Below are 518,026 nucleotides of genomic sequence, written 5' to 3'. Positions count from 1 at the left end.
AATGTAAACCCTAATGTAAACCCTAATGTAAACCCTAATGTAAACCCTAATGTAAACCCTAATGTAAACCCTAATGTAAACCCTAATGTAAACCCTAATGTAAACCCTAATGTAAACCCTAAAGCCGGATATTTATTAAATAAAATTATTAAATAATTAGATTTAGAAAACTGTAAAAAAATATTTTAAATAAAAGTTTAATTTATAAAATCTACCGAATAGCAGTAGTCAGTTTCTATATAAAATTATAAAATTATTTTATAATAAATTTAATATACTTAGACAGCAGCTAGTCGTCTCCGATTTAAATAATATAATTTAATTAAATATTATTAAAGCTAATCTTTATATTATAAATATACTAATTTTATAAGATTTTTATTAAAGTATAGTAGCCGCGGACTATAAACTGTCGGATTATTTAATTAATCTAATTTTAAAAAAAACTTACAGGCCGGTCGGCTGAGGTCTATTTACAGTTAGAAACTATTATAAAAAATTAAAAAAATAAAAGAAGAAAAACAAAGTTCTAAAAAAAAAAAAATTAACATTATTAATATAAATATTTTTATTGAAATTATTTAAATTAATAATACTATTAAAAAACTAATTAGCGCAACTTTCTTCTTACTACTATATAGTAATAATCCGGCGGGCAGATGGATTAAACTACAGTATCTTTTAAATAATTAAAAAGCAACTAATTTTAATTATTTAAAAAAAGAATTAGAAAATAATTTTTTTATACTATATTACTCAGATTCAGCCCGGCCAAGCACAGTTATAGTACAGATAAAACTATTCTTATACTTATATACCTAATATTTTTAATTAAGAAGTTTAATATAAAACTTTAAATAAATCTGTTTAAACAGATTTATAATCTATTTACTAAAAGAATTATTATAAGCTGGATTAAAGATTATAATAGTAGAATTAATAATATATATACTGATAAACTGCTACAGCTGCTGCTATTTTTTTCTACTATTAGAAGATAAAACTATATTTAAAATTATATTAAATATATAATATTTATATACAGCTAATAAAAGTAAAAATCTATTATTAAAATTATATATACTAATTAATATTCTTTCAGTCTATATATAATTAAAATAAACAGTAAGAAGTTTAATCTACTTTAGACTGTACTGCTTTAATATAAATAATTTAATTATAATATTAAATAATATACTAATTTTTTTAAATAAGTCTTTTTATAATATATTCAAGACAGAAAATTATTTATTTAATTATACTATTAGACTCAGACTGAGGAGTGGTAACCGACTCAGTTAAATATTTATATAAAATTTTCTTTAAATAAACTATCTATTTAATTATATATAATTAAAAGTTAGTATTTTAAATTTTATTTATTTAAATAGTTTAATTCTTCTACTGGTTTTAAGCTTACTTCTATATATAGAATACAGTATCTATTATATAGTTAGTTTTTTCAGTAGAATTAAATAAAAAATTAATCGGCTTTTTAAATATAAATATAATAAAATTTAAACTGTAATAGAAATAACTGTTAGCAGCTGATAATTTTATCTAACCGCCGCAGTTTAGTTTTATTAATTATATATTTTTATAAATTGATTCGACTACAGCAGAAGTTCTAAATCTATTTATAAATAATTTTCTAATAATTATATATACTATTTAATATACAGATAATATAATTATATTATTTATAATTCCGAAAACAGCAAAATCTATCTAAATAAAAAAAATATTAAAAATTAATTAATTTAACTGATAGAGAAACTTAATATAATTAGTATTAGAAGTAAAACAATTCTATTAAATTATCTGATTCTAAATTTCTATAGTTTACTTATATAGAATCCGATAAATAGATTATTTAAAATATCAGATAATCTTTTTAGATTAAATATTATATTGGCATTACTTACAAATAATAATTAAAAAGAATTTAATTTTTTTAAAAAATTAGTTTTTTATTATAAATTATAGATTAGTATTAGATAAAACAGATCTAAGATTAAGAATTCTTCTAAATTTTTTTTAAAGATTTAGTAGGAGAGATTTAAGAATTAATTACGGCTGAGATATATTTTATTAAAAAAACTTACTAAACTTAAATTATAATAAAAATTTTAGAACTTTGTAAATTATATTAAGATTTAGACTATAGATAATTAAATATATTTTATATAAACAGTAAAATTCTTAGTATTTAATCTTTTTTTATTTAATACTACTTTATATATAAAATCAATAATATTAAACCCCCCTCTGCTGTCCTTTCAGTTAATTAAATTATAATAAAAAGCCCTACTCTAATTATATTCAATCTTTAATAAAATAATTCTTTTTAATTAGGCGTAAACTGAAAGTAAAAAAAAGTAAAAAATAAACTGAAATATTTAATATTTAAAATTTAAGAATTTCTTACCGCTGAGAGCCACTATTAAAAAAACTTACTATATTTAAATTATAATAAAAACTTTAGAACTTCCTATATTATATTCAAATTTATACTATATATAATTAAGTATATTTTAAATAAACAGTTAAATTTTTATTATCTAATTTCTTTTCTGTTTAATACTACTATATTTATAAAATTAATAATATTAAACCCCCTTCACCTATCCAGCCAGCTAATTAAATTGCAGTGGGAAGCCCTACTCTAATCATATTTAATCTTTAATGGGATAACCCCTTTTGATTAGAGTAAGTCTCTATTCATCGTCACGCCTCTTCTATGAGAGGGAGATGAAGGCCCCCTCCCCTCAAGTGAGACCTCACTTCTTACCTGTAAAGCTCAGTGTACACCTCCATCCTCTAGCCTTAAAATCTCGCTTTACCAACTTCACTAGCCACTTTACTATCTTCAATCGTTACACCACACCCGACATTGATATGGCTGCAATGTAGAATATGATGTCCACGCGGCCACACCCTTCTGGTGATCAGCTATTTGTCACCAACATCCTTCGTTTAGGTTTGCCCTGGACAATTTCGCGGGCGGGCCAGCTATTTGGGGCTCTTGGCTCCTCGCTACCCTCACCGAAAGCGATAACCCGAACCCTACCATCAATCAGCTCTACAGACAACGTAGTTCTTGGCCGTCTCACGCACCCCAACACACATAGTGATCTGATATCTTGATTCCACTATTAATTCAACCACAAGATATGATCTTGCGTTTCTTTTGGAAGTATAAGTTTTGTATGCCCAAGGAGTGATATTCAGAGCTCAACTTATTTTATTCCTACTTCTTTTTAGATTACCCTAAAATACGATGTGCTCTCGATAGCCATGATTCACCTACATATCGATTGATACATGAATTAGTGTGACCATAATATACTACTGAGCTAATAACCTTTATCTAGATAAAGATACTTAATATATCATCCTAATTATATCTAAGCGCTGAAATATAACGCTATATATTTCGCAATCAGTATGGCTTATATGGTGCGCGGGATAGTCAGGAATTATGTTATCGCGAAAAGGCTCTCACCCGAGCTTGAAGCCAGTGGAAGCAAAGAAAAAAAAAGAAAGAAACCCCACCATACCTAATGCGGGCAACCGAAGCGACCATGTCATTGGTTCATGCACAATATCGAATCAGAGAACCGAAATATGGACTTGCGTCTTCATTCTGCTCGATTGAGGCACTCTTAAGTCGCGCGTATTTACCAGCAAATCGCGGCACTAGCGTTCGGTAACATTGTTAAAGTCGAAATATCGTAGGTAAATATCGTAGGTTATGTTCTGTTTCCGGGTCAGTCATCATCTAGGCCTAAGCGCTCGGGACAAAAAATTTTGTGGTGGGTTAAAAGGCTTTTAGGTTATGTGGACAACAGTAAGTCCTCACGAAAACTTAACGTGATCCCCGCGTTTTAATTTGTGTCGGGAATATGAACTGTTGTTGTAACACACCACGGATGCGGTATTTAGTGGATCACTTGCAGTGGATTATTTGCAGTGGGAGGGTAGGAGGCATTCGGAGAATTGCCCTTTTGAGACAACTTATATGGCTGACGACTTACATGAGGGTACCTGGGGATATCACAAGAGATGCCGTTTGCTAAGAATTCTTTATTGGAGGCTTAAGTCATATGATTCCAGCTAACAACCCAGCAGAGGTCTTCGAGCTGGTTGAGCGCTGGGTGGGTAGTCAGTGCTAGAATATCTTACTGTCCCTTTATCTAGGATAGAATTATCACTCACATGTAATTATTTTTCACTGCAAACATAGATGTCGTGACCTCAAGGTTGTTGGCCCTTCTTTGGGACAGTGCCTAGTAAATATGATTGTCTCTTCGACTCTGTCCATGCTCTCTCAATTTTCAGAGTCAATTGAAGATGCTGAATCGTAGTGCCTTGGTTGATGCTTTCCCTATATCTCCTGCCTTCAATTCTGAAGATGCACATTTTTGCTTCTGCTTGGAACTTGATTGCCCCTCTGTCGGAGTAGACAAAAAGCTCTCAAAGCGTTTAATAAGTTTGGATACCTCCCACTTCGACGAACGTCACTCAAAATACCTTCTTGATTGGGGGAGCCGGAGAAGTAGTAATAGATATGGGACAATGGGAATAGCAGTTTTTGAAAATGATAAATTACTCAACTCTACGTATAACCCAGATCTGCGAGCTCAAGGAACCTAAACTGAAGATTCGGAGCCTGCAATCCATCGCCCAAAAAGCGAAGCTACTGCTCCCCGCTGGTCCCCAGGAGCCATATGTCCTGCGTCATGGACAGTGGCGACCACCAGCTTACCTTTTCCTCCAGCGTCTGCGCCCTTCCATAGTCCACCATCTTGAACTTTACCATCAATGTCGGTCCAATACCATAGATCCAGATGCCGCTTCGCACGGAATGCCGCCTGACCGTGCCATAGTAGATGATCGTAGGTCAGAAGTGTTCCGGGTGTATTGCTAGATAGCCAGAAAAAGAGTCAGCTAGGAAAACATCATGACGAGAAGATCAACTATAATCATGGGTGAGTCTTGCCAGCTGACATCATATTCACCGTTGATAACGAGGACGGGAACAGAAGCGGCAACAGCCGTTTCACTATCTTCCTCTCTCATGTTATCAAAGCCGAATACATGTGGCTTGTCGCCACCATCAAGTAGAGAAGTCAGGTATTTCGTAGATGGAAGAAAGATTGCGGGATCGGATGCCCATAGAGTGTTAAGATCAAAGTTAATTGGCGTGAAGTTGGTTAGAGGGACGAACCCAAGACGGGCTTGGACATCGGGACGATTCAGGAAATCGGTTGTTGAGCCCATGCCGTTGTCGCCAACTCCACAAAGGGGTGGTACGGGACAGTTGCGTCTCACTAGTTACAATATATGGAGACAGTTAATCCACGGGAAGTCGGTGTGAGGGATAATAGTGAAACAAAGAGAGATGCTTACAGTCGTATGGACTCCGTCGGTGCGCGTCAATTTCAGCCTGAAAGTAATTTTGCAAGTTTTCCATGCAAAACTCACTTGCTGTCTGACAGACAAAGGGATCGTATGATGTTCTGCACATTGTACCAAGCCTTTCGCATTCATTCGCCGCCGCTGCCATCGCAGTACTGACCGTCTCGTTGAAGCGTAGAAGGTTAAGCCCGTTATCTGTGCAGAATAGCTCATAGTGACCAACTGACAGCCAGGAATTGTCCACAAGTGCGTTGACCAGTATTATACCAGCTAAAGGTGTCCTCAGGAGACCATGAGGAGAATCATCCTTTTGGTGTTTGATAAACTCCGCAGCGAAATAAGGCACATATCGACCACCGAACGACTCGCCCGAAATATAGAGCGGATTTGATGCATATTGGGGTAATATCGTCTCTAGGAATACTTTGAGCGTGGCTATAAAGTCGGCAGATGCTTCTTGTAGCCCGGCTGGGGGAGGTTCGCTCCCAATAATGGTAGACAGACCGACTCCTGCGGGTTGACTGGGTAAATTCAGAATTGTCAGCGCGAGCCGAAATCTCGAGGGGGAGACATCTTATGACCTACTCAATAATCAAGAGGTTGGAATGATTAGTCCAACTGTATTCTGAGATGATGGTGCTGTCACTCTCGTTGTTGATAGTACAGGGTCCAACTTCGCCGTACATTCCGGAAATCGAGCTTGCACCAGGTCCACTATACCGCAATTGCAATAAGGATTAAAGGCAATCTAAAAAAGTCAAGGGCTGAAGGAAATCTTACCCATTCAACCATATAGTTATTGGGCGCTCATTGGGACTCTCGCGGCTCTCGAAAAGCCCTACAAATCTTCGATAAGAAAGAGCAATTTCTAGGCAGAGAGGTCTGCATTGATCAAGCACGATACTCACAGAAAAACATAGATCTTGTATCCGAGACATTGACGCGACCCGCGAAATGTCGAGCGCCCGCATCACAAACATGCTCATCTTGCTCACGTACTATCCAGCCCGATCCCGACGCCGATGCCAGTGGTTTGTATCCGGATGGTTCGATCCCGATGGGCACCTGAAGTCCAGTGCGGCTGGGTAACAACATAGGCACGGAGATTGGAACATGGCCAAGAAGAAGCACGACCTTCGCAATGAAGGACAACATGATGTACAGCTGATATGGCAAGGATTGGTTTCCACAGAGAAGGTAGATAGCTTGAGCAGCTCCTATATTATGTATGAGCGATGGCAATACAGAGATTGTAACGGTTTTGGGTAGCGTGGGGAGGCGCTCCCGTTGCCCTCATCAGGATTAGCGCAAAGATAACAACCACCAACTCACAGCCTTCACCTGTTGACACATAAATCGACCTACTATTCTATGGCCCATTACAAAGCTCTGAACAACCCTATAATCAGCAGTGAAGTGCTTCAGTTTGATCAGATCTATCACATTCGAATCCTACTCATATTATTTTGAGCCCAATGTCTCCTCCCGCACTGCAGTACACCGTTACCCCAGTCTACGATAAGAATGAAGCTATAGCATCCCTGAAGGCCAAAATAACCATCTCAGGTCTTGTCAATGCAGCAGAGAAGACTATGTTAACACACCCTATACAAATTGCAGGAGTCGACGTTGGGCTGCTTGTAAACGGCACGATCATGGCTTCCGATGCTGCTGGACCCCTGGACCTATCCCGCGAAGTCGAAAAGCCAGGACCCCCAATCGTCCTGCAAAAATGGAAAGCGAGCCCACCGCAGTAGGTCCTGTGCACGTGCATTATGAGGCATGCCTCGTCAAATCACTTCCACGACCAGAAACGCTCCATTATTCGACTTTCGTCTGATTTTTAGCGGCGCCATCAGTTCCGGCTATGGGTTTCTCGCTTGTCCGCCCTCACAGAGTCCCGATCAAGAGGTTGAGGTGCAGGTAGAGTGGGACCTTACGCACGCTCCGCCCATGACCAGGGCCATCTGGATCTTTGGCGAGGGTCCCAATCCTGTTTGTCGAACTATGACATATGCCGAGATTCAAGCGACGTATTTCATGGTCGGTCGGGTCTCCTCACACGGGGACGAGCGCTTTGGCATGTACTGGATGGGAGATCCAACCTTCGATGCACACCGTCTGTCGAATAGTCTAAGAAGAATTTTCCAGTTATGGCGGAATTTTTCAATGATCAGGAGGATCCCTACCGCATCTTCATTCGGTACAACCCGTATTAAGGGTCCGGAGCGGGGACCGTACTCGTCCGTTCGTTTGCCTTCAGCTATGACGACAGCGAATATAAATATTTACCTCCGGCGGAGGACAAGCTCCTTTTCCTCTGCCATGAGATGACGCACAACTGGGTTGTGTTCCGCAATGATATTTTCAACAACTGGTATGCAGAAGGTATAGCCGAGTACTTCTCTCTGCTCTTTCCACTGTAGATGAAGATGCTGTCGCCGGAACGATTCAGAATCGCTCTCAACGAGCGCCTTTTCTCATACTATACCAACCCACTCGTGCACGAGTCCAACTAGGAGATAGCAAAGCTGACCTGGAAGCAATCCGATACTCAACGGATCTCTTATGGCCGAGGCTTGGTATTCGCGCACACAATCAACACGCTGATCCGGGATACCACAGAGGGCGCGAAAGACATTAGCAATCTCGTCCAAACACTTCTGAAAAGAGAACGTACTAGTGATCAAGTTGGCCCGGAAGAGTATGTTGAAGAACTCGGCATTTTACTGGAAGGTGAAACTTCGTCTCATCCCAGTGCTCGCGAACTGGTGGAATATATGTGTGCAGGAAAGTTCATGATACCGCCAGAGAACGGACTTTCGGATCTCGGACTAAAGACTAAGCATCGTGACGCACCAGTTTGGGAGCTGGGGTTTGATGAGTCTGCCGCAATTCAAGGCTATCACATCATAGAAAATCTGAACCCCAAGAGTCAAGCTGCTCGCGCTGGTGTACAGGAAGGAGATCATGTTCTGAAACTCACACCGTGGGATAAGCTGAGAGGAAAGGAGGCGGGAATTGTAAGACTTGTGCTCCGGAGGCCGTCAGGTGAGGTAGTCAATGTGTCGTTCTCCCCCCGGGGCTCACGCATGATGGAAGTGTGGCAATATGTCAGACTTAGCAGCTGAAAGAAATTTGATATAAGAAAGCCATATACACTGGAAATTACCCTTTGTGCAATTTTGTCCTTGCGGTATTTTGCTCCCATTTTGTTCCTGCATCAATAAAGTCCAGTGGACCGCTTGTTATATATACCTTTCACATTTATTGACGGGAACTCTTTTCACATAAGCTGTGATTTGGTGCGACAATCATCGCTAGCCTGTCTTTCGTAATCTGGAGTAGTCATGCGAACTGTATCGGCGTCCGGACCGTCTTCCTCTGGATTTTGCTGCAGCTTTGCCATACTCACCGACGATAATGGCACTTAGTCTAAACATAGTCCAGCCATGTAAGGGGGGGTACAGCTGGCTGGGTCAACTTTGCTCCCGTTCTAAGCTCTTAGAAAGCGGATCGGCTTGAAATATCTATATAATCTAGTGTTTTTCAAACTGATGCCTTCCTAGCTACGTTTAGTAGCTTAACTTGCTGACTTTCCTTATCGTATATCTCTGAGCCTGCTCGGGGCCTCTACTTTTATTTCTGCGGAGGTTTCTTAGGGTTTACATTGGCGGTTTACAAATCTATTTCAAAATTACAGCAATCTAAATATATATAAAGATTAGTATTCTATGTCTACTCTTTACAACACTTTTTAGTTGCTGTCAGGGCGCCCAGACTATTGGGTAGCAGCTTGCGCCCACAGGGGTTAAGACCACTCTATGTAGGGTGTTCCAGGGCCTGTGGGATAGAAGACCATAAATACGGGGTTCAATTCCAGATATGGATTTTTCTAGGTCAGACAGAAATTTCAAAGTCTTTTAAGGTCATGTTGTTTGTCAAATCTATACTTTTACACACTGACTCCATTCCTACACATACCCCTGCCTTGTGACGATATTGTAACCAGGATCCTCAATCTGAATATTGGTGTTGATCAAAAACTCCAACGGCATCTCCACCAGAGTTCCTCGTATCTTCGATAACTCCTCCTTGACTGCTCTGGCTCCTTCCTCGCCACTGGCAAAGTTAGTCTTCTGAACATGGCCCCATTTTGCCATGTGTAATCCATCCGGACCCAGGTAGCGTTTCCAGAAGAGATTTTGATATTGAAACCAGGTCTTGGCCGTATCATCCGGCATTGGCGCGAAAACCTTTCGAAACGCTAGGGTGTTTGTGCTTGCAACGCTGTTCCACAGCTCCCAAAACTCGTCCCCCAGGGGGTCTGCAACAAGCTGATCTTCAGCCGAGCCGTAGTCGTAATCGTTGGGTACCGGGGCTGGCAGGAAGTGGCTATCAGGCTTGCGCATGTCCTGCGGCAGTAGGAGGCCGAGATGTTTGCGGAAAAGGTATCGTCTTAGAGTGGCAGCGAACCTGCTAGCCTGAAACGGCTGACTGTTCATTGTTGTGTTTAAGGTCGCCTGATCCTCAACGACGAGCGCGATCTCCGAGTCCCGACTTCCCTTAAGCGAGCGGTCGTTCAGGTTGGCCGAGCCGCAGACGACCACTCGATCATCGGCTATGAGAACCTTGGAGTGTACGTAGAGTTCCTCACTGACGAAAGCATCAATTTGATGGACAGAACCCCCAGCGGTCCAAGGAACGTTCCGAATGTCCTCACCATCGAGCATGTAGCAGGAGCTCACGGTATCCCAGTCGCTGCTGCGGCCGGTGGATGCCTTCTGGTAAGCACGGTACGCTTTATGGTCGGCTGTTATCTCAGTGGGCTCAAATTCACCGATCTCATTCTGTGCGCGAAGGCCGAATGGATCGACCATATCATCGTGCTCCTGGCTGGCAGCGTTGTAGTCCACATGGCTTGCCTCGGTGGCTTGCTGCAACACTCCGCTCTCATTGATCCGGTCGTAGGTCCTCAGATTGTAGAAGCGGATGTACTCGTCGGGATTGACCCCGGCTCTCTTGATCTTGTCTATGATACTGAAGCCTCCCCGGTTGATGGACTTGTATTGGAGTTTCATGATCGCGCGAGGCGGGTGTCCCGAGATCAGGCTCTGCAAGTCGCCCGGGAACGCAGGGACTGCTGGCATCACGACTAACACTTTGTACCGTTTCCCTTCACGAGCAGCGCGCAAGATTCGTGCCACCAGAGCCTCTCCCACACGGTTCCATACGGTACCGAGCCACGTTCCAGTGGAGGTGATGAAGAATTGTTGTTCCAGATAGACAAAATGCTCGCTTTTCTCAATAACGTCGATATACGCGTTGTAGATGCTATTTTCGGTCGATATCCCGTTGCTCCACCGACCAACACTCCTGACTAGCTGGCAGAAAACTGATCCTATGGGCAATTCAGGCGTAGTGGGTGGAGGCTTGGCCGGTGGCAGGGCCTCGTAAGCCCGAAACCCAGGCAGACGAGCGTTGTATTTCAGGTTGTGGATAAAGTTCCAGCGCTCGACAAAATGGCGACTCAGCTCAGCGACGGCAGGACCCATCAAACTGACCGAGACATCTTGCCAGCCCATACGGGAGGTAGTCAAGCGACTGAGTCTGTTGTGCTCCCATCGATCTAAGTTTTTGAAATCCATGACCCGAGCATTATTGTAGTCCTGACCGGGGAAAACAATGTCATCAAGGTTCCCAGGGTGAGCATCTGCAATGGGGTGTTGAATAGTGTCCCATCGCCCGTACGACAAGTCAATACCACCTAAAAAGGCAACTCTCTGATCGCAGATGACGAGTTTTTCATGGTGAGCCCAGAGCAGTGTCGGTCCGCCTGCAATGCCAAACATAGTCTGGAGCGTCTCATCTGAGATTTTCCCGAGGCCTGATATTCCGGCCGCAGTAATACTCTGTAGCAGCCCTTTGGTGGAAGACATGATTCCCTGTGCTCCCTGGATGAGGTCGGGGTATCGAAAAACTGAGATGTTCGGGTGCAAAGCCTCCAGAGCACGCTTGGTGTGTTTGGAAGAGACTAAATCGCCGTCAGTATACTCACCTCTCAAGTAGCCAGCTTGGAGACAAGGAAACACTTACGGTACATGACCTGAGGGACCTCCTTGAAGACCACCACATTCACTTTGACGCCACGCTCCGCTGCAGCCAGCAGCATGCGGTCCAGCCGATACTGTTCATTTTCCGACGGAGGGCGTCTCAGATAAACCTCGGGCGACACCCACCCTGCCACGATATTAAGCTCGCTGATACAGCTGCAAATTGCCGATACGAGAAGGAACGCAGTTCTTACATCCAAGAATCCACACAGACTCTTTCACTGTCAAAAGGGCCTCCGAGACAGCCCAGAAATAGGCGCACCCGTTGACGTGGAATTTGACATTATTGCCCCCGGAGACAGGCGAGGAGCTTGCATAACGAGGTGGATTTTCCTGCTCTTCTGTTTCTCTCCACGCCGAAATCGTTTCCGAAATATTAGATATTCCGAGCTTTTGAGTCACCTTATCCAGAGAGACGGGGCTCTGGATCGGAGCAGTAGACAGACTCTTGGCGGCGGCCGTTGCCCTATTGAGAAATGACGGCATCGTTCACACGACGTGCTATTTCATACCCTGAAGTAAAAGGATGCGCAACGAAATTGAGAACAAAGAGATATTGGGTAAAGGGGCACAAAAACAAAACTCCGGTCAGGAAAATCGCGGGACTACACCAGCAAGAAGATATACTACTTGGTCTGTGGCATTTTGAGCCGATAGTCAGTCAGCCACAGTCGCGACGGAAAAACATGTTGTGCGGCTGGCTGGAGCTGCAGTGCTGCTACGATGAAGTTTGGCAGGTGGCTTGTCTAATTACAGCTAGTGGGTTGGCACGTTCTAACTCCAGGCCCCGCACTTCGCCCACACCGGAATGGCTCGGAGCTCGCCAGCTGAAGCGAACGCTGGGGCGTATCGTGGAAACGAATAGGGGGTCGCGATTCTCCCCCACATGATGCCCAAAAGCAGATCTGAGCGGGTGGGGCTCGAGGTTCTGGACCTTGGGGGGCCTTTGGGGGATCAAGTGGACGTACCACACACAAGAAAAGACGATAACGAGGAAATGGAGGTGCTCGTCTTGTCGGCATCACCGCCGTCCAGGGCAAGATTTGCCGACACCGAAAATTGCGTGCCACACCGGCCACCCTTGCAGCTCAGTTATTGGTTTAGATGCCATTCGAGGACATCAGCTAGACTTTGCTCCCGGTCCTAGCAACATGATGTGCTGCCCGATATCCCGTTTATCTATAGCTAACAGTTCATAAAGCAGATGTACTGTACGTACTGCTTCAGCTGCGCCATCCCGCAACCCCACATCGTGCCTCAGCTGAAGGACCACAACAACAAAGAAAAAAAAAAAGAAGAGAGATATAAGTCATGGGCGACAAGGGTTTCACCCCCATTCCTTTCTTTGACATATAGTGCAAGGTTCTGTTCTGTGAGGGTCCAGTCACTCCTGGCGCGAACGCAGCACCGATCTCTCGAACAGAATGCTGGGACTGGGGGGACCCAACATCAACTCATTCGGAAATAAGCATCCGGACCTCGAAGTGAGGATTTATCCCCGCACTTCGGAGCAGGATGCGCCCTACTCCGTGCCGGAAGAATCGCTCCGATCCGCGATTTATATCCCCAGCGCCTTCCAATATGGCCGTGACGGTAAGACCTCTGTTATTCTCGTCCCCGGCACAGGTACCTACGGCGGGGAAGCCTATGCCCCGAACTTCGCCAAGCTGTTGCGTGAAAGCGCTTTTGCTGACCCGGTCTGGCTGAATGTTCCCGGCCGGATGTGCGACGAATCGGCCCGCAACGCTGAGTATGTTGCGTATGCAATTCGTTATATCTACACACGATGTCAGGGCAGGTCTGTGGCTGTTGTAGGCTGGTCGCAGGGGTGCTTGTCAATTCAGTGGACGCTCAAGTATTGGCCCAGCACCCGCGAGCTCGTGAGCAATTTTATTGCAATCTCGGCCGATTTTGCAGGCACGGTTGGTGCGTGGGCTCTCTGTCCTTTCAAGGGTGCACAACCCGGCACGCCGGCAGTCTGGCATCAAACGCGAAATTCGAACTTCATCTCCACCCTGCGCTCCCACGGCGGTGACTCAGCCTATGTTCCTACTACATCCATCTACTCCGCGACGGATGAGGTGGTGCAGCCGCAGTCGGGAACAGGGGCGTCCGCGTATATGAAGGATGAGCGAGGGGTTGGAGTAACGAATTGTGAGGTACAGGTGCAGGCGCGTCTCAGGCCGGCAGGTTTGATCTATTCTCACGAGGCAGTGCTGTACAACCCGCTGGCATGGGCGCTAGCAGCGGATGCGATCCAGCATGGGGGACCAGGGAGCTTGGAGCGGATAGATATGGCGACAGTCTGTATGCGCAGCAAGGCAGAGGGGCTCAGTCTGATTGACGCGACCAGGACGCAGGCTTTGGCTGCGTGGGCGCTGAAAAATATCCTGCTCTTCACGCCGAAGCCCTGGCGGGAGCCGGAGCTGCCTGCTTATACTGCTCCGGAGGAAAAGACAGACGTGCCGGCGGAGCTAGTTGGCGATGCACTCAAGGTTCCAGCCGTGGTTGTGGCCGAGCTCCCGGATACGCTCCCTATCTAGACGCTTGTTAGGCGGTTTGTGGTTTTCAGGCTTGAGCACCATGTGTGATAGCATCTTTTGGACAGATGGAAATGAAAACTCGTGGTTCTCGTGAGCATAGAATGGAGGAAACGGAAAAACGAAGGTTTTTCTTATATACTTTTAAAAAAATGGAGCTCAACTCAAATTCAAGCGTACGCTTGGCTCTTACCGTTCATGTTTTACATCCAAGGCGTCTGACCCTACAATTGTGTCATCAGCCTTACTTTCATCACCTCGAGAAGACCAAGAAACTTAATGCATGTATGCATGTTAGTTGGTCCTACGCGGCTAGATGATGCGGGGCCGGGACCCGATTTCACAACGAGGGGTAGTTGAAGGGTTGGTTGATTTGTCAGCGGCTATGCGGTTATCTAACTATCTTATCGCGTACAAGCCCCTCATCTCTCGAGCCCACACAGCATTGTGATCACAAAAGAGTGAGTGACCGATGGTCGAAAACGCCATGATGGGTGATCTGGATTCTCGAGGGGGGAAACCGGTACCTGCATGCGAAAAATGCCGCATCCTCAAGGTGAAATGTGTTCGATCCGGAGAGGGACAGCCTTGTACTAAGTGAGCGTTGTCTATTCTCTGGCTGTGTCTTTCATCCCCGGCTAATTTCAGTAGATGTGCCCGATCAAACTCGCAGTGTGTTTTTCCAGTGCCGAGACAGCGAGCTCGGGTTGCACAACGAGCGAGACCGTAAGTCTGCCCAGAGAACACTCCAGCCAACAGGCCAGTTAGGTTAATAGGGTGTGGATGGAGGCGACTGGTCGATCTTGAGACCAAACTCTCCAACATCATCGGTCTTCTTTCGCGCTCGAGTGGTCCCCTTACTGAGGTCCTAACCCCGCCTGGTTACAATTCTCAACCGCCTGCAGTCCCCGATTATCCCGGTGACAGGCCCCATCGAATAGTCGAGTCGATAAGCGAAGATGTCCTTCCTAATTCTGCAATAGCCCAAGGCCCGGAGTCAGGTGACAACCAGAATACCTTAGAGGCTCCGTGGGACTCATCTACTGCTATAGATGCCGCGTGGGTTACCAACTTAGGACTCAGTCCTGTCGCCCTCGAGCATCTCCTCGAAAGATTTCGCGGCATGGCATCCTACTTTCCATTTGTGCGACTCCCAGGCGCCTCGACTGCTGCCTCGATGACTGAAAGTCGCCCTTTCCTATTGCTTGCAGCTGTGGGGGTTGCTTCATCGAATTACTGTCATCTACAAGACGCTCTGACCAGAGAATTTCGAAACACCCTCAGCGAGCGGGCTGTGACAGCTGGGGAGAAGAACCTAGACCTGCTCCAGGGATTACTTGTTCACCTTGCCTGGTAAGTCTCCGTTCCCGGGGTGCCGTCTTTTGCTTCCTCTTTGTCATCCGTTGAGGGCATCAGCAGACTGACTTTTGTCAGGTTCCATTTCGCCTTTGTCCCAGGGAATCAGCAAGCGTACCAGTACCTACACATTGCGATCAGCATGGTCATTGATCTGCGACTCGACCAACAGAGTGTCGACCTGGTTGAGCAACAAAATGAACCGACCGATGTCTATGCTCGGGATGCATGCCGTGCTTATTTGGGCTGCTATTACATGTCTAGCATGTAAGATGCCATGCTCCACCGCGAACAGCCTTAACGGGCTTAGGCTTACTCTCTAATAGCATAGCAATGTCTTCGGGAAAGCCCAACAACCTCCGATTCCACAAGGACATGCTTCGATGCGCAACAATGCTGCAACTGGAACCGGAGTTTGAGACTGACCTCTTGATATATCCGATAACACAGGTACTGCAGTTTAATGAGGACGTGTGCGAGACTTATCGGTCAGAAGGAATATATAGCCCTCGCCTGTACATTCACGCTGCACGATTCGCAATGTGGTTAGAAGAATGGTGGTCATCTCTAGGAACAGATCTTCGCAACAACGGTGGGAAGTCCGTAAGGTCTTGTGACTGCCAAGTTTGCTGACTTGGAATCTGCAGTGCTGCTGATTGACCGCTATCATGCCGTCAAAATTCGCATCCAAGAATTGGGCTTGGTGTATTGCTATGGGCAGAGAAGACCTTCATGTCAAATGGCACGGGGAGAGTCTACCATCTTGTCGACACATCCCAATGTCATCAACAACTTGACCAAATGCGTCAGTTCTGCGAAAGGCTACCTCCAGATCTTTTGTGCCCTTCCCGCTGCGGAACAAAGTTTCTTGCCATTTTCTACCTGGTATCAGGTTATTCTTGCGGTCTTTGTGCTGTACAGGCTGTCCGTGGGACTGCCCGAGGTACCGCAGTGGAGCGTTGACATTGCCCGGCAAACCGTGGATCTACAAGAATGCATCGATCAACTGCGGTCTCATTTGCAGGGGATCAAGCCTTTGTCAGACCGGCAGATACCCAGCAAGAGCCTCTTCTCGAGACTGCCCGAGATCCTGGAAAGTGTAGGAACTTCCTATACCTTGGCCAAGGAGAATGCTGCACAGGTTTGTGATAGCCGCCGTGCGCATCACGAGCTGAAGGCTTCCGATAGCACGGCCTCTCCTACTCAAGGACTGCATCGCTGCCCTGCCGTGCGGTATTCCCGCCGTTACGTTGCCCAGATCCATGAACCATCTACGCTACAGGGCGCGATTGCTACGGAAGTACGGAGTATCGAAGATGAGACGCTATGGGGCGATTTGTTTCTACTCGACACACTCTCTAGCATGACAGGTCCTTCCCCTCCAGGTCCTTGACAAGTGATCTGCGCAACTCCAGTTTCAACTTCACATTCCCTCAGACCTCATCGGGAAAGACGTGGGTGGAGATCTTGTTTCCAGCCGAATCGTAACGTTGCGGGAGCACGTTGAAGGTCCCGTCCGCATCGCGTGGTTCAAAATCCAGCGACAATGTCGCCTGGATCAGCAGGTCCAGCCCATAAGTCTCCCTGATCCAGTGGGCGACCATGTCCATTCCCGCCACTGCTCCGCTCCCTGTCCAAATGTTGCCGTCCACAATCCACTTCTTCTCCTTTGTCCACTTGACTCTCGGGTATTGCTTCTTAATCCAGTTGTATTCGAGGTTGTTGACGGTGGCCCTTCGGCCGTCTAAAGCGCCGGTGGCGGCGACCACCGCCGCTCCGGTGCAGGTCGTGAACAGTAACTTTCCCGAGGCCGCATGGCGGCGAATGAGGTCCTGTAGTTTTGGAGGAAGCTGGGATTTGGCGGGGATATCCCCCCCGACGATGAGAATATCCAATTCGGGGACCTCGTCCACCGTCACCGTAGGCATGACGGTTATGGCGCTGGTAAGCAGGTGCACCGGCTCCATGGTCGCGCCGATATGGTGGAAGACAAACTCGGGCGCCTTGACCAGAAGGCTTGGATCGACCGCTGCGTAGTGATTGATACCGTCCAGAAGCATCTTACTCGCTGAATTGAGCAGATCGCATGGGCCGATGACGTCGATTGTCTGGTAATCGAAGAGTGGGCAGCCGACGTGGATGGGGGCCATTATGGTAGGAATCCTGTTGATCGTAGGCTTGAAGAATGTGTAGCAAATGAGTATTGAAGGAAGCTTTTACCCTAAAGATACTGTGGGCCATGATTACCCGTGCTGCTTAAATACTGCTCAAACACTGCCAGTTTCCGATGCCGGCATCGCGGAGCGGGCGGTTTCAACCGTTCCGTCCGCCGCGGTTGGCCTTCTTGGCACGGGCAACGGGGGAACTTGATCAACCGTGCCCGCGAATTGACTGCTTTCTTTCTCCATGTGCCAGATGTGCTGATCGAAGAGCCCTACTTCAGCAGCGCGTGGGAATACCGCTTTCCGGGGCAGATTGCCAAGCCGTTCAGTTTGGCAGAAGCCCTTCCCGAAGAGTCCGGCCAGCAATGTCCTGGGACCCAAGGGAGTCGAGTCAAGTGGAAATATAACATCTACAGACACCCCGCCGATAGTTGGAGGTTAAACGGCATGGTTCCGCCAGTCCAGCAGAGGACGCTCTGGCAAGAGTGGATGGATCAGAATCAGGCGGTGAAATATGGTTAATACCTGGCGAATGGAGGAGGGAAACGTGATGTAGTTGGGCCACGCACTCCTTTCGGTTCATTGCAGTCCCGGTATGTGAGGCATCTCGACCAAAGTTCAATCCCAGGAGGAAGACATCGCTCTACAGTTTGTACCGAGATTTGTGCTGCAGGTGTTGGCCATGACCGCCTGCGACTTAAAGTATGTCTACTCCATTCCAGATGAGAAAAAAGCAGATCAAAGTCTGAGGTGAAGAATAAATGCTATAACAAATAATGTATTACTGATAAAAATAGCCATCTTTGCAGAAATGGGAACCCTGCTATGAGGGTGTGGGCTGGTGCAGTCTAGCTCACTGGTGTATCGAGGGGCCTCAATCCTGCCTGCCCTAGATCCGCAGCAACTGCTACTTTCAGCAAGAGCTCCAACTGCACCAATTTGGTCTCGGTGTTGAGATATTCCTCCAGGATGGCTTGCAAGTCCATCCGTTCGTCAGTGCCCCCGATCACCGGCCGCGGGTGCTTGCTGCCAGCCCGAAAGTCGTGGTCCCAGTTGGGAATCTCGCGGTCTACTCCCCAATGCCACCAGGCCACGTGGCAAGTGGCGTTAAAGTCACTTTCATCAACAAACGTATCCATCCCCTCGTACGTAAAGAGGTCGAGCTTGACCCTCCTCATCTCGGGTAGGCTTCAGCTGCCGATACAGCTGGACTTGTTTGGTGTCAGGCCCAAGGATGTATCCGTACAGCTCGTTCAAGTCAGGGCGCTATCTCCGGAGGGTGGTAAAGGCACGTACAAGGGCGCGCTGACACTCGGCCTTCCAGTGATCTTCGGTCACCGAGCGTGGCTCGTCGGGGGTGGTCCGCCATTTCACTTCAGTCATGAATCCCCCCCGGTTCAGCTCGCTCACCAGGGTATAACAGTGTGCCTTCCAGGCATCCCCATCGTCCGACCCCTTTGTTGTCTCGAGGGGCTCGACGCCACCCTCAGTGGTATCGACAGTGATGGGAAGAAGTCTGAATCTACCCATGATGTTGGTCGAATAACTGTAGGACGTGTAAGTAATGTTGCTGGGTTTGTTTCTGGGACGTATTGTCGGGGGCGTGGTTCTTTGGATGGTGTTATTTGCTCCAGGTGGAGAACGGTATACATATTTATAGGCCAGCAGTCGCGAGGAGTTTGGTCCAACTACTCTGGAACTAGTTAATGCGTTCATTATAGCCTACAGCAACCATTGTTCTGGCGAAGAGCAAGAACTGGAGATTTTACTTACGTTGTGTTGTCATACCCTTGTCATCCGTCGCCGAGGGAGGTTGTTGAAAGAGAATGTTTATCAAATCTCCTCGTGAGGCTATGCTGGTACATTGTGAACAAAGATCCAAACAAGGACTTTGGGTTTGTTATCTCTGCCATGACCTGTTGCCCATTGCGATCAACTATACATATACCCCTGTTTGTAGCTGGTGAAAGCCAGGAGTAGCATCTCAACATATTGTTCCAAACCCAGCAACTACACGAAAGATGGCAAAGATTACAATTACTCAGGAGAGCGCTGTTCATCTCCTGCCAGAGCAATCTGCGCCAAATGCCCTGCCTGGTAGCTATCGTGTGGATCATGATGGCTGGTGTACGATTATGAGCAATGCGGAAGGTAACAAGGCAGGGTTTGGTTTTGATTATCGTGTTGATGGCGATAACGCAAGGTGCATGATGGCAGTCGATGACGGACCATGTGGCCGGACGTTCTCCTCTCTGGGTGATCTGAATATTCACCAACACGGACATCTGACTGCAATATTAGGCAACCCGAAAGCGGAAGGTAAACAGACAAGACCCCATGGGCTTCCTCTGAGCTATTGTGTGGATGATCATGGTTGGAGGTGCATGATCGAGGTCCATGACGGACCATGTGGCCGAGTATATACAGCCCTGAAGCATTTGGAACGGCACCATCGCCGACAACATGAATATGAGTGTTACTTCTGCCCCAACTGCCACAAAATGCTCTCTAGGCGGGACGCCGTTACGCGGCATCTGAAAGATGTCTGCCGCTCGACACCGCGTGACTTGATGAATGTCCAGATGCAAATAGACACGTAAAGCATGAGATTAGAGGAAATTGAGTTTATGGATATGGTATCATCTTTGCCGAGAGAGCTAACTACACGGCCAAGGCCCTCAAGCCGTCGAAAAGTGCTCCCTCAACGCGCTGAGCGAAGGAGTAAAGAAATACTCACCACCCCTTTGGTCCACCCAGGGGCTAATGCCCAGATTCAATTTCACCGTCTTGTCGGGGTTTTCTCCATCATACAGACTGATGTGGCCCTCGGGATGATCCTTGCGAAGCCTCTGGTTGACAAAGGGGTCCATGCCCGGCCCATCGGGGAAGGTCTTGGTCTTGTACTCGGGGAAGGAGGCGTTACTCGCCCAGCCTGGCTCGTGTCAGCATTGCGTAGTTCTTCTATCTTAGCCCTAATATCAACCAACGTACGAGTCATAAGGAAATTGAATCCATCCCGGATCAGGCTCTGATAGCAGGTAAAGTAAATGCCCCGGTGCTCGATGGTCTTCCGCAGCCGCTTCTCCTCTTCAGTCAGTTCCGGACCAAATGTAATGCCTCGTCGAAGAATGACGCTGGCATCCTCTTCTTGTCCCTCGGCCTCTTCTTCATCGCTGTCGGGCTCGGGCAGTGCGGTCTCGTCCCCGTCTTCTTCGGTCCCCACGTCGCGTTTCTTATCGGATCGAGGGCGCATCTTGCGGATGTGCGCTGCGAATGGACAGCTCTTGATGCTCTTCTTGGGTCGGAAGTCGAACGTGTTGTTGAAGGCCAACTCGGGCTTATCCTCGTCGTAAGCGTGCGCCACGGGAGCGCCTATGCTTGATCAGTCTGCGTTTGTAAAGAGAGAAGAAATCGAGATTCGCCGGATTCGTACCACTCTTCCAGCGACCCATCAAGTGAGCTCCCAGCTTGGCCGGACCATTGGGCCCCGCATAGTTGGTGCCCGGGATCTGAGAAGCCTTCTCCTCAAGGAACTTCTCAAACTCGGGGACCTTCTGGTCCAACTGCCGGAAAACCAGAAAACTGCCCTCCTTGGCCCAGGCCGGGCCTCGCTTCTTGTTGGGATCCCCCTCAAACCCAAGGAAGATGTACCCCGGAGGACAGGCATGAGGCTCGCCCGGGGCAGGGGCCGGATCCAGCCCTCGGATCTTGGGCTGCGAGATGTGGTCTTCGTAGCCAAAGCTGCAACGAGGAGGTACGTTAGTCTATGATGGTCATGTAATTGAGGTTTCCCTAGAACACACGTACTGTTCCTTGCCCCGGTTTGCCCCCGGTCGGGTTTGACCATCGCGTCGAAAGGCGATCTTCATACTGTTCTCGTTTGCATCGCCCACGTAGAAGGCATCCTCGACGTCCACGATCTTCCGGCGGAGAGCCTTGGCACTGTGCGCCGCCACGATGAAGACACCATCGACACGCCAGTCCCACCGTTGCAGAGGGTCTTCCTTGGCCAGATTAGCCTCCGGGGCCCGAAAGTCCGGATGCAGCGCAGGGGGGCTATCGGCGCCCTCGTAGACCAAATCATCGAACATGCCCTTTTCGAAAAGACCCTCATTTATTCGGTCCCGGCAATACTCGTCGGGGTCTTCCTGTTGGACTTTGGCAAACTCGACCTCCACCTCGGGCCTTTCGACCTACAACACGTAAAGCCGGGCGTTAGAGTCCGGAAGGAAAGAACAGAGAGCAAAGGGGGGGTTCGAGGCCATTACCAACCTTCAGCAGACCCAGATGGGTGAAGGCCACATTCACCGCGGTGAAGGGCACCCGATAGGGCTCGGGGACATCACGTCGGGCTTGCGCGGAAGCCTCTTCGAACTCTCCCACTCCACGGAGGTGATCCGCGCATTGCGTGCCGGTGGTGATTTCATTGTTGTCCAGCAGGGTCCGCAGGTGTTTGCGGAACTTGCCCTTGTCGGTGATTTTGAAAAACAAGTAGGATTCAAAGTGCTTGGGCAGCCGGGGCCAGATGCTCCCCTGAATGTTGTCAGTGTTGACCTTCTCTGGGGCACGCATCTTGATGATGGTTTGTCTCTGAGTAGTTGGGAAGAGGAGCAGACCCGCCCAGAAGAACCTTTTTATGTCTGCCGCTCTAGCTGGCAAGAGACCACAGCTCTTGACTCTTGGTTACGTCGATCGCAGCTGAGCTGATTGTGCACATCCGGTGGCTCTGATGGTGACCTCTCACGACCCCTCCATTGGCAATGCAGTCATCGTCATACCCCTCAGCTGAAAAAAAAGATGCGCCATGATCAAGTGAACGGTGATTTGTGGATGACGGGGTGGTCTGCAGAGTCAGGACCCCCACGGACGAAACTGATCTATCGAAGTGGTGGATGTCGATCCCTCCACTTTGCTGTGGTGACGAACTGTCGATCGCGTCGCTTGGATGCCGACTGCGTCATTCGTTGAGAGGAGCTGAACTGTGGGGCGGGGTTGAGGGTGAGATCGTCTGCTGCTGCATGCGATGATGCTGGTTGGGAACTGTGTCAGCTCTATGGATGGTTCTTGCCTTGCCTACTACCCCCAATTCACTGCCAACCAGGTACTACAACATACTACATACCAATACTACTAGCTACTTACTGTACGTACATGTATACATCCATATAGTACATCCTCAACCATGGGCCAGCCAGATGGACCGATCCGCCCGCTCGGGCAGGCTTGGCAAGACCCACTTCCTCAGCCAAGGCAGATCCAGGCAAGTTTGCCGAATGCCTGCAACTACACCTTCCGGGGCATTTCTCAGCACAGCTGGACACCATCTCGATCCGGCTATCGACTTGGCGCTCACGACTGGAAATCTCATCTCCAACCAGCGTCACATCACAGTCGATCTCTGCCTCGACTGCCTCGACTGCCTCGAAATGGTCTCGGTGGCGAGCTGAATCCCCACTGGCACCACTGGAGCCACTGACAAGAACAGCCACTGACCGCATTCCCGCCATTCTGGATGAACCTAGAAGTGGTTATCGGCCAAGTATATATTTATAACATGGTCTTCTCCTCTGCGGCATCTTCCTGTCCACCACATCATTCATTCCATCTTTTTGAGTCACCATGAAGTTCCGGTTGGCGGCGGGCCTCCTGCTGGGGGCAGTCGCAGTCGATGCCTTCATGCCCCCTGAGTATGCCTATGAGTCCTCCGAGGCGGACGAGATTGAAATTGCCAAGCAGTCCACGGGAATCGTCAAGTATCAATCGCCGCCGGCGGACTCATACCTCATCCCCAAGTCCAATTCCGATGATGCCTCCCAGAACTGGGAGGTGAAGTGTTCCAGCCAGAACAAGGCCCACAATTGCGAGTATGCCATCGACGACCGCACGGACCGCTATTGGAGCAGCAGTCCTGACGAGCAAGAGCCCTCCTGGATCCGCATTGACCTGCGGAAGGAGCATTATGTCTCGGGCGTGACCATGCTGCCTCGCCTGGAAGCCGAAGAGGGCCAGATTGGCGAACACCGCATCCTGCTGTCGCCCGATGGAAACAACTGGACCGAGGTCGCCTACGGCACCTGGGGGTCTAACAAAAGCCCCAAGATGTCCGCCTTTATCCCGACCCCCGCTCGCTTTGTCAAACTGGTGGCAGAGACCGAGTCCCACCCCCGCAGTCAGACGAGAAACGGACAGGTCTCCATCTCCAACATGGCCGTCTACGCCTATGTCGAGGGCACTTTCCCCGAGGCCGACCCCAGCACGGGTGGTGTCTGGGGCCCCACGCTGGATCTTCCCATCGTCCCCGTCTCGTCCGCCGTCGAGCAGCATGGGAATATCATCATGTGGTCTGCCTGGGCCGACGATCAGTTCTTCGCCTCCCCCGGGGGCAAGACGCTGACCACCACCATGAACCGCAGCGGCATCATCACGCAGAGTGAAGTCTTCGAGACCAAGCACGATATGTTCTGCCCCGGCACCTCCATGGACCTCGATGGCAACATCGTGGTCAGCGGAGGCGCCGACTCGGGTCGCACCAGCGTGTACAATGGCACCGCCTGGAACAAGGGCCCCGCCATGCAGACCCCCCGTGGCTACCAGTCGTCCACCACCCTGTCCGACGGTCGCATCTTCGTCATCGGAGGATCCTGGAGTGGCGGTGACAAGGTCGAGAAGAACGGCGAGGTCTACTACCCCGGACCCAACGCGCACTGGGAGACGCGCAGCAACGCCAAGGTCGAGCCCATGATGACCGATGATCGTCTGGGAGCCTGGCGTGCCGACAACCACGGCTGGCTGTTTGGCTGGAAGAAGGCCAGCGTTTTCCAAGCGGGGCCCAGCAAGATGATGCACTGGTACAACGTGGACGACACGGATCGCAAGGGCCGCGTCCGGGGCTCGTGGGAAGAGGCCGGTGAGCGTGGCCAGGACCACGACTCCATGTCGGGCAGCGCCGTCATGTACGATGCGACGCGAGGAAAGATCCTGACCTTCGGCGGTCAACGTCACTATGACGGCTCCAACGGCTCCAAGAACGCCCACCTCATCACCCTGGGCGATGCCTACGAGGACCCGGAGGTGGTGGTCGCGGGCAAGGGTCCCAAGGGAGACGGCGAAGGGGGAATGCACTACAAGCGTGTCTTCCACACCTCGGTGGTCTTGCCCGATGGCACTGTCTTTATTGCCGGAGGGCAGAGCTGGGGCAAGCCCTTCCACGAGGGCGACATCAACTTCACCCCGGAGCTCTACGACCCTGCCACCGACACCTTCCACGAGCTCACTCGCAACAACATCAAGCGCGTCTATCACAGTATCTCCATGCTGCTGCCCGACGCGACGGTTCTGAACGGCGGCGGTGGGCTGTGTGGTAACTGCACGGCCAACCACTACGACGCCGAGATCTACTCGCCTCCCTATCTGTTCGACGAGAACGGCAACCCAGCTCGTCGGCCTCAGATCACCAGCATCTCCGACGGACACCGCGTCACCGTCGGCGAACAGATCCGATTCAAGACCGACGACTTTATCGAGACGGCCTCCTTGGTTCGTGTCGGAACCACCACCCACACGGTCAACACCGACCAGCGTCGCGTTCCTCTCGACACCCTAAAGCGCGTGGGTCATCTGCAATACAGCGCTCGTCTTCCCGAGGATCCTGGTGTTGTCCTGCCGGGATGGTACATGCTGTTCGCCATGGATGCCAAGGGCACTCCCAGCGTGGCCAAGATGGTCAAGGTTGAGCTGCCCTCGCCTCCCGAGTACGTGTCCAACTTGGAGGATTCGGAGGCGGAGGAAACGCACGTCAGCCACAGTCATGTGGGAGTAACAGCGGACTGCGACGAGGATGACGAGGTGATGGGCGTCATCGCCATCATGTTTGCTTCGGCTAGCAAGTTCTGGAAGAACTGGAGGGGTGCGCTCGTCTCGCAGGCTTAGCTAGCAAATTTTCATGGTTTCTTCAGTTAGTAAGGTTGTGTTGTGCAATGAATGCTTCATATCGTTCTATCTTAGCATTTGATGTAAATTCTTATGCGGGCGTTTCTAACGGGCCACCGTGGGAAGGACGGAAATGAGGGTCATCTGGACGCCATATACGGAGGCATCAGTGATAGACTCGCAATAGCGACATATGCTCCAGCCGATGGTGCATTCGGAGAGTGTGCTCACTGAAGAACCGCCGCCTACAAATGACTCCACCAGTTTCAAACATGCAAATCCACACTCCAGTAGTCTCCTGATGATAGCAATAGTCGTGACAATGCGCCAGACCGTGGTGGGCGGCTTCGAGGGGATCACTGGGATGACTGCCGATTTTCCACCCCGAGCCACAAGCCGGACATCCGAAGGCGAGGTCCTGCTCTGCCATCAACCGACCAATGCAGTGAGTGTGCCAGGTGCGTTGACAGCTCCGTCGCCAGCACTGCCAGAATCGCACCCGCGGATTGGGGTGGTGGTGAGCCCGACATAGTCCGCAGGTGACCAAGGGGTAGGCTTCATCCTCCAGCGACACCATCACAACCGGCTTCTCCCGCTCTCTGCGTTGTTCAGGAGAAAGAGAAGTCAGATGACGAAGCCTAGGATGAACAGTGAAAGACATCTTTGTGGAAGTGAGGGAGATGGGACAACAATGCCTTTTTTTGTCTTGGAACAAAGCAGTGAATTTATATCTTTCACGCGGCCAGAGATTTGCGGGCTACAAACAAAGAGGGAGGCCATTGTTCGACCACCCCGCGTCTGGCAGAGCCCTGGCATAGACTGGAGGACTCCCCTTGTCTTTCTGTCAGGAAAGCAGGTTGTGTGGCGGGTGAATCCATCGATTGGCGGACGATTCTTAGTCTATCCTGGTTCTTTGACGGCTCTTTCAGGACGTTTCTTTCAGACCCTGTTTGTAAAAGCTTTCAACGGATCAAACACAAGGCAATACTAAGAGCTTTGTATAGTCAATGACAGAGGTCCCAGAGGTTCCATAGATGGGTATATAATCCTGTCGAAAACCCCGTCTGAATCAACTGTCTTCACACTTTAAGCTCCCAACTCATCCACACAACAGCGCCCTCAACCAGAGAACCAACGCCTTCCATGACACCACCACCACCACCATGTCCTCCCATCCTAGCTTTAATATCCACTGGTCTCGTCACTCCGGGGGGCCGGGACCTAATCTCGATCACACCGAGTGGGGCGTGGCTGATTACGCTGGAATCAGGGGAGGAAAATCGCGAATCGTTTGGGTCTTTCTCAACCATCGGGCAGTTGGCAACAACTGGATGCGCATCGGCAGGAAGCTTGCTAGCGATGCGATGAAGATGAAGCGGGAGAAAGCAATTCCCCGCCGGTATTACGCTGGTACCTATGGGGCGATCGTCGAGTGTAAAGGCCGGGAGACTCAATTCTACATCGACACCCCGGCTGAGTCCGAGGCAGACGATAAGTCTAAGTCTACTTTGACCCACTGGATCCGTGAGTTTGACGATTATCCTCAACACGACGGCCCGGAGAAAGCGTATCAGGACACCTTCATTCGCAAGATGTACTCGGATAAGCCCGACAATCTTTCGGAGTCCGAGTGGCTGGAAAAAGAGTTGGAACACAAACTCTGGGTGAGAGCCATCGAGCTCTGGGACAAGCCCTTTCCCCCTGACCTGTTCATGGTAATGTACAAGGAGAAGTGTGGGATTGCCAGCCTTACTTGAAGGTCTGGTACTGTACATCTTAGTTACAATATCACTACCCCACCACCCTTATCTCAATAAAAATTTACCTCTCATCTATGATCTGATCCTTGTAAACAGCGTTGTAAATTTCCAGCTTAATTTGTCCATCTCATACCTTTCAGCACTGGTGAGACTTAGTATAGCCTGTGATTTGCTAGTTTGGGCGTACAACCCTATCTGAGGATAAGCCATACGGGGTGCGCAATTTCGATCCAACGCAATGCGGGGTGGTCGAATACACCCTGGGCCGGATTCAGCGTCCGCTTAAACTCACAGGCGTGTGGGCAATACTGGGAGATGATCGGCCAGAAGATCACCTCTGCTGCTTGGCAAAAGAAGCGCGAACGAGCCACCATCAACGCAAATCGGACTGACCGGCCGAGGTCATCGGTGGAGGCTACTTATCTGGGGCCTTACGGAGCGATGGTCCGGTGTGATAACCAGGTCGGCTTCTATTTCGAGGCCCCGGGCGACTTGGCCCTAACTCCTTTCCCTTTGCAAGGCACTGATGGCTCGGTCTTTCACGGGTATCCCGGTTGTGGCCCTTACGAGCATAAAACGGCCTTTCTCCGGAAGATGTATGCCCCCGATGCCACCGATAATTGTGCGCGTTGTGCGGCCGTGTCGGACTTGGACCTTGAATCACGGTTCATGATACAACTCGTCGCATTTGATGACCTGGTAAGGTGCAAGCCCTTTGATAGTAACTGGGTGGTGGCATACAAGGACCAGGATGGAACAATCCGCCTGAACTCAAAACACCATCCCTGAAAACCTAGTAGCCTTGACTTGCGGTTGATTAGTCCTTTGATCTAATAGCATTCAAATTTCTGATCTTTGTTCTACGCCGTCATCCTCCTACGATGACTGTAGCCGTTCTTCCTCTTTCTGGTGTTTCCCTTCTAATATATTGTTCTATTCGGGTATTTTCAATTCGTCCCTATGGAGAACGAGGACGCGCTCCAAAATTCCATCCTCCTCTAATAAGACGTAAAACAATTCTTTCACTTGCCTCCTGAGCTGACCCATAACAAAGAATGAAAGCTTCAAGGTCTCTTATCTCTCTGATCCGAAGTGGTGCACCCTGGCGCTTGGCTATAAATACTACTCCCATCCCTGGGTTAGGCCATCATCTGCTTCAGAGGAACAAGTCCTTCCCTTCATGAAACTTCGAGAGCTAGACTTTGATCTCAGATCCACAGAAAAAGATTCGACACTTCCAGACATTCGTAGAGATGCCTCAAGTAAGTGATACACAACTTGGAGTAGCCAGCGTAGGGCTGGAGACGGATCGGATGGTACTCATATTTCTCAAACCTGAGACCTGTGGCGAGGACTGGGAGGCAGTCGCCCAGGAGCTGACCCGTGCAGCGTGGAAAAAGAAGCGTGAGAAGCCATTGGCGCCCCCTGAGCCGTACGGTGCGAAGGTATTCTGGGGAAATCATAAAGTCGGGTTCTACTACGAAACCCCGTTGGATGATCATTCCGAAGAAGATGTCCCTGGCGGCTCAGGCGCTTTTACCCTAACTCCCTTCGTCCTTCCCAATAGCCACGTCTACTATGACCCGAGCGACCCTGATGACTTGTTTCATGAGAAACTGTTTCTCGGCATATTGATGGCGGACCAGGCTGACGATCAAATTGTGGATGATGCGCAGGAGAGCTTGTGGTCCCAATTGCTGATGCTCGAGGAGTGGCTCCAAGAGGACTGCGAGAGCTCTCCCAACTCTGTCCTGGTGTTCGAGGCCTAGCTAGACTCAGGGCATACTTGGGCCGTCTCAGCACTCAATATAGAGATTTTTTAAACAATTCACTTATCTATCTAATTGTCGATCCGAACTCAGACATTCCAATTTCCCTTGTATTCTTTTTTCTTAGCGACATACTCCAGATCTCTTCCGCCTTCAGGACGGAGCTCCTCCCCAATTCTGTCCCGATTGCTCCGTCGCTCTTCCGCCTCTTTTTTTTTACCTATGCTGTCCCTCATATCTTTGGTGGCGGATAAGACTGTCCCCTGGACACCCTGCCTCCCAGAGACTCGCCGAAGAACCCTGTCAGTCTTTATTCCAATTTCCTTCAAACAATCCAAGCTGTTGCTCTAGAGCATCCAACAGTCGGATTCTGAAGTCTCGGTCACTGAAAACTCGGAGAGCCTCTCTCAAGTCTGCACTTGCACTCCAGGTGCCCAGCTCTCACGCTGCCTGACGAAATAGAAGCCCAACCGACGGACTATCCATGGAGAGATTACACGATGCAAGCTCACGGACTTTATTGTACCATTTCACACGCTCGCATGCCCAGAGACAACCCAAGGCAACAAATTCATGCAGGCTTAGGGCGCTGTGACATATCTGTTGGTCGGCCAAGAGCTTGTTCTCGGAGTGATTGGACGGTTTCAATGCATATTGAAGATTGCAATAGACATCTTCCCTCAAGCGCAAAGTGCATAGACGCTTCACAGCAGACGCCTCTGTTTGGCCGGTGATTCAGATACCCGAAGTTTTGTCTAACAGCTTGAACCGAAGCGCGTTTGGAAGTGCTACTTTATCGAAGCTCACAGGGAAGCTTTTCCCGTTGTAGTGGGTGCGTAGGATTGACTTTCCAGTAAAGCCCATAATCAGGCGTTAACCTGAGTCTGTGATAAAGGGTTGTGTTTGGCTGTATCGGAGAATATCTTCCTCCACAGCTACCCCTGTTTCAACCCGGATCTACCAAGGTCTTGTGTCATTTTCCACGTTATGTCACGCCATGCGCTGAACCAACGAGGGCAGTCTATCTCGAAGACCACAGTTTTGACAGGTGTTTCATTCTCGGGGAGCAGCCATTCATGGATGTTGATAGTCATACCAGCGGCTTGCTTTTCCAGTGATCATCTCTTACATCTGTTACTGTGTCTTCAATAACCATCGTAGGTCCAATAAGAATCACACCCGAGTCTCCCCGCTTCTTTAAGCAGATTGCTGTGTTTCGCCGACTTTTTCGACCATTCGTGCTTTTTTTTTTTCGACCTGACGTCGAGCATGCTCTTCAATCCCTGGCCGCAGCTGCTGGTGCTTTTGAGAAGCATCATAGTAGCGCGCCCCAAAGCATTGAGGCGACAGATCCGCGATACCTCAGGCATTGAAGATGACTTTGTTCTGCGTTCGATCATGGAATCCTATCCAGCCGCAATTTTGAGTGCGAATAGAGAGAGCAACGGCGCCTAGTTCTCACATTAGCCAACCTCCTGCGAGCCATATTTTGTCTCGGGTTCTGAACCCTCTTGGATCCAAATGACTACCCAACTAGGGGTGCGGAAGAGGGCTCCGCCTCCGTAGGGTGTCAGAACAGATGCCAATCAAGATGATATCTTGACGGAACGAAGTATACGTGATGAGGAATGACTGGTTCGGTGGGAAATCGAAACATGACTCCAAAGTGGCTATTCCAGGCTGATGCAATATCGGGGAAGTGAATGAATACTGCCGCCCGTCCCCGCTTCCGGCTCCAGCCCGTGGCGGCCTCAGGTTTCCGTCTATTCTCGCCTTAGGCTTCACTTCTTGGGCTGCCTGAGGTGTCACTTCTTTCCCCTACCCTCGAAAACCACACCAAATCCTCCATCTCTTCTTCCAGCCCCAACCCAAGCTTGATAGCTTTACCGTTTTCCAAAACGAATTCAGCAGGAATCAAAATCTCATATCCATCGAGATAGTCTTCTAGACGCGCGATGTACTTCGACTGCTCCCCGACATGATCGAAGGTCAGTACAAACCCAAAGGAACGATCGGTCGCATCGACAAACAGCTGATCATTCTTAGCCTCCACCGTCAATTCATGATACCCCAAATTCTTATATCGGCCTACGTAGGCGCTCACAGGTAAATGCTGAGGCTGAGGCTCGCGCACATCCGGGCACAGCTTGTGGCACAGCTCCGTCTCGCTCGGGTTATCATCTTTTTCCCAGCTGGTCCACTCGATGCTATTCCAATTAGGGCGCTCTGCATGGGGCACGTGGAGAACCTGGTCAATCATCTCTCTCGCTATAATGGCGACCACCGGGATTGCCGTGTCTGAGTTTCCCAAGATTACGGCTCCGAATTGATACTCAGGCAGGAAAAAGTGAGTACTGCCAAAGCCGGCGACTGCCCCGTCGTGACAGACCACCGCGTGTCCCCGGTAATGGTAGATCTCCCACCCCGCCGCGTAGAGAGTGAAGGACGTTTGTGGCGCGAGCTCCTCCTCGCCTGGGTTCTGAATTGAGCGTGGTTTGAGAAGTCCCTTGTAGAGGCTCTCCGTCACCGGGCCTTCGCGATGCATCATGGCTTTAACCCAGCGGATATAGTCGTTCACGCTGGTAATGATGGAGCCTGCTCCTTGAGCTTCGGGGCAATCTGGCGTCTGAAACCCACGGTAAGCACGCTGCTCTTCCTTCCAGCTATAGCCCGTGGCGATACGGTCGCCCAGTCCTCGATCGCGCGCTCGTTGCGGCTGGAGATTGGTGGAAGTCATGCCCAGCGGTCGGAAGAAGCGGTCCTCCAGGAAATCGGCGAAGGATACTCCGGTCCTCTCTTCGACCAAATGCGTCGCCACGGTATACATCATGTTGCAATACATGTACTTGGATCGGATGGGGACAGTGAGAGGCAGATGTCGTAAATTTCGGGTCACGGATCGCGCCGTATCTGGGGCACTCGCCCGCGGACTCAGGTAGGAGAAATCGTGCCTACGAGTGTCAGTCCACTATAGGGCCTGCGCGTCAGTATTGAGTCGATTATGCTCACGAAGCCATGCCTGTCCGATGACTCAAGATATCATCTACAGTTACCGCTGCGGTGTATTCTGGAACCTCTAGGACAAAATCGTCGGGCAACAAAGCCGACATGGGAGCGTCGTATTGCACCTCCGGGTATCGCTCATCATCCTCGACCAACACGGCCACGGAGGCCGCGGTCAGCGATTTGGAAGCAGAGGCAATATCGAACAAGGTGTCTGGTGTGCACGGCTGTGGGGGGTGGAAGGAGGCACTCCCGTATCCTGCTGAAGCGGTGCGGCCGTGGTGAACAATAGCCAGGGCAAGGCCTGGCACATGACGTTCGTCCAGGAGTCTCTTCACACGGTCGCTGAACTCGTTGGACTGAAAATGATCAATGATCTCCATCGAAACAGTCTTGACAGTTGCTCTGGCAATGCCTAAGCACTCGACTTGGATTTATACTGCCAAATACAATGGGTGGTGTGGTAGTATACGAAGGTTGCTTTGGAAAAGAGGGGTAAACTGCCGGCCTTGCAGGTGCTTGTGCCACCCTGCAGCAGCCACAGAAAGCCTCGATTTTACCCAAGCGCCTCCTGATGCTTTGTCACTGCACTTTCTAACTATTACTCATGCTCGGGAACTAGCCGTGCGTTGGAAAACAACTGAGAGCTTCAATACGTGGCAAAAGCTTTATGTTTGTAGATGGGTGGGGAGTACTGTCCGCCCCTGAGGCTGTGTCTCCAGCCTCGCTGATCATTGGCTGCTCCGTCTATTCCTGTTTGGGCCCGTGCGGCTGCGTGCCTGAAGACCCCTCAGGACCCTTCTCCCGGAGAATCAGGATCAGGATCAGCCCTGTAGGCTTACATTGTACTGTGTGAAATGTCACTTATAATTGGAGTCTCTTTGTTCTAGCTAGACAATGCATTCTATATTCACAAACAACTTCTGTTTTGCAGTGCCTGATGGCTGTAAGCGGTGTGGCAGCCCAGGTGCAGACCGTGTATCAACAGGCCGGGGTATATATCAGAATCATGCTCTTCCGCATCAAACACTACTGACAGTCCACTAAAAAGTATTTTGATCTTGGCCTTTGTCTACTCCAAACACTTAATCTCATCCATCTAGAATAGTACTTGGTTCAAAAAATGGTTCTTCATAAACATCATTGACTGTCTAACCAACTGCCCGAGCATCTCCGCGCTCGCATAATGTGCGTCGTTGAGCACTCACTCCACCCCCGGACATGCCAAACACCTCTTGCTAGTTCCACCTTACCATTGGCCGCTGCCACCAGAGTAAAAGCCCCCTCGAGACTTGTTACAGCAATCGAAAATAGCTAAGATGCATCTCTGGCGTATCGAGACAAAGAGCTAGTGGTCTGGTCTGCAGCCAAGCAATGTACCGGAACACTCTAGGAAAAGGTACCCCTGCAATCCCTGGGCATGACAAACAAGACGAGACACCATTGGGTGTGAAGCTTCGAACTGCTGGGCGCATCTCTCGTATCTAGCCTACTTCCTCTTGTTCATGCGCCCTGGCCGCAGGGACAACATTCCTCAGCTCCACGCTCGAATTCCTGTCACGGGCAACCACATACCGGATGGCTCTAGCTGTGGAGATCCTCCTGACAGACCCCGGTCTTCAACCATCTGCAGACCTCTATAAAGGTATCAATGTGTTCGCCTGCTCGTTTCTCTTCCACCGTTAGTCAGACCCGCTTGGCCGCTCCCCTACCCTCGTCAGCCCTAGTGAAGCCACCCGGCAGAACACCAGAGAATGGCATCCAAGCCCACCAACCTTCCCCAGCTTCTCTGCTTAGCACTGCCTCTATTCGGCCTGCTCACCCAGGCAGCCCCTAATAAACTGGCCTCTTCTCCCAACATCCAGCTGGAACCCCGCGGGGGCTCGCCCGACAAAGACGGGATTCAAAACTACCCGCCCAGCTGCCAAAATCCCTGCGACGGGGTGACCCCCAACGCGTCGGACCCCGTCTCTGGAACCTACTACTGCTCGTACTGCATCTGCAACAACCGCTTGTTGGGTCCCGCCAACTTCGAGCCCGCCAGCAACTTCACCGATTTCTTCATCGACTGGAAACCCCTGGACAGCCAATGCCCGCGGGACTGGCTCTGCACCTGGTCCAACTTCACCGCGGGGCCGTACCTCAACACGCAGTACTACTACCCCCAGAACGACGGGTTCAAAGGGTGCCCCGAGAACGTGACGCTGGAGGTGGGCACGCGAGTCGATCGTTTCGGGTCCCCACGCGGCGGGTACCTGGCTACACCCGAGACCTCCTTCGCGCAACGATCGATCCCGCCCAGCAATTTGAACATTTTCAACGATAGTACGCTGTACAACTACTGGCAGTATGAGGTGCGACGACCCTTCTGGGCCTTTTATGGCGAGGTGCTGCCGTGGTTTGGTCAGCCCGGTGGTGGGGAGCAGTGGTATGTTCCCGCGGGACTAGGACCGCTGATCGACAATGGAACCCTGGTACTGGTGGCGGCCAAGACTTATAAGGACGATGGGTCAGATGAGGAGTACAGGGCTGCCGCATGGATGCAGGCTGAAGGCGCGGTTAGGATGAGCGAGAACGAGATGTACCATTAGACTGAGGTGATTGGGCGCTTCGTCTAGGAGACTGAATGTGACTGAGTGGGATTCGCGGGGACTGGCCTTCGAAGGGGATGTTTGGACAATCATCATATTGGATGTCATTATGAGGTCTAGCAGGCTAGCGAAAGCGCAAGGAGTATTTGGGAAACTCTACCCTTACCATTCTAAATCCAATTGCCGTCCACACGGACCACAGACGCCCGGATGCTGACGGACGGCTGCTGCGAGGCATTCGTAGGCCGCCGAGCTCGTACCTTCGTGACTGAGAAACTCCTCCCTAGCCCAGGGAGGTTCTTCGTCTCTTCTGAGGGCATGCTAGTTGTCTCCTCCAGACGAAGCACCACCTCCACCGCCTTGTCATCCTCGATCACCTTGGGATGACGATTGGCGAAGTAGCGGGCGTACTTGAACAGCGACCAGTAGCAACTGGCCACATTGATCAGAAACAAGACAATCTTGTAGGGCATGTAGTAGACAAGTAAGCAAGTCCAGCTCACAGACTCCTTCTTCTTGCGCAGGTGAATGAGGTTGAAGAGGACAACATTGAGGAAGTATAAGCCGTTGGTGGCTCCCAGCATAATCCCGCAGAAGGCCGGCCGCACCGCGAAGGAGATGGGCAACATAAAGGGCGCCACAAGATAGAGGAGCGTTTCGTACACCTTTTTGATTATCCATTAGCTGACAGTCTTGCGTGGCTCGGGCAAGGCACAATCGCTGCTTACCTCCTGAAAGACGAACAATTTGGCCCCCAGCTCCCACCAGCCTAGGTTCCAATTACACAGAATATACTTCATGTTGAAGTACATCCCGTTGACGAAGAAGAAGTTCCAACGCATGAAGCGTTGTTTGAAGATGGTCATCTCGCCAAACCCTCCGCGAGAGCCACCACTGCTGAAGAACACCGCCGATGGAGTTTCGGTTTCGACAAACACCGCCGAGCACATGGTGATGCGCCCGCCCAGCCGACGGCAGCTATCCCCAAAGAACCAGTCCTCCGACACTGAGAAGCCGGGATGATCATGGAACGTCTGTTTGAGGAAGTCCGTGCGCCACAAGGAGATGGCGCCGTGTGGGAAAGTAGCACTGCCCAGAACACCCGCGAAGGCGCGCTGCAGACCCGAGATCTTGTACTCCAAGTCCTGTGCCTGCTGGCAAAAGGTCCCTCGCGATGATCCAGGCCCGACACTCTTGATAGTATACCCGATACACTGTACCCGTCCCTTCAACTGGTCACTTACTACTGGGAAATTGGCCGGCAGAGCGCAATCGTCGTCGATCAGCAACACGTTGGGAAAGTGCTTGGCCGCATAGCAGCCCACAAACTGGGCGATAATCTTGCTTCCGACCGGACACCACAGATGATTCACTCCGTACGGACGACAAACCTCCTCAGTGTTGTCCAGTGGCTCCGGAGCGTTTCCGTTGGCAATCACGAAAATGTTCTGGGGTGGAAAGATGCGCAGGGCTGCTTCCAATGTAGGTCCAATGATGTTTGCCGACTTGTAACAGGGAATAAGTAGGGCTGTGTCCTGGGCTGTCTTCGGGTTGTGTTCTAGATCGGCTCCTTCCAGCTTCTCTGGTGCTGCAGGAGGATCATTTTCGAAAGAAACGAGCAAGGGTCCGAAGGCATAGCTGGCCAGACAGAGAGAGCGTTAGTGTTTTGCCACAAATCCACCACTGACTCAACCAGAATACGTACAAGAACGCAACCCCTATCGTAATCGCCCAACCGCCCTGAATCACAAATTCGAAGCGCACCACATAATAAAGCCACCAGACCGCACCCTTCCAGAGTGGAATGCCAATGAGGACAAAGTAGATGAATGCTATCAGGACTAGGTAGACAGCATATTCGAACAACACCTGAGCCCAGTATTTCCGTTGCAATGCGACCCGCCGCTCTTTGGCTTTCTGGTAGATATCATAGATGCTATGTCGCGCTGCCTGTCGGGTTGTATGGGGTCGGCTCCCAGCTTCGATGCGAGAGATCCGGTAGCTCTGTGGACGCGGTGGAAGAGGCCATGCGCCATCTCGGGTTCCGGGGACCGAATTGTAAGATCCCAAACCTTCCCTTGGTTGAATATCATGTGAGAATTGAACACGTTCATCGGCAATCTGCCCATCGACCTGAACTGGATGTGCTGGTGAACGTGCCCACTCAGCACGAGCATCGAAATCCAGACGCGGGGAGAAGCATGGTGATTGAACTTCAGTAATGCTGCTCAGCTCGGAACCACTCAGCGGCTCGCTCAGACGCCGAACGTTGGCGATTGTTCTGGTTTTTGAGGGTTGGTGTCCGCTGACAGTCGCTGAGCGGCGCAGACGTCCAAATTCTCTCTCCAATGCGGCTGTCTGAATTGCCTGCTGAACAGGGCCCTGCTCTGGTAGATCGCAGTGCGAGCTGTTCCACAGATGATTCGATGGCGTTGTTATAGCCAGTAAATGGGCAGGAATAACCACGTCCTCAACCACAGACATGCGACTACTTGAAGGAGGCATTGGTCCAACGTTTCTGAATGACAACTGCCTTTCTCGAGCCGGGGGAGAGGGCTCGCCAGGCTGTATAAATTGCACACATCATGAAAACGCGTGCCTCGCTTTCTGCGGCACAATCCAGACCGTGGACAATCAGGGCCCGGTTCCTGAACAAGGCGTCATCATTCTGGGCCTCAAGCCTGCTCGTCGGTTCTGATAAAGTATTTAGCTCAGCTGATTCGGCATTTTCTCAGGCGCAAAAGTGGACGGGGCGCGCAATTCCTGTAGGGCCGGACAGCAGTCGTCATCTCACAACTACAAGATCTGGTAGCGTAGATGAAGAGTGGGAACCAATACAGAAATGGAACTAGTCTAATCTCAGCTGTAAAGCTAGCATGCGAACATGATTGCCTGGGCCTGACTCGCTTGCTATACTTTGTACATGTGGGGTATTGGTGTGAGTACCATCCATCTCGGCTTTCCGGGGGTCGGGTGCTTCAGATTTGGTATCATTGGCATGAACCGGGTGATGAACCACTTTCGTCCTCGTGGTCTCACCACCGCAGCCAACGAAGACGGGCTGCGTTCTGTCGCGTATGTGCCAGGTCGGAACAGAGTGAAGCGTAAGTCGAGGTAGGAAGTATAAGGGGAGAAGATGAAGGATGGCCCAAAGCGGAAAGAAGAAAATAAGCGGGAACCACGGATGGCATTACGTAACCCACGGCTATTTTCAGGAACCTTTTGAGGCCTCGTCATCATGGATCAACTTTCCATAACTGCTAGGCTCCTATCGGATTGCTCCATCCCAGGCTGGCTTCCTGGTTGGAATGTCATTTCCAATCAGTGGGTTTGGTGGATTTGAGGAAGAGTCAAGGCGTTGGAACAGTGACGGGTGGCTGTTACAGCTGCCTGTCAAAATCCAGGAACCTTCCATCCACAACATTCATATGCTTTTTACACTCCAGCGTGCCATTCGTTCTCAACTGCTCATTCCCGGTTGCAAATGAGTTCTGAAAGTATATGATTCTTCCAAAGCATGACATCGTGCCCTCAAAAAATAACATATGCAGACTGTGGTGCTATTTGCAGTCCACCAAATCGGGCTTGTAGGGCAAGGGTTCGTCACCCGCGTATCCACAGTGGATACACGTACTTACGAAGCGTTCCCAGGAAGCAAATTTGGTATGGAAAATCCGCTTCTTGTCGCTTCGAGCAGTGGTTCTCATCGCATACGTACATAAACTCATGGGAATTGTGATAAAACACCATTTGCCCTCCCGTTCCTGGTTCATCCCAGTCTGCCTCGCCCTTCCGAACGCCCCGTTGTTTGTCCACCGGTCCTTACGTATAGGTAACTCCATAACGATCGTGCAAGTGATATTCATTGAGGGGGTATATCTAAATGCCCATCTTCCTTGATGTCCTCGGATGAAAGCAATCCGCCTGTGCATCCGGTGGCGTTGCCAAGACTGCAAACGTTTACTCTTTCGGGTAATGTTAGGAGACAGGGCTGTCCAACAGATGTCTAATCTCCCAGTTTTACCCTTGATCTACACGGTTCGTTTTGTATCGTGTCTCCTTTATGCTAAATCCGCCCATTGGTATTTAAGACGTTTGTCATTGATCATCGCATATTGATGTCTGCAGAATGCCATAATGGTTGCTAGGTAGCACCGACTCTGAAGATACAGAAACTGTGATTTTGAACATGCACTGTTCACTGAAACTTAAGCAAATTGGTCGTTAAGAATGCTTCATTTCTCTTCCGCAATACACATCACTACCTCCTCGGATCTGCCCTCCATGTTGGGTGGTGGCACTGACATTGGCCTCGTGTGAGTGACAGATTCTGCCTAGAATTCCCGCCTGTCCAAGCGTCATCATACTACTCAGATATATAGCCTGCCTCGAGATTGGGGTTGAGCTACTGAGGTCGGATCAGAGCAGCTCAAATTGTCTCTGGATCAGAGACCACTTTAACAATCCCTCCATCCCTCATCGAACTCATATATCTCCTGCCCGTCAATCGTCGCAATGTTAGACAAATATACCTTGCGTGCTCGAGCAAACCAGTCCGTGACGATGATGCAACCGATGACGGCATATATCACGCAGATGTAATTCATATCTGCTTAGAGTCAGCCATCCTGTCGTCAACAAACAGATACAGCAGTCGCACTTACTTCCAGTTGTAGCAGGCATTTGCGCAGGAAATGAGTAGAAGACCCAGGTAAAGAGAATCCATCCCAGACAAACCCAGTTGGCTAAGAGGCCCAGCCTCCCAAGCCAGAACGGGCCATGCGGAATGTTGTTACGGCCACGAAGCAGAAGCCCGATAACCGGCAACACATAGGACAGGTACGGGAGGACGATGCATCCCGTCACCATTGAGTTGAAAGCCGTCTGCGAGGCGAGGTAGATGCAACCGATGGCACCCACAATGATCGTGTTGAGGGTGTGCGCTGCCAAAGGAGTCTCGACGCGGGAAGCAATCTGGGACCACACTCGTGAAAACGGGACGCCGTGGTCGCGGGAAAAGGACCAGCAGAGCCGTGCAGCCCAGGTATGGCAGGATATCATGTTACCCATACCGGTGGCAATAGTCAATGCTTCCAGAACGATGGCACCGACGTCGTTGCGCAGGGCTTGCTGAAAGAGCTCCAGGCTGGGGAAAGAGGCTGCCAGGAACGCGGCGAGGTCCTGGACGCTAAACATCATCGCGAGAACGAAGGCGAAGGAGGTCACCTGTCCAGGATTAGCGAGTGGTACCAGTGGTAGCGAGCGAGTGAACAATGAGACAGACAAATCCGATGGCAATTACTCCCATGATTGCAATAGGCACCATCTTCTTCGGCCGCTGAATCTCCTCCGCCAGGTGGACAGCTGCATCGAGGCCGCTGAAACCCCAGTTTGCATTGATCAACCCCACGATAAAAGCAATGCCGTCATTTTTCCAGCCGGTCGCATTGGAGAAAGAAGCGAAGACAAAGCTTGGGGAGGTATGAGTTGCAGCACGTGCGGGAACCGCAATGAGAATGACGACGAAGGCACCGAGGCTGGTCCAAAGACACGCATTGCCGACGAAGGACAGGGTCCGTCCGTAGATATTACAGAAGAAACAGAAGAGGTTGACGACCTGGTATGCTACCAGCGTGTGCCAAGGTTTTATCTCCCTACGTGTGTCAGACACTTTGTCCAGGCTTTTGTAGGAGAAAGGAAATACAGTGCTGGATGGGAGAGGGCGTAAGACCCTACACAGGCCGATGCAACACCCGATGCAACACTGGCAGAACTGGTGTAATACAGGCTGCTAGTCAGTATATTGTTCAAGCACAGAGGGTAGATCATAAACCCAGAGCACAACTAACGCGAAGATTGACCCCGACCAGGCCAGCCAGCCGGTGATGTAGGAGGCAAGTCGAGCGTATTTGCGAGGAATCAGCTCTCTGGCCCAGAACGACTGCCCAGCAGCGTTTGGCATGGCACTGACCAGTTCCGAAAGAGTTGCCGCCACGGCAGTGGAGACCAGGGCCAGCAGAATGCTCCCATAGACGAGTAAGGCTGACCCTCCGGAGTTGATGCCAGTCACCAGAGAGGCAGACACCCCCCACCACGAATTCGTTAGAGAATATGCTACGCCCAGCACAGACAGCACCGAGTATTTCCGCTCCATCGGCTGTGAGTATCCCATCTCCTCAAGGCGCTGCGTGTCTGCATCCCTCACCGGCTTTCCCTCTCCCACTCGTGGCTTGGGGGCATGGGGATCACTTGGGGCTACATCGCCCGGTTTCTTGACCTGAACCATTTGGAGTGAGGAGAGATCTGGCAGATATGATGCTCCTGCGTTTGGAGAAGAGCAGAAGGGGAAGTTGGGGGCTATGTCGCTCCAAGATATAGCGTCCACCGGCCAGCTGCCCGCCTACCCGGGCCATTCTGCGCGTGACCCTATTGAAGACAGCCCTTTGAGGCTAATAGAATGAGCAGCTCCAATCCGGCCAGTCCATTGCACTAATGTCGATCGACATTGGGTATGGTCACAGCCAAAGATATACAATCATTTCCTACTGCCATTCCCTTCCCCGCTCTTCCCCGCATTCTCCGCATTTCGGTGCAGCTCAATGGAGACATTGAGGTCTCCACAATTGCTTTGTTTGGTGAGCGATGAAGCTTCGGCGTAATTGACAAATGACAGGTTTCTCTGGCTTGCATCGGGGGTTTGCCAGCTATCAAACATAAACGCTTCGGCACTCTTCTGCCATAACAGCACCACTCAACCCACCAACGATCTTCCACCATCCTCACCGTCACTTCAACGCAACAGTCATTCCCCCTTCCCATTTCCTCCATGACATCTCAATGACACCACCCTGTCAAGAGAAGAGAAAGAAGATTGCTGGGACTCGGGATTGACTCGAGACCTACTGATGCACTGACAATCTGTTGCCTGCCGCTACTGTCCCAAGAGCATTGATGCTGCCAGGCAGTGCTTTTCCGCGTGTTACTCCCCGTTCAATGTCTCAATCATAAATTCTGTAGTGTTCGAGGAGGTGAAGGTGAAGGCGCGGTGACGGTCACGTGGCAGCTCCGGACAAGTGCGAATGAGCAAGGATAGATCCTGTGACTCGCAGAGACAGACAGTCGTTTTAGGCATGTCTTCTCCTATGCTTATAGCTATGGCTATTCCCACTGACTCTATTTAAGGGTATAAAGTAGTATTCCCAGGGTGTTCAGGTCTTTTGGCTCTCCTTTTACACCGGGCGGTGAAGGGCGGCAAGTGTGAGTCATTTCTGCTTCTTTTCATGGATATTTCAATCACTTCATCATCACCAGAAAGTCACCAAACAGTCATCATGCTAACTCTCACCCTGGTCACCGGAAATAGACACAAGATCTCTGAGCTCAATGCAATCTTAGGCAGCTCAGTCATCTTAAATGCAACCGACCTCGATCTGCCCGAGATTCAGGGCACCGTGGAAGAGATCACCCGGGAAAAATGCCGTGTGGCCGCCGAGAAGGTACCGCGAAGCGCTCGAACTTTGACTGGCGCAAACTGAACCCATTCAATAGATCGCTGGTCCGGTCCTAGTCGAGGACTCTGCGCTGGAAATGCATGCTCTGAACCGTCTGCCGGGGCCTTATGTGTTTGTCCGCCCTGTATTTCTGTTGTGCTTGAGTTTGAAAGGCTGACTGATTGGTTTGTTGCGACTAATATAGCAAAGCTTTCGTAGAGAGCGTCGGCAACGAGGGTCTCTACAAGATGCTTGCTGCTTTTGAGGATAAGACGGCAGAGGCCGTTTGTACCATAGGCTATTCTCCAGGACCAGAGGCCGAGCCGATCCTCTTCCAGGGGAGGCTAGTGGTGAGTACTACAGTACTACCCTGGAATCAAATCGCTTGGCAATTCACTAATCTCGACCAGGGCAAAATAGTTCCCGCGAGGGGTGCCTCCTCATTTGGTAGGCTTTGTCTTCAATCGGCATGTCCGGTCACTGACAGCGATCTAGGGTGGGAACCCATCTTCGAGCATGGCGGGGAGACATTGGCCGAGATGGATGTGAACAAGAAGGTAAGAGCAACTCGCATGTCGCATGATGGCACCGTCTTGCTCACACAATACATAGAATGGACTGTCTCATCGTTTCAACGCTGCGCAGAAGTTGAGCGAGTGGTTGAAACAGAATGAAGGGACGGTATAGTGTAAGCGACCCAGCTTTGCCTTTGTCTTCGCAAATCGTGATTCATTCTGAAAGAACCTATTGCTGATGTTCATGCACCAGCCATATATAACTTACAAACAAGCAACCAGTTTTCTATCGATGAAATAGAATCTCCATGTTCCAATTCGGTCAAGTGTCAAACGTACCAAGCTTTCTTTCATCGATCAGAAGTAAAATGAAGAAACCAGGCCGGTTCCACGTTATTGCTACACCATATGGGCTTCCAAGGCAAACTCCTCCCGCAATACATCTGACAAAAGCTTGACACCTTCACTCAAATCCTTCGCCAGCGCAGCCGCAGACGTCAACCGGATGTAGAGCATACCCTGGCGCTTCGGGCTAGGCGAGAATAATGACCCTTTCGTGACCTGGACTCCATGCTTGACACGATCCGAGTTTCCATCTCTGCCAGAAAAGCCTCCACACTGAAGTCGGTTGTCGTCTGGTGGCGAAGCAGGGGATGCTGGCGATAATCGAGCTGCAGCCAGAGAAACATCCCATACTGGGGACAATTCCAAGACACAAGTCCGCGAGGGAGATACTTTTCACAAGCCCGCAACAGAATATCACGACGTAACTGGTACTGCCGTGAGAGATTCGACAGCCACAACAAAAAGCCTTCGTGACCCCACGTCTCATCGAGCAACTTCCAAAGCATGAGCTGGGTCGGCCCATTGATTCCCAGCGTCGAGACCTCCTGGTAGGCCACGAATTTGCGGATGACCTGCGATGAGGCAGTCACCCATTCAGCACGAAGACCAGGTGCCAGGATCTTGGATGTTGAATCTAAGCGGACGACGCGACCAGATCGATCGATCGAGAGATAGGATGGGACTGCCTGTGCCTGAAACCTGTTGATGGCGGTGAGCACGCTATCGCCTCCATGACCCTGCCTATTGAGCTCGTCGTCAAACTGCATGCCCAGACGCAGATAGTAATATGGGTCATCTTCGATGATAATTAGGTCGTGCGTTTCCGCAATCTGATAGATCTGTTCGCGTCTAGCCAGACCCTGAGTAACCCCGGTCGGGTTTTGCCCGGTAGGGATCATGTACAAGACACGGGGTTTGGAAGAAGCCGAGGTGTCCCAATTTCGTAATATCTCGTCCAAGACATCCGGGCGCAGTCCTTCTGCATCCATGGCCACTCCCTGCACTCGGATGCCCTGCAGGCCTGCTCCTTCCACGGCGCCAGGGTAGGTATAGCACTCAGTGAGAATAGTATCTCCTCGGTTACAGAAGATCCGGTAAGCAATGTCCAGAGCAGACGTCGAGCCGCACGAAGGACATACGGCCCAGTCGGAGTACCGCAGTTGATGCATCATTTCCACGTGTTCTGTAAGGAATCGGAGTAGATGAGGGAAGCCAGCCCCACTGCTGTAGTTGAGCCCATTGGCTAGATTGAATGTGTCCGTGTATTTGTCTATCGTCGTCTGATGGCTGGAAGACTCGCCGGCTAGTGTGGCTGGCATCGACTCGATTGTCACAGAGTCCCATGGATAGTAGTCTGCTCTGGGCCGTCCGGTGCCCAGGGAGATGACCTTGCGGTCACTGGGCTGGTTCGCGGACTTTTTCAATGCTGAACCTTCAAAGCCTCGACTTTCAATACTCCAATGGCCATCCCATCGCTTTGCGAGGGGAAGACTGCGTGTGTGGGTGGATTTGAAGGCATTCGAGGAATTGGCGGGGGCAATGGCGAACGGCAAGGGCTCTGCCTGCGCCCGGAGAGCCGTGATGGAGGCGGGCTGTAGAGGCGGGCTGTAGAAGCGGCATTTCAATTATGGTTTGGAATTTGTAGCAGGTACTGTAGCAGGTACTGAAAAGCAAGAATAGTCGGAAGCATGCACCTCCTGTAGACGTCTTGTAGGGGTCGATAAATAGAAATAGATCAAGGTGCTTTGCGTGATAAGGCACACGCCGAACACGCCGATACTTCTCCGGCCCGCGGCTTGCCCCGTCTTCGATTCCTACCCTATCCCGAAGATAAGTCGGAGTGATCGAACACGCCGAGACAACCAAATCTCGAGCGAATGGCGCCATTCTTTTCTCAGTGGTTCATGCACTATAAAGTCTAATGTAAACCCTCGGAAGTCGGGAGCTCGCATTCAGATTCTTGTCATTTCTTACCCTAAGACCAGCCACTCTCACTACCATGTCCTCAGTTACTTTGGTTGAGTATCTTTTCACACGCCTTCGGCAATTGGGGGTTCGCTCTCTTCATGGCGTACCAGGTGATTTCAACCTCCGCCTGCTGGATTACGTGGAGCCGACGGGACTAAGATGGGTGGGCAATGCCAACGAACTCAACGCTGGCTATGCCGCCGATGGATATGCTCGTATCAAAGGAGTTGGTGCCCTGATCACCACCTTTGGTGTCGGAGAGCTGTCAGCTATCAATGCCGTCGCAGGCGCCTTCGCTGAACGTGCTGCGGTGGTGCACATCGTCGGAACCCCATCTCGAGAGACGCAAGACCAGCGTCAGTTAGTCCATCATACTTTCAACGACGGCGAGTACCGCCGGTTTGCACAAATGGCGTCTCATGTCACGGTCGCTCAGACGCGGCTGTGGGATCCGCAAACCAGCCCGGCCCAGATAGACGAGGTTTTGCAGCAATGTTTGCGGCATAGCCGTCCGGTGTATATCGAAATCCCTGTGGACATGGTTGATCAACCTGTGCTGGTTGAGCGACTGGGTCGTCCTCTCAGGTTATCGCAGCTTCCACCAGTCTCCTGTTCCAACGTCGTGTTGGCGCGTATCTTCAAGAGGATGTATTCTGCCAAACGACCAGTCATTGTGGTTGACGGAGAAAGCCGACCGATGGGAATTCTTGAACAGCTGCAACGTTTCATCACCACCACCCAATGGCCATTCTGGACCACGGCGTACGGGAAAGGCCTGCTGGACGAGACCACGTCAAACTGCCACGGGGTTTATCGGGGTAGATTCGATAGTCCCGAGGTGCAAGCATACGTGAACGGGGCCGACTTGGTTCTTTATTTTGGTCCCCATTTGAGCTCGAGCAACACCATTTCATGTTCTGCCATCCCGAAGGACGAGGTAGCCATCTACATCTCGGACACGGAGGTTCGATTCGGTCAAGAGGTCTTTCGCGATGTCCCCGCTCAACATCTGCTATCACATATTCTGGAAGGACTGGATGTTCAAAAAGTCGGGTCTGACAATGCTCACCAACGCCTTCCCCGCCTCTCGTCGTTAACGTTGTCTGACGTTGCTGGTCCGAGCCCCATTACCCAGGACCGTTTGTGGCGGCTTCTCGCGGGATATCTTCGACCCGGGGACATTGTTCTGGGAGAGACGGGAACTGCCGGGTATGGAGTGCGAGAGATGGCTCTGCCTTGTCATAGTCGCGTTTTCACTCCAGTCACGTGGCTTTCGATTGGGTATATGCTTCCTGCGTCTCAGGGAGCTGCCCTTGCTCAGCGAGAATTGATGATGGCGGACGAGTACCAGGGCATCCGCGATGCACGCACGATCCTTTTCATCGGGGATGGTAGTTTCCAGATGACGGCGCAAGAGCTGGGGACCATCATCCGATTGGGGTTAAATGTGGTGGTATTTGTCATCAACAACGACGGATACACCATCGAACGTTGCATCCACGGGCGTCAACAGGCGTACAACGACATCACTTCATGGCGGTACTTGCAGGCTCCTCAATTCTTAGGTGGGGGGGATGAGGTCTACACAGCCTCTGCCCGCGATTGGGATGAGCTGGGAGGGATTCTCACCACGGATCAGCTGTGGAATGGATGCGGATTGCGCATGGTGGAGATTGTCTGTGATCGGGAAGATGCCCCGAGTGGTCCGTTGGTAGAGTATTTGCAGAGACAGAACAGTGTTTAGTTGTGTAGTTGTGTAGTTGTCAAACGAACCGAAGAAATGAAATGCATCGTGGGTAAATGCCTGAAGAACCAAGCGGCAATTGAAGCCTCACCGCCCTTTCAACCCACCGAAATGTCTCCGCTCCGCTCCGATGGACTCTCCGACCCGAGCATCAGCTTTCAATTCTTCTCCGTATCCATCCCGTTGGTCTCGCGTCAGTCAACATTCCCACCGCCTTGAATGATATCCAGGCAGCCTGCCTGCGAGCCATGCCGCAAGTCCAAGCTCGCCTGCGATCATACCCACCCTGTGTGTACGCGTTGCCGTACCAGCAACCGAGCCGGACTGTGTCTCTATCGCTCCACCCCCTTCAAGAGGAAGCGGCCTCTGACATCAAACAAAAGCCCTGAAGAGCCGCGCTCGTCTCCGAGGTAGAGCAATCTCTCATTCTCTGTATTCCCGACTGTGGCTCTAGTTGCTGATTTATTCTCATGCCAGTCGCGACCCTTTGTTAACGCCCTCCGCCCGGTCCTCTCGTCGTCAGCGGTATCCCAACCCCGGATACATCGGCTCCTCCAGTCATGTGGCGATCTTTAGTCATATACCCCCGACTGCATCGGATCAGACTGTGGCACCGCAGCTGGCTGAGCCTACGGCCCCTACAACAACGGTGGACATGAACGATGACGATGTACTGCTTCAGCGCGCGGCGGACGCAACCCGGCTGCTGTTGGCTCATGCACCTCTGCAATCCATGAAAGACCTGGTCAACTTGTGGCTGTCGAGTGGTGCTAACTTAGCACTGGGTGGTGCCTTGCTTGAAAATACCATCGACAGTATTGACCTTGCATTGACCTCCATGTCTACCAATGCGAATTGGCATCGACATTATGCTGAATTTCTGCTGCGTAATTCGGCGCAGGCCTTGCATAGCAATTCGTCTTTAACCTTGGCAGAATTCTGCGCTCAGTTCACCGAACATAATATTAGGTGGGAGACCTTGGGCCTCTTTGTTCTGGCGGTGATTCGTGCCTCGTATGATGTGCCATATTTCGCACCGTTGTACTCAAAGGACCATGGCATATATGATCTTCGAAAGCGATGCTTCCGTGTCGCAAACTGTGCTCTCGAGATAGCCTTGTCGTTGGACCAGCTCAATGACCTGCAGCTAGTACTTCAGTACGAGAACCTTATCGTTCATTCGTACATAGCAGGCGATCAGAGTCAGTGCAGCTCCCCATCCGGGCAATACCTGTTCCTGTGCACTGACGAGACCCAGGCTATCAGTATTGGAGACGACTTGGGGATGGTATTGCGTCAATCTTTGCTCTTGGTTATCATCAGACCAACGGTCTGGAGCGGAATGCCCCTGTTTTTCTCCAAGAGCTGCGTCGAACTGCATTCGCGCGAATCTTCTCCGCCGATAAGAATATGGCAATTTTCCTCGGTCGGCCTCCGCGGATGCCACGCCATTTCTGCGACTTTCAGATCCCTTCGGCTCCTGCGGGTACCAGCCACTGGGATCTGTCTTCAGACCCAAGTGAAATCACTCCCGATTGGAGCCCAGCAGCTGTCCCCTCTTATGTGGCTGAGTCACGGTGGTCTGCGTTGTGTGCAAGCCTCAAGGAAGATATCTTATACCTGCAACGCGACAAGAAGAGCGACCAGTTCCAGCAGCAAGTCCGGTATTTCCATTGATCGGCATGAACCGTAAAAGAGCTTTACTGATCTTGCTAGTATTATACAAGCACAAGCTGAGAGATTGTGGGATGAGCTCCCGCGACAGTTCCGGTTGGAGGGAAGCCTGAAGGAGACCACAAAGGACGGGTTTGAGAGGGACTCTCTCGCCAGCTTCCAGCTCAATCACTTGCATGTCCTGTTTCTTCTTCGTCTTGTGGTCCTACCCTCTCCTGCCACCCCCAGTCAGGAGCTTGTAACCCTCGCCGAGCAAATTTTGGCCACTGTTGTCGCATTAATAATGCTGCGCGACCAGCTCACAAATTCGGGCACAAGTCTGATGTGGAAGGTATGAGGCGGATCGATGAGCAGCGTCTAGTAGAACATCAACTGATTCAAGTCTGTCAGATCGTGCATTATGGCCTTCCTGCCGCGGGCATCATTCTCTTAGCCGTGTTGAACCAACGTTGTTCGTCCGCTCCGGTCCCGGCCCCTCATCCACGGGCGATCCAGAATCTGACTGTTTTGGCTGCGGAGCTGTCAGGTGGATCAGTGGTGCAACTGCAAGATCCTAATTACGATCTGATTTCCAGGGCATTGTCCACGATCCACAACATGCTGGATTCAATTACAGCGGATGCATTGCGGGGACCGGGAGCGCCGTCTCCCCGTACCACGACCCTCGCCGACTGGGAAGAATTCCAAAGCCAGCTCTCGTGGGACCTGGACCTTGGGTTCTGGCAGAATCTGGCCGATACCCCATTTCTGGGAGACTAAACGAGCACTTCAGCCTGTTTCATGGAATGGGCAAGGAGATACGTAGGCGAGACACTAACCGGAAAGAGAAATGATGTTGCCTGCCGTGAATGGGCACCAATGGCGACATCATAGTGATGTATTTTCAAAAATCCCCTCCCCGTAGGGCTGAACAAAGTCCTTCTTGGCCTTAAAGCTTGGCTGCGATCGCCATTGCTTTTAACTGCCTATCGGTTGCGTCCCTGGATAACTGTCTTCATCACCCATGGCTTCCTCCCGGTTGGTGCCTGTCCCTGGTCACCTCCCTGAGCATCTCCGTCCTGGCGCGTGTTACTGATGAACAACTCACAGAGTTCGACACGATCCCAGCTGGTCCGTCCGCCAGGGCCTGGCTGGCTCATTCTTGAAACTTTTCCTTCGGACCTACACGGCCTGTCACTTCAAATGGCCCATTTCACTGAAGCCACACCATGAGGGGGAACGATTTGTGGTGATCGAACCTGCCAACACGCACTATTACACAGGCGTTGCAGTGGATCAAGAAATCAAGCCTGAGGCCGTCGGGGCCACGTGGTTTCCCGAACCTTGCATTGGCGCCACCTCCATTCCTGATGGACAATACGTCGTGTTACATCTCCACGGTGGCTCGTACGTGCTGGGAGATGGACGCACCTCCTCCTGCAACTTCCTCGCGAAGACACTTCTCACCCACACAGCGGCCAGTCACATCTTGTGCTTACAATACCGACTCGCCTGCCACCCGAACGGCCGATTTCCGGCCCAGCTACAGGATACCCTCGCTGCGTATGTCTACCTCATTCACACCCTACAGATCCCTCCATCTCGCATCGTGCTATCCGGCGATAGCTCAGGGGGACATCTTGCGCTGGCCCTGCTGCGCTACATAGTCGAGTACGACGACCCGTCCCGACTCCCGCCTCCACAGTGCAGCTGGCTCTGGTCGCCATGGTGCGATGTCCCCGCCGCAGTGGACCCGGACAGTTGGACCCTGAGCGAAAACTACGGTACCGAGTACATCCCAGGCTCGTTTCCCACCTGGGGCGCACGGCAGTTCCTGCGCGACCTGGCCATCACAGAGACGGTGGAGCGGTACGTGGCACCCATCCTCCATCCGTTCATACTCCCCTCGCCCGTGTTGATCATCACGGGAGGTCGTGAGGTTCTGTTCCCTGATCACCAGGAGCTGGTCCGACGGTTCCAGGAATTAGCCGGCAATGAATCACAGATTGCGCTGGTGGTGGAGGAGAAGGTGCCTCACGACGTCCTCATGATTGGCTGGATTATGAGGTTCCATCAGGAAGCGGAGGCTTGTGCTCGACAAGCGGGGGATTTTGTGCGGCGCGTGGGGGCCGCAGAGAGGTCTGGGGTGACAGAGCAGCCATGATGATGACTGCAATGATCAGAATTGAGCGTTGAATGTATTATCATGTAGCTTGAAGAATTTACATCAGCAATCGAGTACCCAGCGCAACGAGAAGTAAACCCCGGGGCATGGTCGGCCAGAACCGGACTATTCTCCGTGACGCGTTAGTCCTGTTTAGCGCCACCGAACCCCGCTTCCCAGCCTTCTTGTCGCCGTTGTGCTGCAGGGGGAGCACCGAGTGTAATTTCACTGCACAGTGCACGGCGGAGAAAGCCCATAAGCCACCACCGTAAATGTCCGAATGGCATATAATATCTCTCACATCCTTCGGAGCATGACAACCGTCAGCTCGGGCCCTCGCATCGTGGTCCTTGAGCTCAGCCTGAAGGTGTGGGAGCGCCGGAGTCCGGAGTTTTTCAAGTGCGCCCCACCGTTCGCTCCTGCAGAATTCTGCTGATGCTTATGGGTTCCGCGGGACGGGGAGCTGACGCGGTCTGTAGGATGAAGTTTGTACCTATACCTATTCACTTTCAGGGCCGCTGAATGAGGTTGCACCGCTGAGGTGTAAAAGAAGCTCATTCTGACGTCAATATAAGCAGCTGTTTCTCCTCCTGACAAGCTCAAAACTTATTCTTCATGGCACAAGGTAACCAATTCAGGCCTTCAATATGACGCAGTTCTATCGGTGTTTGCTCATCCTGCTGCTCCTGCTCCGGCCGCGTCGTCCTCAAATGCACCCTGTTGTGCGGGCTGAGATAAGCACTAATTGGACTCTAATCTATTTCTTGACCAAATTCCGGAGCGACGCCCGTTTCGAGCCATCTCAAGTCCTGCAGGATCGTCGGACCTTCGAGAGAGGGATTTGTAGTTCCTGACCAAAATCAGATCCCAGTCAATAATGCGCGCAGACCATGTCGATACCTACAGTATCAGCCTCATGTTGCTGTATATAAAGATGGTTCAACGCAATAGATGAGCAGTCGACAAGTCGCTGGAGCATTCCTCGCTGTTCAAGATGCAACTCACCCCCGCCATTCTCCTGATTGCTGGCTTGTGCACCGCGGTGCATAGCCAGGGCTTTGCGGACGATTGCACCGATATCTATCTCAAGGAAAATTGGCTGGTGGGCACTTGTCCGACCAGCGACGGGAGTGGAACTATCACCAGTAGTGTCTACCTCCCCAACAAGATCACTAACAGCGAAGCCACGCTAGCGGTATGTTTCTCCTCTTTCCTCTTCTTGTGGTAATTCTGGTCGTCAAGGCTTGTGCTGACCTACTGCTATTAGTGGAAAACCGAGTAAGTTCCTCGTCCTGCCCCATGCGTCGACGTCGAGTGTTGAGTCCCGTAGCGGTGCGTATTCGCAGTCCTGCAGCGACTGCATCTTGCTCGATGAGGGAGCGACTCTGCAATGCTACTGTGAGGCCACCTACGCCACGAACGACAAGAACACGACCTTGAACCTGGGTAAGAGTTCTTCCCCAGCCGAAGATTGCTCCGTGCTGATAGTGCCGCAGAGGAGCACATCGCCAACTACGATGGACATCTGCTCTCCAACCTGACCGGCAGCGTCACCTCCATTCCGGCCGACTCATCCTGGCCCATCCCCTCCGACTTTGAGGTGCAGCTGCAGGTCTCCAGCCTGAACAACAACTGCTCGACGATCGGGGGTTACCTGACTCTCAACGATCCGCAGGACTGCTACTATCTCAATCTGGGGGTGGAGTACTACTGGTACGCGGCGACGACGGTCAACAACCTGGGGTGGAAGATTGTGGCGTACCACGATAGCACGTGCAGCGGGGAGGCAGTGGGCACATTCACTCCGGAGAATGTAGACACTTGCCTTACCTTTGAGGATGGAGTCTCCGGCTTTGCCGTCATTCCGCTGTGGAATGCCGACTGATTCACTGTTTGGTGTGTTTGGTGGAATTACCGTGTTTGCTGTGTTTGCTGGCCGGTCGGGTCGAAGCGGATCGGAGAAAGTCCGAATCCGAGTCAGGCTGAGCAAACGTTGCAAACGTGACAACATGGATCTGTTGTGGAATCTGAACAACCTCAGCTGCATTGTGTAACTATCACAATAATCTCTCTATGAACGATGGGTCGCTTATCGAGATAGCCCTTTCATCCCTGTCGTGATTTGCAGTAAAATCATCCCTCTGTATGCTCCATACACCTGGACCTCGTCATGACTGCAGCCCACACTGTCGGTGGGGCAAGGGGTCTGGACGTGGTGGGCCTGTGCACTGCTCAAATCCATGGCTGCAATTTTGCAGGCTCTAATTAAAGCAGTTTTGGTGCCTGCTTGCCTAAATTTCCAGCCACTGACGGCTCTCTCATTCGAAGACTAGTGCACTCCAGGGTCCCTCGTGTCCATAATTGGTGAGGCTGACTCCATTTTCAGGGTCTTGCCGAGCCTCAATACGAGATGGTGCTTGCTTTTGAACCCCCATTAAAAAGGGGCTCAGCCGCTGAAGATTCATCCATGCCTCTGCGACATTGTGACAATTCCGTCGGTTGACCATGTCCGGCTCGAATTTTGCCTGCATAGAATGACTGCCCATGACCGCATCCAGTGGCTGGATGGCCTTCGCGGCATCGCAGCGGCGATTGTGGCCTTTGACCACTACTTTATGAGCGATGTCTGGCACCCTTTCGTCTCCTTCTGGGCTGATCCCCCCGAGGCCAATCGGCACTTGGTGCAGCTTCCGCCCATCCGCATTCTTTTCTCCGCCCATTCGATGGTGACCCTGTTTATGGTGATCTCCGGCTTTGCCATCTCCGTCAGTCTACTCAAAGCCCGCCACAGCCCGCAGTTTCTGCCGCGAGTGACCTCCGCCATCGTGCGGCGCCTCTTTCGCATCTATCTGCCAGTGTTTGTCCTGGCCACTCTGAGCCAGGTCTTGTTTTACTTCGATCTGTACCACTGGACTTTCGACGAGGGGTTTCTTGATGGACTTCAACCCTGGACCCACCCGTGGGCCCATGTTAAGTGGTTGTGTGGCTACATGGCCGATAGCATCAATGTCATCGCCTTTGAATATCGCGGCGGTCTGAACGGCCAACTCTGGACTATGCCTCTAGAATTCCGCGGATCCAACGTGGTGTATCTACTGACTGTCGGATTGTCGGCATGGCGTCCCAAGCTCCGACTCTGGGCTCTGCCACTCCTGGCTGGGTTCTTCCTATGGGCTGGCAATTGGGACATTTTCGGATTTATCTGGGGCCTGTGGCTGGCGGAGCGGGCAACCAACACTACCACTGTGGCGAGCGCGATGGCAGATGACGACCTCGACGACGAGGAGAAACTGTCTCGGTCGTCCTGTCCCACCACGCAATGCAGGATCCGGTCCTCGCTACGAAAGCTCTTCACTCTCTCCCGGACGATCACCATCCTCACCTTCGTGGTCGGATACTATCTCCTCTGCCTCGGCAGCGACGGCCAGCTGCCCCCGGGCTACCGGTTCCTCGCTACCCTCCAGCCTGCCAAGTGGAAGGACCGGTGGGAGATCTACCAGTGGTGCTGGAAGTCCGTGGGCGCCGCGTGTTTGGTCTATGCGATTGCCCAGTCCCCGTGGCTGCAACGGCCCCTCAACACCCGGCCCGTGCAGTATCTGGGCAGAATCTCGTTCTCGCTGTATCTGCTCCACGAGACCATTTACCAGCTGTGGCGCAATCCCCTGCGGGATTTTGTGTATCTGATGGCGAGCGGGAACCCGTACCTGACTAGCGCGGAGGCCCTGCGAGATGATCCGTTCGCATTCCATGTGGCCTGGTGGGTGTCTGGATTTATTTTGGGCACGGTGGTGGTTCTCGCGTCGCATTACTACACTATCTATGTGGATAATAAGTGTGTGGCGCTGGCGAAGAGGTTGGAACGATTGTTTACTTCATGATGTTGGGCCTGAAAATGTTTCCGAGATTGGAGATCAATAGCAATGATCACTCCCTCTGGCTGTGGTGTGTATCCCCTTCATGATAACGCAATGGATTGAGAAAGAATGCGCCTGTTCTGTCTATGGTGGCCTGTAGAACTGTGGCGTCTTTGGATCGCATGAGACTGGCCGTAATATGGTATGTATATGAAACTCAGTACCTAGGCCAGAACTGAGCCCGGAAGTCATGATTCAATCAAACAAATCGCCCATGGTGCTAGCCCGAAGCACTTGAACGACCCAGCCGCCATCATTTCTAATTGTCCACTCCGTAATCAGCACTGTGATCCCAAGCCTATTGTTTTCTTTCCTCTTTCTGCTCGTTTCTCTGCTACTTGGGTGCGTGGTTTGGTGACAGCTTGAATAGAGGATGATAAATAGACATTTCGACCTGTTCACCACCCATACTATGCTGCTATAATGCACTACCGACCTTACTAGGAGAAGGCTCTCGAATAATGAGTGTCAGCCCCGAATCTGATCCCTTTTCGCCGATACTTGGCTCTTACTGAAAAGTGTCCTTAGTATTCTTAGTCCAGGAGCTATGTCTCTTTACCACTACTTCAGATTAAATAACTATCACTTCAGTACACGGTGGTTAAACATGTCACGGTTCTCAATTGCAGGGTTTGAAGCCCGCGTCTGGTTTGCCAACATTCTTTGTCCCCGCAGAGTGGAGGCAATCTGAGACAAGGTCTATACGCGGATCCACCGCTGTTAAGACATCAATTTACCCACGAGGACACTGTGGCACAGTGATAGGAATTCGGCTCATCCTCCGAAGTTCAATACCCCTTCTTCTTCTTCTTCTTCTTCTTCTTCTTCGTCTTGTTGTTGTTGTTGTTGTTGTAGGCCCATGCTCCTGGGCGGCAGTGCTTGTATAAGTGTGATTGTCTTTCGCCTACTAGCTGGAAACATGTAGATAATAACGGGTATCAAACAAGAAGCCTTTGGGCTACGAGACAGATAAGACGTGGAAGTATTTACTATGAAGGTCTTGTAACAAATCATGAGAGGGTGCATCATTAATGTGGGGTCACCTTCCTTGTACAAGCATAACCTCCGAGTATGTGAACATTTATAGATTTATTCACTAAGAGGCAGACAACATCCATACAACTAATGTTGGGTCAACCGGAGCTTTCCCTGAATTGGGAAACAACCTCCGTATCAAAGGCTTACATTGGATTTCCAGTGGCCCTGATATAGTGATTACTGGCTCAGAGACTCTGCACATCAAATGATTCGACCCCAAGGTTCTCGGATACCCTCCACTGCTACCAGGTGTAACGTTGTATTTCCCAAGTATGCTATCAAGAGCGACTTGGGAAAGCCGAGAAGGTACTCACTTTGGCGCCTATGGGAAAGGTATAAAGAGATGCTTGTAGCACCTTCAATCCTACTTCTTCATCAGCAACTGCATCGTCTGAATCCCAAAGTCTTCAAAGCCTGACAGAACCCTTTCTCTCAACTCTCAAAATGAAGTTCACTACCGTTACCGCTACCGCCATTCTTGGCTACTCCGCTGCCTTCGCTGCTCCCTCCTACGGGGACGACACCGACGCCACTACTGGTACCTTGACTGTCACCGACGCCAAGATTGACATCAGCGCCGCGAACAAGGTGACCGATGTCTCCTTTAAGCTGGCCGATGGCGACAAGCATGTGAGCTGCACGGCTCAGAACCCCAAGCTCACCTACCTGTCCACTGCAGCCACTGCTTGCAGTGACAGCAAGTACCTGTTCAACCTCATCGATTCCGGTCTTTCGAGCTTCGAAGTTGCTATCATGTACTCGTATGACATCCAGTAAGTATCTAGCCTTGAGCCCGCCGTCCTGATAAGTCATACACAAACAAAATGAGGCCAGAATGTCACCGACTAATGATTGCGATAGGGGTTCTGGCGACTACTCGCCTGGTCAATGGGGCGTCGGTAACCTCTTCCTCGACTGCAAGAGCAGCGGCAGCGGCCGCGTCTGCACCTCTTCTGCCCCTAGCACTGTGTTCATTTCTGAACAGTAAGCGATTTTGTCTCTTTCACCGAGCCCGGCAATATCACCGGCTGCTATCCGATGAAGTCCGACGGACTGGGGCTTGTTCTGGAAATCGGTGTGGGGAGTCGCTGTTGTCTCCTTTCACATCTACAATAGTCTACGTCTGTCCAGTTGTGACTTATTCCTGTCATTCGTTTCTCCTCTTCGGAATTAGTATATGAGCCTGATACTCTGTCTCAATTGATGCAGTTGTGCTAAAATAGAATCCTGTTTAATCCAGTCTTGCAGGGCAAGTGTCATGTATCTGGTGCACTCTGCACGGCAAATCACACATTAAATTGAACCTGCCACGTCTACTGACCAGGAACGATCTCGCAGCGAATAACATGATTTAAAACATTCACGATTGACCGGCTTACTTTAGATTCTGAAACCCATCATCTACTTTCTACCTCTCATCATTCCATGTTTGTTGTCGTGGTTTGCTTCTACACCTTGTGGTTTACTAGAGAGTGCCGCGAGAGACGATGAGGTACAGCTTGCTGGGCGGCACTCAGCAAACGTCTACAATGGTCCCGCAAGTGCATGCTTCTTCAACAGCTTGAACAATTATTGTTCACCAGAATGAGTCAAGTACATCCAAAGTCAGCGATCTCAAACAATGATCGGATTTCCCCAGAGCAGCCCACCCCCTGGACCCCGACCCCGGCAGCACGATAGCAGGGCTCCCTAAACCGCCTCCTCTTGACGGCGTCATTCCCTACTGCGCCGTCCCCACGATGTTGTTGAAGGTAGCATAGTTGACCGTCGAATCCGGCAAACTCTCCTTCTTCTCGGCACAAGTGACGGAGATATCCAGCGGGCCCTTGCTCCACTTCCCCAGCAGACTCTTGCTGCCCGACAGCTTGGGCGGCACGACGAGCTGGTAGGTGTGGTCGTCGCCGTCGATCTTGGAGACGCGAACGGTCTCGGCGGGGGTCCAGGTGCTCTTCTCCGCCTTGATGTAGGCGTCAATCTTGTCCTTCTTGTACCAGATCTCGCCGTCAGTGCCGTATGTCTCGGGGATCCACGCTTTGGTGGCCGCGGCGAACTTGGTCTTGTCGGCGTAAATGACACAGTACCTTTCCTCTATCAGTGCTGGCAGCACGAAGGGCAAGAGGGAGAGATTGCTTACCAGTCGGTGGCGGAACCAGCCCATCCTCCGCGGTTTGCGGTCAGATAGGTGCCCTCACCCAGCTGGATGTTGGCGCGGTTGCCCTCGTAGGTGAGGGTGCCGGCTTTGTTGTACTTGGCGGCTTGGTCCTAGGGAGTTGTTAGAATAGGTCGTGGCAACTGGAATGTGGATAGGTTCTGAAGCGGCGTACCTTGCTCACGGTGCGGTAGCCGATGATGATGTTCGACGCACGCTCCTGCAGAGCTCGCTCCTCCACTGCTGTCGGGGCAGCAGTCACGGAGCTGGCCACGGTCAGGGCGACGGCGAGAATGCTTCTGATGGAGAGCTTCATGTTGGAGTTGGATAAAGTATAGAAAAGATAGTTGAAAGAGTGGAATGAAAGAGTGACGGTGACCCACGCAGTGGAGCTGTAAAAGAGCGACAGTGAAGCTGGGAGCTGGTAGATGAGGTGAATGGGTGATGAATTCAACCTCAACCGCGACGCATCTTGCAGTCTTTATACCTCTGTTGCACAAGGCGAGACAGTGTCTGCAATTGGAGCTTGGTCGAGGTTGTATCCGGTGCAGCAGAATGTCTCTCAAACGGCCCCGAGGATTGGGGGCCAACGTCTCCCTTCGGCCCCCGACAGCTGCATCGGCGCGTCTCCAGGGCAGATTCCGACTGCGCAATCCCTCTTCCGCGCTGACAGGGTCCAGCATCTTATGCAAGGGGCCACCCTTGCCCTGCGTGGAATCTCAGCCCTGCCCGGCTTATGCTCTTGTTGGATGGTGTCTCGGGATGCAGCTGCTCGGCAGGAATATTGATCGAGTTATATCGTGCTTTCTAGGAGCCGAAATAAGATCTCTGGCTCAGTTCATAGCTTCAAGTGGCCTTCTATTGAGCTCAAGGCTTTGTTAGATATGTTGACATTCTGGCGATGTACGCAGGCTGTAGAGTGGTGAGGTCAATAGCTTGGGGCTAGTTCCCAAGACCCTTGGCGGATGGCGATCTTGGTTCAAGCCAAGCCGTCACGGTCTTTCGAGCTCGTATTCAGACTAATCCGTAAAAGTCTGTATAGACCTATTCACGCCTGAGATGAAAGTGGCATGAGGATCTTTAGGCACCTGTAAACATGCTCGTCCACATCGGGCTAGCCTGTCAGCCTTGCTGCTTCAGCCTCAGGCTTCCACGTGGTGGTGCTCGCCGCTCAATATTACTGGACAAAAATTTCAGGTTCCTCTTCTGGGATAGCTGTACTAGTAATTGAGAGAGCTGCTCAGAGATATTCATGTCGCTGGGGCTTGCCAATAGTCGAATGTTGAATAAAATTGCTGCCTCAGCGTCCACCAGTCCTACCCACGTACGGAGTACCTGGCGAGGATATATGTTTCCCTCCTTCGTTAATCATTTGCTGGTTGACATCAGACCAAACTATCTAGTACTCATCTCTTTGTGCTGGGGGGGTACTCACTGGCTGTCCCTCATACTTTCAATACTTTGATACTTCATTTACACAATTCGAATGCTTCAGATAGCATGCCCATGTGGTGAATGAGGTGGAAAGAGGAACCTGAGCACGTGATCCAGACTTACTACACCCGATGCCGTAAATCCGATCCGGGGCCGAGTCTCTTCAATCTGACTAAACCGTCGCAGCAACACCAACAATCTTCCACAACCTTCCACAATCCTCATCTTGTTGTCTAGACCAGCTCCTTCACATACATGGACTCTCCTTCATCTCAGTCCCTACGGCGGAACGGTCGAAGACAAGCCTGCGAGCCATGTCGCAAACTGAAGACACGATGCGACCACGTGTGGCCCAAATGCGGCCGATGCAGCGCCAAGAACCTTGCCTGTGTGTATCTGGTCGCCCCAATGACCAAAACATTTCGCCCCTTTCACCGTGGTTCCGATCCCCTCCAAGCGAGGTCGCGGAACTCTGCCTCCGTGCCACTGCGAGTAGTGACTTTTGTCCTTTCCTCTGATAGCTGAAGCTAAATGTCCAACCACAGAGCCACTGCGAACTCGTCGCCTGAGGCCACCAGTCGTGATGCCTTGCCCGCCCAGCCAGTAGTCGTCAACACCCCCTCGATGGAGAGTACCGGCTTTCTGGGTCCCACCAGCTACCGATACCTCCTGAGGGAGAGTCAAGGCACCTCCGATTCGCCTTCGGAGTTGGGCAAATACACCATTGAACCGAGACAGCTTGAGCTGGGGTTGCGGATCCTGGACTTCTTCGGTCGAGAGTCCCGCCTCCTCCAGTGTCTGACTGAGCACATCTATGGACTGAGTCGTATGCCCATCATCCCGCGGACAGTTATGCTGCCGGCGCTGAGCCACCTCTGGGATATCTGTGATCAGAACTCCATGGGCGAGGATGCCGCCCGTCTGCGCATGGTGGTTCGGATCTTCGAGAACACCTATAAACCTCTCACCACCTCCCATAAGATGAGAGCGGCGGATCTGTGCCAGGCTATAACTGGAGTCAATCTTCGGTGGGAGCTGATAGGCGCTGTCATCACGCTCGCGAGTCTGGCGTTGATCCATATTCCTGAGCACACTGTGACACTGATCGACGCACAGCAGCGCGGGAAGAGTGAGATTCTGCCTCAGGTCCTAGAGATCACCGAACATCTGTCGCTTCTGACTGACGCCCTGCCGCTCGTCAACGAATTACTCGTATCTCTAAAATACTACCAGATGCTTCTTGCTGTCAGCCGGTTTGGCGATTCCAGTCAGTTCACAGACTCGGCATGACACCGACAAATGCGGCTAATACGGACATAGGTCGCAGGTTGTATTCGTCGCTGGGAGAGTTATGCTCCTGTATATATGCGACCGGCATGCATCGAAACGACGTCCCGCGAGAGCAAGCGCCAGTATTTGTCCATCAGTGGCGTAGGGCATGTCTCGCAGTGGTGTACACCATGGACAAAACCATCGCGACGGCTCTCGGTCGCCCGCCACTGATGAATCGACACTATTGCATATTAGAACCTCCGTTGGATCTTGATGAGGACCCTGACCCCGACGAACACGAGTCAAGCCTTCGATCGATCGACGAGCACGGGTGGAATGTAGATAGAAAGCATCGACCCGCCACAACCATACGGTTACGTCTTCTCCTTGCCAAGATCCGCGAGGAAGTGTTGGAGCTGCATCTGGGGGTGACCGGCGCCAATCTGGTCAGACAAGCTGAGTATGTCCGATGAGGCGCTTAAGGTTTAGACAGACGACTGATTATTCTTTAGAGATGTGCTCCAGAGGCTAGCGGTCATGTGGGATACCTGTCCAAGCCATATGAAGTACTCGGTCGACATGTGGCATTCCCCAACTTCGATGCACAGCCATCAACTTCTGGTTCTCCTTACGCTCAATCTAGATTATCTGCATTCGATCTTCTTGTTACATCGACTCATCTCAGGCGACCGGTCCACGAATGTTTTCATCGTGGCCAAAGACATTCTAAGCACCATTCTCGTGATCAACGACGAACGCGAGCGACTCCGAGAGATTCGGAACGACTTCACCCATCTTGTATGATTCTACTGATCCAGCACGATGCAACTGAACACTAACCAGAGGAACAGTTCCTTCAATACGGCCTTCCGAGTGTCCAGCTTCTCTGCACTGAAATGCTGCACCGCTCGTCGACCTCCCCACTGACGGCTGTTCCGGGCTTCTCGCGGGCAGAGCTGATTCGGGAATTGACGGTGTATGTCTCGTGTCTCAGTTGGGTCGCCCGACCGGGGAGTGGGAACTTCGAGTTCTGCAAGCAAGTCAAGGCCAAGTTCACCCGAATTCTGGACGAGATTATCGATCCTAGCTGTGGTACATCGAGGGAGTTAGTTGCGCCGAGCGAGACGGCGAATGCACCTGCGGGCGCCAGCGGCGTGCAAGACTTGCTCGATGCGGTCCACAATTTCAATACCTTGCTGGACTGGGATATTGATAGTTTCTGGGATCCGCGACTGGACATTTTCTGCGGGTCTGTTTTCTAGTCGGAATCTGCGCATCCTGCATCGCTCCTCGTACTTCAAGCCGAGGTAAGCCATTCTCCGACTCTCCGACTCTCCGATCATCCCCCGCTCCCGCCACGTGACCTCTCGGTTTCCCCTCACTCTCCGCAGCCGATCTTTATGAACCGTCATAAAGAACCATCGTATGCCACCCTCACCATGGCAAAGACTCGCGTACTCCTCCTGGGAAGTGGAGGCATTGGCACCCTTGCTGCCCTCAATCTGGAATGCGGTGGTCAAGCCGAAGTCACCGCCGTTCTTCGGTCCAATTTCCAGACCGTCACCGATCGGGGATTTGAGATCCTTTCCTGTGATCATGGCCACATCCGCAACTGGCATCCAACCTCCGGTATATAGAGTCACCAACTTGTGTCTTTCGATGGCGATACAATACTGAACCTATACTTAGTTGTCAATGCGGTGCCCGTGATCGGTGCCGGCGACGTGGCGCCCTATGACTACATCGTCTGCACCACCAAGAACATCCCCGATATCGGCCCTTCCATCTGCGACATCATCGCTCCTGCAGTGACTCCCGCGCAGACCGTCATCGTCCTTATTCAGAACGGGCTGAACATTGAAAAGCCGTTCGCTAAACGCTTTCCGGCGAACATCATCCTCTCAGGAATCAGCCGCAACGATGCGCACGAGATCGGCCCGGGCCTGATCGAACAGATCGACCATGACAACCTGCAAATCGGTGCCTTCTGTGGTCCGTCCGACCGGATCGATGCCCAAACAAATGCGGCGATTCACTTCGTGGAAATCTACAGCGCTGGGGGAAAGACTAACTGCTACCACGAACCGAACGTGCAGCGAGAGCGGTGGCGCAAGCTGGTCTACAACGCAGCCTTCAATCCCATCTCTGCGCTGACGGGGCTAAGCACCGGTGATCTCCAGACTGCCGGCAACGCACTGGACACTTTGCTCATTCCTGCCATGACCGAGGTTCTCACGGTCGCACACGCAGCCGGCATTGACCTCCCTCAAGAAACCATCGCGACAACACTCGCGAAGAATCCCCCGGAGAGGAAGATCTACCCCAGCATGCAGAAGGATATGGCAAAGGTGAGTTATCAAGCCTGCAAGTGAAGTAGACATCGGCTCATTGATTGCTAGGGCAACTTCCTGGAGCACGAAGTGATCATGGGCGAGGTAATTCGCGAGGCACAGAGGAGGGGTGTCGCCACACCCATCTTGTCCACCCTCTACCAGTTGTGTGCCTGTGTGCAGTGGAGACTACAAGGTACCAAGCCAGCGACTAGGCAGAACTAGGAATGTGGGCGTCGAAGGATTCTCATGGATGATCGAAATAAACCTACTTCCCGGTCGCAACGGGCGCGTCCGAAGCTCCGTACTAGCCAAGACAGCTCATTTTCCATTTACGGACATCACACAACAAGTTTATTTATGGATCACGTTCCCATGGCGGATTAAGCCATATAATTTGTACAGTATTTCCAGTATTTAGTGCCCCCGAATCAGGTCGGCCGCGCGTTCAGCCACCGCATAAACGGTGGCCTGGATATTTCCAGCCGGCTCTAATGGGAAGATACTGGCATCAACCACGCGCAGGTTTCGCGTGCCGTGAATCTTGAGCTGCGAGTCGACCACACCTCCCAGTTCCGCCGGCATCATGGCGCAGGTGCCCGCCGGATGGAAGCAGGTGTACAGGCGCTCTTTGACCACCTCTTTGGTCTTGTCGAGGTTGCTATAATCGACGACCCCCTGGGGAATCCGAGACTGGGGCTTCAGCATGCTCGCAAGCGGCTCCGTCGCGACTATTTGATCCAGGAACTGGACGTGTCGCGCCAGGATTTCGAGATCCAGCGGGTGAGAGAGGTAGTTCGGATCAAAGACGGGCTTGTCCTCCACGTTCCTTGAGCGGATGTGCACCGAGCCGCGCGAAAAGGGATGGTTGTGCAGAACCATCACAGTGAGATAGTTGCCCGGCAGCGACTTGGCCAGGACGTCAGCAAGCGTCGTAACGCCGGGGAGCATATGCGTCTGGATTGGCATGAGCATGTACTGCGAGGAGGCATTGTGGCCCGCCTGAAGCAGCTCCCGCTGCAGCGCAAATTGCTTCTGCTGCGCAGGCGGAAGATCTGCCGCCTCCTGATCAAGGTGCTGATCGAGCAACTCGTGGACTTTCTCGCGGGAGAGCTGGCCGTCGTGGTCGACCAGAGGCAGATACGCCATACTGATGGGCATGCCGGACAAGGGGCCTCCGCGCGTTTGCTCGTAGAGCTGAATCAATGACTGCACTACGTTCGGGTCTCGCATGATATCGCCGGACACTTGGTCGTCTGCTACTTCAAAGTTGATACTTGCCAAACAGTGATCCTGCAGATTCTCTCCCACGCCGGGGCGGTCGAGAATGACTGGAATGTCGTGCTTCTCCAGCAACTCGCGCTGGCCGATGCCGGACAACTCCAGCAGTTGGGGGGTATTCAAGCTTCCCGCACAAAGAATGACTTCTCGTGCAGCAGGAATCTCCTGACGCTCACCGTCCTTGGCTCTAACTTGCACACCGGTCGCGACTACTTCCCCATCCACCTCAGTTAGCAACACCCTTTCCACCATCGTCTCAGTCAACAAGTCCAAATTCGGCCGCTGCGCTACCTCTGGCGAGTAGTACGCTGCCGCATATCCGCGCTGACCAGTCTTCCCATCAACCGTCAACGGTGCGGTGAAAGCGCCAATCTTGCGACCGGCGATGGGATCCGCATCTGTGCGCCAGCCCAGCCGGGCAAAGGCCTCGTCCCAGGCCTGGTTGAACGGCCCATAGACATCCGGTAGGGTGATGGGAACCGGTCCGCTGGTACCCTGGTTCTCCGGGCTCATGTAGCGCTCCAGCGACAGCAAGGTCGACGTCGCCTCTGACGGAGGCGTGTAGGTGTGGAATTTGCGGAGGTAGGGCGCCATATCCTCGGGACCCCAGCCCTCGTTGCCCAGCGACTTCCAGGCCGCGAAATTGCTTTCTGAGGGGTACATCACCACCGAAAAGTTCATGGCCGACGTGCCCCCCACTACGCGACCGCGCGGCTGGGCGATCTGCCGGTTATTCACATGGATCTACCTACATAGTCAGTATGGTCACAAACAGAAAGGCAACGGAGACAATATACTGCTACACACCTGCGGCTCACTCATGTAATCCCAATCGAAGTCGGGGTTCCCATACAACGTGCTCAAAAAGCCAGGGGTTTCGATGCGCGGATCGCCCATGCGGTTGGCCCCGGCCTCAATCAGGAGCACGTTGACGCCGGCATCCTCAGTGAGTCGGGAGGCGAGGACCAGCCCGCTGGTTCCCGCTCCGACAACCACGTAGTCATAGGATTTAGCGGCAGTCATTATTGTCGACAAATCAGCTTGCGGTTTATCTGGAAAGAACGCCCGAGGGAAAGGAACCACTGCAGGGGGGGGCGGCATGAAATAACTGCTAAGTCGCCGAGACTAAGGGGTGAACAAAGCCCGAGCAGGCAAGTGCAAGCAAGCGCAGGATCAAGAAAAATGGGGCGCTGTCACGGCCTGCAGAGAGAATTAGGATTGAGATTGACATGGCGTGGTGGAGCTGGGCAACGCTGGGCAACGCCTTTGGTGACTTTGAGGCGGTTATTAGGGTTGGGATTGGCTGCGGAACAAGCGCGCGATCCACATGGTTGACAGCGCCGGTGGTTTTGGCTCTGCCCCTTTGACATGTCTAGCCATGCCTAGCCATGTTTAGCCACGCCAATCTCTGCCAAAAACCGTTGTGCCATGCGACAATCCGCCAGTGCCGGGCTCCACTTGGCTGACTCGCAGGACCGAACCGTCCTCGGTGGATGTCCGTGGCTTTCGCTTGTCCTGACAAAAAACGATACAAAACGCAATGATCATCGGTGTCTGGCCCCCCCCATTGTTGGGTTATCGTTGCACGTGCGTTTCGCGGATTCTCTTCAAGTACCGAATTGCCGCACGACTCCTGGTCGCGATGGGGTTGAATTTCTTTCTGTCTTGCAAGTCACCCATCATGCATGGCACCCAGGTGTTCGCATGGCCATGCAGTTCTACAATGTCTTCGAATATGCCATAGTGCGCGACCAGCTCATCGCCAACACGGTGCTGGTGGCCGTGAGCACGCTGGCGATTGTGTTGCGCTTCATCTCGCGGCGAATCCGACGCAGCAAGATCTGGTGGGACGATGTTTGTATCGTCGGGTCGATGGTACGAGGGCCTCGAGGAATCTCTGATGGACATGCGAACTGACAGCTGGGTTCCTGATTAGCTCAACACTTATGGCATGCTAGCGATGCACTACCACTATGCACGCGTGGGAATGCGCCACCACATCACCGCCATTCCCGCCGAGAACGCCATTCTCATTTTCAAAGTGGGTTCTACATCCAGTTCCGAGCAATGGCAACGGTCACTGACGAGCACAGATGCTTATCGTCTACCAAATCGTCTACTACAACTGCATGGTCCTCGCCAAATTCTCCTATCTCTTCTTCTACCTTCGCATCTTCGTCACGCGCGGGTTCCGCATCGCCGCGCGGGTGTGCATGGGCTGTGCAGCGGCCTACTGGGTGGGCAGCATGCTCCAGATCTTCCTGATCTGTCAGCCCTTTGAGAAGAACTGGAATTCGACGCTCCCCGGTCACTGCGCGAGCATGAACGTGGCATTCTCGACGATTGGCGCTTTCAATCTCGTCACCGATCTGGTCATCATGGCCCTGCCCGTGCATCACATCTGGAAGCTGCAGACCTCGACGGCCACAAAGCTGGCATTGTATGGTATATTCGGTATGGGCTTGTTGTGAGTCGCCCGCCACCTTCTTGCATTTCAACTCGAAGAACAGACCGAAAACTGACAGAAAGGAAGCATTTCCGCCATCACCATCATCCGCATCCGCGTTCTCACGACTGTCGACTTTGCCGACCTTTCGTATAGCATGATCTGGGCGGCCTTCTGGAGTGTCGCTGAGCCTGCGCTCGCCATCCTCAACGCCTGCGTCCCCATGATGCGCCCGGTATTCAAGGCCGCCTTCCCCGGTGTCTTCTCGTCGGCCAAGGCGGCGTACTCGTCCCAGACTGGGGCGCAGTCCGGGCCATCGGCGCGGGCGTTTCAGCGCATGCGCGACACCGAGAGCGAACTGCCGTTGACGCAGCTGGAGCCCTCGTCGAAAAGTGGCAGCCGGGGACAAGATTACGAGGTCTCATTGAATGGGGACCAGCGGTCGCATGAGGAGTAGAGTCTGAGGGGGTTGTCATTTGTATCACATGACTCACTATAGGTTATAGGTTGTGGGGGTGACTGATACACGCTTTTCTTGATGCATTGTTCATTGTTCTATCTTTTTTCCTCCCACTTAAAGAACCTAGTATTGAACATTGCTAGAAAAGAGGTCAGCTGATCCCACGGACTTCTCTTCCGTGTGGTCTATATCCTCCCCCTTCTCTCACCCTCTCACCCCCTCCTCATCACCACCGTAACTCCCTCTCTCTTGGTTCGCAACTTGCCTTCTGTCACCCTCCTCTCGTTTCTGTTTGAGTCTTACATATCTGCTTGTGTCTTACCGGTGGTACACACTACCTCGAATTACCCGACGTGTTTGCCATCCCCACTCCACAGATCACTGCTGCTACTTCGCTGTCACGATGACGCAGCCAGTCTACTTTGCTAATGCTGAATACGGAGCGGGAGCACGACTCTGCTTAAACATTGCTGAGTGGACTATCGTATCTCAAATTAACGAGCACATCGCCCCTGGGGAACCCGAGGACGCAGCAAATTTTGATGCTCGTCCATATGCTTGCGCTCGCTTCCTTGTACAAAGGCATCACCGTGGCGCTATTCAGCAGGCTTTTATGCGGGTCTATAAACAAATTCCCATTGTGGGAACAGAGTCGGAGGGCGCCTGGGAACGTGCTCGGCAGGCCAGGCAGCATATCACCCTAGAAGTCACTGCCTTCCAGCAGTTTTCGAGACAAAACGTTACTTGCACTCCAAGCCTGTTTGATAGTAAGCAGGAACAACAAAGAGTTACGGACCGTGTTCCGGGTGGCTTTCTGCACACCATTGTCTGGAACATTGTTCCAGGAATCCGCCTTGGAGACGCCTGCGGTGAACAAGTATTCTGGAGCCTAGCCCGTGAAGAGCGAGACCTCATTTGCGATGCATTCGAGCGTACCCTCCCGTAAGTTTTGCTGTGGCTTCATTACTCCTGCCGTCTGCATTACTTTTGATGCTCTAGCCCTGTTTCCTAACTACGTCAGGGCTCTTCGTTCTACTGCGTATGAACTCGCGGCAGGGACGGCTCATACCCTTGTTTGGGATGCATCTACACGCAAACTGTTTGTGAACACCATATCCCTCGCCTTCTGATTTGATCGAGGTTATTGATTCTAACTAGTTACTTTATTGGTTGGTTCAACTGCATCCGATTGACATCCGATAAACACAGCAAGCCTAGGAGCCCAATCCTCTGGGCAGGCTGGGGCCTTGCTCGGGCACCCCATATGCCCTTCGCGGGCCCATCATGGCAAGGCCACACTCATGAATGGACATTCTAGATATGCTCAGTCAGAATAAGATTGTGCGGTGGCACACGACGGTCGAAAGGCTGAGTGGCGGTCAAATGGGCCTTATTATCAAAGGAAAAGCCCAGTGCAGTAAATACCACTATGGTCGGGACCACTGCTTGTGAAGTTCGATAGTGATTATTCGACGACAGGCTGCTAGTCGGCTCCCTTCTTTCAGCTCTCATCACACCATTGTGGAATCGATGCCGATCCAGACTATGACTACTAGAACGTATGAGGTATAAGCTCTGAAGACGACCTCGGCTGCATCTCTTTTCGGCCTTTACGTCATCCTCCGTAGCAGAGAATTCACGAATGTGAGTGAACGCAATTTTGACTTATTCAGCCTAAGCAAGTGTGTTAATCAAGGAGCTTGGAGAAATAAATTAGCGATCAGGCCAGACCCATCTCTTTCCCTCCGCCCAGCAAGCTCGATCCGATGATATAATTAGGAAGCAAGTTGGCTATATAAATGAGTTGGCTACACCTCATGATTCAGCTATTCTTACTGTGATGGGACCGAGGCCCCAGTATACTATATCTATTGTCAAGACCTTGGTATAGGACTCTTAAGGGTTAGTTTTGTAATATATCAGCAGATTGCTTTTACCTTACCTAACCTCTATATCCACTGCACCATTGTGAAGCAATCGAAAAGTGACTCGATCCACGGATCTTCCTTCCGTGTGGCCTGTATCTTCCCCCGCCCCCCTCTCTCTCCATCGTCACTGCAGCCTCGGATCCTTGTGCCCTACGCTCCTGGATCACATCCTGTCGTCTGTTGGCAAGTATAACCTCTTTCGGTACGGCGGAACACAGAATGGGCACACACATTCACTTGGACCGGTCCAGGTGGAGGATTGTGTCCAAGGTCAACGAACACGTCTTCCCATTCGACCGCGAGGATGCAGAGACCTTCGACATTCGCCCGTACGTCTGTGCCAGGTTCCGTGTGCGGAAGGTCCAACAGGGCCCTCGAGAAGAGGCCTTATGCGCGTGTACAAGCAGATTCCTATCCTAGGATCGGAGTTCAACCCCGCGGAGGAAATCGCCCGGCAGGCCAACCAGCAGGTGCCCACCGAGGTGAAGGCCTTTCAGCGGTTTTCGTCCCTGCACCTACGCCCAGGTTGCACTCCAACCCTCCTCGACAGTAGGACAGAGCAACAAGGGGACGGGGACCGGGTTCCGGGGGGGTTCATATACACCATCGTCTGGAGCATTGTGCCAGGAATCCGCCTGGGCGATGACTTCGGTTCGCGGACCTTTTGGAACTTGCCTCGTGAAAAGCGAGATCTGATCCGAGCTGAATTCAGAGACAAGCTTCCGTATGAGCAAGCTTCTCAACTTGTCGTCTCCGTACTTTGAGTGCTGATATCGTTGCAGGGCTCTCTATTCGTGCGGGTATATACCCTATATAGGAGCGACCCAGAACCTTGTTTGGGACGAAGCTAGCCTGAGACTGTGGGTGACCTTCCTTTTCTCGATCGCTTGATTCAGATACTGATTTCATCTCCAGTTACTTCGTCGGTTGGCGCAACTGCCTTCCCCTGAGACCAAACGATATCGAGCTGCCTTTCAGTCCCATGCGTTGGGCGAGCTGGGGGCTAGCCGTAGCGCCCAGAATTCCTTTCCCCAGCCCTACGTGGCAAGGACCCATCGATAGTTGGGAACTCTAGGTGCTCGTTAGGACAATACTGCGTGGTGGAACATGATGGTCAGAGGGTTGACCGGTGCTCAGACGAGCCGTTTTCTCGAGCCTCACTGCCGGGCATGATGGTGTTCCTCTTTAGTACTTCTTGAGTGATTCTCCAATGATTCTATTCTGTCTCCTTGGTGGCATTTGACAATACCCTTTCCCTTTCTTTCCATTTCCTCTACGTTGACAGGGTACGTACCACGGGAATATTTCATATAGTGGGTCACGAGGCTCCGAATAAATTGTAAGGTGTTTTCGGTGCACTTCAAATAAATAGGGGGTGGTTTTGTGGGGCTGATTTGTGGGCTCTAATACCACCAAACAAAAAACTGACTAACTATCTTAGTTGACGGTCTTATGATTGTGACTGTCCGTTCCTGGTTAGGAATGTTGTAGAGCATCATGGATATTTGGCTCGTCTATTCTATTGGTATCATTGTATCCAAGTTCTCCAACTCTCCGAGTCAGTTGATCCTATGCAGGGAGGACCGATATTCGGCCCGGGGCGGGTGGATCGTCCATCCATTTGGTTGGACGGCCATTTCCGACAGGCTAGGCTCCTTTAAGCTAGGTCAGTTACAACTAGCATCATGTGACTTTGAGTCACATGATGCTGGTTTATATTTATCTCTATCAATAAAAAGAAAAAATAAAAATAAAAAAAACTCAATTAATTAGCTATTGGAAGGGGACAGCGAAATACGCATGTTTTGGCTGATGACTGATCACAAATGAGCTTGTCGGCCTGAATGCTGTCCCAGCACAGGTCGAGGTTACCTTACGGAACAAGGTAATATAGAACTTTTTACATTTGTTTTATTTATCGACCCGCAAGTAGCTGCCTCTCTCTTGCGGGTCTGGACGTATCCTGAAGAGTCGCTCTTGCTCCACAAATCATTACAGAGAGCAAGCTGTCGACGCTCAGATGTTGCAAAGATACGTGACTAAACCGTGCTCATCACCATCCACAAGCAGCCCTATATCCGTGACCATCATTTCCGTTCCATCCCTACACGAAACATTAGCCTTAGCCCAAAAGGTTTTGACTTGGCCACGGAAGAAAACTCACCTGCAAGCGATTGGCGATATCACTGACGTACGACCCGGTGGCATCCTGGGGATCATCCAGATCGTTGAAGTTGATGCTGCCCGAGTTGTAGCCCCGTAGCACATTATACGGGTTGCCGCCCGTGTTGGCACCGACATTGTCGTCGTTAAACCACTGCACGAGACCTCCGCCGGCGGCGGTGCCCTGTGTGCCGTCGACGATCATCTGGGTGATGCTGCCCTGCGGGTCGCTGGCGTCGAAGGAGGTGGAGCCGGCGTAGGCCTGCATCAGGCCGCAGTTTTCGACCCCGTTGTTGGTGCAGCCGACGTAGACGTTGCCGCTGGACTAATCGTGAGAAAACTCGGTTAGTAATCACGCTATCATGGGAAGCCCTGGAAGACAACATACCTCCTGCATCACCACAGCCAGAATCAATCTCGGATCGACCTTGGCATCGGCGGAGACCTCCACGATCGCGTTCCAGATATCGCCCTGGATCGGGCCATCCTCGACCAAGGCCATCGAGGTCTGCTGGTTCAGGTCGAACATCTCGGTGAAACCCATCCAGTTCGCGAAGGGGGGGAAGTTGGCCGCGGCTCCGCCAAAGCAGTAGTAGTACTCGGGGTCCTCGTAGGCTGTGGCACCGTCGGTCAACGACGAACTATACCAGTTGAGCCCATTGCCGGTCACCGCAGGTCCATTGCTGCTGCTGCTGCTGCTGCCGCTACTACCACTGCTGCTGCTACCACCCGAGGAGGTCGTTCCATCCGCACTGTGAAGATAGGCCGCCACGACACCACCCCAACCACCCTTGTTGTCACTCTCCAACGCTGCATCGACTTTGTTCTCCTTCACGATATTGGTGATGGCCTTGACGTTCGTGCCGTACAGATAGACACTGCCCTCGCTGGACAGAATGCGGATCGCATTCGCCTGGCAATCGCCCGTGCAGCTGCCGCCGTGGTTGAAGAACACCCAGACCCCGCCGCCGTACAGGAACAGATTGCTCGACCCGCGAATACGCTCGAAGAAGGCCATGCGGCAGCCGGCGTCATCGGCGTCGCATTCGCTGAAGGTGGGGTCGCTGGCGATGAGGTTGTCGGTCCAGGGGGCGGGGGCGATGCCGGAGCTCGGGGCGCCCCAGCCCTGCCAGTAGGGGGTCTCGCTCTGCTGGAAGCTGCTGAGGACGTTGGAGGCGTACTCGAAGTTGTACTGGTACAGGGTATTGTGCTCCATGGCGGTACCGACGAGCCAGGTGCCCTTGGTGGCCTCGACGAGCATACCGCGGCCGGTCGAGACGGTGGTCGATTCCAAGTTGCCATCCAGGTTGTGGTCGGCCGTCCAGCCCCACATGTTCTCGATGTAGGCCGAGGAGGTCGCCGTTAAATGGATCAGGCCCCATGCGGCCTTGCAGATGTCCGGGTTGCCGTAGCAGTTGGTCTGGACCTTGCTGCCGGCGGCGCCACCGATACGGAAGTGCGAGTTCCACAGTCCCACGGCTCCCGGCGTCGACCCCGCGATGTTGACCTCGACCAGCTTGCAGCCCTGCAGCACGTCCGCGACGGTGAAGAGCATGTCCGAAATCTGGGCGGTGCCCACGTCGCCGGAGTTACCGACTTGCACCATGGTCGTGGGGGCATCGGGGTTGTAGAAGTTGCCGCCGGTGGCGCTGATGGCGGAGGCGTAGGCGTCGCCGATGATGATGGAGCCCGAGGGGATCAGGATGGTGTCGGTGACAATGTAGGTACCGGCGGGGAAGTAGATGATCTTGCAGCCGGCGTACTGGGCCAGGATGGCGTTGATGTTGGCGGTGTCGTCCGTGGCGCCGTCGCCATACACGGGGAGTCCGGAGACGCTCTTGATGTTGATGAACTGGCTGGCTGAGTACTGGGAGTAGGTGGGCGGGGCCATGGTGAAGTATTTGCCGTTGGAGTCGAGGAGGACGTCGGCGCGCGCGGTGGTCACGCTCAGCCCCTGCTCGTAGGCCGGGGTGGTTGCACCACCGGAGTACAGGTTGCCGTGGACCCAGGTGTTGGTGACGGAGCCGGTCAGCACGGCGTTGCCGTTGAGCGAGACGGTGCTGCCGCTGTTAGTGCAGGCGACGTTGTCGAGGATGATGGAGTTCTGGGCGCTGCCGCCGGCGTTGGAGGAGATGATCATGTTGCCCAGATAGTTGGCCGTGGAGTCAATCACCGTCAGGGAGCCGGAGATGCTGCTGGCGTCGATACCGGTGGCGCCGTTCTGGAGCGTGCAGTCCTGGCAGACGAGCTCGAAAGCACCGGCCTTGATACCGACGTTGGCGCCGTTGATGTTGATTCCCTTGAGGATCCACTGCTGGCCGCTGAGCTCCATGCCGATGGCACCGCCGTAGAAGGTCAGGTCATTCTGCACAGGAGATGGTCAGCTTTGCGGTATGAGGGTTAGATCAGTGGTGGGACGCACCAGAATGATGTTACTGTTCGAATCATACTGACTCGTCACACCGACGTGATTCGAGTTGTCGGGCATGTTGAAGACTACGTTGGTCAGCTGGGTCGCCTGCGAGACGGTCCAATCCAGCAAAGTGATGGCAGTCGAGGTGGAAACGCTGGTCGAGTCAATAATCACGTTCTTAAACGCAATGTAGAAGTTGATGGTTCCGCCCAGGTTGGGGTCCTTGGCGTAGACAATGTGGTCGGTGGGAAAGCCGGCGCTGGCCTTGAGAGTGGGCGGATTCAGAGCATCTCCCACAAAGACGGTGCCAACGTAGAGCTGGAGGGGGTTGTCGAGTCGGTACGTGCCGGCGGGCAGGTATACCACCGCGGGCTGGCCGGTGGTGCCCATGGAGCCACTGCTACGATCAGGGCCGTTGGAGGCTCCGGCTTTCTTCAAATCAGTACATTGCATAAGTCGTTGCATGACAGGAAACGTACCTTTAATGGCATTCTGGATGGCGGTAGAAGCATCGGTGGCACCGGTGTTGTCAGCGCCATAGTCGGTGACGACGTTGCGGAAGACCTTGTAGTTGGCCTTGTAGGAGGAGTCGAGGAAGGAGGATTCGCCGTTATGAGTGATGCTCTCATACCAGAACGTGCTGGGGCTGTCCGGGGTGGGACCGCCGCAGCTGGCTCGCTTCTGGTGGGGATAAGTGAGGTTGCCCCCGTGCGAGTGAGGGGAGACTGGGTTCCAGGGCTGCGCGGTCTTATTCTGAATCAGAAAAGGAACGCCTGCCTTGACTGGAACATAGTCCGCTGAAGGGATCCACTGGTCAACATCGAAAGAACTGTAGTTAGTAGGAGAGATAAAAGATTGAGATTGCGATTTCAAAAGAGAGCCAGCAGGAAGTGCTGTGGAAAGACAGGCAAAAGAAAGACTAGAGGTCAGAAGCCAGCTGAGCTTGGCCATGATGAACGAAGGACTGGGGGTAAAAGAATGATAGTGAATGACCCTGACTCCCATCTGAACTCATGGGGTTGAGGATGCAGATTATATACTCGCAGCCCTACCGGTACTGTTCGTGGAGGGCTCGTGGAGGGTCCATCTAGGGTCCATCTAGGGTCCATCCAGGGTCCATCTCAGCTGAAGGACGATACGACCAGTTTCCCTTTGCAGGCAAGCTGAAGTTCTCATGGAACGCAGAATCTCCATGGTGGTCAGCTCATCTAACCCAGAGATTGGAGCAATGCGACATTGCAATCTCGGCTAAAGACTGTGAGGGTTCTTCAGATGGTGTCTTCTTCATTAGCCCTGAGATCGCGTGCGGACTAGCGTGGAGCAGTGCGGAGTGGACTGGAAGAGCACCAATCAATGTTGATAAGACAGTTCGAGGCTGAACCGGGCTTTAGTCTTAATTTGTGCCTAGTCAAAAAGTCCTGTCTGGTTCTAGTAAGGTACGATCATGATTAGTATGCCTGCCCCACTGCGTTGACCCCTTCAGCTCCCCCGTTGGATTGTTCTGAAATTTGTGCATAGTTAGCTTGAGGAGTTTAGTCACTTTAGTGCCTGGTACCTGACATTCATAATTCGTGATTAGTCTGCTGGCCCCACTTGGTTCAGGCCTCCTGCTCCCCCGTTGGGCTGCAGTGAGACACACACAATCTAAGACTTCGTGTTGAAATTACCACCCGCCTGTCAATTATCCTCGAGATGAAGCCCCTTGAACGCCAAGTGGCTCATGGCCGCACCGGATGATACCCTGCCCGGAGCTTGAATCTGCGCAGCCATTGCGAGTTGTAGTTAGTTACAAGATGGTCTGCTGACTAATCGGTGCAGGGACTCAGATATTTGTCTGGCCCGTGCATACGAGCCTCGCCCCACTGCATCCCCTGGGTCAGTCACTAGACAAGCATTGATCAAGATGAGTGGACTGGCGCTGAGGAAGTCGTATCCGCGTTGTGCCGGAAAGGAGAAAGGAGGTGCCCTGCAGAAGATGCCAGGGGTCCTCCTGCCCGATCTTGTATAATTAGTCCCCACTAGTATATAAATGGGCTCAACAGGTTGAAGAATCACGTAAACTGGCATTTGTTCCGGAGGCAGGTTCTTTCTAGGCGCTGTCTCTTTGCCAATGTCACCGGATCTGGGAGAACCCTACATCAGACGACGCTTACGGTGCTCTTTTCAAGAGATAATAGCTGCAATGATTGAGGATACAATCTCTGCCGGTTTCGTAATATTTTTTCTAAAAGTGAAGAACATCAACCGCCCAACTGACAGTCTGCACCACCGAGGCTGACAAGCACTGCAACCTGCCCCACGCAGTACCTGGCACATGGCACGCCACACAGGGTTCCGATTTCGGCACGAGCGCCCGTTGCAGAACTCCCGACTTGGCATCACAGGCCAGGGATTATCCCACCGAGTCACTGTGTCCAAGCCTGGCGGGAAAAGGGTGGAAGTGATGCGTCAGACATGCTTGTCTTTTCACCGGCGACAGGATCAAATATGATTGCCATCGGGTAGCCCGCCTAGCACAGTAGCAAAGAGATTGCAGACATTGGCAATACGAGAAGATAATTAGTGTGCATAGCCTTCACGAATTCCCAGGTCGGTAATCAAGTTGACTTTTAGATGATTGGTTGCTGTATTACGCAGCTCCAGAAAGCGCTGGAGGCTCATTTTGATCGGTCCAAGTAATAAGTATATAGTAGGACGGCCTAGTGGACCAAACTTTCGACTGATTCACGCATTCTTCTAGGAAAGATAAAGATTTTATAGTTCACTTTTGTACAGATTTGTAATTCACGGTGCTACCTCATGTGTGACATCATTATTTCATGCTAGTTATTCTCATTTCATCGAAACATACATCTCAATTCATCCAGTCATGTCCGCCGCTACTCTCCCAGAGGGTAGCAATGCAGAACTTGTCCCGCTGCAATGACATTAGCAACTGCCCCGAATTTCGTAGAACAAGGAAACAAAGTCACTTACAATAGAAAGACGCATCCTTGCTAGCCAAGAATACAAAGCTCGTCGCCACCTCGGAAGGCTGTCCCGGACGGCCTAGCGGCTTACCGGACGCCCAACCCTCCATGGACTCGGCATCTCTTGTGTCAACCTGAATAGGTGTGTATACGGAACCGGGTCTGTCGCCACTATTAGTCAGAGGACGGATAGTGTCTGTGAAATAGTAGGGGCAAAACATACGCGACCGCGTTGACCCGAATGCCCTTGGGCATGAGTTGCAAGGCCAGCGACCGGGTAAAGCCCACGATCGCTCCCTTGGTTGATGCGTAATCGACCATCGTGCCGGAGCCGCGGAAGGTGGTGACGGATGTGTTGTTGATAATCCTGTGGAGGATGGATTAGCCTGCTAGAATTGTGCAGCTGCAATGGGAAACTAACGAATCTCCCTTGGACATGTGCGGGAGTGCATATTTGGTGATGGCAATCATCTGCAAGATATTGGTGCGGAAGGTGTCCTCAACTTTGTCGAGATCAATCTCAGCCAGGTCCTTGCACATGTACTGCTTCGATGCGTTGTTCACGAGAACGTTGATGTGCTTGAACCTATAGGAGCAAGACAGCCGCGTTAGTCCCGTAGCCTGAGAAGACAGACTGAAGCCAGCATACTTGTTCACATGTTCCTCCACGGCCTTCTTGCAGGTTTCGTTCTTCCGCAAATCGCCCGGGACCAGGAGACAACTGCGCCCTTCCTTCTCGACCAGTTTCTTCGTGTGTTCTGCATCTTCCTGTTCCTCGGGCAGGTATACGATGGTGATGTCGGCCCCTTCGCGGGCCATCAACGCAGCAACCGACCGGCCAATTCCGGAGCTGGATCAGATGGTCAGTATGGCACAATTACACCAGTGGGAAGACTCACTCTCCGCCCGTGATCAGGACCTTCTTGTCCTTGAGCTTGTTGGAGCCGGTGTATTCGACGAAGCCCTCGCTGCCTTCCAGTTTGGTGGACTCGCTGGAGGGCGCCATCTCCTTCTCCAGACTATTCGATGTGTTAGCCCCTGCTGTGCTCCAATGCTTGCGGGGGTGGAAACGTACCCCGGCTTGCTCTGAGCCTGCTTTGCCTGCGGGGGCTGGAAGGTGCCATCTTTGCCCATTTGCGACGACATGATTTCGATTTTTCAGGGTATGTGCTTGAGAGATATACCGAGGGAAGTGGTTTGACAATTTCGCTGGGAAATGTTGAGGCCCGAGACCAGGTTTTATATGGCCGGCCCAGACTACCACATCATTTAGTCATTCATGCGTCATACTGCCTGGGCTGTCTGGCCAGGTGCGCGGGGCAGAGTACGTCTGGTGCGATAAGCGCCATGTTTTGTGGTCGCTCTTGCGTCTGGCCCGAGCTGTGTGATATGAGTCCTGAGCATGCAGCTTTTCATGCGCCTGAGCAGTGTTGTTGAGATGGTATGGGGTGAATGACGTTGCTGCCCTGTGAATGGCGGACATGAAGAGATTATACTGCAGATCAAGAGTCACTGACTAAACTATGCACAGATGCACAAATAGTCACGTGGTGCTGCTCGGTCATCGTGGTCAAAAGCTCTCACCGCTCTTGGCTGCCGGGGCAAAATCCCCGCTTACGCCAAGTTCTTCTCGGCCTCGACCCGGTCTGCCCCGTCGCAGCCTGGATCCTGCCTCAGGCTGGCATTGACCCGGATCTGGATCGGCTTGTTGGACGTCTGGATATTAAATGTAAGCGAGTGTCTAGGTACATCGATTGTTTATTGGGCTTTAACCCGTTATGTCCTTAAATATCTTCCAATATTCTTAGATCTAATCTCACCGTTACGCTGGATAGCTCAGTAGATTTGTCTATCAATTTAAGAGCGATATGGAGAAATGTTAAAAGCCCCGTACGTAGTACTCTGTTCTATATGGAAGCTAGGTCTTCAGCCTAAGTCGATAAGTCCGGTATCCTTCAAGCAAACCGTAAACCAATTGGATATCTTGCCATTTCTTTCATTCGAGCGGCGAAATCCTGTCAAAATGCGTACTGAGATTGAGAAACATTTATTTGTATCCAGTCTTCTACATCGGCTTCATCACTCCAAGTAAGTGAGTTATGTCAACATAGGTCCCGAGGACAACAGGCAAACTAGACCCTCTAATTAAGTTTGAACTGGGCCTGGTCCTTGTCGATCGCACTCAGCTCCTTGTTACTCTCCAGCTCCTGCAGTCTGCCTTGCAGCTTAGCCGTGATGAGCATGATGGCCGTCCCGCTCAGCGGCAACCACAGCGGCACCTTCTCCCCGCGGGCCGCCACCTGATACAGCGCCTGCGCCACCTGCTCCGGCTGCACCCCGACGCCTGCCTCGAGCCCCTTCTTCACAAACACCTCGAGCTGTCTGGCCGGCAGATCGGGAGCGGCGTAGGCCTCGTGCGGCTTGATGTGCTTCTTGCTGGTCGTCTCGAAGTTGGTCTTGACAGCGCCGGGCTCGACGATGCAGAAGTTGACTTGCTGCTGTCAGCACACCCACTGTCCCTTATCATTCCAGATACCCGGGTAAGAGAAACATACTGTTCCAATCAGGGTGCACCTCCCGTGCCACCGACTCGGTCCATCCCTCGACTGCGAACTTGCTGGCGTGGTAGAAGGCATGGCCCGGGAAGGCGCACACGCCCGCCACGGAGGAGACGTTGAAGATGAGCCCACCCCGGCGCGTCGGCGACTGCCGCATCACCGCGACGGCCTTCAGGGCGACGCGCACCGTCCCGAAAAAGTTGGTCTCGAACTCGTCGTGCATCTCCGCCTCGGTCACGGCCTCGCTGTCTCCGGACAGCGGGTAACCTGCGTTGTTGACCAGCACGTCGATGTAGTAGCTGTCCCCGAAGTGGGCTGCCGCGGCCTCGAAGGCGGCGTCCACCGCCTTGGGGGAGGTCACGTCCAGAGCGAGCTTGAGGATGGAAGGGTTATCATCGGGCAGGTAGGAGAGGCTGGAGGGGTTGCGAGCGGTCGCGATGAGGCGGTGGCCGGGTTGAGCGGCAACGTGCGTGGCCAGCGCACGTCCGATGCCGCTGGAGCAGCCGGTTACTATGTCGTGTCAGTGGGCTTTGTTGGAACGGGGAGAGGGGAGGCATACTGAACCAGGTTGCGTCAGCCGGGAGCTGGTAGGGCTTGGTGTTGACGGGGTTCATCTTGTTGAGTGGACGAAGGAGCAATGCAATGGGAGGTCAATGGGGAAGTGCTGGTGATGAGAATGAGAGTGATAGTGCTTCATGCGGGACGATCCCAGGCTTTATACCTGGCCATCTGAAGTTTGCTTGCGGAGTTCGTCTTCAGGTTTGCTCCGCCGCGCGCCCGAGCTGTGATGTAATTCCCAAGCCAAGCTGCAAGCTGCATTAATGGGCGCTAATCAGTGATTAGTGAGGGGAAAGTTAATTGCAATGCTAGGAAATTGCGGATGAGGGCTGGTGTTTTCGGGCTTAGCGGTCGGAGTTACCCCGCCCGTCGGTCAGATGGTTTGCGGACCTTCAGACATTCGGCCTTTTCAACAGTCACTCGGATGGTTTTGGCTGCTGTACTCTGGAGAGCTGTCAGGATTTGCTGCAGATTCACTATCAAGTAGATTATTAAGCCTGTAGGTGTAGCATTGGGTGGGAAGCTAAGTCAGCATGTAGCCCTAACATCACACGTGGTCCGTAGGGATAGATTCATTCAAGAGGGGTATTGTATCTTTGTCGATTCATTGTCTTCATCTTTCTGAAGTCAACCGATAGGTTCATGGTTGCCTAGTAGCTACCCCGCTATTTGCTGAGGGTACGCATGCTCTTGGAGCAGTTGTATGAGAGGCAGCTGAAGACGATACACCTTTCTGCCTCTGCAGTGCATGGGTCAGGGTTCGAGATCTAAGCTAGGAGGCACTGACACCGAACCTATCTCCAGCTCGATCTTGCAGTCAGTAACCACGGTCAACCTGCGATAGAACAGCCTTGTCGACAGGATCCACGGCAATGCGGCCCGCGGTGGGCGACCGGCAGCGTAGCCCACCCCAACATGGTTTCAACGCCCAACAAAGCCATTAACTCGCCGATCCAGCATGCCTACCACCCAACCCGTAGGAGACTAGTAGAGTTAAGCAGGGCCCAACTATCTTGGTGGCTTGCACAGACACGAGCGTGGAAGCCCTAAGTTGGCTGACTGACGAACTCCCCCGCCGAATAGCACGGGAAAGGACTTCTTAGGACAGCCTGGACAGCTTTAGCCCCGCAGTTATTAGCGCGCTGCAGAGTCAATGCAGAATACAGGATACTCAGAGAGTTCCACCAAGTGATGTGAAGAGTCAAAACCACCAATCAATGGGAGTAAGCTTAAGACGGCCCATTGATCGCCATGAGGCCATGCAGTCTTCCCTCTAGTCGTCGATCACCACTTCCGCTTTCTTCTGGTCCTCAACGAGAAATCCTTCAAAAATTGGGAATTGCATAAGAGGGCACTATTGTGTTGTCATCCTCTCCGCACGATTCCTGACATCTCAGTTGCTTGGAACAGTTCCAGAGTTCTAATTTATCACGAGAATTGTATCTTGCATAGTACAAGGCAAATAGTCCCTCAATCACCCAAGAGGGAGCCAGCCGATCGACGCCGAGGCGGGAGCTAATTTTAATCGCCGGGTCGCCTGAACCGCCCCTATTCTCGGGCGGGCTCTGGACCCTGTGCGGATCCCCGGCCTGTTTACCCCTATCGCTGCCGATTCCGGAGTAGTAATGGGCCCGGTGTATGAGGAATCCCCTAATTGAGTTAGCAATGATCCAATTTCTCTGCACGGAGGGTAGACTATCACATCATCAGAATTTGGAGCGGGAGCGACCGTGCGGCCGGCTGATCCGCACGGCCTCACCACTGCGGAGGCACTAGATTCGAATGATCGCCTTCTTCAGACGATAGTAACTCTAGCCAACGCCCCGTGCAGTGAAATGGCGGAAAAAAAAAGGCCCACTGCAATCCATGAACGTGTTCAAAGAGGGTCATCAGAGGACCTCCAGACGCCTTGTATGCATTGTCCTCCATTCTGGGGCTAGATCATGCGTCTAGTCCCAAGCCACTAGAGCCAAAGGTTCGTCTGCCCCCTCTGCAACATCGATTTCAGCCTGGTGGCTTGATCCCCCGCTTTAGTGCTGACTCGGGGAAGTATTCCCTTTCGTCATGCATCCTTATGCTGCTCCAGGGTCGGAGACACAGTGGCAAAGACATGAGCACCGTGAAGGTAGGGTTTCCTCTGCTCGCGGGCTGGCCGGGATGCTTGCCTGTTTGCTGGTATGCTCACGTACTTTGGTTGTAAATGGGCTCACGTACTGCCAATGAACCCTTCGGGGGGATAACAACAACCGCGATAAGAGTTCAATTCTGTCTTATCTCGGCTCGATTACCCCATCGGAGTATTGAGAGACCTCAAGTGGGTGGTTATCAATCTCGTCGCCTGCAGAGGGCTGCGTCGATCAGAACTCCGCATGGAATGTGGTGCCGTAGGAAGGAAAAGCAAAATCAGAACACATTGCCCATAGCCTGAACCTCTAGGACTGCTGGTATTGTAGTCGAAGTATAAGAATCAGCAGCGATGGTACATTGAACATCGACGATAGACCTTGATACTGCACTTGACGTTACTTGATCGATACTGCATGCACCCTCCATAATGTCAAACTCCAACAACCCCCCCAAACGAGCCGCCTGTGATCGCTGCAGGACGCAGAAGCTGCGTTGCGTTCGTGCCCCCGGCCACCCCGCCGACTCGTGCATTCGATGCATTCGATCTCAGATGGAATGTGTAACCAGTTCATCCAAGCGGCCGGGTCGACCCAGGAACTCGACCACGGCTTCGCGACAGACCACCGGCTCGACTCGAACAAGATCCAACAATGATGATACACACAGCCCTCGCAATCCGAGTCCATCTCTTCCCACGGTGGATCTCCACGCTCTGACCAGCGTGGACGACTGGTTCAACCTCGAACTGCTGGACGCCGACTACGAGATGAGCCATGCTCCGTGGAACTCCATCGATGTCGGGTTCCCAATTGATGGCAGTGCGACCATCCAGACCATGTCCTCTCCATCAACACCGCCGGATGAACCCTCACCAGCAGCCTTACTCAATGACCCGATGATGGACACCAGCCCGACCGAGCATCTCCCGCTCCTGCAGCTCGAGCCCATCGACCCGGGCTTGCTGCCGCTCTTTGGCGACCACTTACCCCCTCCGACATTCGACCACGGCCTGCACCTCTCCGTGCTCCAGCGAGAACTCTCCAAACAACTCTTTACTCTCCGGTCGATGCCATGGGACATGACCAAAGCCATGTGGCTGACCTGCCTCCACGAAGCCGGCGGCTGCGACTCCTCCACTCAGCCGAGCCCACCGGATCTCCAAATCACCACCACCAACCCACTCGCCAAAATCGCACGCACAGCTGCGGACTTTGCTCAATTTCTCAGGTCAATCCAAGCCTCTCCCTCCTCAGAAATCACGAACAGCCACCACCTAGCTACCAAGGCTCCTGCCAGCAGCAACACCGCCACCGCCCTAGCATTCACCCACCCGCGCCTCAGCATCACCGACCTCCTCACCATCCTCAGCTGCCACCTGCTCACGATCTCCATCTACGACACCATCTTCGGCCACTTCATCGAGCAGGCCCGGCTGAACCCCACAGCCCTCAACCTGGCGACGCAAGCCGCCCCCAAGCTGTTCCTCGGTGGCATCGCCGTCCCCCCCGGCTTGGGCATGCTGAGTCACCTACTGTACTGTCTGACAGGGAGTCAGCTGCGGCCAATCGAGATGCTGCTCGGCCTGCCGGAGGAGTTCTGTCTTTCGTCGCCGCGGACGGGGCTGGACGACACGCAACAAAAGCCGGAGGGGCTGTTCAGTGGGTCCAGTGGGCATTTGCTGTTCTCGACATTGATGCAGGTGGAGTTGGATGCCGGGAATGCCGGGGGCGGGCGGGAGAGAGGCGGGCTGGGGGTGATAGAGGCGTTGAGGGGGAAGATGAGGCGGGTAAGGTGTTTGGATTGACTCGGCATATAGAGCCCGGTTGTTGTGACATCTAGTGTTCGGGTTATAAAGGAGCTATAGGATTTTTTGTTAGAGGTTCAAGGAGCGAGGTTGTATATAGCATTACTTTAAGATAGGTTTGTCTGAAATATTAGTGGTAGGAATGTGCCTTCCCGAGTTGACTGCAGGTCTACAGTACACGACCCTGGAGAAGCGGATATCTACATGGGAATTTCATTATAGTCCATATACCTCTGTTTATGCATACAGTAAGATTTGGGGCATCATTGAGTCCATTGGAGCAGGGCCTCTGAGTCGATCGCAGGATAATTCTTGGCTACCAGCACAGATTACATGTTGTATACCAAGCATCCAGTACTGCCGAACCAAAAGTCCTGTCGAGGGAGTGACCCGGCGGGTACATGTCACTGGGACTCTTTTCCGACGCGAGTCACTTTTATTTTGATCAAGTCACTCTTGTTGCTTTCACTAATCAATTATTAGATTTCGCCTGGTTATGCTCGAGTCAGGGTCTACTCCGGGCGATCGGGTTCGACCATCTGCTCTAGACCGTGGTAATCTTCATCACCCCTGGCAACTGGCCACCGTAGGGAATCGATTCGGTGAGTTCGCCCATTCGTCGGGACCCCACTCATCAGCTGCCATGCTTGCTTATTCTAAGAATTCCCCTTTTGAGTAAATGTGACGCGCATCGCGAAAGGCTCAATGGAGTCCATCGCGTGTGCAGTAGTGCGCAGTAGCGCGCAGTAGTCGACAAGAATCCACAGGTGTCTGCAGCAAAATACATGCACATCCTTATCACCGCACCAAAAAAAGATAAAGCGTGCAGCAATCCCGTGGCTGCAGTCTCAATCGATAGTGTGGATTAGGGCTGTATGACCCCGGACTTAGCGGCGGAGGTATTGGCGGGACTGTCGATCTTCGGCAATTTCCACCGCGCGCCGGGGCCGCAGGCCACCAAAAAGCCTTCTGGGAGGTGGCTACTGCCCATCGAGCTGATTGAGGGGTCAAACAAGTTCAGGGTCTACTGTGAATTCTGAAATGCTTGTTAGGGGCTAGGGGTTTCTGCCCAATGCTTTTCTGCGTCTCTATCCCTTGGACCCTGATTGCAGTTCTCCTTTATATTATACCCCCTTCTTCATACTATACCCTACATTCACTCGCATTCGCGTATCTCAACTCACTACCTGATAGCTCTAACCAGAACGTGCGAAATGGACAACGTTGAACCCTCGCCACGGACCAGCCCAGCTCCCACGAAGTCGGAGTCAGAGCTGCATCACCCGCTGCCGGACGAGAAAGAAGATGGTATGGTCCCCGCCGGCGAGAGTCACAGGGAGCTGGGCAGCGCAACGACGGCCGATGAGAGCCACGAGTACATCACAGGCCTCAGGCTCTTTGCCGTCCTGGCCAGTGTCACTCTCGCGGCGTTTCTAATGCTGCTTGATGGGTCGATTATCGGTGTGGTAGGTTGCCGTCGCCAGATAGAATCTACTCCTTAGAATACACTACTGATCGTTGCACATCGACACACTCCTCCAGGCCCTCCCCAACATCACGAGTCAGTTTCACTCGCTGGACGATGTGGGCTGGTACACAGCGGCCTACCAGTTGGCGAGTGCCGCGTTGCAGCCGCTGTCGGGCAAGGTGTACACCTTCTATAACACCAAGGTCGGGAAATCGTCAAGAGGAGTTGCGAAGTAAAGACTGATAATTGTGCAGTGGTCGTATTTGTTCTTCTTCGGGGTGTTCGAGCTGGGCTCCCTCATCTGCGGACTGGCCAACTCCTCGTCCATGCTGATCGGAGGGCGAGCGATCGCTGGCATGGGGAGTTCGGGGCTGTTGAACGGGGGAATGACCATCATTGCTGGCTCGGTGCCGCTGGAAAAACGGCCAAGTGAGTTAGTCGGCATATGGAGTGAGGATCATCGCTAACAATACCTCAGTCTACACCGGAATCTACCTTGGCAGTCAGTCACCTGTCTTTTGATCTGGCAGAGGACAATCGGCTGAACAATTCCAGTTTCACAGGTCGGCATCATCTGCGGCCCCTTGATCGGCGGAGCGCTCACCCAGTACACAACCTGGCGATGGTGTATGTACCCTTCGACATCCCCCGGTGCAACCGTTCTGACCATGACCAGGCTTCTACATCAACCTCCCTGTTGGCGCCGTGACTGCCGTCCTCCTCCTCTTCATGCACGTCCCCGACCTCACCACCAAAGCCCCCTTCTCGCTGGCCCTGGTCCGCCGCACCCTCCCGGATCTCGACCTCCTCGGGTTCGCCCTCTTCGCCCCGGCCGCCATCATGGTCCTGCTGGCCCTCCAGTACGGCGGAAATGACTACAGCTGGGACAGCTCGGTGGTGATCGGACTGTTCTGCGGTGCCGGGGCGACAGCCATCGTGTTCGCGCTGTGGGAGAAGCGCATGGGCGAGCGGGCGATGATCCCGACCTCCATGGTCAGCGCTCGCATCGTTTACTCCAGCGCGATCAACGGAGGGATGCTGGTGGCGTCCATTCTGGTGGCGGCGCAGTACCTGCCCATCTACTTCCAGGGAGTGCGTGGGTACGGGCCCGCTATGAGCGGGGTGAACACCCTGCCGGGTATCTTGAGTCAGTTGCTCATGGTCATTCTTTCTGGGGCTTTCGGTACGTCTATAACCTACTTCAAATCTGTAGCTGGGTAGGTGGAAAAGTGTCTAACGGCATACAGTGCAAAAGCTGGGGTACTACCTTCCCTTCGCTGCGGCCGGCAGCGCCATCAGCGCTGTCGGCAACGGTCTTGTCACAATGTTTGCCCCTTCGACCCCAACAGGCAAGTGGATTGGGTATCAGATCGTGCTCGGCAGTGGGCGCGGGATTGGGATGCAGATGGTAAGCCACCTGATACCCTGCTGCAGCATAAAATAGCAACAAGACATTCTCCCACTCCATCTCCGACCCGTAGCTAACAAAGTGCAGGGCATCATCGCCATCCAAAACCACCTCCCCGTCCACCTGATCCCCATCGGCATCGCCTTCATGATCTTCTGCCAGAACTTCGCCGGCGCGGTGTTCGTTGTCGTGGCGGAGGTAATCTTCCGGCAGCAACTCGTCAAGGAGATCCGGCTACATGCGCCCCAGGTCTCAGTAGACGCGGCCCTGGCCGCTGGGGCGAGCGCGAGGTCCGTCCGCGCGTTGGTGCCGGAGGGTAGTGGCAGCAGCGCGGAGCTGGCGGGGGTGTTGTTGGCGTTCGCGGATAGTCTGGATAAGGTGTTTTATCTGCTGATGGCGTGCTGTTTGACGGGGTTTGTGGCGGCGTTTGGGATGGGGTGGGTTGATGTGAGGAAGAAGAGGACGTTTGCGGAGGGGGAGGATGAGGAGAAGTAGGGTTAGCTTATATGATGGCTGTGGACAGCCGGTGCAGGGGTCGTTGTTTTGTCAAATCCCTCTGGTTTGACAAAAGTTTTCTCTCACTTTTGAAAGAATATTTCTTTTCATTTCCCTTCGGTTCTCGTCTATTACATATTATACTATCTTAATGGCATCCGAACAGAGACAAGCGTACTTATCAAGCAAAATAAAGAGGGCACACTTTCATTCTGGATATCATTCACCATGCTTTTTGTTCGCCCGTGCAGATTGCAATTGGTTCTCTGCCTCTCCACTCTGAAAGAGTGTCAATTCATCGAGAACGACCTCCGACTCGACAAACGAAGCCTAGAAATGCACCCCGTGCACCTGCTGCTTCATCTTCTTGACATCGATGTTCTTCCAGAAGAAACATGACGACCAGGTGATCAGATACAGACACGTCGCAGTGATCAGCATCAGCCGCTGGGTCTCGCCATAGGCAGAGTCGATGGCATCGCGGGTGGCGGTGCCTCTAGCGTAAGACTGCTGCACGTCCAGCGAGCCGTAGATCGTCGCCCAGTCGGCCTGCGCGGACGCAGGCAGCAGCGACCGCAGCTTCACGGGGAAAATGCCCGTCCACATGGCGACAGCCACCGTCCCGCCCAGGGCGCTACCAATGCTGGCGACGACGCCCTCGATGGCCAGGATAGCCGGGATGTTGCGCTGCGCCGACACGGCCATGACCGTCATCTGCTCGCAGATGACCAGGGTGCCACCCCCAAAAGCCACAAAAATCTGGCACATCACGATGTACCCAATGTTCACGTCGGGCTGGCGGAACTTGATCATCAGGCCCACGCCCAAAATGGTCAGGGGCACGCCGAAGCAGATGGCCCAGTACTTCAGGCGGCCCTGGTAGCGCAGGATGGCGCCAAAGACCAGGCACCAGAAGCACGATCCGATCGTGTAGATGTTCGAGATATAGGTGGCCTGGGTGACGGTCTGGTTGAAGACGACCTGCAGCAGGCTGTAGAAGTAGCTGTCCCAGATGTACCAGGCCAGGTAGAGGGAAACGACCATGGAGAAGGTGAAGACGACGGTGCGGTCCTGGATCAGCGCCCAGGGCATGAACTGCACGGGGGCCCAGAAGCGCTCCCACGCCACAAAGGCCAGGATTAGCAGGGCGCCGATGATGATGAAGCAGATTATCAGCGGCGAGCGCCACTCGTTGGCCTGATACGAGTACAGGTTGAAGGCCAGCAGGAAGAGGGAGAAGCCCGTCGCGATAATGAGCAGCCCCACCACGTCAAACTCGATGGCGTAGTGGACGATCGACTGCGCCAGCGTGCGCCCGCTGCGCTCGCGTTTCTCCGTCAGGCCCATCCGCTCGGCCTTCTTCTGGATGTAGTACCACAGTCCCCACAGTGGGGCGCAGACGATGGGCATGATGATGGCGAACACCCCGAAGCCCCAGCGGTAGCCGATGCCCCCGGGGGCGACGATCCTGTCGGCCGCGTACCCGTAGATCCAGGGAGTGATCAGGTACGGCGACGAGGCGTAGGCGATCCAGAACGCCCGGTTCTTCAGGGCGGTCGTGTCGGCGATGAAGATCGTCATCGAGAAGTCGATGCAGCTGAACCCAATCTGGTAGAAGACCTGCGCAGCGCAGTAGGTCTGCACGTTCTTGCAGGCTGCCATCATCACCAGCCCTAACGTCAGCGAGCCCACGGCGACGGCGAAGGCCTGCGGTCGGCCCCAGATGTCCATGAGCTTTGCGTAAGGAAACTTGACCATCGCGGAGATCAACGAGGCAATGACCGAGGTCAGACCTGTCAGGGAGTGCAGGGCGAAGCCGCTGTAAATGTAGGGGGACAGAGAGCCGAGGAGGCCGGAGCTGAAGTATTCGAGGAAGTTGACGATCCAAGCCCTAAGAGGGGGTTTAGGTTAGTGGGGGATGTTCCAGAGCGAGTGGTCGGAGACTTACAGGATGTAGGCTGCAATCAGGGTGTTCCTCGTCCAGGCTTGGGTGCTGGCCTGCGCCTTCTGGGTACCCGACTGCGCTTTGTCGTCGATGATTGTATCATCCTGCGAGGAGCGATCGGTCTCCTGTGCTTGGTCAATGGGGTGCTTCAACTCTGCAGTTGTCTCGACATCAAGGGCACCAGTCTCGGACTGTGCCTCGACAGCGCCCTTGGCCGCGAAGGGGTTGATGAAGCGGTTCCGGAGAGCCATGGTGGTGGTTGTCAGGAACAAATATCACGAACCGGAATGCAGGCTGGGATGGGCCTCAACCTCTACTTATACTTCACTTGCCATATGGTCCCGGACAGGTGGTCCGAGAACCGGAAAACTAATTTCCCTAAAGTATTGCTAAGCTGAATCAATCTGACTTGGTAGCATGACTCGAGGCATGGACTAAGGAAGGAATGGTGCAACAGAGAACCGGATAACCCGACTGCAGCAGCGACAGCAGTCATCCTGACCACGCTGGCTTGGCAATTATTGAAGGATTCATTCAACCAGTCAACAGTGGCTCTACTGGCCCCAAAAGGGCCCAAACCAAGGAGGGAGGGAATTGCCAAGAGGGTTCAAGCAAGGGAAAGAGGGGGCGCGGAGCCTTATCAGATTATCTGATTGATTGACTAGATTGATTAGATTGATCTTTGGCTCGTGTCGAGTTCCCCTTTGGGCCTTAGCGCCTTCATTCCTTCCGGTCAATTTTCCCCCTCCGGGTTTTCTCCGAGTCATGAATGGCCGCGTTGGATTGCGCCCACGAGCCTCATGACCGGTTGACTTTGCTGAGACTTTCCGCTACTAACACACTTGACTCGGTGAAGTTTAGCCTGGTGGCGTGAGGAAAATTCTACCGTTACGTGAGAAGGCTTGTCCTGGTGAATTGCCTGCAACAGCTAGGTCAGAGCATTGACGGGGTGAGTCTGTCAATAGATGTGCTGATGCAGGCTGCTCAAGACGTCCTGAGAGTATAGAGCATTCGATGGGGAGTAATGTGAGTGTTATTCCAATTGAAAGGGTGCAGCTCTCCAAGATACCCAAGATGGTGAACCCTAGAAAACCCTGACGGATCAGATGATTTCAAATTCACCTAAGCTTATCAGCACGCCCCACCCTGTGCATTCCAGACTAACATTCCCGGGGTGGAGATTGTGCGTGAGAGACCTGTCTCGCCCTTCCTAGCTTCGGTTGAATTATCCTTGAGTGAATAAAAGCCTGTTGGGAGAGATGGTTCGACCAGACTTCATCATGGAGTGCCCTATATGTAGTAAGTCGGCGACTGATGGAACAAACTTGCATTTCTACTAGCCATACATCTCATATTGACTTTCTAAGCTATAGACTACATGTATCATTGGGGACAGAATTACACCGTTTTAACACCCCATCATATACACTCTTCCCTCATCGTCCGCCTCGATATCCTCCGTTCGGGTCTTCAGAACGAACCGCTGATTCTCAGAGACTGAGGATCAATCTCTCGTTCCACCGTGAGCTTGATTAGCTGCTCGAGGAATCGCTCCATCTTCAATTCTTCTTTGGAACAAGAGGCCAGTCCGAGGTTCTGTAGCCATGTGATCCGCGAGAGAAGGTAATAAACGGTGCTCAGTCTTACGCCATAAAATTATTCTGGTTGATTATCGCTCACCGCGGCAGCCGCCCCCTTCGCGTGCACAAGCCATACTGACCCCCAGTATAGCATTGGCGCCGAGATTGGCTTTGTTCTTGGTACCGTCCAAGGCGATGAGCAGCTCCTCGATCTTTCTCTGGTCCTTCTCAACCCCAAGTCCGCTCTCGATCAGCACGGGGCCAATGACGCTCTCGAAGTTGTGGATAGCTTTGTGCACACTCTTGTCACCATAGTTGGATGGGTCGCCATCTCGGAGCTCGACGGCCTCGCTGGCTCCGGTCGAGGCTACGGAGGGGACAATAGCACGGAAGACGCCTGATTCTCATCTCCTTACTTCTTTACTTGTATTGTATGTGAAAATGTTTCGGTGGATGGCGCTCACCATGTTCAGTAGTCAGGTCGACTTGGACCGTCGGGTTGCCCGTGGAGTCCAAGCCTTGCGCTGCCTTGATTGCTTTGATCATTGGGATTGGATGAGAGAAAGGATTTCTGGAGCAGCCAACTTCAACAATAAGACATTGGAACTGCCTTAAATGAGATTCTCGCGACCTCCCCAGGTTATTGTTCGTCAAACATGGCGTCACGGTCTCGGTGACTCCAGTCTTTGCCGGTCTCGCCGATCTGGAGACCTCAACCCTCTCCTCTTTGCAATCGCCATCATCCATCAGTTTTCATTCTGTCATGTATTCTAGTCATGCGTTCTTTTTCGTGGTTGCGTCTGTTATGGTCTTCTGATATCGCAATTGACGACCCTTCGGTCGCGGACTTCCGTCCGGCGTGTCTGCATTTTTAGTGCAATGGCCAGCGGATCTTGATCTCGCCGTTGCATGACCTTTTCGTTGCGGGCGGATCGGGAGGAGGAGATATGAATACGGTCGTGGAGATTCCGCGGGCGACGAATGCAAAGATGGAGGTGTGCGTTTACACTGTTTTATTTCTCGGACACTAAATCTCCCGCTAATCCCCGCAATGGAACAGATCGCGAAGGAAGTCTCCTTAAATCCAATCAAGCAGGGTATCAGAGATGGGAAACTTAAGGAAATCGCCAATGTCCTGCCGTTTCAGGGCTATCCGTGCAACTACGGTGCTATTTCACAGGTGAACCCCTCATTAATTTCCTCTCATTTTGAACGACATCTCCGTACCCACATCAATGACGGCTGACTGATACCCCACAACCAGACATGGGAAGATCCCACGACATGACACAGGTGTGTAGGAGACGACGACCCCCTGGATGTCTGTGAGATCGAACCTGGGTGACTCGATGCGGTGATATCAAGAAGGTGAAGCCGCTCAGGGCATTTGCCGTGCTAGATGAAGGCAGCACGGATTGGAAAATTGTTGCTGTTGACATCACTGACGCGCGCGCGGAGAGTCTCACAGATTTACAGGATGTGGAAGCGCAGTTTCCTGGAGTCTTGGAATCGTTGAGAACCTGGTATTGCGTCTATAAAGTGCCTGACGGACGCAGTCCCAATCGGCTGGCGATGGACGGCAAGCGGATGGATCGGCAGTATGATTGTTGTTCGCTTGGTTGGGGAATTCGCTGACGCGCTTGTTCAGATTTGCATTGCGGCTTATAGACCATTGCCATGAAGCGTGGAGACCGAGGAGGGGATTTCCCCATAGCAATTGAAAGACCGAGGCTTTAAATTCCCAACGCGTTTGCCTCGATAAAGGCCGGGTGAAGGTAAGCATCCCAGTTAGACTATTATGATTCAAAAAGGATATATATTCCCACAGAACTTAGTGTTCTATCTTGCTGGTCAGGTGGATAACAAACGACCAGCTCATTGTTAATGATGGATTGTTACTGTCCTGTACTCGCACTGAAGCAAATCGGAGTCTCCAGCCCGCGAGTCCACTTCAAGCTTCCAATCTCCACCACCAACAAGCAAAAGGCCACCACCACACTCATGATTCCATACACATAAGCGTGCCGGGGACGCAAGTCGATCAACTCCAATGCCCACGTACTGACTGTCGTCAAACAGCCGCAGAACCCGTCCATAATCCCTTGCAGCACCTGACAGCCCACGACGCTTCCCCCACCCAGACTTGCGGCACTGATTGAGCTGTGCTGCAAACAGTACGCCATGCCTAGCACCGCGGTTCCTGATATATTCGCCGCAAAGGTACCCAGCGGGAACGCGGCTACACGGCCGTTGAGCTTGAGCGATAAAAAGAACCGTGCGAGACAGCCGACCGGGGAGAACACCAGCGCAAACAGCACGGGACCACGCCATATCTCTGCACTCCATAGAGTCGGGTCCGAAGCGTGGCGCGGCAGCAGTGCGACGAGGCAGATGAGCGCGATCCAGGACAGAGTGGCCAACGGGATCATGCACGGGTTGACGATCCGTTCCAGCCACCATTGCGGCAAACGGGGGGTCCAAGGGGAGAGAAACACCGCCGTATGGGCTCCGAGCTTGATGCTGAACGTGGATAGCCCGACTTCGAGGAGGAGCGCTGCGATGATCGCCATAAAGCTGAAACCACCGTTGGGAGCCTTGGGGACATCTTGCGCGGCAGCGAACAAGGACACGTCTGAATAGGGGCCCATAGGAACGGACAGACCATTGGACAGGGCGAGGAAGAGGTCACGGATGAAGGTAGAAAAAGAGGTCAAACTTCCGCAGAAGCCGGTGGTCAGTCCAATGTAGAGTGGGATGGTCTTCTTGTGTGCGGTCAGACGCGCCCTGCGCTGGCCGTCATCCTCGTGTTCGACTTGAACATCCACTTCTTTGAACCGGAACAGTCCTTGATCTTCACTGAGGAATCCCATGATAAAACAGCCCCCGACATTGGCCCAGAGCACACTGGTGTTGACGGGCGCGCCTGGGTAGAAGGTCAAGCTCTCGATGACCATTCTCAGTAGAGTGCCCAGGAACGAGGAGAAGATCAAATAGGCGATGACATAGGGCATGCGCATGGAAGTTGACCGAAGACCCCTTCCCTGCTGCTTCTCATCTTCTTCCGTTCCCACCGTCGTCGCATACCCATTTTGATCCTGTTGCGACTCCTGTTCGATGACTTCTTCTTCTTCTTCTCTCCCTGCCTGGTGGGATAATTGGTTCTCGAGGTGATCCTCATCGGGACGATCATATACCGGTGGCGGGGCGGCGACCTCATCAAGATTGATTTCGGACTCAGAATCGGAGTCAGTCATTAGTCTCTCTCTCGGGGACGAGATAGAGGGTCGTTCCTGTTTATCGTATTTCGCCTGAGCATTGTACTGTGACTGCATCTTCTAGGACAGCAGCAAGCACGATTGTGGTGGGAAGAAAATTCCAACCGGTTTCTCCCTACCTTGAATCGTTGACTTGCGAGCAACGGCGGCAGTCCCGGCTATCGCGGTAATCACGGCCCGGGCGGCCCCTCGTTATTGTCGGATCAACTGATGCAGAATTCCAACTTGAACCTTTGACCGACTATCCCATGCTGGAGCCTGCATCCATCCGAGTGAGAAGATTAGTCTCTCATTGCCTATCTATCTTGTACACTTGCCTTCGATTACTTTGACTGTGGTGGGAGATATGCTTGCAAATCGTGGTGTTATCACGTGATCTGGATAGCGTTAACTATGGTGGCGTGCTGACATAAGCACAGCCCCTTCCTTCTCATTCATTCATTCTCTCTGGCTTCTGCATTTACAGCATTGCTTTTCGACATCACTAACTTCTGAATCATCATCCTATCGACATGCATCATGAAGCGTCAGAGGGCACCGATTGCTTGTGAGAAATGCCGGCTGCTCAAGGCCAAGTGTGATGGGCGACAGCCAATTTGTACTCGGTGCGAAGGCTACGGCTTCAAGTGCTCATGGTCATCACGTAAACGAAAGGTTCCATTGCCGGAAGTGGAGACTACGAGAGATATGTCCCCTAAAGAGCCAGAGCACCGGGATTTGTCAGACGAATCAAGGCATGATGAGTTGGCGAGCTATCAAAGCGCTGTGCGGCAATACGAATCTCTGATGCAGGAGCTACTATCAAACCTCGATCAGAACCAGAAAGGAGCCCTGAATGCTAGTCTACACACAATCCGCCGCCAGCTGCCTGTCAATGCCACGGATTCAAGTTTGGAGCAACCTGCCTCGACCCGAGAACCGAGCACTGTTTCTAGCGAGGCGGGCGTGGATTCACCCGCCACCTACGTGGGCAAGGCGAGCGATATCCATTTCATACACCGCATTCGCCAGTGCTATCAGACTGGGGCCTGGACTGCAAGAGAATCCTCGCCAGCCGATAACTATAGTCAGACTCATATCACCAAGAGCCTGGCCGGGTTGACCCAGCCTCTCATCGTTCCGACTCCTACCGAAGCGCAAGGCTTCATAGATGTTTATTTGTCCACCATCCATGTCGCTTACCCGTTTCTTTGCAGAGAGATTCTCCTGGAGCAGTTTCAGGTCTTTCAGGCCGGTGATTACGCGTACCAGGAATTTGAGCCGTGGCTTGCATTGTTCAGTAAGACAATCTGTTTTATGCGTCTGCATATATCATGTCATCACTACTTCTAACAGCGAGATAGACTTTATCTTCGCTATCGGCTCCTACTACACCTCTTTTCCACATCGATCTGGGACAGCTTCTTCCGATCATCTGCGATACTTTGAGCAAGGCCTATACTTCTCTCGGGAACTAGGCGCAACATGCTCTTTGCTGAGTGTGTGGGCCTTGATAGTGCAATGCTTCTTCCTACTGGCGATTTGCCACACAGATAGGTAAGTCTTATTATAGCCAATATCTGAGATTGACAACTCACCGTCACGGCAAGGTGCTGGAACACACTAGGCTTTGCCATCCGCATGGGGCAGAGCATCGGCCTTCATGTGGAATCGTCCCCCATGCATACCCGGACATCATGGATGGCCGACCGGGTGCACTGGCGGCGAACATGGTACTCGATGTATGTTCTCGATCGGCTGCTTGCGCTTCAGCTCGGCCGTCCTATGGCCATTCACGAAAGCGACTTTCAAGTGGAGATGCCCTCTTCCTCTGACCCCTTCCCATTCGGTCATAATCCAACTATATCCGCGAAATCTAGTACGGCAAGCAGAGATACACCGACCTGCTCCCTTATGGACTACTTCCTTGCCGTGATCCGTTTCTCTTACTTGGTGGGTGCAGTCATTCGGGAGTTGTACCGGCCCTCGCAGATCGACGTGGCCCCGGACATGATGCTCAACACCTCGTCGGCTCTGGATCAACGGCTCAGCGAATGGAAGAAGGGACTGCCACGGCATCTGCGGTTTGACCTGGGTCATACTTTTGAGAGTTCGGTTACCTTCAAGCGACAGGTATGTAGTAGTCCTCCAGGTCTGCTGTGTGACTTATGTGACTTATGTGACTCAGCGTAATATGCTGGCCGTGAAGTATCATCATCTGCGCGCTTTGATCCACAGACCCTTTCTATGCCTTCCTCTCCTGCAGGTCAATAACCATCCGTTCATGGAACTGATGCGTCGAGACAAACGCAGAATCGCTCAGGCCGAGTCCACATGCGTCCAGGAAGCACGGCAGACAGCGCAGCTACTCCACAATCTGGTCGACGAACGCAGTCTAGTACACGACTTCCCCTGGTGGCAGATGATCTCATGCTTGATCTGCGCCAGCTCAATCCTCTTTGTGGCCGAAGCTTTCTGCCCGAACCAAGACTCGTTTCATAGCACCTCGTCTGCGCAGGATCTGCGAGAAGATGCCGAGACCTGCTTGAAGGTCTTCGAGGCGCTGAGTGCTAACTCGGCTGCCGCTCGAAAAGCGGCCGACATGTTGAAAGCACTTTCTAGCCTACATCATTCCATTCATAGAGGTGTGTCCAGATTCTCCCTGTTTTGGTGGGTATTTCTTCTCATCTTGGATAGCTACAGCGCCGCCGGCAGTCGTAGAGTCTACCTCACTGCCGTTATCGCTCTTACCACAACCCCTCAGCAACACCGAACCTGCTCTAAATCTCGATACTGCGCCATTCACGTCGTCACACATCATGCCAGACGATCTCCAGTTTCCTGGGGAATGGCCTAGTGAGATTTCCAGTGCGATGGCGTGGTCGGTGCAGTTTTTCGACCACCCTTCGGCTCGGGCTGCAGACTTCCCCTCTGGAACAGAAGAGCATTCCTTTGGATGAAATGCATGAAGTGCATGAAAAGTAACTGTTGCGTCGGTTAACTAGCTTTCATGAGCATAGCGCAGCGGGTGCAGGTCCGGTGATTCCGTTTACTGCCTTAGGCACCCATTCTGCGCCACCCATCGCCTAACTCGATTGTAGAATTCACCTCCACATCCAATTTCCAGCCACAGAGACTCGATAGCTTCGCATGATCTGACCATCCTTAGGTCTGGTTTGTATCCAGGCCTGGACAGATCAGGTGGGATTGGACGAGTTACGGCGTACTCCGTGGATAGTGGCTTGTCACCCCCTTAACTAGCCCTAATGCGGTAGGTTCCTCGCTAGAATCTTCCCCGACTTGCTTTCAGCTCCAAGGCTTGAGAAGACTTTGTCTCCACCCCGATTCTCGGTCAACTTATCGATAGGTTCTGATTGATCTGAATCCGCCAGAAGAGCCGTCCCACAATGCTGGGATCGCGACCATCTGACGCCACCCAAATCCCAGCTGCCTTTAAATAACCACCCATGATGCTTTCTCTTTCGTGCTCCTTTTTGCTGGCATTCATTGTCTGTCTTTTTTGCCCATGCCATTGTGATAGTCGACCCAAGGCTCTGACTGAGCCCTTGTCATTCTTTGAACCTCAACACCAACATCAATTTCATACCTAAAAACCAATCGCTACCGTCCTCATCATGAAGGACTTTTCCATAAGCAGTGGGCTGCTTCTCCTCTCAGCCCTGGCCCCCGCTAGTCTGGCAGCGACTATTGCTCTTCCGGCTGCCGGTGCTCCCAGTGTTTCGATCGCCACCGTGACTTCGACCTATTCCACCACTGTCACCAATGTTGTCACCACCTCTTCGGCAGTGGTCACCACCAGTGTTGTCTGTGCCACTGGTACGGCCTCTCTAGGATCCGGCTCTTCATGCACCAATTATGCTTGGTCCTCTGCCGGTACTTACTATCGTGAGATGTGTGACGGCTCCTCCATCAGTGGAGCAGTCACCCGAGCCGTGATGAACGTTTACAGTCGCCAGGCAAATATCAACGGCTGTGAACTGTATTGTCGTATCTTTAATGGCATGTGTAATGCCGTCAATTACTACCCAGCGTCGAGCAGTTGTCAGTATTTGTGGGCCACGGGCGATGCAGTGGTCTCTGCCTCGGGCTATCAGGCGCTCAGTACTTACTCCACCAACCCATGCACAGAGACGGTCACGGCCATGGAGACCGACTATTTGACCGAGTATGTGACCAGCCAGGCCACTACCGTCTATACGGTGACGGTGACGGTCCCGACCAGTTCGGCTACATCGACCGTCATTTCGTCCACTCCTTCTCCGGTGTCCTCGACTGTCACTCCAACGGCTGTGGTGCCATCGAGTGTAGCGTCGGCCTCATCCGTGGTTCCTTCATCGATTGTCATCCCTTCGTCCGTTTCTACGACGCCTTCAGCTTCTTCCGCTCCTTCTTCAGTTCCTTCTTCCGCTCCTTCTTCCGCTCCTTCTTCAGCTCCTTCTTCCGCTCCTTCTTCCGCTCCTTCTTCCGCTCCTTCTTCAGCTCCTTCTTCCGCTGCTTCTTCCGCTCCTTCTTCCGCTCCTTCTTCCGCTCCTTCTTCAGTTCCTTCTTCCGCTCCTTCTTCAATCCCCTCATCGATCCGACCATCGTTTCCCTCATCTATTGCCTCCTCCATCCCAGCTGCCGCTCCTTCACTCTCCCGCTCCACGCCCGTCGTGGCTCCCAGCCCTAGTGCTGGCTCCTCTTCCCTCCCCTCTCAGCAACTCAGCTCGCCGTCACCCCTGACCCAGTCGTCCTCCGCCCTTACCCCGCAGCAGTCATTGTCCGCTCCCTCGCAGCCCGCGCGGGTCTCTTCTTCTGCAGTGATCCCGGCCCCTGTCCAGTCCTCTAGCAGCGCTCCCTTCTCCACTCCATCCGCAAGCCCCACTCAACCCTCACTGATCCCGTCGGCCGCGTCGAGCTCCTCCGCCGCTGTGGTCTCTCCCCACACCACCGAGCCCCCGACTGCTTCCGGGGAGGGCGACGAGGACGTGGTGACATCGACTGTCTTGGCTACAGTTACGGTCACGGTCTTGTCTGACTGTGATCAGGAAAGGGTTTATTGATGAGCTGGATTTACCTCTTCGAATCTTAGTGGTTGCAATGACTTATGGGATGCTATGACCTCCTGGTAGAATAAGACTAATAATATATGATTATATTAATTATGACATTTGCAGTTGACAAGGTCTGCGTAGTTCCTACCACCGTACTACGAGACGGACTCGTTCCCAATAGGAGGTGTCGCCCGTTGAACGCGACCATGGAGATACATACAGGTTAATAAACATGATGAAGGACCCTATTGTAGAACCGTGATGTGACAGGATCTTCAGCATTCAGAGACAGGAAGACCTCACCGGCGTAGAAGAAAGAGAGGAACAAAGTACGCTTCCATGACCCCTTATTAGGGTGGTTCGAAATGGTCCAACAAGAGAATAGTCAACACAGGGTGCCAGCGGGTGCATAGAAATAGAAGTTCAGCCAGCACAGGTTCTAGCGTGCAGCAGTAATAATGAACGACACGGGTAGAGAATACGCTAGTCTCGTTTTGCTACTGTATTCAAGAGATTGTGCAAGGAACCAACAAAAAGATATGACAAGAGTGGGATTCGAACCCACGCCACTTGCGTGACTGCAATGCTCTTCAGATGTGATCTGGAGAAGGAATAGTCCTTGAGTGCAGCGCCTTAGACCGCTCGGCCATCTTGCCTTGTTGTATATTAGCCTTCATAAAGTGCTATATGTACAGCACAAAATGAACGAGCACCGCAGCCCATATCGTGCTCATCATCATAGATAACCACAATTGGGCTTCTTAGAATGTACCTATGCACAGGGAAAGCACTTCTATATCTCAGCTACTCTACAACTGAGAAGATTTACTTCGAAATCTGACATATATCCAAACCCAGCCCCCCTACCACAGCCGCTTCCACCTCACCTTCATATCCCGATCCGGCGGAATCCCCACGGCCCCAATGAGCGACTGATCGTTCTGCGCCGGTCGATTCGACTTGATTCCATCCGGATGAATCCAGTCGATCAATTCGATCTCAAAACGAGTTACGAGAGCCGCGATTGTCATCAGAATCTCCTGCTTGGCGAATACCCGACCGGGACAGATAGACGGTCCGCCGCCTATATATATATACATCAGCATAAGCCCTGTGAAAATCTTATCAGCTGCTGTGGGACATACCAAACGGAAAGAACGAGCTCGTCTTGCCCGTCATCGTGAACTCCGGCTTCTCACTCTCACGCTTGAGGTTGCGATAGCCCCAGAACTCCGAGGCCGGATGGCCCGGCGCACTCCACACCCCCTCATTGTACTGGCCGATCTGACTCGGGGCCTGGATCAACGACCCCGGCGTTAAGAGGAACCCGTCCAGAGTGATGGGCTGGGTGACCTCGCGAGTGACATTGATCGAAACATGCAGCCGTAAAGTCTCGATGTACACAGACTGCAGCAGGGGCATACCGAACAGCTTTTGGGGGTCGAAGCCCCGCCGGCCGGTGACGGTGTCGGTCGTGCTGGCGGCCAGACACTCGTCGCGCACCGCGCGGTACAGAGCAGGGTCGGCGACCAGATGCATCAGGGCCCAGGTGGACATGGGGACGGAGTTGGCGTTGGTCCCGAAGATGAAGGTGGCCACCATGCCCGCCGTCGTCTCCGGCGACAGATTCTCCGTCGCCCACTTGACCAGCTCGCGTGCCATCCGCGACCCATACTGCGGCTCCCACTCCGCGTCTGCCTCGGGGCCCGTCGGGTCGAACGCTTTGGCTGCAGCATCGATGTACCGGCGACACATCGCCTGGAACTCCGCCTGCGTCTTCCACGGGCCCGGGTTCATCCACCGCGGCAGCCCCCACATCAGCTGCGGCGCGATGCGCGCAAACTCCCACATCATCGGCCAGAAGCCCGGGTTGAGCTCGACGAGGCGTGGGCCCATCAGTGCCTCCAGGGCGGCCTCGGCCATCTCGCTCTCGAAGAACTCGCACAGCCGGACCTCGCGCCACTCGTTCAGGGGCTGCTGGACGAGTCTGTCAGAGAACAGGTCAAAGTACTTGGTGGTTAGGAAGTTGGCCCGGTCGGTGCGCTGCAGGAACTCCGAGTAGATGTGGTGCTGGCCGTGCCAGAGCCGCGGCTCCCCGGGAGGGAGCTCGTGGCCGGGGATGGGGTTCTTGCGGCGGCCGGACTTGTCCTGGCGGAATTTCACCAGCTCGGTGGGTTTGGCGCCCCAGACGTTGGCCATCACGTCGAGGAAGAAGACCTCCGGGCTGATGCTGTGCGAGGGGGTGTTGATGGCATGGATGTTCTTCTCGCCCGAGACCATGTAGATCTTCTTGGGGCCGAGGCGGAATTTGACGATGTTGCTGCGGCGCTGGGCGGATCTGGAGGGGAGTCAGTGGGTGGACGCTGTGATAGAAACTGATGGCGGGACTGACGCCACTCGCTGGAGGAAGCCATGCATGTCGGTCATGTATTGGTAGGTGTTGGTGATCATCCACCCGGACAGGGAGGGGGGTTCCTTGCCTCCATGTGGTTTGAACTGCTTGAAGATGACGGCCAGCACGAGGCCTAGGGCAATTCCGGAGTAGAGAAACATCGCGTCGATGATGCGGTACCCAGCAGGGGGGATGTGGTACGAAGAGAACGAGACTCGTTGTGGGGTGGCCTCCCTTTATGTGGGAACTCAGCAGGACGTGCATGATCGACGCGCCACAGCCTCGTTTTGTGAGTCCAATTCAGCTCCGGAAGATAATCCGGCCTTCGGCCATAAAAAGTACGAAGGAAAAGCCGATGATTCGGAGATGCTATGCTACAAAACCTCCGAGTGGGTGACGACCCTCGGGATTAGCCCTAACTCTTCACCTCATCTCCTACATAGTACCTTTAATACCTCACCTCAAACACAGACACAATTACCCAGCACCCAGCCACCTCTCACCACCACAGCCCCTGCTCTCCAAGATGACACACCTCACGCAAACCGCCATCGTCCAAACCTCCAAGGACAGCGACAACCCAACACACCTCCCCCTCGCCGTCTCCCCGACCGCCCCAGTCCCCTCCCCGCAATCGCCGCACCATGTCCTCGTCCGCATCCTGGCCGTCGCCCTGAACCCCAACGACCACAAGATGGTCACCTACTTCAACAAACCCAGCAGCATAGCCGGCTGCGACCTCAGCGGCGTGATCCAAACCCCCCACCCAGACCACCCAGACCTGCCCGTCGGCACGCGCGTGTGCGGGGCCTTGTTCCCCTACAACCCCACCGACAAGGGCGACAACGGCTCCTTCGCGCAGTACTGCACCGTCGACGCGCGACTGCTGGTGAAGGTGCCTCCGCACTGGAGCGACACCGAAGCAGCAGCGCTGGGCGTTGCGTGGTCGACGATCTCGCTGGCGCTCAGCGATCCGCACGCGCTGGGGCTGGAGGGGTTGCCCTCGCGGCCGGCGCATCAGGCCGGCGAGCCGGTCGTGGTGTATGGCGGTGCGACTGCGTCGGGCACGTTCGCGTGTCAGATGCTTAACCTGTACTCCCCCTCCCATTCTCTTCCTGGTTGCATTGACAATACAAGATAGATAGAGCGCAAGCTAACGCAGGATAAAGAATGGGCTACACACCCCTAGCAATAACCTCCCCCCAATCCGCCCCGCTGGCCCTGTCCTACGGTGCCAAGGGCACAGCGTCCTACACGGCCAAGGACTGCGTGGCGACTATCCAAGCCCTTGCCGGAAAGCCCATCCGGTATGTACTCGACTGTATCACTGACGCCGACTCCACGGCGCTGTGTTACAGCCTGCTGGCCCGCACAGGCGGTGTGTATGCTTGTCTCGAGGAGTGTCCCGCCGCGTGGCGGACTCGCCGCGCCGTCCGCGTCAAAGAGGTGATGGGGTTCCAGGTGCTGGGCACGGATCTCAACCTCGGGGAGTCGGCGTACACCCGTCCAGGGGATTCGGCGCTGCTGGCGATCGGGGTGCAGTGGGCGAAGGAGGTGGAGGGGTTGATGGCGCGGCGGGAGATCAAACCGCATCCGTTGCGGGAGTTGAGCGGCGGGTGGAAAAGCATTATTGAAGGATTGGAGATGTTGAAGAAGGGAGAGGTGAGGGGGGAGAAGCTTGTGGTGCGGATCCCGCAGTGAATAACATCGCATTCGGCTATGGACAATGTTAGATGGCCTCGCGTTGATAAGGATGGGATTTTGTCGAATGTAAGCTCAACAGTGCAGTCTACTCTAGTCTATAAAAGCAGGCCGTCAAGGCAGATCAATCGCATCAAACTGCACCCAGAAATCCTTCTTCCACCCATTGACCAACTTCGTGACCGTCGGATTCCCAAAGGGCGCCTGCTGCGTGGCAAAGAACCCGGCCACCCCTTGCTCACGATTCGCCCACCAGACAACATTGGACGCCCCTCCCCAGGCCAGCATGCCCCCCGGCTGCCCGATCTCCGGCACCGGACCCACGCACAGCAACCCCCCAAGCCCGTGGTTGACCGCATCCTCCGCAACCGGGCCCGCCACAGTATCCCACGCCGGCCGCAAGCCCAGCAGCATCTGCACGCCATCCGACCCTTTTTCCATCTGCGGAACGAACATCTCCGCGACCGTCGCCCGACTCAACAGCTTAGGCGAGTCAGACACGAGGTCCGCGAGCACGGCCAGGAAATCCCCCGTCGTGGCCGCCAGCCCGCTCCCGCCCTCCTGGTCCTCAGGGTTATCGAACGCCCAGCGCTCCAGCGGCGCCAGCTTCCCGTCCTGTGTCCGCACCGCCCCCTGCAGGATCTGTGCATGATACTCGGGATGCAGCATGATATTGAACCGGGGGAACGGGGCCACCCGCCCCAGAGGCTTGAAGATATGCTCCACGAAGTAATCCCCAAGGGATATTCCCCCGTGCAGCCGACTGACCACTACCCCGGCCCAGTCCAGACTACATCCGTACAGCCAGCCGGTCCCCGGCTCGAACACCAGGGGCATTTTATACCGTTCCGTGATTTTTAGGGAGGGAGGCTCGGTGCGCGCCTCCGCCCGCAGCCGGAGCAGGCGGTGGGTGAATCTGTACCCCAGCCCCGAGGTATGCGTGAGGAGGTGGCGGGCGGTGATCGGGACGGTGCTGGGCGCGAGGGTGAGCTGGCCGTTGACGACGTCCGTCAGGATTTCGATGTCCGCGAGCTCCGGGAGGATGGTGGTGAGGGGCTGGTCCAGGCCGATGAGGTTTTGGTCGATGCATTGGAGGAGAGCGATGCTTGTGATCAGCTTGGTGGCGCTGCCGAGTTTGAGGACTGCGTTCTCGTCGACGGGTGGGCTGTCGGGGGCGAGGGAGGTGTAGCCTGCTACTTTGCTGTAGATCTCGGTTCCTTGGAGTTGGGTTAGTGAGTTAGGATGCAGAAAAAGCAATGAGGCGCGGGGAGGTTCAACATGTGAGGGAAAGAAGCAACGAAGCTGTAGTGGGAGCTGGTACCGGTTCGATCGACGCATTTGCAGATGACGCCGTGGACCTGGGGGTTCGCTTTGGCGGTGTATTCGGCCAAGAGGGCGTCGAAGTCGGTCATTATGGTGTTTCGTCTGGTAGCTCGGGAATTAATGTTGAGAATGTATCATAGCAAAGGGGATAGGTAGTGGTAGAACGGAAAAACCCGATATGGTGGAAGATGGTGGGTTGTTGTGAGAAAAAAGGTGGTGAGGGGCAGAGAAGGAGCGAAAGTCCGTCCAAGTGAGAAAGTGAGGCGGGGAACAGCGAAGATCCCTGCTTAGTTCTGCATTAGCGAGATTCAAAGAACAAAGACTGACTAGATTGGTGACAGTCATGACGGTCATGACGCTGATGATACATCCTATATGAATTCCCGAACTCTGCCCAATTCACACAACTCTGCCTCTTTGCTCGCACCCTCTCAATTCGGAGGTTTCATCGTTCATGTCGGGAATTACTCGGGAATTGTGTCGTCTGTCTCCGAGACGCAACTGTAACCCTAACCACCCCAGAGAGACAGACTACTTCGTCCCCCACCCACCATGAATCCACAAAGCAATACCCCAGGACTTCCATCTCGACCCAACTCAGCCCAACCTCACTTCACATTTTTTACCCTCAGCACAAAATGACACTCAATCGCTACGCCCCCCTTCATACCCACCCCCAGGGCCTCAGCGACGCCCGCCCCACCGCCACCCAGATCCTCGCCGACCAAAACCTCCTCGACACGGACGCCTGGAATGACAAAACCATCCTCATCACCGGCGGGACCGCAGGGCTCGGCGCCGAATCCGCGCGCGTGCTGCACCGCACGGGGGCCAAGATCTTCATCACGGGGCGGGACGTGGCGAAGGGCGAGCGGCTCGCGCGGGAGATCTCCGCTGCAAACCCTGAGTCCTCAGCCCCAGCCATCGAAGTCATCCACATGGACTACTACAGCCTGCAGAGCGTGCGCAATGGGGCGGACGAGTTCCTCCGCCGCAGCGGGGGGAAGCTGCATGTCCTGCTGGCGAACGCGGGGGTGGTGGCGTCGCCGCGGCGCACCACGGATGACGGGTTCGAGGGGGTGTTTGGCGTGAACTATCTCGCGGGATTCCTGCTGGTACACCTGCTGGCTCCGGCGCTGGTGGCGTCAGCTACATCGGATTTCTGCTCCCGACTCGTGGTGGTGTCAAGTGCGGGCCATCGAGCCAAGAATGTCGATCCGGATGATTACAACGGACTGGTCGGCGAGTACAATGCCTCCAAGGCGTATGCGCAGAGCAAGACGGCGACGATCCTCATGGCCAATGAGTTCGAGCGCCAGTATGCGGAGCGTGGCGTACATGCGCTGAGTTTGAATCCGGGGATTATTATGGATACCGAGATCTCGCGTGGCTTGCCGGGGTCGTCGTCTGGAAGGCGGGAGCAGTACTACAAGATGGAGCCATTGTTGGCGAAGATGGAGAAGAGCGTCGAGCAAGGGGCGGCGACGCAGGTCTGGGCGGCGGTGGCCAGCGAGTTGGAGGGGAAGGGGGGGTTGTATCTGGATGATGTGCAGGTTGCGGACGAGGCGGATGAGGCGTCGCGCGGGCAGTTTGCATTGCCCGGGTGGGCGAGTTGGATTTGGGATGAGGCGATGGCAGCGAGGTTGTGGGAGGATAGTTTGAAAATGGTGGGGTTGGGGGAGCAAGTGGATGTGTCTTAGGGCTGCGATGCTATGCCGGAAGGTTGTAAGTATTTATCGTGGTGTTCCATCTTTGTTAACGTTATGAAGAATGCTTGTCAGGACTAAGATGTTTAGAGTGCAATTGATTATTGCTACGGATCAATATGGCAGTCTGAATAGATTTAGTGATTCTCAAATTGCTATCTAAGCAATCGACAAATGATCATATTTAGCTAACAGATGGACATACAAGAGCCAGACACAACGAAGCACGCAGGTACTGCTTGTTGTAAGAAGGGCCATTCCCTCAACTGTCACTCAAATGAGGGCTAGCTATCAACTCTCGTCCCAGTCGCCCTACACGGCCGGTCGAGCCAGCATATTGGCATTGTAGTAGAATGGAGGCTCACTGTCCAAGCCAACAGCATGCAATCCCTCAAAGCCCGCCAGTTGCAGTCGTTGATCCCATTCCTCCGGAGGCACACAGGGGCCATCCGCACGCCCATCCGCCTCACCCAGCCACCAGCCGGGCAAAAGTCCCTGCCTGCGTCAGTATTCACCACTAAGCCAACTAGAGGGCTACTCACCACCATGTAATCCACATATTTCCCTGCTATTGGCATCATCAGTACCTCCTCCAGTCAACAAGAACAGACAAGACTCACGCGGCGACAGCTCCTGAAGAAAGAGCACCCCCTTCGGCTGGAGCAACAAGCGACAATGCTTCAGTGTTTCCACCAAACATGGCGTCGCATGCAGAACCTATAATAGTCAACCTCACGGACAACGTATAGATTAAAAGGTATACTCGCATTCGACGCAACAACAACATCAAACCCACCGACCTCGAATCCCTGCTCCGCGGGATCCTTCGTAATATCCAACGCATGATACTCCACCCCCTCATACCCATGGAACCTCTCCCGGGCTTTCTCAAAGAACAGCGTCGAGATATCGGTAAACACATACTTCCCAAACCCGGGTCCCTCAGTCCCACCCGCAAGACCTTCCAGAGCCCTAGCAGTGGTACCCCCCGTCCCCGCCCCGATCTCCAACACCCGCAGCCCAGGGCGCGACCGCCCCAACAACCGAAACAAAGGCCTGACCTCGGACAGCCCATTCGCCCAGTCATAAAACCTCTCCAGCAGCCCGTCTTTCAGCAGAACCTTAACGAGCTTGATCCTGCCCTCGACAATATCCACCACATTCTCATACACCCGCCACGGGCCCTCGATGACGGGCCACAGCTCCGAGTCCCGTGTCTGCTCGCGCAGGGCGGTCATGAGACTGTAGCGTTCCGCGCTGGATAACTCGGCCAGCGCGCGCGAGTCCGGGACCTGCGGGTAGTTGGGGTGGTGGAAGCGCTCGAACTCGGCGGCGATGAAGGCGCGATAGCGGGCGAAGTGCGGGCGGGTCAGGTTGGCGGCGGGGATGGCTTGGAGCTTAGGGTGCATCTCAATGGCGCAGAGGACCCACATCCGGGCGATGAGATTCTGCTCGGTCGTGGACGGCCGGGTTGGGTGCAGGAGGGTGGTGACCGGGTGGGCGGGCATGGTGGGGTGCCATTGCAGGTCGACGGTTTGCCAGGCGGGGTTGGAGGTGGTCATTCTGTTGACATGTGAGAGAAGAAGAATAGGATGCTGGATGGTTGATAATGGTGGCATAGACCGAGGTAGCTTTAGTATGTTCAGGCATCGGGGGGACTACTCCGTAGAGAGTGGGTGGGTAATTGCCGATATTCATGTAGAACTTCCGGTTCGGGAGTTTCTTGATAGAGTAAAATTTACCGAGCTGGTTCTCTCAAGTGGAGTGTCCGACAGGGTCTGCATGTGCGTGGTTGGTGAGATGCAGCTGTTTTGTGCTGTAGGTTTTTAGGGCTATCTCAGAGTATCTAGAGTATTGTACATGCCTTCGTCTGAGGAGTGCAAAAACACGCAGCATCATTCGCATGAATACATTGAATATGACACTCACATAATACTCAATAATTGCTTAATATCCAAGACATTATCAACGCAATCAATATTCCACATCGGCAGTAGCACTCGTAACTAATCGAAAACATCCACCATCCACCGTACATTCTTCAACCCGTCGAACCACCCCCTCACCTCCTCCCTCGTAGCCCCATCCCCACCTTCACCAGTCTTCTGCGCCTCCCAAAACACATCCACCAACAACTCCTTAACAGCCTCCCCAACAGCCCGACTCCCACAGACATACACTCTAGCCCCATCCTCCCAGAGCTCCCGCACCCTCTCCCTGTCCGCCCACACTTTCTCCTGCACATAGCGACATCCCTCGCTCTCCCCACTCCTTCGACTATACGCTCGCCTTACACTCACCACACCCTGCCTCTCCCACGCATCCAACTCCCTTCGATACAAATCATCGTGCATCGGATCCCTGCACCCGAAGTACAGCACCGCCGGCGCCAGCACCTGTCCCGCCGCTTGCCGCGCCGCGCGCTCCTCAATGAACCCGCGGAATGGGGCGATGCCTGTCCCCGCCGCTACCATAATAACTGGCGTTTTGGTGAGATCAGCAGGGAGATGAAAGGCAGCGTGGGACGGTCGGACGGCGACATGGACTTTATCGCCCGCGCAGAGGTGTGAGAGGTAGCTTGTTGCTACGCCCCGGTCGCCCTTCTCTCCATGGAGGGAATACGTGAGGACTACGCGTTTCGGATTGGCCAGCGGGGAGGAGCCGATGCTGTACTGTCGCAAGCGCATCGGGGGTAGCATGCGCAGGAAGGATGCAATGGGAAGGGTGATGTTCGGTGTGGATTCGAGCACATGCAGAACGGAGAGGCGCTTCGCTGCGATTTCGGTGCTGTACCGGTGGTTGTCGTTGGCGAGGGCTTCCAGCCGGGTCTTCGTGTCTGGGTCGTCTGCTGCGTTGGCTAGAGACAGGAGATCGCGTTTGGTGGCGGGCTGGGCGAGTTCGACGTAGCTTCCGAAGATTTGGGTAGCGGGGAGGGAGACGTCGTGGGGCAGGGGAGTGCGCCCTTTGGTGGAGATGGTCAGGTGGGCGTCCCAGGGGAGGTGGAAGTGGCGCAGGACACGGTGGACGGACTCGCGCGGGTTGACGGGCAGGATGGCGAGGTAGTCGCCTGTTGTGTAGGACATGTGGGCCGGCAGGTCGAGGATGAGTTGGTGCTTTGCGACGCGAGCGTCGGGGCTGGTCAGTGTGCTGGCGGCGATAACGCCGGCCTCGTGCAGGTCGTAGTGGAGGGTGGTCTTGCGCGGGCTGGTGACTTGCACGCTCAGCACGGGGCCTTCGGGAACAGCAGCTCTGTAACGCTTGGTCAGGGCGGGCCAGAGCACCTCGTCTTCCCAGGCCTCGAAGTCCGTCATCTCATTGCCGGCCGCCACGTCAGTGAGGCCCAGCGCGGCGAGGCGCTCCCCTCCGTGGCGGGTTAGGGCTGCGTCCACAAGGCGCGGAATACGGTGGAAGGTCGCCGCCCAGTCGTGGTGACCACATCCAAAGACAGCGTATGAGATGCCCCGCAGTGTGGCTTTCTCTTCTTTCAGCTCTTCGAGCCAGTGGACAAAGCGAGCCGCATTGTCGGGCGGCTGGCCCTCATACGAGGCAGTGATGAAGACTACCGGCTCGTCGGCCGGCAGTCCGTCGACAGCATTGTCGAGACAATCCACGACACGCGCGCGGAACCCATGCGAAAAGGCGTCTGCAGCCAGCCGCTCCGCCATGGACTGACAGGTTCCACTATTCGATCCGTAAAAGATGCTCATGGGCTGTCCTTCGGTGCTGGTCGGAACCACGCCATTCAACGCACCCACTGCGTCCGATTTCGGCGGAGAGGTTGTGCCCGCCAATCGATGCTCCAACGTCGTCGCGGTCAGTCCGTCACGAAGAGTCGCACGGACCTGAAAATTGGCCGGCTTGACGGTGAGGGTCTGTTTGAGCGCGAGAGTATAGTCCGGGTCGTCGAATTTAAAGTCGAAGTTCTGCAGCAGCATGGCCAGCACCAGCAGGGCCTCCTGCCAGGCAAACGGGCGGCCGATGCAGCCCCGCGTGCCGTTGCCAAAGGGCTTCCAAGCATTAGGGAACTCTTTGTTGAGACGGTCGAAATTCTCATCGAGCATGCGCTCGGGCTTGAACTCGTGTACGTCAGCGCCGAAGACCTTGGGGTCGAGCTGGGAGCGTCCCACGAGAACGATGATCAACTCCCCGGCGTGAACAGGATACTTGCCGCCCACGATCTCGTCCTCTTTGGCTGCCACGTTGAAGACCGGAAGGGGTGGCGTGAGACGAAGAGTCTCTCGGAGGACCTGCAAGTGTCAGTCTTGGTGAGTCCCAGAGCAGACGAGGCAACCCACAGCAGAGATATAAGAAAGCTTGGACAAATGTTCAGACCGGATCGGCGTCTTCCCGCAAATTTCGTCGACCTCCTTCTGCGCCCTGCGATACATCTCCGGATGCTTCAGGAGGTGATACATGGCAAACGATAGCATACCAGAGGTCGTCTCATGCCCCGCAATGAGGAATGTGATCAGGTTATCCAGGATACTTTCCTCGGTCATCTTCTGCCCAGTCATTGGATCCACCCCGTTCAGCATGGCCGACAGCAGATCCTTGCGCGAATCCAAGTTCTTCTCCCGCTTCCGCTCCTGCAGGATCTCATCCGCCGTTGTACGCATTACCTCGATATCTCGAAAGAACTTCTTGTCTTTGCCCCGGTAGAAGAAGGCGGGGATGGGCAGCCGTCGCGCGCGGTCGCCGCTCTCGGTCAGGAAGTCGCTCATGGCGCCGACAAACGGGTGCGTCCCCTCCTTGTAGTAACTGTTGAAACGGAAGTCCATCGAGCAGAGAGCGATCGTGTCGAGAGTGAGCCGCGTGAAGTCATCGGTCACCGTGATGGGGTTGTCCGCGCTGTGGCGCGCCCACTTCATCGCGAGCTGGCTGGCGATGTCGTACATCCCGTCCAGCATGTTGCGCAGCGACGAGGGGCCAAAGGCGGGCACGAGGATTCGGTGGGCGATGCCCCACTTGGGCTCGACTTGTCCGTCGATGGCCTGGAATCTTAGTTCTCGACCGGTTGTTTGGTGGGTGGTGAGGAGTTACCGTGAAGAGGCCGTCGTGCATGGCGTGTCGCATTTCCTGGGGGTATATTAATAGATGGCATGATGAGACGCATAGAGTGACTTACTCTCAGAGCTGAAATGGTCTTTGGGAAGCGTCTCTCATCACAGAGCTCATTCACCATCGCATAGCTGTTGGCGATGATGAAGGTATGGCCTCCTGGGAAGCGCATTCGATAGATCTCGCCTAGCTCGGTCAGCCCTAACCATAGTTCCTGAAGGTGACAGTCCTACCATGTTTGTCCGCCAGGTCGTACAAAGAGTGAAGGGGGAGTTCCATATCAATATCCAGCAAATTGCCCAGAATAGGCCAGCCCGGAGGCTCAGGGATGGCGTTTGGCTTCCCCATTGTGAAGTTTACACTGTGTTTTGTGGATGGGACGTATTCGAAGACGAACGTTGAGGGGCGGGCTTTGATCCAGCCCTCTCAAATGATAAACCAAGTTTCTGCAAGAGCAACGAGACCGGTATCGGCAGTTCCTTACAATTTCCCGAGGTCGGCAGTTAGGCAGAAGAGGAATCAGGGCTCACTTCCGGGAGCATCCATGACGCCGCGTCACAATTCCCGAGAGCCACTCGGGAATTTCTGGGCTGCCCGCAACCCTAACCCGAATTACGGCGATGGACCTCATCAACTGATGCAATTCTGTTCTTCTACTCGACAACATGGAGATTGGCGTTTCCCAGATCTATGCAGATTTCAAGAACCAGGATAATCACAATTGTGCATCATGCAACCCATACTGTGGACTGTGTTACTCGGTTTGGCTGCTGGGCGCAGTGTAACCCTCCCTGGTTCTGCTTCCAATGCCTCCTGCCGCGCCATTCCTGGGGATCCTTCTTGGCCCTCGCTCGAAAAATGGCACGCCCTCAATAAGACGGTTCACGGCCGATTGATTGCCACGATCCCCCTGCCCAGCGTCTGCCACAGCGAGCCGTTCGGTAACTACAATGCGGATGCCTGCAGTGCCCTCAAAACCACATGGCTGGACGATACAACCTTGTCGGTACTCCAGTCTGCATGTATACCATGTTGCAACTAACCTATGCCTAGTCTGAACCATCCAGCAGAGGTCATGAATCCCTACGTACAGAACTATACCTGTGTCCCCTTCACTCCAGCGTCACAACCATGCATTCTAGGCAATTATGCCAGCTATTCCATTAATGTCACCGGCGCCGACGATGTGATTGCTGGTGCTGCCTTCGCACGAGATAATGACATCCGGCTGGTGATCAAGAATACCGGTCATGAGTACGGCCCCAATTTCCATGTTCGTGAAGACTGTATCTGACCCAACCAGTTTCATGGGCAAATCCAGTGGAACAGGCGCCCTCTCCCTGTGGACGCACAACCTCAATACGACAGACATCCTCTCCTCATACTCGAGTGCCGACTATACCGGGCCAGCCGCTCGACTGGGCGCCGGGGTGATCAGCGGGCAAGTCTACTCCATCCTAGGGGCAGCGGGCTACCGCATCCTGGGTGGGACATGCCCCACCGTCGGCCTGGCTGGGGGCTACACCTCAGGGGGAGGACACTCGCTGCTTAACGGCGCCTACGGGATGGGCGCCGACGCGGTGCTGGAATGGGAGGTCATCACCGCGCAGGGGGAGCACCTCGTCGCAACGCCGTACAACAACACCGACCTATACTGGGCGCTCAGCGGTGGGGGACCGGGGACCTTCGCTGTGGTGCTCAGCATGACGACCAAGATATTCATCGATGGACCCATAGGCAGCGGTCTGCTGTTCTTCAACATCTCTGCCACTAACCCAGAGCCCTACTGGTCCGCCATCTCCGATCTGTGGCAGTTCCTGCCCCAATTCGTCGACGTTGGCCCCAACACGTGGGACTTCGCACTGACGGCCACCGGGTTCGAAGCCTACGCCATCACCGTGCCAGACAAAAACGGCACACAAGTGCAGGATTTGCTAAAGCCGTTTCTCACCCGCCTCACCCAGCGGGACATCCCCTACTCCTTCACGCCCACCACCTCCCCGAACTACCACGACTACTTCGCCAGCCGCTTTGGCCCGGGCATCGCCGGCGCCGGCCCCGCCACGGTGCAGTTGACATCGCGCCTCATTCCCCGCGCCGGGGTGCAGAACATCACGCAGAACCAAGCCATCGTCGCCGCCTTGCGCGCCGTCGTCGAGACCGACCCAGACCTCTCGCTGGGATGCCACGCCCTCAACGTGAAGGACATCCCGCACCCAGACAACGCCGTCCTCCCCGCCTGGCGCGACGCCATTGCTACGTGCAACATCGTCAGCTACTGGGATTGGAATTTATCCCCAATACAAATGCAGGCCCGGAAGGCGCAGCTGGTCGACACGCTGATCCCGGGGCTGGAGCGGGCGACGCCCGGTGCGGGGACGTATCTGAATGAGATCGATGCGCAGTGGAAGGGAAATTGGGAGGTGGAGCTGTATGGGAGGAATTATCCACGGTTGCTTGAGGTCAAGGAGAAGTATGATCCAGCGCATGTGTTTTATGCGAAGACGGCGGTGGGGAGTGCAGCGTGGGAGGTCGATTCCAGAGGGAGGTTGTGTAGAGTTTAGATCCAGAGCTAGATTGAGCGAGGGTCCCGTTCATAGGAGCTTTAGTTAGGGATATCATGTTACTATCTTGGTCTAGAGTAAGTGGTCTTTTCCTAGAGTGGTTATCTCGGCTACGTGATCATCCTCTGACGCCATTTATGCCCTGTATAGATTAAGTTGTATGTCCCACGCTTCAAACTCGCCAAGACCTGGGCTACTACTGAGCAGTTCTGACTTCTCACAGTAATGAAACTCTTATGGCGGTCTTGGGAGCGAAGAATGCGCATGGCCGCGTTTCATGGTTGATGCCTCGGGCAGGAATCACTTGTACCACGTGATCACCACCATCCATTCCTTTCTTCTTTGCTTCCCATCTCACCTTCTCTCTCTTGTCACAAAGCTTCATTGTTCCTCGCCACGAGACCTGCAAGATCGAGTCGTTGGACCGAACTTGCTGAGAAGAAAGCTCGCCGCCGGGTGCTCAACGCGATTAATGGGCCGCTCGGCGCAATGGATCATCGGTTGTTGCCCGCTCATCTCGAGCAGGTCAAGATCACCCATACAGAAATGTCCCTGGAAGGTGACGCCGACCATGCTTCCTATTACTCCTCCTACTATCCGTATCCCATCGAGGAACCTGAATATAAGTGTCCCGAAGATGCCGAGCATTAGCCGCAAGTCGACCGGGGCTTATACAAAACTGCTCAAAATTTCATCTCATACCACACTTCTCTCAACTATTCTGTGCGCTAAGACGACATATGGTGGTGAAGCCGAGCAGGCATTTCAGCTCAGTCAGCAGTTGCAGGAAGCTTCGATGTGCTGATCTACGATTCAAGCTTGAAGGGGGCTTAGAGGACAAGGAAGTCTACGTACATCGTGTAGTCATGCTCTGATAAATCACAATGTAACCTTCAGGTTCGTGCTGTTCCGGGTCATGTGTTTAGGTCGATATTAAGTACCGATCAGTTGGCCAAGTCAAAGTACTGACAGGATAGCTTCTTCTCAATTTTTATTCAATGGTTAAGTAGCCTCTCCCCCTTCTCGTCATTCTAGATGTCTTGCTAAGGCCATCCCTCACACATCTCAACAGAATACGTCATAACAACTCAATGCAATGCAACTCCTGAAATAAGTATTGCTACCATATCGCTTACCACAGACATGACATCAAATCACTCCCCCTGAACCCCCACAGCAATCAAGAATCTAAACCTCAACTTTTTCCTTCCTCCTCCTGACCAAGACCCTAACCCCTGGGTCTGAATCCAAGAAGATCCCATTCTCGATGATCCTCGGCTCCACCTCCCCAGCAACCTTCCACTCAAACTTCATCAACAGATGACACAGCGCAATCTTGATCTCATTCGCTGCCAGGAACCGCCCCGGACACGCGTGCAGCCCATGCCCGAAGGCAATATGCTCCGACCGGAGGGTGGTCAACTGCCACCGGTTCTCGTTGCCGGGCTGCTCGCGCAGCCGCACGAACCGGAAGGCGTCGAATTTGTCGGGCTCGGGGAAGACGGCCGAGTCCCACGCGCCGTGGTGCGAGACACCCAGCATAGTGCCCTTGGGGATGCGGAAACCGTCAGGGAGGGTGATGTTTGCGGTCGCTTTGCGGACCATATTGACTACCGATTGAATTTGGGTCAGGGGTGTGCTTGTTGTGTGAATGGGAAAACAACTGCTGGGAGATATAGGCAGGGACTTACTTGATAAAGCAGGCTTGATTCGCTGCGCCTCTTTGATCACACTGTCCATGAGCTTGAGGCTATACAGCGCCGAGTGCTTGATTCCTCCACTCCCCATGACGGAAACCACCTCCTCCCGCAGATGTTGAATCACCTCCGGGCACCGCAGAAGCTCGTACATGGTCGTCGTGATTAGGTCGGTGGTAGTGTGGATGGCCGACAGCGCGAGCGTCAGCTGCATTGCTACGGGGGCGTACGGGATCTTGCGGTCTTGTGAAGTCTGCTCCAGCCACTCGATCGAATCGTACCGCTCTGGCAGCTTGATGCTCGGATCGGCCAGCGCGGCGGCCTTCTCAGCGCGTCGTCGCTTGATGAGCGGGCGGATGATCGCCTCCGCCTGGTGGAGCTGGTCGCGGACCTTGCGCGCCTGCGGGAAGAGCATGGCTAGGATGGGCCAGAGGAATTGCGGGTACGTACGCAGTTGATGCGCGGCGAGAAACGAGTCCACTGTGTATTCCTTGGTGAGGCGAAGCCAGGTCTTGTCGTGGCGGACCTCCTCGTCGCCCAGGAAGATGGTGGACGACATCCGGGCGATGATCTCAAGAAGAATGTCTTTGAGGATTACTTCGTGCCAGTCTTTGTCCTTGTTAGGGTAGTACGTTGACAAGTCTGATAGAGAGGAGGAGTAAGTGAGCTCACCGTCGTCATCAGGGAAGAGATCTTTGCACGCTTGGGTCGCTGTCTCGTTGACAGGGTCCGTCAGCTGTTCTAGCTCAGGGTTAGTATTGACATCAGATTCGACACATCGGAGACGGGAACTTACTCAGCGAGCCCATCAACTTCGTCTTGGTCATATCAGCCAGCAAACTGTGACCAGTGGATTCAAAAAACGGTTCGAATCCATGGACTTCCGCGCATGTGGACTGGACCCTCCAGTCAGTCGGACAGCGTCTTGCTACCGGGAAAGCAGGATGGCAAACCTCCTTCATGAACTCCCCATGACTGAGCGCATCGATGTTCCGCACTTGATCCGCCATCGACGGCGGCAGCACCAGCATCTCTCCGAGGTCGGAGATGACCCTGAACGGCTTCGTGTTGCCAACCTAGCCACTCATCAGCCACCATCTTACCCCAGTTCCAGTATAGGCATTGTACCTGCTGAAACCCCTTGGCAACAATCTTTCGCGCATTGGCCGCGAAGCTCTCCTTAGCTTTTTTATGGCCGATGTCCCAGAACGAGGACTTCCCGGTGGACACGAGGGGCACATGAGCCAGGGGACTCTCCAGTCGTCCATACCACAGTAACGAGATGGCAATGAAGATGGGAATCCATAGAGCGGTTAGAGTTACGGTGTAGGACCGCGAGTCTGCGATGGGCAGGATGCCCGGTGCAGGGGCGGACAGATTCCGACCGAGGTCGAACTCCATACTGACACAAGCTTCTGTATCTGTATCCAGGTTGGTAGGACGACGAGCGTGGGGATCAGATCAGATCGCTACCGCGACTGAGTGTTCTTCTATTTGTCTCTGCTGCCAAGGTGCTGCTTTCATAGTCGTCAATGCTACATTATCGAACTATCACTTGGCCATCGGTATTTTGTTGGTGCGATATGGCCGATCAGTTTCGCCACAAAGCCCTAAGGCCCACGGCAAAGATGTAATCAAGATTTGTCGATTAGAACCTCCGGGCTGGAAATGGTCTGTCTTGCGAGGAAGTCAACGGAGGTTGAGTTAGGGTTACGCGGGGACTCCAACGCTGGATATTCCCGATCATCCGCCAAATTCCCGACCAACAAATCGGAGACACAGACAGCGCCCAGTGTCTCCACTGCTTATCATTGCTGACAAGATGACAATATTATGGTCACAGCCGTAAATCACCGAAAGCGCCAAGGAAGTCGAAAGACACGACATGACCACCACACCCTGCGCACTCCTACCTGTCCTGCGAGCTTTCCACAACCCTGCTTCAACCGCACACCCAGCATCATGTTCAAACTATTCAGCGGCAGCGAACCAGCCCAACCTGCTCGCGTCCCCACGGACACGGTCATCCCGCTGAATGCCGCGGACGACACGGAAGTGCTACGCAGTGTGTGCGTGGTGCTGTCCTACCGGTTCGACGACGTGCTGGACCCGGAGAAGCTTCGGTCGTCTTTCGAGAGACTGCTCGACCGACCTGGATGGCGCAAGATCGGAGCACGGCTGCGCTTGAATGTACGTTCACTACATTCACAAGCTTAGATGGGGACCGTAGCTGAAATTCCGCAGAAAATCGGGCGCCTCGAATACCACATCCCGGAGTACTACGACGCCAAACGCCCCATCGTGAACTACTCGCACGACTCCTACGAAACCTCCATCCTCGAGCACCCCTTGGCCTCACGCCTCCCCCGACCGACCGCTAAGCCCGCCGTCGTGGCCGATCCCACCGAATTCGACTCCTTAACCACCAGCGCGGACGCCCCCAAGACCCTGCACGACTACCTGACGCGCGACGTGCCGCAGCTGAGCCTGCACATTGCCTCGTTCAGGGATTCCACCCTCATCTCCATCTCGCTGCCGCACACCCTCACCGATGGCACCGGCGGGGCGCAGATCTACCGCTCGTGGGCGCTCGTCCTGCAGGGCCGCGAGGAAGAGGTCCCCGCATTCCACGGCTACGCCCACGACCCGCTGGCGAGCTTCGGCACCGACCCGCAGTCCGCAACCAGATACATGTACGCGGAAAAGCAGCTCACGGGGTGGCGCAAGTACCTCTTCATCGCGCACCAGCTGTACGACGGCTGGCGGTACCGCACGGGGTCGCGCATCGTCTGCATCCCCGGCGCGTACCTGGCCAACCTGCGTCAGCGCGCCATCACCGAGATCCGGGCCTCGACCGGAGACGACACGGCTTTCGTGAGCGACAACGACGTTCTCACCGCATGGTTCACGCGCCTGACGCTGACAGCCCTCTACCCGCGCACCTCCACGCGCACCATGCGCATCATGAACGCCTTCACCCTCTCCACCGTGCTGGGCGACTCCCACCTCCCCGCCTCGAAGGCCTTCATCTCCAACGCAGCCACAGAGATCTACACGTTTCTACAAGTCAAAGACTTCTTCACCCGGCCCCTCAGCTACGCCGCGCACGCCATCCGCCGGTCCATGGCCACCGGCGGCACGCGGGAACAAGTCGAAGCCCTACAGTGCATCAAGCGGCAGACCTTCGCCACCGAAGGCCACAGCTGGCCGATCTTCGGGGACGCGTCCATGGAGATGATGAGCTACTCCAACTGGACCAAGGGCAAATACTTCGAGACGGATTTCTCGGCGGCGATCGTGCGCGAGGGTCTGCCGGCGGCGCAGCGCGCGGAGAGGCCCGGGTTCGCCTCGATGGTGCAGTTCAACGCGTGGTCGACCAAGTTCGATCTCCGGAACCTCATGCCCATCATGGGGAAGGATGCCGCCGGGAATTATTGGTTGCAGGGGCCGTTGCGTGAGGTGGTGTGGCGGGGGATCGAGCGGGAGTTGGCGGAGATGTGTTGACTCAAACGGGATCGTCTTGACCATTCTGTTGATAGTGCTGTAGTGGGTCAATTTGAAAAGATAAAGGTGAGATGATGCGAGACTAAACCCCTTCAGAACATGCATCCAGAGTCATTTTTGAATATTTCATCACATTTTGTCCTAAATACCTAAGATATCCAAGTATCCCACAACTTCAAAAGGCTTCATTCGCCCGCTGTTCGGAGCCGTAAATAGTCTCTCCTCCTACACGCTGTAGCTCCATTGCTTTCAGCATGACGCCAAGCCCTCTCCTTATATTGCTAAGACTACAATCCACCCTAACTACCAAGACACGTTTTCTCCCTTGGTATTTACAAACATGCCAGATGTGGTCGACTTTGTGGCTGTATCTATCTGTAAGAAGGTCAGCCGTGCTGAATTGGCAACAGTCGTGAGGTTTTCTCTGTCGTTACCTGTGTCATTATTCCGCGAACACTGTCCTCCAGCGTCACTGGAGCCTCGTCCAACCCATAATACTGGGCCGCGCGATTGCCCAAGTTTGTTTGTACAAGGCTTACCTCCCCCGCCTGGTCAGCAGCTTGCAGTGGAAACAGAAGGTCCAGACCTACCCAGGATCGATAGACAAGGTGACCAGATGCTCATTCTCCGCGTGAGCCTTCCTGACGAAGTAGTTTCCGGCCGCCTTGGACATTCCATACGGGCCCGTGAGGGTATACATCTGGCCAATCCCACCAATGCTGGCAAGTAGCGTAGAGATATAGATAAATTTCGGTGCACTCGCGTTTTTTAGCAAGGGTGCCATGGCTTGAAAGAGACGAAGAGGTCCTAGGGTGTTGACTTCCAAGTGCGACCTCACCTCCTCCTCGGCGGCTTCCAAGACTGGGCCCCAGTGATCGCATATCCCCGCATTGGCGATGACGATGTCAATATGATCCAGGCCATTCTGCTTCTAAGTCTCAGAGGCTGCCTCTCTCGCGCCATGGGCATCATCTGCTGCGAGTCGAACGACTATGAGGCGGGATCCATCCTTGCTCTTAGGCAGAGTCTCCAGCTGCTCTGCGCTCGCGGATTTCGGGTCCCGTACGGTTGCGATCACGGTCGTGTCTGGGCGGGCAAGATACTGCGCCACCAGTCGTTTCCCAATGCCTGCACCCTGGTTAGCCGGACTTTGCTGTTTCTTGAGAAATCAGGTGAAGGATGTCTTACCTCGACTAGCACCGGTAATGAGTACAACCTTGGTCATGTTGGATTATGCCCGGATGAAAGTTTCCGATGCCAAAACTTGGAGTTTGACGCACAGGGCTGTGCTCACTTCAACTGCCCAGTTCCCGACGGGGGATTATTTATTTGTCGCTAGGTGGAGTACCTCACTTTTGGTTCGGGCCGTGGTATGAATTGCTACAGTACTTTTCTCCATCGCCTCCGATTACTAAGCGGCGATCCTTGTGGATTGGCGGTGCTCAGTTGCCCCAGTGCTCGATCACGAACCCAGGGCTAACTGCTCCTGAGCTGAGGCAATAGGGGAAGTTAGACACAAGAGCATGGGAGGTTAGTGCTTCGGCATCTGGACCATGCAATGGCCCACGCCAGACTTGACCAGTAGTGTGCTGTACTGAAGATGCAAGCACACAATCGGCGGTGGGTGAGAGCGTTGGATGTTTGCTCTATACCATTGTAGAAGACTTTCTTATACCTGAAATCTACCATTTTCTGAGTGACTGCGGTCATTTACGCATGCGCGCCCAGCTTAAAGACTAGGCGGCTGGCCATGGACACGGAGACCGCCGCACTTTGTAAGTCACCCAGGAAGTAATGGTGCTGCGTCTGATGGTAGCCTTTAGTCGAGTTCTCTCAGTCCCAGTCGGAATCAACTTACAAGCATGACCAGCGCCTGAAGACCATCCATGGTCATTTCATTGATGATCGGGACTGTGAAGCTCTGGGACGCTACGCATACGCCTCGCAGTCCAGTGCATCGCCCAGGTCATTCTCCAGGCCAAAGATCGCCACCACCGACAATAAGGCATAGATGCACGACTTGGCACTGTCGGAACCATAACGGTGTGGTCCGTACGCGAGGTCCAGGGTCTTGGCGAACAGTGACTTACTGATGACCGGAAACACGAGGCTCTGATATGATGAACAGTAGGAAGCAACACTTCGCTCCACCATGGGGCGAGCGGGGAGCTTAGGTACTGCGGAAGAATCCCGGACAGGACCGACTCTGGCCCACGGAAGCTCCGGTGTGCTCAATTTATCCATGTTCACGATCTCCCCGGTGCGAGATTCCACTCATGCCCGGCCCTGATCGGCGCTATCTCGCTTCCCGTTGAGATACATCAACCCCAGATTGACCATTGAAACCTCTGGCAGTGGGATTTTAGACGGTTACCGAATAGAGCGCAGAAAAGAAAAGTCTCATACATACTCGTAGAGGAGGAATGCGGCCGCATGGCAAGCGGCTCATCCCAAGAGCCCCTGGCGGGATTTTGGTCCGGGTCTTGGGCCGTTCTGTACAGTACATCGACCATAGATCAGACTTGAGTTTCTGTGCAGCGGCGGCGGCTGTTCGATTCATACCTTTTATTCGAGCCCCGGGCCAGTCTGCTATACGTACAGGCAATATTACGGTGCAAACAATAGTTACATTGGTGGTTGTCAGCCTCGCACTTGATCTTGGGTCGCCATCAGTCGTCAGTATACGAGCGCAAGGCCGGAGGGGGAAAAGGGCGTCACCTTTTTTTTTGTAGCACGAGTCGCAGGCAACGACCCGATCTGCCGCATTAGATGAAGATAAAATTTTATTGGATCTCGAAGCGGCAAGAGAAGAGTGTTCAACCATAGCACTCGAGCAAAGCAGTCCCTGAGTTACGATAGCAGGACACGGCAAGGTTACAGAGAGATTACTTTCTGCTGTTCGGGGAATAACTAGTCAGCGTCAGTCTTACACAAGGCATGAAATCATTCTCTTTATGTTGATTATATAATTAGCTAAAACGATATATTCACAAGCGAGCGTTAGTGGTGTAGCGGTTAGCATTGTTGCCTTCCAAGCAATAGATCGGGGTTCGACTCCCCGCTGACGCATTTTTCTTTTGATTTTTCTTTTTGTTTTTGTTCTTCCGGCTGGTGGGCATTGTTCGGGCGGATAAGCGGATAAATCAACCTTGGCAACTGGCGAGACATTTCCCCCACGTAAACAAACTCTATGCTTTTCAATCTACACATGGGAAAAGAGCATCGAAGTTTCACTTCACTATCCATCGACCACAACATAACTGAAAAAGCAACCGAAAAAATCGCATGAAGGTCGCTGTACTGCTCCGCATGACACCACAGAACATGATCAATTGGGACCCCTGTAAGTGATACCCCGTCGAGTGCATCCGGTGCCACCGGTGCCTCAGGTGCCTCATTTACTCTCTGGGTATGCCTCCGGGTAAGCAACCTCCGCCTCGACAGAGACGGAGCGGGCCTGTGGTCTTTCCGCACGCTTTTCATTGTAGGCCTCCGGGTACGCAATGTTCTCTTCGATGGAGTGGGTGACTTCCAGAGCATAGTTGATGTTAGTACCGAAAGTTTCCCAACTGAACGAGCGGGTAGGATGTTCTTTACCTTCGCTATGGGATGTGGGAAGTGCGAGGACCAGGAAGCTCCCAGCCCCCAGGAGGATCATCGCGGACAACAGCTTCATCTTGAGACAGGTGGTTTGACAAAGAAGGGGTTATAAGATCTTAGTATGCTGGTTTTGCTGCTGAGACCGGCGCTCTGGGCTTCTCAGATGAAAGAAGATGATATGTACGGGGATCAGGTTGGAAATGGACGCAGATTTCCTCTTTCCTTCTCTCTCTCTGTTTGCCCCGGGCACTGTGGGGTAGAGACTCCGATTTATCAACATCGATACTGCGCCCAGCAACCGGCACCCAGACAGCAGGCCCTGGGACACAAAGGGAAAGAAAGGGAAAACTCGCCTGCTGTAAGCCCACTGATTCCTCGCATGCTATGTGCGTGATGTGTTACGTGTAGCATTAGCGGCATGCAAGTGATGAGGATGCACTCGGCTGCACACATGATCTATACTGAGAACGGATTGATTTACCGGGCAAACATACTCTTGTCCTTCCCAACCCCAAGCAAAGAAAAGCTCATTTGAAGACAACGGACTGCTACTACGGGCGAGATCACCGCCAGATTGAATTCTCCTCACTTAATCAAAAACAACATGGAGACAGAGTCACGGCCCTTTCTGATACCCACCGCGACAGATGGTGAGCAGCAGCAGCAACAAGGCTGGTGGCCTCAGGTTCAGCATACGTGCAAATCCAGCTTCTCTAAGCGGGTTGTCCCTTGGATTGGAGTTCCCGTGCTCATAAATGCAGTCGTCTTGATTTATCTTGCTTTCTGGGTCGCGCCCCGTTCGAGACCCGCATGTTCAATGACCCGGGGAGAAGGCAAGCTTGATGGTGGCTGTTTCTGGCATTGAGACTAATTCAAACTGACCAACATATAGAGCTGCGCGGCCTCCAACGCCACTTTGTTCCCACAAAATTCACTGACTACTCCCAAACGGCCTATTTTCAGGATCCCGGCTCATCGACCGATGCAGCTTGGGAGGATCTACTTGGGGATATGTTCATCCGAGTTTCAACCGAGGAACTGGACCTGGCAAACCAGACCTCAATCTCGCTACCCCGAGACGACAAGCACCTTGCCTGGCTTGGAGTCCACCACGACCTGCATTGCATTGTACAGCCTCCTTTCCTCCTCCTCTACCCAATCGGAAACCCCTATGATGAGCTCAATTGGTAATCATGTACTTACTTTGGGCTCAAGAACACCGTCCGCCAATGGATTCACCGGGACTATTACCATCCCGATTTAACAGCCGCAGAGCAGAACAAACTCGAATCCCACGTTAGTAGGTTCCCATTCGCATCCTGAACCCAACCAACCCCCCCCCCCCCCTCCTCGGCGAAAATGCGCATGCTGACACTACTGCCCTTTCTGAATAGGCCATTGCCTGGACATGCTGCGCCAGAGTGTCCAGTGCCACGCCGATGCATATCTGATGACCTTCCGGTGGACAGAGACCCGGCGGAAACCCGAGTTCAACCCCGCAATGCCTGTGCGAACATGTGTCGATTTCAATCTTTTGCGACGGTCACTGCAGCCTCGGTCGGTGGAATTGGAAGAGATCCAGGGGTTGGAGAACCCACTAATGGGGAAAGAGATGTGATTCTCTGCTCAGGTCTACCTAAACGTTCGCCTTGTGGACGGAACTCACTAGTTGGAGTACACAGCCGCACTTGTTTCCGGTTGCCAAAGATATTCGCCTACTATCTAGCCGCTAAGTCATAGTCCAAAGGACTCCCACTGAGCCATCCATTGAGACAGATCCGCCCAGCTTTTGCACTGGTGCTCGGACCCAAATCCCGTCACTCCACCCAGGGTTTCGTTCTTGAGCTCCACAGTCAGGTCGGGCTGGCACATTAACGCCAACCGGAGTAGTTCGAGGCAATGACGGATGTGGTGCGGTGAGAGCATGTGGGGAAGATCATCATCGTCACTGCTGAGCTTTTTCTGGCCCCTGGCTGCTGCCATGTCGTACAAGCCCCAGTAGCCCTGTCGGATGCTGTTCTGTCGCGTTCCATTTTCGTTAGCTAAACTCGTTGCTTCTTGATTTGAGTGGGATGTGGGGAGTCCGACGAACTCCGTACCAGGCAGTGTAGCTGGTGATACACAGCAAACGCCGATCGGTGATCAGCAATGGTCGGGTGCTGAAAGAAGCCCTTGCGTTTGGGGAAGAGTCCCTCCCACAGTTCGTTGGTCAGGGGAGATCTTTCGTCCTGGAATGAACTGTTGTATTCAAATACGGAGGGCTTGGTTGCCACTAATGCGGGGGAAGACGTGGCAGTATATCAGCTGTCTCTTCTTCTTTCACTCAAAGAAGGAATAGCAGTGAAAACTCACAGGGAACTACGGGAGGGGCCTGGTATCTCCCCGCAGCAAAGGCCACCAACAACAGGAGTGCAGCTAGCAGGGAGTACCATAAAAATCGAAGCGTGTTTGCTCTCAATCTTGCGATGGCCTCACCAAACTCATGATCGCCGATCAGTCTGTATTTAGGAACTTGCGCCACGGTCATGGAGTCAGGAGCTTTGGGAACGGGGGGGGGGGGGCGGGTTGGAATTGTAGAGAGTGACCCCGATGATTGACTGAAAGGACTCCACCTTTATACGCACTGGCATGGGAAACAAGCAATGAAAACAAGCTCCTCGGTTGAATCTTGCCTTATCGATCCTTCTTTTGCCGACTGATTCAAATGCTTAGGCCCACACACTCTTCGACTCCAATGGCAAGCCTTACTTCCAAAGGGATATTCGTGCAGCTACCTAGCTGTCTGCACCCTTCCCTCTTACCCATTATACTCAATGAATCTTGACTCCAGCGAGGGCTATATCTAGAGAGGTGAGAAAATTCTGACCACCATTAACGACAACAATTCCAAACCCTCCTGTGTGTGAATTTGTGTCTCTCGCCCCGTGAAAACCCGACCGCGCAGCAATGAGCGCCACCGGGCGGACAGGAGTTGATCTTTCAGCGGATCAACGGCCAAAGATTGTAGCTGTGCTAGTTACGACTTGGATCCTGGCCTTTCTGACGGTCTCGCTACGATTCACCGCTCGAACTTTGGTTGAAGCTGGACTGTGGTGGGATGATTGGGTGGTTCTATCATCGCTGGTCTCTCCCCCCCCCCCCCCTTTGTCGCGGCTGACTGTTTTGAGAGCGATATGCTAACCACCGAGTCCAGATTTTCGGGGCCATTGTGTCCCTGCTGCCGGTTGCCTGGAGTTAGTTCCCACCCATTCTGCTTGCTTCGAGAGTTCAGCGGTTAATCTATGTACAAACATGCAGACGTTCGACATGGGTTAGGGCTGCATGTCTGGGCTGCGCCTCCCGGCTCGGTCTCAGCCTTCCTCAAATCCTTGGTCATTGCAGAGCTCTTCTATGTGGCCGCCACCGTTGCCATCAAGCTTTCCATTCTGCTCTCCTACCGACGAATTTTCCGGGTTCCTCATGTGCAGAAGGCGACCACATTCGTGGCCTGGATCGTGTTTGCCTGGGCTCTAGCTTGTGTAAGGATAGGAAAGAGACCGCCCCACAAACAACAAACTGTTTCCGCTCTTTTGTTTGCCTTGCTGATCCATAAGCAAACCCCGAAATAGATCCTCATTGTTTGCTTCCAATGCATCCCCTTGCAGGGATATTGGGACAAGAGCATCCCGGCCAAATGTGGAGTCAACAATCGCGATTACTTTCTGGGAAAGTCCATCCCGGACACGGTCACCGACATTGGGATTCTGATGATCCCAATGCGAGCCATCTGGGAGCTGCACACCACGCGAACGCAGAAGACAATTCTCACCCTTACTTTCTTGATGGGGGGCCTGTGAGTATAACCCACACTAACTTGATACTATTGTTTACCCGCGGTTGCCGGCACTAAATGCTGACTGCATGTATTCCTGTAACTAACTCACTATCTAGTGTGATTGTCATCTCCATCATCCGACTCGTCTGCCTCATGAGTGTCAATCTTAGCTCCGAAGACATTACGTGGAACTTCGTCCCGTACCTGATCTGGACCTGCGTAGAGCTAAACATCGGCACCGTTGCCGGTAAGTTTCCCCACCCACTGCCCGCAATCATCATACAGACTGACTTTTGAGGGTCACAAAGCTTGTTTGCCTTGCCTGCGGCCCATTTACACCCATTTCAGGGAGAGGATAGGGCTATCTGGTAGTCGTCCCAGCGCGGGGTCCTTCCCGAACTTCCCAGGCAAGATTTGTTCTGGCCGCACTCGGTGGCGGCTATTTTCAGATGATGACGAGTACCGGTATGGAGATCAGGTTCCTATGCAGGCTGGCGGGGGCATCACGGTCCACCATGGCTACTTGGTGCAGACAGAAAGCGCTTCACGCAGTGGCGGTGATGTGTCATCCCATTAAGCAATGTGTATGTGCTATAGGTACTGGGCACTATACCGAGCTGCAACTGCTGCACTGAACAAACCCACTAGGAGTAGCAAACCACTGGTAGTTACAATCCAGCGGTGAGAACAGAGCCTGAGCATTAGCACATCCACGGATAGTGCAGACTCATTGCCTTAGACGCTGTCAATCATCATGCAGGTCCTCATACATAGACTAGTTTGTGTTTGTGACGGACTTGTGCATCACCTCTAGTGTTTTTCCCCTCTTGGGGTCTATCTCTCCTTGGAGATTCCGGTCCTCAAATAGAGCATACAGCAGAGCTTCACCACCCTCATCAATCTCTCAAGCAAAGGTAATTCTGACATCAAACCCCAAATCCCCAGTCATGGCCTCCTCGACTCCCACCACCTATTTGCTCCCACGCGATCGCTTCGAAGCCACCAGGTATGCGCATCACACACCCGAGAGTTTCCTCGCCATAATAACCCCCAACCCTACTTCTCAGGCTCTCCTCCCAGCATCTGCTCTGGCAACTCCACGCCGGCTATCTGCTTCACCCCGATATTCCCCTAAAGGAGGGTATGGCCATCGCGGACATTGGGACCGGAACTGGGTTAGGATCCCCCTTCCCTCCCTCCCTCCCTCCCTCCCTCCCTCTCTCCTCCACCTCTTCCTGCCCCTTGCTCTGAAGCTCATACATACAATCTGAGATCTCCAGCATCTGGGCCATTGAACTCTCCCCTCACCTGCCCCCCAACGCCCAAGTCGTCGGCTACGACATCGCAAGCACCCACTTGCCCACCCCGGAATACTGGCCCGCGAACGTACGCTTCGGCCACCTAGACCCGCTCAGCGAGACGATCCCCGAAGAGCTAATCGGGCACTTCGACGTGGTGCACCTGCGCATGTGGGCGTTTGTCATCCGGGACAACGACCCCAGCGCGCTCATCCGGCATGCGGAAAGATTGTTGAGTGAGAATTTGCCTTGGCCCAAGCCCCCAAGCCCACAAACTCCCTTGAGGATTCTTCGGCATTCCCTTCCACCGGTTTACTGACATAATCAAACCCCCGACGCAAAGAGCCAGGGGGCTACCTCCAGTGGGAAGATGCCCGGTTCGGGAATATCGTCACGCGCGAGGGCGACGAGACCGCGCCGCGGTTCCGGGAGCTGATGCGCCGGAAGTGGACGGTCACCAAGCATAATTTCCAGTATGTTCTGCACCCCCGCGGTGGGAGCCTACAACAAACGAGGTACAGTAGCACCTAAGCCTAACATCTATGAAACCAGATGGCTCGACGAGCTCGATCAACACGTCAACCGCCGCGCCGAGCTGGAGGTAGTGCATTGTCAGTACAAGCCGTGGGCCCCCAGCCTTATCCCTCTTGTGACGAATACCTTCATGCTTGCGCTGGAGAGTAGCAGTGCGCTGTTGGGAAATCTGAAGCAGGCGGCGCCTTCGGTACCGAGCCGGGAGGAATGGTTGGATGCGTTGGCGGCGTTGTATGAGGAGATCCAGAAGCCGGGTGGGGCGCAATTCCACTGGCTACCGGTTAGTGTTTTGGCGAGGAAGAGTGGTTGAGTCTATGTATATATAGAGTAGTTTTGGATAGCAGGTATTACTCGGACATATGAAGACCAGACTGGTTGGTTGAGTAGTGGCGGGCCCTACAAAAATAGGACAAAAGTGTATGTGGACTGCTTCGCCAGAATGGCTAGGCCGAATTTCATTTTGTGCGAGCTAGATCTCGTTCAAGGGCTGCAAAAAAGCCATATTGCATTACACTACCTATAAATGAGCATACAAGACGAGAATAACAGTTATGCAGTCTACTCCCCCCTTAGCATCCGAGGATAGTGGGGCTGACCCGGGTCATCCATCGAGTCGATCAACGCCGCCACTCCCCGGTTCAATCCCACAGCCACCGCTCGAGCACTCCACTCCTCCAGCGGAAGCACATCGACATGAGCAGCACCCGTCTCCTTGATCACAATCTCCTTGAGATTGTCCAACGGAATCACAACATCGCCAACCTCGTGAGTGTAAAAGACACCCGCAGAGGAAACCTTGGGCTTGCTCTCAAACACGGCAGTTAGAATACTATTCGTCGCGTTGTGCACCGAGACAAAGTCGAGAGCACCTCGCAGGTTCTTCAGCGTGGGCACAGCGCGGGTCTTGCGCATGTACGCAGCCAGGGCGTTCATCCAGTCGGTTTGCGCTGCGGCGCTTTCGGCATCAGCGCCCTCGCGGATGATGGTTGAAGGGCGGTGGATCCACACATTCACCCCGTGCTGCTTGTTGTACTCCTCCAGCAAACGCTCACTGGCCCATTTGGCGGCTACGTAGCCGTGCGAGCCGTCAACCGGGGGCGGGTGCGCCGCAACCGAGACCTCCGGGAAGGAGCTGTAGTTGCCGAAGAGGGCCACACCCACGGTGGAGACATAATGGATGGGCACTTTGCGAGCCGTGCAGAGGCGGATCAGCTCCTTGGTCGAGCCCATGTTCGCGGCCTTGATCTCGGGGTAGAACTTGAGGTGAGAGGTGTCGGCGCCGTTGTGGATCACGGCATCCGCGCGGCTGAAGATCTGAGCCGCTTGCTGTTCAGAGAGACCGAGACGGGGGTCTTCAAGGTCACCTGGGAAGTACTGAATTCGGTTGTCTTCAACCAGCTCCTTTGACTGGAGGCGCTCGTCAAGACGGCGGGTGGCGAGGCAGATGATTTCCTTGACGGATGTGTCTTGTAGCAAGCGCAGGAGCAGGTGTCGGCCCAGCAGTCCACTGACACCCGTGAGCACGATTGTGCGAGGACGGGCGGCAGGAGCCACACTGGTGTCAATATTCGCTGCCTTAGGCAATGTGATCTCGGCCTTCCAGTCAATACGAATAGGTCCCCTCGATAGGGGTACTGTGGTGGCTTCCAAGCTGGCAGGGCTGCTAGTTCCAGTGTAGCCACTGCTGGATTCAGTAGACGTGGCATCCTGGTTGGAGTCTGCCGAGGAGCTGGTCTCATCATTAGGTGCAGCAGCCGGAGCAGGTTGGGAAGCATTGTTCATGGCAGGTGGCTGATCAGATGGAGACTCTTCGCCTCCAAGTCCAGGAAGCAGCGAGGCTGGGACTTGCGCGGCCACAAGGTCGGCCAGCTCGGCCATGGTATCATTGCCCATAATCTTCAACACCGGAACGCTGACTTCGAAGTTCTTCAGGAACCACGAACGGATATCGACCGAAATCAAGGAGTCGAGGCCAATGTCACGGCTCCTCATTGCCATCAAGTCCTCGTCGGCAGTGTTCATCTGCAACACATTGCGAAGTTGCATGGCGAATCTCCCTGCTTTAGTTAGTATGGAATGTATGGAATTGCGATACGCGGAAACTTACCCCTGACGACAGCAAGCACATCGCTGATTGACTTGCAGGCAGCAAGATGATCCTGGACCGAGGTAACAACCTCATTTCCTGTGTCAGTCCCGTTCTTCTCGACTCTGTGAACGACAAAGTCGAAGAATGCAGGGTTGGAGTGCCACTTGGGCGCATTCTCCGTGTCGGCAGCAGGGATATCCAAAAGACCGGTGGTGAGCTCGGCCTCGTCGCCAGAATCCGGACGACCGGCATCGATACCCTCCGCAAAAAGCTGGTGATAATCTTGCTCCGACAGGTGCATCAGCGCCATCTTGGACACAGTCAAGTCAAGAGCCTTGCTGGACTCGCGCTCCATGTAACCTGCACCGATAATAGCACCCACATTCAAAGCAGTAGCTGCCAGGCCGCGCTTGCGACGTTGAGCAGCCAGACTGCACATGAAAGTATTCGCCGCCGCATAGTTCGCTTGACCCAGGTTACCAATGACACAGTTGATAGACGAGAATAAAATGAAGAAGTCCAGATTGGCGTTTTTGAAGATGCGGTCCAGGTGAATGCTTCCGTATACCTTTGGGCGGAACACTTCGCTCATCAGTTCAAATGACATGTTGCGGATCGAGACATCTCTCAGCACCATGGCTCCGTTCAGAACACCGATGATCTGCGGCATAGTCTCGCAGATAGACTGATGAGCAGCACGCAGGGCAGGCTCGTTTGTCACATCGCAGCGTACAATAGATACAATGACACCATTTCGCTTATGAGCCTTGATCCAGTTGGGGGAGATATTGGGGTTACGGCTGGTCAAGACAAGGTATCTCGCGCCTCGCTCGATCATCCAGTCGGCCAGAGAGACACCAAGAGCGCCCGACAAACCACACAGCCAGTAGGTCTTGTCGCCCTTGAAGAACGAAACCGAGTCCAACCGGCTGACGTGGACAGGATAGGTCCTGGACAGAGTCCAGTCGATGACTGTGGTCGGCGCTTCAGGGCTTGGCTCGTTCAGAAGATCATCAATACCAACAGTCCGAGATACCGCTTGTGAAATCTTTCCAGCCTCGGTCTGCACACTGACCAGAGCACGCTGTAGGAATTGGCCCAGGAATGGTGCAGACGAAGGATTGCTCTCCCAGCCAACCGACGAATACAAGGTCGCCCTGGACTCCTTCCTGCAGTGTGAAGGAAGGCTAGACATGATGTTTGACTCGATCTCGGAGTGCTCGCTAGATAAGCCGACAAAGCTAGCCGTGTCTAGAGGTAGGACATCAGACACCTCCGACTGGGTCAGATAAGGCTCAAGCTTGGTCCAAAAGACAGGAACATTTTCCTGCGTCGAGTCCGCTACGAAGAAGGCGCGGACATTCTTGCTTGCCGCTTGACTAGCAATGGTACGTGCCAGCAGCTCAGTGGAGTTGTGCACAACAACCGTATCCCCATCAATGAGAGGGTCGACCACAGCCATGGCGACGAGACGAGCAGCTAGTACAGTCAGAAGGTCGGCGTCGGCTAGCTTCGAAACGGGCAGCGGAACTGCCGAAGCCTTAGGCACATGAATGACCGACAAGAGAGATGGCACAAGAGCCAGGAATCGTGCCTGACTCTCGGGCTCGGTTCCTAGAACAAGGAACTGATGACCATGCGGCGTGCGAAGGGCCGACAACACAGCATAGCTGATCTCAAGGCTGATTTGAGACTTGGTATCAGGAGGGCTAGCCCAACGTGACAGCTCTGTCAACTTCCATCCCTCGGCCTCCTTGTGCAGGGTTGCAGGGGCTTTGTAGATGTCAGCCTCCCTGGTAATCGGGCGGCGAGCTGAATTGTAGCGGTCATTGCGGGCCTTGATGTGTCGGAGACGGGGCACGAGCTCATCACCCTCAGCATTGACAACGATTTCCGGTTCCAATGGCCACGGCAGGTGTTTTCCCGACGAGGCAGAGGCATCGAAGCGTAGAATCTTCTCGACCAGGCTCTCGGGCTGGAACGAGCTCAAATCTGCGATATCAATGTTCTGGAATTGCAGAGCAGGGGCTTCGAACACTGCAGTACGAGCAAAACCGACTGTCATGTTAGACCATGGGTCCTCGTTAAGCCGACCACTGGTAACCCAGAGGAGCTTGATGGGAGCTGAGAAGAGCGTTTTGAAAGCGAGCCATTCATCGGGTGTCATATCTTCGAAGACAGGCTTGTCTAGCTCCGACAAGCTGACGACTGTGGTATCAGCATCGATCAAATCGAAGTCTACATCCGTCAATTTGTTAAAGAAGTGGAGCTCGAGGGAAGTATCTCTGAGAATACTCTGGACAGGCCGGATCAGAGATTGGGTCTTTGGTGTGCTTCCCCCAATGACGACGAGCTTCTTGATAGGGTACTCAACTGCAGCGGAACCTTGCAGAACTTCAGGACTGACAGGCTTGCGCAGGAAGCTAACCTGGTCATCCACGGCTTGAGCGGCAAACACTGTCATACCAAGAATATCCTGAAATGACTGGGGTGCTGTTGCATCGATACCAGAGAAGCCACTACTCTGAAGGAGTCTCTCCCACTCGGAGTAAGAGACGAATGGCGACAGAGGGCGGCCGGTGTCAGCACCAAGCCACCAGCCCGGCAGGGATCCAAAGATAAATCCGGCATTACCGTACGGTTGGCCATTGTTGGTACCTTCTCCGACGATCAGAAAACCGCCCGGCTTGAGCAGCTTACGGATGTTGCGCATGGTGAGCTCCAGATCAGGCGTGGCGTGGATGACGAGGAAAGCGACAACCACGTCACAGGTTCCCTCAGCGTAGCCCTGAGCAACGGGATCCTGACCACAATCAAAGGTCTTGAAGACCATACGGTCCTTGTGAGCAGAGAATGTCTCCGCAGCACCCTCGAAGAAACCACTGGACACGTCTGTGAAAGTATAGGACAAAAATCTGGAGTCAAGGTTCTGGAGGATTCTTGTCGTAGCACCTCCGGTACCAGCACCAACTTCCAGGATGTTGAGATGAGGATAGCGCTCTGCTAGTTGGGCGATGATCTTGCCAATCCAGAAGCCAGCCTCCCGCGAGCCGAAAGCACCCTGATAGTAGTTGTCGAGGATGTTGCTGACGCGCATCTCTTCCAGCATATTGGTTTCACCTCGGAAGACACGCGGCATCTGTTGCCCAACCAGGTGCATCATGCTGTAATCGATGAGGTCCGAAAATTGTTCTGTGGCCGCACGGAGGTCTTCCAAGGAGTCTTTCAGCCATTCCTTCCTGGCCACCTTGTGCTCTCCATTCCGGATCAGGCTGACAATGTGGCGAGCATATTGAAGATAATGGCTGTGAGGACTATCCTTACTCCTCAGCGGAGAGTCGGCGGGCACCTCTGCATCTAGTTTCTTGAGGTAGTAGGTCGAGATACGCTCCAATCCCTCCAAGATCTCCGAATGATGTTTTGTCACAGTGGTATCCGACGCAGCCAGCTCGCCATCAAGGCTGTTTTTGACCCACTGGTATTTGGAGAAGACCTTGCGATCGTCTTTAGCGGTCAAAGCACCCAAGGGCACCAATTCAACGCGCTGCATCTGGATTGCTGCACAACTGGAGTCATTGGTGTAGATACTGACATCACCCGAAAATCCAGCGGACTTTGTGGAGCCCAGAGTCGAGTCAACAGTGATGTCAGTCATGGACTTGCACAGAGCGGGATTGACACGGATGCTGCTCATGCTGGTAGGTAGGTGCATGTTCAGAAGCTGGTCATCGTCGGGGTAGCTATACGCAAGAATGAGAGACTGGATGCCACCATCCAATTCAGCAGGATGCACCAGCAAAGGCGGTCCGAAAGTATCGCGCGATACTGATTTCACAGCACACACACTCGTTCCCAGCTTCCGCCTAAGTGTGTGCAGAGACTTGAAAGGTCCTTCGAATCCGTAGCCCAGCGTAGCCAAGAGGTTGTAGAAACGCTCATTGTCCACTGTGATCATGTGAGCTGGCTTGGTAGCTCGACGGGGAAGAGTGGTCTCCATGGACTTCCCGAAGATGATATGGAGATCCGCTTCAGCCACCAGAGCGAGATCCTCCTCTCCGAGGCTTGCGGAGTAGGTGAATTTGGCTTGGACGTGGTTATTGCTTAAGTGGCGAACGTCAGACAGTGAGGTCTGCACCTCGATACCAGCGTCGTCTTGGCTGAAGGTCAAGGCCTGGTGGATGACAAAATTCTTCAACTCGAAGATACGAACATCGCGCTCTCCAGCAAGAACCCGAGCACCCTCGAACGCCGTACAGATGTATCCTGCCGCAGGAAAGACTGTCTGGTTTTGAACCTGGTGACCTGAAACCCAGTCGATCTCACTGGCACGCAGCAGGTGTCCCCAGCTCAAATGGTGAGCTGCGCTCTCCGGCTTCATGGTCCCCAACAACTGGTTGAATTGCTGGATTTGAGAACGGTGCTTCTTTGATGCTCGCGACTCATGACGGTAAGAGGCATCATGGTTCCATTTATAACTTGGAAGGCCCTTGACCACGCGGAGGGTGGACTTGTCGTCATTCACCGCAAGATCAAATCCAGTCAAGTCGAGGTTCTGCCCCCCGAGATGGCACCACAGAGATCCGAGACTCGAAGCCAGGCTGACCGCAGCATCCGATCCCCGGTTGAGCACACCATAGTATGGAATGCTTTTACCTAAGACTTCCTGGATGGTTTGCAATGCGGGTCCCTTCAAAGCCGGATGAGGGCCGACTTCGATTGCAGCCTGGTATTCGCCTCCTTCAAGAGCAAGCTTGAGAGCTTGATAGAACTGCACAGACCGAGCGACACTTGCGCCCCAGTATTCATCACTGAGGTTCATGTCTGCTATAACCTCGCGGCCATACACACTCGAGATCCAGAGACAGTTGTTCGATGTTGGCTTGATGACGCGGACACCTGCCGACTTGACCAAGGCGACATAATCGGCAAGACGTCGCGATACGTGGTTGGAGTGGTAGGCTCGGTCGACACGAAGCTTGCGGTTGAACTTGTTCTCATCGTCTAGAATCGTTTTGATCTCATCAACGGCGTCCTCGTCACCCGAGATGGTCACACTAGAGGATGAGTTGACAGCGGCAACACAGAGGCGATCGGCGAAGAGCTCGTCGTCTACCAGAGCCTGCGCATCTTCTGGAGACAGACCAGCCGCGATCATAGCTCCTTTAATGTGAGGTCCGTTGGGACTTTCCATCTTCGAAGCAAATCGACCACGGAAGTACGCCACACACATTGCGTCTCGCGCGCTCAAGTGACCGGCCGCGTATGCTGCAGCCATTTCACCCGAGGAGTGAGCGACGATGGCATCAAAATGGACCCCTGCAAGCTTCAAGAGATCCACCAACACAATCTGAACAACGGTGGAGAGGAATGAGAAAGCACCCGTCAAGACCCGCGAGGAATTAGCGGCCGCGCGAAGCTCCTGCTCGAGTGAGAAGTCAGGGCGAATCTCCTCGGGAAGTTGCTCAATGTGAGCTTGCAGGTCCTGGACAATCTTCCGAGCTGTGGCGGACTTCTCAATCAGCTCAGCGCCCATGCGAGCGTACTGCGCTCCTTGGCCGGTGAAAATGCCGAGAACCTTCGGCTTCTTTCCTCCCGAGGGAGGTGGCAGTCTCACGCCCAAATCTTCAGCCTTGGTTGCTTCCAATTCACCCCGGATCTTTGCCACCAAGTCATCGGCCGATGCAGCAGCAAAGGAAATGCGGTAAGGGAACTCAGACCGACGTTGCTGCAGGGTGTATGCCAGGTCGCGCAGATTGAGGGATGGGTTTTCTTGGATGTAATCAGCGTACGCGGAAAGGCTTTCACGCAGCGATTGACGGGTGAGGGCGGAGAACACAAAGGGGGTAAACTGATGCTGGATCCCATCCTCAATCAGCCGAGGGCGCTCGTAGCTCTCCAGAATAGCATGGGCATTGGCACCGCCGAAGCCGAAACTGTTCACACTGGCTCGTCGTGGCTGGCCAGGGACGACTTGAGGCCATTGCTTGGCCGTGGAGGGTATTTCCAGGTTTGCAGTGAAAGGAGCCACCCGGTCGCTTAGGTTGTTCAAGAGCATATTAGGTGGTACAGTCGAATGCTGAAGAGCTAGCGACGCCTTGAGTAAAGCAGCCAAACCTGCTGTACCTTCGGTATGTCCGAGGATGGTCTTGATCGAGCCCACATAGAGACGGTCATCCGTGATTTTGGTGCCGAAGTTCTTACCATAAAAGGCCCTCGCGATGGCTTCGGCCTCGATCGGATCTCCTGCAGGCGTACCTGTCCCATGCGCTTCGAAGAATTGAGGCCGGTCGGACGCCTTCTCCAAATCCAGGCCCGCTTTGGCATAGGTCGCACGGATCAAGGCCTGCTGGGCAGCAGCGCTGGGCATAGTGATACCGGTGGTGGCTCCGTCCTGATTAAAACCAGTCTCGCGAATGATGCACTCGATGTCATCTCCATCCTCAATCGCGGCACTAAGAGTCTTCAAAACGCACGCAGCAACACCATCTCCACGGGCGTAGCCGTTGGCATCCTTGTCCCACATCTTACTGCGGCCTGTCATTTAGGTCAGCCCATCCGTTCTGGAAGTTAAAGTTCTTAGTACTAACCGTCGGGAGACAGCATCTTCAGCTTGCTTTCCATAATGTAATTCTCTGGACCCAGCAGTAGATTAGATCCACAAGCCAGAGCGATCCGTGACTCCCCAGCTCGGAGCGACTGCACGGCCAGGTGGACAGCCACCAGACTGGAGGAACAGGCGGTATCCAAGGTCATCGATGGCCCGTGCCAGTCAAAAAAGTACGAGACACGGTTCGACAGAATGCTCCGTCCAATTCCGGTAGCAGCGTAGACTGGAGCAGTTTTTGCTATTACAGGCCTCCTGTGTCAGTTGACTCATATGCCGGAGGAAACCAGGAGGATGGCAAGTGCACTTACGATCACGTAGCAAGCTGGCCTCGTAGTCACCACACATGAGTCCAACATAGACACCGGTGTCACTACCCCTGAGAGCATCTATTGTCAGGCCAGCCGACTCGAGACCTTCGTAGACAGTTTCCATCAAAAGACGTTGTTGAGGGTCGATGGCCTTCGCCTCTACCGGCTTGATCCCGAAGAATTCGGTGTCGAAAGCGGTGACATCCTCGTCCAGCACATAGGAATGCCGGATATTGCTGTGGCCATGGTACGCTGGATCAGGATGATAGTAGTTGTCCGCATTGAAGCGACTGTTGGGGATCACGCTGCGAATATCGCGAGGGTTGCGAAGGAGACTCCACAGCTTCGAGGGCGACGATGCTCCGCCCGAGAAACGACAGGCACTGCCCACAATGGCAATGGGCTCGTTCTGGTGAGTGGTTATAGCCATGGTGAATAGCGAGAGGCGCAGGTGTGACAGCGGCTGATCTCTTCAGTGAATTGAGGCGTGTTGTGGGTGTTGAACAGACACTTGGTTTATTCTCTTCAACCCAAATCGAGCGGCTTCTGGCAGCCTTTTAAAACTATACCAACTATCCCTTTCCTTACAGTGTCATTTGCATCAACTGAATATTCCTCCCCATAAATCCTGCCGAAGAGTATTGATCGGTGAGCTTGGAGCGTGGAGCACCTGGGATCGACGTGCATTTCCGCAGGCAAGAAGCATCCGAGGCTTATTACTCCGAAGATGTAAGGAGTCCCTGCAGATCCCCACACAAAGTGAAGGCCGATTGGCAGTCATAGCCAAGCAATTTCTACTGTACGTCGGTAATTTTGCTGGGGCCGCTTCATCTTATCCGGCATTTAAGAATTTATGAGTGTCAAAATAGCGGAGGTAGCCCCTCTGGGGCTGGTCCATACGGAGTTACTCTGCGGCTTCGTCAGTCGGTGATCGACACTTGAAGCAGTGGGAGAATTGCCCCGATCACTTGCCACACCTGGTATGGTTTCATCGGGAATAAGCTATGAAGAAAGATGATCGGCCAGTAGTTCCTGCACGTATCTCCAGTCTCTTGAGTCTATTGATGTGGCTCGTGTCCTTTCCTTGGGCCTGGTATTATGCCCGGCCTCCCACTGCGCGCGGAGCATACCTACGACCGCAGTGATTGCCGCCCATATCTAAGTGCCGTAAGCCACATTAGAGCATCTAGATCTGGGGAGGACTGGTCGAATGGTGAGGCATAAGTAGCGAAACATAGTTCGAATCCTCGAGGTTTCCACCTCGGTCGCACAGGTGGTGAACGATCCCTTAGTAACTATATCGGAACTGAGGATCTTGGATATCGGTGACATCTTCACCAGTGTGGTAGGTGAACCCGGGTGAAGGAATCTGGGTTTGATCTCGTTGACGATTTTCCGACCGGCAGATGTGCCAGTACAGACTCAGTGCCCCGATGAGCAGGCCCCAGGTGACAATTCCCGTCACCACACCCTCAAAGAACCTCGGTGCGGCTTTGGGTTTCCAAAGCTGAGGAGCTGCGATGCTTCCGATCGAGGATCCTATGAAAAATAAGGCATTGACCATGGAACGCTTGGTGTTCCCTTTGACGTTTGAGGCGCTGAGGCTCAGCACCACAGCTATGATATTAGGCTGACATGAAGCCTGTAGTGCGTCAGTCCTAGCATCCGTACGGTTCTTGCAAAAGATGTCTTACCAACCAGGATGCGACAATTAAGGCCCATCCAGCAGTGAGTGGCAATTTGAGGAGGAGAATGTTTCCGACCAGGGGAGGGATGGTCATCACCATCACCACCAAGCATCGGTTATTGGGAAGTAGGTAGCATCCCGCGAGACTGGCCCAAATCGCCAGGATCTGCACCGCTCCCGAGGGTGCTGTGTACAACATAGTCTGGAGACTAGTGTAGTTCAGATTCTTGATGATAAGGGAGGCGAACTGGGCTTACTGTCAGTCATGGCGGGACGACACTACCACTAAAACAGAGACCTGACTTACTGTGAGCACTGGGGATTGCATAGTCACCAACACCCCGAAGATGAACATAGACCACGCTCGGATATCTCTCAGCGTCTCCTTAACTTGTGCGCCCGAAAACTGAGTGAGATCGCCAGCGTCCCGATCCAGGGCCATCCTTGCTTCGAGAACCTCCACTTCGCGCGGAGAGAGAAACCATGCTTTCTCTGGCGAAACAGGAACGACGAAGATGAAGATTACCCCAAAGCCGCATGTCAAGGCTCCGCAGATGAGGAACAGAGTCCTCCAGGGCGCGAGGCTTCCGGGCGTTGATGATCGTCCGATTCCGTACATAAGTAGACAGCCAAGCACCTGAGCCAGTCCACCCATCGTAACCCAAACTCTGGATTTTAGGAGATTAGCACTCTTCTAGCAGGATCGCTTGTGTCGCCTCACCCAACGCGCAGAGCATGTTCTTTCTTTCGGTACCAGACACTGGTCAAAGTCACGAAAGCTGGACCGACGGCTCCTTCACTCAAGCCGAGGAGAAACCGCAGAGCGGCAAAGCCAGCAAAATCCTGGGTGGCGGCCAGGCACATCGACACTGCTCCCCAGAGAATACTGGATCAGGAGAAAGAGGTTAGAATAGAACCCTATAGTGATTGAGGCTCTGAGACTCAACCGACATGGTGACGCCAACCACTCGTGTCAAGGGCAAGCGACTCATCAGGTAAATTAACGGATACTCCGACACCAGCTGTCCTGGAAGGCTGTCAACTTTGCATCGCCTGTCGAATTGAAGTCATACCAAGGAATAGAATAGAGGAGCACCAGGAGTATTCGGAGCCCTGCAAAGAGAGATCGTCGATGAGGCCAAACACCGAGACATAATTCAAGCCATGCTTGTCTAGATCTGGTGGGATGGGGGTGAGTCAGAAAGAAGAAGGTGAAGGTGAAGGTGAAATGAGGAAGGGAGGGTGACTAACATTGGAAGAAGAAAACCGAACACAAGATCGGCAAAATGAACCGGTCGATTTTCCTCACCACCTGCTCCTCCTCCTCTTCCGAATATCCTGATCGATGGCAGCCATCATTGCTGGCCTGTTTCTTTTGAGGTATTTCTTCCATCTTCTTTCATAAGTACACTAAGTACCATATCAAGGTACTGCTTCAGAATGGCTTCTGCTGATATACTTCTTACTATCGGTTTCCAGTCCAGGGTGACGAGATGACGATGAAGAGCGCGACGTGAAGTCCTCTGGTCCTCTAGTCCTCCAGTCCTCCCATCCTCCTCCTCACGCCACCATATAAGAGTGACCCTCATCAGGCCCAGGCTAGCTGTCGACGACACACCGTATCACTCTGTCCAAGATAACCACTGCGCAATGCAAGGGGTGGAACGCCCGCCAAGAACCCCATGTTTGCTCGGATCAGCGCGCTGAACACGTCTCGCTTCATACCGTTGGCTGTCCTGCGCGTACTTGGCCAATTGAAAGAGCGGTGGCACATGCATGGAACAAAAGAAAGAGCTTATATACCTATCATCGATCGAATATGTACAGTTGGTGGCAGTCTAGCAGTCTATTGCTGCGTATGCACCACCACCTCGGTCGTCTTCAAGATGCCAATCTCTGAGCGATGCAAGCGCTGTTCATCCTCCTCGCGGTTGCCACTGTGCGCGCTATTCGAGTCTCCATCGGAACTTCCCTCCACCGTGATATTGTACATCGAATGGGGCGCTCGTGGCGCCATCGACTTGAGCGTGACGTCGGCGCTGCGTTGGCCATAATATTCAGGGTAGTAATTGCCATATGCGTTGCGTCGCCCGCTGGTCAGATTACGCGTGCTATCCAGCAGCGATTTCACCAAGGTTTTGAGACTCGGTAAGCATGCGGCGATGATCGCAACGTTCAATTCCACGCTAATCCCTGTTGTCAGTCTTGAGTCTCGAGCAGATCACAGGATGGCTACCACATACCAGTTCCACACCATGAACGTGTCATTTCTGCAGATTGCGTGAGCAAAGGGGCATCTCAACACCAGCCCTAGACCGTTACTTACCGGTACACATCTGTCTCCTTGAGCACTTTGATCTGAGCGACAATTTTAATGACCCCAGCGACACACGCTCTAGATTCGGCCCAGATCAGTTCAGTCCCCGTGTATCAAGAGCATTTTCACGTACAAGTATCCCAAGCTCAGCACCCCAATCAGCGACGCCTTGGTCCGTCGGTTGACCTGAATCTTGATGAACATCGGCACTGGTAATGTCGCAAAGATAACATCCGTCACGAGGTTGGTAACTAGAATGCGATCGATGTGAGCCTCTGCAAATAGAAAAACGGGTGACATGGCGCGGGGAGGAAACGCACTACTGTTCCACAACCCGATAGCCGTGAAAGTGTTGGAATCAAAGCAGCGAGCATTGGCCCTGAGGCTGTAATCCCATGCCGCAGCCACCGGGATACACTCAAGAATCAAAGTCAATGCACAAGCAACAGTGAAGGCGATTAAGAAGACTATGAGGATGAGCAGCAGGATCAAGACCCAGGCGTGAGAAGCCGACAAACCAATCGAGCCAACCAAGGCTTTTCGCAGCCAACTCTGCGCGAATCGTCGCAAGAAGATTGCCAGGGAGATCTTGACCAAGCTAAGGCCAACCATGACAATGATGGAATGGAAATAAACCACTTTGGCCAGGTACCCAAGATCCTCATCGGAGATATCTTTGTTGTAACGACCGACGCCATGCTGGGTTTCAACCACGAAGCAAACGAGTACTCCCACAGCGCAAAGCTTGCGTGAGGGTATACTGATTAGAACATGTCGATCTTCTCCATCACGAACCATGCAGATCAAACCAGAGTCCACTTACCCACGCCCCAAGTATATTGTACTCCTCCGCATTGAACTTCCGCAGAACCAGTCCGCGCACATAGCACCGTAGCAGCACGATCAGCGTGGACAGGCCCGACAACGTCCCAACCACTGCCAAGATGGTCGGGGCGTGGGAGGAGCTGGCCCCAGTTCGCGGCCAGAGGGGAACCGCCGTCATTTCGGCGAAGAGAGAGTCACTAAACACAGTGACAGCAAGCCATGAACAGCGATGAAGAGTTGATACATGGAGAGAGGAATGCTAGGACGAGTAGTCCTTTTTTGCTTCCTGCCTGTGCAGTCTTCCACAGGAATCACAAGGGACGGTCGACCGTGTACGAGGCGCAGCCAAGAACGACTTCTGCACGATCCGGGCCTGAATTTCCGATCCTTCTCCGATCCCTCATTCCGTGCACAGTAGAATGTTACGTCTTCGGAAGTTCCATCCACTTGGGGAACCAGGCCGGGAGGTCTGGAGCAGGATAGAAGGTGGGCGGCACTCGAGGACTAAGCGAATCATTTAGCCTCGGCTGTCCGGCCGATGGGCTCGAAAGGTCTGAAGACCCTCCTCAAATCTCCTCTTTGGCCAGGCTAGCAGGGATAATGAAGACTCTAGTGTCACTTTCTCATCTATTTTGCTCACGCCAGGCTCCAGAAGCCCCCGAGGCCGGTAATTATTGCTTCGCGTGGCGCTGCAGGGGCAACGTGGCAGGCATCCTTCATGCACCCTCTAGTGTTCAGCAATCCCACAACGGCGTGGTCGACCAGAGCCATCATCTAGATAGACTCTGGACCCCATGCAAGACATACACTTGGTGTTTGGGGTGGACAACGAGACGATCCGGACGATCACGGGAGGGTTCGACCGTGGGAGGGAGGGAAGATCGAACTCACAGGCCAGCAATCGCACATTTCCCTGAATCTCGCACTCCACCGGACTCCATTTCGGACTCCATTTCGTGTTCCTCTTTTCCTCCGGCCGGAGTCAGGTTGTCAAATCGGGGAAGACGGATGACAGCGGCTAAGAGCGTAGTGCGGCCGACGAAGTGGTGCTAACGGACCCACTAATAAGCACTAACATAGATTAAAATATATTAATTATCAATTCTCGGCCACCGGCGCCATCGCTTTCCCGCGCTCAAGGAACAATTGAGTGCTCATCCAGTCAGGGGTGTCCCTGGCTCCCAACCGGGGTGGGAGGCAATTTGTCGACTCAAAGCGCGGGCGGCGCAGGGACCCCTGTCCACGCTTGGCCACGTTCAGCCCGTCCTCGAGATAATTGATTTGCCACCACTATGACAGGTCAATCGTTGAATCCGGGGAGTAGATGATTGCACGATCTCTCTTCAGTCGATAACATCTTGAACAAACAGACGAAGTCTCGAGTTGTAGAGACAAGCAGACGGAAACCGTCACCGAGGATACCGGCTGCTTTCGGAAACGAAAAGACCCTTAGCGAACAAAGCAAGCCCCCCACTATCGGTTCGAATTCCGGCTAGAACTGTCTAAAATTGCATTGTATGGCAGGAACCATGCGTATGCTTCGCACTTTAGTTGCCGACGGTGCAGCGACTAAGACGTTGTCGTCCCAACTGGTGCCATTTGGGGAGTTTCTCTTAGGGCTATTCGCCCGGTTCCGACCTCCAGACGACCACATGGGCTGATTAGCTTCTTTTTCCCACGAGGCAGCCGCCTTTCCTTGGTATTCTTGTCTTATCAGGGGCAAAGAAGAAGGTCCCAGGGACGGGACTATATAGAGGTAGTTGGCGACCAGCTTTTCTGTACCTCTGTCAGCCCGCTCAGTTCATTCCCGTCCGGTGACTGCTGCTATCATGAAGTTCTCCCTCCTGTCCACTGCGGCTGTGGCTGCTTTGGCTGCTTCGCCAGCCGCTGCCATCCTCGGCACTCCCGATGCCGTGGATAAGCTCTCCAGCAAAGCTTTGGCCACTAAGTTGGCCTATGAGGCCGCTCATGGCTCCAATTCGACCTGCAACATCAAGAATGCGGCAGTTCGTCGCGAGTGGTATGTTTTGCCTTCCCACGCTAAGCTTAGGAGAGTTCGCCAACTCATTCACATGAAACACCAGGTCCTCTTTGGCACCCGCAGATCGGAAGAAGTATACCGATGCGGTGCTGTGCTTGATGAGCAAGCCCCCCAAGTCCGATCCCAGCTTCGCTCCTGGTGCCCGGAACCGTTTCGATGATTTCGTCGCGGTGCACATCAACCAGACCTTGTGGATTCATGGCACTGTAAGACGTCTTGCTTCCTTCAGATTAATTCTCTCCCAGCTGATCGGATGCAGGGTAACTTCCTCACCTGGCACCGGCTGTTCACCTGGGCCTACGAGACCGCTCTGCGCGACGAGTGTGGCTACGATGGTTACCAGCCCTACTGGGCCTGGAACAAATACGTGAACAACCCGATCAACTCGCCTCTCTTCGATGGCACCGAGTACAGTATGTCCGGTAACGGCGACTATGTTGCTCACAACGGCACCCCGGCCACTGCCTACACCACTCTTCCCCCGGGTGTGGGCGGCGGCTGTGTCACCAACGGTCCTTTCGCCAAGTAAGCCTTACCCTGACCTTCCCTAGCTCTCCCACCCCCCCCAGTTCGTCCAGGTCTAACGTACCACACTCTAGCATGACCGTCAACCTGGGTCCCGTCGACCCCACCCTGCAGATCCCCGGCCTGGTGGCCCAGAACGGCACCGGCCTGGACTACAACCCGCGCTGTCTGCGCCGCGATATCTCGCCGGTCGCCGCGCAGGGCTGGACCAAGACCAGCGACGTGATGGACCTGATCCAGAACTGCGACGATATCTCGTGCTTCGAGTGGACCATGCAAGGGTTCTTCGAGGAAGGGTTCTTGGGCGTGCACACGGCCGGCCACTTCACCATCGGCGGTGACCCTGGTGGTGTATGTACCGTTCGCCAGTTCTCTTCCATTTATCAATCCTCACTAACAACCTGAACCAACAGGACCTCTACGCCTCCCCCGGTGACCCGGCCTTCTACGTCCACCACGGCATGATCGACCGCGTCTTCTGGATCTGGCAGAACCTGAACCCAGCCAACCGCACCTACGTGGTCAAGGGCCCCGACTTCATCGATGGGCTCATCCCCGGCCCCAACACCACCATCCACGACACCCTCTGGATGGGCAACCTCACCGCCTCCCGCGAGATTTATGATATCTTGGACACGACGGCGGGAACTCCCTTGTGTTATATTTATTTGTAAAATTAGATTTGTGTTGTGCTGCTCGTGTCTCTGTCATGGGCAGCGGCATGATAGAAATTCATAGATAGACTATTTTGTTTCAAGTTTACTATGCTTCTATGACTGTGAGCAGATGGCTTTTGCGGGTCCAGCCACAGGTTAAGCCACCGCAGCCACGGAGGACGTTGCGAGGCGAAAGCGGTAGATCGTGGCAGAGTGGGTATTTGTCGAGGTCATTTTACCTGCCTGCCGGAGGAGCAATCAAGACACAGAAGGTCCGCGAAGGGATGCAACAGAAGATGTGGGCATTCAGGTTCAATGCTCTGTGAGCTTCAGTTCTACAAATGCACCTTGGCCTGGAGCTCACCACAGCCACGCAGTAACACTCTTTCGTCCTCTCATTTATGGTCAGACTATCGGCCCCTATGCAATGTGGATCGCAATGGTTAGTTTACTGTAAGTCAATGGACGAACCCCACTATATGAACAAGGAAATCTATTTTCATGCTAATGACATCAATCCGTGGTATATATGTACAGCCCTCAACCGTACAGCTTCTTGATCTCGGCCACCACCGCGTTGGTGACCTCCTTGGTGTTGGCCTTGCCGCCCAGATCGGCGGTCAGGACGCCGGCCTCGCACACGTTCTCGACAGCGGTGAGCAGCTTCTTGGAGGCGTCCGCCTCACCGAGCCACTCGAGCATCTCGGCAGCGGTCCAGAAGGTGGCGACGGGGTTGGCGATACCCTTGCCGGTGATGTCGAAGGCCGAGCCGTGGATGGGCTCAAACATGGAGGGGTTCTGACGGGTGGGGTCGAGGTTGGAGGTGGGGGCGATGCCGATGGAGCCCGCCAGCGCGGCGGCCAGGTCGGAGAGGATATCGGCGTGCTGTTTGGGCCGTTAGTTTAGTTTGGTCTTGTTGTAAGGCAGGGGGAGAAAGGCTCAACTCACCAGGTTGGTGGCGACAATGGTGTCAATGGTCTCGGGCTTGAGGACCATACGGGTGGTCATGGCGTCGACCAGCATCTTGTCGACGGTAACATCGGGGAAGTCCTTGGCGACGGCCTTGGCGACCTCATCCCAGAGGACCATGCCGTTGCGCTGGGCGTTGCTCTTGGTGACCACGGTCAGGAGCTTGCGGGGGCGCTTCTGGGCGACCTCAAAGGCGAAGCGCATGATGCGCTCGACACCGACGCGGGAGAAGATGGCCGTCTCCGTGGCGACCTCCCAGGGCTTGCCCGTGTGGGAGCGACCGCCCTGGCCGGCGTACTCGCCCTCGCTGTTCTCGCGAATAATAACCCAGTCGAGGTCGCCGGTCTTGCAGTTGCGGAGCGGGGACTGGGTACCGCGAAAGACCTTGGTGGGGCGGACGTTGGCGTATTGCTGAAAGGGCTGGCAGATGGCCAGGCGGAGACCCCAGAGGGAAATGTGGTCGGGGACGTCTGTTTAGTAGTAGAAGATTTAGCTAACTTTCCATATGCGGGGAAGTAGGGAAAGTCAACATACCAGGAGCGCCGACGGCACCGAAAAGAATGGCGTCGTGCTGCTTGAGGGAGTCGAGACCGCCATCGGGGATGTACTTTCCGGTCTTCTTATAGGTCTCGGAGCTCCAGTCGTAGTTGGTGAACTCAAGCTTGAAGGTCTTGAGGGTATCGGCCAAGGCGTTCAGCGCAGTGATACCGGCCTCGACGACCTCGGGGCCAATGCCATCGGCGGGGATGGAGGCGATGCTGTAAGACTTGGAAGACATGGTGACTGTGTGCGGGGTGTGTGTATGAGAGTGATGAGAGGAGAGAAGAAGTCGGTATCAGCGCGTCGATCGAGGTTTATATCGTATCTCCAGCCCCAGCGTGTCGCCCCTCATAAAGGTTTCCCCTCCTTGATCTCAGATGGGGGGAAGCCGGACATGCACACCTCCGCATATCGGAGCAAGACATCTCCGGTTCCACACGGATGGTCGGGACGGGTTTGCATCTGGACAATGATGACGATCGATGCAGCCCTGTGGGGTAATTGAATAGTGCGGTGGATAACGTGCGAGAGTTTAGTCCGGAGTAGAGGCAGGTTTGTGTGGACGCGATTGACGGATTGATTGTTTGTTGCGAAGGGGAGCAGATTGACCCCGAAGACGAAGACTACGAGGATTGCAAAAGATGCAAACATCCCCGCTGACTTGAGTTTGTCCGGGTGATTTTTTCTAAGGTTCGTAGTAGGTAGATGACCATGCAGTATCGGCATTATGTGCGAATCGGGTGAAGTTATAGTTCAATCCGTCAGAGGCAACAGGAACAGAGCGAAGAAGGGCTGTACTGAGTAGGATAGAGTTGGTTGCGAGCCCAACTCAGAGCCTACTTACTATGCCAAAAAGTAGTAGGTGGGCCGGTGGGCGCAAAAAGGCAATCCCCCGAACCAGAATCGAACTGGTGACTTTTCGGTTACAATTTCCATTACAGCCGAACGCCATGAACCAACTAGACCATCGGGGGTTGTTGCTGCAGTAGGATCTGCAAGCATAAAACATATAGATCCTAGCACTAATCAAAAGTACAACGAAGGATATCGCCGCGCCACTTCCCCTGCCCGATCCGCCCTCCGCCGCTCTGGCGATACTGACTCCGCGACCGATACTGACTCCGCCGGCCCTACACTGCCCCTGCTGGGAAGACTGGCGGCGGAGATTCCCCGCGGCATCTCATACACGTTCGACGGCGGCACTTCTACCCCCGGTGGCGACTTGACCACGGTTCGTTCACACTGGTAGTGATCTTGTTTCGCTTCTCGCCATCGTTCGCGCTCCGCCCACCCGCTCAATGGCAACTGGGACCACTCCTGCATGCGCGCATTCTTGGGGCGCATATCAGCGGCCTTGCGGGTGGTCTGCACCACCATGCCTCCGTGCGAAGCATTGAGCTCGCGGATAGTGGTGAGGGCCTCAAATAACGCTTGCTCGGTGTCGGCAAGCCGCTGTTCGATCAGATTAAGATATCCAAGGGGAAGCCCTCTGACTCAGGTCAGCACCCCAGCACAAATACTGCGACACGATCTTCCTTACCGTTTACCGCTTTCTGGGTAGACACACTTGGATGGATCGGGGGAGCATTGTGTGCAGACTGGACTGGAGGCCGGTTAGTTGGGCTTAGATCGAGCATGTCCGGTAGAATCTATAGAGCGGAGTCACATACAGCGTGCGGTCGCACTGGCACACGTTGGAGTTAGAAGGGTGTTCCCACGGTCTACTCTCTGAGTCTCGTTCTTCCTGTTCGACTGACCTTGCATTTCTTTTGCCTGCATGGCTCGCAGGCAATGGGGCTGAGCGCTTGTTCGGTATCTGATTCCCTGAGCGTCATTCTACCAATAGCGGGGAAATATATTTCTGGTCCACTGACCTGACGGCATTCCGATCCTAATCAGACTTGATGAGGGTGATGGTAGAGAAATAGACAGCTATTAGATTCACACCATTACCCCCGTCTGCATCATTCAGACCGCAAATATCACCTGCTCTACTATCATTCAAGTCCTTGCCACAATCGACTCTTTACCAAGGCACCTCATCCTCAGGTATGGGGTTGCAACTCGGCCCGGGGAAAGAAACCTCCGGCGGGGTTTTCGTTCCCGGGCTGCGGCAGTCCAGAGGAACCCGCTGCGTGGATTCTGCCTGGTAGCTTTTGCGGCTGCCTGACCATCAGGTCATGTGATATAGCTAGTGATATCACGGGATGGCATAAAACAACTCAGACCACGTAAGCCACTTATGCGCACTGTGTTTATTCATGGGTGCAGTGAATATCAAAGAGTACTCCATTTCTCTTGAGACTCCAGAGTCCGGATCCTTCTTCTCCTACATCCAACCTCTTCTCATAGCTATATCAAGAATCGCCTTCCTTTCATCACCAGAGAACTAGATACTTTTCTAGAACACAAGCTCGCAGAGCAACTTTCCGAGATGGCGAACTATAAACCATATCGACCATTCTGCATGCACCGCGGCTACATCAGGACGGGGATCTAAGTCCTTGAGAGAGATCCAATTGTACTTTCACTTTCCCCTAGCCCCTGGTACCTTTTTCCCCTTCCAAGACACCTTCGGTGATGTATGAACACGTTCCTCTGAGAGGGGCTAGAACACAAAATGCTTATTGTTAGCAGAATATTCTGCTAGTCAGCATTCGTCGCCCTTAGAGCTGAGCCTCTCGTAAGGTTGCGAAGCACTACAGTACTGTACTTGGATCGAGAACAGGCTCAAACACACCTCGCGAGCTGGAGTAGATTAGTAACGCATACTAGGAGCTTGTGACCAGACACCGCCTGATGACAGCCCGTGTCCATGGCATGTGGAGCGTTTATCAGTTCTTGTTATGATCTATATCAGTTACAATAAGCTGGGGACTTCTTCGGCTGTGAGACCGTAAGAACTGCGCTGGTCGCGTATGCGGTCGCGCCAGCCGTAAGGTAGGCGAGATGGTGGACTAGACCAGCAGCATACCGGCCGTACTCCATAGTCACATTATTTTCCTTTCTTTATTCTTTTCCTTCTCTTCGTTTCTCCTTTTTTTCCTTTTTTAATTTTGCTCTTCTTTTTGGGAAAAGGTTTAGGAGTATCTTTGGTAAGTGTAAGAGTTTGCGGGCTGGCATCCGCGGTTGGCCTTAATTCCCTCCCCCTCCACAACTGCTTTGTCTAGAATAAATCGACGCCTTGATTTAGCCGACCGGAAAAAAAGCCCAGTTGATTAGACTAAAGGCAAAAACATACAACAGAAGGGATTCGCTGGTGGTCACCCACCCAACTACTAACCTCCCGGCGTGTGGCTTAAGTACGGCTGAGCGGACGGGAAGCCCTGTTTTCCACACCCTGTGGTCGTATGTATTTACTCCTGAATGTACCTGTACTATATCGTGCACGCATTAAAGAAGTTCGATTTGAATCATACAACATTATAGAGAAAGTACAGCATGTTTTTAGCGTAGAGCTTGCTGGCTATATGCTGTGGTCTGTATGTATGAGTGTAAAATTGCCCCCGTGGATGAAAGGCTAATTATCGTAAGCAAATGTGATTCCGTGGGCTCATGCTGGATCTGGGAATATATATCCCGGGAAACGAACAAGCACACCGTCAGAGGGTACAAGTGAATGATATAATATAAGGTATCTACATTGCGCCGATCCGGAAAAAAAAAAAAAAAAAAGAATTCTTCCCCAGCCAGGAAGATATCACGTCATTTCAAGCCTGCACGCGATCGGTGAAAAGTACGGAGCTGCAGAAACAGTATACCGCGACTTAGAAACTTACCTACACTTAGATTGACCCGTTACTACAGCACCAGCTTTCATAACCTACTGTGTACGTACAGTCCATACTGCTTGCCTGTCCCCACTGAGATCCGTTCAACCTCCCAAGTGTTCCCGTACATTAGTTGTTCACCTTAAACCGAAGCTAGATGAGCTGGAGTCGATGAAAGTGCAGGAGGGTGAGGTGCATGACAGTTACTACCTATGACATTGAGTGAGAGGGCTGGATGAGCCCCTGAATAGAGTCACTAAGATTCATTATGTTTGTAGCTGATGTGGCTTTGTGGTTCTCGTTTAGCCCCTGCCATAGGAAGGTAGGAAGGATTCTCTCGTCTTGGCTAATGTTTTTTATGCCAATTCCGATCGAGCAAAACGGCTATGAGTATGCAAGTAGCTTACGTAGGGTAGACTCAAGGTTATGCAGCAAGGAGAAATAGATGGACTCAAGACCCCTCCAACAGAGGTATAACTAGGGTTGCAAAGAGGGGCACCCTGAGGCATGAAGAGCTGTCTCTAGTGACATGCACCGGGCATCTGCCGAAGTCAACCCTACACACGTTATCCTTAGTGAACTTGAAGCTTTCATACTAATAATAGCCATCCTCTACGTTCGGGCAACACTGAATGATTCATAGTCCCATACTATAGTACGGTGCGACCTAGTCGTACCAGTTTTCCCGGTTGTACCGTGCAAGCTCCCGCCGCAATCTTATGACCCCCTCAGGTCTTTCGTCGTATGTGCATAACTACCCATGCTAATAAGCCCTGCTCCTCGGTCTAGAGCATGCGGACAATGCGATCAGAGGCCAGGAATCATTGACAATTCAAGAGTCCCTCTGCGACCATGAGTTAACAACACTTTTAGTTGCCGACATGGAAGTGGTGCTGAAATCCATCTCTCGTCATCAGCCAGTTCGACCGAAGGCCTAGCCCATCGTCATATGCTTTGCAAAAAATATGGAAGTAGAATTGAATCTGCTTGCCGGATGTGTTGAGTACAAGCAAGGCCTCGGTCTTCGTTTTTGCAATACGAGGACCTTGAGACACAGAATGAATGCACAATTCAATCATACAGTCACGGAGAATCACCTTTCATCCGAGCCTATTCGTTCGGCAAGCCCCAAGGCGCTGCTGAACATCCCGTTTTCGAGAGATTGAGATCCTCGAATACCACTCCACGCTCCTCGGATCCACAGATCCACCACAGGAGCTTGTGAGAAGAGTATCTGGCCCCTCTCGTGACGAGTTGTGCGTTCAAGCGGGAAACAACCCCCGAGGGTATACCCTAGACTACGTAGTATGGTCTGCTAGCAAGAATCATTGAGGACAGGGGAGACCCCGAGGCCGATGATGATTGTCGCATGTTTTTCAACATCAAGCCCCCATCTAGTACATTCATTTGCGGCGCCCAGGGCTCCGGAAAGAGCCACACCCTGTCCTGTATCTTGGAGAACTGCCTCATCACGTCCAAGGCTGGGAACTTGTCCAGTCCCTTGACAGGTCTGGTGTTCCATTATGATGCATTCATCAGCGATAGGGCTGGCTCACCATGCGAGGCGGCCTTCCTCTCCTCGCACGACGACGTCGAGATGCGCGTACTGTGTTCCCCGACAAATTTGCACACAATCAAGATATTCAATGTCTGTCTGACCTTTTTCCTCGAGCAAGCCCCGGAAACGGCGCGGGTGGTTGGGTTAGATGAGGCCCATAAGGTCACTCGCCTCCCCTCAGTTGTTGTTCTCTTCGTCATTTCCCTTTATCTACTTCTCTGCAATTCGAACCAATCAATGACTGATTGACCGTAGTATATGAACGCCTCAATCGAAGCCCGCAAATTCACCGACACCCTTCTGTCAGCTGTTCGGCTGCAGCGCCACCTCGGGATCCGCATGATCATCTCCACTCAGGAGCCCACAATCTCAGCGACCCTTCTCAGTCTGTGCTTCACGACGATCTTCCACCGGTTCATGTCCCCGGACTGGCTGAAGGTCTTGCACAGACACCTTGCCGGCGCCGCCGAGGAGCCTCACCGGAGCGATCCCGACGACCCCAGCGTCCAAGCCCATGTCTCCCTGCTCAATCAGATTCTGGACCTTCAAGTCGGCGAGGCGCTCCTTTTCTCGCCCAGTGCCATCATAAAGGCGAGCGCCTCCGAGGATGGCGACCTGAAGTTCCACCGATTAGGTGCGGAACCCCTGCGGATTAGGGTTCGGCACCGCATCACCTCCGATGGGGGACAGACTGTGCTTTCACTGTGATGCATTCTGTTCACTGACTGGGACTCAGCCATGAGGCTGTGTCAGCCTCGATGAATATATCTACTATACTCCAATCATTTCCAAGGAACCGAAGAGTGCAAAATCAGATGGAGATGTCTGTAGTGGAAGTCAGAGGTACTGTACTGTACCTAATTGACTGTGTAGATATCATTGCAACATTAGTGACAGTAGTGAAAAACAAGTCTGAAATGAAGCAACCTTTCCGCGGTGAGCAGATCCCTCGGGGACAGGGTTGTTGTTAATGACCTTCAATACTTGTCCCAAGCCATAGCTCAGATCCCCAAATGACACATCCACGTCTCCGACAAGAGCCTCAGTGACAGGCTACTGCATGCTATATGGCCTGGAGGAACTGAGTTAAATTTGAAAAGAGCCGCCGGACTAGTCGATATGCTTTCCCTTTGAAAAAGAGGCACTTGGGCCTGCGGTAATGGTACTTGACGGTCTACCATGTCAATTCTCAATACCCAGCATCTAAGCAACTTGCTACGAAAGGATTTCAGTAATTTAACCGGATGAAACACCGATTTGAACTTTTGCTGCGATTTACCAACCACTACTCCTTCCTAGTTGTGATTGAGAAAGTAGTAGGAACAGTCGTCCCGACGCATCAGGCAGTGGTAGCGCCAGTCTTGGGACACGACACGCATAGGGGAAGGCAGGGCCCTAATATTGACGAGCAGCAGTGAAGTGATTCGTGCAATGCATCGCCCAGAGTAATCATTCTTCTGTCACGGAGTGCTCGCCGGTCGCGCGAAGAAGCTCTGCAAATATGGACGGCTGCGCCGCCAAAGTGGCTGGGTGTCCACATTCCACAACGCAACCCTGGTCCAACACGATGACCTGATCGTAATCCAGGATCGTGTTCAGTCGGTGCGCGATGCACACCACGGTATGGTCGCGGAATCGCTCACGAAGCACATCGAGGATGAGGGCCTCCGTCTCCTGGTCGACACTATGCATGAACACGAGAAATATTAACTTGAGAAGGCGAAAAAACGAGAGAAAAAAAAATAGACAACAAGCAAAGTCCAGCAGAGAGGTCCGGCCTTACCTGCTTGTCGCCTCATCCAGAATCAGGATTTTTGACGTCCGCAGCGATGCCCGGACAACGCACAAAAGCTGCCTCTGGCCGTGCGAGAGCATGTCCTCGCTCATCGAAACGTCCAAGCCACCTTTCCGGACGATGAGCTCCTGCAGTCCGAGCCGGGACAGGATCTCATACAAGTCCTCGTCCGTGTGTTGGCCCTGAACGTCGAGGTTCTCCCGGATCGTGCCGTGATAGAAGAACGGCTCCTGGGGCAGGGTGATCAGCCTCGACCGAACGTCCTGTCGGGCGAGAGTGGAGATGTCCACGCCGTCGATTTCGATCGTGCCGCTGCGCAGGTCCAGAAGTCGCAACAGAGATCCCACGAGGGAGCTCTTACCACTGATGGTCGTGGTCAGTGAAGGCGTTCATAGTCACGGCGCGGATAGTGTAAGTGCTCAGCACAAGTATGCCTACCTGCCAGTTCGGCCGCAAATCGCGAGTTTCTGTCCTGGCTGGACTTCCAAAGAGACATTCTTCAGCACGGGTGGGGACTCAGAGCTGTCAAGACAGAGTCAGCCTTTAGCTCCAGAAGCTCAAGTGACGACTCACTTGTACGCTGCTGAGACGTCATGGAACCGGACGAGGCCTTGCTGCGGCCAATCCGGGGGCGGAGGCGCCTTTGAACACGGTTGTTCTTCAGACGGGGTGTTGGAGGTGAAATCTCTGATGCGGGCAATGGCCCCCATGGCGATCTCCAAGGCGGTCCAGTTGTACACGAGGCCCTTCAGGTTGGCGCCGAACGCCACCACATTGACCAGCGCCAGACCAATGGATGCACCCGTCGACGTCCGGGTCGTGACCGCAATGCTGACCAGGATGACAGCCAAGACCGCGACAATCATATCCAAAACGAGCGTGAGCCACAGCTGAGCACAGTAGAGCAGATATAACGACTGCTGGGCGGTCCCGAGCAGCCGATCATTCTGCGCGGTATAGGACCGCGTCCAACCAAATGCACGGATACTGCTCAGTCCTTGCAGGGTTTCCATGAAATGAGACAGCAGAGGCGCCCGGGCTTCAATCTCGAGGATCCGCAGTTGTCGCGAGGTCTTGAGATAGAAGGTCTGCACCAGGTACAACAGCCCGATCAGGAAGGGCACCGTGGCGGCGACGTAGTGGGAGCTATACACGACTACCACCAATTCGCCGATGCATAGAACAAGCGCCATCATCGTGCCGATGAGTGATCGCGGGAGCTCCAGGTCCACCAGTTCGAGATCTTGGCTGAATCGGTTGGTGATCTCTCCACTGTCGGTGACGGAGAAAAATCCCAATGGGGCCCTGGAGGGACACATCAGCCACCTTGCTCTCCTTTGAAGCTGACTGAAGAAGTCAAACTCAACCTTAGCACTGTTTTGAGAAGACGGTCGTGGAATCCTTTGGCGGTTTTCGGAACCATGACGAGCATAAGTTGGCTGCGGTTCGATTGGTATCAATCTTTGTCTAAGTCTCTATGGAATTCGAGGCCTTGCCGATGCGAAGAACTTACAAACATGCACCCAGGAAGAGTAAGATGGCCAAGACTGACCACAGTGCGTATAATCCAAGATAATACCCTAGTCGATCATTGGCCTTCCTAGCATTGGCCTCGACCCAGAACTTGATCCAGACTTCTGCAGGCATTTGTCTCGCGGTGAGTATGAGTACAGGCAAGGAAAGGAGAAAGAGGTTATACGACCACTTACGGGAGAACAGCAAGCCAACTACGAAGCCAGAGCACAGGACAAAGAAAACACAGAATGAAACGCGCCCCGTCTGGTCCACGTAGAACTTGTAAATGGCCAGGTCACTGGCGGGCAGGTTGTCAGCATTCAAGTTCGCATTGCGGAGAGCCGTGTCAGTGAGTGCAGGATGATGATAGTCACGCTGGCGATGAACTTGTTCATTGCGTCCCACTTTCGGATTCAGGCTCGCCAAATATCCTCCTGAGTGAACCAGCTCCGAATAGACGCCTTGCTCGACGACTGTGCCGCCCGGCCCTAACACAAGGATATAGTCGGAGAGGGAGATGTAGCGAACTAGCAGAAAACTGTCAGCCGGTAGGAACCTTATGGGTCCTATTCGCACCGCTACCTACTGGAGTTCGTGGCCAGGACCGTCGTCGTTCCCTCCTGTCGCAACAGACCTTCGCGCCCAAAGAGCGCCGCAAAGACATGTTGCTCGGTTTTGGCGTCCAAGCCGGCAAACACGTCGTCCAGAATGACCAGCGGTTTTCTCGCATAAAGTGCTCGTGCCAATGCCTGCCACGAGATCAGAACCGAGTATCTAATGAAACTCCGGGTGGATGTACCAGACGGCCTTTCTGACCGCCACTCAACATGATTCCTTTGCTGCCAATCGTTGCGTTGTCCCCCCCGGGGAGTTGCGTGAAGTCCCGATCTAACATGCAAGCCCCGACGACGGTGTCGTACCACCGGTGGTCGAGCGGAGTCTGCCCGAGAATATTGTTCTGGATGGTCGTGTTCACCAACCACGGGGTCTGGCCGCAGAACGCCACTTCCACGTCCTGGACGACGACCGTGCCCATTCTATGGGGGATTTCGCCGAGAATCGTGTGCAGCAGGCTCGACTTGCCCGATGCGATTGGCCCGATCACCATCGCAAACGAACCCCGTGGGATGGTGGCATCCACAATTTGCATCACCGGCTTGGAGAATCGCTCCCAGCTCGCCGAACAGTTGCGTAACTGAATCATCGCATCCGGGTCAATCTTCCCCGATACGGTGTCTCTCACCATGACCTTCTCGTTGTCACTCTCCGACGAGCGCGTGGATTCCGCGGGCGACGGTTCACTAATATGTAAATCGGTCGTGCTGCAGCTGTCGTCGGGCAGCGGAATGCCGGCCTCCAACGCCAGATACGCCCGGATCCGTTCCAGACTGGTCAATGCCTGGACCAGTCCCATCAGAGCGTCGATGCAGCTGGCCACGGCCTGGCACAGAAGAGAAAGAAGGGTCAGGGAGGTGTATGCGGTGGCAGCGGTCAGTGGGGTGGTAATTCGCAACATGGCGAGAATGCTGTAGGTACCAAAAGAAAACGGTGGTGCCATGGTAGTCGCCAGATACGCTATAGGAAGCAAAGCTTAGAAGCAGACCTCGAGATGGTGGAGGGAGGTCGAGAGGGTTCTAGCACCTACATAACGTCACCAGCATGACCAGCACTTCTCGAAATTTGATGGAGCTTTTGATTTCTAACGTCCGCAGTTGGATGATCACGGACCGCAGGATATCGGTTGCACCGGTTGCTTTGATTCCTTTGATGGAGTTGATCGCTGCCACGGTCGTGGTGATCCGGGTTTGCATCGCCTCAAGCCATAGCTTCTGGCGCCCACCCATATATCCGCTGACTTTGCCGCTGATGAGGAGGCACGCTGCGCAGTAAGTCACCATGGTTAGCCGTTCTTCTGTCCCGAATCGCTTCAGAGAAAATGGACAGAGAAAGTAGGAATGGAGAAGACATCAAACGCAGATGCTATATACCTAGGACTACCGCGGCGGCAGCCACGGTTGAAACGCCAATCTGGATATCCAGTAACCACAAAGACAGACCGATCTCGAGCAAGCTTGCCCACGTTTCATGAAAGCTCCGAAGCCCCGCCCCAATGCGCTCAATGTCAGCATTAATCAAAGTCAACGAATCACCTTTGGAAGGAGCCGAGATATTCAAGCTCAGGGTATGATCATAGATCAAAAGGATCAAGCCGCCGCGCACCATCACGACCGTGCGATAGGATCGATGATGAAACATCGCCGTCATGACCTGGAGAGCGAATGCTTCATGAGCAAAGTAAGCAAGCAACAGAACAAGATGGCTTGCCAACCCACTTACTGCGATACCGACGTAGACAATTCCGTAGGCCGCGATCAAGCCGTACCCGGCCTCCTTACTCGTAGAAGTTGTGGACTGTCCTAGAAAGCTCGTCACCCGACTGACGAGGAAGGGCTGAGCATAGTTGACGCCTGTCAGACACAGCCGCGGCAGGAGATTGGCGAGAAGTGGCCGCTTGTACACGGCCAGGAGCACTCTGAGAAGGCTTCGGGGTTGCTCTTTCGCTGCTACACAAGAGGGTTAGATGGGGTCAGTCTGGGTGCGATTGGCGCGACACTGAAAGTGCGAGGAAGGGCTTCATTACCATGCTTCCACTTCTGACGGATCTCCGCCTTCGACCGTTCCAAACTGATATCCTCGTCGACCGCCAACAGATCCCCGGGTGTCAACAATCGCTTGTAGCCCGCCAACAGAAGGGGATTGAACCACCAGAAGGCACTCCGGTCGAAGATACCGGCAGTCTGCTCCGGCGGCAACGATCGCGCCAGGAGACTTCTCTTCCCGGTAGCTTCCAGTACCAGCAGCACGAATTTGCAGACCACGAGCGCGATGAAGATGCTCGCAATGACTGCATTCCCCGGCATATGGGACAGCGTGCGCGCTCGCGCCGCGTCCAGGGGAATGGTTCCCAGCAGGTACACATTCAGGACCGTGGACGGGCGCAGCGAGCGGGTATGCTCCCGGTGCGAGACGAGGGCGAAGATGGGCGATACGACGAAGCCGATTGCGATAGCTGCATTGGACAACCGGGTGGTAGACGTCTTGAGCACCAACGAGAGCACTAGATGTGTTAATCCAAGCAAGGTACAGGCGAGCCAACCGAGCTATAAGACGAGGATCATTTAGCTAGACTGTCTCTCGAGGGATAAAGGGGAAAGCCCTGACAGAGCACTCACCTGCTTGAAATACCACTGCGCTCCTCGAACTCTGAGCGCGTTGGGTGCGGATCGAAGCTCCCAGAGTCGCCAGCAGCCGCAGATGGTTGCGACCAGCAGGGCAGGTATATAGAGCACACTTTCTTCGAACAGCAGGGTGAAGTCAAAATCGTTGTAGCACCCGGACACTTGAGGTCCAAACACGTCCTCCACTTGAATTCGACATTGTTCCATGGCGTGACCGTCTCCCTAATTTATCGGCCCTGGTGCGCCAACTCGTGCTTGATTTGGGGGTTGGCAAAAGGGAGAGGTAGCAGGCGAGGGGGGGAGGGAAGGGAAACTGGAAGACAGTTACATGAAGCGGATGGAAAGGGCGGTGTGTAAGACCAGGTCAATCAGCCTGGCGCTTCTAGCTTTCTGATTATGCCGAGCTTCAAAAGATTCTGACAGGTATGATGATATCGGAAGAATCTTACCCGTCGGGCAAGTGGTAAGATGATTGTGAGGTGATGTCGGGGTTGCGATGAGGGGCCGATCCTTTTAGGGCTTTTCGCTCTTCCTGACACCGCGGCGGCGTTGCTTGCCCTGACGATCTATAAATTCTGGAAATTCCACCCATGAACCACCGATAATCACCCCTCACTGGCCTCATCTACTTTCCATCTCCTCTGTCCCCCTCCGCAATGGCGATTCCAACCCTTGACTTCGCCAAGTTCCACAGCGGCTCGGACGCCGAGCGTCGCGAATTCGCCTCTGCTCTTACGAAGGGATTCAAGCGCTTCGGATTTATCAAGCTCATCAATCACGGCTTTTCCCGGGAGGAAACTTCGCATTTGTTCCAATTGGTATACTGCTCTGCCTCTGATTCTGGTGGCTTTTATTGAACCTCGCGTTGACTTTGGAATTCTCCTTCAGAACAAGGATTTCTTTGAATTGCCTGATTCATACAAAGACCCCATCCAGAACAAAGAAGGTCCCAAACCGCAACGAGGATGGAGTCGCGTTGGAGCCGAAAAGACCGGCCTCCTGAATCCCGGCGGGAAGACCAATCTCTCGAAGAAGGACCAGCACGACCTGCAAGATGCCAAGGTGAGACAAAGGTCTACCCTGTCTACCCTCAGTCAGAGCTAGAGATCCACCCGAGTGATGCTGAATCTGTATCCTGTGCATAGGAACACTTTGACACCGGCCCAGCCGAGGACCAGGAATACCCGAACCAGTGGCCGGATGACGAGCGGCTTCCCGGGTTTCGACCGTGGCTGGAGTCGTACTTTGACCGCAGCCAGGCGATCACGTTGGAGCTGATGGAGGCGTTGGAGCTGGGGCTGGGGATCCGACGGGGCGCGTTTGTGGAGCGATGTCAGGGCCACGCAAGCGAGCTGCGCCTGAACCACTATCCGGCCATCGCGCGGCGCACGCTCGAGGCAGGCAAGACAAGCCGCATCTGGCCGCACACGGACTTCGGAATCATCACACTGCTGGCCCAGGACGATCGCGGCGGCCTCGAGGTCCAGAGCGAGGCGAACCCGGTCGAGTTTGTGCCGGTGCCGCGCGAGGATCCCACCGAGTTCGTCGTCAACATCGGCGACACCCTCGAGCGCTGGACCAACGGCGTCCTCCATGCCGGCTTGCACCAGGTCACTGCGCCGCGCGGCGAGGAGGCCTCCACCGGCAGCGACGAGACTATTTTGCCCGCGCGAAGATCCATCGCCTTCTTCCTCAAAGCCCGCCGCGATATGTCCGTTGGTCCGTTGTTGCCCTTCGTCACCCCGGACCGACCCTCCCAGTATCAGGACATGACGGCTCTGGCATATCAACAGCTGCGGACAGGAATTGTGTATTAGATTGGGACTGAGCTCTATGTGATGGTAATAGAATCGCTCTTTATGCTGAATAATGCTACATATGATGGAGATAAAATACCTCTGCTATATTGTGCGACTCGTAAGAAGACCAGATGTCTTGCTTGCTGTTTGTATATAATACCATAATAGTAAAAGAAAAGATTGAGTCCGTCTGCTTGCTGAATGGTTCCACTTTCTACTTGCTAGATTATTCTATTGTTGAAAGAAATAGGATGTCTCGTTCGTGGTTTTGTTTAGCTCATAGTTACAAGATGAGGTAGAGATTTGTGCACCGCATCGTCTGAAATGTACAATGAGTAAAAGATGCACTCTTCAAGCGTCGTGTACGTCAGGGTCTGTTCATCACAAGTAAAGAAAAGAGAGAGAGAAAGATAAGTGACCCTCGCATTGACCAAACGGAAAGGAGTCAAAAAGGGGGAGGGGGGGGGGGGGGGAGCGTATTGGGAATGAACTCGTATCGTAGAACATAGACATAGACAATAATCATAGTGTATGTGATTACAACACCAGGCAGAATGGCGTACGGGCCTCCACACGAGGCAGTACCCACAAGCCGGTGGCATGCAATGCCCTTGATTAGGAATACAAGTTGTTGGTAGTGGGTTACACCGCTGGCCTACACAGTTGCAACAGGTCCTCAGTGTCATATAAGTAGTCCCCGAGGCCGCCTTCGTCGACCGTCTCAAACGCAAAGGTTTGCGACAGGTCGGCGCCCTCCAGCACGTCGAACACCTCTTTGGACAGCGCCTGGCTCAGGTTTCGCAGGTACGTCCCGCGATGTTCTTGCAGGTAGGCCAAGAAGATCCGCATGGTATCGCTGGGCAGCTTTTCCACTCTGTGGTTGCGCGAAAATCTCCAAGTCAGTTTCCTGTCATTTGACCTGGAGGTTCCTCCCTCGATCTCGTGGATGGGACTTACTGGTCAATACTGATGGAGTACCGCCCGGCGCAAGGGATCAGGGCCAGAATCCCTCCCGGGAAGGTGTGCTCGAAGGGATACCAGTTGCGTGCGCACGAGAGGCGGTTGCGCAGCCGGGTTAATTTTCGCGTGTACACGCAGTCATTGGTCGAGCGGTTACTTGATACAGCTGATACAGCTGGGATAGGCGTCAGGCCCGGGTACAGCATTTGCATCAGATCGGTCAGAGCCTGCGTCTTGGACCGATGCTTAGGGCGTGGTTTGCTTGTGGGCCCTCGACCCCCGGCGGTCGATGTTGCGCGGACTGCATCGCCATCGCCCCCGTCGCGGATCAGTTGTAAGCGAGCGCAGTCGTACTTTAGCATGCGCTTAGATCCTCGACAGGCAAGTTTGGCGGCGATATGATCCTGCTCCAATCGGGTACGGTGGGTAAGGAGACGAACCAGGTAATAGCGCCGGAGGATATGGGACAGGGTGGTGATGGAGTCGAGTTGGTCGAGGGCTTGTACGGTCGTGGCCAGGTCATTCCGAGGGCCGCCAGCCGTGGTCACTGGGAGGACAGAGGACTTGCGCGCCAGATGAAGGGCATGGCGTAACTGATTTAGCGCATCGGGACTTCCAATGGCGTAGAACAGGCGGGTAAAGAGCTCAGCCACCTGCCGCTTGCTGTTGGGGAGTTGTTGGCTGAACACGGCGTAGACCTGGTCCGCCGACGGCAGATGATCCGGCACGCAATATACTCCCGTCAGCGATGGTAGCGCTGCGGCGTAGTCAATCTCCATAGGCTGGCCCCCTGCTTCCTCAGGCTCACTGCAGGGTTGCACCGCCACCAGAGCATCCCCTCCCCCCTTCTTGGCCACGTTCCTGGGCTGTGGAGGGGGGGACGACGCCGGGAGCGCTGAGGAGATGGCACGACTGCGCCCGCTCTCGCAGGCAGGAGAACCCTGAGCGTGCGCTGCGGGGGTGACCGGCTGTGGCGATGGTCTTGTTATTGCTGGCGAGGGTGATGGTGAGGGGGTCCCCTGTTGTTGTTGTTGTTGCGGAAGCGAGCTGTGTCTGACACCTCTATCGGGTGCTGGTGAACGGGAGATGGCTGGGGTGATAGGGGGATCCTCTCGCACCGTGCCTGGCTGGGCATCATAGCTGCCTACTAACGTCGCTGACGTCGGCCGCGCTGCACTCTCCTTCGAATTTGCGGCCTGTCTAAGCGCATGACCACCGTGAGTTAGGGCAAACATCTCGCCCTGTTCAACCAGTAGATCCAAGTCCACAAAGTCTAAACCGACCGGGGCCAGCTCCTCATTGGGGTCTTGACCCTGTACCCCTGGCCAGAGAGGCACACTAGTCGGTGTCTTGGGACTCAGTCGAGCGGGCGTATCATTGAGACCCCCATGCGAAGACCACCACTGCATCTCATCGCTCCCTCCAGACCCCATCCCTGTGCATGGATCCAGGTCCCCGCTCTGCCGCAGCATCTCCAAATCCTCCGGGAGAAGAACACCGGGGGACAGAGCCGGCCAGTCCTCCGTCGCACCCGACGGGGTAGATGTTGTGGAAAGCGCCAGGTCCAGCGACCCGGCATTGATATCGTGGAACTGTTGAAAGAAATCGGCCGGTGATGATGCTCCATGAACCCCGATCCCGACCTCCAGATCCCCCACAGGTGTATTAAACGGGAGATGATCCTCCGGACTGGTTCGCTTGGGGGTCAGCGCATCTCCTACTTTTTCTGCGGCGACAAGCTTTTGCTTCGCTTTATCCGAGGCCGATAGGGAGCCGATGCAGTGTAGAATGTCGAGTAGCTTTTCCTTGGCGATATTCCTCGCCTCAACAAAGGTACTGGAGCAGGAGGAGGTGGCCAGCGCATCTAGGAGTTTCTCGCGGAAGTCTACGCAGAGCCGGTCCATCAACACGAGATCATGGCAGTCCTGCTGGGGCGTGGTTGGCGTCGCACGCGAGCCCTCCACGAGATGCATTATTGTCTCGTTGCCCCTACAGTATGGGAAAAGATAAGAAAGAGAAAAGATGCGATGCGTGATACGTCTCGCGGAACACTGCAGAACCACACAAACCCTAATCAGAGAACGCAGAGTTAAAATTCAGATCAATGCTCACAGCTGGCTCGACTTGCTCGAGCCTGGACTAAATAAAAACACCATGTCTGGGATCTGGGGATTTTTATTATTCCTGCCTCTGGAATTCAATCCTTGATGACTAGGTAGCTATGTGATCGAGACATTGAAGCACCATTATTGGCCTCTTTTCATGTCCGACGGTTAGTACACCAAGCCATGCTAGACCACACCAGGAATGCGCACTTCTGCTGCTGACGCGGACATATCCGGAGGCTCAGCACTTGTGCGAAACGTCTCTGCAGGAAACTGAGCCTCATACGCCTCAGGAATCACCAGGCAGTATGCAGCTTATTCTTATCCTTCTTCTTCGTCTTCTCTTCTTCTTCCAGGCGCACGGACCCATGGATCTGTTCCGTCCCCCTGCATCTGCAGATACTAAGCCGAACAAGGCTGGCTTCGTTCGTCTTCATTCGGTCTGATTCCCCTTGTCAGCATCATATTTACCATTTGTTAGTATTAGTAATCCGGTGGCCGTGAGCGGAAGGAAAGAGGGAGCGAGGACGAAGGAGGGGAAAAGAGGGGAAAGGAGGGGAAGGAGGGGAAGGATGCCACAAGAGGGAATCCTCCGTGAAGGATTCTGCATTAGATAGAAATAAGGCCCTCGTGTTGATGGTATATGTCCTGCTACTATGGCAAACATCATGAAGTCCGGAGCCATTTGGAACTTGGATGCCACGCGGGAGGGGTTTCCACAGTGGCCTGAGTTCTCCGCAATTATAGTAAAGGACATATATATGAAGTACCCGCAGGAGCCAGTGCTTGGCAGCGCGCCACGTTGCTGCTGATTCAGCGGCGCAGTTATCGCGATAGCCTACAACGTGGTGAGCACAGTTCACATAAGCTCTTTTGACAGCTCTTGCAGAATGTTAGATGTTCACGAGAATGTGACTGTGATAGCCTCACGTGTTCCCAATTTTGCAGGGCAAGAGGGATAGGGAGACTCACCCTTTTTCCTTTCCTTCTTCTGCTTCGGTCCCAAATGTCCACTGTTCCGTTCTGTGTGCGGGTAGGAGCAAGACGAGGTGTTGTGAGTATTTCTTCTCCATTGCTGCTGCTGCTGCTGCTATCACTGCTGCCATCTCGTTGGCATAAAACATCTCCCCCTGTCTTTTCTGTCCCTTCCTACTTTGCAAGGCTGTACGAGAGAACAGCACAAACGGAACCGGAAAACCACCCCACGATTTGGGAGAGGGTTGGGGATGAAATCGCTTCAATGCACTGCAAATGGCCTAGATCGACCACGGGTCAGTGAAGCCGCGGTGTTAAGAGCCTAACTCACCTTATGTCGCGTCCGGCTTACGGTGGCGAAGTTGGGATTAAATCAATTCGTTCACTCGTATCTGGCTGTCAGCACTAGTATTCCTGCTGGCATTTGGTTAGCGCGCGATCCCCAACCGGCTTTTATCCTCTTCACTTGGCGTTCGTTGAGCCCCCACTCTTTCTGGCCCCCCATCATACTGAACTCAAAAAAGCTGAAAATAAGAAAGAAACACAAAAAGGGTCGACGTGCAAGACCCACGAAGGTGGGACGCCTGTCAAAGTGTCCTGATGTCCTTTCGAGACATCATCCCCTAGTGTCCGACTGAGATGACAGCTGTCGCAAATGTGCGATGTGCCGTCGTCAGCAGAGGAACAATATATACCGGCCAGATAGGGTTGTGGCGTGTTGTTGCGATGGAATTCTCTCCATCGTGTGTAAATCCATAGAGCGGAGGTTAGGGCTACGTTTTCTGGATTGTATATCGTGCCCTAACGGGCTAGACCACACCGTAAGACTGTCCAAGTTGCAACGTGAACTTCCGACTGTGCATCAAACCTGTACATAAGAAAGGTAGATCTTGTGTATGAGGGGTAAGCCATAGACACGGTTCAGAGTCAATGGTTGAGGTTGAGGACTTAAGAGCTCCCTGTAATTTACATAGAAAGAAACACGTGTATAAGTACATAGAGTCATTCCCTTTCAGCTTGCTTGACTCGACCCTCCCCGACTGTTCTCGATCGAAAGTCGGTCAGTCTTCTGCCTCTAAACTGCACCAATCTCCCTCTTCTACCCTCAAGGTTCAAACTCACAAGATGGTCTTCACCTCTGCGCCGTGGTGCCGTGACCTGGCCGTACCCTTCCCCGAGACCCAGCTGGTCGGCGACTTCGTCCTGGAAGGAGTCAGCGATGGCCTCGAGGAGAAGCCGCTGCTGGTGTGTGCCGAGACCGGCCAGTCGTACCGTGTGCAGGATCTCGACTATCGCGTCACGATGCTGGCGCGAAGCCTCGCCCAGAGACTGGGATGGCAGGCGACAGAGGGGCCGCCTGAAAGGAAAGTCGTGGGCATCTTGGCCCTCAACGCGGTAGGCCAGACATGACTTGGCTCTCCTGTCCTGTTCGGCACTGTAGCTAACGGAGAGGCGGTCGCTTCAGATGGATATCGTGCCTCTGTCCTGGGCGATTCACCGCATCGGCGGCACATGTCTCCTGATGCACCCGACCTCGTCGGCCAGCGAGATCCAGACCCTGATGCGCAAAGCTAACTGCCACACCCTGTTCACCTGCCGCCTCTTGCAACCGCTCTGCGAGGCCGTGTTTGCCGCGTTGCACGAAGATCCTGCCCGGTTGTTTCTGCTCGAATTGCCCGACGACGATGCGAGCACGCCGGCGACCCGGGCCACCGTCTCCCAGTTGATCGCCGAGGGAGAGCATCTGCCCGCCGTGGCGAGCATCGTTCTCCAGCCAGGGGAGTCCCGCGACCGGGTCGCATATCTCTGCCCGACCAGCGGCACTTCCGGGTACCAGGTAAGAGAGCCGATCCCCTGCACGAGCCTCCAGTGAGAAATCGAAGACCCTGAGTGACATCGTGCGCAGAAACTGGCGCAAATCACCCACGCCAACGTCATCGTCAATGCCCTCCAGGCGGTTACTTTGGACTCGTATGCGACCGGACCCAAGAGCCAGACCACTCTGGGCATCCTCCCGTTGAGTCACGCCTATGGCTTGATCGTACTGCAAACGTCGATGTGTCGGCGGGATACGACGATCCTGCACGCCCGCTTCGACATGCCAGCGGCGCTACGGTCGATTCAGCAGTACCGCATTGAGCGGTTGTATTTGGTTAGATTCTCCTCCGGCGATAATGTGCATATGCGTGTGCATACTGACGAGGGCTCTTCTGCTAGGTTCCCGCGATTGTGGCGGCGTTGGTGAATAATCCTATCTTATTCAAGCTGGCTGATCTGTCGTCCGTGCAGACGGTGGTCTGTGGATCTGCGCCCTTGAGTGCTGACATGATGGGCGCCATGAAACGGGTGCGTCACGACTGGGATCTCCTCCCTGGCTATGGTAGGTCAAACGCAATCGATTGAACTTTTGTGACAAACATCTGACAAGGCGTGATACGACGATAGGCTTGACCGAAGCGGCGGTGATTGTCTCATACACTAGCCAACATAGCATATATCCCGGCTCGGTGGGCAACCTGTTGCCCCAGGTGGAGGTGCGACTGCTCGATGCGAACGGGGTGGAGATTCACGACTACGACGTCGCCGGCGACCTCTACGTGCGATCGCCCAGCGTCATGAAGGGCTACCTTGGGGAGAACGAGGGGGATTCCTATGCCTTCGACCAGGACGGCTGGCTGGTCACGGGCGATGTGGCGTGCATGCGGCGCGGCGCAGACGGCGAAGAGCATTTGTTCATCGTAGATCGCAAAAAGGATATCATGAAGGTCAAGGTTCGTGTCGTTTGTTTTTCCTTGCCGTCACATGCAGCGCCGCTAACGTAGGCACGCATCATAGGGTATCCAAGTGGCGCCGGTCGAGATTGAAGCGCAGCTCTTGAACCACCCAGCTGTGGACGAGACCGCGGTGATTGGAGTCCAGGATGACGCGACGGGCGAGCGTCCATTTGCCTTTGTGGTGCGCTCGCGCCAGGTCGACGCCCAGATGGACGAAGCGACCCTCCGCCAGGCTCTGGCCGCGTACATCCAGAATACTCTGAGTGAGCCGTTCTGGCTCCGCGAGAACATTCGGTTCTTGGAGGCGATCCCGAAAAGCCACAGCGGGAAGGCGCTGAAGTTCAAGCTGAAGGATTTGGTGTGAGGTATGGACGGAGTCCAAGCTTATCAGCCACCTTTTGATTAGATACCCACCAGGAAATGAGAATCCGTTCAAACGCATTTGTACTCTGCGGTATTAGGAGACTAAGCAATACAACCAGACACCAGGTTCGGTGATGCTGAGCAGGGAGAAAGTTCATTGACAACCATGTATAATGGTATAATGAACGAACGACCTGTGATCCAGCGGGTAGATGCGAGTATAATCTCAGACTCGAAGCTGACCGCGCCAATCATTGTTGTCTAAATACCGACGTGACCGGAATGCAACCGTCTCATCATCCTAACCATTGTTACATATTACTGTATGTGTGAACTACTTCCAGACGTTGGGACGCAGAATGGATCATTTGCCCATTTGCCTAGTCCACGGTGCGCCCGCATGCAAACAGCCACCTTAATTTCTTACCCAGCCACCGCGGATGACGGGGTATTATTGCTGTCTGTAACTGTGGATAGCTCTCCTAAAGCAAAGGCTAAATTGGACACAAGAATCAGATCATAATGCGAACGAAGGCACCGAAAAAGGTGGATAAATACATGAATATCTCTCCCCAACGGGTCCCGTGACCCATGTAGCCCTACAGCGAGAAAGGAAATGGTAAGTCCCACCCCAAGTGAACCAGTGAGCTAGGCTGTCTGAAACCCCATTAAACATCAACTCCGTCTATAATCATGCCGTGTTCGTCTCCTCCTTAGTCCGCCGACGAACCATCAACTGCTCCTGCGGCCCTCGTAGCGTCAACTCGGTGAACAAACCCGCCGTGGTAGGCGGGGGCGGGATGACCTTGATCTCATACTTGGTGAAGATATGAGCAAACAGCAGCTTCAGCTCATCGGTGACGAAGAAGCGGCCAGGGCATGCGCGCTTTCCCATGCCGAAGGAGAGAAAGCGCTCTGAGGCACGGGACATGGGTACGCGCGGCGCCGCGGCGTGCTCGACCGCGTAACGAGACGGATTGTAGGTGGTAGCCTCGGGCCACAGGTTGTCGTCGCGGTGAATGGCGTAGGCCGCGACGCTGATGCGCGCCCCGTGCGGCAGACGCAGGCCCCCGGCTTCCTTGTCGGCGGCCAGCGTCGCCCCCGTGGGGCTGGTGACCTGGCGGATGAGCCCCGGAAAGACGACTGCCAGCCGCAGGCTCTCCTTGAGCGCGTTCTCGATGCACCCCAGCTTGTCGATGTCCTTCTTCTCCGGCCGCTGCTGGCACTCGCGCAGCACCGTCCGCGCCTCCGCCGTCACCAGTGCTCGGTATCCCTGCGCCTCGCCTAGTGTCGTCAGGTCCGCCAGGCACTTGCTCATCGTGTTGGTCGTCGTCTCGATCGACGCTAGGTTCGCCATGCCCACGCGCGCGATCGTCCGCTGCTCCAATCCGGCCATGGGCTCGCCGCGTCGGACGGCGCGCTGCACAATCCACGTCAGGAACTCGTTTGGGAGCTCGTCCGCTGCAGATGCGTGCTCGGGCTGCTCTTCTATGCGCTGGACATCGCGAATCCGCTGTCGCACCACGGACTGCAGGTGGCGGTTGAAGCCGGCCATGTAAAAACGGTTAATCCACTTGACCATCGAGGAGACAGGGCCCTTCAGCGGCCGAGGCAGCAGATCCTGGAACACGGTCTCAGGCATGACCGCCAGCCCTAACCCGACGGCGTCACGGATGTACTGCTCGTTGCGACCTGCGCGCCTCCCCATCTTCCCCGTTAGTGCACGACTAGTACTTACCATTGTGGCATAAATGGAAGGGGTTCGTACAAAGTTCCTTCCCGACGAACAGCCTATTGGTAATCCGCGCAATGATGGTGCGCGTACTGTCCTTGAGAGGGATCGTGCGCCACTCGGGCGAATCCCCCCACACGGCATGTAGCGCGTCCACGATCTCGTCGTTGATGTCGGCCGTCAGCCGCCCCAGGTTGTGCGTTAATTCCTTGCGCAGCACCTCCTGCACCGAGTGGTCGCCGACCAGTCCGTCCTGCACGAAGGCATGGAACTCGTCGTGGATCGGATCCATGCTTAGCACGGATTCAGGCTGGTCGATGATCCACCGGATGTATTTGGGTGGGAGGATAATCTGGGGTCGACCGAAGGCGATGGCGAGGGCGGCAGCGCGGCCTTTTTTGTTGCACTGGCGAGGAAAGGGGATCAATCACTTGCCGCTTATGCGTGTATGCAGGGTAGAGGGGGCCTGAGGAGGAAACTCACCTCCAGATAGGCCTGCATGATGTTCTGCTTCATCAGAAAAAAGGATCGTGCCTTTGCACGCAGGTAGCCAAAGCTCTCTGGGGGTCGGTCGATCCATTGCACCTCCTTGGGAACGATGTACTCCCACGTAGTCAGCCTGTTGGCAAGGACAAGGAGTAGCAGGATGACAATGACCGCCAGACTGCATTGTAAAAGGAGTGGGAGGTTCAAGAGAACTTTAATCATGACGAGAGGCCGAGGAATAAACCTCCAGAAAAGATGTTCGGAGGTAGAAAAGGGGGGATTCGAGGCAAAGAAAGGCTGCTTATGGATGCTGGCCTTTATATATATCAGCTGCCAGAGCCGCAACGCTTAAGGCCATCGGGCCAGTAGAGACCCCCCGCTACTGTCGGGGTCAGCCCACTCGCCGAGAGATTATTAAAAAGCAGGCCATCCTGTTGTCAGCCTGGCCGGAGACGAGCTCACAGCAGCAGGTCAGACGAGTGGGTTCAAGGCGGTCTTGAGATTAGTGTCTGAGTGTATGAGGTGCCCGTCATGCAGCGGATAAGCGGATTCATGCTAATATAACGTTCTACACTTCCCAGGTAGCTGTGATCAACAGATAAATGCAATAATCATGATCAGTCCGAAGATCTGGATCCCCCATGGAGCAAATATACTATGCGAATACAAAAATTACAAAACTATCATGCACACTCCAGCCAACCTAGGATATCAAACCACTGGACCCAACTACGTCTTCCTCACGCCGCGGCCACCGGAGCCTCGCGCTGCGGCGCCTGGCGAATAGAGATCATGTCGTGCTCGCCCTCAGGCCGGACATGGCTGAGCGGGCGCGCAAAGGCATCGAACTTGCGACAATGATAGTTCTCGTAGCGCCAGACAGTCCCGTCGTCGGTGGTGATCTGGGCCTGCTCGTTTGGACGCACAAAGTACGCCAGGGTGTATTTGGTCGCCTGGGCGTCGGTGTCGCTGGGCACGACGCGGTGCAGGGAGGGGATGATGCGCCCCCGCGAAAGGAACTTCAGGCAGTCGCCGAACTGGACGAAGAGCTGCGCCGGATTCGGCTCCACAAACTCCCAGTCCTGCCGCGCGATGTCGATGACCTGCAGCCCCCGCGCGGTGGCCGACAGTAGCGTCAGGCTGCCCACGTCCGTGTGCGCGATGTGTCCAAAGTTGCGCGACCCGGGCGGCTGCGGCGGATACTTCAGGAAGCCCAGATTCGTGACCGAGGGCTCCGAGGGCTGATGGGCCGCCAGAAGGGCGTCGCCAAGGTCCAGCACTTCGCTGACGCGCCGCAGGATGAGCTGCGCTGCTTGCTCGTAGTGCTCCATGCAGCGCGTGAGAGCCTCTCGGTGGGCAAAAACCAGTTCGGGGGACTGGAGTGCGGAACGAAAACTAGGCAGGAGAAACTCATTCTGGGGTAACTGAGATATAGAGAATAGGTTAGCCTCGTCTAAGGTAGAAAGAGAAAGGAGTAGGGTAGGGCAGGGAAAGGCAGGACACAGCGGCCAGGCAGAATACCATAAACATCTCGAATCCGTCGGGCTCTCCGGCCTTCGCGCCTTCTTCAATGCCCAAGGGCTTATATCTGTAGGGCCACACGAACTGCTGGTCAGTGGACCGCCATCCAAGTCGGGTTGCGCTGGAGAGTCCAGGGATGGGGGTATTGTTTTACTTACCCCGTGGTTCTAAACCGTCCCAGTGTCTTAAAATCAAAGCGCTCCTTGACGGGAGTGGGGATGTCGAAGACATTCTCAGAGAATGTCTCAAGAAAGCGAATTTCCTCACGAAGCCTCACGCCCTCTGGGCAGTCGAGATCCAGACTGAAGAAGCCATCCACGAGAGCTGCTTGTGTGAGCGACTGGAGGTCTTGCTCGGCACCCGTGATCAGTCCGTGGTAGGAGATTCGAGGCATGATGAAGCTTCACAGATATGACAGGGATTCAATGGAGAGTGGAGGAAAGGTGTTAGGCGGACGTATTCTATGGCAGGGCGCCGGCGGTGCAGAGGGTCAGCGGCCTCCTTTTATGCTTTCCCTTCGTGTTCAGCCGACAGTCAGAGCAGGCTAGGTGGCCTGATCCACTGACGTCTGAGCCGAGAGTCGACGCATGATGTGATTTATACAATGCAGAGCGTGTGAGGGCTACAGAGCCAGTACGTGGGAATCAAGTATAAAGTTAGGGCAAAGGAGAACGGACACTGAGAACTCAACTCATTGCAGCGAAGAAATTACATACATGTAACTAACGAAGAGTACCATATATACGCAGAAGCTAGCAACATAAGACATCAACCAACATAGATATTAAACAGCCAGTGAGGTCTGGCTTCTTTGCCACGAACCCGCCGTGAACCATCGAGCATAGCTCTTGCGGGCACTTGTCCACATCGTTCTGAGAGACAGCCGCTTTGCTTTCGCTGACGGCAGGGCTTCCTCGAGACGCGCTTCGTCCTCACGCCGTGATCCTACTAAGATTGCCTGGGCGGAGTCGAACTGGTCGCCTGGACCCAGAAGAGAGGCTAAGTAGACCGCGTCCAAGAGATCGCCGCCCCTCTGTGCAAAGGAGGCTGCCGGCCTGGTCTTTCCCGTGGCGATCCCCCGACGACGCTGCAGAACTACTTCCCACTCCGGCCGCTGTTTGATCTGCAAATACGACGCCATGACTAGGGGATCCTCGCCCGAGATCCGCTCCGTGATCTGCACCACCGGCGCCGATGACTTCTTCCCCTTCCCCCCGGACCGGGCCGCAGGGCCCGATAACATCTCCTTGACAGTGCGAGATGGCTCGTCCACAAGAATCGTGAGCGTCTCGGCGAGCATGCGCACATACTCCGATGCCGACTCAGGCGTGATGCTGTCGGGCCGGTAAGCCATACGTAGGTCCAGCGCGCCGTCCTCCCGGCTGACGGCCGTGACTCCCACGTCGACTGTCCATGTCGCGTCCGGCGCATCGAAGCTGGAAATGGCGTACTCCTGCCCGCTCATGGCAACGGTCCCGTTCGTCTGCTCGGTGATGTGGTTCAGTGCGGATGTAAACCTTGTCGAGGTCGCCCAGTCGGTGCAGTCATGGAGGATGTCTCGGAAGCCGAGGTGTCCGTGCTCGAAGCTCTGAATCTGCTGCTCCCGCACAGCTTGCAGTAGCTCGCGCGCTGTGAGGGCAGAAGAGGACAGCTGCACGCGGACGGGGAGCAGCGTGACGCAGCATCCCGTTGCATTCATCTGGGTGGCGTCGACGGTGCCCCGTGTGGAGACGGTGTCGGCGAATACCACGTCCTGGCTCTGGGCTGCACGGGCCAAAGTGATCGCCCATGCTGCCTTCACCAGGACCGCGCTGGTGACGCCAGCAGACAGCGAGCTCGCGAGGGGCACCGTCCTTGGGGCGAGGTGGGCCACGGTAGACGGATACTGTCCGATGGCGGAGATAGGGCGGCCCAGTTGGGGCATGGATGAGCCCGCCAACAGGTCGGTCCAGTAGTCGTACGTTTGTGCGGTGATGCGTTGCTGCTGGTGGTAGTAGAAGCTCGCGAAGGATGGGAATCGAGGCGGGATTGTGCCCTCGAACAGGGAGCGCAGGGTCTCCCAGATCACATTGATGGACACAGCATCGTACTCAGCGTGCGTCACGCGCAGGAGAAGTCGGTGTCGCGTGCTTTGCGCCTCCTCGATAATGGCCATCTGCGTGAAGGGTTCGCCCAAGCAGGGGGCTGGCAGTAGCTGGTGGTTGATAATCTCGGCCGTCTTCGTTTCGAGCGTACGCTCCGTGTGGAATATGGGGATGTCCGGCTCATAGGCACTCTTGACCACCTGCAGCAGGCGGCTTTGATCGAAGATGTAGGCCGTGCGGAGGATAGGCAGGGCGCGGATGAGGTCTAAGCAGCTCTTGCGCAGCCGCTCCACGTCACAGGGGCCCTGGCCGTCGAGCAGGAAATGCGCACAGTTGGCCGCGGCGGGGGTCGTGAGCACGCCTGCCACCGTGAGGGCTTGGAAGTCGGTGGTGGGAAGGATATCAACAACCTCGTCCGCACATCCGATGTTGCAAACGGGGGAGACCACTTCGTGGATAAATGCTTCGGGGTTATCGGTGTCGATTGAAGAAAATGGGACCACGCCTTCCTCTTCCTCCTCTTCCTCCTCCTCTTTCATTCCATCTTCTTTCTTCTCTGCTTCCAAACGTGCCTCTACACGCGCGCTCATGACCTCAGCCAGCTCAGACAGACAAGGGTGTTTGAAGATGTCCGCCACGCTCAGCTTGAACGGGCGAGAGCGCGATGCGGCCACCATGCGCATGGCGGCCAGGGAGTCTCCGCCAAGGTGGAAGAAGTTGTCATGGGCCCCGATTTCGTCCACCGGGAGATGGAGCCCATCAGCCCACAGGGCCTGTAGTTGGCGCTCCATCTCGGTGGAGGGGGCAACCTTGGGTCCGTCGCCTACGCGATACTGCCGGAGATTGTCGTTGGCGTTGTCGTCGTTATCTTGCAAACGTGCCAGCGTCGTGCGGAGAAGCTTGCGGTCCAGTTTGCCGGAGAGGTTGCGACTCATCTCCGCAATGGGCACGAACACGGCCGGAACCATGTACACAGGGAGTGTCTGTGATAGAATGCCGTAGAGCTTGCTGAAGGCCATTCTTAGGGCTGGGGATGGGGCCAGGAGTCCCGCCGGGGTGACTGCGCCACGGCGATATTCACTGTCTAGAGCAAACTCCATTGCGGCCACCAGGAAGGTCCGTTGGGTGTCCTCGTCGGTGAGCGGCTCTACGGCCACGGTACTCGCCATGGGCAGATGGTGCAGGATCTGATGTTCAATCTCACCGAGCTCGACACGCTGACCCCGGATTTTGATCTGAGAGTCTATTCGCCCGAGGTGGATCAAAGTTCCATCCTCGTTTTGTTGCACAAGATCTCCCGTACGGTAGAGCCGGCGTCCGTGGAGGCCCAGACGCCGTGTGAACTCGGGATCGACGATAAACGAGGCCTGAGTGCGGACGGGGTCACCGAGGTATCCCCGTGCCAAGAAGGGCCCTTCAATCCAGAGCTCGCCGGGTGCGCCGAGAGGACTCAGCAGATGAGTTTGCGTGGGCTGCGTGACCCATAACCGGGTGGCCAAGGGGAAGCCGATGTTGCTGACCTCGTGGGCATTGGTGTAGGGCCGAGTACAGGTACTCATAGATCCTTCGGTGGGCCCATAAGCGTTGTAGATATCGGCGTGATCCAGCCAGATGCTGACGACGTCGGCCCGAACAGGCTCGCCTGTCAGAATCAGGGTCTTCAGGGCTGGCACGCGACTGGGCACCACTTGCCGTGCCACAGTGGAGGTCAGCATTGCTGTGTTGACTTTCATGTCGGCCATCACCTCGATGAGCTGGTTCATACGGGCCTCCTCGGAGGGGATGCAGACGACGCCCCCAAAGGCCGTCGTAGCGAAGGTGTCGGTGATGACATTATCGAAGGTGTAAGATGCAAATTGTAGGAACCGCGTCGTGGGCGTGAGGTCCAGCCAGCGTCCCTGTTCGTCCAGACTCGTCGCCATGGTTCCGTGCTCGATGACCACGCCCTTGGGCACGCCTGTGCTGCCCGAGGTGAAGATGGCCCACGAGGCGTTGGATGGCGTTACTCCCGTCTCCGGCGCTTGTTGGCACCGTGGCCAAGTATCGAAATGATCCCGGTCGAGGATGACGAGCTGGATGTTAGCGAGGTTGGTCAGCCCCTGCAGTCGCTCGGCCTGTGCAGAGCTGACGATGATGAGGCGTGCCCGCGAGGCGTCGAGGATAGTGTCAATGCGGGCCAAGGGGTGTGATATGCCCAAGGGCACGATAGCCCCCCCAGCTTGCATGATCCCCAGCATCGCCACGGCGCCCCATTTCGATTTCTCCATACAAACTCCCACAATGCTTTCTGGCCCGACCCCGAAGGAGACGAGCTGGTGGGCCACGCGCGCACCCGCCTCGTAGAATTCCCGGTAGGTCATATCTCCATCCCAGGCGTGAATGGCGATGGCTGTGGGTGACCGTTCCACCTGTTCGCGTACCATCTCGTGGATGCATTTTTCCAGCCGGGCGGGAACGTCCGTGTTCCAGTGCAGGATCTGCTGCTGATCCGCGTCATTGATGGCCAGGATCTCTGCTAGCGACTGTGATTGCGTGCTCGGATCGCATAGTCGGCGGAACAGGCAGGCGAAGTAGTCTATCACTCGTTTGACCTGGGTCGAGGCGATGATCTGCTTATCGTAGTGCACATCTACGGTGAGCCCCTGTGCCCCAAGCTGGCACTCGAGGGTCAACGCATGTGCATTGAAGGGCTCGATCGGCAGGGGGATGGTCTCCAGGCCGGGGAAGTCTAGATGCCCTTGCGAATCCTTCTCTTCAGCCAGCTGGATGACCAGCAAGCTGCCCGTGTCCAGCGTGCTAGCCAATGTGGGCACCAATGCCTTGATCCCCTGTAGACCGGTATGCTCGTGGTCAATCATGCGTGTTGCTTGCCGCTGCATCGCATCCAGAAAATCGGCCACAGTCCTTGTGTGGTCGACTCGCGTACGAATCGGCACGGTCGTGATGGTTGGGCCCGCGATATCTGATATGCCTCGAACCGGGGCATTGCGGCCGGAAACCGTGGCTGCGAAGGCGATGTCCTCATGCCCCGAATACTGGGCGACGACCAGCGCCCATGCGGCGCGGAGGACGGTCGAGATGGTCACCTGGCCATGTCTCTGCGTCGGCGGAAGTGGGATCGTTGCATGAAAGTCGTCCTGTGGAAGGGGTTGCTTGTCTGAGACTCGTCGCGGCCAGCTGGCCATCACGTCGCCCTGCAGCTGCTCGCGCCAGTAGTGTGTGCTCGCCACGGTGTCGGGGCGACCGTGTTGAAGATACCGGATGAATTGCGTGTAGGGCACCGAGGAGGCAGACCGGCCCTGGCGGTAGATGTCCAGGAGGCGTTTGCTGAGTGCACCGACGGTCCAACCATCATACAAGGCATGATGCGCGGTCCAGATGAAGTAGCATGCCCCCGTAGGCTCCTCGACAAAGCCATAGCGGACCAGCGGCTGGCCGAGAGACATGCCCAGGGCGCGATCAGCCTGCAGATACTGCATGAGGTCCGTGCCTGATTGCCAGCGGATGTCGTCACGAACCACCACCTGCAGGGCAGGGGATTCACCTTCCACCAGGATTCGCGTGCGCAGAATGCTGACTTCCGCGGACAGGGTCTCCCACGCCGCCTGGAACTGGTTGCGATCTACGGCGCTACCCATCGCATACACCTGTTGACTTACATAGGCTGCCGGCTGACGCGCTGTGACGGCCATCAAACCTTCCTGCAGTGGTGTGCAGGGATAAACGTCCTCAGTCTGATCCAGGCTCACCCCAACCCTCGTCGCGATGCGGTGTAAGCGCTGTTCCCGCTCCTCCGGGGACCCAGAAACGTGGAGCTCGTCCCATAGCTCGAAAGGTGCGGGATCTTCGATGTCCTGCGCCTGTATATGTTCCAATGGCCGAGCAGCGAGCGTGGCAGCCAAGTCGCCCAACCGCGGCGACTTGAAGATATTTTCCACGCTCAGCTGCAGCCCATGGGATGCGGCGGCGACGACCATCCGCATCGCTGTCACCGAGTCTCCACCCAGGTGGAAGAAATTGTCGTTCATGGACACGCTGACCCCGGCGGGGAGATCAAACACCTCGAGCCAGAGCGCATGAACCTTCTTCTCCAGTGCAGTCACAGGCAAGGCCTGCATTTCAGCCTTGTCGTCGTGGATGTACTGTTGCAGGGTGGCCACCGAGTGCTGCGCCAACAGGGCCCGGATGGCCCGCCGGTCAAGCTTGTTGTTGGCATTCGAGGGCATCTGATCCATAGGGAGGTATGCAGCGGGGACCATGTAGACCGGCAGAATGCGGAGGAGCGTCTGACGAAGCTCATCGAATCTGGCGCGAAGGCGATCAGAAGGGGGAAGGGGCTGCAGCGCATCAGTGGTGGTGGCACCAGTAGCAGCGTCGTTGTCGTCGTTGCGAGTCTCGTCGACAAAGTCCATCACTGCTACAAGGCTGATCTGCTCGCCATCTCCCCCGTGCTGAACGCGCTCTACCGCGACGGTGCGCGCCCCGGCGAGATGTCGCTGAATTTGGTATTCTATCTCGCCCACCTCGATGCGCTGTCCGCGGATCTTGACCTGAAGATCCCGGCGGCCGAGATGGATCAGCGATCCGTCAGGGTTCTGCTTGACCAGATCACCGGTCCGGTACAGGCGTCGACCTGCGAGGCCTAGTCGAGGAATGAAGTCGGGGTCCCGGACGAAGGCCGCATGTGTCTTCTCCTCGTCATTGAGATAGCCCCGGGCTTGGTTCGGGCCCTCAATCAGGAGCTCGCCAGGGGCGCCAATCGGGCACAGCGTGTGGTGATTGTCGGCATCCACAACCCACCATGTGCAGGCAAGAGGAAAGCCAATGTTGGACGCGAGGGAGGCGTCATGTATTGGACGACTGCAGGAGGAGTGGATCGAGCACTCAGAGGGGCCGTAGGCATTCAGCACAGTGGCATACGGCGACCATAGGGCTACGGCTGCCGCGGTAACCGGTTCACCTACTAGGATCATCGTCCTCATTGAGGGGATTCTCTTAGGGAACAGCATCGACGCCACCGTCGAGGTCAAGGTTGCGCAATTGACCTGCATGGCACTCATGACCTCCGTGAGCCGATTGACGCGGTCGTGCTCCGAGGGAATGCAGACACAACCCCCGGCCCAGAGGGTGGTGATAATATCCTGAATCGTGGCATCGAATGTATGGGCTGCGAATTGCAGAGTACGGGTGGTCTCATCCATGCTGAAGGCGGCGCCATGTGCCTCGATACTGGTGCTGAGCGCCTGGTGCTCGAGAATTACCCCCTTCGGGGTGCCTGTACTACCAGAGGTGTAGATGATCCACGCCATATTGTGCGGCTTCACCGTGCTTGCCTGCAGCAGTACGCTCGTTTGTGCGAGGCCCAGTGGTGGACGGCGAGCGAGGAAATCTTCGTCCACGGTCAATAGTCGAAGGCTCAGTGACGCCAGCCGTTGCTGCTGTTCACGATCCACGAGTACGGTCTCCACAGCTGCATCCTGTGCGATGGCCTGCACACGAGGCAGAGGATGAGCCGCCCCGAGGGGAACGACGACCCCTCCGGCGTACAGAACCGCGAGTATGGCGACGGCAGCCCACTTGCTCTTATTCATACAGACTCCCACCGTGCGCTCCGGCTTCACGCCCAGGTCGTGCTGGAGATGGGCAGCCAGGCTCGCGGCCTGTCCTGAAAGCTCCTCGTAGGTCAATTCGCCGTCCCAGGCGCTGATTGCGCATGCAGTGGGCTGGCGGACCACGCGGTTGTACACAAGGACATGGATACATTGCTCAACGCAGGTGGGGACAACCTGGTTCCAGTCCAGAATCTGCTCCTCGTCTTGGGGACTGATATGCAAACTGTGCAGCGGCTGCTGGAACCGGTCGGGGTTGGCGAGCTCCTTTACAAGATGCACGAAGTGGTCGACCACCCTCTGAATATAGGCTGTAGCGACGACCTCCTCGTCATACTGAACGTCCACATCAATCTGCTGCCGTCCTAGCATGCACTCGATCTGCAGACCGAAGCTGCCAAAGTCCTCAAAGGGTGCAGGGAGAGCCTCCAGGCCCGGAAGGGCGATAGGGCTGTGGTCGCTCTCGGCCGCAGGCTGGATGACCAGGAGGTTGCGGAGGGCCAGAGCCGTGCGACCAGTGCTGTCCGGCAGCAGCTTCTTGATCTTTTGCAATCCAGTCTGCTCATGGGGAATCATCTCAGTGGCTTGTTGCTGAATGGCCTGCAGGAGCCTGGCCACCGTCATACTTTTGTCGACTGATACGCGGACCGGCACTGTGGTTAGGGTTGGACCGGCGATGTCCTGGATTTGCTGCACAGGGGCATTGCGCCCCGACACGCTGGCGGCGAACACAATGTCGTTGTGCCCACTATACTGGGCCATCACGATCGCCCACGCAGCGCGCAGGATGGTGGAGATCAGAATGCCGCCGCTCAAGGGCGCTGGACTCGCCACAGCTGTCTGGATGCGCGATTGTGGTCTGGGGTGGTAGTCGTGCTGAGGCAGTGCAGGCCAGTCAGCCACCACCTCACCCTCGAACTGGCTCCGCCAGTATTGAGCTGTCTCAACGGGATCCCGTGTGGTCAGGTACCGGATGAAACGGGAATATGGAATGCTTGACGGGATCGAGGCCGCATGTTCCAATCCATTGTAGATCTGTGCGAAGCGCTGCGCGATCTCACGCATCGTCCAGCCATCGTATATACTGTGATGTGCGGTCCATACGAAATATGATTTCTCACTCGACTCCATCACCAAGCCGTATCGCACGAGGGGTTGGTCCAATTTCATCACTGCCTCGCGGTCCTCAGCAATGTAAGTCGCGAGATCGGTGCCGACTTGCCAGACAATCGGAGCTTGTACCACCACTTGTAGGGCTTGCTGATTGGGACCCATCATGAGACGCGTGCGCAGGATGGGCGTGGTCTGGGTCAATGTCTCCCAGGCTGCCTGGAACCGGTGCAGGTTGATGACAGCGGTCGAGAGAGAGTAGACCTGTCGACTGATGTAGGCCGCGGATTGACGCCCCGTAATCGCCATGAAACCTTCCTGCAGTGGTGTGCAGGGATATATATCTTCGATCTGATCCACATCCACCTGGCAACGAGCTGCGATCTCGCTCACGGCTTCGGGCGAGGCATTAGCCCACAAGCCCAAGGGCTCGGGATCTTGTTTCTCTTCCTGATCTGCAGTAGTAACTAAGCTGAGCTCCGTCAGCCTCTGCGCCAGATCACCGAGACGTGGGTTGCGGAAGACGTCAGCGACGGTCAGGTGTAGTTTGATGCGTTGCCAGGTTAGGGCTGCCAGGTGCATCGCAGCCACCGAGTCGCCTCCCAACTGAAAGAAATTGTCCTGCAGGCCCACGCTCTCTGCCCTCTCAATCCCCAGGGCCTCCAACCAGAGACTCTGTAATGTACGCTCCATGTCGGTGGAAGGGGCGACTTTCTCACGCCCCTCGAGATACTGCTGCATGGACTCGGCGGACATGGCGGCCAGCTGCTCCCGCAAAGCTCGTCGATCCAGCTTGCCGGAGAGATTGCGCGGCATGTGGGCGACGGGGACGTATGCGCTTGGGACCATGTGTGTAGGGAGCACCTGGAACAGGGCGCTATGGAGATCCTGGAACGCCGCCTGCATCGCTTCTGTGGGTGGCACAACATTTTCCGTGGCCCTCAACCGGTGTTTCTGCACATCTTCCTCCCCTTCATCCTCCTCCTCCTTCTCTATGCTGAGATATCTGCTCCCCGGCATAAACTCGATAGCAGCCACTAACACCGGCGAGCCCTGGGCTCCGCGCTGAAGCAGCACCGCCGCCACGACGCGGGTCTCAGCCAGAGACCGGACGATCTGCTGTTCAATCTCGCCGATCTCGACTCTCTGACCGCGGATCTTGACTTGCGTGTCACGGCGCGCCACATACACGAATGACCCGTCATCCTTCTGACGGACGATATCCCCACTACGGTAGACACGTCGCCCTGGGGTTAAGCCGAATCGCGCCATAAAGTGTGGATCAAGAAGGAACTGGGACTGCGTTTTGTCAGCATTGTTGAGGTATCCGCGCGCCAACTGCGGCCCCTCGATCAGCAGTTCGCCCGGCGCGCCTATGGGACACAGTCGGTCGTGGTTTTGGGGATCAGCCACCCACAGGCGAGTGCCGATGGGCGTGCCGATGTTATGGATCTCGTCGATGTTCTGGACCGGACCGGCTGCCGAGGAGAAGATGGAGCACTCCGAGGGACCGTAGCAGTTGAAGAGGTCGACCTTGGTCCGCCAGCGATCGGTCACCTCGATGGTTGCTGGCTCGCCGCCCAGAACGAGCGTGCGGAGACTGGGAACCTCCTCGGGTGTGAAGAGTCCGGCCACGGTGTAGGTGGTAGCCAGCGCGTTGACATGGGTCTGGCGCATGAACGCCGTCAGCTGGCGCATTTCCAGCCGGTCCTCTTCCGACGGCACACAGCTCAGCCCGCCCCAGGCCCAGGTGGTGAAGTAGTCCTCGATCGTGCCGTCGAAAGTATGCGCCGCGTACTGCAGCTTGCGCGTATGGGGCCCAAACCCATACCGCGTGCCGTGGGCCCGGATGCTCGTACACAGGGTCCCATGCTCGAGCACGGCGCCTTTAGGGGTTCCCGTTGTCCCGGATGTGTAGATGACCCAGGCAGCATGGTTAGGGGTGACGCTAACAGCAGGGATGGGGGGCACGAATGTAACCTCCTTGTTGGGAGTGACAGTGGTAGACAGACTCTCGAAAAGCTGCGAATCGACCACAAGGAGGGAACAATCGACTTGGCCGTTTAAGCGGTCGTGTTCCAGGCCGTCCACCAAGGTCACGCGGACTGCAGCGTCGTGGAGAATCGTCTCGATTCGCTGGATGGGATGGCTGACGCTCAAGGGCACCACGACTCCCCCAGCCTGGAGGGTGGCTAATAGCGCAACCGCCGCCCATTTGGACTTGGCCATCGAAACACCCACCATCCGCTCTGGTCCCACCCCGAGTACAACGAGGCGGTGGGCTAAGAGACTAGCGAGATGTGTCAGTTCACGGTAGCTGAGCTGTCCGTCCCAAGCCCAAACCGCTAGCGCTGTAGGGCGGGCTTGTGCTTGCTCTTCCACCAGCTCGTGGATACATTTCTCGACGCGCTCCGGGACGGTGGCATTCCAGACCGCAATCTGTGCGTGATCGGCACGGCTGAGTAGATCCAGCTCCTGCAGGGACGAGCGTTGGAGACTCGGATCACACAACACCGCCACGATGTGTGCGAACTGGTCCAGCACACGGGTCATATATGCCGGTGGAACAACCTTGTCGTCGAACCGCGCCTGCACCCCAATCGTTGTCCCCAGCGTGCACTCGACATTCAACCCATAACTATCAAAATCCTCTACGGCGAGGGGCAGGGCCTCAATACCAGGGAAGTCGAGCGTCGTGTCGCTCTCAGCGGCAGGTTGAATGACAAGCAGATTGCGCAGCCGCAAAGCCGGATGGCTGCGAATGCCCTGGAGTCCGGTGTGCTCGTACGCTATCATCTGAATTGCTTGCTCCTGCACCACTTGCAGGAAGTCTGCCACCGTCTGGGTCTTATCAACGCCAATCTGGATACGCAAGGGCACGGTGGTGATCGTCGGCGCAATGATCTCGCTCACACCGGGCACCGGGGCGTTGCGGCCGGAGACGTTCGCAGCGAATACTACGTCTGGCTGGCCGGAGAACTGGGCCATGACTAGACCCCACGCGGCGCGCAGCACGTTCGCCATGGCGATACTGCCTGGTCCAGCATCGAGGCCCATTGTGACCTCCTTGCGGATTGAAGTCCGGGCTCGGGGCTCGTAGCCCGCATGCGGCAAAGGCGGCCAGTCAGCCACCACCTCCTCCCCGGCAAGCTGCTCGTTCCAATACTGCTGGTTCTCGGCAGCATTTATCTGCGTGAGATAGCGAAGAAAGCGCGTGAGGGGAACGGGGCGCGGGATGTAGTCCTCGGCGTTGTAAATGTGAATGAGCTCCTGGCACAGGAGACGCACGGTAAAGCCATCGTAAATACTGTGATGGGCCGTCCAGACAAACACTGGGTCACCGGACGATGGACGAACTAGCCCAAATCGCGCCAGAGGCGCTCCGAGCTGGATGCCGGCTGCCTCATCCTGCTGGAGATACTCGTCCAGGCTGGAGTGCTTGTGCCAGACAATCGTATCCCGCACCACCACCTGCCAGGCGCCCTCGCTGTCAATAATTGCGCGGGTTCGCAGGATAGGGGTATGCGCAGCCAGGGTCTGCCAGGCTGCTTGGAAGCGAGGAAGATCAATCTCGGCAGACAGCGCGTACATCTGCCGGCTGACATACGCCGACGTCTGGCGGGCAGTGCTGGCCAGAAGACCTTCTTGCAAGGCTGTACATGGATAGACGTCTTCGACCTGGTCCACAGCCACGCCACATTGCTCGGCAATGAGAGCAAGGCGCGCTGCTCGCTTTTCCGAACTGGTATTGACGGCCTGCTCCCAGAGGGCGAATGGCGCGGGATCTTGCATCTCTACTGTATCACTTGTCTCTTCTTTCTCACTGAGATGCTCCTCAATGACACGCGCAAGGTCCGACAGCCGCGGATGCTGGAAGATATCCGCCACGACCAACCTCCACTCCTTGTGCATCCGGGTGGCCGCGGCTACCATGCGCATGGCCGTGACCGAATCACCTCCCAGCTGGAAGAAGTTATCGTGGGCACCGACCTCGGCAATGGACATCCGGAGCGCCTGCGCCCATAGTTGCTGCACCGCAGTCTCCATGGGGGTTGAGGGTGCTACCTTACGCAGCTCCCTCTCCTCCCCGTCCTCTTCCTCCTCCGTCGTATACCGCCCCAGACTGGTCGACCATATCCCATTGAGGAAGACCTGTACAGCCCGACGATCCAGCTTTCCCGAAAGATTAAGCGGGATCGCCGTGACCGGCACATACATCGCAGGCACCATATATGTCGGGAGGACATCTAGCAGCCCTTGGCGCAGGGCCTTGAAGGCGGAGCGCAGGGTCGGCGTGGGGGGCAGGGTCGCCAGGACTGCATTATCAGTCTGCTCGCCTTCTTTGCGGAACTCGATGGCGGCCACCAGGGTCATCTTAGCGTCGTGCTCGAGCAGATGCACCACGGCGGTCTGCGCGTCGGGCAATTGCTGCATGACCTGGTGTTCGATCTCGCCGATTTCCACGCGTTGGCCCCGGACCTTGACCTGCGTGTCCCGTCGTCCGAGATAGGTGAAGGATCCATCCGCCTGCTGGCAGACGAGATCCCCGGTGCGATAAATGCGACAGCCCGAAGGCGAGGACAGGAACGCGGGCGGGGCCACAAAGGCTGCAGCTGTCTTCTCGGGGTTGTTCAGATACTCCCGGGCCATCAGCGGGCCCTCGATCAGCAATTCCCCCGGCGCACCGATGGGACACAGTTTGTCATGACTGTGCGGATGGACCACCCAGTGGCGCGTGGCCATGGGGGTGCCGATCGTGAGCGCCTCCTCGGGGCGTAACAGCGGTCCATTCGCGGTGCAGACTGATCCCTCGGACGGGCCGTAGGTATTGTAGATGGCGACACCGGGCTGACTCCAGAGGGCGATAACTTCCGGTGTTAGGGCTTCTCCGGTCAAGGCCAGCGTCCGAAGCGAGGGAGCGTCGGCGGGAGACAGCAATCGGGCCACTGTAGGCGTCAGACTGGCAAAGTTGACCTGCATACTGCCAATTGTGGCGGCGAGGGCATTGACCCGGTCACTCTCGGACGGGATACACACGCAGCCTCCGTAGATGAGGGTGGCCGAGACATCAGAGATACTGACGTCGAAGGTGAAAGGGGAGAACTGCAGCGCGCGGGTCTCGCTGGTGATCTTCATCTTCCGGGCCTGTGTCTGCATGCTCGTACACAGGCCTCCGTGCTCCAGGACCACGCCTTTCGGCGTTCCTGTGCTACCTGAGGTGTAGATGATCCAGGCGGCGTTATCAGGCGACACGCTGGTGGTGGAAGCGCTGGTCTGCGCTGGCAGGGTCGTGCGAAGGCCGCCGTCGACGACGACCAGGCGAACAGGGAGGATCAGGGGGCTGAGTCGCGCATGCTGCTCAGCGTCCACAAGAACCACGTCGGCCGCAGTATCGTGGACGATCACCTGAATTCGCGAGAGAGGATGCGTCACGCCGAGAGGCACAATCACGCCCCCCGCAAACAATGTGCCAAACATCGCCACGATTGCCCATTTCGACTTATTCATGCACAGACCGACCTTCGTCTCAGGGCCGATGCCAACGCCAACCAGGAAGTGCGCCAGGTGGACCGCCTCGTTGAACAATTCTTGATACGTCAGGTCCCCATCCCAGGCACAGACGGCTGGGGCGTCAGGGTGTGCGAGCACCTGCTTGCGGACCAGCTCGTTTATGGTCTCGTCGACACGCGAGATGTCGACTTGTGCATTGTGCTCGAAGATCAGCTCCTGATCCCCGGGACTGATCAGATCTAGATCGCCCAGACGACGAGACTGGACGCACGTGGGATTGTATAACTGCTGGACGAGGTGGATAAGATGCGCGAGGATGCGTTCCACCTGGTGAGTGGGCACAATGTGTTCATCGTAGCGGATGGCAACGCGTAGGTCGGTGGGACTCAACGTGCAGTCCACAGTTAGGGCATGGCTGTCGAACTCGGTGCCTGCTCCGCTGGTCGTCAGCGGCCGAACGCCGGGGAATTGGTGTAGGGCATCAGCCTCGTCGGCAGTCTGCACCACCAGCACATTTCGCAGGTCCAATGCCGGGGTGGACTCCGGTGGAATGAGGGCCTTGATCGTCTGGAGTCCCGTATGTTCGTAGTCGATCATTTGTGCGGCCTGCTGTTGCACTGCGTCCAGAAACGAGGTCAAGTCTTGCGTCCAGTCAACGTGCACGCGCACGGGGACGGTGGTAATCGTGGGCGCCACAATGCTCTCAATGCCCTGCACCGGTGCGTTCCGACCTGATACTGTGGCGGCGAAGACGACATCGTCGTGGCCCGAGTACTGGGCCATCAGCAGCGCCCAGGCAGCCCGCAGCACGTTGGATGCAGTCACCGTGTCGCCGCCGGACCCGTGTGTAGGAAGCGAGACCTGGCGTGTCCGCTCCAACCCTGGACGGGGTCGATAGTCGACATGAGGGAGAGGAGGCCAATTGCTCATCACGTCCCCTTGGAGCTGATCCATCCAGTACGCGGCCCGGTCCTTTGCCCTACTAACATCATCAATCTCTTCCTCCTGATCGCGCAGAAACCGGAGAAACCGAGTGAACGGCACCGAGGAGGGCACTTCGCCCGACTCGAATATAGTTGTAAGATGACGATACAGCAGAAGGGTGCTCCACCCATCATACAAGCTGTGGTGGGCTGTCCACACAAAGAACCGCTGGCCAGACCCCTGGTCCTGAACCAACCCGTATCGCGCCAGCGGTGTTCCCAGTCCCATTTCCTGCTGCTGATCGACGCGCAGATACTCCTCCAGATCGCCACCGTGGTGCCAGACTATCTCGTCATCAAGGACGACCTGGTGCAGGGCCGTGGCAGAATCGCTGCCAACGACAATGCGCGTGCGGAGGATGGGCGTCACAGCCACCAGGGTCCGCCAGGCGTCCTGGAAGCGATCGAGATTCAGGCTCGGGTCCAGCGTGAAGGTCTGGCGGTTGACATAGGCCGAGGACTGTCGACCCGTAATAGCCATAAGGCCTTGTTGCAAGGGCGTGCACGGATAGACGTCCTGGATCTTCGCCACGGCCGTCCCACATTGCTTCGCGATCTCCTGCAGCTGATCTTGCACCTGCGCCTCATCGGGCCTGTTATCACCCAACCACAAAGAAAATGGCTCAGGATCCGCATCTCCTCGCGTCTCTGGCCTCCGAATCTGCACTCGGCTGCTCAAGCGTTCTGCCAGATCCACCAGTCGAGGCATCTGGAAGAGATCCGCCACGGTGACTTGGAGTTCGCGGCCCGCTGCGCTCGCCACCATGCGCATCGCGACCACCGAGTCGCCGCCAATCTGGAAGAAATTGTCGTGGATATTAATTTGAGAGACAGATACGCGCAAGGTACTGGCCCAGAGCTCCTGCAACTGGCGTTGAAGCGGCGTGATAGGCTCGTCACCAACTTCCTTGCTCGTCGACAGATAGGGCTGGCGGTCCGGCGGGGAGATGGCTGTCACTAGATCTCTGATGGCGCGGCGGTCCAACTTCCCCGAGGCGTTCAACGGCATCTCGAGAATGGGGAGGATCGCCGCCGGCACCATGTAGGTAGGCAGCAGCTGGAACAGCGTGCCGCGCAGCTGTCGGAGGGCCGTGTTGAGGGCCGGCGTGGGCTGCAGTAACCCATGCGCCAGGACGGTATCCTCACGATAGGCCACACCTTCTTGGAAATCCACTACCGCAGTCAGACTGACTTGTTCAGCGCCTGGGTCCTGCACCAGCTCTACCGCTACGGATCGTGCACCCGCCAGCTGCTGGGTGATCTGATACTCGATTTCGCCCACCTCGACCCGCTGGCCGCGGATCTTGATCTGCGTGTCGCGCCGGCCGAGATGGGTGATTGACCCATCCTCGTTCTGACGCACTAGATCCCCCGTCCGATACATACGTTGTCGTCGGTGTGATGGGTGCGCCACTGGGTCATCGTCGAGCCCAAGCTGGTGGAGAAAGGCCGGATCGACGACAAACACCGCTCGTGTCTTAGCCTCATCGTTCAGGTACTCACGTGCCAGCAACGGCCCTTCAATTAGGAGCTCGCCGGGCGCCCCAATAGGGCACAGTTGGTGATAGTCGGCGACGTCGACAACCCACAGCCGCGTGCCCATGCCGGTGCCGATGATGGCGGCCTGCCCGGGATCGGTCAAGGGTGCACTGCACGTCGAGTGGATCGAGCATTCAGACGGTCCGTACGCGTTGAGAACGGTGACATAGGGCAGCCACTGTGCAACCACTTCTGCCTTGACCGGTTCGCCAACCAGGGCCAGTTGCTGCATTGATGGTACATCCGGGGGATGAATCAAGCGGGCCACCGTCGAGGTCAGGGTTGCGAACGTCACCCCCATCGTTTTTATCGCCTGCGTCAGATTGCTCATGCGATCTGTCTCACTGGGCACACAGACCACGCCGCCCCAGGCGAGGGTGGTGAAGTAATCTTGGATACAGGCATCGAAGGTATGGGCGGCGAACTGGAGCATTCGCGTGTGCGACCCCATACCAAACCGTGACCCGTGGGCCTGGATGCTGCTGCAAAGAGCGCGATGTTGCAAGACCACTCCCTTGGGCTTCCCTGTACTGCCTGAGGTATAGATGACCGAGGCCGCGTTCCCCGGATTGACCGTCGCATGGATGTCCTCCCGTACTGGCAGGGTGCGTAGCAGAGTAGCATCAACCACCACGAGCTGTACATTCTCGGAGAGATCAGAACTAGCGAGTCGATCTCGTTGCTCCGCATCGACTAGGACGATCTGCGCCTTTGTGTCCTCCAGGATACCAGCCAAACGAGCCGGGGGATGGGCCACACCCAGCGGCACAACAACTCCACCAGCTTGAAGCACCGCGAGCATGGCTACGCCGGCCCATCTAGACTTATCCATGCACAGCCCGACCATGGTTTCTGCGCCAACTTGCAAAGTCTGGAGATACCAGGCCAACTGGTTCGCTTGGGTCGCCAGTTCCTGGTAAGTTAGATTGCCGTCCCAGGCACAGATGGCGGTGGCATCGGGGTGTTGGGCGACTTTCTCTGCCACGAGGTGATGGATGCACCGCTCAATGCGCGGAGGTGCGGTACGATTCCACTTCAGGATGGCAGCCCTATCCTCGGGGCTAACGAGAGAGATATCGCCGAGTCGCTCGCGGCCGGAGCGGGTGCTGTAGAGCTGCTGCACCACATGTTCCAAGCCGCGCACGAGTCGCTGGACGTGAGGACCTGGAATAACATTCTCATCGTAGCGTGTTTCCACGGTGATGGCGTCGTCCCCAACCGAGCACTGCACAGTCAAGCCGTAGATATCGAACCCCTGTAAATTGACAGGCAGCGCCTCCAGACCGGGCAAGTTGGTTCCCTCGTCGCCCCAGTCTGCCTGGATGGCCAGCAAATTACGCACCTCGAGCACGGGGCGGAGCTCGGGCACCAGCTTCCCAATCCCGTGCAAGCCGGCGTGCTCGAACTCGATCATTTCCGTCGCCTGCTGTTGCACCGTGCGCAGGAAGTCGCGCACTGACTGGTCCGGGTCGACATCGACACGCACCGGCACGGTGGTGATTGTCGGCGCTGCCAGTTCGGCCACCTGCCACACTGGAAGATTGCGGCCGGCGAGCGTCATCCCGAAGACCACGCGGTGGCCTTGGCCCGCCTGTCTGGCCATAAGCATCGCCCATGCAGCCCGGATAATGGTGGGCAGTAGCGAGGCGGGGTGATGGTGGACCGCCGAGCGCGGCAGGCGCATCGTGTAGACGTCGCGATGCATGGGCCGGGGCTGATAGTCTGCCCGAGGCAAGGGGGGCCAATTGACAACCAGGTCCCCCTGGAGCTTCGTCGACCAGTATTGGGCGTCGGAGGCAGAATCTCGGCGCAGCAGATGCCGGATGAACCGGCTGTAGGGAACCGTGGGAGGGATGCGGTCATGAAGGTAAATATCGGCCAGGTGTCGGTACAGCAGAGCGGCGCTCCACCCGTCGTAGACGCTGTGATGCGCCGTCCAGACCAGGAGGCGCTCGGTGGGATGCTGAACCAGCGCAAAGCGCACCAGGGGCTGACCGAGTTGGATGCCCTGCGTCTCATCTGCAGCCACGTACTGATCGAGATCGGTGCTATGGTGCCAGACCAGTGGACTTCGGACCACCACTTGCAACGATCCGCCCTGACTGCCCTCCTCCAGGTCCACCACGATACGCGTGCGCAGGATGGGGGTTACGGCGGCCAACGTGTGCCAGGCTGCCTGGAAGCGATCCACGTCGATCGAGTTGCCTAGTCGGTACACCTGTCGACTCACGTAGGCCGTGGGCTGGTGGGCAGTGACTGCGATAAGACCCTCCTGGATCGAGGTACAGGGGTAGATGTCCTCAATATCCTCCACCGCGACACCACATTGTTGAGCAATGCGTGCGAGCCGTTGTTGAAGAGTGCTGCTTGGGGATTGCGCGTCTCCAGACACTTGCCACAGAGCAAAGGGTTCCGGATCGGCCTCTTCGGTCTGCTTCTCCCTGTTCACCATGGCCCGTCCTTCCAGAGTGCGAGCGAGATCTGACAGAATGGGATGTTGGAAAATCTCCGCGACAGTCAGGTGGAGTTCACGCGCGTCGGGGATTGCCACCACGCGCATCGCCGCGACAGAATCACCGCCAATCTGGAAGAAGTCATCCTCGCGGCCGATGGTGCCTGGTGCGATGGCCAGCGTCTTGACCCACCAGTCACGCAACCGTTGCTCCATCTCCGTCGAGGGCACCGCTTTGGGTCCTGCATTTGGCATGTATTGTTGCAGGTCCGATGTTGACAGGCTGTTCAGGTATGTGCGTAGAGCCTGCCGGTCGAGCTTCCCCGACGCATTGATGGGCATCGCTTCCACCGGGATGTACAATGTGGGCACCATGTACGCTGGGAGAGACTGTAAAAGCTTCTTCCGTAGGTCTCCTGTAAGGGAACGCAGCATGTCATTCCCGTATGAGGTGTTCCCAACGAATTCCATTGCGGCCACCAAGTACATCTGAGCGCCGCGCTCCACCAGCTCCACCGCGACGGTGCCCAACCCCTGAAGATGCTGCGCAATGTTGTACTCGATATCGCCCACATCCACACGTTGACCGCGGATCTTGACCTGCTGACTATTGCAGCGGCCGAGATAGAGCAGAGATCCATCCGGATTTTGACTGACCAGATCACCGGTCCGGTACATACGACGTCCGGTTTTCGGGAGACCCAGCTGTGTTATAAACTGCGGGTCGACGACGAAGCTGGCCGTGGTCTTCGCCTCGTCGTGGAGATAGCCACGGGCCAGTAGGGGCCCTTCGATCAGCAGCTCGCCCGGGGCGCCGATGGGACACAGAGTCTGGTAGTCGGTCGCCTGCACCACCCAAAAGTTGGACGCCATGGGCCGGCCAATGTTACGAGCCTGGTCAATGTGGAACAAGCGTTGGCTGTTCGAGACCACAATGGAGCATTCCGAGGGGCCGTAGGAGTTGAACACGCTCGCTCGTCGGGCCCAGGTCGACAGGATCGCAGGCTTTAACGGCTCTCCACTTAGGGCTAACGTGGTCAGTGAGGGCACCATCGCCGGGGAGAGGGTGGCGGCCACCGTGGATGTCAGTTCCACGTAGGTGACCTCCATACGCGCAGCTGTCGCGGCCAATGCGTTCATGCGCTCCTCCTCGGACGGCACGCAAACACATCCCCCGGCCTGCAGGGTGGTGAAGATATCGCACAAGCTGACGTCAAAGGTGTAGGCCGCGAATTGCAGTGTCCGTGTATATTGATCAATCCCCACAGCAGCTGCATGTGCTATGAGGCTGGTACACAGCGATCGGTGCTCCAGTACCACACCCTTTGGGGTACCTGTACTTCCTGACGTATATACCACCCATGCTGCGTTCTGTGGCGTGACGCCGGTGTGCGGCGGTTCTGTATTGGGGCTCAGGCTCGCTATCAGAGTGGCATCAACAACCAGCGTGTTCAAGCCGTCATTATCCACCCGGTCTTGCTGGCTCTGGTCGACGAGAATCACGCGCGGGCCAGCGTCCTGCACAATACTTCGCAAGCGAGCCAGTGGGCTACGGACCGATAAGGGCAGGACTGCAGCGCCCGCCTGGAGAATGGCCAACATGGCCACCACCGCCCACTTGGACTTGTTCATACACAGTCCCACTGTCTGCTCAGGGCCAACACCCAGGCCGACCAGGTAATGGGCTAGGGCGATACTCTGGCTTGCTAAATCGGCGTACTGCCACTGGCCATCCCATGCGTCGACGGCAAGGGCCGTCGGCCGCAACCGCACCTGTTCCGCGATCAGATCGTGAATACACCGGTCCACCGATGCGGGCACGGTAGTGTTCCATTCTAGGAGCTGCTGCTGGTCGGAGGGAGAGATTCTCACGGCCTCCTGCAAAAGCCGATCTCGAGCCGACGGACGGCTGAGCTCCTGCACCAAGAAGGAGAAATGGTCCATGACTTTGGTCAGGTCCGCGGGGGCGATCACCTCGTCATCGTACATGACCTCTACAGCCACGGCGTGGCGCCCCAAAGTACACTCCACGTTGACGGCGTAGCTGTCGAAATCATCCAGGGGCAGCGGCACCGGGCTGAGTCCCGGAAAGGCCTGGTAGACGTCGCGTTCGGAGGCGGGCTGAATGATCAGCAAGTTCTGGAGGTCCAAGGCCCCGCTCAATTCTGGTAACATGGTCTTTATCGTCTGCAGCCCGGTATGCTCATACTCAATCATATCCGTCGCGTGGCGCTGCACGGCCTGCAAGAATCCGCCTACGGTCTGCGTGCGATCAATGCAGATTCGCACAGGGACAGTGGTGATCAGGGGGGCGGCGATCTCTGCGACCTGCGAGACAGGGGCATTTCGGCCCGACAAGGTGGCCGCGAAGATGATATCGTCCTGGCCGGTGTACTGAGCCAGGACGAGCGCCCAGGCGGCGCGCAGAATATGCGACATCATGACCACTCCCTGCTCGACGCCGTCGAGCATCAAGATCTCGCCTTTGAACTGGGTCCGGGGACTGGGCTGATAGTTCGGCCTGGGTAGCGCCGGCCAGTGCGCCATCGGATTCTCCCCCCGCAGTTGGCCGTGCCAATAGTTGGCGGCGAGGACCGGATCTTTACCTTCCACGTAGCGCACGAAGCGCGTGTAAGGAATTGAGAGGGGCAGCTGGTTGTGGAAGTAGATGGCGGCGAGGCGGCGATAGAGCAGGGTTGCACTCCATCCATCGTAGACACTGTGGTGCGCGGTCCAGACAAAGATCGCCCCCCCGCCGTTCGTGTCGTCCGATCTGGGGATGAGACCCCACCGGGCCAAGGGCTGCCCGAGCCGCATTCCTTCTTTGCGATCCTCCGCCAGATAGCTTTTCAGGGTGGTGCCATGTCGCCAGGGGATGTGTTTGCGGCTCACCACCTGCAACGCCCGGCCGCGCGGGCCCATACAGATGCGGGTGCGCAGAATGGCGGTTCTCGCGATCAAGGTCTCCCAGGCCGCTTGGAACCGCTCGAGGTCGATGGTGGGTGCCAGGGTAAATGCGCGGCGGTCGACGTAGGCCGCAGCTTTACGGGCCGTGATGGCCACCAGACCTTCCTGCAACGGGGTGCAGGCGTACACATCTTCGATCATATCAACTTCGATCCCACATTGCGTCGCCACCCGCTCCAGAAGTAGAGGTTGTTCTTCGGGACTTGCCTGGCTGTAGTCCTGCCACAGGCTGAAGGGTTCGGATTCGGCTTCCTCGAGTGGAGAGGCCCTCGTGGGCATCGGAGTCGTGGGTTGTGCATTTTCTCGCGAGGGCCGTACTTTGACGGTCGAGAAGAGCTCGGTAATGCTGGTGGCATTGATTATTGCGCCCGTCTGAACCTCCATTCCTCGCTCCTCGCAGCGCGCAATCAGGTTGATCGCGGCTATGGAGTCCCCGCCCAGTCCGATGAACGATTGCGACGCATCTAGCTTGTCGACGTCGATGCTGAGTACCTCGGCGCAGATGCTTTGGAACTCTTCTTCGTGGGTTGTTGCTCTTGGGACGTCGACAAGGACCGTTGTCTCCGTCTCATTCTCCGGGGATTGGAGTGCACTGTTTTCTGGGGTCATGGTGTTTGTGGGTGAGTTAGGTTATTACTTACTATTACTTACTGGATGTCGAAGAATGGCTTGAGGTTCGAGGAGAGGAAGAAGCACACGAAAAGACCCCTCTGATGCTGATGCTGATGACTCGTGCGCTCGATTTGTCAGATGTGCTGCCCGTGAGAAGACGGAGTCGACGAGACAAGGGAGGTGAACTTTCCGCGACCGAACGTGGAAAGATTGTTGGATCAATCATCCATGAGCAGGGCATTGATCTACCTATATTACCCGGTGTGTACCATAGCTCAGAGAATCTATCCTTGCTGCGAAACAGCCTTATGGTGGACCTGGACCCGAACGCTTGAAGCCTCGACTTAGGGCCCATTCTGGTCACGCTGCCACATGGTGGAGGGGGGGCAGATGGGGCCGCGGGCAACATGGTTCCCCACCTCTCATGTCTTCTTTTCTGTTTGGCTGCTTCTTTGCTTTTCGTCCGACCCCTCTGCATTCACAGCCTAATTCAGCCTCACTATTTGGTTCTTTTAACCTGGCTGTGGCTGGAATCAGGGTGGATGGTTGCCTTAGTCAGCGACGGCTCTCGGATGTAGCCTGCGTTGCTCGTCGAGGGCTGAGTCATGCACCCTGCTGGACGTGTTTAGGTCGTAATAAGAGGCGTAAAGGAAATCAGAGCAGTGACGAATGCTGTCCTTCTAGGCTTCGGCTTTTTTCATTCTTCGTTTCTTATTTTTCGTCTCTCATCTTTTATTTTTTCCTGGCTCCCTTGCCCATGAGTCGCTCGGAAAGGCCTTTGGCGGGCGCGATGACTACCACCCGCCACTACAAGCCTCGTAGAACCACACCAAATAAGTACCTAGTAAATACTTGTCAGTAATGAATTGGGTATATACCATCGTGATAGTTTCTGTGTCGTAGAAGACAGACTCCTTGTTTTGTTTCGGATGGTTTACATAAACCCAGAGCCGTAGCCAAGTTCAGAATATATATCCAAATCGCAGCATGGATTCAGCATTGTCTGCGCAAAGGAGATGGTGTAATAGACCACCAGTGGCTTATTTATTTCATGCCTAGAACTCCTCGTGCAATAGAATTGCAAAGGACAAGGCCGGTGGTCGAGCCATCAATTACTCTGGCAAGAACGACCCTGATGTCGCCAGCCCTTTTATCGCCCTGCTGGCAATGCTCTGCATGGGACCTCTTCCCCCCACCCTCTCTCGAACCCTTAAAATGTTCGTCGCAGAGACGACTGACAAGACATATTGCATTCTCGCAACAATCAATTGACACAGGCGTCGTGTGCATGCTCCTACAGTATGCTGCCTGAACTAATCCTGGCGGGAGAACCGAGACTGCTGCTGCAGGCAGCCATCGGCATCATCATCGTCCTCCTTTTTCACCAACTGGTGCTGGCGGACTCACACCAGCATCATCAGTTCTGGAAGAAGCAGCCATGGGTGGGCGTTCGCGTCGAGTGGTTTTCCAGATTCCGGGCCTCGCTGCGCACCATCCGCGACATCCGGCAGATGCTGGAGGAGGGCTATGAGAAGGTTGGTCGGTTTCCCCTCGCTCGCCCTCTCTCTCACACCTTCCGTCCCATCTCGCTGACGTGCACAGTACTCCAAACAAGGCCGGGCGTTCGTGCTGCCCACCATCGCGGAAGCACCCTGGGTCGTCCTGCCACCGAGCAGCATGCGCGAGCTGCTGGCCAAATCGGACCGAGAGCTGGACCATGAGATCATCCATGCCGATCAATTACAGCACTACTACACCCAGGGCCCGCTGGGATGGCACTCGGTGCAGGTGCCCCTTCAGTTCGATCTGGTGCGCCGGCAGCTGACGCGCCAGCTGCCGCTGGTGCTGCCCATCTTGGCGGATGAGGTCGACCGCAGCTTCCGGCAGTACTGGGGCACGCGGCACACGGCATCGACGGAGGTCAAGGTGAAGGTATTCGAGACGTGCACGCAGATCGTCACCCGCGTTGCCAACCGCGTCTTCGCCGGCCCGGATATCTGCCGCAATGAGGCCTTCCTGCATCACTCGCGCCAGTATTCTGAAGGCGTTGGGCGCGCAGGCATCATCATCCGCCTGGTGCCGCGGTGGCTGCGTCCGCTCCTCGCGCCGCTAATCACATATCCCAATCGCAAGAATCTCCAGATCTGCGTGAACATATGTATGCCGGTAGTGCAGGATCGGCTGCAGAAGACCCTCGCGCAGGATCCCGCCTGGAAGGCACCGGTTCGTGGACATTCTCCTCCAATGCCTCCTCACTCTCAAGGAGTCTCTATCCCCCTCAAACATAGAGTCCCTATAAATTGACCGGTTCGGCAGGTTGACGGACTCCAATGGCTCCTTGCGGAGTGCGTGAAACGCGACGACCCGCGCGAGATCGACCCGCGGCTGATCACGCAGCGCCTGCTGATGCTGAATTTCGTGGCCATCGAAACCATGGCCATGTCCATCACCCACACGGTGATTGACCTGTACTCTGCCCCGGATTGCGCGACCTTCGTGGCGCAGCTCCGCGAGGAATGCGAGCGCGTCTGGCGCGAGGAGAACGAATCGCCACAGCCACAGCCTCAGCAACACCCCCAGCCAGACCAATGGACCAAAGCCGGCCTGGACCGACTGGTGCGAGTGGACTCGACGATCCGGGAATCGATGCGCGTCTCAGATCTCTCGTACATCGCGGTGCCGCGCATGGTGGCGCCCGCCATGGGACTGGACTTCGACCAGGGGCTGCTGCATCTCCCGCGGGGCGTGCGCGTGTGTGTGCCGGCGCATGCCATCCACCGCGACCCGCTCAACTACGCCGATCCATTGACCTTCGATCCCTTTCGATTTAGTGATTCGGAGCAGAACCGGGAGAAAGCGGTGTCAATCGCGACGACGACCGATGCCTTCTTGGTGTTCGGTCACGGGCGACATGCCTGCCCCGGGCGGTTCTTCGCGGCCCAGACGATGAAGCTCATGCTGGCGTATCTGGTGCGGCATTATGAGGTGGAGCCGATTGACCACGGGCCGGAGAAGGAGGTGCAGGTTGGCACGGCGAGGCCAAGTGCCCAGCTTTGTCTGCGTGTGCGTTGGCGGGACTGATGACTGATGGCTCATGAACGGAGTGGAGGGTTCGTGGGAGGTCTTGAGAGGGAGAGGGGGGTTACGGTGGAGAAGTTGGAGTTATATAGGCGGTAGTTTCTCCAGACATTACCATTTATTTATTCTTATACCTTTCTGGCATCATGACAAGAGAAGCTAAATTATACAGCCGAGCGCTGAATCATCTCTATCTGACTGGAGCGACTCTCAACCCGATTCAACTTCAGCTGCTGCTGAGCGGAGGCATTCCAGCGCTCACGCGAAAAAACCAGTCCTGGATGAAACGCCGTCATGGCGCCGCAGGCCAGGATCATCATCACACCCTCGAGGATTATGAAAGCTACCTGGTCGTTTGCGAGGGCGCTCCCAAATCCCCCCTTCAGTTCGGCGACGCGGAAACACGAGCGGATGAAGATGGTTGTGGTTGCGACGATCAGACCTGGGCGAAGATTAATGAAATGCTGAGATGGATGAGAAAGGAGCAAGGCAAGCAAACGAACCGATCAGAAACCCCCTCCATTTCCAACCAGCGTGCCAGTCCACGGGCAGCAGCGAGGTCGACCCCTGGGCCTGGTGCCGGTGCAGTTGGAGAGCGAAGTCGCCCGCCAACGCCATGAAGGCTACCAACGAGACGACCTGGCACGCCAACCCGGCGATCATGATGTCGATGCCGAGGTCCCTGAGGCTGGTGTTGTCCGTGCCGGCGGTGGAGGTGATGGCGCCACCGGCAGACTGCAGGATCAGACACACGAGATCGCAGGCGATGAAGACCTTCGAGTACGTGGCGGGCGCGAGGCGCGAGCACCGAGCGTCGTACTCGATCACGACGCGTCCGAAGCACAGGTAAATTGCGGCGCAGATGAAGGCGGGCGCTAGAGTGAGGCAGATCAGGTACTGCAGGAAGGCGTTGAAGGAAAAGGGGTCGTCGTGCAGGCTGATGCGCCCCGCATAGCCAATGATCTCCAGTAGCAGCCCCCCCATCACCGCCACCAGGTAGCTGGTGGTGCGGTGCCACACCCCGAGAAACAGATGAAGCACTGCTGCCACGCAGAAGAGCGCCAGGAAGAGCGCGTTCCCGGCCAGCGAGGGGATATAGTGGATCATGGCATAGTCGAGACTGCACGTCTGGAGGGTGCACACAAAGGTGCTGGTGTCAGTGGTGGTGCTGTTGGTCGACATGGTGTTTACTGTGGAATGTAGAACGAGCGTGGTTTAGGGCAAAGCGAGTGGCGTGAAAAGGAGAGAGGGTAAAACGAGTGAATGACGCTGTAGCGTACAGTACAATGAAAGTGCTTGTTTGGGAGAAGAGAGAGAATGGCCGAATGGCTGAAGGAAAGTGAATGAGTAGGAAGAGAGCAGAAAACAATTCTCACAAACAGAAGACCGAAAAACAAGAGAAGATGGTTGTAGGTCGATCTGATGGAGAGGAGAGAGGCCCGCTAGGTTCATCAGGGGCACCCCATGTGCAATCGTGCCCTAACTTCAACCCACCAACCCACCCACTGGCTGGATCGCCAGCCCACTTACGCCCGTCGTGGCATTCACTCAACGACGAATCATGATGAAATAGATAGCTGCCATGTAGATAGAGATTGGACTGTGCCTCTGCCGTTGGAAACTCAGGACCGGATTTAAAACAGTGCCGAGGAGAGTGTGGAGGAGTGAGCGTCGGAGCGGCAGCGCGTGGCGCGCGTTACGGGAGTCAGAGCGTGGCACTAATTGACAGCCCAACCTAAAATCCTCGCCTCACTACTCCGGACCTAGTCTAGGCTCGTCGCGTCGTCCGGTCTAGAAGATTGAGTAATTTGAACCTGTCAGCCTTGTCCTGGGCTTGGTGGATGAGACCACCGCACCCACCTCTTCTTCTCCTGCCCCCACCCCTACCCCCCTCTTCCGCTTCTCCACCTGTCTAGATGTTCCCTGTCACTGTGAATTACTCCCAATTTATCGTAGATAGAGTGTCTTGATGCTTGAGATAACCGGCCCACTTCGCTATGCACGTGCTCATAAAATCCTCTCATTGCAAAGACAAGCGAAGCGGCTCTACTGCGTTCAGGACGTATACGAACAAAAGCGAGGAGACGATCCCTGTCAAGACCAGCCAATGTTTCATGACTCGACGCACCCGGCTGCGAGCAAGATGAGGAAGAGACCGGCCGGATGTAGGGCCTATGAATAGCACTTACCTGCCACTAGGTAAACAATGCCGAGAAACGAGCCAGGGGTATTTGCAAGATATGATTGGCCGGTTCGCTAATGACGTCACAGTTTCTGCTCAGGAGAAAATCTTACCAATCACTGCCCCGCACGCAGCAAAACCAAGCCCTGACATGCATATCGCCGCGGGAGTCGTATATGCATCAGCAGGTTTGCAAGTTTGCAGACCCGATGACAGCCAATGGGGAAAGGACTTTGCTTGCGATGAAAATAGATCTTTACATGGGAATCATAGTCATGGGAATGGAAATATATCATATCAAAGGGGCATGTGCCCGGCTAACACCCGCCACATCCGTTCGGCAGGTCCAAAGCTCTCTCTCACTCAGTACCACACTCGCAGAGTGTCGCAGAAATCCAGAATGGGGTGGAATCCGTCACACGAGCTGATTGTGTTTCTCGTCATCTGCGGATGTGTGGTGTTTGTCTTCATAGGATACGCCTTGGCTCGACTGTACGGAGGCGACACCTTCGACGGGCCTGGGTTGCCGGGGATGACGCCGGAGCAGGCCTCATACATGCGAGATGTCCGACTGCGAAACCGGGAGGACATGTTCCATGCTCTGCAGGGCATGGAGAAGGGACATCGGGGGATGGGGGTAAGGGACGTCTAGAGCTCTTCAAGGTATCAAGCCCCGCGGTCTCATTGTGCGACACCCACCGAGGAGATCTCGCTGATGAATGCCTACCGATAGATAGGACGAGACAAGGTCTCGTCGCACCGAACACGATATCGCCGGACGATTACGAACATTACGAGCACGAACTATACCGAGGTCCTCTATTTGCTTCATATGAGACGCAACGATCACTTGAGTTACGATGACGGATTGGAATTGAAGGCGTGGAGACAGAGTCGGTTCACAACGCACATTCTCGCTGGGTCAGGTTTTTATTGGCGTCTATAGATATGTACGGAACAAAGTTGCATTGAGTGAACGTTGCACGCAGCCAGGGATTGGTTTTGGCTTCAGATACCTCAAATCTACGCGGATGGTTCCTCGCTCACAGATTCCATTGTTGTCGACATGGCGAATAATAAATTGAGAGACCGAGCTATGGACCAGAATTAGGAGAGATCGACTTCACCATGCCAGCACCTCCTGCTTTCCTCTGTTTTCAGCCTGACAGCGTCCAAGATGCATCTCGGCCAGCGCAGAGGCTGGCACTGTCCCCGACCCAGGGTCGTTGCAGAGCGACTGGAAAACAGACTTGCCAAACATCTTGTACGCCGCCGCCAGCCCTTGTCGCTGGATCAAGGCCAACTCCATCTCGTCCAACACAAACGGGTACGATCGGTCACTCACAGTGACCTGTCGACGAGGCAGGTCAATCTCAATCGCCACCCCAGTCTGAGCCGCCGCGTAGAAGTCGTCGTCGGTAATGGTGAGGCCGAGGAGGCCGATGGTTGGCTGGTTGCGTCCATAGATGAAGGAGAACGATCGTGCAATCACACATTTCACCCCGAGACCTGCAACATCACATCCGTTAGAGCCAATGCCTTCTGTTTCCCTCTACCCCATCCATCTCGCAAGACGTACCTTTTAACGCTCGTGGCGCCTCCTCTCGCGACGAACCACAGCCAAACGCTTTCCCGGCGACGACGACATCCAGACCAGCGCGAACCTGATCGCGAAACTCGGGGTGAGTCAGCTCCAAGCAATGACTCCCGAGCAGGACGTCGGTTGGACTCTCCAGAATGAATGCTGCAGGGATGATCTGGTCCACGCTCCGTTAGCCATAGCCTTTTCGTCCACTCGCGCAAACGCGAACCTACCGCGTCAGTATCTACGAAATCCCCCAACCTCGAGACCCGGCTGCGTATAGTTCCTGCTGGTGCGCTGCTGGATTGCTCTTGTTTCAGCTCTGAGCTGGGTGTCTTTTTCGATGGGGTAGTAGCAGTGTGGCGAATAGACAAGTAGGGCTCGACCACAGGGGGCATAGAGGGTGAGACGACTGGGCTTGTGCTGGCCTCGAGCCGCTCTCGAATTTTGCCACGCGGCTCAGCCTTCATGCGTCGACAGCTGGCGAGTAAGGTCTGATACCTCTCGACCGACACCTGACGAAGGAGAGGACGAGGGTCTGTCAACTGCATGCTGAAAGACGAGGCAGCGACGACGGCAGCAGAGCAGATATGGCCGGTGGAACCTGAAAAGTAAGGTCAGGTCAGACTATATCAGCTTATTCCCTTGTTCTGGTCCCGGAAAACGAAGACGCACCTGGACCCATTCGGTTCTTGAAATTGCGATTCTGCGACGACAGCCAATTTTCGCCCGACCCCGCGCGGTCCGCCCCCATCCCCAGACACAGACTGCAGCTCACGGCGGGCAGTGTAAACCCAGCCTGGGCGTAGATGTCCAACAGCCCCAAAGCGCGCAGGTTGCTCACGATCGGTAGACTGCCGGGGACCACCATCCGTTTGCCGCGAGCCAGCGGCAGCCCCTTTTGCAGGCCGGCTTCGAGGACCAAGGCGCCCAGGATCAGGTCTTCCTCGGTGGTGGTGCAGGCGCCGATGAAACAGCCCTCGAACCGCATGTCGAGCCTCTCAGTCACGGGCACGACGTTGTCCGGGGACGGGTGGAGGGCAATAAAGGATTCGACCTCCTCCAGATTGATCCGGAAAGTTGCAGCATAAGAAGCATCAGCGTCCGGTTGGAAGTATAGCGATTGCGTCCTGTAGCGCGCTTGGGGCCGATCCGAGATGAATTGGCTGGTGACCTCGTCCGGGACGAAAAGGCCCGTGATGGCACCGAGTTCCTATGATTCCCCTCTCGTTGCGTTAGCCACCGTATCCGAACGCAGAGCTAGATTCCCAGGAAGACCTTACGGTGCACATGTTACAGATGGCGAACCGAGCGTCGCAGGACAGATGACGCGCCCCGGGCCCCCCGAACTCCACAATCCGATCCGCGGCATGGGTGTTGCGCTTGAGGGTTTTCAGAACGTAGAGGATCACGTCTTTGCCGCGGATATACCACGCCGGTGCGCCCACGAACTCCACGCGGATCGACTCCGGGGCCTTGAACCACGTCTCCCCAGTGGCCAGCGCCGCCATCACATCGGCTGCGCCGAGTCCGATAGCGAGGGAACTGACGGCGCCTGCAGAACAGGTGTGCGAGTCCGAGCCGAGGACGAGCATCCCTGGCTCAGCTCGTTCCCGCACAAATTCCGTATGGAGGATTGTAAACTGGACACATGAAGGTCTGTCAGCTAGCAGGAAAGAAGGACAGGGACAATCTGTTGCCGGAAGCTGACATTCGAGCCTTGGTTCTCCGTCATCTTGAACTTTGTTTTCGCATCGTGCATGCCATCAATCAACTCCCGGACTCGCGGTTGGTGATACGTCCGGGGATCCACCGTGTGATCGCCCGCCAGCCAGAACCGGTCATTTCGCCAAACCGTCGGCTCTTCCCCGATGCTGGTCATACTGTGTTTCATGCCCTAGAGAATCGTGGAATCGGGCCGGATCAGTTTCTCTGCGACGCGTCCATCTTCACAGAGGAGAAGGAGGACAGAGAAGAACCTACCACCCAGGATAGCTCACTGGCAATGATCCAGTCGACCGTGACACGGATAAAGTCACCCCCTTTCAAGCCCTCCGCGGATGGAAGCGAAAAGGCGTGGTGCGCCAGGATCTTTTCCGCCAGCGTCATGGGTCGCGTGGCGGACGCCCTGACGGACAGGGGAGAGGACAGACCTCGGGTCCTTTCGGCGGAGTTCAGCGATTCCAGCCAGGCCTCGAGGAGGCCCTGCAGCCCCTGTCGCTGTGTCTGATTGAGCAACCAGTCGACAACTGGGGTCTCAGGGAATCCCAACCCGCCGCGCTCGGTCTCCGTGTGGCACAAGTCGAGGACATATCGTAGGGTCGATGCGTCTGCGGAACGGCCGCGGGCGTCGAGCTCGGCGGCGAGTTGGGTGAGAAAGTTATCGGGACTAGAGATAATCAAGATATCGGAGTCAAGAGAAATAATCGGGGGTTCGCAGGTCAGGTACCAGATGGTTGATCCGGGCTGTCGTTCTTGAATGCTGCATTCCTCTAGTTGAATCCCACGAGTGTCGGCCAGAAGCTTCACCACCGCGCGCACGAAGGCCCGCCCGTCTTCGGGGAGACTTTGGTCTTCTAAGCTCAAGCTAAGTCCTGGAGTAGACATTGTGCGATTGTGCGAGAATCGATAGGAATTCAGTCGCTTTGCGGGGCGGGGCTTGGGCTTTTCATATGCGCGGTGGAGGAGGGGCTGGCGTCGAGGAATCACCCACTTTGCTTACGATTACAACGTATTTGTGGAACGAATTGTACTTGGTTAATTCTGTTCAAGCCTTCTAACAGGTCGTGGAAGCTTAGATGATTAGAAATGTGATTGTTTCACCCAACGCTATTTTGGAGGGGCTGCGGGCAGGCAGGCAACGATTATTCTTGCTTCTTGCCCTAAACAAGCGGGATACATTCCATTCTGTGATGGATATATAGATAACTCTACCGCAGGTACAGATATCAGACATGTCACAATTGACTCCTCGCCTCACGCATGATCCTTCAAATACGCAACGACTGCGTCGCCGAACTCCGTCGTGGAAGCCGTACCACCGACATCTCTTGTCCGGCAACCTCGTTCAATGACCTCCTTGACAGCTGTTTCCACAGCCTCAGCTGCGTCCGGCATCTCAAGGGAGTAGCGAAGCATCATGGCGACCGACAGGATCATACCCGTCGGGTTAATGATACCTTTACCCGCAATGTCGGGGGCGGATCCTGAGCCGCATAACTGACATCAGCGGAACAGAGCCTGTCGCATACAAGAGGAGGACACTTACCGTGAACAGGCTCGTAGATGCCGCGCACTCCATCGCCACCATCGGGGTCAGGAATCGCACAGAGACTCGCACTAGGAAGCAGCCCCAAACTGCCGGGGATGGCGCTGGCTTCGTCGCTCACAATGTCGCCAAACATGTTACTTGTCAAGACGATGCCATTCAACGTCGTTGGCCGGCACGCCAGGGTCATGGCCGCCGTATCGATGAGCATATGCCGCAGAGTCAGGTCAGGGAACTCGGTGCGGATGGTCTGCTCCACGACGCCGCGCCAGAGTCGACCACAGGCAGCCAGCAGATTGGCCTTGTCCAGGCTCGTGATGGGCAAGGGGGGATCTGTCGCGCGGGCCAGTCGCGCAGCCAGCCGTGTGACCCGCTCGATGGCGTGCCGGTCATAGTGGTCGAGGTCTGAGGCTGCGTTGAAGGTCCCATCATGTTCCTGACGATCCCCGTAGTAGATGCCGCCGCTGAGCTCGCGAACGATGAGGAGATCCGCGCCCCGGCACACGCGCTCCTTTAGACTGGACGACTCGATCAAGGCGGGAGCGATGAAGTTGATCGGTCGCAGGTTGCCAAACGCGTCCATGGCTTTGCGTAGTCTCCCTAGTCCGGACTCGACAGGAATCGGACTCCCTTGCCATGCCTGTGGAAAGGGTCCTATCGCGTCAGTGTCAGGCGTCTTTCCCATGGATTTCTTTCGCGACGATGATGGGACTCTTCTCACATACCGGACCACCCACGGCGCCTAGAAGGACCGCTGATGCGTTCTGCGCATGTTGGAGAGCCTCCTCAGTTACAGGGGTGCCATACGCATCAAAGGCTGCCTATCCCATCCTCCGCAACGTGAACAATTAGCGGTGATATTCTTCACCCATAAATTTGCCCGTTGGGGTGGATTAGGAAGCAAACATACTCCGCCGAGAAGATGATGTTTGAGGTTCAGTGTGACCCTCGTTTGGTATTGCCTCTGGATCTCTCCTAGAACCTGAGGTAGTTCACTATCAGTCCTGTCGCCTTGCGGACACCCAACTGGATCCGGGGGCACAGTACCTTCAGGCCTTCTGCCATCACCTCGGGACCCCCGTAGTCGCCTGAGAACACGACGATATCATGCGTCTTGACCATTGTCACCGGAGAAATTGTAGCTATTGGTGAGATGTAAGAACAATTCTGCGCTGCCGCTGAAGACAAAGAAGCAGTACAAAGCGATGTTTATCAAGTAGACGTGTGACGGGGGAGAATGCTCTTTAGGGCTTCTGAGACATTGTCTACGCTGGTCGACGATCGCGAATGAACCCAGTCGCGATCGTCTGGTCACAGTTTTGCAAAAAGATAAATACTTTTCCGGTCATCAAGCATTAAGTAGTAGTATGATGGGACAGTGACTGTCAGTCCAATATACATAACTGGCTTGGATGTGCTTACCGATGAGTCAAGGAGAATGGCTGGTGGTGTAGCCTACAGCGGGAAATGCAGCCCTGACTAAGCAAGATGTCTTCAAATGAAGCACTCAACCCGACACAGAAAGAGCTAGAAAAGGGGTGAGATGAGATGATTATTACCGTTCATATGGCACCTCGTCTACTCGGGACCTCTTCGAATCTTTTATCACACGTGGTGGGGGAAGACAGCCACAATGACTGGCGCTTGGTAAGCCCTAACCCGGTCCTGCAGTGCCTGGCTCCCAGGCCATGTGCAAAGAAAAGAACCGCGATCCCCACCCATAGAACAATAGAATGAAAGCAGTTTGGCAGAGACCCAGATATCCAGTCGGTCAAGGCTAAGACCAACGCAGCCCACGCAGAACACCCAAATGTCGACAACTTGTGCGGGCGGCCAAAGCCTACAGAGCAAGTATGGCGGCCGGGCTCCTCCCCACGTCCACCTCCCTGACCGACAATGGCCATCAAAGAAGTTGACCAAGTCCCCCATTTGGCTGTCCACGGATCTTAGGGATGGCAATCAAGCTCTTCCCAACCCCATGGTGCGCACGAACCCAAGGTTCCTCGTCTAAGGAAGAGGTTTCAGGAACCGGACGAAAGCTAATCCGCCATGCCATGGCCATGCATGTAGACAGTCCAGCAGAAATGGCAGATGTTCCGCCTGCTGGTAGCCATTGGGTTCAAGGAGATTGAGGTTTCTTTTCCTTGTGCCTCGGACACCGAGTTCAATTTCACGCGGGAGCTCGTGGAGACCCCCGGGGCGGTGCCGCCAGATGTCAGTCTGGAAGTGATGACTCCCTGTCGGAAGGACACGCTCAAACGCGCGGTCGAGAGCCTCAAGGGAGCCAAAAAGGCTATTCTCTTCACCTACCTCGCGACCAGCGACAACTACTGCGAGACTATCCTGCAGCAGCCGGCGGAGACGGAGTGGTTGGCGCGGGTGACGGAGTGCATCGAGTACGCGCGATCGATCACGAAAGACGACCCGGAGGCGCAGGACACGCAGTGGACGCTGGGGTTCGGCTTCGAGGACTTCGCGAATGCGCGCCCCGAGGCGGCCCTCCGTCTGGCGGCGACGATCCAGGCCGCGTGGAAACCCACCCACGAGCAGCCCGTCATCTTAGGGCTCGCCTCCAGCGTCGAGGCCACCACCGTCAACGTCTTCGCCGATCAGGTCGAGTATTTCGCACGCCACCTCCGGAACCGCGACACGGTCTGCATCTCGATCCACACGCACAATGACCGCGGGGGCGCCGTCGCCGCCGCCGAGCTCGCGTGTCTGGCGGGCGGGGATCGCGTCGAAGGGTGTCTGTTTGGCAACGGCGAGCGCGCCGGCAACCTCGATCTCGTTACGGCGGCCATGAACTACTTTACGCAGGGCATCGAAATGGGCTTGGATCTCTCGGACCTGCCGGCCATCCGGCGCGTGTACGAGGAGGTCACGCAGCTGCCCGTCCACCCGCGCACCCCGTACTCCGGCGACTACTACTTCCGAGCCTTCTCCGGGGCCCATCAGGATGCCATCCGCAAGGGATTGAACAGGCGCGCCGCCAGCTCGTCGCGGAGTGCGTGGCGGGTGCCGTACTTGCCTCTCGACCCGGCCGATCTGGGCATCTCCTTCGACAGCGTGATCGGCGTGAACAGCCAGAGCGGCAAAGGGGGCGTGGCCTGGCTCATCCAGCAGGGACTCGGCCTGAGCCTGCCCGGCGAGTTGGCAGCCCATTTCAGTCGTATCGTCAAGACACAATCCATCGCATGGGAACGAGGTCTGGCTGCCGAGGAGGTCTGCGCGCTGTTTCTGGATTCCTACGACCACGACGCCTCCTACCGAGCACGCATCCTCGGACAACAGCAACAGGGTTTCGGCGTGCTGTTCCAGCAGCCCGCCTGCCCGCACGAGCTAGAGGATGCCACGGAAGAGGCGAGTCGGATTGCAACCCTCATGTCTCAGGCACTGCAGCTGCCCTTCCGGTGCCAGATGGCCGCCTTCCACCCCCTACCCGCGGAGCGGCAGCAGGGCTTGGTGGTCACATTCGCATATTGCGTGATTGGAGATGGTTCCGAGAAGTCTTGGGGCATTGGAGTGGGTGTCGGTAAAGATGAGGCCATTTATGCGACACTCCTGTCCATCATTCAGGTTAGAAACTCCCGCCTGACATAGTATTACTTCCGTGGGTCCGATTATACTAATGCTCCGATTACACAGAAACGATCTGTGCGCGTTATCGATCAGCCTTGGGCAAGCCTGGACGTGAAGAGCACAATGGAACGCAATGAAATAATCTCTAATAATGACCTTGGTCACAGTCGGTTCCAAGAAATCATCATTGGTTGAGGAGAGCTGGGGTGAAGGGGGCTCTATTTTGATGGCAAACCATATTTTTTTAGTATTCATGTTGCAAATTGCACTCGCACAGTATTCTTGAAATCTATATGACCCCATCTCATGTGCTAGAAGCCCCTGCAGTCGAGCCACAGCCGACATGACAGTTTAGAGCCCTATGTACGACCTGGAATGGACAGTAAAGATATGCGATGGTATTACAAAACACAAAGTAGAATAATTCACTATCACACCACTACACTTGCGCTGTACCCATACTTAGCTACTATGCTCCAGGGTTCCGACAAGACATCAGCCATAAGTGCGGACCAACTTCTGCTGCATATATTCCAACGCAGTCAAATGATCATCGTACTCCGACTTGATGCCAGGCCGCACGAACGCCGGCAGCGAGTCGACCAGCACCTCACGATCCGGTTTCCCAAAGTAAGCCACCGAGTACCGAGGGGCCAGCATCGCGGTGGAGTGCACATCCGTCCCCTGCGGCAGACAGACGCGATGATTCGCCGAGCGCAGCTGCTTGTTGGTCCAGCGCTGCAGACAGTCGCCGACATTGATGATCACCTCGTACACGTCCTCCGACTCGACGGGGATGAAGCTACCCAACTGGCGCTGGTCCTCGACTTGCAGCCCGCCCACCGAGTCCTGCAGGAGCAGGGTCAACGTCCCGAAGTCGGAGTGCTCGCCGATGCGCTTGCCAGACCCCATGGACCGCGCCGGGATGGACGGGTAGTGCAGCAGGCGCAGCTCGCTAGTGTTGCTCTGGTGTTTGGCGATGAGATGGTCGGCGGGTAGCCGGAGGCCGGCGGTGATGGCGCGCACGAGGTGGCCGTGCAGCTCGTGGAAGTCGTCGTAGATCCCCTCCATGAAGGTGCGGAAGCCGGGGAGGTCGGTCTCGTCGACCCAGCGGTTGGGGAAGAGCTCGTCGGTGGCAGCGCCTTGGTCGAAGGATTCCTGGAATAGCGGGCTGTTAGCGATCTGCCTTGACACCGGAGGTGGTCCTTGCAGTGGCTGGCTAATGGCCCATACATACACGATATTCCTGGTAACTATCCGTCTGCTGCTCCCCTTGCTCGAACTTGGAGATCTGCCACACGCTCTCTTGGCCAATGGCACTCCAGCCTCGATGGGGGTTCGGCGCGGCCGGGTGCGCTGCCTTCACTTTGATGTCGTCTGGGAGATCGAAGAATCGCTTGTTCTGTGTGTCGTTATTACAATTAGCCCGCACATCTCGCATAGGTTAGCTTCGACGCCATATCACATAACTCACAAATTCGAACAGCTGGTCAATCTTCTCTTTTGGAAGTGACGAGTGGCGAATCTTAGCAAATCCATAGACACAGAGCGTTTCACAGAGTTCATCGCAGAATTGTTGTCGCTCTTGCGCATCGTCGCTGCGATAGCGGCGGAAGTCTAATGATTTGATAACCATGGCTGTTAAAGGCGATTTGATGGGACAGAGCTTAGGGGGTCTTCACCCAATGTGATTGACACAAGTGACTGTGATTGCTGTATAGATCTACGCACCCCGTAGCGGATGAATCGCGGATCACTATATATGCTTCTGTGGGGTCCCCAGCCCTCCGTCGCCCACTGGCTTCGTCTGATGGAGGTCAGACATGAAACCTGGGTCCAGTGGGCGCATCCCGGAAGTGGCTGTACCGTAGCATCCCCAGACAGCCACGGCACGGTTCATGAAGCCGGCAAGGCTGAGTGCATGCTCTGCATTTCCCACGTTGCCGCCCCCACACAGGATCCTGAAGGGATTGCACTCCGATGCCGGCGCAGCTACTAGCGCCGTTCTCAATATTCGCAGAGTCTTAGGGATAATCCAAGTTGCAACCAAGAGTCTTTTTCTTCTTCAGACCTGGTTACCGTGTGTAGAGGCCCAGAATGCGGCACCCAAATGTCACGTACAGACATACCGGATAGGCGAGGTTTTTGGATCTTAACATGAAGATTTATACAAGCACAGCCAATGCCACTTCCGCAGCATACCCCGTCAGTATCCATGTACTCAGGGTTGTGAACAAATCCCCTCCTCTCGTGCATTGACAAATTGAGATCACATTCTTTGTCCTACCCCGATATGGAGCCTGTCGTCCTGACTTTAAAAGGACTAGTCCTACTATCAGGAGGCGATGACCCACCACACAATCAAGCCCATCAGCGCGTGAGGATACTGCAGGCATAATAAATGGTGTGATAAACCTCCTCACAACATTATCCGAGGAGGAAAATCTGTTGCGGATATTGCTTATAGGGCTATGGCCCCATTTGATATGTTTTGGAACCACGGAAAGCCAGAGTCGCTCACGCAACATATCAAATGCCGACACCGCAGTCATCTCTTGCAAAGGTCTCGAGCGCGCGCCAAGGAGAAGGCGAATCTTTCTCAACATTCTATCCCCGCTTTGAGGAACGAACAAGGATCGCAAAGACAAGCAGTGCCCCTGATTATGGAAGTTACTACGTATAACGGCTCCAGATCACGCGGATCTAGTCGACCTGAGCAAGGTCGATTGCCAACAGACGGCATCCCTCATTTGATCAAGATCGCGAACTGATTGTGAACAGATATCACGGATTCTCGTCATGGTCATCAAAAGGAAAATGGTGAACAACCGCTGTTTTCTCCATCTCGGTGCTTGAATGTTCCATCAAAACATTCTTGATGCTCTGAATGACCGCCTTGGACCGTGCAAACTCATCCTCATCTGGAACCCAGCCCAGGGCATCGGTCCCGATAAGGTCCCTTATCTCGCCCAGCTCCCGTAGTAACTCCTGTTCCTGGCGGTGGTCCTCCGCGAATTTCTGTATCTCTTCCTCCGAAAACTGAACCGGACACTCCACAGAACCAGTAGGTGTTCCGTCATCCAGTGACATCGGCCAATTCCTGAGTGCCTGCATCATTGCATACTTCAACGAGACCGAGTCTCCTTCCCAGGGAGCCTGTGCATGATGAAAATTCTTCGCGCGGAGCATGCAGTTTTCAGTTCGGATAGCGTCAAAATGATCCGGCAGGGAGTTCATGGTCAATGCTACATAGTAAAAGTGCACGATCCGTCTCCGCATTATCTCCCGAACCGCCGCCTGTTCTTCATGGTTGAGTTGGTCAAAATAATCCGGCAGTTTGACCTCGGGCTTCGATAACGTCTCCGACACGGGATCGCCCCAATTCTGAAAATGGTCGGGGATGCCAGCGCACAGGCAGAGGGGCAGAATGACTGCATGCTGCCAGTCGATGATCCCGACCACCTCGTTGGACGTATTCACCAGGATATTGTTGGGCGAAAAGTCCGGATGCCGAAGGGTCGGGCGAGACATGCGGTGGTCGGATGGAACGTCGAGACCAGGCGCTAGCTTCAAGTAATCGGCAAGGAGATGCTGGTACGGAATGGGTGAGAGGGGTTGGTACTGGTGTAGTTCTCGCAGGTATCTTTCAACGTGTAGTCGTGGTTTGCCAAACTTTTCACAAAACTCCATCTCGCGCTTAGCAGGTGCTTCAAAGCTTGAAGAGAATGTAGTCCCTGACTCAGAGTCAGTGTTTTCCGAAACCAAGAACGATAGGGCTACCCGAACGGAGACTGACACGGACCGCGGTCAATGTCCAGAGACGCCCGTTCCCGATACCACCATGTTGTGCGGTTGGACCCACGACAATGTCGTCCGAGACCGGGATCACGCGTTGTGAGCTTCCAAGATCACAGCGGTGGTAGAGACTCCCGCTTGCTGGGAAGCGGATGCTCATGAAACGTCTCTCCACATCCACAATTTGTCGCATGAGTTTGACACGAGTTTTGGTGTCCATGGAGTACCACTGGGCGCTCAAGGGTATTCCTTCAAGTCTTTCCAAAAGAATGTACTCGGCACCAACGGCGTTTGTCTGATCTGGGGAGTAGGCAAGGACTTTGGGGACGGGGACCTCATGAGCACGCAGATTGGTGAGTGTGGCCGCTTGACTGGCCACTGCATGATGTTTGGGAACGGTCGTCTTATACGGCAATCTTACCAGGACTGCATATCCACCATCGAAGGTGATTTGTAAGACGCGGTTGAAGCCCCCCTCGGCGAGCTTCGTGATCGCAGCCACGTCATTAAGACGGCGACCGACGGAATGGCAGGCAGCCCTAGCAAGGGCATCCACGTCGAACTGAACACGGCGTTTGGCGCGGCGGATCTCTTCATTGAATCTGGTCAACCGCGAGCACGTCAGTGTATTGTGACTATTGTGACTGGGCGCGTCCAGCAGGTAACCAGCCACAACTCACAAAAAGCGCCCAGAAGTGTACTCAAAGATATCAGAGTCGCCTCTCGAAGAAGAGGACATCCTCCTGGGTGACGCCTTGAAGCATTGACTGAAATATTTGGGAAAGTGTCGCATATTCGACCAGATGGCTGTCAGCCTAAGCTGCTCTTATTGATGGGCGGCATGATACAGAACCAACAGCAGAAGGAACAGGAATAGGAAGAAACAGAGAGAAAATGAGCGAGACTGATGTGCAGCAGCACTGTACACTTTTCCTACTAGCGCCGACGGTACCTTAGGCAAGGCAGTTCCTGAAAAATATGCAGATAATATCAATCTCCTCGTTGTCTATCAGGAAGACCATATCGGCCTCGCTATTGCAGGTATTCCGCAAGACGTACTTCTGTCTGTGGGTGAAGCTGCGCGGATTTGTTGAAGTTCTGCGTCCAACACTACAGCGTCGTCTCCAAGGAGTCAAATCTATTGGTGATAGTTGCATAAAGAGACCTAAATTGACTCATCTGAACAAAAAAGTGTTAGAGAGTCGGACTTCATCTCTCTTGCCAAGCGTGGGCTGTATTCCGCCGTCGTATGGTTGGTCCATCCTGCTTCAAAAGCGTAACTTCAATCCCCAGCCATGCATAGGCGATAGACAGATATGATACTTGTTCAACCGCCGGGAAGCCTCAACAAGTCCATTCCTTCTTCGAGATGTTCGCTCTGAACGTGCGAGACATAAAGACCCCAAGCTCCTGGGAGAGTGGAGTGGTCTAAAGTTACCCGTCAAGCCGGAATAGAGTATTCTAAATGACCATATCTGCAATTTGGAACCAAACAGGCTTCGCCATAGGATGAGTAGCTACAGCGCGTGCCATTTGCTCCAAATATGTTGGTAAACTGTTCCATCTACAGCCTGGAAATCACAAGTGGATAACTTCAATCGAGTGCATCAACGCCGTGGGCGGGGCGCTGCCACTGTACTTGATCTTCGAAGCTAAGGTTCATAGCGAGGCATTAAGCTGTTGTTCCAAACAATCAAATAATGGATTTTGTCTTCCAATAGCTGGACTATTCATGGGATTAGCTTATATCGGCTTTGTGAATACTGGATTCCTGCCACCAAGAGCCGGTGGGCCGGGCGATATAGCCTCGTAATTCTTGACGATCATTACTCCTGGTTGACGCCTGAATGCGATTATCACTGTAGCTAGGATGGAGTTATGCCTAGCTGTATACCTCCACACTAATCACATTTTTGTCAGCCTCTTGATGTCGCTTGCTTCTCGCCATTAAAACGAGCCTACAGCGACTTGGTGGACGGTTACTGTGCACGCAATCACTTATGCGATGATTCATCCTCAGATCAAGATAGTCGGCAAACCGAAGTGTTGACCACAACAACAATCAAACACAAGACGAGTATTTCATTATTACTGAATCAATACAATTATCAATATGATAAACAAACCATCCAACAGAGCAAATCTACAACTGCTTTTCTTCCTACAACCGACTAGGAACCAAGTACGGAACCCCTTTCGCCTCGTAGAGATCACGATGGTCGGCCTTGATGAGATCGGCGCCCTGCAAGCACATCGAGCATTAGTATCTGATTTCACCACATGGAGGGGCCTGCTCACCTTCTCGCCGATCATGTACACCGAGTTCTGAATGCGACAGTCCGGAATCACGGGGATGACGGACGCATCCGCGACGCGCAGGTTGCGGATCCCGTGGACCCGGAGTCTAGAGTCCACCACGCCCTGGTGGATGCTCTTGGACAGGCGGGCGGTGCCGCAGGGATCTGTCCCATGATGAACCGGTTAGTGACATCATGCTCTATCCATACGCGGAAAAGATGAGGTGCACAAGCAAGAAGGTGGGGATAGCAACTTACGGAATCCAGTCTGACTCCTCTCCAAGACAGCCTTGTTCATCGCCTCATCCGAATGCAACGGCATCTCCCAGGGGTACTCACCCACCACGAGATCCTTGAGCCCCTCCCCCTGGGTCAGAACATCGTACGTCCAGCGCACACCCTCCCGCATCGCGAGAACATCCAGATCGTCGGCGAAGAAGTTGAGGTTGATGTGGGGCTGCACCAGGGGGTCCGCGGAATTGAGCGTGACCTCACCCCCCTCGGACACGGGCCGCAGCAGATCCACGATGACGGTCATGTAGCTGCCCTCCTTGGGGACGGGGTAGTGCCACTGGAAGGCGGAGCTGAACATCCCCACGAAGTCGAGCTCGAAGTGGGGCTGCCCCGCTGGACCGAAGGGGTCGTGGCCGCCATTGGCAGCCTTCGCGGCACGGTAGGCGGGGTACTGGTCCAGCCGGGCGTCGATGCGCGGGAAGCCGACCATCTCCAGCAGACCAGAGCTGACGGGCCCGGTGCGGTCGCGGCGGTAGGCCGACACGGCGGCGTCGTGGGCGGGGCCGGGCCGGAGCAGGTGGTCGTCCAGCGTGAGGCCATCCTTCAGCTTGAGGACGAAGGGGACGATCGGGTGGTCCAGCAGGTGTTGGCCGACGTGTGGGGAGTCCAGGATCACATCGATGTTGTGTTTGGCGAGTTCCGACTGCGGGCCGACACCGCTGAGCATGAGCAGTTTCGGGGTTTCGAACACCCCCTGCGACAGGATAACCTCGCGGGTGGCGTGGAGGCGGAGGGTGGTGTTGGTCGAGGGGAGGACGACCTCGACGCCGGAGCAGACGCGGGTGGACGGGTCGATGAGCAACCGCTTGGAGTGCGCGCCGGACAAGATCGTCACGTTGGGCCGGTTGAGCAGATACACAAAGCTGCCCTGGCGCTGACCCTTGTAGATCGAGTCGACGCAGTGGGTGAGCCCGTGCATCTCGCCGGAGTAGATGTCCTCGGTCAGTGGTTCGCCCTTGGACACCCAGGCCTGGCTGAGGGCGTCGCGGAAGGGCTGCAGCTCGGGCACCAATTCGGCGTGGGAGATCTGCAGGGGCCCACCGGAACCGATCTGGTGCAGCTCAGCCGGGTACAGCTTCTCGTCATCGTGGTAGGTGGCGCATTTACGCAGGTACTCAACGCAGTTCGCCCAGGTCCAATCCCGGCCGCCGAAGGGCTCCCAGTCGTCGAAGGTGGCCGCCGACCCGGGGATCCAGGTGAAGTAGTTGGCACACGAGCTGCCGCCCAGCGCCTTGCCGCGCGTGTTGGGCTTCTCCACGCGCTCGTAGTCCTCACGCTTGATCATGGTGGTTTTGTACGCCCAATCGTACTGGCTGCCCCGCAGCCCGAAGGCTTTGGACGGCGTCGTGATGTCTTCGATCTCGTGCGAGTTGGCGACACCCGCCTCGACCACGAGGACCTTGACGTCGGGGTTCTCGGCCAGCCGGCCCGCAATGCAGTTTCCTGCCGTACCACCACCCACGACGATAAAGTCGAACTGGGAGTTGTTGGCAACTGACATGATTATGGATTAGGGAGATATGGAAGAAACAAGGGTGATTCACTGAGACTGAAAATTGAGAGATGATTGTGATCTTGCTGCTGCTATCGCTGCTGCTGCTGCTGAAGATGCTGATGCTGATGATGATGATGATGATGATGATGATGATGCGACTCGAGCGGTGCCATCACTGCCTTATATCCTGTTTGCTTCGTGGAGGACACGATGGGCCGGCTACCTTGGACAAAGAATATCTCGTATAGACCTGCAGTGAGGCCCGAGTTTGGCCCGTTGATTCTGCCGACATATCCGCGATCATCCGGGTTGAAGCAAGACAGACGGGAGATTGACGTATGAGGGGTAAGCGAGGGATTTATGAGGCATTTGAGTATGCGGGTACAGGGGTTGGAGACAGCAAAGCATGGTGTTGATTATCTTGTTCTGCTCGTGTCCGGAACAATACACCCGAGCTCGGCGAAACCGGCCAGAGATCGGAGTCTGTCGGCAGACGGTCATGTGATCTCACGTGTCCCTGACGATGCTCCGAACTTTGACCGATCAACCAATCAAAGGGCGCTGATTGTGCTGACGGGGCGCCCCCTCATGAGGGGCAGGCACGGTGAGGGGAAAAGCCGTAGAGCGAGATGATGTTACTAAATGTTACTAACTCAATGCCCATTTCCCCTCACAGACCCTCTAGATTCCCTGGCCAAACGTCAACATCCCCATCCACTTTTGGCACTAGGTGAAACCGTGCCTCCGAGAAAATTTCTATCCCGAGATAAAGGCTTCACCGCTGTTGATGCGCCACGTTTGCAATCGCTTGCAATCGCTTGCAATCCCTATCTTGCCCGTTAGTCCAGAGATAAGCCTACCTGGCCGTAGCCGTATATAACTCCCACATCTCGCGATCGCCCCCCGCGATCCATAATTTCTCCCCTCTCCCCCCCCTTTCTCCCCTTTTCTCAAACTCAATCCTCACCCACACATACTCCACGCCATGTCCAAGCCTACTTTCACCCTCGCTGAGGGTATGTCTAGACCCTTTCCGATGGCCCTTGCTGATCACTTCGCTGACCCATCCATCCAGGCCAACCTGTCACTGACCCTGCGGTCAGCACCACCCTGCCTACCTTCGGTGGCGGTGGCCTCACTACCCTGGGAGACACTCTGCTGATCGAGACCCTGACACATTTCAACCGGGAGAGAATTCCGGAGCGGTACGGATCCTTACCCCTGCACTGCCGATCCCCGATCTGCATGCAGCTCGTGTGCATGGGACGCGAACTAATCGCCTGGCAGAGTCGTCCACGCCAAGGGCTCCGGCGCCTGGGGTGAATTCCGCGTCACCAAGGACATCTCCCACCTCACCAAGGCCAAATTCTTGACGGGCGTGGGCAAGAAGACCAAGGTGCTGTTCCGCCACAGCACCACGGGTGGTGGTCTCGGCAGTGCCGACACCGCGCTCGACATCCACGGCTTCGCCGTCAAGTTCTTCACCGAGGAGGGTAACCATGACATTGTTGGCAACCACGCCGTAAGCCCTTCTGCGCCTGCATCGCACCGAATTCCGCTAAGCTGACACAACCACCAACAGCCCGTCTTCTGGGTGCGTGATCCCATCCGCTTCCCCGCGGTGAACCGCAGTCACAAGAAGCACCCCGCCACGAACCGCGGCGACCCCAACATGGTAAGCAGCCAGTACATCCGAGACAACATGTCGCTCAAGCAGCGCACTGACCCACGCCATCACTCTAGTTCTGGGACTTCCACGTCAACCAGCCCGAGAGTGTGCACGCCTTGATGCACCTGTTCGGCTCGCGCGGCCACCCGGAGTCGGCGCGCAAGATGACCGGGTTCGGCATCCACACTTTCAAGCTGGTGTCCGAGGACGGCAGCTTCCGCTACTGCAAGTTCCACTTCAAGCCCGTGCAGGGCATCAGCAACATCAGCTCCGACATGGCCACGCGGTTGGCGGGCACCAACCCGGACTCGTACAACCAGGATCTGTGGGAGGCGATCGCGCGCGGCGACCACCCAGTGTGGAAGCTGTACGTGCAGGTGATGGAACCCGAGCGCGCCGAGACGTTCGGTCGGGCGTTGTTCGACATCACCAAGGTGTGGCCGCACAAGGACTTCCCCTTGATCGAGGTTGGCGAGATGACTCTCAACCGGAATGTGCGTTGCCCCTTTTGCCTGGTGCATAATTTTCCGAGAAATAGCTGACCATTCGTGCACAGCCCGAGAACTTCTTCGCCGAGATCGAACAGGCAGCTTTCTCTCCCTCCAACCTGGTCCCCGGTGTGGCTGCCACTCCTGACCCGAGTATGTCCCTCCCCCAGTCCTCGAGAAACGTCAACACATCTCCTAACACAGTGTCTGTGTAGTGCTCCAAGCCCGCATGTTCGCCTACCCCGACGCCCAGCGCTACCGCCTGGGTGTCAACTACCCGCAGCTCCCGCCCAACAAGCCCGTGTGCCCCGTGTACGCCCCCTACCTGCGCGACGGCGCCCACACCACCACGCACAACTACGGCGGCGACCCCAACTACGTGCGCAGCACGCTCACTCCTGGTGTCAGCAGCCCGTCGGCGCAGGAGGTGCGCCACCACGAGTTCCTGCGGATGGGCGGGGTGCTGGGACTGAACGAGATCCCCGTGGACGATGAGGACTTCGTGCAGCCGCGCGCGCTGTGGCACAACGTGTTCGACGAGCAGGAGCGCCGGCTGTTCGTGACGAACCTCTGCAACTCGCTGGAGGGGGTGGTGCCGGAGCTGCAGCAGGCGACGGTGGCCATGTTCAGCCGGGTGGATCCCCGGATCGGACAGATGATGGAGGCGAATCTCAAGGGGGGTGCGCGGTTGTAGGTCGCCGACGGGACCGACGGGGCCGACCGGGGTAGAGAGGGGAGTTTGTTTTCAAGCGATGCATCCTTGCCTGTGGATTTTTGTCCAAAGTTAGACGTGTCTTAGATTTAGACTAGACATAGACGGTCATAGACAATCATAGACAAGTACAGTCATAAGTGTACAGGATATCCTTGATGAGTGTGGAGTGTGTCAGTTGTGACTCGGTGAGAGTAGAGAGAGAGAAAGTCGCGTCGAGGGGAACTGATAAGCCCACCGCGACGTTATCGGATGCATCACGTGATTAATGCCTTAGGCACCAGGATGCAGTCGGCAGCCTCAGGCAGCAGCGCAGTGTCGATCACCCAATCCCACCACTAAATCGATACATGACCACAAGACTCACACGCACGCATACAGCATTGAATTGGAGAGACATTTGGACTGTTGTGATACCTGCCATTCGCAATCATAGTATCTCCATTGACTTGGAATAGTATCCTCGACCCATCCACTCCTAACACTATGAGATCATCCCGTGACGTCATCTTGACTCCGCCCGTGTCATCGCATCCCATGGCATCGCAAGACCTCGCAGACACGCACCCCATAAAATCCACCCACCGACCTGCATCTCTCACCCTGACCCTCCAAAACACCCAATCGCATATTTACTACCCAAACCAACAACAAAATGCGCGACTCCATCCCCCTCACCCGCAGCCGCCGCAGTGACGAACTGACCCGGCTCGCGGACCAGCACCTGCAACACGACCTGTCAGCCTCCGACCGCGACGCCCTGCAATCCGCCGCCCGCACTGTCTCCCTCTGGACGACTGTCGGCTCCGCTGTGGGCATGGGGCTGGGACTGTACACGGCGTTCCGGCTGCGGAGCTCGCGCCGCGCCTTCTTCGAGGCCTTCCGCGCGCAGCAGAAGCCGACGAAGGTGGTGTTTGCGGATGGGCGGACTGGTATGCGCCCCCTGTCCATTGCTACAACATGAAAGCTGAGCTAACACGAGGGTGACCGACGCTAGAATCCATCCCCGATATCACACCGCTGCTGAAACCCACCACGATCGGCGACTTTGCGACGTATTTCTTCGCCTCGGCGGGCGGGTTGTTTCTGGGCGGGGAGTTGGGTATGTTTCCTCTGCTTGTCACAAAGTAAGTGAGAAAAGTATTGACGCAGTGATAGGTCTCTTGGGTGGTGCCGCCGTAGGCAGCCGGGGAATCACCAACGAGCCCGAGCGACGGAAGCGCATCGAGAATGCCTTCCGGCGGTTCCGGGCGGATGTGCTGAGGCGCGAGGCGGATGCCTTGGACGGCGATCGGAATATCATTGAGAAGATGTTTTAATTGTTGGGAGTATTGAAAGGGGTGTTGTTTTTGTTTCTGGCCATTCGAAGGAGGTGTTGTTTTCTCTTTCTGAGAATTGAATGGGGACATGATTGTATGTGTGCGCATGCACCTCGATGCCCGCTGTGTATTTTAGCGAATATCATTGAATAATTTGAGATAAGTGTATCTGGTGCAGTGTAACTGTAGCCCAGATGTTACATACCGCAGACTGATGAAGGTATCGTGCATCCCAGACGTGAATATGTACACGGCCCATCAGCCCATCAACATAACAATACTGCACCCCCAATAAATATATACAAACACACCCCCAAACGCCAACAACCCAAACGCCCCCCCCAATCACCCAGATAAGAAAAGTTAACACCTCCCAAGCCACCGCCACACAGCCCGACACTCGGTCTTCCACGTCCCCGAGAAATAATGCTTGACCAGCACCTCCGCCGAGCGATGGTCCTCGCCCTGCGTGATCGCGAACCCGCGCTTGGGCAACACCACCACATCCTTGATGCGCACCGTCTCCTGCAAATCTCTCAGAGTGTTCAACAGCCCCTCATCGGCCCCGAGATACTCGAGCACCGCATCCGTCCAGACGCTCGGGCCCGTCCACTCCATCACATCCGGCGGTTCCGCCCCCGCGCTATCCCCTTGCCCTAAATGCTGGAGATACTCCTCCGTCCGGTCGACGATCTTCCCCAAGACAGCCCCGAAGATCGGATGGCCCGGCGCCGCGACCATCGTCCACTGCACGAACTGCGGCGACCGCGGCAGACCCCGAGTGGCGGCGTCGCCTTCTAACCCGACGATGGCGGCGGGGGGGCCATCCCCTTTCCCCGATTCATCTCCGAACATCGCCCCCCACGGCAACGGCTGCATCAGCCGCACGTCCAGATCATTGTACACGCCGCCCCGCGCATACAGGATCAGATAGCGACAGAAGTCCGATTTGAGCACGGCGGAGGGGAAGGCGGCCAGCGCTGCGGCGTAGCGGCCGGACGACGGGTCGGTGGCACGCGCGAGTTCGGCGCATGCCGCCTCGGTCCAGTACTCGATCTTCCAGCCGGATTGCTGCCAGGAGATGGTGTGCTGGGAGGGACGGAAGGCGGAGACGGGGTGGTTGGGCATGGAGAAGAGGAGGTGGTGGATTGTTTGGGGGATGAGGAGGTCGGTTGCTGCTGCTGCGGTGGAGGGGATGGGCTGGTTTGTGTTTGAATCGAGGTGTGGCTGTGGGTTTGGGTGTGGGTGTTGACGGGGTGTGTTTGGCGGCGGTGTTGATGGTTGTGGTGGTGTTGTATACCGAACCAGTGAGAGGATGAGACACAGCGCCACGATGGCCTGGACCAGCTGCAGTGGTCGGAGAGGCATGGTCATCGATTTCGTCGCCCTCTATTCCAATCAGGTATTGTTGGTGCTCAATTGCAGTCACCTTTCCCTTATTGATGGCCGACATTAACAATTGTCCATCCCGCGCTGTCGGTGTCGGTTTCGGTTTCCACCCAGCAACGTTGACCTTAAACCCTGCACACACAGCACAACACAGCACAACACAACACACGCACGCACGTACCTTCCCAGGTACGTCCAACAGCGCAACATCCCACTTAAGTACCCCGTACTCCCGAAGAAACAGGACTGGTTCATTTTTTAGCTGCCAAGTGCCAACATCCCCCGCCCCACTCCCAAAAAGACTAAGGGCTAGGCAATGACGCCGATAGGGCTGGGCAGCTGGGCGCTGTTTCTTGGAGAGCTCTCGGCATTCCCTGTCCTCGATCGATCATCTGTCCTAAGACAGGGGGTCGAGAGGGGGGCAAGTTACATCGTGTGCTTACTCCCCTGTTTTCCCTGAAACTAAATACAGTAAGTAGTTCTTAGACGAGAACCAAGAGCACGGCGCTAGAACTCTCCCCTCCCACAAAGAATCAACCCGGGGATCGGGAAGAGGCGTTCGTCAATCACCTCGAAAACCAACCAGGCTAAGCCACACTTGTACCTAGTGGATTGAGGAGAAAAGCCTGCAAGAACTCCGACTGGTACCTGGGAGCCCGCTTGGCATTGGCGATGCAGCCGATGACTCGTTGGCAGTCCTCAAAGTGGGTCGGTGGTGATCAGGCAGAAGAATTTGGGAGGAATTTGCCCTAGAGAGATTAAGGTACCCGAGTCCGGGAGGGGCCGTGCGTTAGGTCGTGATCCACGTGTGTGTCAGGGACTGGACTGGACGGTTGGTAGGAGGGTTGGAGGAAAGGGGGGAGGGTGTTATTGTAGTCGTAGATTGACGAGCCAATCCAGGGGGAACGATAGCTGAAGATTATGCAGTGTGGTTCCATCTTACTCGATTGAATCTGATGCGGTAGACAGCCACTGCTTGAATTCGAAAAATAGTCGCGTGATCATCTGAAGCATGGATGTAGACTCAATCAATATCGTGGTGGGACCTGCGCAGCAGCATAAGGGTCTAGAATATCGATTTGAATATCGTAGTACCCCGAAGGTACAATCAGTTCAATTCTCCGACAACAATAGCACATGCACAGCGTTCGTGAAGTGAAGGTCAAGATAAGCTATCTGCTCCTAGCCCGATCTGGTCACACAACAGATTAAGGTCCCCTCACAAGAACCACTTCTCAAAGTTAATGTTAGTGTTGGTTCTTAGTGTGCTGCTGTACTATTCCTCATCGATCCCTAACCTCGACCGCCCACTGCCTCCGCAGTCCACTCGACTATTCCATCCCTGGCATCAACCCTATCTACACTACACAACCTGCTCCAGACAAACCTACCCCGAAGACTACCAAACAAAGTCTACGCTACTCCAGAAAATTACCGACTGACTCATGTACAGAACCCCTGCATAAACTATAAACTATATATCACAAAAATGCCTGCTAGAAACAAGTCGTAGAACCAACCCCAACACCGCAATAAAACCCCAGACAGCCCAGCTAAATCCGGGACCAGCTATGTATGTATATGTATAAGGATGCAATGCACGTATGTATAGATGAAAGGAAAGCTCGGTCGCTGCCGGCGGGTGCGTCCACTCGCTAGCCACGTCTTGGTAATTGAAGTGGTTACGACTGAGCGTTGTTGGCACAAGTCCAGCTGGCCGAGGCGGTGCTGTCGTGGATGGATTTGCCGGAGACGTAGAGTCCGAGACCGCACTGCGATAGTATTAGTGAAATGCTCCCAAACAAATCTTTAAAAGACAGGCAACCTACAATCGCGCACGCAATACCGAGGATGACTAGGTTGACGATAGTCAGGAAGATCTTCGAGGGGGTCGCGGTGTATTGGCCCTTGTTCATGATCATCCACATGAGAGCGGGGATACCATCTGAAGAATTATTAGCATCGCATAGAGAGATGTAAGTCAGTGCGAGACACTTACAACTGAACCAACTGCCGAAGAGAGAGCACTAAATAATCGACGTAATTAGTAAGCGAAGCGGGCACAAGGGAAGCTACTGCACGTACAATCAAACTCAACAGGTCGTTGAAGACGGGGATGGACTCGGCAATCACCCAGGCGATCACCCACACAGCCAAAGCGATACCGATCCATGATCCGACCACAACAGGGCTGTTCGTGTGCATCTGGGGAGATCCACGCCACACACGAACGAAGATGTACTTGCAGGCGACGTGGCCGAAAATGACACCGGCAATGATGACCTAACAATGAAATCAGTCCGCAGAATCGTGACAACCACACCCATAACCTGGACATACCGTAGGGATGGCAAGACCGTAGGCGACCTTGCTCATGAGCGGGCCGGCGGAAGACAAAGCCGGAGACTTGACGTCCGGTCCGGCGTAGCGGTAGATGACCATCGCGGTGATGATGTACATGGTCGTGTCGAGCACCTGCAGCATGGCCAGGGACTTGGGGAAGTCCCGGACATCCTCCATCTCGGACATGATACCGAAGAAAGCCACGTGGGCAACTATGAAGTGGTCAGTACCAATCCCCACCGGAATTCCACAGAACCCGGGACGAAGCTTACTGAAAGCGAAGATGATGTTGGTGACGGCCAAGAAAGCATTGACGAAGCTCGGGTGGGTTGTCACGTCGTTCTGGACGTGAGCCGGGGCTTCAACTCCAAGCGCAATCATCGTGACGACGGTGGCGACGATGATACTCAGGCAGGCTATCGTAACCGATCAATAACATGGACCTGCGGAACTGACATGCGGGGACGCCTTACAAACGATGGACATGTAGTACACCTTGCCCATGGTGCGAGGCAGGGCGAAGATACAACTGACGACGAGACCAACCACTCCGAAGACGATGGTGCAGGTGCCGTGGCCGGTGATGGTGTTGAACAGCACCGTGAAGGTGAGCACGTGACTGGACATCAGGAAGATGCAGAACAGCAGCTGGCCGACGAACATGATCTCGCGTCCGATGCGACCCATAAGCAGCTCTCCGGCGTCACCCATGCTGTGGACCTGGGGATAGCGCAGCTTGAACTGGCCCATGACATAACCAGTGTACCAGGAGATACCCGACATTCCCAGGATGATTAGAATGGAGCTGACCAGGAGGTTAGTCTGACGGTACTGCCAAACATGTCTCTGTTGAATTAGGGTTAGACACTTACGGGACGATACCCAAGGTGGCGACCGCAGAGGGTAGCGACAAAATACCCAGCGAGATGTTTTCGGCGATCATGACTAAGGAAGGGCTTTGTTTAGATGGTGGATGCTGGCGGACGGGCACTGTGCCCTAAGAGACAATAGACTCACGCATGCCGCAGTTCCACCATTTCATCGTGCGGAACTTGACTTCAGCCATCTCTTCGTTGCCGAACGGGTCATCGGCCGGGGGAGACTCATTGGGGGCGACCTTCTCGATCTTTTCGTCTTCGTCGTGGTACTGCTGGTGGGCATCGAAGGCCTCAACATCTCTACCGTGGCTGGCCATAGTGACGGGAAGAGTAGGGGAAAAAAGTGCAAGAGTGGCGATGGGGAGGAGAGAAGGGCGTCGTGAGTTGAGTCGTAAAGCGTAGGCAGTCAGTAACACAGCAGCAAGAAGAATGATAGGGCGCAGCAACAACCAAGTCAACGGGCCAACTTTCAAGAAGAAGAGGAGAGAAAAGAAAGAGAAGGGGACTCCAAAGGTGGAGGGAGGATATAAAGAAAAAGAGCCCGGGCTGGCCGCAGTCGCTTCGTTGCATCCACGGCGGATCGGCAGATTTAGGCTTTTTCACACTTGGGGGAATCTGTGTGGGGGGTCCAACACTCTACCACCCAAACCGGTAACAATCATCACTGTTACAGGTGGAGTCGTCCGGCCGAACCCAGAATTCCGTCCGCTGATAATGTCTGCTCGACAAGTCAATGTGTACGCAGTATCGTTTGCTTTACGTTTTATCAATGGTTTCAGGCGACTAACCCCCGGCCCCAGTGGTCCGGTACCTGATCTTGAATCCTGGCTGACAGCTCCTGCTCTCACCAGCTGGATCCATGACCTCAACCTGCATTGATCACCCTGATCAGCTGGGAGTCTGGGATGGAGAAGAGATATGCATGGGGCTAAGTAATTCTCCCGAAGTTGCTCCCCAGCAACAGTTACTGTGCAGTGCGCACACCGTATACATTAATCAATGGCAGCTGCTGCCACAGCCCTAGATGGCCCAAGCGTGGCTACCTCGCTTAGTGAGGTTTGCTCACATTTGCCCATGGCTACATCCATTCCTCCGAAAACATACAAGCCTTATAGAAATTTCCATGGGAGGACGGGGCTGACCCTCGGTGTTATCACGAGGGGATGGGATAATGGTGTTGGGTAATGAAAATGGGGGAGAGACTACAACTGAGTCAGGGCCAGGTAGGGACGTGCATCCGAGTCAAGACGGGAAGAATAATGCAGCAGGAATAATATGGGGATAGTTACAGAGATTCATCTTATCAAGCATGTACTCGTGTACGTAGTAGGTAGCATGCAATGAGCGGCAAAAAAAAGAACCTTCATCCTTCACTATCAAGGATCAAGGGCAAAATCTGCGCCTCCCGGCGGGACTAGTCCTGATCCGGACCCTCACTAAACCTGAAACCGTAAGGCCCAGCTGGTTCTAGTTTCTAGTCCGCATGCGGCAATGGATTTCCACGGCGCAGGTGCTGACTCAGCCATCCATCTGAACGAGTTTTATGCCTGCATGTCGCCTGCCTTTCCTATTCCAGACGAACGCTTGGGAAATGTATCTGTGTTACACCTGCACACAGAAGATGCGGAGAAAGTTTGCCCCGGGCGAAGCGAAGAAGAATCGATTGCTCATGGAAATTGCCATGTCGGGCCAGTGGAATGGCTGAGCCAGAGCCCAACACGTCTCCACGTGCAGAGACAACCTAGCCAAGCCAAGGGCATTATTAGGGTTAGGTCATGGAGCTCATGGATCTGGGGAAAAGAGGAAACCCAGCCAACGGCAACAAATTGCACCCAATAATCCAATAGCACTGGCGAGCTCACCGGTGGCCGGACCTGTTCAATGCCCGGTGAACGCCGCCTCAACGCCGCCACTCCATTCTAGAAGGCGACTAGTCTGGTGAATCAACCGCTTGGCTAGCTAAAAACCACCTATTTACCTTTTTTTTTTTTTCTTTTTGTTTTCTTTGGCCTCGAATCGGCCCGCCGACTAGTCTAGTCACTTCCCTTCTTAAGTGGTGATATCATGGGTAAATAATCCGTAAAAACCCCCCAGATCGAGAAAACCACACAAAATCAAGAAACCATGCGTCCTTGTCCCCCGGAAACCCGCTCGACCCCAAATTGAGGGGAAGACAACAGTTCAATCTGGGGAATCAGAGGGCTTCTCGTGGTGTTGCCCCGGAGGATACCTAGGATAGTTCAGAATCTCAGACAGCTAAAGCCAACCGGGTCGGTGATTGCCTCCCCAAAGGGGCAGTGTGGACAGGCGATGAAGTAACAGCAATCCCATCCATTCGTTCTGCTGTTCTGCTGTTCTGCTGTTCTGCTTCATACCGGCTCCCGGCCCGGCTCCGGTCGACCATTTCCGCCCTTCACCGCCCGGTGCCTCGGGCCCCGATCTGCCGCCTAACCACTATACTAGGTCAGTATATACTACCTAAACACACTGTATACAGTGAATACCGGAGATAACCAGGGCTGATCACAGCAGAAATTCTCATCCATCCTGTCTTCATCATGGTACAACTTCGAACTGCCGATACCCGGACGTACCACTTTCCCTCGCTACCGAGATACGAACCTTGCAGCCTGGGGTACCTGCAATACAGCATGTTATCCTCTTTCTCGCCGAGCATCCGGAGTAAACACATAGGAACTTCCGTACCAGGTCTCAAACCCTCCCACGTCGCGTGTTTCTGTTGCAGCGGGGAGAAACCCACACACTGCTGCCTCTTCTTACTCGTCAGACCCGACGAGGAGAAATCTCGTATCTCTGCCCTTTTCGCCTCCCCTTCTCCACGACCCAGGGGATCCACCACTACTTTGCTGACGGCGGCAGCGTTGGCCGCTGATAGCGCTGGAACCGACGAGCCATAGTCAATCGTCGGTTTCATTTGGAAATGCCATTATAAATCCGATCGCGGATTCGAGCCCACTCTCGCGTAAGCGTTGCCTGGGGGGAGGGTGAGTCTGTAAAGGTGCCGTGGCGTTCCGGGAGTGGACTGGCTCAGTAGCATCTGCGTCTTCTGGAGAATGTACCCCAGTCTACGGCATCAGCTTGGCGTCATTGTCTATGGGGTGGCGGGGGCTAGTCGGAGGCGAATCCCCTTATGATCAACATGACTGAGGGCAGGTAGAGAGTAGACTAGACGACGCATAATCAATAGAGTCTCCAATATCAGCGTCAGCAGGTCGCGGAGTAAGTGGGTGGGCGATGGTGGGTTCACGAAGGATCTCGTGGTGTCCATTCGTGGTTCTTGATAAGATGGCATTGGAAGAAGATACAGGATGCTGACGAATTCCCTTTTACTTGCGTACTGATCTGTTGCTGACCGTTCTTCGTGATCCCAGAAGAAGATTCTGGAGCGTCTGGCGGTTTCAGTTCGGTAGTCAACGGGCATGTGACTACGTTGCCCGCGCAGCAGCAGCTGTGGGATTGTATGAGACTACCCGGCTGCCGTCTACCTGAATGCTGCCTGGAAGCACGAGTACATTCTGCTGATCATGTTGACCTTTTCCACGTAGTGCTGGGTATGCACAGGACATCACCTGTGGAGATCTGCACAGATGCGTACAGCCACTGAGCAAAGCTTCAACGATCTGCATAACAAAGCAGATTACAATCGCCTTTATCAGCTCTTACACATACTCATAGTAACCTTCGCCATCTAGAAGTTGTGGCAAAAGCATTTAAGGCACAAGACCCCAAGCCAATCAGCAGCGCACTGATAATCGAATTATACGGCAGGGGTCCCTGCTATAGCAGATCACCGGTTATCCCTACCCGGCGGCGAAGATATGTGAGTCAACCTGGGTAAAGCTGTTTGTAAACACTGTGATAAAGGGTCTGCAGCAGATACCTTGGTATCTAGCTCTGCTATACTTCTGAGTTGTTCTGCGATTGTGGACTGGCAGGACCTTCCAGACGTAATGCTCAAGGTGCAAACTTGGGCTGCGACACGTATTCAGGGCTTGGTCAAAGTCCCTCTGCTCCAAGTGCATGCTGTATATACGTAGAAGCTTTGTATTGCATCCTATGATGAGGTCCCTACTCGAGGTACTTCACTAATTGACACGCGGGTTGGTAATACCCTTCGGGCAGCACAGGAGGAATATCATATCGTCACGCCAGAATGAAACTCCTGCACAACCTCTAGAGTTAGGCATAAATCCAAACCGCTACAGTGCATGGGACTCCCATGAGATAGTATTGCTTTGAGCTGTGAAAGGATAAAACATGCTGCGTACGATCTGGCGCAATCCACATGTACAGTAGAGCATTTGAAACGAGAAATTGCACGCAGCGGGTTGCATTGCCCATGCAACTTCGGGCATTCTCGAGGTGGAAGGTTCGCAGACCGAAATTCGTCTAGCCAGCGGAGTGGTCGCGAGACTGGAGCAGAATTAGAGAGCAACCCGTGTCGTCAAGCAAGCTAGACCAGGAAGTAAGGGCAATCTGGAGGAACTGGGCGTATCTAAGTTAAGATGTTACATAGATTGTGTCAAAGTGTAAACAAGCACATACGACCATAGGGTGTGGAAAACAGGGCTTCCCGTCCGCTCAGCCGTACTTAAGCCACACGCCGGGAGGTTAGTAGTTGGGTGGGTGACCACCAGCGAATCCCTTCTGTTGTATGTTTTTTTGCCCTCGTCCTTCTCTCTATCCCCATGGGTCTATGGTCTTTTTGCCTACTTCTTCTTCTTCTTTCTATCTTTTGTTTTTTTGGTAGACACATCAATGAGTCTAGGTATTGTTTGTTGCAGCGGCTGTGGAGAGAAATGGTGATAGGGCGGTACTACCCATGAAGCATATATATCTTAAGTCTAGTCCAGTACCAACCCTGTTATTGGCCTGGTGGCGCGACCTTCTCAGGTATCGCTCCATCAACAAGTTGTGTTATCGGACAAATTCCAAAAGGGAAGATATGTAATCTTTTCCAGGGGCAAATCTGCTCATACTGCTAACAATATGTATACGGTGGATCGTCGGATTGTTCGAGCTAAGCTGATAACAATCCCAGGTGTTCAAGAACAAGCCGAATATAACAGCTCCAATACATCCAATCCGACTCAATCTCTGATTGCGGACCCACAAAGCAGCTAAAACCCATATTTGTCGACCGCCATCATCCTGGTGGGGATCAAAAAGCGAAGCATTCCGTCGCAAAGATCGGGACCGTCACCGTATACAGGGTCGCCGTGTAAAGGCTGGTCACGAACGCGTCCACATCGAAAAGAAAGTCACTCGTGAACCAGTAGCCATTGCTGCAAGCACCCGCTCCAGTCACAGCCGTCACACCCGTGGTCGAGCTGACATCCGCGGCGCCCGCCACCGAGAAGGTGTTCACGACCTCAGCCTTGGCCTCGACCCCGGCAGAGACCTCGAGCAGACCGTCGAGGACATTCACCCCCACCGCGAGTTCCACATCCGCAAAGGGATTCAGCTGCGCATCGACCTCGCCAGACAGGGTCGCCGATGCAGTCTGTGTGGGAGTCCAGCCCGACGACGTGGAGGCGCCGCTCTGCAGCAGGTCGAGGTAGATGGTACCGCTGGTGATCTGCGTCGATAGGTCCACGGTGACGTTGGCTTCGCCAGTGACTCCGAATTCGACGCCGACGGCCAAGGTCAGGGAGGGACCGACACTGAGGATTCCGGTAATCTCGAATGCGGAGACCGACAAGGCGTCGTAGGTGTAGGTCCAGACATCCGTGGAATAGGCGGCGGTCGCCTGCGCAGACACGTTCAGTTCAGCCAAGAGGGCGAGGTCCAGCTCCAGGTAGAGGCTCGTCGCCGTCGAATTGGTCACATCGAGCTCCACCCCGCCGCTCAGGTCCAGGGTGGTGCTCAGGCTGACATCCTGCACGTCGATGGCGAGATCCTTGGTATTGATCAGCTCGCCCGACCACTCGTCCGAGACGGAGATGGTCCAGTCGCGCTTGCGGGATGCCACCGCGCTCGCATTGAAGAGCACCGAGATCGACTGCGCCTGGTCCCGGAACGAGCTGCGAGTGGTCTGGGCCGTGATGGTGTTGTTGGCGCTGCCCACGGTGCTTGAGTCCACCAGGTAGACGCCGCGTTCGTTCTCCGCGTCGCAGTTGCCCAGGTGGTTAGTGAGCAGGATGAAGCTGGACGAGGGCCATGCGGAGACGCTGCGCTGATAGTCGGTCGTGCTGGCAAAGACGATTTCCACTGCTTCGGCCGAGCAGCTGACACTGGAAATGGTGGTAATATCTTCGAGTACCACCGTCGGGAGATTCATTTGAGCATCCACCGTGGCGGCTGTCAAGGGCTGACTCGCGGCCTGGTAGTACAGCGTGATGTCTTTCTCGGGTGCAATGCCGGTCTGGCTCACGTCTGCGGCGCGTTTGATAGGAAGAAGGTGTTCAGTGGCCAGGGCACGAACGGCCATTAGACAGAGAACGGCGAACAGGGACATCATGGCTTGGGAAGTGGAGACTAGTGTGGGATTCTGTAGTAAGATCAGACGCTTGTAGCGAGGATGCGACCAAGAAAAAAGGTTGAGGGAATAACCTACTACTGGGAATTATAAGGATGTTCTCGGGGCCAATATCCTGCCTACTTAACCCCTCTTTCAATGCATGGGTGGTGCTGATGGATTGTTTTCACGCACTACGAATACTTCCTCCAATAGCCAAGCGAGTCCCAATGCCTCTCCTACTATGGAGGAGGTGGACTTTTGTTTAACCAGACCATTAGGCACAGTACTTAGGTACTCAAAGGCTACCTAACCTAAACTACCACCCAGTGGTAAGATGAACCGCCGAGCATGCCGGGAGGAAAATTGATTCGATTGGTGGCGAACATCACTGTCCCTCGGCAGGGTTAATTGATTAATCTATATTAATGATATTGTGAAATCACGCACGTGCATCTGCTTCCCGTGAAGATTCGGTCACATATTTCACAGACTCATTGCTCACGCCGTCATCAAACCACGACCTCCACCACTCCTCCGAGCCCACCAGTTGCAGGAGCCGATCCTCCGCCACCGGTAAATGAGAGACAGCATTTCCGGGCCGTCCCAATGGACCGCGATCGTTATAGAGGTGGACCTCGCGCAGCGTCTCCGACAATTCCACGACAGTTTCCCCGCGAACCGAGATCGATCGCGGATTCCGTGGCGTCCCTGAAGGAGGCCACTTTCAAAACAGTACTTTACCCTGTACAGTACAGTTCACACTATACTGATCCGCATTAATCCGGTTCCAGCACATAGCTTTATCTTCATACAACCCTAGGACAGAACGTTGAACTGAATACGCGCAAATTGAGCTAACACCCACTAAGTATACTGGTAACACTGATAACACCGATCCACCAGCGATCTTCCCAACAGCAGCCATCATGAAGATGGCCGTAGACTCCAAAGCAAGTCACCAAAAGGGTTGGCTAAGATTGACACTCGAGCACACAAGCCTTATAAGTCATGATACCATCGCTTGCACACTGTCTGTTTGCCGCCTCCTCCGTCACCCCGTTACACTTCTCGCCATTCAAACAGAGATTGAAGAAGCATGGTGCCAGGCACGCACCGTACACGTTCAGGTACCGGTCAAACTTCCCGCATCCGATGGCAGACTCGAATGGAATATCAGTAGGTGGTGGTGGTGGTGGTGGTGTGGCGGCAGGGGTGAGTGCCTTGTCTCTGCAGCCCTTCTCGCAAGATTGCCAGTTCTCCTGGTTTGCGGAAAGGCAGTCGTCGCGGGGCGCGGTCCCATGGAAGCATCGGTCTACGCCGGCGAGCGCTGCCTGCAAGCAGTTGCTGTTGCAGGCCTCGAGAGACCATTCGACCCGGCGCGGGCAGGCGGCGTCGCAGCCCTTGATGCAGCCCTTGATCTCCTGGTCGCATCCGAGGAATTACCGCTGCCAGAACAGCAGTATAGGGTTCTGAGGAAGTCCGAAGAAACTCCTTATTCTCCTTGGAAAGCAGCAGTCAGAAACGCGTGCATCTCGAACCAGGCCTCTGTAACCGAAATACCAGCAGCTGGAGTCGCAAAGAATAGAGTAGCGCTCAGTGGCGCATCCAAACACTACACCAAATACAATGCGCCAAGAGAAATCAAATCCTGAGAGGCAGTAAACCCGAGGAATGATCGGTGGATCGTGATGAAGTTGCGTCTTGAACCATGGTGGCTCAACGGGTGGCTGAACCCAAACCCCAAATGGCGGAAAACACCATATCGAACGAGGGTGAACCAAATTGCAATGTGATGTTCCGCAATTCGTCATTGGCAACCTTGAACCTTATTTCTTCCTCGAAGCCTGGACTGCGAAGCCCAAAGATTTGAATACGGAGGAGAAATGGGCGTTGCCTGTGTCCAAGACAATACGACGGGTATGTGGTGGCCGGGCATGAAGAGGCCATAGAAGCAGGAATGAATCTCCTCTTGAGCTTGATTTAAAGGAATGGCTTTGGTAGTTCGTCAAGAAAACCGACCCAAAGATTGGGAGCGCGATCCAACTAGATGTTTGAGATAATCAAACCGGGCTCTCGTCGGCACAATTAGCCAAGCCCACCTATCTCAAACCTCCCAAAGTGCTGCCTGGAATCAGTTTTCGTTAAAGTTAGGGCTATGTGAAGCCTAATCTGATTCAGCCAGTCAGATAAGCACCGCGCCTACGGCTGATTAAAAGTGGGATGGCGGAGACATACGTGAGCTAACATTGCCCTCAATCCATGTGGAGCTGTCAAAAGCTGTCTACAATCAAAGGCCCAGTCCTTGGCCCAAGGAAATCACCTTGATTTTACTCCGGCACATGTTGAAACAAGAATCGTTCAACAAAAGAGATTAAAGGGGAAAGAGGCGCAACAAGAAATAAAGAAATAACAACCCTCTCGTGTTCGCGCTTGTTCCAGGAAGAATGGAGGGTATTTTTGGGTTTCTTGCCCCGAACACTGGAAATGTAAGACAGAAGGTTATACGAGCGCTGAGACTTGTTGTTACTACAAAACATAAAGGAGCCTAAATGCCTGTGAGTCAGACTTTCATGGCATTGGATGAATCGGAAGAGCTGGACAGTAATCTCTTACTGATATATGCATCACGAAATGTGTTAGAGCATTTTTCTTTTTCTACATGAAGAACCATCAACCGATGCTATATTGTAATAACAGTCGTCTCCACAGACGTACCTTCCTACACAGAAGCGACCTGTAGCTCTTTCAACCCCAGCGTCTCCTTTTCCGCCTTTTTCAGATACCCATCGCCCAGAAACCGTTTCAGGAACGGGGTATAATCAAACACCAGATCGCGGACGTACGCCAGCGGACGCGGGAGCCCGTGGAACATCCTCCCCAGGAACCGCGCGAACTCCATATTATGATTCACATAGTCCACGCGTTCGGCCTCGTATATCTCAAACGCGGCGGTGCATGCGCGCACATCCCGCAAGTCCACGCCGTCCAGCGCGCGAGCCAGGAAATACCCGTCCTCGATGGCCATGCCCATGCCGTAGGCGGCGTAGGGCGAGACGGGGTGGACAGCGTCACCCAGGCAGACCACCCGTCCTTGCGACCACTTCTTCATCGAGGGCCGGTTGTAGATCTCCCAGCGGTAGACCTGGGTGTCGAAGTCAGTGGCCTCCAGGAAGCGGGGCATGGGCTGGGCCCAGTCCTTCAGGATGGCAGTCAGGTGCTCCTTGGGGTTGGCGGGAACGGGCTTGCCCTCGTACGAGTGCTCGACGACCCACCACTCAAAGCCCGGTTTGCCGTCGTGCACCATGGGGAAGAAGCTGGCCTGGTGCTGCCAGTCGTGCGAGACGTAACCGTAGTGGGGCGGGATGTCCGGGATGAAGTCGCACCAGGCCAACCACAGCCGGATGCCCGTGTGGAAGAGCCCTGGGTCCCCGAAGGTCTGCCGCGAGACTCGGGAGCGGATGCCGTCCGCGCCCACCAGGATGTCGGCCGTCACGCGCTGCCCGTTGGTGAAGTGTAACTCGATCTCCTCGGCCGTCTCCGTGTACGCGGTAAACTCGTGGTCCGCGTGGATCACCCCCGCCGGCACCAGCTCGAGCATCCGCTGGAAGATCGACGACCGCAGCACTCCGTAGTGCCACCCCTTGATCCCCATGCGCTGTTCGACTGTCGGGTTGAACGGGAGCTTGACGCGCTCGCCCCCGGCTTTGTTCTTAAAGTAGGTCACCGTGTGGCCGCCAAAATGCTCTAGACTCAGACCGTATGCCCGCAGGATCGATATAACCGGGGTGGACAACAAGACCGCGCCCCCGATTGCCTTGCATTCCGGCTGGCGCTCGTAGATGCGCACATCGAAGCCGCGGGCGAGGAAGGCGAGGCCCGCGGAGATCGACCCAGGGCCTCCGCCCACGATCGCGACTCGCCTCCCCGGACGCCATTGCAGGGAAGCCATTTTGAGTTGGGTGTGCGGATGGGAGGGAGTGGGGGGGGGGTGAAGCCTGTAATGCAAGTAGCCTTGCAGGGGGGAGTTGGGTCGGTTTTGCCGAGAGACAACGTGGAGAACGAAATCGGGTGATACGTGATACGTAGGTTGGAGGTTTGAAGGAAACCCGGGGACTTACTTATATCTTTATCTCAATCAAGAGATGAAATGCTGGAACAATGCACGTCCATGGCATACAAGGTCCGGAAGTCCACATCCCGACGTTGGAACTTAACAAGGTTAGCAGCAGCAGTTGCTCCATCAAGAATACTTAATTAGGGCAATGATGGCCCGGGGAAATCCGCTGACAAAGCGACAAAGTCCTGTGCACGGGCCACATTCGCCCCCTCGAGATTTTCCACGAAATACCCCGGGGTCCCCACCCCAAACCACCTTGGAAGTCTACTTATTATAGGTACCTAACCTACCTTACTATCCTTGCTGACCGTGGTAAGTTATCTGCTTCTGCCCAGAACATTTTTGATCTACAGGTAAAGGGGTTCTCGCGAAGCCTAAGATGCCGATGTGTTTGTTGCCTTGTGTTCTTGCTCGGCTGCCTAATTCACGAGGCAGCCGCCGCAGTGCCTTCAGTGCCTTAGGCCGGCTACATAGTGTTCATGCGCGACGATTCGCAAAGGTTGGAAGGGCTGGGTAGGGACCTTACAGTTAGGAACTACTCGTGTGTTCTTAGTTGCTGCTAAGACCCAGAGTCCCTCCCATCGTCCAACTTGCGTGATCGATAGTCTTTAGCCTCGCCTGGATTGACACACCAAGGATGCAAGGTATGCTACTAACACACCACTCGAGAAAGACACTCAAGTGGAATCCGTGATCCAAACCCTCCCGCAGAATGCAGACTACATCTACCCCTTGTTGTAGATGAAAGAACTTTCACATTCTGCGCATATATTCTTCGCCTACACAACAGATCCCAAAGGTTGCCCGCTTCGCCCAACCGTCTTCAGCCGGAGGTGCTGCTGCCAGGAGGAATAAGGTTGACGCAGGGTCGGGGCCGTGACCCGAGCCTGCGGCCAGGCCATGCTCTCCTCCGGGATCTCCGCGGTGACGCGCACCAGGCGCCCGACCGCAGCCCAGGTAAAGCGTTGGTTCTCGGAGCTGGGAAGTAGACTTGTACGTATATTTGTACATGGTTCAAAGGGGGAAAGCCTCGGTTGGTGAAAGGAACGGTGTATTCGCTGTCGCGGTTGAGCCGAGTGAAGGCGGAAGCCATCCTGGCGTATGCATCGCCGTGCAGACGAGGGACATGGCCATAGTCTTCTGCCATCCATGACTCGGGATCTGAATATTGCTCGCTGATGGGTGGTGTCGGAGCCTCCTGGCTTCCAGATTGAAGCATTGGGAGTTCGACTTGTCTAGGTAAAGCTGTGGGCGGGAGCTTCCAACTGTAGTACCTGGACTGCCGGTTCGTTCCATGAGGGCGAAGGGAGATTCACAGCCACTGATGGGTTGTTGGTGTTACATAGTCTAGCAGAGGCATCGACAAGTATATTGGAGCTGTTTATGCTGACTAGAGTAAGAAAATAAGAACTCAAGGCGGTTTAATTGCGGAAGCATATACTGTAGTCTCGGTCCCCGAATGGGCTGATCCGCACAATAAATACGCGATCACACTGAACCATTGGCGAAAACCATAGCATCAGCCCTCACCAAGTTTGCCATACAGCACAAAACCACTTAATAGGTTGGCTAAGATTGACACGCGATTATACATGACTCATAAGCCTTGATGCCATCGCTGGTGCACTGTCTGTTCGCTGCGTCGTCTGACACTCCGCTGCACTTCTCGCTATTCAGACAGAGATTGAAAAAGCATGGTGCCGTGCAGACATCGTGTACCTCTAGGTATCGGTCGATAGTGCCACATCCAACTCTAAAGTCATCTTCTGCATCAGTAGGTGGGGGTGTTGGATTTGCCGTAGCTGCAGGAGCCGTAGTGGCAGTTGCAGGTGCCTGCGTTGATGGCTCGGTGGGGTACAGTTTCCTGCAACTCTCGTCGCAGATTCTCAGATTCTCATTGTTGGCGGGAAGGCAGAAGTCGACAGCCCCGGTCCGCTCAAAGCATCGGTCCACGCCTGCCAGTGCATTCTGCACGCAGTCACTACTGCAGCTTTCATAAGTCCCTTCAACCTTGGGCGGGCATTGGGAGCCGCAATCCTTGAAGAAGCAATTCCCGATCTCCGTGTTACATCTTCCTTGGCAACGCCGCAGGAAAGCCCCTGCCTTCCGGCGATTTCGTATGCGCGATGCATCCTGCCTACAGAGGGCGGTGCATGCATTGCTTTCCTCCACACAAGTCTGATAGCATCTTTGCGCGGAACATTGAGTGTCCTGCGCTTCAATAGCAAGCAGGACAATCGCCCAGACCACTAGTAGAATCCGCAGAATGTCAACGTACATATTGGGTTTGTCGAGTCGCTGATCCGTCCGAGATAGTGCGTGCTTGACTTTAATTTGCGGTGGTGTCTGTGATGGTGCCCCTGACGGTGTTATTGGGAGTGTTTTTCGGTCTTGAAATGTTTGGCCGCTCAGGACGAACGGTTCGGGAGTGCATAGATATTTCGAAGGATTCAGGCAATCTGCTTGTTTCTGAAATAAGAAGCGTCGCAGCATTTATATACCCGAGGGGCCACGGATTACAAGGGTCCAGGCAGCTACTCATAGCTGCTATAGCTTGGGGCTAGGCCTGTTAGACAAAGACGACGAGATAGTCGTTAGGTCATGCCAAGGAAACCAGCTGAACAGCATAGGGGCCGAGGAAGTCACCAGCCTCTCCTTGCTTTTTTGGAACGCACTGATCCGAAGCGCGTGACGTGTCGCTCGTACCAGCTACAATCTACAGTTCAACAGCAAGAGCAGTGGAAACTCCAGTAACATTTACGTGACAGATTTAAGCCCTCCGCCAAGTACGATGCGCCTAGAGAATCGTAATCTTAAATGGCAGTCGACCAGAGGAGCGATCCAGTCGAGTTCGATAAGCTCGCATCTCCAACCGTGGTGGCTAGACCGGTGGGTGGCCGAACCCTAAATGGTGGAATACCCACGGGAGAACACCACTGTTAAACAAGGTTCAACAGGAATATGAGGTTCGACAAGCTGTCTTTGGTAACTTTTAAACGTTATTTAGTAGCCGTCAAAGCCTTGACCGTGAAACCCCCGGATCGTTACGGACGCGAAGTAGATTGTGCTGGTGTTGCATGTGTTCAAGGCAATACGACGGTTATTATGTGATTGTTTAACGCCGAATACAGTCTTCTCTGCGAGGCTCTTTCCGGGTGAACACGACGGTTACAGCTTACCTATTTCGAATTTCTCCAAGGTCTGCCTGGGATGGGCTCCTACTAGGACCTTTTGACAACCAATCTCGCTCAGATAACTCGATGCACACCGTGCCTGTGACTTGTCAGTTGAAATGGCTTTAACATGGTCATGTGGCCCAGTTCTGGACAGATCTGAGCTGTATAGAGAGAGCTCTCTCCAATTCAATGCCAAGTCCTCTACCAGGGAAACCACGTCAATCTTACTCCGGCTCATGTTGGAAAAACAACGAATTTAATAAATGAAGGAGAAAGGAGGCGCAATAAAGCCCCTCGTGTTCGCATTCGTTCCAGGTGGCAGGGAGGTTGTTTTTAGGTTTCCTGCCCGAACGCCGGAAATGGAAGACAGAACGTTAATCCGTGATAAGTTATACGAGCGCCCAGCCCCATTGTTACCACCAAACTTGTATAAGCCTGATTTTCTTTTCATCAGTCCCTCATATCTTAAAAAGTCTCATAGAAAAGCGCGCATGATACCTCTTACTAAGTAGAAGTATTTACGGAATATTAAAACAAGGAGAGCAACAAATCGAAGCCACGCCGTGTTTACAATTAGTTCTCTCTTGCTGCACGCCCTTCAATTAATCAAGTCCCTACTTCCGACAATACCCCTTCGCTCGAGGTGTGACTCCCTTCGGCTGTCCTGCAAAGCCGATAGCGAATATCATTGCCACATTCTTGTGATGCGTACACAAAATAATAGTAGATTCTCGTGCTTAGATTCACGTACGAAGTCGCTGGCGGCGGGGGGCCTCTGCCCACGACTACAACTCATTTCCCTGGGCGCCATTGACACCCATTCTGTGTCGGTGTGGGTAATGGAGAGAATGGGTGGAGTTCAGACTGTAAAGCAAGCAGCCCTGCTGGGGGGAGATGTGTTGGTTTGCAGGGAGCGATAAGGTGGAGCACGTAATGGTTGCTCCAGAAGTAGGAGCCGGGAGTAGAGTCACTCTCACCTATTTATCTCAATCTGAAATACATGTAGATTCCTGGTCAAGAGATGTCCCGTGACAGAGCAGAGCAGTTAGGGCTATGTGTGGCCCGGGGGCGGGAAACCTGCCGACGAAGCTCGAAGCCACGGACCGAGTGCTGCCCCCGTCTGGATTTCTACGAAACACCCCGGGGTCCCCCACCAAAAGCTGTAACCTCCACCATATGATGAATGAGTTGAGATGGCTGCTAAAGGTAATCGAATTTCCTTTTTACTAGTATGTCTAGGGTTAGGCTACGTCCCTTGAATTTCTTTTGATCATCGATCCCTCGAATGTCAAGTTCGAATCTATCCTCCGAAGGAACAGTAGAAGGTCATTAGAAGTTGGTCAAATGATTCGAGAGTCAGCGTTATACAATATGGCGAAATGCATGTTTTACAACTATCAAACGAGAGGGACTTGGGATATTCTCACAGAGAAAGGGTTGGGGGAGGGGGGTATCGGGTAGTAAGAAAGACGGATAAGAACATCTTCCGGAAACTAGGTTTCTAAAATGTATGCTCAGTTATGCTAAGTTAGGGGAAACCTCGGCCGCTAGAGTCCAGGGGAACCTAGGTTTGTTTGTCTACAGACCAAGTGGATTCTAGTCGACCTAAGGGGGAACCAAAAGCACATCCCCTACCCGGAATGCGTCTGGGCATAGGAGACCAACGGCCGGATCGACAGCATCTCCGTCTCGACATGCGCCGCCAGATGCCACTTGATGGCCTCCTCCGGGCCGTCGCCCGAAAACGGTTCCTTGCAGAGGGGACACTCGGTGAACTCCAGTCGGGCCGCCGGGACCTTGGTGAGTGCGGTGGCTGGCAGCTTATCCCAGCCATGGACCAACTGCGCATGCCTATGGACTTTGTCGCTCTCGTGTGGTCCGAAGGAGACTGTGTCCTGCTCACACCCTGGCGCGCTGCATTCCCAGTGCCCGCCGTGCCCCCGCATATGGTTGACCCAGTCGTCCAGGCGGGCGAACGTGGCATTCCCCCAACACTCCTTCGCCAGGCAGATGTATGGCGAATAGTCGTAAAGCACGTGGTGCTGCCACATGGCTGGGGTCTGGTACACCGAGACGGGCAGCACGTCACTACAGTAGGGGCATATGTGCTCTGTCGCATCAGCAGGGGGCTGTGGCGGAGGAGGCAAGAGAAGCTGCTGCCGCTGCTGCTGCTGCTGGGGCCCAAGAATGGCAGGATTCACCGTGTGACACCCTAGCCGATTATCTTGCAAGCGGAAGCTAAGGAGCTTCCAGCAGGCGCTCATTCGGTGCGCGATCCGTTCGCAGAGATCCAGATCAGCCCTGGGATACCTGGCCTGGAGTCCCCGCAGTGCGTCCGCGCGGAATTGCTCACCGCGCTCGTTGCGGCTTAGCAGCCAAAAGTCTTCCCATATGCTGTCCCCGCGCTGATCGGCCTCCGACTTCTTCACCATTCTTGAATTCACCTCCTCTTCGAGGTCCTTCAGGCGAGAGTGCACCTCCTTGCCGACTTTCTGGAGGGGCTCGATCCCCCGGAAGAGCAGGCCCAGGTTGCGGATTACGCCTTCTGTCTCGAGTCGCATGCGCGCGTCGCAGTTCTTCTTGAGGGCCCGCAGGGCATCCTCGAGGAAGACCAACTTCAGGCAGATCGACTGTTGGGCCATGGGGAAGATGCGTAGCTTACTGATCTCCGTCAAAGTGTAGCCGTCACCAGCGCCGACGACAGTGAGGCCCAGTCTCTCTAAGCGATCGGCGACATGCTCGAAGCCATAGAGGCCAATGAAATGCTCTGCGTCAGTGTCATCAAGGTGATTTGGCAGGTTGTTCAGGATCTCGGCCTCCAGCGCCGTGCACCGACGCGCCCGCTCCATCAGATCCACATTGTTAGGGTATCCCGCGTGCGGTAGGTTACAGCACGCCACCAGTTCCTCCATTAAACCCATTTTCGAGGTGTTGGGTGTTGTATAGAGCTGCGTGGGAAGGTTGATATATCCAGGCGGGCTTCGGGTCTGAGATCGTTTCTCTCGAGAACTGCTTCGGACGTTCTGGATGCTTGTTGATGGAGGAACACAACAAGAAGAGACATCGAGAGGCTTATATACCTGCCGCATCAGTCATGGACCGTCCCATGTGCTGTCCTGAGCAACGGACAACCTCCAAGATGCGACCCCCCGAGTACCGGGATCCACCGGATTAGCTGATATGGCCCTTGTGAGCATCGTAGAGACCCATGGTACCGTGAATCCTAGGATCAATCTTGGACGACACACATACAATGAACAAGATGAGCTTTTCTGGCTCCATTCAGCATGAAGTCGTGAGGAAACACGATTTCAAAGCGTGGGCGTACAATTCAACAAAGAGGACAAGCACGATACGAGTATGGATAGAGACATGAAGACAAAGCACATACATTTGAGCCGTGACCTGTAAGGATCTTGAGAAAGAAAGAAATGGAGAGAAACAGAGGAAATCTACCGAGAGATGGGGACAAGCGGCAGGAGGAGGCTGAAACTGAGAAGACGGTCAAAACCAGAGTGAGGAGAGAAGGAAGAGGGTGGGGAGAAAACATGAGGGGAAATCAGAGAAGAAGAGGAATGGATGTTGATGCTTCAGCCCCGGTCCTAAGATGTAGAATCAAGGGCGTCTGCTTTATCCAAAATTCCGCATTTCGAACCCGCCGTCCAAGCCCGGGGTACTTTCACTACTGTCCCCTATAGAAGGCGACGTTGCGCCTTGTGAATCTGTCGGTGGTGGTGTCGGCTTCTTTTCCCATACCTGCTCAATCCCTTTTGCCTTTTCACTCAGGTCCTTATTACGCTCGTTGATGAGCATAAGTAATTCGGAGATTCCATCCTTCGCAAAGCAGAACCATAGGCGAGTCCAAAACGTTGACGATAAGGGCTTAACATTGGTGTTAGACGTCAAAGATTCGAGGTCTCCGTGCGCAGCAGTCCCGCCATCTGGGGACTGTTGCCACCTCACCCCAGAATAAAGCTCTTCGGAGGCTAGCTTTGGATGAACCTGTGGTCTTGAAATAAGCTTTGTGTTGCCTGCACCTGGAATGCAATATGAGATTGTAGACCTACAAGGTACTCCTCAGGCAGCTGAAGCTGCTTGAACTGGAGAATATACTGGAAACTTTTGAGTAGATCCTGGAGCAGCAAAACTTTGACCTTGAGCGATTTTGACCCCATCGACTCAAGTGTGTCAATCAGCTTCTTCAGCTTCTTCAAGGTTTCTTGGTCAAGACCATTACGTCGCAGCGGGCGGGAATTCTCGCCGTGGAGCCCTTCTAGCGTGTTGATCGATTCGTGATACATGGCGAACTCCTGACAAGCAGTCGTGCGCATACTGCCACTCTGCAGATCGATATCCGCTGCATTGAAAATGCATATCATACAATGCTTGATGAAGAACGGTAGATGTAGAATGTTGGCGAAAGTAAGTGTGGGGTTGACGATCTGGAAAAAGTTGAGCCACGCGGCCATGTTGAGTTGCGGTCCCTTGGGAGATTGTACAATGTAAAGTGGAGAGGCAGGAGAAGCAAAGTAGACAGGTTGCTCGGATTAAAAAAATTAGTGGAAGACTGAGAGAACCGGCCTTTCAAGCAACCCCTGGTCGCAATGGCTGGTTGCCCAAGGGTTTGAAATGAATGACGGTTGATTGAAGGCTGTAGCTAATGTGCGGACATTGGTGTAGCTTGTGAAGGGGATGGTTCAGTAATGTTAGCGATCAGGAGGTTACACCTATTCCCTCTTGCCAGGTCTGCACAGGTCTCTCATGCAGAGAAAGCACTGGCCTGGAGATGTAGGTCATTGCCATACCCCCGGCCCAGCAAGCCCATTGTGCTTCATACAGGTTGCTGCATAGTTGGTCTTTATCTGTATGATCACGCAGCAGATGTATGGTCACTGCCATTGTTCTCGTTGAGTGCACCCTTGCCAAGAGAATCAACGCTTGAAAGAGGTTGATAAAGGGATCTGATGGCAAACGGGGCTTGCGTGAATAATAACAGGAACCTTCACTTCGGCCAACAAAGACAGGTGTAACCCATCACAGTCAACATCTACTACCACGGCAAAGAAACGGGATTCTATTGACTGTGCAGTTGACTTTCTTCGCTCAAGGGTCCCTGAGATTCCTATTGTCCTGCATCTTTGCACTGGCTTTCCTAATATCCGGCCTACAAGTTGCCAGACGACTAGGGACACCTGCGATAACCTGTCAAACAGATATGCTATGTTGATACCGACGACAAATGCATGCCCAGACTGACAGATGATCGTTCATAATGCTAACAGATATCAGGAACTCTGCAGGTAGAAATAATTCTTACTTTGATCAACCAGCGGACGCACCAACAATCTGCGCAGGTGTGAATCTTGGGCTTGACAATTCAGGGGAAAAGCAAAGAAACATGAAGATGTGGATATGTTAATAGGTCCAATCCCCCAACTTCAGACCGGGTCCTCGACATCCGCTCCCTTTTGGTCATTTGACGGGGTCTGTTTTGATGACCGATCATCCCCCTCTAGTCCGTATACCCTTGAGGTAACCCCTGTCCTATCAAGCCATCGGCTACCATCTTGCTTTGCCTTCTCCTCATTCTGCTTCTCAGACCCGCCAGAAAGCTGGGTCATGGTGATGAACTGCGCCACCAGTGCAGAGGCTGTGAACCGCCCCACCACGCCGAGCGCGTCCAAGGTGCCGATGAACTGCACGGAGGAGAGCACGATCGTTCCATACACCACATGCACCAGCCCGCAGATGTTCGCCAACCCATTGTAAAACCCTTTGCCGAGATCCACGCTCCCATCATGATCATTCGTGGGAGTCCCTGCTGCCGTGTCTGAATGCTCCCTTGAAAGAAACCTGCCCAGGCAGTCCACCAGCACCGCGAGACACGAGTTTGTCAGCGCCACGAGGGGTGGCAGAACCAGCATCACGAGAGATGGCACCGGGGCGAGGAGCACCCACGCCAGCTCCAGAAGACTCACATTGCATTTCCAGCTGATGATCGTCTGGCTGCCGAGCCGAATGGCGTTTTCCAGCACGTTAGCCGCGGCCAGCGCCACCGTGAGATATTGCACCACACTCCGGTACACATTGGGATTTCTGCCTGCAGTATACTCGCGCAGCCACGTGGTCTGTTTGTCGCCCGGACGGTCTGGCTTGACCCAGGGCCTTGCGAACGTCAGCGACGGGGCGGCCAGGATGCTCAGAAACCCTAGGATGGGCCGCTCGCGGAGCAGCTGCAGGCGCTCCTCGATCGTCGGCGCCACCGTCCCCAGAATCGACGGGGTGAGGCCCAGGAGCACCGTCGCCGAGGCCCAATCCCCTTTGTTCACCTCCCCGGCGCCTTCGAGCAGGCACTCGGCCATGTGCTTGCAGGTGTTGGGATCGGAGGTGTTGTGGGCGGCGAGGGAGGCATTGTAGTACGCGTGGCAGTCGGGTCGCTCGGTGGTTAAGGTGGTCCGGTAGAAGGGGTAGAAATTTTGGAACTGAGTTGCGCGGCTAGTATCGAAGAGCAGGGCTGCACTGTAGATGAGGGCTAAAGATGGTATCAATCAGTGTTTCAACTGATAAGATCCGCCTGGTTAGATGTCTAGGGGAGGGGTTATTCACCGAGAGTGAGTTTCATCGTGGTAGAGTATCTCCATCATCCCAAAATGCGAAGACTTTTCAGATTTACACAAGGGCAGGTAGTGCATATATCAAGGGGCCGGAAGAGAGACAGAAAAGGAACCGAGACGTGGAAACCGAACTCCAAAAATAACTCATGTATTGTCAGTGTTAACGCGGGGCTGAGCGGCGGCGGTTAAGGTCAGCACTCAGCACCTATCATCGATCGTCAATCATCGCTCATCAATTCCCTTGATGAAAAGCAGATGCAGCTGACGGGAACTCAACAGTGCACGCTAACCTTTGAAGGAAACCGTATGGGTAATGTCCAGTGGTTCGAGGTTGGAGGGTTGGCTGTGTGCCTGGCGCGTATTTCCTGCACATGCTGTGGGTATACAATGGGGTAGTCTTCTGCAGGTAGACTCCTTTTCTTGGTATTTTTGAGGTACTTCGAGACGGAGGTCTGTCTACTCAGCAATCATGCTGTGTCACTAACTTGGTGCTTTGAGATCTCATCTATGCTAGGCAATGGAAAGACGTGATGTCAAGGTAAGGAGAGAAGTACGGAGCTGTTGATTCTTGTAACGTGAAACGCAAAGGTCGCCATGTACTGTAGACCATGTACGGCAGATTGTACAGACTACTAACGCAGTACCCCCGCCGAAATGGCGACACAAGCTCTCATCTGTGAGAAACAGTATTCTTCATGGAACTTGAACGCTTGCGTAATTTCTCAGAAGCACCAAAATCAATTAATTCTAACCCTCATCCAAGGGTAGAGGTACGCAGCCCCAGCTTCCCGTCGTCGCAAAGTCCCGTCGTCGCAAAGGGACCAACCAGTTTTCCACCCGACAGAGTAAAACTAGCCCACCATGCAAGGAGTGACAAAGTGGCTGGAAGAGCGAAGTCAGCTGGTCTCCATGACACACCAAAGCACCACTAACTTAGAGCTGATGATGATCACCGGGAGAGACACGGAAAGACCAAAGACACCCTGCCAGCCAACCCGCGCAGCACAGACCCCTACCCCGGCACCACGACCCCCCTCACCCGCAGACCAACAGCCCCTTCTTCCCGCGGCTCCCTGCGGAAGTCCGCCTGCAGATCTACGGCTGGCTTCTCGGCCACCGCTCGCTGCACTACTTCAACTGGTGGGACGAATCCGCGCAGCGATGGCGGACCTTCCAGCACGGCTGCACCTGCTTCCTGAATACGATTCTCGACGGCTCGTGCATGTATCGCCGCAACCCCGCGGACCTTGAGACCTGGCACGCCTCGGTGGAAGCCTTCGACGCCTGGATGGATCTCGCGCTGATGCGCACGTGCCGGCAGGCCTTCACCGAGGCCCTGCCGGTCCTCTACGCGAGCAACGAATTCCGCCTCCACTCGCCACTGACGTTGGGGCATGCGTTCGCGCGGCAGACCCCGTGCGGGGCCCCCGCCCTCATCCGCCGGCTCACCTTCCGCTGGGAGCTGTACAGCAATCGCTTGCTCGCGCCGATTACACGCGCGTCTGGCGGGCGCTGGCGGCCACGTTCCCGCACCTACGGGAGCTGCGGATCGGCATCTACCCGCGCTTCGGGGAGGATGAGGGCTTTGACGAGGCGGGGAGGAGATTGCCGTCTGCGCGGATTCATCGGAAGCAGCAGCTGCGGCGGCGACAACAGACCCGGTCGGATAGTCGGCAGTTCGTCGACGACGAAGACCTCCCCGAGTTTCAAGACGCGTGGCTGGAAGGCATGGAGTGGGCAGTCGATCGTCTATCTGACTTGATGGTCTTCCAGATCGCGCTGCACATGGACATCTATCACCATCTGCGGGCGCGGGTGAAGCTCTTCCTGGCCGCCCGGCAACGACAGCGCCAGCAGCAGCAGCAGCATGGGGGGTCATCCCCGATTCAGTACAGAATGTGGAAGGCTCCGGATGACCGAATTCTCTCTACCAGAGGCGATACGCGACCGTTGTCGGCGGGTAGCTCCGTGCAAGGCCTTGACCTCCGGCCTAACTTTTGGGTGGGAGGCAAGGGGAAGTGGATGAGGCAGGTTGGTGGCAAGATGACATTCCCTCCGGACCGGAGCGAACCTACTGTGTCTGAAAGCTTGATTGTTGAACGCTCTGTGGAGTGGGTGGAAAGGTTTGTTCATTAGTCCTTTGATTCTGCCTCGCAGTATAGAGCAAAATCGGCCATACCGCCCGGTTGTCAGCACACGGTAATAGATACCTACGAGTCCTACAATATTATGTACTGTACATAGATTATCGAAAAAAGTTCCAATCGCCAATTTGGACTTGTTAGCGTTGTCCTACTAACAACAACAAAGCACAGTCGGGATCCAGTGGGCCACCGTCAGACGGCAGCAGCAGCATTGGATGAATGAAGTCTGCGGGACGGCCTTTGTCTGCTCTTCGTCCTCTCACTACTCATTCCTCCGCAGATATGAAGCACTAAGGAAACCAGGCTTGAGCTGGATGTGTAGTCTTGCACTTGCGCCGTCCGGCCACGCTCGGTAAATCAGAAACCAGTTGGGAATTGTTCTCACGGAGCGTGGTAAGTCTCAAGAGCTGTCAGTGGTAGTGCTCGCTCAGCTTGAGGCTTCTCTGGATGCGCAGCGAGGCAGCATCACATGATGTGAGTAGCCCTGGGAGGGAGCTGATAATCTCCACTTTTGGAGTTCCTTCGTGCGTAAGCATGTCGTATATACACTCGCAGAGTTTCTAAGTAAAAAGTCGACAATTACGTCTACTCTCGAGTAAAGTGAAAGTTGATATTACGGATATGGTAGCCGAGTCACGATCACGGTTCGGATGAACTCAGCTGAACGCTCAATCATGTGTGATGTGTCATAATTCTTATGATTGTCATTGTTCAATTATTCTTTTCTTCTTTATATCTTTCTTCTTGCGAAGTAAGAGAAGATAATCGCTTCCACTGCCGAGTATAAGAAAGAAGCTACAAATAGCTAGCCACAATGCAGCCAGGGCTACTGTAACCCGTCCGCCAGCGTGATTCCCACCTCATGATGGAATAGGGAATCCTTCAGGATTGCCATCACGTCAAGGTGTGGTGGTCATCGCCCCCGAGCGATTCTTGAAGAGCAGATCCACCATGAAATCCAGGGTAACCTGCAGAAACGCGACATCCGTCGGCGAGGAAGCCGCCGGGAACTCTGTCCAACCATGCTTCCCGGTCCAGAGCACAGGCGGGTCCTGAGAGTCTGGAGACGCTTCGTGGAAGAACCGCGCCTGTTGCAGCGGGTCGAACGTCGCCACGCCCGCGAGGATAATGTCCGTCGGGTACGAGTGGTTCTGCCGCTGGCTGCGCCACTCGTGCTGGAGGAAGCGCGCCGCGAAGCCCCATGGATCGTCGTCGGCCAGATCGGCGGGAACGTTGAAGCTGAGAATTGGGGGCAGCTTGTGTCGGATTCCCGCGGCGGCCTGGCGGGTCTGGAGACTTCGGGCGGCCGTCAGAGTGTCCTTGCTCGTGTGGATGGTGATTGTGTGGCCTTCAAATTCCGTCTGCCACGTCGAAATTTCGATGCCGGCGGCGAGTGCTGCTAGATCCATGTTGTGTGTGTGTGGGTGTGGGTCGGTTAAAGCTTTTGGCTTGTGTTTTCCGGGTGAGGCTGGATGCTTGGAATTGCAGTACGAAGGATGACCTCAAAGAATACTTTATGCAGAAGGGGAGGAAAACGATGTATTTATAAGCCAGCAGAAGCCAACCTCTTCGCCAGCTTAGGGGGGGGTAGATTTTCGAGTGGATAAAGAACTGACTTCATTGAGGGCATACAGACAAGGGATGATAGCGGGAAGATCTCATGATAAGGTGATAGAAACAAAGACTGTCAAAGATGTAAAGACTTCAGTATACCGGACCACAAAACACTCTAACTAAGTGCTACTGTCAAGTATTTGGATCAGAGTACTGGGTATTGACGATACCTGCTTGATGTATATTATGAGGAGCTAGTCCAATCCTGGGTATTATCACAACTGCCCTACTTATACCTGCGGAGTTGTGGACCTTATTTTACTTTCTGTAAAGATAACTACATTCTTGCCCTCTACCTCTCCCAAAAGCATAGAAGCCGTTATATAGAGAGAAGGATACTGTATGTCAGATGTAAGATCACTTTTAGAACTTGATGTTATCAGTGATCCTGTTTTTAGAATGCGGAAAGAAGAAGGAAAGATTATTTAATATCGTAGAATTCTGTATTGGTCGATTTCGAATTGACTTGTTGACTGGTTGAAGATAGCTTCTTACACCAACAAGAGTAGAAAAAGGAGAACGAGCACAACTAGCTAAGCCAGCTACACTGCAGCCGCGACGACGGAGACCACTCCCTGCCAACCCAACCGGCATGTCAACCCAGAAACCGATCTGCCAGCCTCTCCACTAGGTCGAAGAGGTCTTGACCGACACCGTCGTCCCACCTGGCCGCCACATCCGCCCCCAGCCCCCTCTGCTTGGAGAGGAGATCTATCCTAAACGCAAAGGTGTCCCGCACGAAGGTGAACCGATCCGCCGCCGAAGGGGCCGGGAACTCGGTCTGGCCGTTTCGAGACGTCCAGAGCAGCGGGGGCCCGTGGTGGGCCGGCGAGGCCTCGTAGAAGAAGCGCGCGCGTTGGTGCTGGTGGCACGTCGCGATGCCCGCGAAGAGCATCTCCGGCGGGTAGGTGTGGGGGTGGTTCTGCCGCTGCGTGCGCCACTCGTGCTGCAGGAAGCGCGCCGCGAGCCCCCGCCGGTCGGTGAAATTGGAAGGCAGGTCGAAGCAAAGGACCTTGGGGCCTTGGATTACGTTTCCGTTCCCGTTCCCGTTCCCGTTTGTGCTCACGTTCACGTTTACGTTCCCGGTGACGTGAATCGTCGGGTTGCCGTTCCCATTGCTGTGGTCGTCCGTGAGGACGGTGTTCGTGTGCACGGTGATCGGGTGGCCCTGAACCTCGGTCTGCCAGGTTTCCGCTCCGGTTCCGGCTGTGGCTGTGGTGTGTACTTGACCCATTGTGATAATAGTTAACAGGTGTTTGCTGTGTTTCTCTTGTGAGAGATGGGGTGATCTGGGTCTACCCAGTGAAGGATGATCTAGCAAACTCACGATAGTGAATAGGAGTAGCACAGGGGCTGTTTATTAACTAGCCGGGTTTGGGGTTGAAGCTTTCAGTTTGCAGGTTTTGACGCGTTGAGCCTTGAACTCTTTATTTTTGATAGAGAACTTACAGTGTTGCAGGATTGCAGGCAGATAATCAAATCTGGAAAGTCTCTTCAGGCAACAACACGCTTTGTCTTTCTGCTACTATGAAGTGTTTGTATCAAATGAGTGTGAAATTCTCATCCCCGCTCCACGTCTTGTACAATAAAGAGAGCTTATGACAATCAACCCATTCCTGCATCTGTCCCCCGATAAAGAACCCAGCCTGGCGGTCCTGACTCAGTTCAGCCAGCTCTCAGTTGTTATCACAACTACCCCACTTCATCGCCTGCGGAGTCGTCAAAGTCTCCTCATCCTCGGCAAAGATCACCACATCCTCGCCCTCCACCCCCACAAAGGTGCAGAAGCCGCCGCCCGGCGAGGAGATGCTGTACACGATCATGGGATTATCTGCACGTGTCACATAGTATCAGTGATCTTATTTACATAAGAAAATGAGGAGAGAGAAAGGCACTTCGAGGTAAAAAGAGAAAGGAAAAACGGAGAATAGACAGGTTTCCGAAAGGAAAAGGTGGAGCAACGTACCAATCTGCACGGCGGTGGTGTCTGTGGGAAAGAGGAGGGAGTAAGACTCGTCCTCGGTTGCGCCGTGGAAGGTGACGGAGACATTGAAGGCTGCGGCGCTGAGGGTGAGGAGGGAGAGGGTGGAGAGCCAAGCGGTTCTCATTTTGGTGGTTGAGGATGGACTCTGTAAGAAAGGTTTCGAGGGTGCGCGTAGAGTGAGATGTCTTATGGCTTCTGTTGCGGATTTACTGAGTTGTTGGGTTTGAAGAAGGGGTATGACCCGAGCAGGATCATGTTTATATAGCATCTTCTCGACCATCACTGAAGTCCTCTACCATAAATAGTGAAAAGGTCTCAGATGTAGACGCTATATTTAGTTCCTCTTAAGAATTAGGAACTGGCCGTCGTACAATAATAAGCAATCTCACGACGAATGGTGACAGTCCTGGTGTTGAGTTCAAGACCTGCATGGCATAGTCCCAAAAATAGCACGGATCGTATATGCCGATGCAGTCGACCTAACCAGCTGGTTGGATCAACCCTAGAAGTTCGGGCATTTAGGCGGGCTAAGGCGCCCAGTGGCAGGCGGATGATCCGACTCGATCTGCGGGTGTGGCTTGGGGCTTGGAACTGCGGAGGGGTGCAGTTTCAAAGCTTATTCGTCACGAGATGTGGTCATTCCCAGAGATATTCGGTCTCGACATTTGTAATTATTTCAAGCAACTGTAGGACGTGCTTCTTGAGAAGTTTTCAAAGTTGTGACTGGCGGGTTAGTCCTTTCCTTCAGTACTGAACTTGCAGAAACTTCGCCGTATCTGTAGTCCTGGTGTGCTCTCTTATGTTCTCAAGACCACTCCAAGGTCAAAATGCTATAGATCATTTATGTAGATCCTACTGACGAGAGGTATCCTGTTCGTTCACGAAACTAATCTTGGATAAAACCATTTAACTTGGTGGCGCAGTCTTCACTGGCACAACTATAGGGCCGGGCCACCCGAGTCTTCTGCCCCAATATCTTGCTCACCATGCTGACGCCTAGGTTTGCGCTATGCATACTGATACACCAGTTGGACTGCTTGCTTCCCGGGCATGGAGGGGGCCTGTCTTTCTTTCCTTATGTTGTCTCTCAAGTTCTGGCTCATTAGATAATTAACATTAGCATACAATCTTGATCATTGAACTCCATCGGGCCACGGGGTCAGATCAAGTCAAACTCAGCATATACAGACATACTAGTAGGGTTGTTCTCCCGCCGCGCCGCCTTCGCTCGCTTGGTATATATAGCTCCCTTCTTTACTCTTGCGTCACTTTCTTCAACCCGTGTAGTCGTAACTTTTCAATACAAATACTCTACTTCAATGAATAGTCGATTTCCACATGACAGTTGCAGAATATGTCGAGATTGATTCAAGTACGGCTTTGTCAAGACCTCCCAATTGGGCAGAATCCACAACAGTAAACTAAGTGATCATGTCGGCGGTAACAGTGTACAATGGCTGCTACGGGGTCGGCAACTTAGGACTTTCCCCATTCCCACCGCCGCTGTGTGGAAGTGCAAGATCTCTGCTTGCGCTCGTAGAAGCCTCAGCAGCAGGAGCACCCATTGGGCGGCGATACGAGGGTGGCAAACCATGAGTTAAGTAATTAGCCTTTCTGTTTATAAGGAAAAAAGAAACGTCCAGGAAATCCAGCAATATCAATTAGGCTAGACATATAACGCCGCAGTCCAAACAGGAATCATCCAAAACGACTGAGATCTCAGTTCTCAAACTCCAAGCCACCCTCCTGTCTGACGGCGCCATAGATTCCCGCCAAGTCGCCCTTCTCCCCCTGCTTCTCCTGCACCTTCTCCATGTACTTATCGGCCAACTCGACGCCCCGCATCGTGGCGCCCGCAGTACGGGCCATATCCAAAGCGTGTCTGGCGTCCTTGCGGACCAAATCGATGCCGAACAGCGGCTCCTCGCGCTTGTAGTAGTCGCCCGTGCGCATGCGGTTGGCGTACGCGACGTAGGGGCCGGGGAACACATTCTCGAAGAACTGCATCAGCGCGTCGGTGCCCAGGCCGGTCTTCTCAGCGACAACCAACCCCTCGGCGATCGACTTGACCATGCCGATGACGAAGGTGTTGCCCAGCACCTTCAGCTGCGAGGCCTTGGCGGGCGCGCTGCCCGAGAAGTCCAGGAACGACTTGGCGATCACCCCCGTCGTGTAGGGCTTGACGGCCTCCACGTCCGCGGGCGCACCGGCCAGCACGCAGATGACCTGGCCGGCGGCGGCCATGGCGGGCGCGCCGAAGACGGGGCTCGCGACGAAGCGCGCGCCCGCGGCGGTGAGCTGCTGGTGCACGGTGGTGGTCGTGTCCGGGTGCACGGTAGAGCAGTCGACGAAGAGCTTGTTCTTGACGTCGGTGGCCAGGGCGGAGGTGACCAGGGAGGTGATGGCGGCATCGTCGCTGACACAGGTGAAGATGATGTCTGCCTCGGTGACGGTGTCGGCGAGGGAGGCGGAGACGGTGGTGTTGGGGGTTGCCTTGACAAAGGCTTCGGCCCGCGCGGCGGTGCGGTTGTAGATGATCAGGGGGGTGGTTTGGGGGCCCTTAGCGGCGAGGTTGGAGGCCATTCCCTGCATTGTGTTAGTTTGACTGAGGCTATATGGGTTTACATTAGGAGTGACGTACTCGACCCATGTTGCCGAGGCCGATCCATGCTAGACGAGGAGACATTGTGGAGGTTGATATGTTGATATGTGAAGATCGGTTGGGAAGGAGGTGAAAGAGGTGAAAGATCAAGGCAGTTGTGGTGATTGAAACTGTCGATGATGATTGTGCTGATGATGGTGATGATGATGGGAATATGCTTGGATTCTTCCGGTGTTCTTATAGCTTTTCGAGGCAATTGAGGCGACAGCAGGATTAGAAATCAGCCCTCGCTTACCAGGGAGGTTGAGTTATGCCGCAAAGTATTTCTACCATTGGAATATACGGATAAGGTACTGAACAGCACTCGGGAAGACTGAACTACTACCACCAACTGGGCGGACCCTGCCAAGCAAGAACAAACTGCGGGAACCTAACCGCTTTGGGACTAGATTCCGCTGCAGAATCTGTGGCATGGTGGAAACTAATCCGTTTTAGGATGATCCGATTTTCCAGGGCTGCCTCAAACAGGCTCTCAAACTCTCCTGCCGACATCGCTAGAATCTTCCAACTTGCTAGTTCAGATGGGTCTGATGAGTTGATGAGTTGGGTCATGATGTAGGTTGCGGAACGGATTTCTAAGCAGCCCTGTCAATGGTGTCGTATAAGACACAGTTTCGTCTCTCTTAGTCGGTTGTCGAGTAAAGTTTGCTTCGTGAAGGGACATTTAGAACATTAGACAACATGCAGATCTCTCACATTGTTCTGCTTCAATTCAAGCCCGATGTCGGTTCGGACATTAAAGAGAACGTGCGTTGTTGGAGCTAGCGGCAAAGCGGGAATGCCGGCTGACAATACCTTCCAGGTCGCTAGTCGGATCAAGGGTCTTAAAGACTCCTGCATTCATCCCGAGACCGGCAAGCCGTACATCGTCAGCATGAAGGGCGGTGTGGATGCCTCCATTGAAGGGCTGCAGGTAAGTTGATGTCTTTGCCGGTGTGGTGAGTGATAGGAAGTTGACCTTTTGCTGGCAGGATGGCATCAGCCATGCGTTCGTCTCCGTGTTTGAGCACGCCAGCGATCGCGATTACTTCGCCAAGATGGACCCGGTGCACATTGCCCTGGTCAAGGATGTCTTGCAGTATCTGGAGAGGGTGCAGGTGGTGGACTTTGTTGACGGGCAGCTGATTTGACGTGCTGATATCATGGTACACGGTGCTATGCGGCTGGGATGGGCAATGCGCTGGCTGCGTTAACACCATCTCAGGCCTCGGTACTCAAAGACGGGCTAGTCCGGTCTGAACTCAACATGAATATAGAGCGATGTCACTTTTTTCTAAACTGGTGTAGGCTGCCTCTGCTCTCAGGAATGAAACTTGTGACCTGGGTCTGACCCGGTACTCCAAGGTTATTTGTCCATGCTGGGGATCTCGAAGAACCGTACCAGGAGTTGAAACATTGTTGGCCCATCTGCCACGTGGAAGTTGCAACGACCCTGGATTCTATTGGTTTTGCCCGAGTGGGTTCCATGTAGAAGGGTTTCCACTTGACATGCATGGGCTATCCAGTATGCATGAGTAGAATCTTAGTACCGATGTTGTACAGTAGCTGACAGATCCAGCCCAGGAACGAATCCCTGAATGTATTGATCCGACCCGGAGTCGAATTGGAGCTGTCTTGAAACGGCTGTCAGCCCTATGTCCTAGCTCTATATACATGCTTATAGTTATATGATGGAACTTGGTGGGGGGTTGCTTGAGCGTTCCCCTTTTTTATCCATCGATAAAATAAACAACACCACCATCTATATGACTAGGTAGACTTTTTGTTACTATTCTGTTTATAGCTAACTTGCCCATACCTGTTAGTGGTGACATGTGTTTTCCAAGCATGTGAATGGCTCCAGATTCAGACACATAGTGGTAAGTATCCTCATTCCTCCTAGGGAGACTATCTTTCTAATTCAAATCATCAGTCTACTCGTTTGTGACTCACCCTACTCACCGCAAGAATTGCATCGTTGATTTAGAAGTCTGCTTGCCCCGCAGAATCCTGCAGGGAAGGCGTGATTGATCTTGTGAAAGCTACAAGGATGCTGGACTTCTCACACCATCCTCGCTAATACTATGGAGCCTCAATACGGTTCGCTGAACTGGATGGATCATAATATTCCATGAATCAGAGACAGGAAAATAGATGAATCTCGGCGAGACACCGATGAACTATTATCTGAGCTTGTGTGGTGTTGTCTGGCTAACGTTCTTCGAATGGAGGCTGAAGACGATAACACAATCCGGCAGCAAATGGTGCAAGCCAACCCTGACATGACAACATCCCGCACTCCTCTTCCTCTTGCTCCTGCTCCCCCTCCCCTGCCATCCATCCAGCTAACTTTTCCATTTATCACTTTGGTCATCTAGCCTGTCATCCGAGCGGCTTCTGATTTCTTGTTAGCGGGTTGGCGTTGTCCTCTTCGCCTTAGCGATCTGGGCAAGCCATGGCGTGGCCCAAGCACAGTTCCGAGGTGAACAGCCGTGAGCTTGACCTCCGAATATTAATCGAGTCGCGGTTAATTATCACAGGAGATGATTGGCTTGCTAGATTGCTATCATATCTAACAGATTAGACGGTCCTACAATTCGCCATCCACTTCAATGCCACTAGTGTGGACTTGTACAAGATCTGGACACCACATTCTTGCACCATCGCTTCCTTGAAGCACGCATGCATATGCTCGTTTGCACCTTCAGTGCGCATACTGCCACCCATGCACATGCTAAAGTGCAGTATATGAAGCGCACCGTCGCCACGATAAGTCGAAGTTCAGGTGCGTCTCCTTGGTTTAGAGAGCTAGCTGGGCATCACAGCATCGCTAAGCAAGAATGTCGATCTCCCATCAGACATCGGCACTCGATGGCAAACATCCTTTAGAGGATGTCCAGGCCACCAGCATCGACAGTCCGGCCGGAGACACCAAGGACAAGTCGTCATCGCTGGCCGAACCCGACGATGAGCCTCAATCCCGGTCGCTCTTCGCCTTCTTCTCGGCCCGCAGCAAGAAGACGATCGATCTGGATGCCGTCGCGACCACGCGGAGCGTCTTCGACGACCCGAACCTGGCCCGTTTCTACCAGCCCCATGCGGACTACGAGAACTTGCATCGATTCGACCCGTCGGAGCGATGGACCTATCGCGAGGAGCGAGCCGTCCGGCGCAAGACCGACCTCACGATCCTCCTTTGGATCTTCGTCATGTTCTTCGGACTGAACTTGGATCGCGGGAACCTGAGCAATGCCTCGGCGGACAACCTCCTCCCCGACCTCGGCATCAACACCAACGACTATAACAACGCCCAGAACATGTATCGTATCGGCTTCCTGATCGCGGAGATTCCGTCCCAGATGATCGGCAAGCGACTGGGCCCCGACCGCTGGATCCCCGTGCAGATCATCCTCTGGAGTTTGGCCTCGGGCGGACAGTTCTTCATGCACAACCGGGCGGGCTTCTTCGCCTGCCGCTTCTTCATCGGCCTGTTCATGGGCGGATTCATCCCGGACGCCATCCTTTACCTGTCGTACTTCTACACGAAGCGGGAGATGCCCATCCGCCTGGCTTTCTTCTGGTTCGTCGACTCCATCTCCGGCGTGATCGCCTCGTTCATCGCCTACGGCGTCCTGCACATGCGCGGTGTCGACGGCCGCGAGGGCTGGCGGTGGCTGTTCCTGATCGAGGCCCTCATCAGTATCGTGATCGGCTTCCTCAGCTTTCTCTTCCTCGTCCCAGGCCCCACGCAGACCAAAACCTGGTGGAACCCGCGCGGGTACTTCACGGAGCGCGAGGAGAAGATCATCGTGAACCGGGTGCTGCGCGACGACCCGTCCAAGGGGGACATGCACAACCGCGAGGCCCTGACGCTGGGGATGCTGTGGAAGAGTCTGAAGGACTACGACCTGTGGCCGATCTACGTGATCGGGATCCTGTTCGAGATCCCGACCTCGCCGCCCAAGTCCTACCTCAGTCTGTCCCTCAAGGCGATCGGCTTCTCGACCTTCCACACCACGCTGCTCGGCATCCCGGTCACCGTCTTCTCGGCGATCAATCTCTTGCTGGTGACGGAGCTCTCCGAGCGCTGGCGCCAGATCTGCTACGTGGGCATCCTGACCCAGCTCTGGTCGCTGCCGCTGCTCATCGTGCTGTACCGCAGCGCCAGCGTGCTGTCCCACTGGGGCCTCTACGCCGTCACCTTCGTGCTGCTGGGCTGGCCCTCGCCCCACGCGGCGCATGTTGGCTGGTGCTCGCGGCTCAGCAACGCCGTGCGCACCCGCGCCGTCAGCGCCGCCCTGTACAACATCACCATCCAGCTGTCCGGGATCGCCTCGTCGAACATCTATCGCGACGACGATAAGCCGTACTATCACCGGGGTGACGGCCAGCTCATCGCCATCAACGTCGCGACGATTGTCGTGTATGTGTTGGCGAAGGTGTACTACGCCAAGCGCAACCAGTGGAAGCAGGACAAGTGGGCGGCGATGACGGACGAGCAGAAGGCGGATTACCTGGAGAATACGAAGGACGAGGGGAACAAGCGATTGGACTTTTTCTTCGATAGCTAGGGGAAGAGTGTGGGACTTGGATGGGGTGGAAGGTTGTTTGGGTGGTGTGGTGTGGTGTGCGTAATGGCTTTTTTCAGTGGTGGAAGGAGGGTTGGATTAGTGTAAGAAATATACAGAGCTGAGGCTCAATGGCTCCCTGCCATTGCTTGCAATATGTTCTAGCCAACTTGGACTCAGTTTTACCGCCGCGAGGTTATTCTTAATGTTTACAATCCAGTGAAGGGTCAATGATTGGGCCTCCTATTTTCATCCTCCATCATATCTTCATCTCCAATATCCCGATCAAAGTCACACCAGGTGACTTCTACCCTCCCTAGGATATAGATTGTAAAGGGGACTTTTCGTTGCATCACGGTGATAGTCTACTCATCTTTGAAACAGGCAAAGTAGTAACCACCTCCCACCCCTTCCGCATCAGTGTGTTATAAGGGGCTCTGTCTGCACTTGCTATCCTCGGTCACGCTTTGGTTTGCTTTATGATATCCGGGCCGTGCCAAGTCGAGTGTAAGCCGAAGGGCAACGGTGATATACTGCCTTGTTATCAGCTAGTAGGTACAGTATCAGTAGATTGCAAGTATAGCCTCACACCGAGGCCGAATGACGTGACGGAGATAAGTCCACCAACAGGACCCCATTTCCTGGACCCCTGCTTCGCATCTCTCGGCTATTACTGAGAATTGCCTGACCCAGTCGACAAGCACTATAGTGTACTTTAGATTAACTGCACGATGCCGAACCCCGGGAAGATGACCACCGACTGCCCCTCGATCACGTCTTTTCCCACCTATAAAGCCCTAAGTGATGCCGTCAGCAACAAACAGCCCGGCCGTAGCTATCTGACATTTTCCTTTTTGCTTGCACTTGGCAATCTACCCCTCCATTTTCTTCCCAAGCTCTCGAAAAACACCGACCACAATGGGCTCCATCCAACCCTCCGAGCAAAAGGACCTGGTCCTGCCTCCACGACCCCCCAACCTGCCGCACCCGGAATACCGCACTCCGCGCGGCGTCTCCCCGCTGGACTCGGTGCGCGCCGCCGGCCTGCAATACCCTAACTACACCCCCTTCAAGCTTCCCAATCTGACCATCCAACCCTTCACCGACCGCGGCCTCTCCTCCTCCCCAAACAAGCAGGACCTCCTCTCCGCCGCGACCGAAATCATCCACCTCACCCCCGAAATCGGGACGGAACTCACCGGCCTGCAGCTCACCCAGCTGACGGATGTGCAGAAGAACGACCTCGCGCGGCTGGTCGCTGAGCGCGGGGTCGTCTTCTTCCGGGATCAAAACATGGACGTGCACGAGCAGATCGCCTTCGGGGCGTACTTTGGGGACCTGCATATCCACCAGATGGCCGGCATCATCCCGGACCTGCCGTGGGTGCACCCCATCCACAAGGACGAGACGGCGGTCAACGGCCGGAGTCATCAGATCTGGCATTCCGATGTCAGTTACGAGTTGCAGCCGCCCGGATTGACGATGTTGAAGATGGATACGCTGCCTAAAGCGGGACCGGGCGGGGAGGAGACTGGTGGTGATACGATCTGGGCGAGTGGGTATGCTTTGTATGAATGTGAGTTTTCCTCCATCTTGATATGGTGTGGAGAGTGAGTGAGGGGTTGAGTGGCAAGGGGATTGGGGAGATGCTAACTGGCGAGCATGACAGCTCTATCGCCCAAACTGCGCGCCTTCCTGGAGACGCTCGAGGCCAAGCATAGCGGGCTGGAGCAGGCGGAGAAAGCCCTGCGGACGAGTGGATGTCTCCGGAGGGATCCTATCGAGACTAATGTGAGTGTTCAAGCCTCCGGAACTCTAGGTAACAAAAGTACTGTCCAATGGCTAATTCGTGGGTCAATGCCAGCACCCCGTAGTCCGCACGCATCCAGTGACCGGCTGGAAGACGCTGTACGTCAACGAGAACTTCACCAAGGAGATTGTCGGCCTCGAGAAGCGCATCGGCGATGGCATTCTGGATAACCTCTATCGCACCGTGGCGGAGGGGTACGAGTTCCAGGTGCGCTGGAAGTGGTCCAAGAACGCGGTGGCCATCTGGGATAATCGCGCCACTTTTCATACGGGGATTTTCGATTACTGTGAGTCATTCTGCTGTCGCTGCTATCGCGTGGTGAATCTGTTAGATGGAGGAGTGGACGAGAGTGCTAATGTTCTGCAACTGATAGTTCCCCATCTTCGGCATGGGCTGCGGGTTGCGCCGCAGGCTGAGACGCCGTATTTCGATCCCAAGTCCAAGACCAGGAAGGAGGCGCTTGCGGAGGAGAAGGGCAAGAAGGCGTGATTGGAGAGGACACTGAGAGTATACGTGGGCTGTGCAAACAGGATTTAGTCCGTGGTGTGGTCGGTAGAATACAAAAATACAATTGCTTTTCTTTCATTGACATCAGATCACGTACTGCAATATCCAACGAGAAATGTCTTTATCAAGTTAGTCCATGTGAAGCTCATTCGCCTAAACCTGCAGACCACCCCAGCTGCAGGCACCACTTCCCCTAGTCCAACCATTCCACCGTAGGTAATATAGCTGCAGGATTGTTTAAATTAAACCATGATCACGTCAATCTTCTGCAGTCCCTCGCCATGCTCCTCTGCCCCTGGTCCTGAAGACACGCTTCAGGTATAAAAGGGCATCCATAACCCCTAAAGTCCTACCTCCAGACAAGCACCAGCATCATCACAATGCTTCTTCTCTCCTCCCTAGTCCTCGCTGGCCTAGCAGCCGGCCAGCTGATCGGCCCCGTGGGTCCCACCACCGACCTCTCCCTCAAGACCCACGAGTGCAGCATCCTCGACTACGGCGCCGTCGCCGACAACAGCACCGACATCGCCACCGCGCTCGAGACCACCTTCACCGAGTGCGTGCTCCCCAACCCGGGCAGTCGACTGATCGTCCCCGAGGGGAACTATCTGATCGAGCGCGGGGTGGTGCTCAGCAACGCGACCAACTGGGCGTTCCAGCTGGATGGGCTAATCACCGCCGCCTACGGGGGCAACTGGACCATTGAACGTGCGTTGATCCTCCAGGGCTATGCCGGCGTGGACGTGCTCAATTCCACCATCAACGGTGAGGGTGACCAGAAGTTCTTGCTAGATGTGCTTGTTATTGTGAATGGTATGTCTTTTCCTTTCCCCCCTCTCGGTTGCTTTTTTCGGGTTTTTTTTGTTATGTGCTGATGAATGAGGCAGCTGTCGATTTCGAGTTCTACTCGTCCAACGGACTGGGAGCAATCCAGGGCCAGGGATACATCTATCGGAATCTCAACAAGTAAGTTTACTGTTGCAGTCATTCGTGCAGATCCGGGTGCTAATGAACAACTGCAGCACCGATCGCCCCCGGCTCGTGCGAGTCGTTTCGGCCATCAATGCCACCGTCCACGACTTGATCCTGGTCGACAGCCCTAAGTTCCACTTTGTGCTGGACTTTGGCGTGAACGTCGAGGTCTACCACTTGACGATCCGCGGGGCGAACCTGGGCAGTTACGACGGCATCGATGCTATCGGTACTAACTACTGGATCCATGACAATGAGGTTTGTTTTCTTGTTCAGCCCGTTCCCCTGCTTGCCTTGCTGATGATGTTCATGATGGGTAGGTCACCAACCGCGACGAATGCGTCTCCGTCAAGAGTCCCTCCCACCACGCCCTGGTCGAGAACCTGGTTTGCAACCAGGCCGGCTCGGGAATTTCCATTGGCAGCTTGAACGTCTCTGCCGAGATCTCCAATATCGTCAGTTCCCGCCCCATCCTTACTTGTTAGTAGGTCTCAGTATGAGCTTCCGCTGACCGAAGTGAAGGTCGCCAAAAACATCAGCATCATCCAAGGCAACAACATCGCCTTCATCAAGACTTACCCCGGCGGCTCCGGCTACGTCACCAACGTCACCTTCGAGAACTTCCGGTCCAAGGCCAGTCTGTACGGATTAAGCGTCAACCAGTACTGGCAGAATACCTTCGAGCCGGACACGGGAGCGGTGGCGTTGAGCAACCTGGTGTTCAAGAACTTTTCAGGTCCGTCGCTACCTCCCACTGCACAACTTTCCACAATTGTAGCCACCTATACCGGATACTAACGGCAAACGTAGGCTCCGTCGCCCAAGGCACCGTCCGCCCGCCCCTCTACCTCATCGCCAACGACCTCACGTACGCCACGAACGTCACGATCGAGGATTTCACCGTCTGGACCGAGACCGGCACCACCGTGCTGAACAAGATCAACAACGTCTTTGGTACGGGGGATGATTCCTACGGCGCAAACGACGGGATCAAGTCCCTCGCGCCCGGGGCAACCCCCACCACGTACACAAGCACGTACACCATCACGGCGTCGCCGACGGGGTGGACGGCCCCCGCGTCGCCGACCTGGGCGGTGCCGAGTACGGGCTATGGAAGTAAGTCTTCCCTCTTCTTCCAGTTCATTTAAGGCCTTTCCCCCCCCTTTGTGGGCTGGAGCAATGCGTAGTAAAGTTGGACGATAATGGCTAATCTGACGCCCCTGGACAGCTGCGTCGCCGATTCCGGTGTACACTCCCAAGCCGTTGTGGAGGCCTGGCGGTGTGGATTATGATCTGCACTACTGGGGGAGCTTTTAGAGGGATGAGACATGACTTCGGGAGTGTTCGAATTCCGGAGCATAGATCAATATAGAGAGAATCCACCCCGCGATTCGGTTGACGATACTCGGGGATGATTTCACTCTAGAATCACTAGAACTGATCGCTTTCTCTTGGAAATCTTCCGACTTGAACCGGCCCCTGCCGCGCTGCGTCGGCTCTCAGGTAGTGCCTCAGATAGCCTCACGTAAATAAACCGAATGCACCATTTATCCACGTTTTCCATCACCGTCCTTCCATTGGAACCGCAGTACATAGGGTATCCATGTTCTCTCACCAACACCATTGAGCTTGCTCCTATGCAGTCGCTGGTCGTCGATGCGCCGCTGGCCATCGGTGGACGAAGGCGGGGTAAATGGCCAAGCTCAGGTGACACCATAGAAGGTGTTTCACGTCCGGCTCGACGCCCTGGGAGATTGCATAGAGCCAGCAGAGGGAGGAGATCAAGATTCCGGTGACCGCGAGGCGGGCGACGAGGGGGCTGGAATTCATAGTTTCAGGAAATTATGATGCGATGGTGGGGGTGGAAAGATTGACTGGAAGTCTATAGACTGAAATGCAAAAGGGAGGAACGATTTTTGGGTCGTAGAAAACTTTGCTTAACAGACGTGTCCAGCTCGGGCTGCCGAACGTGGAGAGGAGACTCGCCGCCTAGATATTCGTCGGATATCGTGGGATGTTGTTATGTCTCACTATAGTTCTCTAGCTTCAAGTAGCCTCTCATTTAGCTTCTCGCAGTATCCTCGGCTTGCTGTCAACCCATACATGGACCCACTTTTTCCGAGCGATTTTCTAGCCCTTCAGAACGCCGTGTGAATCAGTAGAAGCACAGGATGAGCTGAGCTCTCGCTTTTCCAATCAACGACAGTCGAGTACCACTGGTCTAAAGGGTTTAGAGTCTTAATCCAAGGGCAAGTGTACAGTGCCTGGGTATATCGTTGAGGGTGTAATACGTGATGTTGTTTGTTAAGAAAGCACCAAAGGTTCACCTACAAGCACAAGCTTTCGTTGTTTTGATTTTGTTCACCTGGACTCAAGGAAGAGGACCCGCCCGATCTCAGCCCAGAGTTAGGGCTTGCGCCAACTCCGAGGTCCCTTTATCATCTTGCCCATTGCTCCTCGGCTCCGAATCCACCAAATCTTCCGCGTACATATAAAACAACTGGGATCCTCAATCTTGTCAACACCTAAGAGAACATCATTCGAGCGATTCTATAAAGATGGCTTCAACAAGTCAACTTCTTTGGTCAGGTCAACCCTTGACTATTCCAGTAAACTCATGGTTCATAGGTACTTCAGTCCCAGAGGGGCCCGGAACCTCACCGAACTCCGCCGAGTTTCGACGCTCCAATCCCTGCTGCCCCCACCGGCCACCGATTGACTGGTGACCATCGACCCTGAAAGAAGGCCAAGATGGCGCTTACTTAGGTGCTTACATGCGAGTTGTTCAAATGAACTCACCCTACAGGTTCAATGCCATCACCCTACAGGCGCAATGCCAAGCTGACTTCGCACGCCGCCAACCTATGCATTTTCCTGTTCGGGCTTGGAGTTTTCCCTCGACTATCATCTGACCCTTTAGCCCCTGCAAAGACTTTCTTTGTATGACTTGGGCAAGTAGATCAATCTATCACGGATGCGTGTTCTATCTCGACGCGCGATTGGCTCATGGAGGATGTAGGGGTTTGGGGTCTGGCAGTGGACCTAGAGGAGGGTCAATCCTTGCCATGCGTTGAGGTAATGGAACAACCATATGGACAGAACTGCCCTAGGTGAGAGCATGGCAGCAGCCCCATCGAATCAACCGTTAAGTGTTTGTTGAAATACAAAGCAGAGTCGTCGCGTGTTGAGAACAGGCCACAGGCTGAAACACCCTCAACTCGAGAGCAGACGGGAATCTCAATTCCTCTTGAATATAAACCGAAAATATCTAGAAATCACAGCCAAGAATACATTGCTTTCTCGCATTCATCTGTACAACCAACCCAACCCAAACCATCCCCACTACCACTTACTCCACCGTCAACCCCTCCACCCCCACCAACTCCGCCTCGCGATTCAACGCCTCGATCTCCGCCTTCGCAAACGGAATCCCCTCCTGCAGCCTCCTCTCGCGCATCTCCAACTCAATCTCACCGGGATAATAGATCCTGTCCACGCCCTGCATCTTCTGCCCCCCCACGACCCGCTGATACAGATAATCCATGCGCGCCTTAAACTCCTCCAACCCCATAAACAAATCCGGCTTGACGGCCACGATGAAATGCCCCACGTCCGCTTCACGGGAGGGATCATACGGGCCCGTCACATCCCCGGCGAACGCACTCCCCGAGAACACCCCGGAGAAGACATCCATCATGATGGCGAGCGCGGACCCCTTGGGCCCGCCCATGGGCAGCATCACCCCCTCCAACGCCTTGGCCGGATCCGTCGTGCGGTTCCCCTCGGCATCCAGCGCCCAGTCCTCGGGGATCGACTCCCCGCGGCGGAGCGCCTTGTAGATCTTGCCGCGCGCCGCCACGCTGGGGGCCATATCGAGGATGAAGGGCGGAGCGGTGCCGGCCGGCGCGCCGCACGCGATCGGGGACACGCCGAGGAGCTTCTCGCGACTGCCCCAGGCGGGTAGGGCGGGCGAGGAGTTGGTGAAGACCAGACTCATGAGGCCGGCGTCGACGGCCTGCTGCACCAGCCACGCGGACATGCCGAAGTGGTTGCTGTGTTTCACGGAGACGAGGCCGATCCCGAACTCCTGGGCCATGGCGATGGCCCGCGTCATGGCCAGGTGGGCGGCCACGAACCCGAAGGCGTTGTGGCCGTCGACCTGCGCCGCGACGGGCGTAGTCTGCGTCAGGGTGGGCACGGCGCGAGGGTCGAGCACCCCCTGGCGGATCCGCGCCATGTAGCTGGGGATCCGATTGCTGCCGTGCGTGTCGACCCCGCGCAGATCGGCGGCGATCAGGCAGTCGGCGATGGTGGTGGCGTCGGCGGCGGAGACGCCGTTGGCTGTGAGGATGCGGTGCACGCAGGCGGAGAGGGTGGTGTGGGGAATTTTGTGGAGGTCTGTCATTTTGGGCGGTTGTGTTTACGCGTGGTATGGTTTGTGGTTGACGGTCGGTTGAGGAGAGTAGGTGTATGTGTTCAACTGTGGTTAAGTACAGTACTTGGATGGATACTTATTTCAATGCTGCGAGTGAAATGGTCGGATCGTCCCCGCGCGGGCGGATGCCGTCCGAGCTCGGATGGCTTCCGCTGGGCTATGCGGCTTCTGATTGGCTACGGGGTACGGTATCGGCATTGCCTTCTGGTATACTACTCCCTAATAAGTACCTCTATTCCAGCCCTGCACTTTGGACAGTCATTATAAATCTATCCATGTCTAAATTTCACGCTCTCACGATCCCAATGTTATCTACAGCACAGCTCTGACCCTCTCCCCTCCCATCTCCTGCATCATCGACACAATCCTCTCCAGCTCCGGCGCCGACCTCGGCACATCATGTCCAGAGGAATGTACCAGCGACCTCGTCACCCCACTCTCACACAACTGAAACGCCCAACTTGACGCATCCCGCAGCCCCTTCGGCTCATTCCGTCCCCAGACATGCAACGTCGGGATCTGGACCCTCGCCGCCACGACGGGAGGATACAACAGCAGCGGCGTCTCCTCCACGGGCTTATCCAGGAAGAAGCCGCGCGGCTCGCGGGTGATCGGATGCACGCAGTCCAGCAAGCGACTGACGGCCGTCGTCACCGTGCGCAGCCGATCCGGCAACGTGTCCAGCTGCGCGTAGTCGCACGACCGGACCTTGCTCCACTCCTCCGGCCGCAGCCCGGGGTACAATTCCTCGGCAAAGGTGCGGTCGGCCGAGCAGGCGAAAATGCACGAGAAGAAGACGGCGAAGCGGAAGGGGTACTCCGCGGGCGCGGCGCCGACCGCCGCGAAGCCCTCCAGCAGATACGACAGGGCCACGGCGGCCCCGTGGCTGAAGCCCAGGACCCCGTCGAAGGGGCCCTGCGTGCGGATCGTGTGGTCGAGCAGCGTGTACGTGTCCCGGGTCTGGTCCGGGGACATGCTCCGGGCGTAGCAGTTGAACGGGCCGGGGAACTTCTTGGCCAGGCCTGTATTCGCGGTTAGTCTGGAGAATCAACATGGTAGATGGGGTGACTTGCCCACGGCGGGATGACACTCGGTCGGACCGCGCAGGAAGACGAACTTCCAGTCCGGGGGCGCGTGTTGGCGCAACCCCGCCAGTTGCTGGTTCATGCTGGCCGGGTTGGTGCCGTATCCGTGCAGGCAGAGGATCCTCATCGTGGCGGTGGTTTTCGGGGTCAAACAATCTCCCTGCGGTCACCTTGGGCGTCCTGGAGAGAAAAGCCTCGCAACCTTTATAAGTGCTGCGTGGCGAGACTTCAGCCCGGGTCGGCATGAGTTGCCATTTCAGCCTCTCCTGCAGCATCGGCTAAATTGGCCACCCAACTGTAGGCAAAAGAAGCGATACGAACGAGCTCAGCTGAGATCGACCTCATGCTTCTTCAGGTATACTCCATGGACTTTGGGAGTATCGATTCGTCGGCTTGCTGGTCAGATTGCCATCGACTCGTGTGCGACCGGTTTTTCTGCAGGCGATAAGCTCGTCCGCGTCAGCATCGTGTCAGACTATTGTTTGCCCAATGCTGTGGATTCCAAAGCATGACAAAAGCAGGCCAAAGGAAAAGAGAGCTGATGCGGTTTGATAAGAGTCGCATATGTTGATCGGGGTTGTCAGGCTGGTTGTTGTGTTGTGGGGGGATCAGCCGCACGGGGCCCAGTTGGCGGATCAAGTCTCCTCCCACTAAGCTTTCCGACCCAGACAGCGACCTGGTGGGGGATCCCGCTGGGTATGAGGGGTGTCCCGCCCGGGCAACTGGCAAATGAATTCATTGAACTTGTTGATATAGTAAGATAAAGGGGGCAAATCTAGCTTCTAGATGAAGAATACTCTTACGCCTGATATATGAAGCATTCAGATTGCATGCAAAATACTCTCCCAGACCAGCTAGATTATCTCTCAGCGACAGAATCCAAACAAACACCTCTGTTCACTGTTTTGGAGATCCACCTACGCATATCAACACCCGTTTATGCTTAATCGTGGTCAACCAGACCGTAAACCCTACATCCAATCCTCCAAATACTCAACAGAGGTTTGTCAGATCATCATAATAAGCGGCCAAAGAAAGAGTGTCCCCTCCCTCCTCTTCCCGTTACACTCCGACAAGCAGAAAAGATACAATACGCCCCCCAACCCCATCGAAGCCCGATCATAAATCCACATCTACTACAGAAGAGATCATCCAACAACCCCAGCCCACCCAGCCCAAACAACCACTGCACCTACCCAAATTCAACCTCAATCATACCCCAATCATACCCCAAAACCAACTCTAGAGCACTCACCCCCCCCCCCCCCCCCACGCGCCCAGATAAATACCCCGTAACCGAGCCTAGGGCACCCAGCCCATTCATCGCAACCCAATCCTCAATCCCTCATCATTAATTACCCCAATCCTAACCAAACCTCCCTCACCGCTGGGATCCGTATACTCTCCACATCCCGTCCACAAACTCAAGACGACCCCGCACGGCTGCTACTGCCCACAAAATGGTGTATGGTGTACTTACCTAGGGCTGAGATGCTTATCGACTACAGTTCTTTCCTGTTCTACACAACGGTGCTATTGCACCAGGAAGATCGCCACGACAGTACCAAGCACACTACTCCGTAGATCCGGACGACACAGATAAGATATCCCCTTGTCGGACCATAGTTGCATCTATACTGCTTATTTCCATTGGACCGCTACGATGGATGCAGTGGTAAGCGCGGACCCGGTATCTTATACCATACAGGGTGGTTAGCGGATGGGAGGTGGATGGTACCTATAGTGGTGATCTCTGTCGGAACGGGTGGGGAGGAGGGTTTGATGGGATGATGGGGATGGTGTTATGCATGACTTGTGCATAGTATTATGTCATTGTGCATGTGGGGAAGGTGGAAGGATTATGTGGAAGGATGTGGGGAGGAGAGGGAGGTGGATGTGGAGGGATGAGGCGAGGGATCTTGTGTTGGGTCTTGGTGTTTGCGCTTGAGGGTGAGTTGGTGAGGCGAGTATAGTGTTGTTACGGTTAGTTCATGAGGGTTCAATGGTTGCATTACAAAAGTGTTCATGGAGACGGGTATATTTTCTTGTATTCATAAATGTCAATAGTGCTCTGGACACGTAGACTGAAGCTGCTGAGAGGTATGAACTAGGCATTTTATTACAATTGAGGTGAAAGAAGAAGCACTTGTCTTGCGATAGAGCTTCATATGACTAGATCTTATCGCATTGATGTCCCAAATTGAAGTCTACGCTCAACCGTCGCCCTATCTTGCAACTTTCGCCTCACACGAGCGATTCCCGAGTCTAGATGGAAGACACGCAATCCGCCGCTAATTATAGTTCTCTAGGAGTTTGCCCCCGTGGTGCGAATAACTAAATGCTGACAGCCATGCTCAAAGACCCTCCAAAGCTAATCACGGCCAGTCAGCCTTACTGCGAGCATAGTGGGTCTTACAACTACGTACAATCCTATCGTCGCTGGCCCAGAATATACGTATACATCTACGGTGGTGATCCATTACCGGTCCCATTTCGCCCAACCTACACACACATCTGATAATGTAAATGCAATCAATTCTAGGTATCAATCAAACTCTATGAAAAATGCAATGCCCCGCTAAGATAGCCCATCACACCAAGCTGCTGCGCTGCCCATTTATTTGCCAAAGACCTTGAAGCGGTTCTCCAGCGGCGAGAAAGCCTTCTCGCCGGCCGGGGCGGTCGGGGTACCGAAGACCAGCTGGGCGTCGAGCTTCCAGGAGGCGGGGAGGTTCCACTGCTTGGCGACCTGCTCGTCGATCAGGGGGCTGTAGTGCTGGAGGTTGGCGCCGAAGCCCTCGGACTCGAGCGCGGTCCAGACTGGATGGAGGTTAGCGAGGCCCTTCAGGGAAGAATACAGGGTAACCTACTCAGGTACTGGGCCATGGCGTTGGACTCGAGCGCCCAGGGGTTGAAGTTGTCGGCGTAGATGGCGAACTTCTCCTTGATGGGGGCCAGGGACTCGTAGTCGACGAAGAAGAGGACCTGACGGTGTTAGTATGCGTCAAGTCGGCGAGCGACAGGTGGGCAACATACAGTGCCGTAGCCGTTGCGGAAGGCGTTCAGCTTGGGCTTGGTCTGGGTCTCAAAGGTCTCCTTGGGGACGTGGCCGGCGGCGACCAGGCCCTCGAGGGCGCTGATGGCGATGTCCCACAGCTTCTGGTGCTCCTCCTTCAGCAGGAGCACAATACGGCCAGTCTGGGTGTTGAAGGAGCTGGGGGTGTGGAGGACGGCGTGCTGGACGAGCTGCTCGATGGCCTCGTCGGCGATGGGGCTCTCGGCCTTGAGGGTGTAGATGGAGCGGCGGGCCTTGGCCGCCTCCAGGATGGCGGTGGTGGCGGGGTTCTTGAACTCAGCGGCGGTCATTGTGACGGTTGGTCGGGTGAGAAAAACAATTGAAAGGGTATCAAAAGTGCTGTGAGTGATCAATGATTGTGTTGAAAGGAAAATGAAGGGGAGCAGCGACGACGACACCACAACTATATAGGCGATCAAACCGGGCGACCGCCACCACATCTTGTTTTCTGCCGTAATTCCAGCCGAGAATTGTGTGCCTGTCCGGAATGCCGCCCCTCCCCTCCACCTCCCCCCCTGATCCCACGGATTATGCACCAGTTTTTCATCCCCCGGCCCCACCTTATTCAATGCTTATCAAATCGCGGAATCATCCCATGCTGGAACTATCGGAGTAGGTTTTTCCTTGGTCATCGCTGACTGACAACCCCTCCACAATCAGGCAGGATCCCGCAGGTGGAACCTTCCAGACACCCGATCTCCCCACATGGAAGTGCAGACAGAATCGAAGGGAGGTGAATTGGCGCATAGGAATCGATAGATGGTGCATACTCATACATTAGTTGTAGATTATCCAATGGTGGCCAGCCTACCAGGCTTGGTTAGACTTAGGCTGAGGGAAAAGTCCGTCCGATGGCTGCTGCCTGAGGCAGAGATGAATGTCCGTGGCAGTCCCGATGGAGACCTCGGACTCAGGAAACAGCCGCGTCCGTCGCACTAACTACTGATTCCGCCATCTCCTACCATCAATGTCCGGGTCGACCCTTCGATAATTTGTCAGCTTCACCGGAATTTCACATAATCAACATAATCATTGAGGATCTGATAAATAAATCCCTCAGGGGAGGCGCAGATGCATTCACCTCATTGGACCCGAGAGCCGACGGGGTCGGGTTTCTATGGTGCCGGACAAAACGATTATAGCAACAATGGTCAAAGTGCTGCGAAGGGTATAGAACCAGGGCGTACTCGAATCACGAGATGGTCAAGAGACACGGTCCACGAGACCCAAGAAGAAAAAAAGAGCCCAAAACCGATTACCTATATAGAGCACTAAGAAACACCACCAGCAACCACGCTCAGCGGGTACTCGATCCATCCCTGCAACTCCACCGGCAACAACGCCCTCACCCCCGCGACGACATGCTCATCCCACCCTCTCATCAGCCAACACGACTGCATGTACCGGAGTATAATACTCCAATGCGCATACACCACCAGCGCATACGGATCTCTCGCCTCTAACAACGCGATCATCTCCTCTCGCGCCCGATAGATCCACCCCATAGCCAGATGCATTAGATGGATTCCATCCTTGCCTGCGCTGCGGATCGCGTATGCTTCTTTGAGAATGGACCTCAAATCCTCGATCGAGGCTGCATAGACCTCGCAGACGGCGGCATCACTGACCTGCAGCGTGATCCAGGACCGCAGGGCCTGGATCTGCGACAGATGCCGGTCCAGTTCCGTCTGCAGTGCCGGACTGACCTCCTTGATACTGTCGTCGGGGACCGGGGTCAGCACCCCCGTGAAGATGCGTTCATGGTTGGTGGTCAGAATGGACCGCACCCCGCGGAGCAACACCAGCCACTCGGACTGACCACTCTGGCTAAACACAAGGTATTCGCCGATGCGTGGTCCCCGGCCAAAGTAGGCGAGGCAGATCAACGCCGCCGACATGTAGATCAGCTGGCAATTCTCCGAGTTCAGCAACGCCAGCACCGCGGTGACCGACCGCACCCCGAAGGTGAAGTGGTCGTCCGCCTGGGCGAGATACTCAGCCCGTGAGTCGGGGTTCTCAGCCGCCAGATGAAGCGCCGACAGCGAAAGGATGAGATGCAGGATGGAGGGAAAGGAGATCCCCCAGCGTGGCACGTGGTTGGACCAGACACCATGCGTGTCCCCTTTCTCGTCCGCCAGCGTCTTGTAAGTAGTGGTCATGTAGTGGTGATACAGCTTGAGATCCGCGAACGAGATCCCGCCGGGCGGCTGGCTGGCGGCGAGGTCACATTGGGTTCCGGTCGACACCGGCCCCGACCCTCGAGCCTCCGAGCCGGATCTGGATGCTGTAGATGATTCTGTCGGGGTCTCATGTTGGTACCTCGATCGCCGAAAGCGATACTGCCGCGTTGTGGTGCTTGAGGCGGACGGAGCGGCAGCCGGGAGGATGAAGTCGCAGTCGATGGAATGGCGCACACAGGGACCGCACGCGGGCTTTTTCTCATCACACTGTGAGTACTTAGCCCTTGAACGCACCAGCAGCCTTTCGGGGATGAAGCAAGTGAACAAGCGGATCGCAGAAAAGCCCATCTTGTAGTAGACCGATTCTCGTGGACACAGCAGGAGGCAACAACGTAGAGCAGGAGAGACAACGCACCTTCACTCGTCTTCGCTTGCAGTTCTGACATCCCAAGCGAGATTTATTGTGCGATCGCCGAGAGCGTACTCGTGTTGAACCTGACTCGTCCATGACGAGGCATGCATGCAGTGGCGGGAGGAGTATTGTACGTGAATCGTATTCGTTTCCTTTTCACCGAGTTGGGGGAAGAAGGGTCTGACTTGTCGCCTCAGGCACCAAGGTGTAATTCATCACGTGTGTGCATCACTTGGGCCGGCTAAATTTAGCTTTGCAGACTCCTGGTGGAACACATGGTTGCCTAACCCGTGGTTTCACATTGATGACCATGCATGCAAGCATGAGGTGAAACAGGAGGGCCATCGCTGTTGGCGTCTCACCCTGAGCATCCCCTGCACTTACTGCAAAGCACCAGTGCAAGTCTCACAGAACTCTTATCTTATCGAGTTCCGGGATCCGATCCGATTACGGCGCCATGCTCGACTAATCCAACCAATGACATTACTGCCCGCAGGGATATCATCACGACATGGAAAGCACCATTGCAGTAATCGAGGGGTCGAATGCGATATATTAATGCATTGCCTTCTCCATTGCGGCACCACGTCCTCTCCTCGAAGTTTCCAGACTCAGAGTCATCGTCTCGGCTGCAACCATGGGCAACAACATCTCCTACACCACGAGCGAGACCCATCTCCCCATCCCGAACACCGAGCTGACAATTAAGGGCCTGCAAAATGGCACGCAGTCTCGACGATTTACCGGTATCCCCTACGCCCAACCACCAGTGGGACCTCTGCGCTGGCGCAAACCCCAGCCCTTGTCCCTGTCGCAATTAGCCCAAGAATCATCGACCTTCGACGCCACGACCTTCGGCCCCGTCTGTCCACAAGCCAACTACTCCAAGTCTGTCAGCGAACACGTTCCAGTGCACACCTACAGCGAAGATTGCCTTCGCCTGAACATCTGGACGCCCGTGCCCGACCCCGCAACCCCGAACAAGAAGTACCCGGTCATGATCTGGTTCCACGGCGGGTGGTTCCAGGTCGGGGACCCCAGCCAGGAATTCGGCATGGATCCGACCGAGCTCATCTCCACAGGCGGTCTGAACTGCGTCTTCGTCGCGGTGGGGTACCGGCTCAACATCTTCGGCTTCCTGGCCGGGGACGCCCTGCGCCAGGAATCTGGCGGTCGGGAGGTCGGGAATTACGGTCTCTGGGACCAACGGCTGGCGATCGAGTGGGTGCATGAGAACATCGAACACTTCGGGGGCGATCCCGAGAACCTCATCCTGTCCGGGCGGAGCGCGGGGGCGTACGCGGTGCAAGCGCAGGTGTTGTTTGACTTCCGCGGCGGGCCGGACGTGATCGACGCCCGGTCGCGGGATTGCTTTCGGCGGCTGGTTATGTACTCCAACGCCATCCCGACCCAGCCCAAGACCCCCGAGGACTGCCAGGCGCAGTTCGATGAAGTGTGCACGTACTTCGGAATCGGGACGGAGGTCTCCGGCGAGCAGAAGCTGGCGCGCCTGCGCGGGATCGAGGCCAAGGTGCTGTGCGACGCCATCATGAAGCTTGAGCACCACACCTTTCGAGCGGTCACGGATGGCGTCTTCATCCAACCGGGGATCTTCGAGTACTTCCGGGACGGCTCGTTCGCGGCCGAGTTCAAGAGACGGAGTCTGCGCTTGTTCATCGGCGAGGTGCGCGACGAGAACACCCTCTACGCGGTGACGAACAGCCCGGACCCCAATCGGGAGTCGTTCCGGCTGCAGGTGGAGAATTATTATTCGCCGGCCACGACGGAGAGGTTGCTGCGGCAATATGAGCTGCCTCCGACGGATAAGAAGGAAGAGTGGCAGGCGGTATTTGGGAACCTCATCGCCGATGGCCAGGTGCGGGCGCCGTCACGGTTTCTGGTAAAGAATTTGCTGGACCATGGCGTGGGTATCGACAACGTCTGGCGCTATCTGATTGCCTACCGGCTATCGTTCATCACGGAAAAGGTCGCCCCGGCGTCGTTCGGAGTCAGCCATGCGATGGACAGGCCGATCTGGAAGTAAGTCTTTCCCGCACTCATGTAGTCACGTCTTATTGACCGAGTTAGCTACTCGATAATGCACGGCCCGACCCCGGAGGAGAAAGTGTTGCTGGATACTTGGATCCGGGACCTGGCTGCTTTCGTGAACAACGAGGAGGGTTACTCCTATGGCACACACGTCGCGGATGAGTACAAGGTAATGACTGCCGAGGGCAAGATTGAGATTCAAAAAGATGCCAGGTGGGAGCCTTTGCTCAGACTGATGGATGTTTTCTCTGGGTTGGAGGGGGCTGCCTAGTTTGCCGGTGGGTGGTGGCTTCAGTCTCATCTCCCAAGGGAAATGGCAGCTGACCGCCCGGAGCTCTAGGCAATCAGCCACCGCCCAGCATCAGCAAAATGCTCGCTTTGAGAGCATAATCAGTGCCAGGATCTCAATGAGCTGCGGTTCTGGTCAAGTCAGATAGTCAGCAAGGAAGTGTTCCTATTGTAATTTATCGTAGCCTTGCTAGTCGTCCGCACGGCGGAAGTGCAATCCAGAAATGGAATCAACTACAATAGACTGAGAATAGTTGTAGCAAGCCACTCGAGGCTAGAGTGGAGTATGAGTTCTAAATTCGGCAAATGTTCCCAGATGCCATTCTATAGTCTATCAGTCTAGCTATATACAGATGTATATCTAGGAGAATCATGACGCGCGATGAGGATTTAGGCGCATCCTCGAACAGACAGATCCGACTCTGAACTATTTTTTCTCGTTGGCGAGGACAAAGTGGAAGACACCCGGCGCCTCGCTCTTGCCACTTCCTTTGTCGGACACATAGATGCACTTTCTGAAAGTCGTCATGAGAGAGTACAAGAAGCTCTCCTGCTTCTCCTCGTGGTAGTTGGCGCCGAGCATGGGCTGGATGGCCTTGGTAGCCCTCTCCGCGTGGTAGAAGGGAATGCGGCTGAACAGGTGGTGGACAACGTGATAATCAATGATCTCGTGGAAGAAGTGACGGCCGATAAAGCCAATGCTGCGGTCGATGGTGGCCAGAGCGCCCTTGGTGTAGGTCCAGGTCTCGGCGCTGTAGTGAGGGACGGCAGGGTGGGTGTGCTGGAGGTACGTGATGGCAACTAGTACTGTCAGTTTGCTGGATTGATCAGACACATCATAAGGTGTACTCACTCAGCCAGTGGTGAACCCAGAGGTAGGGGATCACGTATAGGAGAACAACGTTCCAGCCTCCGATCTGGGTAGAGGCATAGTACAGAACAGATCCCATGATGAGCAGACCCAGGTCAGACAGCGCGATGCTGACCCACTGAGCGCGAGTGAAGATAGGGCCGAAGGGGTTGAAGTGGCTGGAGATACCCTTCAGAGGACGGTTCTCGGGCAAACTCTTCGGGCCAGCGGTGACGTTGAGGAAGAGGTACAGCTGCCAGCCCATGAGCTGGTGACCGATGAGCTGGATGAAAGAGACAATCGGGGTCTCCTCAGTCAAGTGCTTCAACTGCTCGATGCGCACGTTCTTCTTCTTGGCCAACTGCGAGTCGGTCCAGGGCACGAAGACGGTATCCTTCTCCATGTGACCGGTGTAGCGGTGATGGCGAGCGTGGGTGATCTTCCAGGAGAAGTAAGGCACCATCAAGAAAGAGTGAAGGGCCCATCCAACGAAGTCATTCAGCTTCTGGTGGCGGGAGAAAGCGCCATGACCGCACTCATGGGCCAAAATCCACAGTCCCGTGCCAACACAGCCCTGGAAGAAGCCATAGACAGCCCAGGCAATGATTCGCAGCTCCAATGTAGGGAGGAGATAGATGTGGAAGGCAGCGTAGGTCAGGATAGCGCAGTAGAGGATGTCACGGGCAACGTAGAGGAGGGAGGTGACGGCCGAGGAGTCGAAGCATTCCTTGGGAATAGCATCTTTGAGGTCTTTCAGGTTGGGGACGGTGTCATCTTCGACTTCCTGTGAAAAGTGTCAATGGTTTTTGTTTTTTCTTTTTGGAAAGCCTACACTTTGGTCAAACATACCACCACCGTCACAATAGGCTCCTTCTTGCGCAATTCGGTCAAAGTCATCTTTGCAGACTATGAATCCCACCAATTTTCAAACACAGAGGGAATTGAATTGTGCGAAAGAAAAGCCGTGTGTAGCTTTCCAAATTTTTGTAGGAAAGCCATAATGAATAGGGTCTGTGATCAGCGGCCACTGAGGAGACCCAATTAGGCGCGTCGTGTTCCTGACTTCTTCTGGAAGGCCTCTCGCCACACGTATGAGAAAGCTCCGGTGGAACCACGGAACGGTGTCAGATTCTGTATCCACGCTAACTGTCAATATCTGGGCGCCCCCTGAGTGGCTGCATGCCTTTCTGGGACTAAGAAATCGCAGAAACGGCCTGTCGTGGTTTGCTCCGCCGGTCTAATTCGAGGCCCTCCCACGGATTTTGCCCGTGCACTGTGGAGGTCGGATTCCCAACAGTTTCAAAGGGGAATCGGATCTGGAGAAAACTTAGATTCTTGAACGACTCTGCGAGAAAACAAGGATACTTTCCTTGTTCGAGCCGGGGGTTATCGATAAGCCGTGGAAAATTCAATGCAAAAGGGGAAATCAATTGGCCCTTCTAGGCTGTCCCCTGAAAATGTGATAGATTTGCGGCTATAGATAGACCAGGAGTAAGGGATGATGATCGGCTGCAAGCCTGCAATGGAAGGCCATCCTCTTCCACCGCCCTCGCATGCCCCCAATCCCTTTTGAGTTTAGCCTCATGTTTTCTGCCTTAAGGTTTTTTTTGGTAGTCTTTAGTTTCAACGTTTTTTCTTTCTCAACAATTTTTTAGCGAGTCGTCAATTTTCGACTCGTATCTTTCTTATTTTTTCTTCTCGGCCGTCTGCATGCCGTCTGCATCTCATTTTAGGGCTTGTCGAGACACGGGACAATTCGATCCTCGCCTATTGGCCAGCACTGTTGTATTGGTCTTGCCCTTGCGGCATAAATTCGGGATTTGCATGACTTCCTACGAAGTACGGTGTACACCGCCGGAAGAGCTTTCAGTAGATACTCCGAGCATCTCCATTGAATCTTGGCCATATAGTCCCACTTGCATGACCTTCTTATGCTGTCAAATCCAAAAACCTCGACAGCAATTGAAGCTCCCCTTCGTAGTTGAGCTCCTTAAGATCTTTGCCGCTAAGAACGGCGCCCAGCTGCTGCTTTGTGACAAACATTGTGAAACCGGCAGTCTCTGATTTCGCTTGTTCGGTAGTGACCCGGCTGGTCAACACGCCATTGCTCACAATCAACCTCCACCAGCTCCCTATGTCTTTCACGTGAAAATCCATGACCAAGGACTCCGATGCAGCCCGAGGCCCATGGAGTCGGACGGAGAGTAGACTCAGCCACTGCTCCACCGACTGATGGGGGTTTAGCTCCCGAGCCGCCAGCCCCGGACTGTGGCGCTGGGAATCGCCTCCTCCCTGGCGGAGGTCCAGCGCCCCGGTGAGGTAGAAATTCCTCCACGTCGAGTTCTCCGCCCCGTAACCGAGGCGCTTGAACACGGAAGCCAAAGCCAATCGGGCCAGTTCATGTGTCGGATCCAGCGCGACCGCATGTCCCAAGAGCGTAGCGGCGAAACGAAGATCTCCCTCCCGCGCGTACGTCTCAGCTTTCTGAACCACCGCCTCGATTCCGCCCATGCAGTCGACATAACGTCTTGCATTTTCCACGGGCGGATGCTCCCAGAGATGGGCCGGGTTGCCGTCGAACCACCCCATGTAACGCTGATAGATACCTTTGACATTGTGGCTGACGGACCCGTAAAACCCTTGTGCATGCCAGGCTCGCTGCAGCGCGGGCGGGAGAGCCAGGGTCTCGGCGATCTCGATCCCCGTCAGACCTGTGTTCATCATCCGGACGGTCTGATCATGAAGATATCCATACAAATCTCGTTGCTCCGTGATCAGTTGCTGGATCTCCCTCCGACCCCAGGTCGGCCAGTTATGGCCCGCGCACAACACGTCGGATTGCTCCCCGAACAAGACAAGCGACTCGTCCAGATACCGCGCCCATGCCTTCGCATCCCGGACGAGCGCCCCCCTCAGGGTGATGATGTTATGCAAAGAATGTGTGGCGCACTCCGCGATGTACAGCGCCCGATGATCCGGGAAGAAGAAGTTCATCTCCGACGGCGCCTCCGTCTCCGGGACGAGCTGGAAGCGGATGCGCACCCCATCGACGACCCTCTCCTCCCCGGTTGCGGTGATGTGCTGGTTCGGCGGGATCAGCGAGGGCGTTCCCGTCGAAACCGCCATCCCAATGCCGCAGCCAATCTGTCCCTCGGGACTCTTGGGCAGCCGCGTCCCGTACATGAAGGCCGCCCGCCGACGCATCGCCGCTCCCACATAGATGTTCTCACTCGTCGCTTCCTCCATGAACCCCTCAGGCGCGAGGATAGGCAACGTCCTCGCCTCATCTGGCGACGTGATGACCCCGCGAGCGCCGCCGAAATGGTCAATGTGCGAGTGTGAGTAGATCACTCCGGTCACCGGTCGGTCCCCGCGGTGGCTCCGATATAAAGTCAACGCGGCGTGGGCGCATTCCACCGAGGTCAGAGGATCGATGACGATCACGCCCTTGTGGCCCTCGACAATGGTCATATTCGCCAAATCGAACCCGCGAACTTGGTAGATCCCTGGCGTCACTTCGAAGAGTCCCTGCACGGAGGCCAGTTGACCCTGGCGCCAGAGCTTCGGATTGGCCGTCTCCGGGCATTCGGAGTTGCGTAGGAAGGCGTACGCCTCATTGTTGTAGACAATCCGCCCGTCCGAGCTGCGGATGATGCATGGCTCGATCCCGGCAACGAAGCCTCGGGTGGCATTCTCGAAGTCGGTTCGATCGGCGAAGTCGGGCTGGATTGGTGGTGGAGAGGACATGGTGTTCACGTTTGGTCGTCACAAGACTCAGTAGTGCGTCGGAGATTTATAGAAAACCGCAACATTGCTGCGAAGGTTCCTTTGGTTGTGCGCAACCGCGGCAGTAATTGACGGTTGGTCGCGATGGCGATGTGGTGATCCGGGAGGGGAGCTGCGGTCCTATCCCGACTATACACACGCTGTGGAGCGCCCGGCATGTTGCGGCCGAACCCCGATCGGGAATCGGCGTTAAGTTGCCCAGTGCTAGCCACCTGACCGCGGACAGATAGTATTTCCGGTTATGATTGAAGTAGTACTAACTTAGTACTTGATATGAGCGAGCTACGCACATATCAGCCCCCCATAATGTAATCAACAACTACCGAAAACTGCTATCACTTAACAACCGGCAAATCCATGCCTTCAAATCATTCTTCACTTACATCTTAGTCTTACTAACATAAACAACCGTCTGCAAGGACAACCGCTGAACAAAGCACCATCCCCCACAACAGCCCCTGACAACCCTCACAGAACAACAGCAGCCGCAAGCGCCACAGCCGCAACGCCCGCCACCACCATCGCCTCCCCAGTAACCAAGGGCCCGGTACCCTGGCTCTTCGACGAGGTCACCGCGTTCGTCGACGTGGCGTGCCCCGTCCCGTTCGCCGAGCCAGTAACCGTACCACCAGCATTCCCAGTAGTCATCCCACTCCCCGAAGTATGATTCTTGGCACTCGAGCCCGAAGGACCCACCACATGGGGAACCGTCACGGTGGCCGTGGGGACCGACGAGCTTAACAGCGTGAAGACCTCGTCGGTGGTCGCCGTAGCCGTCGAAGTCACGGCGCCAGCGCCAGCGGTGATGGTCACCGGGAAGCGCGTGAGGTTCTGAGTGACGAGGGCGTAGCCGGCGGCTTGGTCGATCGCACTCCACGTTTCGTGGTAGGCGTGCATCGGGGACCCCTGCATGTGGGTGGTTTGGGTGCAGGTGACCAGGGGCGAGTTGTCGAAGGCGCAGATGATGGATTCGTAGCCGATGCTTTTGGTCGGTGGGTTAGACAGAGTCTGTGAAGATAGGTAGCCAGGCAGGCTAGGCTCACAAGTCGTCCCTCGTGACGGTGCTGAAGACTTGGGTCGTGGATGGCTTGGCTATGACGGTCACGTCTGCGGCCAGACTGCATCCTGATGTCACCGGGGTCGTTTGCTGGGGGGTCACGCAGGTAACGAGGTAGGTGGTTTCGTCCGCGTTCTGGGATACGGAGCGTCAGCAGATGGTGTCAGGTGGGCACGGGAAACAAAGGGACTCACTTCGCCCATGACGGACGCAATGAGGCCTTCGGTTTGCGGTTCCATGATCCCAATGAACATCTCGGTCACGGTCGCCTGGGCGGCAATGAGCCCAGCCAGGAGCAGGACGAGAAGGGTCTTGAGGATCATGATTGCGTTGTGACGAGGTCAGTTGGACTATGTGGAAGATGCGAATAACGACGAGGGTTGAATTGGTCAGATGGGGTGTGCGAGAAGGATAGATATGAGCAGAGGATGGTGACGAGAGGAGGTTTGGACAGGAGAGGGAGGGAGGCTGGAGGAGAGGATGTGTCACTCAGACCGGCAGTGTCATACCTAGTACCTGCTTGACTTAGCAGGGGAGCAAATATTACCAACCACAAGTGGAGCATGCTGAATATTGCTCAACATACTGGATGCAACAAATGATCCAGAACAGTCTGAGCGTCTACCCTTACGACTACTAGCTAGAATTAGTAAACACGTATAACTCCTTCTAAGTAGTCCCTTCTTTGGCTAAGGTCTTCAAAATGGGCAGTCTTGTTAGCCGGGGCACCCGTGTACAGCTGCTGTCCGTTCTTCTTGAAGCCAGCAATAACAGCCGGTCCTTCACTGCTTCTAGCCCACTGGGCAAACCTGCCTGCCATCTTGGCGTTTGCGGCCCCTTGCCAACGAGGATGTGGGCAGGGTCGAGCAAAGGGTCACGCGAACTGTCGGTCCCCGCCTTGCAGATGGCCGTCTGGCTCTGCAGATCCTCTGAGATTGCGAGATAGGTTCCGCGATCTGTAACGGTGTGCTACTCCAGAAGGATGGCGGCGGACAGCGTCTGAACGGGATAGGCGATGTTGTGATGGTACCACGTGGAGTATGCCGTCGCCCATGGAACCTAGTAGCCGGGAGATGAGCATCGGTGCGACCACGGCGGGACTGGAGCAATGTACCTGTCCAATGCCAATCCAAAGGTCGGACTCCTTGATGTTTGTGGCGGACTTGTCATACCGTGAGAGGGACCTGGAACGGGACAGGGGCGCCGCCGTTCTCGGCCGCGGTGTAGAGGCTGGAGAACATGGTCAAGATGTCGTCGGTCTTGTTTAGTTTGAGCTGGGTTGGAGTGAGGGCCAACCAGTAGAAGGTGGTCGCGCCAGGCGTACCAGGCAGGCCCTTGGCTACGCCCTGTCGGATGGCAAGCGACTCTGCGGCAGGATTGTGGGTAATTCCCATGTCCAGTGTCGTCCTTCAGGTAATGGATGGACTCGGTTGTGCCACTCTTGTACCAGGCGACCTTGAATGGTGCGGAACCGTGTTCCACGCTCATCTTGATGAGACCATCTGCCAGGGCTGTGACAAGACGTTGGGTCAGTCAATGAGGATTTACAATGAGCAACTCTGTAGCAGATACTGACCCTCGATGAGTCCGCTCTACCCAGCACCGCCATTCCCAATGCGAAGCTTCACATCGATAGCAGAATTGTAGCCTCCGTTGTACAATGCAGTCGGCTCGATGGCGACTGTCAAAGTATCTAGTGCTCCGAGTAGCGTACTATGGTAGATCATTCTGAGAATCTGGATGCAGAAAAGTAAGTATAATGGCGGGATTCAAACCTGAAGGTCACTGGAGCAGCACCACGGAGAAGCGAATCGGAAAAGTAATCGTAGACAAGCTGAAGATAATTGAAAGATCGAATGGCAGTGAGTTCAGAAGTGCATGCGAACGAACTGCTGATCAAGAGAGAAGGATGAGATCCGGGTGCACGCTAGGTCCTTTTCAAGTCCTCCTTCTCCTGCCAGCCTCAATCTTCAGGCAAGTCATTACCTGAATGTCATTACAGCTCGAAGGTATCCTTTCTCTGCTTTAATATTGCAATCAACTTGGCCACTAAACCCACAATCTATTTTGCCACTCTATCTCTCGTCATTAAGCATTACTCTATCAGTCATCTCGCGATCTAAGCTTCATAACATCATAACATCATGTCCCTCCATCTTCTAAACCACCTCCACAGGAGTAGCAGGCCTAGTCGCCATCATCTCTTCCTTCCGCCTCCTCTCGTCCTCCATCAACCGCTGACAGAACGGGCTCTTCCTCCGAATCCACTCCCCCTTGTAGATGAACATGACCGGAATGGGAATACACGCCAGACTCGCGAATCCCAGGATCGACGTCGCCCACCCCACACTCAATGCAGAGTACATGGGGTCGGCCGCCAGCGGGAACACTGCACCGAGGATACTTCTGGTGATGAGCGAGGCAGACAGCGCGCTCGCGGAGTAGATCTTGTACGCGTCGGTGACATACGTTAGGAGCGAGATGAAGAGGACCTGATAGCCGACGCCGAAGAACAACCCGGAAAGCACTGGGACCAGCCAGTAGACGTGGCGGTCGGCCGTCCAAGCAAGCCAGAACAGACTGATGGTGAGACAGGGGCCACCAATCAGGCAAATCGGCAGGCGCTGGTACTCCGGGATCGTGGTCCACTTCTTGCCCTGGGCTTTGGCTTTTTCGTAATAGATGTCGTAGTAAAGAGAGATGAGGCCGGATGAGGCCGCGCCAATGCCAACTGTATTTTTTTATTAGCACCGTAAGCATAGGTGGGGACTTGCGAGTCATACTGGGCAGAAAGCAGAGCGAAGTCTGCTGCACATTGAAACCATAGGTTCCTGTATCGCCTCCGTCATTATGCCATTCATCAAGAAAGATAAGATACTTCGGAGTGCTTTACCTTCAAAAATGATGGGATATGCGGCAAAGCAAAAGAAAATGAGAGCATAGGCAAATGAAATATAAAGAGCACTGAACAGGATAATAGGCTCGAAGATGACCATAGTAATAGGTCTGGTGAAGATTTCAAGAAGGCTGGAATTCACTTCCACCTTTTTCAATTCCAGCTGGGAGATGTAGTTGTCTGTCTTGAAGGTGCTGTTCAGCTCCTTCACTTTCTTTTGGAGAATGACGCGCGCAAAAGTCTCTGCTCGGCAGCCCGTCAGTATGCACGAAGTCCGTCACGCGGCATATCACTGGAAACGTACCCGGAAGAAATAGCGCCCCAATCCAGCAGCTTCCAGCCAGTATCAGGTCGATGCGAAAGGTCCAGCGCCAACCATATTGTGCGCTGCACCCCGACATGATTGGTCCCACAATTGGCCCGAAGCTTGCAGCCTGTTTCTCTCGGTTACTTTGTGTCCAATTAGATCCAGCAAGGGGTGCTCGATCAACATACAGACATATAAAAGGTCATCACACGGCCACGGTTCCGAGGGTTCGAGAACATGTCCGCATAAACACCACCAACAACGGTCTGCGGTGCAGCACCCATCGCACCACATATGAACCGGAAGATCAATAGTGATGGCCAATTCGGAGCGAAAGCACAGGCAAGTGTCGCTAGAACAAAGACTGTAAAGCTTCCAAGTAGGACAGACTTTCGTCCAATGGTTTCACTTAGCGGACTGAATCCCAAAGGACCGACGACATATCCGATGAGAAAAACTCCCGTTGGCAGCACCTTTTGCGAGCCTCCATCGACGCCGAAATCCTCCATGATGTACGGGACCACGTTGCTAGGCAAGGAAGACGATATCCCTGAGTTCAGAACCAAGAACAATGAAGCGAGGACTGTATATAGTTTTTTGGCCTGTTGGTTTGTAGCAATTGGTCAGCTTATGGAACATGACACTGCCGGCACCGCACCCAGGACGCATACATGGCTCCAGTTGGTAGGATGTGCTATCGAGTCGTGATCGAAATCTACCACAATTTGGTCGTCCATCAATCGGGTCAACTGATATCCCTCTGTAATCTTTGCACTCGGAGCTTCTGAAAAGCCGGATAGAATTCGACCGTTGTGGCTAATATGCTTTTCATCTGGTATGTCGCATGAGAAGTGAACTCTGCAAGGGTGCGCTTCGAGCTCCTACCTGCAGCAACAAGTCTGGGTTTAGAACCCTCAACTACGGAATCTGAAGCCATGGTCTCTCGTGATAACAAAAGCAGTCGACCTCAAAAAACAAACGATGCAAGTGAATCTGAACTTTTATTTGTGTATACCGTCATTCTTCGCCATTGCGGACAACGAACGTTATATAAGTTTGTCACCTGTGGGACCCTACAGAGGTGAGGTATCAGTGAGTCACGATAACAACGTAACTCTGCAAGCCATGAGGCATTTGATGGAGCTCTTGGCTTGGAGTATGTCTTGAATGCCCAATGGGAGACCTTGTTTACTCGGATCTTGTCAATCGCCAGACCGGGCCCGGTCCGGCCCCGGCGCAGCGGGATGCCCACACAACGGCCCCGACCTGGAGCCGGTTCACAGGTTTGATGTTGGCAACAGTCTAGAACATCGTGAGTCCACAATTTTCAAGAGCCCGTCATGCAGCACGCTAATGGCCCACTTCAAGGGACGATCACTGGACACCAGGGCACTTATGCAGAGAGTCCCAAGCCCGTTCTACAGCATTGGCTGGGACATGACCCATGTCCGGTTGGCGAGCCCACCGCAACTTTGTCGCAGAATTATCTTGTCACTCGCATACCATTCTTGACTTTCTGTCGACATACAGACTATCGCATGTGAATCTCGACTGCGTGACAAGCGTGGCTTCCACAGACGTGTCAGGAATTACCTGTCTTCGTGCGGGCCACACATTTTATCGCCCATACATCACCATCACCTGGCCCCACATCAAGAATGTGCTGCTAGCCGTAGTACGCTGTCTCATATTGTCGGTTACTGCGGCATAGAAGGCATCGCAGGGAGAAAGTCGAATATGTCATTCTGTTCTTCCTCGAACAAACCGAACGAATCGGCAATCGGGTGACATAAATTCCAGTTGGGAGCTTCCATTGGTCCTGGTGGCCGGGGTGGAAACTGCCTGGGAGGGGCAGATCTGTCAGTATTGGGTATCGAAAGCAGGTCAGTGTCTTTGACCCCTTGGTGAATCGTCTCCGTGGCTCCATAGCTGGGCTGCTCTGACGGTGCCAATGCAGACGACATGGGTACTTTATTGCCGTCTAGATCCTTGTTCAAAACCAGCTGCTCATTCACACGCCTACTATCCTCATGGGCATGGAAGCAATCGTCGCCCTGTCCGCGCTGGCTCGCGACAAGCGCGCGACCATAGTTGACAAAGATCGACACGGTCCGGTGGATATCCGGGTAGGGGGGTTGCTTCAGAAGGTCACATATGAGTTGGGCCCGTTCAAGGAGCAGGTCTTGATCAATCAAGTCTGGCCTCCATCTTGCGATTCGTAAGGCGAATGTTGCTGTATGGGGTCAGATGTTAGGTGTCACCATGCACACCAGGGATTATGGTTGTTGGGACCACTCACTGACAAATGCGATTGTCAAAGCTGGATACGTAGGAGTCCATGTCAATTGACATCGGTAGGATGTTTCTGATATGATCAAACCCAGTTGGTCCATGGTTGCTGAGGCAAGCGAGCGCCATAAGTGGGAAACATCCGGATCATCTGTTTCTGAGTCCGATTCGGTGCTGCCACACTGTAGCTTTTGGATCCGCGCCAACGATGCGCAAAATGCAAATATCCGAGCATAGTTATGCATCAACTTGAGACTGCAGCGTTGAAATGCGCCCGCATGAAAGCCATTATCTTTAAGACACCTTCAGTCAGCCTCTCCAAGCATGTTTGCGCGGAAATGGAGCCTTACTATTATGAATCTCATCCCAGGTATTCCACCATGTCTGTAATCTTGCCATGACAGCCGGTAATTCGACGCCAACAATTTCGTGAATGGTCTTCGAGTTTTCGACAATCATCCGGAATTGGCCTAACAAGTTCAGAGAAAGGACTAAGAGGTAAAGTCAAGCGTCCACTTACTCCGAAGCTGGTGAATCTCAATGATACATATTGTGCGCATATCGCAAGGCAATGAGAGCGGGTAATCCAGGAACTTGCGTAGTTTCGTAGTATCAACAGCGTCAATTCTCGATTTCCGACCTGTGCCGGACGCGACATCCAGTTCGAGTGTGAAACTGATGAGCCAAGTCCTAGTCTGCCACACCAGCTTCCGCTCTTCCAAAGTGGCGGAGAGCGCGCTCCGAGGTACATTTTGCTGTGAGAGCAGGGTGTCTAGCGACTTTTCGAGCCCCGAGTCAAGGGCAGTGCGTAGGATCAGCGCTGTGGAGAACCAGGTTTTCTCCGAGTAGGCCGCGAGCAGAACCATCCCCTGGACAGTTTCGACTTTGGTCGGTCGCTCGAAGAAACTGTCCTCAGCCAGTCTCTGTGCTTCATCCTGTAGTACCCGCTGCAGGTGGGTGTTGCTGCGGAGGTCGAGCACCGCCCGGCTGGCTATGTAGATCATGACCGAGAAGCAGAAGAGCGAGCGCGATCGGATCGAATCGAAGGTGTCCCGAATCGGATCGAACAAGGCAAGGAAGTTCTTACTGCCGTTGAAGAACCTGGAATCGAGGGTCAACGTTGTCCTTGCTCGAGAGTGCTTGAGTGAATGCTATTCGACCTACCGTTCATACATCGACCGTGCCTGCTCCTCGCTGATGATGCCTCGAGCGATAATATCACTTCTCAGGTCGGCCTTGTTTGAAGTATCCATGAAGATCTGCTGACGCGTTTAGCGACATGTGCTCGGTACTATGAGCGCGACTTACACTGCTGGACCCGAGCAGATTCACCGACATGGAGTGTACGACCGAGACGGGGGCAATCATATCGTTGGGACTCAACTGCTGGCTGCTGTCTTGACCGTGTTTCTCGGAGGCGCCTGGTGAGCGGAGGTCCCCAGAGTCAGGCAGGGAATCGAGCGCGCTGTCCAGCGGATTCTCCTGTACGACCGGGCCAGGCGAATATTCTGGCTCGCGGGTCGAGGGGGTGGTGAACCCGGTCGGTTCATTCCACGGGGATCTTGCTATCTGTCGTCTACACATGGGGTCAGCCCAGTATAGTGCATCGGATAAATATCCGATTCCACCTACCGAGGAGGTCGGGGAGACTCGTGGCGCTGACTGCGCCGCCTCCCATCCACGATGGGATCGAGAACACAGTCGCGACCCGCGCTGCGACAGCGCGCACAGGGAACCTGACTGCGGGCGTCGCAACGCATTTTCTGTTTCCTGCACCAGCGACATGCTTTGAAGAAGCGCGGAGGGGCATTCCCCGACCGGAAGCGTAATTCCGAGATCCTCTCACTCATGATTGTGAATGCCAGCCAGCCAGCCTGAAGATGTTGGGATTTCTCCGGCTCGGAATGATTTGCGGGGAAGGTTGGAACGTGGAGAACAAATGACGGAGGCGGCTTCTCGGTGGGATTGGGCCGAGTTGCGCCCATGCTAAGTTCTTCCTTGGAGCCGAGTGGGGAACCAACAGACTGCCACTATTCAAGCTGCTTACTGCAATTGTTCTCGACATCTGTGGTTGACTCACTGGTATCCCACAGCTTCAGTTGCCTTTCGGACATTATTGCATAGGAGGATTCATAATTACAACAGCCGGGAGTACAGTACAATAACTTATTCCCGCACGGCTATTACACTTATGCCCATGATATACCTCCCATCTTCCGAACTTTCGTTGCAATCGTGGTCAAGAGAAAGATCTCTATCCGTAAGAAACGTTCATCGCTAGATTGCTTATGATAGTACCTATCGATGCCTAGAACTCAATTCCCGGCTCTCCAAGACGTGGAGATGATATGCACTTGTGATGTCATTCGAGCCCCTTGCTTGCACACACGTGCTGCACAAGTTAAACTGGATTCTAGAGTAATCTCAGATGGTCGGAGATCCATTGTGACAGTTGGGCTGTTTCACCACCATTCTATATAAGATTAGGTATGCAGAGTCGAGCCTAGAATTGCGATGATAGTTGCCTGATAGTGGTTCTTTGTATGTTGCACGCAAAAGAAGCCTGGTGTAGCTTCGTTTGCCTCCAAGGCGCTGCACATCCTCGCCATCGTTACAGCTTGCTTGAGCTCGATCATTTTGGGTCGTCTGACCGTATAGACAATGGCTTGCCCATACCGAGTCAAGCATTCCTCTGATTCCATTCCCGGTCAAACACATTCAGCGACCGTTGGGCTAGGAAACAGAATGTCAGTGCACCCGTAGACCACCAGAATTTTCCCACATCCACTCACCAGACGGAACAATATCCAGCGCCTTAACCGACGCATTCACCGGCTGCTGCAACATAAACACGGCTGCGCGTGCGATATCCTCCGACACCAAAGGCCTGCAATCCCCAAATCAGCGCAACCGCTCCTACCCAAGCTTCTCCCTACACCAACCCGTCAAGGGGACAACATACTGATACCCCTCGAAAAACTGATCGTACATCTCCTTATCATGCCCCACGCGCAGCGAGTGGAAATTCGTGGCCACACACCCCGGCCGCAGCGCCAGCACTCGGATGTTCGTGCCACTCAGTTCATTGCGGAGCGCGTTCGTGAACCCCTCCTGCGCGGCCTTGTTAGTGTGGTAGACGCACTCCCCGGAGAAGGGAGGGACCTCCAGCCCCGTGACGGAGGTGATGTTGAGGATCGTGCCGGCTTTGCGGGGGATCATGGAGGCGTTCAGCACGGCGTGGGTGACGAACATCCAGCCGTCGATGTTGGTGCGGTTCATGGTCAGGATTTCGGCGATCTTGAGCTCGTGGAAGGGGGCGGGGGCGCCGAGAGCGAGGCCGGCCTATTTTGGTTTTGGGGTCAGTCATGTTTGCTGTGTGGTAGCATGCATGGAAGAGGGCTTGAGGACATTGTTGATGAGAATGTCGATCGGATTGAGCTCCTGGGTGCTGGATTCCACCGCGGACTCGACTGCTTCGTAAGATTGGATGTCGACTGCTTTGCTGATGATTTTGGCACCTGGGTGTTGTTCCTGGATCCTGCTCGCGAGGACTTGGAGTTTGTCCTACTTATGTTTTAGTATGGTGTGTATTTCTTGTCGTGGTAAGATTCCCCGAACTTTCTTACTTCCGACCGTGCGAACAGAATCAAATTGGCGCCCTGTTCTGCTACTGAATTGGCAATCGCCTCGCCAATGCCCATCGAGGCTCCAGTCTGCAGCTATATTAGCTTGGACCACATTCAGGACTAGGAGATTGTCACGCACAATGAGCACATTAAGTCCTTGCAGCGACATACTGAGAGTTGGCTTCTTCTTGTCATCCAAAAGTAATAATTGTGAGTCGTGACTGCGTTGTTGAGGGTTCAAATGGGGTATTATGAAGATATCCACATGAAGAGTGGGACGTCATAGTGGGTACATTTTCAGGGTCTCGATTTCTAATCTATCAAAGCTTCAGCGTCGTCTATTGGCTAAACTTTGAGCCGTGGACTGTCGGGCTCTAAATCAAGTATAGTTGTAGGAAGTTTTCCATAGTAATGGCAGTTATTCATCTTGTGGAAGATGATAAGGGTTTTTGGCTCTGATCTGTTTAGTTCGTCCATTCCAATCAATCCGTTCACATCATACATCATGTACCTTTCTTAGGTGGTGCGTGAAGCCATTATTAAATAAGTCTTTCAGAGACAACCCGAGTAGGCAGAGACTGTTCATTAAAAGGTGATAGTCCATGTCCTCTGTTGATTTTGTAGTGGACGGGCCTCCCAGGACCCATCAAATCGTGAATAAGGCATCACACGAAACGACCATGGAAAGTCTCCACTCAGTGGGGAGGATCAAGCGAGAATAGCACTATAACATGATTTTGCCCGAGGTTCCTCACATATCCCTAGGGGCCTCAGAGGTACAAAACGAAATCAGAGTGCGCATGGTCCCTCGGGTTCGGCTCCTGGGCCCCTGAAATCGGCACTCGAAGCAGTAAAAGCCTCAAAATGGCGAGCTTCGGATAACGCGAGCAGCAGAAGTATTCAGCTCGAGATAAGTAGATGCAGAATGCTAGGAATACAATAAGAACTAAAAGTCTTCTCGAGTCCAGGCGATCGAGACCTCGACCCCCTAGCATATATCCGTCGACATCGTTCAAGCCGTGGTCAGCTCCGAATTCTCATATGCGCTGCTACTTGCTGCAATGCAACCTGATCTACTAACATAGTAGCCGACTGATCTGGGATTGTTGAAAATGTCGAAACTGGCTGGGCCATCCTGCAAATCATCGATTCCTGGCAGATGCAGCAATATCGACAGGTATGCGCGAGCCTTTGCTCATGCTCAGGAGGAATGTTGGCATAATGCGTTCGAGGACGGATGCTTCGAGAAAGCCGTATCATTCGCTTTGAAGCTACCTGCCGGCTGATAGGACTTTTCTGCGAAGAAAACTGGTCACAGTTGTACGTGAGGGACGACTCCTTGCCTCGGACGCATGAGATGCAGTCATGAGATATTTTCGTCGCGCTACATTCGTGCGCCATTTATGCCAAGGATACTTACACCCTGTTGTGCCCTTGGAAAGGATAGGATTGTATATATTGTGCGTGGAGGGACCGCGGTGAAAGTGAGTGAGTATTGAAGGGCAACCATGGGGCTCAGTACAGAAATAGGCCAGCCTCCAAAGGAGCCTCCAAAGTGGTCTCTCAACTCTTATCTGTTGATGAATGCAATCATTTTTGCATTGGCAGGGATATGTAAGGGTTTTGATGAAGGTGAGAGGCAAAGCTCCACCGTCCAAACCGTCAGACATCTAATCCAGCAGCGAACATCGCATGTCTTGTCGTGCAGTCCCAGTTCCGCGTCGCGTTTGGGATCGATAGACAGTCACCAGACGAATATGCCAACACGAAAGGCTGGATTGTGTCGATTTTCACAGCTGGGTCAATCTTTGGCTGTCTGGCTGTAAGCCGAATCCCAAAATCTAATGAGTACCTGACTTGCTAACGAAGTCCCAAAAGTGCTTACCAGTCAATGACCGCTTGGGACGAAAATGGAGCTTACGTCTGTCAACGTTGATCTATGCAGCAGGAGTCGCCGGACAGGCGCTCAGCAAAGGCAACCTGTCAGCCTTTTACGCATCCAGGTTCATCGCTGGCTTGGGTGGAGGTGGAATCACTGTCGTTCCTTCGATGTATATTTCGGAGGTAACACATCTTCATCAACATGGAGAGTGGGAGTGTCAGCTTATCAGGCGTCTAGATTGCACCGAAAAGAATTCGCGGACTTCTTGCTATTCAGTACTCGACTTGCCAACAGCTGGGTTCTGTTTTCGGCTTCTTCATCAACTATGGCATCACCAAAACGTATGACGGGAAAGACCTGCAATGGATGGTTCCTACATTCCTCCAGCTGGTACCGGCGGTAATCTGGGGGCTTGGGACATTTCTGTGTGTGGAATCTCCTCGGTGGTTACTATACGTCGGCCGGCGCGAACAAGCCATTGCCACGGTATCCCGACTCCGCGGCTTGCCCAATGGTCATGCCGAAGTGATTTCCGACATCCAGATCATGGAATCGCAGATCTTGTACGAGCGGGAGGCTGTTGTGGGAGCGACGCAGTGGGACCTGGTGAAAGAAGTGTTACTTCCAGTCGAAAATCGACGCCGCTTCCTGCTTGTCTTCATGGCGCACCTATTCTCGCAATGGTCGGGCGCCAGTGCGATCACTCAATATCTCCCCACGATCTTCGGTTACTTGAGTATGCCGAGTGAGACCGCCTCGCTAGCGACCGGATTCTACGCTGTGGTCAAGTTTGTCAGCTGCCTGATCTTCTCGTTGCTGGTGATTGATTTCATCGGACGTCGGAGGTCTCTCATGACGGGAATCACGCTTCAGACGACCACCTTGGTCTACCTGGCGTGCTATCTTGGCATAGCTCGCACGATGACCGCGGCTCACATTGCCAATACCCCGAGCGTATCTCGAGCCTCGACGGGAGCTGTGGCAGCTATCTTTATCCATGGGGTGGGGTGGAACATCGGGTGGCATGGCATGCCGTATCTTATCGGGGCAGAAGTGTACCCAATCCGTATCCGATCGCTGGCTGTTTCGATGGGCATGGCCTTTCACTGGGTGTTCTTCTTCGGATGTTCTCGGGCGACTCCTGATATGCTGGAAGTGATGCAAGAATGGGGCGCATTCGCCTTTTTCGCCTGCATCTGTTTTGTTTCTCTGATTTATGTGTTCTTTGCGATGCCGGTAAGTGTCCCCCTAGTGAGGTGGTCTCGAGGATTCCACGTGGACGGAGTCACTAAGTTTGTTCAGGATACCACCGGACGGTCTTTGGAGTCACTGGATAGTTTGTTCCAGCGGCCCTGGTACAAGGTTTACCGGGTGGCCTATGCAAAGAATGACAATGTGGGAGGTGTGGTGTAAAAAAGGCTGAAGTGGAAGGGCGAGATGGGCTGGTCTAGTTCTATTCCCGTGTATCTCCAGTCTGTAAGCAGTAAGTGAAGAAAATGACACGAGACCACAGGCACTTGATATGGTATCGGATGCTCCTCTTCACATTTAACCATAGTCTGTCGAAAGTCGAAAGGGAAGACGTGAGCATGACACGGCAAGTGGTCAATTTAGCCGATCAACGTGGCACAGTGCGACGCTGAAGTGCAACCACCTGGTTCGGTGTATTCGGAAGAGGGGAGAATAATCGATTGGAGGAGGAAAGTTGATCAAGGCTGGGCAGGGTCCGAGGGCTCAGCTGTGGCGGCCATGTGCAAGACTGCCGCTGCTTTCGGCAAACTCACTGGCTGTTCACTGAACACGCACCGAATCCCTTGGTTTGCTCCCCAGACTGGTTAGTACTGTAGCTTCGGTACCACCAGCCAGAATCCCTATACTTCTTACAAACCTTGTAATGTATAGACCAAAGCATGGATTCTGAACTGTTCATCTATTTCCACGACCAAGAAGTGACATTTTCTGCAACCTTGGCACCACAATCCCACATACGACAACACATATGAGCAATACCAGAGGCTTCACTATATCATAATGGGTCTCCAGATTGCCCAATTCCAACATTGACCATTTGGGGAAAAGCTGACGTGCATACTTGATGGTGAGAATGGTACAGACATCAGACAAAAACACCGCATCCATCTTATCTGATTGACCAATTTCAGGTTCCATTTCCGTAGAAGAGGAGGAAGCTCCATCGAACCGTCGGTGATCCCAGGTCAATCATCCACACGAGGGGATACATAAATCGGGGCATATGGACTCTATTCTCTTGAGTTCTGGTCAGACAAAAGCCAGAAACATGCTGGACACGGCACGAAGAAACAACCAGTGAGAAGTAGTCTCGTTCAAAAGAAGCGTTATGTATCGGAAGCAAGCATAAACCTAAATATTTGATGTGTTGTAGCAAGGATAACTACCCCGACGCAGATAAAAGCATAGCTTTCCTGTTTTCGAATAGCACAATCATGGTACAACGACCAGCACGAGGCAAAACACCTTCTCTCGGGCTCCGGTTCCGAGAAACCTCTCCCTCCTGTTCCTACCCCAATCTGGTAGCGGTCTGGTTAATGCATAAGTCTACCGTAGAGCACAGAGGTTGGTTGCAAGCACGTTTGGGCTTCAACATGACGACACAGTCGATCATAAGTCTAGCTTAACTCAAGGATAGAGTCGATTAGCAGGCTAGAGAATGTGCAAGAACAACAAGAAGGAACGCTCCACCTCCTTTAGCTGCGGCGTGGTCGTATGTGGTGATCATCTTCTACCACTCGCAATATCACGCTCCCAGCTACCACGTGAAGTTCTCCAAGTATAAATCGGTCTCTCCCTTCACATCGGCACAGGGCTCTCTGAGGTCTTCGAGTACCGCCTCCGACGCGTCCAGCTAGGCCATGATAGGATCCTTCCCAGCTCAATGGACGTGGTTTCCTGTCTAGCCTGGTCAGCCACCAGTCTTCAGCTGGTCAAGACACTCCGGCGCGGCGATCCCCAGACTACGCGGCTCCTCTACCAAGCAGGAGCTATCCTGCGCCCCGTCGTTTGTGTGCTCGCCTACTTGCTCCAGAACCCTAACCTCCATCGTCTCTCGGTTTATGCGCTGGACAGCTTCGTCTATGCACGCGTCTTCATCTTCTTCTTCCAGTATACCCCATATCTGCGGAATACACCTGGCAACACCATATACGCGCTAGCCATCCCCTTGGCGGCTGCATTCAGCATTCATGAGAGCCGCGTGCCCGGGGCGTCGGTGGGGTTCGCGGAATTATAGGAGCTGCGAAAGGTCGCCAACCACCAGGCCTTGAAGAAGCCGCTGACGGATGACCATGTCTCCAGTAGCGAAGCGTCTAATCGATCATGTGTATTTCTTGGCAGTCATATCACGGAGATAAATGTGTAAGTGTAAATGCGCCCGCATTCTACAGACATATATTTTCACGGTGCAGTGAGGGATGGGATTGAAGTTGTTCGATAATATGTCTCACAGATAGTTGACGATCATATAGATTAAACTAAATCAATATATCCATTGCATAGCTTGATGTTTCAGCCTGTTGGCTGCAGTAGATGGTGATCGAGCTTCTGTTGTTGCGTTCGAAAGGCAGGTAATTATCGCTCGGGAACCTCGGGACGGACACGCACTTTTCAGTTCCACCCCACGCTCCGTGAACACAAAGCAGCATCCGACCAGGCCCAAAGCGGAAAGGTTCGTTTAGCACGTTTAGCACCTATGATGGAGTAGGTAAGTTATTGTTGCCGTTGCCAAGGAAGCAAGCATTATTGTGCCTGATGATGATGGATGACAGTCATCATGATCACTCTGCCTGACTCCGTTCTCTCCACATTCCACACTTTTACGATCGATCTTGTGGTGGAGAAGATATGGATGTGTGACGACTTGACGAAGATTGTACATATACCCTCTATGAGTGAGACTACGGACTCGAAAACTGCGCGAACATGGTCTGACAGTGGCAAGACAATTTGACCTCTTTCGCGGCTATCCATGGCTCCTCGAGTCTCGACCAAACCAAGCCTTTCGTTAGCGGAAAAGCGCAAGGGCAGAAAAGACCCTGTTTGATGTCATCTACTGGTTTGACTGGTTACTGGTTAACTCCGGCGCAATTCATCCGGACAGGACACCCTCACTATCAGTTCCCAAATAGATTACCTTCGTAATTATTCATGGCCATCCCGCGGGTCTCCATTTGAGTCCCCGAACTTCCACTCCATCTTCCCCCCCTTCTCCCCAGTTCTTCCGACTCGGTTCTCTCCGAGATAACATTTTTCTCCCTTCTAGACTACCTAGACTACATTCTCCCTTATTTTTCTTCACAGCCCGAAGTCAAATTCCTTCTATTGTTTCCTGGCATTCTCATGCGCCGCTCCCGGCGAGACCCGGATCATGGCGGAGGGAATGCGACCAGACCGAGGAGGGCCTGCGGTTTCGCGGGCCTTGACAGTCCCCGCGATCGTCACCAGCACCGCATCTTCCTCTTCCTCCATTCCTATCCACGAGACCTCCACCACCAGCACAACAAATACGAGCAATAGCCCCACGGTGCTCAACCGCAGCGATCAGAGTCCCGATGCCTCCAAACCCAGCCTGATTCGCTCTTCGCAAACCTTTCCGATCGGTAAGTCCGTCCAGTCGGTCACGAGACAAATAATCACCATCATCGATCAGCTGCTGACTCGGGCTCCCCCTCCCTACATTTAGCTTCGAGTCCCTCGGACTTTGCTTCAGCCTCGAACGGACCCCTACAAGATGGCAAACGACACTCTCACGCCTTGCAGTACCCAAGCAATGGTTCCGTGAAAAACACCGCCTCATCCCCATCCGTCTTCCAATCGACAACCGACTCGAGCGCCATCGATCCGTTATCACAAGTAAGGCTGACGCGCTTGTTTCCGTGGTCTAGATGTCTAGGTGGCTGATTTGACCGTGCGTTCCCGATAGCATATCATCAAGCGCACCAACACCCACAAGTCTATCCCCTTGAAGCTATTGGGTAGGGCCTCATACGAAGCGGAAGCGGGCGGAGGCGATCATCGTGGCTCCTTAGACCATGGCTCAAATCGGGGCGATGCGAATATGCATCCGAAGGCATCCAAGGAGAAGAAGTGAGTGCGAACCCTTTTTTGTTCGTCGTTGTTGTTGTTAAAGTCAGACCCTTTACCCCGCATTATCGCCATGCGGCTCACATTGCTTTTTCCCCCTTCGGAATTGACGGAACAAGCTTGCTGATCGTCTGATCTTCCCGTTATATAGGAAGGGTGTTTCTTTCCTGAGTCGTATCATACCCGGAAAAAAGAAGGATCAATATATAAATGACGAGGACGATGTCTCGGAGCCCGAAACAACTCGCATGGACACCGACGCCGCTTCGCAGCCGATCGGGTTCTTCCCTCGATTCCCGCCTCCTCCCAAATACATCCGCGTAAGAGCACATAACAAGAAGGAAAAGACATTCAGTCGAGTCTTCGTGGCGCAAGAGCTCGAGGGCGCAACCGGTGCTGCGGGTGGCTCGGACAAGGATGACTCCGTGTCGTCCACAGGAGTACCAAACGAGGCCAGCACGGGCAAGGCGATCTGGGCGCTCGTGTTCTCCAACGATGGCAAATACCTGGCAGCTGCTGGTCAAGACAAGAAAGTGCGTGTCTGGCAAGTCGTTGGCTCCCCCGAGGACCGCGACCCGGCCGATCCGGCATCAGATAGTGATGATGGTCCGCCCCGGTTGAACGCGCAAGTATTCAAGTCTCGTCCGGTCCAAGTCTACGAAGGCCATACGGGAAGCGTACTTGATCTCAGCTGGAGCAAGGTATTTTTCACTGGCTTGTCCAAGTGTGGATCGGTGCTAACGCAGACTTCTAGAACAACTTCTTGCTCTCTTCGTCAATGGACAAGACGGTCCGACTCTGGCATGTGAGCCGACCCGAGTGCTTATGCTGCTTCAAGCATAGCGACTTTGTTACATCGATCCAATTTCACCCGCGAGATGATCGGTTTTTCCTGGCAGGATCACTAGACACCAAACTGCGGCTATGGAGTATCCCGGATAAGAGTGTGGCGTTTGTGGCGACCGTCCCCGATATGATCACGGCCGTGGCCTTTACACCTGATGGACGGCACTCCATCGCTGGAAGCCTCAACGGGCTGTGTAATATATACGAAACAGATGGATTAAAGGCCGTTGGACAGATTCATGTGCGTTCCGCACGTGGTCGCAACGCCAAGGGCAGCAAAATTACTGGTATCGATACTATGACCTTGCCATGCAACGACCCCTATGGCGAGGTCAAACTTTTGATCACCAGCAACGACTCCCGGATACGGCTGTACAACTTTCGCGACAGGACGCTAGAGGCCAAGTTTCGCGGCAATGAGAATACCTGCAGCCAAATCCGCGCGTCTTTCAGCAATGATGGGAAACATATCATCTGCGGCAGCGAAGATCGCCGAACGTATCTATGGCCGGTAGAATCGATCGAGAAGGACTCCGAAAAGCGGGCCGTCGAGGTGTTCGATACACATTCGGCCATGGTTACGGCCGCCATCATGGCCCCCACGAAAACAAAGCAGGCACTGGGACTCGCCGAAGATCCGATCTTCGACGTATGTAACCCACCACCGGTGACTCTAATCAGCCAGGCAGACCGGGAGAACGGCCGGGCGCATCCCAATCCAGGAGCCAGCAAGCAAGAGTCGCCGGCGTATCTGGCTCGGTCGACCCACCCGGACGGGAACATCATGATCGTGGCCGATTACTCCGGCAAGATCCAAGTCCTGCGCCAGGACTGTGCCTACCAGAAACGGCGGTACGACAACTGGGACACGCACAGCACGATCTCCCGCAAGATTCTCCGGCGCACCAACTCGGCCCGCCACAGCATCGCATCCTCCACCGGGAAGGATTCCACACACAAGACGCCATCCGAGCGCATCATCTCATGGCGCAACTCGGTCATTCGTCACGGTACTAGCAACAGTCGGTCGGGGATGCGGACCCCGCGCACTCGCAGTCCCTCCCCGCACAAGTCGATCCGCGACGGGCCATCAGGGTATGCGAGCCCGGGCCGCGCGTCGTTCAACGCGGCACGACCGGACTCCCGGTCGATGTTCACCACCTCGCCACCCCAATCGGCCTACAAACAGTCCATGGAGAGCGGTCGGTCCAGCGCCGAGACGCCCCGCGTTCTCGCCAGTGGCATCGAGGGGCAACAGACGCCCCCGGCGTCGACGACCACGTTCGTCAAGCGGGAGGACAAGGACAACCCGCTGTGGCTGCAAGGCGAACAAAGCTACGCGTTCTACAACAAGATCGCGCGCGACGCGCTCGCGATGCGGAAGAAGCGCAAGCCCAGCAGCGGCAGCGGGCTGCCCAGTCCGAACCACCTGGCGGTGCCGGGGGAACGAAATATGAGCCTGGGGAGTGCCTTGAGCAGCGACTATGGGTCGTCCAACGGCGATGGCGAGGACGGCGAAGTGCTCCGGTGCGAGAACTGCGCGGGCACCAATTTCCGAGCGACCAAGGGGCGCAATGGGAGACAGCGGCTGGTTTGCGTGCGATGCGCCCAGCCGATCACATAGTTCTGGTGCGTGTAGATGGATACCTAGTAGAGGGTGGGACATGCTGCAGAGGATTCGATGTAATTAGTTCATGTTTTTGTATGTATGTACGATAGATGGATGGCCTATACATAGCCTACGCTGTACAGTCGGTACGAGGGACGAATGACGAATGATCTGAATCAACCAGCGCCATGTGCACGATCGCAACATACCTAGTAACTTACCTACCTACTGTATCTATCCCGGACCAGCATCTCGAGTACTTGGGGGCTTCCAACCCGGCAGGTGGCAGGTCGGCAGATCGGCCCCGAGCTCTCACCGCCCGGGCCAACAACAGCACCTCCGGAGTGTCAAATCCACCAAAACCCGCAATGCAGCACGCATCCCAAGCATCATCCACCACCACATCCAGGTGACACAATTACCTTCACCTCAATCACGCTTACACGCTCATCTCGTTATTTCCTTACTGTGTCAAATCCTCACCCCTGATCTAATCGTCCCTGGAATCCCGAGACCACAACTCCCGAATCAAGATGCCATACCTTCCCACCCCACAAGCCTACCTGGAGCAATCCGCTCTGCTCCTGCAAGCATATCCTGATGCGGTACGATATTCATAAAACCAACCCTTCTCCATCCTACTTCCCAGCTCACCAAGCTTTGCACCTAATCCCACACCTCCCTCCCCTCCCCTTCCCTCCCTCCATCCCCAACCCAACCCCAAACCAACCTCATCACAAACCCACCCATCAACCACCACAACTAACCGATAATCCCCTAGAAAATAACAACAAAATACACCTTCTCCCACGCCACCCGCTCCTCCACCAAGACCACCTCCAGCACCTCCGCCTCCAAAACCACACAACTCTCCTCAGAAACCCAACAGTCACAAACTCCACAAACGCAAGAAAAACCCCGCATAGCCACCCTCACCCTCAAGACCTTCCACCCCGGCTCCGGCATCTGCCTGAAATACCGGACCAACAAGGGCGCCGAGGTGGGGCGGTTGATCTCCTCGCTGGGCAAGTTGGCGGCTGGGGCGGATGTAGAGGGGTTGGGGTTGGGTTCGGGGAGTGCGGGCGCGGTAACTGGTGGTGGTGCTGGGGCGGGGGCGGGGGATGTGGAGATGGGGGATGCGTCTGCGTCTGTGCCTGCGCCTGTCGCTTTGGGGGGAGCTGGGGGTGTGGAGGGGAATGAGGGGGCTGCTGCTGCGGCGGGGGCTGGGGGTAAAAGTGGGAAGGGGAAGAAGAAGGGCGGGAAGGGGAAGCGGTGATTCTCTGATGCTTGGGGACTGAGTAGGAGGATACTATGTGGATATATTTGAAGAGCGATGGTCTGCTTGATGCTTGATGAACTCCAGGGGTTCGCTAGGATGGTAAATAGGAAAGGAAGGAATTGAGATACCCGCGTTGATGGTCAGGTTTAAAAGTTCGTCCTTGGACTTACTGTGGTGGAGGTGAGCCGATTGAGATGAGCCGAGAATAGGTGCTAAGGTGTGGATCTATTCAGAACGACTTCGTACAAACTACAATACCTTGACTGCGATTCACCAGTGGCACTCAGACATGCTCAATATTATCCAACAATGTACATTTCTAGCTAGATACAAAGGTGTAAAAGAAAATCCGCCCATCCAACGCCAATCCCATGCGTGTAAACCTCAAAGCTTCATAACACAAAATCCAAACAAGAATTATTCGTAGCCATGGCTGGTGCCGACAACCGGGTATATCGTGGCATCACTCTTCTAAAAGTCCTCGTCAAAGTTGAGACCGCCGGCCGAGGCGCTGGTCTCCTCCTCCTCCTTCTTCTTCGTGCTGGCCATGACACCAGCCTTCTGGTAGTCACCGACGCGCTTCTCGAAGAAGTTGGTCTTGCCGGCCAGGGAGATCGACTCCATGAAGTCGAAAGGGTTGGTGGAGTTGTAGTACTTCTTGTTACCAAGAGCCACCAACAGGCGATCAGCCACGAACTCGATGTACTGGCACATCAGCTTGGCGTTCATGCCGAGCAGGGCAACGGGGAGAGAGTCCGACAGGAACTCCTGCTCGATGCCGACGGCCTCGACGATGATGTCCTCGACCATCTGCTTGCTGGGGCGGTTGTTGAGGTGGGAGAAGAGCAAGCACGCGAAGTCGGTGTGAAGACCCTCGTCACGGGAGATCAACTCGTTGGAGAAGGTAAGACCGGGCATCAGGCCACGCTTCTTGAGCCAGAAGATAGAGGCGAAAGAGCCGGAGAAGAAGATACCTTCGACGGCAGCGAAAGCGACCAGACGCTGCGCGAAAGTGGATTCGCGGTCCTGGATCCACCGGATCGCCCAATCGGCCTTCTTGCGGATGCAAGGAACTGCAGCAGGTTAGCATTCTCGTCCAATCACAATCCCAGCACGATACACATACTGTTATCAATGGCGTCGAATAGGTAGTTGCGCTGCTTAGGCTCCTTGATGTAGGTGTCGATGAGGAGGGAGTAGGTCTCGGAGTGGATGTTCTCCATCATGATCTGGAAACCGTAGAAGCAACGAGCTTCGGGAATCTGAACTTCGCCGCTAAAACGCTCGACCAAGTTCTCGTTGACAATGCCGTCGGAAGCGGCGAAGAAAGCAAGGACGTGAGAAATGAAGTAGCGCTCGTCATCGTTAAGGCGGTCGCTCCAGTCGTGGAGATCCTTGGAGAGATCGATTTCCTCCGCGGTCCAGAAAGAGGCCTCGGCCTTCTTGTACATCTGCCAGATCTGTAGGACGCGAAAATACACGTTAATGCACTAGTCTCGACGCGGGTGGGGCGCCTGAGGGCAGAGCGGGAAAAAATTCCACTTTACGCGTGACGCGTGGGGGACGTGCCGACTGACCTCGTGGTACTTGATGGGGAAAAGAACGAAACGGTGAGGGTTCTCCTGGAGAAGAGGCTCGTTGGCCTCGAACTCCTTGATACCAGGAGCAACCTTGGGAGCTTCAGCGGGCTTCTCGGCAAGGGTCTTCTCGGCGACGACGTCGGCGGTGGCGGGAGCGTTCTCCTTGCCAGCGGCGTTGAAGTTGAGCTTCTTGACGGGAGAGTCGCTCATCTTGAGGTTCTCAAGCGAGGAAGCAGCCTATTCATCGAAGTAGATTAGCTGGGTTGCTCGCGTCGACGCGTTGTCCACGGGAGGCAAGACGTGACATCACCTACCTGCTTGGAGGGAGTGAGTTGTGCGGACATTGTGAAGCTGTAAGGAGATGGTGGAAAAGTAATTGAAGACAATTGTTCACAGCAACACAGCAACACACCAGACAATTGATCGTGATGGACTGGAGAGAAAGAAAATGAGCTGCGAAGGGGAGGGACAAGCAGACAGAAATACTTGCATGGGACGAGGAGCGTGATCCTTAGCGCGACGGGCTAAGTCACGTCGCACGTGACTTGGCGCGACTTGGGGCCGGGAGACTGGCTGGAACATGGTTGGTCCGGACCCATTTTGTTGATGCCGTCGCGTCTACGGTAATGGATACACGTCTTTCATTCCATTTTCGCTCTACGGCTGACCCATGAGCCATTTGCTTTGCTCCAGTCAGACCACCGGCCAGTCGTCCATCCGGTGCTCTAGAACTCCACTGTTCCAGCAGCTGCAAGCCTGCAACAAGTTTTACAGCTCTCTCCACATTCCTGGAAAGGTACAAACTGCGCTGTTCACAACCATCGGCGTCTCTGCCGCTTGTACTCCGTACCCTAGCGCGTTCGTGTTTCGCCGCGCTATTCCATCTCGGGTCTTAATGCTGGCCCCTCCCTATCTTATCTGATCAAATTGAATCGATCGCGATTCTCGCTCCTGAATGCGTGCTGCTGTCAATTGCGCTGCCTCTATTGCTGCTGTCTATCAGACATTCCATGGTGTTGCAAACTTGGTGGTCTCTATGAACACCTCCCATGCCTAGAACCCTCACCGGTCTTCTGTACCTTACAGATAACTGCAGTTGCTTAGGCAGCGTTTACGGCATCCTGAGCAATCAAGCTGAGCTCAGCTGCCGATCCCCACTGGCGTAAATCCGAGGCGAAGTTTTCTCAACTTTCATGTCCGTGCTCACACAGAACGCGACGCGCCGGTCTGTTTCCCAAGTCCTCCTGCTCCACCATCACGGAATTACGGGATTTCCCTGGGCCCCTGCGGCACCGCTGCCTATCCTAATGCGGTAGCCTGGCTCCAATCTAGATTTCATGGCGAGCTCTGGGGCCGCAATTAGTGGGCTTTGGGCAAAGTTCTGTTTCCGTCCGGTCGGTGATGACGTCCTTCATGTCCGAGACGCGTCCGCCGTGTTTTGACTGTTGACGCGTAAGATCACAACCTCGCCTACTCAAAAACGCTGTGTGACCATAGTGCTCTGGATGAGTCAATCATCTGGAGCTGGCTTGGATAGATACCGATCTTTGTAATCTACCCAGATCTTGTTACAATGTGCCTAGTATGCCGTCACAGGTGCGATGGAATCCGTGTCTGCACGGCGTCGCGCTTCGGGCTATCGATCCAACAGGAACAACATGCGAACTACGACGATATCATCTCGGAGACTGGGACAATCCTGGTCTCTACTGGGGCAAACTATATAAGGGCCCACTTGGGTCCTACCAAGGATACAATTGTTCTAGCTTTCACCTGGAGCTTGAAGTGTCCGTCGCACCTTTATCCCCTTGCGCACGCAAAACTATCTCAAATGGTGTCGCTTGAGTGCTTCTTCTGAACCCACTAAGTTTATCTTGTTTAGAGGTCTATGATATCTAACATCACGCGACTAATCAAGGTGAAACGCCTTATGTGCACAACAAGCCGAGCAAGCAGATGTTAAATACTCAACCATGTAAACCCCGATTGGAAATACCGGAATGCCTCTATAAATATTTTCGCAAGGTAGGAAAGGTAAGTTGAAGTTGCTCGACGGGTGTCAATTATTTAAAGTCGAGCCTTGAGTGAGTCGGAGAGGAACCGGTCCTCCAGTCTACGCATGTATTTATTGGTCTGTTCGGCCAAGCTGAGTGTCAAGATCTAGGGAAGAGTTAGCGGTTGGTTGCCGGACATCAAAATTCCCTGCTCTTGACTTACGGTGTGGGGCAGGATACGGGCAAGATGGGCGAAGTATCCCTTATAAATCGCAAGGATGCCCTCGGTGCGAATGGTCTGGAACAAGCAATCGAATGCGCCCTTGTATAGGTTGCCGGTCTGGTTGTACATTCTCGACATAATCGTGTCTGCAAAAAGGGTCAGTTTGATCACGCTGCTTTGAATACAATATGGGACAAACATACCAGGAGGGTGCATGACACAGCAAACCACGAAGCCGGAAGCCGTGCTGCTGGCCAGGTGCAGAGCGGGCCCATCTTCCATACCAAGGTGCTTTGTCAAGCGACGCTTAGCGAAGAAGTAAGTCGGCAGCTGAACCGAGCTACCGAAACCAGTGCGCACCATCGCTGCGCCTACACCGCGATACAATCCCTTCACTCCCTCGGTTTTATAGATCTTGCTCAGACCGTCGAACGAGTTGCGATAGTTGTGCTGTGTACCGACAGGAAGGAACGGCGAGAAGGATTGTAGACGGGTCTTGACAAGGAAGAATGGCGAGCCAGCTGCAGCGCCGATGATGCCTGACGTGGCACCTGCGAAGACGTTGATTCCCAGGGACTGGACCTGGCTGTCTTTGTAGATCGCATTTGTGATGCTCCCGCGCAGAGGTTCGTAGAATCCGAGACGGCACCCGTTCAACAGGACTTGATAGATATACTGAGAAGCGCGTTAGTCCGTGCGACATCCTGTTGCTCGTCGTGGGCGATACTTACGGCAGAGCCAATACCCCGAAAGAGACCGCGAGGCCCTTCATTCTGCAAGATCACCTTGACACCGTGACAAACACCTCGGTATTTCTTGACCGCGTCGGTCTTGGATTGCAACTCTCCTTGCAATTGTAAACTAGGATATCCATCAAGTCAGCTGTGTATTGTGGAGCGCCGGCTGGCTAGTGAGGACAGGAGCGCATGGGTGCAATCATACCGGATCTTGACAGTCTCAAAGCTGTGAGTTACTGTGACCGCACCACATGCTGCAACACCTCCTGCAATGAAAGCTCTAGATAGAAAGTCGATCGAGTCAGCGCGATCGCGAAAATGACAATTTCGATTTGAGTGCGACAAACCCCGTCGTCGTCGACATGGCGGCTCAAGGATCGTCTCCGCTAGCGGAGCAGAGTCAACTGGCCTTTGCGCGCAAAATGCTGGGATCTGGACCGTGGTAAGAAGGCGGAGTTGTCTAGCTGTACAGCAGGCAAGGAGATCCTAAGAAGGCGAGGCGTGAGATTTGGAGAGTAAGACGTTCAGTTGTCGGTGACACGGTCAGGCATTATTCAGCCGAAGGAGGGTTGCAAGCCAACATAAATGAACAATTCATGCAGGCCAGCTCTCCAGCCGGGGTCCGACTTTCTGACGTTCGGCTCGGATTCCGTGACTCTCAATTGGTCAACATGCTGCATTTTCCACACGGGGCCTCCGACCATCGGCCGATCTGCTTAGGTCAGCTCTTAAGAGCCCCCGATTATAGCCGGCGGGGCGGAACAATGTTATTTCGGGAGAGCTCCAAGCGCGAGCAAACAGGCTGGGGAAGGCGCGTTTACCACTGCATTCGATAAAGCTCTAATCAGAGCACCTCAGCGAGGGACGATACAAGCTACAGGCGCGCACAGTTCTGCTTGTGTCCCCATATTCAAATAGGCTTTCTGCCTTGTATACTATCGTCCACAACGCGACCGTTGCTCATCTGATCGCAAGCATGTCGGAGGTACAATCCACACCCGCGGCGCAGCAGCAGGCGCAGCAGCAGACGCAGCAGCCGATGGTCCAGACTCAAAAAGTGTCGGACATCATTCGTAGCTTTCGCCCGACCAAGGTGAGTGATAAGAGCTAGCTAGAAACTGTATGCACTGCTTCTCTAATGCATTCTCGTTATTATAGGCATTCCGTCCCCCGAAGCAAGACAGTGCCAATTATGTGACGTCGTTGGATTTCGATGATCAGGGTGACTACTTGGTGGCTTCCGGTGACGACGACACCATTCAAGTCTTCGACATCAAGGAGGGCAAGTCTACAAAGTCCGTTCCCAGCAAGAAGTATGGGGCTCATCTGGCGCGCTTCACACACCATTCCCGTCAAGTTCTGCATGCCAGCACCAAAGTCGACGGTACGTCTCCTAGCACGGTGTCTCGTGTTTTGATCTGTACTTATCCTTCCAGATTCGCTGCGATTGCTTGATCTACACAATGAAGGTTACGTGCGGTATTTCTCCGGCCATACAGATAAGGTAACTTGTTTGGCTCTGTCCCCTGGCGGCGACTCCTTCATATCGTGCTCCAAGGACGACACTATCGCCCTCTGGGATCTCGGCTCCCGAAACGCCCAGGGTAGGCTGAAGCTCGCAACACCTTACCTCGTTGCCTTTGACCCATCCGCATCGGTCATTGCGGTCGCTTCGCAGTCTACGTCCTCCGTTCTGCTCTACGATTACCGCAATTACGACAAGTCCCCCTTCTCCACCTTCGATCTTGCCCCTCACGAGGAACGATACACGCCGTCAACACGCGGCAGAGCATGGACCCGACTTGAGTTCTCGAATGACGGGAAATACCTGCTTGTGGGTACCGATTATCATGGGCATTTCATCCTCGATGCCTTTGAGGGTTCCGTGAAAGCATTCTTGGTTGGTAGGGCTGGATCCCCGGGTCGGGCTGCGCCTATTTCCACAACCGGGAAGCCTCTCGGACAGGGTGATGCATGCTTCTCGCCAGACGGGCGATATGTGATCGGAGGATCTGGCGATCAACCGGATGTGCTGGTGTGGGACTTGCAGCAGACCCCTGATGCCAATGGTTTACTGCAGCCAATGACAAAGCTGCCTCACCGTGGTCGAGTTGCACTGGTGGAATACAACCCCCGCTATAACATGCTGGCTTCCGCCGACAAGGAGATTGTGTTCTGGCTCCCAGAAGACGGCTCCAGACCATCAGAAAAGTAAATGTCTCTGATGACTGACAACGGCTACCCGGTGTGCCCTTTGAAATGCATCATTATGATGGGCCTTTCTCACTACCAATCCTCGCTCCTGAATCGAAGCGAAGCACACTTAGAAGACCGGTATGACTCCCCTCCTTTCTTGATGCGGTGGGATCTATTGTCTAAAGCATTTCAGTATAATTACCTAGTCTTTGCGGCCCTTCTCTTTCCCTATCAAACTCCTCGCTGTATCGCATACCCAAATCGAAGGCCCCTCCAGACTACCGTCTGCCCCTCTATTCCTCTCGACAATGGACTCGATTTGTTTGACCACCGTGCGATTGCTTGATATCGTCATCACCCCGGCAGCCCACCCGTACAAGAACACGCTGTGATTGATGTCAGATAGCACCTGCTCGACCTTTTCATAGACAGGCGGAAGTCTGGCGAGATCCTTCGCAGAAGCTATTGTGGGTTTCGCATTAACTTTCACCACGGGAATTCTCCAGTCAGCAGGGATCTCATAATCGGACAGCTTCTGATAGGCCTCCCTGAGGCCCTCCGGAGTACATTCAGCAAACGAATCATGACCCATTAATATTCTCATCCGCTGCTTCTCAGTTTCGGTGCCGATGATGTTGACGATTTCCTGCATTCTCTGGGCGGCTTCTTCGGTGCAGACCAGATCACGGCCTACCATTGCCGGCCACAACTCCGTGGGGAGCAGTGGGCGGCTGTGCTCAACCTCAATCTGACGATTGATGGCCTTGTGATGAATGGGGGAGGTGGAAATATCTTTGTAATGCGACAAGTCCGAGACTGCCGCGAGCAGCAATGTACAGTCCATATTTAGGGTAGACGTGAAATGCTTGAAGGGCTTAGGGAGCAGCCTCTCCAGCGCTTCAGCCTGCGTGGTCTCGCTTTGCGAAGAATATACATTCTCCCCACAAGTCACATCGATCCCATACCCACGTATGACCTTCAGCAGACCATCGATCTCGGGACTCGAGCCTTCCTCTATCTTAGGAATGACGAACCGCAGACGCGGCGTTCTATACCTCACCCTCGTAACATTAGCCGCTTTCCTCATACCACTAGCCAGCTTTACCAGCTCGATCTCATCATCATCATCGTCGTCCTCATCATCTGTCCCCATCCCATCTTCATGATTCCGCAGCACCGTTCGCGGAGCTTCCTCCTCGGAATCATCCGCCTCCCACCCTTTCTTGGCCATCTCAAACAACAACCTCGTCTCCGAGATCGTCGACACCTTCACCCACTCCTCCCCATCATCCGCCACAATATCCACAAACACACTCTTCTTCTTATCCTTGCTGCTCCTCTTCTTCTCCCCCGTCCCCGTGCCCGAAGTATCAACCTCACCCCCCCAATAAAACCGCTTCCCAAACGCCACCAACCCCGAACACGACCCCTTCGCAATCGCCCACACCGCCTCGTAGAACGGCAGATTCGACGACCTCAACGCATGCGTCAACCGCGCCCGCACCTCGTCGTCGCCATCGTTTCCTCCTCTATCGTCATGTTCCGGTGCTGCAACGGCGGCGGCAGCAGCAGCTGTAGCTTTCTGCACCTGCGCATCGAGCTTCTCCAGCATGCGCAGCTCGGAGAGCACGCTCGAGCGCAGCGACCGCACTTCCACGATCTGCGGGTTGCGTTGCGTCTGCGCCAGGAGGGATTGCAGCGCGGTGAGTTCGGCGAGGAGGGTGCGGCATCGGGTGACGAGGGTCGTGGAGAGGGTGAGGGTGCTGGTGCTGGTGCCGGTGGTGCTGCTTTGGTCGAAGAGGTCGGAGGGGTTGGGTTCTCCCATTTCGTTGGGCTGGGGCTCGGGTTCTCGGGTCGGTTTGGGGGTTTGAGGTTTGGAAGTTTGGTGTGGTAGGTGGTTTCTCGGGGTGTTGGAGGTGAGTTTATTGGGTTTGGTGGGGGGTTGTTTGGGTTGGGTCTTGGTTGGTAAGGTTCGCCGCGGCGGCGGCGGGGTGGAGGGGTTCAGGTCTGCGGTGCAATGTATACTCAAGAGGAGATTTGAGGACTCGGTAAGGGCGTCGAGAGAAGGAGATAGAAGGTGGGAGAAAGTTATGTCTGAGTCATGGCTGGATATGTGAGGCTGTTGGCAGAAGTAAGACACAGCTCGCTAGCTGCTCGGCCATTGCAGATGACGGCTGCTTGGCTCTTTCCAAGCTAAAAACTAACATACCGCGAGCCGCGGTGCGTGTCGATGGGGAATGCCTAGTATTCCAATCATAGTGCCCAATTCAGGCTATCCAGACAGTCGCTAGAGCTAGTTTATACTACTACTGAGTAAAGCCTTCATTCCCATCAAGCTTCTTCGACATGGACCACATCCTAAAGCACAAGTCTTCATTTTGAACTAGAATCAAGCACACTTTATACACTATGTAACAACAAAATACTTCATCCCTCATCAATGAAAAAATAAATTAAAAAGGCTAATAACGAAACTCACTGGGAATTCACCTTAGCCAAACGCCATGATATGCCTTCAAGCAAATTAAAGCGAAATTGAGCCTCCAATCCTACACGGCAACGGTTTTTGGGATGCAAGGAACTCTCCTCCGGCCACACACATAACGCCTTCCTACTGCGGCCACGAGCTACCCTGCAACCCTGGTATGACCACTCAGTGCTTGTCGGTAAGACGCTGTCTTTCACCGGAGTTGCGCGGTGACTCATCCTCATCATCCGACCATCTGTCGCCGTCTTCGCCCACTGCGAAGATAGTCTCTCCATCCAGGGATTCCCGGGGGCGTGATGCCGAGGGAACAGGCTTCGGCGGGATAGGCGACAGGTCACCACGCTGTTCATGGCCGACGTGTTCTTCAAGGCCACCGAGAGCGTCTTCCTCATCCAATGCACTGCCGAACGAACGAATCTCGAAACCATCGTCATCTTGGGCAATCTGCAGATTCGGTCAGCGACAATCCTTGACACTCCACACATAGGAGACTTACCTCATCACTCATGGCAAAGCGGCGGTTGTTCACAGTGGGTCGCCACAAGTAGGCGACGAACGCAATGTCAAAGAGATAGACAATGTTGAGCCAGCCATCCAAGACGAACCATCTGGTCTTCCAGTGCTCAGGTACAAAGCTGGCTTCACTGTGTCCGGCAAAGTTGATCGAGTTGAGGAAGAAGAAGCCGAAAATCACGATGATGCTACCAAGGATGCACCACCACAGTTTTTTGTACATCATAGCCTTCACTTTCTGCTTGCGGTCGATCAAATCCTTCATGGTGGCGTTCAGTGAGTTCAACGTCCAGACGTAGAAAGCAGTCAATGTTCCCGCAAGTGGCAAGACAATGAGCAAAACGAGTGGACCGGCGCTGTCGGGAGTGATAGATAGACTTGCAACAGCGTAGATCACAGCGAAGACGAAATGGGTGATGGCGAGAACGCGGACATAGATCATAGTTCGTCCGAGCGAAGGTTTGACAACGCCGTATCCCATGCACACGATGAGAAGGAGGAAGAATGAAAAGGAGTTGCGGCCTGCATTTAGAACGGCTACTATGACCATCAACGCTTTCGCGCCGGCATTCAAGCCGTGCACATTTTGATATTCTATTCAAGGTTAGAGAAGCATCGAAATGTATGGTATTCGGTTCAGCATACCATAGAATCCCCAGGTCATCGCCTGCTCGACGATCAAGAAGACCAAGATCGCAGTGATGTAATTTTGCACGGGCACTATCCTATGTCAGTCAAGATCGACTCCCTGGCAGATGTTGACTTACAGATATCGTGACGATTCTGCACATAGAGAAAAGCCCAGAACCTATTGTCATTAGCTGATTGCCTCAATAACGATATAGGCTCGATGAACATACGCTCCGACCACAGCGTAGACAATGGTAAGGCCACCATAGAACGGCAGCTTTGCAATTTGTGCCGCTGGGAGCTCTCCATACGAATTCCTGAATTCCACAACGGCCTTGTAGTCGGTTCCGGAGTATCCGTATGTGCTCACACAGTAGAAGCCGGTCTTTTTGATCGGATAATTGATGGCGGTCGGATTGCTGAGATGCACGGCCTGAGTGATGATGGGGAACTTGGCGGCTTCGGTAGCGTTCGCAGCGAGGATAAACGAGCCAATTTGATCTTCCTTGCACAGATCTGCTTGAACACTGGCTTCATCGCAGATAGTTTCGATCACCTAAAAAGCATTGGTTGATCAGAGGATATTCACTCGAAAGCCACTCCTCGAGACATACATCGGAGTCGCCGGGTACAGGCCGCCCGATGAGGTTCTCATCAGTCCATTCGAAAATCACCAGGCTGACAATGGGATCACTGTCGCCAGCAGTCGAGTCTTGGACAAACTTCGTCAGGATAAAGGGGTCTACGCTTCCACCCCATGCTTTGCGGCTGTACATTCCCGAGCATCGCTGCCGACTGGCTTCATCTTGTGTCTAGAAAGCACCCAATGTCAAAGGTGAGCGATGGAGACTGTGTAGGACGAGGACAAACGCACCAATGCAACTTCATTGGCAAGAACATGTCCCGCAAATAAGGCTGTTAAGCCGAGAGTCTGAAGCCACCCTCTCATTCTGACCATAAATAGGAGCTAACCGGTGGGTTACTGGCAATACAGAGCTCCGGATTCGCCGAGCGCAGAAGATGGGGTACGGGTTTAAAGCATATGACGGTACAAGAGTGTGAAGAAGTCAGACTGTCAGAGATCAAGAGAGAGGGAGAAAGAAAGACTCCCAAGGACAACCGACAGTTGGTTGCGTATAGCTTTCGGAGAGAATGTGTACTGTCCAGCGATCGCACGAATTCGTGGCTACAACCTGAAACCGGGGAAGCCGCGCGTGTTGACGGTCCCGCCGATTGACGATTATCTAAGCCCGTACTGCCACTGAAGAATTTCTGCCTAGGTTTTCCCAATCGGCTTCCCGCTGCCCTGCTTTGCTTGTCAATCAATCACCGCATTTGAACCCGATCGTCTCACTCACTCACTCACTAGGCTAGGACGATTTTACAACATGCCAGGCAAGGAGATTCCAGAACGCTGCATGAACTGCCGTGAGGCGCAACCCGCCTTCATTCTGCGCAGCCGTCATGTCTGCCAGTAAGTCTTCTGGATCGCATCTGGTTTGGGAGTGGCGCCGCCCGCAGTGACTGACAGAAAGTGCCCCTCTTCTAGGGACTGCTATATACGCTTTGTCAAGTATAAGCCCTTCAAACGCACGGAGAACTATCGCCTTAGGAGGAATATGCCCCAAGATGGACCCTGCAAACTCTTACTTCCTCTCTCCTACGGCTTGTCATCTACAGTCATGCTGCACATGCTGCATGAGCAAGTCGAAACCATGCGACTCAAGCCGCATGGCCCCAAGGGCTATGAGCTTCTCGTCTTAACCATTGATCCGTCAACCATAAACCCTTCGATTCCTCCGCACGATGAAGCCTTCAGTCTGGCCGAGAAGCGATTCCCTCACTGCTCCTTCACGACCGTTCCTTTCCACAGCATTTTTGATTACGATCCCAGCATTAGCGAAGTCATGTCACTGTATGCGCACGCGAAGTTCGAGGATCAAACTTCATTGTCGAATCAGGAGCGCCTTGAAGCTTTTCGCTCGTCGATCACAAGCGCAACCTCCAAAGCGGACGTCGATAACATCCTTATCAATCGACTTATCGTCGCATTCGCAAAGAAAATGGAGTGCCGCGGCATAGTATGGGGAGATTCGGACAGCAAATTGGCTGCCAAGACTCTTGCGAATGTTGCAAAGGGCCGCGGCTCCGCAGTGACCTGGCAGGTCTGCGACGGGATATCTCCATCCGGACTCGAGTACAACTTTCCCCTTCGGGACCTGTTTACTGTTGAATTGCGCAACTATGCTAGCTTCATCCCAGAACTTTCTGACCTCATTATTCCCCATCAAGCGGTTTCGGAGAACACGCTCACGAAGAATCTGTCAATCGACGAGCTGATGGTTCGTTACGTGCTCACGCAGGGTGAGAAGTACCCTGGTGTGATGTTGAATGTGACCAGAACAGCAAGCAAACTACAGTCTCCCAGCGCTTCCCCGGCCGAACAGCAATGCAGCCTTTGCGGAGCTCTTATGTTCAAGACGAATGCGACATCGCCACAGGCCACAGGCCAGCACTCAGACAGCTTATCTTCCCAGATATGCTATGCATGTGCTCGATCTCGACCTGATCTAAGTTGCTAAGAGTTGACAGTGCAGACATTAGATATGATTGTGCGCGAAATCTAACATTATCCTAATCTTGCGAATATGGGCATTCAGTCTCTCTCTGCATCCTTCATGTGGGCTAGCACGCGGCTCATTCTCAGCGCCTAGCGGATCGCGTGTTGTCGACGACGCCTCTTTCGAGATCGTCATCGCCGGGGGCTGCGCCGCCAAACCATCTTCTCTGCGACCGATTCCTTTGTGGATGTCTTGCTGGTTCGGGCACCGCGGGACCGTCAGTCCTAGAGTGCTTCCTGCTCCGATGTCTCCTCGGTTCCTCTATGGCGCCCTTGTCGTATCGGTCGAATTCTTCGGGGAGACTGGCGTCTTCGGGTGCATCATGTCTTCCGCCATGCTTTGAGAGCGCCTTGGCCCCTTTCTCTCGCAGATGCTTCTCTAGGAGCACGGCATTCCTTGTGTTGCACTTGTAGACGGCATCTGCGATGTCACCCACGAAGGGCACAAGTCCTATGAAGAAATCGATCACCACATTGATCATCATCATCATGCGCAGGCTTGCCGGAAGACCTCCATCGATGCCCTCGCAGGTCCGAACAACCATCAAGGCGAGTGCTGCATCGGCAGCATCTCCGGCACTAGTGTACTCGGCGCGTTAGTTTCTGCCTGTCAGCTTCGGTGTCATTACCGAAAGGACTTACAAAGGAATTAGCCCAATCACACTTCCCCATCCAAACCTTAACCCGCACAAATTGAAAAGACTATAGTCTAGTCGATATGCTCTTCTCTTGACTTGCGTCAGGACTTTCTGGTCGTGGTCTGATAATCCTGGCGGTATCGCTTTCCGCCTTTTCTGTGTCTTTTTGCCGAAGGCTCGTCCTAGGCGGGAGGCGGGGACTTCTTCGAAGTATGGATCCTGCCAAACCGCAGCGCTTGTTAGCTCATGGGTCGTGATAGAGTTCTTGGTGCAAGTAGAGAAGGATATTTACCTCTTGGCCAAAGTGGTTTCTGGCCGTTTCGCCTAAGATCCTTTTGCCAACAAGCGATGCAATCTTAGTCGTCATAGCTCGTGGTTGTTTCTTTTAATTCCCCAAAAAAAGTCTGTGTAGGGGAGTCTTGGTTGCAAAACCTAGAAGGTCTGCCAGCAGAGGGTGTCTCGGGTTATTTGTGGATATTCTTTCATACAATGACCTGCACAGACACAGTTTCGCTCTTTTGAAATTTTCCTAGGCGTGTTATCATGCTCAGCTGAAGAAGGAGGTCAGCAGGTTTAAAAAGCTTGTTGTAACCAGTCATTGACTTCAACGTCGATCGTCGCGAGGCACGAGCAACCTCCGACGTCATCGGCTGTCCTTCGACCCTGTTACGTAATCCCCTTGAAATGCCCAACACGGCACTTGTCACCAGCCACACCACCACATGTCATGCCGCCGTAGTGTAACTGGGTAGCTGCGCCACAATATGTGGCGCGTGACCGAATGGCCCCCCCCCTCTCCGGGCATTATTGATCCCGTCTCGGACTTGTTGGTGCTTACCGAGCTCTCTTCCAACCTGATCAGGCCGTCGTCGGGTGTCGAGCTGAGAAGAGTCACCTTCCTTAGTCTATCCTTTATCGTTTGCTCCCCTATTAGCTTCATACTGGTGATCAAGCAATTGATTCGCCTCTATTCCTGTTTCACTCACTCTCACCAAAGTACGCTTCAGGGGTGGCGCTCTGCCAAGCACCCTACCTTGAAGCTGCAGCCGCGCTGTGCTGTCCCCTCCACCTCTCTGTCTAGCGCTCTCTCCGATTCATCTGGAGAGCCATTTATCTATACTTACCTCTGCTGAGATGCTAAACCACGTTTTTCAGTATGACAGAAACAAAAATGCAGTTGGAAGACTGTGAGTTCGGCTGTGACGCGCGGTCTTCTGCGCCGCCTCTGACATGAGTGATGCTGACACGGTGGTTCCCCCAGGGCTGGATGATTTATGTGTCCGCTTTATCATCAATCTACCACGTGAGGAACTTGAATCCGTTGAACGTATCTGTTTCCAAGTCGAAGAGGCACAATGGTTCTACGAGGACTTCATCCGGCCGCTCGATCCGGCTCTTCCGTCGTTATCCCTGAAAGCATTCGCATTGCGCATCTTTCAGCACTGTCCTTTGATGTCGCAATGGTCGCACTATCACCACATCACCGCCTTCTCCGAGTTCTTGGCTTATAAGACCCGTGTACCCGTTCGCGGAGCCATCATGCTGAACCAGGACATGGACGAGGTGGTCCTAGTCAAAGGCTGGAAGAAAGGTGCTAACTGGAGTTTCCCGAGAGGCAAAATCAACAAGGGTGAGAAAGACATCGATTGTGCTATCCGTGAAGTCTACGAGGAGACAGGCTATGATATACGCGAGGCGGGGCTCGTTCCGGAAGAGAAGGACGCCAAATACATCGAGATCACCATGAGAGAACAGCACATGAGGCTGTACGTCTTCCGCGGAGTGCCACAGGACGCCCATTTCGAGCCTCGTACTCGGAAAGAGATCAGCAAGATCGAGTGGTACAAGCTATCGGAGTTGCCGACACTCAAAAAGAGCAAACAGCAGGAGCAAGGGCTGGTTGTGGCTAATGCAAACAAGTTCTACATGGTCGCCCCTTTCATGCACCCGCTGAAGAAATGGATCGCTCAGCAGAAGAAAGCTGAGATCAAGTCGCACCCCGGAGCCAGGCACCTTGTGCAGACTGAGGGAGAGCTGTCGATGGATGAGGCACCCCAGGCTATCAATGGCTTCACGCCTAGCCAGCTTCCTGCCCAGCTGGCCACCCCGAGCGATTTGCCGGAACTCGCATCATCTCAAGATGCTTCGTCTCATCTCAAGCGCCTTCTGAACATCAACGGCCTTGTTCCTGTCCAGGATAATCCTGCGAATCTAGCCACCCCTGCGGACAACAGGACTATCACCTCGAAGTCCAATGCCTTGTTAGAACTCCTCAGGAGTGGCTCGTCGCAAGATACTCTTCCGCAAGCCCATGGACCCGACAAGGCTTTGCCGCCACTCGCTATTCCAGATGGTATGCCACCAATGGGGCCACCTTACCCTGACACGGCCTCTTTCCCTGGATTCCCTCAGCAAGCTCAACATTTGCGAGGCCCTGTGCCCATGAATCCTGTGCAATTCCCGCAGACTCCAGTATCTCGTGCACCGGTCTCGAGCATTGGTGTACCACCGCTTGCTCGACCAGCTCATGTGGTTCATGCAGGTGCACCACCTGGTCATCACGGAATGCCGCCGTTCTTTGAGCAGATGCTCTCGAATCCTCCAAGGTACGATCCTGTGCAAGCAAGCTTGCCCACGGCGCCGCAACCTGGCCCGGCTCCATACCAACGAACGGGAGATCCCCAATTCTCTCATTCAGCCCAGGCGCCAAATATCCAGGGAGCGACTGTGCCTCCTGCAAGCAAGCTTCCACCGCCAAAGCTTACGACTCACTCTCTTGCCTTGTTGAACGTGTTCAAAGACGACTCTCGCAGGACGCCCAAAACATCTAATGCGAGCCTAGTCCCACCAGCGGAGAAGGTTGCGCATCATGACAGGCGGCCCTCACAACACCAGGATCAACTCCTAGGTTTGCTGAGAGGGTCTTCTGTCCCTCCACCCCCGGGGCCAGCGGAATTGCCAGCCCAGTCTGTCTCTCCGCCCAGGAAACAGATTCTTCAACGACCACGTGGGGAGCACGGCCCCGCCCGGCATCCGGCAGCTCATCGGAGAGTCCCATCGGCCACGAAAGATCCGCGGCAGTCTTCCGCAGTGCCCAGTCCCCTATCAGGTATGCCTCAGCCTATGGCATCTTCCAAGCCCTCTCCTAAAAGGGGAGTCAATGGATCGAATCGCCGGAATAAGAAACTCGAGCAGGCGCAAACGCTCGCGTCACCTATTACGATATTGCCCAGGCCACAATCTGCAAAGAAGGAACCGGGCTCGCTGCCGGCATCCTCACAGTCATCCCGGGCTCCTTCGCGCAACCGTGCGGCAAAGTCAGGCACTCCGGAGCCGGCGAAGCCATTCCAGCCTCAAATTCTCCGCCGCTCCGATAACCCGAACATTGTGGATCTGTTGCCCTTGAAAGCTCAGGTGAACGAGCAAGACCAGCAGCAAGCCGGCACTCAGCCTGCCATTCCCAGGCGGGAGTCGCAGCCTCAAGTGAACTTTGACCGCCGTCCAAGTCAGACGCCTGCTCAAAGAGAAGCCTTGCTGTCACTCTTCGGGAAAGCATCTGCCTCACCGGGAGTTTCACCTGCTGAGCTTAGCACATCGGCACCCAAGACCGCGGGTGCCTCTGGTGTCGTTAGCCCACTCACGCCATTGAATATTACTGCCGCGTCCCCATTTGGAAGTGGAGCGGACGATGGCCAATTCTCTCTTTCGAGCCGGGTCGCTTCGCCTGATAACAAGGCATTCTTACTTGGTTTTCTTGAAGGTGTTGCCAAGGGCAATAAATAACCTCACTCAGCTCGCTGAACCCCGATGAGGGTCAGGATCAATTAGATAGTTTTAGGACTCAATTTAGCGACTGCCAACGTCAAGATCTTGAGTTATTCTCCTGCTTAGTATGAAACGTGCTTATTTTCCGATTGTAACCGACCCCTGTTTACGGTGTTGATCATGTATGATTCCCAATCAGTGATTATAGCATGCGGGCCGTTCGGCTGCGTAATACCGCGGAATTATGTCATTGCTGTGGATTATTCTGCCTCCCCATACCGCCTGATCAGCGGATAACAGCAGCCTACCGTATCTACACATTTCTAAGCCGAGCAAGGACCCAAGTCAGCGTCACCTCGCAAGGAGAAGAATGATGCTGTCCAATCCCTCACGCACCGTGTGCGCTCGCTGCATCAGCCGCAGCCGCCGACACTTTTCCACGACCGTCCATCAAAGTGCTCAACCGCGCCGCGACAATGGGACTCCCGCGCCCCCGCCGGAAGCCGGCTATACTCGACTCACGAACAGAGGCCTCATTTCCGTGACGGGGCCCGACAGCACCTCATTCCTGCAGGGCCTGGTCACCCAGAACATGGTCAAACAGAGCGCCGAGGGCAAGGGCTCGTACGTCGCATTCCTCAACTCGCAAGGCCGCATCCTGAACGACGCCTTCATCTACCTGGACCTCGAGACCAACGGATCCTCCTCCGCCGACCCGGGCTGGCTCATCGAAGCGGACGCCGCCGAGCTCCCCGCGCTCCTGAAGCACCTCAAACGCCACAAACTCCGCGCCAAGCTGCAGCTGCGCGCGCTCGACCCCACCGAACGCACCGTCTGGGCCGCGTGGAAGAACCACAACGTTCAGCACGGCGACGGCCGCTGGGCCGCACACAGCATGGGCGACTCTGCCTCCGAGGAGGGAGGAGCAGGATGGGGCGCCGCGGGCGCCAACATCACAGGCTGCGTGGACACCCGCGCCCCGGGGTTCGGGCTGCGACTCGTCACGCCGGGCGACGCGGACCTGCGCACGCATTTCGCGCGCCAGCTCGAGGGCACCGAAGAGGCCAGCCTGGGGTCCTACACGGTACGGCGCATGCTGCGCGGCGTCGCCGAGGGCCAGACGGAGATCCTGCGGGCGGCCTCGCTGCCCCTCGAATGCAATATGGATCTGGCCCAGGCCATCGATTTCCGGAAGGGCTGCTACGTCGGCCAGGAGCTGACCATCCGCACCCGCCACACCGGGGTGGTGCGCAAGCGTATCCTGCCGGTGCAGTTGTATGCGGATAGCTTACCGGAGGGAGTCTCGGAGGGCCCGGTTTATGATCCCTCGGTGGCGGAGGGGCTGCTGGCGCCCCCCGCCGGCGTGCAGGGTTTGGATATCTCCAGGGTCGGGCCGTCGAAGGGCCGCAGCGCTGGGAAGTTCCTGGCTGGTGTGGGGAATGTCGGGCTTGCGCTGTGTCGGTTGGAGATGATGACGGATGTTGCTCTCTCGGCTGAGGGAGCTACGCAGTTTACCCCGGATCGGGAGTTCAAGATTAGCTGGGATGCGACGGCGGTGGAGGAGGGTGGGTTAGAGGGGGCGGAGGGTGGGAAGATTCGAACTGTCAAGGTTAAGGCGTTCGTGCCGCCGTGGACGAGGGAGTATATCGCTTCCGGCACGCAGCAGGCTCGTGCTCGTGATCCGGTTCGCGAGGGCCAGAGGGCGAGGGAGCTTGCTGAGCGGTTGGCGGCGGAGGAGGAGGAGGAAGAGGATGCTCGATTGCATGAGTAGTTCCACTTGTCTGTTGGTTTTAGATGTACAGTAAGTGTATGTATGATAGAATGATGATGTGTAATTTAGATAGAAGGCTAGTTCAAGCGGATCAACTTGTTTGTATGGGTGTCGTAAATCTTTAGTATGGGTATCTCTATGCTACAGCAGGAAAACTTTCTATATACAACAGGACCAGGCGATTGCAGGGGTCCACCGACAGCGGCCGAGATGCGACCAACCTTAGGAGGCTTGGGCGGCTGCAGCCTCTGCAGCATCTGCAGCTTCGTCTTCCTTTCGCAGTTGCTCTTCCAGAGCTTTGCGTTCTTTCTCCCGCTGGGCGTTCCGCAGTCGCATCAAGGTCAACTCTTCCAGACTCGGCGCACTCGACCCGTTGGGAGCGCCAGCAGTAGGGGCAGGCTTCGGGGAGCTGGCGGCCGCGGAGGCAAAGGAACCGAAGGAGGGCGCCTTTGCGGGACCTTTGGCAGCAGTGCCAGTACCGGCCGCTTTCAATCCGGCGAAGTTGAACGAAGGTTTGGGAGCTGCTGCTGGTGTAGGAGCGCTGTCTGCTGCTGAGCTGGGAGCGGACGATGAGGTGCCGTTCGAAGCCTCCGCGCCGAGCTCAGGCTGAGCGCCCGATGCCCAGAAGACCGACTCAACGACCGACCAGTCACTGCCGGCATCGTTGCTTGCTTTCTTCTTCTCACCATCCAGAACAGCAGCGTGAGCGCTGACAATGGAGGCGAAGATAACCACCCCAGTCGCGACGGTCTTCTTCTCCCGCTTGTCGCCCAAGCGTTGCCTCTTGTCCTTGAGAAGCAGCACATTCTCGATCTTGCCAAACGGCGCAAAGAGCGCCCTCAAGCGCTCCGCATCCAGATCTAACCCTCGGCCCTCACGCACCCAACGCACCTTCACCCCGCGCTCCAACTCCGGGACATTCGTGCCCCCGCCTTCCCGCGACCGGTCAACCTTCTGCGAGCTCCGATCGGCCGCCTTCTTAGCTTCCTCCTCCTCCAGCCGCATCAGCTTCTCCTCCTCCTCCATCTCCAGCTTAAGCTTCTCCTCCGCCTCGCGTCGCCTGCGCCGCCCATCCTCTGCAATCCGATCGATCTCCCTCTGCAACCTTGCTTCTGCATCATCATCCCCATCCGCCGTCGTCCCCATCCACGACCTCTTCACCCCCCGCTGCCGCTGCGTTCCGGCGGCTGCCGCGCCCGCGCGCTCCCTCGCCTCCAGATCCTCGCGCATCTTCCGCTTGGCCGAATCCATCATCTCGCGCTCGCGCTGCTTGCGCTGGCGCGCCTCGCGCGCGTTGTCGTAGAGCTGCCGCACGGCTGGGTCGGAGAGGACATCGTAGGCGATCTGCAGGAGGTGGAACTTGTCGATGTCGGCCGGCGTCGGGTTGGCGATCTTGTCCGGGTGGTATTTCAGAGCGGTGCGGCGGTAGGCGCGTCGGATCTCGGTCTCGGCTGCCGCCGGGGAGATGTCCAGGAGCGCGTAGAAGTCCTCGGTTGAGGCCGCGTGGGCTTTGAGGTCGTCCTTGGAGGAGGACATTGTGTTGGTTTTTGGTGGGTTGGTTTTGGGTTTTTTGGGGGGGGGGGGAGGTGGGAGGTGGTGAGGTATTCGAGGGAATTTGAGTGTTGAGGATCAAGGTTAAGTGGGGGAGGGGTAGGACGCGACAGATTATGCGCGTCGTTGGGCGTAGGGAGCCTCTGATGGAGAGGTGGTTTGAAGGTTGGAGAGTGAAAGATGATGGTTGATTGTTTGGCGGAGCGGAAGTCGTTGGCGGTGGCGGAAAGTCAAGCTGCCATTAGTTACTGCTAATAGCTTGCTCCGCGATACATAGTTGTATCTTGGGCAACACATGGTCTTGGTAAACAGCCTTCTCAGCCAACTCTTGTCGTCCTTTGTTTGTCATAATCGCTCTACTGACTGATTGTACTTGCGTCCCATTTACTCGAGTCGTTACAAGGTTCAAGTTGTGTCGTCTTTAGTATGTTCTGTTTCTTACAGTTGCACGGTATATATTGTCGCGCATGCTACCGGAAGCCCGCAGTGTAGTAGACTTTCGTCCAGTGTCTCCAAATAACTCGTGATGATAAGGAGAGTTTAATGAGCTTGCATTACATACTTGAAGCTAGAGGAGGTTTTGCTTGTCAATCCTTCAGTGCTAAGATACCACCTTCTCGTGATTACCTCTTTGGGTAAAATGCTGCATGCCCGGCTCCTTCCCGTTCCAGATGTTCTGCTTGACCGGCGCGATGCTTCAGACTACAAGCATTCGACATGATTGTCCTCTACCATATGAAAGGCCGTCAATCTGTACATTCAATCTATACAGAAGCGTGCATATGCACTCTCAACTGCTCTGAGATACTCGCCATCCAGCAGCTGTAGTTTTGCTCCCCAGAATGGCCGACAACACTATACCATCACCTTCCCAGTTGGCGCTCGCGCTGGCCATCGTCAAGCAGAAGCCCCTCGGAACCACCATGAAAGGTAACCAAACGCTTCCTGGTTGAGTCAGTCGATATGAGGCGTACTAAGCAACAATTAGATTACTTTACTCGCATACGACAATTCATCAAAGCAGCCACGCCGACAGACCGGCCCACAAGCCGAGATCAGTTCTTCGACAGTGTCGCATTCTGGCAAAAAGCGTACGAGAAATCCGAGGCCGAACAGAGCAAACTCCTTGACCGGATATACGAGCTGGAACAACTCAACGAAGTGCTTACCGCCAAATTGCATGACGCGAATGCTGTCTCGAAAGACACGGTACAAGAATCCACGAAGCGGAAGGCAACCTTAGATGCTAGTATGGCTGGCACTACGACTTCAAGGAAAAAGTCCAAATCACAGGCACAGTCACAGAGCAGAGCTTGCATGCTGATCGAGAGTATCTCTAATGGGCTGGACGGTCAGCTACCTGAATATCTTGAAGAGCGTAAGCCAATTCCTGTCATAATTTCAAGAAAATGCTCCGGATGCTGAGGAAGATTCGTGCAGCTACAGCATCATTTATGAGGAAGTTCTATGCTCTGCAGAAGATGTTGCAGCGGAGTCCCAACACTCCAGCTATTGCGCTGGCTGCAGGCGAACTGTGCTCCGTCGCGGAAAACGATATACTCCGTGCAGTCCAACGGCAAGCCGGTTCCAATCCAGAAGGAAGAGATGCGTCCGTTGTCAAGGATCCAAGTGCAGCGGCGATTCTGAACAGTATATACAGCGCCCACCAGCTACTGCTTAGAGCATTGAAGAAGGTCCCTTCGGGTGAATCAGCATTGCAAGGCCGTGGCCAGATCATTTTCCACCTTGTTCGACTGTCTGAGACAGTTATCAAAGCGTTGGGTATCCATTGCCGATTCAATGCTAAGCAGCAACTTTCAACTGCGGCCTCAGCGACCAAAACAAGGTCTTCTGGGAGGTCGAAAAGGTCTAAGACAGGGCATTCCAACAATAAGATCCCATCAAGCACGAACGATGAGGTTGCCCAGCTGATGAGTCTGCTACTTTGTAGAATGGCCCTTTCACTAGACAGACATTGCTCAAAGACCTCGGACCTACTAAACGGTTTCAGCTACGTGTTGCTCAGTCGTATTGGCGAGTTACTTTGTTTGTTTGTCTTCAGAGACCTCCATCTACAATCCGATCTGGAAGGAGACCCTGCTAATTTGTCACTCCCGCATGGCCTGAAGGATGTGCAGCTTGACGAGGAATCCGTCCTAGCTGCTGAGATAGAGGCCAAACATCTTATACCACCTCTTGAAAGACTGCTTACCGTACTGAATCCACCGTTGTTGCCTGAGGATCTCAACTGTGCGGTAGGAATCAAAGGAAGACTACAAAGCACTCTTCTACAAGCGGTATTTGGTCAAGACTTAAGATTCGGCGAAGCTTTGCGCCCTCTCCGCCATGACGATACTTTGACCATCTCCCTCCACACGACGTCTACCCATGAGCAATCTGTATCGGAATGGTTTGTTCAAGAAACTTGGAGACTTCTCGGTTGGGACTTGGTGGCAGGTTCATCATTGGGTGTATAATGTCCCTGGTGTGGACTATAGGATTCACCCCTGCTGTCAGGTACCCAAGGTAACATACAACAACTAGATCTTACGCAATATAGCTTGTGGCACATATAGATACTGACTAAAGACGCACGTATACATAGTCAGATTATTTGAAATTTTCCAGGCAAAAAAAACCCCATTTCATTGCTGCAGAGATGTTTGAAACTCATTTTAACTTCAGAATGCGAGCCGCGTTCTCTCCCAAGACCCCTGCAACGGTCTCGCCCTCCCCTTCGAAGGCAGCATGGATAGCCTTATAGTTTGTGGTTACACTTGGCCATTCCTCGTCATCCTTGCCAAGCGGGGGGAAGAACGGATGATCAGTTCCTGTTCAAAGTCAGCATTGTTGAGTGACCAGCGAATTTTCCCAGGATCCATACCGAAGAGTAGACGATCCGCACCACCAGCGGCAGTTACCGCGGCTTTCAAGCCAGCAGTACCGTAGACCACTGCATCCAGGTAGATGTTGGTATTGAGGACATCCCAGACACTTCGTTGCGGACCGGGCACATCGCCTCCGTTCGCCACGAACTTGCGCTCATGCAGGATGCAGCTCTCGATGCGCCCCGCAAGGAAGGGCAGCGTGCCGCCGGAGTGCGCCAACAGGATCTTTAGCCCGGGAAACCGATCGAAAACCCCGGCTAGAAACATCCGCGTCACAGCGATGGTCGTCTCCAGCGGGAACCCCAGGGCGAGGGGCAGGACATGGCCGTAGCGGTTCAACGCCTCGGGGCCGCCGAAGGCCTCGTCGGGGAGTCCGTAGTGCGGATGCAGAAACAGGAGGGAGTCGGTCTCCTGCAACGCCTTCCACACGGGGTCCAGTCGGCTATCGTCCAACCCTTTCCCCAAGCCGGTCGTGCCCATGATCACGCCCCGCAGATGCGGCAGCGTTTTTAGTCGTTGAATCTCCCGGACGACCACCTCCGCGCTGGGCGCACTGAGCGGCAGCGCCCCGAAGGCATACAGCGTCTCCTTCTCGTGCAGCGCCCGCGTGTTGTCCGGGTCCGCCGCGCGGTTCACCCCCGCGCAGGTCGCCTCCAGGTCATCGTTGATCCGCTCTGCCCACGTCTGCGCCTCCTCGGGCGCCAGGAAATCCAGCCACGGGTTGGCCAGCGAGATCACGCTGCTGTTGATGCCGTGGCGGCGCATGAAGGCTAGCTTGACCTCGATGTCCGAGTAGGATGCGTCCACGGGTCGGCCGCGCTGGTCCAGCGGGATGGAGGCGTCATCGTCTGAGGACAGGATGATCAGCCGCGGCGGAGCGTTGGCGGCGGCCGGGTCGTGCACGTACGGTACCGTCTTGCGAGCGCGGAGCATCTGCATGTACGCGGGTGGGTAGACGTGCGTGTGGATGTCGACGATGAGAGGCGCCATGTTTGTGTGCAGGCTGGTCGAGCTTGGAGTTAAGTTGGATGGAGTTAGTAGTGGTTAGAGGGGGAGATTGGAAGTAAAGGTTGGCAATGGGGGTGGAATGGAGGGGTAGAGGTGCAAAAGTGAGGGGAAAGACGCACATGGTTATGTTGATACCTCAGGGCAGTCAAATACCTCATCCTGCATGAAGATGACTTATCAGATACTGCAGCCAGCAGCCAGCAGCTAGCAATCATCGCCTTGATCTCCCCTGCAATAGTAATCTGTTCAGAGGATTGATTATCTTGTGTCTGTTCTTCAGCACGCACTTCAGATCTCAGGGACTATCTATCTTATCTTGGAATTAAGCACTTACTTATCTCCATATCGCCCCCCCCCTCCCACGATCAACTGTCAGGCCTTATCTTTCCCCCGCCATTTCTAACAAGTTGTAGGGGACCGCTTGTGTATAGTGCAGTGACCCCCGATATGCTTTCCCCATGTGGTGCCATGCAGGCTCAGGCCCATTCATCCATTGTTCCTCCCTTCCTTGGTTCTGCGAGCGGATAAGAACAGTAGTGATCTCACGGCTTCCCTCCACCTGACTTTCGAGTTCCCCGCCACGTCTTCTGCGATATCTACACCGATATTAAACGATTCATACTCGACTTTCCTACATTGTTAGCATTTATCTCTCAGCTGAAATCTCCTAGAAACTCCACGTGTGCGATCAGGATGGAAGGCAATCTGCCGCAACAGCAGTGCCACCCTGTAACCACGGCCATCGAGAAAGATGACCTCGTGATTCCAGTGAGTAGCCACTCGCTTTCCTTGAGTATTCCTTGCGCAACGAGTATTGTGGGTCTCAGCTACGTTCATCCTCGCTGACGGAGGGTCGCCTATTTCCTTTGTATTTGTAGATCATCGACTTCGGGCCCTTCCTGCACGGGACCCCCGCCGACAAACATGAAGTCGCCATGTCCGTCGTGCACGCCTTCAAGACCTCCGGGTTCCTCTATCTCAGCAATCACGGCGTCCCACCATCCGTGGTTAGCCATGTCTTTGGCACCTCCGCCCGGTTCTTCGCGCGGCCCCAGGATCAGAAAGACAGCCTGTGCTGGACGACCCCACAAGCGAACCGTGGGTACGTGAAGACGGGCCAAGAGAAGCTCAGCACCGTGGAAGATGTCGACGATGACGTCGCCGCCGCTGCGGCCGAGTCGCGCAGCATCCCCGACCTCAAAGAGACGATGGAGATCGGCCGGGAAGGCGTGGAGGGGCTCCCGAATCGCTGGCCCGAGCATCTCGACGCCGCGGGGAAGGAGTTCAAGGCGGTGATGCTGTCGTTCTTCGAGATGTGCAAGGCGCTGCACACCGAGGTCATGCGGGCCATCGCGCTGGGCATGCACCTGCCGGAGCACTACTTCGACCCGTACGTCGACGCCGGCGACAACAACCTCCGCCTGCTGCACTACCCGGCCGTCGACAAGCGCGTCTTCCGCCACAACCCCCTGCAAGTCCGCGCCGGCGAGCACAGCGACTACGGGTCCATCACCCTGCTCTTCCAGGACGGCCGCGGCGGCCTCCAGGTCCGCAGCCCCCGCGGCACCTTCGTCGACGCCACCCCCATCGCCGATACCGTGGTCGTCAACGCGGGTGACTTGCTCGCGCGGTGGTCGAATGACACGATCAAGAGCACGAGGCATCGCGTCGTCGAGCCTCCCAAGGTCGTCGACGAGGACGAGAAGGATGCCGACGAGGACGGCTCCGGGGTGTATCCGGATCGTTACAGCATTGCGTACTTCTGTAATCCCAATAATGACCAGATGATCGAAGCCATCCCCGGAACCTACGGGGAGGATATCCGCCCGCTCAAGTACCCTGGAATCACCGCTGGAGACTACCTCGTGCAGCGACTGACCGCAACCTACTAATATTTCTCATCACGATGACACTGGCGTTCGGAAGGAGTATTGGATCTTTGGCTTTTCCATCAGTTTGACATCGTAACACCGTTCAGCAGGATGATAAATACCGCATCGTTGCATTGGGACGTTTTGAACAGAAGCTTTGTTATGGAGGGCTTGTATTCGAGAGGTCGCTTGGCATTCTATTTCTAAGATCTAGCATTTCATCTCATAGTATCTACGCGGAAGTCTTCGTCTATGTGCAATAGTCTCCTCTCCCCTACTACTAATATGTGCATGGAACCGCGCTCACTCTGCCTCCGTCGGTTATCGTGATGTTGCCGTTGAGATATGCGCCCGACGGGCCGGCCATCCACAGAATCAAACTGGCCATATCCTGCTCGCTACCTGCACGTGTAAGGGGGATGATATCGCGGGGAAACGAGCCGTCGGAGATTCCCTTGTCGCCGTCCTGGAAGTTCGAGGTCGACATCTCCGAGAGATACAGTCCCGGCGCAATGCCATTCACCCGGATGTCGTACGACGACAGCGTGGTGGCGAGGATCTTGATCAGCTGGTTCGTCGACGCCTTGGAGAGGTTGTAGGCGAAGCTGAACGGCACCCGACGGTTGAAGCCCGCGATCGAGCTGGTGATGATGACCTGGGCGGTTGGGGCCGACGCTTTGTTCTTCTCCGGCGCCGGCCGGCGCTGGTTGGCCGCCTCCAGCAACGGCAGGAAGGCGAGGACCGTAAAATAGGCGCCCGTGACATTGACCTCGAACACCTTCGAGAACTCCTCCATGGACGCGGACCACAGCTGGTCGCGCACCTCGGATAGGCTGGGAACTGATCCGTCCGGCTTGGGCCCGGGCGGGCGGTTCACCGGACCCAAGATCCCGCTGTTCGCGATCAGCAGATCAACATGACCCGTCTGCGCGGCAATGGCCTCGTAGGCCGCCTGGAGGGACTCCTTGGACGAGATGTCGGCCTGGATGGGGATGATGGCCTCCGGCTTGGAGCTCTGGGCCGCCGTCTCCTGCAGGGCCTCTGGGCGGCGACCGATGATGAAGACCTTGGATGCGCCGTTCTCGGCGAGCGTGAGAGCCATGATCCGGCCCAGTCCTAGCAGGAGAAGGAGAACAGCACCGGTGAGTGGCAACGTCCTGAACACATCCTTCCTAGGGGACATGCGGAGGAGCTGGAGGGGGACTCACCACTACCACCCCCCGTGATGACGGCCACTAGGCCCTCGACGGAGAATAACTCCGCGACTCGAAGATGGGACATGTTGCAGTGACTGGATTCTGGATTCTGAGAGATAGCAATTGGTAGCACAACTGTCTGGCTGGTTGCGAAAGAGGTTGCAGAAGTAGTGTACAGTGAGTAAGGTGAGTTAAAGACACATACCACAGACGATGCGGGGTAAGTTGTTACTCCTAGGAGCTGGAGTTGTTCTCGGCCGGATCCGATCACGTCACACAGCCTATTGTTCCTAGCGATCGTTCATTGTCCTTCTCCCGTTCGCAACCATCGGCATCGATGCCATTGTTGAACCACAACTGCTCAGCTGGCCATGGACTCCCAGTTCTGAGCCGTGGGCTGTCAGGAACAGCCTTAGCGGGGAGAAGGACAAGAAAAGTCCCGAACGAAGCCGGTGGAAAAACCGGAGGTGACGCCGAAGGGAGGTCACACCTGCCTCATCCGGCCTCGGCGATGAATGCATTCATCTTCCACCTTATTTTTTCACTTTTTCCACCGCCTTCCACCATTCGACTCTAGTGTAACGCCGCTCGTGTGCTCTGATTCCCTGGGTGAATGTTCCTGGCCATTCCACTCGACTCCATCTTTCCTGCACGTCACTCTGACCACCCTGAGCCTGACTCAATGCGGCGCTCTCATCTCCCGCGTAGCTTAAGGTGTGTCTAGTCAGTGGAGCACGGCACCTGTTGAAGTGGGTCTTCTCTTTGCTTGACAACCAAGTTATTCAGTTTAACTATACTGATTGTCTGTAAGCCCGGGCTGACTGAACCATGGCTATCCAGGGTTGTGTCACAGTGCGAAGGGCCGATCAATACCCCTTTCGGACGGAATTCTCCCCTTAGCTCCTGATTTCACTTAGTCGTCATGCTCGTTCACTTAGTCGTCATGCTCGTTCACTTCGTCATGCTTGTTCACTGACGCCCCATTCTATACTACCCAGCTCTTCTCATGAAGAAACCATGGAACAGCGTCCATGCGGGCCAGCACATCTAGTGTATCCCAAACTGAAGCTCAGCCTTATTCGGATGTAGCCCAATGTCTGCTTGCCGACATGACCGGATGGATCGACGTGGTGGAGCGAGGTCGACGGCCTGCTTGTGGTCCCAACTGACATCGCTTCAGGGTCATACAAGCTGGTTACATGCGGTGCCGAATCCATCCGTGAACCTAGCCCAGGCACTGCTTGGGTCGAGCAGGACTTAGTCGGCCTCCAGCAGAGATTTTTGAACATGGAGATGATTACCCGGTTGCGTCACAGCCGGGTCACTACGCAACAGTCCTCGTGAAGCTTTTAAAGCTGAATCTCCGTGCCCCTGTCTTTTGGAAGGTCACCAAGCGCCAGGTTTCGAAACTCCCAATCTTACCTACACACACCACTCAAAATGACTTGGGGCCGCTTGTTGCTGCTCAGCTCTTTGGGCTCGCCCTTGGCTTCGGCTTTGCCCGGCCAACTCTTCGCTCGCACTACCGATGCTGCTGAGACAGCTACGGCTGCTGCTCCGCCTGTGGTGACCTACTCGACCTCTCAGGCGCATACTCCATACACCGGAACCCCCACCACTACTGGAGCCCTGACTGCCAGCTCCATCGGCCCTGGAGTCTCGCCTCTGCCTCCTGCGCCGGGGGCATTCGACTATCCTAGTGATGGAGAGCTTCATGCCCCTCAGCCTGGTCCATACATCCCTGCAGGAGGCGTTGGGACCAACGGCACTGAGCCCGTCTACAATGCAAAGAGTGACTTCGACTTCGAGTCACTGGTACGTCTCTCCAACCCTTTCGGAGACTGGGCCACCTGCTAATCTTGCACCAGGCTCTCGCTCTCTACCAAGAGTACATTGAGCTCGATCTGTTCCACGACGGACTGGCTCGCTTCTCGGAGGAGGATTTTACTGCTGCTGGATTGGGCGCAGAGGATCGCCATCTGATTGAGTTCATGGCCGACCAGGAAGTTGGACATGCCACCATGTTGACCAACATCTTGGGCGCTGCAGCCCCCAAGCAGTGCAACTATGTCTACCCTTACACCACTGTCCACGAGTTCATCGACTTCTGCCAGAAGCTCACTCGCTTCGGTGAGGCTGGTGTCTACGGATTCTTGGCTCACCTTGATTCCCGCGAGGCTGCGACCCTTCTTACGCAAGCCATCACCACGGAAGCCAGACAGCAGCTCATCTTCCGTCAGTTCGAGGGTCTCTTCCCCATGCCGGTGTGGTTTGAGGTTGGTGTTCCCCAGTCCTGGGCCTGGACTCTTTTGGCTCCATACATTGCCGACTGCCCCGCCGACCAAACTCGTCTGGCCTGGCAAAACTTCCCTGCTCTGAGCATCGTCAACCAGCCCAACCCCTTCCGGATCAAGGGCTCTGAGGCGTCTGGCGAGACCATCAGCAACGGCACCAACGTGTCGAACAGCACGGTGGTTCCCGAGTCGGACTCGTGCCTGAACTCCACTGAGGTTGGCATTAACTGCTCGCCCGCGATCACCCGCAACCGCACCAACCCCCTCTCCTTCCCTGGCCGTCAAGTCTTCCTGACCTGGGAGGAGCCCGGCAAGGCCGTGGGCCCGAACAACAGCTACGTGACTTCGACCAGCGCGGGCGCGCCCAAGTTCGTCGCCTGGGCCTCGCAGCTGAACGTGACCTACTCGCCTCTGACCCTCAACGGATCGAACTCGGGCTCGACCATCCAGCCCGATGTGTCGACCTACGCTGGTGACCCGGCCGCCAACGGCACTCTCTTCATTGCCATCACGGACTCGGACCTCTTCGTGACTCCGTTCAACATCACCATGCTGAACCCTCATGTCGTGGCCGGACCCGCTCTGTACCAGTCTGGGTAGGAGGATAGCGATGACAACTGATAGACCGAGTTGGTTTTCAAAAAAAGAGCAATGATTCACGATACACGCATGTTTCGCTCCTTTTGTTTTGGGATTCGATGGTAATAGGATAGCTGGAATTTTGACGAGTTTGTACTACCTTATTATTACTTAATTTGCTTGATGCTACGGTAATTCTGGCTGTCGTTTACCAGTAGATGAAATAATTTGTAAGTCAAAGTAAGTGTAAGATAAATTGTAAGTCTGATGAATCGATCGTAGGCCGAGATAGGCCAGCGAAAGCAGGCACACTCATACAGAAAATGAGTCCTATGCAGGGGAAATCAAGCCGGAAGGCTACCTCCATACTATCCAACACCCTCAATCAGAGATAATGCAGCGAGAGGACCAACAGTTGTGTTGACTTGACCCTTTTTCCTTGGGTACAAATACCGGTAGTTGGAGTACGGTGCATACATACCCGAGGTTTTAAGCAGGGACTTACATTGTAGTAGCTCGACTCAAGCTTATGAATTCTAGTAGGAAGAGAAGACCTTCGATGCTCTTCCTTCCAGTTACACTACTACAGGTATATGATTATCGAATCTGTAGCTATCAGGATGTCGTGGTTTACATGTCTCTTTGCATTTGTACTGTATGAGATTATTGATAGATACTATTTATAGCTCCCGCTTAACCCCGTTTACCGCCGAGTGAGGGTCGAAAGTCGGACAACTTCGACATCACACTCACAATTCCAGATCAGCCAATCCACCAGTCTGCAACCTACAGACCTTCTTTCCTCTCCTAAGGAAAAGTCTAATCAGCATAGCACGAACACCTGCACGAATCGACCACCGCGCCAGAATCACGGACCCTCTTACACTCCCACCTCCCACCTCCTACCTCCTACCTCCACCTCCACCTGCACCTGTCACCTGTCACCCCTGACCCCTTCTCCGCCGCTTCACCATCCTCTACCCACCGAATCAGTGTCCATTCCCACGTCAACAATGGAAGGACCCAAAAACCGAAAACAGCGCCGCGCAGCAGCGAAACAAACCCGATCCACCGACGCGTTTGATCCCGCCTCCGTCCCGCTCGCCCATCCACCAACAAATCCCACCAACCCGACCGGCAAAACCCTGGTGGATATCATCGCCGAGCGACAGGGGGAACTACTGGGGCAGCTCTCCAGCCCCAACGGGGGTGCAGGTGCAGGCACGCAGACACAGTTCGTGACCGTCGACCCGCGGACGGGGGAGATCTCGGCCGTCGACGAGGCGAGTCTCTCGAGCGAGACGAAGAAGAAAGCGATGAAGCGGGCGGAGAAGTCGCGGCGGCGGCAGCAACAACAACAGCCGAACACGGAGGGAGGCGAGAACGAGATCTCTAGCGAGGACGAGGAGGACGAGGAGGAAGAAAAGCTCGAACATCCAATCCCCCCCGTCATCGACACGCTGCTCCTCGCGGTGCCGCTGACGACCCTCCATCTGACGCTCGCCTACCTGGCCGCCCATCAGTACGCGCAGGAGATCGAGCTGGAGAAACTCGTCCGCGAATCCGCCCTCGTGGCCCTCCCCATGCTGACGCTGTTGATCCACCTGGCGCACGGGCATATTGTCTCCTTCATTGGGGCGACGAACAGGCCGGGAGAAGAAACGCTCTCACTCTTGCCGTGGGACCGGGAGAAGCGGTCGTGGGCGTTTTTGCGCCGCCTCCTCTTCCCGCCGAGTCTACGCACCGTCGTCTTTCTCCCGCTGACGGTCTTTCTGGGGTGCAGGTTGATGGTCATGACCAACGAGGACCCCTACTACGCTGTCATGAAGCAGGCGCCGGCTTTTGGAACTATGTGGATTTGGGGGGTGTTGGAGATGTCCTTTGGACCTGCTGTGCTGGGGGCGCTGGGCCCGTTGGTTTGGGGGGTCTGGTGGATGGGCTATGGGATTCTCTGATCTAGATGGGCTGGTTGTGAGTGAGTGAGCGAGAGCGGGCGGGCTGTTGCTCGTCCGTCTACAGTTCCAAGGGAAGTGGACTCCGTCACTCATCCCCCATCTCGTAGGATGTGGAAAGGAGGGGTGCATCTCCTCGCCGCATGAAGGATCCATATCCTGGGACGAGACACTTCCAAGGCATCGGGCAGTCTTGGTCACCGCACCGCAACGAGCCAGTCGTCGCTTGTGCAGCAGTTTCTTGACAACAGCCAGGACGATATGCATCTCAGATGGCGCATGTCACGATGCAGGGGTTGAGCTCCTTTGCCATGCGTGATAAGCATGGAGCCCGCAACGTCGTGGTTGCAGATACTCGACCACCCTCTGCTCGTCTACACGGTCTGCATACGGAGTAAGCGCGCTATGCGAGGGTTGTACGACATCGGTTTGCACGTCATCCCAGCACGGCACACTGTGTCACAGTGCACCCATTATCGAGGGTGCAGGATTGATAGCAATCTGAACCGAGCTTCATCCTACATAAATCCGCCAATGGGATCGCTCTTGTCCTGTACCCAGCATACGATGACATGTGAAGGCAACGGTGGGGTTTGATCCGGCCGACGAGCTTAGGGTAACTTCGCTTCGAGCTAGTTGAGATACAAAGCGACTAATGAGATCCGTCCCTTCGGAGGGAAAAAAAATAAAGAAGAGTAGGACAGCAGCGAACGATTGCGAAAGCGCCCAAACCCGAAATTGACTTACAGCATTAGGCATTGGGCCCTGCCCAAGCTGCGCCAAGGTCACGGTTGCAGGACCTACAGGTACCTACCTACCCGAAGTCTTTGCTCGTGGCATGGCAGAACAGAGACGGTTGGCGAGCCACGCCTCCAGGCTGTTCGGATGAGCGTTCGCTAAACGATGCGCCTCTCGCCCCATTTCCCTTACAGGCGTGTTGACGTGGCATTGCCGCGCCACAGAAAGCCGTTGCGCAACTCGAGCAGGTGCAGCGTTGAGCCAGTAGCAATCGACAGGGGTGGTGCATTAGTCCGTAGGGGCAGACAGGACCGGCATCACGAAAACAGGGGCACTCGAATCGAACGGAGGGGAGTTCAGGCAGTCGCATCGGCGTGAGCGACCAACCCCGAGGGCAAGACCTCTCCCCAATTCGCCGGGGATGATGATGATACGGTGCAGCACAACTATCGACTTACGACTTACCGTTTGACCCGGGGGCCGGAGCATGGACGTACTATGTAGCTTAGTGACAAGCTGGAGCTTTTCAGTGCTGATGTTACCCGTCACTGATTGGCACTGGAGTTTGTCAACTGTCAGATGCAGGGTCAGATTTCGCGAGCAAGGGCTCTGACATACATAGACTACACAGTTGCAGGTATGCATGGATGCACCGCACCACACTGCACTAACTGTACACCTGCACAGTCGAGCGAACTCGAATGCTATCGCCTGCGTGAGTAGAGTGGAAGTTAGCGCCCGGACGGAGGGGATGATCGGTCCCCATACGACAAGGCTGATCAGCGGGCGAGGGCAATCATTACGCTGGGTGATTGTTGGGCGGGATCCTCGAGCAAGCTATGACTTTACGCTGCATGGACACTGGCGTTCGCCTACGGAGCTGGATCCCAAAACCGGATAAGTTGGTTTGGAACAAGTTGGTTTGGAATTCGGATCCAGCGCGTTGGGCTTTGCCTTCCGAGTGGCAAGAGGCAGGAGGTCGAGGTCAGACTACAGGCTCGCGAGCAGGATTGCGGAGGGGAGGGAATTTGTTTTTGTTTTTGTTTAGTGGGAGGCGCCGAACATGATGGCATCTGGAGCCGGGAGGGTGTGGTTGAGAGGCTGGCGGAAGGGCGGGCGCGAAGATCCGACAAAAGCAAAAAGACGGAAAAAAAAAGAAAGAATAGTCAAAAGAAAATGATTCAAGAAAAAGAACTAGGACAAAAAGAAAGGGTGCAGCAAGATGACAGCGGAGAGATTGCCAGTCATCAGATAACTATCTAGGTAGTCAGCGTATGTGACCTTCCGAATGCGGCCGCTTCGAGATGAGACAATTCAATTATCCGGATTAGTTGAACCGCGAGAATCTGGGCTGGCTGGCTGGTTGGCTGCTGGATTCAAGGCACTAAGAACCAGTGGCTGTAGTTAGTCTCCTTGCCATCGCCATCGCCATCGCCATCCATCGCCATGTGTTTCCCAGAATTTCCCAGAGTTCGTTCCATTTAGCCGACGACGCCCGCCGCCCACCGGGATCGCAGGATCGAAGGAACGAGGTACGAGGAGGCCGAAGAGGTTCGAACTGGACGCAGGACGAAGGATCAGCTAGCTGTCTTCTCCGCTGTGGCACGACGTGGGTTGTGGGCTGTGGGCTGTGGACTGTGGACTGTGGACTGTGGGCTGTGGCGCAAGAAGAGAACGCTTCTAGATGAGGTGGTAGTGGCCGAACTAGACACGAACTATTGGGGCACTAGTTAGTAGTCCTGTAGTCGACACCTTCACTATCAACTCTCCCCCATTGCGCCTTCCACACAATTGGGGTGTTTTCAGCTGAGCCGATTCTCTGGCTCGGACAATATCCATTGGCCTGGACAATGATTTCCGATCTACTATTGTTTATGAGGGTGATCTGGCTGAAATTCTCCGCTGCAGAACTGGATGATTATTGCTTCGGCTGTGGTCAGTGACAATAGCCAGCCCTACTTCGTCCAACACGATAGAGTACCCTTAGCAAGCAGTTCGTGAGGTCCAAGCGGTTCGTCCCGGTCTGACCAGGAGACCACCTGGATTCTATGCGTCTAGATAATCTACTAGGTTAATTATCTGTTTTCAGCGCTTTGGATCTGATTGGACCACCCTTGAGCACACCGAGACCTCCAGTTCTTTGGACCGAGTACGGAGTCCCTGCGGTCGAAAAGGGCTCCCTCCCACCTATTCCAGCCTCGCATCCACTGATATCTATCTATGATCTTGACCTCACGCTAACTGTTGACTACCTCTTAGACTGGAGTAGAGTAGTAGAGACTGACTCCTAGCCTCCCAGTCCTCTAGACTAGACCTGAAGGCACCACGTGCAGCACGATAAGCAACACCAACACCCACCCACCCCCCCCCTCTTCCCCCTCATCCTTCCATCTCAGGACACAAACATCACATTCTGCAAGGGGAAGGGGATCAAGATGTAAAGATTGCAAACCAGCCTGGTTCTCCTGTGCCATCAGGCACAAAAGAAAAAAGCAACCCCTTTCTGCAGTGGCAAACAAAACCCTGGGTAATCAAAACGAAGCAAACAGTTTGCGACGCTGCTTGGGTCATCACTTAGCTCACCTACCAGCCGGTCAATTAGTTCAGGGAATCGATCCACCAGTCAGCAACTAAGCAAGGAATATCTGTAAGCAGAGGCAGAGAGAGCAGAGCAGCTTGTGGGGTAATTCCAGTTCTTGTTACATGGTACAGTCCGATAGGGATGTGCATGCAAGCCTGGAACCAGAACAAGAGCCAGAAGCGGCGAATGTCATCTCATGTCATGTCAACGACTGATACCACCCTGGCTGCCAGACTTGGACTCGATTACCTATTCGTAAATAATGCTCCTACCTACCTACCTACTGAGTAGATGAACCCTTCCCAGACCAGCGATTCTTCTTCAGTCTGTGGTATGTCCAGTGCAATACAATAATCCAAATCCAGAACCTCCAACTCCAAAGAGAAAAGCCTTCGGAGCCGTGCTGTGCAGCCAGGACCCAGATTTCATTCCCACCCAGTGAGTAACCCATGCATGTACAGTACTGTACCTGAATCACCTCTAAGCTTATCCCCCTCGCCCTCGCCCTCCCGCTTAGTGGATGTAGGTAAGATATGCACCTGCGCATGCCTAACAACCCACCTTCCTTGACAGCGGCCCGGACGCACGCCAAGCGAGTAAGCACCTGTATATCACTTCCGGTTACGAGATACGAGGCATGACAGCTGGTGCGTGCCTTCACTGAGTTATTCTGCGGTGCAACCCCAAACCAAATCCCTTTGTGTAACTGTGTAACATCAAGCGGAAATTCGGTATGCTTATTTCACGACTCTCGCGAATCAACGCTAAGCAGCCGTCGTGACAACAACAAGCTACTAATACACTTGTTTCGTAGATATTTTGTGATAAGTTAGATTGCTGAATTGCCAGGTCTGTGTATAGCATGACAACAAGGTTGCTACCCCTCAATGTATACAAGTAGTATCGGATATAGTAACTTCGTGCAATCCCAAAGAACGCCTCAACCCATTCCCCGTCCAGAATACAACTCGCAAACGCCAAACCCACCAACAAAAGGGAGAGGGGTACTGCACATGACCCCAAGAAAAACCGTCCTGCGGCCCAGCCCCCCCAACAATCAAACCGTAATGCGGCCCTTATGCATGATCCCGACCGACTGGAGACTAGCGCCCTTGAAGCGCGTCAGCAGCGAACTGACAATCTCGCGATAAGTGTTCATCTGCGCCAGCTTGAACCGCTGGATCTTCCCACTCGCCGTGCGCGGGATCTCCTCCACGAAGAGGATGCCCCCGTCCAGCGCCTTGTAGCTGACCAACTGCGGCCGCGTGAACGAGTACGCCTCCTCCGCCGTCAGCCGGTGGCCGGCGGCATTCTTCGCCCGCACGATGAAGGCGCGCGGGAGCTCGGTGCTGCCGTCGTGCGATGTAACCCCGATTACCGCCGCATCCTCGATGCCCGGGTGCCGGAGCAGGATTGCCTCGAGTTCGGCCGGCGCGACTTGCCATCTAGTTCCAGTTTGGGTTAGGATCGTGAGGAAAATAGCGAGGCAAAGAGGAAGAGAAAAGATCTTACCCTCGAACCTTGATCAGCTCCTTCGTGCGGCCGTGGATGTAGTAGATCCCGTCTCTCACATAAGCCACGTCCCCGGTGCGGAACCAACCATGCGTGTCTTTGGCGTCAGTCCGGCCCTTGTACCCCATCAACAGGCCCCCCCCTCGCACGTACAGCTCCCCAGGCTTGTTCTCCTCCGCGACCGTCTCGCCATCTTGGCCCACCAGGCGGACCTCGTAGCCAGAGAGTTGCCTTCCGATGCCTCCGGCGTCGCCCAGCTCTCCGTACCGGTTCTGGAACACCACACCCACCTCGGTCATCCCCCAGAGCTGCGCCGCATGCGCATCCTCATGGAGCAGTTGCCGGAATTGTTGCATGGACGCTCCGTCGATGGGTGCGCCGGCCACTCCCACATAGCGTAATGATGACAAGTAGCCCGCAACCGGGATGGTCGAGCGATTGAACGCGTGGATCATGGCGGGAACCATGTAGGTCTCGGAGATGCGGTACTGATACACCGCCGCGACGAACTGCGTGAGCTCGAAGCGCGAGAGCACAAACAACGGCTGTCCGTAGCGAATGGGGAACAGGTGGGTCCACAGGGCCCCGAACAGATGGAACATGGGTAGGGACATCAACCGCGTCACCTCGTAGGGAACCTCGTACTGGATGCTCAGATGCTGCGATATGATAGCGTGATGCGACAGAATCGCCGCCTTGGGTAGCCCCCCGGTGCCGCTGGTGGGGAACATCGCGGCCGGCGTGGATTTGGCAATCACCTCGTCATGGAAGGTGAGCCAATGGTCTTCCCCGTACGCGAGGAGGTGAGCGAAGCTCAGGTAGGCTCCATCCTCGCTGGTCGCGAGATACGGAGCGCTTGCGGCCGCATAGGCCAAGGGCCCCGAGAGCAGGAGCTGGCCAATGTGGTCGCCTGCGAACTCATCCAATAGGCAGACTTGCCTCGGCAGCATTCCCCGGTCGGCCGAGACCTTGAGCACGGTGGGCAAGGCATCGCGAGAGGTGATGATTAATTTGGGTTCGGCCAGCTGGAGCAAATGGTCTAATTCTTGGGGTTGACTTCGTGCGTTGGTCCCCATGAACACGCCACCAGCGCCGATGATACTATAGAAGAGTGCGGGGTATATGATCTACCCCATTGAGTCAGCATGGTATAAGGGAGGTAGGTTGATTTGGACGGAAAGGATTAATTGTTTAATTTAGAAAAAAAAAAGAAAAGAAAAAGAAAAAGAAAAAAGAAGAAGAATCAATTCCAATTGGAACAGTGGGTAGGGAGGAATGGAGGGCAGGGGACTAGAATCGGTGTAGAACGATGGACGAAAGGGGAAATCGCCATGCATACTTACACTATTTCCCAGGTGGACCAGCACACAATCCCCTCGCTGCACATCATGGGCCTTCAATCCTGCAATCAATGTGCGAACCAGGGTCTCAAACTGCCGCGCATTGAAAGACTGCGAAGGATTTTCAGCATCGATCAACAATGGACGCTCGCGGTCGTAGTGGTAGGGGCTGCGGAAAGCAAAGGTCAACAAGTCGGTGTATGGGTGCTGGCCCAGATTGGGGTACGCCAAGGACGACTCCCAGAGACCCATCGCGTCGGAATGCAATTGACAAAGGAGTTTCGGTCAGGGCAAGCAGGCAAGCAAGCAGGCACGGCAAGTGGGCACAGAGGGACCGGCTGGGGCAGTGTGGTCGGAGAGAGAATAAGTAGTATGTCAATAGCTGAGACTATTAAGCGCAGGAGGGAGGAGAATAGATGATGATGATGGTGATGATGATGATGATGATGATGATGATGATACACGAGAATAGTGAGAGAAATTCACCCCGACCACGGGAGATTCAGGGCGATAAATAGAATCTCCATGGTGTTCAACCAATATGCTTTTTGTCATGCTGGCGGGTTTCAGAAAAAGTGAAAGGGTTGACAATTTGCGGTGTCTCGAAGAACAATTCCAATTTCCTGGGTCTTGGTGTGAGGTGAATGGGGGGAATTTGGTGATTTGGAATTTGGAATACTTACTACTCTAGTTAGGGCAGAGTGGCTCAGTGGCGCTTCCTTTCCCCCTCAAATCCCGACACATCGACACCGAGTTTCCGCTAAGATCGGATTGCTGATCCTCTTTCCGGGCCCACGGACGGATCAGACTTTTGCGCTTAGACTGCTCACTGCTAGTGAGTAGCTAGCTAGGCTGCTAGTCTATCAGCTGCTAGCATGTCAATGTCAATTCAGATCGCGGCCATGTGGGTCCCTCGCTCATCTCTTATCCTCGAGAGAATGCACTTCAACCACTTCACTGGCGAACATCTCCCCGTCATGCCGACGAATCAGGTCCATGATCAACTCCATTCTCCATAACTTAAACCAATATTGAGCCATCTCTCCATGGGACTTGATCTGAACCATGTCGGCAGCGCACTCTGATTGGTACTTCGTCCTGTCAATCAAGCCCCATCGTTTCTCTTCAGGTGCTCCCTCTGCAGCTGAACCCCCGGTTGGATCTGCCGTCCTGGGAACGCATCCCCCCCTCCCCGAACTACTCCCACGGTTTCCGGAGGCTTGGTCCTGGCCCTGCTGAATTAGCCCGTCATCTGGCGCGCTCGACCATGCGCCCAGTATGCCGACGCGACCCCACTGCTCTAGTCACCCATGCCACGCTGACGTCTTTTTAACGAGATCCCAGAAAACCGCGCATGACAAGCCATTACATGCTAGACTTGACTATCTTGGATGAAGGCCCGAAAGAGGCAGTACCCCGCCCGCTAATCGAGCAGGGGCAGTGGGTGGCCATGCCACCAAGTGCCTCGTCGGGATCTCCTTGCCCATGTATCTGAGCGCGCTAGTTCATCAGGATGGAGACTCAGGTGGCCCTGCCGGGGCCACTCTATCATTGATCGACCTCACTCTGAACTGGCCAAACGAAGGAAAAGCAAGGAATCTGCGCCTGCTGCATGGACCACGATACGCTTGCCGAGCTTGTCGGGTCATGCAACTCCACAGACCCTGTCCACTTCCAGGGCACGGATTGTCCGCTTATCGATGCAACCCTCTTCGTCTTTAGGCGTGGATCGGTGGAGAACGCGAATCTTGGTGGCAAGCCCTCTGGCGCCTGAGTCCAAGACATCAGTGCTAGTGTCGATCAGGTAACCCTGGCCGGCCTGCCGGAGCCACTGAACGTGCTCATGCTAGTGCATCCGCATCTCTAGACCGTTCCATCAAGTCGTCATTGTTGCTGGAATCATCGACCACGGCACGGGGACGGGATATTCGCTCGTGGACGAGCCATCCATTGGCCCTTCGACTTCCACATTCGGAGAATGAACAGCTGAGGAGTGGCAGGATTGACACCATTCTCCAATGTTATAAATCCATCTTGGATCTAGGATACGGAACAGCTTCCCCTTCAAATAGCGTCGGCATAACGGAGGCTGAAATCACGATATCGAGGCGAAAGGCGAAGCTGAGATGCCGAGGTGGTCCGCATGCGGTATGATGAAAGGTGCTGAAGACAAAGAGACCGTGGTCTGTAGCCGAGATATTGTCCGATGTTCGATGTGAGCCCACCCTGAGGGAAACAGCCAGGCTGCATCAAGGTCAGATGTCGTCATGCATGAGGATTCAAAAGACGTCTGTACCCGTCGTGGTGAGATGCAGGTTGATGGTGGATCACACTCATGCGCCCATTGGGACCAATCGAGTCATTGTCGTTACTGCTTGCAGCTTCCTTTCCCCATCTTGCACCTGGCGCTTCGTTCCTGAAGATTACATGCGTCTGCCCCTCGATCTTACTCTTGATATCTTCTTGTCAACCTTCATTCTCATCTCCAGGACCAACTCGAAGCAACATGTCGAGTGAGGTGAAGAGCACAATAACGGTACCACCGGCAGTGGTATATGCATCAGGTCCGCAGAGTCCCACGTCATCGACATTCACAGAAGACTCCACCATAAAGGTCTTCGCAGAGAAAGTGGAAGCGTCCCGATATCGTGACTCGGAAGATGGATCTCTTGACCTCGAAGCTCAAGCCCCAAAGAAGCGCAGATTCGCTGCGATTCGGTTCATATTCCTTAACATATACCGTCGCCTGTTCACCTTGGTCTTCTTAGCCAATGTAGCTGTGTTCGTTGCAGTCATGGCGACGGATCGAAAGTTACTAGCATTGGTAAATGCGGCAGCAGGTAACCTGCTTGCATGCGGCCTCGCACGGCAGCCCTTGGTGGTGAATTCGATCTTTGTTGTCGTGGCATCCATCCCGAGGTCAGCGCCTCTCCGGATACGACGCATCGCAGCCAAGGTATACCACTATGGTGGCGTCCACAGCGGGTGCGGGACAGCCTCATTCGTCTGGTATGCCGGCTTTGTTGGCCTCCTATCACGGGAATACTGGTCTCCCTCCCCATCCTCCGCATCAGGCGGGTCAACCATCTCCGTGGCCCCCGTGATCCTGGCATACTTGATCTTGGTCGTGCTGCTCGCCATCATCGTCGTGGCCTACCCGCGATTCCGCATCAAGAAGCACGATTACTTCGAGCTCATCCACCGGTTCTCCGGCTGGCTGGTGGTGGTGCTCTTCGTGATCCTGCTGATGGTGTTCGCGAACGAGGTCAGCCGCGCGTCGAACGAGCCGCTGGGACTCTTCCTGGTGAGACTCCCCGCCTTCTGGTTCCTGGTGCTCACGGTCGTGGCCATCGTGCACCCGTGGGTGCTCCTCCGCAAGGTCGCGGTGCAGCCGGAGACCCTCTCCTCGCATGCCGTGCGGCTGCATCTCAGCCACACGACCACCACCTTCGGCAAGGGCATCCAGCTGGCGCGACACCCGCTGCGGGACTGGCACGGGTTCGCGACGTTCCCGAACCCGGACGGCGGGCGGAGCTTCTCCTGCCTGGTGTCCAAGGCGGGCGACTGGACGGCCGCCTGCATCCAGGACCCGCCCACGCACCTGTGGAAGCGCGGCGTTCTCCTGTATGGGTTCGCGTACGCGATGCGCGTCTTCACGCGCGTGGTCGTCGTCACCACGGGCTCGGGCATCGGCCCCTGCTTGTCCTTCCTCGGGGACGACAACCGCCCCGCGCTCCGCGTGGTCTGGCAGACGCGGGCCCCGCTGAAGACATACGGGCAGCGGGTGCTGGATCTGGTCTCGGTGATGGACCCCCACCCCGTGGTGGTCGACACGAATCAGTCCGGGCGCGTCGATATGGTCCCGATGATCCGGCGGATTGTGCAGGACTTCGATGCCGAGGCTGTCTGTGTGATCAGTAACCCCGTGTTCACCAAGAAGGTGGTATATGAATTGGAATCCAAGGGCATCCCGGCGTTCGGGCCCATCTTCGACTCGTGACCGACCAAGTGTGGTCTTTTTGTCTGTTTATATACTAGCGAGCAAGGTGTTGTGATTGATCGAAGCAGGCGTTGGGGGTTCTTTGGAGTTTTCATTTGAGATTGTCATGGTGTCAGAAGCCAGGGGGCTAGAAGAGGGAAATTCTTCAGACGAAGTCAAGCCATGTGGAATGCTTCGTCACTGTATATAGTATTAGGATAGTTAAGAGAGACAGTTTATGAAGTGATGCCGTTGGCCTTGATTATGGGGGGGAGACGGGCATTGTATGCAAACATTCCAAAGATCAGCGCGGTGTTTCATGTGCCTGTCCGGCCTGCAGGGATTCCATGTAGCAGTCCGCTGGGTACTTGCAGTACGTTCCCATATTATTAGATTTTAGTACGACAATCACTTCAGTCCCAGCCTGGGTGTTTACCATCACAGACCGGAATAGTCTCCTGGCCCAAGGGGTCAGAATTCAGCTGGCCGCTTTTTAGAGCCGGAGTTCAAGACCAATTTTGCAACCAGCCTACTATGCAAGGTAATCTTCGGGCAACTAGGTAATTTACCATCCTACGTTTACTTTGATTTACAGGATTTGCTCTAGCCCGGAACATTATGATAAATAGATTTGAATATTCAATTTGTTCATTCATAAACGTTATGTGTAGATAAATTCACCATAGCGACAAAGTGTATGTACCTGGGTATGTATGATGCCAGTAACAGAAATAGACAAATGAAAATGTTCAGACTTGACGAAAATAATGGGTATCATGCAAGCACAGAAATCACCCAGCAATACAGAATCTCTATCAGCAGACTTTTTTGTGTTCTCCTCCATGGTATGAAACAATTAGGAATTAGGGGAAAGGTAGTGAGAGCTTGGACTTCCAATTTTCGCGGAACTGTTGAGAGTGCATGAGAACAAGGACGTCCTCGGGGGGGTGAAAATCGTTGAATTCGTAGCAGTCATAAATTCATGAAGGGCGGTGTTCGAGGTACACCAATGTTGAAGTTGTATGTGTAAGAATTGTGCGAAGCAATGGCATCAGCCAACGCTCAAGGCTCAGTGGCAGAGGTAGCTCGGTTTGTCGTTTCAAAACTCAATGGCTCAGCCGAGAAATCATCAGGTGTAAGGCGTGATCGTCCCCTGGTTGAAGAAGAATGTGTGGAGTCGCTATCCAAGCGCAGAGATTCCATGCGGTCCAGTTCTTCATACTCCGGAAGGTGCAAGGGAGATCCATGGTAGTCTTCCATGATGCTGCTTCCATCCAGCATGGTGTAACCGGGGGGGCTGGCAGGAACATCCTCGTAGACTGGTGGCATCTCCTCGTCCCAACTGATACCCAGCCCGCTGCGTTCCGTAACGTGCAAGTGGAACTGCATCCGCAGAACACGCGCTGCTCCAGTCGGGGTGATGAGTCTCGTGTTGCGGTTGGGGCAGAACTCTTCGGCGACGATCAGTTCAATGACAAGATTATGACGAGCTTCCAGGCCACCCGAAGCCTCGAGATCGCACACTGGGTTGCAAGATGGGTTGATGCTGGCTTCGAATTGCATGCTGATTTCACCGCCGGCGGTATCAAAATCTGTCTTCCAGCCATCCTTCTCTTCGTTGTGACCGATGATGCGGGTCTCCTGGTGGAGGACACCCTTGCCTTCGCCTCCGATCTTGTGTGCATGCTTGGGGCAGGCTGCAGAGACGATCTTCTGGTGTTCCTCAATCCGCCACATCATTTTACGCAGGCGCCAGCGAGTTTGAGTTTCTTCGCCTTTATCCACCACTCCGCTCAGAGTCATTTGCACGGGGAAGGTACCGATTGGGTGAACGACGGATGGAAGGACGATGCGACCGGTAAGATTGGTAGGAGGGAAGATACGGATGGAGGACTTGTCGTTGCCGGGAAGAATGGCACGCTTGATGTGCAGAGGCATCTTGTAGGTGAACTCCTCTCCGTTGATACTGTGAGCACGCGCAGAGAGAAAATATTCGATCTGACCCAACGAGCCGTTGCACGAGGCGGGCAGATGGCCGGGGACTAGGTAGCTGAACGGAAACTCGTGGTCACCACTCTTAAGGGTGAGGGGCTCGGTGAGGAAATTCCAGTGTGTCAGCTCCTCAGTTCGCGAGGCACAGTTGGCGCAGTCTCTAGAAACCGGTTTCTTGGTCGTTTGTCTGCTCATGAGACGCATATCGAAGGTGTCAAGCGTGATCATGCCGGCTAATTCAGAGATGCTGATCTTCAGGCGTCCGGAAAACAAGGCGCCGGTTGAGTTGGCGGGATTCCCGTAACAGACGAGCGGCGGGGATTCAACGATGACATCGAGCTTCGCCGAGGCGTGGGCGCTGGGATCATGAGCGGCACGCTCCTTTGAACGAGCTGAGCGGCCATGGCTCCGTCGCTTCTCTTTGCTGTGATCACGGTGAGGATGGATCAGATGCTCCATCGCCAACGATAGCCGACGTTCGGGTGAGCGAGCTCGGTCAGCGGACAGAAGGGTGGATGGCTTCTTTGACGCCATAGTTGTGTTCGGGATCTCGTTCACGGACGAAGAAGACGAAGTGTTCGAGTGCGAAACGGATGAATGGTGGGATGAGTGGTGGGAGAGGGAAGGGCGGACAAAGCTGGAAAGTAGACGACCAGGCATGGTGGCGAGTTTCTCAGGGTGATGTGGATGCGCTGGGTTGGAACCTTGGTAGCTAAGTATAGTAACAGTGTCGAGTGCACCGAAGATGGAATGTGTTGCTCAGGGAGCAATGGATGTCAGGTATTGACGGTCCACGATGCAATATGACCAGACTGGCAGTGGCAGACTAGTGTATGTATGTGAAGGGGTCTCAATATCACGGCGCAATTGGGAAGGTTGAGTTGATTGTCAAGTACATAATCTCCTTGCGATTGAAATTGAATCTTGTACCTATAAGAAAGAACTTTTGACTACAGTCAAGAGTTCAAGTTCCTTTGAGAAACGGTGGTGAGGGGTAGAGGTAGTAGATAAAATGTACACGAGTAGTGGAGAGTTTTGATCGTGTTGTGATGGTGGTGGTAGGTAGCTTGTAGTGGTCTATATCTGAGTAACCGAAGAAGAAGATGAAGTGAATCTAGTAGGCTATCAAGCAAAACAGAGGAATGGCAAGAAGAGGTGGGAGAGTAGCTGCCTTTGAATGAAGCAGGACAAGCTCTATGTTTTATTCTTTGCAACCCAGATATACTCTACCCCTCCAAAGGACTCATTTTCCTTTTTTTCCTTTTCCTATTGTTGTAACTTTTTTTTTTTTTCTCTTCTTCTCCTTTTTTCATTTTTTTTAGCGTGGTGGTTGTTTCTAGGGCGTTCCCACACCATGTAACAGGTACGATTGATTCCCTGGTCTGGCCACCCTGAATGTCTCCATCGCATCGGGCGGCCGATGGAGTTTTGGTGGGGCACGGCAGAAAAAGCGTCATAGTGGACTTTACATTACCATTTCCATACATGACCGTACGGCTGTCTCCGACGGAAAGCGCCAAAAGTCTTGCTCGCCCTGCCATTCAATTCCCCTACAGGTACAGTACCTGTCCGTTGCACCAATAATTCCCCGAGGGCAACTGCAGTGACTGTCTTCAACCTCCATGTTTTCACACCGCGATTTGTTTGGCCGTCTTTTGACTTTTTTCTTCTCTACAAAACCATCATAGCTTAGCTAAAGTAACTTGCGTGATGGTTTCGGACGACTGTGGGCACATGCTCATTCTAGAACAACCAGTGACCAATCAATGATTCTATCTGCAGCTTGTACTGCGTAATCGATGAAATAATTGCCTTAGTCAGGTGTGGTTGAATTGAGGTTACTCGGAATTGCTTCCCCAGAACTTGAGTATATTCAAGATCGGTCTCAACTTCCAAAGCTCACAGAAACTGAGGGCAAATAATTCTAGCCCCCCTCCAAACATTCTGGATGGCGCGCATCCTGTATTGACTACAATTCCCTGGCAGCATGTGATGAATGCATATCACTCTGCGCTGCGCTATGTACCGGTAAGCAGGTTGTTGATGCCAGAAGAGTGATTGAACCTTCTCCTGCATCAAATGACTTGATGTGTTGTTAAGCAATCTATCCTGGAGTGCACGGAATGTCCTTCCTAGAACGATGCCCTCATCGACGTACAGTACATGAGGGGGGTGGTCAGGCGCAATGACTCACACTAGGGCCGGGCTTGAGACTTTAGCAACGAACAGCTTTCTCCGATGTAGATCATTCAACCCGAATCTCTGTTTGCGCAATTCTGCACGCGCAAGAAACATCATCTTAGCGGGTTACACGCAATCCATGAGATCGGTGGTGATGTAGAATAATGTCAACTGGCTGGAGAATGTTGTCATGTCAATTGTTCCAGAATCGAACCGAGGGTCCAGTATGGAACTGCTGACTCAGGTTCTAGACATCTCCCATCAGGCGTTCTATACTTGGAAGCCAGGAGTGACCACGGTCAGAGACCGGGTCATATCCCCCAATTACCAATGGTGGCTTTGAAACCCCGCGGGTGAGAAGGACGTTAGGTCGACTGGAAGTCTGGAAGTATAGTAGCATCGGGTAAGATCCCGAGGATTGACAACAGAATGACAGATCATTGAGCCAGCCATGTGTGGAATAGTACCGTGAACTAGTACTCCGTATAGATCAACGGCACGGATTATCCGTTCAGCTTGCAGTGGAAGTTACTAGAGCAGTAACATACCTACTTAGTAGTCCGTAATACCGGATCATCACACCTGACGGGCGCTTCCTTTGCTCATCAAGGAAGGTCAGCTGCCGTCATCGAACCATCACGTGGCGTCACAAATTGATGTGCGAGGCCGAGGGGGCTCAAGGCGGTCTGGTCTGATTTGTCCCAATCCTCAATACAGGCGGTGACGACCTGCATCAATCGGCTATACCTTACCGTACAGCAGTCCATTGCAACGCTAATTGGAGATCCCTCTGGATCCAAGTTGCCGCTGTTGCACTTTTGCGCCAAAAAAACAATGGAAGGGCAGAACCAAGGCCTGAAAAGAAGGTAAGCCAGCCCCATCAGACCCAAGCATTGCGTGCACGGATTGGGAATCTTCCCAAAGAAAATTCTTTGCGGACTCTCTTCTCCTCGGGAAGAGCTAAACAGAGTACGGAGTACAATAATGTGTGTGCTGTGTACGAGTACCCCGTTCACTTCAGTCAAAGCTCCACTTGCCGAGAGAAGGGAGAAAAAGAACAAAAAAGGGAAATGAAAAGGGAAGAAAAAAATCAAAAGGATCAAAAGTCAAAAGAGGAGCATGCCCACCAATCCTTGGTTGATGCCCCTTGTCGCAATTCATCATCCCCTACAGTGTACTTGGGACATGTGGACGGATGTTGTGCTGTCGCGCGCAGTCAATATGGTTCAATCCATTCACTTCTCCTCGTAGCTACCGTTTTGGGACAAGTTTCAGACCAGACAATCGAGTCATCGCTGCAGTTAGTGCGCTACGGAGTACGTACTAGAGAAGACCCTTCTGGACATCAGCTCACTCCGAGGACGCATGGTTCTTTTTTTCCCCGCACTGCAGTTTAATTCCGGCCTTTGCGGGGACATTGCATCATCCGGCTATCCTTGCCGGTCAGCGCATCGAACCTCACAAGTATCTATCTAGGAGAGGTTTTGGGTAGGTGAGTTGAGATTGAACGAAGTGCCACTCTCTATCACGATATACAGACCGGTACGTAGCAGATAATATGACATGAGCAAAGCCCACATCAAAGATATAGTTAAGTTCTAGACGCGGTGCACTGTCCTGTTGGCAGGGGGAATTTCACTGTCCCACTGGCGAATGGCCAGCGGCTGCCGCCCTACCCATTACCTAACAGTTTCCTCCTTAGGCTCGCAAGCTCTCCATCGACTGAGCCAACTTCAGGCTTTTACTGCACCCTCAGTGCCTTAACTGAGCACTTTCGGCTTTGAACACCCAAGTTCAACTGTCTTCTTGATCCGATTGATCGTCCCGATTGACAGAATCTCGGCACATGCTGTCGGTCACTGTTACGGGTGGCCGACCTTGATCACGCCATGAATCCATCCATTCTTCCATTCTACCGACTGCGCTTACTCTGCCCCAACATATCAAGGCGTTGAAGATGGAGTGAGTAAGTAAATGGGTTCGTCTCCGCTTCTACCGCACCTTGACTCACGCAACTGATAGTATGTGGAGTAGACATATCTCGTATGTCGATTTAAAGTGGCACCTTCTTACCCCATAGTAACGACCAAACTCACACGCCCAACTCACTTTACTCGGTGCTAAACTGTTTGATATTTGCTTTGATATTCTACCTTGTAGGACCCCTGGCTCTGACTGTGCTTGGGATAGACTCAGAGCCTGCTATTCAGCCACTTTACCGGCCGGTAGTAGGTGGTAACAACCCGGCGCATCAATTACCTACTCCGGAGTAGTTGGCCTAACACTGCGCATACCTCTGGAACTCCTGTTCCGAGCCTCGCTTCCCGCGGGGCCAGGCGTGTCAATGCCTCTTTTGGGGGCGGAATTCGCCGCCCCCTTCGAGCTTCTAGTCCTGGTACCTGATTTAGCATCGAACTCTCAGACAGCTATTGCTCAATTCATGCATCGAATGCAGCCATTTCTCCGGAGTACGGAGTTCTGAATCAAAGCACGCAACTTCAAGCTTGTTTTTAGTTTCAGCACGCTCGCACTCAACATACTGTACGTGCGCTATTTACCTTTCGCCCTGTGAAGCATTCGCGAGTCGTGCAAGAGCTTGGGCCCCATCTCTTTGCAGAATCATAGACGAATACAAGGCACGTTCATCATTTAAGAAGGCATGTTCGTTCATGCTCCCCTTCCATTGGGCGGTTCAACGGCAAACCCCTCCAGGCGCAACCCCTCCAGGCGCAACAGGCGTAAGTGGTTTTACTCGTACTTAGCCGGGCGCCGGACTCCGTGCAATTTTCTCTAGCCGGATCGCTGCCGGTCGGTCGCCTTCGAGTCCACTTCATCGTGATGACTCTTAACACTAGCACTGCTTAGCGCCTCAGACGACTAGAAAAATTTTCTTGCTGGTCTCCATTCTCTTCCAAGGCCCTCAGCGGACCGCCGTCGCCAACCATTGGGGCTCTCTTATTTCAGGTTAGACCACCCGAGAAGATCAAAGGACATCGGCGACTGCCGCGGCGGACAATGAATGCTACCCTTTCCCAAATTCCCACTCGGACCTCTTCTGTCTCCAATCGTTTCCCAGGGAGCGTTCTCGGATTCTGAATTGAGGAGGGTGCGAGGCGCGGAAGATCCATGGAAACCTGTCCGCGGAATCGCGGTGCAACTCTGTGGTAATTGCGGTTCTGGGCTGCCACCAGCGCGGACCGCCGTTCGGGGGCCAATTCTCACAGCCACTGAGTTTTACGGCCCTGAACGTTATTTCAGCCAGTGTGACTAACTTAATTTAACGGCATTATAGGCGCGGATCTTATGATCTCGGTCATGATTGAAGGCCATGGTCATGAAACATACGCCCTGTTTGTTGTATGCGTAGCTACGTAGTGCCAATAGAGGACCCTGCAGGTGAAGAATCACTGCAGAGTCTTAGCGCCCCTTTGAGGGATTTGCAACATTGACGCGTTGCCGGTCCACCAGAGAGTGTGACTACTTTGACCGCCGACAATTCGTATGCGATGGGGCTAACCCTGCAGGCACGTCGCTGACACAGGTTCTAGAATCGACCCTCCGGAGCAGTACCCAAGGCTCTGTTTCTATGGTAGGGTCTACCATACAGTATGAATAAGATGATGGTTTGATCAGTCATCTCAGCTCTCATGTATATCGCTGTCCACTTGATACGAATCTTGGAACCAGGACTTTGGCGCGGTTAGCTTGATTCAGTGCAATGGTAGGTAGACGAGCTTGAAATAGGGGTTCTCAAACTGTAGTCGTCCTAATAACATCAGTCAGCCCTATCGTATCCGCTATCAAATGTCGATTGTGCAGAATACGGCATCCCTCCACAGATCAGCTGGTATTGACTTTCTCATAAGTTGTTGGAATTTGATTCAATAAATTGGCACCTGATTTCCTTGTACAGAGGAGCTTATGGCAATATAGTTAGTTGCTTCGAGTATACTTTTCTCCAAACACATTAGGTCATTGTGAGCTACGGCTTGGCTGCCATATAATATACAGTCATGCTAATATTTCTAAGACACTCCATAACCAGGTATGGACCAAGGCAAATAAGGCAAATTTAACAAATTACAGACGTTACGAAGCCAGCGAAAATCTCCGACATGGTATCTACGATTGATTTTGTGTACCTTCAGCATAAAGGCTGTCGTGGCTGTCGAGAATGTCACGTGCCGTAGCTCCATGAAGCTCCGACGATCGGTGATTGAACTTCCCGACACTCGAGATCCCCTATTCCTGCACTACATCCTTGTATTATATGTGCGCAACAACTCCCGCGGTGATGAACGCGCCTTTGTTTCAGTGTCATCTCTACTTATTACTTTGAACCCAGGCCCCAGGTTCCGTTTGCACGAGCCTCAATCGCGTTGAATTGTGAGGTGACGTCTGGATGTCGGGACACCGTGAGCATTTCAGAACCGATCCCATTCGTTTATCGACCACCCAATAGTCGCAGCGTCACACCACTTGCAGCGTTTCGAACTCATCACCTAGAAGACGACCTGGATCGTTCTATCATTACATATCCCACCATGAATACCTCATCACTGATCACGATCGGTCTCGCGATCTCGGTCGTGTTCATGTTCTGGACCCTGTCTTCGACCACGTCGTCGCCATTTGCTGGGGCCTTCCCTCGCATCTACAACAAACGGATCTGCTTACTGATTGCTCACCCCGATGATGAAGCCATGTTCTTTGCGCCTACCGTTCTGGCCCTCACCCAACCGGAGTACGGCAATCATCTCAAGATTCTCTGTCTTAGTACAGGTACGGCTTCCCTGGTAGACTCCTCTCATCAACAAAAAGCAAGCCACTAACTCTTCATTCTGTTGTGCAATCTAGGCGACGCAGACGGGCTCGGACACATCCGCAAGAAAGAACTCGTGAAGAGCGCCCTACAACTGGGCCTGCGCAGCGAATCGGACGTCTACGTCGTGGACGACCCCACTCGATTCCCTGACAGCATGACCGCGCACTGGACGGAGAACGACGTCGCCTCGCTCCTTGCGTCAGCGTTCGCGCCGGAACCATCGAAGAAGTCAAGAGGGGCGGCCCCGACGGCGACCATCGACGTGCTCGTGACGTTCGACCAGGGCGGCATCAGCAATCACCCGAACCATCGATCCCTGTACCACGGGGCTCTGCACTTCCTCCGGACGCTGGTCAAGGACAAGTCCGGGTACAATTGCCCGGTCACCCTTTACACGCTGACGACGACCAACCTCGTGCGCAAGTACGCCGGCGTGCTCGATGCGCCCTTCACCATGGTCCAGGGCGCCTTGAGCTCGATCATGTCGGGCTCCGGGGCCCGCGGCTCCAGGGATCAGCTTCCTTCTCGGCTTCTCTTCGTGAGCTCCGTCAATGAGTGGTTGACGGCCCAGTCGGCTATGGTCAAGGCCCATCAGAGTCAGATGGTGTGGTTCCGTTGGGGTTGGATTACGATCGGGCGCTATATGGCGGTAAATGATCTACGGCGAGAGGGGATCTGAGCGACAGCTCGAAACTATATACTGGGACGTCTGAGGATGCGGGCCGCCATATAGATATCTCGATCCACACACGCCTGATACTCGCCAGGCCAGATGACTTCTGGAGTAGTGGTCCGTCATCAAGATCGATGTCTCAGGTATGACGCATCCGTGGTATGTGAAGACTTTGCCGATAGTCTCTTCTTTCACGAACTAGGCTAAGGTGATCTTAAGCAGGAAACAACTTGTAACGTGTCACTATGGACCGGGTAGTCTGAAAAACGCTCAAATCACATGCACCGTGAATTATCATACAGCCCAGACCAGTACGCAAAGGACTAGCTTGCTGAAGATTAACGCTAAGAAACGCTTCTGAAGCCTAGGAAGAACGAGCTCCTAAGCAGGCCCGATTTTCAGACAAGGCGGCGAGTTCGCTGTAGGACTCAGTGAGAAGTTCTACATAGCACTGTGTTTCAATTGCTGCTCAACATGGTTGATTCGTCTTCTGCGGGACGATACTTCTCCAGAACCGGCTCGAATAGTCGCTTAAGGGATGCAGATGTTGGCTCGATATCTGGCCCGAGACGCAGAAGAGCTTCCCAGAAGAACTCGTCGTCAAGATAATTGTCCTCGTCACCCGGCTCGACATCATTATAGGGTGTGGGTCGCCGAATCGGTATTCGCTTTCCGCTGTAACGGTTCCGGCTACCCCAGCGGACTTTCCCATTGAAATGCACTATTCCGCCACGAGTGTTCAAGTGGAAATCCTCCGGGAGGAAGTCGCGCCACTCTTCCAGCGCTCTGGGGAACAGCGACCTAAACCATGCAGGATTGTCTCGACCCGTCCACAGCTTGTTGATCAGCATGTTTCTTGCGAGCTTTCTCACCAGCTCAGTCTGTTGGGCTGTGTGCAGTCTGAGGATATCATAGGTGTGTATTGCGTTGGCCAAGTCTCGCGACTGCCAACTTGCGCGGCTTCTATGTAGCCTGCGCCGCTTCATAAACGCCGCGATGGCTGACCTCGCCTCCCATCTCCTTCGACGTGTCTCCATCAGGGTCTCATATGAAGCATACATTTGTGGCATGTAGTTCTTGAGAATACGACTGTCCCACGCTAACTTAGCGATTTTGAGGCGTGCCTCAATTGTGGGGTGCACGTTGTATGGCTCTGTGGTCATTGTATCGAACAGTTGAGTCACGAAACGTGGCTTTACCCTCGTGTGCGCCTGGTCCTCGGCGTCGGGGCCGAATTTCCGACGGGACAGGACAAACGTCCACTCGAACACTTCAAGCCAAACCTTCTCGGGAATGGGTATATTGTATCGGCTTGCGATGAATTCCACCAGATGAAGTGCAGTTTTAATTTCGTTATTTGTTCCGAAGGCGTGAGCTACCGCGAACAGAAGTCGACCTGTGGGATGAAGGGATGAAGCAGGGTCGGTGTGGTAGATATCGGATGCTCCCGACTGGTCGCTTGCCGTCAACAACTCGTCGACATCTATGTTCCAAGCGGCTTTCAGAACAGCCTTGATCCCCGGAACCCAACCTGTGCGACAGGATGCAAGCATCATGTTGACAAAGGTCGTCTCATCCGGCGGGATGGATTTGTCCATCATCTCCGCGAATATCACTCGTACCGACTTGAGCACGCTGCGTGCTGCGGTGCCATATCCCGACCAGCCTGAATCGATGGGCGCATTTTTTCGCATCTTATACGAGAAACGGGTCACTCTCAGGCGATATTTTCTCATCCCGGTAAACGTCCCGTCCCAGATCAAGGCCTCCATGAGATGATTATAACATTGGGTATCTGGCTCCACATTACGATCTTGCATGGCCTGCCATGCGCTGTGTGCCATCTGAGCATCCCCCATGGCGGCTGCGCAAGCGAGCAAGTGGGTGAACTCCGCCAGGCCTGGACCTTGCCCTGTGGAAACCCTGAGACGAATTATTTGTGCGAGTTTGCTGGCGAATTCGTCGAAGATTTCCTGCAATGGCTTGATATTCATGCTCCGTTCCGCGGTTGGATGGAGCGCTCGAATAATCTCTCGATGGGGCTCGACGAAGTACGCCGGAGAGAGAAGCAGGAAGGCTTCGACGAAGGTGGTTTCTGGCATGGCTCCTACCAGGCTGCTGAATCGAGGGTCAGTGAGCGCATGCATCACCAAGTCCGGTTGGCCGCTCTGAAGAATCGAGATGAACTCCGTTTGCAAGGTGTCTCGTAGTGGATCATCGCGTTGTTTCTCTGGGGGACTGTCGATGTCCAGCAAATCCGTCGTACTCTTTATCCCGTGGTGACGGAAGTCGTACTTGTCCAAGCAGTCTTCCTTGACAATTGGCTTTAACTTCTTTCTGGTTGGCGGCCTAGTCCAGACTCTCACCGATCTCGACGGGCACGTAGGATTCCGAACTATGGGAAGTGGAGACGGATAGCGAAGCTTGGTTGGCCGAGAAGGACGATAAGAGGACAAGACCCCCAAGCGAGTACAAGACAGGCGATCACTTGGTTGTAGAAATCGCAACATCGCGCTTAAAAAGCGACAAGAAAGGAGAATGGCTGAGATAAAACATGGGGTCAGATTCCGGGGAAAGAAATGAGAAGAGGGGGTGGCAGGTCAGCTAATATTCATAATTCAATCATTCAACTGTTGCGGAGTAAACTGAGGAGTCGGCGGTTGTTGTGGTCTTGGCGGGGAGCAAAGAATCCCTGCCAGTCTCTTTCTTTCAAACATCCATCCATCCAGTCAACGTTCATTCATGTTCCCGCGGGTGACACTTTGACAGTCGCACAGTCGCCCAATCCATCTCTCCCCCCCCCTGCTGCAGCTCTTTCATTGATTGCTTGAATCTTGACTGGACGCCTCCCGACCTTTAGCTTGCGTTCACTCATTTCGTCTCTCCCTCTCCGCTCCCCTGCCCCCTCCCCTCTTTCGCAATCCTCCCGCCCCCAATCCCTCCTCCACCTCCTCCCTTGAAATGGCCGACACTGAGGATGCGGGCACTTCGTCGGTGTCCGAACCCCTCGACCTGGTGCGCCTGTCGCTCGATGAGATTGTCTTTGTGAAGTTGCGCGGTGACCGTGAGCTCAAGGGCCGTCTTCATGTAGGTCCTCCCCGTATTGTGCCTAGCAAGGTCAATTCGAGGCGACTAACTGGTATTAATTCCGCGCTTGCGATAGGCCTACGATAGCCACTGCAACCTAGTCCTGGGTGATGTGGAGGAGACCATCTACGTGGTCGAGGAGGACGAGAACGAACAAGAGACGATCCGAGTACGTCCACTCCCCACTGCCTGCAGGGCCCGACACGGTGTCGCTGCTGGCCTTATTGTTGCTATTGCAGGCTAACACACGTCCTCCCTTTTTCAAATCTAGACGATCAAGAAGCAGGAGGAAATGCTTTTCGTTCGAGGTGCGTTCCATTCTCTCTCATTCTCTCCCCGATGACGTCGGCTACACAGTTTTTGCGCGCGACGTTTCGACTAACGTTCCTGCCCATAGGCGACTCGGTTGTTCTGATCTCCCCTCAAGCATGATGACATGAATTTTCCGAGTGCAAAGACAAAAGGACCAATGGATTTGATCGGAGGGCGCTTGGAAGGCCATGCAGCGTATACATCTTCTCGCTGCTACCCCATGTCGGCCACGGATCAGTATGAGACCACGAACTACCAGGCGATGCTACAGGGTTCCCAGACGTATAACTCTAATTGCAACCAATGAACTATACACGTATATTCTGGGCAGATGGTAGAGGTGGGAAAAGGTCGTGTTTCAGATCAGGACGGGGCAGGACGGGATGAATAGCATCATGCCATGCAGCAGCAGCCGCAGCCACTATTCAGGAGGACAAGTTCTGGCATCTACCCTGGCATGCAACTTAAGTAATGATATGTGGTAATTGTGCTGAATGCAAAAGAATCCATATGTACACATGCACCCGTCAGCTGGAATGCTTCTAATGATTTCTTCTCTATTCTTATGACTCGACTGCAGTCAGGTATGAGTATGAGAGTGGGGGATGAGTCAAGACAGCCGCACGAGGCGGCGCGATGACTCGCACTCCGTCGGTGGCCGATTATCGATAAAGCTTTCCCCGGGTCTCCCGTCCATCTCCATCACCCTCTTTCCCCTTCACCTCTCTCAATCTACCTAGCTTCCATCAAACACCCTATTCTTCCTATCGTGTCCTCTTCCCATCGGTCATCCTTATCATTCACTCGATAACTACTGGCCCAGTCCTTCGACGCTCTTCCACCTAGCTATTCAGATGGGAATTATGATCACCCGAATAGGTGTTTGAGTGCGCCAGAGGCGAACCTTGTCCGTTCCATCCGACCGAAACAATTCGCATTTTAGCTACAGATAGACACACACGTATTTGATCCATTCTTCCCAACATACCGTTCTTATCTTTATTCCGGCGACGAAACACAAAAAAGGGAAAGCCTACAACCATGCCACCGACGGGACCGAAACTCACCCTGGAGGAGCGACGGAGAGGCGAAATCGTGCGTTGTTTGTGCAGTTTTCCGCGCAATTCCCCAGCCCCCTGCTTTTTCGTCTGTCTCACACTAAACCCGGTCTCATGCGCAGGCGCTCAGCGAGTTCGCCGAATACGCCGAGAAGCAGCAGGCCCAGCGCTCGGCCCCGCCTGTGCCCAGCGACAGTGGATATGAAACGGCCAGCGTGTCTCGCATCCACGAGGACCACGCCGAGCTGGACATCCTCGACCAGCTGGCATTGAGCGACACGCCCAAGACCGTCAAGCTGAAGGAGGTCCTCCTCGGCACCGGCGAGCAGCCCGACGACGACCTGCAGGTGCTGGCGAGCCTGCTGCAGTCCCGGATTGACGAGGGCCACGGCGAGACGCTCTTCGACCTGGGCCTCGAGGACGGCGGCGAGTCGATGCAGTTCGACCTGGCGCAGTGGCACACGGCCATCCGGCGCCTGCGCGAGGCCGCGGACACGCTCCCCGCGCACTGCCGGGTCTTGGTCACCTACAACGTCGGCGGGCCCGAGGAGTCGCGCGTCAAGAACGAGCGGATCAAGGGTTCGTGGGGGAAACTCCTGATCCGGCAGCCGGCGGGTACCGTGGAGGAGATGGCGGAGATCCGCGTGGCGGTGGTGGGCAACGTCGATGCCGGCAAGAGTACCATGCTCGGGGTCCTCGTGAAGGGGAACCTGGACGATGGGCGCGGCAAGGCCCGGCTCAACCTGTTCCGCCACAAGCATGAGATCGAGAGTGGCCGGACCAGCTCCGTAGGCATGGAGATCATGGGGTTCGATAGTCGCGGCGATATCGTCAGCAGCTCCCAGGGCCGCAAGCTCTCGTGGGAGGAGATCGGGAAGCGCTCCGCGAAAGTGATTGGCTTCTCCGACCTGGCGGGCCACGAGCGGTACCTGCGGACGACGGTCTTTGGCATGCTGAGCAGCAGCCCCAACTACTGTCTTCTGATGGTCGCCGCGAACAACGGGCTGATCGGTATGAGCAAAGAGCATCTGGGCATCGCTCTGGCTCTCAACGTGCCGGTCATGGTCATCGTCACCAAGATCGATATCTGCCCGCCCCAGATTCTCCAGGAGACGCTGTCCCAGCTCAGCAAGATCCTGAAGTCGCCGGGCGCGCGCAAGATTCCAGTGTTCATCAAGGACATGGAGGAGACCATTAACACGGCGACGCAGTTTGTCAGCCAGCGGATATGTCCTATCTTCCAGGTGTCCAACGTGACTGGAGAGAACCTCGACCTCGTCCGGACCTTCTTGAACATTCTTCCCCACCGGGGTCACTACAATGTTGATGCTCCGTTCGAGCTCTTGATCAACGACACCTTCTCGGTTCCCCACGTGGGTACGGTCGTGTCTGGGGTGGCCAAGTCCGGGGTGATTCATGCGGGTGACACCGTACTGGTCGGGCCCGACTCGCTTGGTCAGTTCACTACGACGACGATCAAGTCCATTGAGCGCAAACGGATCCCGGTGAATGCTTGCTTCGCCGGCCAGTCTGGCTCGTTCGCTCTGAAGCGCGTTCGGAGAAAGGAGGTCCGCAAGGGCATGGTTGTTCTCAAGAAATTGGACCAGGCCCCTAAGGTCTACCGGGAATTCGTTGCAGAAGGTATGTTGGGTGTCTACATCTTTTTGTCGAGCTGTGCCCGTACTGATGTGATGCAGTGCTTATCCTCTCCCACGCCACGACCATCAAGCCACGCTATCAGGCGATGCTGCACGTAGGCGCCGTGAGTCAGACCTGTTCCGTCATCGACATTGATCGTCCATTCATTCGGACTGGAGACCGTGCGTTGGTTGCATTCCGGTTTGTCCAGCGCCCCGAGTTCCTCGCCCCGGGAGATCGGGTGCTTTTCCGTGAGGGGAAAACCAAGGGTCTGGGAATTGTCAAGAGCGTTGGCTATAATCCGAAGAACCCTTTGAACCCCGAAGCTAAGAGCGCAGGGGACGCGGGCAAACCGACATGATCCCAGCGTGTATATCAGATCGAAACTATCGGCGGACTTGCGACGGAATTCGCCACGACCATTAGAGTGGCCGAGTGGATCGAGTCCTTGCAGCAACGCAGGCTTTTTTTTTTAATTTGCATGTTGATTCGCTTCCTTGATAATCAATCAAGGTGTTTTAATTGCATCGTGCGGGTTAGTTCGGGCTGTTTTCCTGTTTTGACTGGGGGGGGGGCGGTTGGCGGTTGATCTGGCTGGGTGTTACCCCAAAAGTAGCTTCCACATGAGCAAAGAATGTGGATGAGATGACACATTCTTCGCCCGCAGTTATACTCATACCTTAAATTTTCTTTCGCAATTGACTTTGTCGTCCTCCACCTTATCTCCAATTTCTGGGTTGATTGTCCGGATATTGACCAGTTGGCCACGGTTCACCTCGCCACGTGAGAAGGACATCGGATGACGTCAGAGAGAAGTGATGACATCGCGGCCGATGATCTGCGATACGAAGTAGACCAAGTGAAGTTAACTGGCCACCCAGCTGTCACCGAGCCACTGACGTACCAACCTGGAGCGGTGCTGGATTGGGTGGTCGGATGTTAAACCCCCCCCGGATTTGACTGAGCTGAGATTTAAGAGGTGGTGGTTCCACTTTCAGCTACTGTTCTTTATACTGAGTACCTACCGCCATTCTGATACTTCACTTAGGTCGCACAAAGCATCACACACAGACACTTCTCAGCTCTCGTGCAACATCAATCCGACTTACATGAATTCCACTCCCATCTAGAAAGAAGCGTACCCAAAATGGAGACTCTGAACCGCACCTTCAAAAACGCCACCACCGCCCTCTGGAACGAGTTCCAACCCGGCGAACAGCAACAGCTCCAACCGCACGGCGACGAGCCCTTGTCTGGAATCCAGGGGAAGGGCACAGCGACTGATCCGTACGATGGCGGGAACCGTGATGGTGAGTCCAGTCCGACTTGACTAGACACGGCAGGAAATCCGCACACCGCATCCCCTCTCCCAAACTCACCCTCACCTCCCCTCCCCCGGGGGCTCAATACACGCAAGAACTAACAGAAGAAGAACAACCCGGCGCCCCCCACACAGAAGCCAATACCGCCGTGATCCCCGAGCCCCTCGTGTCCGTCACGGGGGCCTCCGTCCAAGACCACGCCAAGAACCCCAAGTCGCCCAGCAACGCCGACGTGGCGTTGAAGAGTGTCATCGTCGACGAGCCCCTGCAGCAGCGACAGACCCAAAAGATGGAGACCCCCGACCCGTTGACCGCCGCCGCGCCCACGGCTGCTGCCGAGGCGGCCGGCGCGCCGAGCAGCGGGTCGCATGGCGTGAAGCAGTTGGCTGCATCGGGGGTGGGGCTGGGCAAGACGCAGGTGTCGAGTACGGGTGGGGTGTCGGAGCAGAGGGGCAGTTTGCCTGTTTCATCTCAGAGTATCGCAGCTTCGAGGGGTGAGAAGATGGCCGGGGGGTCTGGAGCTGCCGCTGCCGCTGGAGCAACGCTCGCTATCCGGGAGAAGGAGAAGGAGAAGGAGAAGACGAAGGATGAGATCCTGCAGGAGAATAGGGGACTCCCTGCCCCGGAGGGCATGGGGCCTGAGCAGAAATCGTCTTCCACTGGTACTGCAGCAGCTACAGCCGGCGGCAGCACCGGCACCGGCGCCCTCCAGACCCGAGACACGCCCGCGACCATCCCCGACTCCAGTATCTCCGCCGACGATAAGGCTTATAGTTCATCTAAGGCGAAGCCCACCACCACCACCACCTCCTCCGCATCTCAACCCCAGCAGCAGCAGCAGCAGCAGCAGCAGCAGCTCAAACCCACCACCTCCAAATCCACACCCACAGCCACAAAACCCACCAGCGCAGCAGGTGCAGCAGCATCAGACACCGAATCCGTCGGCCCCACCAACGAGACCAAGGAAGCCCGCGACTTGACTGCTACTACTTCCCCTACTGAACACCAACACGAGGCAGAGACCGACACACTCCCCCGCGGCAATACCAAAATCAGCGAGGAGGCGCTCAAGGGCCCGCACACCCCGGCGCCGCGCGAGCCGTTCGAGTTCGAGAAGCGGCTGGGGTCGAAGGGGGGTCCTGCTAAGTCTGGTGCGTATCTTTCTGGGGATTGGATGACTGGGAGTGTGGGTTACTGACTTGTGTATAGATGCTGGTGCTGCAGCTGGAGGTGGAACCGGAGCAGCGGACGAGGCCGAGAAGCACGGGAAGGGCCATGGTCAGGGCAAGATGGCGCATTTGAAGGAGAAAGTTGGGAAGGTGTTGCATCATGGGAAGTAAATGGGAGTTTGAGGTTGGTGAAGATGGAGATGGGGGCCGCGTATGATATCATGTCCTGCTACTGCTTACTCGAATGTATATGATGGGTTTGGGATTTCGGGCGTCTGGGTCTGGATTTATTTGTACTAGTATGGGGTAACTTATGCTTGTGGAATGGGATGCAGGTTACATTTATTTTTTGTTGTTAGTCGAATGGCGAGAAGTTGAATCAGCCTATGAGTATGAATAAGCTCATTGAAGTATGCATAGTGACATTAGTTCTACACCTATCCTATCCAACAAGCCCGAAAATGCAATGGTATCATGTTCAACCCCTACCCTACTGTTCCTCCACTTCATCTCCCCCAAGCACCAGCACCGGTACCTAGGCTCCAGCGCCAGCACCAGCACCAGCACCAGCACCAGCACCGGGGCACTCACGTGCCCAGGCACTTACGCCAATCTACTCAAACAACAACCGCAACTCCTCAATCCGCTCCTTCTTCTTCTCATCCTCGGACCCATCCCCGCCGACCCGCAAGCCCAACGACCCCGCGATGTTCATCTTCCGCTCCTGCACCCGCAGCATCCGGCCCTCAATCGAGTCCTTGACCACGAACCGCGTCACCGAGACGTCCCGCAGCTGGCCCATGCGGTGCACGCGGTCGATCGCCTGCGCCTCGATCGCGAAGCTCCACCACGGGTCCATCATGAACACGTGGTTGGCGACGGTGAGGTTGAGGCCCACGCCGCCGGCGCGGAGGCTGATCAGGAGGACGCGGGGGTTGGGGGTGGATGATGTCGAGGGTCTGGAGTTTCGCCGGGGTTTGGCGCTGTCGAGAAAAATGTCCGCCTCGTCCGCGACGTCGTCTTCCTCAGACAGAAACGTTTCGGTCTGGTTGAACTGCGCCAGGGTCTCGGCCCGGGCTTTCTGCGGCATCGTGCCGTCCAACCGCACGTGCGGGATCCCGGCCCGCGTCAGTTGCGGGGAGATGAGATCCAGGAAACTGGTGAACTGGGAGAAGACGACCGCTTTGTTGTTGGCGGGGAGGCGCGTGATGTGGTTGAGGAGGGAGTGGATCTTGGCGGAGGTGTGTGCGGAAGGGGAAAGAGGGTTGATGCGGCGGAGGGAGATGCGCGGTGGTGGTGGCGGTGCTTGCGAGCTAAGCGGTGGCGTGCTGTTGTATAGATCTGTTTCCTCGGTCGTGGGCGTGGGCACCGGGGACTGCGACTGGGACTGGTGCCGAATTACCTCGAAGATGTCTTTGGAGGTGACCGGCGCGCGGCAGGAGAAGCAACGCGGTGGTACGCCTTTGTCCGTCTGGTGGCGGATATAGTCTTCGAGACATTTCTTGCACGCACTGTGCCAGCATGCTGTCACGGCGGGGTCGATCATGGGCTCTTCAGAGCAGATCGGACACTCCCCGCTGGACTCGGTTTGGATCTGTCGCAGTGCGTGCGAGGTGAATTTGGCTTGAGAGTCTTGGGCCTGCTCGGTGCCTGCTGCTTCGGTGGTGGCTTTGAAGCGGTCGATTAGCTCTTGTAGGTCCATGTCGTCCTTGAGATCACTGGCTCCATCGGCGGCGGCGGCGGCGTCTTCCTCGTCGGCCACGATCGACTTGTTCCGCGTGAGGATGGGGTGACAACATGTCTGACGGAGACGGAGAATCTGTGCGAAAATTGTCGAGTACGACTTCAGTAGGGTGCCGGCTTCAACATTGCTGTTGAAGGTCTGCTTAGCGCGGGTGTAGATTAGGTCGTAGATCTCACGCTCTTGCTCGGGAAGCTCGACCTCTTCGATCTGAATCGTTCTCCGTGGCAGTGGTACCAGGGGCTCACCCTCAGGTGTCTTCATGGTCTTGGTCCGACGGAGGACCAGCGGCTCAAGCACTGTTTGTACGACATTCAAAGCGCGCACGTAGTCTTTCGACTCGAATGGCACGGTGATGAATGTTTTCCAGAAGGAGAAGTTGTTCCAGGGCTCGACCTTCAGGAACCGCACCAGACTGAACAGATCCTCCAACCGGTTGACGATCGGTGTGCCGGTGAGGACCCATCGATGAGTTGCGCTCAGGTCGTAGCATGCCTTTGCGGATTTGGACTGACGATTCTTGATCATATGAGCTTCGTCGATGATGATCCGAAAGAAGTCCAGAGAGAACAAGCCGCCCGAGCCCATTTGAGACAGGACGGTGGACGTATGGTGACGGTGCTCTGCGAGTACGACTCCGTAACTCGTGATGATCACGTTGGGCGCAGCGGCATTGCCTGCAGCACACAAATCTCGGAGGTTAACATTCTTTTCCGTCCCATAGTACATCAGGACCTTCATCGACCCGGGCTGAGAAGCTTTCAATGATTCACTCTCCCACTGCGCAAGCAGTGATGTTGGTGCAATGACTAGGGTCGTATAAGGGGCAAAAACCCTGCCAGCAGAGGCCTGTGGAAGCCTCACCAAGCCACCAGAACTCTGTGGCTCATTCCTATGAGCATGGACCAGACTTAGCATCTCGATGGTCTTACCCAGACCCATCTCATCAGCCAAGATCCCACCGAGACAATGTTGCTCCTGCTTGGGAAATTCGAGGGTCAGCATCCCAGAGTACGGATTGACGTAGAAATGGTCCACTCCTTCCACCGCAGGCAACTCCTTGTCATCCACATCTTTCGTCGGCCAAGAATATTGTTCCCACAGAGGATGCAGAGACTCTTCCCTTGCGGACTCCTTGTTCTTTTCCTTCGCCAGCATCCAGTACAGTGCTTGTCGCTGATACTTCCGCAGATCCATCGTAAACGTGGACGGAGGATGCGCTTCTGGCATACTGAAGTCGAACGACTGAGCCTTCTTATACAGCGTGTCAAGCTGATCTTCTTCCAGCTCCGGGGTTTCTTCCTCTTCCGACGAGTCGTTGTTCGACTGATTCTCTTTCTTGACCCGGTCATACTGATCGGCCATCTCTGCTGCACGCAGCAATCCCTCTTTTTTATGCTTCCTGGTCATATCGTTGATGGAAGTCGGCTGGAGACCGATCTCATCGAAGAGCTTCACCAGCGCCACCTGACGGAGTCGCAGTTTCTTCTCTGCGACGCTTTCCTTCTCCTCGAATATAGTAGTCGACCTGTTGTCGTCAGTGGTGTCATCGAGAATCTGAGGCTGAAACGCTTCGATGCGCAGATAACACCACAGCTGCAGATAAATCGTGTCGTTCACGCGGATCCTGTCCGGCGCGAAGACGCAGACCCCCTCGAGCTTGCAAACCTTTTGGTCGATCAGAGTCGATACCCATTCGGCCGTTTCCCGAGGCAGGCGCCCGATCTCCTGGCCGGATTCCGTCGTGAACCGTGTGAGAACATCGCCCTTCTGGTTGCTGATCATTTTGCCCGTGCGACCCCGTTTTGCAACGGGTTGGGACCGCGCGCGCTCGATGTTGACATGGTCTCCATGCTTGACGAGCCCCACGCCACTCCTCGTAGCCCACGCCCCGACGCCGAATGCGCCGATGTATCTCAGCTGCGGCTGTGACGCCACTCGTGAACTGGCTTGATCTGTGACGGGTGTCCCGTTCGAGGAGACCGGCGGTGGACGGGTGGTGGGAGGAGATGGTTGCGCGGGAAGGGTTCGCTCGCGGGGTAGGAGTGTGGTCTGGCTCAGGGTGGCAGTCGGAGGGCTTTTCCAGGATCCGTCGAAGAAGATGTTCACGGCCCGTTCGAGGTCACCACCGGCTGCTTTGCGAATCTTGATGAGGGTGTGTTCAGGGACGTCTTGTCCAACTATGGCAAGGAAGGTGGCCGTATCAAATCCGTCGTCTGCGTTCTGTTGCTCTGAGATTTCTGCCCCCAGATGGGATGGTGGCGAGTCGTGCTTCGCGGGAGAAGCCTCTTGATGAGGGACCGTGCTGTGGTTTGCTAAGCCCACAGGTGAGTGCGACGAGGTCAGGGTAGCATCTTGGATGTCTTGAGCAACGAATTCCTCGTTAGAGCCCTTCAACAGGGTCGAAGCCGGTACTTCAGAAACCGCAGCAGTGAGACCATCGCTGGCTGAGTGAGGAGTCGAAATGTCCTCATCGTCGGCGAAAAACCGTCGCTTCTTCAAAGGTCGTCCATCGGCATCCTGAAAATGCATCCTGCATCTATCATCCCCCCCTGAGTGTTGCTATTGAAGGTGGATTCCAAAGTGCCTGGGGCAGATAATCCACTTAAGCAGAAAGAATGAGACGCGCCGAGACGCGATTTGCAGGTCGGCCCGACGTCATTTCGTGTTCCACCCGCTTCGCCCAATAAAATTTGGACTAAATCGGCTTGCTTCAGCTTAAGCTTAATCTCGGACAGAACGAGATTCGCCTTACCAGAAGAACTGACAATGAGCCTCAATTGACGTGTAGGTGATGCTATCTATTTCTGTCGGCTTTTAATTGGACTTCGAACTGACCACGCCTGCGAAGGAACAGTCACATATATGCAATGTGCCACGGCAGCGATAGACGACCTCCGCAATAACTACATCTAACCAAAAATCCCCACCCTCCTCCACCCACCCGCACCGTCCTAGCTAGAAATGTCTCTCTCCAACAAATTCATCCGGCCATGTCGCACAAGCGAGCAGATATGCCGCCGGTCTCTGGCTCGCACGCGATCACAACGCCCTCAAAAGCGCCACTTCCAGGGTCGATCACCCGCAGCGGAAGCCGAAGTCCAAGCTGCTCAAGCCTACTGCTCAAACCTCCTACAGTACGAAAAGCTCCTTCTCCTTCCGCTTCCCAGCCTGGCTCTCCTCTAACAAGCACCTTCTCATCACAATCAACAGAAAATACGATAGCCCGGCCTACCTCCTGCACACCTTCATCCCGCAGCATGCGCGGCCGATGTACTTCGCGCTGCGCGCCCTCAACGTCTCCCTCTCGCTGATCCCGGACACAACCTCGTCGCACACGATCGGCCTGATGCGGCTACAGTACTGGCGCGACGCCGTGACCAAGACGCTGGCGGGCCGCCCACCGAAAGAGCCGATCGCGATCCTGCTGGCTGCGGCGATCGAGGACCTGCACACCCGCACCGGCGGCGCCGCGCGCATCAGCAAAGGCTGGCTGACCCGGCTGATCAACGCGCGCGAGCAGACCCTCACCAACGACCCGTACCCGACTCTCGCCGCGCTCGAGGCCTACGCCGAGAACACCTACTCCACCCTCTCCTACCTGACCCTGTCCGCGCTGCCCATGACCTCCGTCACCGCCGACCATCTGGCCTCCCACGTCGGTAAGGCCGTCGGCATCGCCGCCGTGCTGCGCGGCTTGCCGCTCGTCGCGTTTCCGCAGCAGCAGCAACAGCAGCAACAGCAGAACCCTGGTGCCGGAGTCGGGCAGTATAACAACAAGCAGGGCGCCGTGATGCTGCCGCTGGATGTGATGGCTCAGGCCGGGTTACGGGAGGAGGACGTGTTCCGGCAGGGGGCGGAGGCGCCGGGCCTGCGCGACGCGGTTTTCACTGTCGCGACGCGGGCGAACGACCACCTCATCACCGCGCAGCAGATGTTGAGCAATCTCCGCGCCGGCCAGGATGTGGGCCACGAGTTCGAGCACGAGGGCGAGGAGGGCCATACGTATGAGCCATCCCCGGACCAGAACCAGCAGCAGCGCGCCGAGACGCCCTTGGAGGAGGTGAACCGCGCGTTCGGCGTCCTGATGCCGGCCATCCCCACGCGGCTGTGGTTGGCCCGGCTCGAGAGTTTCGACTTCGACATCTTCCGCCCGGAGCTGCTGCGCTCGGATTGGACGTTGCCCTGGAAGGCCTACTGGGCTTTCAAGCGCAAGGCTTTGTAATGGGATCGCGCAGCCGTGTGTCAGGTCCTGACTAGTCTATGTAATATATGTACTATTATTGTTTTGACTTGCACCATTTACTGCCCCGCATGTGATCGTGTGAGCTTGATGATGTTGGGTCATGCTATGTAACACCTGGGGTTCATTTATACAAGGAAGGAATCTTTGCAACGTAGTTATTCTAGTTGCACTGCACTATGGGTATCCGAGCAACAAAATGGAAGAATTTAACTCTAATGCCACGGGGTCAGGTTTTTTCCGTGGCCTTCTTCCTCTGTCGCCTCTTTCTGGAGCTGGTGATGAGTCGTTTCTGCGCGAGCAACACCACGTAGCGCTGGAGTTTGTCGCGCCTGGAGAAGCCATTAGTATTGCTTTTGGGGAGATCAGGGAAGAGACAATCTTACATCAGAAACATGGTGGTCGCAAAAACGAACGGAACGGCGATCATCCAGAAATATCTAGGGGTTGACGTTAGTGTCGAGGTCAGGGGGTTTTTGGACTGGATGAACGCACGAATCGCTGTGATGAATGCCAGAGAAGTCATCAAAGTTCATTCCAAAGTAGCCCTACAGGATGGGATCAGTAAAGAAAATCTCGTGGCAGCCACTTGCTCCAACATACCGTCAAAAAAGTCAGAGGAAGGTAGAAACACGTCACCAGTGTGAGTTGCTTCATGCTCTCATTCTGATATGCACCTGCAAAATATTAGCTCGCGCTCAAACCTCACGTCGTGTGTTCAAACTCACCGATGGTGTTGAAAATCAGATCGATCATGTTATCGGCAGCCCTTCGCATTTGGTCGTAGCCTTCGACAATCGTGATACAGTGATCCAGTGCATCACCCAGATAGGTATGGCATAGAGGACTAATCGATACGCTCGAACCACCTAGGCTTTTCAGATTTGGCGTGGCGGTCCCGATGAATGGTGTCCCGTCGCCTGCAGGGCTACTCGTACCAATGTTCTTGAACGCTCCTAGGCCAGGAGTATGAATAGGTTCCGAACGGTGGTCTCGCAGTGCGTTGATTATCGTGGCGATGGGCTGCATGAAGTTCCGCAGAATAGCAATCTCGGACGTGAGGACGTAGAGACTCTTAGACTGATCAACGTCAGGGTCGGTCAGAACCTCCAGTTCCAGGTCACCTATGGCATCCTGATAGGCGGTCGTCACAGGTATGGCAAGGTCAATGATAGCGTCTAGTATCGCCTGCACAATCATACTCGCGTCGCACGACTGGCGTAAAATTGTCTCCGGGGAGCTCAGTCGCCTCACGATCGGGGCTTCGATATCGTCTGCACTGTTCTCGAAGAACGACGTTACAGTGTTGTCTGAGTGAAGGAAGATAGACACCTGTTCGAGAATAACACACAGCCGTTTCGCGGCCAGGATGGCGTGACGTTCCATGAAGGCAATCCGCTCTTCGTTCGGGCCGCCACGAAGCCGCTGAATGCTGCGTGGTGGGAGTTCATTGTCCAGGTCACTCAGACCAGACGCTTTGGAAGCAGCCTTGCCTAGCCCACTGGACGTGCGTCTTCCAGTACCATCGCGATCAGATGACTTGGGTCTAAAGATATCCTTCAAAGCCTCCAGGATCAACGTGCGTTTAGTGGGCCGTTTCAGTGAAATTGTGCTGGCCGTGGAGCTCTTGCGATCGTTCGTCCATGGGCCGTGTCCGCCATCGCTGCTATCATCCGAATCACTATCCTCATCATCATCTTTGAGCTTGATCAACTTCTGCAACTTGAGAACGATATACGCATGATCAGAGTACCAGTCGACCTTTGTGCGGTTAGTCTCGTTGATCAGATCCTCGATTGCAAGCCGATGCAGGCATTTGTGGTTTCCGAGAATTCGGATCACATCCCAGCTCAGCCCGTTCACGTTGATCCACCGACATTGCACCCAGGGCTCCCTCTCGCGCGCAAGGAAAGCTTCTAGAGTGTCGTTATCGAGGATATATTGGCGCATCTCATGTTGCGAAAAGTCCACGACGGAGATTTCGCAACGTTTGTACAGGTCGGCGGCAGTTGCAGCCATCCACTCGGCATTGTAGGCCGGCAGCGGTTGATTTGGATCAATGCCCGGCTCCTCGCCAGGCTGCCAGTTCTGGTCATGGGGGCCATCTTCGCGGTAGTATGAGCGCGCGGTGGTCGAACGCCGCCTGCGAATCCTGGCAGTGTCCCGCGAGTTGAGTCTCGCAGCCGTGGTAAACGCGTCCGGAGACGGGGGCGCCCGCGTGGTCGGCGAGATGGGTGGATCCTGAGGGCGTGGATTGGCTTCGATGTCTTCTACCTGGTGAGAGGTTGATGGTAATTCTGCGGTCTGCGCATGGTCAAAGGAATGGACACTCATGGCATCCAGATTACGGCCTGGCTGCGTGGGCTTGGGTCAGTGGAGAAGTTCTGCATTGAACATGGATTGAACATCCACGGTAAATTTGAGACACGGAGAACAGAGTATGCCATAAGTTGATCAGCCTGAGATGATGGTTGTCGGAATCCTTCAAAGCCTGGAAATCTCGGAGATTTGTAGGATTTGTAGTGATGGTGTGCGGCAGGTGCACGGGGCATTTGCACGAAAGATGCCGCCCGTAAAGGGGATGCCGCATCACCGCGGGGAAATGACGTCGACTCGGTCATACCATTCCGCGGACGATACATTCTTCAGGCATAATTTAAACACTCAGTATTACAGTGAAGTCAGTTGGGACTTGATAGGTAAGAAGAAGACTGAGGAGAATATTTAAGGAAGCGTAGTTCGTCAACGTCAACTAATTAAAGATTTAAACCTTGCAAGGTTCATGCAATTTCTCTTGGCTACAGTGAGCATATTTCTTGGCTTCTTTCTTTGCTGTAATGTTCCACCACTCGCCAGCCCGCTAAAAAACAACGAAGAGTTCGAATGCGATTCCCGTCTCCTCGATGGTCTAACGAGGGGCCTCTCTCGCATTGTGTGGGTCAGAATCATAGTGCTCATCTTTAAGGACGCTGCCTGAGCGTCTTGCACACTCGACGAGATTGCGAAAGCTCAAACCCCATTTGTAGGTTTCGTTGCAACAGCGAAATGTAGCGAGATCATCATTGTATGCTTGCTGTGAGAGAGGCTCCGATCGCCCTAACCTGGGCTCCTTTGGTGCCAAGAAGGCTATGGTCGCCGCTACTGTGTATAGCCACGGCAGTTCCTGCTCACTGCACCATGACATGTCGTAACGTAGCAACGTCGGTAGTCGTCAGATAGTTTTCATTATCAAGTTCGGTGGCGAGATCGCAAGGTCTGCGCGTTTTGATACTCCGCCCTGAGAACATGCCGGGAGTTTCATACTCCGCCCTGGTCACTCGCCGGGCAAAAGCTCTCTCATGCAGCCGAAGTGTTCCCTGTGTTTCTCTTACGCCGCAGCAGCTTTATCTGCAAAGGTATTAAATGTCGCTTCGGGCCTGCGACGTCGTTTCGTGACAAAGGCTTTCGGCACACCGGGCAAGTGCCTTTCGGCGATTTACTGGTAGAGTCTGATCGTTCTTCGCTGAACTTTAGTGTATCGGTGATGCATTTGTGACAAAAAAGATGTCCTGTACAAAGTTAGCTTAAACCGTAAACTTTCTCCCCCGCCAACCTGGTGTTGAAACTGAAATCCAAGGCCATACCGCACACAGTACTGGTAGCATCCACAGGAGTGTCCATACACACGGGGCACTTGTAAGCGGCAAAGGTTGATTCTGCGTTATTTTCAAGCGATTGTTGTGCAAGGATAGCATCTGCACGCTGCTTCGCCTGTGTTTTCGAGACTTCCGACACCTCTTCGGTCTCGGTCAGATCGATAGATGCCGCCTCGCTTGACTGTCCGTCAAGCTGGAATGGAGGGGCTAAGCGGCGTCGCTTGGGGTCTGGGGATTCCGTCGAATGGTTGCTTGGGCTTGTTGGTGACGAGTCTAAGGAGTAGCGGCGGATATCCATGATCAAGACTTTAGTTTCTAGAAAACAAAATCAAGAGAGTGAAGGCAGACTGAATCGTCTCAGTCAAGCGTGGCGGAGAAGATCTGCTGCCACTGATCTTATCGGGATTGGCGATAAGCGGCTGCTACCTTTGATAGGAAGGCGGTCGCAGTCACGGAACATCGATCTTCCACTATTTCTCATCATGACGCCGAAATCCCCCAATAGGAAAGAAAAGACGATCGGCCCTCCTTGTGAGCCAAAAGATTATCCCCAAAGCTCGGTCGCACTCTTCATTGCGCAGCATCGGCTGCGACATTTTAAATCGTCATACCATGGACTGATCTATATTACTTTATCCGCTTGACATCATGCTTTGGAGTATTCCCTGCGCTCCCTGTCGCAGGGATGCAGCTATCTTTTTTTCGCAGAGATTGCGCTCGTCTCGCATCCCCCGGAAAGGGACATTACAAGTATCAAGATACCTCGCTACTCAATCAACCACCAATGAGTCTGATAGGAAGAGCGCGGATCAGGGCTCACTTTCCGGTAACTCATAGCTCGGATCTATAAATGTGTCAGAAATTAAGTACTAATGGCGCAGTCCCCGCTCTGGCTAGGTTTAACGAGATCGGAGTTCAACAGCTGAGCGACCATGTATATTCTCAAGTATTCCCCACGAAATCAGATCCTCCCGACCCAAACCTTGTCGCCTTAGCAAAAGAACATCTATCCAGGCATGATTTGCTCGGAAAATCCCAGGATGCCACCGAGCCCGTTGCCTTCGATATGCCAGCCCTCCAAGGACAATCGCTAGATGAACATTTCTTCAAGCTAGGAATGGATTGCTCAGACCCGTACCTATCGCTTGCGAAGGAATATATCACTGTCAACTCGCCAGAAAAGCCACGCAAATGGGTGAACCGCAGCGGGTGGACGAAGTATAATTCCGACGGCTCCTGGGAAGCCGTGGATGCACCCAACGAATCGATTCTGACCTTCGACACCGAAGTACTGTACAAAGTACATTCTTTTGCGGTCATGGCTTGCGCAGTTAGTCCTACGGCTTGGTATGCGTGGATTTCGCCTTGGCTGCTGGGAGAGACGGAGAATGAGATTCAACTGGTACCTCTCGGAGACCCATCAAAGTCACGTATCATTGTGGGACATAACATCGGCTATGATAGAGCTCGCGTGCTTGAGGAATACGACATGAGCCAGACTCGCAATTTCTTCCTCGATACAATGTCTCTACACGTTGCAGTCAACGGGATGTGTTCACAACAGAGACCAACCTGGATGCGTCACAAGAAAAATAAAGATCTTCGGGACAAGATCACCAATGAGAGCAACTCTGTGGAGTTGGCAGCCTTACTCGAAAACAAAATGCTCAGCGAAGAGGAGGAGGAACTCTGGATCGGAAGAAGTTCGGTGAACTCGCTTCGAGATGTGGCTAAATTTCATTGTGATGTTACGATTGACAAGTCACAACGAGACTACTTTGGTGAACTTAGCAGGGAGGAGATTGTGGAGAAGCTGGAGGAATTACTCGACTATTGTGCAGCAGATGTTGCAATCACCCATCGTGTCTACAAGAAGGTCTTCCCGAATTTCCTTGAGGTCTGTCCGCACCCCGTTAGCTTCGGGGCTCTGAGGCATCTCTCCTCGGTGATTTTGCCCGTCAATCAGACATGGCAGGAATATCTCGTCAACGCAGAGGCGACATACCATCAACGACTTGAGGATGTCCAAAAGAAAATGGTCGAGCTGTGCAACGAAGCTCTAAAAGTCAAAGACTCTCCCGAGACATACACAAATGATCCATGGTTACGGCAGCTGGACTGGTCTGGCCAGGAGATCAAAATGGTCAAGGGAAAAAAGAAGAACGATCCTCCGCGGCCAGCCGCTAGGCAAAAAAAGCCGGGCATGCCTAAGTGGTATAAAGATCTTTTCCCGAAGATCGATGCAGACATCAACCTCAGTGTCCGGACGCGAATTGCCCCGATTCTTCTCAAGCTGTCGTGGGATGGCTACCCTTTGACTTGGTCTGACAAGCACGGATGGACCTTCAAGGTTCCTCGCGAACATGCGAAGAAGTACGACAATCAGCCAGTGGTGATTTGTGACATGTCGGAGGAGAAGATCCTCGAGCTCAAAAATGACCGGAAGCATGCTTACTTTAAGCTGCCACATAAAGACGGGCCCACAGCACGATGTGTGAATCCCTTAGCGAAAGGCTACATGCAGTATTTCGAACGTGGAACTCTTTCATCCCAGTATGCCCTCGCTAAGGAGGCTTTGGAGATGAATGCATCCTGCTCATATTGGATCAGCGCTCGTGACCGCATTACGAGTCAACTGGTGGTTTACCAAGATCAGGTGCGAGATGTGGAACCAACCAAGACAGATGAGACTCGTCTAGGTTTCATTCTTCCCCAGATTATCCCCATGGGTACTATTACACGAAGAGCCGTTGAAAATACCTGGCTTACTGCAAGTAATGCGAAAGGCAACCGCGTTGGCTCTGAGCTGAAGGCCATGATCAAAGCTCCACCTGGCTATTCTTTTGTCGGTGCCGACGTGGACTCACAAGAATTGTGGATTGCGAGTCTCATTGGAGATGCTCAATTCCAGATTCACGGTGGAAATGCCATCGGCTTCATGACGCTGGAAGGTTCCAAAGCTGCCGGGACGGATATGCACTCGCGTACCGCTTCAATTCTGGGCATTTCTCGCAACGACGCGAAGGTTTTCAACTATGGACGTATCTACGGAGCCGGAGTGAAGTTCGCGGCTACTCTGCTGAGACAGTTCAACCCATCGATGAACGAGAAGGAAACACAGGAGGTAGCGAGTAAGCTGTACAAAGAGACCAAGGGCACTCGGACGACCCGGCGCCTTATCAGTGATACTCCGTTCTGGAGAGGTGGCACCGAGTCATTCGTGTTCAACAAGCTGGAGGAGTTCGCTGAGCAAGAAAGACCGAGAACTCCGACGCTGGGAGCAGGTATCACGGAGGCATTGATGCGGCGCTTTATCAACAAGGGCAGCTTCATGACGTCAAGGATTAACTGGGCCATTCAGTCCTCCGGTGTTGATTATCTGCATCTGCTGATCGTCGCAATGGACTATCTCATCCGGCGCTTCAACATCGCTGCTCGGCTAGCGATCACCGTGCACGATGAAATCCGATATCTCGTCAAAGATGAAGACAGATACCGTGCGGCCCTCGCGCTACAAGTGGCGAACGTTTGGACCCGTGCTATGTTCTCGGAGCAAGTTGGGATCCACGATCTCCCCCAATCTTGCGCCTATTTCTCCGCCGTTGACATCGATCATGTCCTCCGAAAAGAGGTGGACATGGACTGCGTAACCCCATCCCATCCGCACAAGATCCCGCACGGCGAAAGCTTAGACATCGTCAAACTCCTGCACAAGAGCGAGCAAGCGCGTCTGGATCCTTCCATCGAGCCCAGCATCCCCCCGACCCCCGAGAAATACGCCTACAAACCACGCCCGACGGTCATGTCCGCGCTGCCCGATTCCAACCACCCATCCTTCATCCGGGCCCAGATCACCAAGGACGACGCGGAACTCCGAGAGATCGTCAAGGAGCTCACCAAAGAGAAAACCGCGATGGCCGCAGCAGCGGCAGCGGCAGCCACTCAGTCCCGCGCCGCCGGCAGCAGCCAGGGCCGCGGCCGCCCCCGCACCACCGCACTTCCAGCAGCGGAGCCCCAAAAGGCCATCCTGATGGACGTCGGCTCGACCATCTACACGCCCGGCTACCGGGGCAGCGGCTTCTCGCAGCAAGGGAGCAGGTCTCCCCACGTCAGTTTCAATCGTCAGAACTGGAAACCCCGACATTCCGCTCGCGCATGATCATGGCTCTTCTTGACTCTCCAACCCTTCCCTCCCCAACCCTTTTCGGTCCTCCTCCTGTATATATAATAAAGCTTGCTTTCTTGTTGGTCGACAGACTGACTCCCAAGCTACAACCTCAACCTCATGTCCCATCCTATCTCTCTCACTCTCTTCTTCTGACATGTATTATGTGTGCTCGAAAATTCTTTTGTATTGCAAAAAAAGCATTGGAAAGGGCGTCGAAAGGGGATGTTGCATTCTGGCGGGACGTTTTTTTCTTTTCCCTTTGCCTGCTTTCAAATGTGGACGACTTATATCCGCTGGATTTACATCGGCGTTTTAATTGGGGGCGATGTAATTTTGATGTGAACTATTTGAATAAGAATCAAAAATCAATAAGACCTTGTTTCTGTGCAAGAATACATGAGTAGAAGGAACTCGTGCTGACGTCTACGTTCTTGGTCTTTGATAAGATTGCAAGTGAAGCTTAGCATGATCAGATGAATGAGATTATTTAGGAGCATCATCTTTGAGGAGCTAAGCTCTACTCTTGTACGATAACGGTAATACGATGCAAAGACATTCCATCTCTCACGCCTTCTTCCTCCCGGGGTCTAGGGTATTCCTCCTACTCAGGCCATTATTCTCCCCTCCGCGCAGCATGGCGTCGCCTTTCCTTCCGAGAACCACCTCCAGGGCCTGGATCAAGGCGGTCGCGTCGTACTTCATCCCCACGGCGACCTCCTCCCCGTCGGCGCCGGGGCTGGTGATCTTGCGCCCGTAGAGCCGGAGGGTCTCGATCCCCATGGCGGCGAGACGGTACTTGTCCACCACGGGGGTGCCGGGCCCTTCCAGGTGCAGGACATGGGTGACGTAGGCAGTGTACGGCAGGGGCTGGTCACTCAGCGGTTGTTGGTTTGCGTCCAACACGCCGCGGCCGCGGCTCTCCTCGCCGGCGCGGGTGATGGCCTCGACGAAGTCGGCGGCCGAGAAGGGCGCGGCGGGGGGTCCGGTCTCGCGGTCGAGGGAGCCGTTCAGGATAAGGATCTTGTGGCGGGCGGGACCGGTGGCGATGGCGTGGCCGACGCCGCGGAGGATGAGCGAGGGGATCAGCGAGGTGTACAGGGAGCCGATGCTGTAGACGATGGCCTGGGCGTCGCGCAGGGCCTCAAGGACGCGCGGGTTGGCCGGGGGCCGGATCTCCTGGCCGTAGGGGTTGATGTACCAGACGCGGGTGATGCGGGAGGGCAGGTCCTCGTTGTCGGACTTGCTGAAGGAGATGTTCTTGTTGCGGAGGGTGGGCAGCGAGCCCGGCGGGTGGTCGTCCTCGTAGGAGAAGGCGCCCGAGTCGTCCACCTCCTCCAGGCATTCGCCGCCGTCGGCGAGGAGGAGGCTGGGCCGCCGCGAGCCCGGCCGCAGGGCCGTCGCCTCGCTGGGATGCGAGATGCTGTTCTGGCCCACGATCACGGTCCCGTCCGCCAGCGACGCGGAGATGTGGTGTGAGAAGTTGGAGTTGATCGCCGGGATCACCCGCACCAGGTCCGAGGGCACCCCGCAGATGCTGCCCAGCAGGTAGATGGCGCTTTCGAAGCTGCCGCTGAACAGGCGCGCGCCCGTCAGGAACAGGTTGCCGACGCTGGCGGAGGTGAAGTCGAAGGTGGAGGACGGGGGTCGCGCGCGCTTGAGGATCTCCAGGTTCAGGAGGTTGAAGAAGGAGCGGATCAGCTCCTTTTTGGCCGGCGTGATCAGCTTCCAGATCTCGGAGGTGCCGTCCACGATCGAGTGCCATTCGGCGTGGGCCTGCACTGCGTCCGCTGGAAGGCGGTGGTTGAAGAGGGTTTTGATCGCCGCGCGCTCTGAGTGAGGCGGCGATTCTGGGATCAGACGGACTAATCTACCTGTTTTTCGATGGTTAGAAAAAAGTCACGACGAAAGGCAGGGGAGGGTGAAGAGGGTTCGAACTGACTGCGTACATCGCCGATCCCAGGGCCACCAAAGATCCGAATAAGCTCGGAGGAAGAGCCACCGTTGTCGCTGATGGGGATAATATAGCTCAGCGGACAATCCTTGGTCTCGCGCACCGAGTCGAAGACATCAACTAAGTTGTTGGCGGCACTTCCTCCAGAAAACACCACCAAGCCCCGGTTGGGCACCGTGGGCGTCGCCATGAGCGCAAGATTTATTATTTGATGGTGTGGAGCAAGTGGCTTTCAGCTATTGTGTATGTGATCTGAAACCGTGTTCAAAACGACATTATAATTCCTACCGAAGAAGCCACGAAAGCATGATTAGTACAGCAATCACGAGGCGATGCTGGGTTGGGTTGGCAGTTACTACTGCCAAGAGATCCGTGCGCTGACTGGATATTCGGACTGTTCATGCAAGAGAATGTGCAAACTTGTAAGTCGCTGGTGTATTCAGAGACATTGTCTGATCACCCGGTGATGTGGCGATGGAATGAATGCAGGGAGGATAGAAATCCAAAAACAAGAATCCGGCAGGCAATGCGATAAACAAAGCCGAGGCAACCACGGTTCAACACAAGTTGACAACAACTCCTCGACCGCATCAAATTCTTTTTGACTGGCCTGTTTATTATTCATAAGAGTCTTGATGGCTGATTATGACTATGATAAGGTAATTGTTTTACATTGTTTGAACGATGTCAGATATAGAGTGGGCTCAAGCTGTACAAACAGCTCGATATCAACTAACAAATCATTTTTCTACTCAGAATCGTGAAGTCATGAAATATATTTGACATATTGTGGCTCGTTTTGTATCGATATATCAGAATCAGATCAGAATACCAATTGCCTCAAGCATATGCGGCCCAACCTAGAGTGCAGGGGGACCAGTCAGCGTATGTCCATAAGTGTAATGAGGTCTTTCGCCAGACTTACCACAGTATAGTACAGCCAAATTCTTTTCATCGGTAGCCTGCTGGATAAGTTCATTCACAGTGGCCGTCACGCTCAATGTCTTGCCCAGCTTCTTGGCTACTACGGTGAGTGCACGGTCTGCTTCACTCGGCTCGTTGGCAGAACGCTGATCCATATTGCCCGTGATGACCGGAGGCCCATCTTCATCAGCCGCATCCTGCGCATCTTGCATTTTCTTCAGCCGCAGCGGTGACACTGTCCAGCTGTAGAGCGGATCGTATCGAAGCACATCCAGAATCGTCATAATGCTGTACGACTCCTGCCGCAGGGCATCAAGTGTAAACTCGCAACAGCGCCTAAAAACCCCTTCGGTCTTGCTGATGCCCATCCCATCGACCAGGTCGCGTGTAAGGCGAAAGGGAACAACTTCGGGGACTGGGAGGACTCGGCCTTGTTCAAACGCAACGCCTAAATCGATATGAACGACCTCACCAGTCCGCTCGTCCAGTAGAATGTTATGACCGTGTCGGTCGCCCAGGCCCAGCACATGACCTAGAATCGAGATCGCCGCAGTGCTCCGGGTGTATGCCAGCCTCTTGCTGAACCAGTCGTCCGGGTTGTTGAACTTCTCCATGAAGAAGAATCGCATCACAGGGTGGAAATGCTCCGTCACTTGGCGGAAGGTGCGTACTCTTTGCTCGAATGACCGTGTTTGAACATCGCTGATATGTTTACGGCACACGTTCGGTTTCATGTCCTTGGGGAAGTATTTCTGATGTGCCGGCATCAAATAGTCGTGAAGCGGGATTGTATGGGGAACAAACTCAATGATTCCAGCGTTTGATGTGAGAGGCAGCACCTTATAGGTCCGGATTCCCAGGTTTCGTTGCCGAGTGGCTTGGTGATCTTTGAGGAGGCTGCTGACTTGCTCGAAAACCTGTTCCATGATAGCATCCTGCCGCAGGTCATCATTTCCTCCCTTGAACTTGGATAGATGTTAGCATGACGAAGAAGACCAGTCCAATACTAGAGCTTACCAGTTGCTTGTATCGTCGCCCGTTGCTAGCAATTGCCGTGACAATCTTCGGGGCACTGACACCGGAAGCGATGGTGAAATCGGGCTGGTAGCCCTGAAGCCTTGGTACATTGCTATAGTCGCAGTCAAGGCGAATCTCAATTCTCATCGTGGGGGGTGGAAGTTTCAATTCAGATGCATCTCGTTCGAGACGTTGGCCAGTGGACAACTTTTTCAACGGGACCTTGGCACCACTCTTTAACTTGTCGTCTGGTTTGTCGATCGCAAACCGCACGTAGCTAATGTTTGCATTATGCACGTTCACCCACGTCGTTCCCATGCGTTTGTCGTTTTTGAGGCCGTCGACCAGCTTGTTGGCTGCCCTGTAGCGAGATAGGGCTAATTCATCCTTGCCGCCCTTCGATTTGCTGCTTGCAAAAATTTGATACATGCCATGGAATGGATGTTCGACGCAAATGCGATAGATCAATGCAAAGAGCATCTTTTGAAACTCATCAGAAATATCTAGAAGACGGGACGTCAACTGATTCATCAGAGAGGCAAATTTGTGGCTAGGGACTTGGTGAATGTACTTCGACACAGCCATGTTCGCAATCGGACTATCGGATTTGTCAAGCCACAACGCGCAGAAACGCAGAGCATCATTATTGTACGATTCGCTCTCTCTCAAGCACAGCAGGTAGTTCTCGAGACACTGCTGAAGGAAAGCTTCCCGGCTGCGCAAGAGACGTTGGTACTCGCGATCATCGAGATCAAACCATTGCTTGGTCTTCGCCCGGTGAAACTTGAGCGCTTCTTTCTCTCTGCCTGAGGCCGCTGTCAACATTTCTTCCAACGCAATAACTTCTTGTTCTTTGCGGTTGCGAAGTTGTTCGACACGCCTGAAATCTTCCAGCCCGTCAGGGTTCTGTAATTGCTGGTCACAAAACATTGCAAACCCGTGATAGACTCGACCAGCATCTTCTCCCCGTGAGCGGTGTTTAAGTTCCTTGACTGCTACCGACATGTAGTCCTGTATGATAGTTTCTGGCTTCTCCAATCGCGCTTCTGCAGTGCGGTGACCCTGAGAAAGTCAGCACCGGCCTTGACGTTACAGATGAAATCGTCAAAAAATGGGGGTTCAACTTACTAAAGTCACGAGAAGTTCAGCACGGCTTATGGGGACTGCTTGTTTGTGTAAATCGTTTCGATCCTTGAGTTGTCGCAGCATCCTGATGGATGCAGCCATCTCGCCCTGATCCCATAGGACATTGGCTAGATCGAACTTTGCCGCTGCTTCAGTATCTATTCCCAGCAGCGCGCTCTGGGATGCAAGCTTCTGAAGACAAAACGCAATCTTTAGCGAAGCTTGAGAGATATCGTGACTCTGCGCAACCTCAAGCGACTGGCGAAGAACCTTGATTTCCAGTAACAGCGCGTCTGAGTCTTGGAGGTTGATTGCAGACTTGAGGATGTCCTTTTGCCTGATCGTAGAGAAAAGCGCCTCATGACAGATCAAGATCTCCCCAACCTCGTGCGCACTATTTTTGCTCAGTAAACAAGTTTGTATGCACGTGAAAAAGAGGTATTTTGATACTCACCTAGTTCTTTTCAACCAAGAGTTTCTGGATGCTATCTTCTGCCACTCCTCGTTGATCTCATCCGTCGATTTTGCACTTAGAACATCACTGATTTCTGTCATGATCCCCAAGACCCTCATAGCAGTTCTCAAGTCGCTTACTGACCGACTGCTGCTGTTCAACAATTCCAAGCTGCTCAGCAGGCACTCATTGACGGAATTGGAAATATCAGCTAGGGTTCTCGACGTGCTGAGACTCTGAAAGGTCCGAAAGACTGCCCCAGATGGGGATGCATGCAAAGGCGACACAGGAATATCCCACTGTCGCAGACTGGTAGTTGTCTGAAGCATGCTATCGAGAGACAGTGAAGTGTCCTTCGAGTTTCCGGAAGCCACAAAAACGGAGTTTGCAATCCCCTGAAGATTCGTCGAATGAAGTGCCTTCAGTACACCGTGGACATTCGCTGTTTCACCCATCTGTATCTCACTGTCATATCGTGCGCTCTGGAACAACAAGTTCTTGAGGCCAGAGCTTTCGTGTTCGAGCTTTTCCATGACAGCTGCTAGAGACGAGTCCTGCTGAATGCCATAGAAGATATCTGGGTCGTCTATCTCCTGATATATAGCGTGTAGGATGTCTGGAGGAGCCTCATATTTGGCAAGCGATGAACGACGAGATGTGAAACTCATTCGCGAAGTGTAGATCTCAAGAAGAAGAAGTCCCGTCTTCGGCAAGAAGCATCGACTGGCTGCTGAGGACGCCTCAGCAAAGTTAATATCGAGCCATTCATCGCGCTCCACAATGGTCGACTCATCTGGCCTTGGCTGGTTTCGGAGATAGAGAATGCAGTTTATGACGAGCCGCGCGTGAGGTATGGTGTTATCGTCAACCTGCCGTAACACCTTCTTGAAAATCTCGGAGATCGTGTAACGAATGTCCACTTTGCCATGCAGGTCTACCAGCAGAACCTCATGAAGAATCTGTGGCAGAATTTGCACTGCTAGGTTTGGCATTACGTTCAGAAGAGTGCATAATGGTCCAACAACCGGGTCTTCGGAAGCGGCTTTAGACAAGAAGAGCCCGACATCTTTCGCAAAGTCATTTGCAGAGACGCTGGGATCCCATCCGAGCCCGTCGTCTGTGTGAGCTTTCGATAACCGCGTAGGGATATTCGGACAGTGGTAGGGATCCCATGTCAAGGCGCTGAGAAGGGAAGGGGATATGGCGCTGCGGCAATCGTCAAGCTCAGGGAAGTTGCTTAGGTTGCTGACGATTGATTGCATCGTACGTTCGACAAGGCCCACCTCGGCATGACTGCTATTTTGCAGCATATTACAAAGCTGTGTCAGGATACTGATCCTTGAGCAGTGATTTGAGTCCAGGATCGCGCGGTGCTGCAGTGTTTCGAACAAGGTGGGTTCCTGTTCTCTCGATAGAGTGTCGCTGATACTGCCTGTGGCGGCAAACGCTTTTCCGATCACTTTAGCAGCCCAAATCTTGTATTCATCTCGGCAAGTGAACCTTTCCAACGTCTGACAAACCGTTACAGCGCTTGAAATTGCCACCTCATCACTTTCCGTCAGATCAAGATGGGGATTATGGTCTCGCGGAAGCTCATTCTCGGCGCACAACAACGATATAACATGATCTGAGACAGGTCTGCTGAGAAGACTATTCCCAGAACTTTGGTCGCCAAGGACATGTAGTAACAAATCATGCTCAGCTTCGCTTTGTGCTCCTCTTTCGCTTCTAGTTGCTCCTGAGCATGACCTCACCAATAGCCTGAATAGTTCAGACTTCTCGGCACTCATAGCGGAGGACTCGTAAGAGTCCAGAGCTGCTTCGAACCATTCAAGAAAATCTTCCACTTTAGCCATTACCCGTCGCAGGAGATCCTCTTGTGTTGGTTCTGTCGGTGGTGATGCAATGAATCTTCTCAACGAAAGCAAAGTTGTTACCGCTATTCCGGCCGTAAGACCGGGACACTCGCTCAGATAACCCTTTCCTGCGTCTAGCATGTACCAAAAGATCCCAAGTGCATCTTCTGCGCAGAATAGATCAACTAGATAAGGCCGAAGTGCGTGGATGATCATTTCAAACGGATAATCCCGCAGCATGACAGGGCCAGCAACACTGATGAGGATCCTGACCTTTCGAATAACAGAGCAAGCGTGAAGAGAGCCAAGGGCTGGGTGGATGGATTCCAACAGCGCGCGACAAGTATAGGTTGCTAGAGCAGGTGTCCAGATGGTTGCTAGCTCGTATCCACTACGCTTGCAGATGAAATCAAGCTCATCGATGAGATAACGAGCCCTGAACGACGGCTGTTGGTTTGCAGGTAACACGGTGCTTGAGCAGCTCTTTCCAACGATAGATCTCAGAATATCATGGGCCTCGCGAAAGTTGCTCTGCCTTTGGAGTGCTCTTTCGACTTGATCGTATTGGTCAAGTGTTTTGAAAAAGGTTGCTATAATTTGAGGAAACTGCCTTTCAACCAATGATATGAATCTGTCTGCACCCAGCATCCTCTTCAGTTGGTTCTCCACGCCCTTTGGCTGACTTCCCTGGCTAGGGGGAATACTGATATCGCGAGCAATGCTGTAAGCCTCTGCTTGATAGAAAGACGCGGCTACAAGTTCAACGAACGGTAAGCCAGTACAAGCCGCAAGCTCTTCCGCCTCATGCTCATTCCAACGCATCATGACCTGACCAACAGCCTCATCTTGCACATCAAGCAACATATCTTCGGTGCTGGCGTATCCGAAGACACTATAAGGCAATGAGGTTAAGGACTGACCTTCCGTCCATGTGTAGATGATTTGGGAGCAAAAAAGGCGAAAGAGCTCTCTGGCATCTTTGAGCCCAAGTATGTCTGCAACCTCTTTCATGCATTTCTCGGCATACCGTAGTGAACATGGAACATGAGCAGGAGTTTCGACCATGTGATAGATACTTCTGCGGAGTAGTGTGTGCCACACGGATGCAAGGCGAGCTAAAATGAGAAGTCGAAGAGCGATCCCTTCAATCCAGTCCGGATCTCGAGGCAGGCTGCTCAACACATCACTGAATATGGCATCGTGATTGGTGAGAGGGAAATTGCCGAAAATTCGAGGGATCAATTCGCCAGCCCTGAACTTCACGGCAGCGTTTCCCCGCCTGAGTATGGTGAAGAGACAGGTACGGGGAGAGGGACTTGCTGGGCCGCTTGTATAGGCAGAATTGTGGACAAGAATCTCTCCCAGCAGCTCCGTCATCGCAATGAGGACTGAGGGAGAAGCTCTTTTTTTTGCAAGAAGTATATCCACAAACCATGTGTATATGTCAGTCGCCGAATCAGAGAAATGGTCTTTCTCCTGCCCAGTCCATGATTTGACAAAGCTTTGCATCATACGGAGACAAACAAGGTGAGAGTTTTCGCAGCGTTCTAATCCGTAGGACTGGAGGCACTTCTCAGCGAGATCCTCGAGTATGTTTAGCAACGATTCGCGGCTTAGGCCAGCACTGGCCTGGTAGATATAGGGGAGAAAATCCCGAGCAGACAAAATGTCAACCTCGTCGAGACTAGTCAAATAACTAACAATGTCCTCCTCACTGGACAGTTGATCAGGAGAGGCCAAGTAGACATATATCTTCTGGAAGCAAGACACTTGAACAGTAAGACAGCGTTGAAATGTGGCACCATCTTGGAGCAAGGGAAGTGCTTCTCGGTTCTTATTCAGTATGCCTGTGATCTCTGCCAACTGGTCATAGTCAGTGAGCAATGGATCGTCCAAGTCCATGGGTTCTTCACCGCGAGAACCCAATATTTCTCTCTGTCGTTGTCGGGATTCTTCTAGGATTTCCGCCAGGGGACCTAACAAGCCGCACAGAGCATTCGACACAACTGACTTGGGAGCAAGGAATAAATTCTCCGGTGTCAGGTATGGCGACAGGATTGCTAGACAAGCGTTCACAAATCCTGATTCTCGATTTTTCATGAATGAGCATAGGCTTTCCCACAGTAGCTGACTATTTTTGTGTAGGGAGGCCGTTCGCTCTCTCACTTGCTCTGGTAGACATTCCGTGTACAGGGCAACAGCGACACAGAAGGACACAACTATCTGCACAATATCCGTTGTGATATGATGTGACTTCTCAGTTGAAAGTGACTGCCAGGCCTGCAAGAGACTCTCGGATTTCGTATGCAACAAATCAAGAATAATGTAACCATTTGGGTCAGGCCGAGCATATGATTTCAACGGCAATGGATCCTGGACAATCCATATATCCGCGCTGTCTAACACATTTTCGAGGTCAAACAGATAATTCAAGAGCTGCTTGTTGCGGATGAAGTACTGCCAGCCTTTGGCAACAGGACTGTTAAATCCTCCATATTGACTTCTTGGCAAAGAAAGACGTCGGTTTGTACAAGCAAGAAGCACATTGACAATGTCCAGAGGACGAGCGAATGATGCCACTTGTGCTATATGCATACGGTCTGTCACCGTCCCTGTTCAAAATCAGAAAGTTGAGCGATAGCTGTGAATAATTCCGAGACAAACCTATTGTCCACGATTCGCGAAGCCAAGACGATATCTTACTTGAAGCTTCCGTGACTAATCCCGGGTTGATCTGCGCTGTCTTACGAATGATTGTAGCCCAGAGTGCTAGAGATGAATCGGACAGAGAAGACGGTCCATCCAAGTTGCTAGGAGAAAGCATCGAATTTATTGACTGGATGACCACAGAGTAGTCTAGGAGCTCAAAGTGAAGAATGTTGTGCATGACGTTGCAAGCTGCTCTGGATGTTGCTTGGGATGTTGAAGCCCGAGACGCAAGTTCCCAAGCCTGTTCCCAATACGATCTCAGGGATAATGAGCCTGCATTTGGACTGCTTGCGATACTATAATCTATTGCGTCAGTCACTTCGTACCTCTAGTACTCGGCATGCCTGACGAACCTTGCAATGGCAACCATCGTCCATATAGAAATGGCACTGTTATCGTCAAGCATACTTGGAAGCAATCGTTCGAGCAACACAGTTTTCGAATCAATGCTCCCGTAGCAATTGTGGAGAAAAGGTAGTAACTGTAAGGCGCAGACTCTGCTTGCATTTGAGGCAGTTGTGGATTGTCGGATAATATCTTCGAACATCGAGGTCAGGCGACGCTTCTTCGTCGAGGATTTAATTTCAGAAGGAGTAGAAAGCCGCACAGCGATGTCCTCTAATAGCTCAATCAGCTTGGCTGTAACCCACAACATAGTCCAATTATGCTCGGATCTTGGGGCGTCGAGACGAGGCCAAGTGAAGTATTCGTGCCGTTCAGTTGAAGTGCGACGGTGGAAAGATAGCTCGTCCAACTGCAACATATCCTTCTCTGGCCGTTTTGTGTACTCTGTCTGCAGAGTAACCAACATATCTTCGATCGTGTGAATTAGAGATTCGGACGGCTCTCTGTGAGCTGCGTCAGTCAGAATGATTACACATAGCATCGAAGTCACAATCAATTCATCCTTCAAGCCTAGAATCTTGGTGGGCCACAGTCGCCTGATCACCGGGATAAGGTTGAGCAATGAAATCCGAGCAAGATCTGACTGTTCAGGCAATACCTTCATCACGACTCTATTGATGCAATCAAAGGCTGCTTGGTAGCCATTCCCAGCCAAGCTTGACGAGCTCAGAAGCTTGGTCAGCTCTTGAAGGATCTCCTCGGCTGACTCAAGGATCGGAGCTGTCGGACACCCAATAAGAAGCTGAATACATAAAACAGCTTCTGTAACTGCACTTGTGTCGGGTCTAGAATTTTCCCTGAAAGACACTCTGGACGGTGTTGAGGCACCATTGGCCGAGGCAACAAGACTGTCTAAAGTAGACAAGCGATGGGTTTGCCCACTTTCTTGGCTGTCAGTCTCGTGCGAGCCTAAAATTTGTAGGCAAAACTCTAGAAGTTTGTCCCATTCATTGCCGGCAAGGTGTTCAAGGTGGGGAGGAAAACTGAATAGAGTAGTCAAGCATTTGATATAGTCCACGCCGAGGATATCCGCAAGAGGAGCTCCGGGAGTCGATACAGTCTCCGTGACATGGTCAACGATCGCGCGGACCGACTTCGTCCGCAAATTAGGCAAGAAAACATCAATGGCCGTGCGAATGACGGATGCACATGATGATAGACGCGAGGCAGAGGCCCCTTTCGAGCTTGCGCGTGTATACAGGGACTTTTCCACTGAGACATATCGAAATAATGACTCAAACAGCTTGTGGCAGGCCTTGTCATTGAGTGTGTTTCTATAAGGTTACACACGTAGGTGTCAATCCACAAAATGCCCAGAAATGGAACATACATTTCAGTATGAGACTTTGACGTACAACTTAGAACTTTTTCTATTCTGTTGTAGTATATGTTTGAGATCTATTCAGTGTTAGAGCTTTTGCCAATAAAAGTGCTGCCAAGGTAATAAAAGGTGACCGACCGGCTAGTCCATCTGACCGTGCCTTGAGCTTGTCAGATGCCAGAAGCGCAATGGCTCCTTCGAGGGTAATTTCTCCCATTTTGACGAGGACCTGAGGTCTCCCAGAGCAGTGCGACCACCTTCATCCCACAATTTACGGGAGTGCCTGCACTGGTATGGTTCGATGACACCGCATGTGAATCTGAAATTGTTGTTGTTCCTCGTGCGGCGGGCGATTAGATAGACCTAGGTACAGTACACTAGCCAGTATGGAGAAGGACTTCTGGTCCGGGCGGGCGCCGATGAGCTCCGCCCGCTCTTGACCGCCCGGGATTTTGGTCGCGTCCTCCGACCTTTTTTGGTCCGGACAAACACATCTCCCCTCCCCCATCTTCCGCTTCGCTGGTGCTCGTCGCAATAAGTTGGCTGCTGCAAGAGCAAGCTTCCTGCCAGGCATGGAGGACACAGATACTGTTGCAAGCCTTCGAGGCTTGAATCAGGATTTGCAAAACCTCTCGTCAGCTTTCGTTGTCAATATCGAGCGTCTCCGAGTTGAATTGGAGACTCACATTGAAGACTTCAAGAAGCTCCTCGACAAACCCACGAAAAACAATGCAAGCCGACAATCCGTTCTCTCAGGTATGTGCTAGCTTCTGAATCTCAACGGATGCTCTCAGGCGAGGCCGCTCGCTTGATCTGGCGTCAATGTGATGCTGACCATGTCTGCAATGCGATCTAGGGAAGGTAACGATTGGCAATGTCGAATACTCCATCAACCAGGATTTTCAACAAGGTGTACTCCAGCTTGCGGATACCCTGAATATCGATGAACTCGAAGCTGCGTTCTTATTCTTCGATGCGCAAGTCGAGGCCCAATCACTCGACAGGCCCCTTCTCAATGTTGCGATCATGCGCTTTCACCAGCGCCGGCAGTTCTTGCTTGACTCGTTGCGCCTTATTCTCCAGGAATCATTCGAGGTGGAAAGGGAAACAAACCAAATAATCATGCAGGAAATGATGGCTCACGTGGTTGAGATCAAGAACGGTCCTTTGCGAAATGCTTCATTATACACCCGAAAATGCATGACTGCCATGGTGGATGTGGAGAAGTGGCTTGCGCTCCTCGGCGATCAGGCTCAGAAGGCGACGCTTGTCGGTCAGATCGAAGATGCTGATACCATGGAGCTGCTAGAGTTCCAGCGCAACAGCCTACTGCAGCAGCATGAAACGCTTGGCGCCGTTCTAAGCTACCTTTTCAAAGGCCCTTATACCAGCCCTGAAGACCTTCGAGTTCTCGTGAAGCATCTCCGAACCCTTGATCGCTTCGACAGTCTAGTCGTTCACTATATCCCATGCATCGTATCTGCCTTTGAGCAACACGGCTCCCCTGAAAAATCGAGCTCCTATCAAGAAGCCAAAAGTCTGCATAAGGAGATCGTCACTACAACGGTCGCTCAAGAGTGGAAGCTGCCCACTTTCCATTCTGCAATCATTACACTCTGGCTCGCAATATTCAGCGCTTGGGACTTCGATGCCCCGTCCTCGCCTGTGCAGGGAGTGGAACCCGAGAAAGACGCAGATGAGCGTACAGCTTTGTTCATGACAGCGCTGGATGACGGCGGACTCGATCTCCTGCTTACAGTCTGTTATGGTATCAATAATGAGGAATGGGCAGATCCAGCTCGCAGTGAGTTGGTAGCTTTGCTTCTGAAAGAGGTTGCTTCAGCAATGCTCGAGCTAGACCAGTGCTCCGAGTTTCTGAAGACCCTTCTCATGGAGAGCTTCGAGCTTTTTTCTGAGGCCTGCATCGCAAACATGCCGGATGCTGTTCGCATGTTGAAAACCGAAGAAGACTCTCAACGGCTTGATCACCTCACAGCTCTTCGAGATGGCTTGACCTCCACGCCTCATCGTGGCGTGGTCGAAGCTCGCACACACCTTGAGTCTTTCTTGATGATCATGGCTTTTGCGTTCGAACAACGGCCTGACGCCGCGCAGGAGTTTTGGGCCGATCCTGACTCAAACTTGTACGGCTTCCTCCAGTGGGCCTCTAAGCGACAAACCGTTCCTAGGGTCAGCGCTTTCTGTGAACTGCTATGTTCCATCTCTGTAGGCGAAGACAACGCCACTGCAGCCCACCGATTTCTCTCCGAGGAGGACAAATTATTTTCTGCCAAGTTCAAGCGGTCGACATCTATGAATTGGACGCAGATGTTCGCTGAGCTAGAGTTGTACGCCGAAAGAGTCACGAACAAGCAGCCAGCATCACAGGCAGTCCTACGCTCGAGGAAGTTGAATCCAGCTGATATGAGTGAGCCCGAGAGTCCTGTGATGCTTACATGCTACCTCAGGCTCTTGGAGCATCTGTGCAGACAGAGCGCTTCTATTAGAGATTGGCTACTTCACCACCCATCCTTCAACGTCGTCGGCACTTTGTTGATGCTTTGCAGTGGATCGGTGCCCACACATCTCAGGGCCAATGTTTTCACAGCCCTCGCAGCTCTCATGACTGAACGAACCGCCCACAATGGCAACGAGATGTGGCTCTCTATCGATCAGTGGATTTCCAACCCGAATACTGCCGGTATTGCTAAAGCTCCTGTGAATAGCAATGCGTTTGCATGGTATGAGCAGCAAATCTTTCGGAACATTGGTGAGCGTTTCGATCAAGCCAATGCTTTTGTCACTCTGGTCTCCTCACTTGTTACGCCTACTCCTGAGTCCGCCGAATTTCATCTTTCGTTGCCCTTCCCGGAGAATCTCGGCTCTTCCTACCGCACGGCTGGCATCGAGCCATATGTTGATTTCATCATGGGCCACGCTCTAGCAAGAAAAGTCCCTGATATGAATGAGCGCCAGACTCGGTTGTTGACCCTTAATTGTTTGGAGTTTGTAGCGTGCTGTCTCAATTCGTTCAATGAAAATCTGGTAACCGTCTTAAGTCAGCCGTCAGTGTCACCAGATTCTGCTTTCAAGTCTTCGACAATGGTGACATACATTCGTCTTCACCCCTTCGCGCGAGTTGCAGAATGGTTGTTCAACGAAGATGTCATCAAATCTCTGTTTGCCACAGCCCAACAAGATGTGAACGAGGTCGCCAGGGCATCGCCAGATTCCACGCTCGTCCTCTCCTTGCTGAGAAGCTTGAATGTCATGAATATGATTCTTGACCTTCAATCAACTTATTTCAACATTGTCAGACCGATGATCAGGTCACAAGCGGATGCCAATAGAACGACCGTGGCCAACTCTTCCCTTGCGGCCTTTGAAGACAGCATTCTGAACAACTTGACCATTGTACCTGCACTGTGTCTTTACTGCAGTACCGGGCATGAGGAGCTCACGGTCATGTCCATGACACTGTTAGAGAAGCTGTCGAGCTCCCCGAAGCTGAATAAAGTCACATCACCTGAATTGTCTAAATGGCGATCCTCGAACAAAATCGTCGAGATCCTCAGCTCCGAGGTAGACTTGGACAACCTAGCACGGCCTCTCACACATCAAATGGAAGTCGATGATCGGGAACTGGAGGCTGGCGATAAGTCCCCGGCCTACATCATCAGGAAAAGCCTTCTAGCACTTCTGAATGGCTGTCTTGGATCGATAAGCGATAGGCCAACGATAGCCCACCTCCTTCTCGGTTTCAATAGCATAGGTAGTCTTCTTGACGTCTCCCCTGATGGCATGTTTGCCAACAAGATGTCCTTGCTGCATGCCATCATCCAATTCGTGCAAGACTTTCCTGGTGCAATGGATGGCAATATTCTTCCCTGGCTGATACAAATGAAGCGTATGGCGTTCCAGGTTCTGAAGAATCTTTGGTCATCGAAGATATCGTCGTATTTCACACTTGCTGAGATGCGTGGCTCCCGGTTCCTCGCCAATATGCTCGCTCTTCAGCCAATAATTGGACCTCACACGTCATGGGATGGTTTGCCAATCATTGCGGATGAATTCTGGCTAGCAGAGTCAACCTCAGCTTACGCGGAATTCTTACTCCTCAGAAGCTTCTTGTTCGATTACGCCGCGATAGAGATTCGCTCGGCTGCTAAGCTTGGAGCACCGACTCTTCAAGCCGAACTTATCTCCACCCTATTCGGCACCTCAACGTCGGAGACGGGAGAGACCACAGTAAATCCTTCTGTGTTTGATCTTTTCGACTTTGCCGACCTAGACATTGCGCGTTCCCTACCTATGCCTGATCTCCTTGTCCTCGAGGGCCTTGACTTTGATGTGTGTGCGAGACCAGAGGCAGACCGTTCCTTGGTCCTATACAATATGGCCGAGGTAGTGGAGTTGATTCAGGTGAGAAAAGAGGAAATGTTCGCTAGAGGACAGTTACACGAGGAACAATTTATTGCTGAGGCCGAAAGTCTCATGCTGTTCATAGAAGCAACGAACCGGCTCCGACAGATCACGTTCAACCGCTTCTTGGCCCTTCGATCCTGGGCTGAGCTGATCACAACCATGCTTTCCTCTGCAGAGATCGAAGGTGGCCGACGAACTACCTTCATTCTACACTCACTCCAACTCATTCTACCCAAACTTGAAGCCGCTATTCAGAATGATATGCCGGAGGCGTTAGAGCTGGCAAGACTTACCGAGACATTGGTTAGCAAGCTGGAGTCTTCTAGCTCCGAATCTCCCAAGCCAAACTTAAACCTTGCGCGCAAGGGCGGCGATGTGCTTGATGAGAAGCTTCACCAGATGTTCCATATTTGCGTGCGCGGCGTGATCATGGCTACTGGAAATGTCAGTCTCAGGGAGAGTCTTTACAACATATGTTCACATTATGTTGCCCGCATCGTTTCATCCAACGCGGCTCATGACCTTATTAAAAATCAAAGCCAGCAGATCATCAAGGCAACCGGCCATGCCCTGGTCGAAGCCATTTGCGATGATGCATATGCTGGACAGGAGACATGTCGTGTCTCGGCTGTTCTATGTCTCAATCTGCTGGCTGTCTTAGATAGACAGACGGATCCAGTTTTGGTCGAATTGATAGCGCAGACGAACTACCTAAGCCTGTTCCTCGACGCAATCCGAGTATTGCCAGTGGAACTGAGGAACACCCAAGCAAGCGGTAAGCTCGAGTCCTTTCCTTAGCTGATCGCATTACTAACGGATCAATGAAATAGATACGCCACTTCTATTGTCTTACTATCAATCTCTGCTGTCTCTGTTCCAGGAGCTGTGTCAAACAAAGGTTGGGGCCACGCATGTCTTGAGGACTGGTCTCTTCCAAGCCGTGCGCGAGTCGCAGCTGTTTGCCGCCGACCCTGATCTTGGAATTGGTAAGTACTTCGGTTCTTCCGCTTCCAAGGCTTGATCTTTACACTAACGGATGCAGATATTGACAACACCGATGCTCTACGCAAGTATTACGAACTGCTTGATGCCTGTCTTCGGGTGATTGTCTCAGCGGTGTTCTCTCGCGGACTTCACAACGAGCAGATGATGGAACAAACGCGCACGTTCCTCACCGAAAACAGACAAGGCATGGTGGGCATCTTCAAGCGATTTGCTCGGATTAGCGGCACTGGTCATGCGGATCATCAAGGCACCTTGGGGAGCCTTGTCAAGTCTTACATGGCGCTCATTACCGCCACCGACTTTCTCGATGTACGTGCTGCCCTACTTTTCTCGTCTCGCTTTCTCCCACTAATTTTGATTACTCTAGTTCGAAGAGATGGAACTTGAGGAACGCACAGGGGAGCCGTCGTTCTCATGAGCCGGACCTCTTGTGAGTCGGGTAGCTGGACAAGCTATGGGATTTCTTTTTGATAAGATTTTGATGTATATGAACATGTTTATCAGCCGATAGCGCGTACTAAATCTGCTCAGGAATGAGACATTAGAGGGTGGACTTTTTACCAAGAATCACAAGGTTCAGAGGTAGATGTACAAGTACTGTATAACATGGCGGGGTTGAGAGAAGGTGAGGTCCACCAAAATACGTATACTGGGGGTCTTAGCCAATCATGTCTGCCGCAATGAACGGAAGTATTATCTTATCTCCGGGGACTTTTAGTCAGTCTCAGTCCGTGCCGCCGCTGGTTCGATCTAGCCTGTGACGCCCCTTCGACAAACCTACTAACCTCAACCACCACTTCACTCTGCCCATTTCACTTCGATTCAGTCTTCGTCCTCCATCGTCGCACCATCTTGTTGTCCTCGCCTTCTCCCCAGCAGTGTACGGTGGATTTCTAGAATTGGCCTGAGAAAAGACTTGCCATGCATGATAGGGCTCGCCCGCACTGATTCTGGGTCCTTCCGACGCTGAGCGCTCCCATACCCTCACCACCCTTCTCCTCGGACTGAACCGGGTAGATGCAGCAGAACTCAAGAGGCGCCCCCGAGCAGAGGAGCGGTAAGCGCAAATCGATCGGTAAAAGAAAGCTATCCGATTCAGAAGACGCCTCGCGCCAGCAGCCTCAGCAGCAAGCGACCATCTCCGAGCTTCTTTCACGCAGCAATCACCACCCCGCTCACGGCGACGGCCGAAGCCATCAGCACCAGTCCCCGACGACCAAGCGTCTGCGCCTGTCGCCCACCCTCCCAGGCCCTTCCTACCCTCTAGTCAGCCCTCAAGAACAGACCTCGCCCGAAAGGATGTACAACTTCACAAATGCGGAGCCTCGGTTAGGCGAGGCCATGGGCCACACCGCGGGCGGGGCCGGCGCGGCCAACCCTGCGGTCCGACCTCGGCCGTTCAATGCGGCGTCGCGCCAGGGCAACTTCACCCCGCATACTGGTGCGAAGCGGCTGGTTGTCAAGAATCTCCGGACCGGGTCCCGGTTGAACCCGGATGCATACTTCGAGAAGGTCTGGGATCAGCTTGATGCCGCGCTAGTGGCAATCTTTGGTGGCGGGAAGCCGGAAAAGTCGCTGGAGGAACTCTATAAAGGCGCCGAGCATGTCTGCCGACAGGGGAGAGCTGCGGCCCTGGCCAAGCGGCTCTCGGATCGATGTCGGGACTACGTCACTGGGAAACTGCGCGAGAAGCTGACGGCGCAGGCGGCTGGTGGCACCAACATTGAAACATTGCGGGCGGTCGTCGAGGCATGGTCGCTATGGCAGTCCAAACTGGTATGGTGACCAACGGCCTCATCAGGTCGACGAGGATTGAAAATCACTGACAGTCATCAGGTAACCGTCCGCTCCATCTTCTATTATCTCGACCAGTCCTTCCTCCTCCACTCCAAAGAGTTTCCCGTCATTCGCGAGATGGGCTTGATCCAGTTCCGACAGCACATATTCTCCGATCCAGTATTAGAACCAAAGATCCTGCAAGGCGCTTGCGACCTCGTGGAAGCGGACCGGGACGAAGCAAAGAGTACGGTCGCTGATTCATCCTTACTCCGCAATGCCATCGATTTATTCCATGGACTTGATATCTACACATCCGCCTTCGAGCCGGTCTTTATTGCCGAATCGGACAAGTTCTTCTCTTCATGGGTTCAACGAGAAGCAGCCGGCTATCTGGCGACATTGGCGGAGAGCAGCCATAAGTTGATTGAGCGGGAGGTCAACCGATGCGAACTGTTCTCTCTAAATCGAAGCACGAAACAGAAACTTGCAGAAATTCTCGATCGGACTCTGGTCGCTGAGCAGGAAGGGGTTCTGCTCAACCAGAAGGATATACTGGGCCTCCTACGGGCGGGTAACAAAGTTGCCCTGGAAAGGCTGTACTCCCTCCTCCAACGCAAAGACCTGGGGGCCAAGCTGAGGACCTCATTCAGCGCCTACATCATCGAGGAAGGGTCCGCGATCGTGTTCGACGAGGAGAAAGAAGCAGACATGGTGGCGCGTCTGTTAGACTTCAAGCAACAGCTTGACGACCTCTGGAATGGCTCATTCCATCGCAACGAAGAGCTAGGCCACGTCCTTCGCGAAGCCTTCGAAACGTTCATGAACATGGGGAGAAAATCCGCATCTACGGGAGGAACCGACAATCCCAAGACTGGAGAAATGATCGCAAAATACGTGGACAGGCTACTCAAGGGCGGCTGGAAGCTGGCCCCTACACGAAACGCGGAGGATATGCCGTTGGCAGATGAAGATGCCGAAATCAACCGGCAACTCGATCAGGTCTTGGATCTGTTCCGGTTTGTTCACGGAAAAGCTGTGTTCGAGGCATTTTACAAGAACGACCTTGCGCGCAGGCTGTTAATGGGCCGGAGCGCCAGTGACGATGCGGAAAAGAGCATGCTTTCGAGGCTCAAGACTGGTACCTTCCCTTATTCTAAAGCCCTGCTGGTCTATTGCGGAACAAAATATGGAACTCCTACTAATAAAATCCAGAATGCGGATCAAGCTTCACTCACAACCTGGAGTCCATGTTCAAGGACATGGATGTCGCGCGTGACGAGATGGCCGCCTACAGCTCCATCCAACGCGAACGTCGACACCGGCTCCCGGTTGACCTGAGCGTCAGCGTGCTTTCAGCGGCCGCCTGGCCGACATATCCCGACGTTACGGTGCGGATACCCGCCGAGATCGCGACTAGCGTGGACGACTTCGAGAAGTTCTATCACACCAAATACAACGGACGGAAACTCAACTGGAAGCACCAGCTGGCGCACTGTCAGCTGCGCGCCAGGTTCCCCAAGGGTGACAAGGAACTCGTGGTCAGCTCATTCCAGGCGATCGTCCTGCTACTGTTCAACGATCTTCCAGAGGGCGGATTCCTGACCTACGCCCAAATCCAGGAAGCCACCATGCTGTGTGAGTAAGCTTATTCGTAAGGGCATTGGATTCCTTGCTGACTGCTTTGGAATATAGCCGACCAGGAACTCCAGCGAACGCTCCAATCCCTCGCGTGTGCGAAGTACCGCGTGCTAGCCAAGAAGCCCAAGGGCCGCGAGGTCAACAAGACGGACGAATTTGCCTACAACCCCGGGTTCTCCGACCCGAAGATGCGGATCAAGATTAACCAGATCCAGCTGAAGGAGACCAAGGAGGAGAACAAGACGACGCATGAGCGGGTCGCGGCGGACCGCCACTACGAGACGCAGGCGGCCATCGTCCGCATCATGAAGAGTCGCAAGACCATCACCCACCCGGAGTTAGTGGCCGAGGTGATCAAGGCCACGCGGAGCCGGGGAGTGCTTGAGCCGGCGGAGATCAAGAAGAATATTGAAAAGTGAGTTTTGGACAACAATCCCTACTTGAAGAAACTTCGGACTAACCATTCTATCAACGTGCAGGCTCATCGAGAAGGACTACATGGAACGCGAGGAAGGGAACCGGTACCAATATGTGGCCTAGACCGCAACTTTCCTCTTTTTTTTCCTTCGTGTGGGGTGCTATGGTGTGCTGGTGTAATGATTTCAGCTTACCATATCCCATCGTATTGATGACGATTACGGAGTAACCTTGTTTAATATAACTATGGCATGATAATGACCTGACCTGACCTGAGTTTTGGTGTGGGGGCGCAGTAGCAAGAGAAATAGCAGCTAAGAGGGCGTTGACAATGCAGTAGATTCAATGGTGCAATTTTCATTGATAGAACCAGAACAAGAATGAAACCCCCTAAATGTCATTTGTGGAATCTCCTCAATGATCACCCATTGACTAGATCAACCGATCCGTGATCGCCGGTAATTCTAGATTACGTGGTGAAGAATCGAAGCAAGTTACGGAGGAGTGACTCGGAGTCTGCTTGTCTTGTTCTAACACACGGCAACGCTGCATGCAACCTCGGGATAGTTGCTTGATCGAGCACACAGACCAACCCATCCTCTGACTAGTCGAACTTAACTCACGTGGCCCATTATACTATAGTCAATTCCATGAAAGTCCCAACATACTGCGCGACGCAGGCACTAATCATAATAGAACATCACTGTACTCTTAAGAATTTATAGGTCCAAACAATTCCCCCCTCCCACCGCACCGCAAGGCATGCAACTGCAGCAGCGTGTCGATTCAGACCCGGCCCCTGGGAAGTTCAGCCACCAGCACCGCGCAGCCAATTCTCTATATCCAGACATTTCATTTCTTCTCGTCCGACAAATCTGACTGACGGATGAGGGAGAATTGAACAAACAACCACTTAGTACTCCGTATCGTAGTCAAATCATTCTACCCTGTTAGAAGATACAATGCAAGAAGGAATGGGATATTATTGTTGATCCTAACTTAAGGCTAGCTAGCTATCTTACCCGCCATAAGATTGTATATCGATAGGATGGATGGGATGAGAGCGCTATGCTTTCGTCTGCAATTCGGGGGGGGAAAAAAAAGAAAAAGAAAAAGAAAAAAAGAGGTCCCAGACGATTGTCTTAAAGGACCATCTCTCTGGCTCTCTCTTTCTCTCTCTCTGTATAAATCATCAATTCTCCAACGGATGAGGGGGATGTTCGGATGCCTGCGCCCCCGGTGATACTATACTCTATGGCGATTTGTTCCAGGGGTCGATGGTATGCACCTCGAATTTCAGTCAACAATAAAATATTTCTAATGTATGTACACAGAAGTTAAAGAACAATTGCTATAAAGAACATTCATCAGCACAAACCCTACTGCAATCGGAGAGAACCTCAGATTGAGAGATAGCTCCAATGGTTCATATCTCAACGGCCAGTCTCCGGATACAATAATGGGATCTCCGAAGCTTGCAAACAATAAGCTGGGTGCAAGAATCACAGGCCACTGTTCTGAGTGACCACTAGGTAGTACCAGTATCTCAGTGGCCTGGCTTGTAGAGACAAAAGTGAGCGGTGAACACCTCCGCCAGGTTCGGCGGAAGATAGTTGCCCGCTCCATCGTCCTCGGTCCCCTCCCGAAGCTGGCACGGTGTTCCCGATGTTGTCACCAGTTCACCTGTGGTTTTCACCGTGTAGTCCGTGTAGAGGACTGGAAGATTGAAGAAGCATGGTGGCAGATTGTCGATCGCGTATCCCGAGCCCGGAATGATGCTCGTGGAAGGATTGTAGGTGCCGTTGTAGCCTTGCGCGGTCTGGCACTGGAGCGAGCTACTGATCAGAGCCGGGAGGTTGATGCTATACGAACCGTACAGAACGTCGAAGAAGTCCGCTGAGAGGGGGTCGGAGAGATCCTCGTAGTAGGAACCTGACCCGGGTCGCTCGAGGGTGTAGCAGACCGACCCCGCGGAATCGAGATTCAGCACAGTGCCTCGACTGCCGGGGCAGTTGTCGGCGGAATGGCCGTTCTGGATGATGTAGACGTTGGAGCTGGCGAGCATGTATCCCACGAGAGACTGTTGAATCGCGGTCTTGAGACCACTGGCAACATCGCCACACGCCATATTGGGGTCTGCGAACCGACCCCCGGCGAAGAATTTGGCCATGTCGGTGGTATAATATTTCCCATATATATCGGCCGAGGTGTCGAGTGCGTAGTCTGGAAGAGAGGACAGATCACCTGCCTCGAACACGGCTTGGGCCAGATTGACCAAGCTAGTGTTGTACTGCTGAACCACCACGGAGAGACGATCTGACAGAGCAGTGCGTGGTTCGGCTAAGAAAGCACTGCTATCGGCTGGGTCACTGGGACTGGCTAAGACGGAGATCATGCTGAATACCCCGCCCAAAAGTGCTGAGAAAGAATTGGTAAAGGTACTGATTGGGCCGAGGCCACCACTGAGAATGGTGAATCCTGCGGCCATGGCCCCCATGATCTTGACCAGATCTGCTTCGTCGCTCTTAGGAGTCAAATAAGCCGTAACATTCCCGACCATATCGTCAATTGCCAAAGAGGTAATGAAACCATCCTCAAATACAGACGTGGACATCTCCCGCAGACATCGCTGGAAGACCGAAAAGGCCCGTTGAGCGAAGAAATATGGAACTTGGTCGTTTGAAACCGGGCAGGTTTGGGGTAGTTGGCAAGCGTTATCATTAGTGATATCCGAGCAGCCGGTGACGCCCACTATGCTGTACTTGTTGAAGTAGGAATCAATGTTTGGAAGCGTCGTAGTCAACACTGGGATTCATTAGACGGCATGAGTGAAAACAGCAAGTGCCTTTACTTACCATGGCTAGTTGACAACGCATGACGCGTCGTCTCGAATTCCAAGGCCAAGCCAGCCTGGCTGACTTCCCATGAAGTGACTGCCGTGTCGGTCAATGTCAACAGACCCGCGCAATCAATGGTGTCATCCGCGGTGGTATTCAGAGGCGTATACCGCAACACAGTCTCTTCGTAAGTGCAACCGCTGCCGCTCTCACCCGGGACTAAAGGTAGAATCTGATAGTTGAGATTGTAGAAACCTTCCGTGCAGCTGGAAGCGGGACATTTCCCCCCTGATGCGGAATATAAAACGGTTGTACCTGATTTGGGGGCGAGTATCATGGAGACTGAATACCCACCATTGATATTCGGCCCTTGAGCAAAGTTCAGTCCGGCACTTAGGTCGGTCACCACAACTTGGTCATCAGCTGCTGTAGTGATGATGAGCTCTAGGTCGCTAGGAGCGTACCCTCCAACTGTATCATCGAGGACAACGGCCCAGTGTGTGGTTAGCGAAAATGTTTCGTAACCCGCTGGTTTATCCCAAAACGTGTATTCTCCAATTCCTTCGAAAGGACAGGTATCGTCAAAAGCAAGCGTGTGGTACCAGATGGCACCCACCGCATCTTCTCCATTCTGAGGCCGCATATCAGTTGGACCAGCAGACGCTCTGAATGCTGTGGCAAAGGACTGTATGATAGGCTGGAGGGCATCGTGGGGCCAAATATCATTGGCGTAGTTGTTGGGTGCCGCATCAGTGTTCTGCTCAGGCCATAGGTTTCCAATATAATGTCCTTCCGGTCCATCATTCTGTGCTTGTCAGTGATTCACCTCCTGTAGATCTGTGAAGCCTCAGGAAGAGCAATTTACCCAGGTAATATATTCCACAAACTCGAGCGCATCGCTCTCGATTTCCAAAATATCGTGAAGCCGTTGCATGAAATTTGTCTCTCCTTGGCGATAAACATTGGTCGAGTACTGAAATGCAATTAGTAAGGTACTTAGTGACCAGGGAAGAGAGAGATGTTCACCGAGTTCTTATACTGCATCAAGCTCAGGGCTATAAGTTCATGGTTAGCGACTGGAAGCCTCAACCAACGGAAGCGAGGAGAGACCCACGAATCATGTAGGAGGCACCCTCAGTTTCAGCCGCATCAATGATCACCTGGTCGCGAGCCACTCCTCCAATGCCTCCGCTCTGGTCGGCGGCGTCTTGTCCCAACGCTGGCCATGCGGATTCCCAGCTAAAAAGCCCGTCGGTGAGGTTTCCCCAATAATACCACCAGCCAGCGTCACTCGTCCAATAACCCTCTGTGTCGCCGAGATCGGGAATCCAATATACATCATAGCCGCCATCGCCCATCACGGAGTCTTTGAAGGACTCCCAATTGTGCCAAGTTCCTCCACCGGAGCTATAAGTACTCACCATGTATTTGTCACCCACCATGTAGTATGCCCCATAACCCATAGCATCGCGACACAGAGTGACATAGCCTGCAGGGCCCTGACCACAGGAGGGGCCCCCAGATGCGTACACATCCATACTGATGAAGATACGAAAATCGTAGCGCTGATGCACGATATAGTGGCTCATCTCTTGCACAAGAGTACCGGCCCAGCTATCCGTTGGGCATTGGACGTTGAGAGCAAATCCATCAAGACCCATAGCAATGGCATCGTCCACATCCTGCTGGATATGATCAGTTGTGATATTGCCGACCTAGGATTGTGAGTCTTCTGCTTTTATTGTGTCGATTTGTGATATGGTTTTGCTCACCATGTAGTGGGCAAAGACTGCACGGCCAGTAGCCGTCTTGATATGTGCTAACATTGCCATTAGGCAAAGTAGCCTTTGGAAGATTGACATTTCTGCCCTTCTGCTGACCCGGAGGCATAGCATGTTCAAGCTGCTTGTTCTTCGTCGCGAAAAGAGCTACTTGAGCTTGGGGGAAAGAAGGAGGAAGAAGTTGAGACAGACTCGTTATGAGGCTGATATTGCAGGTCTGATACCTGTAGAGAATAGGAACTTTCCATACTTTTATATCCATTGCAATCGAGCGACACTTCAGTATGCTGCCACTTTTGAGACTGGAGCACTACTAGTCCATTTGGAGAAGAAGTTGGCGATTTACGAAGCTCAGTCAAGATGGAGATGAAAGTCTGGTATAGACTGTTTGCAGCGGACCTGACTAGGCCTATTCGAGGCGGCACTTGTTGCCTTAGTGCTGGAACTAGAAGAGCGTTCATCCTAGCTCCCGTGAAGGCTTTGCTAGTTGATCACTCCATCAAGGGTGGTAAGGGGGGTAAAACGAGATTTTTTAAGCGGTCCTCTTTGGAAATAAAGTATCTCATTTGGAGCAAATCAATAGTGTTCCAGTTGTTACAGTGGGTGTTAGTATGGGAAACAATGCCATTGGTCACCGTTCAACCCCTAATTATGGCAGGGTTTTGCTGACTCGCTGCTAACCACACGTGGAATATACAACGTTCAGATATCAATCTATATCACTCTTCCACGTAGACCCTTTTCTAAGCAATGTCCTATAAAGAATGAAAAGGTAGATGAATACAGACTGCAAAAGATTCTACTAAGAGACATTATATTGACACGAATCAAGTCATCACTACGTGATTCCGTCTACCCTCAAGACTCACGATTATGAAGGATCTCTATCGTTGGCTCCAATCTTTGTAGAAAGGGGACAAGTCGTAAGTACTAAGCTATTGTGGATCCGGCTTATTTCAGGGACCAAGAGCGCATGAGCCATGAGGGTGAGTTCGCCCCCCGGCTAGCCTACTACCGAGTGCAGACCCTCGGCCTCGAGGGGCTATTTCAGTTTCTTCTCAAGACTCTCGCGGTAACCTACTACAAAGTAACTAGTGCCAATTTACCAGCAGACTCTTGAGGCCCTGCAGTGGTTCGGTTGTGATAGCTAAGTGGTGGGTCGTGGCGTCCTGCCTCGGAGATGAGGTTGAGACCCACCGCGGTCTGCAAACCCTTTCCCCCTGAGCCTCAATTGGAGGCTATTCTGATTAGTTCTGGGTGGTGGCCGTCTCACCCGACGGTTTGGTGACTACTAAATAGTAGTAGAGTCCGAGTGCGATGATGAGACTTTGCACTTATGGGACGGAACCTGACGACGAGCGCGCTGCTGCAAAGCCTCGAGGAGCTGATGTCTGGCTTCTGGGTGTATCACATTGCTTCTCTGGCATACTATGTTGTGCCATCTTTGACACATTGTCAGTCCCTCAGGATACGGTCAAAAATGTCAACTTTCGAGGAATACTTATTGATTCCTGGATTGACGCGGATGAAGCAAGCACGTTGCAGTCACTTAGGGAGCAGAAGCAGCAACTGTGCCAGCACTCAAGCGCACGGAGAAAGGCTAGATCGTGGCGTAGGAAATCAAGTGCGTACTCTAGGCTTTCTCCATTGGAACTTGAGAGATGAATTGGAAAAGCATGATGATAGATATCATTCCCAAACCGATATGGCCTTTGGCGAACAACAACAACAACATCAATTTATTGCAGCGAGCGTCTGAGAGTAATATAGCATGGCAACATTGAAAACCGAAAACGACTCGGGAGGAAACTAAATCCCAATCAGGTGAGTCGACGGCCAACAACCTCCAGCTCATATACCGTAATAGAGGCTGTTGCATACATGCATCGCTGCTTCAATAAGCTTCCGCATCTACCATGGAACAGCACCTGGCCTGGCAGGTGAGCCGAGTGACCGGAAATGGCAACTCGGAAGGCGGTAACAGAAATTGCCGGCAGGACAGAGGTTCAACCCCCCTCACTTGGATGTGGCTGCATATCAACTTCGGGGAATTGTGAAATTGGTGGCCACGGAGGGTAGGCTATGCTTTACTCACTTGGAAAGAATCCATTGCTCACGTGGAAGGTCAGATTATGCATCGACCTTACGGACTTACGGTGGACATGCAATGATTCTCACTTTGCGAGTGTTAGTAGGAACTGAATAGGAAAGAATCGTCCGATTTAGGACGGTGTACGCGCCCCCGCACTATTCCTGGGATTGCCGCTGCATCAATCTGACAGCGGAACTTTGGAACTATCACCCTTTCTGCCGCCCTTCCATTTTTTTTTTCAGAGTCCCATGATCGGGTTTGTCCTGCAGGGGAGGGGCTGAAATGTTGGGATGCTGATGTGGTTACTACATAGTACTAGTAAAGATCATATGCATACCAGTTGTCAGCAAGACTGTCTCAACTGGCAACAGGTTGCAGAAATATGTGCCGGACCTGATGTGTTTGTGGATCTCAGAAATATTTGCTGAGCAACTTTACTTGGCTCCCCTAGTATAGAATTACGAAGCTCGTATCTCCATCTGAATGGGTGCTGGATTGAAACAGCCAGGCATGCTTGACGTGCTTTGCGATGCATTGTGACTCGAATGAACAATTGTAGCACAGCAAACCTGTGTCAACTTGCCACGGCCATTGCAAGATATGGTTTCGGAGTACTTTATAGAAGCCTCCTAAACCAGAAGGATTACGCACCGGTGACATCGATTGGGATAAGCCACGAAATGAATTCGCCTTATCGATTACCTGGTTGTTGAGTCGATCATGAAATCTCCTGTGCAGTACGTAGTACTCATGTTACTGTATAGTCAGCATGTTAATGCTTCAACTGACTGGCGCATCTGCTGCTCTGCAGGTCCGAACAACTCTTTAGAATCTGCATCCAGACTCGGGTCGACTGTAGAGGCATGTCGCGGGCGGGAGGACCGCGGAATTCCCGCAAAGGGTAAGCCGAAGCGCTTCAGTGTCAAGGTTCCAAGAGTCCAGACCCATGGGGTAAGGTTGGCGGGGCCGGTTCAAGGGGAAATTAATTCCCAATTGCCAGATCCAGAACACCAGCATACGATCCATTGAACACACTGGTCAAGTCATGCGAAACCATTTGTTCATGTGAGCAGCAAAAATTGAATCTCCACGGAAGGGGGACAACAATTGAGAACATTGAATGGACAGAGTGGGCAAATCGAGCTATTGGGGAAACAGGTTACTGCGTCTACTCCATACCACTACTTCTTACGCCATGTCGAAGTCGTGGGTTGCTTGTTCTCATTCTCTTCGCGACTGGTATTTAGCCCAGCTGTTGCGCCCTCATCCTTGGTCTTATTCCTGGTCTAATCCCTTTTCTTTTGGTTGATTCTCGTGTGATTGTCACTTGCTTGGCCTCTTCAGTTGGCCCAGGTTATCCTCCGTCCTCAATCGCCCACCAATTGATCCCTAACTGTCCATTCATCGGCAGTTCTTCCTTTCCGCCTCTTGTCAAGTGATTGCGACGGGTGAGTACTGCTGAGCAAGGATCCTTCTCCATTCTCCTCAACATCGCAATGGTTTCTCTTTGCCCAGGTTGACAGCTGCCAGACCCAGTAGAATCGGGGTTCCCCACTTCCCCGCCTCATCCGGCTTGCGTTCCGATCCCAACCATTGCGCCTCGACCAGGATCGCTGTCGTCGTATTGCCGTACAATCGTGACGCTCCATCTTGTGAAACTTTCGGTTCGGAGGGAAGAGATCAAGTGATCATTGCAAAGAGTTGCGAGTCCCCGAGACAGGCTAAATATACCAAGAAGACCGTGCGCAAGTCCAACCACCCCCACAAACTCCATACATCGATCGGTTCCACTCGCGAAACGGTTCGTCTCCATACGCAGCTTAACGTCATACTTAACCGGAGATCGTCCATCAGACCTTCCACAAAATGCAAAGTAGGTCTCACACCCTCATACGATCTTATATAGTCCTGTGGAAATTCGGTAGCCTGGCTGGTTTGCTAGCAGCCCCCATGCAGGCCCGAAACCTGTTCCATGGTCATTCAGAAAGTCTACACTAGATTGTTCCATCCACTAACGCCGGCCCGTTAGCCAAACACTTCTTCTCGGATCCTACCCATTTGGTCCAGACCGCTCTGCATTCCCTCACCCTCACAAACCCATCGGTAGCATTCGATCCTGAGAACAAGATCATCTTCCGTCGCCCCAATGTGAATGCAAAGCCCAAGGTCGCCATTATATCGGGTGGTGGTTCGGGCCATGAGCCTGCGTTTGCAGGCTTCGTCGGGAAGGGTTTCCTCGATGCTTCCGCGGCCGGTACAATCTTCGCTTCACCCTCGGCGGAGCAGATTCGCAAAGCCGTCATGGAATGCGTCAACAGCGACCAGGGTGTGCTCATCATCCCCATGAACTACACGGGCGACGTGCTCAACTTCGGCATGGCCACGGAGAAGTCGCGGGCTGCTGGCATCAAGACTGAGTTCTTCGCTATCAATGACGATGTCGGCGTGGGCAAGGAGAAGGGCGGCAAGGTCGGTCGTCGTGGTATTGGCGGTGGTGTTCTCATTCTCAAGGCCGTCGGTGCTCTGGCTGAAGCAGGGTCGGTTTTACTCCTTCAACGAGACAGACTAGTGCGCAGCGGAACTAACTTCAGCATAGTGGCTCACTGGAAGAGGTGTATCACCTGGCACAGCTAGCGAACAATAACCTCGTGTCGGTAGGGTCTTCGCTCGAGCACGTTCATGTTCCTGGCCGGGGCGTTCCCGAAGACACAATCTCGGAAGGCGAAGTCGAGGTCGGAATGGGCATTCACAATGAGCCGGGATCCCACCGAGTGAAGGCGAATCTGGTTGAGCTAGTGGCCAACATGCTTCTCCAGCTTCTGGATCACAATGATCCCGACCGCGCTTGGGTCACCCGGAAGCCCGAGGATGACTTTGTGTTGTTAATCAACAACTTGGGTGGCGTTAGCACCTTGGAACTTTCCGGCATCACGGACGAGGTCTATCGTCAACTCGACAGAGATTATGATGTCCAGCCGATCCGAGTCATCCAAGGAACCTTCCTCACCAGCCTCAACGGGTTGGGCTTCAGCATCTCCCTGCTGAAGCTGGTAGATACAGGGCTGGGCCCCGGCCGGTCCTTCCTAGACCTCCTCGATGCGCCTGCGGAGGCTGTCGGCTGGTCGGCCCCCATCAGCCGGGAGACATGGAAGCATCGCACCGACGCTCCTGTGGAGATCAAGAGGACTGCGTTGCCGGAGGACAACCCAAGCAACGTGAAGTGTAAGTAGCCCAGCAGGTTCCCTATTTCCTGCACCACCCCAAACATCACTAACACCCGACAGTGGACGTCAGCATCCTGAAGAAGGTCCTCAGCAGCGCTCTCAAACGCGTCATTGCCGCCGAGCCCGAAACCACGCGCTTCGACACCATCGTCGGCGACGGCGACTGCGGAGTCGGCCTGAAGCGAGGCGCCGAGGCCGTGACGGCTCTCCTGGAGAGCTCCTCGCCCGACCTGACCGACGACGTAGTCCACGCCGTCAACCGCATCGTCAGCGTCGTCGAGAACACGATGGACGGCACCTCGGGCGCCATCTACGCCATTTTCCTGAACGCGCTCGCTCACGGCCTCCGCGAACAAGACCAGGGCACCGCCACCCCGGCGACGGTGGACGTGTGGGCCGCCGCATTGAATTACTCGCTCTCCGCGCTCTCGAAGTACACCCCGGCGCAACCGGGCGACCGCACCCTGCTCGACGCCCTGGTGCCCTTCTGCAAGACCCTCCAGGAGACCAAGGATGTCCACGCCGCGGCCAAGGCGGCGCAGGAGGGGACCGACTCCACCAAGCACATGAAGGCCAGCCTGGGACGCAGTGTGTATGTCGGCGGCGAGGATGAGTGGGTGGGCAAGATCCCGGACCCGGGTGCTTACGGGCTCAGTGAGTTCTTGAATGGATTGGCGGAGGCCCTTTGAGTTGAGTTAGTAGGGCCAAGGCAGGGATTTTTGGGGGGTTCATCGTATATATACTTTGGAGCGTTCAATGTTCTAATTCTCAATATCAATAATGACCATGTTACGAGGCCGGTGTTTCATAAGTCAAATGGGATAAGCTACCAAAGCATTGTAGTCTAACCCCTGGCGTCTGGACGAAGACACAACAGTTTCTGTCGGCTAGGCTTCGCGTGACAGTAAGAGTTGGGGGCCTTTGCTAAACCTCACATACTTCGGAATCGCATCCCCGTTACGCCGTTTACTAGGAGGGGGGGAGGGGGAGGGTAGAGAGGTCCGACCAAAGTAGCCTTCGGTATAGATCTACTATCTACTGTTTTCGTAGTAGGCATCGAGTGTAAAAGGTAACGAACTGCTTATACATAACGGACAGCCACGGATTAGGCGCCCTAGGGGAGCCTAGGTCCAGAGAATACAGATACAACTCTAGAAGCGGATTTCGCTCTAGGGTTGGAACGAAAACTTTTCCCATGGTATTGAAGGCCTTTCTGGTATGTTTCTATGCCAAAGATGCACCTACATAGCTAGCTAGCATCTAGCAACGGGCTCAGTCAGGTTGATAGAATCAGTCACCTAATCTCCCATCCTGACCGTCCGATTACTGAACCAGCAAAATGAATCAAGAAAAGAGTTCTCTTCACCGTCCTTTCATTCCTTTTTCTAACTTTTTTCCAAAACCACAGAAGTACCGAAGAACGCCATATCTGTCGCGCCACAACGAGAAATAGCAAAGGAGAGAAAAAGACATCAGATCAAAGATATAAAAAGAAGTATGTAAGAGAGGGCCAGACAGGCAAATGACAGTCCACTGATAAACAAGAAATCTCCGGCTTTGGTGGCGGAGGAAGGGTGGCTGAACTCCCCTCCCCTCACCCATGGACCCCAATATGACCCTGAGAGGAGTTTTCTCATCTTTCGAGAAAGCGCACACGAACACAAGGGTATCAAATAAGAAAGTCATGGCCCACTCCGATTTTCCCTGTGGCATCTGCCAGACAAAATGCTCACATTTACTGCTTCCCTTTCATTTGGGCATTTGTATGATCAAATCCCTGAGAGAAAAGAGCCACAACTTCTTTTTGACCTCCCCCGGACGCCGAGATTTAGGTGAGCATGTCACGTGGAAGGTACATGGCGAGATAAAGAAGCTTATTCAGCTCAGCAGGACGAGGATGACGGAGTCACCACGCAGGAACCTAGACGGGTTAACCTGTTAGTAATAATACGGTGTTAAGTAGGGCAAAGAGTCTTGTCGGCAACTCCTGGGTAACCAGAGCGGGCACGTACATCTTGCTGATGAACCGATCCTTGTTGACACCCTTGCCCTTGCCGCCCTTGGGCTTCTCCGTCCACATCTCCTTGACGTTCTCGAGGACCATGTTGCAGTGGCGGTCGAAAGCCTTGACGCGCGCCAGCAGCTTGCGGTTGTTCCGGCACGAGATCAGCACCTGGGTGTGTGTGCGCGTGGCGGTCTGGAGGAGCGAGAGGGGGCCCGCGGTGAGCTCGTGTTCCTCGACGAGAGAGACCTCATATTCACTGGATGGAGGGTTTAGGTTAGTGTGATGCGGATGGAGGTGGGGGAACGTAGACAATGTAGGCAGTGAAGGGGCATAGTGATGACGAAAGTAGAGATGGAGATAGGCGCGGGGTAGGGACAATGCCCAATGAGTGGCAGCAGCATTCAAGTGGCATCATCTTGTCGCCGACACCAGAACGTCGGGGCTCGGTGGTCGTCATCATGTGACGACGCGGATTTGAGAGAGTCCCAGAGCGTTGGAAGATAGTTCAGGGTGCTGGGTTGAATAGGGTGATAGGATACGAAGGGAACAAACGTACGTGAGCTCGCTCTTGGGCTTGTTGAGCAGGTCCCTGTAGGTTTGGAAAATAAGTGGTTAGCCTGAGGTCCGACCAGTTGCGCGGTTGCGGTTCATTTCATTTCATATTATGGAAGGATGGGATGAGCCAGAGCTGACTCATCTCGATAGAAAGACAGGAAGAACCAGAGAGGGGTAAACGTACTGGATCTTAGGATCGGTCGACATGGTGGGTGGTGGTGGTGGGATGGGGTGGGAAAAGGTATAAGTATCAGGGAGTTGGCAGCTTCTCTCTCGACCGACGGGCTTCTCTCGAACTTCCAACTCTCAGTGTCTCTTCAGGTTAGTTAAACTGGGTTAGACTGGGATTGCTCCTGGAGTTCCGCCGCAGCTTCCAAGTTCGGTCAATTCAGTCAAGTCACGTCACGTGCAACGCGTGTTTGCCGTGTTTGTCCGCTAGTGATTCCCGAGGTCGCGATTGGCTGCGTCACGTCGCGTCGGACAGACACGCTTCTAGACGTGAGGGCGGATCGTCCAAGCTTCAAACCACTTCCACTTCCTCCCTCCACTTCATTCAAATGCAAGGCGTTCTGCTCTTCTTACTCTGCTTTCCACACACACTGCCACTCTCTCTCTCTCCTTCTCCTTTCCAACCCTCACTTCCCCTTCAACCTATCTCAGCAGATTAACTACCTCTTGAAGAGGAAGCAGAGGAGAGAGAAGGAAAAAAAATAAAACAAGGAGTTTCTCGTTCCTGCAAAAACTCTCCTTTTCGAGCTTTTCTCCTTCCATCCCATGCCTCGAGATTTAACGGCCTCCCCTCCTTTTACGATTCGGTGTCCCGCGTTAGCATTCCTTCAGGGCTTTCCCCGCGTCCTTCCGTGCATACATTCCAGTGCATTCTCCCGGTCGACGCACTCGCCTATCGGACGGTTCTAAGTGGTCAATCCCACGCGATCAATCTTCCTTGCTTCAATTTCGACACCGACCATTGAAGCTCGTTCTCTCGAGTGTCAATTCGTTCAACTCGACCTTCGGTTTTACTAGACTCGGTGCCGCCTACAACAATCTCGTTCTCGCCAACCACTCATTCAGACCAACTCCTGGTTTCCTGTTTCTGCTTATGGTCAATTCGCTAGCACTGGTGGCATGGAATCCCAGGACGGAATTTCCGTCCGGCCTATGAGGCGTAAGTCGATTCCTTCAATTGCTGTCCAACCCCTCACAATCACGAACTCACCAAAATCACCCTTTCTAGTGAAGGTACTCTATACGTTTGACGAGTCCAGCAAGACCAATTGCTTGGCCCGGTGGCCCCATCTTCTCGACATCCAGACCGCCGCCCTCGACGAGAAGCTGCAGATCGGTGTCATTGAGCTGAAAACATGCATCCAGGCCATTGTTTCGGCGAGGTGAGTGCTAAGGATGGAGCTGGATACCTGGTTTTTGTACTCATTTTCATCGTCACAGCCCGGAACTGGTTGCCAAGCTTGGACAGGACTACACCGTGTACGCCTACGATTACTCCGAGTATGAGACGCCTCTGGTCGGACAGGGAATGCTGTCGTGGGTGCTTGCGTCGGCTTCTCCCACCCCCAACGCCCCCGCCCATCAGTCGAAAACAATGGTTACCGGTCGAGTGTGCAAGAACGTTCTGGGTCTATTCTCTAAGGGTGCTCAGGAGACATTGGAGGTGAAATTGCGATTGGTGCCGGTCCCAACCGTCCTGCAGAGCGATTATCTCGAGAGCATGCAGAAGTACCGGGAATTGAGCAACGTCATTCCTCACGAGTTCGACGCCCAGGCTTGGACGAGTTTTGTGCGGCAAAACCCGGGCTTGGTGTCTCCCCGCGAGCAGCAGCCGGACCCCATAGCATCACCGGTGGATCATGCCGGAATTGAGAGGTTCCACCAATTGCTCAGCGAGGGGTCGACGCCAAGGGAGCTACCCTCAATGGCTGGAAATGCGTCGATACGCTCGGCTTCCCCCGCGCAATCGGCGCTCGGCCCTGTGAGCAGAATCCCCACCCCCGCGCAGCAACAGGAGCATACACAGCAGCTTCAGCACCAGCAAAATCATCTACACAACGATGCCATCCGACCAGGCTCCAGTGCTTCGATGCGTGACTCGGATCTTCCCACTCACTCGAGATACGCCCCCAGTCGTCGAGGCTCCATTCAATCCGGCTACGGCAGTTGCGACGAGTCTTCGGAACAACAACCCCGCAAAAGGGCCAAATTGTATCGGGCAGAGTGGCCTGGAAAGTCCGACTTGAATATTGAGAGACAACCCAGCTCTTTGCGGGTCGCCGCGAGCACCGCAGCCTCTGTCCGCATTCATCGCCCTACTCCGGTCAACCCCGCCATTGCTGCTGCTCAGAACTCGAATGAAGAGCCTGTTCGCCCGCCCACCCCAATCTCTAACTCGCATGAAATTGCTCGTCGCGCACGTCCTCCTCCCAGCTTGCTCCGCGAGTCATCCCTTCACACCCCCTACACCTCTCCGTATCCTATGAGCGATGATCACCCCGCCGGCGATAACCAGTCCCCTGAGTCGCGTTACCAGGGCCTCTTCGAGCCTTCGTTCAGTATGCCATCGTCGCCTCCCGTTCTCGACTGCGGGTTCCCAGGCCGCTCCAGCCCAGTCCTTCCACCCATGGCCGACTCGGGCTTCATGAGTGGTGGTATGGATGAGCTGCTGGATGAAGAAATCGGTACCCCTCTGGACGATTCAACTGGCGCAGGCAGAGAGAAACGGATTGTCCGTCCTGCTGCACATGCCAGCTCGCCGATCACTGCGCCCACTAACATGGAGAACTTCCCGGCCAGCGACGCTCCGGACCAACCTGGAAAGGAAAGAACACCCGTTCTGATCCGCGCACCAGCCAGCAACGCCGGCTCGAGGCCATCTTCTCGAGCTAGCATGAGACAGGCTCCCAAGCCACTTGCACCTGCACCCATGTCGCAGAGTGAACTCGAGCAGCTGATCAGTACCATTCCCGCCAGTGATCCAATCCTCCCTTCTCATGTCAACACGCACAACTCCCAGGCCTGGACCGGACCGATGAGCGACTACAATGGTGCTGAGACCCCGGCCCCGCAGCCTGTACTCGAGGATGGCAAAATCCGCAGCGGCACGGGCGCTCGCCGGTTGCGACAGGTTCAGGCACGCCTCGATCGGTGCATTCGGGACGGTCAGGTCCCACCTTACTGCGAAAACTGCGGTGCCATCGAAACCCCCACCTGGCGCAGAGCGTGGTCGAAAGAGTTCGAAGGCAACGAAGACGACGCTAATAAACTCACGGAGGATCCCACCATGTTGTTTTGGCAGGCTGTTGAACGTGACGATCGAGAGAAGGTCATCAAATTCAAGGTCTACAAGAAGAGCCTAGCCGACACCGACAACGACTTTGTTCAGGTCCTTCTTTGCAACCGTAAGTAATACCCGCTCCACTTCTGCCTCGTCTGTACTAACATTCAGGAAAGCCTGTGGCCTTTGGCTCCACAAGTTCAAGTGCATGCGCCCGGAAAATAAATGGAACAAGACCGCCAGCAACAAGAGAAAGCGTCCCCCAAGGAACCGCAAGGGAGGCGGCCCGCTCTCTACCAACAACAACAACCCTGCAACGAGACACCGTGCCAGGGCCGAGTCCTCCAAAGCGGACGAATCGTCTCCTGGGGCATCCGATGCCTCTTCTCCCGCGGTGGACGATGCCACTCCCCGCGGCGATAATGACAGCAACGAGGCTGAGACCAACAACGAGCAGGATCGTGACGGAGCCCAGGAGCAGCCCGCCAAGCGGCGCCGTGCCAACAGCCTGGAGCCGCGCAAGTCAAACGACACAGCGGCCAGTCGCTGGCAGGAGCAAGACCCGGTGGCTGCTCTTCGCGACGCGATCCAGTCTAGCCCTGCGAGAAACGTGGTGGGGCGCAATGCTCCAGCGGCGGGCGAGAATGCTCTTACTCCCAAGTCAGTGAGAAGAGTGCTTTTTCCTAACTCCAACAATGAAAGTGGACCGTTGAGAGCATTGGGTGACTCAAGCGTCAACAGCCCACGCCGCAGCCCCCGCAGTTCTCGGGCGGCCGAAAAGCCGGCTGACGACAAAGAGAACCAGACTGCGACTAACCTGGACGCACTTTTTGAGAGCCCGAGTTTCGGATTCGACGTGCCCGTGAGCCCGACCCCTCGGCGACGCAATCAGCGGTCGGGTCTGTTGAGCGAGAAGCGCCTTTCCTTGCCGTGCATCTCCCCTTCGGCGAAGGCACGGAGAGGAGTCGCTGCGGATACGTCCCCTACCAGACTCACTGCGCAAAGACTTCAGCGGATCCAGAGCAGCCCCGGCCCCATGCCGCGTCAGCACAAGGCCCCGAAGCAGGCTCGATCGACCCTGAGTGACCTCCAGCTGCCTGTCAACGCTTTCGGCGGTTTTGAGGGGGTGGACAACATGATCGTTGACATCTTCTCCGACGCGCCTTCGGCCGCAGCCACGGACGCACTGTTCGGAATCGACAAATGTGCTGCGGGCAACAGCTGGCCTGACTGGATTCCGTCCGATTATGTCTCTCCGGCTGGATCTGAGGGCGAGGCGGCCAACGGAGACTCGGGGGCGAGTGGGGACGATCCGCGGGATCTGCTCAACGCGCTCATGGCTGACCCGGAGCTCCAGAAGGCCAACCAGTTTGATATCTTCAATTATGTCGAAACGAACGTGCTCGATTCCGGATTCTTCAGCTCCGACGCCATCAATCCTGAGACAGTGCCGGCACTGGGTGTCAAAGGCAAGACTGCGGAGTCCGGCACTGGGCACGAGGCGCAGCCGCGTGCCAATGATGTGTAATGATTTTCTTTACTTTATTTGACGAGACGCGCGACATTCGTTCGAATTCCTTTTTGTGATGTGTTTAGCGATGGCGTTCAGTGGATGCATATGATCGAGTGCATTGTTTGGCTTTGTTTTGTGGGTTTGTTCCTGAACGGATCCTTGTTTTGTATTTGCTATTCAATGGGAGGGATGGGAGGATTGGGATAGGATAGGATAGGATTAAGATACCACAGTAGATACCAGGTTTCGGCCACAACAATGAAATAATCAATTGAGACTTCTACTTATCGGCGTGTAGAATTGGATCTGCTTGTCTAGCTTGATTGACTTCTTGATCTGTACTCCGTAGCTCTCACATCTAACCCGACCAGGCTTACACCTACTCTCTGTCCTTCAAGGCTTCAGACCCGGAACAGACAATCAATAACATTTTATTCATAAAAACAACAGCATGCACTCTCCCTCCAATCCTCAAACCGCAACAGGGGTATATCACTCAACCTCATCCTCCTCCTCCTCCTCCTCCTCCTCCTCCTCCTCCTCCTCCTCCTCATCACCACCTCTCCACCTCACTTCACTCATTCGAATCATAGAAAATCGACTTCAGCTTATGCGTAGCGTTCACAACCTGCTCATAGATCTTGTAATCTACAACCAATCAGCCCACGCCCATCGTTTGGCCCCAAACCCGATCATCAGGGCGAGGGAAACATACCACAATCCGCCGGATCCCCCAGATCCGTAACGCCGAGCAATCGGATGCCAACGCCCTACACCAGAGACAAGTTGTCAGCCATAGTCCACCTAAAATCCAGGGTCCTCGCCCCCAAGAAAGGGAAAGGGAAAGGGGGGGAAAAGAACGCACCCCCTCGTTCAAATCCGTCACCTTCCCGATAACCTCCACCAACTTGCCCATCTGCAGATGCGAGTCGGGCTTCAGGATGATCGTGACGTCCCCCGAGGAACCGCAGGTGAGGGTGGCGGTGTCGCCGCGCAGGGCGGAGACGGTGCCCAGGATGCGGACGGTGTGCTTGCTGGTGGTCGAGGAGGAGGGGTGGAAGGCGTGCAGGTGGGCGGGGAGGACGCGGGGGGTTTGGAGGGACATCTTTTCTTCGTGTTTGTTTCGGGGGGTTCTTTGGAGGAGTAGATGGGGGGTGGGGGGGTGGATTGGAAGTACTGTGTGTGTCGGACAGGGGGGGTTATGTGAGTTTGTAGTGTGTGGGACTGGGGCGAGGCTATAGTTAGTCACTGGCTAGCTTGCTGATGGTGGTTAGTGATGGATGGATGGATGGATGGATGGACTTATCGCCGTCGCGCGCACGCGTAACGCGAGGGCACGTGATTTACCACCTCTTCCCATCCACCGCTCGGGAAAGAAAATCCGGTTCAGCCTGGGGGTAGTTTATGCGTTTCTGCCGCCTCGGTGCCTGAGGATGTAAGGCTACTACTACCTAGCTACTGCCGGCACTCTGCACGCACCTGGAAAAGCAGCTTTCCCGGGTAAAGTTAACTAACTTTCTGGCTGGACTCGACACTACACCACCTATACTCCAGCTTCGCATTACAAGGTCCCTTATTCACCAGCAACTACACCCTCCTCCAACCCCAATCAACCGATCAACCACCCACATCACAACACACACAAAAGCCAACCCACCTCAAGGCAGGCAACCATGCCCCCCCCCCTCCCCTCCCACCACCGCGGCATGACCGCCAACCCGCAACGACCGAGCCGCTACCGCCCCGGCAAACCGATCGCCGAGGAGCCTTCGTCCGACGAGGACGATGAAGATGAGGAGGAGGAACAGCAACAAAAAGAGCAGGAGGAGCGCCGTCGTCGCGAGGAGCAGCGCCGGAGGGCGGCGGCGTTGGCTAGACCAACACCCAAGGCTAGTTCTTTTCCCGCTGGGGCGGCGGCGGTTACGTCTGGGGTGAAGGGAGTGAGGTTTGAGGAAGCTGTAGCTGAGGAGGATGAGGAGGGGTTTGTTACGGAGGAGGAGGAAGAGGAGGAGGGGGATGCTGAGGAAAGGAAAGTGGGGAGCTCTGTTGCTGGCGATGGAGCTGGGGTTTCTACTTCTACTTCTGGTTCTGGTTCTGGTTCTAGGGGGGTGGTGGGAAGGGGGGCGCAGGTGGAGGATGAATCAGAGGAGGAGGAATCAGAAGAAGAGGAAAGTTCGTCGGAAGAAGAAACCCCCCGCCGAATCCTCCTGCGGCCGACCTTCATCAAAAAGAACCAGCGCAACGCCGCCGCCACCACCACCTCAGACACCAAAGCACAACCGGATCATCACGCCGACTCGGCCGCGGACGCGGAGGCCCGCCGCGCCCAGCGCCAGGAGAAAGCCGACGCGCTTGTGCGCGAGCAACTCGAGAAGGAGGCGATCGCGCGCAGCGCCGCGAACCGAGCGTGGGACGACGACGAGCTGGAGGTCGCGGAGGAGGAGGCGATCGACGATACGGACGGCAAGGACCCGGCGGCCGAGTACGCGGCGTGGAAGCTGCGCGAGCTGAAGCGCGTGAAGCGCGAGCGCGAGGCGATCGAGGCCGCCGAGAAGGAGCGCGAGGAGATCGAGCGGCGCCGCGAGCTGACGGCCGAGGAGCGCGAGCGCGAGGACCGCGAGTTCCTGGCCCGCCAGAAGCAGGAGAAGGAGGCCGCGCGCGGCCAGGCCGGCTACCTGCAGCGCTACTTCCACAAGGGCGCCTTCTTCCGCGACGACGTCGAGCGCGAGGGGTTGGATCAGCGCAATGCCATGGGCGCCCGGTTCGTCGACGATGTCGCCCGCGAGACCTTGCCGGAGTACATGCAGATCCGCGATATGACGAAGCTGGGCAAGAAAGGGCGCACCCGCTACAAGGATCTGCGATCGGAGGATACGGGTCGTTTTGGCGATGGGGTCAGCAACCGGTTTGGTGGCGGGCAGCGGAGGAGGGAGGATGCGCCGCTCGGGGTTACTGATGAGAGATTCATGCCGGACGAGCGGCCCAGGGGTCCCACGGGCGCCAATGCGTCGGTGGTGCGCGAGAGGCGGCGATCCAGGTCGAGGTCTTACTCTCCTCGCAGAGACCGGTATGGGGATCGGAGGGAGCCGCGACGGAGCCCCGATCGCTCGGCAGACCGCTACAGGCCGGATGGAGGCAGTCGCAGGAAGCGCAGTCCCTCGCCCTACGACGATCGAGAGAAACGGAGACGAACAGAGGATGCGAGATCGGACTAGCCGGGGGTTCGGCTCGCAATGAACATGGTATTTCTATTTTTATTGGCGTTCTTGGGTATCTGAGAGCATGGATTGGGGGGTGGAGCTTGGCATATGGGAAATCGACGTTTCTTTCCCCCTCTTGTATTATATAAGGTTCCTCCGTATGGCGGCATGTATCATATCTCGACGAGGTGCACAACCAAGGGGAAGACATTTTGCTGGATGTGCACTCGGTGCGCCTCGTCATTGACCTCGCTTAAGGAGCATCACGCCGCAACGCCGACGGCCACATCTAGATCAAATCCGCTTCTAGCGTATCACACAGCCCAGCCAGCAATACCAGAGCGTAGACGTGACCCGGTATGCCCCAAATCCCCACCACCGCAATACCATCCGCATCCCAGCAAGTAGTCATAAGCTGTGGGCCCTCATCGATAAACCGTATAGGGCCCACTCCCACTGGCTGCCCCCTCTGCAGAGCAACGCAAACTATTTCACCCCCGCCCGCTCCAAGACCTTCTCCCGCTCCATCACGCTCTCCCCGAACCGCAGCAGGAATATCGTTCGACTGGGCCACATCTCCGTCGGCTGGTTGTGGGCGGTGACCTTGGCCTCGAAGCCGCAGCCGTCGCAGACGCCCTCGATGATGCCGGCGACGAAGGCGGCGCAGTTGAGCATGCTCATCTCCTTGGGCACGCTGATGTAGGTGTTGACCAGCGGGTCGTTGTCGGTGATCATGTACTCGTTGGGGGTCTCGGGGGAGACGGAGTGCTCGAGGGCGTCGGCGGGGCGGGTGAACAGCAGCCGCCACAGGGGCCCGTGGATGAGGTGCAACAGGGGCAGGATGCGGAGCGGCCGGTTGGGCGGCGAGGCCGAGGTGGAGGAGCTGCTCGACAGCGCCGACGAGGAGCTCGACCCGGTCACCGTGCGGTAGAAGAGGAGGTCCAGCAGCCGGAGGCCGAGCGGGTAGCCTTGTTCGTTGAGTCTGTTTCCACGGTCCATCAGTGGCTGTTTCCGTTTCTCGCCGTATGTATGTGTGTAGTGGATATATGCATATACCTGACACCAACAAGACAGCGGGGACAAGGGTAAGTGCTACTCACCGTCTCTCCAGATCCTGAATTCCCGTGACCCGGCGCTGAGCGTAGGTGACCATCTCGCCGAACAGGAAGGCAAAGCTCGCCCGGCTGAGTTCCGCATTCCGGCTGCGGTTGAGATGGCGGTCGTAGATGGTTTTCCGGTTGGAGGGGACGCGCAGGCCCGTGCTGGATTGCGAGGGCGTCGGCAGGTGTGTGTGGGTTTGGGATTGGAGGGGTCGTTCGGTGCTGATCGTCGTCGTGGAGGAGAGGTTGGAGGTGCTGTTGCTGATGCTGGTGCTGTTGCTCAGGGAGAGCATTGCGGCGTGGCGCGGGGGTTGTTGGGCCATTGTGATTGTGTCTTTGTGTTGTGTTGTCTGTGGATTGTCGGAGGGGAGGGGACTAAGGTGGCAGGGTGGTTTGTTCTATTCATGCGGAAAGGGATTATCGACAGGCTGGAGGTCTCTGTCGAGAGGATCGGGTTCAATGTCTCATGCTGGTGGTGTATTGGCCGTTTGGAGGTGTGGATTTTGGAGGGTGTATAAGTGTGAGTGGTTTGGTGATTGTGGTTGTGCTTGTGCTTGTGCTTGGGTTGGATGGAGTGACCTTACGGGGAGGTGCAGATGCTCGGGACGCAATTCGGGGGATAGCTTCATCCAGTCGGCTGGCTTCGCAGCTCCGGAGATGGCCTCCAGAGCAAGAAAAAACCTCTCATTCCTGGGTCACTGCTTGCTTACTACCCAGAGCCCGACGCAGCCACAGCCATTACGAACAAGAGCCAAACTACAAACTACAAGCTACATTCTACAGCGCAACCAAGCATGAGAATCGACCCGAAAAAAATCTTCAGATGAATATTCAGAATTTTCATTGATTTCCCTTCTCCGATGAATGACACCGTCAGAGACTGCAAAAGCTAAACTAGAACCTAAACTGCACGAGCAGATTAGCATACGCTCGTGAAAATGGCACTTGAGATAATTCAATATCCAATATGACCAAACAAGTCAGACATCCAAGGAAGTATTGCGCACAGAGCACGTCTATATGATGGGTTCATGGCGACGGCTAGCGTGGAAACTGCGAATGTAGGAAAAGTTTTCATCATAAGAGCCCGGGGAAAAGGGCCGTTGGTCATGAAGCAGATAGAAAAAAAACAGTGGTAGCTTACCATTGAGTTAGTCGCATCATTCATTGACTTGCGGAGCGGAAACAGGTCAAGAATGATGCAAGCAGAATCCGAAGTAAATTCGAAGCTCCTCCAACTGTTGCATGTCTCCAAGTGAAATCACATATAATTCCCAAGGAATGAAGTGGCTGGCATGGTGTGTGTCGCGCTCAGCAGGAGGATGTTGAGGATGTTGAGGTGCATGAAGAAGAAGAAAAGATTTTCGGGGCGGGAAGGGGGTTTTTATAGTCAGCCTCACATCCTTAGGCTGCCCCGGTAACCCTTCCGACCCATACACTAGATAGACGAGAGAAAAAAACTTCACCGCAGTACTCCACAGCCCAAGAAAAAGAACGTTCGAGTCGTTTACCATTATTCATAGAAATTCTACCGACCGGCTTTTCGTTGTTATCAACATGAGATAATGATCTAGGACTGATAGGATTTGTCTATACAGTGTCCTTTTCGAGTTTTCTCCATATGTATCGTAGCGGAACGCCACACAAAAGTAGAATCTCATATGTTGTCGAGTACTCCGTACGTAGTAAATAATCTTTGTTCATGCGTTCAGCGCTGGATTTCTGGGTTAAGCCTCACGGCCGCTGCTTATTTACCACCCTTATCTTCATGTGGTGGGTCCAGCGATTTCTGCCTCTGTCTCGAGTTCCAATTTAATGTCTTCGAGATCGTGTGCACCCAGTCGTCACCTCGTCGGCCCTTGGGCAGGACATTGGCAAATGGGTACCGTGATGCCGATACGGTCACGTAGTCTCCTGGATGTAGTTCAATCCTATATTCAAAAGTTAGTCGGTGGGCCCAGGAGCCGTCGCACTCGCCTGCAGGACACACACCTTTCTCTGCCATCGAAACTGGCCCACGAACTAGCTCGGGCATCGTACGGCACGCCCATGCGAAGGACGATGGTATCTGGTAGTATAATAGGTCGGAATGATAGTGTGTGCGCGCAGATTGCGGTCACCAGTATGACCGGGTTATCTGGGTGCGATAGAGAGCCCCCCGCTGCGAGGTTGTACGCAGTTGACCCGGTGGGCGTAGCTATACAGACGCCATCGGCAAGGAGGGTGGTGAAGTGCTCGTCGTCGCCAAACAGCTCAATCGAGGACATTGCTAGCCAACAGCCCCGTCAGCAAGTGATCACGGTAGTAGCCATCAGAATCGCATTGGAACATACTCGCATTGGGCCCCCTGTCCAGGACAACATCGTTCAATATTTGCAAAACCTTGTCCGGCCTATGGGTCAGCGTATCCTCGGCCTCCTCCCCGATTAACTCTTCCACCAGATCCCGCTTCCTGGCATTCGCCGGCGAGCCGTCCGGTAGCGGGTTGCTCCGCATGATCGTGCATTCGAATCGCAGCCGCAGGTTGACCACGACGCCCTCCTTGAAGGCGGTGGTCAGGGTGTTCTGGTAGTCGTTGAAGTCGAACTTGGTCAGGAAGCCCAACGACCCCAGGGAGAAGGACAGCACCGGGGGCACGACGTGCTGGAACAGCCAGCTGGTGAAGAGCACCGTGCCGTCGCCGCCTAGCGTGATGACGAAGTCGAACAGGTGCGCGCGCTCCGCGGCCAGGTCGTGGTCCCAGTACTTGAGGCGATGCCTCGCCGAGGGCTCGTCGCGGAGCAGCTGCGCAGCGCCGAACTCCGGGTCCGACTCCAGGCGCTTCTCCACGTAGACGATGTACGGCGTGTCGCGCTCCTGGGACAGGAGCCAGCGGGCGACCTCCCGCGTTGAGCCGATGACCGACTGGTCGCCGGCCTTGGTCACGAGGAACACGGTCTTGACCGTGAGCCGAAGCTTGACGCTGTCCAGCTTCTTCGACAGCTTGCGCACGTTCCACGCCATGTCCGAAAGCTGCTTCTTGGTCAGGTGGCGCGACTGCATCATGGCCTTCTCGGCCACCGTCATGTCATTCCCGCTGTCGTCCTCGTCGGCGGCCGCGCCCTCCTCGTTCAACGCCTCGTTGTCCTTGGCCGTGTAGCCCTTGATCTCCTTGATCCGGTTGGTCGGGTCCCCCCATTCGCCCGCGATCAGGGAATGGACGAAGCATGCCGTGGTTTCATCTGGGAACGAGAGGTTGGGGCGGGTGTTGGGGTCGTCCGCCATGACCAGGGACGACTTGCGGCGATGGCTGGACTCGGGGTATAGTACAACCTGGCATTTTTGATCACAAACGGTCAGCTCTATTCGCTCCATTGCTTCATGTTGATTGGGGTGGGAGGAAACAATACCTCCAGCTGATTCGGATCGTCCATCTCGCCATCTAGCCCTCCATCCTACATTCAAATCAGCTTCCCTGTGGCGTGTCCAGCAATTGAAGAACGTACAGCACCAACTTGCTTCGGACTCAGATCCATCGACGCGGTTCAAAAGGCCTTTTCGTGAAACTCGAACGGCCTGTTTAGTGTTTTGAGACTGGAGAGTCTGTCAATACTGGGAATCGACTGATGTCGAAGTCGAGGGTCGCGATCGGAATCGGAGTACCTGCGGGTTATGACGTCGTTGCACCGTTCCGGCAAACTTGACTGCTACGCGACCGAAAACATGGTTTATGCTGGGTGGTCATGGTGATTATGGCGATGAACTGTAGTCTAGCGCTATGTAGAGTATCTGTGATGGAGTCAGGGGAGACATTAATGCTTGTCGGAGAGTTCGGTGTGTTCATGTCAACCCTCTGAGTCCGTGCTGGGCATTTCTCGGGTTGACCGATATATATATTCTGACACCGGGTAGCTCCGCACCGGGTTGGGGTATGTGCATCGATTGTCCTACACCAAGAATCAATGTTCAACCACAATTTGAATCTTCCAAATTACAAGCTCGAATACCACACCCAACTGAGTCCCTAGCATCTACAAATCAACCATGACCCCGACTACAAGCAATATCACCAGATATCGATGACTCTACCCCAGGAGTCACACCCGGGCAATTCTCAACGTATCCTTGCAGGATACATGGATAAGAACAAATAAACAAGTCAACCATTCTACATAGTACTCGCATGGAGTACAAAAAGCCTCAAAACACACCCCGACAGAGAAAAAAAAAAAGCCTCCTTTCTGTTTTCCCTAGCAGGACCCTGAAGCATGGGGGCCCCATTAAGCCTCCGAAATACTCAAAGCTCAACCCAGCAAGCTTTGCCGGCATCTCACGTTACACATCAGAAAGCGAGAAAGAGAGAGAGAGAGAGAGAGAGACCTTGCTTCCTCCTACTGCGTGACCAGGTAGATAGCAGAATACACAATCACAACTACAGCGCCACCTACCCATGAACCTGGGGTATGTACTGGGGTTGACTGGCTGGCCAAAGCAATTGTTTACCAGTGGTCAAGATAATCGCATACGCCTCGGCAGCTGGATGGGGAACAACCGAACTTGGTGCGAACCGCCCGTTATAATTAGAACACGAGGCTATCGTCGATAGGATTTCGGCATATTGGCAGTCAACACATACACGTATATAGTAACATGGCCAAACAAAAATTGTCCACGTAACGCCAGAGACGCGCATACTGTCTCACGTTGATGGGGAATCGATTGCTCCGCTCTCCGAAGGGGGGACAGACGGACAGACTACAGAGTTAATGGTGATGCCTAAAAAGAAATCCATTCGGTGGTTTCGAACACAGGCGGGAAATCGGAGACGGATGGGCAAGGCAGGCGGGCAGTGCTGGATCCAAGATGGATAGCGAGAGAGAAAATGGGATCCGGTTGTTGGTTGACAATCAAAGGTGGATATGTATGCCCCCATGGGAAAAGGAGGAGATGGATGGAAGGATGCGAAGATAGGAAGAAGTTGCCACTTGAACCACATGGTGATCAATGCAGTCCGTTCACGGCATTACTCCACTCTTCCTCTCCCCTCCCTTCCATTGTCTCTTCCGGATAATAGTCGATAACCACCTGCATTATTCTCAGATACTGAGTTCTTGACGTATAGGGTAAGTTGCTTGAGTCCTCCGTCCTCCGTAGTTGTTAGGCAGTGTCTGAGTTGTGTCATCATCCGTATCACCATGGGATCTGCAGGGAGCCGAACAGATTCCAGCCACAGCCTGACACCGAGACAAGACATGGAAAATGGAAATTGATTGATCGATCGTCTGTTGCAACGTCTTCCTTCCCCCCAATTCACCTAACTTACTCCGTACACTGTAAGCCATTAGATTCAAGCACACGGCACATGGCCTAGTCCAGAACAACCCACCGAGCGTTGCCCGGGGCTCTCTCGGGGGGCTCCCAGGAATGAGCTGGAACCTGGGAAGTCGTCATGAGAAGAACACAGCATTAACAAGAAACGAGAAACGAACATCCTTGAGCCTTTCTGCCTATAGGATAACTTAGGGAAGGTTCAATAAACTCCCTCAACAGACTAAGGTTCGAGATCTAGCCCTGGGCGGAGCGGTCCAAAGCCACGGTCAGCCACTCCTCCTTTTTACTCATACTATAGACAGACTCTATCTCTCAATCCAATGTTGGAAAAAGGGGAAAAAAGAATATTTTAAAAAACGATTTACCGAAGTGAAAAGAGAATAGTGTTGGAGCGATCATCACCACCGACAACGTGCCATGTTGCCAGCCACCGAATAATCCGGGATCCACTGCCCTAAAATAATCACTAGACTAAGTTTACTTCAATTGCTTTACTTTGGCTCTGCAGCTTTGCTGCTTTTGCTTGAGACTCCCGCGGCTCCCGTGTGATTTCATTTGCCCCTCATTCGTTTAGTTACACTTTACAGATGAGAGAGATGGAGGATTACCAGGGTGTTGACCTTTAATCTACCAACTTATCGAACCGACAAGACCTTAGCAAAACTTGTTTTTTACTTCTTCTTCTCCTCCCACTCTGTACAGCTAGGTCTGTTCATGGGGACAAAACACAAGGACTGGGATTAGATCAGGGAGTGAGGTGTTGAACCCTCGTCGACATCTCTCTCGGACGTGTCTCGTTCCATGTTTTGTTTCTTTTAGGCTGGGTCCGCCAGTCGCTTGCTTGATGATCGTTTCTCCCCGACCCCAGAAGCGGCGGCAGCGAAACGATCAATCAATCAATCAATCAATCAGCAAGAGTCCCAGACGAGTGGACCACTTGTTGGAAGCGGGACGCATAGTCAGCCATGTGGCTTTCCGAACTCCAGTCCAGTCGCCGATGAAATACGGTTGCCCATACGATGATGGACTGCTTCGAAAGATCCTCTAGACCGAGTCGACTGGCCTGTCCTAGATTGGAAGAAGGAGACGACCGGCAAAAAGGGAAAAGGAGAGAAGTAGTAAAAATCGGTTAAAGCATCGAAAAACACAGCCCACGTCAAAGGTTAATCCGAGTCGAAGTGGAGGTGAATGAGTGACATGGACCTCGGAAGTGGAACAGACTGCGCGCGGTGTGAGAGCAAGGCCTGCCAGAGACGCGAGAGGGAGTCTGAAACCCAAGACTTGAGAAAGTCTCCAGTGCAGCGCATGACTCCGGGCCGGACTATCAAGCGTAGAGAGAGAAAGGATTGAGAGACATCCATTCATCTCCTCCGTATCGTCAAACAGTTTACCGCTTCCGGTAGGGTTATTGGGCTTTACCGCTAGACCAAGTGTCTCTCTGGTTGTTGACGAGCGAGCCGACTATCCGTAACCATCCAAGCCCCTCCCCGAACTAGCCTGAGATACAGATCCCATGGCAAGACTGGCTGGCTTTGTGATAAAGTGGGCCTGCCCCTCCTTAGTTTGACAAGATGGTGGTGGATGGGCTGGCGCATTATTTGCTCAATGGAACACACTAGGCTGGTCCACCACAACGGTCAGACATCTTACCTACAAATAGACAGTCACTATTGGTAGTTAGTCGCTCAGAGAAAGTGGAGCATGATCATAGAGTCCATGTTATCGAACCCCGTTGTATGCCGATGGAGAATAATTTCTCGCAAATGAGGGTCCGAGAATCTGGGTGATGGGCGCTGACGGGGAGGAAATTGGGGAGATGGGGGGGGGGGGGCAAAATTCAAGCGAAAGAGGAAATTAAACCTCAGCTAATTCCCCCCTCGTTCTGCGGTGTACGGGAGTACAGGAGCTTAGTAGAAGGCAAAATTTTCGCTGCGGCAAACGGGGAACGAGACACAGGAGAGTAAGTTCGATTCCCCACTTCGATCTGCCGCGACACTGCAGCCAGGATCTTAAGCAGCAGTGGCCGCAGCAGCAACAGCTCGCGTTGCTCGACAGCAGCAAAACCAACAAGAAACAACAACACGAACAATCCAGTATCCAGTGCTAGTGGAGGAGTGGTCTCCTGTTCCAGTTTCCCTGTGACTTTGCTTGCCTGTTTGGGTAATACATTGGTGGGACCGCGGCGACTATCATTGACTGTACTCGGGTCACGGTGCGTCGATTCTGGTGTGATTTACGGCTGATCCTTAAATAGTGATCTGTCAATGTGGATGTGTTTTCCACTTGGATGCGGTTCTTTTTTCTTTTTGCCTCTTTTGTTTCTGCGCCCGTCCCCATTTCGCGGTTGCCCTGCAATGGCAGTCACGTCGCTAGCATCGTGTTCTCTGGATCCGCTGAATCAAAAGATGGGTGCAATTCCCACCCAGTGGTGACTGGTCTAGTCACGGCACTGCGACGGCTGACTAGATTCGGCTTGCTGCCAGAGGAACCTGGGAGTGAGTGAAACAACCAGGCGCATTCCTATTCCTAGACCACTTTACGGGGGGTTGTATCGCGTAAGCATCTGCGGAGGAGACATTTTCAAGGCAAGTGTGACGACGATGATACATCACGAAGAGGGAGGTGACCGTAGTGCAGTGGTGAAAGTGGTGATGATGATGATGATGATGATGGTGACTTGAGCTTCAAGCCCCTCCCGAGGGGCAACTAGGCTGGAGCAACCGCCCTTAGTTAAGGCAATGTGCACCGGTTCAAGGCTGTTCCTGGCTTAGTTTGATACTAAGTCATCAATTAGTACGGAGTCAGCTCTACTTAATCCTCAACCGGTCAGGTGGTCTCCGCAATCCACTTGCTCACTCTCCCCTTGTTCGCATCAATTTATGCATGCCTGACACAGTCACACACTGAAGAGTGAATGGTGGCCTGACAGCCATTCCACCCCGGCCCCTCCATACATATAATGCACCCATTTTTGGTACCTTAGACGACATCATCCTTCATGATTCAAGGTAAGGCCGAATCCGAATAGATCCTGGCAGGCACTACCTTACCTTCTGGGGAACCAGGTACTGCACCTGGTAGGGTTCCAGACTCCCCTGCCCGGTAGTATGGAACATTCATTGGCTGCGCCTTACTGGCCCGATGACATGTAGGACAAAGCTAAGCACCGACCACATTCTGTGTTACCTCGAGTCCTGGGGACCCTGCTTAGCTAGATCTGAACAATGCAATAATGATAACTAATCAATAGCAAGAATGCTGCAGCCATCATGGCACCGACCTATGGAGCAATGATGGTCAGGCGTCCAGTGTGAGAACGTACAGGACATATATTACATTCAGGCCACTGTCGATCATATCTGTCCTTTACCCTACATTAACGTTACCTTCCTATGATTATGTGGTTGCATCGTCTGAAGATAAAGGGGCTCTCCTCTTGGTGAGACAAGGGAGGGTTTGACCTGTCTGGTCTTTTTCGGAGGATCGCAGTTAGCCTGCCATCGGGCATAATCCTACTTCCCTCCCTCTCCTTGAACATAATTCGTTGAGCGGAAAACACCTTATTTCGGTCCCCGTCCATGCATGCATGGACTATGTATGTATGCCATTTGACTCATGGCAACCTGCAGATACCTGCCTTTCGTAGTAGCCTTTCCCATCTGTAACTCCTCAAGATACCGTTGAACGCGGATAGTCCAATTATTGTTTGTCTTGTCAAGAGGGGGGCTGATGGTACTTTGGTGGCTCTTAAAGACATCCAGCTTATAGTGTATATGCCGGCCCATTTGACTTGTGCAGAAGTCCGAAGTCCGAGCAGCGGCGCCAGACAGCCCTGGACTCTCCTGGTGTGCTGCACCTTATCGCTGGAGGCATCCTATTCAGAGGGGACCCACCTGAGTGGTACATTGGGGCCTCCTACGTAATCAGACAGAGCCAGGATGTTGATCAAGAGCCAGTTGTGCGTATATGCCGATTTCAGACATCGTGGCGTTGGCCATGGCTTGCGGTCGGCTACTGTTTCTCAGTTCAGGACGAAGAGCTTTGTGTCGATATTGACTTAGGACCTTTTCAAGCCGAAGGCAGCAAGAACAGGGTTGTTGAAGCCAGTGGGCTGTGTCATTGAGGAGATGGCGAGGATTTGATTAGCTTCGAACACTAGTACGGTCAAAATTCATCACGAGTGCAAGCAAAGCAATGGACGGTGCAGCTTGCTGTGGTGTCACGATCGACCCAACCACAACGCTGCAGTCATTGATCTGAGCTCAAGCCGCAGCCTCATGCATGAGCCTCTTGTTCTCCTTCGTTTGGCGAGGCAAGGTAGTCGCCGAGAGGCTCGAATGCCGACTGAACCTGACAACCAACACATTGCAGTCTGCGAGGCTCTGGGACTAGCAACCAGTAATCTCGCATACCGTGCTGGCATCGTAAATGGTGTATCAGATATACAGCGAAGCCTTCCATGCCACACAGATGGGCAAGTTCGATTAACGCTGAATGTGTATTTCGCTTGTCCTGTGGAAGGGCGCTCGGGCCTGATACGAAGCCACTATGCTATACGGAGCAGTTAATGGCTAGTGCTACTAGGGATTATAGTACGTAGCAATAAACAACTGAAAGTGCGAACAACCGAGGCGACGAAGCTAAGACATTTTATCTCACTCTTGTGACTCGTGGTGAGAGGCGTGATTGAAGACGACAAAAGACCCGCCAAACTGCGATCTTCGTGTCCTCCTTACGGTACAGGCCAGTCAGCAGTTGGTCGTTGGTCGATCCTGCCAAGGTTACTCCATACAGCATTGAGTTTCTGTTTCCCGGGCGGCGACCGCTACTTTGCTGGTTTCTGAATCGAGCCGAGTACATGAATCAGGCGTCGGTCGGATTATGGAGAAGCTAGGGCACCATGCAGATCGATCAATTGTTGATTGTTTGGGTAATCTCCAATCCCAGTGTTTGTTTCAGGAATAGAGTCTTGAGACCAGTAGCACAGCAGCATGCCTTCCGATCGAATTATCCGAGGGTCGATATTTCGGGCGACTATCCCCATATCTCCATAGCTAATCCTTGCCACCCTGATAACCGCCATTTGATTGAGAGCAGCGTCACAGAGCTCGGATCTCGACAAAGGAAAGGTCAACTGTGCAGGAGATCGATAAAGATTGGCATAGCGCTCTTCTCCACACTTGGAATTCGTCTGCGTCTTGACCCAATCAAGATGCATACGGTAGCAGCAACATCCGCATTGATGGTGATATACGGTACCTTCCACCGTCAAGAATGATCCGCCCCCTGGCTGCTTGAAACCTAAGCACTACCGGTAAGTTGCCCAGTACTATGAGTATTTCTCAGTAAGCGCCAAAAGCATAGACAATCAACGCCAACGCAGGGCTGTAGTTGTTGCGCCCGATCTTTAGTCTCCAGACTGCGCTGGGCTGTTTGCAATAGCGGAGTAGCGGGTCTTCTGTCGGTAATGATCAGCATGGTCGATGAAGTACTCTTTGAGTACAGTACAACACGCCAATCTCGAGTAAATCATCATACACTTTTCACGAGACGCATAGAGTATATCACAGGTCTTGCGCTGAGGTGAGCTGACCTGCCGAGCTCCCCTGCTTGTAATCCGTACACCTCTAATATCAAGTACGGAATGCGGAATGCTCTACAGAAAACTGGCTAGGAACGCTATGGTGTACGGTGGTACACAGTACTACTGTATACGTACGTATACCTCAAAGCAACAGTGACAGCCAAGGGATCCCCTACTGATACATGGCCCCGGGCCTCCAGTCTAGTCTAGGCTGGATCACGTTGGCTATCTGACTAATTTCCCATCCGTTTTCAGCCAACTCATTAACACGGCGGGAAAGGAAAAAAAAGGCAGCTAAGTCAGCTGAAAAAGTCTTGGGAAACCCCGGCCGACTGCCGCGGTGAAGACGGAGATTCGGAGACAGTCGAGAGAGAGACCCACTTGCACTAAAATGGCCTCATTTTCACAACCTCGGCCATTTTTTTTCTTCCTTCCCTTTTGATTACTGTGGAATTTCCCTTTTTTGCCCCTCTAAGCCCCGTCCGAGAGAGAACAAAGCTGACCCCTGACCTTCTGGAATCTTGTTCGTCTCTTTTTCTTCCCTCTTTGCACCGTCCGTCCCCTGCAGTCGAGTGGGCCCTGCACATGCGTTCCGATGGCCCCTCCCTGTAATCTCCGGCCTCTGATTTGTAGTCAGAGCTAGGCGATGATCTCAATTGTCCGATCACTTGCGTTCAATCATCAATGATATGATGTAGTCTAGTCTAGATTACAACCGCCCAACCCGTCGCACGGAGGAATTTTTTTTGGTCTGAATATCATTCCGGGGCCCTTTTCATTCGGCCGTTTGCTTCTTTCTACCTTAGTTCCAGCCCAGGTGAAGTGACTAGACCCCAACAACGCCTCTCTCCCCGGGGAGCTGGGCTGAGGACATGGGTTCGGACCAGGGACAGGTTCCAACCACAGCACACAGCTTGTGCTTCATTCACCTAGCCCTTGTAAGTCAGTTGTTCCACCAAGCTGATCACCGGCCACGAAAATGCGGATTGCTCTCACTTGATTACTAGCGGGAAGGTCTGTTACCCATTACCCTTTGGCCCGATGCAGGCAGGGTTAGGCACTTTTGCGTTGGAAGACCAATTTTCCAGGCAGAGAGGGTCGAAAACGGAAGACAAAAACGGGGTGACTGGGGAAGAAAAAAAAGAGAGAAAGAAAAATTAACATGTCCCTCAAAAAGAAAGGCCCAAATCGGCTACCAGCACAAGAAGCCCAATGCTGAGAAAGAACCTTCAAGTTCAGCCTTCAAGTTCCTGTACCTGGGCTCTGGACGGGGGTCCTCCCGGGCTCTGAACTGGAAGTGGTAAAGCTCCGTTGAAAATCTGTCCCAGTCCGGTATCAACCCTTGTTCTGGAAATGGTCTCCATCGGCTCATCCTCCCCATGTGTAAGCACTACATTAAAGTCTACAAACAGTATCCGTAGTTATGGAGTAGTACAGTAGGTACTGTACAACTAATCAATGGGATAATCCTCCGCCGCCCGCCCCCTTTGTTCAATGTGCATATCAAGTGCAAACTAACTAGACTATCGCTCATCGGTTGAACATTGGACCCAAACCCATTATTACTACCGGTATGGATGACATAGCGTGGCAGTCATTTGCACGGAGACTTCACTGCGGGGCGTTGCAGCCGCGGAAACTCGTCATAATGGGTTGGGCGGCACCCGTAGTCAAGACAATAATGAACAGCTAAGCTATGATTAGTTTTAGTGGCAGTCAGTCCGTCTGACTGGTCACAAAGCCCTATAACTGATTCCCTTTACTCTAGATCTCATCATCACCACCATATTGCATTTCATTTTCGCAGGGGTGAAGGGGAGGGGAGAGTGGATTAAGCAATTCCTTTGAAGTTATGCCAGAATGTTGTCATTCTCTTTGATTGCCGAAGTTCCCGCTCTGCTCTCTCTCTGGTAACTTAACGCTTTTTTTTTTGGGCCCCGCCGCCCTCTAGGTTCCCTTCCCTTCAATGAATCCCCCTCCTTCAGTACTCCTTAGGGTAACTTACTGTGTCTCTCTCTCCTGTCATTCTTTCGGTGAAGGTATTTTGAGTCCCCCGAACCCAACCGAAAAGAAAAAAAGTCCGCAGGCGGGGAGGGGGGGGAGCGGATTTACTTGCTTTTGTTTCTTTTCATTTTCAGGCGCATCTTACTGAGTACAACCCGCCGATCGAAGCCCACACTCGTACATTTCGGCATGAGATTTGGGGATGGGTTCTGGATGATACATGTGATCTGCAACTCGACAATGTTGAGTTGCAGTACTCCCCACGGACACGAACCTCATTCATCGATGGACAATTGGAAGTTATACATACCAACAGTATGTACTCCGTAAAAAAGGGTACAGAATTAAAACAGTAGGTGGGCTGGCTCTCTCTTGTCCCTGTCCTGTGGAGAATGTCATAAAATGATAAGGCACCGCCCCCGATTCTTTGGTTCCTTGGCATCGCATCTTGGTTTTGCATTATTGGGTTTGTCTTTGTCGATGAAAAACTGGTGACTTTATCGTATATGGTATATACTCTGTAGTAAATTACTCCGTATACCAGACGGAAATGAGAGAGAGACAGAAACTCATCCATTTGCCTCCCCCGCCTGGTTCCCCTTAAAATAGCTTGGTTGTGTTTAGGTCCCAACTAGTGGGGAGGATTATCACAACCGGGTTGGGATCTCTGCTGAAGTGCGTTATGTAACATGGTTCTGGAGTTGGTGATTAGTTGTGATCTACTGTAGTAGGTAAAGTCGTAGACGGAAATGTATACTCGTGGATGTTGATCTGATGATCCAGGCTATCTTCTACCGAGATGGCAAATTCGGCTGGACAGGAATAGTTGCACCACCTACATGGCAAACTACGTAAAAGCCTAAATCTCGCCCCTCCCCGGATGGATGGAGTCAATGTGCAGTGCGCGTCCGGTGATGCCGATGACAAGGCCAACAAACGGAACGGAACGGTCGGCGGGGAGAGAAAAGGGTTTTCCATTTCGATTTTGTGCGCGTCCAGTCAAGTAGTACTTAGTAGTGTTGCGGGCTGAACAAAGGCAGTGAGACTGCCGTAGGTAGGTAGGTGTTGCTGCTTGCTTGCTTGCTTGCTTGCTTGCCTGCTTGGGGATTTGTATGAGCAAGTGCCGAATAGTCATCTAGTCCAAGGCTCGGTTACGAGTGTGTCTTGATCCAGGCAGTTATTGTAACCCTTGCGTAACGGGCGTTGTGACGCGTTGAAAACGGTGAACTTGTGGGGACTAAAAACGAGACGGCAAGTCAGAAGGGAGGTCACTTGCGAGTATTGACAAACAAGAAAAGCACGAGAGGGAAGGAGTCAGCAAAGAAGGAGGGGGAAAGAAGGAGCATGTGTAAGTTATTGAGAAGTAATCAATGTAATACAGATGGTGGAGTTTAGTGCTGGATGAGAAACCACCGAAGGTTCGCTCGAGTCTCGCTCGACAGAGACAGAGTTACAGAGTTGGAAGGGGGCACGGGGTTAGATAACTAGACTAGTACTCCATAGTTACAGAGATGTCGTGACCAAAAAAGGTGTTGGCCTGTTGGCCCGCCACAGGGTTTGTTAGTGAGTGATTGATGATGATGATGATGCTGATGATCGGGTCGGATCGTGGGTCATTCGCCGCTAAGGTTGCCAACTTGAGGCATCCCTCCTTCAATGGGTGACTAAGACATTGATTGACCTTCAATTCCTGCTCCTCCGGCGCCTGGAGTGGTTGAATGGTCGAACCGTCCTCCTACGCACTGACAGTCTGACTTGGAAAGGGAGGCTTGAGTACTCCGTACAGTAGATAGGTGTTAGCTTGTCGTGGTCCCTGCTAGGCAGACAGTCAAAATGAGCCAATGCAGGCCCGAGACTGACCCCTCCTCTATCTATCCCTGGTTGTAAGCCGAGATTGCAGCTGAGCTGAGCATCCGTTCGGCATTGCACGGAGGACATGATGATGTTGAGGAGGGGAAGGGCGCGAAGTAAGTTAGGAAGGGCATGTCATCAAGCATCGCTGGGGTGCGTAATCAATCGACCGACCAACTATCTACCGTATCCCAGTCTGTACTGAAGATTACACGGTAGTACTACCCCATACTAGCTACAGCAGTAGCAGCAGCAACACATTCTGTGACGAGCCAATGCATTTCTTCGGGGTTTGGGCAGTCTCTGCCGATATATCAGATCGCACAAATGATTCCTACTGTCTGAGCATCCAATCCTCGCTTCCAATACCGGACAAAAGAGGAGTAAAGGAGGAGGAGGAGAAGGAGAAGGAGGCAACGATGCAGGCTGCTGATGATCCATTACTCGTGGGTCGCAAGTGTGCGGAGGTACCCATCAGTGTATGGTAAGGTAACTGCGTACGGGACTCATCTACGAGTAAGTAATGTGGCTTGCTCAATTTAGCCCCAGACTGACTGCTTGAGTCTCGGGCTTGCCTTTCTCTCTCTACTCTCTCTCCCATGTTTAGTTTGGTTTAGTTTCGGCATGTCCCAGACCCACCGCGCAGACTTTCTCTCCGTATCTGCTCCGTGGTAGGTCCCAGTTTCTGGTTCCTTCTTGAACTTCCATCCCGGCCATCCTGCTGCTGTTGCTGCTTGCTGGTGGCTTGGCTTGGGATTCCCTGGCTAGAGTCTTCCCCGATTCCAGTTTCCTATCCAATGATGATCATCTGTCCGTGCCCCGGTTTCCCATTCCCTCCTCTGTTTTTGTTTTTTATTTTTTATTATCTGGTTTAATTTATTTTCTCTTGGTTTCCCCCCATTCTTAGATGGTGGACGGACTGCACTGCACCTCCATAACTGAATTACTAGTTAGCTACACTCAAGTTAGCTACACTGCACTCAATCATTCACTTTACTACCGACTGGCCAATGGGTCTGATCATCCCCACTATCAACATTGAGTACTTCCCCCCACTTAGATAGTACGGAGTACGCTACACGCTACCACCATCATCATCCATCGTCACCCTCATTCTACGAGTACCCATGGGTCCGTAGTTCCAAAGTCTGTTTTGTTCTTTTTTTTTTTTTCTTTTTTTTTTTTTTTTGATTTATAACTATTTTCTCTCTGCCTCCGAGTCAAGACAGGTGGGTGAAGTGGATCTCGACATCGTGTGGCATGGGCTCATCTGAATCACCACCAGGCTGGATCCCTTCCTTCGTTCCTTTCTTCCTTCCCTAGCCGTGGTCCATCCTACGACAGTACGACTACCTCCAGTGCTCCACTCATCCCATGTCTTGCCCTGGCCTGTTACTAGTCTGTTTTCGTTAGTGTCAACGTCGTGTCATCCCAGCGTGTGTCTATCCTTTTTTCACATTTTTACATTTTACACTTTACACTTAGAGTAGTCTAGTCTACCACTTTGCACCAGTCGTGGTTAGTAACCCGAATGGATCGTGGAACTGGGGCGGATGGTAGATCAAGAAATGTGCCCATGTAAGTACTTACATACTCACATAGGCTACGTTCCACAGCGCCATGTATCACCCATGCCTAATTCGGGTCTATTAAATTAATTATTATTATCATCCGTCACTTTCTTCTGCCTATCGCCTTATACTTCTGGGATTGTTGCCGAACAATCATCAATCTAAGGGACTGGAACCGGCCTAACCTTAGTACGCACGCACGCACGCACTTGCTTCCCGTACCTTGCCTCAACGCCTTGTGACCCTCACGCCCCCCTGTGTCATCTGTGGATGATAAGTCTCGAACCCCAGTCTATCACTTCGGAGATCCTTCTTACTGCTTCCTGCAGTCATCCATGGGTCCTATCCCGTATTTGATACTCATATAAGCGGAGATCCTCTTCCCTTCTCCCAATGCCCCCCCCCCATCCTGCCTTCCCTATATTTATGAATGTTCATGCCCACTGTCCACCACCTCTTTACCTTCAATCTCAACCTCACCTTCACCTCCTCTCAGGACCATACCTATCCCTATTCCGCTCTACCGCCCACACTTATCCTCAATGGCCGATTGCTGGCAACCTCAAGCCCCATTCGTCGACCCAGCCTGGGCCTCCAACAACCAACCATGCATGCGCTCTGCGACCTTTCGCGACATGATCCATGCCTTCCCTAGGCCAAAGCAGACCGGACGGGTGACCAAGCCCCGGAGTGCCGGCAACAGTCCTGCTTCTGCTGGCAGACGGAGGACGACGACCATGCCTCACAGTTCGACCGTGTACCCTGGCTACCAAGCCCCATTCAACCCTGCCGCTTTGGCATCCGCCTTTTCCCGGAGTAGTCGCAACCGTCCGATGAGCTGGCATCCAGTCATGGACTCGTCTACCTTCGCGACGGACCCGTACTTCGCGAACTCGACCACTGTGGACAGCCTGGCCGCCGTAGGCATGTGCCCTCAGCCACTCCCCACCGCCCCGGCTATCCTCGAAGGCAACGACATGCTGTCCTCGTACGCCAATGGGCTTCCTTTCTTCGCTGGCGAGCAAGATCAATTGCCGCTTCACCAGTGCGCCTTTGTCCAAGAGGATCCCGTCTCCTGGGAGACAAGTCACTCGACGATGCCCGCCATGACTGAGCCCATGTCAGATTGCTGGTCATTCGACATGGCTTCTATGCACAGCAGCATGCCTTCTGCCTACGTCGCCGACTCCACCTATGACGAGAGCGTGCCATCCTCGGGATGCCTGACAGGCCCGGCCACCCCTCAGTTTCTTCCCATCCAGCGTCCAGATGACGATCTGACCGCCAAGCCCAACTCGGAAGACGAACTCGTTGGCATGGGCCTGTATAGCAACCCCGAAGCATTGAGCGAGACTTCGCTCCTGGGTCTGTCTGGCAAGGGCTTGAAGTTGGAAGAGACATTCACTCCCTCGGCCAACGATGCGGAGGACAAAGACGAGGACGACGAGGACGACGACGACGATGAGGACGACGAAGTCGATGATGCCGCCCCTCAGGAGCAGGAGGGAGCCGCCTTCCCCAGCTGCGCGGCACCTAACCGTCAGCCCCAACACTCTGTTAGTCAGCATCCCGTCAAACCCGCCGCGAACATGATGCACAAATCATTCTTCTTCGAGGAAAATGGCTTCGAGCAACATGCGATGGTCGGATCTCAGCCGCTCATCAACATGGCCAGCCAGCCCTGCGTCAACTATGGCTATGGCTGGATTTGATTTTCAGAAAGCATTCATCCGCCTGTAACATTTTTTTATGAATCCTGTATTCGCTATTCAGCATTGCATAGCGTGGAGTTGTGTTTTTCTTTCTTTATTGTTTGTTTGGTTTCGACCGGCGTTTTACATGTACCAAATACCCGGGATGGCTGATTGGAACTATTCCTTTCTTTTATGATGACTATATGGATTAGAGAGTCCTTGGGTGTTGTAGCACCAATGAATGAAGACATCCTCAGGGATGACAAATATGATGAACCATGATGATCAATGAGTGCACAATAATTATTTTGGTAGGTAAACATAAGGATGGGAAAGGGAGTAGGTAGTTGATGAGTTAGTTGGCAGTTACGAAAGGGAAGAGACCAGACGCGGACGGTGAGAACCGAACCCCCCCGGGCCCGGCCCATCGGCTGGAAAAACCTTTCCGCCGTCAAATAAAATCACCGCGGCCTTTGATATGTAGACGACCAGGTCTAGATTCAAGGTCAATTGACACGCAGAGAAGGAGAAATAACCTCTTTGTACGAAGCAGAGTGAAACCTCTCAACCTCGACTTGAGGCAACTTGATTCTCGCGTCATCATGGCCAAAGTCATCTTCACGCCGTGGAAGGAGCAATCCCAATTACTGGTGGTGCGGAATCAATTCTACCCTCCGCCGCTATACGATGGCCCCGACATGCGATCCAGGGCCTGCGCCACAGTAAGTGAGAATGTCATTCCAGCACATCACATCCCATCCCATCACTTCCCTAAAGCTCCCGCGCCCGGAATCCCTGACACCCGACCTACATGTTCTTTTTCTATACAGGACGATATTTGGGTAAAAATGAGAAGTAAAAGCTAACTCCCACTTTCCAGGTCAGCGCATGGAAGCTGCGAGGCAACCTCCCCCATCCCGTCGAGGCGACCGCCTTGTTAACGGATGCGATTCTCCATGATGACGCGCAGAAGAACTCCATCTTCTCCATTCGCGCGACCTATGCGGCTGCTTTCTGTCGGTATGTTTTCACTGATTCTTTTGGCGCGCTTTTCTGGGGGTGATTCTGCCATGTGCGGGGGAGCTTGAGCTTTGTTTGTCCCTTCCCCTAACCAATCACTTTATTTTTTTTATCTCTCCTGTACGAATATCTGTTATCCTTTTAACTGACTACTTCGCACAGCTTCGTAACGGGCCTCGTCGACTCCAAGCTCGGCGGTGTCCGCCGGACCATGTTCCAGCGCGCCCTGGACCTGGGTCTCCCCGCCTCGTTCGTGGAGCTGCGGCACGAGGCCACGCACCGCGAGCTCCCGTCGCTGACGGTGCTGCGCAACGCGTCGCAGCGGTCCCTGGAGTGGCTGTGGGATTATTACTGGGCCAAGACTGAGGCGTCGGTTCCGGGCTTTGGGGCCGTGGGGGCTTCTGTGAGTGGGGTGCAAGAGAAGCGTGTTGCGGGAGGGGAAGAGGCCGAGCAAGAAGAAGAGGAAGACGAAGAAGCCGATCTCGAACCGCTCAAGTCGACGCTTCGGGATACTCTGGAGCAGATTGTGGCTGAGGGAGAGCAGCAGCAACCCCCGCGGAAGAAACGCAAGGTCCAGCAGCATTTGAATGCCGTTGCCGGTGAGGTGGTGTCGACGTGTCGGTCGTCGGGGCGCGGGGTGGCTGCTTTATCGAGTGTGCTGGTGCAGGATTCGCTGTTGGTTCCGGGAGGCCGGAGGTGAGTTTCCTATTCTCTGTTCGATTCTGCTCGCGAAGGGAGGGTGGGAGTGCTGATCAAGGTCGACAGAATGGGAGAGGCAATGGCTGCTCAGTTCGACATGTGGGATCCGTTATTGCAGATGATCGCAGATGCGCAGCCTACGTTCTTGTCGAGTCTGACGGAGGAGCTGGCCAATGCGCTGGCGCTCACGACACGGCCAGATCAGGCGAAGACCGATGTCCGCTGTGAAGGTGCCTATTTGTGGCTGGACCACATCTTGGGGTCGGCGCAGTGGGAGTCGCGGAGACGGCTGGTCTCGTATGCGTATATGCTGGCCGTGTGTGAGCAGATTGCGAACCATTGGACGGATTTGCTGAAGGAGAGGCTGGCCGAGAGACAGGACGAGGGGGTGCCGTCGGTTGATGGCGAGGGTTCAGGGCGCACGAGGAGCTCTGCTGCGACGACGCGGAAGATGGTGTACTGCTGGGATGTTCTGTACCCGTTAAAGAGTTTAGGGACTTAGTGGGGTATTAAGATCTCGGACCTTTCGGGGAGAATTGTTTAAATGGATAGCTATCTTTTTTTTACACCAAGATTGTGACAAACTTGCCATGAAAAGTGCTATTGGGTAATAAGATGAATGTCAACCTCACCTCCTGCATTGATGGTTGTATACCGACTCAGCCACACGTGGCTGAAGCGGGCCCCAGCTGGAACCGGGTCGACCTATGAGGTAATCTCCAATCACTGCTTACGGTTGTATCTCATGATGATGGATTAACAATCTCTCCCCCGCATCGCAATCAGCTGCTCATAATCAACCGGTGTTGTCAACCCCTCATGTCCCTTAACTTCACGAGAACGATCCTCTCAGCTGCCAGATTCCGTCCTACGAGGTTCATCCACCCCGCATCCGCCAGAGCCATGCATATCCAATCGATTCCGATGTGTAAGTTTACCCGAATCATGTTTACACTTGTCTGCTGTGTGTCATGGTTGCTAATTCCCGTCGAAAGGGACCGGGAAGGGCAACAACTATGCCTACCTGGTCACCGACGAGCCCACCAAGCAGTCGGTCATCATTGACCCGGCCAACCCGCCCGAGTAGGTTTGCAGTTGATGTACTGTACAGTGCATCGCTGACCGTGGTTCTAGGGTGACCCCCGAACTAGAATCGCAGATCAAAGCCGGCAAGATCGACCTCACCGCGATCGTCAACACTCACCAGTGAGTCGAGTTCCAGCTTGTGCTCTCCCTTGTAAAGAACAATGCTAACGCAGTCCAAAAGCCACTGGGACCACGCCGGCGGCAACAACGAGCTGGTCAGTTTGCACTCTACCATCAAGGACCAACCTTGTCTACCCCAGGGATTATCGGCTGCGAACTAACACCCGTCAAGCTCAAAACCTTCGGCAAGCTGCCCGTCATCGGCGGCAAGGACTGCCAGTCCGTGACGCAGACGCCCGCGCACGGCGAGACTTTTCGAATTGGCGAGCGCATCGCCGTCACGGCCCTGCACACGCCCTGCCACACGCAGGACAGCATCTGCTATTTCATGCAGGATGGGGACCAGAAGGTGGTGTTTACGGGGGATACGTTGTTTATCGGGGGTGAGTTTCCTTCCCCCTTGATTCTGAAGTGTTGGTGGTGTGTGAGGGGGGGGGGTGTTCGAGCTAATGATGTATGGTGCTGTAGGATGTGGTCGGTTCTTCGAGGGTACGGCCCCGGAGATGCACAAGGCGTTGAATGAGACGCTGGCGGCTTTGCCGGATGATACTAAGGTTTATGTACGTTTCCGTTCTTTGGGGGGTGAGAGAGACAAAGAGAGGGGATGAGTGATGCTGACTGCAGTGGCTCCAGCCGGGACATGAATATACCAAGGCCAACGTCAAGTTCTGTCTGGCGGTGTCGCAGTCCGAGCCTATCAAGAGGCTGGAGGCGTTTGCCGAGGCGAATCAGGAGACGCAGGGGAAGTTTACGATTGGGGATGAGAAGGTAGGTCTTCTTTCGTCTGAAAGGTGGAAGGACGGCTGACTTGGATATTTGTTCTAGCTTCACAATGTGTTCATGCGCGTCAATGTAAGTCACCTACCTTAGATGGGTTGGGAATGGGGATTGACGTTTAGTAGGACCCGGAGATCCAGCAGAAGACTGGAAAGACGAACCCGGTTGAGGTGATGGCGGCGTTGCGGGAGATGAAGAATGCCATGTAGGGTGTGTCTGTATTTTCTAGGTTAGGTGTTGGTGGGTGGTGGCGATGTATAACGGCGACGGATGTAGTATGATTGACAGGTGGAGAAGTGGAAGCATTGGGCTGTCCATACTAGTGACTATGCTTGAGACTATTTGTTGTCACTCTGGCTATTTAGCCCCATTCAAATCTTCATCGACATTCTATAGTCCCAGCCAAGTAACCCAGCTTCCACAGCATATGACCATACCCCGATCCAGCCAACCCCCTCTGCGCTTAATAGCAGGATCTATCCTCGCCGAAAGTGACTTCGCCGACGTTGACCTTGCAGTGAAATCCCCGCTGCCATGTTTACATGCATTAGCATTGTACTCAATCATCGTGACGTCAGACATCAGACACCACATGCTGGAAGAGTATAGAGAAGCTACCACCGTATAAGATAGCTTTCTTTACTCAAGCACTGCTTCTCATACCTCCACACCCTAAACCAAGCCCAGTCCATCGACTACAGCAACAGCCGCACAATGTCCCACGACCAACACGACCACCACACCCCGTCCCTCCCCGGCGACCCCCTCAGCACCAAAAGCCGGGTGCTGGAGACCGGCGCCAGCATGGTGCAGGACTTCGCGCCGGTCAAGAACATCTGCGCGCACCTGAACGCCTTCCACGTGTACGCCTCGGACAAGACGCGCTGCGTGGAGGCGAACCACTACTGTTCGCATATCACGGAGGGTGAGTCTGCCTGCCCCCGGGGCCTTCACAAACCCCAGAACTTCCCCATCCTACCACCCCCAGCATCCCCCAAAACTAACCCCCTACTACCGGAAAAGATATAAGACAATGCCTCCTCTACGACAGCCCCAGCCCCACCGCCCGCCTATTGGGGGTAGAATACATGATCACGCCCAAACTCTACAACACTCTCCCCCCGGAGGAACGACGACTCTGGCACACGCACGAGTTCGAGGTCAAATCGGGGATGCTGGTCATGCCGGCGCCGGCGGGGGTGCCCCAGGCGATCTGGGAGACGGCCGAGACGGCCGAGATGCAGGACATCATCCCGCTGTACGGCAAGACGTATCATTTCTGGCAGGTGGATCGCGGAGATGCCGTGCCGATGGGGGCACCGGAGTTGATGGCGAGTTTCACGTCGGAGGAGCGCGTCAAGGTGGCGAGGGAGGGGGGCATGGAGGAGTTGTGTAAAGGGAGGGATGAGAGGTTTGGGGTCGATTGGAAGCGGAAGAGGGAAGTGAGGGAGGGGTTGCGGGAGGTGGAGGGGGGTTTGCATCCTGGTGAGTTTTATTCCTTCGGTGCGGGGGGGGGTGTGGCACGCTGGCTAACTGGGTGTGCTTTGAGTAGATGCGGATGCGATGTGGGAGGAGTGACAGGATTCCTACGGGTTTTACAAGATGAGAGAATGTGCAAAGATAATGAATGTGACTTCGATTCTTCTAACAGAATTTACGATAATGATATGATTGTCTCCCGTCGTTACCACCCAACCGCCCATTCCCATAGTTAAATGGGGTCCTGGTCGGGCTATCGTTCAGGGAAGTCCCCCACCCCGTAGGGTGAGAAACTGTACAATTCATCTTGCTTCACTGTCCACACTCACGCGCTCTGGTGTTGAATTTCGGCAGCGGTGAGCTCTAGCAATTTTAGAAGCGGAACTACTTAGTTCAAGATGTAGCTGTAGCAGGTCAATGCAGCATTAAGCATTGAACCGGCAAAGCCGAGTGCGAGGCAAATGGTCAATCGACTCAATTGTCGAATCTTGCATGACAGCGGAAAGGAAAGAAAAAAAAGTTCGAAGAGTGTGCGAAAGCTACCCGCTCTTTATATACCCGGTAAGTCACGTGCCCCATCACCCATCCCCTCCCCTCCGCTCCGGCGCGGGACCCTCCTCCGTCCGCTGTCCGTAGTACAATACAGAGCAGTAGAACACCATACAGTATACCCACCACTCACCTCTCGCAAACACACCTTGGGGCAAAGGCAGAGGCAGGCAGCACAATGGACCGCCTCCTCCGCGCGACCCTGAAACGCAGCACCCCCGCGCACGTCTTCCGCCTCACGCTCAACGGGCTGGGCCTGTTCTGCGCCTGCACCCTGGTCTGGGAGCACCTGGTGACCGTGCAGCTGAGCGAGGGCCCCTCGATGTACCCGACCTTCCAACCGCGCGGCGACTACCTGCTGATCTCGCGCGTGCACCGCCACGGCCGCGGCGTCGCCGTCGGCGACGTCGTGCGCTTCTACCACCCCTCCTTCCTGGGAGTCAACGGCGCCAAGCGCGTGATCGGGCTACCGGGGGATCTGGTCTGTCGGGATCTGCCGTTTAGTACGGAGGCTGGGGGGACGGGCGAGATGATTCGGGTGAGTTTTTGTTCGGGGGGGGGGGGGGGGCAATGGGCTTCCTGCTAACGCTTCGTCCGTGTAGGTACCCGAAGGACATGTCTATCTCGCCGGTGATAATCTCCCCTGGTCGAGAGACTCGCGAAATTACGGACCCATCCCCATGGGGTTGATTAATGGCAAGATTGTCGCGAGGGTGTGGCCCCCTTCGCGGATGATGTGGGTGGAAAATACGTTGAAGCCGGCGCAGTTGGATTGAAAGGAGGATTGAAGTGAAGGAACGCACTGTACAACTTTTCTACAAGCATGGCTGGAGTCTGGAGTTGGGAAGGAAATTTGTGCATATTCATACATAAAGCTCTCTTGTACAATACAACACCCGAAACAAAACCAAGAAAATCACCGCATGTTGGCCGGGTTGCGGCGCTTGTAAGGAAGACGCTCGGCAGGCGCCCGGCGGAGCTCGATCTCGGCATCGGCATACCCGATCGACTTCATCACCTCATACATTGAGTCGTCCCACTGGGTGCGGAACAGGTGCGCGCCGATGGGCTTCAGCTGGTACCGGGACTCCAGGGCGCGGGCCAGCAGGTTCTCGCGCGCCGTCTCCTTGGCCTTGACGGCCGCGAAGTCCAAGGGCTTCGACTCCTTCTGCTCGAAGATGATCATCGCCAGACGGTGGTAGGGGCTGCCCTTCTGGGCCACCGGGGGCGCCCACGGGAAGACCACCTGCGACTCGGTCGACAGCTGCGACAGATCCACCTTGGTGTTTACCGCGGAGATCGGCACGTTGACGGCCAGGTAGTGCATCTTGAAATCGAACCCGTCCGTCTCGACGTTGGGCACGTCGGGGTCGACGACGGCGATGGTCACCAGCTTCTCGCCGGCCTCAAACATCTGCACGTTCAGCTTGGGCGCCTCCGTGCTCAGCTTCGAGTCGACAAACTCGCCCGGCTGGATCTGCCGGCGGCCAAAGTAGAGCTTCGTGTCCAGGGTGGGTTCGCAGTGCGGGATGACATCCGGGATCACCTTCATCTGTGTGATTCTTTGCACGAGAATCTTGCGGCGGTACTCTCGCCATTTGCGGTCGGCCAGGAATCGGTAGATGGGCTTGCTCATGTCACCTGCAACAAACAACAGCGGCCCAATTAGTCTAGCGGAAACGACAACAACCTGAACCAAAAATTCTCACCTAGTCCATCCTCAAACTTCTTCTTCACCAGCGGGTCGTTGATATCCGCCTGGATCTTCAGGTGCTCCAGGTGCAGCTCCATGGCCCGCAGCTTGGACTTCTTCACCTGCTCTCCGCCGGCTTGCTCGGTTGACAAACCCTCGAGCCTCGAGATCTTCTCCCGCATCGATGTGATGTCGCGTAGCTTCTCCTCGCGGTCCGCCACCAGGATCTTCCGGGCCTCCTGGAAACATTGGTAGGGCAGCTGCTCGAAGGGGATGTTGAGAGAATCCTGGAGGGCCACGCGACGACGACGGGATCCGATCGGGGCGACACCCTGGCGCAATAGCTTCCGCTCCAGTCGGGGGTGGGAGACCGTAGCCGGATCGGGGGCCTTGTAGAAGGGTTGCGACCTGGTCTCGGTCTGAGCCTCTTCGCGCGCCAGAGCGGTCGATTGGAAGGCGCGGGTGGACTGCAGCTGGAGACCTGGAAGACCCTTGGTGTAGGTCTTCTGCAGGCATTGGAGCAAGGGCTTCGAAGCCCGCTCACAATGGGCCATCTTGAGGGATAAGATGAGGGTGAAATTTAGGGAATTTAAGAGGGGAGAGGGAAGGAAGAGGAGGAGCTGGTGGTGGTGTGGGTGGTGATAAGAGACAACAGGAAGGATTTCCCCAGGTCAAGCCGGCACTGCAAAGTCGAGAGGTTTCCTTTCCTGGCCGGACGGAACTTTTTTCGTCGGGTGTGGCCAAGCCTCAAGGCGGTTTAGTGCCAGAACCACCCGAACTTTTGCTGTTGCTTCTCCCCCTCTACCCTCCGCCCGCGACCAACCCTGCGATCGTTTGTCCTCCGTTCAGGTTGATCCTCCAAAGGACTTTCTTGCTATTTGTCATCTACAATGGCTGGAAGTGACGCTCTTCGCGCCCTCCTGCGGCTCACTCGCAGCTCGGGGGGTCTGCTCTCCGGGGCTGAGACAACCACGGTAGGCCGGCCTAATTTCTTCCTTGGTCTAACTCGATGTCATTGAAGATCCAACGAAAGACGTATAATTCATAACGCACGCATACTGACAACTTTCTTTCTCACTGATAGCAACGATGCCTGACCAAGTCTCTGTCCCGTTCGATGGCCACCGAGGCCACCGAGGCCACCGCCCCCATTGACCACCTGACGCGAGAGGTCCCCAAGCCCGTATGGAACCCCGAGCCGGTCAAGGCCACCACCTACTCGTTCCCTTCGATGGAACCCCTGCGCTTCGTCGAATACCCCCGCAACCACCTGTCCATGGCCCTCCGCAAAGACATCCTGCACCGCGCCGTCATCTACGAGGGTGACGCGACCCGACAAGGTACCGCCAGCACCAAGTGGAGGAAAGATGTGTACGGCAGCAACAAGAAGCTGTTCGCCCAGAAGGGTACCGGTAGAGCGCGTGCCGGTGACAAGAAGTCCCCCATCCGGAAGGGAGGAGGTGTCGCCTTCGGTCCTCATCCGCGGGACTTCTCGACGGACCTGCCCCGGAAGATCTACGACCAGGCCTGGCGGATAGCCCTCAGCTACCGCTACAAGCGGGGCCAGCTCATCATCATCGACAACGAGATGGCGCTGCCGGAGGACGCCACCCCTTACCTGGTCCAGCAGATCTTCAAGACCAACTGCTGGGGTCGGGAGTTTGGCCGGTCGACGTTGATCACGGACCGGGTGAACGATAACCTCTTCGGTCTGGTGCGCGAGGTGGGCGAGCATGCGAAGATCCTGGACCGTCGCGACGTGGATGTCAAGGATCTACTGGAGACGGGCCGTCTGGTCATCGAGAAGCAGGCGTTGGACCGCATCCTGGCCCAACATTCGAGGGACTTGCAGAACGAGCCCAGGCGGGCCTTGTATTGAATTGCAGTTTAGTTGGCGATGGGGATTTTTCTTTGTGTTTGTTTGTTCGGTATGGGTGTGATTTTGCTTTCTAACCGAGATACGGTTTCTCTGATTGTACAAATAGAATTGAGCAATGTGTATGATGGGTCCTAAATCTGTTCGTTTCAATTATCCTACGTGCGTATCATGCTATGGAGTGTAGGTGTAGGTGTAGGTAGTGATGGTGGTATCAGAGGTGCTGATGGATGCTTTGAATCGGAGCCATTGCGTCCGAAATGTCTGTAAAAGAGACAACCCAATGAACTTTACTAGACAAACTAAACCATAGTCGAGACGAATTCAATCAAAATCAAGAAAATCACGGCAATCTGTTGCCGTTAGGCGATTGCGCCGCGGCTGGCCGGCGAGGAAAATCATGGGCGCGAAAAAAACTCCGAGGTCAATTGCAAAGCGGAGAACCCGAACGAAAGCTGCCTCTCCTCCTCCTATTGAATCATCTCAAAGGACCCAAACTCCCCCTCCCGAGTCCCTCCAGTCCCTCCCCTCTCTTTCCCCCTCCTCCTTTCCTTTAGTCCACTTCTCCTCCCCCTTAAATACCGGCTGTGGTCTGCCTCATGTTGGTCCGACACAGTGCTTGCCGGTTTTCAACGCCGTCGAGCTGGATCTCGCGGCTTTCACCAGCCACCACCATGCCTCTCCGCGCAAAAGTCACCAACCGAGCCTTCACGGCTTCTGCTACCAATGTACGCTCAGTCAATTGTTCTTAATCGAGCTTTGGATGCTAATCGATTCCAGATGGAAAGCGCTCCCATCCCCGCAGAGGACGACGTTCTATTCAGCTCTCTCTACGGCGTGCGGCTGATCGAGCTCAACCGCCCCGAGAAGCTCAATGCCTTGAACTGGTCGATGGTCAACAAAATCACCCCTCGCCTGCAGGTAAGCGAGTGTCCCTCCGATTCGATTCTCCCTTCAAGCGGCCCTTTGGCGGGTACTAACAAGCTTGAACGATCGAATAGGAATACAAGAAGTCTCAGCTTGCCAACGTGATCATGGTGGCCGGAGCCGGCGACAAAGCGATGTGCGCCGGTGGAGATGTTGTTGGCTTGGCCAAGCAGAACAGAGAGAGTGAGGAGGGGCCGAAAAGATCCAGCGAGTTCTTCGGCGAAGAATACAAGCTCGACCACCTCATCGCCACCTACCCCAAGCCCTTCATCTCCGTGATGGACGGCATCACCATGGGCGGCGGGGTGGGCCTCAGCGCCCACGCGCCGTTCCGCATTGCCACCGAACGCACCGTCTTCGCCATGCCCGAGACCAACATCGGCTTCTTCCCGGACGTGGGCGCCTCGTTCTTCCTGCCCCGGCTGGACGGCGAGCTGGGCACCTACCTGGCTCTGACCTCGGAGCAACTGCGGGGGCCCCAGGTCCTGTTCGCCGGCATCGCCACGCACTACCTGGACTCGAGCATGCTCGGCAAGCTGACGCAGCGTCTGTCCGAGCTGGTGTTCCAGGACTACGCCACGCTGTCGGAGCGCCTGGACCTGGTCAACAGCACCATTGCAGAGTTCTCGACGGGCCTGCCGGAGTCGACCAAGGTAGAGCTCGGCGGCTCGAAGCGGGAGGCCATCGACCGCTGTTTCGGCCACAACACGGTTGAAGGGATCATCGAGGCCCTGCAGCGGACGAAAACCGGGTGGGCCGAGCACACCCTGAAGACGCTGGCGAAGCGCTCGCCCACCTCCCTCAAGGTCGCGCTGCGCCAGATGCGCGTCGGCAAGGAGTGGTCCATCTCTGAGGCCTTCCAGCGCGAGGCCCACATCGCCTCCCAGTTCATGCGGCACCCCGACTTCAACGAGGGCGTCGAGGCCCTTCTGGTCCACAAGCGTAGACCCAATTGGCAGCCCGCCTCCTTGGAAGAGGTCACCACCGACATGGTCGACCGCTTCTTCACGCTCCCCGAGGGCGAATCCCGCATCGAGCTGCTGAGCGAGCGCGACTACAACGACTACCCCCACCACTACGGTCTGCCCACGGAGGCGAGCATCCGGAGGTACGTCCGCGGCGAATTGAGCAAGAAGGATGACCCGATCGAGCACTTTGTCGGTCTGACTGGCGGCAAACCGGGTGTGCGCGAGAAGGTGACCGAGGTTCTGAGAAGAAAGGCCCACCGGAGCAAGGATGGCGTCTGGCTCTGGAAATAGAAAGAGTGGAATCTTGAAAGAAAGCACTGAAAAGGGAGTAATTATGTAGCACCGGTCTGGGATTGTGTATAGTTATATGTATGTGATTGGGAGTTTCTTTTGTTGCGGACTGAATATTCATGTGGACTGTGATTGATACAGTTAGACTTAAAGTTTCTACTTGATGGTGTTGGTTTGCGTCTGTAGCTCTAGAACTGTAGGGCAGTTTGATAATCACGGAGTAGATAGAGTGCATGTTGGGGTTTGCTCTTGTGTACTATACTTCAACTGTGTACGTCTCCGTCTACAAATGCACGCACATATTCTACATGAAAGAGACAACCACCAAGCCACACCACCACCTACACCTACACACTGAATCACAATAACAACGCCCAGCCATCAGACGTATCCAACCATCCATCCATTATATATCCTAATTTTTATCCCCCAGATCACCAAAAGCCAGAAATCTATTGCCCCCCGGCCCCAACATACTCCGCCATCGCCTTCACCGCCCCCTCCAACCGTCCCCGCTCAATCAAAATCAAACTCCCCTTCGTCCGGATCCCCAACTCCTGGAACGCGCGCTTGGAGTCGGAATGCCCATCATCCTGCTTCCGGGAGTACTCGAACGAGCCCGCGCAGAGGGCGTGCTTCTCGAGCACCTCATCCTCGGGGTGGAAGAAGAACCGATCCGTTTTTGCCGCTGAAGATTTCTTCCCCTTCTTCGTGGGCCGGGACTCCTCCATGTCCAGCTTGGACTGCACCTCCTCGTAGGTCTTAGAGAGGAGGAGGTAGTGCGAGAAGTCGAAGGGCTCGTTGTCGGCGACCGCGTGGGCGATCTCCTGCTGCAGCATCGTGTACATGGGCGGGACGACCTCGGCGGGCATGTTGATGAGGCGCTCGGTGAGGATGAGGCCGATTTTTTGGGGCGCAGAGAGAAGAGGGACGAGGGGGCTGAGGGCCGGGTTGGTGGTGGCTTTTTGGTGCAGGTAGCGCGTTAGGGATTGGATTATGGGTTTGTCCTTTGATTTGGGGGATTAGTATTGGTTGTGGTGGAAGGCTTGAGGGGGTGCAGGGGCAACTGACTTTATGTTCTTGGAGGTTGAGCACCGTTAGGAAGGCGTAGGGGTCGGATTCCTTGCCATCGGTCTTAATGGTCGAGCCCATCCAGGCTTGCGAGAGGATCAGATCGGATAGGGCCGACATGTCGAGGTCTTGAGCGTCGTTGTCGAAGAGTTGGCGTAGAAGGTTCTTGAGGCCGTGGAAGTCGACTTCCGGGTCGGGGTCGAACCATTCAAAGTCTACGTTGACCATGTCGATGTCCTTTGCGAGTCCATTGAGTTAGTTTGGTTGTGTCTTCTTTCTTGAGGGGGTATTCTGAAATAGTGGTGTGGGCGCAAACAAACCTCGTCGGAGTCGGAGTCGTTCTCGACACGGGGATCTGTACCCCCCATGTCGACGTCGGTGTCTTTGATTTCCTTGCGCTTGACCATTGTGTCTGTCTCCTTTGTGTTTGTGTTTGTGTGGAGTGGGAATGAATGTATGCAGAGGAGAATCGATCGTACAGTAGTAGTTAAGGCGGAGCGAAACAAAAAGTTGCTCGGAGCCCGGCCGCGGGTCCCCTACTAACCGCTTTGGTTCATTATCGATAGACAGTGTCTTATCGCCGATAACCACAACTTATCGCTGGCTTCAATTTGTGGATGCCTTAGGATCTTTACGAGGTCTTGGTGTGCTTCGTGTCCGGTACACACAGCCTGTCTCTCTTTGAGATAATGGTTTATTGTTCCAGCTTTGCGGGTTCATTCCACCTGATACTATGCACTCGATGCTATGCACTCGACGCTATGTGCACTTCTACTGCGCACAGTCCGCCGAGGCGGAGTTTCAGCATTGTGTTCTCAAGCAGTCGACACACCAACACGCACCAACGCTGGAGCTCATGCTTGGAAGTGACAGCTGTGTGATTGAATGCTTAAAAGACTCGTTCATGAGGCACTTCGATCGTACGTATGGTGCTTTCCATCTAAGGAGAAACCAACAACAAGATCACTGAGATGGTGATCTTGCAGATACCATTGGGCGGTCATGGACAGCTTCATTGGCAGCCCAACAAGTGACGACAACAGAGTGTGAAGATAGATTGCTTGAGGACGAGCAAATCTAACGAGATAAGCTCCATCATGCAATGTGGAATAATGGATAGACTTCTTGGACACCGACCTCCGGAGCAAAGAGCTCCTAAACCACCACCCATGATATCAGAGCATATCACCTTGTCTACGGAGGGATCAACAATTGAACATGAACAATTGAACAAGAGGCCAGTCACGCCCACATTAACCACAAACGGGGCATGAGTAAGCCCAAAGATCCGATCCAGGATCGATCACTCGCTCCATCAATTTCCCCTGGTCGTGGACTCGGAAAAGATTCCAATCGAAACCCGCCGAGACTGACCGGGACCAGCCAGGGTCCAATCAATGCCGTCAACTACAACTGGAGGGAAGGAGAGAGACGTCGATTATGCAACAAGCTATTGGGTAATTTGCCCAAGAAAAGAGCAGCAGCACTACATCATCCATCATCAGCACGCAACAGAGAGCGAAAAAAAAAGCGGTTTTGGCACCGAGCAGAAAGTGGGTGCGGTGCGTTCCCCACCGGGGTATGATCTCAGCGACACTCCCCCATGACATCACCAACTGGCTCATCCTACCCTCGACAGAGGTCTATAAAGTGGCCTGCACAGCACATTTTCATCCATTCAGTCAGACAACACACTTGCGATCACAACATCCATCCCATCAACCTGAAACAATACCTCTATCTTCCTTAATAACCACAAACACAACACAACAAACCATCATGTCTACCTCCGGATCCGGTCAGTCCAGCGTCGGCAACCGCGCCATCTACGAGGCCGGTGACCAGCGCAACGTCCCCCAGGCCGAGTTGAACGAGCGTACCCGCTACGCCGAGGGCCAGACTCACAGCCACAAGAACCTTGACTCCAGTACGTGTCCCTCTGCTCCCCTTCCCCCTCTCCTCCCGGACCGACATCCTAACCCTGTACCACTGCAGAGGACCAACGCTCCATCGCCAACAAGCTCGCCTCCCAAGAGAACAAGCCCGAGAGCGACCACCACCACAACTTCACCAAGGACCCCGAGGCCGAGCTCAGCAAGCAGGACCCCACGAAGCCTGTACGTTTTCGCCCCCTTGCCCGCTTGCCCCGTAATCCAGGAAAACTAACCTCAACCCCCCAAGGCCAAGCTCCACGGCAACAAGCCCTCCAAGGGCGCCCAGATCGACGCCGAACTCAAGGCCGAGGACGAGCAGAGACTCAAGGAGAAGGGCATCAAGCACTAGATTCTGAAAATAATGCCTGAAGCTGGACTTTATGTATAATATTCTGGTTGGAATTCGGTGTTATTTCATCAGTTAAAGATATGTGATGACGATTTCTTTTTTGAATGATGATTGATTTGGATATGCAATGATAAGGTTTCTGGGCTTTGTAGTGTCTGGTGTAGAGTGGTCTGAGGTTTTGGATTGGCTTTAAGAGTTGTGCGTGGGGGGTGGGGGTCCCTTGATATATGTTGGCACTATTCTGCTAGCATCTATCATGAAGAGGATGAGCCATGCCCTAAGACAAGATCGTGGGATAGAAGGTATCATGAATGAAGATTATACAAAATATGCATCAGTGTAGAATCGTAACTAAACGTAAGATGTACACAACGATCCGTCCCGAACCGCTGTCATTCATAACGCATATCCGTCAGATCGAAGAGAAGAAAAAACAACAACTGTTTGTGGTATCAACTTTCAGCGAAAACAGGATCAGGCGCTCATCAACCAAACTTGGGATCATCGTCGTGCGGCTCGGCAAAGACATTACCCCAGTAGGCCTCGACCTTCTCGCAGATCTCGTCCTTGCGCTCCCACGTCCAGAAGCTGATGGCGGGGTCGCAGCTGACGTTCCTGATCTCCGCCCAGTAGGCGCGCTCGACGTCGTAGCGGAACCGCTGGACGGTGTCCTCGGGGACGAGCCAGGCGCGGCCGTCGGAGCCGTCGGCGCGCAGCGTGGGCGCCGTCTCCCACTTCATGCCGAACACCTTCTCGCCCGGGTTGAACTTGGGGTAGTTGGCGTGGATGAAGAAGGCCGGGGGCGCGGGGGCCACCGCGGGGTCCTGCACGCGCCACTGGCCCGCGCTCGTCAGCGCGTGGTCCGCGATCGGGTCCGTCTGCACCATCGCCGACCCGGAGATCCCGCCGCCCGGTTTGGCGTGCCCGACCGCCTGCACCCGCTCGCTGACCGCGTAGAACGGCTCGCCCACGGCGGTGGCTGCCTGCACGAAGGTCTCCTTGTCGCCCTCGCCCGGCGCCCCCTGCGATAGCAGCCGGAAGTAGTGCGACGGGCCGTAGTAGTTGTAGTACGCGGCCAGGAGCAGGGTCATCTGGTGCGTCTTCTTTGAGACCAAAAACGCCCCAGCCTCCGACGAGGCGCGCGCCGACATGGGCGGCATCGCTTGCCGCGAGATGTTGTAATAGAGCGGCGACGCGGTCATCGCCCAGAAGTCCGGCCACGTCACCAGCCCCGCCGACTTGAAGGGCTCCGCGTCCAGCAGCACCTCGGGCTTGGTCAGCGGGAAGCAGTCGGCGTCCATCCAGATGACCTCCTCGAAGGAGGAGAACAGTACCGCGAAGATCTTGAGCTGGTAGTGCTCGATGGCGTTCTTGCCGACCACGTCCGAGAGCACCAGGCACCGTGCGCCCAGGTCGGGGAGGATGTCATCGCAGATCTGCTTTTCGTACTCGTCGGTGTCCTTCATGTATACTTCCACCGGCAATGTTGAGCCCAAGCGTCGGAGCATCCGCAGCGATGACAGAAACACGGGGAAGTAGGTTCCCCCCGCCGTCGAAACCACGCCGCGAGTGCCGGGCGAGTGGACGGGTCGCAGTTTCTCGGCTGTCCGACACGCCTCGATGTAGCGTGCATGCGCCTCCTCCATGGTATGTAGGTCCTTTTCTTCGAGGGTTGTCAAGTCGGGGCGAGGGTCGGTGGACGTGGCGTCGAAGCCGACGGCGCCGGCATCGTTGGTGTGCCCAGGCGATGGGCAGTTTGGTCCACTCTCTTCGAGGATCGGTTTCAAGACCTTCCAGAATGCATTTTGGCGTTCGACTAGAGGGACCTCGAAGACCGTACTGGGGACTACCGACGCTGGCGGGGGTGCCCAGTATACATAAACGGTGCAGATGAGGAGTAAGGCGCCGGTGGCCGTGATGAAAGATTTCAGTCTACCCGGTCGAAGGATCGGCATCTTGGTATCTGAGACCGCGTCTCAATCGAGAGGTTCGCCGGCTAGCAGTCTTCACGAAGGCAATTCGTTTCTTGGTTGGTCTCGTTTCGTCGATCGCAAGGTTTGTCCAGTGGGTACGGGGAGACACTGGAAGTATCATTCAATAGCAGGTAGTCGTGCAGTGCATTCAAGCAGGGGCCAACATGATAGGCGAATTTGGGAATAGGGGGTTGTGTAGGAAGGATTGGCGGCGATGTTGTTCTCCCAGGAGAGATGCGAATCACGGCCTGGATTATTATCGGGCTCTGGAAGGCCTCAAACGCTGATCGATCGGAAGGATAGTGGGTGGATAAAGTCAGACTGGGGATAGTCGGACACTTGCAGCCATACAGCTAGCACTTTTTCAAGTTATGAATGTCGGTCTCAATTGACCTCGACGCCGTCGAAGTAGAATCCATGGTTGGCAAATGGATGGCGATCATCGAGAGATGCGCTCCCCTTGGGTAGGCGGTGGCAGAATTCAGGACTTACGTTGCGCACCACTATAAATAACAACGTCTACGAGTCATTGTAGTCTGGAGATAGTCATTGGTGGATGTTCTTTTTTGTGCTTGCTGACTCAAGGAATCTCATTCTGCAAAAGTCTTGCAGCCCAATGGGAAAGAAATGCTCGTGCAATTATCGGACGACTTTGAACACAGGCTAAGAAGGCCTGTGGATAGCAACAGTATCAATCATATAGTGCAGCCACGGCTCCCGGAGGAGAGGTTTGAGTTGGGACGGTCTCTCATGGCTCCGAGTTAAGTCCTACATCCGAGAATCGACAATGGGACCGTTGAGGAACTGCACAAATAAAATGGATACTCCAAGGATGATCGATTTCGACCGAGAAATGTAGAAGTGTAGAAGATTGCCCCAAAGGAGTAATAGATTTAGGAAGGCCGGCCAGACCCGAATCCAGCCCGGTGGAAACATGTGCCGCACTAGTCCCTGTTGGGTCTCTTTCCCCCCCCTCCCTCCCCAACTTTCCTTCTCGCAGCCTCGCTCATGCATTATTCATCATACCTCCTATTCCTCAATTGTCTTCCTCTACTCAAGCTTCAACCATGGTCCAAGATCAACCGGCGGGGACCTTGAAATGGAGCCTACAGCTAGAGGCAATTTTAATTTGACGAATACACAGTTTCTCTCACCGTGTGCTAAGCATACTAAGAAGTTAATAAGTCAGTAAATTTAATCTCCGGGTCGGCATCTCCAACGGCGGATGATACCGCAACGATCGCCGCTTCTGCCCTTGACTGCCCGTCCACCTTTCCAGGACCCATTGCAAGCTAGAATGAGGGCCTAATGGGGGTCATCTCTGATATGTTTGTGTGATAAAACCTCGAACCGTCCAACTTCACTTCTCCCAGTCACCTCGATCCCTTGTCGATTTCGGTGTAGAAGCTTCGACGGTGTTGCTACCACTACTCCTCCCATCCTGCCACCGTCGACTTGACCACGCGATTAACCTACTGCCTTGCTTGATCTATCATCCATGGGACCCCGCACCCCGGGTCACCTCCACTTGGCTTGTCTGAGCTTGTTCCTGCTTACCTCTCCTCCAGTCCACGATTTGTAGTCGGCTTGGTGATGGAACCTCTGCCAACGGGGCAGGGGCGCAAATCGCCGCCGGTCTCCGCCGCACCTCCGCGGAAAAGACGGAAGAGAACAGTCATCAGCCAGGCAGCCGATGACTGTTTTACCTGTGCTCGACAGGCAAGTCAATGCGATCGGAGACGACCATACTGCTCCCAATGCTTGGACAATGGCCGCGATTGTGCCGGCTATAAGACCACTTTGACGTGGGGAGTCGGGGTGGCCAGTCGGGGAAAGCTTCGAGGACTATCCCTGCCTGTGACTGGGGCTCAGCCAGCTGCAGCCTCATCGCAGCCTCGTGCGACAGCCGCGTCGAGGGTATCCCAGTCGACAGACTCCAGGGCATCGGAGTTGCCTGCGCATACAAGACCACTCTCTACGTTAGACTCGTCGGAGGTCGGTCGCACACCTTCTAACCCGAGGATACGTCCTAGGCCAGACTTACCTGCGAATCAGTTGCCACCGCATTCGAGTCCGGTGTCATCTGTTAACCAAACCACTTCCAATCGTTCGCTACCTCGTTCAGAATCACTACCCGTGTCATCCTGCCATCACGCGACGACTTCTCCTTCGTTGGCTCCTTCGAGATGGGCAATGCCGATATGGCCAGCCTCAATACAGACTTCAATACCAATTGCAAAAGCCAGGGATGATCCGGGTGTCGAAGAAGAAGCCGTACCGCGGTCAGAGCAGAGTGGTCAGGACAGGACTCCTTGGGTCGTTGAATGTCATGCGCCATCCTTATCTCAGCAGCTACTAGCGCGCTCAATCGGACGAACACCGCGCCTGCGATTCCTGATTAGCTATTATGCTGAAGTGATTGCGCCAATGATCGTTGCTTTTGATGGGCCGACCAATCCATTCCGCACGTACGTTCTGCGATTAGCGCAAGAAAGCGCATCGCTCCAAGAAGCCATAGCAACTCTGTCTCTTTGCAATATGCGCCAGAGACGAGAACGGGGCACAAGGTCTACCGAGCGTACCCTGCCCGCACGAATGTCATCATTGGCTCACCAGGCTTTGACGGAGGCGTCCTTGAGCACCCAGGCTGGTATTGACGCACCCAAAGTCTCGGCGCGCGAGGAGCATCTTCACAGAAGTATGGCGGTCAAGGCGTTGAATGGAGAATTGGCCGATCCGCGACAACGGCTATCGGACTCGGTGCTTGCGACTTTACTCGTCTTATGCCTCTTCCATGGGTGTGACACGGGGGTCGCGCAATTCAAAACCCAATTCGCTGGTGTGACCAAGTTGCTGGCCATTCGGCTGTGCAACGGCGCCGCCCATGTGACCGAAGAACTGAAATGGTTTATTCGCATGTTCACCTGGCTCGACACTATGACAGCCACTACGAACGACCGGGACATCCAACTTCGCGGCGCTTGTTTGGACATAACTGCAATTTCGGATGGCGAATGGGGGCTTGAAAATCTGGCTGGATGTAATGCCAGCCTGTTCAAACTCATTGCGCAGCTTGGTCGCCTGAATCTCCTCAGTCGAAGCCGAGATACGCAGACCTCGGCATCTCCTGATGTCCATGCCCCCTCAACCACCGTTCCTCCCCATATCGCGTACAGCTCCATGGGTACACCGGGTATGCCTTCCGAGTCGTTTACGAGATTCATACCTCCTCAGGAGGGAGACTCTGGCTCAACTCCGACTTCTCCGATGTTCTGGGCCGAATGGCACTGCCTGCGGCAGAAGCTTGAATCGTGGAGGTTTGACACGGGGCGGCGACAATCATCATCTCCTCATCATGCGACGACCTACATCTCGCCACCGTCATCTCCTCCGAGCCAATCCAGGGTGGCGCCGCAACACCTGGACGATGTGATTCATATTTCAGAATCATTTCGCCACGCCGCGATCCTCTACAGCGAGCGACTTGCTCATCCCGATCTGCCGTCTGGCCATCCTCGTATCCAGCGTATTGTGCAACGGACAATGACTCACATTCTGGCCGTCCAGTGTGATGCGTATCTCCTGTGGCCGCTGTTCATCACGGGCTCCGAGTGCGTGCTGTCCAGCCACCGGGCGATCATCCGGGAGCGGTGTCTGTATCTCTCCAAGGATTCCGGGTTCATCAACAATCTGACCTGTCTGGAGCTCCTGGAAAAGATATGGGCGGGAAGTCCTCCCGCGTCCGAGACTGGGGATCCCTACGACCGCGGCGCAGCAGCAGGTCTCGGCAGCCAGGACCTGAAGTCAAACGCGGGCGTGGCGGACGATATGAGCCCTGGCGCCTTGGGCGGCTGGAGTGGTCTCTCTGCGGAGGTTCCGACGTCTCCCTCGCGCAGACAGGGATTCCGGTGGCACGAGGTGATGCAGGTCAAACGGGAGGAAGGCGAATATATGATCGTGTAACAGTGATGTGTTTCTGGGCTGTTCTTGGGCCGTCGATGCCGATGCCTGCCTGGGAAATAGACGGGGTACGTGAACATGGCTTGATGATGGATAACGGTCTCGTTTGTAGAGTATAGATGACTTGGACTTTTGTTCATCCTGTACATAGTACCCAGACAGTAGATACCTAGGATGCGTGTACATACATATGACCCATACAGGAAACACCCTCAATGCGTGTAGGATGTGATTGCTTTCCCCCAGGTCAACACAAGTGACAAACAGGAGCGTCACATGTGATTCTGATTGCGTAGCCCGTCCAACACCACACAAACAACAATCCCACGATCTAGAGTCCGACAGACCCGAGACAGCGCCGGGATCTGATGTCTCAGGTAGTAGGTATTCCCACCGAGAAGACACCTCTTTCTGTCTATCCTTCTACCATCCTGTCCAGCAACGCACTAGACAGCTGCCCACCAAGATGTCCACCTACCGATCCACGAAGTAGACTTCAGCTACACCATGCTCTCCACCATGCTCTCCACTCAGCAAACCTATATGCCAAATCTAGAGCTAGCTCAACACAAGATCCCAACCGGCAAACTCAGAGTGACGTTAAGTGGAACCAACTAGGCATGGTACACTAATTGAACATAGCACTACAAAAGAACGGTGGGGTTGGAAACCCAATCCGGAGGGGGCACTAGGTAGTCAATACCTGCTGCCTTAGGTATACATCCAGCTGATAGTGTCGAATGTCGATAAGCTAGTACTTATCGTTGCGTAGTAGTTGTGCAGCAAATCTAACTTCCACAGCCCTACCCAGCGGTGTACAAGACCTTACCGCACATCCACCATGACAACAGACATCGAATCGACGCCCCGATATCGGGCCAGGTGTATGCAGCTAGCTAGGTGCTACCTACCCTTACCTGGAAGAAAGTATGGTTTAGGGAGCCTATTGGATGTTCAGTTACGGTACTTTGTATCCATTACTTAGTCCAAGAGCCTGGGGAGGGGAGGGAAGGGAGATTAGAAGCGGGGTTCAATCCACCTGGACTCTCAAGCCCAGTCCAGTCCAGTCCAGTTCCTCGGCCTTAGCACAGCGCCGCGCTGGCCAGTGCAGTCCATCCATGCGGCTTGGGGTGGAAGAACTGTACATACTGTAAATTAGTATCTTGACAAGATGCGTTTGACACTCGACTCTCAAGTCCGCTAGGTGATTACCCAACCCTGGAGACTAGAAGGTCATGTAGCGGAAAGAAAGGTGTCAAACACCCAGCGTCGACAAACACAGATATCCCAGGACCAAGACCAGGACCCGGGTTATAGTGATGGACCGCTAGATCCAAACGTGCGTTTCGAACTTTCTGGCCTAGTGCACAAGCCCCCTCAGTCTTTGGCTTTTGACTGTTGACTTCGCAGATGTCGGAATGTATGCAGGGAATAATGGGTATATTCGGTGCGATGGCTTGATGAGGGGATGGGGATGGGGAAGGTGAGGTGAGGGGGTCTGGACTGTTGCTTGCACGGCACGTTGAACTAGTTAGTTTTGAAGCTGGTAGCGTTGCGCGTGGGCGGGCAGCGGCTATTAGCGTAGGGCGTACTCTGTATAGCGTATCGAGACTTGGTCTTGATGATGATGCTGATGAAGTCGCTGTGTGGGAGGAGAGAGGGGAAGGCTGGGGAGGGGGTTTCTTGGGGTAAAGTATGTACTGTACCTAGTGCTAGGTGAAGTGGTTGGTTGGTTGGTTTGTTGGGTTTTTGGTAGGGTGAGTTGGATCAGATTGGGGACTACCGGAATCTATGGATACTAGGTATGAAGTTCTCAGGCTCCGTACAAGAGATTGAATCCTTAGGATTGGAGTATCTTCTGGTAAAGTTGATTGGGTTCTCGGGTTAGATAGTCTATTGCATTGAGGTGCATAAGTTAGGGTCTATGCCTACGTATTTAGGGGTTTAGTTGGAACTGTGCCGTAGGTAGGTGGGTTCTGATTGCCGCTGGATTCGAGAAGTACGATTGTGCCAATGTTTGCTGGCCTTGTTGCTGTGCCTTGTTGCTGATGTGTCCAAACATTGGAAGGTCTACGCTGTACAGTACTGTACTTGGAGGTTAATTGATGACTAGGGCTCAGGGTAAGGGCATGCATCTGTCACCCACACAATGCTACATACCTCCCTTCCCACTTATTATGGCCAGAATTCCAGTCGCGAGTGCGCGCGCGCGTGAGATCGGCATGTGGCCGGGATTCGAAGTAAACACGGCTGATGAATGGCGACGGAGGATCGCGTTTGAAACCACGACACCAAAGGAGGTGGTCTTTTGGCATCGGTCGGCTGCAGAGGAGATCTGTACACATCCGAGTGAGATACAGCCAGGGAGGCATAGCTGAGGGGGCCCTCAATAGGCTTGTCAGGTCAGATTGATAGTCCAATCAACAAGCAAATGTCGGCTGGTGTGACCTGAGAAGGAGAGACGATAGCTGAGTGGAGGTGGTCGTTGGTAATATTTGGCTGGCTGTGTACGGAGTACGCCGTATTGTATATACATTACCGTACAGACATACTTTGTAGATATTGTAGACAAACACCACCACAACAATAACAACAGTCGCAGTTCTAGATCTCCGGCTCCGGGAAACAAGCAAGGGACGGTGAAAAGTGAAAACTCTGCCGGTGGAGACCTGGGCGGTGGGTGGAGTGGGAAAAAAAGTGTTAATTTGTATTTGGCTCTGATAGTGCTCTGTGCTCTGTGAGCTGTGCCGTGTTCTTTCTTTCTTTCCAGAGAACTTCTATTTTCAGTCTGTGCTTTGATTGAATAGACGAATGCTGAATGGTTGGGAACAGTGACGGGAACTGCAGGTCACATTCGCGCTTGTGATGACCCCCTCCTTCCCCCGGTCTGACTATAAATCAGTAGTATTCGTAGTATTCCATAGTATGTAGGCGCTAGTTGGCTGCTAGCAGCTATCTTCTGGAGAGGAAATCACTGCTGCCGCCCGGGATAGATAATTCTTGAATGCATTGGGACCGTTGGCGCTGCGCAAGCCGGAGTTTCCTCTCAGTGCCCGGTGACTGACTATCTACTCCGTACTTAGTACTTAGTATACTAAATACTTCCTGAGTCGGTCAGCTCTTGTGCGCCCACCGGACCCTCATCCCGCGTCCGCGTCTCCGTTGCCCGTCCAATGGGTGGAGCCAGTGCCGCGATGGCGTTTATCGCATTCACTGATAGCGAGTAAATGTTGCAGTTGGACCCAGCAAGCGAGACAACTCTCAAAGACAAGAGACATCTCCATCTTCCTTTATCGCTCGTACCGGGACCTCTCCGTTAGACGCCACCACGTAACCATGATCACATCTGGGCTTTGACCTGCTTTTGGACCCCGAGTGCCATGTGCAACCAGACACCCAAGAGAAAAAGGGCTGCCTATCTATCTGCCAGGGGTCCTCGGACATAACTGGCTGCGCAACTCCGATTGCGTAGCGTTCTCACTCGCCCGGGGGTCAAGACTCTTAGCAGCTCTGTGCTATTGGACAGGATCTGAGCCAGTCGGGATTGATATTAAGATAGTCACTAAGCCATGGCTCGAATCATGGTGGGGCAGAAGGGAAGAAGTACTGTAAGTTACTCTTCTTGGTAGTGTAGTGCACTGTAACCTGTGATTATGCGACCCTCGTTTGCGATCCAGCCTGCATGGGGAGGGGGGGGGGGGGCGGCTCTTAGCCCTATTACATTCGCGCCTCGGCCAGGCCTGTCAGAAACCGAGGTTCTGAGTCTGGAGTACGCGGAGTACTTTGCACAGTACAACATAAGATAGGTAGTTAGTGTATGCAGTTTCCAATCGCCCCGGTTTCAACTCAGATAACTTTTCCATCCGAACTTCACACCATTTTACTTGCTTCTATTTTCTTCTCGAAAAAGAAAAACAGGAAAATCAGGGATCTGCCCGGCCGGAGAATTAATTGTGAAAGGAGGGTCCTCTTTTTTAGACTCCCGCGCTCAACTGTGCAAATTGCGGTCTGTCCAACCGTATGGGTGGTTGCTGCCCAGCTGCTGGGCGGCAGCGGTAACGCCCATTCACCATGACCAAAAAGAACTCCCAAGTTGCCCAACATTTAAACTCAACTACACTACACCACTAGTGCTCGTGGCCAAAACAGGAGATATCCATGCCATTTGGTTCCACTGGGCTGGAAATGCCTGCCTACATGGAGTTATGTATCCATGGATTGTCGACCGGTTGACGGGCTCATCCGCACCCGCTGTCCATGGAACCAAACCAACCCAAACGATAAGACACTCTACAGGAACTTACAGTAGTGGCTTCGGACTATCTCTATTTACAGCAATCAGCTAATCGGTCCCACGTACCCCAGAGGTCACTTTCGATCCTTTGCAATTATTCATTGACTTATTGATGTGACACCAAGTTATAAGACTCGGTGGTTGCGCGACAGCGTCATCTTCGCCGCAGCCTGCCTGCGGTTGAATATAGAAGCCTTGGAGCTGATGCTGAGAAGAGATGGTTGACTATTATTATCAACGCTTACTCGACGATTATGACTGAGCCACCCGTGGCAATGTGATCTCTCCATGACTCATTGACTCATTGGCATACCAGACCACTGAAGGAAGGACTATCAACTGGATCGGCTCGCCAACCCCATCGCGTTGCCTGCAGGCTCCAACGGTAGGGTAATGTACGTACATCGGATGCCATGCGGGAAATCCCCAGCCATGTTGGACGAAGCGTTCAGCCAATGACGCAGAGCGTGACTCTTATCTACAAGGTGATGAGGAATCGAACATCTCACTGTTCGCCATGTACGGCCATGTTGACGCAAATGAGTGGAGGGGCGGATTCTGCTGCGCTGCGCTGCTCTGTTGCGGCAACAAACATCTTGTTCTTCCTTCGTCTTGTTTCAGCAACGTCAATCAGGATGGGAGGGGAGAGGGGATGCCCAACAGGGAGTATCGTATGTCTACCTGGTAGCAAGTAATAGAGGGATTGTTCAGATGACTCTGTCCCCCGGGAGCCTGTCGCCATGATGAGTAAGAGTCAGCGAGTGGCATGGAGAGTGACCGCAGTGCACAATGTGGGCGGCAATTCTGCGCATTTCATTCATTCATTCATGTAATCATCCATTCCCCCCTCCTTGGAAGTGTATATAAGGGAGCAGTACTCTCCACCTGATCACCTTGGTGGGATTCTGGAAAAGAGGGTGTAGTGGGTGATGACTCTGGAAATGAGCTGGAAGGTGATCAGCTTCTTCTTCTCATAGCAACAGCAGCAGCAGCAGCAGCAGCAAATTCTAAAACCCAGTGCAGCATCACTCTGGTTTCAGTTTGGTGTTTCTTCCCCCCCTCCCCTTCCTTTCCATTTCCTCCCTTTCTCTCCCTCCCTCTTGGGAGTGGGAGTTGTTGGGCCTGAAACGCGCCCAAGGCACCCATCCCTCCCTCCATCATCACCACCACCACCACATAAGATACGGTATTGTAAAGCCGAGAACGAAACGGGAACGAACGCGAGAGGTCACTTTTTGCTGCCTCCACCCCCAAAGCGAGACTAAGACACTAAAGACTAGTGGCTCCGCCGCAAGAAAATTACCACTTGGTGCAGCCCCCACTTGCAAGTCCACCAAGTCCACCCTTGCAATTCTGTCCCGTGGTTACAAAACCGGTTGTCTCCTCCATTCCCTCAGGGCTCCCCCCTTCGAATCATTTATCCATCCACCCACCACTCATACACCCTGTTCGGGTTCAACCTCTACAACTACAACTACTACAACAATAATCTGGGTTAGATGAACGAAGTCTAAGCGATTCAAGCGAGTCTCAACCGCAGTTTGCGCTTGTTCGCCACTCTTGTCGCGGACTCCGATAGAGTCTTCTAGGGACCACAGGTTGCTTCTCTGCATAGCCGCCTTCAACAACTTCGCCCGTTCAGCGTTCGATAGAGCGAACGACGTTCAAATGCACTCTCGGCACATACAGCTCTATCCCTCCTCTCCCTCAGAAACCGCACCACGGTGACGGTTCTCTCCCATCAATCTTCCGATTTCGTTGTCCCCTGCTTCGGCGTCGATCGGCTTGTTGCTACGATATCCTGTATAATATATCTGGGTTGTGCTGTTTCTGTTCTTGCCTTTAATATCTCGCGATCGGAAGGTTACTCCCTACGTTCGAAAAGTTCTCTCGTCCACGACCTGTTTTTGATTGCCAGCGTGATTCGAATTCCTATGCACGTTTCTCGATAATGTATCACTACACCACTCCACCTCCCGGGTGGTCCTACGACTATACGACCTCTCCTCCCACGTCTCCTCACTACGCCTACTACGCCTCCCCCTTCGCCAATGCTTACGGCTCGCCGCGCGGTCCTTCAAAGCGTCACAACCGCAAAGCCAGCTACGCCGGTCCCAAAGAAACCGCCGGATGGTATGCTGGGTATGGGCAAGGGTTCTACGAAGCGATGCCAGAATATGGCACGCCACCGCGCAAGCACGATCCTGTAAGTGCTTCTTTTGGTGGCTATTCTCGTCGTCGCAGCACCATGTCCGGGGCCCCAGCGGCGGGCCCCTGGGAACATGCCGGCGCCCACCCGTCGCACCCGTCGCACACCCGGCCCATTTTCGTGGATGTGGTCGACGATGGATCCGATGGTGATGCGCCGCGATACGTCTTCCGCGAGGAACCCAGTCCTCCGCGTCGCAAACCGTCGACGTCTCACCGCAAGCCCAAGCCACCCACTGATCAATATTTCTACTATAATCAGGTGCCTGCCCATGAAGATGCTGATGCGGCCAAGCGATCTCGGGCGCGCCGTCAATCCACTTCCACCCGCACGCCCAGCAAGCCAAAGCCGTCCACTCCCACCTCCAAGCCGGCCCCCAAAGCCACAGAAGCCGACGCTGCCCGAGAAGGGATCCCCCCGGGCTACTCGATCAAGAACTGGGACCCAACGGAGATGCCGATCATTCTTCTGGGCAGTGTATTCGACGCGAACTCACTGGGCAAGTGGATCTACGATTGGACCGTGTTCACGCATGGGGCCTCAACGCCCATGGCGGACGTAGCGGGCGACCTGTGGCTGCTGTTGATCAAATTGGCCGGCAAGGTGAAGAGGGCCAACGAATGTCTTGACCGCATCCGGCGCCCCGAGGCGCAGGAGGTCGTGGAGGATTTCCTGCAGAGTGGGGAACGCCTGTGGGCGCGGTTCAAGAAGCTGCTCAAAACCTGTGAGCAGTTTATGTGGAAGGCGGCCAAGCGGGAAGGGGGCAAGGGCTCTGTGTCGATGGGCCGCAATGCCGGCTGTGAGTTTGTCGAGACGATCTTTGGCCGGGATCGCGAGCTGGAGAGTACGGAGAAGCTGATGAACAGCATCCGTTTGTGGAACATGCGGTTTGACGCCAACTGCGAAGAGATTCTCCGTCGCCCGTCGGCTGCCTAGGTTTCTTCCTACTGCGACTGCGACTCTCAAAGCAATATCTGATTTGTTTGTTTTGGTTTTTTTTTCCTGGTCTTTACACGGAAGCTTTTGACAGCACTATCTGCATTACGCAGGATTACAGGATACATGTGCAGTTGTTGCCGACTTACACTGCTTGGATTTAATGGTCGGCTTGCATTTCAGCGCGTTTGGTGACTCCATCTTATTGGTGCATCTTCAGGGTGAACAGTCCCGTCCATCATTCTTACGCGAATTCTTTTTCTGGTTGCGTTCTGGAATTGCCTTTTTTTTTCTTTTTTTTGTTTTCAAAGCTTTCAAGCATGGCTTCTAATTTCTGGGCTGGGAATTTGTTTTCCTTTGGCGTGCCTTGTTCAGTTTCACACGGCGTGACTGCGAACTCCGCTGCAAGTTGCTGCTGCGATACCTGTGGGGGCTTTTTTCTTCGTTTCGATCTGTCTTTTTGATGATACCATTCTGCGATCACTGTTTCGCCCCGGGACTGCTGGTTGAATCATTCTTTTCTTCTTGGGACTGGCGGGGTTAGACGCCGTCGCTTACATTTACAATCTTTCACCGTTGATAGACATACAGTACAGTATACAACTGATACACCGATTCCTCTGAAGGGTAGCAATGTAATCATAAGGATTCTGGTCTGCTTACGTATGTCACACCAAGAAGGCTGTGGCTGCGCCCGCCGTCGTGGTGACGCTCTCGCCTTGGGTTTAGCCCTGTCCTTCATCCCAGCCCTTCAGCCCCTGCCCTCAGCCACGGGCCCTCAGCCTTAACAGGGACCCGTTACAACCGGTGTATGCAGCAACACCAATGACCCAAAGCCCCTCTAGCCCCGCTATAAACCCAGAGAGCAAGAGAAACCCCATATAAGATGCATAGAATGTAAAGAAATGCTCGGAAAGAGCCCCCCCGCCCCATTCAAGCCTGCAGAATTCATCATGGCATGCATGCATGCACGCATGCCCCCCCTAACGATCCACCTCTGCGCCCGCCGTGTGGCGAGGTTGACCATGTGGGAATAGAAATGATTACTCAGGGCTGGCTGTACCTACCACCTCCCACCTCCTACGTCCCACCTACCTACTTGTACTTGTACTGCACTGCAAGACAGGCACTTCTCATGCACTGCAAGTACATAGTGGGTGGTAGGTGGTAGGAGGTAGGGTAATGTCCATCTCTACTGTTTCTGGGGTATATGCGCAGGTCAGGTAATGTGCTGTACTCGTACGAGAACGGGTAGGAATGTATGATCTCCGAGAGCGTGAGCCGACGGTACAGTGGACGTGATGGACGGGAATGTTGGGTATGTGCGTGTTATGCATGCACGGTTATTGGTTGGTATGTATGTATTCATGGGCTGTGTTTTCTTTGTAAATTGAGGAAAGGCAGGTGGGTGGTTTGGATTCTTGGCTCTTTGTTGCCTTTTCTTGGTTCCTGGATGACGTCGAGTTTTGTCTTCACTGGGTACTTAGTGATTTGGGTTGGATGTAGTGGTGGTGGTGGTGATGTAGGTTGGTATGTTTAGGGGTAAGTGGGTGAGTGCGGTCTTTGTCGGATTATTGTACAGTACGGTACTTGGGTTGATCTCTGGTGGGATTGAGTGGGATGGGTTGAGTGGGGTTGTGGTTGTGGTTGTGGTTGTGGTTGTGGTTGTGGTTGTGGTTGTTGATGACTTGCCTATTGTCTTTCCCATTGACCACCTAGAAGGCTACATGCGTAGTGCAGTACTGGAGGGGGTGGAGAGGGGGATGAGGGGTTGATCTGTTGGAGGTGGGGAAGGGTCACGGTCATCGGGACTTCTATGGGGAATGAATGTGCAAGTGGGGACTTCGCCTTACTACGGTACCGCTAGTCTAGTGTACTGGTGGAGGCCCGGAGTGAGAGCTAGTGCCGCATCCAGCCATTTACCCCATCCATTCGCCTTCCAGGCTTGCGGCCAGAGCCGGATGCAGGCTGGGGACTAGTACCCGTGACCCTCCCTGTGGTAGATGGCTGGGGATGGGTTCTTTGGGTGGGACACTACGGGGAATTGGACTTCGGTTCAGTGGTGTTTGTGTTGAAGGGGTGTGGTGGGTGTAGATTTTGTGTGTGTGTTGAGGTTTGGTTGTGATAATTTCTATTTCTCTGTTATTGTCTCGGTTGTTGGTAAGGGGTGAGTGGTGAGGGGTGACCGGGAAGGTGAAGAAAGGGGGGTCTGGGGGTTCTCCCCCAGATCGTTATATGATAACTTGGCCTTGGGGTTGAGGGTACTGGAAAGTTGAAAGAAAGGGGGGTCTGGGGGTTCTCCCCCAGATCGTCACATTATAACTGCATTGAACAGTAAGGTATCGTGATTGAAAAGTGTGGGGAGGCCATTGTGTGTTGCAGGGAGTTTAAGGTAGGTGTCCTATCTCTATAAGCTGGCTCGAAATGTACTCAGGGCTGTTTCTAGCGGAGGTCGAAAGTAGAGTGATGAGATTATAGGGCAGGTGCAGTACGTGAGGATACGCATGGGCATGTGGAGATAAGGTGATGTATAGCTTCATATCTTGGCCCGTTTAGGTAATTGCACTCTTGAGAGGTTCTTGGACGAATTGCTAAGTAGGTAGTATAATCTGCCTCCAGCAACTCAAGTCGTACACTTTGACTGAAACGAGACAAATAATTAACAAAGGGGGAATTCTATCAATGTACTGTATTCACATCTATGTCTCAAAACCACAACATTACTCAACCCGCCAGCTCTACTTCTACCCCCACCTTTGACCTCAATCAACCCTTCGTCTCCCCCTTCCAGACCAGCCATCCCAATCCAATCATCAACTTCACCCCGGCCGCCATCCACAGCGCCGACTCCATCCCGCCCGAGGTCTTGCTCAACCACCCGCCCGCAATCGCCCCGATCAACAGGAACACGACCCCGCCGATCCGGCGGTTGCGCTTCACATTACCGTTGGGCACCTGCAGCAGCTTGGGGTCGGAGGCCACGTCGAAGTAGACGCTGGTCAGCACGACCGTTGGAATCTCGTTGTACCCCAGGGCGCGCGATGAGGTGATCGACCCCGCAGACTGGAACGCCAGCAGCGCGATGGGGATCAGCTCCAGAAACAGCCGGCCCCCCGTCAGCTTGCTGTCCGTTGAAGTGTGCGGGATCAGGTCGGCCTCGATGATGGCCACTGCGATGATGATCAGGATCGTCTGCGCCAGGAAGGAGAGCACCAGGGTGCCCCGCGCGCGGTTGCCGCTGCGTCGCGTCAGGTTCGCGAAGACCAGCGCCCCGATGAAGAACCACCCGATGCTCATGAGGGATTTCAGCCAGCCCCACGGTTTGTTGGCGGGTTGGTTGGAGGCGCCTAGGCCGAGGAAGATCGTGTTTCCTGGGGAATGAGTTGGTGTTAGTGTGAGGGGATAGTGGGGGGAGAGGGGGGAGGGAGGAGGTAAGGAGAGGAGGTAAGAGGGAGGATGGCGTACCCGTTTGCATGGCTAAGAAACACGACCACGCGTTATATGCACTACTGTCGCAGAGTCCCGTGGTGAAGCACAGCAGTAAACAGATGAGGTCGGTGTGCTTCGGGTCGACATTCTGGTTCCAGCGCTGAGAGAAGGTGAGCTTCTTCATCTGAGGTTCCGGGTCGGAGGCTTCGAGGTCGCTCCCCTCGGGGGTAGACGAGACTGGGGGCTTCTCCGCCATGAGTGGGATTTGGGGTAGTAGTTTCTGACTTGATACTACCAACTGATATGGACAGAGAGGAAGAGTCGGGAAATTGGGCCTGCACAACGGCGGCGCCGGGCTTGGGGTAGTCACAGTATTTATCAACGGCGGCGCCGACAACCGGCCTCGGAAGAAAATGTTCAGAAGCAAAGTCCGGAGCTGACATGTAGCCTGGACGGAAAAAGTGAAAAATACCATAAACAGTGATGAAGATCGTCTCTCGGCGCACGATGACTAGTTACATCTTGGCCAAACGATAAGACCCGCGGATTGGTCTCTTCCCTGCCTCTACTCACCAAATGGCCACCTCAAGACTCACCGGGGCGGATTGTCCAGATTGCGCCATTCCCATTAGTCCACTACTACAGAGTGCAGACTCGTTTAGTCTGTTTCTCTTGGCGCTGCATTGATGTTTTCGTGAGTCAATGGATATAGGGGGGAAGAGGAGAGGCGAAGGAGGAGAATCCCGCCAGTTGCTCATTCGATCCACCCGGTCGGATAGGGCTGAATTGAAGTGGAGGATGCAGTCCATGTACAGTCCTGTACTGCACTGTCCGAATGTTTGTATGGAATGTAAGCTGGCTAATCGTGAGAAGTGTCATCCACAACTTCCAAGGTTTGCGATACATTCCTACCACAATCGCACAGAACTTTCCACCCCATCAACATGAAGCAGCCCACCCGGTGTAAAGAGAGCGTGGCAATCGGGGCAGTCTGGTCTGCCGACAGCGATAGTCCCTTCTAGTCTCCCTCCCTCATGCATCAGCATCCGATCATCAATTATCCATTATTGCTTCTGCACGGCTCGGCGTTTTCTTCACCCTCTGCAGCCTGCAACCGATAGCCCGATCTCCTGTCTGCCTTTCTTTTCTCTTATCCTACCCTCGTAGCCCCAAGCTCTCCGGCGCATTCCGCATTCTTGGCTGCTTATCGTGAATATGCTGGTGACATCCGTTGGTCCGTCCCGACCCCGTCTGTTCTCCTCCACACAATGAAAAACTGTCAGCCATATGGCATCGGCTCAACCATGGAAATCGCGTTGAATAAAAGGAGGGAGTTACCCGTGGAACCTGACGTGAACTGACAGCCGAACCAGAGGGATGTCATGGCCAGCCCGAGGCTGCAACCAATACCTCTCATCGCCAACTCCCGTCATGACCTCACCAATTTGCGGGGAAGCAATCAGCTTCGCAACCACTTCACGAGCCACTCCCTCAAGTCCCAGCGTCATTGCCGCATCATCTGTGCCACCGTGGGCCATATAATCCCCCCGATTCCCACCGTGACCGGCTCTCGGACATATCCAGCATCAGTACAATCAGTCTTGGAACCACTATCGAATAATTGTATCAATACTGGTACGCTGGCTGTCCTTCCTGTCTCAGGAGTGCTGCTGTCGACTGTATTGTTGGTATACGGTTTACGATATCTGCGACTAATTGAGAACAGAACGATTCTCTACCATGCAGTCCTCAAAAGCTAAAAACACCTCGCGCATGTCGCAAACCTCCCAGAATCAGGCCGGCGGTTCGAAGAAAGACGATCCCACTGCCAATTGGAGTCCGGAAGAAATCTTCGAGACCACCATGGACCGCGACGGCAACCCTGTACCCGATCCCAGCTACTACGTTGACGGTGATAGGATGGGCAAGGCTTCCAAAGGCGGCCGCAGTGAAGGCCAGGACGAAGGAGACATGTATGCCGCGGCCAACGATGACTTTGACTAAACTGCCAGATATGAATCAGGACTGTCTAAGTGACGGTCAGTCAGAGGCACAGTCGACTAGCGACTGCGTCTATCGGCCTCGGTCTTGTGCTATGCGATTGAGACATGTGTAAATGAAATGACATGAATTGAATTGAATTGAATTGGAATTATACTAGTAACCACTTGTGCTGGTTGTAATTGAAACATCGAAAAGTCGAAGGTTCCAAACATCCGGGGTTCCTCTTCTGACCCACTGTAACACAACGGACTTGACTTGATTGATCCACTTCTAAGTTGTCTCATCTCTCATCACTACTTGGAAATGGGCCAAAGACTTGGTCTCGCGATAAATTGCTATGGCAACCGCAGCCGGGGAGATGGCCTTACCGCGGCCTAAGGCTGTCGTCTAGTCCCCATCGGGACATCCCCAAACGAGTCCCTCTCCATATCGCGACCTCCTCATCCATTGCTACTAAGCCCATACTGTCTGTTACTGTCTCTCTTTCGCCTTCTTGCGCATCACTCTCCAGAGTGGGTGTGTCTTGTCTTCGACCTCCTTGCGTTCTTTGCTGCATGTTTCTCTCTTTGACTTTCCATCGCAAAAGCCTCCAATTCGATCCCGAACTGTTTACAATCTACTCCGTTTCATAGTAGCTACCCATGCCACCGGCCGATCATTGTTGTTTAGAACCAAAGTGCGATTGATTGACCAACCTCGAACCCGAAAGTCCCCCGGAGCATCGCACCTGCTACTACATCACTGGATCTCCCTGCCCACGGGAAAGGACGACTTATCCGGTGCACGGGGGGCCCCCCAACGAACCTAGCAGTGACGACCTGACCGCAGTTGTCTTGTTTGGCCCTGCCCGTATGTATCACTGCCTGTTGCAACGCCAGCGCGAGCACCTCACTCAGCTTCTGCAGTTTCTACTCGATCACGGCTCCAACATGGCCCTGGATCCCCGGGTTTACCACCATCTCGGCTACGGCAACGGGCTCAGCTCCCCGGCTTCGGTCACGTCATCTGCCATGTCCGCTATCACCGGCATCACTAGCCCATCCTCCCACGCGATGACCGCTTCTGCGGCCATGCTACGGTCAACCGCCTCAAGCCCTTCGCTGCGCGCTCGCGAAAGCGTTCCCGTCGCGGCGCGTCGAGTCGATGGTCTCTCCAGCCCCTCGCCCGGAGGGAACGTCCGCGTTGTTGTCCGAGTGCGGACCTTTCTGCCTAGAGGTATGTCTCTGTCCACGGATGGAAGCAGGATGTGAGGAAGCTGATCGCGGGCTGGTACTGCCCAACGAACTCCAGAAATCGAGCGAAGAGCCCAGTGTCTGATCTCCATGGACCCGCACACCCAGACAACCAAGCTACGGGCACCTCGATCCAATCCCGATGATGATGGGAGACCCAAGTTGCAGGCGCGCGGAAAGGTCCAGGAGGATAAGTCGTTTGTATTCGACAACTCGTTCTGGTCGCACAACACCAAAGATAAACATTATGCGACGCAGGAGGATGTGTACAACTGTCTGGGAGAGGAGTTTCTGGACCACAACTTTGAGGGGTACCACACCTGCATCTTCGCGTACGGGCAAACGGGATCCGGGAAGAGCTATACCATGATGGGGACCTCAGAGCAGCCGGGCTTGATCCCGCGGACCTGCGAGGACTTGTTCCAACGGATCGAAACCGCCGAAGCCCCGGATATCAGCTACAATGTCCGCGTCTCGTACTTTGAGGTCTACAACGAGCATGTGCGTGACTTGCTGGTGCCGCGCACGGAGCCCCCACACTACCTCCGCATCCGCGAATCACCGACGGAGGGACCGTATGTCAAGGATTTGACCGAGGTGACGGTGAAGGACTACGGGGAGATTATGCGGTACATGCGGAAAGGCGATATGTCCCGGACAGTGGCCAGCACCAAGATGAACGATACCTCCTCGCGGTCGCATGCAGTCTTTACGATCACGCTCAAGCAGATCCACCATGACTTGTCGACGGACGAGACTACCGAGCGGACGGCGCGGATCCGTCTGGTCGATCTGGCGGGCTCGGAGCGAGCCAAGTCTACTGAGGCGACCGGTCAGCGTCTCCGGGAGGGATCCAACATCAACAAGTCGCTGACGACACTGGGACGAGTGATTGCGGCCCTAGCTGATCCGCAGCAGGGCCGTCCAGCGAAGCGCAAGGGCAAGGACATCGTCCCCTATCGAGATTCGATCCTCACCTGGCTGTTGAAAGACAGTCTCGGCGGCAACTCCAAGACCGCCATGATTGCATGTATCTCACCCTCCGACTACGAAGAAACGCTGTCAACGCTGCGGTATGCAGACCAGGCCAAGCGGATTCGCACGCGTGCCCGAGTCAACCAGGACCACCTGTCTGCTGCGGAGCGCGACAAGCAGATTGCTGAGATGGCCGAAACCATCCGCACGTTGCAGCTGAGTGTTAGCCAAGCGACCGCCAACCGGCGGGAGAGCGAGATTCAGAACGAGCGGCTCGAGGAATACCAGCAAAAAGTGGAGAAAATGCAACGGTTGATGGAGGAAACCAAGATGGTCAGCGAGTGCAAGATCCGCCAGCTGCAGACGGAGAACGAGGCCCTACGCAACCATCTCAAATTGGCGTTGGATAGTATCCGGAACCCCATCCCCCCGGTGATTGTGCCGGAGCGGCGGAGCAGCCTGTACAGTGTGAATCAAAACGATGGCTCCCCGTCCACGCGCAAGCGCTACAGTCGGGCCCTGTCTCCAGCCCCTACTTCCGGGGACGAGTCGGAGCCGAATTCGATATGGAAAGAAGAAAGCACCCCTGGAAGTGACGAGAACTCGACTCATCTGGAAGCGCACCAGATGCAGGCACATATGGAAGACCTGTTGGAGGACCTGAGTGTGTTCAAACGCAAGTTGGCGACGGACCATGAACGATTTCAACCTCCTCAACCGGCGAAAAAGGATCGAAAGAGCCGACGAGCCTTAGGCGCCATCTGGGGCAACAATCGATAGGTGGAGATGTTTGACTGCAGCGTGGGGTGGCTTTCTGGGATTCGACGGCGTTACGCGGATTGGTGTTGGGACTAAATGGTGCGATTCCGAAGACCTCCGGTTCTTATATTAGCTGAACTGGGATGGTTATCTTTGCTATTGGCGTGCTGTAATTCGTTTGCTGTTTTAACCCATGTACTGATGCCACGATGGAACGATTTGTACGTATGGTAGGATCTTCGAGGAGATGCCCGCCAGACCGCGCCACGATGAAATGTTTTGATGCCCGAATGAGTTGAATGGAATGACGGCATATAAGGGCCGAGTGTTACTCTTACGAAGGTCCTCTTACGAAGGACAGTGAGTGATAAATGAGATGTAAAGTCAGTCAATCTGTGTTACTTGGAGTAACGAATAATCAAGATGGAGGGTTTCTTTATCCGACGCGGAAACCAAACTCGTGACTCAAGCCCTTTTCTGATTCCCCACATTCCGTTTCCCAATCCGCTCCGAAAAAGTCGCCCGCAACAACTGGAACCTGATTCTCAATCTCTCTGGTCTCACCTCAATGCTTGTCGCGCCGGCCGTCATCCTTTCTGGAACTCTCTCCTGTTGACGACCAACCAAATCCTGTCAGCGCACATCAACAACAGTTCCTCGCAATCCCTTGTCTCCGCGACCGCGACCGCGACGACCACGCCCACGACCGGCGAAATGACGAGCTCAACTCCGACCGCGCCCTCCCCCTCACCTGCAGCAGCAGTAGCAGCAGCTGCTACTCCCACCACTTCCACCCCCTCCACCGCATCCACCTCCTCGAAACCCACGAAGCAGCAACCATCCGCCCAATCACAAAAGCCATCCAAGTCAGCCACCAAATCCAAAGATGCCGCCACCGCTGCCACCAGTGCTACCGCTGCCCCCGCCGACAGCGCAACCGCCCAACTGACCCCCGCCGAACTGAAAAAGCGAGCCAAGGCCGAAAAGGCCGCGCGCCGGGCCCGCGAACGCGCCGAACGGGAGTCCTCCGGCCCTGCGGGGGGAGCTCCCTCTGGTGGTGCCGCCACGCCCGGCAAGAAGGACGGTAGCAGCGGCGGCGGCGGATCGGCTGCTGGTGCTTCTGGATCGAAACAGGTGCCTCGTCGGGGATCTGCGCAGAATGCTTCGCAGAATGGTGGGGGTAGTGTCTCTGGTGCGGTGCCGGCTGGGGGGTTGGAAAAGAGTGCTGGCAGTGGTAGTGGGGAGAATAAGGGTGGTAAGAAGGCCGATGATAAGAATGTGGCGGTGTTTGGACATCTTTACGGGCAGCAGAGACGGACGACGGTGGCTGGGGCGGGGAAGGAGGTGCATCCGGCTGTGTTGGCTTTGGGGTTGCAGATGAGGGATTATGTGGTTTGTGGGAGTAGTGCGCGGTGTGTGGCTACGCTGTTGGCTTTTAAGAGGGTGAGTTTTATTTCTCTTTTCAGACTTGGCTCTGGAGTTGATCTTCCTACTGACCGCTGACGCTGACCGCTGCAGGTCATCGAAGCGTATACTACGCCCATGGGAACCTCCCTCCCTCGTCACTTGACGACCTACCTCTCCCACCAGATCACCTACCTGTCGACCTGTCGGCCGCTGTCGATCAGCCAGGGTAATGCGATCCGCGCCCTCAAGCTGGCCATCTCGTCCATCGACCCCTCCACGCCCGAGGCGGAGGCCAAGGCGTTCCTGGGCGAGTTCATCGACAGTTTTATCCGCGAGAAGATCACCGTGGCGGACCAGGTCATCGCCAGCAGCGCCGCGCAGAAGATCCAGGACGGGGACGTGATCGTGACGTTCGCGGGCAGCTCGATCGTCAAGCAGACGCTGCTGTTGGCGCACAAGCAGGGCAAGAAGTTCCGGGTCTCGATTATCGACTCGCGGCCGCTGTTCGAGGGCAAGAGCCTGGCACGCACGCTGGCCAACGCCGGGCTGGACGTGCAGTACTCGCTCGTCCACGGCATCAGCCACGCCATCAAGGCGGCCAGTAAGGTCTTCCTGGGCGCGCACGCCATGACCAGCAACGGCCGGCTGTACTCGCGCGTCGGCACTGCGCTGGTCGCCATGAGCGCCAAGGAGCGCGCCGGCGGCGTCGAGGTGCCCGTCATCGTCTGCTGCGAGACGGTCAAGTTCACCGACCGCGTCGCGCTCGACAGTATCGTCGTCAACGAGATCGCCGACGCGGATGAGCTGATCACCGCCGAGCCCATGCAGCAGCTGACCGGCCTGCCGGACCCGGCGGCGGTGACGGTCTCCACGGCGGACGCGAAGAAGGGCGGCAGTGGTGGTGGTGGTGGGAAGTCGGCGGCGGCAGCGGCAGCGGCGGCGGCCAATGCGGCGGCGGAGTCGAACACGCTGGCGCAGAATGTCTCGTCGCCGTTGACGGGATGGAAGGAGTCGGCCAACCTGCAGTTGCTGAATATCATGTACGATGTCACGCCGGCCGAGTATGTGGATATGGTGGTCACCGAGATGGGCAGCTTGCCTCCGAGTGCAGTACCGATTGTGCATCGCATGAGTACGAATTTGTGATTGGGGGCGTGGGATGCTAGTATGTATTATGATTAGAAAATTGCTTAGATTGTTTGCCAAGGGTTTTGTGGTTGTAGAGAGTACTAGGTAGTTGTAGAAGTAGCTCTTTTAGTGTAGTCCCGTTGCTGTTGCTGTACTGTACTCCGTACACTGTATCCGTACTCCGTAGTTCGTTCCTATCTCTTGTCTCCGATATCCTTTCTTATCTCCGCCAACCCTTCAACACCAACACCACCACCATCGCATCTCAATCTTCAAACAAACCACCACAAACCACACCATACCATACCTTCCCTCTCTCACCTTTTCGCTTTCCGACAACAAATCTCTATCTCTTTTAAAACTAACACCCCCAACAAACCTTACATCCCATCCCCACCTCAACCAAACCCGAAACCCACCGACCACCCACTAAGTTACACCCAAGAACCAAAACAAAATGGTACCTCCCTGCCCTCTCCTCCCATCCTCCCATCCTCCCATCCCCCCTCATACAAATACCAATACTAACGCCCCCCAAAAAGAGCAAAGACTCCACCCCGCACCAAATCCACATGCACCACCCGCGCCTCGCCGACTACTTCGAAGACTTCGCGCGCCCGCACACCCACACCTCCGCTGCCGCATCCTCGGCCTCCTCCTCCCTGCTCCTCGCCGCCTCCTCCTCCTCGACCAACCTCGCCTCCAGCAGCTACTCCATCGCCGCCGCAGCCGCCGCAGCCGCGGCCGCAAACGCCAATCCGAATGTGCCCCCCCGGGGCGAACCCGTCCTACCTCCCGATCGAGGAGATCTACGTGGCGCCGCAGTTCCAGCCGCCGAATCCGGAGGACGAGGACGACGTGGTGCCCGACCAGCATGCTGCGTTTGGGATTAGCCGGGCGATGGTGGGGGGTTTCAGAGGGGGTGGTGGGCTTGGGGGGGTGGGGGGTGGACTTGGGGGTGGGCCCGGGGGAAATGGGAATGGGGGGAGGTGGAGGGATCTGGGATTGGAGGGGCTTGTCTCTGGGTACTCGGGGCAGGGGGGGATTAGTTGGGGGGAGTTTGGGGGGAGTTGGGGCTGGGGGTGCTGGTGCTGGTGCTGGTGCTGGGGTTAGGGTGAGGGAGGAGGGGAGGAGGATGGGGGGGCGGAGGAGGGTTGTTTGTTTACGGTGATTTCTTTATTCTCGGTTGGTTGCTGGGAAGGTGAAAGGAAGGGGGGTCTGGGGGCCCTACCCCAGATACTTATATTATGATGTGGATTTGGAGTTGGGGTTGATTTTGCTGGGAAGCTGAAAGAAAGGGGGGTCTGGGGGTTCTCTCCCAGATCGTTATGCTATGGCTTTGGCTTGGGGTTGAGGGTACTGGGTCATGGGAAGGGAGTTTGGGGTCTTGAGGGGTCTACTTGGGTTGGAAATGGAGTTTTGGGAGTCATTGGGAGGTTCAGTGGTATCGTTATGCATCGGGAGTATGGTGGATGGTTGTCATTATATCTATATCCCCCTGCCAGTCATCATCATCGATTTTTGCTTGGCATACAGCCTCAGATCCGGTTGATGTCCACCCGCGTCCGTTCGTACAGCTTATGACTGACTTGCTTCTGGTCTCGCTCCTCCGCGCTGATCGTCCGTGGATGGATCGCTAGCTGTGCGTATGTCCCGGCCGCTCGGCGCTTCGACAGCGTCCCTGGGTTGATCACCGTTACACTCTCCACCACCTGTCGCGTAGTCAGTTAGCTAGTCCATCGATCAGAGGCAAAGGGCGGCGCACCTTTACAAACGGAGGCAGCATGCTCGGCACAATCAACACGTCCGGCCGCACATTCCACCACTCCCCCAGCTTCGAGTAGCTCACGTCCAGCATCGCTCCCGTCGCCAGCCCGGTCTCCGTCCCCGGCCGCGGCAGCATCTCGCGCGCCGTCGGCGGGAACATCGGGTGGAAGTGTCGCTGCTCGATCAGGTACTTCGGCAGCCGGCCCAGCAGGTTCCCCTCCTTGGGCTTGCCGTGCAGCACCTCCTCGCGCCGCAGCTCATACAACACGTCGTGCGAGCACAGCCCGATCACTGTCTCGTTCAACGACAGCGTCACCGGGTTCGACACCATGCGCGCCTGCTTCGGCAGCCCCAGCTCCTTCTTGGGCAGCTGCTCCTGCGGCCACGCGACGTGCTTGCTCACCGCGTCGCGCACCGACGGCACCAGCACGATCGTGATGCTGGGCACCGCCTGCGCCAGCCGCTGCAGCGGCGCCGCGATGCAGTGCCGGAACACGGTCGTCAGCGTCGCCGTGTCGGGGTCCAACCCCGCAATCTCGGGGAGGTCGAAATCCCCGGACGCCAGCAGTGGGTGCTCCACGTCGAGGAACGGCCCCATCAGGATGAGCCCGTCGGCGTAGCTCTCGGCGGCCTTGCGGCAGATCTCTTTCAACGGCTCGAAGGCGAGATTGTCGTCGGCGGTGTACGGTCCCGACGCGAGGAGGATGTTGAGTGGAGAGGAGCCGCCGGCCGCCTCGAGTCGCTCGTTGATGCTTTCGATGTTGACAACGGACGAGGCCGCAGGCGGCAGCAGCGGCGTGGGCAGCACCTCTTTCACGGAGAAGTAGTTCCCGGAGGCATTGATCCCGCGCAGCGCCACCATCTGGCCCGGGAAGAAGTTGGCCGAGGGGACGCCGTCGAGCTTCAGGGGCACGCGCACGCCGGCGCCCGCCCGTCGCGACGTCTCAAGCACGAGCGACGCCGGGTTCAGCTTGCCCTCCATGCTGTCAGATGCGATGCGGCCCACGGCCACGATCTCGCTCGTACTCTGCGTCGCCGCGCTGCCGAATGTGATCTCGTCGGATTCGTATTGTTTCTGGAACAGTGCGGTGAACTCGTCAATCCGGTCGTCGAGGATCTCCGAGGCCTCCGACAGGCGCATTGCCATGGGCTTGTAGCCGAATTTCTTGAGGTCCGTGTTCGCCGTCGGCTTGATCCGCGCTTCGGCGTACGGAGCGATGGGTGTTTCGGGGAGGGGGAGGTGGGAATTGATCGTTTCGAGCGTCTCGCCGGCGTTCTGCCGCTCGCCGAATGAGATCGACCTGTTGTGCATTTTCACCCCGCATCAGCAATCTGTTTAGTCTCTGTCATATGCACGCCACATACGGGAGTGCGTCGCCATTCGTCGTCTTGACTCCGGTGTTTGTGCTCATGGGAGAACCATTCTGGTTCGTCCGTCCGATCTTGTTCATCGCCGGCGACGCGAAATCCGACTTGCGCTTCGCCGGCGTCCGGCCGTGGGATCCGTTCGGTGTGAGTCCATCTAACCTAAAAGTGCAAGCTGTTAGAATCAGGCCGTGCGCATTAGGATGGCTGACTTACATTCCGAAAACATCGGAGGTGTTGGCAGCCCGCGGGGTCGCCGTGACTGCCGTTCTTCTGTCTGTTTGGCGCCCAGCTCTGCCCCGCGATTCGCGCTCGAGTGTATCCTGAACATCTTTCTTGAATAATCGTACAGTCTCCAGATCCAGCTTCAGCTCATCTGGCCCCATCTTCAAACAGTAGGATTCCCATTTGTAGAAAAGCTCCTGCGCGGAGATAGCGTGGATGCGCAACAGCGACTGCAGTTCGGCCAGGACGTCCTTGGGAAGTCCATGGGGGGCAGCAGCTGCGAAGAGCTCGTTGAGCTCTTCGGTGGTGTCTGCCATTATTTCAGGTAGATGTGGAGACCAGCGAGTTACAGTCGTGAAGATCTTGGTATGTTGGTGATATCTCCATCTATTCATTAATCAATTAACGGAGGGTGACGCGGAGGACGCGCGTGTGGGACGCGGAGCGGAAAGTGGAAGCTGACCGCCTACTGTATCTAGTCAGACAGCAGGACCGCCCGGCGGCGGTGTGCATCTCCGGCGGTGTGATGAGCAGGAGATTATTTGCAGGAGGGCGATCTGCCGGTGGGCCTGTCGATCGAGAGATTAGTATTCCTCGAGTAAGTATTGTCCCGGCAGTTGGCCAGCTGGTCCATCAGCTTCTCTCGTTCATTGTCTGACATTTCCCCCTTTTCTATTCGTCTTTGAGTCTGCCACCATCTCTGCGCCAGATTCTAGCAAATACACCTCACCAATCCATCAATTCATCTTGCATAAACGAACCGCATCCCCCTTTCCCGCACTATGAGCGCCGCCCCAGAAACCCAAGCTGCGCCTGCTGCTGCGGTTCCAGCTGTCAACGAGCCAGCTCAATCGCAGACGGCTGGATCCAATCCTGCCCCTGAGACGCCCGCTGGAGGTACCGAATCCACCTCCAAGAAGAACATTGAGCTCGAGCTGCCGACGTCGGCCGTCGACGGCCTCATCCAGAAGCCCTTCGCCCGCCCCTTGGACACCGCAAAACCTACCCCGCCAGCTAAACTCCAGCCCGACCAGCAAGCCAAGTACAATGAAGTCTTCAAGACGGTCTCCGAATGGACTGCCCTTCCCACGACATCGGCCAAGAATGCCCCCACGGCCCCTCTGACCGACAGTGAACGCATGTTCCTTACTCGCGAGTGTATCCTGCGCTATCTGCGCGCAAGCAAGTGGAATGTGTCCGAGGCAACCACCCGCCTGCAGCGCACTCTCACCTGGCGCCGGGAGTATGGGGTCGAGAAGTTGACGGCCGATTACATCTCCATCGAGAACGAGACCGGCAAACAGGTCATTCTGGGGTATGACATTGAAGGACGTCCCTGCCTCTACCTCATCCCGTCGAAGCAGAACACGGAGACGAGCGATCGCCAGATTGAGCATCTGGTCTTCATGCTGGAGCGCGTGATCGACCTCATGGGCCCTGACCAAGAGACTTTGGCGCTTCTCGTCAACTTCAAGGAGACCAAGTCCGGCCAGAATGCCAGCATCGGGCAGGCCAAGCAGACCCTCAACTTCCTGCAGAACCACTACCCGGAGCGCATGGGTCGGGCGCTCGTCATCAATAGTAAGTGACCCTTTCGGTGGGTGGGCGTACTCAATCTGACCACTTGAATCACCCAGTGCCGTTCCTCATCAACGGATTCTTCAAGATCATCACCCCGTTCATCGACCCCCAGACCCGACAAAAGCTCAAGTTCAACGAAGATTTGCGTCAGCATGTGCCGCCGGAGCAGTTGATGAAGTCGATGGGCGGAGACGTCGAGTTTCGCTACGACCATGCCACCTACTGGCCCACCTTGAACCAGCTAGCGGACCAGCGCCGAGCCGCCTACACGGAACGGTGGATCCAGGGTGGTAAGCGCATCGGAGAGTTCGAAAACTACCTGAAGACCGGCACCAGCCCCAGCCTGGCACAGTCCGAAGGAACGCCCAATGGCGTGGCGGGTGAGACGCAACCCACCGCTTAGGGCATCGCCAACTCTATTCGAGGCGTACACGCTGTTGCTGGCTTGGAAGGCGCCTCTCCGAGCATCTTACAGACTGCCTGAGTGCGCCAGTCCCCGTAAATAGATATTGTCTTTTCTGCATTATACCTGAATTTGGCGCGATTTGTACCCCGAATCTCTATGGGTGCCGGGGAAAAATCCATCATCATTTGTCGCAATAGACTTATAAAATAGACTTAAAGGATCACATGGTTATAGGTGATTGATATCATCCACGATAGGTTTATCCACTTCCCCGACCTATACCAAGAATCACGTGAATGATAGTGGGGCACTTATAGCCTTAGGCATCAATATGATAGGAAATGAAGCATCTTCGGTGATAGCGGGGAGGGGTTCGGTTATGGAGTCGCAAAGGACTTCAGCGGTCTCTTGGGAATAGAACAAGACAAGACATCCTAACAGTGGAGAGACTGCATAATACTTTCTGTCCGTCAGTCCTGTCAGCCAGCAAGGTGAAATAGCCCACCAACAATTTAGCAGTCGAGGGATGGCATTGTACATACAGGTGATGTCCGAGAGGTCTGAGAGGTAGGATGGATCAGTCAACAGGTACTTTGTGTCGGCAGAGACATCATTCCAGCTGGAGGATTTATCAAGTGATCTCTTCAGCAACTAGGTTAGATTTATTATCAATCCTTCTCCCTCGGCTTCCTAGATTACCACCACTTCATTACTTCCCTCTGTCCTTATTTCTCCTCTCTGTCCAGCACGCTTGCTTGCGAGAACCGGAAAAGATTGTTTGTCACGCAACAGTGAACGTACTATACTTGTGCAAGCAAGGGACAATAGCCCTGAACCCTTGAGTCGATTGTAGTAGTTGTCTAGTTGTTGTCGTTGCACAGGCACCGTTTCTTTTCCCTGCTCCTTCTCGCTCGGATTCTCCCAGGCCAGTCTCTCCACACCGGAGCTCCAACTGGAAGCGGTGGTTGAACGCATCGATCAATCATGACGGAGGACTTTCCCCAGCGGCGGCGGCCAGTCCCCACGGGCAGAACCAGCTCTACTTCCGGCCTGCCGCCCTCCACTATTATTACTGCTTCAACAACTACGCCAACGACCACCACCAACCACCACCCTCTCTTCTCCTCGGCCACAACGGCGACTGCTACGGCTTCTGCTTTCGCATTCCCTACTGCTACAGCTCCATTTCCTCTCTCCACCACTACCAACACCACCTTTCACACTCGAACTCGATCCCGGTCGCAGCCCTACGCCCCATCCTCCTCTCTCTCCATCGCTCTTCTGTCCTCCCACCCCTCCTCCACCTTAGACCGTCGGCCAGTCCGTGCCCACGAGGGAGGTTTTGTGCATCCCGCCTCCTTTCTCCGGCCGCGAGGTCTGTCACAACCAATGCCCCCAGCTCAGCCCGAGAGGGCCATCGATCGGGAAGAGCGTCAGGGCCTTGTGAGTCGCCTTCTCTTCCTTTCCCCCCCCCGTATTTCCTGCAGCATGAATCACATTCCTCTACCCGTCCGAGCCTTGGTGCCTCAACCCCTCATTCGCATACCCAAATCTACACCCGTCTTTTTCTGGGCCAATTCGCCCGCGACTATGTCGGCAGCCAGACAGCAGTCTTCTGTTTCATTTCTGTTTCGTAATTTGCACTTCCATGGGTCCTCAATTGCTAGGGTGCAGTGGCTAATAGAGTCGTGGATCGGTCTTCTTCATTGTAGCGTGCCATCCGCAACTTCCTCAAAGTCCGTACCAGTTACGATGTCCTCCCCCTTAGTTTCCGACTCATAATCTTCGACACCTCGTTGTCCGTCAAGGAGAGTTTGAACATCCTCATCCAAAATGGCAGGTGTTTCCCTTGTCCGTCTCCAGGCGGGATGACTCCGTCTGCGCCTGCGCCATAATCCGGGCCACGTCACGATGCTGGAAGAATCATTTGCTGACCGGGAAGACCTGATGCTTTGGGATAACAGGTATCGTCTCGGCTCCGTTATGGGATTCCAAGGCCTCGACTTTTGCCGGTCTTTTGACCACCTCCGACTACATCAATGTCATCCAATACTACTTCCAGAACCCGGCTGCGCTAAACCAGATCGACCAATTCCGGCTCGACAGCCTCCGAGGTGCGCACCTCTACAATTGTTCACGGACCCCCGCAGGACTGACACTTTAGACAGAGGTGGAAAAGGCCTTGGGCGTCGCTCCTCCCGAGACAATATCGATCGACCCGGAACGTCCCCTCTATGAGGCTTGTCGGCGCATGCTGGAGTCACGCGCTCGCCGTATTCCCCTCGTCACATATGACAGTCAAACCGATCGCTCTCTCGTTCTTAGCGTCGTGACCCAGTATCGCATTCTCAAGTTCGTTGCGGTCAATGTCCCAGACACCCAGAAGCTGCGCAAGCCGCTGGGTGAGATCTTGCTGGGTTCATATCAGAATGTCGCAACGGCATCCATGGATACCCCTGTCATTGATGTCATTCATATTCTGGTCGAGCGGAGCATATCCAGCGTGCCGATTGTTAATTCCGAGGGTAGGACGGCCTCTCTGTCCGGACCCGGACCTTGGGCTGGGTCTCATGGCTAACTTTTTTGGCGCCTTCTAGGAGTGGTCTACAATGTATTCGAAGCTGTTGATGTGATCACCCTGATCAAAGGCGGGGTGTATGATGATCTCAGCCTGACGGTCGGAGAGGCGTTGAAAAAGCGATCTCCAGTAAGTATACCTCATACCCTGCTTGCGGAAGGAGTCGGCTAACCGGCGCTCAGGATTTCCCGGGCATCTACACGTGCTCCTTAAATGATGGTCTGGACACCATTTTCGACACTATTCGCAAGTCTCGCGTCCACCGCCTGGTTGTGGTGGATGAGAACTTCCGGCTCAAGGGCGTCCTGACCCTGAGCGACATCCTGCAGTACATCCTCCTCGAGGGCGAAACTGATGAGCTATCATGAATTGATGTTTAATTTCTTGATCTACCCTTTCTACTGGTGCCACAGTGCTGCCAATATACTCACAATTGCATAGGATGGCGTTTCTCGTTTGGGGCTAGTGTCGGTGTCGAAGCCTCTCCACGGGATTCGACAGATGGTAGCTTACTTGTTACCAGCTCATGGTTTTCTTTTTTCTTTCTCTATTCCGTCTCTTTCCAACTAACGATGCAAAAGTAAACCTACATGCTATCATATAGGGTCTACACATGTTCTTCGATCGGCCTCCCCGACGCGAGCGGCAAGGGGGCCGGGAACCTAGCATTGGCGCTAGGCTTGACAACAATAGATTTCATTGCTTGTATGATTCTCTCACACTCTCATGATCTACCCTGATTCGATGTTGCTATTGACCTGTATGTTGTATCTTTGTACTTTTTCAACTGTAGTGTCCAGCGTCTTTGCGATGGAAGTTAACAGCAGGACATGGCCGCTCTTTCCTTTGCTAACACAAGCTTCCCTGCTACGGTTAGCTACCCTGCTTCGAAGGAAGGAGCGGTGGTCTACTCGGAGGTGTACTATGAAGCCCTCGAGGCTCGCATCCGACGTCAATCTGTACTATACCTACTACGTCGTAGGTATGGTGTAATCCACAGACCCGGCTCAGTGGCCCTAATGAGATTGCTCAACTATAGTGTTACTTCATCTTCATTCACAACAATGGGCGCTTTGAAAGATACTTCAGCCAACCGAGGTCGTGGGGATGAGCCTATCAAACGCACATTCGCTGTGAATCGAACAGAGCTGTCCTCGGGGACTGCTACTACTACCACAGACGATAGCATCGTGAACCAGGCGCAGCCGCTCTTCCGCCAGCAACAGAGCCCGGTCGCACCAGCCGAATCACTCAAGCGAAAGCAACAGTTGCAAAGTTCGCGAAGTTCGCGACGGCTTACCAATCTCAAAAGTTTCTTTCGCTTTCGCAAGTCTCGGCAACCGGATCTACCGTTAAATCCAGTACTCGAGCTTCCGACCAGACCGGAGAACACCAGGAATCTAGCCAGCGGGTGCATGCTAAGTCGCTGCATCGTCGAGGGTTATTGTGCGGAATCGACATCAAACCCGCATGGCAGCGGTCAACCCGACGAGGCTGGCGAGGCCCGCAAGGTGAGTGACAACACGATGTATTCTCTCCACTCGGACCAGACCAGCGCGACGGTGTGTCATGATCCCTCCAAGCGTCTTTCCATGCCCATTGCCCTTGCAGACCCATCCCTCTGTCGGAACCCATTCACCGATCCCCTAAATCTGGTAGACGATTCAGAAAGTAGCCGAAACCATGCAAGGAATCCGACTCGGACCACAAGACAGTCTAGCTCCGAGTCGAGCCAGACGGGGGTCTCGTCGACCTACGACGATACCGAGAGTTTCCAGCGACTAGCCAACCCGTTTGCTGGAGGGAGTTCAATCGAGTCCCGAAGTTCCTCACGGGACAGTTTCTATGTCTCAACCTCGGATGATAGTTCTGTGATTGCTGAGATCGAACGGCGCGCCGCCGTGCTGGAATTCAACGAACTGGTCCAGAAGCTCCGTCTCCCGCCTCTGCCGATGAACAACAGCAAGGGGGCAGAATCGGGCGATGGCTCGCATTCCCAGTTACCGGGTTCGCGCGGACAATTCCAACGGGATTGACGCTTGGATTTTCCAGCTGACTGGGTGCTAGGGCAGCCTCCCCCCACCACCACTGGCGAGAAGGTGTCTTCCGGACGGCGAGACCGACTCTACGGTCGACTACGTACGATGCGATCGACCCTGCAACTGGGCCATTCGTCGGAGGGACCCCGCACCACGCGGACTTTACGCCGAATGAAGACGTTGGCGCATGTGGGCACTCGGGTGAACGAGATGACTTCACTGACGGGGATGTCACTGGAGGAATTGGCGCGTCTCGGGGGCTATAATCTACTAACGCTGCCGGCCGAGTTTGCGCCTATGAAACTCCGCCTCCCGGTATGTTTTGTAACTACAATTACCTTTTTGGGACGATTTGGTAGGTCCTGGCCCCATCTCTACCCCACCGGAGATGCGAGATGTGCATGAGATGGAATGGTCTCGCTCATCTACGTCATTGCTCCAGCTGCCCCGGTGCGCGACGTGTTTGTCGATCCCGGCCATCCGAAAATGGCAATGCGAATCTACGACCATTTCGCCCAGTCGGTGCTCGCCGCCCTGCGACAACCTGATCGAATCCAGATGACAGTTGGACGTAGTGACCTGCCCCTGGCGGTGATCGAGCCTAGCGCTCGTACGATGGACGACACAATGGTGCAAAGCATGGCACGGGCATTCCTGGCACTACTGGCGGGGCTTCCCGGAAGGCTTCTGGGATTACCGGCCCTATATCGGGTGCTAGTGGGCATTAGCCAAGCACCCGTGGTGGGTGACGAAGTCGAACGGCGTCGCAGCTGTCTTGGAGGGGTTTCGCCGCAGGATTACGTCAAGGTCAAGGCCATTGGGCTGGCGCTGCTGGCCCTGACGAACACCATGCAGCTGCACCTGCTCTGTGGAGTGATTGGCCTCGGCGCCCTACTCCTGCATGAAACGCAGCGGCTAGCGCAGGAGGAGGCTCCGCGCTCTGTCAACAAAGAGAATGGACGGCGGACGAGTGGGGAACCGGGGCCGCTGACGCTGGACCGGCTGGGTCGCGTGCTCGGACCGTTGCTCACGGGGAGAGAGGGGTCTGGCGACACGCTTGGAGCTATCGTCCAGGAGATTGAGAGCGAAAGAGTGGTGATGATGCTCGTGGAGCACTGGCGAGGGATCAGTCGTCAGCTGCGCATTTGGGAACATCGCAACCTGCCGAGGCGGCGCCGGCGATCCGTGCAAATGGGACGTGCAATGGTCTGTTGATGAGACGGTTCTGAGGATCGGGGGATATCTCCGGGAGCAAATTGTTTGCTGGTCGGATGATACTTGTAGAAAGAAAAGTTAGGGAGCGATTGAAGGTTTGATATGAAGTCATTGGGGATCCGCATCAGGGGAGGATGGGCGACGCTAGTGGAATGGGGGCGTGAGCAAAAGGTACCCATAGACTCAGTACTTTGGGCAGCCGCTGTATTTTCTTTTTTTTTTTTCTTGTTTTTGCCAGAACCTGTATAGTATGTGTTTGATATTGACAGGGTGGCCCAGTCGCTGAGTTGTAGTGTCTCGTCCGTAGTGGGGACCGTCGAGGGAGCGGGTTTGCCAGCGGGCAGGAAGTATATTGGTGAGTTCCGCTGGCCATGGGACGGCCGCCGATCGAGCAAACCAAGGCTGGCCCACTGAATTGACCTTCTAGTTGTATATTGAGGAGGTAAAAGGGATCGCCGGGCTCTTTCGGCCATGATATCGAGCGGATGAACGGACTATCAGAGTTTTTCCTTTTCTTCCATGGTCGATGGTCTTGTACGGAATCCCACGCCTATTGAACCGAATTCAACGATTTCTGGTCGGCTCTGGGCGGGAGAGTGAGTGCGGGAGAGTGTCTGAATTTGTTGAGTGGTCTTTGCGATGTTGGAACAAAACCAGGTTTTCCGGTCCTGGGCAATGTAGACTACGTGAAGAGGAGAGGGGAGGGGATGGGAGGGGATTGCTCATGGAAGCGGGCCGCGTGGGGAACATGTGAGAGACAAGAAGGGAGCAGGGAGCAGGGAGCAGGGACTAGAAACAAACGACTAGAAGTGGCCTGGACTGAGAAGAATTGCTGCTGCTTCCATTCGACTCTATCTTATGGGCACTCTCTAAGAAGTTTTGACTCGTACGTTCACGGGTCGATCAATGACTTGTTGAGTCGTCGGACGATAGAGCCGATGCGGGGGAAGAAGGGATCTTTTGATCCTGGTCCTTGTATGAGTAGGGATTGTTGATTTGGCTGGCTGATTGGGTGGATGATCATCGGTTGATTTTCTTTTTCTTTCTTTCTCTCTTTCTTGCTTGCTTGCTTCACTGCTTGTTTGATTTTCTCTTTCGATGACGATGACGACGCCGACGATGATGATGTTGATGGTGGTGCTGGTGCTGGTGATTTTGTTGGATCCATTGATTGACTGATCCGTTGATTCAATGAATGGATGCATGAATAAGGTGATTCAGCGAGAAGTACGGTACCATACAGGATTTCAGGCCCGTCAATGCTGCGCACAAGTCATTTGGTACATGCATTATACGACGTACCTTACACTTACTCAGTACTTACTCAGTAGCTAGGGTCTTTTTCAATTTTCTTTCTTTGCCAGCTTTACCATGGTTTGGCAAGCAGCTACGAGGAGCTACGAGGAGCTACGAGGAGCCACGACAGAGGAGTGCCATTGGCGGAATGAGGTCCGCTCAGTCAAGTGGGACCGAATTCGTTGGCAGGAAGATGGCTTCGGATAGCCTCAACCGCCAATCAGCGGGCAGAGAAACCAGTGGAAAACCTCAGGCAGTCACCTGGCAGTCACTTGCAAGTGACCTGCAATGACGTGGTGTGGAATCAAATGGATGGCCTGGTTCTTCAGGACCTCCACCTACCGGATTCAGATAGCTACGAAGCTACCGTAGACTACGGTAGTATACTTGAGTATTCCTACTCAGACTAACTACAGCAAGCACATGTGATGTCAGTTCCCAAGGTCCCTTCTTGGCTTTGGCTGCTTTGGCTGCTTTGGCTGCTTTGGCTGCGGGGTGCCTTTCGGTCCAGTCCAGTCCAGGTTCAAGACGTTCTAGCCTTCAGCTTTACCTTCCAGCAAGGTTCGCTGCATATCCACGGGCCATTGCAGTGCCTTTCCCTCCCCCCCTTCCCCCCCAATTCTTGACACATTCCAGGGCTCCCTCTGAGATTGTCTCAAACAGGACGGAGATCGACATCCACTGTGCCAGTGGGTGTGTTTCCAGACCACGGAGCCTGCTTGTCTGCAGATGTCTTGTCTGTCTGTTGTCTGTCTGCTTGTTCTGATCTATTGCGGGTGTGTTTGGGCTTGGTGGTATCACAGGTCTTGATACTGTTCCAGTCTTTCGATTCTTTTTCTTTCCCCCTCCCCCCTCCCCTCCCCTCTTTCTTCTGTTGTACTTCCTTTCTCCTCAACTTGATTTCACTTTTATTCCTTCTCTACTGCTTTCTTCCCCTCCCACTCAACTGCTTGCCCACTACAACAACTGCAACGACTGCAACGACTGCTACTGTTACTACAATACTGCTATCCTATTATCTCCTATTCGTATCCTCCTTACTGTCATCAACTCTCGCTTCTCTCGATCCCCACTCACTCGCTCGCTCACTCGCTCTTTCACTCACCACTACTCATCCACCCACTCGCCTATATACTACTGGTTACACGCACCCATATACTCCCTCCCACCCCCGCCTTCCACATCACACTCTCTATACTCGACTCGACTCGACTCGAAACTCGGGGTCACAATGAATCCCAACTTCAACCGGTACTCCCGGAACTCCCACGTGCGGAACGGACAACCCACCCCGCCTCCCTACGATGAAAACAAGCGAAACAAGCGAAAGTTCTCGCAGATGGACGTCACAGGCCCAGTGCAGCAATACCAGCAACAACATCAGCAACAGCAATATCAGCAACAGCTGTCTCAGCAACAACATCAGCAGCAGCCACAACAGCTGTCCCAGCAGCTTCCCAGCCCTCCCTACGATGATGAGAAGGCCAAACGGGATCGTTTCCTGGAGCGGAACCGCCTTGCCGCTAGTAAATGTCGGGAGAAGAAGAAGAAGCTCAACCAGCAGCTGGAGCAGCGGTTTAACGAGCTGCAAACCAAGAACACCGAGCTCAACACAGAGATCGAGGATCTTCGCGCCGAGGGGATCGCCCTGAAGAACGAGCTGCTGAGGCATAGCGAGTGTGGGGACCCGGCCATCTCCATCCATCTCAGTCACATGGTCCAGAACATCACCGCCAGGGACCACGCGGCTGCAACCCGTCGGTCCGTCGAGATTTCAGATCTGCTGATGATGGGAGATCATGCTGCGGTGGCTACTGGCTCCAGGGTATCTGTTTCTTCCATGACCAACTCCCCTCCTGGTCTCTCCACCTCCAGGTCGGTTAGTTCGTCGGGTTCCTCCGGCCTCTCGCCTGATGCTGCTGCCGCCGCTGCCGCCTTCGGCTTTGATAGCCCGCCTATGCATATCATGCCATTCGCCAGCGGCTCCGCTAGCAGCAGTCACGACACACACAGCAGCCTCAAGTCGGCCATGGATGGCTCATTGGACTCGATGCCTGAATACGAGTTCCTCGAGGATCTTGCTTTGATGGACTGAACATGATATATGTTGCCGGCTTCAGCTCACCCCGGCTTTACTGCATAGCGGAAGGCCTTCTGATCGACTTTGATTTATTGTTTCATGGAAAAGCCAGCGGGAGTTTATGACTGGTATCACATCTGCCGGGCGGGAGGATGCGTTTCGGTTTTTTTTTTCTTTTTTTTTTTGTCTGGGAGATCTGAAATTGGTGGCAGTGGGAGGCTCACTGATTTGAGGGTTGTTGCTTTTCTTTAGCGATCGATTTGCTTTTGTATGGGCCAGGTGTTTTTGACTATTCTTCAAGCGGGTTTGGGGGGTTATGGCGTTCTACGGGAAAAGGCAGACACAAGCATACGCGAAAAAGTCACTGCCAGGGATGGGGATTGCTTTCTCTATTGGGTGAGGAGTATTGCTATTGCTAGCTGGGACTTGCTCATCATGGATGTACGGGATGAACGAGATAGTGCTAGCAAGATTGCTATTAATCTTAGAGTCTAATCAACGGACTTGGTGATATCTCGGCGGTGGCTGGCTCTTAGTACGTGGTGCTTATTATGGCTAAGTGCATTTCCCGGGGATGCTTAGTGGTACAGTACGGAGTCCACAATAAGGTTAAATGATTTGGTACTCCGTAATCTCTAATGGATGATCTTCGAGGCCTGTTCAAAGACCCGAGTAGGAGGTTTTCTTATTTTTTTTTTTCTTTAGAAAATTTTTTAAATTCCAGAGACATTGAGCTAGAATCCAGTCCACATTCTACCACTTAGATTGCCTACCTTAATTTACTGTACGGAGTACACCAAGTGAATGCAACCAGCGCACCGGAATTTACCCGGATAAGCTTCCAGAAGAGCAATTCCTAGGAAACTAGCTGGCACCTGCATATCGTTCAGTGTGGCTGGAATTTTACTTTTTGGGGGTTTCTTTCTTGTTTCCCTTCCTCTTTTCTTCTGGAAGAAGGATTCATACTCAGTACATACTACGAGTAGTGTGGATTGTGTTGTGGAGCCCCCCAAACCGGAAAATCCCAGAAAACAGGGTTCGAGGTTGTGCTGATGGAGAAATGGGGACAACTAAGGGGAGCAAGCGGAGGGAGCGGTTGTTCCCGCCGACGTCATTTACTCATACACAGTAACTTAGTACGAGTAGCTTGTCCGGTGGCGTTTGGTTTGGGAGGGTGATTTCCGATCGAGATCGCTCGTCCACGGTTTTGTTTTGTTTTTCTAGGGGGGGTGATCACCTACGTTTTGGGGAGGTGATTATCTTTTTTTCTCGTTCTTTTCTTTTCTTTTCTTTTTTCTTTTATAAAAAAAAGTGGGAGGGGGGAGGGTTTTCTTGGGTGGTTGTCTGGGATTTTTGGGATTGAGATTATTGCTGAGTACTGAGTATGTTCTGGATGGATGCTCTGGTTCTAGTCGGTACTAGGTAGTCTAAGTTAGCAGGTAGGGGCTGGGCTTGGTTCAATCCAGTTCTATGGGTAGGTAGTCAAGTCTGGATGGGTTAAGTCCTCCAAATTATTTTCCCAGTCCGGAATTTCTTGGGCTTCTTTCTGTCCTGGGTCTGGGTGATTGGCCTTTTGGGGGCGGGGGGGGGTTTGGGAACTTAAATCTTCCAAGCCTGAGGTGAATCTGAAGTACGGTACGGAGCGTACATGTAGCTAGGTTGCTTAGTGCAAAATCTATGCTGTAGTATGTAGTATACATTACAGATGGTAGTTTATCACAAGTAAGTAGTTCGTAGTCCATTCGGTAAAGTGATCGAGTCTGAGTCTGATCCAGTCTGGTCTTATCTACATTCTGTAGAAGGTGTTCTATTATCTGTAGTCAGTATGGAATCCAAATTGAACAGCATAGGTAGGTATAGTATACACCCCCCCTCCCCCCCGAGACCCACACCCACCGGATGTGGGAAACCAAGTTTGGATGCATTTAGCAGGGTAGATAGGGTATTATCTAGTAGGGTTCCTCCTTGGATAGAGACGCTAGTTGACTTATACATGTAGCTGGGTGGGCTAAGCTTACTGGGTATATCTTAAAGAACTGAAGTTTTTCTTTTTTTTTTTCTTTCTTTTTCCTTGTACTGCCAGGCGCTGCTGGGGTGGCTCCACCAACACCCATACTCACCACTCTGACGGAGGGATCTTTCCGGGTGAGTACTGCTAACCACCTAGTATAAGGTTGTTTGTCAAATCAGGGTGAGAAGGTAAGTGAATCTTGGGTATTCTGGGACACCTCTTGTAAGAGATAACCAGAGGTGAAGTAGTATAATAAGGAGGCTAATTTACTCTATACGGATTACTGGATAGCGGGTCTAGTCGAACTTGAGTTTATGAAAAGAAACATTGATGATAATATAAAACTGTTTACTTACTCTCTGCTTTGTTCTTCCAGTGCTTGTCGGTGATCCGAATCACACAATTTATTCTATTGATGGTAGTCCTTTACATTTGTTGGGGAGAGTTTGTCCTAACCACAACCCAGTACATTGCAAGATGAGTGGAAGCAATCTTTAAGAGTGGGGGGCGCTTTTTTACGTCTAAATCTGAAGACACCAGATGGTTTGGCAGTTCAGAGCTTTCTTTCTTTCTTTCTTTTTTGGTGATGATAAGACATCAAAGTACAGTGAGTGAGCTTTCCTCGACAGCGATAAAAGCACAATTCTGGGTTATATCTTAATATCTAACAAGTGGTTAAGCAGATTGTTTGCATACTGAACGAAGCGGATTCTGTATCGATGTTCTTATTGTGATTATATTTAACAAGAGGCCGAGGAAGTGTAAGCTAGACACAAAATAGAGAACCACATCAGCGTCTTCTCCGTTTACGGTGCCCGAACACTCAATCACACAGTCGGGGTCTTGGATCAGTTACTATGTCTTTCTTAAGCAGATGTTCCTGTGGTGACAAACGTGTATAGCTAGTAGAATACGTGGAAATCTGCCGGATATAGAGAGGGCTGCAATCATGTGATCTGGGATATCTCTCAGTGCTATTTGTGGGCAGCTCATCGACAGAGTGCAAGCCATCACATAAAGAACTGTCAGACAAAGGATCTATATCAGCCGCAATGATACATATCCTAGTTCCGAAGGGCTTGCAGGCATTAGACATATATCTCTGCCACAAGCAGTTTATAGATCTTTAAACCAAACAGTCATCTTCTGTGCTCTTTACATCTCTTTGTTTGTCACTTCATCTAAACATAACCCCATATGCCGTTCTCTAAGCAGCAGCATCGGAAACCGAACCGCAACCCCAATCGCAACCGCAACCGCTCTACTTATCATCCTCCTCCACGATTTTGGAACAACCTCACTAAGCTGTGGTTGACTAAAAGCGCCCTAAAAGAAGCTCACCGACAAAACCAACTGTGGTGCTCTGGGCGCCCGAGCGTTACATTCCCTCCAGCTTTCTGGGCATGGGAATGGAAATCCAGGTGACTGCAGACCGATATATGACAACAAAGCCTATACTTGATGTGTACGTATCATAGCGGATGTCTGGGCATTTACGCGACCCATCCTACAAGGTCTAGGAACCACTACAACCACCAAGACTCTTCTACTCCTACTACGACTGATTAGGTGATGACCCAAGTAGGGCAATGGGCATTACTCGGCGATTTCGAGACCTACCAGCGGGGCGTGACTGCCTATCAAAATGCGCGGGACATGACCCGGGAATTTCGAGACCGGTTGATCCAGCAAGCGAATGATCGATATACCGCTGGTCAAGTTCCACCAGTTCCCCGGATCTCAACTCGAACCACGACGAAGGCGGCGGTTCTAGCAGGGTAGATAGGTAAGCAGGGTTGAGATTGGATTTTGTCTCGGCTTTGTGAGAGAGAGTGATGGGTGAGAGTGCCTACCCAGTAAGATCTACCTACTGCTTCTACTGTAGATATGTTAGTAGGAAGTAGCGTAACCTCCATAGTATCTGAGGTGTTCAGCATTACAACACAATTAGCCAGCAAGATTTTGGGGAGTCGAGTTGGCAATACTACTACGTACCTAGTTCGACTTGCCAAAGTGTACTGGACATTGCATACCGTACTGTACTCCGAGTAACTTAATCCATGATGTATCAACAAGTGAACCCAAATAAGTAGTGTAGAACAACCAACCAACCAACCAACCAACTGAATTAATACTGGTATACCTACATAGGTACTGTAACCCCTTTCGGCCGACCAAAGATCCGACCGTGCGCCGCGAAGGTTCTCAAGATCGGGAAGCCCTGGCATCCAAGCAAAAACCTCACTTTGAATTTTTGGTCTTGACTTTTCCACCTGATTTTACTTCACCTAATTTACAGCGTAGGCTGGGCTAGGGTTCATGGTAAGGTACAGTACAGTGCTTAGGTAACTTTAGCTTTAGCGTAACTATGTACTCCGTAGCTCTCAAAGGGATTATCTTTACTCAGGTGATGTGATAGTTTTACTCCCGGACCAGAGTGGCCAGGGTTGATTTTATTCGGAGGTTCTTGGTCCTTGGTCTATTTGGTTCGGTTCTTTGCTCCAAATGATTGTTTTTCGCCACTGTCATTTTGATCTACCGCCTTGATATGGATCCCTCGCACCGCTTCCTGGAATGATCCGAGGCGGCGCTTTAGCAAATGAGACTCACGGAATGAGTGAATCAACCCGGCAGAGCTGGAACTATTAAGATCAAGACTAGACTCCACTGACAATCGTACACGACCTCACTCAGGAACTTTACTTATGCGGTGAGTGCAGTGCAGTAAGTGTAGTGTTCAACTGAGGGGGAGAGCGGGGAGATAAGCTCAGCTGGTTTATCTTCGCCGGTGGAAGTACAGCGGCAGCAGGGTTTGGGTCGTTGGCTTGGCTTGGGCTGGGCTGGGCTGGCTGGGCTGGAATGGAAGCCTGGAACTGATCTCGGCTGGTGGGGGGCCTTCCGTTCAAAGTTTCCGGGTTCTGGGCCCCTCCCCATCGCTCCCTCGGCCGGATGTCGGGCTTATTTCTGTTCTTCTGTGTTTTGGGGTGGGTTTGGGTCTGGGTGGGGTGCGTGGTTTTGGCTTGGTGGTGGTGGTGCTTATGATTATCTTAGTGGTGGGCTTGAGTGGGCGTTGAGGACTTCGAGAACAATATCAATTAATGGGTAGATCGAGTGACAGAGGAAGGAGACGGGGTATGCCTCGATGTTACATGGCTTCAGTTTCTTCGTAATCACCCTACGGCATTTTCTCTTTGTCTGTTTTGGTTTTAATTGAAATGAACGCGAAAGGCCGAGATCACGGTGCAAATCCATCCAACCCTAGACAAGCATCTCTACATTACTCTGCATCATCCCCGTCCCTACTGCTGACACCTTCATAACCCGCATCCGCATCCGCAAACAAAGAATCGATCTCCTCTAACCCCATCCCCCTCGTCTCGGGCAAAAACCCATACACCAAACCCGCGAACCCCGCATCCAGCACCCCGAACAACCCAAACGTCCCCCACCCCAGCCCCTGCAGCAGGTACGGCGTCGCAGACGACCACCCGAAGTTCGACAGCCACTGCGCCGCCACCCCCATCGCCACCCCGGGCTCGCGGATCCGCGCCGACGAGAAGAGTTCCGCGCTGCACGGCCAGGGGAGGGGACCCCAGGAGAGGTTGTAGGCCACGATGCTGAGGTAGATCAGGAGGATGGTGGCGAGGGAGGCGGGCGAGAGCGAGGAGGGTCCATGGTCAGGGTCAGAGTCAGGGTCAGGGGTGGAATGGGCAGGTGACGACGGCGATGACGGCGATGACGACGATGACGGAGCAACCGAGGTGGTTCGCAGAACGGCTGCCGTAGCAAGCATGCACACCGACATGGCCAATGCACCCAGAATCAGCAACGGCCGACGGCCGAAGCGGTCGGCCACAAACACAATGAAAAGCAGGCAGCTGATCACCTTCAGAAACCCAAAGATCCCCGTCAGCAACAATGTCAGACGGGCGGTGGCGTCAGAGGCCGTCGAGACATCACTGCTGCCCCCGACGAGCAGGGCGAAAAACTGCGGGCCAAAGTAGGCCATGGCGGTAGCCCCCGTGGACTGCTGGCAGACGAACAGGGCGACGCCCAGGATCAACCGATGCGCGTTGGCGCGCTGGAGGAGCTCCCGGGGGGAGAAGTCGGCCGTCGCGTGGGCGTCGCGCTCGATGGCCGACTGCATGGCCCGGAACTCGGCCTTGACCTCGGGGCCGCGCGAGGCGCGGATCCACGTCAGGCTGTCCCAGGCTTGGTCGGCGTGGTCGTGGGAGAGCAGCCAGCGCACGCTTTCGTGCAGAGTCAGCATGCCCACGCCCATCAGAGCGCCCGGGATGAGCTGCAAAGCCAGCGGGATCTGCCACTGTGCGGCGTTGCTGGGCGCGTACTGCATCCCGTAGTCGATCCAGTACGAGATCAGGATGCCGATCGTGAAGGTGAACTGGTAGCAGCTGCCCAGCCGGGCACGCATTGAGGTTGGGCTCATCTCCGTCAGATAGATCGGGATCACGGTAGCTGAGCCTCCGATACCCAGGCCGCAGATGACACGTCCGAGGTAAAAGGCAGACCGAGCATGGGTGTCGAGGATCTCGAAGATCACCCCTGCACAGAAAACAAAGGAGCAAATGGCCATGGCAGGGCGACGACCGAGTCGGTTGGTCAAGGGCCATATTACCAAGCTGCCAACCAGGGCGCCAGCCTGCTGGACGCCCACGGCAATGGCACTAACGCGGGTTTCATTCTGTGAGGTATATCGAAAAGACCGGTGGAAGGAGTCGAAGGTCAAAACCCCTCCTGCATGTATGTGTCATTCTTATGGCCTTGCCCCGTGGGATAGAGATCAATTACCGATCACGCCAGAGTCGTACCCGAAGAGCAGGCCCCCGCAGCAGACTATGGCCGTCAGCCAATACAGACGGAATAGGGCATGGCGGGACGGCAGCGGAGCAGAGGATTCCTCCTCTGCATGCTGTATGAGAGGATCCTCAGGACGGATATCATCCTCAGTCACCAAGACAGAGGACCTCATCATGGGCCTTACCCAGCAAACCAGACACCCGGCGGGACTGAGAGATATATATATATGTATGGGATTATGACAAGAAGTAAGGAGGCCTTCCCGCGGAAATTGCGAGTCAGATGACGTACCGGCGCTTACGTGTTGCATGCAGCGGTCGGGGCGCCGATCATGATCGGCTATCAATCAGATCATCACGAAGGAATCAGTAAACAATTCCCGGCGCACACAGCGCGAATCCGCCCACGTTCGCGACGCATCCTGCCGCCTAGTCATCTCCTGCAGCAGGAGATACACATTTTCGGCATGCGGGTGTCGCGCGGGCTGAGATTGGTCCTCACCGTTCTCACCTCGCTGGCTCATCTGCTTCATCTGCGACAAGATCCATTGCCGCTGCTCCAAGGATGCCTCCAGCCCAGCCACAAACAACGGCCACACGAAACTCGCAGGCAGATGTCGCTTCTCTCCTGCAGGGGACTGTGTGTCGATTGCTGCCAGATGAAGAATGCCTTTCACGGCTCGATGCACTCGATCCGTCCGCGGATAGATGGCGAATGCGACGCGGTGCAAGTAGATGAAGATCGCCAGGAAGTTGGCAATGTACTGTCTGAAAGTCCGGCATGCCTTCCGCGCAACCGCAGGCTGTAGAGTGTCGTGGAGCAGCTCGGGGCTGCTGTGGATGTCGAGCACGCGTGGACGTCGGGTCCAGAGCGCTTCCAGGTCGGCGCTTATCTGATGCGCGAGCTGGAGAACCTCGAACTCGTCATTAACAGTGCCGCGATTTCGGTGGTGTAGGTCTATGCACACAATCCGTCGGAGAATCTGTTGCGTCTGCAGAAGAAACTGGAAGGCCGGGCCGGTTACTGCTTCACGGATGAGGAACGCAGGCTCGGGGCTGTCCTCATCCGCACTATGGCTTTCCTCAGGTGGTAGGACCTCAGCAACCCTTCTTCCTGGCGTAAGGCTCCCCAGGCCAACGAGCGGATCACCCTCACGCCCTGCAATCAATGCCTTGACGTCTAACAGCGAGACCCAGGAACTGATCAGGCGGCTCACGCCGGTCCAGGGCCTAGTCCGGCCATGAAAGCGTTGTAGGAGTAGATAGGCTGAGTGGAGGAAGGACGTACCCGCTTCCCCCAGATCTGGACTCGACAGATGCTATTTGGTGAGTCCACGGTCCTGCAAGTCTCTAGAGAATCACCTACCTCCGCCAACATCAACATCAGCACCGTTGTGAAAACGTGCCTGAGCACAGGCTCTGGTACCTTCATGACTAGACATGATTGCACTTCTGACCACGCCAGCTGATGGTACCTGGACTTGCGGTGGCGGTCCCACGCCGTCCCCTCAACCCACGTCTGATGCACCTCCGAATAGCAGTAGATACCAAGTAAGACAGCTCGACAGTCTCGCGACTGACGCACAATTCGTGCTCGCACATACTTCCAATCCAGGTCGACGGGGCCAAAGATTGTAGGCGGCGGATCGCTTGTCTCGAAATGCGCGAACAGTTCCGCTTCGTACGGCGTCTGTTCGTGATGGGGGGCATCCGTCTCTCCAGAAGGACAATCGCCTAAACTGCCAGAAATCGAGCTCATGTCCGCGCTAGAAGCCCAGTTCAGCGTTTGTGCATGGTTCCTGGTGGATTCTGTAGTGGTAGCGACACTGGCAAGCTCAGGTCCCGCCGACAACCCAGAGAGCCCATTCGTGGTTAGGTCGAGGTGCTTCTGCTGAAAGTCAGAGGTAAACTCCCCAATGAAACCGAGGATATCGGACGAGGAGACTAAGTCGACAGCTGATTCGGTTGGCGGATGGGCAGAGGCTGGCTGTCGTAGTGGTGACAAGGCTGGAACTCCGTCTTCACATAGGACAGTGTGGAAGAAGTTCACGTCGGGACGGTCAGAGGGTGTTCCGGCAGCCACGGTTGCGGAGGCTGCAGGACCATTCTGGCAGTTGATTACTCGTGAGGGGATGCGGCCCGCGACGATGGTCTTATAGGTACATGGGAGACGCAAACGAGTGCAGTTCGCACATGTTGGTTTGAGCTCATCGCACCGCACCTTGCGCGACCGGCACGTCAGACACCCCGTGCGGCGGCGGGGACCTGATCGGCCCATGCCACGTGCTCGAGGAGTCTAGCATAGTTAGTATACAGTCTTGTGAGATAAGGTATTTGGAATGTGCGAGGGCAGATACCTCCATGGTCCCCAGATCTGACCTGAAAAGTAGCATGCATGATGATTGTCTGTTGGTGTCGAAGCGCATGAAGCGGGACTGACGATCACCCAGCGTGGGTTCAGGAACCGTCGCCGGGAACACCCGCCGCGGACCGCGCTGCGTCTACGGAATAACAAGGGAACAAAGAATGGCCTACACGTAAGGTGGAGAGATTTACTGGAATCATTACTTCTATATGACTTAAGGCTGTCCTGATTTCTTCATGGTACCCTGTGGTAGAGCACCTCCCCAGGTACAAGCCGCTTCTTGTCCCCACCGAGGCATTTCGACGTATGGAGCAGATGTCCCCGTTCCTTGCGCACATACGCCGCAAAACAAGCTGCAGCCATCGCGATGGCACCGTAGCTGATATACACTGGGTACTTGAACTGTTCCGGTGAGGGAAAAGCGATGGTAGTCGCAAATGATAACAGCTCGAAGATGTTTTGGAGAGCCATTTCCGTCGCGGAAAACCGAGCCCGGCAATCTTCGTCGACTCCCTGCTCTCGTCAGCACTGGGCCTCTTCCTAGCAATAGGACTTCTTACCTCTTGCACCAGAAACTGTACGGACAGATCGAATCCCCATAGCCCGACCCGACTGAGCGCCACGCCCACGATCAGACTGACAGCGACCACCTGAGAAGAGGGGTCGAGCAAGGCAAAGGCCGCCACCGCTGTCACCAGACAGACGAATTGCCAGTTCAAGAACCACAACCCAGACCGTATGGGTCCGATTCTGTTCATGATGAATGGAGCCGCCCAAGTCCCGGATAGCTCCGCCGCCACAGCACCAATTCTCATTGCGCTCACTTGCAGGGGAGTGAAACCGGTGTGAAGCAGGTAAGTGACCATTGTCGCGCCAAAAGACAAAACCGTCAGATAGAGTAGACTCAAAGCAAAACTGGCTAGGAAGAGGGGACTTTGAGTGTACTCTTTCCACGGAGCTGCAGCGTCTTTGACCCGCTGCTTAAATAGCTGAGCTACGCTTCGAGTTTCAGTCGCACTGCCCAGGGCGCCCTCCGATCCAGCCGCTGGCATATTACGCCCTAGCTGAGAAACTGAAGCATAGACCTGGAATTGGTGAGCATTGAATCGGACACGAGATGACCCATCATACCTGTGCGATGGCAACATATTCAACAGCAACACAAGACACATTGACCCCGAGAGTCGTCCATATAGCAGCTTTGGTGGAGAAGCCGTCAACCAGCGAAATGAATATGGGAGCAATGAGCTTGCAGAAAAGATCTATTCTTCTCATAGATGCGTTGAGGTCTACTCAGTCAGCTTACATCGAGCCAGATTATGCTAGAAGGCTCCTACCTTGACGAGGTATCTCTAAAGCATCTGCCACAACAATGGCCTGCTCAGCACGTCAGAAGATTGCCGTGCAGTCGTGCATGTCATGAACCTACCCAATCCCGCTCCACTGCTACTGTATTGGCCGTGGCGGCGAGTTTCTCGAAACAGGCCAGCACCACTGTCGCTAAGAAGAGAAGGATCCTCAGCGTCGAGTTCGCCGAAGCAAGTAGCACCACAAAGCAAGCACAGGAGCCCGCTACGGGGAGTCGCTGCCAGACTAGGATGCTATTAGCATACTATCGACTGAAAGGTCAAGAACCATCTGCGTACCGATCGAATGTCTAAGTGCAGTCAATCGATTGGATCGGTCCACAACCGAACCGAGCCATGATGACAAGACAACGGCCGATAAGGACCGCACGAGTGCGTAGATTGAGGCATATAGCAGGGTTCCGGGGAAGATGGATGCCAGGAACAGAACCGCGCCGAATTCAAACATGCGGGAATTCCATGTCGAGAGAGAGTGAGAGATGTAGAGTCGTAGCAAAATTCGTGATGAAGCTCTTGAAGACACCGTCTGTGGGCTCACTGGTCTGTCGATCAGTGGTTCGTGGGCAATTAGAGAGATCGATATCTCGTCCGGTTCGGAGGTGGACGGGACCATAGCGGGACGTTTAATTGCAGGATGGTCGCACCAGACAAAAATACTTCCAGTAAATTTGATGTTCAGGACATCGCAATCTGGCAGCGTAGATCGTGCACTTATAGAGTAGTGATTGGTAACCTTTCAATTGCAAGGAGGACTTGAAGAAAAGGTGGAGCGGAGGGTGAATTCCGAGTGGGCTGAGGAAAGAGAATGAAAGTAGCCGTGGTTCGTTCGCCGGGTGAGGACCGCGGGAGCCTAATATAACTACTGACTGTACTGTAGATCCATGGATATGTGCTGTATCGTACACAGCATCGTTCAACATGTACTACCTCAAATCGACGCATGAAACAACATGAAAATTGATTCATCAGATAGTTATTCTCACATGTCATTCATCAAGCTGTCTAAGAAACTGCTCGCAACGAGACCAGCACCGTTGACGAACTTTTCCGAAAGAAATCCCCAGGGTCACTACTCTCCGACTCAGCTTTGTAAGAGAACAGTTTCGCAGCAATACCCGCAAGGCAAAAGGCATATGAAGACATGATCCCGCTCCCTCACATGCATTGCTAAGGTATGATGTTCAAAAATGTACAGCAAACACGGTAAAACTTTATATCCAGATAGGCAGCAGGCAAGTGGGGGCATGAAGAGTGGATGAGAAGGATAGATGCATCGCGATTCCTGTCACGAGTGAGATAGAACAATAGGAAGACATTAGAGCGCTGGGATTAAGATTTGAAGCTTTCTTGTCTTCGCCCGCCGACTATGAAAATACCCTCACACATGAATCCGCACTTCCAGTGGCCAGGATACACCGGATCTTCTTGTTCGCCTCCTGTCTTTGAGCCCCAGGACCAGCCTCAGCGGTCTCTTCTGTGACAGCATCATCCGTCACCACATCGGGAGCCCACCTTATGCAGCTGACAAAGTGTCCATGCGCGTCGCTAATGGTCTTGACGAGCTTGGCTTCCTGTGAGAGATCCCAGCACCGGATAGTCTTGTCGTCCGCCACACTGACCAGATATTTGCCTCCCGGATGGAACACCAAGCCTCGGACCCAGTTATCATGACCGACCAAGGTCTTGATCAGCCGTCCCCGCGAGTCCCAGAGTCTGATCGTCTTGTCACGAGCCCCGGTCGCAACAAATTCGGCTGAGCTGGTTGCAGGGGGAGGCTTCTTCAGGCCAGCCAAGGTTGCTAGATACTTGTAGCTGGCTGGCGGCGCGAAGACACAGCATTCGAGATAGTTCTCATGACCCAATAGTGTAGCCTTCGCCTCCGCCGTCGCAACTTCCCACACAGTGGCGGCCTGATCTCGGCCACCCGACACCAGCCATTTCCCATCAAACGAAGGGGAGACGTCTCGAATCCAATTATCATTCGAGCGGATTGTCTTGACGCAATAGCCCGTGGATGCGTCCCATATACGGATGGAGGCATCGCGACTGGCCGACACGAGCAGATTTCCGTTGTTGGGCAGGAAGCTGACCGCCGACACGGAATGGTCGTGTCCGGAAAGAGTTCGGATATTGGCATAGTCGTTGCTAGGGTCCCATAGTTTGACTGTAAGGTCACTTGAGCAGGACGCCAGCAGTGTATGGCCTTTTTGTCCGCCATAGTCCAGACCCGAAACTGCCCGCATGTGGCCCTTGAGTGTCCTCTCCAGTTCCCCTAGTTCCCAATCCCAGATCTTGATGGTGCAGTCTTCGGAGCCCGACGCCAGCGATGTGTAGACAGGATGGAAGGCAACGCAAGTCACTGCATCGCGGTGCGACTGAAATTTGTGCCGCGCCGGTGATGAGGGGAGCCAGCTCGTAGGGTCTTGGTTAGGTCGTGATCGGGACGTCAAGGCCATAGAGTCCAATTCGGCCTGCAAGGTCGACACCTTCGACTCTAAGTCCATGATCTTAACTGTCCGTCAGCGCATGCGAACCCCTCTCCCGGTCCCGCGCCCACGGCAAGCGGTTGGTGATTTCAAGCGGGGTAGGGAGAAAAATGCTCTTACCTTCCTCTGTAGCCGAGCCACGCTCGTCCATTTTTTCTCCAGCAGTCCCTCATATTTTTTGCATGCGGTGTCGTCAAAGCCGTCGCCGATCGGGAGCTCTTCGCGTATGGTCGCAACGCTTCGGGTAGCATTTATGGAAGATAGATAAGCTATTAGGGACTTGTGCCTAGCCTTGTATCAGTGGATCAGCAGACAACTCAAATCGGAATCCGCAGAGAAGCTTACAGCTCCTCTGCTTGTCTTGTTGTCAACGTTTGACTCATGACGAGAGATATGAAGTTGGGTGGATTTAAAAGCGATTTCGGGTTGCGGCCGCCAGAGGGCGACGCACTTCGTCACACAGACGAGCAATCGGGAGTGGTTGCTGTTGCGGTCACTGTGGCAGTCGGATTGGGGAATTGAGAGAGAGAAAAAAGTTCAGAGCATGACAGAAATCAGGGAGGCAGGAATTTAAAGGTTCGGGTGGTCAAACGCAAAATCGAGTGAATGGGAATCATGAATTCCTTTGCGTTGTATACAGTCGGTTTCGCGCGTGCAGCGCCCAGGGGCCGCGGGACCTGTGGGCACGTGTTTCGATCTAGAGTGGGCGGTGAAGGCAAGAATCCAATGAGGGAACATTTGCTCACAAGGCGGGGTAATGTGCTGCTGAGTCAGATCACTATGCTGCACAGTCGGTTTGCCTGGTGGTCGATATCTCTCTATCAGAGTAACTCCATGACAATGAAAGATAGTCGGTAGACAAGGCTGGAAGCACTTAGTCTGGGATACAACCTTCTTCTAGGATTTTGAAGATCTGTGTCAGAACATCCAGACATGTACATACATGATCTACCCACCGTGTGAGTAGTGATCACGTGATCATATATTCTACATGGTTTGGAACCCGCCTTCTTCTATTGCACATTTTAATGGTATCATAATAGTATCTAATAAATCTGTTGATAAGTGAACAACGAGTATTCACTCGTGCCTTTTCACTCCCATTGCGTGCCCTTCAGGCGCTGCATCAGGTAATCGACCTCGACGACCTTGGTAAGGGGAATGACATATTCCTAAAAGACAATCAGTTAACTCCTTCACCTCATAGTAGAGGAGTATTCTCACCTTGTACATCGCAACCACCGCCTCGACATTGATTTTGGGTCCGCTCTCCGTGGGAAAGGCGGGATCCGTGCCGTACGTCTTAGCCTTCAATGCCAGGCGCTCGAGAACCTTCTGTTCGACCTTCGCATCGGTGATAGCAGCATCAATACCCTCGCGGTCATTGGCCTTGATCAATTTGACGAAGCGCTCGGGTTCCTTTTGGAACTTGGACTCAGCGACAAACTTGCCGAAATGGATGCGACGCGAGAGGGCCTGTAGACAGCTGACGTCGCAGGTAGCGGAGGAGCCATAGTTCTCCTGAGTTTCGCCGCGGTCTTCACGGCCGAACTGAGCGCAGACGGCGGGAAGAATGTTCTCAATGTAGCGTTGCTTGATGATGCCATTGACGTTCACGTCATTGTCGTGCAAGATTCTGGGGTATTGCAGGGGCGCCAGAATAGGTTCTTCCAAAACCTCGGGAAAGAAAGGGTATTCATCGGGCGACTGGTAGCGACGGACGCGGGACTGAATGCGTTCCTGCTCGCGAAGCAGGTAGTCCAGGAGGCTGATATCAGTTTCGGGGATTGAGACACCGCCGGGAGTGTAGACGGGCTTGTTGAGGGGAAACTGGACTCGTTCGATCAAATGGAAAGTGATGGTATCTTCAAGTCGACTATAGCGAGCGGATTAGTGGGCTGTTCTATGATTCCTAGGGAGTGAGGCCAAATTGTGAGGTATGCAATACGACGGTGGGGGGAGGGGGCGAGTAGCAGGGATGATGGTCGACGGTCTTTAGAATGAGGGGATCTTCGATAATGACGGACGGACGGAGGGGCAGGATTATTTCCGGCTGATCGTCGACTCACATTAGCTGAAAACGGATATTGGCAAGGTCCAACGCCTTGGAGGCATCGGAAAGATCAATGGCTGTATCCATGATGTTGCAAGATTATCAGTTTATGAAAGAAAAGAATTTAATTTCACTATCGGAAGCAGAGAATCGACGACGTAGAGGTTTCAAACATTCCTTGGGAACGATATCGGATTTAAGTGCTGGGCAGGTTACAGAACCTACAGCACTAGCCTTGCCGATCTCCATGGCTCTGACTCGATTTTGAGAGCGGCATCAGGACTACATCCCGACGGCTGCACAAATTATACGAGCTCAATGCGCGATAGCAAACTAAGATCCCAGTATTTAGTTCATGATTTGTCGCCGGAATTTGATTTTAAGGCGCCCTGACAGGGAGGACGAGAGCACTTTTTAATCCGATTCATACATCTATACGTGGTAATTACGGTAATCTAGGTACTGCTAGGCCGACGTCGGGGAGCTGGTACTGTACCACAGGCAGTAGGTAATTTATGATAATCACAGGTTTGTGGCTGGTGATGCCGTCATGTCATGTGCCTGTTCCTTCTCTTTTCCTTACCTGCCTTGCCTAAATCTGGAGAGGAAGAATCGCTGATGGTGGGGAAAAGACCTTTGAATAAATATGAGGTTCTGATGCACTTTTCTTCTGGCGTCATGTCGATTATCCTCGGTTCTTTCGCTCACCTCTCATACTATCACGCACAGCCACCGTCCCCTTCTCCCTTCCTTGGGTGGAGACTGAGCTCGAGCTCTCTCCAGTAAAATACCACCCGAAACACGGTAATTCATCGCGTGCAACTCCGTCCATCCAGAACTTCTTTCCGCAATCTTCAAGGCTTAAAGAAAGCCGACCAACTGCCCGACTGACGACCGCACCCTGCTGAACGACCCTTTCCTTTCTCAACGCTGCAACTCTCGTATGGGCTTGAGTGCCTCAAGCTTTCCTTCGCCCCCCTCGTCGGTGTTGCTGTCATGGACAGGCGCCGTCGTGATGATTCGCCTTCCGGTCTATCAGATATTGTCGAACAGGATGGTCTTCTAGGAACCGGCATCACGGTAGTGTTCTCTTGACGTTATTAGCGGCAGAACAGATCAATACTGACATGGCACTCTATCCGTGGATCAGACTCGTCATATTGAGGCCTTTGGACGGAAAGTCACATCGACTGCTGGGCATTTGATGGGACCGACTTCCGAATCTTCCAACGGCGGCCACTATCACAACGCCATGGTTGACATTCAGCGCGAGCTGCGGCGCCCTGCCGCTCAGCGCAATGTGTTCTCCCTGACTCAAACCACACCAACCGACTTGGTCCGCTCTAAACTGTCTACATCCGAGATCCAATCGCGAGCCATCTCCTCCCTTCCTGATGAGCTTCTCATGAACATACCTGAGGACAGCAGCTCCTACTCGCTCTTCCAAGGATTTCAAGCCTCTCAAGATGATATTGAATATCGAAAGGCCCACCGCCGGCGCTCGTCCAAGAGCAAGAAGCTATTGAAGGATGGGGAGACGCACGCCGCTTTACCTTCCGCGCCCACCGACTTGAGAAAGGAACGAGATCTACTCAGCCGCAGGATGGACCTGATGGGTGTTCGCAAGAATATGTGCAGCTCGGAGATACATGAGATAGATAATAAGATCGCAAACTTGCACAACATGCGCAAGATTGTTCTAGACCGGTTAGCCAGCCTAGAGATGGAGGAAGCCGAATTGGAGCATGAATGTGAGCAGGAAACAGGGTTACCATATGCGATCTTGACTAGCGGCTGACCAAGGCTTAGTGACGGAGGTTGATAATAAGTTGGAAGATATTGAACAAGAAGAAGCAGCTCAAGCGCAGGCTCAGGCCCCGGCAACCCCAAAGTCATCAGCAGCAAATGATGACTCGACCATTTCGGAAGACCCGGCAATGGATGCATCCTTCATGTCTGAGTCTATATACCAAAAGATTCCTTCCCCTAAGAGCGTCAAGCAGAAATCAATAAGTAAGTATCTCCCACTGCGATGCCGTGAGGGAACACTGGCTGATAAAACAGGGAAACGCTCGATGCCGATTTTACATGAACATTTCAGTCCGGGTTCGGAGATTAAAGAGATGGCGGCTCATTCCGACATGGTCACTGCGATTGATTTCGACTATCCATTTGGTACTATGATCACCGCGGCGCTGGATGACACCGTGCGGGTTTGGGATCTCAATGTTGGCCGTTGCATTGGATTCCTGGAAGGGCATAATGCTTCGGTGCGCTGTCTTCAGATTGAGGACAACATCGTTGCCACGGGCTCGATGGATGCATCTGTCAAATTATGGGATTTGAGTCGCGCCCGAACGATGACCACTCGCGACAATCGCATCACCCGCCGCGATGATGGAGACGAAGAAACCGTTCCAGCCGACGACGCTTCGGTGGCATCCCATTCCACCACGCTGGAGGACTGCTTCGTCTACTCATTAGACGCCCATGTCGACGAAATCACCGCGCTTCACTTCAAGGGCGACACGCTGATCTCCGGATCAGCCGACAAGACACTGCGACAGTGGGATCTGGTCAAAGGGCGTTGTGTGCAAACGCTCGATGTGTTGTGGGCGGCCGCGCAGGCGTCGTCGCTGGGAGGAGATTCGCAATGGCGCCCCTCAGGACGCCTGCCGGACGCATCGGCAGACTTTGTCGGGGCTGTCCAGTGCTTCGATGCCGCTTTAGCCTGCGGTACGGCAGACGGTATGGTCCGTCTTTGGGATCTGCGCAGTGGACAGGTTCATCGTAGCCTGGTGGGCCACACTGGCCCTGTTACATGCCTACAATTCGACGATGTGCATCTGGTCACTGGAAGTCAAGACCGCAGTATCCGGGTATGTTATTTTGTTTCTGGTCTGGGTTGATTGGGTGCTAATTGCCTTCAGATATGGGATCTCCGAATGGGATCCATCTATGATGCCTACGCCTATGATAAGCCCATCACCAGCATGATGTTTGATACCAAGCGGATTGTTGCGGCTGCAGGAGAGAACGTTGTGAAGGTCTACGACAAAGCCGATGGCCACCACTGGGATTGCGGCGCCGGAGTCGGCGCTGATGAACAGGGCCCATTGCCTGCAACAGTCGAGCGAGTGCGACTGAAGGATGGCTTCCTAGTTGAAGGCCGCAAAGACGGTATCGTTGCGGCGTGGACATGCTGAGATGACTATACATTTCTAAGACATGCAGAACCCTGCCACGCACATGCTAGCATTTGGATGGTTTTGTGTTTTGTGACTGCTTTGAATGCCTCAGCGACTGTATATTATCTTTACGTTTGGCCCAACATAGAAAGGAACCATGGCGTCTTACGGTAGGATCAGCCGTTGTAAACTAGTTTCTTATTGAAACATGATGCCCTTCTCGTGGCCACCCCACTACCCGATGCTTAAAATTCTTCTTTGTTCATATCTGAAACACGCTTCCTCAATGCCATATATAAAAATAGCTGAGCAAATAAAGAACGTAGCTTGGGTTTCACGGACACTGTGGTTGTGATGAAGCAACAAAGAGAAGAACCACCATATGGCACGGGTGGTTTGGTGCTTAGGACCGAGGAACAAATGCCACTCTTGCACTGCTACGTCTATTTCAAGGTTACAAGTTGATCCTCCTTGCAATCGATTAGTACATACTGGAGGTAGTATCGAGTAGTTTGCTTGTGGTCATGATATTCGTTCTGTATACTCGATGCACTGTAAAGCGCGGACACCGTGGTGACAACCATTCCCGAATAGGCAGCTAAATGTGTACCACCTTCGTATCTGTAATATTGACATCCCTCCTCTATTCCACTTAGTCCAATTCTTTCCCTCATCGTTGCTCCAGCATCTCCTTCGCACCCTTCTTCTATAACAGCACATTTCCCGCCACTTCTGACTTGCGTTACGCGTCTTTTTCATGCCCAAATCATTCTATACCCCACTGAATCATTTAGGTGTCGCCAACCCCGCAGCAACAGACGTCTGAACTGTGAAACCGGCGCGTCCTACTGCCTCCGCCGTCTCTGGCTCTTCTTCTCGGATGAGGACAGAACCATCTTCTTGAGGCTGTCAGGACAAGCCTCTTAATCGCTTTCTTTGTGTCGCATGGCAACTCAAAATCTACTTCGATTGTATTCAACATAGGTTGTCTCCGAACAAAGGACTCTTTTGTCACTTTGTTCTCACCCACCTTCCTCCGAACCATTTCCCGGGCTTCATTAAGTCGCCATCGCCGCATCTTCTCAAGCCCAACTCGCATCGTTCACCTTGTGCAGACTTATGACTCGAAATTCCCCTCGGCAGAGATTCCTATCTGTGCTTTGAAACTACTTCTCGTCTTTCCTCTTTCCGGTTCTCGTCGAGGCTGCCTGCGCATTCGTCAACATTTCTTCCGAGGTTGCGGAGAGTTGCATTCAACACGGAATTTACGGGGTAAGTAGAGCGACGCTCTCACTTCTTCGGACCTAATCTCCCGCACGGATTTACTCCAAACTCAGTATACTTCTAGGAAGGAAGCTAATTCTGACTATTAAGAACACAGACATTCCGATACGGGCTTTCGAGATAAATCACGATGCCTCCCAGACGCGGTACCGTCAGGCAGAACGGGTCAACCCCTCGCGCTGAGGGCGCTCTTTCATACTTTCAACACCAATTGATGTCGGACAGTCGAACACAAGCCTTGCCCAACCTTCCTACTAGACAATCATTTGCATATGGCTCGGCTGAAACGCCACTCCTTCCTCGGCAGCTGGTCCTCAACCCTCACATGGATTTGGTTGAAATGGCCGGCCAGATCGAGAAGGGTATCGAGGATGCGAAAGACCGGGAGCAAAAGGAAAGTGCGTCGACTGCGGATCGTAGTCGCCGACGAAGATCCTCGTCTGCTAATGTGTCAACAATACGAAGAACACGCCGCGAGCCAACTCCTGACCAAACGCAGCTACTCGAATCACTCCGCGATGCAACAAGATCCCCCAGTCCCATCAATGGTTACCACCCAAATGATCAATCTACTGCAACTCCTACCCCTCCGATTCCGCATACTATCTCGACAACCTCAAGCCCCGCACTGGACCCTGTTCCAGAATCTCGATATCCCCATGTACCTGCTGATAAGCTATACCCGTCCCCTTTGTTGCGCTCGGGAGTTCCAGCGCATGACGAGCCGCCATTGAGCAGCTCGTCTGGACTTGACAATGAGTCCGTGATTTCATACTCGATCGAGCGAGATATTCATGATGACGACTTGCGGCGGACATTGTCCGATGGCAAGAATATAACTGCCCCTCCTCGCCGGGTCTCTGGAATGGCATTCGTCAAAGATGTGTCGACTATTCATGAAGAGGAGGAACCGGACTCAAGACTTTCTCAGTACAAATCATCACCATTAAAATCACCTCCTGTGAAGCCCCTTCACCCTTTGAAATCGGTGGTAGCCCAGAAGGCGCCTTCTCCGGAGAGGTCTCCGTCACCGTCAAAGTCGGCTTCACCTCCGAAATCACCATCACTGGATAGATCGTCATCGCCTTGGAGGTCTCTCTCACTCTCAAAGTCACCTTCGCCTCTTCGACATTCCTCTCCTCAGAGAGCACCATCGAAGGCCCCGTCGCTCACAAGGTCGTCGCTCACAAGGTCGCCGCTACCCCAGAAGGCACCAACGCCTAAAAAGTCGTCGCTCCCACCAAAGGTACCAACACCCGCGAAGTCGCCTTCTCTCTCGCCAGTGTTTGAGGAAGGTGCGTTGGAAACTACATCGGAGCCCGAATGGGAACCACAGCCAGAGTTCGCCAAAGAGGACTCCCCTGACACCCAACCGTCAGCTCCTACCAAAACTGACATTCCTCACTTTCACACGGACGAGGCATCTGCTAGGGAGCAGCCAGCGCTCATCCGGCCGTCGCTTTTCAATGAATGGCCTGATATCGGACATTCTACGCGTGAGAAACTATCCGCTGTTGGTCGAATCATTGCGCTGTTGGCACTGGCGATAATGATCCTGACTAGTTCTAACTACCTGGGCGGAATGATTCCATTCGGTCAACCTCGGTATTATGGACCATTGAACGGAACAGGCCAAGATGCGATCAGCAGTCTCAGCGCACAGATGTCCAAACTAGGTTCACAAGTATCAACTCTATCGAGGGACATCAAAACAGTCAAAGCCGACATTCGAGCACAGCCGACAAAGGGTGTATCCACTGGGACACTTCTTGGCACGTACATTCCGAAAACTAATTTCTTAGCTGTACCACTTGGGATTCTGATTGACCCGCACAAAACGAGTCCAACTGTGACGCAGCAGATCGGTTTCAGGAGAAAAGTGTACAATTACTTCCTGGAAGAGAATTTTCGCCGGCCGCAACCCCCATTATCCGTCGCGACAGCGTGGGAAGATATTGGAGACTGCTGGTGCAGCGTCCTGCGCGACGGGATGACACAAGTTGGTGTTCTTCTTGGCTACCGAATCGTCCCTGAAGAAATCGTTGTCGAGCACGTCCCCAAAGCAGCGGCGCTGAACCCTGGACTTGCTCCCCGAGACATGGAGCTCTGGGTCCGATTTCGCCGTGTTAAGAACGACACCTTGGTTTATCCTGAACAGTCGTGGGGTGAATACCTCAAGGCCCAAGCTAAACTGACGCCTCGCCCCAATAATCCTGCCGGGCAGGACGACTTGTTCAATGATGAGCGTTTCGTCTTGCATGAGCCCGTTATGCATGCACTCAAGCTGGCCTATCCCGGCGAATCGGAAGAAGCCTACTGGGGTCAGTATGATGAGCGGCTCGGACCAGCTTACTATCGTGTTGGAAGATGGACTTACGACATCAACTCGGACCAGCATGCGCAACGTTTCATCCTTGATGCTGTGATCGATGACCCAGAGATCCGCGTGGATAAGGTCGTTATACGCGCGAAGAACAATTGGGGGGCCGATAATACATGTATTTATCGGGTGAAGTTGTTCGGCAAAAAGTAGTCCACTATGCTACTTTCTACCTTTTTCTTCTTGTCTCCTTCCCGTTACTGGTATACCACCTCTCTTCTTCCTTCTGTGACATCTTATCGTTACATGTCTCCATTCCTGCAGGTTCAATATGCATGGACACGACCAATAGATCGAGGCGCATTTGGGACTGAATCAGCTGGGTCCTGATTTTTGGGTTTATGTTTTCTTTGATAAGGTGCAAATGGCATTATTCTTTCTTTTCTTTTGAGCTCAGGGTTGGTCGATTTCAAGCGAGCTGTTTGCGGTAGATACCATCCGGCGAAATCATGCATATCCATTGAACTGATCGTCGTTGTTCTTACATAGCCACTTACCAGTTGATTTTCTTTCAGATCGAGAGACCAGTATGCTAGTATTTTTTCGACTATATGCAAGATAAACTTCCGCTCAAAGTCATTCTCAGTGTGCATCTCCTCAATCACTTGGCTTGCTAGGTTGTGTACTGAAAGTGCAAGCTGTTCCTGACAATCTCCTTACTATCTGCAAGTATAGCGTATCCCAGCCAGCAGGACTGGTTTTGAAATTGGTCCTACGTCCCGCTGCAGCCACGCAATTTTGCGACTCTAGGACAGTAACAACACGGGACAGGAGAGAGCATGTGAGGGTAAGGCTAGTAAAGCTACTGCCTATCGGGTTCCATCTCGATATCTCGATCCTTCATTTCCGAGTTTTAAGATATCATCTCTTTGAGATACTACCTAGCTCTCGATCCTTGGGCGTTTTAGTTTGCGTCCTCGTCTCGTCTACATGCCCGCGCCAAGTAACAGACATAATGGGGATCTGCCATGCCTGTACCTTTTCTTTTGCTCTTGACTATATAGCTCGTCTGGCCGACATGGGCAAGGCTCTGGGGACGGGTTTAGTTGGAGGGGTTGTTGCTGCATCGCGTACATCCCTTGTGCTTCTGGCGATCAGAGGACCTGGAGGATGAGAGGGACCCTCGACGACCTCGTCGCTGCCTGCCTTGAGCAACGTATCACTTGGATTATACCCGACAGTGACAGTGAGATCTACACTTCTCTATCAAGAAAATAAGGTTAACGAGGTTACACGGCTCGTATAGGCTGGACTTGATCTATCATCCCGACGATCCCGTTGAGATTTCGAAGAGAGATTCTATATACTGGCTGCGCTGCCACTGTATGCGATGTTTGGAAATCACCAACATGACTCTCCTTCGACGAAGCTTCAAGAGTCGGGCATGTGCAGCGCTTCCAAAGCATCATCCGGCAGGCACGAACAACCCTTTCGCGAACCTTGTCCGCAGCCGGACGAAACATCTGCTCTGCTCCCAAACCTTCCCACCGCATGCCCCTCCCACGAGCAGGACGAACGGTACGTCCCAACCTTCCTCGGCGAGGTCATCCGATTGGCGAAAGACTCCATCCCCGTGATCCTTGCCTACGCTCTCCAGAACAGCCTGCAGGCGACCTCGATCCTGATCGTGGGACGCACGTCGCCCGAGAATCTCGCCACGGCGGCTTTCTCGTTCATGTTCGCCGCGGTCACCGGGTGGATGATTGCGCTCGGGGGCACGACGGCGCTGGATACGCTGGCGTCCTCGACGTTCACCGCGAGCGCGAACAAACACGATCTGGGGGTCCTGTTGCAGCGCGGGTTTCTCGTGCTCGGCCTGTTCTACCTCCCGATTGCGGGGCTGTGGGCTTGCGCGGAGCCCGTCTTTCTCCTGCTGGGCCAGCAGCCCCAGCTGTCGAGGGATAGTGCCCGGTTCTTGACTTGCTTGATTCCCGGTGGGCTGGGGTATATATATTTTGAGTTGATGAAGAAGTATCTTCAGGCGCAAGGTCGTGTGAAACTCTTATTATTACGTACAAAGATATATGGAGGTTGACCTTTTCGAGTAGGCTTGATGCGTCCGGGAACCTATGTCTTGTTGATCACGGTTCCGTGCAATCTCTGCCTCAACTTATTCTGCTCTTACACGCTTCGTCTGGGGTTGTTGGGCGCCCCAATCGCCACGGGCGTCTCGTACTGGGTGTCTTTCGGGCTGCTGGTCCTGTATACACGCTACGTTGCGGGGGCCGAATGCTGGGGCGGCTGGTCGCGCGAAGCCCTCCGCAACCTGGGGACCTTTGCGCGCTTGGCCCTCCTGGGAGTCGTGCAGGTGGGCACGGAGTGGTGGGCTTTCGAGATTGTGGCCCTGGCCGCTGGTCGACTCGGGACTATCCCCCTGGCCGCGCAAAGTGTCATTATGACAGCGGACCAGATCCTCAACACCATCCCCTTCGGGGTCGGTGTAGCCGCATCTGCGCGAATCGGGAATCTGTTGGGCTCGCGAGATGCCGCGGGAGCGTCCCGGGCAGCGAACGCAGCCGCTTGTCTGAGCATGGTGCTGGGAGGGATGGTGCTGGTGCTGCTGATGGGCACTCGTCACAACTTCGCCAAGATAGCCAACTCCGATGCACGGGTGGTGGCGCTTACTGCCGACGTCCTGCCGTGGGTGGCGCTGTTTCAGGTCGCAGATGGTCTGAATGGGAGTTGTGGGGGCAGTCTTCGGGGCATGGGGCGACAGCATGTTGGCGCGTTGGTCAATCTGGTCAGCTATTATGGTGGTGCGCTACCATTGGGAATCTGGTTGGCCTTCCATGGCTGGGGGATTCAGGGTCTCTGGGTTGGGCAGTGCATTGCTCTGTATCTGGTTGGCGCGCTGGAGTGGACGATTGTGGCTCTGAGTGATTGGGACAGGGAGGTCGATAAGGCATTCCTGCGAATTGATGCTGATAAACAGGGATCCTGTCAGGGAGTTGCTGAGGGTATTGCTGTGGGTGTGTGATATGACTGGAGATGCATTTGGATGAGGTATGAGGTTGGGCTCCTATCCTGCTATCTCTGAGGAGAAGTTCAAGATCAGCTTGCCCTATCCTCTAATTCGGGGAGTTTAAGTACTTGAGAAACATCAAATCCTTTGAAAGAAAGCATCATCGAGGTTACCAACAAACCAGAAGGGCCCGATGTCGAGGAGGCTTGTAGAGGCAGAGCCAAGTTCGAACGATCACTCGTGCATGAGACGTATGCAGGACTGATCTGGACTGGAGGCAAATTTTGTTCTCATTTCAGATGCGGTATGATCTCTTTGGTCTCGAGCTTGGGTGTAGGCAGCTCAACATTTAGGCACTCAGACTATGAGAAGAAGTGTATGTTTGGGTCAGGCCAACGAGGATGTAGGCCCATATGACGAGCTTCCTCTTCCGGTCGCCTTCCACGCTTTCCGAGTTTACTTACTATATCATTCCTTCCCAGGCTCCAGTAATCCCACCACTGCAGACTGCAGTCTCTTTCGAGTACTTAATCTACGTTCGCGAAAGGATGTACACATCCACTTCGACATGTCGTTTCTACTGTACATAGAACGAACAAGCGGGTGACCCCATAATACGGATAGCAATGTATCACATCGCCCCCCTTGCATACAAGGGCAAAACGCCACATATGACGACAATAGATAAGATGGGAGATCATCCACTGCTGGATCGGAAAAGGTCAGGTCTAGGTCCAGGCTCAGCGAACGCCCCGACGACGATCGCAGGAGGATTTTCTTTCGTCATGAATGACAGGCAGATCTGACGATGTGGCTGCATACTTCACTTCCTAGACTATTTGCGCGATCAATTTAACGGTCAATAGTCGCAAGGTGCAGAATTGGGCGAGATGGCTATTGATGGTGTTGTATCTTTTGCCTGTGGCCCGCGCTCCTCGCAAGATTCATACTCGTAAGTGCTTGTAGGCCCGGGAGTTCGTATGTTATGCATCCTTGCATGGAGTTTATGTTTAGAGACCTGGGTGAGAGATTGGGCCCGCCCTTGCTGCCGGTCGTCCCGTCCGCTGTGGGTGGTTGACGTGCGCAGGGAGGCTTTGGGTCAGCGGGAAGGGAGTTTGATATTTTTCTTTTTCTTAGGTAGGATGGGATCTATAAGTCGAGATGTATCCTTGCAGGTTGGATCGGTCGGTGGAGAGGTTAAGGTCGATATTTGTAGTTGAACTGTTGGAGAGGTGAGGGTCTAGATCTCGGGGGATGGGGATATTTGGTTCGAATGGAATGTTGTGACTGATCGGCCTGTGAGACAGACGTATCGGCCGCTTGCCAGTCTGTGACTTCGTTGTGATTCATGTTCGTGGTATGTGAGCGTTCGTCGGCGTCGTCGATGGATCTGCTAGTAAATAGAGAAGTGGAGTTGGCATCGTTGCTGAAACACAAGCACCACCCCGGTCTGCAGAGCCCAAGAGCCCAGGAACCCATGGAACCAAACCATCTCACTGACACGTGTGGATATGCTTCCCCCCTCTCCAGATCCGGAGACAATCTTTTCCCGTATTGGTGTTCTGGGCCATTGCCGGACTGGTCGAAGATCGGCCGGCCGGGCAGATAAAGAGGAGGGTCGCGGAGAAGGTTCAGGGGGGGCAATCAAACTCAAGCGAAATTTAGTCAGCACTAGATAGCGGAGCGCTGTCACTAAGCGCTGCGAATGGAATTGTGCAAAAGAATATGCAAGTGTCGGTGGTCCTCTGTCAAAAATAAGCACCCAACTTCAAGATATGTCTGGGCTAAGGCTTTGGGAAGAGAAATGCAAAGCGGATCATGCGAAGGCTTGGTTCGCCTTGGTTGGGCTGAGGCTGGGGTGGGCATCAGTATTCGCCTCCCCCCTCGCAACATCTGAAAGACGCCCGTGCTGATAACCTGGCAGGGCTTTAGGGGCTTAACGGTCAACGGTTCGGTCGAAGTGGTCCTAATTTTGGATCAAGGGTCGTCTTCTCGTCTTCTCTGTTCATTGATTCCTTAGTTCTATCTCGACTCCTACGAATGATTTGTTCTTGCTGTTGGGAGTTGTGCATTTGAACAGAGTCTCTTCCCGTCCAGCTATCCAGTTGTCATACACGTGACATTGCACAGATTAATACCTCCTTTCTCTGTCCAAGTATCTGGTTAGTTGGTTTGATCCTGCTTATGAGTCCCTAAAAATCCCCTAATAATTGTTTCAATATTGCGACTCAGTTGGGCTTCTAAGAGCAGAGGATATTTGGTCATGCAATCAGGGGTTATCTAGCCACTCATCGATAGCAGAGAGAACAGAATAGATTACTACTTGGTCGATACATAAGTGTGGAGGAACTAATGCAACCCCCATGATCCATGCTCCAGTTCGCCTTTCCACGTTCGACTGTTTCTCGAATTAAGTCGGGGTTTCGACTCGGTGGGCCATACCCTGGTCAATCAATGTGGACTGCCATCATGGAGCCGTCGCAATCGATTCCCACCTAATAGGCGACTGGCATTCCGCGTGGCTGCAGTCAAGTTTGACCACTGTGTCCCATCTAGGACGAAGGACTCAAAAGGTAATTAAGAGAGACTTTGTAAGTTCATTCTGCTAAAATGACGCTGGCGATGCCGCAATCCACTGAGCCTATTCATGACCTTCGTTGACTGCCTACTAGCCTAGCCTCATAGCCGCGGCTAACTTACTGTCCCACTTGCCGGTTGACAGCTTTGCTCCAATGAGGCATGGATTGTCCCTCGTTGTGCTTCATCATGGCACCATATTCAATGGAGAGACTGACCCGCAGTCGTAAAGCAGCGGCCTTCAGATGCGCTAGTCGACGTCAAGCGTCTTCCTTTACATGATTAGAGTGTGTATGTGCGTGCTGGGCGGTCATGCCCGTGCAATTTTAATTCGGCCTAGATAGGCACAGGAGCCTCTAGTCGGCCGTCGCTCTTCATTTCGGCTTGATTAGTGGCTGGCCGTGGGTTGCGCGTAAGAAACAAAACAAATTTGCTGTCAGTGCCCGGGTTCCGTGTGGTTCCTGAGTTCGCAGGGCCAGCGTGTTTCAGCATCCAGTGGACTCCAGTAGTTTAATCTTTGAGTCGAAGTTTGACACTGGACTGACATGGTGTGACAGGAGCATGCAGGTTGTCGATGGTGCAACAGCGAGATTGGATAAGGTTGTTTACATTGGCAGCTGAACTGAGTTTTTTAAGGTGTCTTCCCGTTCATCCTTTTCCTTGCGTCGATTTTGATGGTTCTGCTTGGGCGCAGAAATAGAAAGTCAGTGATCTGTGCCGGTCTGTCTCTGTGTGCGTCGAAATTGGGGGGTGTACGTGGAAGGCAGCGATGGTCGTCGTACATTCACGGCATTCTAAACCTGAAACATCAAGCAAGACCGGAACAAGAACGATTGGGTCGGGCAGATTCAAAGGCTCCATCGCAACTCACAGTTATCCATCTGTTAAGACCGGGCTGTCGGGTGCCTGGATGGATTTCCATCCGCCGCGAACCGTGGAACTGCGGTTGCCGGCAATCCGGCACATGTAAAGTATTGATTGTAATGGATGGATTGGGAAGAGTCTCTGGATTGGTCTAAACTATCCCGGGAAAAAAAGAAAGAGTATGTGAGATGTGCTTTGTACTGTACTGCACTGTCGACATCATACAGCATTGGCATGATAGATTGATAGACCGAAGCGATAAACCGATAGACACCTGCAAAAATGAAGATAGTCCCGGGTTTTCCAATGTTCTGGACCTCGATTGGTGTGGGTTTTTCTCCCCCTGGCCTCGTAACTTTAGAGCTAGTACTCATGGAGTGTTGAGCGACCGTACCTGACGAAAAAAAAAAAAGGTCCGCGTGCATTAATGCCATCACCATAGTCATTATCACCATAATCATCATCGTTCATTCAGCAGGTAACAACAGCAACAACAACAATGACAACTTGACGGGTATCCAACATTCCAAAGGAGGAAAGAGGTCAGAATTTCATCAGTCATCGAGTTTTCGATCTGTTTTCTCATTCCTCTCTGGCTTCCTCGTCTCTCTTCTCTCTATTTTTACCTTTGCCTCTTTTCTAGACTGTTTCAACATCAATCATGGTTCACGGTTCATGAAAACGAACCCTCTGAGTTAGTATACCCAGTAGTGTACTACTAACCTCCTTTTTCAATTTAGTGACGATTCCTGACTCTTTACCCTTCTCGCACTCCACTTTCTTACTCAGTCCAACCCCCC

At 54.0% G+C, this 518,026-nt stretch overlaps 181 protein-coding genes and 3 non-coding genes across 184 annotated transcripts; 91 read left to right on the top strand and 93 right to left on the bottom strand.

The window, feature by feature from the left end:
• Window positions 1-7,076: 7,076 nt before the first annotated feature.
• Window positions 7,077-7,640, top strand: ASPACDRAFT_42093 (uncharacterized protein; the record flags this gene model as incomplete). Its single annotated transcript, XM_020201045.1, has 3 exons — window positions 7,077-7,174; window positions 7,233-7,540; window positions 7,573-7,640. The coding sequence occupies 3 exons, from the start codon at window positions 7,077-7,079 to the stop codon at window positions 7,638-7,640; spliced, it is 474 nt and encodes a 157-aa protein (XP_020058167.1).
• Window positions 7,641-9,118: 1,478 nt separating this feature from the next.
• Window positions 9,119-12,020, bottom strand: ASPACDRAFT_59457 (uncharacterized protein; the record flags this gene model as incomplete). Its single annotated transcript, XM_020203449.1, has 4 exons — window positions 9,119-9,128; window positions 9,406-11,455; window positions 11,518-11,661; window positions 11,729-12,020. 4 exons carry the CDS (start codon window positions 12,018-12,020, stop codon window positions 9,119-9,121), a joined length of 2,496 nt encoding a protein of 831 aa, XP_020058166.1.
• Window positions 12,021-12,958: 938 nt separating this feature from the next.
• ASPACDRAFT_26475 (uncharacterized protein) lies at window positions 12,959-14,077 on the top strand (the record flags this gene model as incomplete). The annotated part of the gene is made up of 1 exon (XM_020199424.1): window positions 12,959-14,077. One exon carries the CDS (start codon window positions 12,959-12,961, stop codon window positions 14,075-14,077), a length of 1,119 nt encoding a protein of 372 aa, XP_020058165.1.
• A 487-nt stretch (window positions 14,078-14,564) lies between these two features.
• On the top strand, window positions 14,565-17,112 carry ASPACDRAFT_1880196 (fungal specific transcription factor domain-containing protein; the record flags this gene model as incomplete). The annotated part of the gene is made up of 7 exons (XM_020198194.1): window positions 14,565-14,664; window positions 14,726-14,800; window positions 14,851-15,427; window positions 15,509-15,697; window positions 15,757-15,918; window positions 15,984-15,987; window positions 16,056-17,112. 7 exons carry the CDS (start codon window positions 14,565-14,567, stop codon window positions 16,821-16,823), a joined length of 1,875 nt encoding a protein of 624 aa, XP_020058164.1. The 3' UTR covers window positions 16,824-17,112.
• ASPACDRAFT_26595 (uncharacterized protein) lies at window positions 16,864-17,580 on the bottom strand (the record flags this gene model as incomplete). The annotated part of the gene is made up of 1 exon (XM_020199433.1): window positions 16,864-17,580. One exon carries the CDS (start codon window positions 17,578-17,580, stop codon window positions 16,864-16,866), a length of 717 nt encoding a protein of 238 aa, XP_020058163.1.
• Window positions 17,581-20,270: 2,690 nt separating this feature from the next.
• Window positions 20,271-22,164, bottom strand: ASPACDRAFT_42087 (uncharacterized protein; the record flags this gene model as incomplete). The annotated part of the gene is made up of 5 exons (XM_020201044.1): window positions 20,271-20,524; window positions 20,584-20,964; window positions 21,026-21,333; window positions 21,400-21,785; window positions 21,865-22,164. 5 exons carry the CDS (start codon window positions 22,162-22,164, stop codon window positions 20,271-20,273), a joined length of 1,629 nt encoding a protein of 542 aa, XP_020058162.1.
• Window positions 22,165-23,211: 1,047 nt separating this feature from the next.
• Window positions 23,212-25,521, top strand: ASPACDRAFT_25565 (putative galactose oxidase; the record flags this gene model as incomplete). The annotated part of the gene is made up of 1 exon (XM_020199343.1): window positions 23,212-25,521. One exon carries the CDS (start codon window positions 23,212-23,214, stop codon window positions 25,519-25,521), a length of 2,310 nt encoding a protein of 769 aa, XP_020058161.1.
• A 1,163-nt stretch (window positions 25,522-26,684) lies between these two features.
• ASPACDRAFT_42084 (uncharacterized protein) lies at window positions 26,685-29,050 on the top strand (the record flags this gene model as incomplete). The annotated part of the gene is made up of 3 exons (XM_020201043.1): window positions 26,685-27,236; window positions 27,576-27,980; window positions 28,622-29,050. The coding sequence occupies 3 exons, from the start codon at window positions 26,685-26,687 to the stop codon at window positions 29,048-29,050; spliced, it is 1,386 nt and encodes a 461-aa protein (XP_020058160.1).
• Window positions 29,051-30,824: 1,774 nt separating this feature from the next.
• Window positions 30,825-33,276, bottom strand: ASPACDRAFT_51535 (uncharacterized protein; the record flags this gene model as incomplete). The annotated part of the gene is made up of 3 exons (XM_020202496.1): window positions 30,825-32,001; window positions 32,060-32,412; window positions 33,262-33,276. 3 exons carry the CDS (start codon window positions 33,274-33,276, stop codon window positions 30,825-30,827), a joined length of 1,545 nt encoding a protein of 514 aa, XP_020058159.1.
• A 531-nt stretch (window positions 33,277-33,807) lies between these two features.
• On the top strand, window positions 33,808-34,672 carry ASPACDRAFT_1855150 (TNT domain-containing protein; the record flags this gene model as incomplete). The annotated part of the gene is made up of 1 exon (XM_020197427.1): window positions 33,808-34,672. The coding sequence occupies one exon, from the start codon at window positions 33,808-33,810 to the stop codon at window positions 34,642-34,644; it is 837 nt and encodes a 278-aa protein (XP_020058158.1). The 3' UTR covers window positions 34,645-34,672.
• Window positions 34,673-34,814: 142 nt separating this feature from the next.
• On the bottom strand, window positions 34,815-37,149 carry ASPACDRAFT_1867523 (uncharacterized protein; the record flags this gene model as incomplete). Its single annotated transcript, XM_020197901.1, has 4 exons — window positions 34,815-35,309; window positions 35,373-36,282; window positions 36,350-36,782; window positions 36,834-37,149. The coding sequence occupies 4 exons, from the start codon at window positions 37,147-37,149 to the stop codon at window positions 34,815-34,817; spliced, it is 2,154 nt and encodes a 717-aa protein (XP_020058157.1).
• A 1,609-nt stretch (window positions 37,150-38,758) lies between these two features.
• ASPACDRAFT_1899009 (uncharacterized protein) lies at window positions 38,759-41,233 on the bottom strand. Its single transcript, XM_020198745.1, has 5 exons — window positions 40,494-41,233; window positions 40,349-40,417; window positions 39,929-40,298; window positions 39,309-39,870; window positions 38,759-39,253 (listed from the first exon to the last, which is right to left on the bottom strand). The coding sequence occupies exons 1-5, from the start codon at window positions 40,928-40,930 to the stop codon at window positions 39,102-39,104; spliced, it is 1,590 nt and encodes a 529-aa protein (XP_020058156.1). The 5' UTR covers window positions 40,931-41,233; the 3' UTR covers window positions 38,759-39,101.
• Window positions 41,234-41,975: 742 nt separating this feature from the next.
• Window positions 41,976-42,821, top strand: ASPACDRAFT_42079 (non-canonical purine NTP pyrophosphatase; the record flags this gene model as incomplete). Its single annotated transcript, XM_020201042.1, has 6 exons — window positions 41,976-42,140; window positions 42,193-42,266; window positions 42,340-42,484; window positions 42,545-42,581; window positions 42,630-42,691; window positions 42,747-42,821. 6 exons carry the CDS (start codon window positions 41,976-41,978, stop codon window positions 42,819-42,821), a joined length of 558 nt encoding a protein of 185 aa, XP_020058155.1.
• A 227-nt stretch (window positions 42,822-43,048) lies between these two features.
• On the bottom strand, window positions 43,049-44,684 carry ASPACDRAFT_51531 (aminotransferase-like domain-containing protein; the record flags this gene model as incomplete). Its single annotated transcript, XM_020202495.1, has 3 exons — window positions 43,049-43,215; window positions 43,269-44,599; window positions 44,647-44,684. The coding sequence occupies 3 exons, from the start codon at window positions 44,682-44,684 to the stop codon at window positions 43,049-43,051; spliced, it is 1,536 nt and encodes a 511-aa protein (XP_020058154.1).
• A 309-nt stretch (window positions 44,685-44,993) lies between these two features.
• Window positions 44,994-46,706, top strand: ASPACDRAFT_26359 (alpha-keto acid decarboxylase family protein; the record flags this gene model as incomplete). The annotated part of the gene is made up of 1 exon (XM_020199413.1): window positions 44,994-46,706. The coding sequence occupies one exon, from the start codon at window positions 44,994-44,996 to the stop codon at window positions 46,704-46,706; it is 1,713 nt and encodes a 570-aa protein (XP_020058153.1).
• Window positions 46,707-46,925: 219 nt separating this feature from the next.
• Window positions 46,926-49,139, top strand: ASPACDRAFT_26370 (uncharacterized protein; the record flags this gene model as incomplete). Its single annotated transcript, XM_020199414.1, has 5 exons — window positions 46,926-47,116; window positions 47,184-47,908; window positions 47,965-48,352; window positions 48,405-48,711; window positions 48,771-49,139. The coding sequence occupies 5 exons, from the start codon at window positions 46,926-46,928 to the stop codon at window positions 49,137-49,139; spliced, it is 1,980 nt and encodes a 659-aa protein (XP_020058152.1).
• Window positions 49,140-49,383: 244 nt separating this feature from the next.
• On the top strand, window positions 49,384-50,523 carry ASPACDRAFT_42076 (alpha/beta hydrolase; the record flags this gene model as incomplete). Its single annotated transcript, XM_020201041.1, has 2 exons — window positions 49,384-49,397; window positions 49,470-50,523. 2 exons carry the CDS (start codon window positions 49,384-49,386, stop codon window positions 50,521-50,523), a joined length of 1,068 nt encoding a protein of 355 aa, XP_020058151.1.
• A 994-nt stretch (window positions 50,524-51,517) lies between these two features.
• On the top strand, window positions 51,518-52,408 carry ASPACDRAFT_42075 (CVNH domain-containing protein; the record flags this gene model as incomplete). The annotated part of the gene is made up of 3 exons (XM_020201040.1): window positions 51,518-51,718; window positions 51,807-51,969; window positions 52,020-52,408. 3 exons carry the CDS (start codon window positions 51,518-51,520, stop codon window positions 52,406-52,408), a joined length of 753 nt encoding a protein of 250 aa, XP_020058150.1.
• A 428-nt stretch (window positions 52,409-52,836) lies between these two features.
• ASPACDRAFT_77442 (acyltransferase family protein) lies at window positions 52,837-54,802 on the top strand. Its single transcript, XM_020204968.1, has one exon. It carries the CDS (start codon window positions 53,058-53,060, stop codon window positions 54,399-54,401), a length of 1,344 nt encoding a protein of 447 aa, XP_020058149.1. The 5' UTR covers window positions 52,837-53,057; the 3' UTR covers window positions 54,402-54,802.
• Window positions 54,803-55,919: 1,117 nt separating this feature from the next.
• Window positions 55,920-56,649, top strand: ASPACDRAFT_59441 (uncharacterized protein; the record flags this gene model as incomplete). Its single annotated transcript, XM_020203448.1, has 3 exons — window positions 55,920-56,248; window positions 56,337-56,459; window positions 56,607-56,649. The coding sequence occupies 3 exons, from the start codon at window positions 55,920-55,922 to the stop codon at window positions 56,647-56,649; spliced, it is 495 nt and encodes a 164-aa protein (XP_020058148.1).
• A 546-nt stretch (window positions 56,650-57,195) lies between these two features.
• On the bottom strand, window positions 57,196-57,940 carry ASPACDRAFT_42072 (uncharacterized protein; the record flags this gene model as incomplete). Its single annotated transcript, XM_020201039.1, has 3 exons — window positions 57,196-57,556; window positions 57,610-57,737; window positions 57,800-57,940. The coding sequence occupies 3 exons, from the start codon at window positions 57,938-57,940 to the stop codon at window positions 57,196-57,198; spliced, it is 630 nt and encodes a 209-aa protein (XP_020058147.1).
• Window positions 57,941-59,589: 1,649 nt separating this feature from the next.
• On the top strand, window positions 59,590-61,592 carry ASPACDRAFT_42071 (fungal specific transcription factor domain-containing protein; the record flags this gene model as incomplete). Its single annotated transcript, XM_020201038.1, has 4 exons — window positions 59,590-60,325; window positions 60,379-60,790; window positions 60,843-61,128; window positions 61,182-61,592. 4 exons carry the CDS (start codon window positions 59,590-59,592, stop codon window positions 61,590-61,592), a joined length of 1,845 nt encoding a protein of 614 aa, XP_020058146.1.
• A 177-nt stretch (window positions 61,593-61,769) lies between these two features.
• ASPACDRAFT_26015 (ketopantoate reductase family protein) lies at window positions 61,770-62,885 on the top strand (the record flags this gene model as incomplete). The annotated part of the gene is made up of 3 exons (XM_020199382.1): window positions 61,770-61,959; window positions 62,020-62,678; window positions 62,730-62,885. 3 exons carry the CDS (start codon window positions 61,770-61,772, stop codon window positions 62,883-62,885), a joined length of 1,005 nt encoding a protein of 334 aa, XP_020058145.1.
• A 192-nt stretch (window positions 62,886-63,077) lies between these two features.
• On the bottom strand, window positions 63,078-64,964 carry ASPACDRAFT_26621 (GMC family oxidoreductase; the record flags this gene model as incomplete). The annotated part of the gene is made up of 2 exons (XM_020199437.1): window positions 63,078-64,685; window positions 64,749-64,964. 2 exons carry the CDS (start codon window positions 64,962-64,964, stop codon window positions 63,078-63,080), a joined length of 1,824 nt encoding a protein of 607 aa, XP_020058144.1.
• Window positions 64,965-65,360: 396 nt separating this feature from the next.
• ASPACDRAFT_77438 (uncharacterized protein) lies at window positions 65,361-66,849 on the top strand. The gene is made up of 4 exons (XM_020204967.1): window positions 65,361-65,816; window positions 65,878-65,982; window positions 66,035-66,408; window positions 66,475-66,849. Exons 1-4 carry the CDS (start codon window positions 65,646-65,648, stop codon window positions 66,842-66,844), a joined length of 1,020 nt encoding a protein of 339 aa, XP_020058143.1. The 5' UTR covers window positions 65,361-65,645; the 3' UTR covers window positions 66,845-66,849.
• A 231-nt stretch (window positions 66,850-67,080) lies between these two features.
• ASPACDRAFT_1887365 (uncharacterized protein) lies at window positions 67,081-68,615 on the top strand. Its single transcript, XM_020198454.1, has 4 exons — window positions 67,081-67,789; window positions 67,869-67,946; window positions 68,006-68,491; window positions 68,565-68,615. Exons 1-3 carry the CDS (start codon window positions 67,251-67,253, stop codon window positions 68,163-68,165), a joined length of 777 nt encoding a protein of 258 aa, XP_020058142.1. The 5' UTR covers window positions 67,081-67,250; the 3' UTR covers window positions 68,166-68,491; window positions 68,565-68,615.
• A 259-nt stretch (window positions 68,616-68,874) lies between these two features.
• ASPACDRAFT_1855135 (uncharacterized protein) lies at window positions 68,875-69,942 on the top strand. The gene is made up of 4 exons (XM_020197426.1): window positions 68,875-69,104; window positions 69,158-69,499; window positions 69,558-69,635; window positions 69,691-69,942. Exons 1-4 carry the CDS (start codon window positions 68,995-68,997, stop codon window positions 69,848-69,850), a joined length of 690 nt encoding a protein of 229 aa, XP_020058141.1. The 5' UTR covers window positions 68,875-68,994; the 3' UTR covers window positions 69,851-69,942.
• An 848-nt stretch (window positions 69,943-70,790) lies between these two features.
• Window positions 70,791-74,302, bottom strand: exg9 (putative exo-beta-1,3-glucanase; the record flags this gene model as incomplete). The annotated part of the gene is made up of 5 exons (XM_020197900.1): window positions 70,791-70,879; window positions 70,940-71,263; window positions 71,327-73,303; window positions 73,361-73,779; window positions 73,831-74,302. The coding sequence occupies 5 exons, from the start codon at window positions 74,300-74,302 to the stop codon at window positions 70,829-70,831; spliced, it is 3,243 nt and encodes a 1,080-aa protein (XP_020058140.1). The 3' UTR covers window positions 70,791-70,828.
• Window positions 74,303-76,142: 1,840 nt separating this feature from the next.
• ASPACDRAFT_77436 (oxidoreductase, short-chain dehydrogenase/reductase family) lies at window positions 76,143-77,496 on the bottom strand. The gene is made up of 7 exons (XM_020204966.1): window positions 77,396-77,496; window positions 77,220-77,339; window positions 76,970-77,170; window positions 76,742-76,906; window positions 76,544-76,687; window positions 76,328-76,482; window positions 76,143-76,268 (listed from the first exon to the last, which is right to left on the bottom strand). Exons 1-7 carry the CDS (start codon window positions 77,464-77,466, stop codon window positions 76,231-76,233), a joined length of 894 nt encoding a protein of 297 aa, XP_020058139.1. The 5' UTR covers window positions 77,467-77,496; the 3' UTR covers window positions 76,143-76,230.
• Window positions 77,497-78,461: 965 nt separating this feature from the next.
• Window positions 78,462-79,532, bottom strand: ASPACDRAFT_1855132 (SDR family oxidoreductase; the record flags this gene model as incomplete). Its single annotated transcript, XM_020197425.1, has 3 exons — window positions 79,438-79,532; window positions 78,876-79,388; window positions 78,462-78,811 (listed from the first exon to the last, which is right to left on the bottom strand). The coding sequence occupies exons 1-3, from the start codon at window positions 79,490-79,492 to the stop codon at window positions 78,462-78,464; spliced, it is 918 nt and encodes a 305-aa protein (XP_020058138.1). The 5' UTR covers window positions 79,493-79,532.
• Window positions 79,533-81,990: 2,458 nt separating this feature from the next.
• ASPACDRAFT_59432 (Zn(II)2Cys6 transcription factor domain-containing protein) lies at window positions 81,991-83,367 on the top strand (the record flags this gene model as incomplete). Its single annotated transcript, XM_020203447.1, has 1 exon — window positions 81,991-83,367. One exon carries the CDS (start codon window positions 81,991-81,993, stop codon window positions 83,365-83,367), a length of 1,377 nt encoding a protein of 458 aa, XP_020058137.1.
• Window positions 83,368-84,677: 1,310 nt separating this feature from the next.
• Window positions 84,678-86,738, top strand: ASPACDRAFT_51521 (MDR family MFS transporter; the record flags this gene model as incomplete). Its single annotated transcript, XM_020202494.1, has 8 exons — window positions 84,678-84,833; window positions 84,910-85,038; window positions 85,090-85,264; window positions 85,314-85,337; window positions 85,391-85,462; window positions 85,512-86,018; window positions 86,083-86,243; window positions 86,331-86,738. 8 exons carry the CDS (start codon window positions 84,678-84,680, stop codon window positions 86,736-86,738), a joined length of 1,632 nt encoding a protein of 543 aa, XP_020058136.1.
• Window positions 86,739-87,068: 330 nt separating this feature from the next.
• ASPACDRAFT_59430 (uncharacterized protein) lies at window positions 87,069-88,934 on the bottom strand (the record flags this gene model as incomplete). The annotated part of the gene is made up of 2 exons (XM_020203446.1): window positions 87,069-88,629; window positions 88,687-88,934. The coding sequence occupies 2 exons, from the start codon at window positions 88,932-88,934 to the stop codon at window positions 87,069-87,071; spliced, it is 1,809 nt and encodes a 602-aa protein (XP_020058135.1).
• A 1,418-nt stretch (window positions 88,935-90,352) lies between these two features.
• ASPACDRAFT_42059 (uncharacterized protein) lies at window positions 90,353-90,809 on the bottom strand (the record flags this gene model as incomplete). Its single annotated transcript, XM_020201037.1, has 2 exons — window positions 90,353-90,660; window positions 90,728-90,809. 2 exons carry the CDS (start codon window positions 90,807-90,809, stop codon window positions 90,353-90,355), a joined length of 390 nt encoding a protein of 129 aa, XP_020058134.1.
• A 426-nt stretch (window positions 90,810-91,235) lies between these two features.
• ASPACDRAFT_116760 (uncharacterized protein) lies at window positions 91,236-91,655 on the top strand. The gene has a single exon (XM_020196016.1). The coding sequence runs from the start codon at window positions 91,315-91,317 to the stop codon at window positions 91,507-91,509; it is 195 nt and encodes a 64-aa protein (XP_020058133.1). The 5' UTR covers window positions 91,236-91,314; the 3' UTR covers window positions 91,510-91,655.
• A 348-nt stretch (window positions 91,656-92,003) lies between these two features.
• ASPACDRAFT_116759 (FluC/FEX family fluoride channel) lies at window positions 92,004-93,612 on the bottom strand. The gene has a single exon (XM_020196015.1). The coding sequence runs from the start codon at window positions 93,593-93,595 to the stop codon at window positions 92,159-92,161; it is 1,437 nt and encodes a 478-aa protein (XP_020058132.1). The 5' UTR covers window positions 93,596-93,612; the 3' UTR covers window positions 92,004-92,158.
• A 445-nt stretch (window positions 93,613-94,057) lies between these two features.
• Window positions 94,058-96,477, top strand: ASPACDRAFT_42057 (uncharacterized protein; the record flags this gene model as incomplete). The annotated part of the gene is made up of 5 exons (XM_020201036.1): window positions 94,058-94,817; window positions 94,882-95,074; window positions 95,128-95,650; window positions 95,706-96,162; window positions 96,215-96,477. 5 exons carry the CDS (start codon window positions 94,058-94,060, stop codon window positions 96,475-96,477), a joined length of 2,196 nt encoding a protein of 731 aa, XP_020058131.1.
• Window positions 96,478-97,152: 675 nt separating this feature from the next.
• Window positions 97,153-98,580, top strand: ASPACDRAFT_42056 (uncharacterized protein; the record flags this gene model as incomplete). The annotated part of the gene is made up of 1 exon (XM_020201035.1): window positions 97,153-98,580. One exon carries the CDS (start codon window positions 97,153-97,155, stop codon window positions 98,578-98,580), a length of 1,428 nt encoding a protein of 475 aa, XP_020058130.1.
• A 531-nt stretch (window positions 98,581-99,111) lies between these two features.
• ASPACDRAFT_t113 lies at window positions 99,112-99,227 on the bottom strand. Its single transcript has one exon. It is a non-coding gene; the product is annotated as a tRNA-Leu (tRNA).
• Window positions 99,228-99,434: 207 nt separating this feature from the next.
• On the bottom strand, window positions 99,435-101,022 carry ASPACDRAFT_25690 (cytochrome P450; the record flags this gene model as incomplete). The annotated part of the gene is made up of 3 exons (XM_020199359.1): window positions 99,435-99,655; window positions 99,717-100,909; window positions 100,964-101,022. The coding sequence occupies 3 exons, from the start codon at window positions 101,020-101,022 to the stop codon at window positions 99,435-99,437; spliced, it is 1,473 nt and encodes a 490-aa protein (XP_020058129.1).
• A 467-nt stretch (window positions 101,023-101,489) lies between these two features.
• Window positions 101,490-102,664, top strand: ASPACDRAFT_26097 (zinc-binding alcohol dehydrogenase family protein; the record flags this gene model as incomplete). Its single annotated transcript, XM_020199390.1, has 2 exons — window positions 101,490-102,055; window positions 102,133-102,664. The coding sequence occupies 2 exons, from the start codon at window positions 101,490-101,492 to the stop codon at window positions 102,662-102,664; spliced, it is 1,098 nt and encodes a 365-aa protein (XP_020058128.1).
• Window positions 102,665-102,778: 114 nt separating this feature from the next.
• On the bottom strand, window positions 102,779-104,076 carry ASPACDRAFT_42053 (serine hydrolase domain-containing protein; the record flags this gene model as incomplete). The annotated part of the gene is made up of 2 exons (XM_020201034.1): window positions 102,779-103,881; window positions 103,986-104,076. The coding sequence occupies 2 exons, from the start codon at window positions 104,074-104,076 to the stop codon at window positions 102,779-102,781; spliced, it is 1,194 nt and encodes a 397-aa protein (XP_020058127.1).
• A 293-nt stretch (window positions 104,077-104,369) lies between these two features.
• On the top strand, window positions 104,370-105,819 carry ASPACDRAFT_116756 (uncharacterized protein). Its single transcript, XM_020196014.1, has one exon. It carries the CDS (start codon window positions 104,626-104,628, stop codon window positions 105,685-105,687), a length of 1,062 nt encoding a protein of 353 aa, XP_020058126.1. The 5' UTR covers window positions 104,370-104,625; the 3' UTR covers window positions 105,688-105,819.
• Window positions 105,820-106,005: 186 nt separating this feature from the next.
• ASPACDRAFT_42051 (class I SAM-dependent methyltransferase) lies at window positions 106,006-107,255 on the bottom strand (the record flags this gene model as incomplete). Its single annotated transcript, XM_020201033.1, has 4 exons — window positions 106,006-106,188; window positions 106,236-106,261; window positions 106,314-106,410; window positions 106,494-107,255. The coding sequence occupies 4 exons, from the start codon at window positions 107,253-107,255 to the stop codon at window positions 106,006-106,008; spliced, it is 1,068 nt and encodes a 355-aa protein (XP_020058125.1).
• Window positions 107,256-107,699: 444 nt separating this feature from the next.
• On the bottom strand, window positions 107,700-111,099 carry ASPACDRAFT_26215 (bifunctional cytochrome P450/NADPH--P450 reductase; the record flags this gene model as incomplete). The annotated part of the gene is made up of 5 exons (XM_020199402.1): window positions 107,700-109,940; window positions 109,989-110,684; window positions 110,734-110,769; window positions 110,819-110,937; window positions 110,985-111,099. 5 exons carry the CDS (start codon window positions 111,097-111,099, stop codon window positions 107,700-107,702), a joined length of 3,207 nt encoding a protein of 1,068 aa, XP_020058124.1.
• A 382-nt stretch (window positions 111,100-111,481) lies between these two features.
• ASPACDRAFT_51514 (putative FAD-dependent isoamyl alcohol oxidase) lies at window positions 111,482-113,315 on the top strand (the record flags this gene model as incomplete). Its single annotated transcript, XM_020202493.1, has 3 exons — window positions 111,482-111,753; window positions 111,805-112,005; window positions 112,055-113,315. The coding sequence occupies 3 exons, from the start codon at window positions 111,482-111,484 to the stop codon at window positions 113,313-113,315; spliced, it is 1,734 nt and encodes a 577-aa protein (XP_020058123.1).
• A 1,188-nt stretch (window positions 113,316-114,503) lies between these two features.
• On the bottom strand, window positions 114,504-116,413 carry ASPACDRAFT_42048 (cytochrome P450; the record flags this gene model as incomplete). The annotated part of the gene is made up of 5 exons (XM_020201032.1): window positions 114,504-114,925; window positions 115,007-115,753; window positions 115,809-115,908; window positions 115,966-116,088; window positions 116,141-116,413. 5 exons carry the CDS (start codon window positions 116,411-116,413, stop codon window positions 114,504-114,506), a joined length of 1,665 nt encoding a protein of 554 aa, XP_020058122.1.
• A 561-nt stretch (window positions 116,414-116,974) lies between these two features.
• On the top strand, window positions 116,975-118,516 carry ASPACDRAFT_59420 (uncharacterized protein; the record flags this gene model as incomplete). Its single annotated transcript, XM_020203445.1, has 2 exons — window positions 116,975-117,202; window positions 117,257-118,516. 2 exons carry the CDS (start codon window positions 116,975-116,977, stop codon window positions 118,514-118,516), a joined length of 1,488 nt encoding a protein of 495 aa, XP_020058121.1.
• Window positions 118,517-119,102: 586 nt separating this feature from the next.
• On the bottom strand, window positions 119,103-119,741 carry ASPACDRAFT_42046 (uncharacterized protein; the record flags this gene model as incomplete). Its single annotated transcript, XM_020201031.1, has 3 exons — window positions 119,103-119,441; window positions 119,505-119,644; window positions 119,705-119,741. 3 exons carry the CDS (start codon window positions 119,739-119,741, stop codon window positions 119,103-119,105), a joined length of 516 nt encoding a protein of 171 aa, XP_020058120.1.
• Window positions 119,742-120,445: 704 nt separating this feature from the next.
• ASPACDRAFT_42044 (uncharacterized protein) lies at window positions 120,446-120,760 on the bottom strand (the record flags this gene model as incomplete). Its single annotated transcript, XM_020201030.1, has 1 exon — window positions 120,446-120,760. The coding sequence occupies one exon, from the start codon at window positions 120,758-120,760 to the stop codon at window positions 120,446-120,448; it is 315 nt and encodes a 104-aa protein (XP_020058119.1).
• Window positions 120,761-121,513: 753 nt separating this feature from the next.
• ASPACDRAFT_t114 lies at window positions 121,514-121,585 on the top strand. The gene has a single exon. It is a non-coding gene; the product is annotated as a tRNA-Gly (tRNA).
• Window positions 121,586-121,910: 325 nt separating this feature from the next.
• On the bottom strand, window positions 121,911-122,192 carry ASPACDRAFT_42043 (uncharacterized protein; the record flags this gene model as incomplete). Its single annotated transcript, XM_020201029.1, has 2 exons — window positions 121,911-122,044; window positions 122,114-122,192. The coding sequence occupies 2 exons, from the start codon at window positions 122,190-122,192 to the stop codon at window positions 121,911-121,913; spliced, it is 213 nt and encodes a 70-aa protein (XP_020058118.1).
• A 528-nt stretch (window positions 122,193-122,720) lies between these two features.
• On the top strand, window positions 122,721-123,734 carry ASPACDRAFT_42042 (oxidase ustYa family protein; the record flags this gene model as incomplete). The annotated part of the gene is made up of 4 exons (XM_020201028.1): window positions 122,721-122,913; window positions 123,009-123,244; window positions 123,332-123,416; window positions 123,511-123,734. 4 exons carry the CDS (start codon window positions 122,721-122,723, stop codon window positions 123,732-123,734), a joined length of 738 nt encoding a protein of 245 aa, XP_020058117.1.
• Window positions 123,735-123,850: 116 nt separating this feature from the next.
• On the bottom strand, window positions 123,851-124,643 carry ASPACDRAFT_42041 (uncharacterized protein; the record flags this gene model as incomplete). The annotated part of the gene is made up of 3 exons (XM_020201027.1): window positions 123,851-124,135; window positions 124,216-124,388; window positions 124,469-124,643. The coding sequence occupies 3 exons, from the start codon at window positions 124,641-124,643 to the stop codon at window positions 123,851-123,853; spliced, it is 633 nt and encodes a 210-aa protein (XP_020058116.1).
• Window positions 124,644-125,062: 419 nt separating this feature from the next.
• ASPACDRAFT_42040 (uncharacterized protein) lies at window positions 125,063-126,507 on the top strand (the record flags this gene model as incomplete). The annotated part of the gene is made up of 6 exons (XM_020201026.1): window positions 125,063-125,221; window positions 125,310-125,349; window positions 125,414-125,634; window positions 125,725-125,948; window positions 126,047-126,177; window positions 126,239-126,507. The coding sequence occupies 6 exons, from the start codon at window positions 125,063-125,065 to the stop codon at window positions 126,505-126,507; spliced, it is 1,044 nt and encodes a 347-aa protein (XP_020058115.1).
• A 370-nt stretch (window positions 126,508-126,877) lies between these two features.
• Window positions 126,878-128,072, top strand: ASPACDRAFT_42039 (class I SAM-dependent methyltransferase; the record flags this gene model as incomplete). Its single annotated transcript, XM_020201025.1, has 5 exons — window positions 126,878-126,936; window positions 126,998-127,105; window positions 127,211-127,464; window positions 127,578-127,701; window positions 127,781-128,072. 5 exons carry the CDS (start codon window positions 126,878-126,880, stop codon window positions 128,070-128,072), a joined length of 837 nt encoding a protein of 278 aa, XP_020058114.1.
• Window positions 128,073-128,320: 248 nt separating this feature from the next.
• Window positions 128,321-137,196, bottom strand: ASPACDRAFT_42038 (uncharacterized protein; the record flags this gene model as incomplete). The annotated part of the gene is made up of 4 exons (XM_020201024.1): window positions 128,321-129,819; window positions 129,870-136,385; window positions 136,439-136,681; window positions 136,767-137,196. The coding sequence occupies 4 exons, from the start codon at window positions 137,194-137,196 to the stop codon at window positions 128,321-128,323; spliced, it is 8,688 nt and encodes a 2,895-aa protein (XP_020058113.1).
• A 640-nt stretch (window positions 137,197-137,836) lies between these two features.
• Window positions 137,837-139,846, bottom strand: ASPACDRAFT_1867479 (uncharacterized protein; the record flags this gene model as incomplete). Its single annotated transcript, XM_020197899.1, has 7 exons — window positions 137,837-138,408; window positions 138,461-138,700; window positions 138,761-139,121; window positions 139,175-139,339; window positions 139,405-139,480; window positions 139,527-139,631; window positions 139,705-139,846. 7 exons carry the CDS (start codon window positions 139,844-139,846, stop codon window positions 138,055-138,057), a joined length of 1,443 nt encoding a protein of 480 aa, XP_020058112.1. The 3' UTR covers window positions 137,837-138,054.
• Window positions 139,847-140,294: 448 nt separating this feature from the next.
• Window positions 140,295-142,183, bottom strand: ASPACDRAFT_77434 (uncharacterized protein). Its single transcript, XM_020204965.1, has 7 exons — window positions 141,594-142,183; window positions 141,289-141,514; window positions 141,091-141,237; window positions 140,904-141,021; window positions 140,780-140,848; window positions 140,697-140,723; window positions 140,295-140,639 (listed from the first exon to the last, which is right to left on the bottom strand). The coding sequence occupies exons 1-7, from the start codon at window positions 141,771-141,773 to the stop codon at window positions 140,300-140,302; spliced, it is 1,107 nt and encodes a 368-aa protein (XP_020058111.1). The 5' UTR covers window positions 141,774-142,183; the 3' UTR covers window positions 140,295-140,299.
• Window positions 142,184-143,207: 1,024 nt separating this feature from the next.
• On the top strand, window positions 143,208-144,856 carry ASPACDRAFT_116749 (tyrosinase family protein). Its single transcript, XM_020196013.1, has 5 exons — window positions 143,208-143,615; window positions 143,680-143,842; window positions 143,896-144,161; window positions 144,236-144,512; window positions 144,575-144,856. The coding sequence occupies exons 1-5, from the start codon at window positions 143,425-143,427 to the stop codon at window positions 144,833-144,835; spliced, it is 1,158 nt and encodes a 385-aa protein (XP_020058110.1). The 5' UTR covers window positions 143,208-143,424; the 3' UTR covers window positions 144,836-144,856.
• A 501-nt stretch (window positions 144,857-145,357) lies between these two features.
• ASPACDRAFT_26180 (putative tartrate dehydrogenase) lies at window positions 145,358-146,564 on the bottom strand (the record flags this gene model as incomplete). The annotated part of the gene is made up of 3 exons (XM_020199398.1): window positions 145,358-145,702; window positions 145,766-146,256; window positions 146,321-146,564. 3 exons carry the CDS (start codon window positions 146,562-146,564, stop codon window positions 145,358-145,360), a joined length of 1,080 nt encoding a protein of 359 aa, XP_020058109.1.
• A 650-nt stretch (window positions 146,565-147,214) lies between these two features.
• ASPACDRAFT_t112 lies at window positions 147,215-147,300 on the bottom strand. The gene has a single exon. It is a non-coding gene; the product is annotated as a tRNA-Tyr (tRNA).
• ASPACDRAFT_116747 (Zn(II)2Cys6 transcription factor domain-containing protein) lies at window positions 147,276-148,404 on the bottom strand. The gene is made up of 5 exons (XM_020196012.1): window positions 148,201-148,404; window positions 148,084-148,142; window positions 147,997-148,010; window positions 147,867-147,929; window positions 147,276-147,815 (listed from the first exon to the last, which is right to left on the bottom strand). Exons 1-5 carry the CDS (start codon window positions 148,208-148,210, stop codon window positions 147,353-147,355), a joined length of 609 nt encoding a protein of 202 aa, XP_020058108.1. The 5' UTR covers window positions 148,211-148,404; the 3' UTR covers window positions 147,276-147,352.
• A 3,052-nt stretch (window positions 148,405-151,456) lies between these two features.
• Window positions 151,457-152,362, top strand: ASPACDRAFT_26029 (uncharacterized protein; the record flags this gene model as incomplete). The annotated part of the gene is made up of 2 exons (XM_020199383.1): window positions 151,457-151,816; window positions 151,910-152,362. Coding segments are annotated over 2 exons (813 nt in total), but the record flags the coding sequence as incomplete, so codon positions are not given.
• Window positions 152,363-153,103: 741 nt separating this feature from the next.
• On the bottom strand, window positions 153,104-158,410 carry ASPACDRAFT_25680 (uncharacterized protein; the record flags this gene model as incomplete). The annotated part of the gene is made up of 14 exons (XM_020199357.1): window positions 153,104-153,338; window positions 153,438-153,812; window positions 153,888-153,971; window positions 154,023-154,754; window positions 154,817-154,888; window positions 154,963-155,086; window positions 155,159-155,491; window positions 155,551-155,713; window positions 155,764-156,539; window positions 156,610-156,843; window positions 156,953-157,232; window positions 157,302-157,528; window positions 157,606-158,125; window positions 158,198-158,410. 14 exons carry the CDS (start codon window positions 158,408-158,410, stop codon window positions 153,104-153,106), a joined length of 4,368 nt encoding a protein of 1,455 aa, XP_020058106.1.
• A 449-nt stretch (window positions 158,411-158,859) lies between these two features.
• ASPACDRAFT_59413 (isopenicillin N synthase family dioxygenase) lies at window positions 158,860-160,020 on the top strand (the record flags this gene model as incomplete). Its single annotated transcript, XM_020203444.1, has 3 exons — window positions 158,860-159,021; window positions 159,092-159,265; window positions 159,349-160,020. The coding sequence occupies 3 exons, from the start codon at window positions 158,860-158,862 to the stop codon at window positions 160,018-160,020; spliced, it is 1,008 nt and encodes a 335-aa protein (XP_020058105.1).
• Window positions 160,021-160,644: 624 nt separating this feature from the next.
• Window positions 160,645-162,935, bottom strand: ASPACDRAFT_42029 (uncharacterized protein; the record flags this gene model as incomplete). The annotated part of the gene is made up of 2 exons (XM_020201023.1): window positions 160,645-160,876; window positions 160,960-162,935. 2 exons carry the CDS (start codon window positions 162,933-162,935, stop codon window positions 160,645-160,647), a joined length of 2,208 nt encoding a protein of 735 aa, XP_020058104.1.
• A 2,232-nt stretch (window positions 162,936-165,167) lies between these two features.
• ASPACDRAFT_42028 (uncharacterized protein) lies at window positions 165,168-167,180 on the top strand (the record flags this gene model as incomplete). Its single annotated transcript, XM_020201022.1, has 6 exons — window positions 165,168-165,437; window positions 165,508-165,879; window positions 165,949-166,194; window positions 166,260-166,422; window positions 166,488-166,813; window positions 166,878-167,180. The coding sequence occupies 6 exons, from the start codon at window positions 165,168-165,170 to the stop codon at window positions 167,178-167,180; spliced, it is 1,680 nt and encodes a 559-aa protein (XP_020058103.1).
• A 690-nt stretch (window positions 167,181-167,870) lies between these two features.
• Window positions 167,871-169,619, bottom strand: ASPACDRAFT_42027 (cytochrome P450; the record flags this gene model as incomplete). Its single annotated transcript, XM_020201021.1, has 3 exons — window positions 167,871-168,871; window positions 168,948-169,317; window positions 169,395-169,619. The coding sequence occupies 3 exons, from the start codon at window positions 169,617-169,619 to the stop codon at window positions 167,871-167,873; spliced, it is 1,596 nt and encodes a 531-aa protein (XP_020058102.1).
• Window positions 169,620-169,942: 323 nt separating this feature from the next.
• Window positions 169,943-171,325, bottom strand: ASPACDRAFT_77432 (uncharacterized protein). The gene is made up of 3 exons (XM_020204964.1): window positions 171,077-171,325; window positions 170,919-170,985; window positions 169,943-170,821 (listed from the first exon to the last, which is right to left on the bottom strand). Exons 1-3 carry the CDS (start codon window positions 171,310-171,312, stop codon window positions 170,138-170,140), a joined length of 987 nt encoding a protein of 328 aa, XP_020058101.1. The 5' UTR covers window positions 171,313-171,325; the 3' UTR covers window positions 169,943-170,137.
• A 377-nt stretch (window positions 171,326-171,702) lies between these two features.
• Window positions 171,703-193,782, bottom strand: ASPACDRAFT_42025 (uncharacterized protein; the record flags this gene model as incomplete). The annotated part of the gene is made up of 3 exons (XM_020201020.1): window positions 171,703-176,607; window positions 176,662-184,667; window positions 184,704-193,782. 3 exons carry the CDS (start codon window positions 193,780-193,782, stop codon window positions 171,703-171,705), a joined length of 21,990 nt encoding a protein of 7,329 aa, XP_020058100.1.
• A 1,337-nt stretch (window positions 193,783-195,119) lies between these two features.
• On the top strand, window positions 195,120-196,860 carry ASPACDRAFT_4483 (cytochrome P450; the record flags this gene model as incomplete). The annotated part of the gene is made up of 3 exons (XM_020201494.1): window positions 195,120-195,320; window positions 195,388-196,008; window positions 196,102-196,860. Coding segments are annotated over 3 exons (1,581 nt in total), but the record flags the coding sequence as incomplete, so codon positions are not given.
• Window positions 196,861-196,957: 97 nt separating this feature from the next.
• Window positions 196,958-198,442, bottom strand: ASPACDRAFT_77431 (RTA1 domain-containing protein). Its single transcript, XM_020204963.1, has 2 exons — window positions 197,367-198,442; window positions 196,958-197,305 (listed from the first exon to the last, which is right to left on the bottom strand). Exons 1-2 carry the CDS (start codon window positions 198,043-198,045, stop codon window positions 197,028-197,030), a joined length of 957 nt encoding a protein of 318 aa, XP_020058098.1. The 5' UTR covers window positions 198,046-198,442; the 3' UTR covers window positions 196,958-197,027.
• Window positions 198,443-199,445: 1,003 nt separating this feature from the next.
• ASPACDRAFT_42022 (uncharacterized protein) lies at window positions 199,446-199,991 on the top strand (the record flags this gene model as incomplete). The annotated part of the gene is made up of 2 exons (XM_020201019.1): window positions 199,446-199,682; window positions 199,779-199,991. 2 exons carry the CDS (start codon window positions 199,446-199,448, stop codon window positions 199,989-199,991), a joined length of 450 nt encoding a protein of 149 aa, XP_020058097.1.
• Window positions 199,992-200,276: 285 nt separating this feature from the next.
• On the bottom strand, window positions 200,277-202,736 carry acoC (aconitase family protein; the record flags this gene model as incomplete). The annotated part of the gene is made up of 7 exons (XM_020199464.1): window positions 200,277-200,554; window positions 200,625-200,802; window positions 200,861-201,231; window positions 201,303-201,840; window positions 201,911-202,270; window positions 202,339-202,524; window positions 202,611-202,736. Coding segments are annotated over 7 exons (2,037 nt in total), but the record flags the coding sequence as incomplete, so codon positions are not given.
• An 867-nt stretch (window positions 202,737-203,603) lies between these two features.
• On the bottom strand, window positions 203,604-205,017 carry ASPACDRAFT_51504 (3-isopropylmalate dehydrogenase; the record flags this gene model as incomplete). The annotated part of the gene is made up of 5 exons (XM_020202492.1): window positions 203,604-203,833; window positions 203,896-204,535; window positions 204,621-204,712; window positions 204,802-204,899; window positions 204,938-205,017. 5 exons carry the CDS (start codon window positions 205,015-205,017, stop codon window positions 203,604-203,606), a joined length of 1,140 nt encoding a protein of 379 aa, XP_020058095.1.
• A 688-nt stretch (window positions 205,018-205,705) lies between these two features.
• ASPACDRAFT_26446 (uncharacterized protein) lies at window positions 205,706-207,495 on the top strand (the record flags this gene model as incomplete). The annotated part of the gene is made up of 2 exons (XM_020199423.1): window positions 205,706-205,876; window positions 205,966-207,495. 2 exons carry the CDS (start codon window positions 205,706-205,708, stop codon window positions 207,493-207,495), a joined length of 1,701 nt encoding a protein of 566 aa, XP_020058094.1.
• A 474-nt stretch (window positions 207,496-207,969) lies between these two features.
• ASPACDRAFT_42018 (isopenicillin N synthase family dioxygenase) lies at window positions 207,970-209,110 on the bottom strand (the record flags this gene model as incomplete). Its single annotated transcript, XM_020201018.1, has 3 exons — window positions 207,970-208,632; window positions 208,712-208,876; window positions 208,949-209,110. The coding sequence occupies 3 exons, from the start codon at window positions 209,108-209,110 to the stop codon at window positions 207,970-207,972; spliced, it is 990 nt and encodes a 329-aa protein (XP_020058093.1).
• A 1,148-nt stretch (window positions 209,111-210,258) lies between these two features.
• ASPACDRAFT_51502 (uncharacterized protein) lies at window positions 210,259-212,008 on the bottom strand (the record flags this gene model as incomplete). Its single annotated transcript, XM_020202491.1, has 3 exons — window positions 210,259-211,208; window positions 211,315-211,808; window positions 211,950-212,008. The coding sequence occupies 3 exons, from the start codon at window positions 212,006-212,008 to the stop codon at window positions 210,259-210,261; spliced, it is 1,503 nt and encodes a 500-aa protein (XP_020058092.1).
• A 1,422-nt stretch (window positions 212,009-213,430) lies between these two features.
• Window positions 213,431-215,361, bottom strand: ASPACDRAFT_25954 (GMC family oxidoreductase; the record flags this gene model as incomplete). Its single annotated transcript, XM_020199374.1, has 3 exons — window positions 213,431-213,511; window positions 213,568-213,731; window positions 213,825-215,361. 3 exons carry the CDS (start codon window positions 215,359-215,361, stop codon window positions 213,431-213,433), a joined length of 1,782 nt encoding a protein of 593 aa, XP_020058091.1.
• A 979-nt stretch (window positions 215,362-216,340) lies between these two features.
• Window positions 216,341-218,206, top strand: ASPACDRAFT_25569 (catalase; the record flags this gene model as incomplete). The annotated part of the gene is made up of 7 exons (XM_020199344.1): window positions 216,341-216,371; window positions 216,431-216,560; window positions 216,643-216,877; window positions 216,938-217,030; window positions 217,099-217,518; window positions 217,581-217,665; window positions 217,728-218,206. 7 exons carry the CDS (start codon window positions 216,341-216,343, stop codon window positions 218,204-218,206), a joined length of 1,473 nt encoding a protein of 490 aa, XP_020058090.1.
• Window positions 218,207-218,770: 564 nt separating this feature from the next.
• On the top strand, window positions 218,771-219,691 carry ASPACDRAFT_77429 (uncharacterized protein). Its single transcript, XM_020204962.1, has 3 exons — window positions 218,771-219,156; window positions 219,222-219,326; window positions 219,383-219,691. Exons 1-3 carry the CDS (start codon window positions 218,880-218,882, stop codon window positions 219,541-219,543), a joined length of 543 nt encoding a protein of 180 aa, XP_020058089.1. The 5' UTR covers window positions 218,771-218,879; the 3' UTR covers window positions 219,544-219,691.
• Window positions 219,692-219,774: 83 nt separating this feature from the next.
• On the bottom strand, window positions 219,775-221,091 carry och4 (putative alpha-1,6-mannosyltransferase subunit (Hoc1)). Its single transcript, XM_020204961.1, has one exon. It carries the CDS (start codon window positions 220,909-220,911, stop codon window positions 219,907-219,909), a length of 1,005 nt encoding a protein of 334 aa, XP_020058088.1. The 5' UTR covers window positions 220,912-221,091; the 3' UTR covers window positions 219,775-219,906.
• A 1,285-nt stretch (window positions 221,092-222,376) lies between these two features.
• Window positions 222,377-224,625, bottom strand: ASPACDRAFT_1898944 (putative amino acid transporter). The gene is made up of 9 exons (XM_020198744.1): window positions 224,293-224,625; window positions 224,148-224,220; window positions 223,749-224,080; window positions 223,548-223,691; window positions 223,273-223,487; window positions 223,018-223,215; window positions 222,932-222,959; window positions 222,762-222,877; window positions 222,377-222,704 (listed from the first exon to the last, which is right to left on the bottom strand). The coding sequence occupies exons 1-9, from the start codon at window positions 224,468-224,470 to the stop codon at window positions 222,615-222,617; spliced, it is 1,374 nt and encodes a 457-aa protein (XP_020058087.1). The 5' UTR covers window positions 224,471-224,625; the 3' UTR covers window positions 222,377-222,614.
• A 4,710-nt stretch (window positions 224,626-229,335) lies between these two features.
• On the bottom strand, window positions 229,336-230,631 carry ASPACDRAFT_59397 (uncharacterized protein; the record flags this gene model as incomplete). Its single annotated transcript, XM_020203443.1, has 1 exon — window positions 229,336-230,631. The coding sequence occupies one exon, from the start codon at window positions 230,629-230,631 to the stop codon at window positions 229,336-229,338; it is 1,296 nt and encodes a 431-aa protein (XP_020058086.1).
• Window positions 230,632-233,353: 2,722 nt separating this feature from the next.
• Window positions 233,354-234,583, bottom strand: ASPACDRAFT_1880163 (FAD-dependent oxidoreductase; the record flags this gene model as incomplete). The annotated part of the gene is made up of 1 exon (XM_020198193.1): window positions 233,354-234,583. One exon carries the CDS (start codon window positions 234,581-234,583, stop codon window positions 233,354-233,356), a length of 1,230 nt encoding a protein of 409 aa, XP_020058085.1.
• Window positions 234,584-239,558: 4,975 nt separating this feature from the next.
• ASPACDRAFT_42009 (uncharacterized protein) lies at window positions 239,559-240,848 on the bottom strand (the record flags this gene model as incomplete). The annotated part of the gene is made up of 1 exon (XM_020201017.1): window positions 239,559-240,848. The coding sequence occupies one exon, from the start codon at window positions 240,846-240,848 to the stop codon at window positions 239,559-239,561; it is 1,290 nt and encodes a 429-aa protein (XP_020058084.1).
• Window positions 240,849-241,557: 709 nt separating this feature from the next.
• On the bottom strand, window positions 241,558-242,412 carry ASPACDRAFT_1855104 (uncharacterized protein; the record flags this gene model as incomplete). The annotated part of the gene is made up of 2 exons (XM_020197424.1): window positions 241,995-242,412; window positions 241,558-241,929 (listed from the first exon to the last, which is right to left on the bottom strand). The coding sequence occupies exons 1-2, from the start codon at window positions 242,394-242,396 to the stop codon at window positions 241,558-241,560; spliced, it is 774 nt and encodes a 257-aa protein (XP_020058083.1). The 5' UTR covers window positions 242,397-242,412.
• A 681-nt stretch (window positions 242,413-243,093) lies between these two features.
• Window positions 243,094-244,585, bottom strand: ASPACDRAFT_116730 (uncharacterized protein). The gene has a single exon (XM_020196011.1). The coding sequence runs from the start codon at window positions 244,287-244,289 to the stop codon at window positions 243,366-243,368; it is 924 nt and encodes a 307-aa protein (XP_020058082.1). The 5' UTR covers window positions 244,290-244,585; the 3' UTR covers window positions 243,094-243,365.
• A 610-nt stretch (window positions 244,586-245,195) lies between these two features.
• On the top strand, window positions 245,196-246,840 carry ASPACDRAFT_59393 (uncharacterized protein; the record flags this gene model as incomplete). Its single annotated transcript, XM_020203442.1, has 4 exons — window positions 245,196-245,305; window positions 245,532-245,883; window positions 246,012-246,664; window positions 246,786-246,840. The coding sequence occupies 4 exons, from the start codon at window positions 245,196-245,198 to the stop codon at window positions 246,838-246,840; spliced, it is 1,170 nt and encodes a 389-aa protein (XP_020058081.1).
• Window positions 246,841-247,584: 744 nt separating this feature from the next.
• ASPACDRAFT_59392 (uncharacterized protein) lies at window positions 247,585-248,094 on the bottom strand (the record flags this gene model as incomplete). Its single annotated transcript, XM_020203441.1, has 1 exon — window positions 247,585-248,094. One exon carries the CDS (start codon window positions 248,092-248,094, stop codon window positions 247,585-247,587), a length of 510 nt encoding a protein of 169 aa, XP_020058080.1.
• An 800-nt stretch (window positions 248,095-248,894) lies between these two features.
• On the bottom strand, window positions 248,895-249,533 carry ASPACDRAFT_59391 (uncharacterized protein; the record flags this gene model as incomplete). The annotated part of the gene is made up of 1 exon (XM_020203440.1): window positions 248,895-249,533. One exon carries the CDS (start codon window positions 249,531-249,533, stop codon window positions 248,895-248,897), a length of 639 nt encoding a protein of 212 aa, XP_020058079.1.
• A 229-nt stretch (window positions 249,534-249,762) lies between these two features.
• ASPACDRAFT_116729 (uncharacterized protein) lies at window positions 249,763-250,529 on the bottom strand. Its single transcript, XM_020196010.1, has 2 exons — window positions 250,266-250,529; window positions 249,763-250,130 (listed from the first exon to the last, which is right to left on the bottom strand). The coding sequence occupies exons 1-2, from the start codon at window positions 250,405-250,407 to the stop codon at window positions 249,976-249,978; spliced, it is 297 nt and encodes a 98-aa protein (XP_020058078.1). The 5' UTR covers window positions 250,408-250,529; the 3' UTR covers window positions 249,763-249,975.
• A 1,473-nt stretch (window positions 250,530-252,002) lies between these two features.
• Window positions 252,003-252,969, bottom strand: ASPACDRAFT_26703 (NAD(P)-dependent oxidoreductase; the record flags this gene model as incomplete). The annotated part of the gene is made up of 2 exons (XM_020199442.1): window positions 252,003-252,869; window positions 252,925-252,969. The coding sequence occupies 2 exons, from the start codon at window positions 252,967-252,969 to the stop codon at window positions 252,003-252,005; spliced, it is 912 nt and encodes a 303-aa protein (XP_020058077.1).
• A 657-nt stretch (window positions 252,970-253,626) lies between these two features.
• ASPACDRAFT_42001 (Dabb family protein) lies at window positions 253,627-254,075 on the top strand (the record flags this gene model as incomplete). The annotated part of the gene is made up of 3 exons (XM_020201016.1): window positions 253,627-253,692; window positions 253,748-253,858; window positions 253,917-254,075. 3 exons carry the CDS (start codon window positions 253,627-253,629, stop codon window positions 254,073-254,075), a joined length of 336 nt encoding a protein of 111 aa, XP_020058076.1.
• Window positions 254,076-255,764: 1,689 nt separating this feature from the next.
• Window positions 255,765-257,495, top strand: ASPACDRAFT_51496 (putative MFS transporter; the record flags this gene model as incomplete). Its single annotated transcript, XM_020202490.1, has 2 exons — window positions 255,765-255,907; window positions 255,938-257,495. 2 exons carry the CDS (start codon window positions 255,765-255,767, stop codon window positions 257,493-257,495), a joined length of 1,701 nt encoding a protein of 566 aa, XP_020058075.1.
• Window positions 257,496-258,410: 915 nt separating this feature from the next.
• ASPACDRAFT_25643 (TauD/TfdA dioxygenase family protein) lies at window positions 258,411-259,791 on the top strand (the record flags this gene model as incomplete). Its single annotated transcript, XM_020199354.1, has 4 exons — window positions 258,411-259,068; window positions 259,162-259,283; window positions 259,357-259,588; window positions 259,676-259,791. The coding sequence occupies 4 exons, from the start codon at window positions 258,411-258,413 to the stop codon at window positions 259,789-259,791; spliced, it is 1,128 nt and encodes a 375-aa protein (XP_020058074.1).
• Window positions 259,792-260,189: 398 nt separating this feature from the next.
• ASPACDRAFT_51494 (putative rhamnogalacturonase) lies at window positions 260,190-262,098 on the top strand (the record flags this gene model as incomplete). Its single annotated transcript, XM_020202489.1, has 7 exons — window positions 260,190-260,622; window positions 260,697-260,775; window positions 260,832-261,039; window positions 261,102-261,236; window positions 261,304-261,517; window positions 261,592-261,897; window positions 262,010-262,098. 7 exons carry the CDS (start codon window positions 260,190-260,192, stop codon window positions 262,096-262,098), a joined length of 1,464 nt encoding a protein of 487 aa, XP_020058073.1.
• Window positions 262,099-264,055: 1,957 nt separating this feature from the next.
• On the bottom strand, window positions 264,056-265,262 carry ASPACDRAFT_1880161 (Ldh family oxidoreductase). Its single transcript, XM_020198192.1, has one exon. It carries the CDS (start codon window positions 265,184-265,186, stop codon window positions 264,131-264,133), a length of 1,056 nt encoding a protein of 351 aa, XP_020058072.1. The 5' UTR covers window positions 265,187-265,262; the 3' UTR covers window positions 264,056-264,130.
• A 184-nt stretch (window positions 265,263-265,446) lies between these two features.
• Window positions 265,447-266,732, bottom strand: ASPACDRAFT_1887338 (uncharacterized protein). Its single transcript, XM_020198453.1, has 2 exons — window positions 266,269-266,732; window positions 265,447-266,238 (listed from the first exon to the last, which is right to left on the bottom strand). Exons 1-2 carry the CDS (start codon window positions 266,426-266,428, stop codon window positions 265,529-265,531), a joined length of 870 nt encoding a protein of 289 aa, XP_020058071.1. The 5' UTR covers window positions 266,429-266,732; the 3' UTR covers window positions 265,447-265,528.
• A 2,097-nt stretch (window positions 266,733-268,829) lies between these two features.
• ASPACDRAFT_116725 (nitroreductase family protein) lies at window positions 268,830-269,923 on the bottom strand. Its single transcript, XM_020196009.1, has 3 exons — window positions 269,338-269,923; window positions 269,172-269,286; window positions 268,830-269,121 (listed from the first exon to the last, which is right to left on the bottom strand). Exons 1-3 carry the CDS (start codon window positions 269,665-269,667, stop codon window positions 268,919-268,921), a joined length of 648 nt encoding a protein of 215 aa, XP_020058070.1. The 5' UTR covers window positions 269,668-269,923; the 3' UTR covers window positions 268,830-268,918.
• A 431-nt stretch (window positions 269,924-270,354) lies between these two features.
• Window positions 270,355-272,208, bottom strand: ASPACDRAFT_1898935 (Zn(II)2Cys6 transcription factor). Its single transcript, XM_020198743.1, has 2 exons — window positions 271,973-272,208; window positions 270,355-271,824 (listed from the first exon to the last, which is right to left on the bottom strand). Exons 1-2 carry the CDS (start codon window positions 272,063-272,065, stop codon window positions 270,649-270,651), a joined length of 1,269 nt encoding a protein of 422 aa, XP_020058069.1. The 5' UTR covers window positions 272,066-272,208; the 3' UTR covers window positions 270,355-270,648.
• A 680-nt stretch (window positions 272,209-272,888) lies between these two features.
• Window positions 272,889-274,538, top strand: ASPACDRAFT_77426 (uncharacterized protein). Its single transcript, XM_020204960.1, has 2 exons — window positions 272,889-274,009; window positions 274,058-274,538. Exons 1-2 carry the CDS (start codon window positions 272,967-272,969, stop codon window positions 274,287-274,289), a joined length of 1,275 nt encoding a protein of 424 aa, XP_020058068.1. The 5' UTR covers window positions 272,889-272,966; the 3' UTR covers window positions 274,290-274,538.
• A 195-nt stretch (window positions 274,539-274,733) lies between these two features.
• On the bottom strand, window positions 274,734-275,931 carry ASPACDRAFT_26342 (oleate delta-12 desaturase; the record flags this gene model as incomplete). Its single annotated transcript, XM_020199410.1, has 2 exons — window positions 274,734-275,107; window positions 275,160-275,931. Coding segments are annotated over 2 exons (1,146 nt in total), but the record flags the coding sequence as incomplete, so codon positions are not given.
• A 1,154-nt stretch (window positions 275,932-277,085) lies between these two features.
• Window positions 277,086-278,903, bottom strand: ASPACDRAFT_26606 (alkyl/aryl-sulfatase; the record flags this gene model as incomplete). The annotated part of the gene is made up of 1 exon (XM_020199436.1): window positions 277,086-278,903. The coding sequence occupies one exon, from the start codon at window positions 278,901-278,903 to the stop codon at window positions 277,086-277,088; it is 1,818 nt and encodes a 605-aa protein (XP_020058066.1).
• Window positions 278,904-279,410: 507 nt separating this feature from the next.
• On the bottom strand, window positions 279,411-280,322 carry ASPACDRAFT_41990 (uncharacterized protein; the record flags this gene model as incomplete). Its single annotated transcript, XM_020201015.1, has 3 exons — window positions 279,411-279,924; window positions 279,986-280,134; window positions 280,194-280,322. The coding sequence occupies 3 exons, from the start codon at window positions 280,320-280,322 to the stop codon at window positions 279,411-279,413; spliced, it is 792 nt and encodes a 263-aa protein (XP_020058065.1).
• Window positions 280,323-282,158: 1,836 nt separating this feature from the next.
• Window positions 282,159-283,939, bottom strand: ASPACDRAFT_51488 (MFS transporter; the record flags this gene model as incomplete). The annotated part of the gene is made up of 6 exons (XM_020202488.1): window positions 282,159-282,730; window positions 282,783-282,830; window positions 282,893-283,138; window positions 283,200-283,329; window positions 283,391-283,804; window positions 283,874-283,939. The coding sequence occupies 6 exons, from the start codon at window positions 283,937-283,939 to the stop codon at window positions 282,159-282,161; spliced, it is 1,476 nt and encodes a 491-aa protein (XP_020058064.1).
• A 960-nt stretch (window positions 283,940-284,899) lies between these two features.
• ASPACDRAFT_26322 (Zn(II)2Cys6 transcription factor) lies at window positions 284,900-287,341 on the bottom strand (the record flags this gene model as incomplete). Its single annotated transcript, XM_020199409.1, has 7 exons — window positions 284,900-285,435; window positions 285,502-285,783; window positions 285,842-285,961; window positions 286,012-286,592; window positions 286,656-286,753; window positions 286,800-287,067; window positions 287,124-287,341. 7 exons carry the CDS (start codon window positions 287,339-287,341, stop codon window positions 284,900-284,902), a joined length of 2,103 nt encoding a protein of 700 aa, XP_020058063.1.
• An 830-nt stretch (window positions 287,342-288,171) lies between these two features.
• On the bottom strand, window positions 288,172-289,286 carry ASPACDRAFT_41986 (SDR family oxidoreductase; the record flags this gene model as incomplete). The annotated part of the gene is made up of 6 exons (XM_020201014.1): window positions 288,172-288,224; window positions 288,284-288,378; window positions 288,454-288,833; window positions 288,900-289,055; window positions 289,118-289,204; window positions 289,257-289,286. 6 exons carry the CDS (start codon window positions 289,284-289,286, stop codon window positions 288,172-288,174), a joined length of 801 nt encoding a protein of 266 aa, XP_020058062.1.
• A 1,339-nt stretch (window positions 289,287-290,625) lies between these two features.
• Window positions 290,626-292,412, top strand: ASPACDRAFT_51486 (uncharacterized protein; the record flags this gene model as incomplete). Its single annotated transcript, XM_020202487.1, has 5 exons — window positions 290,626-290,749; window positions 290,800-290,939; window positions 290,996-291,181; window positions 291,237-292,235; window positions 292,302-292,412. 5 exons carry the CDS (start codon window positions 290,626-290,628, stop codon window positions 292,410-292,412), a joined length of 1,560 nt encoding a protein of 519 aa, XP_020058061.1.
• A 1,495-nt stretch (window positions 292,413-293,907) lies between these two features.
• Window positions 293,908-294,267, top strand: ASPACDRAFT_1855087 (uncharacterized protein; the record flags this gene model as incomplete). The annotated part of the gene is made up of 1 exon (XM_020197423.1): window positions 293,908-294,267. The coding sequence occupies exon 1, from the start codon at window positions 293,914-293,916 to the stop codon at window positions 294,265-294,267; it is 354 nt and encodes a 117-aa protein (XP_020058060.1). The 5' UTR covers window positions 293,908-293,913.
• Window positions 294,268-295,141: 874 nt separating this feature from the next.
• Window positions 295,142-298,801, top strand: ASPACDRAFT_116697 (WD40 repeat domain-containing protein). Its single transcript, XM_020196008.1, has 5 exons — window positions 295,142-295,633; window positions 295,717-295,886; window positions 295,957-296,120; window positions 296,269-296,818; window positions 296,872-298,801. The coding sequence occupies exons 1-5, from the start codon at window positions 295,402-295,404 to the stop codon at window positions 298,585-298,587; spliced, it is 2,832 nt and encodes a 943-aa protein (XP_020058059.1). The 5' UTR covers window positions 295,142-295,401; the 3' UTR covers window positions 298,588-298,801.
• Window positions 298,802-299,105: 304 nt separating this feature from the next.
• On the top strand, window positions 299,106-299,848 carry ASPACDRAFT_77410 (SRP9/SRP21 family protein; the record flags this gene model as incomplete). Its single annotated transcript, XM_020204959.1, has 2 exons — window positions 299,106-299,177; window positions 299,354-299,848. The coding sequence occupies 2 exons, from the start codon at window positions 299,106-299,108 to the stop codon at window positions 299,846-299,848; spliced, it is 567 nt and encodes a 188-aa protein (XP_020058058.1).
• Window positions 299,849-300,133: 285 nt separating this feature from the next.
• Window positions 300,134-301,853, bottom strand: ASPACDRAFT_77409 (ribonucleotide-diphosphate reductase subunit RNR2). The gene is made up of 4 exons (XM_020204958.1): window positions 301,746-301,853; window positions 301,429-301,668; window positions 300,978-301,311; window positions 300,134-300,924 (listed from the first exon to the last, which is right to left on the bottom strand). Exons 1-4 carry the CDS (start codon window positions 301,773-301,775, stop codon window positions 300,323-300,325), a joined length of 1,206 nt encoding a protein of 401 aa, XP_020058057.1. The 5' UTR covers window positions 301,776-301,853; the 3' UTR covers window positions 300,134-300,322.
• Window positions 301,854-303,498: 1,645 nt separating this feature from the next.
• Window positions 303,499-304,749, bottom strand: ASPACDRAFT_41980 (putative mitochondrial oxaloacetate transporter (Oac); the record flags this gene model as incomplete). The annotated part of the gene is made up of 6 exons (XM_020201013.1): window positions 303,499-303,591; window positions 303,649-303,794; window positions 303,852-304,323; window positions 304,380-304,509; window positions 304,591-304,665; window positions 304,733-304,749. 6 exons carry the CDS (start codon window positions 304,747-304,749, stop codon window positions 303,499-303,501), a joined length of 933 nt encoding a protein of 310 aa, XP_020058056.1.
• A 612-nt stretch (window positions 304,750-305,361) lies between these two features.
• On the top strand, window positions 305,362-306,600 carry ASPACDRAFT_25855 (WD-repeat containing protein SWD2; the record flags this gene model as incomplete). Its single annotated transcript, XM_020199369.1, has 3 exons — window positions 305,362-305,478; window positions 305,544-305,769; window positions 305,822-306,600. 3 exons carry the CDS (start codon window positions 305,362-305,364, stop codon window positions 306,598-306,600), a joined length of 1,122 nt encoding a protein of 373 aa, XP_020058055.1.
• A 183-nt stretch (window positions 306,601-306,783) lies between these two features.
• ASPACDRAFT_116681 (uncharacterized protein) lies at window positions 306,784-308,406 on the bottom strand (the record flags this gene model as incomplete). Its single annotated transcript, XM_020196007.1, has 1 exon — window positions 306,784-308,406. The coding sequence occupies one exon, from the start codon at window positions 308,404-308,406 to the stop codon at window positions 306,784-306,786; it is 1,623 nt and encodes a 540-aa protein (XP_020058054.1).
• A 505-nt stretch (window positions 308,407-308,911) lies between these two features.
• Window positions 308,912-311,399, bottom strand: ASPACDRAFT_116679 (putative integral membrane protein (Ptm1)). The gene is made up of 7 exons (XM_020196006.1): window positions 311,087-311,399; window positions 310,827-311,024; window positions 310,443-310,768; window positions 310,350-310,390; window positions 310,228-310,302; window positions 309,566-310,176; window positions 308,912-309,513 (listed from the first exon to the last, which is right to left on the bottom strand). Exons 1-7 carry the CDS (start codon window positions 311,159-311,161, stop codon window positions 309,235-309,237), a joined length of 1,605 nt encoding a protein of 534 aa, XP_020058053.1. The 5' UTR covers window positions 311,162-311,399; the 3' UTR covers window positions 308,912-309,234.
• Window positions 311,400-311,600: 201 nt separating this feature from the next.
• On the top strand, window positions 311,601-312,794 carry ASPACDRAFT_41976 (uncharacterized protein; the record flags this gene model as incomplete). The annotated part of the gene is made up of 2 exons (XM_020201012.1): window positions 311,601-311,686; window positions 311,762-312,794. 2 exons carry the CDS (start codon window positions 311,601-311,603, stop codon window positions 312,792-312,794), a joined length of 1,119 nt encoding a protein of 372 aa, XP_020058052.1.
• A 121-nt stretch (window positions 312,795-312,915) lies between these two features.
• ASPACDRAFT_41975 (DUF4112 domain-containing protein) lies at window positions 312,916-313,837 on the bottom strand (the record flags this gene model as incomplete). The annotated part of the gene is made up of 3 exons (XM_020201011.1): window positions 312,916-313,411; window positions 313,475-313,689; window positions 313,763-313,837. 3 exons carry the CDS (start codon window positions 313,835-313,837, stop codon window positions 312,916-312,918), a joined length of 786 nt encoding a protein of 261 aa, XP_020058051.1.
• An 804-nt stretch (window positions 313,838-314,641) lies between these two features.
• On the top strand, window positions 314,642-317,253 carry ASPACDRAFT_41974 (decapping enzyme complex catalytic subunit DCP2; the record flags this gene model as incomplete). Its single annotated transcript, XM_020201010.1, has 2 exons — window positions 314,642-314,657; window positions 314,732-317,253. The coding sequence occupies 2 exons, from the start codon at window positions 314,642-314,644 to the stop codon at window positions 317,251-317,253; spliced, it is 2,538 nt and encodes an 845-aa protein (XP_020058050.1).
• Window positions 317,254-317,655: 402 nt separating this feature from the next.
• On the top strand, window positions 317,656-319,117 carry ASPACDRAFT_116670 (uncharacterized protein; the record flags this gene model as incomplete). Its single annotated transcript, XM_020196005.1, has 1 exon — window positions 317,656-319,117. A coding segment is annotated over exon 1 (1,175 nt), but the record flags the coding sequence as incomplete, so codon positions are not given.
• On the bottom strand, window positions 319,091-320,759 carry ASPACDRAFT_116669 (putative cell cycle control protein (Cwf23)). Its single transcript, XM_020196004.1, has one exon. It carries the CDS (start codon window positions 320,540-320,542, stop codon window positions 319,229-319,231), a length of 1,314 nt encoding a protein of 437 aa, XP_020058048.1. The 5' UTR covers window positions 320,543-320,759; the 3' UTR covers window positions 319,091-319,228.
• Window positions 320,760-321,399: 640 nt separating this feature from the next.
• Window positions 321,400-322,483, top strand: ASPACDRAFT_1855074 (uncharacterized protein; the record flags this gene model as incomplete). Its single annotated transcript, XM_020197422.1, has 4 exons — window positions 321,400-321,487; window positions 321,546-321,935; window positions 321,998-322,334; window positions 322,391-322,483. The coding sequence occupies 4 exons, from the start codon at window positions 321,400-321,402 to the stop codon at window positions 322,428-322,430; spliced, it is 855 nt and encodes a 284-aa protein (XP_020058047.1). The 3' UTR covers window positions 322,431-322,483.
• Window positions 322,484-323,227: 744 nt separating this feature from the next.
• On the bottom strand, window positions 323,228-324,435 carry ASPACDRAFT_26439 (amidohydrolase family protein; the record flags this gene model as incomplete). The annotated part of the gene is made up of 2 exons (XM_020199422.1): window positions 323,228-323,388; window positions 323,442-324,435. 2 exons carry the CDS (start codon window positions 324,433-324,435, stop codon window positions 323,228-323,230), a joined length of 1,155 nt encoding a protein of 384 aa, XP_020058046.1.
• Window positions 324,436-325,146: 711 nt separating this feature from the next.
• On the top strand, window positions 325,147-326,345 carry ASPACDRAFT_51476 (isopenicillin N synthase family dioxygenase; the record flags this gene model as incomplete). The annotated part of the gene is made up of 2 exons (XM_020202486.1): window positions 325,147-325,221; window positions 325,332-326,345. 2 exons carry the CDS (start codon window positions 325,147-325,149, stop codon window positions 326,343-326,345), a joined length of 1,089 nt encoding a protein of 362 aa, XP_020058045.1.
• Window positions 326,346-326,604: 259 nt separating this feature from the next.
• On the bottom strand, window positions 326,605-327,605 carry ASPACDRAFT_51475 (SDR family oxidoreductase; the record flags this gene model as incomplete). Its single annotated transcript, XM_020202485.1, has 2 exons — window positions 326,605-327,440; window positions 327,533-327,605. The coding sequence occupies 2 exons, from the start codon at window positions 327,603-327,605 to the stop codon at window positions 326,605-326,607; spliced, it is 909 nt and encodes a 302-aa protein (XP_020058044.1).
• A 1,355-nt stretch (window positions 327,606-328,960) lies between these two features.
• ASPACDRAFT_26580 (ferritin-like domain-containing protein) lies at window positions 328,961-330,414 on the top strand (the record flags this gene model as incomplete). Its single annotated transcript, XM_020199432.1, has 2 exons — window positions 328,961-329,335; window positions 329,389-330,414. The coding sequence occupies 2 exons, from the start codon at window positions 328,961-328,963 to the stop codon at window positions 330,412-330,414; spliced, it is 1,401 nt and encodes a 466-aa protein (XP_020058043.1).
• Window positions 330,415-331,406: 992 nt separating this feature from the next.
• On the top strand, window positions 331,407-332,348 carry ASPACDRAFT_59362 (uncharacterized protein; the record flags this gene model as incomplete). Its single annotated transcript, XM_020203439.1, has 1 exon — window positions 331,407-332,348. One exon carries the CDS (start codon window positions 331,407-331,409, stop codon window positions 332,346-332,348), a length of 942 nt encoding a protein of 313 aa, XP_020058042.1.
• Window positions 332,349-336,477: 4,129 nt separating this feature from the next.
• afeA (adenylate-forming enzyme AfeA) lies at window positions 336,478-339,161 on the bottom strand. The gene is made up of 3 exons (XM_020196003.1): window positions 338,520-339,161; window positions 337,177-338,303; window positions 336,478-337,109 (listed from the first exon to the last, which is right to left on the bottom strand). The coding sequence occupies exons 1-3, from the start codon at window positions 338,766-338,768 to the stop codon at window positions 336,722-336,724; spliced, it is 1,764 nt and encodes a 587-aa protein (XP_020058041.1). The 5' UTR covers window positions 338,769-339,161; the 3' UTR covers window positions 336,478-336,721.
• Window positions 339,162-341,022: 1,861 nt separating this feature from the next.
• On the top strand, window positions 341,023-342,516 carry ASPACDRAFT_26092 (integral membrane protein TmpA; the record flags this gene model as incomplete). The annotated part of the gene is made up of 1 exon (XM_020199389.1): window positions 341,023-342,516. The coding sequence occupies one exon, from the start codon at window positions 341,023-341,025 to the stop codon at window positions 342,514-342,516; it is 1,494 nt and encodes a 497-aa protein (XP_020058040.1).
• An 809-nt stretch (window positions 342,517-343,325) lies between these two features.
• Window positions 343,326-345,625, bottom strand: ASPACDRAFT_77398 (alpha-arrestin). Its single transcript, XM_020204957.1, has one exon. It carries the CDS (start codon window positions 345,145-345,147, stop codon window positions 343,558-343,560), a length of 1,590 nt encoding a protein of 529 aa, XP_020058039.1. The 5' UTR covers window positions 345,148-345,625; the 3' UTR covers window positions 343,326-343,557.
• A 5,587-nt stretch (window positions 345,626-351,212) lies between these two features.
• Window positions 351,213-352,172, top strand: ASPACDRAFT_25994 (PIG-L family deacetylase; the record flags this gene model as incomplete). Its single annotated transcript, XM_020199379.1, has 2 exons — window positions 351,213-351,450; window positions 351,526-352,172. 2 exons carry the CDS (start codon window positions 351,213-351,215, stop codon window positions 352,170-352,172), a joined length of 885 nt encoding a protein of 294 aa, XP_020058038.1.
• A 452-nt stretch (window positions 352,173-352,624) lies between these two features.
• On the bottom strand, window positions 352,625-354,676 carry ASPACDRAFT_26356 (uncharacterized protein; the record flags this gene model as incomplete). Its single annotated transcript, XM_020199412.1, has 2 exons — window positions 352,625-353,664; window positions 353,707-354,676. 2 exons carry the CDS (start codon window positions 354,674-354,676, stop codon window positions 352,625-352,627), a joined length of 2,010 nt encoding a protein of 669 aa, XP_020058037.1.
• A 451-nt stretch (window positions 354,677-355,127) lies between these two features.
• On the top strand, window positions 355,128-358,622 carry ASPACDRAFT_26681 (uncharacterized protein; the record flags this gene model as incomplete). Its single annotated transcript, XM_020199441.1, has 7 exons — window positions 355,128-355,253; window positions 355,330-355,422; window positions 355,525-355,565; window positions 355,957-356,002; window positions 356,598-356,660; window positions 356,746-358,264; window positions 358,321-358,622. The coding sequence occupies 7 exons, from the start codon at window positions 355,128-355,130 to the stop codon at window positions 358,620-358,622; spliced, it is 2,190 nt and encodes a 729-aa protein (XP_020058036.1).
• Window positions 358,623-359,408: 786 nt separating this feature from the next.
• Window positions 359,409-360,923, top strand: ASPACDRAFT_41958 (uncharacterized protein; the record flags this gene model as incomplete). Its single annotated transcript, XM_020201009.1, has 3 exons — window positions 359,409-359,571; window positions 359,694-360,734; window positions 360,793-360,923. 3 exons carry the CDS (start codon window positions 359,409-359,411, stop codon window positions 360,921-360,923), a joined length of 1,335 nt encoding a protein of 444 aa, XP_020058035.1.
• On the bottom strand, window positions 360,870-365,096 carry ASPACDRAFT_116649 (DEAD/DEAH box helicase). The gene has a single exon (XM_020196002.1). It carries the CDS (start codon window positions 365,023-365,025, stop codon window positions 361,366-361,368), a length of 3,660 nt encoding a protein of 1,219 aa, XP_020058034.1. The 5' UTR covers window positions 365,026-365,096; the 3' UTR covers window positions 360,870-361,365.
• Window positions 365,097-365,403: 307 nt separating this feature from the next.
• On the top strand, window positions 365,404-367,039 carry ASPACDRAFT_1898864 (uncharacterized protein). Its single transcript, XM_020198742.1, has 2 exons — window positions 365,404-365,630; window positions 365,707-367,039. Exons 1-2 carry the CDS (start codon window positions 365,458-365,460, stop codon window positions 366,716-366,718), a joined length of 1,185 nt encoding a protein of 394 aa, XP_020058033.1. The 5' UTR covers window positions 365,404-365,457; the 3' UTR covers window positions 366,719-367,039.
• A 79-nt stretch (window positions 367,040-367,118) lies between these two features.
• On the bottom strand, window positions 367,119-369,070 carry ASPACDRAFT_26380 (putative CorA family metal ion transporter; the record flags this gene model as incomplete). The annotated part of the gene is made up of 4 exons (XM_020199416.1): window positions 367,119-367,176; window positions 367,232-367,284; window positions 367,340-367,413; window positions 367,465-369,070. 4 exons carry the CDS (start codon window positions 369,068-369,070, stop codon window positions 367,119-367,121), a joined length of 1,791 nt encoding a protein of 596 aa, XP_020058032.1.
• Window positions 369,071-370,902: 1,832 nt separating this feature from the next.
• On the top strand, window positions 370,903-374,921 carry ASPACDRAFT_1880133 (DNA-directed DNA polymerase gamma MIP1). Its single transcript, XM_020198191.1, has 2 exons — window positions 370,903-371,197; window positions 371,253-374,921. The coding sequence occupies exons 1-2, from the start codon at window positions 371,020-371,022 to the stop codon at window positions 374,528-374,530; spliced, it is 3,456 nt and encodes a 1,151-aa protein (XP_020058031.1). The 5' UTR covers window positions 370,903-371,019; the 3' UTR covers window positions 374,531-374,921.
• On the bottom strand, window positions 374,922-376,819 carry ASPACDRAFT_1867366 (gluconeogenesis factor YvcK family protein). Its single transcript, XM_020197898.1, has 2 exons — window positions 376,479-376,819; window positions 374,922-376,410 (listed from the first exon to the last, which is right to left on the bottom strand). The coding sequence occupies exons 1-2, from the start codon at window positions 376,678-376,680 to the stop codon at window positions 375,104-375,106; spliced, it is 1,509 nt and encodes a 502-aa protein (XP_020058030.1). The 5' UTR covers window positions 376,681-376,819; the 3' UTR covers window positions 374,922-375,103.
• Window positions 376,820-377,041: 222 nt separating this feature from the next.
• Window positions 377,042-386,629, bottom strand: atmA (DNA-binding protein kinase TEL1). Its single transcript, XM_020198741.1, has 9 exons — window positions 386,440-386,629; window positions 386,336-386,378; window positions 384,929-386,254; window positions 384,531-384,871; window positions 380,011-384,478; window positions 379,560-379,950; window positions 378,432-379,493; window positions 377,416-378,379; window positions 377,042-377,350 (listed from the first exon to the last, which is right to left on the bottom strand). Exons 1-9 carry the CDS (start codon window positions 386,516-386,518, stop codon window positions 377,331-377,333), a joined length of 8,694 nt encoding a protein of 2,897 aa, XP_020058029.1. The 5' UTR covers window positions 386,519-386,629; the 3' UTR covers window positions 377,042-377,330.
• Window positions 386,630-386,849: 220 nt separating this feature from the next.
• On the top strand, window positions 386,850-392,292 carry ASPACDRAFT_77389 (nuclear pore complex Nup192/Nup205 family protein). The gene is made up of 5 exons (XM_020204956.1): window positions 386,850-387,057; window positions 387,158-391,501; window positions 391,557-391,712; window positions 391,769-392,040; window positions 392,099-392,292. The coding sequence occupies exons 1-5, from the start codon at window positions 386,874-386,876 to the stop codon at window positions 392,147-392,149; spliced, it is 5,007 nt and encodes a 1,668-aa protein (XP_020058028.1). The 5' UTR covers window positions 386,850-386,873; the 3' UTR covers window positions 392,150-392,292.
• Window positions 392,293-392,527: 235 nt separating this feature from the next.
• On the top strand, window positions 392,528-395,830 carry ASPACDRAFT_77386 (cullin family protein). Its single transcript, XM_020204955.1, has 5 exons — window positions 392,528-393,507; window positions 393,568-394,648; window positions 394,723-395,145; window positions 395,203-395,563; window positions 395,628-395,830. The coding sequence occupies exons 1-5, from the start codon at window positions 392,749-392,751 to the stop codon at window positions 395,686-395,688; spliced, it is 2,685 nt and encodes an 894-aa protein (XP_020058027.1). The 5' UTR covers window positions 392,528-392,748; the 3' UTR covers window positions 395,689-395,830.
• A 1,281-nt stretch (window positions 395,831-397,111) lies between these two features.
• ASPACDRAFT_41948 (glycoside hydrolase family 71 protein) lies at window positions 397,112-400,228 on the bottom strand (the record flags this gene model as incomplete). The annotated part of the gene is made up of 6 exons (XM_020201008.1): window positions 397,112-398,370; window positions 398,421-399,207; window positions 399,268-399,375; window positions 399,429-399,457; window positions 399,517-400,117; window positions 400,175-400,228. The coding sequence occupies 6 exons, from the start codon at window positions 400,226-400,228 to the stop codon at window positions 397,112-397,114; spliced, it is 2,838 nt and encodes a 945-aa protein (XP_020058026.1).
• Window positions 400,229-403,379: 3,151 nt separating this feature from the next.
• Window positions 403,380-404,194, top strand: ASPACDRAFT_1880129 (uncharacterized protein; the record flags this gene model as incomplete). Its single annotated transcript, XM_020198190.1, has 3 exons — window positions 403,380-403,514; window positions 403,687-403,723; window positions 403,806-404,194. Coding segments are annotated over 3 exons (548 nt in total), but the record flags the coding sequence as incomplete, so codon positions are not given.
• A 31-nt stretch (window positions 404,195-404,225) lies between these two features.
• On the top strand, window positions 404,226-406,188 carry ASPACDRAFT_41947 (putative dihydroxyacetone kinase (DakA); the record flags this gene model as incomplete). Its single annotated transcript, XM_020201007.1, has 4 exons — window positions 404,226-404,250; window positions 404,305-404,812; window positions 404,872-405,497; window positions 405,560-406,188. 4 exons carry the CDS (start codon window positions 404,226-404,228, stop codon window positions 406,186-406,188), a joined length of 1,788 nt encoding a protein of 595 aa, XP_020058024.1.
• A 1,189-nt stretch (window positions 406,189-407,377) lies between these two features.
• Window positions 407,378-408,266, bottom strand: ASPACDRAFT_59346 (mRNA splicing protein SMD2; the record flags this gene model as incomplete). Its single annotated transcript, XM_020203438.1, has 4 exons — window positions 407,378-407,420; window positions 407,512-407,760; window positions 408,061-408,093; window positions 408,244-408,266. The coding sequence occupies 4 exons, from the start codon at window positions 408,264-408,266 to the stop codon at window positions 407,378-407,380; spliced, it is 348 nt and encodes a 115-aa protein (XP_020058023.1).
• Window positions 408,267-409,187: 921 nt separating this feature from the next.
• ASPACDRAFT_51460 (putative GATA transcription factor (Ams2)) lies at window positions 409,188-412,876 on the top strand (the record flags this gene model as incomplete). Its single annotated transcript, XM_020202484.1, has 4 exons — window positions 409,188-409,227; window positions 409,297-409,450; window positions 409,509-411,472; window positions 411,525-412,876. The coding sequence occupies 4 exons, from the start codon at window positions 409,188-409,190 to the stop codon at window positions 412,874-412,876; spliced, it is 3,510 nt and encodes a 1,169-aa protein (XP_020058022.1).
• A 232-nt stretch (window positions 412,877-413,108) lies between these two features.
• ASPACDRAFT_116630 (putative ssDNA binding protein Ssb3) lies at window positions 413,109-414,069 on the bottom strand. The gene is made up of 3 exons (XM_020196001.1): window positions 413,727-414,069; window positions 413,577-413,631; window positions 413,109-413,509 (listed from the first exon to the last, which is right to left on the bottom strand). Exons 1-3 carry the CDS (start codon window positions 413,964-413,966, stop codon window positions 413,436-413,438), a joined length of 369 nt encoding a protein of 122 aa, XP_020058021.1. The 5' UTR covers window positions 413,967-414,069; the 3' UTR covers window positions 413,109-413,435.
• A 465-nt stretch (window positions 414,070-414,534) lies between these two features.
• ASPACDRAFT_1887297 (microfibrillar-associated 1 family protein) lies at window positions 414,535-416,076 on the top strand (the record flags this gene model as incomplete). The annotated part of the gene is made up of 1 exon (XM_020198452.1): window positions 414,535-416,076. The coding sequence occupies one exon, from the start codon at window positions 414,535-414,537 to the stop codon at window positions 416,074-416,076; it is 1,542 nt and encodes a 513-aa protein (XP_020058020.1).
• Window positions 416,077-416,547: 471 nt separating this feature from the next.
• Window positions 416,548-417,484, bottom strand: ASPACDRAFT_59342 (trafficking protein particle complex subunit 5; the record flags this gene model as incomplete). The annotated part of the gene is made up of 2 exons (XM_020203437.1): window positions 416,548-417,043; window positions 417,162-417,484. The coding sequence occupies 2 exons, from the start codon at window positions 417,482-417,484 to the stop codon at window positions 416,548-416,550; spliced, it is 819 nt and encodes a 272-aa protein (XP_020058019.1).
• Window positions 417,485-418,625: 1,141 nt separating this feature from the next.
• Window positions 418,626-421,018, bottom strand: ASPACDRAFT_116625 (putative NAD+ kinase). The gene is made up of 6 exons (XM_020196000.1): window positions 420,804-421,018; window positions 420,647-420,734; window positions 420,551-420,595; window positions 419,495-420,473; window positions 419,154-419,430; window positions 418,626-419,092 (listed from the first exon to the last, which is right to left on the bottom strand). The coding sequence occupies exons 3-6, from the start codon at window positions 420,572-420,574 to the stop codon at window positions 418,909-418,911; spliced, it is 1,464 nt and encodes a 487-aa protein (XP_020058018.1). The 5' UTR covers window positions 420,575-420,595; window positions 420,647-420,734; window positions 420,804-421,018; the 3' UTR covers window positions 418,626-418,908.
• Window positions 421,019-433,983: 12,965 nt separating this feature from the next.
• ASPACDRAFT_116617 (uncharacterized protein) lies at window positions 433,984-435,530 on the top strand. The gene has a single exon (XM_020195999.1). It carries the CDS (start codon window positions 434,024-434,026, stop codon window positions 435,191-435,193), a length of 1,170 nt encoding a protein of 389 aa, XP_020058017.1. The 5' UTR covers window positions 433,984-434,023; the 3' UTR covers window positions 435,194-435,530.
• A 173-nt stretch (window positions 435,531-435,703) lies between these two features.
• Window positions 435,704-437,518, top strand: ASPACDRAFT_77378 (rRNA-processing protein LAS1). Its single transcript, XM_020204954.1, has 4 exons — window positions 435,704-435,897; window positions 436,056-436,195; window positions 436,358-436,891; window positions 436,961-437,518. The coding sequence occupies exons 1-4, from the start codon at window positions 435,778-435,780 to the stop codon at window positions 437,394-437,396; spliced, it is 1,230 nt and encodes a 409-aa protein (XP_020058016.1). The 5' UTR covers window positions 435,704-435,777; the 3' UTR covers window positions 437,397-437,518.
• A 217-nt stretch (window positions 437,519-437,735) lies between these two features.
• Window positions 437,736-439,240, top strand: ASPACDRAFT_77377 (uncharacterized protein). Its single transcript, XM_020204953.1, has 9 exons — window positions 437,736-437,822; window positions 437,890-437,977; window positions 438,029-438,100; window positions 438,162-438,195; window positions 438,273-438,483; window positions 438,569-438,660; window positions 438,734-438,868; window positions 438,926-438,952; window positions 439,003-439,240. The coding sequence occupies exons 1-9, from the start codon at window positions 437,798-437,800 to the stop codon at window positions 439,084-439,086; spliced, it is 768 nt and encodes a 255-aa protein (XP_020058015.1). The 5' UTR covers window positions 437,736-437,797; the 3' UTR covers window positions 439,087-439,240.
• A 121-nt stretch (window positions 439,241-439,361) lies between these two features.
• ASPACDRAFT_1855041 (OBAP family protein) lies at window positions 439,362-440,498 on the top strand. Its single transcript, XM_020197421.1, has 3 exons — window positions 439,362-439,802; window positions 439,901-440,362; window positions 440,430-440,498. Exons 1-3 carry the CDS (start codon window positions 439,592-439,594, stop codon window positions 440,453-440,455), a joined length of 699 nt encoding a protein of 232 aa, XP_020058014.1. The 5' UTR covers window positions 439,362-439,591; the 3' UTR covers window positions 440,456-440,498.
• A 585-nt stretch (window positions 440,499-441,083) lies between these two features.
• ASPACDRAFT_41935 (putative mitochondrial inner membrane protease subunit 1) lies at window positions 441,084-441,681 on the top strand (the record flags this gene model as incomplete). Its single annotated transcript, XM_020201006.1, has 2 exons — window positions 441,084-441,443; window positions 441,508-441,681. The coding sequence occupies 2 exons, from the start codon at window positions 441,084-441,086 to the stop codon at window positions 441,679-441,681; spliced, it is 534 nt and encodes a 177-aa protein (XP_020058013.1).
• Window positions 441,682-441,821: 140 nt separating this feature from the next.
• ASPACDRAFT_59337 (mitochondrial 54S ribosomal protein mL38) lies at window positions 441,822-443,152 on the bottom strand (the record flags this gene model as incomplete). Its single annotated transcript, XM_020203436.1, has 2 exons — window positions 441,822-442,546; window positions 442,615-443,152. The coding sequence occupies 2 exons, from the start codon at window positions 443,150-443,152 to the stop codon at window positions 441,822-441,824; spliced, it is 1,263 nt and encodes a 420-aa protein (XP_020058012.1).
• A 252-nt stretch (window positions 443,153-443,404) lies between these two features.
• ASPACDRAFT_1867338 (mitochondrial 54S ribosomal protein uL4m) lies at window positions 443,405-444,611 on the top strand. Its single transcript, XM_020197897.1, has 2 exons — window positions 443,405-443,572; window positions 443,683-444,611. Exons 1-2 carry the CDS (start codon window positions 443,489-443,491, stop codon window positions 444,475-444,477), a joined length of 879 nt encoding a protein of 292 aa, XP_020058011.1. The 5' UTR covers window positions 443,405-443,488; the 3' UTR covers window positions 444,478-444,611.
• Window positions 444,612-445,047: 436 nt separating this feature from the next.
• ASPACDRAFT_77374 (mitochondrial 37S ribosomal protein mS47) lies at window positions 445,048-446,794 on the top strand. The gene is made up of 3 exons (XM_020204952.1): window positions 445,048-445,202; window positions 445,255-445,395; window positions 445,476-446,794. The coding sequence occupies exons 1-3, from the start codon at window positions 445,149-445,151 to the stop codon at window positions 446,658-446,660; spliced, it is 1,380 nt and encodes a 459-aa protein (XP_020058010.1). The 5' UTR covers window positions 445,048-445,148; the 3' UTR covers window positions 446,661-446,794.
• Window positions 446,795-447,112: 318 nt separating this feature from the next.
• Window positions 447,113-448,138, bottom strand: ASPACDRAFT_26506 (protein-transporting protein BCP1; the record flags this gene model as incomplete). The annotated part of the gene is made up of 3 exons (XM_020199428.1): window positions 447,113-447,667; window positions 447,732-447,968; window positions 448,052-448,138. The coding sequence occupies 3 exons, from the start codon at window positions 448,136-448,138 to the stop codon at window positions 447,113-447,115; spliced, it is 879 nt and encodes a 292-aa protein (XP_020058009.1).
• Window positions 448,139-449,510: 1,372 nt separating this feature from the next.
• ASPACDRAFT_41930 (uncharacterized protein) lies at window positions 449,511-450,014 on the top strand (the record flags this gene model as incomplete). Its single annotated transcript, XM_020201005.1, has 3 exons — window positions 449,511-449,658; window positions 449,727-449,848; window positions 449,913-450,014. The coding sequence occupies 3 exons, from the start codon at window positions 449,511-449,513 to the stop codon at window positions 450,012-450,014; spliced, it is 372 nt and encodes a 123-aa protein (XP_020058008.1).
• A 485-nt stretch (window positions 450,015-450,499) lies between these two features.
• On the bottom strand, window positions 450,500-451,969 carry ASPACDRAFT_26407 (alpha-mannosyltransferase; the record flags this gene model as incomplete). Its single annotated transcript, XM_020199420.1, has 1 exon — window positions 450,500-451,969. The coding sequence occupies one exon, from the start codon at window positions 451,967-451,969 to the stop codon at window positions 450,500-450,502; it is 1,470 nt and encodes a 489-aa protein (XP_020058007.1).
• Window positions 451,970-453,580: 1,611 nt separating this feature from the next.
• Window positions 453,581-455,950, top strand: ASPACDRAFT_26030 (Zn(II)2Cys6 transcription factor; the record flags this gene model as incomplete). Its single annotated transcript, XM_020199384.1, has 1 exon — window positions 453,581-455,950. One exon carries the CDS (start codon window positions 453,581-453,583, stop codon window positions 455,948-455,950), a length of 2,370 nt encoding a protein of 789 aa, XP_020058006.1.
• Window positions 455,951-462,192: 6,242 nt separating this feature from the next.
• On the top strand, window positions 462,193-463,386 carry ASPACDRAFT_25938 (uncharacterized protein; the record flags this gene model as incomplete). Its single annotated transcript, XM_020199373.1, has 1 exon — window positions 462,193-463,386. One exon carries the CDS (start codon window positions 462,193-462,195, stop codon window positions 463,384-463,386), a length of 1,194 nt encoding a protein of 397 aa, XP_020058005.1.
• Window positions 463,387-466,152: 2,766 nt separating this feature from the next.
• ASPACDRAFT_51449 (YoaK family protein) lies at window positions 466,153-466,999 on the bottom strand (the record flags this gene model as incomplete). The annotated part of the gene is made up of 2 exons (XM_020202483.1): window positions 466,153-466,757; window positions 466,852-466,999. The coding sequence occupies 2 exons, from the start codon at window positions 466,997-466,999 to the stop codon at window positions 466,153-466,155; spliced, it is 753 nt and encodes a 250-aa protein (XP_020058004.1).
• A 702-nt stretch (window positions 467,000-467,701) lies between these two features.
• ASPACDRAFT_1855030 (uncharacterized protein) lies at window positions 467,702-468,959 on the top strand. The gene is made up of 3 exons (XM_020197420.1): window positions 467,702-468,049; window positions 468,189-468,450; window positions 468,542-468,959. Exons 2-3 carry the CDS (start codon window positions 468,198-468,200, stop codon window positions 468,817-468,819), a joined length of 531 nt encoding a protein of 176 aa, XP_020058003.1. The 5' UTR covers window positions 467,702-468,049; window positions 468,189-468,197; the 3' UTR covers window positions 468,820-468,959.
• A 580-nt stretch (window positions 468,960-469,539) lies between these two features.
• ASPACDRAFT_77367 (kinesin-3 family protein uncB) lies at window positions 469,540-472,099 on the top strand (the record flags this gene model as incomplete). Its single annotated transcript, XM_020204951.1, has 3 exons — window positions 469,540-469,668; window positions 469,725-470,034; window positions 470,110-472,099. Coding segments are annotated over exons 2-3 (1,799 nt in total), but the record flags the coding sequence as incomplete, so codon positions are not given.
• Window positions 472,100-472,970: 871 nt separating this feature from the next.
• Window positions 472,971-474,338, top strand: ASPACDRAFT_77366 (translation initiation factor eIF2B subunit delta; the record flags this gene model as incomplete). Its single annotated transcript, XM_020204950.1, has 2 exons — window positions 472,971-473,228; window positions 473,304-474,338. Coding segments are annotated over 2 exons (1,293 nt in total), but the record flags the coding sequence as incomplete, so codon positions are not given.
• Window positions 474,339-475,858: 1,520 nt separating this feature from the next.
• On the bottom strand, window positions 475,859-477,994 carry ASPACDRAFT_25575 (DNA-directed DNA polymerase alpha subunit POL12; the record flags this gene model as incomplete). The annotated part of the gene is made up of 4 exons (XM_020199345.1): window positions 475,859-476,032; window positions 476,086-477,388; window positions 477,444-477,614; window positions 477,669-477,994. The coding sequence occupies 4 exons, from the start codon at window positions 477,992-477,994 to the stop codon at window positions 475,859-475,861; spliced, it is 1,974 nt and encodes a 657-aa protein (XP_020058000.1).
• A 367-nt stretch (window positions 477,995-478,361) lies between these two features.
• On the top strand, window positions 478,362-479,885 carry ASPACDRAFT_77365 (CRAL/TRIO domain protein). Its single transcript, XM_020204949.1, has 2 exons — window positions 478,362-479,258; window positions 479,315-479,885. Exons 1-2 carry the CDS (start codon window positions 478,460-478,462, stop codon window positions 479,659-479,661), a joined length of 1,146 nt encoding a protein of 381 aa, XP_020057999.1. The 5' UTR covers window positions 478,362-478,459; the 3' UTR covers window positions 479,662-479,885.
• Window positions 479,886-481,053: 1,168 nt separating this feature from the next.
• Window positions 481,054-482,610, top strand: snf4 (AMP-activated serine/threonine-protein kinase regulatory subunit SNF4; the record flags this gene model as incomplete). The annotated part of the gene is made up of 6 exons (XM_020202482.1): window positions 481,054-481,107; window positions 481,377-481,506; window positions 481,629-481,778; window positions 481,833-482,189; window positions 482,262-482,371; window positions 482,425-482,610. 6 exons carry the CDS (start codon window positions 481,054-481,056, stop codon window positions 482,608-482,610), a joined length of 987 nt encoding a protein of 328 aa, XP_020057998.1.
• Window positions 482,611-483,306: 696 nt separating this feature from the next.
• On the top strand, window positions 483,307-485,496 carry ASPACDRAFT_41919 (uncharacterized protein; the record flags this gene model as incomplete). The annotated part of the gene is made up of 3 exons (XM_020201004.1): window positions 483,307-484,249; window positions 484,310-484,636; window positions 484,724-485,496. The coding sequence occupies 3 exons, from the start codon at window positions 483,307-483,309 to the stop codon at window positions 485,494-485,496; spliced, it is 2,043 nt and encodes a 680-aa protein (XP_020057997.1).
• Window positions 485,497-488,107: 2,611 nt separating this feature from the next.
• On the top strand, window positions 488,108-488,887 carry atfB (bZIP transcription factor atfB; the record flags this gene model as incomplete). The annotated part of the gene is made up of 1 exon (XM_020204948.1): window positions 488,108-488,887. A coding segment is annotated over one exon (780 nt), but the record flags the coding sequence as incomplete, so codon positions are not given.
• A 5,273-nt stretch (window positions 488,888-494,160) lies between these two features.
• Window positions 494,161-495,873, bottom strand: ASPACDRAFT_26347 (sugar porter family MFS transporter; the record flags this gene model as incomplete). The annotated part of the gene is made up of 2 exons (XM_020199411.1): window positions 494,161-495,638; window positions 495,693-495,873. The coding sequence occupies 2 exons, from the start codon at window positions 495,871-495,873 to the stop codon at window positions 494,161-494,163; spliced, it is 1,659 nt and encodes a 552-aa protein (XP_020057995.1).
• A 174-nt stretch (window positions 495,874-496,047) lies between these two features.
• On the bottom strand, window positions 496,048-498,063 carry ASPACDRAFT_51441 (Zn(II)2Cys6 transcription factor; the record flags this gene model as incomplete). Its single annotated transcript, XM_020202481.1, has 3 exons — window positions 496,048-497,019; window positions 497,067-497,996; window positions 498,058-498,063. 3 exons carry the CDS (start codon window positions 498,061-498,063, stop codon window positions 496,048-496,050), a joined length of 1,908 nt encoding a protein of 635 aa, XP_020057994.1.
• A 236-nt stretch (window positions 498,064-498,299) lies between these two features.
• On the bottom strand, window positions 498,300-500,045 carry ASPACDRAFT_25830 (putative iron-regulated transporter; the record flags this gene model as incomplete). Its single annotated transcript, XM_020199367.1, has 5 exons — window positions 498,300-498,578; window positions 498,626-499,150; window positions 499,197-499,327; window positions 499,491-499,658; window positions 499,712-500,045. The coding sequence occupies 5 exons, from the start codon at window positions 500,043-500,045 to the stop codon at window positions 498,300-498,302; spliced, it is 1,437 nt and encodes a 478-aa protein (XP_020057993.1).
• A 285-nt stretch (window positions 500,046-500,330) lies between these two features.
• Window positions 500,331-502,572, bottom strand: ASPACDRAFT_116564 (WD40 repeat domain-containing protein). Its single transcript, XM_020195998.1, has 3 exons — window positions 502,264-502,572; window positions 502,039-502,204; window positions 500,331-501,939 (listed from the first exon to the last, which is right to left on the bottom strand). Exons 1-3 carry the CDS (start codon window positions 502,299-502,301, stop codon window positions 500,797-500,799), a joined length of 1,347 nt encoding a protein of 448 aa, XP_020057992.1. The 5' UTR covers window positions 502,302-502,572; the 3' UTR covers window positions 500,331-500,796.
• On the top strand, window positions 502,522-502,793 carry ASPACDRAFT_116563 (uncharacterized protein). The gene has a single exon (XM_020195997.1). It carries the CDS (start codon window positions 502,534-502,536, stop codon window positions 502,774-502,776), a length of 243 nt encoding a protein of 80 aa, XP_020057991.1. The 5' UTR covers window positions 502,522-502,533; the 3' UTR covers window positions 502,777-502,793.
• Window positions 502,794-502,924: 131 nt separating this feature from the next.
• Window positions 502,925-504,105, bottom strand: ASPACDRAFT_77356 (chorismate mutase ARO7). The gene is made up of 3 exons (XM_020204947.1): window positions 503,988-504,105; window positions 503,143-503,794; window positions 502,925-503,090 (listed from the first exon to the last, which is right to left on the bottom strand). Exons 1-3 carry the CDS (start codon window positions 504,056-504,058, stop codon window positions 503,013-503,015), a joined length of 801 nt encoding a protein of 266 aa, XP_020057990.1. The 5' UTR covers window positions 504,059-504,105; the 3' UTR covers window positions 502,925-503,012.
• A 449-nt stretch (window positions 504,106-504,554) lies between these two features.
• mdv1 (WD repeat-containing protein) lies at window positions 504,555-507,404 on the top strand. The gene is made up of 5 exons (XM_020195996.1): window positions 504,555-505,051; window positions 505,122-505,722; window positions 505,781-505,984; window positions 506,036-506,850; window positions 506,902-507,404. The coding sequence occupies exons 1-5, from the start codon at window positions 504,968-504,970 to the stop codon at window positions 507,175-507,177; spliced, it is 1,980 nt and encodes a 659-aa protein (XP_020057989.1). The 5' UTR covers window positions 504,555-504,967; the 3' UTR covers window positions 507,178-507,404.
• Window positions 507,405-508,573: 1,169 nt separating this feature from the next.
• Window positions 508,574-510,976, top strand: ASPACDRAFT_41912 (uncharacterized protein; the record flags this gene model as incomplete). The annotated part of the gene is made up of 1 exon (XM_020201003.1): window positions 508,574-510,976. One exon carries the CDS (start codon window positions 508,574-508,576, stop codon window positions 510,974-510,976), a length of 2,403 nt encoding a protein of 800 aa, XP_020057988.1.
• A 1,231-nt stretch (window positions 510,977-512,207) lies between these two features.
• On the top strand, window positions 512,208-513,800 carry ASPACDRAFT_26743 (MATE family efflux transporter; the record flags this gene model as incomplete). Its single annotated transcript, XM_020199446.1, has 2 exons — window positions 512,208-512,811; window positions 512,869-513,800. 2 exons carry the CDS (start codon window positions 512,208-512,210, stop codon window positions 513,798-513,800), a joined length of 1,536 nt encoding a protein of 511 aa, XP_020057987.1.
• Between the last annotated feature and the right edge of the window lie 4,226 nt (window positions 513,801-518,026).

The sequence above is a fragment of the Aspergillus aculeatus genome (genome assembly GCF_001890905.1).
Source record: "Aspergillus aculeatus ATCC 16872 unplaced genomic scaffold ASPACscaffold_5, whole genome shotgun sequence".
Taxonomy (NCBI): Eukaryota; Fungi; Ascomycota; class Eurotiomycetes; order Eurotiales; family Aspergillaceae; genus Aspergillus; species Aspergillus aculeatus.
This window is presented reverse-complemented; position numbering and strand designations above follow the sequence as displayed.

Bases quoted from the DNA above. Each gene is read 5' to 3' on its own strand.
- ASPACDRAFT_1899009 (XM_020198745.1), bottom strand. From the start codon at position 40,930: ATGGTTCAGGTCAAGAAACCGGGCGATGTAGCCCCAAGTGATCCCCAT. The intron at 40,418-40,493 runs GTTAGTTGTGCT...GTATTACACCAG, and splicing joins TGGTCGGGGTCAATCTTCGC to TTCTGCCAGTGTTGCATCGG. The intron at 39,254-39,308 runs GTAAGTGCGACT...GACTCTAAGCAG, and splicing joins AATGCCTGCTACAACTGGAA to ATATGAATTACATCTGCGTG.
- ASPACDRAFT_77442 (XM_020204968.1), top strand. From the start codon at position 53,058: ATGACTGCCCATGACCGCATCCAGTGGCTGGATGGCCTTCGCGGCATC.
- ASPACDRAFT_77438 (XM_020204967.1), top strand. From the start codon at position 65,646: ATGGCCATGCAGTTCTACAATGTCTTCGAATATGCCATAGTGCGCGAC. The intron at 65,983-66,034 runs GTGGGTTCTACA...TGACGAGCACAG, and splicing joins ACGCCATTCTCATTTTCAAA to ATGCTTATCGTCTACCAAAT. The intron at 66,409-66,474 runs GTGAGTCGCCCG...ACAGAAAGGAAG, and splicing joins ATATTCGGTATGGGCTTGTT to CATTTCCGCCATCACCATCA.
- ASPACDRAFT_1887365 (XM_020198454.1), top strand. From the start codon at position 67,251: ATGACGCAGCCAGTCTACTTTGCTAATGCTGAATACGGAGCGGGAGCA. The intron at 67,790-67,868 runs GTAAGTTTTGCT...TAACTACGTCAG, and splicing joins GCATTCGAGCGTACCCTCCC to GGCTCTTCGTTCTACTGCGT. The intron at 67,947-68,005 runs GTTTGTGAACAC...GATTCTAACTAG, and splicing joins GATGCATCTACACGCAAACT to TTACTTTATTGGTTGGTTCA.
- ASPACDRAFT_1855135 (XM_020197426.1), top strand. From the start codon at position 68,995: ATGGGCACACACATTCACTTGGACCGGTCCAGGTGGAGGATTGTGTCC. The intron at 69,500-69,557 runs GTATGAGCAAGC...ATATCGTTGCAG, and splicing joins GAATTCAGAGACAAGCTTCC to GGCTCTCTATTCGTGCGGGT. The intron at 69,636-69,690 runs GTGGGTGACCTT...TTTCATCTCCAG, and splicing joins GACGAAGCTAGCCTGAGACT to TTACTTCGTCGGTTGGCGCA.
- ASPACDRAFT_77436 (XM_020204966.1), bottom strand. From the start codon at position 77,466: ATGTCGTCGCAAATGGGCAAAGATGGCACCTTCCAGCCCCCGCAGGCA. The intron at 77,340-77,395 runs GTACGTTTCCAC...CACATCGAATAG, and splicing joins CAGGCTCAGAGCAAGCCGGG to TCTGGAGAAGGAGATGGCGC. The intron at 76,907-76,969 runs GTATGCTGGCTT...TTGCTCCTATAG, and splicing joins GTGGAGGAACATGTGAACAA to GTTCAAGCACATCAACGTTC.
- ASPACDRAFT_116760 (XM_020196016.1), top strand. From the start codon at position 91,315: ATGGAACAGATCGCGAAGGAAGTCTCCTTAAATCCAATCAAGCAGGGT.
- ASPACDRAFT_116759 (XM_020196015.1), bottom strand. From the start codon at position 93,595: ATGCAGTCACAGTACAATGCTCAGGCGAAATACGATAAACAGGAACGA.
- ASPACDRAFT_116756 (XM_020196014.1), top strand. From the start codon at position 104,626: ATGACACTCAATCGCTACGCCCCCCTTCATACCCACCCCCAGGGCCTC.
- ASPACDRAFT_77434 (XM_020204965.1), bottom strand. From the start codon at position 141,773: ATGACGGCGGTTCCCCTCTGGCCGCGAACTGGGGCCAGCTCCTCCCAC. The intron at 140,849-140,903 runs GTACGTGAAAAT...GGCCGAATCTAG, and splicing joins GTGCTGAGCTTGGGATACTT to AGCGTGTGTCGCTGGGGTCA. The intron at 140,640-140,696 runs GTATGTGGTAGC...AACAGGGATTAG, and splicing joins ACGTTCATGGTGTGGAACTG to CGTGGAATTGAACGTTGCGA.
- ASPACDRAFT_116749 (XM_020196013.1), top strand. From the start codon at position 143,425: ATGAAGTTCTCCCTCCTGTCCACTGCGGCTGTGGCTGCTTTGGCTGCT. The intron at 143,616-143,679 runs GTATGTTTTGCC...ATGAAACACCAG, and splicing joins GCGGCAGTTCGTCGCGAGTG to GTCCTCTTTGGCACCCGCAG. The intron at 144,513-144,574 runs GTATGTACCGTT...CTGAACCAACAG, and splicing joins TCGGCGGTGACCCTGGTGGT to GACCTCTACGCCTCCCCCGG.
- ASPACDRAFT_116747 (XM_020196012.1), bottom strand. The intron at 147,816-147,866 runs GTAAGGAAGATC...GACCTGAGTCAG, and splicing joins TACCCAGAAAGCGGTAAACG to AGGGCTTCCCCTTGGATATC.
- ASPACDRAFT_77432 (XM_020204964.1), bottom strand. From the start codon at position 171,312: ATGCCTCGAATCTCCTACCACGGACTGATCACGGGTGCCGAGCAAGAC. The intron at 170,986-171,076 runs GTAAGTAAAACA...GTGGCCCTACAG, and splicing joins GGACGGTTTAGAACCACGGG to ATATAAGCCCTTGGGCATTG. The intron at 170,822-170,918 runs GTATTCTGCCTG...TCTATATCTCAG, and splicing joins ACGGATTCGAGATGTTTATG to TTACCCCAGAATGAGTTTCT.
- ASPACDRAFT_77431 (XM_020204963.1), bottom strand. From the start codon at position 198,045: ATGTCGACCAACAGCACCACCACTGACACCAGCACCTTTGTGTGCACC. The intron at 197,306-197,366 runs GTTCGTTTGCTT...ATCTTCGCCCAG, and splicing joins ATGGAGGGGGTTTCTGATCG to GTCTGATCGTCGCAACCACA.
- ASPACDRAFT_77429 (XM_020204962.1), top strand. From the start codon at position 218,880: ATGCGCGACTCCATCCCCCTCACCCGCAGCCGCCGCAGTGACGAACTG. The intron at 219,157-219,221 runs GTATGCGCCCCC...GACCGACGCTAG, and splicing joins GTTTGCGGATGGGCGGACTG to AATCCATCCCCGATATCACA. The intron at 219,327-219,382 runs GTATGTTTCCTC...ACGCAGTGATAG, and splicing joins GTTTCTGGGCGGGGAGTTGG to GTCTCTTGGGTGGTGCCGCC.
- och4 (XM_020204961.1), bottom strand. From the start codon at position 220,911: ATGCCTCTCCGACCACTGCAGCTGGTCCAGGCCATCGTGGCGCTGTGT.
- ASPACDRAFT_1898944 (XM_020198744.1), bottom strand. From the start codon at position 224,470: ATGGCCAGCCACGGTAGAGATGTTGAGGCCTTCGATGCCCACCAGCAG. The intron at 224,081-224,147 runs GTAAGTGTCTAA...CCTCCTGGTCAG, and splicing joins GCCACCTTGGGTATCGTCCC to CTCCATTCTAATCATCCTGG. The intron at 222,878-222,931 runs GTAAGTGTCTCG...ATAATTCTTCAG, and splicing joins CTTCGGCAGTTGGTTCAGTT to ATGGTATCCCCGCTCTCATG.
- ASPACDRAFT_116730 (XM_020196011.1), bottom strand. From the start codon at position 244,289: ATGGCCGAGTGCCTGCTCGAAGGCGCCGGGGAGGTGAACAAAGGGGAT.
- ASPACDRAFT_116729 (XM_020196010.1), bottom strand. From the start codon at position 250,407: ATGAGAACCGCTTGGCTCTCCACCCTCTCCCTCCTCACCCTCAGCGCC. The intron at 250,131-250,265 runs GTACGTTGCTCC...TGACACGTGCAG, and splicing joins CACCACCGCCGTGCAGATTG to ATAATCCCATGATCGTGTAC.
- ASPACDRAFT_1880161 (XM_020198192.1), bottom strand. From the start codon at position 265,186: ATGACAGACCTCCACAAAATTCCCCACACCACCCTCTCCGCCTGCGTG.
- ASPACDRAFT_1887338 (XM_020198453.1), bottom strand. From the start codon at position 266,428: ATGAGGATCCTCTGCCTGCACGGATACGGCACCAACCCGGCCAGCATG. The intron at 266,239-266,268 runs GTTGATTCTCCA...CCGCGAATACAG, and splicing joins CAAGTCACCCCATCTACCAT to GCCTGGCCAAGAAGTTCCCC.
- ASPACDRAFT_116725 (XM_020196009.1), bottom strand. From the start codon at position 269,667: ATGACCGCCGCTGAGTTCAAGAACCCCGCCACCACCGCCATCCTGGAG. The intron at 269,287-269,337 runs GTATGTTGCCCA...TAACACCGTCAG, and splicing joins TCCGCAACGGCTACGGCACT to GTCCTCTTCTTCGTCGACTA. The intron at 269,122-269,171 runs GTAGGTTACCCT...ACCTCCATCCAG, and splicing joins CGCCATGGCCCAGTACCTGA to TCTGGACCGCGCTCGAGTCC.
- ASPACDRAFT_1898935 (XM_020198743.1), bottom strand. From the start codon at position 272,065: ATGGACGAGTCAGGTTCAACACGAGTACGCTCTCGGCGATCGCACAAT. The intron at 271,825-271,972 runs GTGCGTTGTCTC...AAGTACTCACAG, and splicing joins GCAAGCGAAGACGAGTGAAG to TGTGATGAGAAAAAGCCCGC.
- ASPACDRAFT_77426 (XM_020204960.1), top strand. From the start codon at position 272,967: ATGATCTGGTTCCACGGCGGGTGGTTCCAGGTCGGGGACCCCAGCCAG. The intron at 274,010-274,057 runs GTAAGTCTTTCC...TGACCGAGTTAG, and splicing joins ATGGACAGGCCGATCTGGAA to CTACTCGATAATGCACGGCC.
- ASPACDRAFT_116697 (XM_020196008.1), top strand. From the start codon at position 295,402: ATGGCGGAGGGAATGCGACCAGACCGAGGAGGGCCTGCGGTTTCGCGG. The intron at 295,634-295,716 runs GTAAGTCCGTCC...CCCTACATTTAG, and splicing joins TTCGCAAACCTTTCCGATCG to CTTCGAGTCCCTCGGACTTT. The intron at 296,819-296,871 runs GTATTTTTCACT...GCAGACTTCTAG, and splicing joins TTGATCTCAGCTGGAGCAAG to AACAACTTCTTGCTCTCTTC.
- ASPACDRAFT_77409 (XM_020204958.1), bottom strand. From the start codon at position 301,775: ATGTCCGCACAACTCACTCCCTCCAAGCAG. The intron at 301,669-301,745 runs GTAGGTGATGTC...TTCGATGAATAG, and splicing joins AACTCACTCCCTCCAAGCAG to GCTGCTTCCTCGCTTGAGAA. The intron at 301,312-301,428 runs GTCAGTCGGCAC...CGCGTCCTACAG, and splicing joins TCCCCATCAAGTACCACGAG to ATCTGGCAGATGTACAAGAA.
- ASPACDRAFT_116679 (XM_020196006.1), bottom strand. From the start codon at position 311,161: ATGAGAGGGTGGCTTCAGACTCTCGGCTTAACAGCCTTATTTGCGGGA. The intron at 310,303-310,349 runs GTAAGTCAACAT...GACATAGGATAG, and splicing joins GCAGAATCGTCACGATATCT to TGCCCGTGCAAAATTACATC. The intron at 309,514-309,565 runs GTAAGTCTCCTA...CCGAATCTGCAG, and splicing joins GCTTTGCCATGAGTGATGAG to ATTGCCCAAGATGACGATGG.
- ASPACDRAFT_116669 (XM_020196004.1), bottom strand. From the start codon at position 320,542: ATGTCCTCCTCCAAGGACGACCTCAAAGCCCACGCGGCCTCAACCGAG.
- afeA (XM_020196003.1), bottom strand. From the start codon at position 338,768: ATGGGTCTCTGGGAGTCGTCCTTGGCGTACCCCAATCTGGGCCAGCAC. The intron at 338,304-338,519 runs GTAAGTATGCAT...TCAATGGGGTAG, and splicing joins TGGTCCACCTGGGAAATAGT to ATCATATACCCCGCACTCTT. The intron at 337,110-337,176 runs GTAAGATCTTTT...AACTGGAACTAG, and splicing joins GAGCTGATCAAGGTTCGAGG to ATGGCAAGTCGCGCCGGCCG.
- ASPACDRAFT_77398 (XM_020204957.1), bottom strand. From the start codon at position 345,147: ATGCCTGGTCGTCTACTTTCCAGCTTTGTCCGCCCTTCCCTCTCCCAC.
- ASPACDRAFT_116649 (XM_020196002.1), bottom strand. From the start codon at position 365,025: ATGCATTTTCAGGATGCCGATGGACGACCTTTGAAGAAGCGACGGTTT.
- ASPACDRAFT_1898864 (XM_020198742.1), top strand. From the start codon at position 365,458: ATGTCTCTCTCCAACAAATTCATCCGGCCATGTCGCACAAGCGAGCAG. The intron at 365,631-365,706 runs GTACGAAAAGCT...CACAATCAACAG, and splicing joins TACTGCTCAAACCTCCTACA to AAAATACGATAGCCCGGCCT.
- ASPACDRAFT_1880133 (XM_020198191.1), top strand. From the start codon at position 371,020: ATGCTTTGGAGTATTCCCTGCGCTCCCTGTCGCAGGGATGCAGCTATC. The intron at 371,198-371,252 runs GTAACTCATAGC...CTAATGGCGCAG, and splicing joins GGATCAGGGCTCACTTTCCG to TCCCCGCTCTGGCTAGGTTT.
- ASPACDRAFT_1867366 (XM_020197898.1), bottom strand. From the start codon at position 376,680: ATGGCGACGCCCACGGTGCCCAACCGGGGCTTGGTGGTGTTTTCTGGA. The intron at 376,411-376,478 runs GTCAGTTCGAAC...ATCGAAAAACAG, and splicing joins TGGGATCGGCGATGTACGCA to GTAGATTAGTCCGTCTGATC.
- atmA (XM_020198741.1), bottom strand. From the start codon at position 386,518: ATGGGAGAAATTACCCTCGAAGGAGCCATTGCGCTTCTGGCATCTGAC. The intron at 386,255-386,335 runs GTACGTCAAAGT...GTAACCTTATAG, and splicing joins AATAGAAAAAGTTCTAAGTT to AAACACACTCAATGACAAGG. The intron at 378,380-378,431 runs GTAAGCTCTAGT...CATCTATCCAAG, and splicing joins GGCGACGATACAAGCAACTG to TTCAAGGGAGGAAATGATGA.
- ASPACDRAFT_77389 (XM_020204956.1), top strand. From the start codon at position 386,874: ATGGAGGACACAGATACTGTTGCAAGCCTTCGAGGCTTGAATCAGGAT. The intron at 387,058-387,157 runs GTATGTGCTAGC...AATGCGATCTAG, and splicing joins CCGACAATCCGTTCTCTCAG to GGAAGGTAACGATTGGCAAT. The intron at 391,502-391,556 runs GTAAGCTCGAGT...TCAATGAAATAG, and splicing joins GAGGAACACCCAAGCAAGCG to ATACGCCACTTCTATTGTCT.
- ASPACDRAFT_77386 (XM_020204955.1), top strand. From the start codon at position 392,749: ATGCAGCAGAACTCAAGAGGCGCCCCCGAGCAGAGGAGCGGTAAGCGC. The intron at 394,649-394,722 runs GTACCTTCCCTT...AATAAAATCCAG, and splicing joins GCTTTCGAGGCTCAAGACTG to AATGCGGATCAAGCTTCACT. The intron at 395,146-395,202 runs GTGAGTAAGCTT...TTTGGAATATAG, and splicing joins CCAGGAAGCCACCATGCTGT to CCGACCAGGAACTCCAGCGA.
- ASPACDRAFT_116630 (XM_020196001.1), bottom strand. From the start codon at position 413,966: ATGTCCCTCCAAACCCCCCGCGTCCTCCCCGCCCACCTGCACGCCTTC. The intron at 413,632-413,726 runs GTGCGTTCTTTT...TCTCTGGTGTAG, and splicing joins TGACGGATTTGAACGAGGGG to GGCGTTGGCATCCGATTGCT. The intron at 413,510-413,576 runs GTATGTTTCCCT...GATTGGTTGTAG, and splicing joins GGGGGATCCGGCGGATTGTG to ATTACAAGATCTATGAGCAG.
- ASPACDRAFT_116625 (XM_020196000.1), bottom strand. From the start codon at position 420,574: ATGGACGATCCGAATCAGCTGGAG. The intron at 420,474-420,550 runs GTATTGTTTCCT...CAAAAATGCCAG, and splicing joins ACGATCCGAATCAGCTGGAG to GTTGTACTATACCCCGAGTC. The intron at 419,431-419,494 runs GTATGTTCCAAT...GCTGTTGGCTAG, and splicing joins GGACAGGGGGCCCAATGCGA to CAATGTCCTCGATTGAGCTG.
- ASPACDRAFT_116617 (XM_020195999.1), top strand. From the start codon at position 434,024: ATGGCCGATTGCTGGCAACCTCAAGCCCCATTCGTCGACCCAGCCTGG.
- ASPACDRAFT_77378 (XM_020204954.1), top strand. From the start codon at position 435,778: ATGGCCAAAGTCATCTTCACGCCGTGGAAGGAGCAATCCCAATTACTG. The intron at 435,898-436,055 runs GTAAGTGAGAAT...CCCACTTTCCAG, and splicing joins GATCCAGGGCCTGCGCCACA to GTCAGCGCATGGAAGCTGCG. The intron at 436,892-436,960 runs GTGAGTTTCCTA...CAAGGTCGACAG, and splicing joins TTGGTTCCGGGAGGCCGGAG to AATGGGAGAGGCAATGGCTG.
- ASPACDRAFT_77377 (XM_020204953.1), top strand. From the start codon at position 437,798: ATGCATATCCAATCGATTCCGATGT. The intron at 437,823-437,889 runs GTAAGTTTACCC...TCCCGTCGAAAG, and splicing joins TATCCAATCGATTCCGATGT to GGACCGGGAAGGGCAACAAC. The intron at 437,978-438,028 runs GTAGGTTTGCAG...CCGTGGTTCTAG, and splicing joins GACCCGGCCAACCCGCCCGA to GGTGACCCCCGAACTAGAAT.
- ASPACDRAFT_1855041 (XM_020197421.1), top strand. From the start codon at position 439,592: ATGTCCCACGACCAACACGACCACCACACCCCGTCCCTCCCCGGCGAC. The intron at 439,803-439,900 runs GTGAGTCTGCCT...CTACCGGAAAAG, and splicing joins CTGTTCGCATATCACGGAGG to ATATAAGACAATGCCTCCTC. The intron at 440,363-440,429 runs GTGAGTTTTATT...TGCTTTGAGTAG, and splicing joins GGAGGGGGGTTTGCATCCTG to ATGCGGATGCGATGTGGGAG.
- ASPACDRAFT_1867338 (XM_020197897.1), top strand. From the start codon at position 443,489: ATGGCTGGAAGTGACGCTCTTCGCGCCCTCCTGCGGCTCACTCGCAGC. The intron at 443,573-443,682 runs GTAGGCCGGCCT...TCTCACTGATAG, and splicing joins CCGGGGCTGAGACAACCACG to CAACGATGCCTGACCAAGTC.
- ASPACDRAFT_77374 (XM_020204952.1), top strand. From the start codon at position 445,149: ATGCCTCTCCGCGCAAAAGTCACCAACCGAGCCTTCACGGCTTCTGCT. The intron at 445,203-445,254 runs GTACGCTCAGTC...AATCGATTCCAG, and splicing joins TCACGGCTTCTGCTACCAAT to ATGGAAAGCGCTCCCATCCC. The intron at 445,396-445,475 runs GTAAGCGAGTGT...ACGATCGAATAG, and splicing joins AAATCACCCCTCGCCTGCAG to GAATACAAGAAGTCTCAGCT.
- ASPACDRAFT_1855030 (XM_020197420.1), top strand. From the start codon at position 468,198: ATGGCCAGCCCGAGGCTGCAACCAATACCTCTCATCGCCAACTCCCGT. The intron at 468,451-468,541 runs GTACGCTGGCTG...AATTGAGAACAG, and splicing joins GAATAATTGTATCAATACTG to AACGATTCTCTACCATGCAG.
- ASPACDRAFT_77365 (XM_020204949.1), top strand. From the start codon at position 478,460: ATGAGCGCCGCCCCAGAAACCCAAGCTGCGCCTGCTGCTGCGGTTCCA. The intron at 479,259-479,314 runs GTAAGTGACCCT...TGAATCACCCAG, and splicing joins TCGGGCGCTCGTCATCAATA to TGCCGTTCCTCATCAACGGA.
- ASPACDRAFT_116564 (XM_020195998.1), bottom strand. From the start codon at position 502,301: ATGAGTCAAACGTTGACAACAAGACAAGCAGAGGAGCT. The intron at 502,205-502,263 runs GTAAGCTTCTCT...ATACAAGGCTAG, and splicing joins ACAAGACAAGCAGAGGAGCT to GCACAAGTCCCTAATAGCTT. The intron at 501,940-502,038 runs GTAAGAGCATTT...CGGACAGTTAAG, and splicing joins TGGCTCGGCTACAGAGGAAG to ATCATGGACTTAGAGTCGAA.
- ASPACDRAFT_116563 (XM_020195997.1), top strand. From the start codon at position 502,534: ATGAATTCCTTTGCGTTGTATACAGTCGGTTTCGCGCGTGCAGCGCCC.
- ASPACDRAFT_77356 (XM_020204947.1), bottom strand. From the start codon at position 504,058: ATGGATACAGCCATTGATCTTTCCGATGCCTCCAAGGCGTTGGACCTT. The intron at 503,795-503,987 runs GTGAGTCGACGA...CGCTCGCTATAG, and splicing joins AATATCCGTTTTCAGCTAAT to TCGACTTGAAGATACCATCA. The intron at 503,091-503,142 runs GTGAGAATACTC...ATTGTCTTTTAG, and splicing joins CGGTGGTTGCGATGTACAAG to GAATATGTCATTCCCCTTAC.
- mdv1 (XM_020195996.1), top strand. From the start codon at position 504,968: ATGGACAGGCGCCGTCGTGATGATTCGCCTTCCGGTCTATCAGATATT. The intron at 505,052-505,121 runs GTAGTGTTCTCT...TCCGTGGATCAG, and splicing joins TTCTAGGAACCGGCATCACG to ACTCGTCATATTGAGGCCTT. The intron at 505,985-506,035 runs GTAAGTATCTCC...CTGATAAAACAG, and splicing joins CGTCAAGCAGAAATCAATAA to GGAAACGCTCGATGCCGATT.